This window comes from Carcharodon carcharias, chromosome 13, assembly GCF_017639515.1.
Source record: "Carcharodon carcharias isolate sCarCar2 chromosome 13, sCarCar2.pri, whole genome shotgun sequence".
Lineage (NCBI taxonomy): Eukaryota > Metazoa > Chordata > Chondrichthyes > Lamniformes > Lamnidae > Carcharodon > Carcharodon carcharias.
Window position 1 is genome coordinate 20,362,253 of NC_054479.1, and position 420,115 is coordinate 20,782,367.

Genomic DNA, 420,115 nt, shown 5'->3' on the forward strand with positions numbered 1-420,115 from the left:
ATTTTTATTTTTTATCCACTTATTTCTATTCATTTATCCATGGTTTTATCCCCTTTTTTATCCCACCTTTTATCCCATTTTCTATCCTTCTTTTTCACCACCACTCGAACCTCTGCCCCATCCCCTACATGGCCATCTGTTACTTGTTCCATGTTGTTCTTTCACACAATGCTACCCTTGTTCTGCTATTATCACATTCTGCTTTCTTACCTTTATGCCACTATCAGCACCTTTTTTTAGCACTAACAATTACCATTAACACTCCCTTTGTCCTTTCATTCATGACATCTTTATCAACCCCTCCTTTGCCCCTACCTATCGATGTCCTTCTATCCTGCTTCACCTGCCCCACCCCCCTTAAACAGTATAAATTTCATGCCATTTCCACTTCTCTTCAGCTCTGAAGAAGGCTCAGACAGGCTTGAAACATTAAATCTGTTTTTCTCTCCACAGATGCTGCTAGACCTACAGAGTTTTTCCAGCATTTTCTGTTTTTGTTTCAGATTTCCAGCATTCGCAGTATGTAGCTTTTATCTGAGGTTTGGAACACACTGGTTGAAATCGCATTTAAAAATTAATACTTGGATATGCAGACTCGATGGGTCGAATGGCCTAATTTCTGCTCCAATGTCTTATGCACTTGAAGTGTTGAAACCTGTGGGGCTACATACCAGGACCATAATGTGCAATTATGGTCAATCATTCTCTTTCAGCTGGCACAGATATAATGGGCCAAAAGGCTTCTTCCTGTGATATAAATTTATTATGCTTTGGCCTGTTTTGTCTCCATCAAAACCGTTGATTCCTTTTTCAGGTACTGTTTTAAGAACCGTCATTCATCCAAGTGACTAGTTTGAACTCTGAGCTTGGTTCAGTTGCTGGCACCCTTATTTCTGGGTCAGAAAGACCATATCAACACTTTAGTATCTAACCTGGGTTGGTACCTAATGCAATACTGGGAAAGTCCTGCATTATCTTTGGATTAGATATAAGTGAACTGCTGGGGTGAAATCAGTGACATGCATATGGAATTTTAAGAAGTCGTAGCAAGTATATGAAATTTTTTTTAGGAATGAATAGGATATGTTTAATTTTATAATTTAAGTAACTTAAATTTAAAGGGGCAGTATGCTCCAGACAGGATTTATTTGTGTTTCAGACTCTAGTCACATGTCAAAATTACATCATTGATATATAAGTATTTCTTTTTGAGACTTTTCAGGGTGTTGTATTACTAGGGCATAAGTCACTGGTGTACTTAGCTGCACAATATCTTGATTAGACAGGCTTGATGGAACAGATACATCCAGCTCTACCTACCCTACCTCCCCTTAAACCACCTTATATTTTACCTCTTTTCTATTTTTCCTTAGTTCTGATGAAGTGTCATTCGGACTCGAAACGTTAACTGTATTCCTCTCCACAGATGCTGTCAGACCTGCTGAGTTTTTCCAGGTATTTTTGTTTTTGTTTTGTGATGGAACAGGTGCTCTTTTCCTATATATTACTGGTCTTTCCAATATTCAAGTGGAGGAGGTTCTGGCTCATCATTGACTTAATATCAGTCTGGTAGTCATGAAATCAAGGGAAATAGGCAGAACTTAGTCAGCCTATGAATGTATTCACCAAAATACAATGGCTCAGATCTTCCAGTCTCCAGATCGCCAGAGAGTAGAAGTACAAAACAAGATATGCATCAGGACACCATAGAAGCCCCAACGTGCTGATTCCATGCAAATAGACTGGGAAGTTTGAACTTTAAATGGGCAATTTCCTTGCTCCGCGGGACCCTCCAAGTCTCTGACTCAGTTAGAGTCAGAAGCTTCAGACAGTTCAATGGTACTTACCTGAACAGTTACCCAGGAAATGTTAGACAGGAAAATCCTACTCTAACTCCTGGGTAACTTGACAGTTGACGCCCCCCCACCCCCTCCGCCATCACCCACAGTGATCCTCCCAACTCCCCTCCTGACCCCAGGTTTCTCCCCTGATCCGACATGACTATCCCTCCCAATTCAAACTGACTACGCCCTGCCCGTCCTAACCACCTGACTAACCTGTGACCTGACAACGCATCCTGACCCAACTAACTAGCCCCTGAGTCAGCTACCCAACTCATCCACCTGCCACCTCACCCTCTTTCCCATCCTGTCAATGTCTTATTTTTTTAATAATCTTTAGAATGATCAATCTAAATGGAGCCGGTGTATTTGGCGACCGCTTTGGTGCCTCCGGAGATGGTGTGTTTGGCCAGTTCCCCTGGAAGCATGAAACGGATGGCGCTCTGGATCTCCCTATTTGAGATGGTGCGGTGCTTGTTGTAGTGAATGAGGTGCAAAGTCTTGGAGGCGATGTGCTCAAAAATGTCGACAACAAAAGATTTCACAACACTCATGGCTTTGTACGAGAACCTGATGGAAGGGTGGACCTGGGTCAACACCCTGTACACGAGAGTGGAATAGGTCTGCTTATGAGGTCTCCTCCGCTTCTTGGCAGCTTCTTGGGTGACTTTAGTCAGCGACTGCTTCAATGCCTTGCGGGATGCACTGCCATTAACCGCAGCCGCCACCTCAAACGTTCCACTCGACTTGGACCAACTGTTAAGGTCCAAACACAATCACTTTGTTAAATGGCAATTACATTGGAAAGGTTTAATGGCAATTACGTTAAGAAAATTGCATTGGTAAACAGGTTACAGTTATTGGCCCACCTATAAATGGGGACTGATGACTTGAATGCTTGGCAGCAGTGACAGGTGGACACTGTGGGGTCTGGGGTGCATATTACCCCACAAAACCACATTTTAATTTGAATTTTTGTAAGTTTCCTTTTAATTTTGTTTTTCTTTGTTAGTGTCCCTTTAAGAGACTGTCCCCTTTATTTGTTAATTTATTTAATTTGTTAATTGGTTATATTAAAAAGAGTATAAATGGAGACAGCTGGAACACTGAGGGGAGGACGAATTAGGAGAGTCTGTTACTTTGCCTGTTTTGTCTTGGGAATAAACCTGTTTTTGAGATATGGGCTAGCTTCAGACTCATTCTTCCTCATCATACAGTAGTGGAACTAGCACACACTACAACCCTATCCATTCATTCATTTGTCCATTCCCCCATTCACCTATCACCCATTCACTAACATTCACATTGGACACTTAAACTTACCTTATGGCAGCTACTGTGATAAAAAGGGGATGTATCTTCTGCACTGATTCTCTTTGCTGCTCTCTATGTGGACGCCTCAACAAGGAACTTTTTTCTCTTTCTCTCAAGTGCTAAGGAACGCAAGCTCCAACAACTCATCGACACCAACACCCATCTAGGACCCTCCATCCCGGCCTGTCCCTCCGTCCCCACCCCATCTTCCAATCCCTTATTTAAGAAGAGATTCACTTGTATTGGAAAAAGTTCAGAGAAGGTTCACTGGATTGATTCCTTGGGGGAATGGGTTATCTCATTAGGAAAGGGTGAGCAGGTTAGGCCTATACTCATTAGAATTTAGAAGAATGAGAAGTGATATTATTGAAACATATAAGGATCTGAGGGGCTTGACAGGGTAGATGCTGAGAGATATTTCTCCTCATGGGGAAATCTAGAACTATGGGACATTGTGTCAGAATAAGGGGGACCCACTTAAGATGCAGATAAGAAGGAATTTCTTCTTTCAGAGGGTCATGAATTCTTGGTGCTGAAATCCAAGCTGAATAAGAGAGCGTGGATGTCACAAATTTCAGGAAAAAAGAGAAGGAGCGACAAGCTCAGAAAGAAAGAAAAGAAAGACTAGCCCAAGAAAGAGAAGACTGTAATTTCTAGCTGCAGAAATCGGAATTGGAGCTGCAAGTGCAGAGAGATAAAGACCAAAGGCAACTTGAAATTGCTAGGAGAACTCTCTCACTGTTTAATGACAGCCCAAATCCCTTTAATCCCAAAACAGGCCTTGAAGCCCTAAAATTCTCCAAATTTGTTCCCAAATTTGAAGAGGGAGATGTAGAATCCTTTTTTGCTGCTTTCAAAAAAGTAGCAGATCAGCTACATATTACCCCAGGAAGTGTGGACACTGATGATCCAGGGTCAGTTAACAGGAAAAGCCCAAGATATCTTTTGCACACTGTCTCTTTATGTGACTGCTGATTACAGACAGAATAAGGATATAATCCTGAGTACCTTTGAACTCTTGCCAGAAGCATATCATCAGCAGTCCAGAAATTCATGTAAGAAACTCATGCAAACATATCTGGAATTTGAGAATCAAACAGATTGCTTTTGACTGATGGGCGTGTGCTTTAAAGATAGAGCTTACTTATGAGGGAATAAGAGAATTGGTGTTGTTTAGAGGAGTTCAAAAATTGTCTCCCTTACAATATTAAAATGCATCGAGGAACAAAAGGTTACCTCAGCAAGGCCAGCCACCATGAAGGCCGAGGATTATGTATTGATTCACAGACCTCTGAAACACTGCAGACTTGGGTCAAATAGTTCATATCAGCAGGGAAAAAATAAAGAGGCAGAGGAAAAGGAAATAGATTCTAAGGAGAAAGAGAATGGGGGACAGGAGAAAATCAATCCCCAGTTGTGAAAAGAAAGAATATAGAAGGCAGAGCCTCAGGACCACACCCTATCTGTTTTAAGTGTGGCAAACTGGGTTGTATAAAAGAACACTGCTGGCAAGCAAAGAAAGCCACAGGCGGTATTTCAACCCATTGTGCAAATATGAAGGAAGGCACAGAAACCTACCAGGATTTTGTGCATAAAGCACCAGGAAAGATGATTAACACAATCCAGGACACAGGTTACTTGCAGACACTGTTGGCAGGGAGATTTGAGGATTTCCCATGCAGAAACAGGGCAAAGTCCAGAGTGATAGTCAAATGACTAACTGGAGAAGGTGTTGAAGTACCATTAGTGAAAATTCAATTAAAGGGTGAACTCATTACCAGGGTGGTGGTGGTGGGTGCAGGGGATTGAACCTTTACTAGGAATTGACCTCACAGGCTGGAAGTTGTTACCCCCCAAAGCACAAGAACAACCCACTGAGGCTGAACAAACTGAACAGTTTCAGCAGGATTCTGCAGGGGTGCAGGCAGCTGAGAAAGCAATAGAAGCCTGACAGGGGGGTGATACAACCCATGAAGGCTGAAATGGCTCAGCAAAAGCCCATGGAATTAAACAGGCTTGAGAGAAGTCTCATGAGTGTTTAAAGGGCTGAAGCCAAGCCAAGTGAGTTGACAGAGGCAGAAAAGGGCTCAACAGAAATTCCCAATCAAAATTCCCACAGAAAGGATTGAGACCTCAGAGTTACTCTAAAGGATTAATGGCAACTAACCCTGAATCAAATGGATCTGTCTGTGCTGAGACAGCACAGAAGTTAACCACACCTGTTAGCGTGGAGCCTCGGAATACAGATGCAGAAATAGAAGTCACTGAACTCAGTTCAAAACCTGACTTTAATGAACTAATTTGTGAGTTAAGGGGCTGACTCAAAGTGTGAGGAGAAAAAAAAGCAAAAATTCAAAACATAGAAGTGGTCAACCTCACTTGAAAATAATTAATAGAATGAGGAAAAAACTGAGAGATTTAAAAACATTCAAAGAACAAACCAGTCAAGAATATCAAACCTTTTTGCTTGAACATAAAAAGCATCTTAATGACAATATCCTAACAGCGAAAAGGGACTTTGATCAAAGAAGGGACAAGTTATTGACAAAGAAGGAGGCCATTGCCAACCTGCTATTTCAGGGGTAGAATTTAAAAGGTTTAAGCCTGGGAAGCGAACAAGAAACATTTCCAGGTGAAGAAGCAGCAATTGATTTAGCTTCAGATTTGTCTGGCACGTTCTTTGTAGACCTCAATGAAATGAAAGCTACAAATTCAGAATCCAACAGAGCTCCAAAGTTAAAATCAGTACAAACTGCGGTGAAAACTGGAAAAAAGAGAAGGAAGAGTGTCCCCAGATAACAACCCAACTGCTAAATGTAAAAGGGAGGTTGTATCTATCTGTTTGTAGGAAAAATGCGTGTATTTCTTTATCTTTTGTTTCTGCAATGTAATTCTGTGAAAGAATAAAAATATATTTCAATTTTTTCCCGTAAGGAGGAGGGGGGGAGTGGGGTGGTATGTCACAAATGTGTAGTTATAATATTATAGATTTTGAGAATAACTTTTAAAGATACATTTTTTTCTTTTAAACCTTTAAAATTGAATTTAAAACCCCTTTTCAAAATGGAGGTATCAGCAGACATCTTGGCACCTTTCTGTTTGTTCAGACCTTGTCAGACTCTGTTATCTCCAGAACAAAAACAGAAACATGAGGGGTGGAATTTCAGTTGAAATCCACGTGCGGTAAGTCGGAGATGGAGACAGTCACTGAGAAAGGAGATATGGCTGTGAAAGCGGGTTTTAGTAAACACCTTGTCAAACACCAGGAGGGAAATGGAAAGCAAGGAAGGTGAGCAGGGCAAAAGAGAGATACCGAAATCTTGTCGCAGAGAGGAACAGAACTTCTTCAAGGAGGTAGGCATTTCTTGAAGAGCAGTGGCAGTCAATTAAACACAGAGATAAAAACAAAAAAACTGCGGATGCTGGAAATCCAAAACAAAAACAAAAACAGAATTACCTGGAAAAACTCAGCAGGTCTGGCAGCATCGGCGGAGAAGAAAAGAGTTGACGTTTTGAGTCCTCATGACCCTTCGACATCCACCCCTCATGATTCGAACCCACCCAGGATTACAGGTATCTACGGGACATAAAACGTTTCTCGGACTGCTGTTCCCATCACATTCTGAAATCCACACTCAGTGCCATGCGCCGCCATATGAACACACTCGACCTCTCCCTCCAGCAGCACCGCCGTACCCTTTTTCAAAGCTGCGCATGCCCCCAGTTTCATTTTATCCTTCGGCTCATCCGCGCCTCAACAAGAAACTTTTTCTCTTTCTCTCAAGTGCTAAGGAACGCAAGCTCCAACAACTCATCGACACCAACACCCATCTAGGACCCTCCACCCCGGCCTGTCCCTCCGTCCACACCCCATCTTCCAATCCCAACCCCAGCCGTGTATTCACTATACCCCCTGACCTTCCCCTCTCCGATGCTGAACGTTCAGTGCTCAGCAAAGGACTTAGTTTCATACCCTTATGCCCTCACCTCAATGAATTTTGGGCTCGGCATGATGCTGAACTCTTCTTCCGCCGTCTTCGTCTCCGGGCTCACTTCTTTGGGCAGGAGTCCTCTCCCAGTTCAATGGATCCTTTTACCCATCTCCAATATTCTCCCTCCACCTGGACCCCTCCCTCTGGATTCTTACCTTCTCTTGATCTTTTCCTTGAGAACTGTCGGCGCGACATTAGTCGTCTCAATTTCTCTGCTCCTCTCACCCATTCTAACCTGTCTCTCTCTGAACTTACTGCACTCCATTCTCTCAGGTCCAACCCTGACATTGTCTTCAAACCCGCTGACAAGGGTGGTGCTGTTGTTGTCTGGCGCACTGACCTCTACCTCGCGGAGGCTGAGCGTCAACTCGCAGACACTTCCTCCTACCTCTCCCTGGACCATGACCCCACCACTGAACATCAAGCCATTGTTTCCAGGACTGTCACTGACCTCATCTCCTCTGGGGATCTCCCTCCCACAGCTTCCAACCTGATAGTCGCCCAACCTCGGACGGCCCGCTTCTATCTCCTACCCAAAATCCACAAACAGAACTGCCCCGGTAGACCGATCGTCTCAGCTTGCTCCTGCCCCACAGAACTCATTTCTCATTATCTTGACTCCCTTCTCTCTCCCCTTGTCCAGTCCCTTCCCACCTACATCCGTGATTCCTCTGACACCTTACGTCACATCAACAATTTCCAGTTCCCTGGCCCCAACCGCTTCCTCTTCACCATGGACGTCCAATCCCTCTACACCTCCATCCCCCACCAGGATGGTCTGAGGGCCCTTAGCTTCTTCTCGAACAGAGGCCCGAACAATCCCCATCCACCACTACTCTCCTCCGTCTGGCTGAACTTGTTCTCATGCTGAACAATTTCTCCTTTAACTCCTCTCACTTCCTCCAAATAAAAGGTGTGGCTATGGGTATCCGCATGGGCCCCAGCTATGCCTGTCTCTTTATGGGGTATGTGGAACATTCCTTGTTCCAGTCCTACTCCGGCCCCCTTCCACAACTCTTTCTCTGGTACATCGATGATTACTTCGGTGCCGCTTCATGCTCTCGTCGGGACTTGAAAAAATTTATTAAGTTTGCTTCCAATCTCCACCCCTCCATCATTTTCATGTGGTCCATCTCTGACACTTCCCTTCCCTTCCTTGACCTCTCTGTCTCAATCTCTGGTGATAGACTGTCCACCAATACCCACCGACTCCCACAGCTATCTCGACTACAGCTCCTCACACCCCGCTTCCTGTAAGGACTCCATCCCATTCTCTCAGTTCCTTCGCCTCCGTCGCATCTGTTCCGATAGTGCTACCTTCAAAAACAGTTCCTCTGACATGTCCTCCTTCTTCCTTAACCGAGGTTTTCCACCCACGGTCGTTGACAGGGCCCTCAACCGTGTCCGGCCCATCTCCCGCGCATCCGCCCTCACGCCTTCTCCTCCCTCCCAGAAACATGATAGGGTCCCCCTTGTCCTCACTTATCACCACACCAGCCTCCGCATTCAAAGGATCATCCTCCGCCATTTCTGCCAACTCCAGCATGATGCCACCACCAAACACATCTTCCCTTCACCCACCCTATCGGCATTCCGTAGGGATCGCTCCCTCTGGGACACCCTGGTCCACTCCTCCATCACCCCCTACTCCTCAACCCCCTCCTATGGCACCACCCCATGCCCACGCAAAAGATGCAATACCTGCCCCTTCACTTCCTCTCTCCTCACCGTCCAAGGACCCAAACATTCCTTTCAAGTGAAGCAGCATTTCACTTGCATTTCCCCCAACTTAGTCTACTGCGTTCGTTGCTCCCAATGTGGTCTCCTCTACATTGGAGAGACCAAATGTAAACTGGGTGACCGCTTTGCAGAACACCTGCGGTCTGTCCGCAAGAATGACCCAAACCTCCCTGTCGCTTACCATTTTAACACTCCACCCTGCTATCTTGCCCACATGTCTGTCCTTGGCTTGCTGCATTGTTCCAGTGAAGCCCAACGCAAACTGGAGGAACAACACCTCATCTTCCGACTAGGCACTTTACAGCCATCCAGACTGAATATTGAATTCAACAACTTTAGGTCGTGAGCTCCCTCCCCCATCCCCGCCCCCTTTCTGTTTCTCCCTTCCTTTTCTCTTTTTTTCCCAATAAATTATATAGATTTTCCTTTTCCCACCTATTTCCATTATAAAAAGAGAAAAAGAAAAAAAATATTTATTTATTTTTTACATCTTTTATGCTCTCCCTACCCCCACTAGAGCTATACCTTGAGTGCCCTCCCATCCATTCTTAATTAGCACATTCATTTAGATAATATCACCAACTTTAACTTTAACACCTATGTGTTCTTTTGTATTATTGTTGTTGACATCTTTTGATGATCTGCTTCTATCACTGCTTGTTTGTCCCTACAACCACACCCCCACTGCACCTCTCTCTCTCTCTCTCTCCGCCACCCCCCCCACACACACACACCTTAAACCAGCTTATATTTCAAATCTTTCTTGGACTCAAACTCAAGTTCTGTCGAAGGGTCATGAGGACTCGAAACGTCAACTCTTTTCTTCTCCGCCGATGCTGCCAGACCTGCTGAGTTTTTCCAGGTAATTCTGTTTTTGTTTTCGTTTTGGATTTCCAAGGTCCGCAGTTTTTTTGTTTTTATCTCTGTTATCTCCAGTACTGATCACAAAGTCATTAAAATGCAAGACTCCTCCAGAGCTCTCCACTGAATCTTGTAAAGGTGTGAAGACTCCTTAGCTTCTGCGAGAACATGAGAGAGGAAGGTACTTCAAAGGGATACTAACGTAATTAACTTCTTTCCCATTTCCATTTTCTTTTGCCATTTCCGCCAACTCCAGCATGATGCCACCACCAAACACATCTTCCCTTCACCCCCCGGCAGCATTCCGTAGGGATCGTTCCCTCCGGGACACCCTGGTCCACTCCTCCATCACCCCCTACTCCTCAACCCCCACCTATGGCACCTCCCCATGCCCACACAAAAGATGCAACACCTGCCCCTTCACTTCCTCTCTCCTGCGGTCTGTCTGCAAGAAAGACCCAAACCTCCCTGTTGCTTGCCATTTTAACACTCCACCCTGCTCTCTTGCCCACATGCCTGTTCTTGGATTGCTGCATTGTTCCAGTGAAGCCCAACGCAAACTGGAGGAACAGCACCTCATCTTGCGACTAGACACCTTACAGCCTTCCGGACTGAATATTGAATTCAACAACTTTAGATCTTGAACTCCCTCCTCCACCCCCACCTCCTTTCTGTTTCTTCCTCCTTCCTTTTGTTTTTTCCAATAATTTATATAGATTTTTCTTTTCCCACCTATTTCCGTTATTTTTAAATCTTTTATGCCCTGCTGGTCTTTCCTCCCCACCCCCGATAGAGCTGTACCTTGAGTGCCCTGCCAACCATTCTTAATTAGCACATTCTTTCAGATAATATCACCACCTTCAACACCTCTTTGTTCTTTTGTCTGTGACATCTTTTGATTATCTGCTCCTATCACTGCTTGCTTGTCCCTACAACCACAACCCGCCACCACTTCTCTCCCCCCACACCCCCACCTTAAACCAGCTTATATTTCACCCCCCTCCTAATTTCACTCAGTTCTGTTGAAGGGTCATGAGGATTCGAAACGTCAACTTTTTTCTTCTCTGCCGATGCTGCCAGACCTGCTGAGTTTTTCCAGGTAATTCTGTTTCGTTTTGGATTTCCAGCATCTGCAGTTTTTTGTTTTTATAATTATCTTCTTTGCCTAGTGGAACAATAGTTCATTTGAAATTCACATTGTAGCCATTTTGCTTTGGTTATGATAAAGAGAGGCAGATAAAGCCTTGTGTGCAGAACCCCCAGGAAGAACTCAGAGAGGCATAATCCGAGGGTTCTTGGCCAAGGGAGGGCAAAGGGGAAGGTATTCAGAAATCAACTGCTGCTTTGTCGAAAGATTCCAGGCAATTTCCAAGTGACAAAACCGCAGAACTAGTGAGGAACTAAAAAAAAAACCTTCTCTCTCTTTTTTCCAAAAACTTGCTGCCCTGCTGAGTCCACCTACAAAGGCCATTGCAACTGCTGAAAACAGCACTTCAACCCTTAATCCAGTTTGATTCTACTTCTTGATGGACAGAATTGCCAGTCCATACAGCCTATCTTGAGACACAGTTAGCCTCAGGCAGTTCTTTATCATTTTTAATCTGGAAAAACTTTGCTCCCCTGAAGCCACTGTGATTGGGATTGTCAGCAAAATCCTGTACTCTATTGCTGTGATTGGGAAGGAACCATTGAGTGTTTAAAGAAATTGAAGGGCTTAAAGTGCAGTACTTATTCCTTCAGGGATGAATTCTTGTAGCTATGGAAGCTCTGAGAAATGGTTCACACTAGTGATATCGTGAGATTCTTTGTCAGACAATGCAATGCCCAATTCCATGCAAAGCTTTCTCATGTCATCTTCTGTCATTTTTCTGAGTTTCTTCACATCATACAGAAAACCAGAATTATTGGTGTATATTTGCATTTGTTCGAATCATGTGGTTAGTCACACGAGAGCCAGATTCACAATGAGCAGAAGGTAATTGGTTTCAAATACTTTCTTGGGCGAATTCTCCAGCTCCTCTTCGCCCCTTTTTCGATTCACAACTTCCCTGAATTTAGGTTCAACATCCATTTCTGCTGCTATTTCTGTTGCTGTGTTCTTGGCTGAGGTAAATCCTGTATTTCTGAGTTCCTGAAAGTCAATGAGTTATTTGATGTGTACAATAGCCACATCAAGCTGCATTTTTTTGGATTGAAGTGTCTTGCTCACAGTGTTTATGGCGAACATGATTTCATACCACACAACTATTGCAAACAGAAATTCAAAATTTTCAAGTTCATGGTTGACCAAGAACACAGCCTCACGTTTAACTTTTGTGTTCTTCATCAACTTTAAGCAAGATGTTCCTGATATCACTTGTCTGATATTGGATTACTCTTACACACTCTACTTGACTCTCCAACCTAGTGTCTGACAACAGTTTGGAGTTAGAGAGGGAACATTCGCTCTCAATATTTGCTATCTATTAGTTGAAGCTGCAAGTGTATTGTAAATTCGCTGTACAACTTCAAAAACTGTCATGGCTTTAGACCTACACTTTGCCATATCTCCCAATACCAGATTTAAGTTGTGACAGCTACATGGAGTGAAAAACGCTCGGTGGTTGAGTTGAAGAATGTGCGCTTGTATGCCTGATTCATATTTATCCCTTTCGACCCTTTCTCTATTTGGCATTCTCTGAGTGTATACGTCTTCTGAAAAGTTTTTATTCTCATCATTCTTTGGTAAGACATGCTCACTACCAGTTATTTTTACAGGCCCTCTCTTGGCTAAAATTTCTGTCATCTTGTTGTCAAATAAAGCTGGCCAATTTGCTAGATCATACATTTCTTCTTCAGTGGAAATAGCGTTAGAAATATTGGCTATTTTATCAACCTGTGTACATTTTGCACTAATGTCCTCTTCCTCAGCAATGGTGGTACATTCTAAAGCAGTCCATGTCCAAAAGCAGCAAGAAATGGACAATACGCAGGCTTGGGCTGACAAGTGGCAAGTAACAGTCACCTCACACAAGTGTCAGGCAATGATCATCTCCAACAAGAGAGAACACAATCGTCCCTTGACATTCAATGGCATTACCATCACTGAATCCCCCACTATCAACATCCTGGGGTTACCATTGACCAGAAACTGAACTGAACTAGCCATATAAATACTGTGACTACAAGAGGAGGTCAGAGACTAGGAATCCTGCGATGAGTTACTCACCTCCTGACTCCCCAAAGCCTGTCCACCATTTACAAGGCACAAGTCAGGAGTGTGATGGAATACTCCCCACTTGCTTGGATGAGTGCAGTTCCCACAGTATTCAAGAAGCTTGACATAGTCCAATTCAAAGCAGCCCATTTGATTGGCACCACATTCACAAACATTCACTCCCTCCACCACTGACGCACAGTAGCTGCAGTGTGTACCATCTACAAGATGCATTGCAGGAATTCACCAAGGCTCCTTCGACAGCACCTTCCAAACCCATGACCACTGCTGTCTAGAAGGACAAGGGCAGCAGATAGATGAGAACACCATCACCTGGAAGTTCCCCTCGAAGTCACTCAACATCCTGACTTGGAAATATATTGCCGTTCCTTCAGTCAAAATCCTGGAACTCCTTTCCTAACAGCACTGTGGGTGTACCTACACCACATGGACTGCAGCGGTTCAAGAAGGCAGTTCACCACCACCTTCTCAAGGGGGCAGCTAGGGACAGGCAATAAATGCTGGCCCAGCCAGTGAAGCCCACATCCCATGAATGACTAAAAATAACATTTGCTGGAGTGCATTAATTCAGCATTTACCTCACAAGCCAAAACACTTTTAAAAACCTTGAACTTTTCCAGTGAACCTTTCAGTGTTTTATCCATTTCTTCTCTCTTCTGTTTTTGCCTTTTCCTGCATGTGAGCTATACTTCTCCATTTATCTCTGCTAGTGCTAGCCATTGTATTTCAAATACCAATTGGACCGCTGCTTTCCGTTAATTAAACCGATGCCTTCAAACTAAACCGGAAATGAAACGTCGCATGCATTCAAAGGTCACCACAGCACAGGGCCCCCCAAAGTGTGGGGCCTGGGGCAGTTTAACTGATTCGCCATACCCTAGGGACTGCTCTGACTTCAGACAACCAACACTTCAAATACAAACTACAGGCCTGCAATGATATCTTAAAGGACTGAACTGAATTTCATCTTTTATCCTTGTTTGCATTTAATCTTCAGTTAGTAACTTTCACTTAAGTAACTTACAGCAGTAGTTTTGTGATAAACTAATCTGTATCTTGTTTAAGACTAAAGCTTTGCTGTTGGTTATTTTTAAATTAAATTGTTCACAAATTTAAAGGGAGGCTACATACACGCACAAATTTTTAGCTCACAAACTGCTTTGAGGGAACATCTTATGCATGATTGTGACAATGGAACAATAGAAACCTGATCAAGAACACCAAACTATGAGTCTACCAAGCCTGTGTCCTCAGTGCTTCCTCTACATTAAGACCTGGACAACATATGCTTAGCAGGAGAAAAGGCTGAACAGGTTTCACCTTCGCTGTCTCAGACATACTCTTGGTATCTCTTCGCAGGATAAGGTAACCAACTCAGATACCATAGAGCATGCTAATTCCATCAGCATATAATCATTACTAAGCCAACGATCTCTGGACTGGCTTGGCCATGTTCATTGGATGGATGACAATCCTATACCCAGAGACCTTCTTTACACTGAACTAGCCACTGAATCATGAACTTCTGGACATCCATACCTCCACTGCAAGAACACTTCCAAGCAAGATATTAAGTTGCTGGGCATTGACAAGACAGTTACTGATGGCTGTGACCTCTGCAGGCTGACTGTCTGGAAGTGCATTAGAAGAAGCAAGGCAAAATGAAAAGCTTAAAAACAAAAAAACTGTGGATGCTGGAAATCCAAAACAAAAACAGAATTACCTGGAAAAACTCAGCAGGTCTGGCAGCATCGGCGGAGAAGAAAAGAGTTGACGTTTCGAGTCCTCATGACCCTTCGACAGAACTTGAGTTCGAGTCTTGGACTCGAACTCAAGTTCTGTCGAAGGGTCATGAGGACTCGAAACGTCAACTCTTTTCTTCTCCGCCGATGCTGCCAGACCTGCTGAGTTTTTCCAGGTAATTCTGTAAAATGAAAAGCTTAGCTGGCTGAGAAGAGGGTCCAGAGAAAACAGAGGTCACAAATCCTGCGCCTTCTCATCTGACTGTCTTCATCTGCAGGATATGTGGCAGAGACTGCCATGCCAGAGTGGGGCTCCTGAGCCACAGCAGTTGTTGTTTAACACAGAAAACTGCGGATGCTGGAAATCCAAAACAAAAACAGAAATGCCTGGAAAAACTCAGCAGGTCTGGCAGCATCGACAGAGAAGAGCAAAGTTGACGTTTCGAGGCCTCATGATCCTGCAACAGAACTAAGTAAAAATAGGAAAGGGGGTGAAATATAAGCTGGTTTAAGGGGGTGGGGGGCAGGAGGGGGAGAGGGGTGGGGGGTTTGTTAGGACAAGCAAGCAGTGATAGGAGGAGATAACCAAAAGATGTAGCAATGAAGATGAACAAGGCAAAAGAGAGATTCGAAATTCCTGACAGAGAGTAAAACAAACTTCTTCAAGGTAGGCATTTCTTGAAGAGAAGTGGCAGTCAAGTAAACACAGAGATAAAAACAAAAAACTGTGGATGCTGGAAATCCAAAACGAAAACAGAAATACCAGGAAAAACTCAGCAGGTCTGGCAGCATTGGCGGAGAAGAGCAAAGTTGACGTTTCGAGTCCTCATGACCCTTCAACAGAACTAAGTAAAAATAGGGAAGGGGGTGAAATATAAGCTGGTTTAAGGGGAGGTGAAGGGGGGGGGGGATTGTTGGGACAAACAAGCAGTGATAGGAGGAGATAACCAAAAGATGTAACAATGAAGGTGAACAAGGCAATAGAGAGATTCGAAAATCCTGACAGAGAGTAAAACAAAACTTCTTCAAGGTAGGCATTTCTTGAAGAGAAGTGGCAGTCAAGTAAACACAGAGATAAAAACAAAAAAACTGCAGATGCCGGAAATCCAAAACAAAAACAGAAATACCAGGAAAGACTCAGCAGGTCTGTCAACTTTGCTCTTCTCCGCTGATGCTGCCAGACCTGCTGAGTTTTTCCAGGTATTTCTGTTTTTGTTTTGGATTTCCAGCATCCGCAGTTTTTTATTTTTATCTCTGTGTTTAATTGGCTGCCACTTCTCTTCAAGAAATGCCTACCTTGAAGAAGTTTTGTACTACGCTCCGTCAGGATTTTCAAAACTCTCTTTTGCCTTGTTCACCTTCATTGTTACATCTTTTGGTTATCTCCTATCACTGCTTGCTTGTCCCAATAACCACCCCCCACCCCCCCCCCTCCACTAAACCAGCTAATATTTCACCCCCTTCCCTATTTTTACTTAGTTCTGTTGAAGGGTCATGAGGACTCGAAACATCAGCTTTGCTCTTCTCCGCGATGCTGCCAGACCTGCTGAGTTTCTCCAGGTATTTCTGTTTTTGTTTAACACAGAGTTGACCACCAGGGATCAAACCATTATCTCACAAGGCAGATGGCTGGCAAAGGGGAGTCAAGAGTTATGGGGAACAGGCAGGGAAGTCGGGATCGTGCATTATCTAATTGAATGACAGTGGCAGAGTTGGTTTGAGGGGTCGCATGGCCTACTCCTGCTCTAATTTCTTATGAGGTAAGTGATCAAATAATCTGTTTCCCTTGATGCTGAATAAGGGGTAAATATTGACCAGAACACCAGGGGGATGCTCTTACTCTTCCTTTGAATAACCCTAAGATCTTTTATATCCATCTGAAAGGGTGGATGGGGCCTTGGTTTAATATCTATCTCAAGTGCACAAGTTCTGGAGTGGCGTTTGAACTCAGGACCTTCTGAATGAGAGCTGAGAGTGAGCCTAAGATGACACAATCTTATGTCAAATGTAGAAGTGTAACAAAAAAGTGATGATATCAGGGAGAGGTTGTGAACATTAAATGTGTATGTACAGACACATGTATTTCCTGTCATTGTGGCTATTGTCATGCCCAGTAAATGCTTGTCCTATTCCTTACTTTCAGAATTACTAAAAGTTGTGCCACAGGTTAGCAAGGCCATTAAAAAAACAAATCAAGCACTAGGTTTTATTTCTAGACCAGTAGAATTAAAAGTAGGGGAGTTATGCTGAACATATGTTGAACCTTTGTTGGACTATGCTTGGGGTGCTGTGTGCAGTTCTGGTTGCCATATCACAAAAGGATATAGAGGCACTGGAGAGGGTGTAGAGAAAATTTGCATGGATGATACCAGAAATGCATGGTTATTTATATCAGGAAAGGATTGCCATGCTGGATCTGCTTAATTTTGGAAAAAGAAGACTGAAAGGTGACTACATAGAGGTATTTAAAACTATGAAAGTTTTTGATAGAGTACATACAGAGAGAATGTTTCCTTGTGGGGAAAAACATAGCTAGAGGCCATCAATACAATATAGTCACCAAGAAATCCAATAGGGAATTTGGAAGAAAATTCTTCACCCAAAGAATGATGAGAATGTGGAACTCGCTATCACAGGGAGTGAAGGGAAGTGATTTGTGTAGATGAATTTAAGGGGAAGCTAGACAAACATATAAGGGAGAAGAGAATAGAGGGTTTCAGAGATAGATTAAGATGAGGAAAGATGGCAGGAGGCTCGATGGAGCTTAAACACTGACACGGACTGGTTGGACCTAATGATCTGTTTCTGTGCTGTAAATCTTATGTGATAACTTTAAAAATGGACTGTGTTTCTATTGAACTCTCTGTAATTGCCTTTTACTTTTAAAAAATGGACACTGACAGGTGGCTAAGATAGGGTCAGGTGACTTTTGTAATTTCCACGCTGACTACTTCAGGTCTCCAGAAAGTTCCTCATTGAATGACTATGGGCGAGGGCCCCCTTGAATGGACAGAGCAATATGAAAACCATTTGCAGGATTCACAGATTCTATTGTTTGTGGACTCATTGAAAATCTCAAAATCAATGGACTTGCTGATTCCTGGTCTGTGAAGTTGAAATTCAACAAAGGGAGCTGTAAAGAAACCACTCCACCACTCTCCATTGTGTAGCAAGCAATGGCTTTGATCTTCCAAACCATTCTGGGTGGACAAAAGCAGTATTGATCGTGTGATCAAAACTGGTGCCAGATATCGAGTCTTATTATTTTAAAAAACAGGGGGAAATTGGTCAGTCTACACAGAACACCAGCTGCATAAACAGCAGTAGCATAAAAAGGCAGTAATAACCATACCTTTACAACTTGTACACTGCTATATCTTAAAAGTCTCCCCGCCTGTTTCTTTTGAAGTCTACCAGTACAGAAGGGTGACCTCCTGGTAAGAAAGCCACAAGTAACCAGCTTCGAGACCTGCTGAAAAATCCATCCCTTTGAGGAAATCCTGCAGTTATTCTGAAATCCAGCTCCAGCTTTTTGAATCTACCTAGGCTAACCCTTGAGGAATGAAAATGCCTGCTTCAATGGACCCACATATTTCCTAAGATGAACCAAACATATGAACAATGAAATGTTCCTTTGTTTGTAATTGGTAAAAGTATACTATCCTCTATAACTATATTTCTTCTTGGGTTTGTGTATGCGAGCTATGTAAGGAACATAGTGCTAGACTTTTGTGGTGAATGCATGAATAAGTAATCCTCTTTATTTAAACCCATGAAAGCTTGCTGCTGATTATTCAAATTGACCACACACTCAGGGGTAAGAAATACACACGCTTTCCTTTTCAGAAGCAGTGATTATGGATTGTAAGAAAAGGGAATTTGGGTTTCAGCTCTCTCTCATCCCTGGATGTATTACTATGGTGCCTCCTCCTCCTTCCTAACCTGTTAGTAGTCGTTGACAAAGTTGACCACATCATTCTCTTCTATTGTCCAACTCAGTGGTACTGCCCTCATCTTGATTCAATCTTACCCATCCAGCCATAGCCAGACCATCTCCAGCAATGACTTCTCCTCCTATCCTACACCAATACCTCTGAAAATCCTAAGGCATCTATCCTTGTTTCCCTCCTCTTCAAGTACTGTCGCTTCACGGTACGTTCTGAAGATATTAGGTAAAGTGGGGCAACACTCTCCTTCAGCACTGCATTGGAGTATAAGCTTTGATTTTTGTGCTCAAGTCCTAAAATGAATCCACAATCTTCTGATTCACTGAGGTACAGCTGGTACAGCCACCTATGTTCTCCAGATTTTATTCATTAATGGGCTGAGTTTATTGATCTTTGAGAACAGAGAATGAAGAGACAAACGTGTTTAGATGAAAGTTGAGGATTGAAGGCACTGGAATGTGATATTCTCCATGTTGGAACAGCATGCCAATATTCCCTGTTGGCTCTAAAATGAATAATAACCATGTGGGTGAGCCAACAGGAGGATTACTAAAACTTGTGGAAATCTATCCCTGCTGCTAAGGTCTAAAGCCCTAAGCTTTGAAATTTTCTTCCTAAACCTTTCATCTTTCCAACTCTCTCCCCCAATTGATAAGTTCTTTAAAACCTACCTCTTTGACCAAGCTTCTGGCCATTTGCCCTGATATCTCCTTTTGTGGCTCAGAGTCATATTTTGCTTTATGATGCTCCTGCTAACAGCCTTGAGACAGATATAAATTCAATTCGCTGTTGTTGAGAATGGCAAAATGGGGGCCAGGGTAAACTTGGGAAAAATGGGAAAACAATCTGAATCATAAAGTAAACACAAGTGTAACGGCTTGGGACTGATTGGCTGTCTATTATTGTGAGACTATATATGAAATGATAAGGCTACTTACACTCTTAATTACTTTTATAATTTTCATTGCCTGGTATTAACTTTAATCAATATTAAATAAAGCAACATGCTTGTCCCTCTGATGGAACATCAATGACCTGAAATGTTAATTCTGTTTCTCTCTCCACGCCTGTTGAGCATTTCACATAATCATTGAATTGTTACAGTGCAGAAGGAGGCCATTCGGGCCATCGTGTCTACGCTGGCTCTCTGAATGAGCAGCTCACCTAGCCCATTCCCTGCCGCAGATTGTTTCTTTTTAAATAATCATGTAATTCCTTCATTGAATGCCTCGATTGAACTTGCCTCCACCACACTCCCAGGCAGCGCATTCCAGACCCTAACCACTCACTATGTGAAAAAGTTTTTTCTCACATTGCTTTTCCAACATTTTATGTTCATATTTTATTCGCAGCAACCGCAGAACGTTGCTTCTCATTACCAGAGAGACCTCCCAGCCTTGAGTGGTCAGTACCGAATCAGGTGGACGCAGTTGGATGAGAGACCATCTTGACCTTTCGGCGGGGCGGGGAGGCGGGGCGGAACGGTTTGCGTCATCGTGACGGACGTGCGAACGAGCCTACCACCTTTCGAGGCTGGCCGCCGGCTGGGCCAACGAGCGGCGGGCCAGGGCGAGGGCGGGGTTTCCGGCGGTGTCTTGTGGCCGCGTTTGTTGCTGAGGTGAATAAACACCCGAGAGCCGGCACCTCGTCGCTGAGCGGAATGTTATCGACAGGACGGCCGCTCGGGGAAACGATGGCGTTGAGCTGAGTGGGTTTCTCCGGTGCCCTGGGCCTCGTTTGGATTTTTCTCCCGTCTCCTTCCCCCCCCCCCCCTTTCACACACCTTGGACTCTGAGGAGCTGCTTCGGCCGAGGGCAGAGTGAGGGGCGACGACGGCCGCTTCCGCCCAGAGAAGGAAATAATTGTCTGTTTACAAAAATCCGTATGTAAATAATGAGAATCCATTTTATTTCAAACTGAATCGCCGATATCCTACATAAATAAAAGTCCTTTTTTTTTTGAGGAGTTGTGACTGTCCTTCTGCCTCTGTAAAAGTGAACGTTCAAACTCATCTGATGGTTTTTCCCCTTAGAAAAAATAGAATGAATATTTTAAAGTTTTAAATTTACAAGCTCGAGCACCTTATTTTTGATTCTTTTTCTTTGAAAGCTGCGGCTTCCCTGTTGTCGAATGAATGGTTCCACCAGTGACGTTAGAAGGCATCCATTATTGGGATGGTTCAGGTGACGTAATTGGTGGAGGAAATATCAGGGCAGGAATGGCAACTTAATCATTCCCTGGGACTTCTAAATAGTAATTTGAATCGTTGAGTTTTAAAGTGTTCCAATTCTGTTCTGGTTTTAGGCGGGTTCAATTGTACGCTGTGCAGTGTTTAAGTAATTCCTGCAACTCAATTCGTGCTGCAGTTCGTGTCACTTTTTTTTGTGGCAAGTTGGTTTTTGACTTGCAACAGCATATTTCACAGTTTTCGACTTCCACGAATTTCTGCTTGCAGAATCCCTTTCAGAAACGTCTATTTGTGGAGCAACTCTCTTCACCTTTTGTATGACCTCTATTTCAGCTGCTGACTGCTATAGAATAGTACAGCTTCGAAGGAGGTCATTTGGCCCATTGGGTTAGTAGCAGGCTGTTTTGAGGAGCGTTTCCTGGCTTTTTCCATATCCCTGCAGTTTTATTTTTCATTTTTGTGTTTATCCAATTTTAATTTGAAAGCAACTGTCGTATCTGTGGACTCTTCAGGGTACAATTCTCTGACAGTTTATTAGAAATTATGTTATTGTGAAAATTCCATACCCCTCTTATCTGCTGGGTATTTTCTACATTGAACAAATTTGAAAACTTGTGGTCAGGAGAACAATAGGTCTATGAAGTGGATTGATTAGACCCACAGATATTTGCATGGCCCCTGATTCAGCAGCTACCGAAAGAAAATGAATTTCCAATGCAGATCCAAAGGAATAGACTTCAAGTCTTTATCGGCATGTACATAACTTTACAGTTATAACTGCAAACGCTTCCTGTTTCAGAAACAATGGATTTTGGAAAGAACCAACTAAACAGGGAGGCAATCACCCTGTTCTGATTTCTTACGTTTTTGATTTTTTTCCCTATTTTAAAACATTCAGTGAAGAGGTCTGACTAAATTCCAATTTTATTTTTAAAGTATGCAGCCAGTTTCCTCTGTCCTACCATTTGCTTGAATCTTTGAATTGGTGCTGACAAAGTAGCACATTCAAGCTGGGCTGTTTACTTGTAAATTGCAGTTGTGTCCCAATCATGAGAGACTTTTTTTAAGCTGAGGTCTTACTAGCTGCTGGCTTTGGTGAATTCACCAAGTTTATCTTTGGCTGCATGAAGTCCATATGGTGCCAGAACAGTGTAAAGTGGCTGTAAAGATAGAAAAGTGCCTAGGTTCAGTTGCCTGGTCTGTGCTGAGTTAATGGAGACTTCAGACAATGTCCTACAACTCCTCTCACTATTTCTAGGCAAGGGAAAGATATGCTTGAGTTTCTGCTCCTGAATTGGTTCCAATAACCTATGATGGAAAATCAGATTTCACACAAGGACAGATTTAGAGCTTAGTTGTGATGCTCATTATGATTAAATAACCTATTGACAATTGCATGGAGAATGGATAGGTGGGTAGGTACTTGAGGGCTGCTGAGGTAGTACATGTAGAAAAATACCCCAATGCGAATCAGCATTGATGGGGAAGAAGAATACTGAGGATGACAGCTCTTTTTTTTAGTCCGCTTTTGACCCTGGCTAAGACAAGTTCACCAATATTCCAAATAGAAAATTTGTTTTGCATCCTTGCATGCTATCCTGTGCCCCATGCTGGGAGTTGCCCTTTCACAATGATTAAGCAGTAATCTTCTGTCGAAGGGTCATGAGGACTCGAGACGTCGGCTCTTTTCTTCTCCGCCGATGCTGCCAGACCTGCTGAGTTTTTCCAGGTAGTTCTGTTTTTGTTTTTGCTAATCTTGAGATCATGGTTCAGACATTTTACCTCTGACTTCTTCACTTCCATGTGCTATTTGTCAAATTTTCTTCTGTTGCCTAGACAAAATAATAGATCATCCATTTGATGCTGAGAATTTGGTTACTGTTTCCCTTTTTAAAGTTTGTTGAACTCTGGTAGATTTGATTGCCCCCCCCCCCAATTATGTGTGTGTGTGTCCATTACAGCAGCTACCTCCCTTTTCCTCTGCATGTGGCCATTACATCAACTACTTTCATGTGGTTAGCGCAATGAATGGTATAAGAATCATTCACTTAGAATGACACAGGCGCAAAACCAGTAGAAGCATTTATTGGTCTCATGGTTCCTTTGATCTGTTAAATCTTTTCAGATAGAAGAAACTTTACCTTAATTAGATAAATAAGTATAATTGCTCACAGGATCAACAAGATCCTATAGCAAGCTCCTTCCCTTAAATTTCTTTAGAGTAATACGAAACTGTAAATGGTCTTTGTGTGCTAAACATGATCCTTATTAAGTGAGTCCTTTTAAATATTGACAACCCTGAAACTGCCTTTTGGTAGTCCTTGAAGCACTATTAAAGTGGGTGGCTTGTGTTTGTTCTTTTTGATACTTTTGGAAATTTGAGGACTATGGGGTGCTGCATTCTCCCTTGTCTGTAGATCAGTATTCCTGGAGTGAAGCCAGAAAGTTCTGCTGAGCTCAAAGCTGAATTTCCTGTAAATAGAAGCTGAAAGCAGAACTTCTGATCATGTAATTTGAATTTGTTTTGTTACTAAGAGATGACAACGTTGGTATGTTACTGATAGAAAAGAGCTAACTGTGGTGAAGAATCTTCAATGTTTCTTTGGGCAAGAAGTGACCAATGATGGATGTTTCTGTTACTGTAATATAGGTAGTTGAGTGCATGATAGTCAGTGACTAGCAAACATAGTTGTAGCTAGCTGGGATAGTAACTGTACTGAACCCACAACCAGCTGCGGTTAGGTTGAATTGTTTACCCCAGCTACAAGTTCTGCAACAAAATCAAAAAATACTGGAAAAACTCAGGTCTGACAACATCTGTGGAGAGAAATTCACAGATGCTGTCAGATCTGCTGAGTTTTTCCAGCATTCTTTGTTTTTGTTTCAGATTTCCAGCATATGCAGAATTTTGCCTTAATAAAAGTTTGCAATTGGATACTGTGCATGTGAAGGCATTTTAAATAAATAAATTCTACCTATGTGAATTCCTCAAAGCTTATTCTAGATACTCTTAAGCCTGGATCTTGGGTTTTTAAACAAATTTGAAACTTTTGGATTTGTAGATAGTTTGTTTGAATGACTTTTCTGGCATCTGGCATAGCTTCTTGAAATAAGATCACATGGACTGATGGTGTGGATTTGTGTCTGTTGTTATCTTGCATTGGGTTTTATGCCTCCACAAAATGGAAGAGACATTGAGTGGAGCTAAGGCACTGGCTGTAGGAGGGTAAATCAGAACAAGGGGGCTGCTTTCATTTATTTCTTAGAAGTTAATTGTAGACTAACTTTGGTGGAAAAGAGGTCCAGCCTGAATTGCTGGTGGAAATTGTGCAGTGGAGACTCCCTTAAGAGTGAAATAATGGAGTGATTAAAATACATAATTGAGGCTAGCTGTTCAAGTCCTTAAGTTGTCACCTCCCTGTCATTGGAAATGCTGAATAAAGCTTGGGTATTTTCCCACTCTGAAAGTGGGCCAACCTCATCCATGTCTTCCTAAACTCTTGCTTAAGATGTGGATTAATGGAAGGCTGGGGCCATCCCTTTGATTGGAAAATAATGCCAGAGATGAAAGGAGAGACTAAAGAAACCAAAAACTGATCTAAAAGAACAGTCCTCCACCCTGCCATTCCTTCATTTGTCATTGGCTCATGTGATATCCTATTTTTATCAATTGCTATATTTTTGTCACTTCAAACTTTCCTAGATCTTTTACTAGCAGCTAAACTTTTTTTTGAAGTACTCAATTAATTGTCTGATTTTATTTTGTAGGTTTTGAAGAAGAGCAGAGATGTCTGAAGATCAGGCTGAGGAAACTCGGCTCTGTGCCAACTGGTAAGGGACTAACTTAGACATGATTACTTCGACAAGTTGCTGGACTTGGTGTGGGATAGGATACAGGCAGCAGAGTTTTTTGGATGAGCTGAAATTTATGGAAAATGGGAGGCCCTAGGAGAGCTTTAGAATTGTTGAGTCAACAAGTGACAAAGGTGCAGATGAAGATTTTAGCAGCAGGTGAGCTGAGATGCACGATACTTTAGAGATGGGCCTCTTTGTGATGGAATGGAGATAAGGATGGAAACTCCTTTCTAGGTCCCAGAGAATGTCAAGATTCAACCTGAGACGGTGGTTAAGTGGGAGATAAATTTGGTGCTGAGCCGACAGAGTTTATGGCAGGGAGGCAAGGAATTTTGTTTTCCCAGTGTTAACTGGTGAAATTGTGGTGCAAGCAGTATTGGACGTCAGACAAGAAGTCAGGCAATGGAGGCATCCAGAGAAATGGTGGAGAGGTCATCTTTTCTTAAAAGCCTATGAAAAGAATAGTCAGTGAGGCAGTGAAATGCTACAAAAAGGTTGAATAGATGGGAAGCTGCAGAATGAAGAGGTTTTCCCTTGAACTGTAGGACAGAAAGTGTAGGAGTTATTCTGTTTAAAATGATTTATTGAATATTTTCATATCATTTCATGAAGCTAGGTTTCACTATCAGAGCTATTGATTGCTCTGTATGTTCACTTTACTATGGAATGAAATAGCTTAATCACTCAAATCAAAGCATTCCTTATCCTGTGGTAACACCACCACCTCGGGAAATACTGAAGAAATATTCACGCAAAAGTCACAGCCACTTTGGATCACAAAGGAGTGTGATTGTTATCCCAGGTCCTGCTGTCATACAATCAGAGACAAGACATTGAGAACAAACTTTCACAAAACTAAGATGCTTACACAGCTAATGGGAACATATTTGTTACCACTATTTGTTATTATTATGAAACTTGGTGGGAGGTTTAAGTTCTGTGGAATGTCTTGGGTCGTCTCAGTACCATTAACGTTGCTGATCTCATTGAAGAAGAAAAGAACAAGTTTGGTTGCCACTAAAACCACTGAGAAAATAAGATTATCCAGATAAAGTGGCAAGTTTGTGTAAATGCCCTGGATTAATCATCTGCATTCGTAGAGCTGCTTTGGTAACACCTCCCAACCAATTTCTATGCTCCACCTAACAAGATAATAGTTGTTTATTTTTAAAAAATGGATAAAAGGATCAACAGAAATAAAATGTACTAAGACACAAATGCTGTAGTGGAGTGTTTGGGAATTTACAAATGTGATGCTCAGTGTAGGGAGTACTGCCATTAATGATCATAGCATTGGCACAGAGGAAAAGAGTCATTCCTATTTGCCATGTAGTATTTGCAGAAAATTGGAAGCGGTTTCTTCAGCCTGTCTTCCCAAGGTGTAGAGATTGCCCGAATGCAAATAGTCTCCCTGGGTCCATCCCTCCCTTGATTATTTTCAACTAATTCTGTCTAGCAACCCTTACTTGTTAAGTTACTTGTTTCTTTTTTTGCTCCTCTTGATTTCTTAATTGTGAAGTGAAACTTTTATCTAATAAAAATTAGATCTAAATTAGTGGTTGATAAAATTGTTATGAAGTAATAGTTTTTGTTGGCATTATAAGAGTAGGAAATCCTTGTGGGGATTAATCATATATCTGTATTAGAAGCAATGGGAATAGGTAAATTGGGGGCATTCAGTACACTAGAACAGTAGATGCACCATCATGGATGGTCACTTACTAAACGCTGTGGACTTTTTGTTTTGCTTATGTAATTTTCCATTCTGCTGAAAGTTGATTTAAATCTAACCTAGTTGTTTTTTTTTGTCCTTCCTAAACTATTGTATTGTAATTCTTAAAACTAGAAATTTCTCGTAGCCTCTTTGAGCTACTCCCATGTGGGAATCCCTCTTTAAAATACTAATTTCTCTAGCAACCCCATAGGGATCTGGTGGATAGAATCTTCAAACAAGATGTCTGGATTTTTGAAACTTCCACTGAAGTAAAAGTAGAACTGTGTCCCACCTCCATATCTGTATCTGGAAGCTCACTTGCCTTCATTGCAGATTAAGCCTTCGGCATTGACTTGGGCGTTAACAGTAAATTTGGAATACTTAGATTGCTGGGTCAGTGAACATTCAGCTATGCAGCAATGACTCATTATCTAGCAATAGAAAGTCACTTGAGCAGGGCAAAGAAGGCAATTTTAAAATATTTTGAAAGGCTGTGGTCATAGGATATTGCTACATTGTTTCCTCTTAAAGAACCAAGTGTTTTGTTTACTTTTGTCAATTTTCCCTCAGTCAGCCTTTCTGGCTGGGGCACAATTTTGTTGGCTCTACCCACCTTCTGATACCTTCATTTATGAACCAAGGCAGGATATTCCACCACCAGGTGGTGGCACAGTCGAGGATAGCCTTGTCCTCTTCGCACACAATTGGATTCATCACTCCTGGGCAGGGTTGGGGGTGTGGTGCGGAAAGAAAGTGCTCCTGTTCACCATCGAGCAGCCCCTGTATGAAATACAAATCTGGATAAGTACATGGTTGGTCTGGGTGTGATGATCTATGATGGCGTAACCAATGGGTCGTATGAAGAATGACCCACTTGGACTCTCAGGTGTTGGAAGGTGCTTGTTGCTTGACAGCAGCAGTGGATACTTTTTAATAACAGATTTGACTACCTGCTGTTTTTCCTCTTCTATCTGAGAAGGAGGCTGAAGCAAATAGTATTCAAGTTCCTATTTTGACTAAGGAAGTCAAACATGGGATCGTCCGTGCTGTATTTCTTTGAATTGCAATGAATGGTGTCTTTGTCAATTAAGATATTTGAGGAGATTGGTATTTTTAAAAAAAAATAGCCTTGCTTTGTGTTTTGCTGGCAGTTGTGTACCTTTACCTCCCAATTTAGATGTGCAGGAGGAGCAGATGCTGTCTGTCTAATTGATAGCTTTCTGTAATTAGAATGTTCTCTGTTTCACCTTCAGCAAACGTGACATTCCTGCAACTAACTTCACCATTCATGAAATCCACTGTAGAAGAAACATTGATCTTTGCAGGTATTGTCATGAACCCTTCCCTAAATCTGAGATGGAGGAACACTTTGAAACAGAACATGCACTGGTAAGATCAGTAGAATGGCAATTTCATGGCAAATATTTAAATTCTTTCATTTTGGGCGCAGTTTCCTTTTACAACAATTTTCTTACCATCTTTTGTAAAGCCACTGACTTGTGCTGAACTATGGCTCTATAGGTGCTGGATGTTCTAATTCGCCATACGCAAAGGAGCTTTCTTTGTGAACCAAAGACAGTGCTGGCAGGCCACTTCAGTATGGCATCATAACCATGTCCAGTTCTGTCCTTTTCTAACATACATTTGCACTTCAAGTAGCAGTTACTTGATAGAAAATAGAAGCACCTTCGGCTTCTGCATGCCTGTTCCTTACCAATTGTAAAAACCCTTGGAGTATAATGTGGGGAAGTGTGAGGCATTCACTTTTGTCATAAGACTAAAGAAGATTTTTTTTCTAAAAATGAAAATTGTAAAAGATGATCAGAGAGACTTGGGTGCACCTGTAAAAGGAATACAGTTAGCATTCAGGTATAGCAAACAATTTGGAAAACAAATGACACATTAGCTTTTATTGCAAAGGGGATTGGAGTACAAATATAAGTCTTGCTAGTCTTGTATCAGACTTTGAGACCACACCTCAAATGCTGTGTGCAGTTTTAGTTTCCATATTTAGGGAAGGATATACTTGCATTGGAGGCAGTGCAGCAAAAGTTCACTAGATTAGTCCCTGGGATGAGAAGGTAGCCCTGTGCTGAGAGGCTGAATAAATCAGGTCTATGTTCTCTGGAGTTTAGAAGAATGAGGGGTGATCTCATTGAAGCATGCAGTATTCTGATGGGGCTTGATAGGGTAGACTGAGAGGTTATTTGCCCTGGCTTGCTTCACTTGAGGTACTTTGCATATATGGTCAAGTTTTTAATACTGGTGTGTACCATGATCAAACCTGACTTTTGCTTTGCACGAGTTAGAGGTATTGGAGGATTTCCCAAATCATTTGTTGTTTTTTTTTTTATTTATCTTAATTTTGGCTTTCTTTCTAAGAATAAATTACAGATAAATTAACTCCAATACATCTTAAAGGATGAACAGCAGGAAAAGAACGTAGTGATGTTAAGTGGCCTGTCTTTGTCTGAAACGGGTAAAGTTCTGCTCACGTAAAAACAAAGGTTAATATTTAACAGCAATCCACCCATATTTCAAATCTAGTACCCACCAGAGTTCAGCATATAAATTAATAAAAGCAAAACACTGCAGATGCTGGAAATCTGAAATAAAAACAGAAGGCCCAGAATTTACTCAGTAGGTCTGGCAGCATCTGTGACCCTAATCCACAATTTTATGTTATTTTCAAGCACTCGTCATGGGATAGTGACGAGTAATAGGAATTGTTTTCCTTGGAGTCCTTTTGGTCTGTTCCATTCCTTGTCCAGGGCACTTTACTTAATCCTTCTTTACCCAGTTGCATTCTTATTGCCATCCTGATCAGCCAAACTAGCATACATTGGGAGGTCTTTATGCTTTGTATGAAGGATTGAGGGATTGTTCTTAAATACAGTAACCAGCATATAGTGAATGCTTGGGATGAGATGGTGGTGTAGTGGTATTTTCACTGGATTAAATCCAGAGGACCAGGCTAATGCTCTGAGGGCATGGGTTCAAATCCCCCGTCACATCTGGTGGAATTTAAATTAAGTTAATGGTGACCATGAAACTATCATCGATTTGTCATAAAAACCCATCTTGTTCATGAATACCCTTTAGGGAAGGAAATCTGCCGTCCTTGGCATCCTGCCTACATGTGACTCCAGACCCCCAGCAATGTGGTTGACCCTTAACTGCCCTCTGAAATGGCCAAGAAAGCCACTCAGTTCCTGGGACAGGCAACAAATGCTGGCCTTTCCAGCCCACGTACCGTTAAAGAATTTAAAATGTTTGAGATCTCAATTTTATCTTTTTTTGTTTTTCAGGTTGACTGTAAGTGCAGCATGAAGGTAGAAAAAAACCAGTTGGAGAAACATGAGGTGTGTGCAACTGGCCTCAGTTTGCATTAGGCAAGCAACAGCTCCTTACAATGCAACCTTAGTCCAAACATGGACTCGAGGTTGAGGTGAGAGTGACTGCCCTTGACATCAAGGCAGTATTTGACCAAGTGTGGGATCAAGGTGCCCTCACAAAACTGGAGTCAATGGGAATCGTGGTGGGGAGGGTCAGGGGGACTCTCCACTGTTTGGAGTCATACCTAACACACAGGAAGATGGTTGTGATTGTTGGAGGTCACTGATCTCTGTCCCAGGACAACACTGCAGAAATTCCTCAAGGCAGTGTCCTCGGTCCAACCATCTTCAGCTGCTTCATCAATAACCTTCCCTCCATCATAAGGTCAGAAGTGGGGATGTTTGCTGATGATTGCACAATTTTCTGCACCATTTGGGACTGCTCAGATACTGAAGCAGTCTGTGTTGGTATGCAGCAAGACCTGGACAACATTAAAGCTTGGGCTGACAAGTGGCAAGTAACGTTTGTGCCACACACGTGCCAAGCAATAATCATCTCCAGCAAAAAACCCAACCATCTCTCCATGACATCCAATGGCATTACCATCACTGAATCCCCCACTATCAACATCCTGGGGGTTGCCATATAAATGCTGTGGCTACAAGAGCAGGTTAGAGGCTAGGAATTGTGCAACAAGTAACTCATCCCCTGACTTCCCAAAGCCTGTCCACCATCTACAAAGCACAAGTCAGGAGTGTGATGAATACTCCCCACTTGCCTGGATGAGTGCAGCTCCCACAACACTCAAGAAGCTTGACACTGTCCAAGACAAAGCAGCCCGCTTGATTGGCACCACATCCACAAACATTCACTCCCTCCACCACCAACGCACAGTAGCAGCAGCGTGTACCTTCTACAAGATGCATTGCAGGAATTCACCAACGCTCCTTCGACAGCATCTTCCAAACCCATGACCACTACTATCTAAAAGGACAAGGGCAGCAGATGGAACGCCACCAGATAGAAGTTCCCCTCCAAGTCACGCACCATCCTTACTTGGAAATATATCACCATTCCTTCACTTCTGCTGGGTCAAAATCCTGGAACTCCCTCCCTAAAAGCACTGTGGATGTACCTATACCACATGGACTGCAGCTCACCACCACCTTCTCAAGGGCAAGTAGGGATGGGCAATAAACGCTGGCCCAGCATCCACATCCTGTGGATGAATTTTAAAAAAATTACCATTGCTGAATCTCCCACTATCAACATCCAGGGGGTTACCATTGACCAGAAACTGAATTACACCTGCCATATAAATACTGTGGCTACAAAAGCAGGTCAGAGGCTGGGAATCCTGTGGAGAGTAACTCATCTTCTGACTCCCCAAAGCCTGCCCATCATCTACAAGGCACAAGTAAGAAGTGTGATGAAATAGTCTCCGCTTGCTTGGATGAGTGCAGCTCCAACAACCCTGAAGAAGCTTGACACCATCCAGGACAAAGCAACCCGCTTGATTGGCACTCCATCCACAAAGATTCACTCCCTCCGGTGGCAGCAGTGTGTATCATCTACAAGATGCACTGCAGGAACTTACCAAGGCTCTTTAGGTAGTACCTTCCAAACCCACGTCCACTACCATTTAGAAGGGCAACGACAGCAGATACATGAGTGTACTATTGCCAACAGGCCACACATCACCCTGACTTGGAACTATGCCACCAATCCTTCACTGTAGCTGGGCCAAAATCCCAGAACTCCCTCCCTACCAGCACTATGGATGTACGTACACCACATGGACTGCAGCAGTTCAAGAAGGTGGCTCACTACCACCTCCTTGAGAGCAACTTGGGATGGGCAATAAAAATGTTGGCCTAGCCAGTGATGTCCATGTCCCATGAAAAAAATTTTAAAAAAAAAGCTTCCACTTGTCTGCTAAATGTTGATGTTGGTGTAACGTCAAAATAGAAGTAAGTTAATCAGTCCCTCAAGTCTGTTCCGACATTCAATTAGAGCACAGTTGATCTGTATCCAAGCTTCATTTCCCCACCTTTTGCTTTACCATTCGATGCACTTAACCTAACAAAAATTATTGATATCAGTCAACATTTCAATTGATTCAACATCTGCAAGCTTTTTGGAGGAGAATTCCAGATTTTCCACTTTGATTTCACTTCTAAATGGCCAAACTATAAATTTAAGATTATGCCGACTTGTTATGAATACCCCCACCAGAGGTAACTGTTTCTCTGTATCTATCTTATTGAATTCATCTATCATTTTACAGACAGCGATTGGATCAGCATTTTAAACTCTTAAGGAACGCAAGCCAAGCTTATACACCCTTTAAACCCCCGTATCATTCTGATAAATCTCTACTGTAAACCCTTCAAGGCTGGTATTTCCTTCCTGAAGTGCAGTGCCTAAAACCGAACAGCGTATTCCAGGTGGAGTCTAAGATGGCTCTGCACAACTGTAGCAACACTTTCTCACTTTTGTATTCCAATCCCTTTATATTAAAAGACCATTATTCAATTGGCCTTTTTGATTACTTTAAAGTTGCAGGAAAGGGAAATTTGGATGGACAGCCATGCACCCTGTTACACAACTGTAGTTGGTTCATAGTGGGAAAACCAAGGAAGAAAAATAAATGGCTGTTCTTCTGTGCAATTGTAGTCCGGTTATTCTGCCAGTTATGGGTTGAGACCGGGTCCATCCTGGCACAGCAATTTCTATTAGCAGTCACTGGATAGCAGTGAAGGTCAAGAGCCCTATTGATTTCTTCTTCCCAGCCTGAGGGATATTTCAATCCAGACAGGAAATCAAATCTGTAACCTAAATGATTCATTTATATTCTGGTTAGTGCACTTGGCAGCATGGCCATTGAGGCTCTTAAAAATATCTTTTTTAAAAATGCCCGTCCTTAAGAAAATTAAAAATTTTGTTTATGTTTTACAGAATATAGAATGCCCTTTGCGATTGGTTAAATGTCAATACTGCGAGCTGGAGCTGGCATTCAACAAATCTCAAGAGCATGCTGATTATTGTGGATCGAGGACTGAACCTTGTCCAGCTTGTCATCGCAATGTTCTGGTCAAAGACTTAAACATACACCACATCACCTGTGGCAAAGACGTGGAGGAAAAGAATAACAACCGTATGAAACCTGGGTCTGAATGTCACTTTGAAGAAAATGTTGGGACCTGGTTTGAAAACCAACCATTTGGGAATCTACTTCGGGCTGAGCAGAACCGTATTCGGGCTAGGCCAAGAATTTCCAGACAGTTGGAAACCAAAGTTCATGGAAACCAGGAGATGGGATTTCCAGTGAGGGGGGTGGATAGGAGAAATATGCCAATCATAAGGAGAGACCAGAATCAAGGTAAGCTGAGAGTATTTGGAATGGAAAATAGTCGTACCAACATTTTGAGTTTAAAATCGGCGGAAGAGCTGGAAGTGACTAAATAGCAAAGTTCACACCCTTTGTACAAGTACAAAAGTTGATGGCTTTCACTTCCATGAAATATTTCAAAATGTTAGGATGAGAGATGATTCTATAACTTCATTGATGACTGGGAAAATTGAAAAAAGAAATGAAGTGTATATTGTGTTGCTACATTTAATCTGAGGATGAATATAATTCAGCTTTTGATATTCGAGGTGCTTATGATGCCCTTAGTAAGATAGACTACACTGATGTCCTGGATTTCTTGGTACCCATTTTAGTAACTGTTGAGCAACATCAATTTTACCACTTGTTTAACAAGAGTGCTTGGATGGTGCTTAAGTGGCATTGTGGACATAGAATGGTGGTGTTCTGCAGCCTATAATTCTCCTGTCCTATAACAAGGGAGGAGACAAATTAAGATGAGCCATTTCAAGGATAAGGAGAGAGCCAATCTGGACTGCTCTAGAACTCTGTGATAGCAGTTCTTGGATTGAACATTCTAGAACCATGTAGACCACTAGAAATCATTGAGTACCAGCAGGTATACTTGTGTCGCCACTGTTTTAGCCATGCACAAAGGATTCATTTATGAAGGTGGGAAAAATTGTGTATCTGTTTTATTTTGTCCCCTTTGCTGAATTGATTAACTGGTGCTAAGTTAAAGTTTCGTGCATATTGGCCTCTCTCTGGTACGTTACTTGTTCATGAGCCAAGTTAGTGCATGAGGCAGACTGAAACCTTTTCTTTTTGGGGCCAGAGACATTCTGAATCTGATTCTGTTTTCACCTAACATTCACAATTTCTTTCGTGAGTCAATATTCGGAGCCCTGGAATTGAGCTGAGCCCAGTTGTGATGGGCCATTGTTGCTTGGTTAAAATCAGGTAACCCAGCTCAGATTAAACCTTAAAAGTTATTATGTTTTTTAACGGTCCTACATTTCCTGTCGGTTTTACAGCCAGTGTAATGAGGGTCGAGAGAAATCGTGTAGCAGATCCTGCAGGTCCTGGGCATGTAGATTCCAACTCTAACCTGGATTACCTGCTTGCTCTCAGTCTCCAAAATGAGAACAATGGTGGAGAAGGAGAGTGGCCATCTCTGTGGGAGGATACTCGCACTGCTCACAGGCATTCAGAGCTAGAAAACGTTGTGGACTTGTTCAACAATCGGTCGTCATCTGATGTATTCCCAGCTCCTGTAAATGCCCATGAAGAGATAACAACAAGTAAGTAGTTAAATTTGTTGCATTTTTCTGGTCTGTCTTACATAATTGTTTAGGCATAGGGGTGCTGGTTACTTCATAAGTAACCAGAGCAACTTTTGCCCATATAGCCCAATATCTAATATTGTTAGAATAAGAACAATGTGTATTTCACATTGAATATTGTATCTTTTGCATGTATACTTCTCCAATCTTTTTAGAGGCAGACTGGCACATTTGGTGAGATAAGGTCAGATATGAATTATTAATCTGCTTTATCTTGCAGAGGAAGTGAACATACAGAGTAACAATCAGAAAATTCCACTCACTCAGCTTAATCTTGCTTTTCTCCTTAAACATGAGGAAAAATAATTAGCAACATTGACCTGCCTCTTTCTCCTATGGACTGACATGTTTTTGATATTAACTTCTTTTCAAACTACTTTTTACAACAAAAATTGGCATCTTACATTTTTAGCTTCCAAATTCAAGCTTAAGGGCAATAAACCTGTGGTTAGAAGCTTTTTCTTTTCTGTTTCTGAGATCAGGCAGGATAGTGCTGAGATGCTGCTAGCTTTGTGGTGATTTGCTAGTAGGCCTGTCAGTAAAACTAGCTACACCTTGCTGGCCAATAGTTCCAGTGGTACCTTGCTCAAATGGAAATCTTGATAATGCACATAGGCTGTTTCATTACGTGGGTTGGTTATTTACTGTTTTTACTTCTAGTTGTTTGGTAGTACAGAACTTGAGTATTGCTGAAAAAAGAGACTTGCCTAAGCTTTTTATCTTGCACTCATCAGGACACTTGCAAGAATACCAACATAAGGTGTCATGAAACTACCATATTTTCATAATATGTGGGGTATGTTTGTGTGTGTGTGTGTGTGTGTATGAATGGTACTTAGCTGATTTAATGGAATTAGAATCAGACTGCAAGGTTAAAATTATCAAAAGCGTTACATGTAAAAAGGGCATTTGAAATGCTACTGAGTGAGCTAGGGTACAGTCAGTAGATAGGGTGTGAATGAAATTTGCATTTTTAAGGTAAGTGGAGAGGTGTTTGGTTTTTAAAGAAACATGATAAGGTTTTACAACTGACAGGATAAATAGGGCAAGGTTATGTTTTTTTTTTTCAAAATTAAAAGATCATATTGACAACATGAAAGATTTTTATAGTGTCAGAAAAGTAAATTCCAGAGACTCATGGAAACAGTGGGATTTACAGATTAAAGAGGAAGAAATATATTGAAAGAAGGATGGAAAGTTGTGTAAGATCGAAAAGATACATGGTGAAACAGACTTAGGGAAACAGCCTCTAGTTCCATGAACCAAAAAGCCATTGGAATTCCACTGTTGAATGAGTGCTGTGGTAACCTTGCTGGATTGCCTACCTAAATTTAAAATCTATTTTGGACTGTTGCCTTAAGGGTGTGTAGTTGGGAGTCAGGTTAAATTAGGAATTTTGGGATTTGTTAGAAGTAACGGTGTAACTACAATCTTGTGTATGTGTTTTAATTAGTTTCTTTTGCTAATAAATATTTTAATTTAAAATCTCTAAAGGTGTTACTAGACTCATTACTTCTGAAATCAATGCACAAACCTTATCGTAATAAATACAAATTGCAAAACTATTGTGATAGCGTGGCCAGTTTCCCTCATGGATTTGGTCAGCCTGGCAAATATCACCTGCCATATCATAATAAAGGGGGAAAACAACGATTTATACTGTAAGTGAAGAGAGTGCTGATTGGTTGGCATGTGGTGTTGGAATGGAGAATGCACCACTGATGGTGACTGACACCATCGACTAAGCAGGTGTTTATGCAAGATGAGATTGAACAGATTGGTTATAGAGTTACTAATTTATGCCGTGCCCTACATTGTGCTTGGTCTGAGGTGTGCAAATTTCTTTTTTTGATTTGATCCATTTATGCTGCTGTATTGTTTCAAAAGATGACTGCACCATAAACAGTATCCGTTTAAAACAGGTCGGCACTATAAACTTAAGTGGAAGCGGCTTGGCAACGCATTTAATGATACCGCATTAATATGTAACCAGTATGGGGAGGTGGTGGCATAGTGGTATTGTCACTGGACTGGTATTCCAGAGACCTCGGGTAATGTCCTGGAGACCTTGGTTCAAATCCCACCATGGCAGATGGTGAAATTTGAATTCAATAAAAATCTGGAATTAAAAGTCTGATTGACTACGAAACCATTGCCGATTGTTGTAAAAACCCATCTGGTTCACTAATGTCCTTTAGGGAAGGAAATCTGCTGCCCTTACCTTGTCTGGCCTACATGTGACTCCAGATCTACAGGAATGTGGTTGACTCTTAAATGCGCTCTGAACAAGAACAATTAGGGATGGGCAATAAATGCTAGCCTAGCTAGTGACACTCACATCCCAGGAACGAATATATATATATTAAAATTTCTCTGACCATGTACTCTCAGAAAGCAAGGAGTTTGTTCTAGCACATTAGTTTCAGTTTCGGTGTGCCTTCGTCCCAAATCAAATGGGAAGTGCTATTAGCTGAGTTTGAACTCCTCTACTCCCAAGTATCCTGCCACAAACCAGTGTCCACTGAAGACACTGAATCATTGAAAGCACACCATCTAGCACATGCATATTGTGGGATTCTGAACGGCCTGTCTGATTTTCAAATGCAATGCGAATATCTCTTGCAGCGTTGCGAGGCCTTAAGACAAATACGAACACACACATCAGTAAATATGACAAAGTCAAAGTATCAACAAAATGCACTAAGATAAAAGCAAAATACTGCAGATGCTGGAAATCTGAAATAAAAACAAAATGCTGGAAAAACTCAGGTCTGACAGCATTTGTTGAGAGAGAAACAGCTACCGTTTCGAGTCTGTATGACCCTTCTTCAGATGCACACAATGCACGCCATTCTTAATGACGACAAATTCATATCTATTGGACTTACTGCTCAAAATGAGCAGACAGCCTTGCTCGAAATTAAGCTACAAAGCTTGCTGGACTTGTGTATGAATGATGACCTACCATGTGATGTTTATGACAGGGTTTGTCCTCACAGTTCACTATGTTCTCATATGTATGGGCTGCCCAAGACCCACAAAAGTGATATCCCTCTATGCCCCATCTCATTTATGACCGGTTCTGCACAACCTGAATTGGCCAAATGGTTGGGTGAATTGTTACAACCAATTTTGATCACGTTTTCCACATGCATAGTGAAGGACTCTTTCACATTTGCGAAGGCCATACAGATCGATAGCAATGCTGTGTCCATGTGCTCATTTGACATTGCTAGCCTATTCACTAATGTTCCACTTAAGGAGGCTATAGGTATTTGCACTGCAGCACTATATCATGGAGATCTAGACCCGCCACCATTGTGTGAATCAGTATTCATTGAACTTGGCAACTCGCGCAGTTGAGTTCCATTTTAATGACAACATGTATGCCCAAACAGATGGTGTTGCCATAGGGTTCCCCTTAAGCTCAGCTCTCACAAACACCTTTGGGCTCCATGACAAATGTGTCTTTGGTGGAATGACAGCTAACCTCCTATCCCTTGCATATTTCCGATATGCGGTTGATATGTTTGCTATATTTAAATCCGCAGCTGCATGTAATAATTTCCTTACGTGTCTTAATGGGCTCCATCCTGCACTCAAATTCACCTATGAAATGGAACAGTCAAATGAACTCCCCTTCCTTGATGTACTAGTTGAGAAATCTGCCAGGGGATTCTCTGCCATAGTCTACTGCAAGCCTACCTTCACTGGTCAATAGACGCGTTGGGAATCTTACAGTTCCATGCATTATAAGATTGGTCTTATCGGCAACCTTGTAACTAGGGCCTGAGCCATTTGCTCACCATACAAGCTTGATGCTGCAATAGGCGCATCAAAAGCATCCTGTGGGATAATGGCTACCCTGATCAGATCATTTTGCACTGTATATCAAGCAAACTCAGGGGCCTAAGGCTGTCACTTCTGGCCCTGAAAAGTGTCCAGTCTACCTCAGGTTACCCTGGAAGAGCAAGGTATCTTAAAAATTTGAGCAACAGGTGAAGCTAGCTGTTTCATGCTGCTACTATGCAGTAACAACACAGGTGGTATTCGTCACTAACAGGATGTTGCCTTCAAGCCAAAAAGATGTTCTGCCTATCACACAAATGACCTAATGTGGTATATGAATTTCAGTATCAGTGTGATGCTAGATATGTAGGCCGTATGTCCCAAAGACTGGCGGATCGTATCAAATGGCATGTCCCAGCCGCTGTTCACAATGGGTAGGGTACAGACTGTACCCAACCAGCATGTGCTAACAAAACAGTATTCAATATTAGATGTGATTCTGTGATTGGGCAACATTTGCCAAATAATCCTCAATGTGCTAAGAATTGTGCTGGCAACCAATTTTTAAGATTGTCACTCTGGCTCGCAGTGTAGTGCATTTGCGTGTACAGGAAGCTACAAATATTGATACACAGGAACCTGTTCTTTGCAGACAGAACACGTATGTACATTGTGCCTGTTTCAGCTAAACAAAATAAGTAACAGCCATTTTCTGACTCATTTCTCAGGGCAATGCTTTGACCAATTGGAGTCAAGCTGCCTCGTTTAAATTTCAAATAATTCTTGGCGGTTAACTGTCAGTCACCATCAGTGGTCCATTCTTCATGGCAATGCCACTTGCCAACCAGTCTCTTCACATACAATACAAATAATTGTTTTCCTCATTGGTATTCTTGAGTGTCCTGATGAGTGAGTGCAAGATAAAAAGCTTAGATGTGTCTTTTTTTTTTCAGCAATGTCCTTACTTTGTGCACTTTCAGGAGGGATAGATGGATTGTTGTCCTGAGCAGGAACTGTGGTCGCTTTTTTTCTCTTTGTAACTCAAGGCACTGCTGCTGACTTGTGCCATACATGACTGCTCTCTCAATTGAGATCAAATAGCTTAGCACTGGGTATTGATTCATGGAGCATCCCAGTTTGTATGGCTCACTTATTTGTTGTAGCTGGGATTAGTCACTGGGGAATTTTGTTAACTGTGGTTTGATTGAGGCACTGGGGAAACCCTTGAGGTTTCACTTAATTGAATCCCCACCATTCTCATTCTGTTCAGTAAAGTCAGTGAAATTTGAAAATAATTGTCTTAAATGTTATGTTTTAATCTTGTTTTCCTCATTAGTGTTTGAGTGCTAATGGAACAGGTTTCACATTTGGTCACCTAATATCGGCATTGAACGCTTGAATCAGGTGAGGGAGGGAGGGACGGACGGGGGTAAGATTTCCTCATATCTGAGTTGTGGTCTTTTATCAGATTGACCTTCTCTTCCTCTATTGACTCAAATTGCTGATTTACCATTTATGTTCATGTGACAATTAAATTTTTGAGATCAGTTTTTCATGGCAAAAGTCATTGGGTCAACTTTAACATTGGTAATGCTTTTTTAGGGATTGACATCTGTACTTGATTGGGCCCAAAAAAGACCGTTGCAATGCAATTAAATAAAAACAAGCAACACTAAAGAATTCATATTAATTCTATAACATTTTCAGAATCACACAGTGCAGAAGAGACCCATTGACCCATCGAATCTGCACTGACACATGAGAAACACCTGACCTACCTACCTAATCCCATTTACCAGCACTTGGCCTATAGCCTTGAATTTTATGACATGCCAACCGCTCATCCAGGTACTTTTTAAAGGATGTGAGGCAACCCACCTCCACCACCCTCCCAGGCAGTGCATTCCAGACTGTCACCATCCTCTGGGTAAAAAAGTTTTTCCTCACATCCCCACCACACCGCCAACCTCCACCCCTCACTTTGAACTTGTCCTCTCATGACTGACCCTTGAACTAAGGGGAGCAGCTGCTCCCTGTCCATGCCCCTCATAATCTTGTACACCTCGATCAGGTCGGTCTCTCAATCTTCTCTGCTCCAGTGAAAACAACCCAAGTCTATCCAACCTCTCTTCATAACTTAAGTGTTTCATCTCAGGCAACATCCTGGTGAATCTCCTCTGCACCCTCTCCAATGCAATCAAATCCTTCCTATAATGTGGTGACCAGAATTGCACACAGTGCTCCAGCTGTGGCCTCACCAAGGTTCCATACAACTCCAACATGACCTCCCTACTTTTGTAATCTATGCCTCGATTGATAAAGGCAAGTGTCCCATATGCCTTTTTCATCCTCCCCCCCCCCGCCCCGCCCCCCGCAACCAACATGCTCCTCTGCCTTCAGAGATCTATGGACACACACGACAAGGTCCCTTTGTTCCTCAGAACTTCCTAGTGTCATCCCGTTCATTGTATACCTCCTTGTCAAATTACTTCTTCCAAAGTGTACCACCTCACACTTTTCAGTGTTAAATTCCATCTGCCACTTATCTGCCCATTTGACCATCCGATCTATATCTTCCTGTAGCCCAAGACACTCAACCTCACTGTTAACCACCCAGCCAATCTTTGTGTCATCCCCAAACTTACTAATCCTTCCCCCCACATAGTCATCCATGTCATTTATATGAATGACGAATAATAGGGGACCCAGCACACATCGCTGTGGTATGCCACTGGACACTTGCTTCCAATCACTAAAGCAGCCTTCTGTCTTCACCCTCTGTCTCCTACAACTAAGCCAATTTTGAATCCACCTTATCAAATTACCCTGTAACCCATGTGCATTTCCATTATTTTTAAGCCTCCCATGTGGGACCTTGTCAAAGGCTTTGCTGAAATCCATATAAACTACATCAACTGCACTACCCTCATCTATGTACCTGGTCACCTCCTCAAATTCAATCAGATTTGTTAGGCATGACCTCCCTCTGACAAAGCCATGCTGACTATCCCTGCCTCTCCAAGTGGAGATAGATACTCTCCTTCAGAAATTTCTCCAATAGTTTCCCTACCACTGACGTGAGACTCACTGGTCTGTAGTTCCCTGGCTTATCTTGACAACCCTTCTTAAATAACGGAACCATATTAGCTATTCTCCAGTCCTCTGGCACCTCCCCTGTGGCCAGAGAGGAATTAAAAATTTGGGTCAGAGCCCCTGCGATCTTCTCCCTTGCCTCCCTCAGCAGTCTGGGACACAAATCATCTGGACCTGGAGATTTGTCCACTTTTAAGTGTCTCAGTGATGGCTACTATATCACAATGCCATGTGTCAATCCTCACCCTTAAATCATCTGTTTTTACCTGTAATACTCCTGGCATTAAAGTAGAGGCCATCCAGCCTTGCCTTACTCCCCTGAAACTTATTGCAGCTGTACTCCCTCTGACTTGATTGTTTTACTGTATTACGATGTGTCCCTATTCTGTTAACATCCTGTGTCCCCTCCCCCTGTCGAATTAGTTTAAACTCCTCCCAACAGCACTAACAAACCTGCCCGCAAGGATGTTGGTCTGTCTCTGGTTCAGATGTAGACTGTCCAGCTTGTATAGGTCCTACCTTCCCCAGAAGTGGCCCCAGCGATCCAGGAATCTAAAACTCTCCCTCCTGCACCAACCCTTAAGCCACGTATTCACCTGCGCTATTCTGCTATTTCTGTGCTTGCTGGCACGTGGCACTGGGAGCAATCCAGAGATTATAACCCAAGAGGTCCTGCTTTTCAGTCTACTGCCTAACTCCCTGAATTATTGATGCAAGACCTCATCCCTCTTTCTACCTATGTCATTGGTACCAACATGTACCATGACCTCTGCCTTATCACCCTCCCCCTTCAGGATGTCCTGCAGCTGTTCAGTGACATCCTGGACCCTGGCACCAGGGAGGCAACACACCATCCTGGAGTCACGTTGTTGGCCACAGTAGCGCCTATCTGTGGCCCGACTATAGAATCCTCTATTACTATTGCTCTTCCTCTCTTCCTCCCCTCCTCTACAGACAGGTTGCTTGTGATGCCAGAAGCTTTGCACTGTCTGCACTCCCTGGAGGAACTAGCGCCCTCATCAGCCTCCAAAATGGAATACCAATTTGCAAGCGGGACCCCAGGGGACTCCTGAACTATGTCTGTTTCTCTTGGACTGCCTGGTGGTCACCCATTCTCTTCCGCAAGTCCCTTCAGCTGCGGTGTGAGCACCTCCCTAAACGTGCTATCCACGATGCTCTCAGACTCCAGTGTCCCTAGCTGCTGTTCCAGCTCTGAAACTCGAGTTTCCTGGAGCTGCAGCTGAACACACTTCCTGCACACGTGCTGGTCCCAGGCACTGGAAATGTTCCTGGCTTCCCACATGGAGCACGAGGAGCACACCATGGCTTTGAGCTCTTCTGCCATGTCTTATCCCTTTAAATTAAACCTTTTAAATCAATTACTCTAGGGCCCTTCTTTCCTGTTCCTTGTTATTACAGAATATACAAACTACAAACCACAGAAAAGACCTTAAACTATAAGCAATAAAAGTATTAAAAACTTACCCAACTTTACCCACTACTTACCAGTCATTTCTCTCCCTTGTAGCCTCTACTGCTGCAGCAGGGCAAAACCATTCAGTTCAATTCCCACTGTGCACCAAATTGCCAACATCCACACTCACTCGGCTGTGTCTCACTCAGGATGAGGTCTTTCCCCTGCTCATGTGCAAGCATAATAAAGCAGCTATTTATTTATGACATTATAAACTATTTACATGTCATCCCACACAACATAAACATGTGCCATAACTAATTAACCACAGCAGTGCACATTGAAATCCCTTAAAATCACTGATTACTATCTGAATCACTGAACAATTTGTCCCAATAGCCTGGTTGCATAACATCATATGGAATGGATCTTCCTGGTTATCATCTTCGTTGGTAGTACCAGTATATATGTCGTCATCATTCCACAAGTAATTGTCCTCATTATTGTCAAGTGCATTCAATTTCACATTTTAGAAATGATTTTTTGACAATATTGGGATCAAGTTCATTCCATGTGCCTGCGACTCATTGGCACAATGTGTTTACATGTTTCAGCCTTTAGTGAATGTTTCTTTGCCTTTCAACATTCAATAGTTCCACATCTCTCAGATACTTTTTGTTGAGAGATTTATTTATACACCCAACCAAGGGCTGAACAACATTTGTAAGACCGCTGAGAATAATGCTATATCAGTATTGGTTGATCTCTCATCACAGGCGGCATTGTCACCGAGGTGGGATTTAAATATGTCCCAGAAGTGCAAACTTTTTTTAGCATGGTCCTCTTGGTCTCAAGTTCCCATCCACACTTCTTTGATCTGTTTCTTGCAACTGCCTTCATCCAGCCTTCCTCATGAACGTGGATTACAACACCTTTCTGAATTTTCTCTTTAGGCAGACCTTAGTGCTTGAATATCACCATCTTCTTTAATTTTGTGCCATCTGCCATACCAGAAGGAACCACAGTGAACCGCATCTTCTTGTGGCCAGTTGTCTTTACAAGGACAGTTTTTTCACAAATCTTCGTAACAGTCTTGTTTGCTGGCATGTCAAAGTTCATTGGTGTTTCATCGATATTTCCAATGCAGGCTAATCAATGCATATTTTTCTCTTGATATTGGTTGGTAAAATGGTGGACTTTAATTTTTATTGAGTTTAGATTGCAGCCACTGTGAAACATTATATTTGAGTACTAAATCATACCTTTTCCATGAATTTTGAAGACTACTGACACTGGTTTTGAATTCTGAAATACCATCTTTCTTTGCTTCTCAGGGTTTGGAGCTGAATGGCTCCATGGGTGATAATATGAACATTCTTCCAAAGCTTGTTAACTCATTCTGCGACTTTTTTTTCTCCTGTTTAAATTAAGCCATGTACTTGTTATTCTTTCTCGAAGGCATTGTGATCATGTGGTATTCATTAGTCTTGTTGATAGCTGGGAGATTGCCACCACTACTGGTGGAGGGATAGTCTAAACGTTCTCACACGCGTCTTTAAATTAATGAACCATAGTAAGTACTGGTAAGTACAATGCAGTTTCATACCTGGAAAAACTAGTGTCAACTTTTACATGAGGTATATGAAAAATTGTTTTTTTTTTAGGCAAAAGTCATGGGGTCAACTTTTATGAGAACTTTTACACAAGTATATACAGTACGTTGAATGACATTGTACAAGGGACTTGGTTTCACTGGGTGCTGAGTGGGACTTGGGCATTAGAACAAAGCTTTCATTACATCTGTTAGCCTGGGTTAAAACCAGAATAACATTGGAATACATGGAATTATGATCTGCGCCATTAGCTCCCTTAAGGGTTTTAATTTCTGTTTGACAACTGAACTTTTTTTCCTTTATTTTCAGATGATGTCACAATGTTGCCTTGTGAGTTCTGTGAAGAACTTTTCCCTGAAGAAGAATTAATTCTTCACCAGGTCTGTTTTAACCAGTGTCCATTGCAACCAATTAGCACTCGTTCCATAAGCTACCATTACTAATTCTGATAACAGTATTTCTGTTAGCACTTTTCCTGATAATTCTATAGTCAATATACAACAAATAGTAGGATAACATTTTTAACATTATCTATGTATCTAGTCTGGCAGATGGTATTTTCTCTTCCTTTGGAATTTAATATAGAATGCAGACTTGTAATGGCTGCATAAAAAGGTCTTTTTAATCACCATCATCCAAAGGAATAAAATAGTGAGGTGGGCAAAGTGTTGTTTTTTGAGATATGAGATAAATGCTGGTTGAAAGTGAGGCAGTTTTGCTGAGTTAGAGACATGGAGCAAGGATCAACTCAGTTTATGTCTTCCAAATTCTGATTAAGTGGCACTGATGTTCTGTCTCTAAGTAGAGAGAGGGGTAATTGAAGAGTAATTACACCTACTTAGACATTCGAACGAAGGTTATGCTTTGCTTTACTTCTTTCCCTGTTTTTCTCCTCTCCCTATTTAGATCTTATCAAAATAAAGTGTCAAAAAATGCTGTCATCACCTGGAAAACATGAGATAGGGTAGACAAAGAAAATACTTTCACTTGTAAACAATGTCCCCTCTTTCTTTTGTGTGTGCAACCTATTTGTTTATGTGCATGGAACCTTCACGTTGTTCCACAGCCTCGCATGTGTGGTAACTTATTAGAGCTGACTCGTTCTCCGTCTGCTTGGGAACTTCCCAGGCTGATGCACTTGTGCTCAGTGTGCTTGGGAACTTCCTGGGCTGCTGCACAGCTTAGAGAACGTTGCTTGTAAAGGAATCAAAAACTCGTGGTCATAAATATAAATATAAACATACTAAAAATCCAGTAGGCAATTCAATGTGGTTGACTCTTAACTGCCCTCTGAAATGGTCTTGGCAAGCTACTCAGTTCAAGGGCAACAAATGTCAGCCTTGCCAGTGACACCCACATACCATGGAGGAATAAAAATAAAAGTACAGGAGAAACTTCTTATCCCGAAGTATGGTAAAAATGTGTAATGTGCTACTACACAAGTGTAGTTGAGGCAAATATCCTAGATGCATTTAAGGGGAAGCTAGATGAGCACAAGGGAGAAGAGTATGCTGTTGGGGTTAGATGAAGATGGATGGGAGGCGGCTCGGATGGAGCACAAAAATGGAATAGACCAGCTAGGCTGAATGGCCTGTCTCTGTGCTGTGGACTCAATATGACGTGATTATAACCAAATTGGGATAAAAGTTTCATGTATTAATTTTGTAATGTTTGGCAAATTATTAACTATTTTGCATTGAATTATAACACTTTTTTTAACCTTGAGGCTAAAGCTAATAAACAGAGTTTCTGATGGTTAAAGATCATTCAGAAAATAAAATTAACCCTTGTAGGTGTTGTTACTTCAAAATGAAGTTCAACTTTGTGCATTTTCAAATTAAAGACACTTGGGGAGGGAGAGAAATAATGGAGAACTTCATTTTGATAGGGAGGAAAATAGCTACATGGACTTTTTTTCCATTCCTTCTCTGTCAAGGTAGCTTCCTATGAACTCTTTTAACTTCTCTCTCCTTTCATCCAACAAGTGTTAAGAGTACTTTGCCTATCCATTCGACTTCCTCTGCTGCTCCCACTTCTTACCCACCAATTCCCCTCTCCAGCCCTGAACCCTCTCTTCTGTCTAGTTTCTCACTCGAGCTCATCTTGCTATTCTGATCCACCTCCTATGTCCTGAATGCCACTCCCATTTAGTTACTGTCTGCCCAAATTGCCTTTCTGGCCTCCATGCTGACTTGCCTTATAAACAGTTTCCACTCCTCTTTCAAAATTGGTGTCATTACTATTTTTTTTAAACTCAATTTTTTTTCCTTGCAAATTTCTGCGCCTTGTGCAATCTCTAAAATCAGCGTGTTAATTTCCAAATCCATGTCCATCTTTGCTGTAACTATCTGAATCTCTAGTCAGGTTTCTACCCTTGAGTGCAGAAACAGACTTGACCAAATTCATAAATGATATCTGCAGCCAGGGTGCACTATCCTTCCTTGAACTCACTGAAGCTAATGAAATAGTGAACCATAAAAAGGCTCAAGCATCACCCTCCCCTTCCCTGTCCAGTTCAGTGGGATTGAACTTGCTTTATTTACTTTTAGCTATCTGATCGTGGCCAGAGCATCTGCAGCAGTGGCCTTTCTTCCTGTCCCAGCATTGTTACCTCAAATCCATTGAGGATCAATGCTCACCCCCCTATTTACATACTGTTCCCTAGTGACCTTATTCACCCCTTCTTCATCACTGCATCTAACCCCCTTCAGTGTTGGTGTTGTCACACAGCTTGTCTGATAACCAGTCTTGGATGGGCTGTCATTTTTTGCTCCATTGGGAAGACTGAAAGCATCACCTTCAGCTCCTGTCACAAACTCTAACCGTGCCACTGATTCCTTCCTCCTCCCCAGCCGTTATCTCAAGCTAAACCAGACTTGTCACAGCATTTGCATCCTATTCAAGCCTGAGCTGAGTTTCCTCCCCATAAAAAGAACACTTTTGTTTAATTTATGTGACATTATCCACCCCCACCCCTACCTCTTGCCCATTGGCTTCTGAAACCCTCATCCATGCCTTTGTCATTTCCACTGTTCTAATGTTCTACTGGGCAACCTTCCACACTCTTCCATCTTTGCTTTCCCATACCCTTAATTGCACTAAGTCCCATCACCCCTTGTCCTTGCTAATCTATGTTGGCTCCTGGTCCCTTTAATGCCTCTAATTTAAGATTGTTAGACTCATGTTTAAATCTCTTCTCCCCATTTTCACCTCTCCTTAACTAACATCTTGACCTCCATCTACCATACTCCCTTCCTGTGACTCTGGCCTCTTGTACTCCTTCCTGATTTTACTCCACTGTTATCAACCATGCCTTTATTTGTCAAGGCTTCATGATCACTCTGCCTCTCAACCTTCCTCTTCACAAGATCTTACTTAAAACCAACCTTTTTGTCACCCCTCCTACATTCTGCATTGGCGTGGTGTCTACTTTTATTTGTATAATCAAGCAACGTATTTTGGACCATCTTACTAAGTTAGGGGTGCTTTATAACTGAGTTTTGTGAAATGATATTAATGGAGGATTGCAAGCGAGTTGTTCGAACTTGGAAGATTTCATGAATTGGTAGGTACCTCCTGGGATGGTATGAGAATGACTACTTGCATCTAGTTTAGGTGCCGCTTTTAATTTAATCCAAAGCTGTACAAACGTCATTTACGCTTTCATAAAAGATGACATTCGAAAGCTGGACCTTATTCTTTTAAAAATACTGGGCAGACAACCTTAAACCAGAGTAAGCATTTTGAAATTAGGTGAATAGACGCATTACCTGGATGTAATGAGTTCTGAACCAACAGGTAAATCTGTGTTGGAGGACAAAGACACTTGCTGAATCAAATCTGCTAACAAGAAATAAAAACAGAAAATCCTGGAAAAACTCAGCAGGTCTGACAGCACCTGTGGAGAGAGAAGCAGAGTTAACATTTCGAGTTTGTATGATGTCTCTTCAGAATCAGACTCTTCACAGATGCTGTCAGACCTGCTGAGTTTTTCCAGCATTGTTTTTATTTCACATTTCCAGCATCTGCAGTATTTTGCTTTTATCTGCTAACTAGAAATTCCCTGGTTTACAAATAAACTAATAGGGTATTTTTGTTCTGGGAGTATTTCATGTTTACCTTTTTTGCCCTTTTTTTGTGAGGGAATTAATTTATGATTCTCTTTCACAGACTGGCTGTAACCCAGTAAGTGCCTTTGCATCATTCAGTAAAAATACCACACTTATACCGCCGCTGCAAAGGGTCTCCATTCCCAGGACGAACGAGTTTTTCTCCCATCGTCCTCACTTGAATCCCGAATTATTTTCAGAAGACTTTTCGCTGCCATCATACGGTCCATTTGTGGGCTCCAGTGATGGTGATGTCATGATCCCCTGTGAGTTCTGCGGTATAGCGTTGGAAGAAGATGTGCTATATCATCATCAGGTAAAAAAAACTTTTATTTTACAAACCAGTTCACAGGCTAAACCTTCCTACCCTATCAGTATTGCCTGAAGTGTCTGAGTATTGAGCTTCAAGTACCCAGAAGAGAATACCTCATATGAGAAAAGACTTATTAATTCCCATGCACTGAATGTTTTAGTATTCTAGCTAAAAGTGTGTAGGATTCACCACCTGTTTAGTAGATTACTTGATATTACCATATAATTTTAAAGGATTTGGCAAGGTATCTCTTTTAGCAGGATATGCACCCGAGTGAATATGGTGGAGAGCAGCTCCATGCTGCATGGGGGTGGGGGCTTGAGCCACAGATTTTTTTTGAGTTTTCTTCTAGTATGACATCTGCTTAGTGATTGTGGCAGTCACCAGCGATTGTTCTCAGTCTCCTCTCTTTGGTGACACATATGCTTTCATTTATTCTTTCACAAACCTGTGGGTACCAGCCAAACAGCCTTGACCTGATTAGATTTTGTTCATCGGCAGCAGTGTAAATTGAAGCTAGCAGCTATTATACAGCATTACATATTGCTTGAGATCAGTGGGGGCGGGGGTGGTGGGAGGAGGTGTTTGCTAGCAGTTTCATTTCAAATTCACAATAGTCAGCCTAGCTTGAAAATCTTGAGCAGAATCTTAAATTGGGATTTTCTGGCCCTGCCCTCCGCTGGAATTATCTGGTCCCACTGGAAGTCAGTGGACGTTTGGCTGGTCTGCCGAATCTCCCATGGTGGTCCCACCACAACAGGGCTGGAAAATCCTGGCATAATCTTTTAGGCAACATTGATGTCTGCATTTGTCACACGTGGGTAAAAAAGTATAGAGTAAGTACCCATAATTTTCCTGAACTCCATGTCCCCCTCTCTCTTTCTTTCTGCCCCTGTTACCAGGATCAGTGCGATTTGCGACCACCATCAGCAAGACCACCTGATCGAGAAATCAGTCAGCCATTCCTAGTCAACAACACTGAGACAAGAGAACTTCCGCAAGTGCCCATTCATCGACAGAGACACCAGGGTAAGTGCAAGAGTCATTGGCAGCTTTTTTCATATTGTGTGCTAACTAGAAATCAGCTGCATCTCTACTGTGGTTGGGGCAAGGAGAGGAGGAATCTGAGAGAATAGTTAACAAAGTTACTCTTGTGAAGCTCCTTAATTGCTAGCTAGACAAACGTGGGTAAAGCCTGGGAATAGATTGACTCGCAATGGCCAGAAAATGAGGGTGATTATTGTTTTATTTCCCCTGTTGCCCTAACTTTTATCCTCTTCTGAAAGGATTTAACCATCCAGAAGTATCTTTTTAAGTGTTGCCAGTCCTTCAATGCCACATCAGAGTAGTCATTCTTATGTGCTGTCATGAAAATATAATAATTTTTATAAGGTTATTGGGATTTATTGTAAAGTAGGAATAGTTAGGTCTGGGTGGTGAGAAGCTAAGTAAGTAACTTGAAATGCTAAGTAAGTAAATATGATTGAAGTTTTAGAATGTGAGGTGTAAAGGGAAAATTTGCATTCTGAGATAAGCCAGAGTAGTTTTGAATTTCAAAGAGAGGGTGAAATGTTACACTTAGCCAGAAGAAGTCAAACAGTACGTTTATTCTTCTCAAAGCTTACTGATAAAATTGGTACTATGAAAGATTTTTATTATTAGAAAGGTAAAGTCCAAAGACACATGGGATTTACATTAAAAAGGGAGAAATGTGTATAAAGGAGATGAGATTTTTGTGTAAGGAAAGAAGGTATTCTAAGATCTAACAAATGTGGAAAGCCTCCAGCCTCGATGTATCAAGCTGCTGCCTAAAGGAACTGAAGCTAAGAGAATTCACTATGAATATCGCTATCCAGGGTATCGCATGTTTTCCCTGGGTCTGTTAAAATCTATTTTGCTTTTACTGTTGCCTTAATGGAGATGTAACTGGGAGTTAGATTAATTAGGAGAGCTAGGATTATCATAGTAATTTGTAGACCTATGTATGTGCTTAAAATTATTTCTTTCATTTAATAAATATTTAATTTAGTTTTACAAAATCCCCCTAAGTCTCGGTAGACTCATTACTACTAAATTTAAGGCTTGCATCTTGAAATCAAAATACAAATTGCTAAACAGTTGTGGCAGCCATTTCAAGTTTCCCTCTGGGATTTGAGCAGCTCAGCATTTACCATCTGCTGTGCCATAACAGTGCTTTGATGGTGGGAATTAATGGACTGTTTGACCTTGGGGCCATAAGACATAGGAACAGACATAGGGGCATGTCAATCCTACTGTGGCCCTACTGTATGTGAACTTTACAATGTAGCTATAACCTTTTTTTATCCTTGCTCCTTCCCCAGCCTAGGACACTAATGTCAATCATCCTTCATTCTGCTGCAGCTGAGATCATCTAACTCTTTACAGACCAAGGTTTAAACTTGGTTTTTTTAATGGTGCAGTACCACACCCGAGGTTGCATATAGTCATTGAATCATTGAAGAATCTGGGAAATTAAATTTATTGAGTTTCTTATCCTTCATATGAGTCTTTGGTGTCCATTTTAAATGTTAAATGGAAGAATAATTTTTTTTAATAGCAGTATTGATTGCTTCATGTTCTGCATTTAATTAAAATATTCACAGCACATTTTGTGTGTATCTTCTTAGTGAGTTTATAAAGAACAGTTTAGTTTTGAAATAAAACTAATGTTTGCAATGCTCTTCATTTATATTCTGTGAATGCAGGAGATGTCAGGCCAAATCATTTTTCTCATCTTGATGGTGTTATCCAGCCAAGACCAGCAATTCGACCTTCAGTTAGAATGAAACCAACAGCAGCCCCAGCAACATTCAGACAGGGGAATGGTGCCCAAAAACCCTTAGCAAGCCAAGATACAGAGGCCATTGCCCCAAATACCAGAGGTGTCAAGGCTTCCAACAGAGAAGCATCTGAGCTGAGGCGGCTGGCCCGGAAACCTCTGGAACCATCAGTGGGCTCTACTCGTCCTATTGGAGATGTGTTTCCAGAGAGCTACAAACCCACTTTTCCACACGCACCTGCTGCTAGATCCAGGTGAAAGTGTGTTGAACACTAGGGGCAAGTAAATGAGCATCTAGATCATTTTAAATGCAATCTGTTTAAAACCCAGTGTAATCACTTGCAGCACATAAATGGATTTTTTTTTTCTTCTAGACATTTGTTGACTTGTAGAAATTGGTTGCGAGGGTGGCAGAAAAATGATAAGCTTTTTCCTGATGGGTAGTTGTTATAAGTGCATTTACCATTGTGTGCCTGAGCTAAAGGGGCTAAAAGCCAGTATTTCTGCTTCTGATCGCTGACCCTCCCCACTGAAAAATGCACATGTTGCTCAGGTGAGGATTAGGCTCTGCTGTAATGCCCCCCAGTTTAATGTAGCCTTGTGTCACTCATTATTTGGGCTTGCATGTTAAGAATGACTGCTGGACACAAACTTGACAATGAGTTGTACTCCCAGGTCAACACCTTCAGGAGAGAAGGGTTGAAAATTGGAAGGGGAAGTACGCTGATGCCCTTTGTTCCAAGTGATTGGAACTACATTTTTTAGGCATCCCTCCCCGCGCTGTTTCACTTGTCCATTTGAGCTGTGTTCGGATGCTGATTTGCTTATCCCTGTGGCCTTTTGTTCTCTTGTGTATTAAGTTTTAATGTTATTTAGTGACACTGTTCTTTCATATGCTACCATGCTGTTCCAGTGCACAGTCATGCTGCTTTGACAGAATTCCCTTCTCTTGTACTGTGTGGCATTTGAGAGTAGCTCACTGGCTCATCATCTCATGGACGTTGTCCATGGAATAAAACTGTTTTGTTTGTGTTCTTTTCCAGTTTTATCACTGAGTGACACAATTCCAAAGTTTGGGAAGCAGTTAGAACTTAGGAGAGGACAATCTGTTTTCGTTTCCAGTGGTGGTTGTTAACAGTTAACCCTGTTGGTACATTTATGTGGATATCATAAAGCTGAGATTGGCTATGGAAATTATGCCTTCAGTGTTTGAATAACTTACAACCAATTACCACCTAGGCTTGGACATGGAATAATTGTTATCTGTGGAACCATAAGAATCAGCATTTTCTGGAGAGGGGGAAGATTTGATGGGTGGGGGAGGGCAAGGGAAATTCCTTTAGAAAAGCAGATTTCTGACTCGAGATTCATAAAGTGACCTTTGTTTTCACTCCTGAGTGCATCTTAAACGGCTTTGAAGTTAGTTTCTGCTTCCAAATGATATCCATTCTAAAAAGAACAGCATAAACCCCAACCATAATAATCATATTTATTGTAAGCTGTGAACTAGCGACAATCCTCAAAAATGAGTGAATGTTTCAGGATTTTCTGACAACATAGCTTGTGTGCTGTCATTTCTGTGTGAGAACGATATATTACAGTTTAAGCACCTAAGAATAAATTATTCGATAGAGTCAAATTTTCTCAGATTATTTAGCATTCTCCACATCTGTGCAGATCCAGCTTGTTGCTGAATAGCTCAAAAGGCAATCCTTGTGGGAAAATTGAAAAATTCTGTGGTGATTCAGTGTGTTAAATACTATTCTTTCATGTCCAGAGGCCTGGGTTAAAATCTAATCTTAATTAAAAGGGATGAGGAGAGACAATGGTAATTTGCAGGCACTCTCAAAGTTGTTTCGCTCATTGGAAATAAGAACATAAAGCAAGAAATAGGATCAGGAGTAGGCCATAATGGCCTCATGAGCCATTCAGTAAGATTGTGACTGATCTTTGACCTCAATTCCACTTCTCCCCACCCCTGATCCCAATATCCCTTGGATTCTAAAATTCAGTTGATCTCAACCTTGAATATATTCAACGATGGAGCATCCACACCCCTCTGGGGTAGAGAATTCCAACAATTCACAATCCACTGACTGAAGAAATTTCTCCTCCCCTCAGTAATAAATGATCACCTCCTTATCTTGAGATTATGCCCCCTCCAGCCAGGGGAAACAGCCTCTCAGCATCTGGACTATCAAGATTCCTTTCTGCTCTTTATATATTTCAATTAGATCATCCCTCGTTCTTCTAAACTACTGAGTATAGGATCATTCTTGTCAGTCTCTCCTCAACAACCCTTATCCCAAAAATCAACCTGGTGATCCTTTTTGCACCCCTTTTTTAAGGCATGGATATCATTCCTTGGGTACAGAGACCAAAACCCCACAACTACTCCAGCTGTGGTCTCACCAAAACCATGTATGATTGCAGCTGGACTTCCTTAGTGTTGTACTCAACACTCTTGCTCTAAGGCTGACATAGCATTTGCCTTCCTGATTGCTTACTGTATCTGCATGTTAACTTTCTGTGGAAGGACACCTAAATCCCTCTGAACATCAACGTTTAAGTTCCTGTCCATTAAAAAAAACTACTGTATTCTTCATGCCAAGGTGAATAAGCTCATGTTCCATATTGTACTCAATCTCCCACCTTTATTGCCCATTTACTTAACCTCTCTATATTCTATTGCAGACTCTTTATGCCTCCCTTAGCTAGCTTTTCCCCCTAGCTTTGTATGATCGAATTTGAATCCATTGCACTCAGTTTCTTCATCTAAGTCATGAATATAGTTTGTAAATCAATTTGTGACAAGATTATTCTGTGTAAGTTTACAGAAATCTAGTTCCAATAGATCCAACAGATATCATAGACTCAAGTTGTTATCATCTAACCATGACTACTTGATTTTATCCCATTATCTCTCCAATCTTTCTTGTGTCCTGCACTGGGTCAGCCTTGGCTCTTTGGCTGGGTTTTCTCATTGAAAGCAAAGATAGCAGTGTTCCTTGATTCTGTTGCTGGGTGAACTTCTCCATTGCACATGACTGTTTAGTGGGACTGAATTTTGCTGTTTCATTCTTGGTTTCTTTATAAGGTCTTTGTTTGCTTTTCAGTCTGAGAACAGAAGGATCTAGGATTTCTAGGAATACAGTTCCTCCTACCTCCAGGAGCAGAGTTCCAGGAATAAAGGTAAAAAAAAAAAATTGGGGGATAAAAAGACTGATTTAAAAGTAGATGGTTACTATAAAAGGAAAAATTACTTAAGTAAAATAATTAGCTCCATGTGCTTTTACTATTGAATGCAGTTTTCTTCTTTCCCATTATGGAGATTTTCTTCTCCCCCACACACCTAATATGCTTCAATTTTAAATGCATGTCCGGAAGATATGGGACAATAAGGACTAATAATGCATATCCCACCTTACAGAAGCTGATCAGGGATCTTTTTACTGGAAGATTGCAGTATTGGCCAAATGCATAATATATTTTCTGCCTTTCGCTCCTAAAGTTGCGTGTTTAGCACAGTCCCCTACGTACCATATGCACTATGGTACCTCACCTAAATGCCTTTCCTTCGTATGTGACCTACAGCAATGAGTGTCTGGTGGTGACATAAGACCTAAAGAAATAGGAGCAGGAGTAGCCATTCGGCCCCTCAAGCATGCATTGCTGTTCAATAAGTTCATGGCTGATCTGCCCCAGGCCTCAGCTCCTCTTTTCATGCGAGCTTCTCATAACCCTCAAGTCCCTGATATTTCCAAAATCTATCTACTTTCTCTTTAAATACTTTGTGATCTAGCCTCCACAACTCGCTGGGGTAGAGAATTTCAGACATTCACTACACTGAGGGAAGAAATTCCTTTGCATCTCAGTTTTAAATGAGTGCCCCCTTGTTTTGGAACTATGTCCCCTAGTTTGAGATTCCCCTACTAGTGGAAACACCTTCTCAACATCTACCCTGTCAAGCCCCCTCAGAATCAGGTTATCTCAGAATCTGAGTGTTACAATTGCCATAGAAACCTTTTAAACTTTTTAAAAGAAACTCAAACTTCCAATGTCTGACTGAAAGGATCACACACCAAGATTTCAAGTTTAAAGACTTTTACTGTAACAAACAAACTAATAGTAATTGTTACTAAATACTTTCAGAAGGCAATGTTTATTCTAAACTATAGAAGTTTTCATGTATTTAACTTAAAATGATTGAAAATCGTCCTCCACAGTTCTTTACTCTGTCCCTTGAGTGGACACTTCATTCTGTCCAAAGCTGTTCTCATGTTTGCTTCCTTTTTTTCTTTGCCAGCTGGAGAACTTCTAATCCCTGAATTGACTTTTAGGGTTAGTTACCCTGGTGATCTCCCTCTAGCCAAAGCAAATCTTTACAATTTTCTTCTCTTCAATACAAGCGCAGACTCCACCCTACGTTCTGTATGATGAACAATAGATACTGCGGCCTCTACCTCTCTCACTTGCTTACTCTCTTGCGCGCCTCATTCTCGCACACCCAGAAACATATTGCTGACCATTGTTCCTGTGCTGTAATGATTGAAAGGAGGATGTGTTTATCTCCTAAGTATACATGTGATTAAAGTGCTCAATTATGTATCTTTTTTCCATTTCTGCAGAATATACCGAAAACAAGACCAGAAAATGATGGGAAAGAGGAGTGATGAAATTGAACTGAACTACACTCATTGCAATGGTGTCCAACTTCTAAATTATATTTAGTGCTAAAACTCAGGATATTCTTTTATTTTCTATGCAAAAAAATTATTTGTGTGGTTTCAATGGTAGTGGTTTTTATTTCCTCTCTTAACTCTGGGGTTTGAAAGAGGTTTACCAGCAGCTCACTTTTTGGATCCCTGCACCACATAACTAAAAAGGCAACAGACATTTTAATTTGGAGACTTTCTAAGCAATTAATCTTGGAGATAAATTGGGGGATATTTTCTAACACAGGTAAATGACAGTTTGGGGGGGGAAAACATGAAAAGTTCATTTTTGATACCTCATTTGATTTCAGTGGGATGTACTATTGAAATGTACAGCTTGAAAATCCCATGGATATGATTTTACCTTGTGTAATCAATTCAAAATATCACAATAGAAAAGGGCTGGTTATAAGTTCAATAGTCTACATATCTCAAAAGTATAGTACTTAACCAATACAAGTACCATAGGGTTATAGCCTCAATTTTCTTTCCAGTACTTAATGTATTAATTTTATTTTATCTTGGTCATCTTGGGTGAGGGCATAACTGTTTCTATGCTGATAGTGATGGTATCTCCTTTTGCCTTTGCTCTAATTTTTCTCGTTTTCTTTTGCTGCTTTGCCCTCTTTTACAGTGGGCTCGTTTTGCTTCTGTGTATGCCCTTGCTCCCTGCTTCACTTTGCTGTGCCTCGAGCGTTCATTTACTTGTCTATGTTGCGCTTTGCTGATGCCTAAATTGCATCATGCAGGGACCACTGATTTTATGTTGTGATCAATACAGAATTAGAAATATTTTTATCTTTCAGGGAAATTTTGCATATGTCAAAAGTTTTAATCTGCATTTTGGGAGTTGTAGACCCAGTCCTAATGACTGTGAAGAAGTGTCTTTTTAAAGACAACTGTTTTGGAATCAAGTCTGCTGCTCTGGGAAAGTTTTTAAATACAGAAACCGTAGAGGCAGTTCATTAGAAACATATTTACATTTGTCATGATGCATGAGTAAATTAGAAAAACACTGGGGGGGTGAGCTAGAATTGTCATTCAGAACTTTGAACGAGACCTCTTGATCGTTGCTGGAGGAAATTGGAGCATAAAGAAGTTTAAAAGTTGCAAAACTACTTGTGACCTACCTTCAGTCTTGCATTGTTCGAGAACTAATAAACATTGTACTTAATGAAAATTATACATTATGACTAGTGTTGGGGATTTCAGAAAATTGAGAGAAGGTGAGAAGTTCAAGATCTCTGAAGAAGGTAAAAATGATGAGGAAACAGTTGCTTGCAGGGGAGAGAGAAAAGAGCAAGAGGAAAAAATTAACATTAGTTGGGCTGTCTGGGGCAGAGGGAAGATAGCGGTGTAAGGAGAAGACTTCAGGACCAAGTCAACTCTTGTATACCTCCTTGTGACCTATGTTGTGCAGCAGCATAGCTGGGAAAGGATTATCTACTGGGCTGTCTGTGGGTGATAAATATGGTCCAATAGGGAAGAGAAATTTTATTCAAAGTCTACATAGAGCAGTAAACAGAAATGAATCGCTTATATAATGGCTACATTTGTGATTTACACTAGAATTGCTGTTTTTGGGTTTGGTGTCTGTCTTTTGTGCAACCTTTTAAATGTATTAATTACAATTATTCAATTAACCACTTTTAAGTTTAAAAAATATGGATGGCCCTCTTTGCAGTAACTTCTATTGATCAACTGGTAAGCTTTTCACTGCCTCTGTAGGAAGGGGATTGGTATTTATTAGTTACCTGAAGAGCTGTCTCTTTTAGATTCATGAAATTGTTACAATAGGCAGAAGCTCCAGTTCTAAATGTGAACATTTTTTTTTGTTTGGTGCGGATCAAATGTCAGTCCTGCCACTGATTCCACAATTGGAAAGCTGTAGGACATTTTAAAATGTGTAGTGGTAAAATATCCTTTCTTGCCATTTGTTTGTATAGTTTTAAACATCTTTATTGTAGACTCTTATGCTCATCTTAAAATGTAAGAGATGTGGCTCGAGTTGCTTCTGTTCAAACTAGATTTATGACCTTTGAGTTCAGAGGTACCTTTGTTACTAATTCTGCTTTTGCTGCTTGGCTATATGGTCAGGGAAACCAGTAAAGACATGATTGCTTTTAGGTTTTTTTTGTGTTAATTAGATTAGGTCATCATGAAACTGAAAAATTTGAGTTTTCCCCTTGATCAGGGAAAAAGTGGTCATTGCATACATCCCTTTTCCAGCTTGTTGGTATAAAGGCACAGGCAATGGTACTGGGCTCAGTCTAATCTGTTGAGGATCAAGTATGAAACTGCAAACCCAAATTCAGTACTCTGTGCATCCCTAATTGATGAGGAAATATAAGTTTGAGGAATGACATGCTCAGCAACTCACGAGGAAACCACTGCTTTTATATCTAGCAGATCATGGTATAGCTTATTTACATAATGAAGGCCCCTTTTATGTGGACAAATTTGTTACGTAATCGCATATTGTGATTTTTTTTTATTTCCCTCTACCCCTCCAGCATTCCCTTTCTCTCAGTTGACTCAAGTCTTCTGGGTAGAATCACAGCCAGTCAGTTCTTGGAAGAATGGAAGGCTTTGCAGCTCTGAGCAATCCACTCACCAAAGCAACTTATAATTTTTGTTACTGTGATGCTGCATTAAATTTGGTGGGGGTGGGGGGGCGGGTGGAGAGAGGAGAAACAAGATTGGTGGAAGAGCCTTATTACAGTCTTGTTACTTTAATTTACTTGAGATGGTGACAATTTCCTGAATATTTTAATATGTAGGAAATGTGTGTGGGGAGAGTAAGCAAAGGCCTATAGTGTAAATGTGTGTGTGTGTGTGTGTGTGTGTATATATATATATGTATGTAGTTATTGTATAAAATAGAATCTATATCTGTGATTCTTAGACAGGGATGGTTGGGGTGTGGAACTAAGAATGCACCACTGCAATATGTTAGTCTTAAACACAAGCTTTGTGGTTGCAAGGAAAACAGAACTTTGTCACGGGTTAAATACTGAAGTGACTCTTTTAATCCTGAATTTGCATCTCATGGCAGAATTATTTACTCCTCTGCCCAGTTAAGTTTTAAAGTATGGGGCAATTTAAAGAATATTGATGAAACACCTTTTCAGTGTGCTCTCCCTATGGTGTCCCCAAAACTAACGTGGATACAGTACACAGCCATCCCTCTGATTAAGTGGTCTGAATTTCATAACTATATCCTTTTAAATAGCTGAAATATTCTGTCTCATGCCATTGTGGTTTTTATCACCAGCATAGAGTTAACTGATTGTGAAATCTTTATCAGCCACTTTTTTTTAATTAGCCATCAGTAACATGTAAATGTATTGATTTACAATATAATAAAGGTTAAATGGCTACAGATCTATTTTTTGTGAAATTGAGTGAATGCTGAGAGTCACACAAACTAGGTTATCATTTGCAGCTAACCTGTTTTTTTTTGCTGTGATAGCAGTAAAGTTTGTGACAAGGATATATAAACTGTTCATTGACCTCAAATTTGAATTGTAATGTCACTATAATTGAACCCCTGCATCTTTTGTCTACTCTTCTGGTAACCCTACAGCTCCATCCTCAAATCTTCCATAGTGACTCCTTGTCTTAATTTAAAACATAACCTTATCTGCCTATACCTATTGTCAGTCAATCTCCTTCTAAAACTCTCACAATTATCCTAAGTATACAAGGGTTTGATCTGGTGACCTACCACTGACCAAAATATTTCCCACTAGTCACCTCATGAATCCTTGCACCCTTTTTAACTCAATTTACAGCACTTCTACTATTGCCCTATTAACTTGCTACTTCCTCCATATTTTGTGAATTTCATCCCAGAAAATCAGCTACTTGATTTGTGAGCTGGAGCTGGTTAAAAGGATGCATCCCTTTGACCATCTAACGATTTAGGAAAATTAGTCCTAGCATAGTTTTCATTTCATAAAGCCTAGCTGAGGGAAGTGCCTGGAGGTGTCACTCCAAGTTACTATTTGGTGAAGCAGGGATTCAGGAACCAATTGGAAGCAACTGTTTGCTATACTGACTGTAATTCTGGGGACTTTAAGGAGGACATGCTATAGTTTAAATTGTTTCCTACAATAAAAGTTTTAAAACAATCTTGTAATGTCATTTTTTCGGACTTGATTACTACAGCAATTGAAAGAGTCTTTTCCATAAAAACAAGCAACAACCTTATTCTAAAGTCTTTCAACTGTTTTTAATATGAATGTAATTCCCATTCATACATCACTGCTTTAGGTACCAATGCAGACTAGATCAACAATACAGATGATTTTTAGATGCATTCATAAATAATTGCAATAAATATACATCAATGACTGTACAGAGCACATTAACACCTGTATGTTGATATGTCCTTTTAATTTGTTTAAAGTTTATCTGGTTGCTCTCAGTAAAATGGAGCAGTTGTAGCAGCAGATTAACATTACCACAGCCAGCACCACATCACTCTAACAAGGCAGGGACAAAGAGCCAGATCCACACTAGTGTGAGCCTTTTTTGTGTGTGTTGTTTGAGGGGGGTGGGGAACAGCACACATGGTGAGGCTGGGGATTAATTAAGCAACAATATGATACATTTGTTTAAAAACATCTGGATGTGCTCCTCTTTGTACTTCATGAAATCAAGCATTGTGAGTGAGTCACATGATAAAAATAACTGCCTCTAGCCTGACCCTGTTAAACCAGTTTCCAATGTCACATAGGTTCAGCACCCTTTATGCTTTTAATCATAAATGCTAGCCAAAGTTATGTCAATGCTATAGGGGCATAACTAACACTTCTAAAGTAAATGAGTTATATATATAAAAAAACCTGTTCCTGTATATTGCCATAGTGTGGTTCTGGGTATTTTCAATCAATTGAATCTTGGTCACAAACAATCAGTCTGGCTGAAACACCCCTTTCACTTCATTCAATTAAACCAGTGAATAAAATGGATCATTTCACTACAAATCTAATTCCAGAATTTATCATAACTGATGTATATGTGTACTGTGGATCAGGGATTACCCTGTGGTTGTTTGTATAATTTGATTATAAAATGCAAACGCCCAACAAAAATAAATTCCCAGCACCAACCACTGGCAGTGGATCAATGTGCTCTTTGTCTGCCAAATAACTTAGCTCTAATTACACAAAACCTTCATTCACTCAGTTATTAAGCAGGCCCTTCACTTATATACTTGCAGGCTATCTGACCATTGCACAGCAAAAGAAAAAATATACACTCTACACCCTATGATAGCTTATGTTACACATTATGTATCTAGAGGTTCAGTGTTCAAGCTTCCTACCACAAGCTTTAAGACCTGTCAAATCTATTAACGCTGCCAGTTTCATGCCCCTTGGAGGGACATTATTCCTGCTCTTATCTCTCCTGCCTTGTGTGCTTGATGCCCAATACTAATATCATTGTAGAATCATGTGCCCAAGCAGTTCTATGACCTCAGCCGTTCAATTCTATAAAATTACTCCTGATTAATCCCAGAATATTTTTAAAAGCTAGTGTTTTAGATATTTAGTTCCATTGATAAATGCTATAAGTTAATGGATATTGGGGGCACGTAAACAAAATCTCCCATATTCTTCTTTGTTTTGTCAAACTAATACAAAAGAAAATAAGCTGTGAAAACATGGTGAATTAGCTACTCTTTTACAAGGGGTACTATTATTATTACTCGGTGTCAATTTGAATTAATGCACTTGAGGTACACGTGAACTTCCCCATTCCTATTACACAAATAGTTCCCACTCCCATTTACAAAATCACAAACAATTTCAGGGACACATTATAACAGAGGAGGCTGTAAGAGGTCAAGGTTCTGCTGTCTTCCAGCTTATTTTCAGATTTATCGTTTTACAAGCTCAGTGATATTCTATGGATTATATTAAAGCAAAAAAAATGTCAAGTTCTGGATTTATACCTGTGACGGGAGTGGGGGGGGGGGGGGGGATGTTGAAGGAATTTACACAATTAGCAAACACATGCATACATGTGGTACATTCACTATGCTCTGTCAAATTCAAAGTTAGGAATTTAAATGTAGGCAGAAAAATTTAAAACAAACAGCTTTGCCCTTAGTGTGCCTTCAAGCTGCATATTCATGTTCTGTGCATTCACTGATGTGCTCATCTCAAATATGAGAATGTTCAGATATTCAAAGCAACAGCAACCTTCAAATCTGGAACCACAGCTTGTAATCTCTGTGGCTGTATATTCAACATACATTTACAATGCAGACCTCTCCCTCATTTCAGGTTAGATAACAGTGATGCTGCCACTCAGAGCTTGAGTTGTGTCTCTATCACTTTTATTGGGCACTATTTACATTTTTTTTGAACTTGCAGTTTACTTGCTCCTTCTAACTGCTGCTGATGATGGTTTTGCCCACACAACTAAACTTCACGTGACTTGGATAAAATGAGGGCACCAAACCATGGTGTCTCTTCAAGCAGTATACTTGTCAAGGTGTTCTGCAACATTTGGCAGGGGTAGCATTTTACAATGTTGTTAACCAATTTACTGCTGAATGTGTTTCACAGCTTTTAAGCATGGTTAAGCAGTGCAAAATACTATTCTGAACATTTTAAAAAAGGCTGTAAAATAAAACTTAAACACATTGAATCTCAGTACCTGAGTCACAAAGTTAAAACCAAAGATTGAAAATTTGTGCATTGGGTTGTGCAGAATTTTTCTAAGTAACTCAGGCTATTTTCATAGCAAATCTTTGATCAAATCTATGCCAAGAGAGTTTTATTTAATTAGGGCTCATTGCTACTGCTCGCATTTCAACTTTAATATGGAAAATTCAAAATGAAGAGAGGATGCTGGACTTCTGATGTAGTGGTTTAGGGTTCAGTTCTGTGATGCAAGACAGTTTTAGCCATTCAGAGACCAGACACTTCACTTAGGGGAGAGAGAAAAAAATAAATTGCCATTTGGAAGTAATTGTAGGCCACACTCACCGACAGCCACCTGTGTCTACCCACTTGGGTGGGAACAGAGTGTAATTTGAAACCCCGAGAGGAGTAATGAAAGGGGTGAACGGAATCTGCAATCATTATAAGAGACTGACCTCTAACACAAAATATCTTTCCAGATAACTGTCTCTCAATATTACCCACTCCCAATCTTAGCAAGCTGTGCTGAATTGTGATCCATATCAGGTATCATTTGTCAGCAGAAAATGAGATATCCAATAAATTCATTTACTCCTAGCTCCAAATCAAGGCTCCTGGTTACATTACAGTATACCTCAATACCACTGACGATCAGCAGGGAGCTTTACAAGAAAATACTTGAGGACAAGGGTTTCCAGTCAGCATGACAAAATCCTACAAAATGAATTAAGGAGACAGCTGAGAGACTCCTGATGGCAAAGCAGGCATCTGTTAACATGCTGATCCAATATACCATAAGTACTCACAACCTTATCTTTTTGGGAAAAAGGAGAAAAAAGGGAAGAAGGCTGGGTCACATGATTAATATAAATCCACTGGAAGGTTCATTGCCGGTAGGTGGGGGTATGCCTTCCGTACACTGATGATCACAACACATTAACTTTGGAGCACTTCAATTCTGTCGCACACATGTGGTTACTTGACATTTAGAAGCCAAAGCTGATCTGGAAGATTTGTCTAATTTTGAACAGTATCCCCATGTGCGCACTTTTGTGCAAGGGAAAGTAAAATAATTTTTCCTGCAGTAAGAACATGAAGGATAAAATGCAGCTCCAAAGTTAAGACCACAGAGTATAAAAACAGTTATATCCTACAATGAACTATTATCCTGTTTGACCACAAGTGTTTGTGTTTTAAAGGTACAGTAACATACACTGCTGTTGTTGTAAAAGCACCGTACGCTCTTGGAATAGCTGCTCGACAAGACAGCAACACACCGTATGCTCTTGGAATAGCTGCTTGACAAGACAGCAACACACCATTCTCAGTCCATCAACAGAAACGGAAATTTACAAAAAGAAAGTTTGCACCAGCATGGAAGCATTTTGCTCGTGACGGGTTCAGGACGAACTGCTCCCAACTGCGGCACAGATTCCACCTGCACTTCCACCTCAATTTCTTTTCTTAAAAGTAGGGTCAAGGAAGTTCTTGCATCACCGTTTGTTGCAAAAAGATCTGGGAATTCCAGGTGTATCCTGCTCAGCCGCTGAGAGGATCTTCACGGTAGTGGATGGCATAGCGGAGCTTTTCCAGCATGATGTCGAGTGAGGAATACTGAGGAAGTTTGATCATAAACATACAGGTTTCCACCCTGATGTATCGGGAATCTGGTGAACCTGAACATGAAAGGAGAAACAAGGGCAGATAAGTTAAACAAAATGAACGATTCCTAGCAGTCCCCACACAAATCTTTCTTACTGTTGCACATAAAATCCAATTATGTAAGTTTCTATGATTTCTTAATTTGCTATTTTCACTAACCATCCATCCTTTGGACCCATTCATATTCTCTGGTAATAGCTGTACTTTTGAAGGTGAGATTCCCTCCATCTTGGGTATGGCTCCACAGGCAGCAGATTTTAACATACAATTCTAGACACTATGGTTCAACAGACTTTTCATCCACTGGTCGCAATGTAGCTGAGCCCAACTGCATTTTTATCCATTTTCTATACACCATTGTGTGGTGTTACTGTGCAGCAAATTAGGCCCAAGAACCCTGGTTGACATTTCCCTCCTTCAGGTTAAGAGGTGCCATGGCAAATTTCAAAATCTGTACTACTGCCTGACAGTGATGAAAAGCTCAACAGAGATTGGGAATTGACTTGGAGCCTTTTTGGCTTTTATGGCTCAGCTCCACGTCTGACCAATGTACTTACCATCTCAATGATCAAAGCCCCAGCCCTTTTTTGAAATATTTTTCATCCAGGTTCCCCATATGCCAACCACCACCTCTGGTCAGGGAACTGAGCAACCAGCCTGCTACCAACAAAGCAGCTCTGAAACCAGTAGCTTGGAAGATTGATTCTAGTTGTTACTTCTCTAGTGAGAAGTGCCTTTTCCTCATTCCACAGTGGTACAGCTCAAACGAGGAATTCCTAGTTATGGATAAGATCAGTTAATTGGTGTGTTTTCAATTGTTACTGCTCATGTGCAACTAGATTGAGAAGTTCTTGAAGTTATCTCTTACAGTGTCTGCTAAAAATATTTAAAATGAAATGCACACATTCACTTCCTACCCAGCTCTTCGATGCATCATATTTTTGTCCTTTCCCAAAGGTTTTCTGAAACACACTATTCAGTAAAGAGAAATTCAGTTTCTCATGAACAATTTAGATTTCTACCCCCCAAATATTGGTTTTCAAATGTCACTGGACACAGTGTACAGAGAGATAGTCTCCAGCTGAGCCTTAAGTTTATGATGTCAGTTACACCCTCAGGTGAAGCTGCAGAGTGCAAGTGCTTTTTCATGGGAAAATGATAAAAATCTGGAAAGCGACCCAGCCTCTGGCCTAGTGATATCACCAGAAGGGAGAATGCATTTCTGTCATCTATGCTGACGGATGGTGAGAGTTACAGGGCACAGAAGGGGTGAAGTAGAAAATATTCATCACTGTGGCAACACAGCCTCAACTGCTGTTAAAAGGCTGAAAGGACCGACTGCAACTGTGATTCACCAGAAGCACATACATAACTCTTCAGATTACCTGCAGCTCCATCAGGAGGGGCGATCTTCATTGGATATGGTGGAACGTGGGCAGTATCTGGGCCTCCATCTTTGCATGGACAGGTGAATGGTATTCGTTCCTGGTTGCAGGCAAACTTGATGAATTTGCAGAGTTCCTCCTGAGTGAACGTTTCTAAAGCTGCCCAGAAGAATTCAATATGCTGGTCAGTCTCCATCAGTCCCACCTGGTACATGGTGTGAGCCTGGGTGGGAGCAGAGCAACAAAGTCGCATATGTGACAATACAACAAATATATTCTACTAGTTTCTCTTTCTTTATAAACAGGTCAAGCAATTTACCATGACCAAAAATTGCAGAATGGATGCAGGGAAAATATTGGCAATTGTGGGATACTTATTTCCAGGAATTAGTTGGACTCACTCATCGGCAAATTATTTTTCATTTGCTTTAAGGTTCAAGAATGATTTTTTTCTTTGATTATCTAAAATTGAAAGATGTTTCCAGCTGTTCTTACAGTCAGTAAACGTTCTCTGCTTGATTCTACTTTAAACTCTGAATTATAGTGTTTGTGACTGGAGCTGAGCAGAGCAGACTTGTTGGTTACTAATAACAGCTGATCTTGTAAACTCCACATTCTCAGTTCCAATAACCAGCACTTTACTACTGTTTACAATTAAAACTAGAGTTTGAAGTTAAGAGGAGAGGTGAGACTGTGTCGAGCTTGTAGGACCAAGTTCCAGTAATCAGCTGGCCATGTAGTTAGCAAGTGCAAGGTTTCATGCTACTCAAAGGCACTTAACAGTCAGCAATTGCAGCATTCTCCAACTGGACCAATCTTCCAAAAAATATAAAATTAATGGCCGCGCTCATTTATATTACAAAGCTATCACTGGAGATACAGAATTTCAGGCAGAATGGCAAAATTACATGTGCAACATCTAAATAATGTTGTGCTGATCACCAAATTCTTCTGCAGTATAAATTAAGAGGATTTTGAATAATGTGCTGCAAAAGAACAGGTTATAGGAAGGTGAGGTGCATTGATGATCAAAGTGGTTTCTAGGACTAGTTTCCTTAACTTCATGAACGATGAGTACCTTTAGAAACTCCAGGTTTATGTAGGGCAGGCCACATGTCCTCAGCTCCATTTCCAGTGGTGTTGGCAGTGTCAGGAGCTGTAAGGGAATGATAGAGCCAAGCCCTGCACGCACTGCAGTCATGCAGTCAGTGTTCTCTATCTCTTGTAGCCTCAGATTGCGGATTGCTGACGCATATGCATCTTTATTTTCCCACCTGTACAAAATGAAAACAACAATAGGGCATGAAACATGACATCAGGAAATAAATTGTTCAACACTTTGCACTAAGTATAAAAACATGAACACAGTACAGGTTGGGAGGGATAAGGCTGAAAGAGATTGTAGCAGTTGAAGTTGTTCATTCCTTCCTACAAACAGCTTTTCTTCTTCAAGTTATCCCCTCTTATCATTCTATAAGAAGCAGTCTTCCTTTTAACCTAGAGCAGTGTTGAGTTTTTGGACTCTGGGTATCATAGCTGAGCTTGATTCTATCCTCACCCATTCAAATAAAGGCTTTCCAACACAAGAACCTGGACTGTGATCAGTTGTGACAATCCAGGCTGCTTATTTCTTCCCAAATGGAGACCAACTGTAGTTTCCAAGACACATTGAACTGTTTGGATCAATGCAATGCCATTTATTCATGGGAATACTTTTCTGCTCATTCTTTTTCTCTGAATGGTGTGCATCAGTGAGGCTAGTGATATACTTGCAAGACTAACATCCCCAACACCGCCCATCCTCCTCCCCTACCAAATGCCACCCAAGATAGGAGGCAAGGTGCACGCCCACAAAAGGCAAAATTAAAGCAGCAACTTGCTCTGAACTTCATCTGTATGCCTTTCACTGACTAAAATTTCACTTCTCTCGACCCCTCCATTCTCTGGCTTGTTATGCTGCTTGTCCAACATACTGTACTAGAGGAGCAGAAATTCTCTCCAATTAAATGTTTGGAAGACCAAAGCCATTGTTTTTGTTTCTTGCCACAGCCTCTGTTCCTCAGCCACTGGTTTCATCCTTTCCTCTGGCCACTGACTAAGGGCAAAACAGATTGTTTGCAACTTTGGTGTCATATTTGACCCCAAGATGAGCTTCCAACCTACATATCCGTGTCATTGCCAAAACCACCTCCTTTCACCTCCAGAACATTACCCCTCTCTGCCCATCTCAGCTCATCTGTTGCTGAAACTCACATCCATGTCATTGTTTACTCCAGACATGACTTTTTCCAATAATTTCCTGAAATGAAAACTGAAAATGCTGCAAAAAAACTCAGCAGGTCTGGCAGCATCTGTGGAGAGAGAAACAGAGTTAATGTTTCGAGTCTGCATGACTCTTCTTCAGAACTAAAGATAAGTAGAAATGTGATGGATTTTATACTGTTTAAGATGAGGTGGAGCTGATGGAGCAAAATACATCAGGGATAGGCGGGAGCACAGGGGAGATTTGACAGAGGTGTCATGGATGCAAGACAAAGGGAGTGTTAATGGACTAAAGAAGGTGCTGATAGTGGCATAAAGGTAAGATAGCAGAATGTGTTAATAGCAGAACAAGGGTCAGCACTCTGTGAAAGCGAAACATAAAAACAAGTGACAGATGGCCCTGTTGGGAGGGATGGTTGGGAAAAGAAAAAAATTGTATTAAAAAAGGGGTCAAGATGGAGGAGCGAATTCATGGTCTGAAGTTGTTGAACTCAATGTTAAGTCTGGAAGACTGTAAAGTGCCTAATCAGAAAATGAGGTGCTGTTCCTCCAGTTTGCGTTGGGCTTCACTGGAACAGTGCAGCAGGCCAAGGACGGACATGTGGGCATGAGAGTAGGATGGTGTGTTGAAATGACAAGCGACAGGAAGGTCTGGGTTACGCTTGCTGACTGAGCGAAGCTGTTTTGCAAAGCGATCACCCAGTCTAGTTTTAGTTTCCCCAATTCATAGGAGACTGCATTGGGAGTGGCACATACAGTAGACCAAATTGAAGGAGGTGAAGCGCCTGCAAGGAGTGTCTGGGGTCTTGGACAGTGAGGAGGGAGGTGGTATTACACCTTCTGCAATTGTATGAGGAGGTGCTATGGGAAGGGCATGAGGAGTTGGGGGTGATGGAGGGAACGGTCCCTAAAGAATGCTTACAGTGGGGAGGGGGTGGCAAGGGCAAGATGTGTTTGGTGGTGGCATCAGGCTGGAGTTGGCAGAAATGGCAGAGGATGACCCTTTGAATGCAGAGGTTGGTGGGGTGAAAAGTGAGGACAAGGGGGGCCCAATCATGGTTCTGGGGATGAAGGGGTGAGGACAAAGGTGTGAGAGATGGGTCAGACACGGTTGAGGGCCCTGTAACCCTCAGTTCAGGAAAAAAGAAGACATGTCAGAAGTGCTATTTTGGAAGGTAGCATCATCGGAACAGATGCGACAGAGGCAGTGGCACTGGGAGAATGAATGATTTCCTGGTTGTTTTCCAATTGAGCTCATCCAAAATTTTGTTGTCCATATCCTAACTTGCACCAAGTCCCTTTCACAAATCACTTCTGTACTCAATGAGCTACACTGACTCTAGGTCTGTCAATGCCTTTATTTTAAAATTCTCATTCTTGTTTTCAAATCTCTCCATGACTTCATATTTCCCTACCTCTGTAACCTCTTTCAATCCTCTGAGATTTCTGCGCTTCTCCAATTCAGGCCTCTCATAGCATGCCTTTGTATGTTTTAGCCCTCAGCTCTGGAATTTCCTCCCTAAACCTTTTCACCTCCTTTAAAATACTTCTTAAAAACTACCTCTTTGCCCAAATTTTTAGTTTAACTGGCTCGTGTCAAATTTTGATTGATGTTTGCCCCTTTGAAGTGACTTGGAACATTTTATGATGCTACAGACACTATATAAAAATGTATTGCCATTGCCTACTGCCTGGGAGTAAGTTACCAGATAACATTCTAACTGGAATATAATGCACTGTGACAACCCGTTAGGAAAGAGGAAAAAAAACACTTCCCTTTGAAAAACATTTCAGACTTTGGAAACAAATTCCTATTTTACCTGTTGCCACTAAATCCAGCCATAAAATTTTATTTTACGTTCTTCTTTAATTCCTATCCACCTTTCCCAATTGCTTCAAGTACCCTAGCCTTTATCTAGAAACAATTTCTGTATTCCTCAATTCCTGTAAGACGTTAACTTGCACAGTAGTTTTCCCATTCTCTGATTTGCCGGACTCATGGAATGCTAACATTTTAACCTGCTGGACAGCAGATGGAGTGTACATTACATTTGTGATCAAAGCGGTGGAAGAAAATGTACACCTATCATTTACTCACATAACAGCGATATTCCTGCCTCCAGGACATAGCTCCACTTCCTCGCCTGTCATGGTGATGTAGCTGAATTTACAGCAGGGTTTATTGGGTGATTCAGGGCTCTCTGTGGTTAAGTGATGTGATGTTACTTCAGCACACAGTGCCTCAAGTTCTGTCTCATTATTAACCTGGAACCATAAAAATCATGTGAAGCACAATCCAACACTTAAGAATCATAGAAAACAGTCCAGTCACACCACTTTTAATTAGTTACTCCAATATCAACTGCAAAGCTATATGATCCTTACATCAAAAAACCCAAACCTCCAGGGAGCTGTTATTACTTGCTATCCCTCACTAGCGAGGATGATTGTCTTCCATGAGTCCGAAGATGGCTTGATGAGGCTGGTTGGGGATCTGCAGATGTTATGACACATTCTGGGAGGGAGGGGAAGGGGTGAGGGCAGAGATGCGGGAGATGGGTTAGACATGGTTGAGGGCCCATGGAAAAAGGAAAAAGGTAGACATGTCATAAGCACCGTTTTGGAAAGTAGCATCATTGGAACAGATGCGGCAGAGGAACCGGGAGAATGAATGATTTCCTGGTTGTTGGCATGTGGAATATCTGGTCATGTGTTATCAGTTTGGGTCATGGCACGTTCTTTTCGCCTGGTATTTGACATCCAAACTATATGACTAACCCAAAGAAGCTGATGGAGGATGATCATAGCCTCGATACTTGTGATGTCTGCTTGTGAGAGGACACTGATGTTGGTACGTTGTCCTCCCACTTAATATGTAAGATCTTTGTAAGCAGTGCTGATGGTATGACTCCAATGTTTCGAGGTACATCCTATTATCCATGTTTCAGCCCTATACAATAAGGATGGGATCACGACCACATGGTAGACCATGAGTTTGGTTTCAGTTTTGATGTTGTGATCTTCAAACACTCATTTCCTCAGGTGGCCAAAGGCCGCACCAGCAGATTCCAAGTGATGGTGGATTTCTTTGTCAATGTCAGCCTTCTGTGAAAGATAACTTCCAAGGTACTGGAAGTTTTCCACATTTTCCAGGCACTCATGATGAATTCTAATCAATGGACCTGGGGCATGTGCATTTGGAGCTTGCTGATGGAAGACTTGCTGATGGAAGACTTGCTGATGGAAGACTTGCTGATGGAAGACTTGCTGATGGAAGACTTGCTGATGGAAGACTTGCTGATGGAAGACTTGCTGATGGAAGACTTGCTGATGGAAGACTTGCTGATGGAAGACTTGCTGATGGAAGACTTGCTGATGGAAGACTTGCTGATGGAAGACTTGCTGATGGAAGACTTGCTGATGGAAGACTTTGGTCTTCTGAATGTTGAGTCCAAGTTCCATCTTCCTGTATCCATTACAGATCCTTGTGAGGTTAAGGCAGGAGTCAAACAAGGTTATGTTATCACTCCAACTCTTTTATCACCCTTCCTTGCTGCCATGCTCCGTCTGACTAGAGACATGCTCCCTGTTGGAGTACAGCTTATTTACTGATTAGATGACTATTTAATCTCAGAAGACTCCAATCAAAAACTAAGACCATCCCGATCTCAGTCACTGAGCTCCAATATGCTGATGATGCTGCAGTAAGTGGAAACGGATCTCCAGAGAATCGTCAATGCATTTACTGAGGCATGTGAGAAGATTGGACTTACATTCAACATTCAGAAGACCAAAGTCCTCCATCAGCAAGCTCCTGGGGGTAGGCCATTGAGGAAAGGGGAACCCACTCCAGAACTCCAAGCCCTTTGATAAGGTGAAGGGAGGGAGGATGGTGTTAAATGTCTGACAGCCAAGTTGGTGAAGGAGACCTGAAGTCAATCTTTCCTCAGTTTTAAATATATTCACAAATTTTACAAACGTATAGCTCCTAACTCTACAATCCACTCCCAGTGTCAATAAATATCTCTTTATATGTGCTCAATTATATAATTAATGCCCTCCACCAGTATATCCTTAACCTTAATTTATACAATTAACAAGTGGGGGCATTTTGCCCCAAATACCCAACCCCTCATGGACAAGTAGAATCCATTCCAAAAATCCAGGCCTTCCCCCTCAAAAAGTGAGAGATTGGTGGGGGAGGGGAAAAGAGAGGGGACAAGTGAATCTCAAAATACAAACTCTCAAGGTACTGAACAACTTACAGTCTCAAACTTCTTGATGTAGTTGTATGTCAAGATGTCAACCTCCTGCAGATCCCACTCTGGATCCAAAGGCTCCCCAACTAGAGTCTTCCAAAATGTTGGGAGGAGATCAAGAGGCAGTGGGACATCTGCTCGGATAGCAATTCCAAGTAACTGCCCGAAGAAGTGTAGCAGTTGTTCCTCTGTATATGTTATTGGGCCAGGGGTAAGGATATGCTTGCCCTAAGAAAGTATTTAACCAGACACAAGATAGATGTACAATGTAATTAGTCTGAAAATCCAACACAATCTCAACATTTCTAGCCTTCGTTCAACTAGAGATGATCTGCATGACAATGTTCAGTGTTGTCCCTATGTTTAATCGGTGTCTCTATGCTGCAGTAATAAAAAAAAATCCCATTAAAGCCAATGCAATGATTTTGTATATGATAGTCATTTCTTCAATTTTAAATTGCTTTCAGCATTAGAGATTGACCTATAATCACAAGTTCTTCACCCTGATTTCATATAGTTCAAAAATGCTCTCTTTAGAAACAAACTAAATTTGGAAGGGAAGGTTCTACAATTACATTGTTAGACGTCCCACAGATTGTGTGGACAAAGTACAAAAAGTTCCACATACCCACTATGCTTTATTCAAATTCTAATGACAATACAGCACAAGGAATAAATATTTAGCCTCAAATTGTTTTAAATCTATTTTTAAACAGAATGCAATACATCATTTAGAGAAGTTAGTTAATTATTTTGATGGCTCACTGACTTTCCTGTGAGTAATTGAGTCTTATGTACCAGGAAGGATACATGCTTGTTACAATCATCAATTTCAGCTGGGGCAATGATTGAAATGCTTCAAATGGATAGTGCCAATGGGTTTGTGAGGGGTTATGTGCCCACTCCTGATCACTATCCATTATATCTTGATGAGAAGTAGATTTCAGGTAAGGACAGGAATGAGTATTGATGTCATCCCAAATGGCCAAACAGCTTAAGATTCACTTCCTGAACATAAAACTTGTAATGATTTTTGGACAAGTACTGCAAGGTACTTAGTTGCCGTAAATCGATACCATGTCATGATTTTTAAAAAATTATGTACATCATCCAATTTACTGGGATGAAGGCTTTCTATTGCACTAGCTTAGAAATTAATCACCGTCAACTGGCATATAGATAGATCCAACAATCCCACCAAATTTATTTTCCCTATAGTGGCTCCCACTTGGTCATCCCTTTCCTGGGAATGGGCTAAAATGACAAATGTTTTTTTAAATTCATTCATAGGATGAGGGCATTGCTGGCTAGGCCAACATTTATTGCCCATCCCTGATTGCCCTTGAGAAGGTGGTGGTGAGCTATCTCCTTGAACTACTGCAGTCCATGTGGTGTTGGTACTCCCAAAGTGCTGTTAGGGAGGGAGTTCCAGGATTTTGACCTAGTGACAGTGAAGGAATGGCGATATATTTCCAAGTCAGGAAGGTGAGTGGTTTGGAGACGAATCTCCAGATGGTGATGTTCCCATGTGTCTGCTGCCCTTGTCCTTCTAGACGGTAGTGGTTATGGGTTTGGAAGGTGCTAAGGAGGCTTTGTGAGTTCCTGCAGTGCATCCTGTAGATGATACACACTGCTGCCACTGTGTGTCAGTGGTGCAGGGAGTGAATGTTTGTGGATGGGATGCCAATCAAGTGGACTGCTTGTCCTGGGCAGTGTCCAGCTTCTTCAGTGTTGTTGGAGTTGCACTCATCCAGGCAGGAGGACAGTATTGCATCACACTCCTGACTTGTGCCTTGTAGATGGTGGACAGGTTTTGGGGAGTCAGGGGGTGAGTTACTCGCCACAGGATTCCTAGCCTCTGACCTGCGCTAGTAGGCACAGTATCCATTTCTCTCCTGTGTTTGACAAGGTGTTTACTAAAACCCGCTTTCACAGCCATATCTCCTTTCTCAGTGACTGTCTCCGTCTCCGACTTACCCCACGTGGATTTCAACTGAAATTCCACCCATGTTTCGAACCCACCCAGGATTACAGGTATCTCCGGGACATAAAACGTTTCTCGGACTGCTGTTCCCAATCACATTCTGAGATCCACACTCAGTGCCATGCGCCGCCATATGAACACACTCCTCTCCCTCCAGCAGCACCACCGTACCCTTTTTCAAAGCTGCGCGTGCCCCCAGTTTCATTTTATTCTTCGTCTCATCCGACGCCTCAACAAGAAACTTTTTCTCTTTCTCTCAAGTGCTAAGGAACGCAAGCTCCAACAACTCATCGACACCAACAACCATCTAGGACCCTCCACCCCTGCCTGTCCCTCCGTCCCCACACCATCTTCCAATCCCAGCCCCAGCCGTGTATTCACTATACCCCCTGACCTTCCCCTCTCCGATGCTGAACATTCAGTACTCAGCAAAGGACTTAGTTTCATACCCTTACGCCCTCACCTCAATGAATTTCGGGCTCGGCATGATGTTGAACTCTTCTTCCGCCGTCTTCGTCTCCGGGCTCACTTCTTTGGGCAGGAGTCCTCTCCCCATTCAACGGATCCTTTCACCTACCTCCAATATTCTCCCTCCACCTGGACCCCTCCCTCTGGATTCTTACTTTCTCTTGATCTTTTCATTGAGAACTGTCGGCGCGACATTAGTCGTCTCAATTTCTCTGCTCCTCTCACCCATTCTAGTCTCTCTCTCTCTCTGAACTTACTGCACTCCATTCTCTCAGGTCCAACCCTGACATTGTCATCAAACCCGCTGACAAGGGTGGTGCTGTTGTTGTCTGGCACACTGACCTCTACCTTGCGGGGGCTGAGCGTCAACTCGCAGACACTTCCTCCTACCTCTCCCTGGATCATGACCCCACCACTGAACATCAAGCCATTGTTTCCAGGACTGTCACTGACCTCATCTCCTCTGGGGATCTTCCTCCCACAGCTTCTAACCTGATAGTCGCCCAACCTCGGACGGCCCGCTTCTACCTCCTAACCAAAATCCACAAACAGAACTGTCCCGGTAGACCGATCGTCTCAGCTTGCTCCTGCCCCACAGAACTCATTTCTCGTTATCTTGACTCCCTTCTCTCTCCCCTTGTCCAGTCCCTTCCCACCTACATCCGTGATTCCTCTGACACCTTACGTCATATCAGCAATTTCCAGTTCCCTGGCCCCAACCGCTTACTCTTCACCATGGACGTCCAATCCCTCTACACCTCCATCCCCCACCGGGATGGTCTGAGGGCCCTTAGCTTCTTCCTTGAACAGAGGCCCGAACAATCCCCATCCACCACTACTCTCCTCCGTCTGGCTGAACTTGTTCTCACACTGAACAATTTCTCCTTCAACTCCTCTCACTTCCTCCAAATAAAAGTGTGGCTATGGGTACCCGCATGGGCCCCAGCTATGCCTGTCTCTTTATGGAGTATGTGGAACATTCCTTGTTCCAGTCCTACTCCGGCCCCCTTCCACAACTCTTTCTCCGGTACATCGATGATTACTTCGATGCTGCTTCATGCTCTCGTCGGGACTTGGAAAAATTTATTAATTTTGCTTCAAATCTCCACCCCTCCATCATTTTCACGTGGTCCATCTCTGACATTTCCCTTCCCTTCCTTGACCTCTCTGTCTCAATCTCTGGTGATAGACCGTCCACCAATATCCATTATAAGCCTACCGACTCACACAGCTACCTCGATTACATCTCCTCACACCCTGCTTCCTGTAAGGACTCCATCCCTTTCTCTCAGTTCCTTCGCCTCCGTTGCATCTGTTCCGACGATGCTACCTTCAAAAACAGTTCCTCTGACATGTTCTCCTTCTTCCTTAACCGAGGTTTTCCACCCACGGTCGTTGACAGGGCCCTCAACCGTGTCCGGCCCATCTCCCGCGCATCCGCCCTCACGCCTTCTCCTCCCTCCCAGAAACATGATAGGGCCCCCTTGTCCTCACTTATCACCCCACCAGCCTCCGCATTCAAAGGATCATCCTCCGCCATTTCCGCCAACTCCAGCATGATGCCACCACCAAACACATCTTCCCTTCACCCCCCCTATCGGCATTCCGTAGGGATCGCTCCCTCTGGGACACCCTGGTCCACTCCTCCATCACCCCCTACTCCTCAACCCCCTCCTATGGCACCACACCATGCCCACGCAAAAGACGCAATACCTGCCCCTTCACTTCCTCTCTCCTCACCGTCCAAGGACCCAAACACTCCTTTCAAGTGAAGCAGCATTTCACTTGCATTTCCCCCAACTTAGTCTACTGCATTCGTTGCTCCCAATGTGGTCTCCTCTACATTGGAGAGACCAAACGTAAACTGGGCGACCGCTTTGCAGAACACCTGCGGTCTGTCCGCAAGAATGACCCAAACCTCCCTGTCGCTTGCCATTTTAACACTCCACCCTGCTCTCTTGCCCACATGTCTGTCCTTGGCTTGCTGCATTGTTCCAGTGAAGCCCAATGCAAACTGGAGGAACAACACCTCATCTTCCGACTAGGCACTTTACAGCCTTCTGGACTGAATATTGAATTCAACAACTTTAGGTCTTGAACTCCCTCCTCCATCCCCACCCCCTTTCTGTTTCTTTCCACTTCCTTTTGTTTTTTCCAATAAATTATATAGATTTTACTTTTCCCACCTATTTCCATTATTTTTAAATATTTTTAAATCTTTTATGCTCCCCCCACCCCCACTAGAGCTATACCTTGAGTGCCCCACCATCCATTCTTAATTAGCACATTCGTTTAGATAATATCACCAACTTTAACACCTCTGTGTTCTTTTGTTCTGTTGTCTGTGACATCTTTTGATGATCTGCTTCTATTACTGCTTGTTTGTCCCTACAACCACACCAACCCCCTCCACTTCTCTCCCCCCACCCAAACCCCCCACCCCACACACACACACCTTAAACCAGCTTATACTTCACCCCTTTCTTGGATTCACTCAAGTTCTTTAGAAGGGTCATGAGGACTCGAAACGGCAACTCTTTTCTTCTCCGCCGATGCTGCCAGACCTGCTGAGTTTTTCCAGGTAATTCTGTTTTTGTTTTGGATTTCTAGCATCCGCAGTTTTTTTGTTTTTATAACAGTATTTATATGGTTAGTCCAACTCCGTTTCTGGTCAATGGTAACCCCCTGGATGTCGATGATGGGGGATTCAGTGATGGTAGTGCCATTGAATGTCAAGGCGTCATGGTTAGATTCTTTAGTTGGGGATGGTCATTGCCTGGCACTTGTGTGGTGCGAATGTTACTTCCCACTTGTCAGCCTGAGCCTGGATATTGTTCAGGTCTTGCTGCATTTGGACATGGACTGCTTCAGTATCTGAGTCATGATTGGTGCTGAACATTGTGCAATCATCAGCGAGCATCCCCACTTCTGATCTTATAAGAAATAGGTGCAGGAGTAGGCCATTTGTCCCCTCAAGCCTTCCCCGCCATTCAATAAAATGATGGCTGATCTGCCCCAGGCCTCCTCTTTCGTAACAGTTCCTCATAGCCCTCAACTCCCCGATATTTCAAAAATCTATTTACCTCCTCTTTAAATACTCAGTGATCTAGCCTCTAGAAGGAAGGTCATTGATGAAGCAGTTGAAGATGGTTGGGCCTAGGACATTACCCTGAGGAACTCCTGCAGTGATGTCCTGGAAAGGAGATGATTAACCTCCAACAACCACACCATCTTCCAACGTGCTAAGTATGACTCCAAACAGTGGAGAGTTTCCCCCCTGATGCCCACTGACTCCAGTTTTGCGAGGGCTGCTTGATGCCACATTTGGTCAAGGGCAGTCACTTTCACTTCATCTCTGGAGTTCAGCTGTTTTGTCCATATTTGAACCAAGGCTTTAATGAGGTTAGGAGCTGAGTGTCCCTGGCAGAACCCAAAATGAGCGTCAGGGAGCAGTTTATTGCTAAGCAAGTGCCACTTGACAGCACTGTTGATGACACCTTCCATCACTTTATTGATGATTGAGAGTAGACTAATGGGGCGGCAAGTGACCAGTTCGGATTTGCCCTGCATTTTGTGTACAGCACATGCCTGGAAAATTTTCAAAATTGCCAGGTAGATGACAGTGCTGTAGCTGTAGTATTTGCAGTATCCAGTGACTTCAGTCATTTCTTGCTAGCACGTGGAGTGAACTGAATTGGCAGAAGACTGGCATCTGTGATGCTGGGGGCCTCCAGGGGAGGCCGAGATGGATCATATACTTGGCACTTCTGGCTAAAGATCGTTATAAATGCTTCAGCCTCATCTTTTGCACTGATGTGCCAGGCTCCTCCATCATTGAGGATATTTGTGGAGCCTCCTCCTCCAGTGAGCTGTTTAACTGTCTACCATCATTCACGACTGAATGTGGGGGGACTGTAGAGCTTAGATCTGATTTGTTGGTTGTGGAATTTCTTAGCTCTGTCTATCACTTGCTGGACTACTTGTGTGCCAAACAGTATGTTGTAGCTTCACCAGGTTGACATCTCATTTTTAGGTGTGCCTGGTACTGCTCCTGGCATGCCTTCCTGCATTCTTCATTGAACCAGGGTTGATCCTCTGGCTTGATGGCAATGGTAGATTGGGGCGGGGGGGGGGGGGGGATGATGATATGCTGGGCCATGAGGTCACAGATTGTGGCTGTACAATTCTGCTGCTGTTGATGACCCACAGCACCTCATGGTTGCCCAGTCTTGAGGTGCTAGATCTATTCGAAATCTGTCCCCTTTAGCACGGTGATAGTGCCACACAACACAATGGAGGATATCCTCAATGTGAAAATGGGACAATCTCCACAAGGACTCTGCGGAGGTCACTCCCACCGATACAGCCATGCACAGATGCTTCTGCGGCAGGCAGGTTGGTGAGGATGAGGTTCTCTTAGTTTCCTCACCACCTGCTGCAGATCCAGTCTAGCAGCTATGTTCTTTAGGACATGGCCAGACTCGGTCAGTGGTGGTGCTACTGAGCCACTCTTGGTGATGGACATTGAAGTGCCCCACCCAGAGTACATGCTGTGTCCTTGCCACCCACAGTGCTTCCTCCAAGTGGTGTTCAACATGGAGGAGTACTGATTCATCAGATGAGGGGGCACGGTGCATGGTAATCAGCAGGAGGTTTCCTTGCCCATCTTTGACCTGATGCTATGAGATTTCATGGGATCTGGAGTGGATGTTGGGGACTCCCAGGGCAACTCCCTCGCGACTTTAAACCACTGTATCATCACCTCTGCTGGAATGGTGATGGCGGTATCTGGGACATTGTCTCTAAGGTATGATTCTGTGAGTATGACTATGTTAGGCTGTTGCTTGACTCATCTGTGAGACAGCTCTCCCAATTTTGGCATTAGCTCCCAGATGTTAGTAAGGAGGACTTTGCAAAGGCTGAGGCCATTGCCATTTCCAGTTCCGAGGTCAATGTCGGATGTTCCATCTGGTTCAATTTCTTTTTAGGCTTTTTAGCAGTTTGATACAACTGAGTGGCTTGCTGGGCATTTAAGAGACAACCACATTGCTGTGGTTCTGGAGTCACATATAGGCCAGGTAAGGATGGCAGATTTCCTTCCCTAAAAGGCATTAAGTGAACCAGAATCAACAATGGCTTCATGGTCATCATTAGACTTTTAATTCCAGATATTTATTGAATTCAAATTTCACCAGCTAGCGTGGTGGGATTCGGACCCACATCCCCAGGGATTACTAGTCGAGTGACAATACTGCGCAGCCGTCTCCCCTGATATTTCAATACTAATCGTATTCAGTGGTCAGATTTAAAGTTGTGGAGACCTACCTCACACAGCAAACAGGCAAGTGTTTAACTGCAAAAATCTGGATGTTCTTTGAAAGTTTTGAGACATTTTTTTAAAAAAAAGATATAACATCTACAAAATTGTAATTGTTCGAAAACTGCTAACCGTATGATGAAATGTTAACTGATACTCCATAATGTAACTTTGGTGAATCTAAGTTGGAACTCATTGATTTGATGTAAATGCCAGCAATCTATTTCAGCATAGAAAAGGTGAATGCATCAAAATTTTCATTTGATGGGTGAAACAAAGAAAAAGCTTACTGTTGGGAATTGGAATTTAACACAGAAAATCCCAGTAATACGCAATAGCTCAGTCAGCCTCTGAAAGAGGGAGATGATTTAGATGGGGCCCTCCACTGGAACAGCTGTACACTTTCCAAGGATGGGACAGTTGCTGAGTACTTTAAGCAATTTGTTGTTATGGCTGATGTGTGCTTGGAATCTTCATATCTGGATTCTCAAGATGAAGGATAATGACAAACTATCTGTGCCACCATCTAGATTGCCTCTGAAGCTAACTCATCTCTCTCTTTCCATCCCTCTACATGGCACCCTCATTGTCCAAGGGTTGCTAATCACAGCTCTCCACATATGTCTATGCCATGATATCACAATAAGGCAAATAGAAGAGGTGGGCCCCAAGAACTATCTCAGCTGGTAAAGGGTCTGAATCCATGTCATCATCATTATTAAGCACCATGCTCTAGCTAACTGAGCTAACCAGTCCCTTCTAACCTTTCAAATATCTGACTGATTATCTGCAACAGTAATTACCTTGTTTCTGTTGGCTGCAGAACTCGGGCAAGGTACAAGAAGTGAAAGTGCTGAACTCTGTAACTCTTTACACACTTGCCACAGGAAGTGTCGAAACGATCCACCTAGAATCCAAACGACAGACACTGAGACATTAGAACCAAAGTTTTGAGACAGGGGTAGGCTTTGGCACACGGACACTTGGCCAGCAGAACAAGCATGTGTAATACTTCATCTGAAATACACCTTAAAGTATGCCGCACTATACTGTGTTGCACTGAAATTTCAATGGAGACTGAGTTCCTGGAGTGGAAATTAATCCCAGAATGTTCGAATTCCAGGAGATGAGAAAGCTATCAACTGAACCAAGCTGGCAATAAAGGGGGAAGAAGCCTAGAGTTGTCTCTGCCCCCAGAATACTTTGGAGTTAAGTCTGATCTCAGAGAAAGAAAAAGAAAGCAAAAATTGAACGAAAAGATCAAAACAATACTGTATCAAACATTGAAGCAAAAGAAAAACGGCAGGAGAGCTCAAAGTTGTGGTGTGCTCCTCGTGGGAAGCCGGGAACATTTCCAGTGCCCGGGACCAGCATATGTGCAGGAAGTGTGTCCAGCTGCTGCTCCTGGAAGCTTGGTTTTCAGAGCTGGAATGGCAGCTGGGGACACTGTGGAGCATCCGTGAGTCTGAGAGCAGTGGACAGCACGTTTAGAGAGGTGATCAAGTGAAGAGACCTGAGGAAGGAAGGGGATGGGTGACCACCAAGCAGTCCAAGAGAAACAGGCAGGTAATTCAGGTGTCCCCTGGGGTCCCGCTCGCAAATCGGTATTCCATTTTGGAGGCTGATGAGGGTGCTGGTTCCTCTAGGGAGTGCTGACAGTGCAAAGCTTCTGGCACCACAAACAGTCTGTCTGTACAGGAAGAGAGGAAGAGCAATAGTAAAAGGGGATTCTATAGTCAGGGGAACAGATAGGCGCTTCTGGGGCCGTCAAAGTGACTCCAGGATGGTGTTGCCTCCCTGGTGCCAGGGTTCGGGATGTCACTGAAAGTCTGCAGTGCATCCTGAAGGGGGAGGGTGATAAGGCAGAGGTCATGGTACATGTTAGTACCAATGACATTGGTAGAAAGAGGGATGAGATCTTGCATCAAGAATTCAGGGAGTTAGGCAGCAGACTGAGAAGCAGGACCTCTCGGGTTATAATCTCTGGATTGCTCCCAGTGCCACGTGCTAGCGAGCACAGAAATAGGAGAATAGCACAGATGAATACATGGCTTAAGAGTTGGTGCAGGAGGGAGGGTTTTAGATTCCTGGATCGCTGGGGCCACTTCTGGGGAAGGTGGCATGGGGACAAGCAGGTCTACATCTGAACTAGAGAGGGACTAACATCCTTGCGGGCGGCTTTGTTAGTGCTGTTGGGAGGAGTTTAAACTAATTCGACAGGGGGAGGGGACACAGGATGTTAACAGAATAGGGACACATCGTAATACAGTAAAACAATCAAGTCAGAGGGAGTACAGCTGCAATAAGTTTCAGGGGAGTAAGGCAAGGCTGGATGGCTTCTACTTTAATGCCAGGAGTATTACAGGTAAAAGCAGATGATTTAAGGGTGAGGATTGACACATGGCATTGTGATATAGTAGCCATCACTGAGACACGTGGTTGAGGGAGGGGCAGGATTCGCAGCTCATCATCCCAGGATATAGAATCTTCAGGCGAGACACGGGAGGGGATAAAAGAGGAGGCATTGCATTATTAGTTAAGGTATTAGTTACTGCATAAGGAGAGATGATATCTTGGAGGAGGCATCGAATGAAGCTTTGTGGGTAGAGCTTAGGAGTGAAAAAGGAGCAACAACATTGTTAGGTGTTTATTACAGACCCCCAGATAATCAGCGGGAAGTTGAGGAGCAAATATGTGCACAATTTGCAGAGGTGTGTTAAACAATAATAGGGTAATTATATTAGGTGATTTCAACTTTCCCAACTTTAATTGGGATAGACGTAGTGTTAAGGGCTTGGATGGAGTGGAATTCCTGAAATGTATACAGGAGAACTTTTTAGGTCAATATGTCCAACAAAGGATGGCTCAGTGCTGGACCTAATTCTGGGGAATGAAGCCGGACAGGTGGCTGAGGTGGTGGTGGGGGTGCATTTTAGTGATAGTGACCACAACATGGTACAATTTAAGCTTGTTATGGACAAAGAAATAGACAAGTTGCAAAAAAATGTTTTGGATTGGGGGTGGAGAGTGGATTTTAGTAAAATAAGCGAGGATCTGGCCAAGGTAGACTGGGAACAGCTACTTGTGGGAAAATCTACAGAAGAGCAATGGGAGGGCGTTCAAAAAGGAAATGGGGAGGGTTAACATGCTCCCTCTCGGGTGATAGGAAGTAGTAACCAGACCAGGGAACCATGGATGACCAGAGATATTCAGGTTACGATGAGAAGGAAAAGAGAGGCTTTTATCAGGTACAAGGGGAGCAAATCAGCAGAGGCATTAGTGGAGTACAGAAAGTGTAGGGTGGAGCTTAAGAAAGCAATTAGGAGAGCAAAGAGGGGATATGAGAAAGCTCTGGCTGGTAAAAGTAGGGAAAATCCCTAGATATTCTATAAGTATATCAATGGGAAGAGGATAACCAGGGAAAGTGTAGGGCCCATAAGGGACCGGGGGGCAGTCTATGGGTGGAGCCAGAGGACATCGGTAAAGTGTTGAACAAATACTTCACATCTGTCTTCACCCAAGAGAATGAGGATGAAGGTATCGAACTCGGGGAGAGAGACTGCGAGGTTCTTGAGCAAATTGATATAGGGAGTAACAAGGTGTTGGAGATAACAAAAACAAACACAGAATTACCTGGAAAAGCTCAGCAGGTCTGGCAGCATCGGCGGAGAAGAAAAGAGTTGACGTTTCGAGTCCTCATGACCCTTCTACAGAACTTGAGTTCCAATCAAGGTGTTGGAGGTGTTGGCAGGCTTAAAAGTGGACAAATCTCCAGGTCCAGATGATTTGTGTCCCAGGCTGCTGAGGGAGGAGATCGTAGGGGCTCTGACCCAAATGTTTAATTCCTCTCTGGCCACAGGGGAGGTGCCAGAGGACTGGAGAACAGCTAATGGGGTTCCGCTATTTAAGAAGGGTTGTAAAGATAAGCCATGGAACTACAGACCAGTGAGTCTCACGTAAGTGGTAGGGAAAATATTGGAGAAAGTTCTGAAGGAGAGAATCTACCTCCACTTGGAGAGGCAAGTTTTGATCAGGGCTACTCAGCATGGCTTTGTCAGAGAGAGGTCATGCCTAACAAATTTGATTGAATTTTTTGAGGAGGTGACCAGGTGTGTAGATGAGGGAAGTACAATTGATGTAGTTTATATAATTTCAGCAAAGCCTTTGAACATGGTCCCACATAGGAGGCTTATAAAGAAGACAAATGCACATGGTCTACAGGGTAATTTGATAAGGTGGATTCAAAATTGGCTTAGTTGTAGGAGACAGAGGGTGAGGACAGAAGGCTGCTTTAATGACTGGAAGCCAGTGTCCAGTGGCATAACACATGGATCTTTGCTGGGCCCCTATTATTCGTCATTTATATAAATGAGATAGATGACTACGTGGGGGGTAGGATTAGTAAATTTGCGGATGACACAAAGATTGGCCGGGTGGTTAACAGTGAGGTTGAGTGTCTTGGGCTACAGGAAGATATAGATGGGATGGTCAAATGGGCAGATAAGTGGCAGATGGAATTTAACCCTGAAAAGTGTGAAGTGATTGACTTTGGAAGGAGTAATTTGACAATGAAGTATTCAATGAACGGCATGACACTAGGAAGTTCTGAGGTGTGTGTGTCCATAGATCTCTGAAGGCGGAGGGGCATGTTAGCGGGGTGATGAAAAAGGCATTTGGGATACTTGCCTTTATCAATCGAGGCATAGATAAGTAGGGAGGTCATGTTGGAGTTATATAGAACCTTGGTGAGGCCACAGCTGGAGTATTGTGTGCAGTTCTGGTTGCCACATTATAGGAAGGATGTGATTGCACTGGGGCGGGGGGGGGGGGGGGGGGGGAGAGGTGCCGAGGAGATTCACCAGGATGTTGCCTGGGATGAAACATTTAAGCTATGAAGAGAGGTTGGATAGACTTGGGTTGTTTTTGCTGGAGCAGAGAAGACTGAGGGGGTGACCTGATCTAGGTGTACAAGATTATGAGCGGCATGGGCAGGGTGGATAGGGAGCAGCTATACCCCTTAGTTGAAGGGGAACACAAGTTGAAGGTGAGGGGCAGCAGGTTTAGTGGGGGGATGTGAGGAAAAACTTTTTTTACCCAGAGGGTGGTGACGGTCTGGAATGCACTGCCTGGGAGGATGGTAGAGGCAAGTTGCCTCACATATTTTAAAAAGTACCTGGATGAGCACTTGGCAGGTCATATCATTCAAAGCTATGGGCTAAGTACTGGTAAATGGGATTAGGTAGGTAGGTCAGGTGTTTCTCACATGTCGGTGCAGACTCGATGGGCCGAAGGGCCTCTTCTGCACTGAGCGATTCTGTGAATTACATTTACTTTTTAAATGCGATACCCATAACTTTATTTTTCAGCTGAGATTTAGACACATTAAAGTATATTTACTCAACTATTTTAGCAGCTTGTACAAAATGTTCACTGGGTTATGAAGGCAAGTGTCAGGACTCTCACAGGGAGGTAGCAAGTCAAGTATTGTTAGGCAAGACACTCAGTCACACAGAGCAATATTGACAATATCCATCTGTGTAGTAAAATTTAAAAAAGCAGATCAATTACACCAGCTGCAATTGTAAGCAGACAATTTTTTTTTATTTGTTCATGGGATGTGGGCATTGCTGGCTGGACCAGCATTTATTGCCCATTCCTAATTGCCCTTGTTCAGAGAGTATTTAAGAGTCAACCACATTGCTGTGGGTCTGGAGTCACATGTAGGCCAGAGCAGGTAAAGGACATTAGTGAACCAGGTGTGTTTTTACAACAATCAGCAATGGTTTCATGGTCATCTTTAGACTTTTAATTCCAGATTTTTATTGAATTCAAATTTCATTATCCACTGTGGTGAGATTTGAACCTGGGTCCCCAGAGCATTACCCTGGGTCTCTGGAATGCTGGTCTGGCAACAATATCACTATGCCTCCTCTCTGCACCCTCGGTTGTGGATACATATTTCAATTAACTGTGGTATGTAAGCTCCCTTGATAACCAATTAGTTAAAAGTACCACCTAGTGTATCCCAAAGCAGTAGAAACCAGACGATTTTAGATTTGATTTCTCTTTTGTAGTGGATTAGCTTGATCTGAGCCAGACAAGCAACTGGGTTATTGCAACTGATCTCTAGGAAGGGAAAATGTCAGCCAGGTTTCCCACTGCTGACCATTATTCAGTGACCACTGCTGAGAGATATTCATGTCTGGACACAAGGTGATCACAACAACTGACTTGGCTGTGATGCTTGGCAAATAGTTTGCCAACATTTCCTATCTCAGCTCACATGTAAAATGGCCACTTGAGGAAGGGCTGAAAGCAGTGACTGCTTGTGACTCTGCACTCCAGCAGGAGTCCACACCTTCAGAGGGGAGGAGAGAAATGGAGAGGTGTTGGGGGGGGGGGGGGGTGGTAGTGGTGGTGTGTGTGTGTGTGTGTGTGTGTGTGTGTGTGGCGAAGGGGGAGAGGAAGAGGTGAGTGGAGTGGAAGATGGGAGGAGGTTTGGAAAGCAAGGTTTTACACTAATATATATGACAACTGATGCAATTATCACTTTCATAACAACCTATATATCTTACTTGTTCCATGTACTTCTTCACCAGTGAAGCGAATATTAAATGCATAAGTTGGGTCCCCACCACTTGCCAACTTGACACAGAGTTGGGAGGAAGGCACTAATGCTAGTTGTCGCGCTGCCTGACAGAAGTAGGTGTTCTCTGATGAACGAATTTCACCTGTGACCATTTAAAGAAAGGAAAACTGTGACCTTACTAATGATTTGAAATGGCACAGAAACTAGTACATCTCCAATGGCATTGCTGAGACTAAAATAACCAAATAATCTATATGTTTTAGTTACTATTATTGTCTCAGTTTGCTTCTAGTGTTGTCTATATCTCATGAACACTTTAATGCATTTATGACTCTTAAAACATCTAACTCATGTCTATCTTAGAAAACAAAAAGTACTAAATAGTAGAAATAAAAGTTAATGAAGTTTATATTTTAATCGTGAAAGTCTACACATTAGTCTTAGATAACAGAGGTGCCTTGGGTCTGCTGGGACGTGGCAGTTCCAAAAGCTGCATTCACTCATCCAAAATTATTTTCTAAACTATCACTAAAATGCTGAATAACCTGTGATTGTCTTTAAAAGTTAAAATATTGCTTAAAGTAAACACAAATAAAATTGAAATTTAAAAGTCTTCAAAATAAATATTTCCATAGGAACACAGGAAGCCGTTCAGCCCCTCAGGCCTGCTCCGCTATTAGATCATGGCTGATCTGGTTATGATCTCAACTCCACTTTGCCGTCTGCCCCTCATAACCCTCAGCTATCAAAAATCTGTCTAACTCTGTCTTGAATAAATTCAATGACACAGCCTCTACTGCTTTCTAGGTCAGAGATTTTCACAAACTAATGACACTTTGAGAGAAAAGATTTCTCCTCGTCTCCATCTTAAATGGTAGACCTCTTGTTCTTAAACTGTGTCTCCTAGTTCAAATCTCTACCACAAGTAGAAACATCCTCCAAGTATCTGCCCTATCAAATCCCCTCTGGATCTTGTGTTTCAATAAGATCACTTGAATCACGCAGTTTGCAGAACCAGAGGTCAATACCTCTCATAAACTGAGCCCTCCAATAAACAGCTGCCTTTAAAAAGATAGAGCTAAAGATGAATAAAAACAAAAAATTGAAATATAGAAAATCTGGGAAACAGTAAAGAAAATGCCCTAATTTCCTAATTCTGAATTATGCCCAATACAAACCAGTCTTCACTCATCAATAGGGTTCAACCTTCTCCCAGATTTGAAACATCCAGGTAGTTACCAGGTTATCCAACCGAAAACTGATATATTTCAACTTTGTGTGAACTTCAAGATATGGAATGGAGAACTATGCACGAACCAAAGCAATACTATGGAAAGAACAGTGCACAAACCGATTCCCAAAGTATATATATTTTTTTGAGGGTAGCTAACATGTTTTCTCAACTCCAACTTTTCCCCGCTTACCTCCTACTATTTCCAGAGGATCCAGAGTTATTTCAGGTGCAGCATGGTCTGCAGTCCGCTGTACAGTTGCGTTCAAAACCCGGTTCATCACAGCTATTTTAGTATCATAAAACACTAACCCTGGAAAAAAAAAGTAATTTATGAACAAGGACACTTCATCAGAATAGTTATGAACATATCTACAGTTTACTTGGAACTCTGGTTCACTAACTTGTGAAAATTTTACAAATAGGAAGATTAATTGGTGATAACAGGGCAAGACTGAACTAGAGCAGAGACAAGAGAAACAGCTAGAAACATGAAATAATTATCTCCCATTTAGTGCTAAGATGGGAGTCTAATTTGGATAGCACCCAAGTTCAGGTGCAGAGGTTGCGATGTGCTATTATTCCACATCTGACTGAATCCATGCAGGCAACATGCAAACTTCGTGTTGTCTACTCATTTCCATGATTGTGATGTGCAGCCCAGTGATGCTTTGTGGCAGCATGCCTCAGCAGGGGATTCAAGTTCATGAAAGGCTAGCACCACTTAAAACCTCACTGTACCTCTTAAGCACATTCTGGTTGCAGCAAGGGCTGGAACTCCAGGGCAACACTGGAAGACATTCATAAAGGACCCAAAATAGTGCATCAAGCAAGATAGCATGCCTGAAGGTTTTTAGATGCCATGTTGGAGTCGCTGGTGCAGGTTGTGGGCTGGAGGAGAGAGGCTCTTTTCCCTCTAGACAACTGCTCAGAAGGCAGAAGGCCATGATGGTCAATGCCAACAATCCAGTGCCAAGGATGTGGGTATAATTCCATTAGAAATTAAATGACCTTAAGAGTGACTGACATCAAAGAACGTATCCTCACTTGCCAAATCCGATCAACTGATGAGCCTCACACACTGCTCCTGGTTTAGATGAAGGGGAAAGTGTTCACTGAAGACCCATGTGGGCAAAGCCTCCTGCTCAGAGCTCTCAGACTCCCTCCGCAAACAGTTCATCTTCTCTGCAAGCAATTTGTCTTCATTGCTGTGTCTGTTCCCATCTCCCTCTGATGTTGCAGCCCACAGGAAAAGGCAACTATAGTTCCCCATCACTGAGAGAAAGTGGTGTATTCAGAGGCAATTCAGAAGCACACAACTCTTGCTGAATGCCACACCACTCCGAGCTGACATAACTAACTCTTCAGGACTTCTCCAGCAACCCAGTACTTCCACTAACTCTACAACAGCAAGGAGACAGTCAAAAGCAAGTCACCTGCAAGTTAGATGGTGGTGCCTTTTTATAGAGCTGTGGATGTTATTGGGGAGAAAGGTCGAGGATTCCTCACCTGTGTGCACTTAGAGGACATCAACTAGAGTGACGATGTCAAAAATGGCAGGCATCAAATGAACACGGAATGCTGACTGACATAGCATTTTGCCCACTCTGCATACTTCCAGCGCATGCACAGAACGCCTGCGCTATTTGCCTCAATACTATGGTGAGCATGGCGCAGCATGCTAAGTGGTCAGGAGGGGCTACCCCACTATTTTTAACGTCCACTGGTGTTATGAGGCTAAATTTTGCAGCCACTAAAACAAAATCAATTCCATTAGCATCTATTCTCAGCAAGAGGCTTGAAAATGCATAAAGCTGCCAAGAATTAACTGACTTTTGGATGCAGGTGAACTGAGAGTTCTAGCAGGTTGAAGCTGCAATGCGCAGCAACATGTGAGAGATGGGAGGCATGGTCTGATGAGTTCATAATCTCAGTATTGCTCTATGGTGAGGCATCAAGTTTTATTACAGATGGGAACAGATGTAATCAAATAGTGATAATAATATTAGACAAACTGGATCATTTGTCCTTGGCCCTCAAACTTTTAAAAAAAAACATTTTCCAGTTTGCTCCACCGCTCTCTTGGCAGCGTACCATTCCAGTGCACTGGTAGCCTCCAGGTCCTCCATCAAATGGCCAGTCTTCTTGTGTAACCCTAACTTGAATATAATGGGAGCGCACAGGTGAGAAAGACCACAGGTGAATGCTGTGGACTGTGTAGAGGGAGAGGAGAAGCCCAGGACAGTTCATCCAAATCCCGTTCTCATCTGGTATTTACACTAGATAGCACTGAGAATAAAGAATCCTGCCCAATGTTGCTCTCTCCAGGGAACACAGGAACAATAGGAGTTGGCCATTCACCCTCTCAAGACTGTTACATGATTCAATTAGATCATGGTTCGTTCTGTACTTCGAATCTATTTACTATTCTTCCATGTGCCTTGATTGTCTCACCTAACAAAAATGTGTCGATCTTAGTCAGTAAGATTTCAATTCACACAGCATCCACAGCCTTTTGGGGGAATGAGTTCCATATTTCCACTAGCCTGTGTGTGGAAAAAGTGTGTCCTGATTTCACTCCTAAATGGCCTAGTTTTAATTTTAAGATTATAGCCTTTTGACCTTGAGTCCCCAACCAGAGGAAACTTTCTTTGTACCTAACCTACCAAATCCTTTCTTATTTTAAACACCTCAATTAGATCACCCCCACAACATGCTAAACTCATACAAGCTAAATTTATACAAACTGCCCACTTTAATCCTTGGTATCATTTGGGAGATTCTGTGCTGCCCAAGGTTGATACATCTTTCCTAAGGCTCAGTACTCCATTTGGCACCTGATCAAGGCTCTCGTACAATTGAAGCACCACTTGCTCATTTTTGAACTCCAATCCTTTAGAGATAAAAGCCAGCATTCCATTAGCCTTTATGATTATATTTTGTACCTGTGTATTAGCTTTTATTGATTGTACACACAGGTACCTAAATCCCTTTGTTGCTTTACAGCTCCTAGACCATCACCATTAAGAAAATATTCCAATTTGTCATTGAGTTAGGACATTCAGATGTGACATCTGCAATTTTCCAATCCAAAAAAGCACAGCTCACGAATCGAGGGAATTCTGGAAAATTATGATTTGTGCAACTTCACTTTCCTCACCTATTACTTTTAATACCTAGTGTCTCTAGAAGGCCAAACAAAAATATAAATTTTTAAGAATGGTTTTGTAAAATACTTAACACAGATAATGGAACAATGTATAAATACTCCACTTCCTTATCTCCAAGCCACCCAAGAGTATGACTGCACGTTATGATGCAATGTTGTCAGTAGGACTAATTTTGTCTTCCAGCAAGGAGGGGTGTCTGACATCTGACCTTTAGCCTCTCGTAGCAGAGATGCAATGCTGTCCATATATGTGTGCGTCTGTCTGAGCTCCACCAGAGGAAGGAAGAATGTCTCCAAGGTGTTGTTTAAGGACTGAAGTAGAGCAAAACGAAGCCGAAGGCTTTCAATGGGAACATCTAGGAATAGTATATCAAAATTAATAGCACACAACATACAGGGCAAAGGGTGAACACATCTCATATATTTCATGGCTATGAATCCCTTTGTGATTTAAGAATGGAAATTGGTCATTTGTATGTCATCAGAAGGTCCCAAAACAATTCATATCCAACAAATTACCTTTTAACTGGAATCACTCCTTTGACAGGAAGTTTGGCAGCTGATTACTGTGTTTAAGAAACTCTGAATCAACTCTCGATCCAAAGTGCATATTTTCTGTCTAGGGGTACAACTCACAGACAGGAAGGGGTCGAGGCCATGAAAGGGTTTCATAATGATGAGTGCTAAATCTGATGGAATGGGGCACCTAAAGGGTAGGCCAGCGGGGATAGGGGTGATAGACTAGTGTGACATGATACAGAATATGGGCAGCAAAGTTCAGATGAGCTTAAGGAGGATGGCAAATGGGGGCCAGAGGTGTGATGGTATGGAGGTGAAACTAGTTGTGGAGAGGATATAGAGATGGAACATCAGCTCCGGGTAAAATAGGAAGCCAAAGTTACAAATAGTTTGGTTCAGCCTGAGACACTGGCTGGAGGAGCGAATGGAAAACTTTAAGTGGCAAGGGTATGCAGTGTGTGGTAGGGGCAGGAGATGACGGATTTGGTCTTCCCAATGTTCAAAAGGAGGAAATTTAGATGTGTTCGCTTTTCAGACAAGGAGGTCTGACAAATCAGACATTGGAGGGTTGAGAGAGGTGGAAGAGAGATATCCTTGTGACAACTAATCCAACGGCTAATTTTTCCAATCCCCAACTCAAAAATATCGAGGCCTGTATTAGAACTTCCAACTGACCATACAAGTCCCAGATAATCTGAGGAAAGTAAAAAGGACTGGGAAAAAAACCTTTTGTTCCATTCCTTTCAGGAATTCTACCTCAGACAATATTCTTTGGCTGGCGTATGATATCACTTACCACTGCTCTTCGATGATCACCAGAGTGCATGATAGCAGCTCAAGGTAAGTCATCAAATGATTTTTCCTACTTGTTGTTTAGCAAAGTGCTTCACTTTCCCCATTTTGAATCTCTGCAATTTCTATCGCCCCCTTTGGGAAAATAACAGACTCTGAAATCCAAACTTGTGACACAAGAGCGGGATGTCAGTGATTTTTTTTTAGCTGTGTTATAGCTGACAAAGGCTCAGTAAAAGGCAATATATGGGTCTTATGCAATGAAGACCTATGGGATTACTGTTAATGTGTGTAATACTACAAACGTAGCACTGTAACTATAAGATGTTCTGTACAGGGCTTACTCAATAAACAGGCGATCCTTGGGTCAGGCATATCTGCAGGGTCAAGGTAGACTTCATGAGGATGGAGTCGGCCTGGAGTGATGGCAAGATGGCGGCAGAGGCGATTGACATACTGTACAAGTGCAACATCCATTTCTAGAGTCCATTTTTTGCAGGATCTTTGGGCGTGTCTGGTGTCAATGCAGGCACACCTGTAGTAGATAAACAAATTGCCAGAAGTGCAATTTGGTTGCAGCCAAGCACCATTGAAGTATGATATATTAACAGTTAGCCAGAGTGGCATATTCACAGAGAATGCATTGTAAAAAAATAGTTAAGTGCCAATGACATGTAATAACTGTCAAAATAATTGTGTCTATAATAAAGGTACAGTGTCTCAAAACTGGCAACCTCAGGGCCGATTTTATGTCAGATTTCAGATCTTGTCAATTGAGAAAAAAAAATGGAACCTCAATTCAATTAATAGGGGACGAATGAAATCAAATGAAGAAGTTTCTTTTTAGTCGCTTGGTATTACAGAACATGAGTATTGCTGAGAAAAAAGACATTTTGTCAAAGCTTTTCATCTTGCTCTCAGGGCAATTCGCAACAATATAATGCAAGGGAAAACAACAAGTTTATACCATATGAGAAGAAAGTGCTGATTCATTGGTAAGTGGACTCTGATTGGTTGCCATGGAGAATGCACCAGTTGACAGTGACTGCCAGTTAACTGCCAATCATTGTTTGAAATTTAAACCAGGCAGCTTTACTTTGAAACAAAAACAGAATTACCTGGAAAAACTCAGCAGGTCTGGCAGCATCGGTGGAGGGGAAAAGAGTTGACGTTTCGAGTCCTCATGACCCTCCAACAGAACTAGGTGAATCCGAGGAAGGGGTGAAATATGAGCTGGTTTAAGGTGTGTGTGTGTGTGTGTGTGTGTGTGTGTGGGGGGGGGGGGGGGGGTGGGTTTGGGGGAGAGAAGTGCAGGGGGGTGGTGTGGTTGTAGGGACAAGCAAGCAGTGATAGAAGCAGATCATCAAAAGATGTCACAGACAAAAGAACACATAGGTGTTGAAGTTGGTGATATTATCTAAACGAATGTGCTAATTAAGAATGGATGGTAGGGCACTCAAGGTATAGCTCTAGTGGGGGTGGGGGGAGCATAAAAGATTTAAAAATATTTAAAAGTAATGGAAATAGGTGGGAAAAGAAAAATCCAAATAATTTATTGGAAAAAACAAAAGGAAGGGGCAAGAAAGGGGGTGGGGATGGAGGAGGGAGTTCAAGACCTAAAGTTGTTGAATTCAATATTCAGTCCGGAAGGCTGTAAAGTGCCTAGTCGGAAGATGAGGTGCTGTTCCTCCACATTACGTTGGGCTTCACTGGAACAATGCAGCAAGCCATGGACAGACGTGAGCAAGAGAGCAGGGTGGAGTGTTAAAATGGCAAGCGACAGGGAGGTTTGGGTCATTCTTGCAGACAGACTGCAGGTGTTCTGCAAAGCGGTCGCCCAGTTTACGTTTGGTCTCTCCAATGTAGAGACCACCACATTGGGAGCAACGAATACAGTAGACTAAGTTGGGGGAAATGCAAGTGAAATGCTGCTTCACTTGAATGGAGTGTTTGGGCCCTTGGACGGTGCGGAGAGAGGAAGTGAAGGGGCAGGTGTTACATCTTTTGCGTGGGCATGGGGAGGTGCCATAGGTGGGGGTTGAGGAGTAGGGGGTGAAGGAGGAGTGGACCAGGGTGTCCCGGAGGGAACGATCCCTACGGAATGGTGACGGGGGGGGTGAAGGGAAGATGTGTTTGGTGGTGGCATCATGCTGGAGTTGCGGAAATGGCGAAGGATGATACTTTGAATGCGGAGGCTGGTGGGGTGATAAGTGAGGACAAGGGGGACCCTATCATGTTTCTGGGAGGGAGGAGAAGGCGTGAAGGCGGATGCGCGGGAGATGGGCCGGACACGGTTGAGGGCCCTGTCAACGAACGTGGGTGGAAAACCTCAGTTAAGGAAGAAGGAGAACATGTCAGAGGAGCTGTTTTTGAAGGTAGCATCGTCAGAACAGATGCGACGGAGGCGAAGGAACTGAGAGAATGGGATGGAGTCCTTACAGGAAGCAGGGTGTGAGGAGCTGTAGTCGAGCTAGCTGTGGGAGTCGGTAGGCTTGTAATGGATATTGGTGGACCGTCTATCACCAGAGATTGAGACAGAGAGGTCAAGGAAGGGAAGGGAAGTGTCAGAGATGGACCACGTGAAAATGATGGAGGGGTGGAGATTGGAAGCAAAATTAATAAATTTTTCTAAGTCCCAATGAGAGCATGAAGCAGCACCTAAGTAATCATCGATGTACTGGAGAAAGAGTTGTGGAAGGGGGCCGGAGTAGGACTGGAACAAGGAATGTTCCACATACCCCATAAAGAGACAGGCATAGCTGGGGCCCATGCGGGTACCCATAGCCACACCTTTTATTTGGAGGAAGTGAGAGGAGTTGAAGGAGAAATTGTTCAGTGTGAGAACAAGTTCAGCCAGACGGAGGAGAGTAGTGGTGGATGGGGATTGTTCGGGCCTCTGTTCGAGGAAGAAGCTAAGGGCCCTCAGACCATCCGGTGGGGGATGGAGGTGTAGAGGGATTGGACGTCCATGGTGAAGAGTAAGCGGTTGGGGCCAGGGAACTGGAAATTGTTGATGTGACGTAAGGTGTCAGAGGAATCACGGATGTAGGTGGGAAGGGACTGGACAAGGGGAGGGAGAAGGGAGTCAAGATAACGAGAAATGAGTTCTGTGGGGCAGGAGCAAGCTGACACGGTCGGCCTACAGGGACAGTTCTGTTTGTGGTTTTACTCTGATTGGTTAAGGCATTGCCCTGAGGAACGAACCAGTGAATGGCTGTCACTTATTTTATTTAGCTGAAACAGGCACAATGTGTGTACATGTTCTTTCTGTCTACAAAGAACAGGGCCCTGTGTATTAATATATGTAGCTTCCAGCATACGCAAATGTGCCACACTGCGAGCCCGACTGACAATCTTAAATTGGTTGTCAGAGTAATTCTTAGCTCAATGAGGATTATTTAGCAAATGTTGTCCAATTGAGGAATCACATCTTTTGTTGGATACTGTTTTGAGTTTTGCAATCACAGGCTAGCTGGTTTGTACCTTGTCCGTTGTAAACAATGGAAGGGATATGCTGTTTGATACGATCCATCAGTTTTTGGGACGTACAGTCTACATACCTAGCATTACACGGTCAATGAAATTCATATACCACATTACTTATTTGTGTGATAGGCAGAATGGCGTTTTGGCTTGACGGCAGCATCCTGTTAGTGGCGAATACTACTCATGTTGCTACTGCATATTTGCAGCGTGAAACACCATTGCTGAAATTTTTGAAATACTTTGCCCTTCCAGGATAATCCAAGGTAGACTGGGCACTTTTCAGGGCTGTAAGTTAATGTCCTTAGGCCTGTTCATGAGTTTGCATGATATACAGTGCAAAATGATCTGATCAGGGTAGCCATTAACCTGCAGGATGCCCTATTTCAGCATCAAGTTTGCATGGTGAGCAAATGTTTGGGCCCTATTTACGAGGTTGCCAATAAGTCCAATCTTATAGCACGCAGAACTCTAAGAATCCAAACCTGCAAATGACCAGGATTTTAGGCTTGCTGCAGACCATGGTAGAGAAGCCCCTGGCAGATTTCTCAACTGGTACATCAAGGAAAGGGAGTTCTTTTGATAGCTCCATTTCAAAGGTGAACTTCAGCGCAGGATGGAACCCATTAAGACATGTAAATAAATTATTACATGCAGTTGCGGATTTAAGTATAGCAAATGTATCATCCACATACTGGAAATATGCAAGGGGTAGGAGATGAGGTGTCATTCCATTTAAGACCTGTTTCTCATGGAGCCCAACAAAAATGTCAGTGAAAGCTGGGCCTAGAGGGGATCCCATGGCAACACCATCTATTTGGGCATACATGGTGTTGTTAAAACTGAACTCAACAGCGCGAGTTGCTGAGTTCATAAGTTCAATGAATACTGATTCACGTAATCAGGTGGGTCGGGATTGCCACGATATAGTGTGACAGTGCAAATATCTATGGCTTCCTTAAGTAGAACGTTGCTGAATATATGTATGGTCTTTACAAATGTGAAGGAATCCGTCACTGTGTACGTGGAAAACTTGATCAAAACTGGTTTAACAATTCCCCCAACCATTTGGCCAATTCATGTTGGTCATAGATAAGATAGGGCGTTAAGGGACATAACTTCTGCATCTCTTGGGCAGCCCATATATACACAGATGCAGTGAGCCGTGAGGACGCACCCTGCCATATAGATCACGTGACAGTTCATCGCTCTTACACAAGTCCAGCAAGCGTTTTTTTGAACTCATGAAGGCTGTCACTTTCAGCCCTGAAAAGTACCCAGTCTAGCTCAGATTACCCTAGTAGGACAAGGTATCTCAAAAATTTGAGCAACAGGTGAAGCTAGCTGTTTCACAGGGCCCTATTCATTGCAGACAGAAAGAATACGTACACACACTGTGCCTGTTTCAGCTAAACAAAATATATGACAGCTATTCGCTGGTTCATTCCTCAGGGCAATGCCTTGACCAGAGACAAAGCATTTCAAAACAATGCTTGGCAGTTAACTGTCAATCACCATCGACTGCTGCATTCTCCATGGCAACGCCTCAACCAGTGAACTTTCCAACCAATCAGTACTTTCTTCTCATACAGAATCAATATTTTGTTTTCCCTGACATTGGTATTTTCTTGCGAATATCCTGATGAGTGCAAGACAAAAAGCTTCAACAAAAAAAGTCACCTTTTTCAGCAAAACCCAAGTTCTGTACTGCATAATAGTGAAGGAATAACATTTGAAAAAAAAAGGCAAGTAAAGCTGACTTGCAGCCTGAGCTGGATTCAGGCCAAGCTGGGTTGGGTGGGGTCAAGAGTCACCCAGACCACCTGCAGCGAGGAAAGACTGGTATGCAAAGCCGATAACTAGTCCAGCGTACCACTGTGCCACTGCAGCACCAAGCTGAATTGTTCCAGTAAGTTATTTTACTCATTAAACAACAATTAAAATTGATTCATGGCAGCTTGTAAAAGTGTCTGTTTTTTGGACAGCTGGATTTGAGACACTGCACCTGTACTCTACTTACCTTTCAAAGTGGAGGTCATAACCACAGGAAAGAATTGCCCGCCAAACACTGCGGATGTCCTGCTTGGACCGATCGACAACAAATTTCTGGAAACCGTCCAATGTTAAATACTTCTCTTCTGGTGCTATTGGAGATTGAAAAGAATCATAGCATGAGTGAAGGAAACTTTCAATGATCTTTGTGTTGTGCCATCTCAAAATCAAATAGTTATGCTAGCTGTAAAATTAATTTCCATGCTATGAATCTAGGAGATTATTTCAAGTCAAATAACATTTCAAACCTTAATAATTGTAACAGGATGACTTGCAAAACAAAAAAAAGGAACTAGCATTAGCAATTCAGATGGGAGATTAAATTTAGGAAAAATATATACAACTGGTTTAAGTCAGGCTTCACCAGAATGTTAATTAACAGGATGGGGACAACTGTATGAAGCCCCAACCTATTATTAAAGTGTTTTGTATTAAAGGATTGTTCTGAACAGAAAACTTACTAATCGGCCAGCCGATAAGGAATAAAGGTTTAAATGGTGGCAATCACACCAAACAAAGGTGCAATTCCAGATTAATTAAATGATCAGAAGTTTGATGATAATAACATCTCTTTTTACAATAACTTGTGAACAGTAGCTGGTATTACTGATGAGTACAATTAAGGGGGGTGATGGCATAGTCACATTGTCACTGGACTGGTAATCCAGTGACCCAAGATAATGTCCAGGGGACCAGGGTTCGAATTCCAGCACGGCAGATGGTGGAATTTGAATTCCTCTGGAATGAAACGTGTAATGATGACCATGTCGTAAAAACCCATTTGGTTCACTAATATCTTTTAGGGAAGGAAATCTGTGACTTCAGATCCACAGTAATATGGTTGACTCAAGTGCCTTCTGAAATGGCCTAGCAAGTCAATCAGTTGTATCAAACTGCTAAAAAGTCAATAAAAAGGAATGAAACTTTCTGGGCACCCAGCACTGAAAGGCAAAACCAGCCCTTTCAACCCTGCAAAGTTGTCCTTACTAACATCTGTGCCAAAATCGGGAGAGCCATCTCACAGACGAGTCAAGCAACAGCCTGACATAGTCATACCTTACAGATAAAATGTCCAGACACCATCATCACCAACCTTGGGTATTCCCTGTCCCACTGGCAGGGCAGACACAGCAGAGATGACAGCACAGTGGTATACGGTCTGGGGGGAGTTGCCCTGAGGGAGTCCTCAGCATCTATTCTGGACCCCAGGAAGTCTCATGGCATCAGGTCAAACATGGACAAGGAAACCTACTGCTGATTACCACGTACCATCCCCCCTTAGCAAATCAGTACTCCTCCATGTTGAACACCACTTGGAAGAAGCACTGAGGGTGGCAAGGGTGCAGAATGTATTCTGGGTGGGGGACTTCAATGTTCATCACCAAGAGATCGAGCTGGCTGAGTCCTAAAGGGCATAGCTGCTAGACTGGGTCTACAGAAGATGGTGAGGGAACCAACAAGAGGGAAAAATATACTTGACCTCATGCTCACCAACCTGCTTGCTGCAGATGCATCTGCACATGACAGTATCAGTGACCGCCAAACAGTCTTTGTGGAGACAAAGTCCTGTCTTCACATTGAGGATACCTTCCAGCGTGTAGGGTGGCACTATCACTGTGCTAAATGGGATAGATTTCGAACAGATCTAGCAACTCAAGACTGGGCATCCATGAAGTGCTGTGGCTCACCAGCAGCAGCAGAATTGTACTCAAACACAATCTGTACCCTCATGGCCTGAGATATCTCCCACTCTACCATTGCCACCAATGAAAAGTGCAGGAGAACATGCCAGGAGCAGCACCATCAGGCATATCTAAAAACGAAGTGGCAACCTGATGAAGCTAAAACACAGGGCTACTTGCATGCCAAACAGTGTAAGCAGCAAGTGATAGACAGAGCTAAACAATTCCACAGCCAACAAATCAGATCTAAGCTCTGCAGTCTTGCCACATCCAGTAGTGAATGGTTGTGGACTCGCTCCGTCCTCTATGATGTAGGAGCCCAGCACATCAATGCAAAAGATAAGGATGAAGTGGTTGCAACAATCTTCAGCCAGAAGTGCCAAGTGGATGATCCATCGCGGCCCCCTTCTGAGGTCCCCAGCATCACAGATGCTAGTCTTTAATCAATTTGATTCACTCCATGTGATCTCGAGAAACGGCTGAAGGCACTGGATATTGTAAAGGCTATGGGCCCTGACAATATTCAGGCAATAGTACTGAAGACTTGTGCTCCAGAACTTGCCACTCCCCTAGCCAAGCTGTTCCAGTACAGCTACAACACTGGCATCTACCCGCCAACGTGGAAAATTGTCCAGGTAGGTCCAAAAAGCAGGACAAATCCAATCTGGTCACTTACTGCCTTATTAGTCTATTCTCAATTATCAGTAAAGTGATGGATGGTGTCTTCAACAATGCTATCAAACAGCACTTGCTTAGCAATAATCTGCTCACTGACAGCCAGTATGGGCCCTGCCAGGGTCACTCAGCTTCTGACCTCATTACAGCCTTGGTTCAAACATTGACAAAAGAACTAAACTTCAGTGGTGAGGCGAGAGTGATTACCCTTGACATCAAGGCAACATTTGACTGAGTGTAACATCAAGGAGCCCTAGCAAAACTGGAGCCAATGGGTATCAGGAGAAAACTCTCTGCTGGTTGGAGTCATAGCAAGCACAAAGGAAGATGGTTGTGGTTGTTGGAGGTCAATCGTCTCAGTTCCAGGGCATCATTGCAGGAGCTCCTTAGGGTAGTGTCTTAGGCCCAACCATTTTCAGGTGCTTCATCAATGACCTTCCTTCCATCATAAGGTCGAGTGAGGATATTTGCTGATGATTGCACAAAGTTCAGCACCATTCGGTGACTCCTTAGATACCGAAGCAGTTCATGTCCAAATGCAGCAAGAACTGGACAACATCCAGGCTTGAGCTGACAAGTGGCAAGTAACATTCTTGCCACACAAGTGCCAGGCAATGACCATCTCCAACAAAAGAGAATCTAGTCATTGTCCTTGACATTCAATGGCATCACCATCGCTGAATCCCTCTCAATCAACGTTCAGGGTTTACCACTGACCAGAAACTGAACAGGACTAGCCATATAAATACCGTGGCAACAAGGACAGGTCAGAGGCTAGGAATCCTCTGGTGAGTAACTCACCACCTGACTCCCCAGAGCCTGTCCACTATCTAAAAGGCACAAGTCAGGAATGTGATGGAATACTCTCTGCTTGCCTGGATGAGTGCAGCTTCAACAACACTCAAGAAGTTTGACACCATCCAGGACAAAGCAGCCCGCTTGATTGGCACCCCTTCTGCAAACATTCACTCCCTCCACCATTGACACACATTGACAGTAGTGTGTACCATCTACAAGATGCACTGCAGAAATTCACCAAGTCTCCTTAGGCAACACCTTCCAAACCCAGGACCACGATCATCTAGAAGGACAATGGCAGCAGATGCATAGGAACACCACCACCTGAAAGTTCCCCTCCAAGCCACTCACCATGGAAATATATAACCTTTCCTTCACTTCCATTGGGTCAAAATCCTGTAACTCCCTCCCTAACAGCACTGTGGATGTACCTACAACACATGAACTGCAGCAGTTTAAAAAGACAGTTCACCACCGACTTCTCAAGGGCAACTAGGGATGGGCAAGAAATGCTGGCCTAGCCAGAGATGTCCACATGCCGTAAAATGCAAAAAATCAGCAAAATCCAGGGTAAAGATAAAATTGACATACTTTAAAATATGTCGAGAACTGAATACTTCCTGACAAAATGAAGGTATAACCAAACTAAATGAATAATCGGTATAAGGGCACTACTCATGAATTGCAAAGTGAATTGGCAATAACAGTACATTTGTTTGTGTAAAAAATAATTGCACTGCCCAGTGCACGAATACATTGTCCTAAGGCAGCAGAGAGCATTGTCATTTAATTACGATTAAGATGCAATCGATAGTTTGAAAATAACCAGTTAAAGAGATGTATAGTAATTGCTTGTGCTGCAGTAAATATTACAGTAAATATAGAAAACTAATCTGACCTACCTTCTTGTTTCTTTGCTGGTGATTTCTCTGGGTCCTTGTCATCAGGTTTGGTGCTCTTTTCAGGTGACTTTGCTTTCACAATTGGTTTCTTTTCACTCAGTGCAGTTCTGCTCCAAAAGAAGTATGAAATAGTTTTACATTGTTGTATTTTAAACTATTTTCCTGACCTCCAGAATATAGCAGATATCAACTCTGGATGGTTCAGATATTGTGCTACTGAGCCATACAGACCAACAAAACGCTTCAGTTATGATCTCTGGTCCATGGAAGCGGCTGATCTGAAATCAGAACATTTATGGTGTTCCAAAGAGCGTAAAAAAAAAAATCAAACTATCTAGTACTGGCTGTATATTTCCTCATTCTTGATTAATGAGATAGCCTGTTGGTTGCCTTGCTCATTCAGGTTCCAAATGCCCTGTTTCCTTCGCTAGGCTGTTATCAGCTCACAATTCTGGAAACTGTCCAACATTAAATACATTAAAAGTCTGATGCCTACATGTCTGTCCTTGGCCTGCTGCATTGTTCAAGTGAAGCTCAACGCAAACTGGAGGAACAGCACCTCATCTTCCGACTAGGCACTTTACAGCCTTCCGGACTCTATATTGAGTTCAAAAAATATAAAAACAAAAGACTGCGGATGCTGGAAATCCAAAACAAAAACAGAATTACCTGGAAAAACTCAGCAGGTCTGGCAGCATCGGCGGAGACGAAAAGAGTTGACGTTTCAAGTCCTCATGACCCTTCAACAGAACTAGGTGAATCCAAGGGAATCCTTCCTTGGATTCGCCTAGTTCTGTTGAAGGGTCATGAGGACTCGAAACGTCAACTCTTTTCCTCTCCGCCGATGCTGCCAGACCTGCTGAGTTTTTCCAGGTAATTCTGTTTTTATTTTGAATATTGAGTTCGACAAGTTTAGATCATGAACTCTCTCCTCCATCCCCACCCCCTTTCCGATTCCCCCCCCCTTTTTTTCTAATAATTTATATAGATTTTTCTTTTCCCACCTATTTCCATTATTTTTAAATGTATTTCCATCCATTGTTTTATCTCTACCTTTTAGCCTATTTCGATCCCTTCCCTTTACCCCACCCCACCCCCACTAGGGCTATCTGTACCTTCCTTGTCCTGCTTTCTACCCTTAATTAGCACATTCCTTAGATAATATCACCTTCAACACCTCTTTGTCCTTTTGTCCAAGACATCTTTTGGCTATCTCCACCTATCACTGGCCCTCTATCCAGCTCTACTTGTCCCACCACCCCCCTCCCTTATACCAGCTTATATTTCACCTCTTTTCTATTTTGACTTAGTTCTGTTGAAGAGTCATATGGACTCAAAGCGTTAACTGTGTTCCTCTCTGCAGATGCTGCCAGACCTGCTGAGTTTTTCCAGGTATTTTTATTTTTGTATTACTTTTCCCCTGGTACTATTTGGAGATTGAAAGATTCATAGCAATTGTGAAAGGCACTTTCAGTGTCACAGGTGCATAGTAAGTGGATTCAGCCCTCATCTGTTAATAAAGGACCCATGTTAACCTTGAGTACACTTATCCTTCTAATGCAACTGTTAAATCCTTTTAATCTTGATATCCTGTGCAAGTTTCTTATTACATTCTATTTTGCTGCTCTTGCTATCTTTGTTTACTTCCTTTGTTGTTCATATTTTTTCAGTCCCCTGGACACACTATTATTTGAACTTTTATATGCTCTTTTTAGTTTTATGTTATTGCTCACTTTTAGTTGACCATATTTTATTTGGCAAAATGCTTTCCTATTATTGGTCATATATTAAACTAATTTTTTTGTTTCTTGAACACCTCCCACTGGTATCTGTATTTTTTACCCAATAATAGTTGTGAACAGTTTACTGTGGTCAGTTTCTGTCTCATCCCATTAAATTTAGCTGCATCAGCATCTAGAATCTTAGGTTACTCCTTTTCAAACCTAATATTGAGGTTCATATTATGATCACTGTTAGATAAATATTCTTTTACCGTTAGTAACCAAGTTTGGCTCATCAGTCTATCAAACCTACTGTGGTCTGTCCTCTCGTTGGTTTGAGAGCGTATTACTCCAGAAAACTGTATTGAATGCACTCAAGAAACTCAATACTTTTCTGACTTGAGTTACTTTACTCTTCCCAAACCATATGAAAATTCAAGTCTTCCCTTAAAACAACTTGTTTTATCTTATTGCTCAATTCTAATCATAGAGTCTCCATAGAATTGATGGCTTTCCTTTACTTTTATCTGCTCTTAACATTGTAACATTATGTTTAATCAACAGGGCTACCCTTCCTTCTCTTCCAGTCTTCATATCCTAAAATATTATAATCTGCAATATTTAACCCAATCATGACCAGCTTGCAACGATTTCTCTCTAATGTCCTATACATTGTTCTGTCTCAAGACTAAATACTTCAAGCTTGCTGCAAAATAAGTTCCTGTGCTGAGTCTAGAAGAGACTGACAGAAGATGTAGGAGTGCATTCCAGACTACATTTGATAAAGGAAGGGTAGGACAAGAAACTGAACAGAAAATAATCCCCATATTACTAACACAAAGCAACAAAACGTTAAAGCTTATTTTTGAAACATTGCCATTTCTAAAAGGATTTCTAATAGGAAGATTCTTAAGTTTACCAATGGTCTGCAAGAGAAGCTCTGGTTAAATGTTGAGGCACTCATCCAGAGCTAAGTTAGTAACTCAGGGCTATATTGAACCGCCTCACGCAGTCAAAAAAGAAAATCCCAGAGTTTTTCTTGAAATATTTTCCACTGCATTGTTTCTTCCCCAGAAGTTACCACTACTGGCAACTGAAGAGGGAGGTGGATGAGATTGCAATGTCAAATGTGTAGAATAAGAATGGGGGCTAATTGCTTATTTCCTCTTTTCATATGATTGCATTTCCACTCAAATATATTGAGTGCATAACTGCTTGTGCCCCTAAGTACATGCAGCTGTTTGCAGCATTGTGTTATATTAAACCAAGGCTCCCTGACAGAATTATAGCATGGCTGTATAGATGTTATGAACTACAAACCTAGAGTTGTAATTTATGCAACACACAGTACCGATGAGCTAGATCCCTATCTTGTGTAAGTGCTGTGGCTGCCATATGTACATTGATGCAATAAATCCACTAGATTGTACAATATATTGATTTTTAACTTTGCACTTTTGGAGAACAAGGTTCATTTCCCTCTCACCTGAAGTGATGTTTTGAGCTACCTAAAATCCTGATTGAAGAGGGAAGAACCCCAAAAAACACAACGAACCTGACGCTGTTCAGCACGGACCTGTCTTTGCCTGGAGGTTTGGCAATCGGTCTTTTTGTGCTAACTACTTTCCCAGGGTGTTGCTCCTTTCCTCCTTTACTGTACTTGCTCTTGTCGAATTTTGGCTTTGGTATGCCATACTTTCGTAGTATCTTGCGATTTTAAACAAAAAGCAGAAATGGCTTAATTATATATGGCACAAAGCACAGTAACTTAATGCATGCTTAAAGCAATTAATAGATTCTCATATGACAGAAAAGATGACATTTCAGAAACACATTTCTTTCACATAATACTACAATACAGTTATTCTTATGAATAAAAAGGAACAATAAGCACAATAAAGTTCCTTGAATAGCTGATTAATCAGTGTCGATATGACCAACAGCATTTCCAGTGTTACACTTACTGTTATATTTTGAATGTCACACTTGACTTAGGCAAGAACCTGCTATTGCCTCAAACCAGTGACCAGAGAAACACTTGTCGCATGATCATGTGGCTGCAATCTCCTACCTTCAGTACCAGTATACTGTCAGTCTAAGGAGTGTCTTGTCTTGCCACTTAGCAAGAACAACACGATCCAAATATTAATAAGATTAATAACCAGTTGTTCTGTTTTTGATAGTATTAATTGAAAATTGTTCAGAAAAATTTCCTTAAGCCAATCATGCTGTGCAACAAAGCTGAGATTGGACGTTAACAGCATATGGTAATTATCCAATACATGTAATAGGCAAATCTCATCACTGGCTACCAAAGCTACACTATACATAATGGCTTATTGTGATCTACCAGCTCGAAACTTTGTCCAAAGCACACACACCTGCGTGAGTTGATCCTCCAGAACTTTCTTTGGTGGCCGGATGTTTGTGAAAAATATTTGCAACAAATTTCCTGGTGTCTGAGAGTTGATTTGTTCTTTACTGAGGAAAATGTCAGAAACTTTAATAGGTTTGGTTGGAGCCAGACTCAGCATCTGCTCAGAGTGCATACAGCTTCGGAATATCTCTGCAAGAACATCTCGTGCTCCAGGAACCACCTTATCACCTACATGAAAAAGGAGGATTAACATTTTTACATGGAGATAGCAGGGATGTTTATTTATTGATACAATTTTTAAAAATACAACTCCCTAAACATTAAAAAGAAATAAAATAACTTGAAATTATATAGCAGCTTTCATGATCTCAGAATGCCTCAAAGTGCTTTTCAGCCAATTAAGTATGTTTGAAGTATTGGCACTGTTGTAATGCAGGGAACTCAGTATACAACTGATACACGGCAAACAGTAATTAAGTAAGTGACCAGATAATCTGCTTGTGTTGTTGTCCGAGGGATAAATATAGACCAAGACGTTAGGAGAACTCCCCTGCTCTTCTTCAAAGGAAATGCCGCGGGATCCATAGCAACCTCCTAGGCTACAGCCCTGCAGCACTACCTGGTATGGATGCAGGAGAGTCCCCTGACAGAGGGCAGACTTTTTATGATCCAGGCCCAGAAAAGTTGGCCCAAGTTCAGGAGCAGATTGCCCGCCTGTCACCAACCTAACCTAAAGCACCATGCAACTGAAACTGGAACCCCACACACACCCCTTCGCCCCCAATTTGTGCCAATGCCTGAGCTGGACAATGGCCTCTTTAAGGGATTCTGATTCAAAGTCCCATTAAAACACCCCAACTCCTAACAAATCAGCCTGATCACAGTCCCTGGGTTTGAATAGCTGAACCCACAGGTTACCAATGTGGACGGGGAGGAGCTAAGCCGGACAAGAACAGCTCAGCCCTATGATCAAAGGACCTGGTGCACTCAGAGCGAAATGCCCAGCATTCCCCTGAGGATAGCCCAGAGCAGCTTGACCATCACTTACCCAGAGTGCTAACCACCCTGTAAAACTCCCAGGCACTTTAGAAGACATTTAAATCAGGAATTGGACAGGCAAAGTTCTGAAAACAATAGCTTTGCTTATGTCTGATCCCCAGAAGAAATTGAGAACTGTAGGCCTGACTAGACTTAGAAGGAGAGATTTGAATCGTACCAGGTCACCTAAATATTTCACATCCCAGGACAGGTCAATATCCTTGCTGATGCACTAATCCAGATTTACACCTCATAAAAAAAGAAAATGCAGCAGGGATCTACCATTGCCCCTGCAAGCTGTGCACCTGATGTGCCAGTGTGAACTAAAGAATGAATGAATACTCCTCTATTCTTCCTCATAAGGTCACATATATCCAAAAAAAAAATTCATTTTTCCCGAGGCTACGACTGTGAAAGACTAAGACCTCATCCAGTATACTTCTTTTATAAAATATATAGAGATATGCTCATTGCTACAATGTTCAGCACCATTCGTAGCTCCTCATATACTGAAACGGTGATGAGTAACTCACCTCCTGATTCCCCAAAGCCTATCCACCATCTACAAGGCACAAATCAGGAGTGTGATGGAATTCTCCTCACTTGCCTAGATGATGCAGCTCCCACAACACTCAAGAAGCTTAACACCGTCCAGAGCAAAGCAGCCCACTTGATTGGCACCACATCCACAAACATTCATTCCCTCCACCAGACAAACAGTGACAGCAGTGTGTACCATCTACAAGATGCACTGCAGAAACTCACCAAGGCTCCATAGGCAGTACCTTCCAAACCCAAGAGCTCCACCAACTAGAAGGACAAGGGCAGCAGATAGATAGGAACACGACCACCTGGAAGTTCCCCTACAAGCCACTCACCAACCTGACTCAGAAATATACCGCCGTTCCTTCACTGACGCTGGTCAAAATCCTGGAACTCCCTCTCAAACACCACTCAGTGTACACCTGCACCACGTGGACTGCTGCGGTTCAAGGCAGCAGCTCACCACCAGCTTAAGGGCAATTAGGGATGGGCAATAAATGCTTGCCTAGCGAGCGATGTCCACATCCCATTATTGAGTAAAAAAAAATCTCTGAAAAACCACTAACAATACATTGTGGGCTGTACAGACTAAATACAAAGGCCATTTGCATTTCATAACTCAGGCTGGCCAACAGGAGTCTGCTCGTCTGCTGAGGCAAAGGACCCCGTACATTGCTTTTAATTCTTAATGTTGAGACATTCAACAATCACAGGGACCTAAACGAGGTATACACACCCATTGTCAAAGACAGCGTAGAGAGGGGGGAGTCATGTGACATGGACCTCTGGTTTGTAGAACCAGTAATATTGCTTTGCTGGACTGCAAAATCTCAGTCTGCCATTTTACCATCAACTAGCAGCATCACAAACAAGCAGTTCTTGCCCAGGTTGGACACCTGGCCCCCATCTACAATGCTTCTGCTAGAAATTCTGCACCATTGCCTACAAGACTGGTTCATCTCTGCATGCCTCTCTCATCACGTGGTGTTAACACCACCGGAAAAGAGAATTATCCAGCATTGGTTTTCAGCTCACCGACCTCTGTGAAGGAATACCTCATTGAACTTTGATTCTGGACTCTGGAACCCACTTCAAACAATATTTCTTGTCTTTCTGGTCCCTGCAATGTAAATCTTTCCTTCCTCTATCTCTCTTTTACTGCATGAATGCAAAGGAGGCAATATTGTGACTCTCCTCCTGCGTTGAGTGTGTGTAAATAAACTAATCTTTTTGAGTTCATCCTATCGCGAGTTTGCTGTGGGGTTATTAATAGAAAATTGGATCACACCAAAACCAAGCAGTTGGGAAATATGCCACCGCTTATGAAGGGGAAAACAAATCAAATTATCCTTCGGTTTAGGATGGGTGCTGAGAGGAGAAATGTATGTTCAAATTAACCCCCCCCTCCTGTCCATAGCATCATCAAGAGATTATTCATTTTCTTGACGTACTGTCTGTAGAGTAAAGGGTTAACATCAGGAGCATCTGATACTGATGTAACTTTGATGCAATGTCACATGATTAAGTAACAGATTTGTTGGGAAGAAGTACAACCTCATGTAGAGTATTGATATGTACATAGATCTGCAAAGAAACAAGAGTTTTTTTTTAATGGTCAACAGTCTACTATAGTATTCTTAGGGTAACAGGCAAACCCTAAAGAAACACTGTCCACAAAACTAATGCTCTTTCTCACCCATTATTACTTAAACTACTTTCAAATATACATGTCTAAAAGTAGTCAAATTACTTCAGGGTCGATACTCCATCATTACCATTTGTGTGTCTGAGAGCATTTTACCCTTCAATAAAAATACACTTCTTTACCCTCATCACTGCCACACAGAGCCTGCTTGCATTGCATCACCAGTGGCCTCCAGTAGAGGCCAGGAGGCATGTGATGTGTATTTTGAAGCTACATCATACATTCACTTATTCCAACGAGAAGACACTAGCGGCAAAATTTTTCGAATGGTGGGGTTTCCTGTTAGCTGGAAACGCATCCCTGACAATGCTGGCTGCCTTGCAACCATTTAGTGTTCCGAGGAGCATTAATTGACTCGTGGCCACTGCTAGGTCTGTAAGTGGTGACCATATTTTAAGTCTTGCAGCCAGGTGGAGGTAAGTACGGTCTCGTGGCAGAGACAGGAAGAGAGGCACAGGGGTCCTGATGATAGGACCAGGTAGAGAGGGAGCGCATGGTTCCCACACCACCATACAGCAACACACAATCACATCCACTCGCACGGTGGGTGAGGGGTGACTGAGTGAGCATCAAGAGATTGGGACTGAGTCAGACAAACAGACTCTGTCGCTCTCACACTCATCTTCATTAATTACTATGTTTTAAATTATCCATTTATTACTTTGATATTGCTTTAATTTTGCTCAGCAAGTTCTTTTTCATCATACCTCAACTGTATTTTGAAATTCACGTTTAATGTTGTGCCAACCTTAATCTTTCTGAAATTTGCTCTTCGGCTCCTTGTGTGAAGAAAAAAATGGAAATATGGCTGTTGGAAATGGAAAGGTTGGACAAGCCTGTCTAAGGCCTCATTGGGAAGACTTTACTGTGGATGAGCTGGAGAACTACTTGATTTTTAAAAAGGCTGGGTTGATGTTCATGAAAAACAATTACTCAAAAACAATGATGTGTACACACATTGTGAAATAATTAGTCATTGTTACTAACATTCATGATGTACGTGGAAAAAGGGATACTAATGTGGGAGCTTCAAGGCAGGTTCTTCTTGGAGAGAGAACGATCATGATTGCTGGCCGGTACCCCTCATCTGCAATGAGTTCAAAGTGCACCTTTCTCTTTTGGATGCTGAATGACCTAGTGCACACTTCCAACATTTCTGTTTTAACCAGATTAAAAAAAAAATCTCGGCTTCTTCCAACCCCACATTATAAATAATGGCTAATTTATGAATTGCCAGTTTTCAACTTATCAATACTGCGTTATTGTTGGGGTAAGTGGGATTGTGACCTGGAGTAAATCATTGCTGATTACTTTTTCTTCCCAGAGAAGAATGAAACAGAGGAGAGTCTGGTTTCCACTCGGAAGCTCCACTTCCGCTGGCCCCGCACTAGAATAGTGCAGCCAAGATTGGGAATACACATGAATCATCACCAATCCAACTTATGTTGCTGTAGCACAGCAATGTAGAAGATTTCTGATCAGTTTTGTTAAATGGGCAGCTTTAATTAATGAATCCCAGAAAACTGGCCCTTTTGCTCACCTTTTATCAGTTTATCAGTGAAATAGTCTTCCAATGCCGAACTGCCTTGGGTGTCAAACAAACTCTGGTTTACAGATGAGACGGTCAGGATCTCCTCCGTCGACATCTCCATTAATTCGTCTTCTCCATCCAGACTGGACAATCCAATCAAATCACTGCTGTTGAATAGGCTGGCACGGATCTTTTCAATCTTTGCTCTAGCTCTCACCTACAAGTGAAAGAAAAAATCTTCTGACCCAAAAAAGATTTTTTGAACTATACCCTTGCTCTTCACTGATGAATATTATGAAGCACAATAATTTCCCTCCCACTCTCTTAAGGGACTAACTCATGCTGAGTTTGCTTCCGTAGGTGGCAGCAGACATTCCTCACCTACAGTTTGTGGGTCAGCCTAGAGGCAAGTGCCAGTAGGTTATGCCAATAGAAGCAGAGTATCAAAGCCAAGCTCAATCCTGCCCTTGTTCAATAGGCACATATGGTAGTGGCTGGCTAGTAATAAAGAGAAGGAACCATGGCCAGTTCTGCCTCTTTCTCGCCCAAAATACCCAAGTTAATCTTAGGTATCTGAATGTGCACAGAACAAAGAATGAATCAGATTTCCTGATTTTATGTCTCAGTATCACACTATGATGTCATACTTGCTAACTGCTGTGGCTTTGTGTAATAGACCATGAAAGTCTCAGGTTTGCTATCTCAGTCAAGCTATAGTGGATACACTACAATTAGCTTCAGTGTCCTTGAATGTAGGATGATTATAAAACAACTGGAGGCTTGGACAGCAGCCATCTTGAGGCCTCAAAATAAGGCAATGAAACATTAAAAAAATCCTTTATTCTGTATATCTAATGGCAGTTTTGCATTATGCATAACTGATCCTGGTGTTGGTAGGCTTTAGAGATGACCAGAAATGTGAAACATTAGTTTCATAATGCTGTCCAAAATTACATTCCTTAGATTACACATAGTAATCTACACAGACAAATGTGGAAGTCCTGTTAGCTGAAAATGTATCCCAATGTCAATAATTCATTTTCATGTTACTGTTGATCTAGATGCCAGTGTCATCTAGTAACTGTAACGCTAACCTTTAAGTGTGGTGGTGTAGCAACACACTGCATCAAAATGCTAGGATATGTAACCAATTGTGGCTACAATTTATTACATGCACAATTAGAAATCATACACCAGGTATTCTGCATGGGTATTTGGAGCTAATTCTGAGGTAAGATTGAATGTGGATAATTTTTGAAATGGTGTGCAACAGGAGGGTAAATCAAGAGGGTAAAACAAACCTGTCAGAATGCTGCAGACAAGACCTGAGAGACACAGGCTTGTGTTTAAAATGGACATAATAAAATGATTAAAGATTTTGGAAGGGCAGGAAGCAAACAGGTTGATGGGAATAGGCTTCAAAGACACCAAGCTTACAAGGAAGACCAAACAGCTATTTGCTGAAACCATGCAACACAAATTTCCAGCTAATGTAATATTCCATGTTTTTCCTAAAATCCATTATTGGTGTAAACAAATTGCATACTCATTTAAGTAAGGTGCATAACAAGCAGTGAAATAGAAAAGTATTTATTTTCAGAAATAAAACAGAAAACGCTGGAAATACTCAGGTCAGGAAGCATCTTTGGAGAGAAAAATAAAGTTAATGGCCAGGATTTTCCCAGCCCTGGGATGGTGGGCTGGGAGGTGGGGATGTGGGGAATAGAATCTGGGAAAATAGTTGCGAGCTACATCATGATGGCTCCCCGATGCAGTTCTGCCAACTGGGGTGGGACCAGCAGTGGGACCAATGTGGATCAGTTGCTGCTGAATGAACGTGGGCAGTCAATTTAAATAACTAAAGGCCTGATTAAGGTCATTTTCTGGTAGCCCTCTGTGGCTGGGGTGGTGGGGGGTCGAGGATCCTGGAGCTGCAGGCTCCATGCCCCAAAGAGGGGTTTGCAGTAGGGAAGGTCACCCCCACGGGCTAAATGGTTATTCAGACAGGCTATGTCACTCTGATTTGAAACTTTGTTTTATTTGCTTCTCCATGGGCACTTCTGAGGCATCCTCTCAATCCACAACCTGCCTCAGCGACACCCATCTCTACTGATGGGGATGTCAAGGTTTCTGCCAGCCCTTTGAATGGGTAGGCAACATCCACATCCTTAACTGGATGGTGAGCCTGAAGGCAGCCTGTTAGGAGATCTTTTGGTCCTGACATCAGGGTCCCAAAGACCACGGTAAACTCCTTTTCAAATGTTCAGGCCTGTGACCTTTCATCAGAGCTCTGATTGAAGGTCACAGGTTTGAAACATTAACCCTACTTTTCTCTCCACAGATACAAATCTTGTTGAGTATTCACAGAATTTCCTATTTTTATTTCAGAGTTTCAGCATCTCTAGCACTTTGCTTTATTATTTTCAGATTTTGGTAAACCAATTAGTTTGAATTGTAAAAGATTTGCAAGAAAAAAATAAATATTTCACATCAGCTATTTGGTAGTGTGTTTGTCTGTTTATTCTGCAATAATGTTAATCACCAATGATTAGTAACAAATGATGCTGGACCAAATAACTTCAACATTTTTCCAGATTTCTGTTCTGCAAATATAAAACAGGTTCATCTTGGAGTTTAGCTACATTCAAGGTCAGAATATGTAAAACCAACTTAAGCTTCATCCAATCTATTAAAGTAACATAACAAATAATTGCAAACTCATTACTTAAGCAGCTCTGGATGGTTACATTAAAAATAAAACCATATCTTATGATGGCATAAACTACACAAGTGTAATAAGCATTCACAGATGTCATGGCCCAGAGGTTAATTTGCAGCTTCAAATGGTACTATATACCTGTTTAATAGCCTCAATTAAGAAAAACAATACAAGAGATTTAAAGCTGAAATTATACTGCTAACTGCTACTGGCAATTGTGATGCATAAGCACTTGAATGTTTCACAGCAAGGCCTAACAAGGGAATAACATGAATTCTAAAACAGAATTGAGACAGAATTAAGACCAGGTTTTAAATTATAATCCCCACATCCTCCTTCACACTTTAAGCCACAGACTGAAGCCTGAATGGTAAATCTTAACCTTACCTCAACAATAGCGTAACCTTTGATGGGTCGTGTCACAAGTGGGTTGTTGTCCAGTGATGTGACTGTGTACATGGATCCTACATCAGAGATAGAAGCAGAGTCTGCACTGTCCATGGGTTCTCCTAGACTACCAAGACTGCCCAAGCTCCCAGTGCTGCATAGGGATAGGTCCAGGCTCTCCTGACTAGATACAGTGTGTGGATCAATCATTCCCTGTGGTGCAGCAATGTCATGACCTGCTTGAAACTGGTCTACTGAAAGGTCACTTGTTGTCCGAGAAACACACTGTGAGCTGCAAATTGAGGTCTGGCTGGTGGAGGCAGAAGCACTCATACTCATTGCTGGTGTCACACTGCTGCCACTGCTTACATCCATGCTGTCCATGCTGTTGACTGTTGTTGACTTAGCCAATTCCAACTTGCTATCAGTTTTCACTTTCAACCTCTTAGGGTCATCATCTTGTAGCGGTATGTAAATTTCGTCTTTGAAAACGCCACCATGTGCACTGCATGCCCGGCGAATGGCACTTCGGACAACACATTCCTCAAGATGCGTTGGTATTCCTGAGATCACCAGCAACCTGCTGTGGGAGGTAGAACCTACTAAAGCCTGACAGGCATCTGAGATGGCATCATTTGTCACCCCTAGACCTTGGGGGTCCTTGTTGGTCAGGTGACGGAGGATCATGAGTAATGTCAAGGCCCTATGGAACCACAGCATGTCTTCTGGTTTACTTCCACCAATATTCAGTATTGATGTGTCATTCTCACTGCCTCGTGATGTGAGCCGCTTCCCTGTTGCTGATGTCTTCTCTCGTTTCATTTTGACCTTCTTCCGCTTGGAGAGTAAGCTTGGGCTCTGTGGTGTCTGTCCTGGTGAGGAGGAAGAGGAGGAAGAAGAATCGCTGAGGCTTGGTGCGCTTGTGGAAGTCATCACATTGACCACTGTGCTCATATTGATGGGCAGTGTTACCTCCGCAACTGCAAGACAAATCTCCATCAAAGCATGGAAGTAGGTGGAGAAACGGCCTTGGTCAGTCACTCCAATTCCAATACCAGAACTGCTCCCAGTCATCCAGTTTTGTGTTTCTTCATCATATAGTTTTCGGAGCTCAGTTTGTATTGCCATCAGAACAGCCAGGCATGGGTTCAACTGGATGGCAATGGACGAAGATAGACCAGCAGGACTCTTCTTCTGTTCCAGCTGATGGATTTTGCGCAGCAGTTCAGCTAGTAGATGGAATATCATCTCTTTTATGCTGGGGGACAGGTCTGTTGTCCACAAGAGGTTGGCTATACATTGGGGAAGTAATCAAATGCAGAAAAAAGGCATTAAAGTACATTCGCGTTAACGACAACATTTGCTTAAGGGCGACCCACATAGTACTTACACATTGCACATGAGGGAATGGGAGCAGAATAACAAATCAGCAAGGTTGCTGTGCCTGACCACTAACCCATGAGGCCAACTGAAATATGTGTAGCTGGATGGATGGCAAGATCAGGTTCAGCTTTGATCCTCCCATGATAGATTATTTTGCCTCATTTGGATGTAAGCATGATCAAAGCTCTCAGGGGCTTGAGAATCCTACAAGGTTCAAAATCTTCAGAAGGGGAGATAATTTTGGAAGGTGGATCTTAAATTGCAAAACATTCAATTACACAAGGAGGCATTACAACTAGTATTGGCACACCAATCAGATCTAGCACTTCCTGTACATTGGATGGCATTGACAAGTTACCATTTCTTCTGGGAATCAAGATCGAATCTATTCACTTTAGTCTGAACTCGGGACACATTAGGGAAATACATTGTTACAAGGGTATGCACCTTTACATTTTGAAAATATAATTTTTCAATTTTCAACTGACTGGAACTTTTGCAATTTAAACTGAGACAGGGCAAACCGCTTAAAAAGATGCAAAGTCCAAACTGGAGCTGAGAAACCACAAAGCACCCTCAGGGGTGTGAAGAGATAGACATTTCCGATAATCCAGAGGCCCATCGAAACTTATAACTATCTCAGGAAGAGGCATTAAAGATGCAAAGTACTGGTTATTGAAACAATGGCTGCCAGAGACAGACCCACCCAAAATCTCTTGGAAATACACAATGGGTGAAATTTTTCAAGGCAAGGCTGCCCAGCCATTCACGAGTGAGAGCGAACAGGAGAGTGAGAGAGAAGCCAACTCTACCAGAAACCTACCAGTGAAATTTTGTAATAATTGCAACATGTTCCACATCTGGCTTCATCGAAGAAACCAGCTAACCTGAATCGGCTGCACTGTTTAAAATCTATGCTTCAAGGACAAAGGGCAATTATGCCTATATTCTTTTACTTCTTTATTGGACTTTACCTCCCCTTATTTCTGATACACGTGTGTGTGTGTGTGTGTGTGTGTGTGTATGTGTGTATGTGTGCATGCATGTGCACACGTATGCCTGCGTGAGGTCTGAATGCTCGATGTTGCATTATTACATTTCTTGGGTTTAGGGGTTAATAAATTTGTTTTTTTGACTCAAGAAATCCTTGTTTGATTGGCTCCTTATTGCTCACGGGTTAAATACCTTCTGATTTGGAAAGGTCATATCCTCATGAAAAAGAAACTTAAACCTTTGTTGTAACCAACCAAGGGAGTTGAATAGAGAGGAGCCAGTTCACCCCTTCTCACCTGGTCATAACATAAAAAAAATTACATTTATGAATAAAACATGTACAAGATACACATTGCTCAAATCTGTTACTGATAACTTGTCTTACCAAACAGTTCAACAACCTGCAGGAGAACTGATGCAGGAATGGCATCAAGTTCATCCTCGGATTTCCCGTCACTTTCTCCCAGTTTCCATGTTAGCAACTGTTCAGCAAATGCCATTGCCAGAGGAAATTCCAGAGGCAATGAATTTAACACCAGCACCGCACCAGGTGGCGGGGAGACACCTGGGAAGAGGAAATTCAGAAACAAATTAAATAATTAGCCTAAGAAATCCATGTGGAACAAAAATAAACAACCAGACTTAGAACAACAGAACAGAGCTACACAGGAGTGGAGAAAAAGAGTCTAAAGAAATCTTATTTCAGTTGACGATATTAGTGATCTGGTGCCAAAGCCAACTGAGAAGACACCACATGGTGTACCATTAAGCCATGAAGACCAGATACTCTCAGGTTTGATTCCAAAGCTAAGCAAAGCTTATCATAGTTAAGCAGCAAGAAAAGCACCACAACTGAACACAAAGCCTTTGGGTTTGGACGTGGGGAACAAAATTTGAGAGCTCCCAATCCTCTCAGCATGTAGCAGGGCTGCCAGCAACAGTGGAACGGTGTCTGCAACTCAACAAAGTGGATAGGTTCTTGTTAAGCAAGAGGGTGATAAGTTATCAGGGGTAGGTGGGATGCAGGTTTCAGGTTACTATCAGGTCAGACATCATCTTATTAAATGGCAGAGCAGGCTCGAGGGGCTGAATGGCTTACTCCTGCTCCTTGTTCGTATGTTTGTAACACTTCCCAGGAGAGAAGAACTGGATTTTTAAAAATGCCAACTGAGGAGCATTGCTCTTTTAAGATCAAATCTTATTAGCCTAGATTCTGTGGGAATGATTGCCAAACTGTCAGTTAATTTCAGTTAAATGTGGAAATCCAAAAATTGCTCTGTGATTCTGTGCTTCTCCAGAGGGTGTGCTATTGAGGCCTTCCAAGAATTCAATCAATTAGAAATCTATGAACTGAGGACAACTTCTTGTCTTATGGTCTTAGTCTCCCTGTAAAAACCCTTGAAAAGGTTACACCCTGTTGAATGAGGTGCAACTGGGGTTTTAATGTTAAACAACCGCACTGAACTCAAATGAGCTATTTTATATTTGTTGAATGTTGCATTTTGCTATTACGAACAGAGATTTCATTAAAAAAAAGTTTATGGCATTTTCTCTTCTATCTTAATCCCATGTCTGAGTCCAATCATTTATTTCATTATGTGCAAAAATTTAAAGTGAAAAGTGAAGGGATTCAGCAGATTTTCCTTCCTGGCTTGCTGTTTGTGAGAATACTGCAATGTGGTTGGTTGCTTAACCTGCTTGATGACATTATTGCTGCTGGATACCTTGACTCGGTGTTAGATCCAAACTGGCGCCAGAAGGGGGACATCCATGCCACAGAAATCCCTAGATCTTTATGGGCAACTTTCTTTGAGGTCAGAGAGAAGCACAATTGCTTTGCTGACCACAAAATCCAGCCTAGTACATGCATATTTAAAAAAAAAACTTAATGCTTCATTCAATTATTTTATATGTATTGGAAATCATGTTTGCAGGGCTATTCTAACCTTAGACATACCTAGCTTGACATGCAGCTTGTCAGTAGGGATGACAACAGAAGGGTACTGGTTTGTGGTGGGAGGTGGAGTCAAGCCAGTATTGGTTGGTGATGCATCTTTCGGGTAACAGACAGTTTCTGTAAGGTTAAGTTGTCCATTTCTCCGCACTTTGTGACCCAGTCCATATACCAGCACTCTAACCCATGGAGCCTTATAGAGAGAGGAACTAAGCAATAAAAGCAGATAAAAGGATTAGAATAGTTTATAATTGTAATTTTAGGAACATTCACTTAAGTTTTCCTAGTAGTACTGCCCTCATACTTCAAATAGATGCCCACTGTATAAAGTTCCTTTAGCCAGCAAACCTTCAGTGAAGTTGAGATTCATGTTCACCAATAGCATAATGCTCCAGCTCTTACTTTCACCAGTGAACACTGTAGTTAGTAGGTCAAATACTGGTGAATTTTCCCATTCCTTTAAAACGAAGGCAATTTTCTGTTCCTCGCAGCCAAATTTAGAGATCTCTAGCCACAACCATAAAGAGCTGTTGTAATTATGGGAATAATCACTGGCTTGCCTGGATCAGGTAGACTGGTCCCTATTTACACAAATGTAAGAGAGATCAAGTCTTTCGGAAATTGCTGGCAATTAAAGGATAATCTTTTTTTGCTTGACAACAGAAAAATGTTGACAGTAACCAAAATGATGGTGAGATAAAGCAACAACTAGAATAATCACTGACAAAATCAAGTTCAAATTAAGGTCAGAGATTGGTGAAGGTCTCTTCAAAAATGACAACTATATCATGCCATGCGATACAAACATCTTCTTCAATTTCTGGAGTTGCAATCCAATCCAGCCCTGATTTAGGTGACAGCCATTTAGTCTAGGTTGTCAAATCTTTATGTAAGTATAAACATTTACTTGTCTGCTAGAGAATGACTAGTGTTACATATACTCCAAAGAAGCTGCACTTAAATATAGAAAATAGGAGCAGGAGTAGGCCATTCGGTCCTTTCGAGCCTGCTCCGCCATTCATTAGGATCATGGCTGATCGTCCAACTCAATAGCCTGCTCCTGCTTTCTCCCCATATCCTTTGGTCCCCTTCGCCCCAAGAGCTCAATCTAACTCCTTGAAAACATACACTGTTTTGGCCTCAATTACTTTCTGTGGTAGCGAATTCCACAGGCTCACCACTCTCTGGGTGAAGGAATTCTCCTCATCTCAGTCCTAAATGTCTACCCTGTATCCTCAGACTGTGACCCCTAGTTCCCAACAACGGGAACATCCTTCCTGCATCTACCCTGTCTAGTCCTGTTAGAATTTTATAGGTTTCTATGAGATCCCCCCATATTCTTCTGAACTCCAGCGAATATAATCCTAACCCACTCAATCTCTCCTCATATGTCAGTCCTGCCATCCCAGGAATCAGTCTGGTAAACTGCTGCACTCCCTCTATAGCAAGAACATCTTTCCTCAGATAAGGAGGCCAAAACTGCTGACAATATTCCAGTTTTGGTCTCACCAAGGCCCTGTATAATTGCAGCAAGTCATCCCTGCTCCTGTACTCGAATCCTCTTGCTATGAAGGCCAACATGCCGTTTGCCTTCTTTATCGCCTGCTGCACCTGCATGCTTACCTTCAGCGACCGGTGTATGAGGACACCCAGGTCTCATTGCAAATGCCCCCCTCTCAATTTATAGCCATTCAGATAATAATCTGCCTTCCTGTTTTTTGCTGCCAAAGTGGATAACCTCACATTTATCCACATTGTACTGCATATGCTATGCATTTGCCCATTCAGCTTGTCCAAATCACATTAAAGCATCTCTGCATCCTCCTCACAGCTCGCCCTCCCACCCAGCTTTGTGTCATCTGCAAATTTGGAGATATTACATTTAGTCCCCTCATCTAAATCATTAATATATATTGTGAATAGCTGGGGTCCCATCACCGATCCCTGCGGTACCCCACTAGTCACTGCCTGCTTTTCAGAAAAAGACCCATTTATTCCTACTCTGTTTCTTGTCTGCCAAGCAGTTTTCTATCCATCTCAATACACTACCCCCAATCCCATGCGCTTTAATTTTACATGCCAATCTCTTATGTGGGACCTTGTCGAAAGCCTTCTGAAAGTCCAAATAAACCATATCCACTGGCTCCCCTTCATCAACTTTACTAGTTACATCCTCAAAAAATTCCAGCAGGTTTGTCAAGCATGATTTCCCCCTCATAAATCCATGCTGACTCTGTCTGATTCTGCCAGTGTTTTCCAAGTGCTCAGCTATTAAATCTTTTATAATGGACTCTAGAATTTTCCCCACTACCGATGTCAGGCTGACTGGTCTATAATTCCCTGTTTTCTCTCTACCTCCCTTTTTAAATAGTGGGGTTACATTAGCTACCCTCCAATCTGTAGGAACTATTCCAGAGTCTATTGAGTCTCGGAAGATGACCACCAATGCATCACTATTTCTAGGGCCACTTCCTTAAGTACTCTGGGATGTAGATTATCAGGCCCTGGGGATTTATCGGCTTTCAATCCCATCAATTTCCCCAACGCCATTGCCCTACTAATACTGATTTCTTTCAGTTCCTCCCTCTCACTAAACCCTGTGTTCCCCAACATTTCTGGTATGTTATTTGTGTCCTCCTTTGTGAAGACAGAACCAAATCTGTTGTACAACTTGCTAGGTAATTAAAATAAAACAATTGCAGGAAATGTCAAAAGGCCGTAAGATTGAGGGTTCAAATGTATAAGTTGAAACACTGAATCCTCCTCTAAATAGTCATTTCATTTAGTATTTTTCAATCATACTTACTCTTTCCGAAATCCAGCGGGGCTTTCCTTGCATGACACCATTACAAAGGCAGCCCCTGGAAAATGTACATCCATGCTCACTTTAGATTCTGTTACTGGGAACTCTTCAGATGGAAACTGTTCTGGTGAATGCTGCAATGCAACAGCATAAATGTCAATTCAATCAGTCACAAAAAAGGCAGTGCTGTCACTGGGATTTTGGGAAAGCATAATTTTAAAAATCACAGCAACACCAGACAACAAAATAAACACATCAGCTCTAAAATACAGAAATAACAGATATAAATATAAAAATTACAGAATTTACACAACTCAAGTCCATAAAAAGTTATTTACAGAAAACACACTAAACTGAGAAAGGGAATTCGAGTGTCACAGCTTGAGCAAGCAAGATGAATAGGTCTCTGTCCTCAGCCTTCTACACTGTTCTAACGAAGCTTAACGTGTTGTTAATTTCATTCAGTATATTTCAATCATGCTTATACTATGAAATCCAACTGGGCTTTCCTTGCATAATGCCATTACAAAGGCAGCCCCTGGAAAATACACATCCATTTTTTCGGACAACAGTGCCGGTGTACTGATTTGGTTGTTGCTGTTTGTAGCTCCCTGAGACAGATCCTATGATTCTTTACATGTCAGATTACTATCCCCTCTGCCTTACACCATCTTCCCTTTTGTCATTTAATCATTCCTGCTTTCCACCCTATCCTCTTTCCTGCTCTTCTCCAGTTTTTCTGCCTCTGTGCTTTCTTAAACCTGTTACATTTATAACTTTTTCCAGTCCTAATGAAAGGTCACTCACTTAAAACATTAGAAACTCAGTTTATTATATATGCTAGCCTTCTGGCAGGATATCAATACTTGAACCAGCTTGGGTAGAGTTGAGATGGGCAATATTTGGCTGATGTTTTTGCAATATATTTACTTTTTTTTTAAAAAAACTGCTCCTGATTTTAACACAGCGAACTTTGTAAACTGATTGGCTAAGCATGCTGCAGCCCCAAGTGCTTTACCAGAACCTGAAGCTCACAAGGTCAGTTCCTGACCTCAGCTGTGACCATCAAGGGGGAAAAAGGCACCTTAGAGGCTAAGTGTTTCTCTAAAGGGATGGAGAAAGAAAAATAAGGAACAGTCAGCATCTCTACAAATTTCTCCACACCAAGTGTGGTTGGTTGCATAGCACAATGAAGGCTTTGGACGAGATTGCACATTTCCTTGTCCTGCAACAACTAGATGTACAGCATAAACTTCTCAACATTTACTCTAGACCCAATGGCATCTGGTCAAACATGGGCTAGGAAATCTGCTGATTACCACCCCCACCCCACCACTCTCAGCTGATGAATCAGTACTCCTCCATGCTGGCCACCACTTGGAGGAAGCACTGAGGGCAGCAAGGGCAAAGAATGTACTTTGGGTGGGGGACTTCAATGTCCATTGCCAAGAGTGGCTTGGTAGCATCACTACAGACCGAGCCGGCCAAGTCCTAAAGGACATGACTGCTAGACTGTGTCTGCAGGTGGGGAGGGAACCAACAAGAGGGAAAAACATGCTTGACCTCATCCTCACCAATCTATCTGTCGCAGATGCATCCTTCAAGTTTTGTGCCACTACCAACGTATTAAGTGAGATAGATTTCAAACAGATTTCGCAATTCAAAACTGGGCATCCATGAGGCACTGTGGGCCATCAGCAGCAACAGAACTGTATACAACCACAATCTGTAACAACATGGCCCAGCATATCCCCCACTCTACCATTACTATCAAGCCAGGGGGTCAAGCCTGGTTCAATGAAGAGTGTGGGAGGGCATGCCAGGAGCAGCACCAAGCATAATGAGAAATGAGGGGTCAACCTGGTAAAGCTACAACACAGGGCTACTTGCATGCCAAACAGCGAAAACAGCATGCAATAGACAGGGCTAATTGATTCCACAACCAACAGATCAGATCTAAGCTCTGCAGTATGGTCATAACCAGTCATGAAGGCTGGTGGACAATTAAACAACCAACAGGAGGAGGTGGCTTCACAAATATCCCCATCCTCAATGATGGGGGAGCCCAGCACATCAATGCAAAAGATAAGGCTGAAGCATTTGCAACAATCTTCAGCCAGAAGGGTCAAGTGGGTGATCCATCTGAATCTCCTCCTGAAGCCCCCAGCATCACAGATCCAAGCCTTCAGCCAATTTGATTCACTCCACACAATACCAAGAAATGGCTGAAAGCACTAGATATTGCAAAGGCCATGGGCCCTGACAACATTCCAGCAATTGTATTGAAGACGTGCTCCAGAACTATATGCGTTCTTAGCCAAGCTATTTCAGTACAGCTACAACACTGGCATGTAACCAGCAGAAAACTGCCTAGCTGTGTCCTGTCTACAAAAAAGCAGGACAAATCCAATCCAGTCAATCACTGCCCCATTAGTCTACTCTCGATCATCACCAAAGTGGTGGAAGGCGTTATTGGCACTGCTATCAAGCAGCATTTACTCAGCAATAGCCTGCTCAATGATTCTCACTTTGGGTTCCGCCAGGGACACTTAGCTCCTAACCTCATTACAGCCTTGGTTCAAATATGGACAAAACAGCTGAACTCCAGAAGGGAGTCTTCAACATCAGGGCGGCATTTGACTGAGTCTGGCATCAAGGAGGCCTAGCAAAACTGGAGGCAATGAAAATCAGGGGAAAATCCTCTGCTGGTTGGATTCAAAATTAGAATAAAGGAGGATGGCTGTGGTTGTTAGAGATCAATCATCTCTGTCCCAAGACATCTCTGCAGGAGTTCTTCAGGATAGTGTCGTAGGCCCAGTCATCTTCAGCTGCTTCAGCAATGACCTTCCCTCCATCTTAAGGTCAGAAGTGGGGATGTTTGATGATTGCACAATGTTCAGCACCATTCACGACTCCTCAGAGACTGAAGCAGTCCGTGCCCATATGCATCAAGACCTGTGCAACACTCAAGTTTGGGTTGATAAGTGGCAAGGAACAATCGTGTCACAGAAGTGCCAGTCAATAATCATCTCAAACAACCATTTCCCCATGACATTCAGTGATATTATTATCGCTGAATCCCCCACCAACAACATCTTGGGAGGGTTACCATTGACCTGAAACTGAACTAGGCCAGCCACATAAATATATAGGCTACAAGAGCTCAGAAGCTGGGAATTCTGCAGAGAATAACTCCCCAAAAGCCTATACACCATCTACAAGGCACAAGTCAAGAGTGTGATGGAATACTCTCCACTTTTTGCTTCAACAACACTCAAGAAGCTTGACACTACCCATGACAAAGCAGCTTACTTGACTGGCACCCCATCCACCACCTTCAACATCCACTCCCTCCATCTCTGATGCACAGTGGCAGCAGTGTGTACCATCTACAAGATGCACTTCAGCAACTTACCAAGGCTTCTTTGACAGCATCTACCATACCCATGACCAGATTGGATGGGAACACCACCACCTGCAAGTTCCCTTCCAAGCCACATATCATCCTGAACTGGAACTATATCACCGTTCCTACACTGCTGCTGGATCAAAATCCTGGAACTCCCTCCCTAACAGCACAGTGGGTGCACCTACACCACATGGACTGCAGCAGTTCAAGAAGGCAGCTCACCACCACCTTCTCAAGGGCAATTAGGGATGGGCAATAAATGCTGGTCTAGCCCATGATGCCCACAATCTGTGAAAGAATAAAAAAAGGAGGCTGAAAGATGGGGGATTCTAAATATCTATCCTTCACAAGGACACAAGCCTCCTGCTTCACACATACTGTTCTCAGTTTCAGAACGTTCTACATTCACAATTTGGCTGCTGAAAAGTAGGATTATTAAAATATTCTGAAGACTTACAAAAATAATGAAGTTCTTCAAGTGGTAATACCTCTGGGATTGCATAAGCACCTGGCCAGAAACGGGAGTTGTTGCTAGTCACAATAGTTAAATGTTTGATCAGCCTTCCTTTCAAAAGCAAGTGAGTGGCTACCAATTATTGTGGAGCCTGACAACTCAAATTAACACTGGAACACATTGCCTTGAAGTCAAGTACGGCTGAAATTCCAACTCCATTTCCATTTTAATTCTGCATTCTTCCAAATATTTTATATCTTTGGAGGGGATATTTTATTCATTTAAGCTTTCCTTCTCAAAGTGTCCCTCAGCCAACCTACACACTGGTTAAGAGTAGCCAGTCAATTTACATTGTTGCTTCTTCTGCTAGAATTTGGCATGTTGGAGTAGCTAGAGATAACGTTTCCTCTGATTTTCCAAACCCAGAGTGATGGGGACTCTATGTGGTGTGCCCAACTGGATATAAAGTTTTGTGGCATAGATGTTTATTCTGCTTTGTTCTCATCTCAGAAGTTTGCAGCCAAATATGGCCAATATCCTGTATTTATAGCCCCTACCCTATTCTCCAGTTAAGATAAATGGCTGGTAATTATTTTTGCTCCTCTGCCAACTTCACCTGTTGATTCATTGAATTATAGAATAGTTATAGCACAGAAAGAAGCCATTCATCTCATCCCTTGTGTGGTAAATGCCTGAGCATAGAATCCATCGATTTCCTGTTACTAGGAGCATGCAGAAATCAGGTTTTGAACAAAGTCACATCCTCTTATCTCAGACGCTGACTCACTTGTTATATATTCCCAGCATTCTATCCTGGGAAGTCAGAGTAGTTAAGCATAAAACTCAACATCAAACATCTATTATTTCTAACAAATTCATCTGGTTTGGATATCTTCCAAATTCCACAAGCAAAGCCTACCACAGAAAGAAACTACCTGCATATTGTTGCGTGAACTTTGAGGTACTGCACTGTCTTGAAACTGTGATTCCATGTATCAGTTCATATTACACTCATTCATTCCCAATATTTCAAAATTGTGGAAATTCTTCCTCCTTTTTAATTTCTCCTACAATCTCTAGGCTTTTAAAACCCATAATAATCTTCATTATCTGTCCATTTCCAGATGTATCTTTTTAACTTAGGTGATATTACCTTTAAAGCAAGTGGCCAATGACAGAACAAGGTACTCCATTTGGATAATGGCTATAAATTTAGTTTCATTAAAAAAATATATTTTCGGTTTGTTAAATTGAAATTGAAGGAATCCTACCTGTAGGAAAGAGCAGATCTGTTTTGTTAAATCCAACAAACTGTCTTCACCCTGGTGTAAGGCTCGTGTTATAGCAACTGTAAGCCATTCCCTGATGGAATTGGAGTTGCCCTGGTAGAAGAGGTCAGTGGGAGAGCAGTTCTGACCCTGGTTACAGTGTTGGAGGGACTGAGCCAAAAGAATTGAATTGGAGCTGATTGTTCCATCTGTTGGGAAAGATATACGACAAATTTCTCAAATTATTTCACTGACCTCCCTTTTTCAGATACAGTGCCTTATTTTAATCACATGGCACTTGGACTAATTTTCTTCACTGATGTAGCACCCACCCATTTACACCCCAAACCCTATAGAACTTAATCAACACATGCCCTTACAGGCAAGGGAGGAACATGAATTGTTGACTCAATTTATTCATGGTTCCCAGCTTTGTTGATGTAAATGTTATTTAAGTGGACTAAAGGGGCTTTACCAGTCAGAAAATTGACAGTAGCTAACTTGCCTACAGATTCTCATGTGTGTGTGGGGTTCTCTTTCCTCCATCCACTCATTCTTGATGTGTTATTAGCCAGAATCTGCCCACCAGATACGAAATTTCCAAACAATTTTTTTAAACAATCAGGAGTTGAATGCAAGTTTGTTCCCTTCCCAACTTGCTGCAATATGGCAAACATAGATGGGTCTTTTTACACATCTTTTTTTGTACTATGGCCCTATTTGCTGCTAGCCCATTTCCTCTGCCTTCCATTTCTGCTTTTTACTTTACTGTCCTGTCATTTCTATTTTTGCTTTCCTCTCTTGTGTCTGCCCACTCAGGTTCCCATCCTCCTACCAATCTAGTTTAAACCCTCACCCACGTTACTAGTGAATATTCCTGCGAGGATATTGGTCCCAGTTGTGCTGGGGTGCAACACATCAAGAGTGACTGGATGGAGGAAAGAGAACCATGCACACACAGATAAGAATCTGTCGGCAAGTTAGCTACTGCTGCTATTTGCCTCCTAGCAGTTGTTTAATAAGGAACTCCAGAGAGCACAAATTTACTAGGCTCTCCCAGCTGTGGAATGGTGCTTGGGGAGCTCAAAAACTAGGGTATAGGGAAAATAGATTTTTAAAAAAAAAGAAACTGACTCAATTTAAAATCTCGAAGGCAAAAATTCCTTGTTTCATACTTTTCTAGCTCTTTGAATGAAGAGTGTTTCCTATGTAAGTTTGCAAAAGCTGCTTTGCTTTTAATTATTTCCATGCTGTACGTTAAGAATGTGCTTATTTCCTGTTTGAATTGTTTGATAGTGATCATTATAAATGAGGCAATTGCCATTATTTCTGTCATTGCATTTTTCTAGTCTGAACCTCAAATATGTGGGAGGGCACAAAGAGAATGGGACTTCAGTTAATGAGACAACCATATTATTTTGTGTCTATTTTTGCCGCAACACCAGGCACCAGTAGCTCATGCAATCTGCTCGTGGCCTGAGGTTGATTGCTTGGTAAGGCAGTCACTAGAAGCACATGCACTGGCCTGGTAATGGATTTCAACTTTTCAGACTTCTAGTCTCATACTTGGGATAGCAAGGGAGATATCTGTTAGGTGGCACATTGCATGGGAATGAGTTTCTCTGACTGGTAAAGCCTCTTTAGCCCACTGAAATAACATTTGCATCAACAAAGTTGGGAACCATGACTAATTGAAACCCCAATTCATGTTCCTCCCTTGCCTGTAAGAGTTTGTGTTGATCAAGATTGCTTGAAAATATGCAAGCAGTTTATTTTTCAGCTTCACATCAGTTTGTTATTACCAACCTGATAGTGGTGGGGCCAGCAGCTGATTGGACAATAATTGCAGGTGCTCCAACGTGATGTCACGTACAGCCGGGATATGGAACAGCCGGGTGAAAGTGTGTGGTGATTTGGGAGCGAAGATGTTGAGCAATGCCATACGGCAATACAGTCTGGCCAAAGAAGCCTCACAACGCAGTAACTCTCTGTAATCAGTAGCAAAAAGATGAAAATAACCAAAGAAAATTGGAAAAAAAAAGAACAATTGAAATTAAGGCCTTAAGTCTAATTAATTATTGCACAAATTGTACCCCCTTCCCTACAATTATCAACTACATAATTTGGTGGGGTGTTGGGAGAGTGGTTTGGAGATTAGGGAGAAATGTTTTCTATGGTCACTGTGTTGTCCTTCCAATTTAAATCACACTCACACCAGACCAAAGAATGGAAATGTTATATTTGGGCACATGGCCTCAGCATTTTTCATCTCATCTCTCATTTTGCTCACTGTATTCAGTGAACCAACAAGAATGTGTGTCTATATTTGTTTTTCAGGGTGTGCGGAAGTGGTGGGCAAGGCAGAGAGAGACAAATAAGGCAGAAAGTCAAAAACAGTCTCAAGCTCATACTTTAAATGTTGAAGATGCAATTTTCATCAACAGAAAGCTTGGTAAAAAAAATTAGTTTATTTTGGACGATCATTTGAGTGTAAGGGCAATGAAAAGTATACATGGAGCCATTTTAGAAGCAACTGCTCTCTAAAAAATCATTTAAACAGCACATGAAAAACCTGAATATTCTATTTATCTTTGGCAGTGCAGTTTATAATGTTCATATTTCAAGTGTCAGAATGTACACAAGACTCTGGTTATTACTAAGAGCACTTCTAAAGTTTTCAACCTAGCACTTGGTTTTTGTTCTCATACAATTTTTTTTTTTTAAAAGTGTTGGACAGTGAAGACCAATAACATCAGTAAGGGAAACAAGGAAGAGTTACTCTACTTTTGACACTGAAAGCAATCAGGCTTTGAGCACTACTTCAGGTAATGGTCATTTTGCTACCAACGCTGAGCTCCTCAATGGGGTCAAGGGCAAGGAATGTAGTGCACTTACTCTGACGATCTACCTGTGAATATTTTTTTCCCATGGATCTTATTTGTATTAAAGCTCACTTGACCCAATGTTCAGTAGTTTTGGCAGTGAGCAAATTGATCCATACGGACCAGAAAGGTGCCAGGTTCAACTTTCAATGTTTTCTGTTGGCTGAATAGTTAGGACATCAATTGACTTCAGAAGCCAAAAATTAGAGAAGGGGAAATAAAAATAAGATACACAGTTGGTGCCCCCCTGGAAGATGTGTGTGTTAACAGTGAGAAAAGACAGAATCAAACTAGGCCATGGAAAGTTGTGATGAAAAAGTCTAACAGACCAAGCCAAGGAACATGCATAATGGACACTTGTGGAAGGACCTAGAAAGTGCTCTTGCAACAAATTCAGAAACAGAGGGAAAGAGTAAAAATTGGCTAAAACACAAAAAGCATGTGTTACCAACATCACCACTGACTTCCTCCACTTTAAAGGAAGAAACATCTAGACTGATTCATTTGCAACACAGCTTGTATTTTTAAATTGCCAACTAAGGTGAAGTACCAAAGTCACGGGTTAAAAAATGTGTAGAAAGTTTCAGTTTTAAAAGCCTGTTGACTGTAGGAGAAAGGGAGACAGAGAGGTAATAACAGGCTCTTTTCCTAGTCCAAAACAGAACAGGTGCAGGGCATTTAAAAGAAATGTCTGCATGGGGAAATAGCTCACTATGTGCTTAATACAGTAACTGAAAAACAGACTTTTACTATCAACTTTATATTTAAAAATACTGAACTGACCACTGAAAAACTGGATAAAATGTCACCCTAAAATGGTGTGCTAAAAAAGAACTACATATGAAACTGAAGCCAATATTAATGATAGCAATAGGAGAAAGGCTTTATTGTCTGTTTATGGGCAACTATAAACTTTCTCCTATTTGATATGTTTTAAGATTGATTGGCATTCATGGTGGAACCAAACAAGTACAAAAAACTAAATTTATGTTGGGTAAATACATAGCATTCCTTGAATTTAACCTAAGCAATTTCCTCTTTAATGAAACCACTAACTCATCTTAACTGGAGTTTCAAGGGGTTTTCAATGGGTTACAGGTCCTGATTGTATGGAATAACTTCTGATCTTGGACAGTATGACACTGGTTTCAGTTATTCAAACTCCAAATTAGTTTCAGACATTGACCCTTAACTCTGAAATAACTTGCCTGTGAATCTGGATGTTTGTATTGTCCAGGGTGACTAGCCCATAAGCTGCTGTGCGTCTGTATCCTGTGGGAGGGCGCTCCAGCATGTCAATTGGGTACCAATAGCGAACTAGCACACCTTCACTTCGCAAGTACGTCTCCACCTGAACCAATTCATTTGCCTAAATTGGGGCAAAATGAGTGGGCAATGTGTTTTACGTAAAGGTAGTGGTAATGCCTTATTAAATAGCAACAAGAGTGCAAACAGGAAAAGGGGTGAACATTAAACAACCAGAATCCAGGATATTTGTCATGCTTATAATTGCATGAAAAAAAGGCAAGAGACATTGGTCAGTGGATGTGATTTGGTTCCCTGTTCTCTTCAGTGCCATAAGCTGGCCATTTTGAGGATCCGAAGCAATTGATAAGCTGGTCTAGACAGTAGTACAAAAGTAGCCCATCACTACTCCAAAGGAAAGGTTTGACATTCATTTGGTACACAGAAACAGCCAAACATAGTTGGGTTCTTTTCTCCTGTTCCACATTGGAGTTGCATAAAACCATTAACCATTTTCTAAAATGGGAACGATGACTCCAAATTCTGTTGTGAAGAATTGTTTGACATGCTCAATTCCTATCACTAGATATTACTGGTCCAGTTCTTAAATATGCCAGTGGAAGTAATGGCTAATTACAACAACTCATAGCCATTTTTTGCATTCTTCTGTTGAGCTTCACTTTAAACATGCCTTTTGATTCACAACTAAAACAATGCTTTCTAAAGCATTTCATTTCTTTTAGGCACTGAAGATTGACATTATTTGGGATATCAAAGATGAAACGAATGATTGCAGACATGCTGCATTTTCTGACCTTCTGTGGAACAAGGCCTCCTGTACTCTCACTTTCAGCTTTTCTTCAGCATCACATAATTTTCACCTAGGAAGGCACTGAGCCTAACCATGCCTTCTGTCAAGTCAGTGGCAATAATGTCAGTTTCTGGACAGAGCACCCCAGTTAGAATTTCGTCTGTTTCTGTTGTGCCCCAAAGATGCAACACCCTGTTTCAGCATGCCACGCCATTTAAGAACCTAGAAAACCTTATACATTTAGGGACAATAAATTCAATTGATTGAGGCTCTCAGCTGAAAAGTTTTTTAGCCTACCGTATCAACATCAAGAACAACTCCATTCAAGCCAAATGTTTTCATCATTCCTCGGATGGCAAACTTCGGTAAAGCAGTGCCACCAGTGCTGCTGTTGAGATTATTACTATCTGGATACCGGATCACCACAGTTAGGCCTGTAGTCAGACAAAACAAATCATTTTTTAACACTGGTACTAGAACAAATGCCCTCACCCACCAAAAAGAGGTCAGGTTCACATTAAATGCAATATTCTCTGGACCCCAGAGGTCTCCTCTAAACAAAGTTAATCAATGTCAGCTCAATTCTGTTGTATAGGCCAACAACGAAAAAAAGCACAGTTGGTCTAGATGCTCAACGTTTCTGTATGGGCCGAACAACTGCTGTTGGAAGCCATTTACCTTAACCCCTAATGCACGCTACGTTTAAATATATTGAGAAGCACTTTGATGGCTCTGATTGCATTGCTGCAAGATTTTCTCTAAGGGTATTTGCTATTTGAAAGCAATTCTGTTTTGTAAAAGTGCTTCACGGAAGCAACATTGTAGCAGGTAAAATGAGCAGACTGCAATGGGCACAGAACTTAACTCCAAAAGCAAATCATCTACATCAAAGCGATCAGGAGAAATGCAGAGCTAGAAACTACATGATAAATCCATCAAACTTAGTGCTAAAGGAAAAATAATTACCTTTGCGAACTTTATCTGTTGTGAATTTATTGGCTTCATCTTTAATGTCCTCAATGGTTGGGAGGTAGAGATCTCTAGGTATGCCACCGTTCTCTTCATATAGGAACTCGACAGTCTGACGAGCAATATCCACCATACCTGTTGAAAATCAATTATCCATTTGAAGATTGTTGTTTTGATAGTACAGAACTTGAGCATTGCTGGAAAAAAGAGAGAGACATTTTGTCAAAATTTTTCATCTTGCACTGATCAGGTCAATTCGCAAAAATACAACGGAAGGGAAAACAAGAAATTTATACTGTGTAAGAAGAGAGTGCTGATTGGTTTGCAAATGTACTCTGATTGGCAGAGGCGTTGCCATGGATAATGCACCAGTTGATGCAACGCCTCTACCGGAGACCACTTGTGAACCAATCAGCACTCTCTTCTCATACTGTATAAATTTGATTTCCTTGCATTTCTTGCGAAATGTCCTGAAAGATGAAAAGCTTCGACAAAATATCTTTTTTTCAACAATACTCATTTGAAAATTATAATGTAACTTAACCGATGTACATGAACAATTGTATACCGTTAAAATCACAAATGCTACCATAAAATTACAAATGCAGGGATAACATTAGTGTCTGTATGTCTTCATTATAGTTGGAGGGATTTAAAAAAATCTTTGCTGGGAGGAAAAATCTTAGCTTTAGTTTTCACTGTGCATGCTTACCGTTCCCAAACTAAGATTGGTCAGAGTCATTCAGGTATTAAAAACATGTTTTGTAAATGCTAAGTGAAACACTTCAAGATTCAATGCTGTCTAGCATTGTAATCATGGAATTTGTGTCATCACAATTGGCAACAAGTCTGAAACAATATCAGAAATGCATTTCTGCAAAGTGAGTACAATGAAAAAAATTAGTATGTGTAATCCTCTGGCAATTAGATTAAATGGACATCTGATAAACTGTCCCTTCATAGTGCAGTCACACAACTCCATGCTTTTGCTGAAGAAAATATTTAAAGGGTTTTTACTGAAGATAATTTCAAGCATTGAAACCCATTTATCAAGAGGGACCAATTCAACCACGTGGCAGAGGCCAAAGATTGCTGGGTTTACTTAAGACTTTTGGCAGCTATTGCTGTTTAGGATAAACTGATCCACTGATTCAGTGATAAGGTAATCTCTGTAGCACAATTTTCATCTCCCCACTGTTCCCCCTGCTTCCCAGGAAACAGGATATGGCTATTTAAAAAGTGCCATGAAAATTAATGATATTGGAGTTTCTAAATGCACGTACTTTGTCATCTCATTTTGCTTTTTCCTATGTTTGCAAGTATGAAATTATACTTGTCATTCCTTCTCACCAGTCTTGAATTTGTCATGTTTCTTCCCTTCTTTGGACTTTAGCACTTCTGGTTGATGCAGATTTTTGTTTTTCCCTCTGCAGCTAGATAAGCTCTTTCTAACTGTGTTTTTAAGTCCTCCGCTGTTTGCTACTGCCCTTCTTGCCATAAAATTTAATAAGTTGAATACCTTGTGTTGGTATTATTAAAACCTCTTTATTCTCACATCAGATATATTTTCTTTGGGTTTGGCATCACAGACAACTACTGTAGGCAAATCCCTGGCACCCTATAAACTGGATGAAGTTTTTACCCAATTAGTTCCTAGATAATTTGAAGCGAGCCTAAGGGTCAAACAAAAAACCCTTACTGCAACTTAATGATTATATCAAATGATCCTTTCTAACTATCAAAGGTAGCAGAATAAAATGGATCATTGCTTATGCTATAAAATGGCCAATGGGTTAAACTGTAAACAGTTAAATGAACAGTTTCAGTAACACATTGTAGCTTTACTATAATTACAAGCTTAACTATTCCCTCTTGGAAGAAAGAAACTTATCCTGACTTAATCTTTTGTGGCAGCTTGCTGCTGACAAAGTTTCTCTAGCTAATTTCTCACTGCTGGTTTCAGGCAGACTACTTAAACAAAATGATATACTCTCAGCATTCTGGCCAAGACAGAACTTAAATAAAGTATGCATCTCAAACTCAAATTGAGCTAATAATCAAATATATATTCAAACAAAATCAACAGGAAACTTGGGCTCCAAATTAATACCTTGGTCTTTCCCTCAGATACCTACCATGGGCATTACATTTGTCCTAGAATGATTGCACGTAAGTTGAGCTATTTCCACGAATAAACTTGGACAAAGTTCATTCAAGGTTTGACAAAGGTAAATAACACAGTATAGATAAAATGGTTTCATTTTTGTCTTAGCACCCTTTAGCGGTAATGAGAGGTCTCTTAAACAACTAGAACTGCAAACTGTTGCCCTGATCAATGTTGCTACCTCTACCTATACTACCAACAATAGATTACTAGGGTATTTATTATACCACTGTTTGTGGGTCCCTGAGTGAAAAACAGGCACTGCACTCCAAAGTAATTAATTTAAGGCACTTCTGAGTTGTGTAATACAGGGTTATAAGATTTAATATTTTCTTTAATAGATCTATACATTTGATGGCGATACTCAATTGCTCCTTGTTCGCACATTTTGCATTTTTAAACCTACTGATCACAAGCAGCTGAGAGTAGGTGATGTGCATGCAATCAGTTGCTCAGCAACATGAACATACAAATTAGGAGTAGAACACTCGGCCCCTCGAGCCTGCTCTGCCAAAGTCATGGCTGATCTCATTATAGCATCAATTTCACATTTCCACCTACCCTGATAACCTTTCACCCCCTTGCTTATCAAGAATATATCTAGCTCTGCCTTAAAAACGTTCAAAGACTCTGCTTCCATTGGTCTTTGAGGAAGAGAGTTCCAAAGACTCATGACCCTCTGAGAAAAACTTTCCTTAGCTGTCTTAAATGATGACCTCTTATTTTTAAACAGTGACCCCTAGTTCTAGATTCTCCCACAAGAGGAAATATCCTCTCCACATTGTCAAGATCCCGCAAGATCTTGCATGTTTCAATCAAGTCGTCTCTTACTCTTCGAAACTAACCCAATCTTTCCTCATAAGACAATCCTCCCATTCCAGGTATTCATCTCTTAAGTCTTCTCTGAACACATTTACATCCTTCCTTAAATAAGGAGACCAATACTGTACACAGTACTCCAGATGTGGTCTCGCCAATGACCTGTACAACAGAAGCATAGCCTCCCTACTTCTCTATTCAATTCCCCTTGCAATCAACGATAATATTCTATTAGCTTTCCTAATTACTTGCTGTATCGGCATACTTATCTCTTGCAATCCATGCACTCAGACACCCAGATCTCTCTGCAATTCAGAGCTTTGCAATCTCTCACTATTTGGATAATATGATTTTTTAAAATTCTTGTCAAAATGGCCAATTTCACAAATTTCCCAACATTACAACCCATTTGCCAGATCTTTGCCCACTCACCTGACCTATCTTGACCCTTTGTAGCCTCAAGTCATCTTCAGTTTACTTTTCTAACTATCTTTGTGTCATCAGCAAATTTAGCAATCATACCTTCAGTCCCTTCACTCAAGTTATTTATATAATTTGTCAAAACATTGAGGTCTCAGCACTGATCCCAGTGGTACACCACTCACTACATCTTCCCAACCAGAAAATGACCCATTTATGCCTACTCCACTTCTTGTTAGCTAGCTAATTTTCTATCCATGCCAATATGTCAGCCCCTACACCATGAGCTTTTATTTTCCACAATAACCTTCTGGAAATCTAAGTACAGTACATCTACCAGTTCTCCTTTATCCATAGCATGTTACTTATTCAAAGAACTCCAATAAGTTGGTTAAACTTGATTTCCCTCTCACAGAACCATGTTGACTCTGCCTTATTATGTTAAATTTATCGAAGTGTCCTGCTACAATAGATTCTAACATTTTCCCTATTCCAGATGGTAAGCTAACTGGCCTGTAGTTTTCTGCGTTCTGTCTCCCTCCCTTTTTGAATAAAGGAGTTACATTCACTATTTTCTAACATAATAGAACTTACCCCAAATCTAGGGAATTTTGGAAAGTTAAAACCAACGCATCAACTATCTTACTAGCCACTTCTTTTAAGGCCCTAGGATGAAGTCCATAAGGACCCCGGGATTTGTCAGCCTGCAGCTCCAACAATTTGCCCAAAACCACTTCCCTGGCGATTGTAATTTTCTTGAGATCCTCCCTCCTTTCCACTTCATGATTTGTAGCTATTTCTGGGATGTTTCTTTTATCCTCTATTGTGAAGACGGATGCAAAATACCTGTTCTATTCATCTCCCATCTCCTTATTTTCCAGTATTAATTCGCTAGAGTCATTTTCTATAGGACCAACGCTCACTTTGTTAGCTTTCTTTTTAAAATATCGATAGAACTCTTCCTGTCTGTTTTTATATTTCTAGCTAGCTTTCTCTCGTACCCTAATCTTTCCCTCCTTAGTTTTTTAGTCATTCTTTGATTTTTAAAATATTCTGTCCAACCTTCTGACCTGCCACCCATCCTTGCGCAATTATATGCTTTTTCTTTAATTTTGATACTATCTTTAAACTTTTTAGTTAACCATGGATGGTGGGTCCTGCCCTTTGAATTTTTTGTTCTTGTTGAAATGTATCCATTCTGCGCATTCTGAAATATCCCTTTAAATGTCTGCCACTGCATCTCTATTGAACTATCCCATAACCTAATTTGTCAGTTCACTTTAGCTAGCTTTGCTTTCCTACACTCATAATTGCCCCTATTTAAGTTTAAAATACTAGCCTTAGAATCACTCTTCTCTCCCTCAAACTGAATGTCAAGTTCAATCATATTATGATCGCTGCTACCTAGGGGCTTCCTTCACTGTGAGGTCATCAATTAATCCTATCTCATTGCACAATACCAGGTCTTGTATAGCCTGCTCTCTGGTTATCTCCAGAACGTGCTATTGTAAGAAGCTATCCCAAAAACATTTTATGAACTCATCTAGGCTACCTTTGCCCATCTGATTTTTCCCAGTCTATATGTAGATTAAAATCCATGATTATCGCTGTACTTATCCGGTAAGCACTCATAATTTCTTCCTTTATATTCTGTCCTACCGTGATGGTACCATTCGGGGGCCTGTACACCACTCCCACAAACACAAACTGCAACTGTTACAGTCAATTATTGCCAATGGAGAAGAGCTACCAGATTGTCACGGAAAAGGCAACTTTTACACAAAATATCTAAACCTAGGACTCCTTATGACAAGAGCTTGTATTTATATAGCATTTTTAACATGACCAAATGTCCCAAGGTCCTTCAAAGGAGCATTATAAAGCAAAGTGTGACACCAAGTCACATAAGGAGATACTGGGATAGATGGCCAAAAGCTTGGTCAAAGAGCTTGAAAAGAGTAAAGAGAGACAGAGAGGTTTAAGGGAGCTGAGGGCCTAGGAAGCTGAAGGCACAGTCACCAATGGTAGCGTGAAAATTGGAAATATCAAGAGGTCAGAATTTGAAGATGGTGGATACCTCAGAAGGTTGTGGGACTGCAGGAGATTACAGACAAGGCCACAGAGGGATTTGAAAACAAGAATGGCGAACAGTTAAAAAACAAAAGGAACATTTCAGAAACCCAATGTGTTCAGAGATGTGACTTCAAAATAGGAGCATGTAACAATTCAACAGAATACTTTTCTCTTGAACAATCTGCTAAGGTTATTCATTCATCACACTAGATCACTTGGAACTTACCAAGCTGCAGTGCACCCTTTATCTGATCTAATCCAGACTTTCTTTCTGCTTCATTACGGAATCGTCTGCGAATTGTAGGAAAGACTTTGGTTTCCCAGGCTTTGACTAAAAGTGCATAGTGATCCTCCTGTGGAAGGGCAACATAAGAAATCACAGAAACCAGACACTGCTAGTTTGCCAAACAACATTCTCCAATTAATGGGAAAAAGTGAAGCTATAATAAAAAATACCTCACTAACTCCGGTTTTGAATTAAACCAGGAACCTGGCTAATTTTTCTCTTTTTTTCGAGTACTTTTCATTCAATATAGTTGTGTCCATTTCTCAAGTCACATGATATAGAAAGCACACAAGTTATAATACGTTACAAGGAGAATAACTTATATCGAAATACACGGGACAGAATTATACACCCCATGAGTGGGCTGACCGAATAACTCATGAATCATAAAGATATAAATTCTATGCCACAGGTCTTCATGATCTATCATGGTTAGATCAGATGGAATAAATTAAATAAAAGATGCATTTCAAAGTGCATCATGGGTTATTTATGAATTGTTACATTACCAATGCTAACCAATGGGATTTGGGTTTATGGTGGGTCGAAACTTGAATACTTGCCACTATAGCATATGCTATTATCATGGTGCAAAAATTCCAACAAATTAAGGCTATGGCAACTTGTGTCATAATTTGTGGGGGTTTCTGTGCTATCCAACCATTAACCTCATCAAAAATGACTAGGTGATCATTTACTATAGCCCCAGCCCCATTAAAAATCAATTGCAATTGTAAGTTTGCCACGTTTAAGCCATTTTTCACATAGCTGCATCTTAAGCCTGAAAAATAGTGGAATCGGAAACCTAACAGTTGCATTACTTGTGGACTTGCATTTGAGGAAATATTTTAGAGTTTCACCAAAAGGAGAAACCACAAACAGACTGATGTATGTATTACAAAATTGCTCTAATTTTAAAAATGCAAAATTAAAAATGAGACGTAATGCAATTTAACATTTGAGGCAGTGAATTCCAATGGGATAAGACTGCTGCCATTTGCCAGTAAGAGTTCCAAGGTGATACATGAAGTTTACAAATCTCGCTTTAACCATATGTCAGTTGCCTTCTTTGCAAATAGGTGTACCATATATGGATGATGGCTTCTACTTAGATAGTAGCAAAACAGTAAAAACTGAGTTGCCTGCTTAAAACTGCAGCAATTTGCATCTGAGAAAATCAGAATCTCCCCAACTTCTACATATTCAAAGACAATGGCCATCTCAGGTGATGTGATGCTATTTAAATATCAGCCACTATTATTAAAACATAACAAAAAGTGGTGAGTATAGTAAAAATCGCCATAGCCCAACATGAAAGCTTAACGAGAATTTTAGTCATCTTTTATAATTCTACTGGTTCATTTAACAACAACCAGCTACGGTGATCTCTCATCTGGCCTTTGATCATCTGGTATATGTCATTTCAGTGGCAGTATCAAAATATTGGCCACGACACCTCAAATTTAATATTATTAGCAGTGTAATCTACTCAGTTCCCCAGCAAATTGTGGCATCAACTGCCACTGGAGTATTAGGGAGCACAACTGTCTAACTTATGGCATCTGTCAATAATATCACCATTGCAGTGGCTTTTGAACCCATAGTTTATAAACTCTGAATTGATGTTCAGGTTTCTTATTCTGGAAAAGGGGACAGAACTGACTCAAAAAACATTTGAATACTCCCAATACAAAGACAAGAAAACAAACAGATCATTTTCATCGCTAACTTGAAGTCGCCTATCACTTACTCTTGGAACGTCGTCATCATCATCATCATCACTTTCGTCATCAGCTACTGGTGATGGATGACAGCATGGACCAGATATCAAAAAGTTTTCATAGCTCAATTCCACTTTGTAATGGCAAGAGGCGTCACTGTCATATTCTGTAAGTGAGGGAATAAGAGATGCCACATTAGGCACGTTTCTTGCTCATTCTACCATCAAGTGGCATCTTTAAGAACTTGTAAAAATTTTGATCCAGTCTAAATGAATAGTCAAAAGCAAAATATTGCAGATGCTGGAAATCTGAAATAAAAATAGAAAATGTTGGAAATACTCAGCAGGTTTGGCAGTATCTGTAGAGAGAAAAGCAGAGTTAACGTTTCAAGTTGTGACCTTTCATCAGAACTCTTGTTCCGATCTTGTCAAATTTTGTTATCTCCAAGGTTACAGGCTTGAGAAAGGAATCAAGACACACAATTCAAACACATACAACACTGTTTGTTTGCTTTAGTTGCATGTAGAGCTGACAGCTACTTTTTAAGTTTGAGCTGTCAGTTGTTTAAATCTAAGAATTCCCAGTAATTATCATTAAGGATGCTCAATTTCCAGTGCTCAAATCAAGGCAATTGCTTTGGAATTTTCAGAATTTAGAAAGAGCAGTATTGCCCACCCAATAAAATTAAAGTGTATATAAAAATGTTAATTCTGAAGAACAGTGATTTAGTGATCTCATATTTTTATTCTTTTCCTTTTGAGGAACTAGCTATTTTAACTGTAACTATGCATTGTTACTTGTATTTATTTATCTATTGTTGAAGAAATAGCATTCATATAGCATTTTTCATGAGCTAAGGGTATTCCAAAGCACCTTGCAGCCAATGAAGTACTTCTTAAATGTTGCCACTGTTGTAATGTATGAAATGCAGCGGCCAATTTGTGCACAGCAAGGTCCCACAAACAGCAATGTGATAATGGCTAAGCCATCTGCTTTTGATTGCTAAAGCCTAAAAAAAGGTCTGATATTTCCAGAGATGGAAGAGGCACAGAATAATTCTCGTAACTAAAGTATTTGGAAAATTGGTTTCCTATATGTTCACTTGGGTACATTATCAAAAGCTTACCTAGGCAGCTTGCCTAGTGTCTAGGTCATAGAGAGATGGCACTCATCTATGTGAATAGTCTAAAATACTGATGCCAAAAAAATAAAGAGGATAGAAAAGACCGAATAACATAGCACCAAGATGCAATCAAATGTCTTTAAATGAGAAATGCTACTTACGCTGTTGTGCTGCAGCAGTTGCTGCAATTCGACAGGGTGGACCATGGGATCCAGTATCTGATGCCACACTAGCACCTGCATCATTGTCGCTGTCAGAGGCCATGGCAAATGGCAAAGCCTCAAAGTTGGCACTGATTTCCTCGGCTAGATCAACGCATAGGTCAGCTGCGTTCCGGTGTGCCTGACCCTCTGCATAAGCAAAAGGACGACACCCAAAGTTTGCACGAACTTTAGTATTCTATTAAAAACAAGCAGATGGAAACAAGCAAGTTCAAGAATTTACTCCATATGATTAGAAATAACTAGAGATAGTATATTGAAAAACTTAATTATTTTTGACCTGTGATATGGGCCTTTTTGGGAGAGTGTGGGTTCTCCACCCTAGATTCCAGATAGGAAATCAGAACACCTCTAAACAGCCTCTTCACCTGATATTTTCCATATTCCCAATTTAAAAGAAAAAGACTTGCATTTATTTAATGCCTTTCACAACCTCAATGTCTGAAGTGCTTTACAGCCAAGTATCTTTGAAGCAGAATCAATGTTGTAGTGCAGGAAGTGTAGTAGCCAATTTGTACACAAGGTTCCACAAACAGCAATGTGATAATGAACATGTATTCTGCTTTTAGCATTGTGGTTGAAGGATAAATTATTGGCCAGGGCACAAGTGAGAACTCCCTGCTCTTCTTCAAAACAGTGCTGAGAGATCTTTTATTTTTACTCCAGGGGACAATTCTAATCGCTCATCCAAGAGATGGAGCCTCTGACAGTGCAGCACTTCAAGTAAGGAATTTTCAAGATAAAAACAAAAAAGAAATTGCGGATGCTGGAAATCCAAAACAAAAACAGAATTACCTGGAAAAACTCAGCAGGTCTGGCAGCATCTGCGGAGAAGAAAAGAGTTGACGTTTCGAGTCCTCATGGCCCTTCGACAGAACTTGAGTTCGAGTCCAAGAAAGAGTTGAAATATAAGCTGGTTTAAGGTGTGTGTGTGGCGGGGGGGCGGAGAGAGAGAGAGAAGTGGAGGGGGTTGGTGTGGTTGTAGGGACAAACAAGCAGTGATAGAAGCAGATCATCAAAAGATGTCACCAACAATAGAACAAAAGAACACATAGGTGTTAAAGTTGGTGATATTATCTAAACGAATGTGATAATTAAGAATGGATGGTAGGGCACTCAAGGTATGGCTCTAGTGGGGGTGGGGAGAGCATAAAAGATTTAAAAATATTTAAAAATAATGGAAATAGGTGGGAAAAGAAAAATCTATATAATTTATTGGAAAAAAAACAAAAGGAAGGGGGAAACAGAAAGGGGGTGGGGATGGAGGAGGGAGCTCAAGACCTCAGTCAACAACTTTAGGTCTTGAGCTCCCTCCTCCATCCCCACCCCCTTCCTGTTTCCCCATTCCTTTTGTTTTTTTTCCAATAAATTATATAGATTTTTCTTTTCCCACCTATTTCCATTATTTTTAAATATTTTTAAATTTTTTATGCTCCCACCACCCCCACTAGAGCTATACCTTGAGTGCCCTACCATCCATTCTTAATTAGCACATTCGTTTAGATAACATCACTAACTTTAACACCTATGTGTTCTTTTGTTCTATTGTTGGTGACATCTTTTGATGATCTGAAGGGTCATGAGGACTCGAAACGTCAACTCTTTTCTTCTCCGCCGATGCTGCCAGACCTGCTGAGTTTTTCCAGGTAATTCTGTTTTCGTTTAGGAATTTTCAAGACTTGTATTTATGTAAACATATATGAACAATGCATGAACAAAGTGTGTGGCAAGATCAGCTTGCATGTCTCTTAGGCATGCTGTATCCACCACTGTTGTTTTGTTCATTGTCCCTCTATAAACCAGCAATAATCATCTTTGAATAAAACTAGTATCTTTACATTGGTTTAAAATATTAAAACCTTAATTTTGCTTTTCTGGTGATGTAATCAAAAGTAAATCATTGTAGGTGATGAAAAAATTTTAAGTACAATTTCTACAAAAGGAAGATTGAATAGTTGTAGCCATGCAGTTTTTAAAGAATGGTTGCAGGTTGTTTAAGAAATTATATATTATAGCACATCTACAGCACAGAATAGCCAGTATTAATTGGCAGCCCCTAAACAAGTTTCTTACAAATGGAATCTGAGCACTTGTTGCCTGCGACACTCATCTGCCAAATATTGTGGTCAGGCAAAGGGTTGCTGAACTCATGGACATTGTTTCTTTAGGAGTACACAAAAACAGAACTTTTCATGTGTCTTGCAGTGCTCTTCAGCTGCAAGATAGATAAGCAGTATGGGAGATTCTCCAGACTGCAGCAAAATTAAATGATCAGCAGTGACTAGGCTAGTCATTTGGCTTCAAAGCAAAATAAAGCCTGGCAACATCAACCCACCCTCAATGTGGGGAGTCCCCAGTACTAACCTTCAACATTTGCCAATTATAAACAAAAGATTATCTAAACAAGTCAGTCTAATGTAACAAGCATCCATCTTTAAAAACTGCCTGAATGACAGACTAGTTGCCGCTAGGACAATTGTGTATTCCATGTTAGATTGAGCTGTTACTTCATGCTGCAAACTGCAGCTCCAATATTCCTGAATGTTATACAATTAAAGGATCTGACAGTAATGCAAATCCATAAAAACATGTGGTGCAGTTTTGGGCCATTAGAGCTTCATGGTGGAATGCATTTTGGTGATCTCAGCCCACCTTTAAACAATACAAACCTTCAACTTATATCTGGCTTACATGCTGAAAATGAATCATAAATTAAACAAAGAAATTACCTTTTTCTGAATGTGAACAACTGGCCACATTCCACCAGAAACATCTTCTAGGAATGGGTTCAGGCGCTGCCCACAATATGTGAAATATACCCTGCCCTTTGATGGCTGTCCCGGTGGTGGAGGGGTTCCATCACTTCTCTCCCAACCAATGCCTGCTACATCACCTAGAGGATGAAAAGAAGTCAAGCATGAAAAATATATATGCTGTGCAACTATTTTAATTTTTGTGGTTAATGGTTTTTAAATAAAAAGTGAAGGTGGTTAGAGCTCCGCTTATGGCTGAGTCAGATTAATTAGTGAAAAGCAACCACAAAGATCAGGTGGTTTGCTGATTCGCCCAACAGCTAACTATTTCTATATCAAGGCAGCAAAAACAGCTACGATTTACACTTCTGATTGTTCAGATGTGTATGTTGGAAAGTTCATATAGTCATATTAGCTGAAAAAGTGATTGCACTTTTCTTTGATGCCTTATATAGTTGAATTGCTTGGAAACGCTTTCACTATAATGTGCTAGCAGCTGTAAGATCACCAGCCAAAAAAAAGCCACCTTCATAAGAGGTTTAAAAAAAGAAAAAATAATGCCTACCGTTGATATATTAAAGCCTATTTTAAACAAAAGAGGAGTCGAATTAATTGTTCTGAATGCTTTGAGAAAACTTTCTCCTAGATGAATAAACATGTGGCACGAGGTGTGGGAACTGAGAAAAGAGAGATTAAAACTGGAGATAAATAAGTTTCCTTGGTGATAGATCAGCATGTAAGTGCAGGTGTAAACCCTCTCTTCACTATGTTGACTCTAACAGGGCCATTCTTGACTGCTTGTTTTTAAACTGTGATTTAAAAGTGACTAAAAGTTATGACAGGAGTATTGAATATAGGATTTTAACATTATCATTGGTTACCAGAGAAGCGATTAAAAAAAATTTTTTCACCATTTAATCCACAAAATCCCATTCTACTCAAAATCAAACAGATTTTGTCCCCACACAAGGGGACATCGCAGGTGTCAGCACACCTGCAGTGCAATGCAATAGCCTCATCCTGGGCACACAACCTTCCTGATCATTGTCTCTCCGCACCAACTTAGATCAATAGTTCAGTGACCATTCCAATTTTGTCAATGTTGAGTGGTTTGTTGAAATATGCAGTTCCTTTCTAATTGATGTGAAATTGACTAGGCAGTTTGATATTGCAGATTGAGTGTCAGGAAATCACACTGGAAGGTCAGGAATGCAATAATTTGAAAACCTAACAAGGTTTTCATAACTGAAAATTAGACAACTTAATTTTTTAGCTAATTGATTTTGAGGGATAAGGTCCTCTTCAGGAGCACATGCAGGAGTCAATCAAGCTGCAAACCACAGGATTAAAGAGCCAGCTGCCGCACCATCAGGGGGAAAACTCTCCGCTGATTGGAGTCATACCTAGCACAAAGGAAGGTGGTTGTGGTTGTTGGAGGTCAGTCATCTCAGCTCCAGGACATCATTGCAGGAGTTCCTCAGGGTAGTGTCCTTGGCCCAACCATCTTCAGCTGCTTCATCAATGACCTTCCTTCCATCATAAGGTCAGAAGTGGGGATGTTCTCTGATGATGTTCAGCATCATTTGCAACTCCTCAGATACTGAAGCAGTCCAAGTCCAAATGCAGCAAGACCTGCACAATATCTAGGCTTGAGCTGACAAGTAACATTCACGCCACACAAGTGTCAGACAATGACCATCTCCAACAAGAGAGAATCCAACCATCACTCCTTGATGTTCAATGCATCATCACTGAATTCCCCACTATCAACATGCTGGGGGTTACCATTGACCAGAAACTGAACTGGACTAGCCACATAACTGTAGTGGCTACAACAGCAGGTCAGGGGTTAGGAAAACTGAGATGAGTAACTCACCTCCTGCCTCCCTAAAGCATGTCCATCATCTACAAGGCACAAGTCAGGAGTGTGATGGAATACTCCCCATTTGTCTGCATGAGTGTAGCTCCTACAACACTCAAGAAGCTTGACATCATCCAGGACAAAGCAGCCCACTTGATTGACACCACATCCACAAACATTCACTCTTTCCACCACCGACACAGAGTAGCAGCAGGGTGCACCATCTACAAGATGCACTGCAGGAATTCACCAAAGCTCCTTCAACAGCACTTTCCAAGCCCATGACCACTACCATCTAGAAGGGCAAGGGCGGCAGATAAATGGGAACACCACCACCTGAAAGTTCCCCTCCGAGCCACTCACCATCCCAACTTGGAAATATATCACCGTTCCTTCACTGTTGCTGGATCAAAATCCTGAAACTCCCTTCCTAACAGTACTGCGGGTGTACCTACACCACATGGGCTGCAGTGGTTCAAGAAGGCAGCTCACCATCACCTTCCCAAGGGCAACAAGGGAGGGGCAATAAATGCTGACCCAATCAGTGAAGCCCACATCCCAAGAATGAAAAAATACCCTGCACACTTGCTTTCAGTCATTGGTGTACAAGGACACCCAGATCCCTCTGTATATCAACATGTCCCTATCTATCACCATTTAAATGATACTCTGCCATTCTGTTTTCCTACCGAAGTGGGGAACTTCACAATTATCCATGTTATACTCATCAGCCATGTATTTGCCCACTCACTTAATCTGTCTAATTCGCCTTGAAGTTTCTTAACACCCTCATCTCTCACATTCCCAAGTTTTGTGTCATCAGCAAACTTGGAAATATTACATTTGGTTCCCTCATCCAAATCATGGATATATATTGTGAATAGCTGGGGCTCATGGTGGAATGATGAAAATCAAGCATGTGCATAAGGCCAGAATTGAAGAAATGCTAAGATCTCGGAGGCTTGTATGACAGGTGGTTAAGAGATACGGAGAGGTGGGATTTTGAAAACAAGGATGAGGTTTTAAAAAGAGTAGTTTCCAGACTGGGAGCTAATCTAGGCCAACAAGCACATCGGTGAAGAGTGAACAGGACATGGTGTGTTTATAATATACACAGCAGAGTTAAGTTGAAGTTTATGGTGGGTGAAAATTGGGCAGTCAGAGAGGAGAGCATTAGAACAGTTAAAGTCTAGAAGTGACGAAAGCATGGATGAGGATTTCAGCAGATGGGCTGAGGCAAGAGCAGAGTGGTAAGCATATGGAGGTGAAAGTAGGCATTGTGATGGAGAGGATATGGGATCGGAAGCTCATCTCATTGCAAACTAAGGTTGCAAAGTCAAGTTCAGCCTCAGAGTGGGATGGAATTGGTGGCTAGGGAGCAGGATTTGTGGTGGAGATGAAGACAATTGCTGTGGTCTTTTCAAAACAGAACTGGAACAAATTTCTGTTCATCCAACGTTTGACAAGCAGTGTGACTAATAAGAGGAAACAGAGGGGTCTAGGGTGATAGTGGTCTAGGAAAGCAGAATGGCATCTGTGCACATGTGGAATTTATTACTGCTTCAGATGATGTTGCTAAGTGAGTATGCAGATGAGAAATAGGATCGAGTTAACAATAGATGCTTGGATGCCTCCAGAGGTAACTGTATAGGAACAGGAAGAAAATTCAGTGCAGGTGACTCACTGACTGCAATTAGGTAGTTTGGAATGGAACCACCCAAGGGCAGTTCCATCCAGCTGGACATCAGAGGTGAGGATTAGATTATCTCTCAAACCATAATAGCAGAGGTCATGAAAGATTTAAGACCATACGGATAACAAGATTTTCACTTCTGGGGTGGTTTGCTGCCATGATAAAACAAAATTCAAATCATTTATTAACGCTTGCAGACCGAGATTCGTTCGTATATTAAAGCACACTTGGTTCTAAAAAAACACTTGTTACAAAATTCTTCTGGTGAGGGGCTGAGTTGAAGAATTTGCAAACATATTAACATAAAGCTGAGGGAAAAATCAATAAATTGCTGGATGAAATGACAAAATGCAACAGAAGCAATCCTGAAATTTTGACCACTTTGAAATATATCCCAATTAAAAGAAAACAATCCACACAAAACTGTTGTTGTTTACCAGGAGACAAAGTGACATCTAATCGAACGCTCTTCCACTGCAGCAGACTGGATCCATTGTAATGCACAGCTCTCCCATTACTGTAGAGGGAAAAAATAAACATACAGCTACAACTTTTGCTGTTCTACAAATATCCGTTCTACCTATTCGTCTTAAATGCAAATTAGGATACAACACAAAAATGAGCCAATGCATGGACTCAACCCACAGGGGAAAAAAAGCAGGTGCACCCACAAGGTTCTCCAACATGACAAAATTCAGGATCTCAGTCACAATATTGAGAGAAAGCAATAAGAGGAGCAAGGTTAATCCTTTTTTTCCCCCTAGTGCATGACTGTAAGCCATCATCATTTTGTATTTTTCCAGAGCATTGATAGAGGATTGGCTGACTCAGAAGAGAGAGAGTTGAGTAAGGGGGGCATTTTCAGAATGGCAACCTGTGGAGTGCCACAAGGATCAGTGCTGGGGCCACAATTATTTACAATATATATTAATGGCTTGGATGAGGGAAATGAATGAACTATTGCCAAGTTTGCGGATGGCACAAAAATAAGTGGGAAGGACACAGTCTACAGAGGGATATAGACAGGTTAAGTGAGTGGACAAAAACTTGGCAGATGGGGTATAATATGGGAAAATGTGAGATCAGGCACTTTGGCAGGAAGAATAGAAGAGCTGAATATTATTTAAATGGAGAAAGACTGCAGAAAGCTGCAGCACAGAGGGATTTGGGGTCCTTGTGTGTGAATCACAAAAAGCTAGCATACAAGTTCAGCAGGTAATAGGGAAGGCAAATGGAATGTTGGCCTTTATTTCAAAGGGAATGGAGAACAAAAATAGGGAAGTCTTGCTAAAACAATACAAGGCACTAGTTGGACCACACCTAGGATATTGTGAACAGTAGTGGCCCACTTATCTAAGATAGTCTGGCATTGGAGGCAGTCCAGAGAAGGTTCACTAGGTTGATCCTGGTATAGAGGGATTTTCTAAAGGAGGAGAGGTTGAGTAGGATGGGCCTGTACTCATTGGAGTTTAGAAGAATGAGAGGTGACCTTATTGAAACATATAAGATTCTTAAACAGTATGACAGGGTAGATGCTGAGAGGTTGTTTTCCCTTGTGGGAGAGTCTAAAACCAGAGGGCATAATCTCAGAGTAAGGGGTTGCCCATTTAAGACAGAGATGAGGAGCAATGTCTTCTCTCAGAGGGTACTGAATCTGTGGAATTCTTTACTGCGGAGGGCTGTAGTCAAGTATATTCAAGGCTGATATAGACAGATTTTTCATCAGTAAGAGGGTCAGTGGTTATGGGGAAAAGACAGGAAAGTGGAGCTGAGGATTATCAGATCAGCCATGATCTCATTGAACAGCGGAGCAGACTTGATGGGTCGGATGGCCTACTTCTGCTCCTACGTCTTGTGGTCCAGCAATTGATGAATGTCAAAGTATATGTCAACTACACTTTAACCTAACAGGAAAGAAAATGTGGTGGAACAATACAAGTGGTTGAAGGGAAGACAGAAAGAAGAACACCGAAAAATGATGAAATGCTATAATCAAAATGGAAATTTAAGTAGAAGAGCAAAATGTCTGTCCCACTTCTGGTTAGGAAAGGACTTTAAGAAAATCCAGATCTGCTCTCTCCCAAAGCTAATCAAATTTTCCTGCATTAATTTCATACCTATTCATATTCTTTAAGTAATCTCGCCATATTTTTGAGTGCTTCATCCAATTTAGCCTTGATGACTATTTGCGGCAAAGCACTGCACTTTCCATAATTCTTCATATGAAAAACATTTCTTCGAATCTCCTTTTATATATTTAGTGCTTACCTTCACACCCTAACTGCTGATCTTCAATTTATCAACCAACAGAAACAACGCATATCTAACATTAAATAATACTTAAAAATGGCCCATTTCCAAGTCACTGGTGACAGCCTAATCTTTGTGACAAACAAATAGACAGCTTTTTCTTACGGGATGACAAGTAAAAACTAAATTGCAGTTAAACTGTGCCCTCCCTGGTTTCTTAACAGTAGCTGTAAAACCGCAAAATACAGGCACATACTTGTGGAAGAGGCAGGTTCCAACAGGATTTGTCCAAGCTCCATCCCTTTTTTCAGCTTCTGTAGCAAATCCAAAAGACACTATTGGGCCACTATCATCATCTGTGTCTCCATAGGAAACAATTTCTAACTCCCAATAAAACGATGGTGCCTTAGAAGAAGATATAAACAGCGTTAACTATTAAGTATCTGACCACCTTTGAGCATTTCACAATTAAATAGCAAAAAATACATACCTTAAGCACATTTTTAATTTTCTGTTATAAAAGTTGGTAACATGAATATATACCTAGAAACTACTGCACATAAACCAAAACATTTCACTGTTAATTATGGCAAAATGAGAAGTATTTTAAAATCATGCAGTTCTAAAGATAGCTTATATAATTCAATTATCCATTAAGTGGCCTGAATGCCTGAAGGACAACTATAAGGCACTATTTTGAGTGGAGGAAACCCTACTTTCCCTTAGGTCCCAAATTCCATAAGGACAGATGCTTTAAATGGTTTTACAATAACAGGTACTTTTCAGTCACCTTTTCCTATGTCACTGTATTAGCCATTGGAGGAATAATGTGAAGACGGCAAACAAACACCTAATTAGTTCAGTGCATGGATGGCAGGAACAGTTAGCTTCTGCCTGATTCTAGCAGACTGTGATTGACCAAAAGGTTTTCAAAATAGAGGGAACGGACTCATAGGAGCTCACTGTTGGAACATAAGTTAAATTCTGACAAAGAACACACCCAATATATTAAACTGCCTCTTTCTTTTAGATGATGGCTGGCCTGTAATAAACATACCACACTTGACATCTATTTCCATTCACTTCTCTCTTCCCAGGTTGCCTATTCAAAGTCACTGGCCCCTGTTGTTTCAATAGCTTTCAACCACCTCATTTATTTTCTTCTCTCTCATTTCAGCAACCGGATTATAAGACTTCTTGTTAGCTTGCTGATTCAAAGCATGAGGTGGTGCAGTTACTGCAATAGAATTTATATGATTCTTGTGTCTCTCCTGTTTGCTTGCAGTCAAAGTCCTACCTGCACAGGTATCTGTGATGTGGCATAGATGAATGTCCCACGAGGCAAGCCCCCTCCTGCACTTGGATCAGCTAGGAATGTCACAGCAGTAAGATGGGAAGAAAACATGCATGCTCGCACCGGAGGGAAAACTCGAGAGGGGCACCAGGTAATTTCTTTTGGCTGGAAGAATGAAGAAAGGGGGAAGTAATACTTTCAATTTTAAATTTACTTCAAAACAACCTACTTTCAAAAAACAAAAATGAAGAAGTTCCTTTAACCTTGCAACACTAAATGATGCCCAATCAAGCAAAGTGAATACCTGACAAGCTGAATGAAGTAGTTTATGGTTAGGCTAAGCTCTCCCAATGACCTTCCAAATTAATACATCATCAGGAATTGTGCACAGCGATACAGGTTGGAAGGTCTTAATTAAGGTTTCAATTTTATATATCTAGTGAGCTAGCTGACTTCAGTTTAAACACCAATTGATTTTGTGGTTCCTTGGCTTGTGAGGGAGAGGTAAAATAAAAGAAAGATGAGCAAAATTCCTTCTCCTGGTCATTATTCCAGTGACTTTCTTTGGAAAGTATGTGTCTCAATGTCCAACAAGAACAGAATTGGGCTCATGCAGTTAAATAGTTTCTTTACACTCACTGGTTGAGCTTTTGCATGAAGAAAGGCACTTGGGTGAGGCACTGGACAATATCCAGTTTCCCAATAAGAATCAGCATCTTCAGAAGATGAGGGGAGAAAATTGGCAAAAAGTTCACCTCCAAATTATTTCCTTTTATTTTCCTTACTGAATTACATTGATTCAACTATCTTTCAAACCACTAGGATCCACCTGAAAGAAGGAAAAAAGTTATCATACAAACATACAAAATAGGAGCACAAGTAGGCCATTCCATCCATCACGCCTGCTCTGCCGTTCAGCAAGATCAAGGCTGATCTATCCACCCCGATAACCTTTGATTCCCTTGTCTAGCAAGAATCTATCTAGCTCCGCTTTGAAAATATTCAATGACCCCGCTTCCACTGCCTTCTGAGGCAGTGTTCCCAAGTCACACAATGCTCAGAAAAAATTTCTCCTCATCTCTTTCCTAAAATAGCACACCTAATTTTAAAACAGTGCCCCCTAGTCCTGGACCCACCCTCAAGAGGAAACATCCTTTCCCTGGCTACCTTGTTAAGGCTGTTCAGGGTCTTATCTACTTGAATCAAGTCACCCCTCACTCTTCTGAACTCCAGTGGAAACAAGCCCAGGCTGTCCAATTTTGCCTTATAAGGCAACCTGCTCATTCCAGGTATCAATCTAGTAAACCTTCTCTGAACTGCCTCCAACGCATTTACATCCTTCCTTAAATAAGGAGATCAAAATTTCACAGTATTCGAGATGTGGTCTCACCAATGCCTTGTATAAAAGTAAGGACGTTACACTTCAGTTATGTTCAATTTCTCATGTAATGAAGAATAGCATTCCATTAGCTTTCTTAATTACTTCCTTGTACTTGCATGCTAACCTTTTGTGGCTCATGCTCTAGAACATCTAGATCTCTCTGCACCTCAGAATTCTGCAGTCGCTCTCCGTTTAAGTAATGCTCTGCTTTTTTATTCTTCCTGCCAAAGTGAATAACTTCATATTTTCCCACATTATTTTTGTACACCCACCCAACATCCGTCTGCAACCTCCTTATGGCCTCTTCACAACTTTCCTACCCAGCAGTGTCATCTGCAAATTTAGTTACCATGCCTTCACTCCCCTTATCTAAGTCATTGATGTAAATTGTAAAAAGTTGAGTCCCCTGCACAGACCGCTGAGGGACTCCACTCGTCACATCATGCCAATCAGAAAAAGATTCATTTATGCATACTGTTTTCTGCCATCCAGCCAATCTTCTATCCATGCTAATACATTACGCCCTAGACCATGATTTTTTATTTTCTGCAATAACTTTTGATCTGGCACCTTATCAAATTCCTTCTGGAAATCCATGTACATTATGTCTACAGGCTCCCCCTTTATCTACAACACATATTAATCCTTCAAAGAACTCCAATAAATTGGTTAAACATGATTTCCCTTTCACAAAACCATGGTGACTCTTCCTGATTACCTTGAGTTATCCAAGTGCTCGGCTATAACCTCCTTAATGATCGATTCTAACACCTTCCCCATGACTGACATCAAGCTAACTGGCCTATGGTTTCCTGTTTTCTGCCTCCCTCTCTTCTTGAATAGAGGGGTTATATTTGCTGCTTTCCAGTCTGATGGAACCTTTCCACAATCTAGGGAATTTTGGAAAATTAACACCAATGCATCTACAATCTCATTAACCACCTCTTTTAAGGCCCTAGGATGAATTCCATCAGGACCTGGAGACTTGCCAGCCTGCAGCTCCATCAGTTTGCTCAGTGCCACTTATCTAGTGATTATAATTTCACCAAGTTCCTCTCTCCCTTCCACCTGATCTACAGCCATTGCTGGAATGTGTTTTGCATCCTCTATAGTGAAGACAGAAACAATATATTTGTTCATTTCATCCGCCATTTCCTTATTAGCTACTATTAACTTCCCATTGTCACTCTTGAGAGGCTCACTCACTTTACTTACTCCTTCCCTTTTTAAATACCTATAGAAACTCTTGCTATCCGCTTTTACATTTCCAGCTACCTTCTTCTCATATTGGAGGAGGCGGCCCCACAAATACCCCCATCTTCAATGATGGGGGAGCCCAGCACATCAGTGCAAAAGATAAGGCTGAAGCATTTGCTACAATCTTCAGTCCAAAGTGTCAAGTAGATGATCCATCCCGGCCTCCTCTGGAGGTCCCCAGCATCACAGTTGCCAATCTTTGGCCAAATCAATTCATTCCACGTGATAGCAAGAAACGGTTGAAGACACAGGAAAATGCAAAGGCCATGGGTCCTAACAATAGTCTGCAATAGTACTGAAGACTTGTGCTCCAGAACATGCTGCACCCCTAGCCAAGCTGTTCCTGTAACAGCTACAACACTGGCATTTACCCAGCTATGTGGAAAATTGCCCAGGTACGTCCTGTACACAAAAAGGACAAATCCAACCTGGCCAATTACCAGTCGTCTACTCTCGACCATTAGTAAAGTACTGAAAGGGGTTGTCACAGTACTATTAAGCGGCACTTGCTTAGCAAAAACCTGCTCGCTGACGCCCAGTTTGGGTTCCGCTAAGGCCACTCAGCTCCTGACCTTATTACAGCCATGGATCAAACATGAACAAAATCTGAAATCCTGAGGTGATGTGAGAGTGACTGCCCTTGACATCGAGGCTGCATTTGACCATGTGTGGCATCAAGGAGCCCTAGCAAAACTGGAGTCAATGGGAATCAGGGGCAAAACTCTCCGTGGTTGGAGTCGTACCTAGCACAAAGGAAGATGGTTGAGGTTGTTGGAGGTCAGTCATCTCAGTTCCAGGACATCAATGCAGGAGTTCTTCAGGGTAGTGTCCTCAGCCCAACCACCTTCAGTTGCTTCATCAATGACTTTCTTTCCATCATAAGGTGAGAAATAGGGATGTTCGCTGATGATTGCACCATGTTCAACACCATTTACGACTCCTCAGATACTGAAGCAGACCATGTCCAAATGCAGCAAGGCCTGGACAATATCCAGGCTTGGGCTGACAAGTGGCAAGTAACATTCACATCACACAAATGCCAGGCAATGACCATCTCCAACAAGAGAGAATATAACCATCACCCCTTGACATTCAATGGCATTACCATCACTGAATCCCTTACCGACAACATCTTGGGGGCTACCACTGACCAAAAACTGAACTAGCCATATTAATACAGTGGCTACAGGAGCAGGTCAGAGGTTAGGAATCCTCCAATAAGTAACTCACCTCCTGACTCACCAAACCCAGTCCACCATCTACAAGGCACAAGTCAGGAATGTGATGGAATATTCCCACTTGCCTGGATGAGTGCAGCTCCCACAACACTCAAGAAGCTTGACACTGTCCAGGACAAGGCAGCCTGCTTGATTGGCACTACATCCACAAACATTCACTCCTTCCACCACTGATGCACAGTAGCTGCAGTGTGTACCAACTACAAGATGCACTGAAGGAATTCACCAAGGCTCCTTAGACAGCACCTTGCAAACCCACAACCATTATCATCTAGAAGGACAAGGGCAGCAGATAGATGGGAACACCACCATGTGGAAGTTGCTGGTGTTCCCATATTTCATTTGGAAATATATCACCATTCCTTCACTGTCGCTGGGTAAAAATTCTGTAACTCCTTTCCTAACAACACTGTGGGGGTACCTATATCACGTGGACTGCAGTGGTTCAAGAAGGCAGCTCACCACCACCTTATCAAGGGCAATAGCGATGGGCAATAAGTGCTGGCCCAGCCAGCGAAGTTCACATCCCATGAATTAAAAAAGAAAATACACTAATTTCTTTCTCCTGATGAACCTTTTAGTCATTCTCTGCCATTCTTTATATTCTGGCAAATCATCTGCCCTGCCACTCATCTTTGCATAATTATATGATTTTTCCTCAAGTTTGATGCTTTACCTAATTTCTTTAGTTAACCATGGATGATGGGTCCTCCCCTTAGGATTTTTCTTTATAGTAGGAATATAGTTATTCTGTGTATTCTGAAATATTCCTTTAGATGTCTGCCACTGCTTCTCTATTGACCTATCCTTTAGTCTAGTATCCCAGTTCACTTCAGCTAGATCAGCTTTCATGCCCACATAGTTGTCCTTTACGCCCTCTCTTCTCCCTTTTGACTGGATGTAAAATTTAGCTGTGGTCCCCCTAGGTGTTAGGGGGAAATTAAAAATGCTAAAAGAGAACACACTAAGAATTTGCTGAACATACTTAAAATCTCCAAGCAGCCATTGATGCTAAACATATTAACAGTTGAGGATAAGCAGATGGACATTGCACACAAAGAGGCTTTGAGTTTTTGTGTGATTTACACAGAAGTCAAGAGATGAGCTAATGTCCAGTAACAGACAGGACAATTCAACTGGTGCAATGATGCGGTGAAGCCTTGAGAGCTAGACTGAAGATAAAACATGGCCTAAATTTAGATTAAGTGTACGCCTCTCAGAAAGGGAAGGGGCAGATGGTTTTAGCTTAGATATGGGAAGACATACAATGGGCAAAGAGGGGCCTTTGATGAAACACAAACAGTCTTGAGTTGTGAGAACCAATGTCTTTGCGTATGTGTTTTAATTTTGATTAGATAATATAATTATGTATAATTCCTTTAGAATAATTGGTTAGCAAAATCACATGTTTACGTACTCAATAGGATATAGTTAGCATGAGACCAGTGTGTCGGTTACCGATTGTATGTATTCAAATGTACTCAAATGTATTATGATAAGAAAAAGTACAAAAATTGTGAAGTGTAATCAATCGGGGAGCTTGGTCTTCATTCTTAGGAATGATTGCGGCTCCCTTGCATATGCTTGAGTAAAACCAGTTAAAGGAAGCCTGAGTCTCTGTGGTCGCTGTGTGATAGCGGAGTGTAACTTCTCCTCTTCAACTGGCCTAGGTGGTAGCTGCTAGATTGGAGGGAGTACCATCTTCACTAGGGGTGCCTTTACTCTGAAGTTATTAATTAATCCTGTCATATTACACAATACCAAGTCTAATAAAACCTGCTCTCTGGTTGGTTCCAGAACGTGCTGCTCTAAGAAATGAGCTCAAAAGCATTCTTTTTTTTCATTTGTTAATAGGCCAGCATGTTATTACCCATCCCTAGTTGCCCTAGTCCAGAGGACATTGTTGTGCGTTTGTAGGCCAGACCAGTAAGGACAGCAGGTCTCTTTCCCTAAAGGACGTTAGTGAACCAGATGGGTTTTTACAACAATCGACTAAGGTTTCATGATCATCATTAGACTTTTAATTCCAGATTTTTATTGAATTCAAATTCCACCATCTGCTGTGGCAGGATTCAAACCCCGGTCTCCAGACCCTTGGGTCTCTGGATTATTAGTCCAACAACAATACCAGTACACCATTGCCTCCCCATGAACTCAACTCCCCTCCCTTCCTCGTCCAGGCTACTACTGCCAATCTGATTTTGAGAGTTTATATGTAGATTAAAATCACGCATGATTACTGGTGTCCCTTTATCACAAGCAACCAATATTTCTTCTTGAATACTTTCTCCTACATTGTGGTTACTGTTAGGGGGCCTGTAGACCACTCCCACTAGTGACTTCTTTCCCCCATTATTCCTCATCACTACCCAACCAATTCTACGTCCTGATTTCTTAGACCAAGGTCATCCTTGATTAACAGTGCTACCCCTCCAGCTTCACCTAGCTTCCTATTCTTCTGGAATGTCATATATCCCTCAATATTCAGGTCCCAATCCTTGTCATCCTGCAGCCATGTCTCCGTAAAGGCTTACAGATCATATTTATTTATTTTCAATGTGCGCTATCAATTAATTTACTTTGTTATGAATGCTATATGCAGATACAGAGCCTTTAGTTTTGTCTTTTTAAAAAATTTTTGTATCATCTAGTCTTGACTGTTGGTGTATTGGAGTTTTTTCTCTGTCCCTTTTTGTCCTCTGATCCTCATTTCCCATATTACTATTTTGCTCCCTTGCCTTGACTCTACTCCTTGATTTGCTACATCTATCCAAGCTTGTCACTGGGCAAATAACCCACTGCCACCCTTGTGCACTTCCTTGCTATTGTCAATAAGGCAGCATAGACAAAAGGCAGGAAGTAGTGCAGCTCCATGGTCTTTGCTGCGGTATAAACATGTACTGTAATGCACAGATGTAAGGAAAAAAAGGATTTTTCAATGTATTATAGAAATGTACTTAAAGTAATATGGGACTTGGCATCAGTTCTAACCCATATACGAATAAGGGAAAGGTATTGTTAAGATTTTAAGCAGGCAGCTGCCATAAAATTATAGAAAATCTCTCAACGACTACAGGGTTAAAACATGACTATTCCTGAAGTCACAGTGCTATCCTTAACACAGAATGATGCATTTGTTCTGACATAAAAAGACTGCTGTCTAGACACTGAACTAATGCAGAATTGCATGTAAAATGCAATATATGGAAAACTGGAATGTAGTCAACACCGATACTAAATAAAATTAGTTTTTACTTCCCAAATTTCATGATACCAATCTGCAATAGAATCAGTAAGTGATCCCTTTTAGTAATGGTGTTTCAATTATGTGCATGCACCCTTCAACCTCAATAAAGTGGTTATTATGGGGCAAAGGGTTCCAAACAGTAGCAAGAATTGGTTGACTGACTCATCTCCCACAGGTATGTTGCTAGCTGGCTAACCAATCATAGTACTAGTAATCTCCTCAGATGTTGAAGTTAACAAAGAAATTGATGTGGTGGTGAAAAGAATATTCTGTAGAGTAATGTATGCATTTCAGTGAAGTGGAGCAATAGAGTGAGTAATAATGTGACTTTATTACATGTTCTTTGCAGTACTATTACCTGTCTCCTGTCAGACTGCAGTGGGGGGGGAGGGGGACGAGCACAGTCCCGGTATAACATCCGCAATCTCTCGCACTGAGCCTCTACTACCACCAATCGTTCACCTGAAAACAAAAAGGTTAAAGAAATGGATAAGTATTTACAAGACACAAAAGTATGCAGACTGTACAGTACCATATAGCCAGTTCCCGTAATCAGGCACATGGAAGACAATGCAAGACCTCATTATCGTACTCTGCCCTAGCTTATAACCAAACCGGTTATTTGAAACTATGATGCAGAAATGCAACCAAAATCCGCAAACGGTAAAGGAAGGAAATAATTAAAAGGTGAAATGTGAAAAGTAGTAACATCATTACAACGACACTTGGGAGGCTGTAAACCAAACAGGCTTTAATGGGAGCAAAGATGATTCCAAATTATAATGGTACAAAGAGAATCACGAATATATAGGAGCAATTCCAGGGACAAAACTGACTCGAGTGTTGAGATGTCATATGCCAGGCAAACCAAGGTCAAGCAATTCATAGTTACAGATTTGTAATTTCCGGTTTAATATAATAGAATGGGTTATAGCACAGAAGGAGGCCATTCGTGTCTGTGCCAGCTTTCTGCAAGAACTCAGCTAGTCCCATTCCTCTGCCCTTCTGTCCTAACCCTGCAAATTTTTCTTTCTTTAGGTGATTATCCAATACCCTATTGAAAGCCACGACTGAATGTGCCTCCACCACACATACATGATCCACAATTTTTGGATTTCATTTAGGAGTTTATTCAATTTCAGGTAACTTTGTGCGTATGGCATTAGTTGGTAAAAGTTAACATTATACAGTTGCTTTGTGCTCCATCCTATCTTAACGATATTGACAAGAAACATGCATTCTGAAGGTACAAAGTCTGAATGCACCACATTTAACTGCAGTTTAGAACAGCAATACATACCAGGGCTGCACTCCTGTGCCACCAGGTTCAAGACCTCAACTGCTGCTGGACACTGCTGAATGAACTCCTCACAGAACAAACTATCCTCCAGTAACTGGGCCATCACTAAGCACGCTCTGTAAAAGTAACAGAGTTATATTAGTTACTTCAAAGTAATCAAGAACTGAAGTTACAGCGCCACTTGCCATTATCTGTAATGGATGAACTGTAACTCTTTAGACTAGTTTAGTTTCATTCACACAAATCAACAAGTTTTGTAACTTTACAACAAAGTAACAATAACCAAATATGATGAAAGGACAACACTTAGTCAGAGATTTTCTCAGAATGCAAATTGCCTATTTTCTCAACTTTATAACGCAGCTCATCTTGCTGTAATTCACAAATGATTATGAACCAATGCTGTTGTGTGTTCTGTATCACTAGAGCAGAATACTTTTTTGTTAAGAGTCATTTATCCTGAAGCAGCACCACAATTTGAACTGTCAACAGTAAATTAACTTCATAATGTGCCACCATGTGCAGTTCATAAACACACTGGATGAACTAAAAAAGCACTAATCCAATGTGCTCAGATCTCTGATGGACATAACATGGGAGCCCCAGTTAGTCCCTTCAGATTGCTGAGATATAGTAAAGCAGGAATCTAGGGGCCTCAAAGATTCTCCTCAATTACCTGGCTGTCTTTACTTCAGAGTTAAAACAGGCCCCATTTGCTATCAATTTATTCCTTCTCAATGATCACTGAAACTGCAAACCTTCTCAGGGCATGAACTGAAGTTAAACATGCAAGATACCTACTGCCCTTCAAAGGATCAATAATCTTATTAGCTGGGATTCAAAGGCTACTGAGGTTCTGGCACAAGGTCTGTTTATTTTTATTTATTCTTTCACGAGCTTCAGTGGCTAGGCCAGCATTTCGACATCCTTGCCTCAGATGTAATGAAATCTTAAGAATACTTCAGGCAAAATCTTTTAAAAGACAGTTGATCATTTGTTCAATCAGGGTTACTGAAAGTACACAGGGCTTCAGGAAATCTGGCTTGGCAATTGGCACCTCAGTTCAAGTCTAAAGTCTAAACATATAGTACAGAACTCACTCAAATATACACATTCGGTGGCCTTCTTAGACCAACTCTAGGTACATAACATCAAATACACCAAGCTGTTATTGCATATATTCAAAACATATTTCACAGATCATAAAATCATGTTCCTGCCAACTAACATTGCTGAGGTCTTCAAGCATAATCTTCCCTTGTAAATGATGTCTGTCAGGAGCCCAAATTTGAGAAGGAAATTTTAATAAGATATGGCACAACAAATTGTTTCAAGAAAAAACTTATTTAAAATCTGCAGAGGACAGGAAAATCCAAAGGCAAATGCAAAAAAGATATAACCCAACCCAGGTTACATTACCTAGTCCTTATTTCAGCTACAAGTCGTACTACTGCCATTACAGGAGTGGAACCATCACCAATTGCAGGGAGTGAGGTCAGAATAGAGAGACTCCCTTCCTGTGGAAGCAACATAGACTGAACAGCCTGGACTACTTTCTCAGTGATGGACAGTTTATGCAGGGGCAAGGCCTAAAAAGTACATAAAAGATCAAAATACAAGTGTTAAAGTGCAACTGTTAAGGAATCGCAATTTGTATTATAGTTTTTTTTAAGACAACTAAGCCCATCAACATTTTTGGGGCATCACTTCCTCCATTTTCTTTCCCATGTCATTTCTCCTCCTGCTCAACAGCATACATTGACCAGCAACCAAAGAGCAGGAAACTAATGGTGCTTCAACCAATCAACGAATATCCAATTGCTGCTGTATCAGTTTTGTTGCTAGAACTAGGAATCCACCACGTGATGAATACCCAGTTGAAACCATAATCTTAATACTCTGGGGCTGACTGAGGACTAGAATTATTCAAGGCAGCATAGAGACACAAAAATTGTTCAATAATTTTACTGCACATATCTTGAAAGGGATTACATGTGCTTTCAATTGTTTACATCACCCCTGATTAAGTAAACATTTAAATAAGCCACATTTTTATTGGCAGGGTGCGTGTGAGGGGAGGGGATAGAGATGAGGACCTTCACCAACTCATCCTCCATTATCATCTGAAATGAACACATCCAAGTAAATGAGATAGAGGGGATTAAAGAATGTGGTCCCTGGCAATATTGCTCAGAGACAGCAGCATTCAGTACAAATCAGTAAAAACTTGCAATGCAAGATATAAATACAGGATATCACACAAAGTCTGGCAGGCCAGTTTGTATTTAGCAGGAGGCAAGCACCATAAAAGCACAGCAGAATGCATTATTACAGTCATTGGTCGAAGCCACGCAACAGCAAAAGAATGAACAGGTTATTTCCAGATCAATATATTCACACAACTTAAACCAGGGAGTTCCCAAATTGTGGGTTGCAAACTCCGAGGCAGCAACAGCCACTGTGGCTTAGACTCAGATGTGCCAGTCCAGGTAGGGATTGGCTGCAAGGCCTCTTTAAATGTGCACAATTATTTTTGCACGTGGGCATGGCCTAATCTAATGAGCTGTGAGGCCTGATTGCTGATTCCAGAGCCTCCAAAATGTGTTTAGTTGTCTCTTGTGCCTGTATCCCTGCTGTCTGAACTCCCATCCTGCTTAAAAACTTTACCTCACCCCACCCCAATTTTCACTGTGGGTCGCACCAAGTTTGAAGCAATAAAATAGGGTCACAGGAGAAAAAGGTTTGGGAAACACAGATTTAAATGGTTGCCATTTAATTTTATCAGCAGCCTCACTCCACATCTGGTTTCTATAAGCAACTAACCTCACATCGTGGTGTGCATAGTCTCGATATTGGAACAGTCACCGTGTCTGATGCTTTGGAAGCCTTTCGAAAATCAGATAAAGGGAGTCGGACTGTGGCAATACCTTCTTGCTCATTAATAGAGGTCACCACTCCAATGCTTCCAGATATTCCCTTTCCTGAAACCTAAGAGAAAACATTAACTTATGTCCAAAAGCTAAAGTGCATTTTAAGTGATTAAGGCAAACAAAAAATGTTCTATTCCCAACTTTATTTTACAAGAGTAGAAATTTATAGCACAGAAACAGGCCATGCAACACAACAATTTATGTTCGCACTGGGCCCCACCCCACCCCGCACAAACAAATCCATATCAAATTTAGCAATCCTGCTCCAATATATCCCTTCAAGCCCTTTTACTTCATAGGAACAGCAGGCTATTCAGTCCATTGGGCTTGATCTGCTATTCAATTAAATCATAGCTGATTCATACCCCAACACTATTTACCTGCCTTGGTTCCATATCCCTGATACCTTGCATTCACCTATATAAAATTGTAAGTTGACCTAGTTTCTGTCTCGACCATTAATTCACTGGAAATGAATTTTATAGCTCACAATTGTGTACTAATTTCCCCTGACCTCTGCTCTAAATTTCTTACATTTAATCTTGTTTCTATGCCCCCTCATTCTTAACGCTTCAATAAGTGGAAAAAAATCTGCTTCCATACACAAATGCACCCTTTTAGAATTTTAAATACTTCTTATAATTCATTCACAGGATGTGGGCTTCGCTAGCTAGGCCAGCATTTATTGCGCATCCCTAATTGCCTTTGAGAAGGTGGTCGTGAGCTGCCTTCTTGAAACTTTGCTGTCCATGTGATGTAGATATACCCAAAGGTCTGTTAGGAAGGGAGTTCCCGGATTTTGACCCAGCACCAGTGATATATTTCCAAGTCAGGATGATAAGAGGCTTGGAGGGAAACTTGCAGGTGGTGGTATTCCCATCCATCTGCTGCCCTTGTCCTTCTAGATGGTAATGGTTGTGGGTTTGGAAGGTGCTGTCTAAGGAGCCATGGTGAATTCCTGCAGAGCATCTTGTAGATGGTACACACTGCTGCTACTGTGCGTCAGTGGTGGAGGGAATGATTGTTTGTGGATGTGGTGCCAATCAAGCGGGCTGCTTTGTCCTAGACAGTGTCAAGCTTCTTGAGTGTTGTGGGAGCTGCACTCATCCAGGCAAGTGGGGAGTATTCATCGCATTCCTGACTTGTGGCTTGTAAATAGTGGACAGGCTTTGGGGAGTCGGGAGGTGAGTTACTTGTTGCATGATTCCTAACCTCGAACCTGCTCCTGTAGCCACAAAATGGCAAGTCCAGTTCAGTTTCTGGTCAATGGTAACCCCAAGGATGTTGATAGTGGGGGATTCAGTGATGGTAATGCCATTGGATGTCATGGAGGGATGGTTGGATTTTCTCTTGTTGGAGATGGTCATTGCCTGGCACTTGCGTGGCACGAATGTTACTTGCCACTTGTCAGCCCAAGTCTGGATATCATCCAGATCTTGCTGCATTTGGACATGGACTGCTTCAGTATCAGAGGAACTGCGAATGGTGCGGAACACTGCAATCATCAGCGAACATCCCCACATCTGGCCTTATGATGGAAGGAAGGTTATTGATGAAGCAGCTGAAGATGGTTGGGCCGAGGACACTACCCTGAGGAACTCCTGCAACGATGTCCTGGAACGGAGGTGACCAATCTCCAACAACCACAATCATCTTCCTTTGTGCTAGGTATGACTCCAACCAATGGAGAGTTTTGCCCCTGATTCTCATTAACTCCAGTTTTGCTAGGGCTCCTTGATGCCACACTTGGTCAAATGAGGCCTTGATGTCAAGGGCAGTCACTCTCATCTCACCTCGGGAATTCAGCTCTTTTGTCTATGATTGAATCAAGGCTGAAATGAGGTCAGGAGCTCAGTGGCCCTGGTGAAATCTAAACTGGCTGCCAGTGAGCAGGTTATTGCTAAGCAAATGCTGCATGATAGCACTGTTGACGACGCTTTCCATTATTTTACTGATGATCGAGAGTAGGCTGATGGGCTGGTAATTGGGCGGGTTAGACTTGTCCTGCTTTTTGAGTATAGGACATACCTGGGCAATTTTCCACATAGCTGGGCTAGGGGCACGACAAGTTCTAGAGCACAAGTCTTTAGTACTATTGCCGGAATATTGTCAGGGCCCATAGCCTTTGCACTATCCAGTGCCTTCAGCCGTTTCTTGCTATCACGTGGAGTGAACTGAATTGGTTGAAGACTAGCATCTGTGACGCTGGAGCCTCAGGAGGAGGCTGAGATTGATTCATCCACTTGGCACCTCTGGCTGAAGATTGTAGCAAATACTTCAGCCTTATCTTCTGCACTGATGTGCTGGGCTCCCCCATCACTGAGGATGGGAATATTTGTGGAGGTGAATATTTATGAATGGTCCACCACCATTCACGACTGGATACGGCAGGACAGCAGAGCTTAGATCTGATCCAGTGGCTGTGGTTCGCTTAGCTCTGTCCATCATTTGCTCGTTATGCTGTCTGGCACACAAGTAGTGCTGTGTCATATCATATTGTCCCACAATCAGTGTTACTACAACAAAAGGCAACCCAATTTTTCAAATCTCCATCCCTGTATTTCCTCATACAAGTTTACAAATACACTGCTTTGTAATTTTTTATGTTGACATTTTGGCCATTATCATCTATAACCCTTCAGATAAAGTCTTGAATTCCACTTCTTTTTTAGAAACAGCCTTATCAACTTGGGATATTGCCTTTAGTGCCCTATAATCTGTACCTCCAAATACCTTAAATCATCCACACATCATGGGCTCAGAGAACAGTTATTTCTGGTAAAATGAATCACTTTACTACTGACGTCAATCACTCTCAAATAGCAAAGGAACTTCTGGAAGTGCTCACAAATAAACAAATGGTTTTGATGCATAATCTCCATTAAAATTTAATTTTACAACAAAGGTTTTGCACATGGATACACAAGAGAAATGCGTGGACAGATTACCTGCACTTCAGATCCTATTTTAATGGTCTCTTTGAAGCCCCCAAGTGCACAAAGTGCTGCCACTGCCTGCCGACCAATAGCCTGCAGTTTTGCCAACTTCCTCCCACTGCTACTTCCATTCTCCAAGACACTCTCTGCATATTTACCAAGCTGAGGGATGTACATCAGTGCTCGAGACAGAACCTGAAAGATGGAAAACAAGACTTCAGTAGCATTTAAAAAGGAACCTTGCATTTATACACCTTTAACATAAAACACTCCAAGAGATTTTATAATTAGGATATGGAGGTGACTTGTGGTGGGGCTGCGGAAGGTGATCATGAATAATTAGGTGGGCTTTTGAAGTGAGAGTTCCTGCGTGTGGCTTTTGAAGTGAGAGTTCCTGCGTGTGGAGGAGAGATCATTGTCACTGACCATAGAATGGAAGGAATGGACTGTGCCAAGTAGGATGTGGACAGCACTCTTGAAAGAGTTGAATTTTGTGTTGAGTGCAATGGCCGATGCCAGTGAACAGGGCATTGGGAATGTTGAATTTGGGGGTAACAAGTGGCATGAGGCATGGTTGAAAATTTCAGCAGTAATGACTTACAGGGACAGCTAAAGTAAGGTGATGTGTGGAAGTGGAAATAGCAGTGTTGGTGATGGACTCTGAGGAAGTTGAAGCTCTTAGTTGAGCAGGTTATGCAGGCTTATAGGGAGAGAATGGATTAGATTCTGAGGCAGAGTGTTTCTAGAGGAGGCCAAACTTTGAGCCAATATGCCAGCACATTGGTCATGGCTGAATGCAAAGCATCAGTCAAGAGATGAAACTGGACATCACTGACTTACATGTGAAATCAGTATGCAGATAATGTTGCTGAGGACAACGTAAAGATAAACAATGGGAACAGTCCAAAGAGTTGCACATTTACTTACCAGAAGTGAACATGCAGATGGAAAAGCTGTTGTCATAAATGAGAATACTTTTACCTCAGCACTGGCATCCTGCACCTCCAGAAACCCCATGGTCTAGAACTTGATCCTATCCCCTTCTTCTATGCCCACTGAGGCTCAACAGAATCATGCTGAAGCTGCTCAACACTGAGCTGAGCTTCAAAAGTCTCATCAAATTAGTTTGTTTCTGCCGACAAGAGTACAAACACTCATGTGCCTACATGTAACTGGAATTGATAGTATCTTTTCAACACAGCTGGCATTTAATGAATTGAAAACCTAAATTGAGGATTCTGGCTTAATATAAAACTAACATCAACTCCATTCTAAAATCAGGAGTCAGAACCACAGTAAAACTTTATTGAAACTCATTGTGGGGGAACATGGATGTAGTGGGTGGAACCACAAGATGCACGAAAATGTGTAGATGGCTTAAAGGCCACCACAAAAGAATATAGATACAGCAGTAACTTAATTATTCATCTTAACAACCCTCATATGGAAGAACATAAACTCTGGTAATTAAAATTCTTCCTATACTTAGTCCAACCTGGTGCGTTTTTTGCTTGATCTAATTTGGGCAATCAATTGCCCATCACATTTACAGAAGATCCAAGTTTCCACCCATTCTAAAATGGAGATATTACTGAAAAACGAAATTACAGAGAGCCAGGCTGTTGCTAGTTTTCTAATCCAAAACTAATAACCAGGGCTACGTGGATACATTCTATTGGATATGCAGATTAACACCAATTCGGTGTACTCAAATCAATTTCAAATGATTTTTGCAAAACTAAAGCATATTATTGTTGAATTACCAACTCAAAACACATGTGCAGACAATCAAGTTTCACAGTCCTTCCTCATTGTATATCACTTTGCTGAATTTGTTGCATAAAAGCCATAAATCACAAAAACTTTAGAGGAGTTACTAGGATGAGGGTCCGCAACAACTGGCTCAAAGCATCAACAACAGTAAAAATCTGGAAGACAATGTTAGAATTCTTTCTTCAAAGTACAAGGTCTACGAGCATGCTTTTTGCTTTTACCTTTTCTGCTGTTGTAGTCCAGATCTGGGCAGTGCTAAACTCAGGAGCCATCAGTAAGTTGTGCAGCAGAGCAATCACCTCTGCAGCCATGCTGTTTGCCACATGGCCACTGATGAATGGTCGGACTGGGTCTGTTCTGCAGGGAGGAAAGGTCAAAAAGAGTCATGTTTGCAAGCCAAAAAAAATTAAAATCAAAGGAAAACATCCAAGACTCAAATCATAATTCAGTTTTAAAATTATTCTGGAAAGGAAACATCAAGTTTAAAGATGCCCTCACACTCCCTTTTTAGTAACGTATCTATTGCTTCAACTCTCATCAAATTCTCAAATCAATGCAATAGAAATAAGTGTGCATTGCAGGCACTATTGACTAAGCTGTCCTGGTCCATCTTAGACCCTGATCAAATTGATCTCAGACCAAAAAGAAAAAAAACTTGCGTGCATATGGCACTTTTCACAACCATAGGATGCCTCAATGAAGTGCTTTTGAAATATGAACAGAAAAAGATGGAAGTACTCAGAAGGTCAAGCAGGACCTGTGCACAGAGAAGCAGAATTAAAGTTTCAGGTTGATGACCTTTCATCGAACTGAAATATTAACTGTTTCTTTCTCTACAGTTGCCTTACCTGTGGAGTGTTTCCAGCATTTTGTTTTAATTTCAGATTTCCAGAGTATTTTACTTTTGTTTAAGTGCTTTAGAAATGTAGCCACTGTTGCAATGTAGGAAACCAGGACTATTTGGAATGTTGACTGTACAAGGATGGACAACTACACTTTAATCTTTATTATAACTCAATAAATTAATTTCCAGGAACTTAAAACTGTGTATTTTTTTTCATCCCTCAGCTTCCTCTTCTACCTAAAAACAACAGATCTTTGATCCTACCCTTGACATCTGCTTACGACTTTTGTTTTATTTTGGCCCCTCTACAACCTGCCTGATGTTCTGTATTCCAGGTCTTGGTCCTGTAACTGGCTTTCATTGAATATGACAATGATATTTTTCAATAGCAGAGCTTGAACAGTTTAACTGTCCTCCACAATGAAAGGGCACACTCCCTCATTATCTGGTCTTCATTTCTCCTTTCCCTCTCACCATCTCATACCTGGCAAGTTCTGCATTTTTTTCTCTACAGATCGATGTCTGAGCTGTCTTCTTCTTATCGCCAGTTGTCAGTCCACTGGTAGCCTCCTGACTGGCAGCCTCCACTGGTGGTCCCACACTTACAATAAGCCCTGACTGCGCCCATTTGGTAGCCTTGCGTAAGGCTGCAACTGCCTCTTCCGTGATAACTTCACAGTACCCACTCTGCAAACCAAAGATACCGTTAGTGTGCCCCAGCAGACATATTTTGTCACTATAACATTAAATTACTATTCTATTTCAGGGGTTGGTGGTGACGTATTGGTACTGTCCAGAGACCCAGGGTAATGCTCTGGGGGACCGGGTATGAATCCCACCACAGCAGATGGTGGAATTTGAATTCAATAAATATCTGGAATTAAAAGCCTAATGATGACCATGAAACCATTGACGCTTGTCATAAAAACCCATCTGGTTCACTAATATTCTCTTTAGGGAAGGAAATCTGCTGTCCTCACCTGGTTTGACCTACATGTGGCTCTGGACCCACAGAAAGAATTTTTTCACCCAGACGGTGTTGGGAATCTGGAACTCACTGCCTGAAAGGGTGGTAGAGGCAGAAACCCTTGTAACATTTAAGAAGTATTTGGATGTGCACTTGTGATGCCATGGCACACAAGGCTATGGGCCTAGTGCTGGAAAATGGGATTAGAATAGTTAGGTACTTGTTTGACAGGCAGAGACTTGATTGGCCGAAGGACCTTTTTCTATGCTGTAGACCTCTTTGACTCTAAATGTGGGTTGACTCTTAAAAATGCTCTCTGAACAAGGGCAATTAAGGGTGGGCAATAAATGCTAGCCTAGCCAGCGATGCCCACATCCCATGAGCAAATTTAAAAAAAAACAAGAAACATCCATTCCACAGACAAGTTGAAAGATTGAACAGATATTTATCACAACTTAATGTTTACCCAATTTGTTGATTATACAATGCATGAATTCTCAGCTTTTTCAAACAAAAGAAGAACAAAAGTACTTTTTGGGTTTTACAGAACAGAACACGTAAATTCAGAATGTAAGGCATGGATAGCAACTAGTTTGTTTTAGAGAAAGAACTTGTTTTTCTTATATTTAGAAAGAATTTATGAGCACTGTACAAGGGAAACCATTTTGCTTGTTAAAAGGAGTTAAAATACTGTTAAAGAACAGTGACTTCTTTCAGCATACAACTGCTCTGATCTGATTTGCTTCAGTCCATATACTTAAAAGAAAAGTTTTATTTTTATGATGTCATAGGTCTTGCTGAGTGCAGACTGAGCTATGGAGACTTCAAGGCCCCACGATCGATCCTCAGTCTATGCTGAGGATGTTACAATCGTCAAGGTCTTTTACAATTTTGTGAATAGGACTTAAATTCTCACAATTCCTTACTTTAGTCATATCCCGATCCATCTTCACTACTTTCTCCATATTGGCTCCTGTGCCCAGTCGGAAAGGACGTCCCTCTGAGCTACTACAAAGGAGAAAATTGCAATTGTGTAAAAGCAAAACTGGACATTTACTTCACAATTGTATTGTCACCTAAGCTGATACGGGCTATATCACTCTGTATAGACAAGAAATATCATCTATTATTTCTAAGACGGTTCAGAGAGTGTACCACTTTCCTAGTGAAAATACAGCTTAACCCATGACTAATTTTGGATTGAGCCCCAAGTTTTCAAAAAAAAGGGCTTTTCACAAACCAGTCCTAATTTAGTGAACTATCAACAACAGCTCAGTGGTAATCACAGATTAAATTTGAATCTGAATTATATAAACAAGGAAACTTCCAGATTTAATTAATGGTCCATAAGTTAACCAATCTGAGCTGAGTGTGTTTTGGGGGCATAACAAATGGTCTCAGAGCTACAAAGAGGGAAAAAAAGCAAGGTTGCTACTTGTTTCATTCTGGAAAGCATGCCAGTGTGGATATGAGTTGTGACATAATGGACATCCAAGCTCTAATGTTTCGATTCACAATTTGTGCTAAATCAGACAAAAATTGTGTCTGCACAGGTGGACTGCATGAGTGTGGACAGGATTGGATTCCATTGCAATCCTAGGCCCCAACCTCTGGTCAAATAGCCTGCTGCTATTTCCTGTCCAGGCTTACACAAAACCTAGGGGTATGAAACCTCTAGGTGCTAAAGAATAGCCAGTGCTGAAGGACTATAACCCAGCATCTTCATGTCAAGGGGGAAATAGGTGGGGGACGAAGGGAGAACAGTTCTTCTGCACCTACCTGAGTAATGGCTGAAGGACTTCATGGGATGACTGATCTTCACGTTTATGAATTAAGATCGACAGTTTACCATCTACTGCCTCGCTTTCCTCTCCACCGTCTTTTTCTGTTTTTATTGAGTTCTTTGGGCTGGATTTTGTAAAGGAAGAACCAGCTTCTGATGTGCTGGGAGACAGTACAGTTTGACACCCTGAGAACAGAGTGTTAAATGTTCAGGTTCTGAAGCAAACAGATCTGGCCAATACTGCTCCGTCAGAGTGCCAGGTTGCCTGCCACTAGGCTACTGGAGCTATGTGAGCACTCAAGGCAAAAATTTAATTGTGCTATTCCCTCACTTTAGACTTTTCAAGACTAGCCCCAGCAAATAATTCTATAACGACAGTGCATAGTCAGTTTTGACATCTTACTAACACCAACAATTCCCACCATGAAACTTAATATTTACCCCAATAAATAAACTTGTTTGTGCTGTTAGTGGTTCACAGTTGGAGCAACAAGATTGTTATGCCATGCATCAGCACATTTGGGTTAGTGGAGTGAAGAAAACACCACATCTGCCTCTGATTAACAATTTGTCAACTCTTGCAGAGTCTGCATATATGGACTGGAGCTCAGGATGGGAAAAGGCTCATCTCTGATGCCCCTTTTGAGGAGTAGCCTACCAACAGTAAACTGTCTCGACGCAAAAACAAGAATGACCACTACTATGAGCACTGGATGAGCTGATGCCAAAAAAACCTGTTACCAGCAAGACAATACCTTCAGGGAAGGACTTAAAGAGAGGCAACTGATAAAAAAAACCAGAACTTAAGCCCTTGGTTTCAGGTAAATAGCACCTTTTCGACTCCCAAAGCTTTAGGAAAATGCCTGTGCAATCATAAGGCTAAAACCACAAAATTAATTAAAAAAAAAACACTAGTCACGGACAAGTGCCAGTCATGGCGATGATAATACCACACCAGCTTCAGACACTAATGTCATTTTTCAACAGCTCTGTGTTCTCAGCGACGATGCAGAAATCTCCTGGACCTCAGCACCTAACCTTGCTACAGTGTCGTCCCTGAGCTGGAAAGTTATGGCTGCCTGAAAACAGTTCTTTCAATATAAAAATATACATACAATGGTCCACATCACCTGCAAACCAAGAACACACCAGGAACCAAAGGCTTTCATAGAATAATTTCTTACCATAAAGGGATGGTAGTTTGCATGTTTTATAGTTATACAAATAACTGCCTTAAAATGAAAGACCAAGAGTTGAACTGATTACTTTTGGAGTGAAAGAGAAAACCACTTGCCAAGTTCAAGGCAAGGACAAATAGATAGGTTTAAAATGGTTTGGGGCCGGGTGGGGGCAAAGCAGATTAGTAATATTAATTAGCAAAAGTTCTCTTTCCAATATAGCTGTACATTGCCAGTCATTGGCCAGCATCTTACCTGGTACAACATAATCAGCAAGCTTAGCTAACAGAAGTGATGCAATATTTGAAGCAGGGTCACCAGGATCATCCTGTTCATTGTCCAGGGAAGGTACAGAATAGCTCCATGGAGGCAGCTCCACATTCCCACAATCTTCCACACTCATGAGAGGCAAGGCAGCACGGCAGAGTTGAAGGATAATGAGTACCAGCTTGGGGGATGGTCGCTGGTCTAGCAACAACGAAAGGAGTTTTGACACGCAGGCAGGCTGACTGAGGATTGCTTTACCAATCTGACTTCTAATAAAAAATCAGAGATAAAGTGTATGATTAAGTGACTGAGAAATTTACTTCACTAGCTTACAAAAGTCATATACACAGAATATATTCCAGGCAAGATAGCCTCTGCTTGAAACATCAATATAATGTATATTGTAAATTGCTATGTGCCTGCGATTCACTAAAGTTTCAAACTGTACACAGACCTTACTGACTGCACCCCTAATCAACTGTTTCCTTAAATGTGATGTTACATTCCCTACCTGGAAAGATCATTTAGGAGGCTGAGTACATCCTGCAGTGCGTCATTTCCTGCTGCTTGATTCCCACAGCACTCAGTAGCACGGGCAAGATGATTGGTTAATAGGCTTGACACTTGGCGAGCTAACCCAGAATGAACTGCATTTGTGGATACACCTGGTTGGGGGAAATGAAATGCACATTAAAGGTACTAGTAGTAATATGTAATCCAGCCTCTTACACAAACTTTCCAATTCAACATAGCGCAATTGGACAATGGCCCAACATGCCAAGCCAAAAACAAGTTGAAGACCCATAAAAACTAAAGTTTTAATCTTGGACTGAAGGAAACCCATTTTAAGAAAAACTCACAGGTTCAGTTTTTTTGAGGGATAGCTATAATAAAAAGACTGAAAGTGGAAAAAGTTGACTTTACGAAACTTGGTTTACACTGTGTTTGGTGGGCATACAGTTATTTGTTTATTCTATATATTTAACTATAGCCCTGCCTGCTTTCCACATGACTGGTTGACCCCTGGGTGCTTCACATAGCCGCTTATCAAAGTGTACTTTAACTACAGTATGGAAGAACCCAATGTTGTTCCACAATCAACCAATTGGTGGAGCGTTTGTAGCAGCAACGTGCTTCAATGTTAGTTCTTCATTCCACAGAACAGGAACAATTTTCACAAGACATCCTCTAGCCAGTTGCCCAACATGGAAATCAGAAAAGGGATCTTACAATTGTAGGAATCAGCCCTTCACCTCCAAATGGACAACAATGAATATAGGGAACAAGTGAACTAGCCTCTGCTACAAGGAAGTGGCCAACACCCTTTTTTTGAGGTTGAGGAAAGGAAAGAATTTGAGGTAAAGCTACTAGCAGGGCTATCAGAAAGAGATCACTGACTTGTTTTTAACCAAAGAATACTTCTCATTGAATCACAGAATCCTTTCACAAAACCAGCAGGAATCTTCAGGTTTCATCTCAACTGACACAAAGTGAAAAGCCGTGATACGTTGTGCGGGACACAAACCAAGGCCGAACATAGTGCAAAAAAGACAAGATCAGTCAGGAACTAATGAATAATGCTAAGCGAGGGTTTTAGTAGATCGAAGGTCATAACAGATGAAGGGTGGGAGCAGAGAGGCAAGTTACTTTTATGAATAACTCTCACCTTCTTCTTTCTCCCACTCCACACAGCGATTAGCCAGTACCTGGAAAGCAGCCCAGGCCATAGTAGCTACCTTCTGTTTCCTGGTCTGTTTTTCACTTGAGCTACTTTCTCGCTGGCTCGTCAGGCTACAGAGTCTGTCCATGAGCTGCACCAAGCCACTACGCACCAGACATTTCTCCTCACTCCTAAACATGGGGTAACAAAAAGATTTATAAATATGCAGAACAATACATCAGAAAAGAGGCTGTAACAAAAAGTAAAATTCCTCAAACACTGCGATCAACAGCAGCTTGCACGGTCAAACAAATCCTTTTGGAGTTTCTAAACTGTTTTCCTGGCTGTACAAGGCTCAATTACTTGGAACAAATGTTGATAATTATGCCTTTAAAATGTTATCTTTCCCATAATCTCCCTTCGTGATAATGCATGGTTACATGGCTCCCAATCCCTTCTATTGTGCTATTCTGAGGTCAATTTAACCAGTGAATGTTGGCAGACTGCCTTCCATGTCTCTCAATATGAAATAATCCATTTTCACCTTGTGCACGTTTTCCTTCATTCCAGGATAACTGGATACTGATCAGAGATAGGAGCTTTGGTTGATTTTCTCTGACCAGAGGACAGAGAACAATTGTAACTCTCCTACTGCCAGCACAACTGATATCAACTAACCCAACACATACTGATAATCTAAACAGCTGCTTTAAAAACATTTGAATTTAAAGTGGTTTATTAATATGTACAATTGGTGACTATTTAGGTTATGTAGCCTGACAAACTTCAGCTGCATGAGTGCCAGTACGATGTTCCTCAAGGAAGCATGCACAGTGTGCAATGGTATATGTTCAGCTATGCTGGATGACCTACATTGGCTCCAGGTGCAGATTATCTTGAATTTAAATTTTTTATTTTTGTGCTCAAAACCCTGCATGGCCTAATCCTGCCCGCCCTTTCTCTGAAACCTCCTTCAGCCCTACAATCCTGAGATCTCTCTGCTCCTCCATTTCTAATCTCTTGCACTTCCCCAACATTAGTATCTATGCTTTTAGCTGCCTAGGCTCCAAGATCTGAATTCTCTCTCTAAACCTCTCCCCCTTTAAGATGCCTCTTAAACCAAGCTTTTGATCACCTGTGCTAATACCTATATGTAGCTCAGTGTCAAAAGTTTGGTTGATAGTGCTCCTGAAAGGGCCATAGGATGTTTTACATTAATGGTGCTATATAAATGCAAGTTTCTGTTGTTGAAAGTCTATGCAATAGCTGACTGAATGTTCAACAGTTAAAATGCAGGCCTTACTAATCACAAATAAAACTAAATCTGGCAAATACATGAATAGCACTAATTACATTGCAGAAGTTCCACAGGACAATTAAGGGATATATAGTTACATTCTGATGTGCAAGGGGAACTGTACCAGCTGGTTAGTTCTGGAACCAAGCAGTCTATTAATTTAATTAATTGATCAGGTATAAGGATATATGAAACCAAACTGTGATGATGCATTGAACTGTAGGTCAGATTCTTAAACAGAACTTATATAGGCATCAGATGTCAGTTGCACAAAGTTAAACACAAAATACACTTCACTTTGTTCCAAACAAGTATTTTTTTTATATAAACAACTGGATAAAATGTATCTACAGTGTATTTATTCCCTTTGGGGTTAACAATGTAGTGATTAGCTCAGCCTAGACAACTAGTACCCTGGTTGAACTGAGCTATGTTAGCACAGGCTAAGGAATAAATCTTTTTTTTCCACATGTATGCTGCTGACACTCAACCTACCTCACCAGTATTTCTCTTGACACCCATTAAAACCTACCTCTTTGATCAAGCTTTTGATCAAGGGACCAAATAATATCTTATGTGGCTTGGTACCATATTTTGTTTTATAACGCTCCTATGACATGCTTTTGGATGTTTTTGAGGCACTCACTGCAAACCTGCTGAGCCAACTTTTACCATGTGGAAACAATGTCATTTCTTTCCGAATGAGAATCATTGCAAAGCTAGTTATATTGTAGTCATACCATCTATTCCAGGAGCCATATGAGCAGTATACAAGGTCTGCAGAGTCAAAATCAGAATTTCTGCAATATTCAGTTTGCAGGTCAGCCACATCCCAATTTGTAAACATGCAGAACTGGCAAAATGCTGACATCTGCATTCCTTGCACGTTGGAAATATTTCAAAAGGAAAAACATTAATTTGCGTATTTGAAAAATCCCATCAATTGCAAAATTTCCTTTGCTCTCCAGAACTGCTTCCCAGCAATCACAATTTTAATTGGTCAATGCTGTTCTATGAATGAAAAAAAATTTCAGTGTTCCAAATATCTAAGGAAAACCCAGTTCTTCCAAGACTGGATATCAGGCAAGCAGCCTGACTACCGAGATGTAGTGGGAAAGTCAAGAGGTGGTGATTGAAAACGTTATGATCCCTTTAGGGATCATTAACATTTAAAGAGCTCTCCAAACCTAGTAATTAATGTACAGAACTACGCCACAAGATTTCACATTTTTAAACGAAAATGGACTTTACTGTATATAAAAAGGAATGAAGCAGTAAGCACCATTAACCTAACACTATAGTTCTTAAAAACTTATGCTATAAACTCAGTTCTACTTATTACTTCCCTCCCCCCCCAAGAGTTTCCTTATATGTTACAAGAATCTTAAAGGTGCATTCATTTTACCTGGTACCAACCCACAAGATATGCCATAGCCCTCCAGAATTCAATTTAATTTTCTTCAATGTTCTTGTTATTTTCTGAAGTAATATTTTATGGAGATCCTTCCATTAGCTTTTTGGTGAAGCAATCCTCCAATTTTTAATACCTCATGACTGTGGGAGTCTCAGCTCTTTGTTGTGATTGCCAGCAGATATCCAACTGCCTTCTCAAAGCTTCCAAGCTAACTCTGCTGACTGCTTTCTGCCACAAGACTCTGAGGGCCACTGTAGATTTCTTCTGCTAGCTGCAAACTAGGCAAATCTTCCAGCTGCTTTTTCCCTAGGCAAAACTCAAGCTGAACTTGAGCTCCATCCCCATTCTGTACAGTGAACAACAAAGTTAATATTTTCTCTGCTTAAAAGTGCAGGCCTGACTAACAATCATCTCCTGTTGGCTCTCTCAATCTAGTGAGATACAATCTACACCAAGGCAAAACTGCAACTGCCTGTTTTCTGGCCAACACTCAACTTTGACAAAAGGACCTTCTACCCCGCCACAGTACATCTCTATGACAAAATGGCATGCTTTGGGGTGGTCTCAAACAGAAGTGTAAATGAATTATTTTACCTTCAATAGAACTCTGATTCTGTAACCCATATGAATAATACATATTTCTGTTGTATGTAACTGTCCTATCTCCAGACTCCCTGGTTCCACTAGGAGGCCTAGAGATAGGCCACTCATTGTTTAAGTTTTTATTCACTTCCAGTCTTGACCTTGTAAGATAAACACAGGTTAATTAAACCTCAGCTTGTTTGATCTGCCTTTACATTATGGTTTATCATCACTTTATTAATTAGGCTTTTCCCTATCTTACATTTAACCCTTTAATGCCTACAAGTTATATTCTAAAACATATGAATTATGAACTAGATATCCACAACAAAAGGTAGAGCTGGGTCCTGTAGCATACATGTGTAACCTAATGTTCTGTCTTTGGATGATGTCACCTACCCTCGATAACCTATCACCCCATTGCTTACCAAAACTCTATCCACCTCTGCCTTAAAAATATCTAAGACTCTGTTTCCACCGCCTTTTCAGGAAGAGAGTTCCAAAGACTCATGACCTTCAGAAAAAAATTCACCTCATCTGTTTTAAATGGGCGACCATTATTTTTAAACAGTGAATCCTAGTTCTAGATTTTCCCAAGAGGAAACATCCTCTCCACATCCACCCTGTTACGACCCCTCAGAATCTTGCATGTTTCAATCAAGTCGCCTCTGACATTTCTAAACTCCAACAGGTACAAGCCTAGTCTGGCCAACCTTTTCTCACAAGACAACCCACCCATATTAATCTGGCAAACCTTCTCTGAACTGCTTCCAATGTCATTTACATCTTTCCTTAAATAAGGTGACCAATACGGTGTACAATGCTCCAAATATGGTCTCACTTGTGCTCTGTATAACTGAAGCATAACCTCCCTACTTTTGTAGTCAATTCCCCTTGCAATAAATGATAACATTGTTAGCTTTCCTAATTAATTGCTGTACCTGCATACTAGTCTTTTGCAATTCATGCACTAAGACACCCAGCTCCCTCTGCAACTTCTCACCATTTAGATATGTTTCTCTTTTATTCTTCCAACCAGAATGGACAAATTCACATTTTCCCACATGATACTCCATTTGCCAGATCTTTGCCCACTCACTTAACCTATCTATATCTTTTTGCAGCCTCCTTACGTCCTCCTCACAACTTACTTTCCTACCTATCTTTGTGTCATCAGCAAATTTGGCAACTATCCCATCCGTCCCCTCATCCAAGTCATTTAAATAAATTGTAAACAGTTGAAGTTCCCAGCACTGATCCAACACCACTCGTTACATCTTGCTAACCTGAGAAAGATTCATTTATGCCTGCTCTCTGCTTCCTGTTAGCCTGCCAATCTTCAATCCATGCCGATATATCATGAGCTTTTTTTTTCCCACAATAACATTTTATGTGGCACTTTATCAAATGTCTTCTGGAAATCTAAGTATAGTATATCCACTGGTTCCCCTTTATTCACAGCACATTACTTCCTCAAAGAACTCCAATAAGTTGGTTAAACATGATTTCCCTTTCACAAAACCATGTTAAATCTGCCTGATTACTTTGAACTTATCCAAGTGCCCTGTTATAGCTTCTTTAATAATAGCTTCTAACATTTTCCCATGACTGACGTTAAGCCAACTGGCCTGTAGTTTCTGGCTGTCTACCTCTCTTTTTGAATAATGGAGTTACATTTGCTATCTTCCAATCTAATGGGACCTTCCCTGAATCTAGGGAGTTTCGGAAAATTAAAACCAAAGCATCTGCTATCTCACTAGCCACTTCTTTTAAGAGCCTAGGATGAAGTCCATCAGTGCCTGGGCACTTGTCAGCTCGCAGCTCCAACATTTACTCAGTACCACTTCTCCGGTGATTGTAATTTTCCCGCGTTCCTCCCTTCCTTCCATTTCCGATTTATAGCTCCTTCTGAGATGTTATTTGTATCCTCTATTGTGAAGGCTGATGCAAAATACTGGTTTCAAATCATCTGCTATTTCTTTGTTTTCCATTATCAATTCTCCAAACTCACTTTCTATAGGGCCAACACTCACTTTGTTAAAAACAAAAATAAAAGTACCTGGAAAAACTCAGCGGGTCTGACAGCATCTGCAGAAAGGAACACAGTTAACGTTTCGAGTCCGTATGACTCTTCAATAGAACTAAGAAAAAATAGAAAAGAGGTTCGCTGCTCCCAATGCGGTTTCCTCTACATTGGAGAGACCAAAAGCAGACTGGGTGACTGCTTTGCAGAACACCTTCGGTCTGTCTGCAAGCATGACCAAGACCTCCCTGTTGCTTGCCATTTCAACACTCCATCCTGCTCTCATGCCCACATGTCCGTCTTTGGCCTGCTGCATTGTTCCAGTGAAGCTCAACGCAAATTGGAGGAGCAGCACTTCATCTTCCGACTAGGCACTTTACAGCCTTCTGGACTGAATATTGAGTTCAACAATTTTAAATCATGAACTCTCTCCTCCATCCCCACCCCCTTTCTGATCTCCCTTTTTTCCGATAATTTATATAGATTTTTCTTTTCCCACCTATTTCCATTGTTTTATCTCTACCTTTTAGCCTATTTCGATTCCTTCCCCCCACCCCACCTCCACTAGGGCTACCTGTACCTTGCTTGTCCTGCTTTCTACCCTTAATGTCACCTATTAGCACATTCCTTAGATAATATCACCTTCAACACCTCTTTGTCCTTTTGTCTATGACATCTTTTGGTTATCTCCACCTATCACTGGCCCTCTATCCAGCTCTACCTGTCCCACCCACCCCCCTTAAACCAGCTTATATTTCACCTCTTTTCTATTTTTCCTTAGTTCTGTCGAAGAGTCATACGGACTCGAAACATTAACTGTATTCCTCTCCGCTGATGCTGTCAGACCTGCTGAGTTTTTCCAGGTATTTTTATTTTTGTTTTGGATTTCCAGCACCCGCAGTTTTTTGCTCTTACTCATTTTGGTAACTCGTTTCTTTTTATTTTAAATATTTATAGAAACTCCTGCTACCCATTTTTATATTTCTGGCTAACTTTCTCTCCTACTCTAATTCTTCCCTCCTTATTAATCTTTGAGTCATCCTTTGCTATTCCTTGTATTCTGTCCAATCTTCTGGCCTTATACCTAGATATACAACTGTATATATTTTTCTTTAATCTTTCTAGTTAACCACTGACAGTGTGTCCGTCCCTTGGATTTTTTCTTACTCGTCAGATTGTATCTATTCTGTGTCTTCTGAAATATCCCCTTAAATGTTTGCTACTGCATCGCTATTGTTCTATCCCTCAACCTAATTTGCTAATTCACTTTAGCCAGCTCTGCTATCACGTCCTCATAATTGCCCTTATTTAACTTTCAAACTATAGTTTTGGACCCAATCTTCTCTCCCTCAAAGTGAATGTAAAATTCAATCATATTACGGTTGCTGTTACCTCGGGGTGCCTTCACTATGAGATCATTAATGAATCCCATCTTGTGGACCTGGATAGATAAGAACTAACAGGAGGCAGCTCCATGAATATCCACATTCACAATGATGACAAAGTACAGCACGTGAACGTGAGAGAGCCAAGGTTGAAGTGTTTGCAGCCATCTTTAGCTAGAAGTGCCTTATGGCCTCCTGCTGAAATGAGCATCATGTCTCAGCTGAGAGAGAAACTGCTGAGCGTTCTGGATATTATAAAGATTATGGGCCCTGACAATTCCCTGACTGTAGTGCTGCAGAAAGGGCCATGCAGCTACAACACTGGCTTCTACCCACCCAAGTGGAAAATTTCCCAGGTATGTATTTTTTCATTAAACAGTAAAAAGTCAATCTGGCTAAATACTGGCCCATCAGTCTACTTGCAATCATAAACGATGTGACAGAAGGTGTTAACCACAGTGCTATCAAGCAGCACTTACTCACCAATGCTAAGTTTGGGTTCTGCCAGAGCCACTCAGCTCCAGATCTGGTCCAATCATGGACAAAAGAGCACAATTCCAGAGGTGAGAAAAGAGTGACTGACTTGACATCAAGGCTGCTATTTACTGAGCATGGTATTAATGAGCTCTAAGAAATCTGAATCAATGGGAATTGGAGGACAACTTTCCACTGAAACAGCATAACGAGCACAAAGGCAGATGGTTGTAGTTGTTGGAGGCCCAGGACATCACTATAGGAGTTCATCGGAGCCGTTTGCTAGGCCCAACCATATTCGGTGGTTTCATCTATGACCTTCCCTCCATCAGAAGGTCAGAAATGGGAATATTTGGCTGATGACTGAACAGCATTCAGTACCATTAGCATCTCCTCAAATACTGAAGCAGACAAGCAAGGCTGGACAACAACATTCAGGCTTAAGTTGATAAAGGGCAAGTAACATACGCACCACACAAATGCCAGGTCATCTCTAATGGGAGAGAATCTTATTATCTCCCATTTACAGTCAATGGAATTACCATCCCCCGCTAGCAGCATTTGGGGGTTGCGGGGGGGGGGGGGGTTGGTTGGTGGTTATTGTCCAGAAATTAAACTGGAGCAGCCACATCAATGCTGTGACTGCGAGAGGTCAGAAGCTGTGAATTCAGCAGCGAGTAACATCTCCTAACTCCCCAATGCCTTTCCATCGGCTACAAAGCACCAATCAGGAGTGCAATGGAATGCTTCTCATTTACCTGGATGAGTGCAGCACCAACACCCAAGAAGCTTGACATCACCTAGGGCAAAGCAGCCCACTTGTTGGCAACCTATGCCTCATTTTAAATGTTGACTCCCTCCATCACTGGGGCACAATGACTGCAGCGTGATGTACTGCAGCAATTCACCAAGACTGCATCAACAGCACCTTCCTAACTCTCAACTTCCACAGGCTATTAAGAACAAGGGCAGTAGGTGCACAGGAACACTACCTATGACACCAACTTGGAACTATATCACCATTCCTTCATCAGTACTGGGTCAAATCCTAGAACACCCTGTCGGACAACATGAGCGCACCTATAACAGAGACTGCAATGGTTCAAGAAGGCGATTCAACACCACCTACTCAAGGAAAATTATTGCCAGCAATAACCACATCCCGAGAATGAATAAAAAATAAAATAAATAGGTGCTCAGAGGGGAAGCTAAACCATTGCTGGAAACAATCTCACTATAAAAATAGATACCGCTGAAAAAAAGGAGAGACTTTTTGTCGAAGCTTTATATATTAGTAATACAAAGGCCCTGTTTTTTGCAGACAGAAAGAACATGTACACAGATTTTACCTGTTTCAGCCAAACAAAAGAAGTGACAGTCATTCACTGGTTCATTCCCTAGGACAATGTCTTAAACAGGGTGAAGCTGCCTGGTTTAAAGTTCAAACAATGCTTGGCAGTTAAGTGTCAATCACCATCAACTGGTGCACTCTCCATGGCACCACCTCTACCAGAGTGAACTTGCCAACCAATCAGCACTTCTCACACAGTATCAATAGGTTGTTTCCCCTGACATTGGCATTTTCTTGCGAATTGTCCTGATGAATGCAAGATAAAAAGCTTCAACAAAAAAGTCTCCTTTTTCATCAATACTCAAATTCTGTACTAACAAACGACTACGATTAGATAGTTAATAGTGAGGGCTGTTCCACTGAGCTAGACAACAGAAAAGAGGCATTGCAGGTGGTGGGGGTGGTCAACAGTGTCAAAGTTTGTAGAGAGGTAAAGTTCAGGCAATGCTTCAACAGTCATGCAGGATGTTATTTGTGACCTTGGTATATGCCATTTTAGTACTGCGGCAGGGACAGAAACCTAAACCTGATGGGAGAGGTTGAAGTATAGAGTTGTAGGAAAGATGTACATGCATTTGAAGCAAAAACATGCTCAAGAGTTTTAGCAAGAATATGGAGGTTAGAGGTGGGATTGTTGTTTTCCAGGAAACAGGAAAAATGGAGGATTTTCGGGAGATGATGGAAATTTTGGAAGAGAGGAGGACAATGTCTAAGGTGATGAAAGCACTTACAATTCAGCTAGCATGGGACCAGGAAAGGATTGCATTATCTCCAAGTTTAGTGAGAATAGAAGGTGGGAGTCATAGATGAAATGATTTTGGACAGGGCTTGAGGAGAGACAGAAGAGAAAGAGAAAAATGTGGATTCAAGGCTACAGTGTGTGATTAGTAGCAGAGGCACTGAACAGGTGGTGAGGTCCATGAGTTCCTTGCACTTGGTGGTAGTGGCGAGGGTGGAGGAAACAAAGGCACGTAAACCAGTCCTAATTAAAAATATACCCCAACCGGTGAGGCCCACATAAGCAACTATTTAATACGATGTAGTCTGTGTTATTTGGAAATAGTTTAAATATAGAGTACAACAATAATTGAACGAATAGATAATTTACTTCCCAATTCTGTGAAATGCTGTGAGAAGCACAGGCTGCCTACCTGGTGTATGGTATAGTACAAAGAAGGCCAATGCTATTGGCACAGGCTATTGGATATCGAGCACAAAGTGAAACAACTGATGTCATGGTCTCGCCAAACGCCTCCTGAACCTGCTCCACCATCCCTCCACACGTCAGCTCTTCAATCCTGAGGGAACAGAAACACATACTTATCAATGGGAAACAACATTGTTTATCAGCTGCAAAATAGCTTCCTTCCAACATTTAATGAATGGAATTCAGTTGCTAAAGTGTAAATCCTTCAATTTACATGTACAGAAATTTGTGTCAAACAATCCTGGAAATCTAACTAAATTTGCTTTTAAAACTTCAATTATCTGCTCTCTTATTCATCAACCTTGCTGATATCCTGGAACATGATCTTTAGGAGATTTCTTTTAAACTATCAGGCGCCATGTTGCTGGATTACACATCAGTATTAATTCAAAAATGTTTTTTGCTGCATTGGTAACCAAGAAGGAAACAGTAAGATTAATGGGATAGAGTGGGAAAAAAATAAGTTGAATAGACCTCTCTCCAACCTAGGAAAATTTGCTTAAACCTTTTCAACATTGTCTGTTTACAATTCTGCAGGTAATAGGTAATAGTTGCCCAGCATCACATTCAATTGCTTCACTTCAGTAAGATATGGTAGTTCTCGACCAGGAAGGCGCATCAAATGGAATTCAATATATCGGACTGGACTAGGGAATAAAGTGAGATCCAACTCTCCAACTTTGTTGGAAATGTGTCCCCAGCTGGACAATTATGAAGCAGCAAAACTACCAGCCAGTAGGCAATTTCTCCCTGCATCTAAAGTTGGAGGAGGAGGCTTGGTGAATGGCTGCGCAAGAAAATGAAGCAAAGGAGGGGGAAAATATGCAGATAATTAACATTAATACATGAAGATGACAATAGGGGAAGCAGTCTCAATCCAATCCCTGTGGCCCTATCTCACAAGCACAGTCACCAAGGATGACTGATAAGAAAAAATTAAAGTGTGTGTTGGACTAGCTCTTGAGACTGAGGCGGAGGCATGTTACTGGAGTAGAACAGAGACACACTTCTCATTCACTAAAAGTAACATCCCTCATCTTGTTGAGTATGAAGCCAGTGTTTTTAAAAACAGATAGATGCACAGCACATTGATTTTGTTTTCTCTTCTGATGCTACAAATCCCATGTGCTGCCATGTCCCAAAGTTTATTTTGTCTCAGAGTTTCTTTGTAAAGAATAGTCATTTTTTGTTCACAATTCAACCAGTCAGCATCTTACCTCGGTCCACCTTGAAGGACTGTGGTTACAGGTCCCACCAAATGAGTGACACCACCGACTCGGACTGCTGCTGTCAACAGCTCACGCATGTGAACCAGGGCCTGTTTTCTTGTGTTACCACGCCGCCATCGGGTCTGGGCAGCTAAAAGGAAACTACTGCTCGACACCTAACGCAAAATAAGATTATAACTTCTGAATGCTGTTTGCATAACTCAATGTCAACATCTCCATTCTCATTTAATAGGGTAATGAAAAAAACTTGTAACATTACATCAGTAATTAATTACTGATACTGACAAATGGCTGCATTTATAGATCAATAGAAAGATGGTAATATACGTACAATTAAAATGTAATCAAAATACTTAGCATTTATAATCAATTTAAGTCTTCAAGAGCAAAGGTGATAAATGAGTTCAGGCATATTTTAGCCCGGTGAGATAATATGTACAATTACAGACGTACTGGAGCAAATATAAATATTAAAAAAAATATATATTTTTATATATATTTAATATGTGTGCATATATGTACAAGTACAAATACAAAATACAAATTGAGTTAAAGATGTTCAATCCAAGGAGTACAAAACAGAAGAGTGCAATTTCCATGAAATCACATTTTATCCTAATATATTGCACCACAATCTCCAAAAGTCGATAGTGCAACAACTTAGCATTTCAAATTTTAATTTATTTTGACCTAATGCATTACATCTGAACATATAATTATGTATTTGCTCCTTATCTAAATTGGTTCATTTCAGACTTATCCAATAATCTCGGAAATAAAGTACAATTACAAATAAAAATTTTGCACTTACAGCCTGGTCAGGATTTGTCCCAATGAAAGCAAAGAGCTGTCCAAGCAACACGCTGTACGTTGGCTTGTCGCGGCTATCCTCAATAGTCAGTGATTGAAGCAGAGTGAAGGAGCTGCTCCGATGACTATTCCCATGGCGTCTCCTGCAAACAAGACCGACAAATCCTCAGACATCTGTAGCACAGAAATTATTGTGCTATTAATGCAGAATACTTACTGTATAATAATACTTAATGGGCTATGTGCATGCACCCCAATAATAATTTTCAGACTTAAATATCTGTCACCAAAAATGTGTACCTGTTCAATTTATACTTTTGCCCAAATTTAGCATTTTGAAATATAAACCCTCCCCTCTCCAATCCAAAAAATCTGCTGAAAGTATTTAATAGGGGCGAAAAATTTTGGGAAACAACAAAAACAGTGCTTTCTGTTGCAAGTAGTCTCTCATTGATTATTTTAAAAAATATTCTTCCATCAGCTTTTTAAAATCCTATCTTACTATTTTGACTCCCTTTCCCTCTAGCACCTTCCAAACATATGACATGACCGCCTAGAAGAACAAAGGCCAGCAGGTGCACAGGAACACAACCACTTGCAAGTTCCCCTCCAAGTCACACTCCATCCTGGCTTGGAAGTGTATTGCCATTCCTCTTAGTCGCTGGTTAAAGATCTTGGAACTCCTTACCCAACAGCAATGTGGATGTGTTTATACTGCCTAGGCTGCAGTAGTTCAGTAAGACAAGCCCACCAGTAGCTTCTCAAGAGCAATAAATGCACAAAGAATAAAAAAACAGATACATGTGACGTCACTTGAGCAGAATGGCTCAATTCACATTGAGGTACGCCTTGGAGCCTTGCAATCCTATAAAAATATGGTGCAGACCTATCCAGTTAGTAGTGAGTGAAAAATGTTGACGGATGTTCTTCCTATATAAAAAAGGGGAAAATACTGAACAAAAAAGCACTCTCTCCTGGATGAATTCCTTTTCCTGCAGAACTCCATGCTCTGGGTGTCTCAGAGCTAAAATTTGGAAGTTTCAGTACAAGCCTTCAATAACTGATCAAATTTTATCATTTGGACTGAACTTGCAAGCTACTGTTGCATAAAGCCTATGTTGGTGTCTGGCATAACAGAATTGGCAAGCAATATGGATGAAGAACAGGACCACGGTTAGCAACTAGTCAAAATGAGTGCAGCATCAAACAGCAGAAAAGTAAACAGAAGCAGTGATACTAGGCCAGAGATTTGAAGCACATTAGATTACAATTCCAGTCTGCAGACAGCAAATCAGAGACAGGCTAACCGCGTGCATGTCATGAAGATAGTAATGTGTATAATGTTATTGGAAATCATTTTAAATTGGACTTGTAGTAGGGTCTGTTGTGTGGGTGTGGGTGTTTGTGTCTTAAGTGGATTAAAGCCAGCTCATCTGGGTGCTTTGATGTACAGTGGTTGAGAAATGTTAAACAGTAAGGTAAAGAATACATCTGCATTTTGTTGAATAAACCATTCAAAGACTGGGGGTGAATTCTTGCACCTAGCTAGGAGACATCAAGCAATATGTTTATATTACTAATAAAATTGGTACTTTGACAGGGGTTTTATTGTTAGAAGAGGTGGAGTTCAAAGGGCCTGGTGATACAATGAGAATTTACATTCAAAGGGAAGGGTAGGTACATAAAGGAAAAGGGTTTTGTGTGGAAGTCAGAGGCACGTAAGATCTAAGCTTGTAAGCCTACCACTCTGTCTGTGAAGGAACAAATTGAAAGGAACCTCATTTCGAATTCGTAAGATAAAATGTGCTTTGCCTGGTGTCTGTTTAAGTCTATGGGTTATTGCTGCCTTGGGGGAGATTACCTGGGAGTGATTCATTTGGGGATTTGTTTAAAAGTTATTATGGTAATAATTTGTAGACACGTGCATGTGTTTAAATTTGTGGTTAATTTAATAAATATTTAATTTACTTTATATAAAAAAACCTCGAGGATTGGTGGTTTTTATGCCTGAATTCAGAAATGCATCTCAAACATACCAAGTGAAAATATAGGTTATGACAGTTGTTTAAAGTTTCCCTCTGGGATTTTAAATAGCTCAACCTTTACCAACTGTTGTGTCATAACAGTGTACCATCTACAAGATGCCCTGCAGCAATTGCCCAAGCTCTTTTGATAGCATCTCCTAAACCCTGACCTCTACTAGAAGAAAAAGGGCAGCAGGTGCATGGAAACACTACTACCTGCAAGTTTTCCTCCAAGTCACACACCATCCAATATATCGCATAACTTCACTATTGTTAGGTCAAAATCTTGAAAGGGTTCTCCTAACACCACTGTGGCTACACCTACACCACATGGACCATAGCAGTTCAAAAAGGCTTACTCTCACCTTCTTGAAGGCAATTAGGGATAGGGAATAAATGTCAGCCTTGCCAGCAACATCCATATCCCATGAACAAATACTCTCAATCATACTCACAGGCATGCATATGTAAATACTGTGATTGCACAATAATGCACATACAATGATTGAAACTGTACTCCATGATGATCAGGACTTAATGGAATTATCCAATTTTACTTAATTCTTTACCTCTGGTTGGCCCGCGTGAATTCTAAATCCTCATTTGCAATCATTTCCAGGTCAGAGGGCGCTGACATACTACGCAGGAAGACAGGTTGGCGAACAGTGTGAGAAATCACCTTGGTTTCAGATGATGATTTACAAGCTGGTAAAATAAGCAGGGATATGTCAGGAAGACAAATGTGCACAAAATATTTCTGCAAATAATATCAATTTGTGATCACTTAGTTCAATGCATGATAACTTGTCCCAGCTATCTTAATCCATACTTCCACTGTTACGCTTCCTATAGGCCGCCCAGCCACCATTTCTCCTCACGAAATAGACTGCAAAAATGCAAACAGTGGACAAAAGTAGCTTGTAACAGTAATCTGGAAGTGATCCTAACTGAGAGTGTGCTTTTACACATCTAGTTGAAATATTTCATCACATTTACTGGCCAATATTATGCACCTATCACAATGCAGGTTTTTCCACTTTATTGTCAAATGCAAGGAATTAAAGATTATTTTTTTAAAAAAAGGACACTAAATATTTACTCAAACTGCACAGTTATTTATATCACAAGGGACCAGACGTTCACCCAAAATTATCTGAATTGGTTGCTATATTCTCTAATGCTTACACAGCTATGATTTTTTCAAGCTCAAACTACTTAGTACACTGCTGATCCCATCATTACATTGATGACAATTGTTCACTATATGGTTGAGCTCTAAAGTCAAACACAAAACAACCAAGAACAGAAAAGACCTTTTCCTCCTTTACCACCTTCACCTGCTGAGGTCAGCATCAGTACCTGGTGTGTCAGCTGGGGTTCCTGAAATACTCCTGGTCAGACCAGACTGTGCTGCTATGGTAACGTGCAGCAACAACTCAGCCCGATTCATCAAGCTTTTCACCAAAGCTTTCGTTTTTGCTAAAGAATGTGAAGATTTCGGCATCAAAGAGTTCACCTCCTGACCAAACTTCTCTCTGTAATAAACAAAATTTTAATTAGAAAACGGGCAAGAATAAACAACGCAAATAAATGTATTCTACTTGAAATTTAGCACCATGGATATGAAAACACGTGGTAGAGACAGCCAAACAAACTACCTCTAATGTCAAACAGGCCATTTGTTCTTGTTACATGTTGTAAAGGGCAACAATATGGTTTTTATAGTGGCCTCCAGCACCCACTCAGGAATATCAGTCACAGTTGAATGAGTTATGAGAACAGTTCAGCTGAATATCATGCCAACCCGCTTTTCACTTCAAGTTTACCTTAATACTTATGGTAGTCACTAATAGTAGCCACTTGAGCAGATTCATGGCTAAGAGAGGGAAAATAAGGTTGGACATACAAAACTGCATCCTCCCATCCTCTCAAGCCTGCATTTCATGTTAGCATTCAGCACTTAAACTCATAGTCCACGTACGTACATTGCATTGAAAATTACTGGAATCACATGCCAAACAGCCCATTTTCTATTGAGTCACCCATCACTCAGTGTGAACACCATCATGTTGATTGGTTATTGATGTAACACCATAAGATGGCATTGCCACAGATAAGTCATATATCAGTGATAAACTCAAGAGCTGATGAGGCCTTGTGTGATTGCTGTTTCAATGATATCTGAACCTGAATAGCATGTGTTTAAGCAACGATAGTTGTTGTGCAGAATAGCATCTGCACAATAAGCATTTCATGCACACAATTCTTACACTTCCAGGCATCATCAACTGTATCCTGTTCCCAGTCCTTGACAAAAATAAAGTCTAAGTTGAGAACTGAAGGATTTTATCCCCTGAAAGCATTTATGTCAACAACACTGGCTAGATTCTAATGTTGTTAATAATGTGCTTAAATTGGTTTGACTTTCTATGTTGGCTTAAAATTGTTGTACAGGCTCATATTAATTCACATTAAAATAATCACTTGTAATTTGTTTTCATAAGTTATAGACCTATTTTTAATTTTAGTTTCAATTCTCCATCTCCCACCTCCTAATATTTGGAAATACTGACTCTTGGCTAGAAAAGAGTTCCTTATAACTTGAGCCAAGACTGTGAATGCTGGCAGGTCAATCTACTGAAAGCGGTATCACAACTAGGTTGATCCTACCCTCACCGGATGTCCAGAAACTCAAATTTGCAAAAGAGGCTTTTGCATTACAATTATAAGTGGGTCGATTTCTTCCTCCTTAAATCAGATACCCTAAATAAAAATCAATTAATGCAATCCAGGGAGCAAGTGTGGAACCTTTCTGGCATTTATGGTTCAACTACACAATGGAAAAACATCTAAAATTGATTCAGGGCTACTTTTGACTTAACAGCTTTTCTCAGAATAGGTCAGTTTGCTAATCTTTAGGATGACTTGTATGCACATTGCAGTGTATGCAATAAGGTACACTTTTTCCATTTTTTTTTCAACAGTAGAATTGCCTCAATTTCTACAAATGTTATTTAACTCTATTCATTGTTTTGGACTCAAATTTACACATTAATCACAAGTGAAAGATGAACCAACACAAATCTAACTGGGAAGGCTATGTACATCACAAGCTGCAGAAACCACTGATGTCCTGTAGTGCATCCAGCTCAAGAGAACAATTTCTTCTTAGCTATCCTGCCTCATCTTCTGAAAGTACTATTGCTCTGGCAGCACCTTGGGCAGTACCTTGCCCAAGTGGACCACTGTTCACATGAGAGCCCAAACAGTGAGTGTTGCCAGGCCATTCAACTATATGAGGGATATTAAACCCCAGTCTAATCCTCTGTTCACCTGTCATTCATAAGCATGCACTTTTTAGCAGGAGACATTGGAAATCAATCAGGAGCAGGAACCCTGCCTGATTGTCTCCCATCTGTGCATAGCAGCAATGAGTAGAACTGTACAGCTTCTACTTCCTCTCTCCCTCCAAAATCAGCAAACACAGCGGAGAATAGGAATTTAATCTCAGACCTCTGGTTTATAAAACCTAATACCTCAGACCATGAATTAAAGCAATAGACAAAACTTTAAGCAAGGCAAACAATTATCACCACAGCAGCTAATGTCATCATACCTTAGTAAAAGGACCATGTTCTCCAAGTCATTACAGTCAAATGGCATCTCCTTCAGGGAGCAAAGCAACTCTAACTCCTTAATTTTACTCTGGGGGAAAAAAAGTACGATTAAATTTTATTTTGGAATCAACTATCAGTTTTTAACCAATGGGACTGTCTGGCGTGAAGCGATTAGCTTGTAATACAAGTTCAGAATCAGGAATACCTATTGTAAAAGTTTCACCTTTACCTCACTCCAGAACTGGTTCACAGAATTAAGGTTGATATTTCAGGGCAATACTGAGGGAGTGATGTATCTGTCAAGGATGCAGCTTTCAGGTGAGATATTAAACAGAGATGATGAGATGGACACAGATTCCAGCATACTATTCAAAGAGCAAGAAGCTCTTCTGTTGTTGTGGTCAACTTTACTTCCTCAATCAACACTAGCAAAAACAACTTAGCTGGTCACTAATCTCACTTGTTGGTCCTGGAAGAAAAGATGGGTTGCCATATTTCTTGATAAAGCAATAGTGGTGCTTCAAAAAAATTAAGACAATTTTCAGGCCAGCAGAGGGGCATCCATATTGGACCACATGACTAGATACAACAAAAACGTAAGTCCATTATTTCTTTTTGTTGACAAAAACCAAGTATCCAAGCTTTCCAATAGCTCAGCAAATCAAAAATTCACTGCACAATTATCTCATATCCCAATGATGCATAGATTTGTGCATAATCATATGCACTTCATGCAAAGGTATGAGATTGATCATATACAACCAAGTTACAGATTGTTTTGATCTTTCAGCGATCCGGTTAAGTTGAGAAACTAATTTTGCAATAGGCTACTGCAAAGAGGAGACCTGCTCTTAGGGCCTAGAGTTTTTGGCTTGCACATACTGTGGGATATTAGGCAAGCAGCAGAACTGTCCAGTCAACAATCTCTCAGGGCCAGAGGTACCACACATTGGACCATAAGACGTCCTTCACCTCTACAAAAGGGAAAATATTGTAGACGCTGGAAATCTAAAATTAAATCAGAAAACGCTAGAAATACTCAGGTCAGGCAGCATCCATGGAGAGAGGAACAGAGTTAATGCTTCAGGTTGATGAACTTTCATCAGAACATCAAGTTGTCAACCTGAAACACTAACTCTTTCGCTCTTCATAAATGTTGCCTGACTTATGTATTTTCAGCATTTTCAGATTTCGTGTCCTTTACTTCCCATTCAGTGTTGAGATGAAAAGTAGTAACATAAGATGATACTTCAGTAATTTCCACACATAAATTGATGGATAATGTGTTGCATCCAGTTTGCTACACTTCCAACCATGACCTCAGAGGACTAAGTGAAGTCAGTGGTTTAGGTTCAACGTTATCAGCAAAGACGACTTTAATCATTTTTACATTTAAAAGCTAACCTCATTGAAGTGATAGTCATGGAAAAATGGCAGATTGTTTTCCAGTTTTCCTTGCTGGCCATCTTCCATTTCATTCTGCCATTTCTGCTCAAGCTCTGCTACACTCTATGAGATAACAAACATCAGTAAAACAAACGTAAGATCATCTTAAAGAACATTCAGATATGAGAAAACATCTAGATATCTAGATGTGCGTTTAACAGCAGGAATGAAAGGTTTATACAATCTGTTGGAATAAAATAGTTGGCTATTCAACTAAAGTTAGTCACAAGTTATCAAAGAGAATCATTGAGAAGAGGCTTGGTGCTCCCTTCATACATTGGAAGTCATATTAAAAAGAGGTAATTGAAGAAATAAATAAATTTTGTATATTTTCAGACACCTCCCTACAGCAGGTAATAGAGGCCTGAGAAGTGGCCAACTGGTCATCCTCAGTGAGGGAATGATAGCAGAATTTTTTTGTAGAGAGCAGAATGAGAATGAATAATAAAAATAAACACTATTTTTAGTTGACACATTGACAAAAATGACAAATATTTTAGTCAAGTCTAGGATTTCAGGATAAATTATGTTTTAAGTGAGCAAATACAATTCCCAACTGCTAAATACATTTCCATTATTGAAAACTGTAAAACTCTAAAGAAAGCTGCATTGAATCTTAACACATTAACTGCTAGATTTATATCATATAGACAATATATTTTTATTTTCACATATTTTTCTTATAATTCTCATCAATTTAAGATGGTTTCAGGGAACCCATGAAGATTGTTATCCACCAATCAAATACCTGTAAATACTCCCGGACATGCCCCCTTCCCAAAAGCAGCTATGTGTACATTCTACCCCCCATCTAAAACAGGCATATCAAATTTCTTTCTGTCCCCAACTTTACCTGAAGTTGCCGCTCCATAGCATTAAGCTTTTTGAAAGTTTCTCCCATTATTTTACACAGCAGATCATACTCTTCCAGGTGCTCCTCTCGGTACTGGAAATTAATTAGAGACTGCAGCGCATCAATCAGATTCAAATGTTTGATCACACATGACACCACCATTTCTTCCATCACATCAGGCTGAATCACTTCCCTACAATCGAGAGGTAAAAAGCATCATTAGGGAGTGAGTGGCCAATTTTCACTTAAAAAGCTGTTTCATCAGAACAATTTCAAGTCTGATAATTCAACACTTCAACATTCAATAAATAACCTTAGCCTCACACTGCAGAAACCAACTCTGCATTAAGCATTACTTTCCTCACAGAGGGAGCGAGCACATCTTGTTGTAACTTACTACACTGTAATCTTGAATCTGCCTTTTCTCTCTCTATTATGGTTAACATCAAATTTGATAAATGCATCATATCCAGTCATGCAGCACCACAAACATTTGTATTAATTTAAGGGGAGGGATGTTTATTACATCATAATAACATGTTCAACTTACAGCTCCTGGAATGTGTTTCCAGTCCAGGGACAGGGAGTGATGCAAGAGAATGAAGGACATGGGTGGAGTAAGAATTATAATTAATGCTTTACCATTACATTGATATTTTTGTAATGAAATATTTTTGCTGTCATTTCTGTAGAAATGAACATCTCATAATGGCAAGCGCCCAGAACAGTGTTAAACTGAGCCATCAAGACCTCAAAAGTCCCAGTTTTGATCACCAGCCTTTATTAATGGATCTATCTTGGGATAATAATGTAGTTGCTACAGGTGGTCTTAAAGGCCAAGGGCTGGGGAAAGGTGGGGGGAAAATCCAGCATCTGTTTCCTTGATTATTATTCCTTAACTGTTGCTGGAAAATGCATGAGCGTGTGGATGTCAGAAGAAAACAAAAATCAGGCATGATTGAAATGTGGCCACTACTGCTAAATAGCATGCTGACACTCATTATCTAGGCTTGGACATGAAGGACCATTTGTAACAGGGACAGCTGGCACCCATGGAATCACATCACAAGCGTCAGTGCCCCCGCTGCCCACCACCCACCCCAAGGAATGAGAAAGCATCAACAAATACAAAAGAACATTATAGAACTAAATAGTTGGCTAAAGTATTAAGTTATTCAGATTCAACTGTTTTTTCCTATGATCCTTTACACTTTCATAAAGGGGCTTTGATGCCCTAACATTTGTACATTACAAAATAGAAATATTGATATTTAAGGGATCACACTCACTTAATGCTTGGTCTGAACTGAGGTCGTGCTCTGCCAGATATTTCCCTGAGTTTTCCCATTATTCCAGGAGGCAGACGAATCCTTGGCAAATCAAAGTAGTGCCCTGTTACCGGAGGTGGTGGTGCGAGTGCATCACAAGGATAGGTGAACTCCCTGTCTTCTTCAATAGTTAGTGGCAGAGGAGAGGGACTTGGTGTCAAAGCAGGAGATAAGGCACCGTTAGCTTCAACCTGCCATTGACATCTGTCAGCAAGAGATTGGAAAGATTTATATATTTGATTCCAGCACAAAGTGCACAACTTCATTTTTCACTTTGCAAGAGAATGTGTTTCTGTTAAGCAATGGCATGCAGAGCATAGAATGATTACAATGTGCAATCACCAGATACTTAACCTTATACCAGGTATAAATGACAATATCCACTGACCCACACATCCTTGACTGAAATGTGACCTTAGGCACAAAGTAATCAAAGATAACATGTTCTGATGAACTACAAACCAGTTTACAATCACACTGTACACAGCAAACAGCAACATCAAACCTCTCCAACTAATAGGCGCACAATACACAAATCATACATTTTAGGCAGTAGCTGCAAATCAGATTTACTAAGTAGCAAGTAAATCACATTGGCTTACTGAAATTACAAAGTATCTAACTATGAAAGCGCTCATATTTCACAACTAAGTAAACAACGATTAGATTTTTAAAAATATTAATTGGGACGAGGATTCAGAGTATAGAGCTGTTAATCAAAACCAGCAGGCACTCTGAAGTGCTTATTACAATACACATATCTGCTGGTGGTTTAGCATCCTCAAATATTCAGGAAGGCGGGTCGACAGCGAAATCAGCTGTCCACCTGCCGACCTGTCAATGGCCGTTGACAGGATAATTAAGCCAATTAAAGGCCCTGCCTGTCCAACCTTAAGGTTGGCGGGCAGACCAGGAGCCCCAGCAGGCTTCTGAAAACACATGAAACCTCATCCACTGCTGGGATGAGGTTTCATGTCTGTTTTTAAAAACTTCAATAAAGTTTGTGATATTTATTAACATGTCCCATCTCGTGTGACATTGTCACTTGAGGGGGACATGTTAGTTTTTTCACTTTTCTATTTTTCAACTTTCAAAAACTGTCAGTGCTCTCCCTGAGGCAGCACTTAGTTTCAGGGAAATGTTAGAGCTGCCCTCTTGTAAAAGGTGAGTAAGCTTCCAACCTCCTTCAAACCATTACAAAAGGGTTTAAATTTGGCCTTGCATACTTCTCCCAAAATATAGTTAAAGAAAAATAATTTGAATCACATTATTTCCTTAGCAATGAGCCATGAACGGAGGGATTCCCAGTTCAGATAATTTGTACTTTCCACTGGAACTCTGGGCAGAATTTTGCCCTTGATGGGCAGGCGGGCACCACTGGCTCAGTAGAGGGCTGACAGCCGATCTCCGCTGCCAAAACAGGCCCTGCTGCCATTTTGAGTGGGTGGGCCAATTAAGGCCCGCCTAGTGGGCTGCCAGACAGGAAGCGCTATGTGCTTCCTGTGCGGGGGGGGGGGGGGGGGGGGGGGGGGTGTTCCCCAACTGTCAGAGTGTGCTCTTTCACGCATGTTCACGAAAGAGCGCACATCTCCCTGAAACTAAGTGCTGCCTCAGGGAGAGCACTGACAGTTTTTGAAAGTTGAAAAATAGAAAAGTAAAAAAACTAACATGTCCCCCTCCAGTGACAATGTTACACGAGATGGGACATGTTAATAAATATCACAAACTTTATTAAAGTTTTTAAAAACAGACATGAAACCTCATCCCAGCAGTGGATGAGGTTTCATGTGTTTTCAGAAGCCTGCTGGGGCTCCTGGTCTGCCCGCCAACCTTAAGGTTGGACAGGCAGGGCCTTTAATTGGCTTAATTATCCTGTCAACGGCCATTGACAGGTCGGCAGGCGGACAGCTGATTTCACTGTTGACCCGCCTTCCTGAATATTTAAATGGGGTGGGATGACGTCAGGTGTTCCCCTCCATATCATCCCGTGTCATTTTCGTGTCGGCGAGCGGACCCCGCCCCCAGCTCGCCAATGGAAAAATTCTGCCCTCTGTTTCTAGCCATGTGCCAACCAGCTTGAAGTGTTCAACACTCCCATGAAGAATTTAATTACACAGCAATTCTTCCATGTTACTCAGTAAGTTGAAAGCAGCACAAAAACAAAAATACCTGGAAAAACTCAGCAGGTCTGACAGCTTCTGCAGAGAGAATATACAGTTGACGTTTCGAGTCCATATGACCCTTCATCAGAACTAAGACATATAGAAATGAGATGAAATATAAGCTGGTAGAAGGGGGTGGGACAGGAGAGTTCGATAGGGGACCAGTGATAGGTAGAGGCCAAGAAGAGACTGCCAAAGATTTCATAGACAAAAGGACAAAGGGGTGTGACGGTGGTGATACTATCTAAAGGGTGTGCTAATGGGGACATTAAGGGAAGCATGCTAGTGGCAGATGGCTCTAGTGCAAGTCGGGTGGGTGGAAGGGATTGAAATGGGCTAAAAGGTGGAGATGAAACAATAAATCGAAATAAGTATAAAAATAGGAGGGAAAAGAAATAATATAGTTGTTAAAAAAATGATAAATTATTGGAAAAAGGGGGATCGGAAAGGGGCTGGGGATGGATGAGAGAGTTCGTGATCTGAAATTGTTGAACTCAATATTAAGTCTGGAAGACTGTAAAGTGCCGAATTGGAAGATGAGGTGCTGTTCCTCCAGTTTGCGTTGAGCTTAACTGGAACATTGCAGCAGGCCAAGGACGGACATGTGGGCATGAGCGCAGGCTGGTGTGTTGAAATGGTAAGCGACAGGGAGGTCTAGGTCATGCTTGCAGACAGGCCGAAGATGTTCTGCAAAGCGGTCACACAGTCTGCGTTTGGTCTCTCCAATGTAGAGGAGATCACATTGGGAGCAGCGAATGCAGTGGACTAAATTGAGGGAAGTGCAAGTGAGGGCGGGGGGGGGTGGTTGAAGGGAAGATGTGTTTGGTGGTGGCATCATGCTGGAGTTGGTGGAAATGGTGGGGGATGATCCTTTGAACGTGGAGGCTGGTGGGGTGATAAGTGAGGACAAGGGGGACCCTGTCATGGTTCTGGGAGGGAGAGGAAGGTGTGAGGGCGGATGGGCTGGAGATGGGCCGGACATGGTTGAGGACTCTCAACCAACATGGGTGGAAAACCTCGGTTAAGGAAGAAGGAAGACATGTCAGAGGAACTGTTTTTGAAAGTGGCATCATCAGAACAGATGCGACACAGGCAAAGGAACTGAAAGAATGGGATGGAGTCCTTACAGGAAGCGGGGTGTGAGGAGCTGTAGTCCAGATAGCTGTGGGAGTCGGTAGACTTGTAATGAATATTGGTGGACAGTCTATCACCAGAGATTGAGACAGAGAGGTCAAGGAATGGAAGGGAAGTGTCAGTGATGGAGCACATGAAAATGATGGAGGGGTGGAAATTGGAAGCAAAATTAATAAATTTTTCCAGATCCAGGCGAGAGGATGAAGCGGCACCAAAGCAGTCATCAATGTACCGGAGAGAGAGTTGTGGGAGGGGGCCTGAGTAGGACTGGAACAAAGAATGTTTCATATACCCCATAAAGAGACAGGCATAACTGGAGCCCATGCGGGTACCCATAGCCACACCTTTTATTTGGAGGAAGTGAGATGAGTTTAAGGAGAAATTGTTCAGTGAGAGAACAAGTTCAGCCAGACCGGGGAGAGTGGTGGTAGATGGGGATTGCTTGGGCCTCTGTTTGAGGAAGAAGCAGAGAGCCCTCAGGCAATCCCAGTGGGGGATGGAGGTGTAGAGGGATTGGACCTCCATGGTGAAGAGGCGGTGGTTGGGGCCAGGGAACTGGAAATTGTTGATATGATGTAGGGCGTGAGAGGAATCGCTGATGTAGGTGGGAAGAGACTGGACAAGGGGAGAGAGAATGGAGTCAAGATAGCAAGAAATGAGTTCCGTGGCGCAGAAACAGGCTGACACGATTGGTCTGCCAGGAGCGTCCTGTCTGTGGATTTTGGGTAGGAGGTAGAAGCGGGCAGTCCGAGGTTGGGAGACTATGAGGTTGGAAGTTGTGAGGGAAGATCTCCAGAGGAGATGAGGTCAGTGACAGCCCTGGAAACAATGGCTTGATGTTCAGTGGTGGGGTCATGGTCCAGGGGAGGTAGGAGGAAGTGTCTGCGAGTTGACACTCAGCGTTGAAAGTTGAAAGCAGCTCTGTTTTACAACACATCTTTATAGTGCAGGAGGCGGACATTCAGCCCATCGAGTCTGCACTGGTTCTCTGAAAGAGCATTCCACCTAGTCCCACTCCCCTGCCTTACTCCCATAACCTTGCACATTTCTTTTCAGGTAGCAATCCAACTCCCCTTTGAATGCCTCGATCGAATCTGCCTCCACCACCCTTTCAGGAAGTTTGTTCCAGAGTCTAACCACCCTCTGGGTGAAAAAATGTTTCCTCACATCACATTTACAACTTTTACCAATTATTTTGAAGCTGTGCCCTTTGGTTCTTGATGTTCTCTTGAGTGGGAACAGTTTATCACTATTTACCCTGTCCATATCCCTCAGGATTTTAAATAACTCTATCAAGTCTCCTCTCAGACTTCTTTTCTCCAGGGAAAAGAGTCCCAACCTCTCCAATCTATCCTCATAGCTATAGTTCTTTATCCCTGGAGCCATTCTTGTGAATCTCCACTGTACTCTCTCAAATGACTTCACATCCTTCCTCAAGTATAGCACCCAGAACTGGATGCAGTACTCCAGATGAGACCTAAGATCTTTTTACAAACTCAACATGATCTCCTTACTCTTGCATTCAATGCTCCTATTAATAAAGTCCAAGATACTATATGCTTTATTAACTGCTCTCTCAACATGCCCTGCCATCTTCAATGACCTATGTATGTATATACTTTTGTTCCTGCACCTCCTTTAGAGACTCTTTCTTTATTTTATACTGTCTCACCATGTTCTTCCTGCTAAAATGAATCACCTCACACTTCTCTGCATTGAACTTCATCTGCCACTTGTCTGTCCAATCCACCAACATATCTATGTCCTTTTGAAGTTCAAGATCATCCCCATCACAGTTGACAACATTTCCAATCTTCGTATCATCTGCAAATTTTGAAATCATGCCCTGCACACCACAGTCTAGGTCATTAATATATATCAGGAAGAGCAAAGGTTCCAACACTGACCCCCTGAGGATCCACTACAAACCTTCCTCCAATCTGAAAAACGACCATTTATTACTGCCCTGTTTCCTGTCACTCAGCCAATTTCTTATCCAAGTGCCTACTTTCCCTTTTATTTCATGACCTAGTATTTTGCTCACAAGTCTGTTGTGTGGCACTGCATCGAATGCTTTTTGAAATTCCATATACACCACATTGACAGCGTTTCCCTTCAAGCTTCTCTTGTTACCTCCTCAAAAAACTCTAGCAAGTTAGTTAAAAATGATTTTCCCTTAATAAATCCACGCTGGCTTTTCTTAATTATCCTTCACTTGTCTAAATGACTGATTTTATCCCGTACTATTGTATCCCTGAGTTTCCCTACCACTGAGATCAAACTGACTGGTCTGTAGTCGCCAGCTTTATCCTTGCACTCCTTTTTGAACAAGGCATATCATTCACAATTCTTCAGTCCTCTGGCACCTCCCTTGTGTCTAAGGAAGACTGGAAGATTATCACTAATGTATCTGCAATTTCAACTCTCACTTCCCTCAGTACTCTTGGATGCAGCTCATCATGTCCTGGTGCCTTACCTATTTTAAATAAAATTAGCCCTTCCTTCCACTCAATTGTAAGTTCTTTTAGTGTACCAGTTACCTCATCTTTCACCTCGGCCTGGATAGCATCTTCTTCCTTTGTAAAGACCAGGTGCAAAGTACTCTTCAACACCTCCACCATTTCTCCAACCGCCACATGCAAGTCCTCTTTTGTCCTGAATTGGCCCTACTTTTTCTTTTATCACCCTTTTATTATTTGCATGCTTATAGAAGACATTGGGATAATTTTATGTTTGCTGCCAGCCTCTTTTTATGCTCTCTCCTTGCTTTTCTTATTAGTTTCTTCACTTCCCCTCCGTTTCCTCTATATTCAGCCTGATTCTCCATTGTATTTTCTACCTGACATCTGTTGTACGCTCACGTCTTCTTTTCCATCTTTACCTCTATCTCTCTAGTCATCCAGGACGCTCTGGATTTATTTGTCCTAACTTCAATGCAGTATACCTTGACATTGTCTGCAATACTTTTTCTTTGAAGGTATTGTTCAGCCACCGTCTTTTCCGCCAACATTTGATTCCAACTCACTTGACTCAGGTGGATTCTCATCCCATCAAAGTTGGTTTTCCCCCAAATAATTATCCCTGCTCTGGATTGTTCTTTTCCATGATTAACCTAAACCTTATGATACAATGGTCTCTGTACCCTAAAGGCTCTCCCACTGACATCTGATTCACTTGGGTCAACTCATTTCCCAGAACCAGGTCTAAAAGTGCATGTCCTCTCATTGGATTGGAAACATACTGCTGCAGAAAATTATCTTGAACACATTCCAGGAATTCTCGCTCCTTTTGTACTATTCTTATCCCAGTCTATATTTGGATAATTGAAGTCCCCCATTATGATGACTCTATGCTTCTTGCACTTCTCTGTAATTTCTTTGCAAATTTGTTTCTTCACATCCCTTCCACTAGTTGGTAGTCTATATACTACACCAATCAATAATTGCACCTTTTTTTCATTCCTTGCCTCCAGCCAGAAAGATTCCATCCTTGGCCCTTCTGGAACATCTACTCTCTCCAGTACTGTAATGCCATCTTTAATCAATATTACCACTTCCCCCTGCTTTTCTTCCTTTCCTGTCTCTCCTAAATACCTTGTGCCCAGGAACATCTAACACCCAGCCCTGCCCTTCATTGATCCAGGTCTCTGTTATAGCAATAATATCATAATTCCATTTGTCCATGTGTGCCTGCAGTTCACTAATCTTATTAACCATACTCTGTGCATTCACAGACATGCACACTAGCCCAGAATTAGGTTTTTTTCACTTTCCTCCTTATTCTGACCCCACCTAATGACTTTTATTGCCTTCTCTAATTTTATCAAACTCTCCAAGCATTCAATCTGCCTTGATACTACTCTGATATATTCTCTGGTATATCCAAGTTATCAGTTGATAATCTACCACTGCTAAGGTGCAATCCATTCTTTTTGTACGGACCCCACCTGCCCCCGAACTGATCCCAATGCCTCAGAAATCTAAAGCCTTCCCTCCTACTCCATTTCTCCAGGCATGTGTTGAACTGCTCAATCTTCCTACTCTTATGCTCACTAGCACATGGGACTGGGAGTAATCCTGAGATTACTGCTCTTGAGGTCCTGCTTTTTAATTCCCTTCCTAACACTCTAAAATCAATAGGTTGTTATCCTGTAGTCTGCAAAATAATGTCAATTCAGTATATACAAGCATATGAAACAGGAACAGGAGTAGGCCATTTGGCCCCTCAAGCCTGTTCCACCATTCAATAAGATCGTGGCTGATCTGTTTATTTCAAATTCCACATTCCCATACACCCCCTGCAACCTTTGATTCCCTTGCCCAACAAGAATCTACTTCCACCTTCAAAATATTCAATGACCCTGCCTCCACTGCCTTGAGGCAGTGTGTTCGAAAGTCACACAACACTCAGAAAAAATCTCTCATCTCTGTCCTAAAAGGGCAACCCCTAATTTTAAAACAGTGTCCCCTACTTCTGGACTCACCCACACGAGGAAACATCCTTTCCCTGCCCACCTTGTCAATACCATTCAGGATCTTATATACTTCAATCAAATCACCCTCACTTGTCTAAACTCCAGTGCAGAATTGAGGACAGTTTTGCGCTGTTGGCCATATCTCCAAGAGACTGGCTTGAGACCACACAAGTTCATTTCACATTGGACCCTTACAGCCATACAGCTGAAGAAGCTCTCTTTACTAAAATGCTATCTTATTTTCTGATGAGCAAAATTCATTCTTTGGTAGGAGTTCTGACAAGCAAAATTGGGGTAACTGAATTCAGATCATAAAACACAATGCTTAACTCAATGTGCCAACCATCCCATGCGGTGCACTTGTCTGAATAACACTTTACAATCACTCAGATCTTAAACAAGCCTTCTAATACACACACAACTTCAGTATGAAGATACTGCTTTTAAATAGCCTAGCAGCTGAAACACCAGAACACTGAAAAACCAATTTAGAAATCAGTCAGGCAGCAACACAATAATTTCCCACCTTACAAAATATGGAGAAAGGCAACATATTTGCCAAATGAGAAATAAGACAACTTGCCTCTGAAGCAGTTTTGATCTGAGTAATTGGTGACATGCTTCCTCTTCTTTAGTAGTCTCAGGTCCATTATAAAGGATCCGTAGCATGGAACAGGCTAATACAGAGAGTCCCAATGCAAGATCAGCAAGGAAGGGCAGCCCCCCTGAAACGTCTTCTGAAGACTCCTACAGCAAAATAAATAAAGCACACAGAGGTTTCAAAAGCTAACTGCCAAATGCAAAAGAATGCAAGGTCAAGCTTGTGACTATCAGGGACATGTCTACGTTGACATATATGGCAATTTAACTGGAACAAGCTACCTTACCTGGGCTCGAACAGTACAAGCGAACCCCCACATGGCTTTATCAGGTGTGTTGTGCTCTCGTCCACTCCTCATCTCAAAAGAAAAGGTCACTGTGTCGCCCTCAACCTGACAAATACATAGATATGATTTAATCTTCAGACCTGAATGAGCTAGGTGTGCCTTCAATTCTAAATAAGTCTAATGTGTACAGAGCAATGGCTTGGCACTTTCACCGGACTTCATTCCTCCACTGCACTATTATACATATATCTAAACTTAACTCACTGCACTCTAAAAAAAAATCATTTATTTCATATCTAAATATACAGGAGAACTACTACATTTATCAAATAATTAAAGGGGAAAAAAACAAGTAAAAAGCAGAGAAAAAAAATATTTTCAATTACCTTGACCAAGTCCTTAGGCCAACCAGTTCCCAGTACACTGCGACTTCCATAGCCCAATGTATTTCCTCCATACTCTGCTACTTTCCTGCTGTTTGTGTTTGGACCTGCATATATCACCAGCTACAAAATAAATTGTGTATAAAGACAGTAATACCTCTTCAGTTCAGAAGGTCTTTCATTTAAGTAAACTGGCTATTAATTGTACCAAAGTATTTCAGACAGAAATTTAATGTAAAACATTAGAATACTAGCAATTGCATGAACAGGATTAAATCCAGCTGATTAATGAAAATGAGTTCACATCTTCCTGCATGAACCCAAATCACAAATCCACATTTGAGGCAAATGCATACAGGGATAAACTGTTCTAAGGATCACCCATTTTATGAAATACTCAGAAGTGTTCACGCTCCACTCTGGGAACAAGTCCTGAACAGATCACAACATTAATTTGAAGCCAACGAAACCCATAGGCAAATGGGGAGGCAGAGAAACTTGCAACAAAAAGCCCAGAAAAGATGGGCATGAAGCAAATACTTTTGAAACAAATACAAAAAACATTAAATGAAGAAAGTAGATATGCTCTTAAGGTATATCCACTGGCTCTGTTTCCAAGGCACAAAATTATCACTGCTTCATTAAGCCATTGGAGGGTCAAACAAGCTTTCACAGAGGATATTGTCAATGTAAACTTAATCTAATTTGTGGGAGGGAAAATCAAAACAAAACCAGAGGTACATTTTCTAAATTGCAGTTTGGTTGCATAGACATCAATTCTACATTTTTTGCTATTTCCTCAGGATTATTGACATATTTTGAAGAGTTCCTGTGACAAATTTTCCAATACCCCCATCTCATAGATCCCCCAAAGATTTTGCTTTGAAGTTTGCAAACATACTTGTTTTTTTTTTTATAGTAAATGGGAACATAATTTCTTTTTGGCTGGATTCTTTTTTTTTTCAAATCTTCCTTCTGTTTTGTAAAAAGGGGGAGGGGTCCCTTATGAGAGCTCTCTCTGGAATCTCCTCCAAAACCTTGAGATATAGACAATCTTCAGATACTCATGTTGAAGTCATTACATGCAGATTTATCCAGTTCTCAGATTGCTTCATTGAGAGAGGCAGTTTTCAATGCTAATTCAGGTTGGGATCCTGAATTAGGCACCTCTTCTTGAACAGCCAGTGCTGGCTTATCCAAAAGAACTAAAAATTGGAAGAAAATTTGTTTGTGCAATTTTGTTTGAAGCAGTTCAGAGAAGGTTCACTCGACTGACACTAGGGGGGGCGGGGGCGGAGATGGTTGGTGGTGGTTATCTTACGACGAAAAGGTGAGTTTGGAAGATTGAGAGGTGATCTTATTGAAACATAAAAGATCCTGGGAGGACTTGACAGGCTGGATGCTGAAAGAATGTTTTCCCTTTTGGGAGAGGCTGGAATTAGGGGACACAAGTTTAAAATTAAGGGGTCTCCCACTTAAGACGGAGATGAGGAGAATTTTTTCTCTCAGCTGGTTGTGAATCTTTGAAACTCTCTTCCCTGGAAAGCAGTGGAGACAGGGTCAATGAATATTTTTAAGGCACAGATAGATAGATTCTTGACTAACAAGGGAGCCAAAGATTACCCGGGGTAGGTGGAATGTGGAGTTGAGGCCACAATCAGATTAGCCATGATCTTATTGAATGGAGGAGCAGGCTTAAGGGACCGAATGGCCTACTCCTAATTCATATGTTTGTTTGTATACAGCAATCACTGCATCAGCTCTACCCCCCCCTTACAAATAGAATTAAACCCAACTTGTTGAACACTAATGCTAACAATTTGAACGAGAGAACAATGTTCTTTTCATCTATTTACCTTGTCATAGTCATATTGGGAGGAGCAGCGTGTGTCAAACCTCAGATAGAGGCAGCGTGCACCAGGAATATGGACAGTTTCTTTGAACTTGTAGTTGTCTCTCACGGGATGGACCGTTTCTACCGTCTTCCCAGCTGCCCATGGGGCAGGGATCTTTAAGCCAGTCAGAAAACCAGGTTCTTCCTTTTCCTCTAGCATGCGGTAGTTCCTAGTGGAAAGGAATTAATTTTAACTACATTCTGATATATTTCAGTCTTAATTCAGACAAGTTCAATACAATCCTGTATCAAACCAACAGACTGACAAGTGAAAGGTTTAAACTCTCAATTAATACACCTGACAACAGGTGGTATGGTCAACTTATAACGCCTACATATTGTTTCAACTAAATACGTAAGGAATTTTCAGGGGTAACAATCTCAAGCTTTGCAAAGGCAGTCTAGGTTACATGTTAGGTGGTGGTTTGTTCCATTCAAAGGTCATTAACCTGAAACGTTAACCCTGTTTCTCATTCCACAGATGCTGCCAGACCTGCGGCATATTTCCAGCATTTTCTATTAGTTACTGATTTGTTGAATTCAAGTGAGAGGTGGATCTATTTCTGGATATGGAGGAGATCATCTCATGTAAGGGGTAAGTGCAGTATAACGTTACTCAAGGCTAGTGTGGCCTCCTGGAATAATTTTAATAGCCTAAGACATTAGGAGAAGAATTTTCCAGATTTTTTCCCCCCTAATTAGTCTGAATTATTAAATCTTGTTCCTTGCCTCTCTGGGTGAGGTGGGGAACATACATACTATCATGCACAAGACATCACAATTGCATAGGACAGGCTGGATGGATTTGCACATCGTTTGTTGCCCTTTATTTCTCATATAAAAGTTACTGATATACGGACATAAGTTTAAAAGTTACTGTGTCAGTATACTACCTAAGAACAAAGCAACAGCAACAAAAAACAAAAGCGAAACAGTAAATTTAGCTTTTAATAAACTAATTATTGAAGGTGCAGTGATATTTGTATTTCTTCAGCAACCGACCTAGCTCTACAGTGATAGGTCCCATGAATCAGCCAGTCTTTCACTGAAGCATGTGCCTACAGTGGGTTCAAAAAACGTACAAAGGATCTACAGAATCTCCTAGACATTTGATAAACTTAAGCAGGGGGTCTATTTAAATAGTGTGTGTCAATGTTACTATCCACATTCAAGTTAAAAATTTACCAGCCAATGGCATAGCTCTGCCCATATGTGCGAGCCCATGTATGGATAAATGCAGAACTCTTCCTGTCACACAATTAAGGTTCATAGCCAGTCAGCTTTGGCAGTTGCAAGTAAACATCTTAGCTACCAATCTCAAATCAGTAGCTACAGCGTAACCACAGTCTCAAATACTCAATAACATTCACAAAGATTAAATTGTGATGGCAAATATTTCAGTTTATCAAACCATTTGCTTTTCAAATACGTATTAATTCCTTAAACTAAAATGAGAGAAGTGAAACTGTATTCTGCTCAATACAATCAGAATAACATCCATCACCTGTCATCCAACAAGGGGAGCATTCCTTTCTGGATCTGTTCAGTTCCTGGGTAGGGCTCATCACCTACCTCTGCGAAAACAGGAGTTTGTGTTTTCAACAGCAAAGCAGTCTGCACAAGAGAACAGGACATTGAACTTTATATACAAGTAACGGAGGTAAGTCAACCAGACAGACATAGCTTCAATCATCTGAAAAATTAATAATTTAGTCAACTTCCAAAAAATTCAAATATTTTGCTAACTTTAGCACCACAATAAAATGGTGGATAACTTTTTTTTACATTATTCTTTCATGGGACATGGATGTCGCTGGCAAGGCTTATCCCTAATTACCCTTGAACTGAGTGGCTTGCTGGGGTATTTCAGAGGGCAATTAATAGTCAACCTGTGGGTCTGGAGTCACATGTAGGTAAGGATGACAAATTTCCTTCCCTGACGTACATCAGTGAGCTAGATGGGTTTTTACAACAATCGATGGTAGTTTCATGGTCACCGTTGCTGGAGGCTAGCTTTCAATTCCAGGTTTTATTAATTGAATTTAAATTCCACCACCTGCCATGGTGGGATATGAACCAATGTCCCCAGGCTTCTGGGCATGGGCCTCCTAGTCCAGTGACATTACTATTACGCTACGACATTACTACTCCCCATCAGTTGCATAATGATCAGATGTGGGTTCACCTCTCCATGAGGCAGATAGTCCAAGAGTGAGGGGAAAAGGAAAGAAAACCATATGGCACAAGTTCCATCACCTGATTATAATATAAAATTAGCAAAGGTCATGACATGCCTGCTCTTTCCATTCAGGGAACAATGCATGACTTGAGTGAGCAGTAGTTGTTGTGATACTGCTTTAAGAGCGAATATGTTAATGAGTAAGTATCCACGATGTAAATCATGTGCCCGGCAGACACTATTCAGAGGAGGTTTCAGTTTGTCAGCAGCATGTGTCATGAAGGGGTTGCAGCTGTCCTTTCCTGTTAACAATAGTTGTTCAATCTTTATAGTAAGTCTGTCTGAGTCAGTGTCATAGGGTTTTACAGCAAGGAGAGGGGCCTTTCAGCCCATCAGGTCGACACTGGTCATCAAGCTCCTATCTACTCTAATCCCATTTTCCAGCACTTGGCCCGTAGCCTTGTATGCTATGGCACTTCAAGTGTTGATCAAAATAGTTCTTAAATGTTGTGAGGGTTCCCGCCTCTACCACCTTTTCAGGCGGTGAGTTCCAAATACCCCCCACCCGCTAGTTGAAAATTTTTTTCCTTGAATCCCCTCTAAACTTCCTGCTCCTCACCTTAAATCTATGCTCCCTGGTTACTAACCACTCCACTAAGGGGAAAAGTTTCTTCCTATCTACTCCATCTATGCCCCTCAATTTTGTCCACCTCAATCAGGTCCCCCCTCATCCTTCTCTGCTCTGAGGAAAATAACTCCAGTCTATCTAGTGTCTCTTCATAGCGGAAACACTCCAGCCCAGGCAACATCCTGGTGAATCTCCTCGGCACCCTGTCCAGTGCAATCACATCCTTCCTACAGTGTGGTGACCAGAACTGAACACAGTACTCTTGATGTGGCCTAACTAATGTTTATATAGTTCCATCATAACCTCCTTGCTCTTGTATTCAATGCCTCAACTAATAGAGGTGGGTGTCCCATATGCCTTCTTAACCACCCTATCTACCTGTCCTGATGCCTTCAACGATCTATGGAAATGCACATGAAGGTCCCTCTGATCCTCTGTACTTTCTAGGTCTGACCATTTATCATGTACTCCCTTGCCTTGTTTGTCCTTCCAAAATGTATCACCTCTCACTTTTCAGGATTGAATTCCATTTGCTACTGTTCTGCACATCTGACCAGTCCATCTATATCATCCTGTAGTCTTAAGGCTTTCCGCCCCGCTATTTACTACACCACCAATTTTTATGTCATCTGTGAACTTATTGATCATACCTCCTACATTCACATCTAGATCATTAATGTACACTACAAACAGCAAGGGACCCAGCCAAAAGCTGCAGTACACCACTGGACACAGACTTCCATTCACAAAAACATCCTTAGACCATCACTCTCTGTCTCCTGCCACTAAGTCAATTTTGGACCCAATATTCCAAATTGCCCTGGATCCATTGGGCTCTTACCTTCTTGACCCATCTGCCATGCGAGACCTTGCCAAAATCCTTACTGAAGTCCATGTAGACTACACCATCTGCATACCTAGTCACCTCCTCGAAAAATTCAATCAAATTTGTTAGGCATGATCTCTCCGACAAACCTATGCTGACTATCCTTGATTAATCCTTGCCTCTCCATGTAGAGATTAATTCTGTCCCTTCGAATTTTTTCTAAAGGTTTCCCTGCCACTGATGTTAGATTCACCGGCCTATAGTTCTCTGGTTTATCCCTACCACCCTTCTTGTCCAACATTACCACATTAGCTGTCCTCCAGTTCTCTGGCACCTCTTCTGTGGCCAGAGGGGATTTGAAAATTAATGTCAGGGCTCCTGCAATTTCCTCCCTTGCCCCCCACAGCAGCCTGGGATACATCTCATCTGGGCCTGCGGATTTATCCACTTTTAATCCCGCTAAAACCACTAATACCTCCTCCCTCTCAGTGCTAATTTGTTCAAGTATATCACAGACCCCCTCCCTAATTTCTATATCTACATCGTCCTTCTCTATTGTGACTAGAGATGCAAAGTACACATTTAAAACATTACCTAAGTCTTCCGTCTCCTCACAGATTGCCGCTTTGGTCCCTAAAGGACTCGACTCTTTCCCTGGTTATCCTCTTGCCCCTACAATACTTATAAAATGTCTTTGGATTTTCCTTTATTTTAGTTGCCACTGTGCCCCCTCTTTGCTCTCCTAATTTCTTTTTTAAGTTACCCCATGTGCTTTCTATATTCCTCTAGGGTTTCCACTGTTTTGAGCCCTCGGTATCTACCATAAGCTTCCTTTTTTTACTTTATCCAATCCTGCACATTCCTCGCCATCCAGGGTTTTCTGGGCTTGTGGGTCCCATCCTTCACCTTTACAGGAACATGTTGGCCCTGCACTCTCACTATTTCCTTTTTGAATGACTTCTACTGCACTGATGTAGATTTTCCTACAAGTAGCTGCTCCCAGTTCACTTTGGCCATGTCCAGTCTTATCATATTAAAATCGCCCTTCCCCCAGTTCAGAACCTTTATTTCCGGTCCATCTTTGTCCTTTTCCATAACCACTTTAAATCTTACTGAGTCATGATCACTATCACCAAAGTGCTTCCCCACTGACACTTCTACCACTTGCCTGGCTTTGTTCCGAAAACTACATCCAGCACCCATGCCCCCCCCCCCCCCCCCCCCCCCCACCACGTCTCTCTTGTAGGGTTTTTAAGTGCTGCCTTAAAAAGCTCTCTTGGATACATTTTAAGAATTTTAAGCCCCCTCTAAGCCTTTCACACTTTGTCTATCCAAGTTAGTATTGGGCAAGCTGAAATCCCCTATTATCACCTTATTATTTTTACACTTCTGAGATTTGCCTACATATCTGCCCTTCTATTTCTTCCTTACTGTTTGGGGGTCTATAGTAGACTTCAAGCAATGTGATTGCCCCCTTTTTGTTTTTATGTTCTACCCATATGTCCTCATTTGAGGAACCTTCTAAGATATCATCTCTCCTTATTGCAGTAATTGACTCCTTGATCAATATTGCGACAGCAGCTGTGTCATGAAGCTATTAATGTATATAATATTTTGGAAAATATTTTTCTTTTAAAATAGAGGTTTAATCTGTGGGTATTTCTTAATTGGATTAAAGCCAGATAGTCTGGGTGCTTTGATGTACTAGTTTGAGAAGTAAAGAAATAGATAACGTGCATTTCCATTTTTTGAATAGAGCATTCAATAAGTGAGGTGAAAACTTGATGCCTTTCTAGCAGCTACCAAACAACATGTTTATATTACGAATAAAATTGGTGCTATGAAAGGGGTTTCATTATTAAAAGGTGAAGTTTAAAGAGGTTGTTGATACAATGAGAATTTGAATTCAATCAGTGGTGGTAGGTATAACTTCAGCAGTTTTTAGGTGTACAGGGTAGAGGCAATGTAAGATCAAGATGCAGCTGCAAGCCTCCAACTGGCTCCACAGCAGAAAGAACCACATTTTGAATTTGTACGGTGGAAATGTTTTGCCTGGTATTTTGGTTAAGCCAATGGGTTGTTGTTGCCTTAATGGAGATTAGTTTGGGAATTTAAAAGTTATGATAGTAATTTGTGGCTATGTGTACATATATTTTAACCTGTGTAAATTAATAAAACGTTTCATTTAGTTTAATATAAAACCTTGAGAACTAGTGGTCTAATTCCTGAGTTTAGAGTCCCATCTCAAACATAACACTTAAAATTATTGGTTATGACAGTTGTTTAAAGTTTCCCTCTGGGATTTTTAAAATAACTCCACTTCACCAACTGCATCGGTCATAACAGGCTCCTCTTTTACACACCACCCAACCCTCCACCTCTGCTGAGAAATCCTGTACTACATCTTCGAATAAAGCGAACCTACATTTAGTTTATTAATCCTGAGTAAAATTGGTAAGTTTGTACAAAGCAAACATATAAATACAACATGGTGAGTAGTGGTTCTTGTTAAACAAAATAAAGATGATTTGAAGATCGCAGGAAAAGCCACTGACAAGACCTTGTGCGGTAGAAAGACTGTATTATGCACTGAAGGCCCTGGGAGGCAGAGTTCCGCAACAGACAGTGTTTCACAGAGCAGTGAGTACCTAATCTGTGGGGTAGCCAGATCCGTGGTGAATCGGACAGTCTAATTCGAATCGGGCAGTCGATTTTGAGTTGGACAGTACAAGCTGCAAGGCCAGTGTGAGGTTCTCAGGTGCCATTCCCACACAAAAGACAAAGTGCATGAAAAAGCAGCAGCCCGAGCTCCAGGCAAAAAAAAAGGGCAAGAAAAAGAAAGCACACAGCAGCTGCATTTCTGAGTCTCCACATGGAGTAGAGAAGCTACAAATCCCCTAAGCATCAACAGCATTCATAAAAAGACAGGAAACATCAGGAAGATGACCAAATTTGGCCTATCCAAATGTAGGCTTTTTAAACAAAGGATGGAGCTATGCTTTTTAGATTTATCGGTCACAGAACTGGACAAACAAGTGATGAAATTAAAGATAGCCATTGGAAACTAGGCATTGTGCAGAGTCAACACTTCTGGCCTGTCTAAAGGAGGATCAGAGGGTTCCCGCCAAGCTGCGGTACATGCTGGAGGATGAGCTTCGTGAACTTTAGAATACATCGTTTAGAGCTGATGGCTTACAGGTAACAGCCACAAAATTCAGTTGATCAGTTCGTCAGCAGGTGTTGTTGCAAGGACTGTGAATTCTCAGAGGCTGAGCTGTCTGAACGAAAAATGGAGATGGTTATAGCTTCAGCACCAATTGAAGCTTTCCAAAAAGATGTTTTGGAGAAAAAGGAAGGTCATGATATTGACACACTGCTAAAAGATGGCAAAAAATATGAAGCCATTGTAGCTGGACAACAACACCCGCAAGCACTGATGCGGTAACCAGGATGCAGAAAGCGAGGCGTGTGGGAAGTGCAGGTTGTGGCATCCACCGCAAAGCCATTCTATGTTCCAAGAGCTTTGTAAGTTATGCAGTATAAAAGTACACTGAGCTCATCTATGCAGGAAATCTGGTTCCAGAGGTGTGACCTGAGGTAAGATGCAACCAAACAAGAAGTATGTGCAGCATATTGGTAGCAACAGCAGGAAGATCCACATAAGCGCAAGCACATACATGAGATTAGTGGCAAGACGCACCAGGGTGAAAAAGTAGTGGAAAGATCATCAACTGGAAAATGAACAGGCTTTCACACTGTGAATCTGACACAGTGTGTCAATGAAATCAAACAGTTAGAAGCTATCCAAAGAAAAACAGCAAACACAGTCAAAATCAACAAGGGAGCGAGCATGAATATCTTACCAGTCAGGATCCTGAAGGATATGTATTTGGATTGTTGGAAGTCAATGATACAACCTGTGACAGACAAACTTGCTGCGTACAATGGGTCATCCATTCATTGCACTGGTACGTTGAAACGCAGCTATGGCAAGTCTGCATGGAAACCACAAGTATTCTATCTGGTGGACACAGTAGCCCAGCAGTGGTTGCAGGACTAATAGCATATACAGAACTCAAACATTGTAACCATACGCAACATCACCAAGATTACCAATCCCAGCAGAAGTGGTCAAGAGCAATCACATCATGTCAGTCCATGGCTGACAGCACATGGACCCATACTGAATCAAAGCTGACGATGTACTACACCTCAGAAGATGCAATTCCATCAACTGACCTTCTAGAAAGTGCACACACAGCAGAAGCAGGGGGCAGGGAGTGCCAGAGAGAGAAAGGAACAGACAGACAATGAGCATGAGAATGTGAAAGAATGAGGGGGAGAGAGACAGTGAGAGAGAGAGAGAGTGGGGTGTGAGAGAGAGAGGAGGAGAGAGTGTGTGTTTGTGGGAGGGGGAAGAGGGTGTGGGTGGGAGGGGGAGAAGATGTGTGTGTGTGAGAGACATAGGGAGGGAGGGCGAAAGAGTGTGAGTGAGAGTGAGTGAGAGTGAGTGAGAGTGTGAGGGGAGAGAGAAGAGTTTGTGTCTGCACGTGCTTGCATGCAAGAGAGATATTACTCATTTCTTAAAAATATAAATTCATTGCTTTGACATTGCTTTATTTTTGCTCAGCAAGTTGTTTCTTTTCTTCATAGTCAACATTTTTAAAAATCATCTTTCTGAAATTCGTTCATTGGCTCCTTGAGTGAGGAAAAAAAAAAATCGAAATGTGGCCCCCTCCCCTCCCGCACAAGAATCCAATATTAGACAAATTGAATCTCAAAATTACGGGAGCAAAGGTATTTCTCCAAGTGGACTCCAAACACAGACATTGATCGGCTCATTTGGCAGAGGGATCTCAAGAAATCACTAATTTCTGGACACCATTCGAAAGATACCTGTTTCTAGAAATTACCATCAGTCAGGGTCTGTTCCAGCAGCATATGGACACAACTACAGAAAATATCCCTAGATTCATATACATTTCCAATGGTATTGCAGTGATGGGCAAAACCAAACAAGAGCATGAGCAAAGTCTACACTCACTAATGGCAGCGTCTTGTTGTAAAGGACTCGTCTTCAACAGCAAGAAATGCCAGGTGAATGTGGGTCAGGTTAACTTTTTCGGTTCTATCTATTCTCTGTGTGGGATCAGTCCTACCCCAGGCAAACTTGAAGATGCATGAGTAATGCTTACTCTCCAGGACAAAGAGGACTTGCAGAGATGCCTCCTTCTTTTCAACTTCTTACCACCATACCTATCAAACTTTGTTGATACAGCAAAGGAAGGATGTTCCATATGTGGGGCAGGAAGACCATCAACATGTGTTCAAGTCACCTAAAAAGGCAGGAGAGACATACTTTCTCCAATAGTACAACCCAAAAAAGATGATCTTAGAAGTCAACACATCTCAAAAAGGGTTGGGGGCATGCATTATGCAAGATGCCAAACCAATTGCATTTGGTTCAAAAATGTTATCACAAGTGCAATGCAACTACATACGAAATAGGAGAAGTAGGCCATTCGGCCTCTCAAGCCTGCTCCTCCATTCAATAAGATCATGGCTGATTTGTTTGTGTTTCAAGTTCTACATTCTCATCGACCCCTAATAACATTTCATTCCCTTGCCTAACAAGAACCTATCTACCTCTGCCTTAAAAATATTCAGTGGCACCACTTGCACTGCCTTCTGAGGCAGAGAGTTCCTAGTTACACAACCCTCAAGGGAAAAAAAATTCTCATCTGTCCTATAAGGGTGACCCCTAATTTTAAAACAGTGCCCCCTAGTTCTGGACTCCCCACAAAAGGAAATATCCTTTCCACATCCCCTTGTCAAGATCATTCAGGAACTTTAATACTTCAATCAAGTCACCTCACTCTTCCAAACTCCAGTGGAAACAAGCCCAGCCTGTCCAACCTATCCTCATAAGTCAACTCGCTCATTCCAGGTATCAATCTAGTAAACCTCCTCTGAACTGCCTCCTTTACATCCTTTCTGAAATAAGGAGACCAAAACGGTACACAGTATTCGAGATTCAGTCTCACCAATGTTCTACATAACTGAAGCATAACATCCTTGCTTTTATGTTAAATTCTTCTCATAATAAAGGATAGCATTCAATTAGCCTCCTTGATTCATGCTGTACCTGCAAACTAACTTTCGTGACTCAAGCACAAGAACACCTAGATTCCTCTGCACCTCTGTTTAAGTAATCTGTTCTCCATTTAAGTAACACTCTGCTTTTTTAGTTTTCCTGCCAAAGTGAACAACTTCACATTTTCCTACATTATACTCCATCTGCCAGATTTTTGCCCACTCACTCAGCCTAACTATATCTGTCTGCAAACTCCCTTTTGTCCTCTAAACATCATACTTTTCTATCTATCTTTGTGTCATCTGCAAATTTAGCTGCCATGCCTTCACTCTCCTCATCCAAGTCATTGACATAAATTGTAAAAAGTTGAGGCCCCAGCACAGACCCCGGCAGGACTCCACTCATCACGTTCTGACAATCAGACAAAGACCCTGTATCCATACTGTTTTCTGCCAGCCAGCCAATCCTCTATCCAGGCTAATATGCTACCCCGCCTACACCATGAGCCTTTATTTTTTCGCAATAACCTTTAATGTGGCACCTTATCAAATGCCTTCTGGAAATCCAGATATAGTACATTTACAGGCTCCCCTTTATCCACAGCACGTTACTCCTTCAAAGGACTCTAATAAATTGGTTAAACATGATTTCCCTTTCACAAAATCATGCTGACTCTTCTCGATTACCTTGTGTTTTTCTAAGTGCCCAGCTACAACCTCTAATGATCAACTCCAACACCTTCCCCACATTAGATGTCAAACTAACTGGCCTATAGTTTCCTGTTGTCTGTCTCCCTCCCTTCTTGAATAGAGGGATTATATTTGCTCCTTTCCAGTCTGATGGAACACTTCCAGGATATAGGGAAGTTTGAAAAATTAACACCAACGCATCTACTACCTCATTAGCCACCTCTTTTCAAATCCTAGAATGAAGTCTATCTGGGCCCGGAGACTTGTCAGCCTGCAGCTTCATCAGTTTGCTCAGTACTGCTTCCCTAGTGATTGTAATTTCACCAAGTACCTCTCTCCCTTCCACCTCCTGATTTACTGCTATTACTGGAAAGTTTTTCTCTATCTTCTATAGTGCAGACAGAAGCAAAATATTTGTTCATTTCATTGGATATTTCCTTATTATCTACTATTAAGTCCCCATTCTCACTCTCTAGAGAACTAACACTCACTTTACTTACTCTTTTCTTGTTTGAATACCTATAGAAACTCTGGCTATCTGTATTTACATTTCTAGCTATTTTTCTCCTGATTAACCTTTTAGCCATTCTCTGCCATTCTTTATATTCTGACCGATCATCTGACCTGCCATTCATCTTTGCGCAGTTATATGCTTTTTCCTTAAGTTTGATGCTTTCCCTAACTTCTTTAGTTAACCACGGATGTTGGGTCTGCTCTTTAGAATTTTTCTTTATAGTTGGAGTATACTTATTCTGAAATTTCGTCTTAAATGTCTGCCACTGCTTTTCTATTGATCTATCCCCTAGCCTAGTATCCCAGTTCATTTCAGCTAGCTCAGCTTCCACGTCGAAATAGTTGTCCTTATTTATGATTAAAAATACTAGCCTTAAATCCACACTTCTCCCTTTCATGCTAGGTGCAAAATTCAATCTTATAGTGGTCAGTACTACCAACAGGAGCCTTTACCCTGAAGTCATGAATTAATCCTGTCACATTACACAATACCAAGATGCCAAGTCTAATATAACCTGCACCCTGGTTGGTTCCAGAATGTGCTGCTCCTAGAAACTCTTAAACTAAGCATTTTATGGACTCCTCATTCAGGCTACTACTGCCAATCTGATTTTACCAGTTTATATGTAGATTAAAATCACCCATCACAAGCACCCAATATTTCTTCCTGTATATTTTGTCCTATATTGTGGTTACTGTTCAGGGGCCTGTAGACCACTCCCACTCAGGACTTCTTTCCCCTGCCATTCCTCATCTCCACCCAAACCTATTCTACACCGTGATCTCCTGAACCAAGGTCATCTATAGCTACTGCACAAACGCTATCCTTGATTAACAGTGCTACCTCTCCACCTTCACCTAGCTTCCTATTCTTTTTGAAGGTTATATACCCCTCAATATACAGGACCCAATCCTTGTCATGCTGCAGCCACATCTGTGTAATGGTTATCAGATCATATTTATTAACTTCAATATGTGGTATCAATTAGTTTACTTTGTTTTGAATGCTACATGCAGATACAGAGCCTTTAGTTTTGTACTTTTGTTACCTTTGTAACATCTAGTCTTGACTCTTGAAGCACTCTTAGGTTTTTTCTCCGTCCCTCCTTGCCATTCTCTGACCCTCATTTCCCATATTACTATTTTCCTTTCTGACCTTGTCCCCACACTTTGATACACATCTTTCCACATTTGATCCCTTGCCCCCACTATTTAGTTTAAAGCCCTCTCTACTTCCCTGGTTATACGGTTCACCCAAAGATATAGCCCCCACTCTCCCCAGTACCAGTGCTACTGCCCCACAAATCAGAACCCACTTCTCCCACACTAGTCTTTCAGCCATATGTTCATCGCTCTAATTTTATGTATCCTATGCCAATTTGCCAATAATCCAGAGATTATACTCTTTGAGGTTCTGCTTTTCAATTTAGAACCAAGATCATCTATGCAGAACCTCTTTCCTATTTCTACCTGGTTGTTGGTACCTATATGAACCACAACAACCAGGTCCTCCCCTCCTCAATTAGTAATATGGGAAATGAGGGTCAGAGAATGGCAGGAAGGGACAGAGAAAAATCCTAAGAGTGCATCAAGAGTCAAGACTAGATGTTACAAAGGTAACAAAAGTACAAAACTAAAGGCTCTGTATCTGCGTGCAGCATTCACAACAAAGTAAACCAATTGCAAGTTACTCTCCAAACCTGAGCGGAAGTCTCAACTCTGGCACCGGACAGGCAACACAGCTGTCTGGACTCTCACTCTTTGCTGCAGCGGACAGTATCAATCCCCTGCACTATACTGTCTGCTACTACCACTATATTCCTTTTTGCTCCCCCCAACTTGAATGTCTTCCTGTACCACTGTGCCATATTCAGTTTGCTCATCCACCCTGCAGCCCCTGCTCTCATCCATACAAGTTAAGAGAACCTCAAACCTACTGGACATTTGCAGAGCCTCATACTCCTGCCTTCTGGGTCCCCTTATCTACCTCACTCACATTCACACCCTCCTGTCCCTGACCACTGACCATATCAGAAGGCACTATCCTAAGTGGTGTAACTGCCTCCTGGTACAAAGCAGCCAGGTAACATTCCATCTCCCAGATGTATCGCAGGGTCTGCAACTCAGCCTCCAGCTCAATGACTGAGCCAAAGTTCCTAGAGCTGCAGACGTGTTTGCCCTGGATCACAATGTTATCCAGGAGCTCCCACATGCTGCAGCCTTTACACAAACCTATCCTGCCATCCTTAATGTGTTTGAAATAAATACTTAATTATATCTTTCATTTATGTTGCTTTTTTATATCTTTTAACTTTACCACCAATTTGTATACTATTTTAAACCTTAGGAATAGAATAGATGTTAACCACTCACTGGATATGCATCAAACAGCTAGCTCCTTTCCTTGTTACAGCAGGAGCCAATTCCTATGAGTGAGAAATGTAGAAAAAGGAAACAAACACCTCTTTCCCCAAAATCCCCTACTCACCAAACTCCAAGTCTGCACTCAGTTTCCTCAGTTGCACTCCGTTTGCCTTAGCTGCACTCAAAAGGCCTACATTTATAGCCATCTGAACTGGGTCTACAGTAACCAAATTCAACCTGCTAGTTAATTAACTACCCAGCTCGCATAGCAGAGTGAGTTCGCCCTGTCTAAGCTGCCAGAAAAAAAGAACAAAGCCTGCTTACACAGTACTATCCAGTTACTGCTAATTACAGACTAGATTAGATTTTAAGAGTAAAATTTAAGAACAAAATTAACACTTTAAATTCCCCACTCATCAAACTCCAAGTCTGCACTCAGTTTCCTCAGCTGCATTCCATTTGCATATTGAACATTTTATTATTACAGAAAACTGAGAAAACAAATACTCAGGTATTCGGTGTCACAAGGTTCAACACATGAACAATGACTTCCCCTAAAAATACAAGATGACTTCAAAATCTGTTACAAACCTGGCAGCAAAATGGTTACTTCAGACACAATGAGCTGGCTACCTAATCTGAAAAAATTGTGGATGTCTTGTTGAACTTGCAAGTAGATGGCATAGAAAGAGATGTACGCAATATCAACTTGATGAATTCTGGTCAACACAAGTGCAACCCAACTTAAGCTGAGAACAGCAAATGACCCACGGCTGAAAACATTACGGAGAGTTATTGTAGAAGGGCGGCCTGATACAAAGTGCCAGAGACCCTCGGATGTTTTTGGCTGTACAAAGGTGGACTAGGTATTTCAACAGCCATGATTTTCAAGGGAAAACAGGTGTTTGTACGCGAAGATCTCCGCCAGGACATACTGTCAGTTACACTAGGTGCATGTAAGTAGGATGCAATAGATACACCTAAGTGATTCCTGAACCAATGGATCAGATCTAAGCTCTGCAGTCCTGCCGCATCCAATCGTGTATGGTAGTGGGCAATTAAACAGCTTACAGGAGGAGGCGGCTCCATAAATATCCCCATCCTCAATGATGGGGGAGCCCAGCACATCAATGCAAAAGGTAAAATTGAAGCATTTGCAACAAATCTTCAGCAAGTAGTGCAGTGGGTGATCCATCTTGGCCTTCCCCAGATCATGGATGCCAGTCTTCAGCCAATTCAATTCACTCCACATGATATCAAGAAATGGCTGAAGGCACTGGATACTGCAAAGGTTATGAACCCTGACAACAGTCCTGAAGTCTTGTTCTCCAGAACTTACCACACCCTTTCTGTTGCAGTACAGTTACAACACTGTCATCTATCTAGCAACTTCAAAAATTGACCAGGTATGTTCTGTACACGAAAAGGGCAAATCCAACCAGGCCAATTACCGCCCCATCAGTCAATTCTTGATCATCAGCAAAATGATGGAAGGGGTCATCAACGGTGCTATCAAATGCTACTTGCTTAGAAATAACCTGCTCACTGACGCCCAGTTTGGGTTCCGCCAAGATCACTCAGCTCCTGACCTCATTACAGCCTTGGTTCAAACATGGGCAAAAGAGCTGAACTCCCGAGGTGAGGTGAGCCGAGAGTGACTGCCCTTGACATCAAAGCAGGATTTGACTGAGTGTGTCATCAAGAAGCCCTAGTAAAACTGAAGTCAATGGGAATCGGGGGAAAACAGTACACTGGTTGGAGTCATACCTAGCACAAAGGGAGATGGTTGTGGTTGTTGGAGGTCAATTTTCTCAGTTCCAGGACGTCACTGCAGATTTTCCTCAGAATAGTGTCCTCTGCCAAAACCTTCCTACCATCATAAGGTTAGAAGTGGGGTTGATCATGATTGCACAATGTTCAGCACTATTCACGACTCCACATATACTAAAGCATATTCAAGAGCAACAAGACCTGGACAACATCTGGGCTTGAACTGACAAATGCCAAGTAACATTTGTACCACACAAGTGGCAGGCACTGACCATCTCCAACAAGAGAATCTAACCATCACCCCATGACATTCAATGGCATTATCATCGCTGAATCCCCCACTAACAACATTCTGGAGGTTGCCACTGGCCAGAAACTGTACTGAACTAGCTATAAAAATACTGCGTCTACAAGGGCAGATCAGAGGCTAGGAATTCTGTGGCGAGTAACTCACCTCCTGACTCCCCAAACCCTGTCCACTATCTATAAGGAAGTCAGGACTGTGAAAGAATACTTGCCATTTGCCTGGACGAGGGCAGCTCCAATAACATTGAAGAAGCTCGACACCATCCAGGACAACGCAGCCCACTTGATTAGCATCCATCTACAAACATTCACTCCCTCCACCATCGACAAACAGTGGGAGCAGAGTGTACCATTTACAAATGCACTGTAGGGATTCACCAAGGCTCCTTAGACAGCACCTTCCAAACTCATAACCGCAACTATCTAGATGGACAAGGGCAGCAAATGCATGGGAACACCACCACCTGAAAGTTCCCTTCCAAGCCACACACCACCCTGACTTGGAAACATATTGCCGTTCCTTCACTGTTGCTAGGTCAAAATCCTGGAAGTCCCTCCCTAACAATATCGTGGTGTACGTGCATCACATGGACTGACAAGGAAGACAGCTCACCACCACTTTCTCATGGGCAATTAGGGAAGGGCGATAAATGCTGGCCTAGCCAGTGACACCCACATCCCATGAATGAATAAAGAAAAAGAAAAATAATACAGGCATATAGCAAACAAGACAACTGTCGAGGTACTCTCTGTATTGGTCACAAATCAACAACGACATTGAGAAGACAGTGAGGACTGTCAGAGACACCAGCCTTATCAATGCAAAGAAATTTTATACCCTGAGTAAGTCTCATCCTACACTTGGTCTAAAATCGCAACAGATTTATTCACTATCCATAGCAATGACTTTTTCCTAGTCACTGACTACTTTTCCAAGTTTTCAATCAACAGACCGTTAAAGGATACCTCATGTGCACCTGTGGCAGACACAATGAGTTCAATTTTCAGCTTGCTCAGTGTGCCTGAAGAAATCATATTGGACAAGGGCCATAGTATACTGGCAGATCTTTTAGGGACATGTGTGCAACATGGGGCATCAACTCCTGACAGCCTCGCCACACTATCCCAGATCCAGTACTCTTGCAAAGCAAATGATTTGCACTGTTAAGTCATTAATCATAACGTACAGGGAAACAAACCAAGATCTCCGTATCTCCATGTCATGATTAAGAGCAACACCTTTAGGTATGATTCCACTGGTGATAAGTAAGCCCATGAGGCTTGTAAGGCAGGGTAAGGCAACTTTGCCAAGCTATCACCTTTCCCATTTCTCATAAGTACAGCAGAAACTTCTCAAAAAGTAGGGAGAATGAAGACTTTGCACAACAGACATGCAGGTGCGGAACTGTCTAATCCGCACATAGGACAAAAGGTTTGAGTCACACGTGCTACCTAGGGAGCTTGACTACCTGCAGAAGTATTCAGAGTGTGCAATGAACTTAAATCATATTAAGTCATAACACCAAATGGAGCAACATTAAGGAGGAACAGAAGCCAGCTACGGGAATTGTACAACTGCATAGCACCTAGCAATCCAACTGTGTCTGGAACACATTCAAAGATGGAATTAAAGTGTGAAACTGTGGAAGATCACCATTAAAACAATCAACACTCTGACAATATACAAGATACCAACCCTACAAGTCAAGAACACCCTGGTGATAAGTCTTGATCTCAGGAAGGACACACTATTAGTGATCTGTAACGATTGTTAAACCATCTATACATTACACAGACTCAAACACTTAATTTCTTAAATCCTTAAAATCTTCAGAGATTTTTTTTTGTGTAAATAGATTTTGCGACTGCCCGAATGTTTGTGTATTTTCATCCTTAATGTATGTAGCGTTATCTTGGAAATAAAGGGGGAATTGTGTCATATCACAGAATATGCTCATGAGTAAGTAGCCACGATGTAAACCACGTGACCAGCAGACATTAAGAGGAGCTTTCAGTTTAGTTAGCAGCATGTGGTGTGAAGGAGTTGCAGCTGTACTTTCCTGTTAACAATAGCTGTTGAATATTTGTAGTAGATATGTCTGCTGAGCAATCCTGTATCACATCTTCAAATAAACTAAATGTAGGCTTGGTTTATCAGTCCTGAGAGAGATTGGTAAATTTGTAAACATAGAAATACAATAGTAACATGAAACATTCACCCAACACAAGTGTCAGGTAATGACCATTTCCAACAAGAGAGAATCCAACCAACTCCCCATGATATTCAACAGCATTACCATTGCTGAATTGCCCCATCAACCAGAAACTTAACCAGATATATACTGCACTACAAGAGGTCAGAAGCTGGGAATTCTACAGCAGGAAACTCACCTCTTGACACGCCAAAGTCTGTCCACCATCTACAAGGCACAAGTCATAAGTGTGATGAAATACACCCCATTTGCCTGGATGAGTGCAGCTCAAACACTCAAGCAGCTCAACAGCATCTAGTGTAAAGTAGCCTGCTTGATTGGCACCCCATCCACCATCTTAAAAACTCACTCCTCCAAAACTGGTGCATTTCGGCAGCCCGTCTACAAGAGGCACTATAGCAATTCACAACCTCTGCTATGTAGGGCAGCAGACGTATGGGAACATGACCACCAAGCTCCCCTCCTAGTTGCACACCATCCTGATTGAAGGAATAGCGATTTTAGTTGCCAATGTCACTGGGTCAAAATCTTGGAACTCCTTTCCTAACAATATTTTGGGTGCATCTACACCATAAGGGCTGCAGCGTTTCTAAAAGCCAGCTCACTACCACTTCTGTAGGGCAATTAAGGAGTAGTCAATAAATGCTGGCCTTGCCAGTAACGTCCAGACACCATGAACAAATATTTTAAAAAGTAACAAATCTCAAGCTCACATGATTCACCAAGTTTAAAACGGCAAGGAACACCGGGGGTTCAGTTTAAAGCAGTGAGGAGAGCCGGGAGTTCAGTTTAAAATGGCGAGGAGAGCCAGGAGTTCAGTTTAAAATGGCGAGGAGAGCCGGGTTATCTCTTCCGTATCTCTTTTGACGGGCCAAGTGGTTTAAATCAGGAGACCTTATTACAGTTGAAGAGTACAGTTAAGAAATTCACTTTTAAAATATTTAACATCCAAATGAATTAAAAGAAGAGATGGCTGGGCAGGCGATGTGTTGTAGCTGTAGTATGTGGGAGCTGGTGGACGGCGGTGCGATCCACAGTGACCAGATCTGCAGCAAGTGTTGGCTACTCAAGCAACTTCAGTTCAGAGTTGATGAGCTGGAGTCTGAGTTGTGGACACTGCAACACATCAGGGAGGAGGACAGTTACCTGGACACTGTTTTAGGAGACAGCCACACCCCTTAGATTAATTACATCAAATTTGGACCGTGGTCAAGGACAGGAGGGTGTAACTGCAAGTGAGATAGGTATGGGGATCCAGAATTTAACTTAGAGGAGCCTCAGCCAGTGCCCTTGTCCAATATGTACGAGGTTCTTGCTCCTGGTGTGGACAAGGGCACAGGCTGCAGGAAGGATAAGCGAACTGCCAAGAGCACTGTGGTACAGAGTGCCATTCAAGTGGGGGGGAAAAGAAAAATTCAGTAGTAATAGGGGATAGCATAGTTGGGGGGGAATAGATACTGTTCTCTGCAGCAAAGACAGAGTCCCGAAGGCTGTGTTACCTACCTGGTGCCAAGGTTAAGGACATCTCTTCTAGGCTTGAGAGGAACTTGGAGTGGGCGGGGAAGGATCCAGTTGTTGTGGTCCATGTAGGCACCAACGACATAGGCAGGTCTAGGAAAGAGGTTCTGCTGAGGGACTACGAGCAGCTCAGGGCTAAATTTAAAAGCAGAACCACAAAGGTAATAATCTCCGGATTACTACCTGAGCCATATGCAAATTGGCATAGGGTAAATAAGATTAGAGGGGTAAATATGTGGCTCAAAGATTGGTGTGGGAGAAATGGGTTTCAATTCATGGGGACCTGACACCAGTATCGGGGAAGGAAAGAGCTGTTCCGTTGGGACAGGCTTCACTTGAACTATGCTGGGGCCAATGTCCTGGCAAATCGTATAACTAGGGTTGTAGGTAGGACTTTAAACTAATTAGTGAGAGGGAGGGTTCGATTGAAGGGATGTTTAAAATATCAAAAGGAAATGAGAGAGCGGAGTGCAGGGTAGTGAAGAAGTGAATGATAACCAAAGTGTGACAGGAAGGGGCAGAAAATATAAGCAGAAGAGTGCAGCAAAAATTAGACCAGAATGAGTAATAATGGTAAAAAAAATCAAAGCTTAAGGTTCTTTATCTGAATGTATGCGGCATTTGTAACAAGATAGAAGAGTTGACAGCACAAATAGAAATAAATGAATATGACTTGATAGCTATTTCAGAGATGGGGTCGCAGGGTGACCAAGACCGCGAACTCGACATTCAAGGGTATTCAACACTCTGGAAAAATAGGCAAAAAGGAAAAAGAGGTGGGGTAGCTTTGTTAAAAAAGGAAGGTATTAGTGCGGTGGTGAGTAGTGACATAGGTACAATAGATCAGTTTGGATGGAAATAAGGAATAGCAAGGGGAAGAAGTCACGGGTGGGAGTCATCCAAAGGCCCCCGAGGAGTTGACTCACTCTAGAGCAAAGTCTAAATCAGGAAATAATTGAGGCGTGTAAGACAGGTGCTACAATTGTCACGGGTGATTTTAATCTGAATATTAATTGGACAAATCAGATTGGCAAGGGTAGATAAATTTGTAGAGTGCATCAAGGATTGTTTCTTAGAGCAATACATTGCAGAACCTAGCCAGGAACAGGCTATTTTAGATTTAGTAATGTGTAAGGAGGTGGGATTATTAAGAGATATCACAATTAAGAATCATCTAGGGGATAGCGATCACAACATAGTAGAATTTCAAATTCAGTTTGAGGGCAAGCAAATCTGGTCTCAAACCAGTGTCCTCAACTTAAATTTAAGGGCAATGACAGAGGTATGAAGAAAAAGTTGTCTGAAGCGAGATGGGAAAACAGGCTAAGGGGCAGGTCAGTGGATGAGCAGTTATTTTCATTTAAGTAGATATTTCATAATGCTTAGCAAAAATTTATCACAGTCAAAAAGGACTCAACGAGAAGGGTGAACCACTCGTGGTTAACAAAGATGGTCAAGGAGAGTATCCAATCAAAAACTAAGGCATACAAAGCAGCGAAAATTAGTGGTAGGCCAAAGGATTGGGAATTTTTTTAAGGAACCAGCAGCGGATAACTAAAAAGCTAATAAGGAGGGAGAAAATTGATTATGAAAGCAAACTGGCAAGAAATATAAAGACAAACAGCAAGAGCTTCTACGGGTATATAAAAAGAGTGGCTAAAATGAGCATGGGACCCTTGGAGGATACGAATGGCGAATTGATAATGGGGAACAGGAAAATGGCAGGTAATTTAAAGCAATATCTTGCATCGGTCATCATGGTGGAGGACACTATAAACATCCCAAAGATGTCAGATCAGAAAGGAGCTAATGGAAGGAAATATCTTGTAACAGTGTCTATCATGAGGGACAAAGTATTTGACAAACTAATGGGACTAAAGGCAGACAATTCGCCAGGACCTGATGGCCTGCATCCAAGGGTCTTAACGGAAGTGGCTGCAGGGATAGTGGAGGCATTGGTCGAAATATTCTAGAACTCACGATTTCAGGAGGGTCCCAGCAGATTAGAAAATTAATGTGACAACCTCGTTCAAGGGGGGAGGGAGACAGAAAACAGGAAGTTATAGGCCAGACAGCCTAACATCTGTCATTGGGAAAATGCTAGAGTCCATTATTAAGTAAGAAATAGCAGGACATTTAGAAAAGCTTAATCAGAGTCAACATGGTTTTATGAAAGGGAAATCATGGTTTGACAAATTTGCTAGAGTTCTTTGAGGATATAACAAGCAGAGTTGATAAAGGGTAGACGTGGTGTATTTGGGTTCCCAGAAAGCATTCAATAAGGTGCCACAAAAAAGGTTACTGCACAAGGTAGGAGCTCATGGTACTGGGGATAATGTATTAGCATGGATTGAGGATTAGTTAACACACAGAAGACAGAGAGTCAGGGTTAATGGGTCTTTTTCAGGTTGGAAAGACGTAACTAGTAGAGTGCCACAAGGATCAGTCCTAGGGCCTCAATTATTTACCATCTATATTAATGACTTGGAAGAGGGGGCAGTGTATGATGTACTCAAATTTGCCAATGATACAAAAATAGGTGAGAGAGTATGTTGTGATGAGGACATAAGGAATCTGCAAAGGGATATATGCAGGTTGTGTAAGTGGGCAAAAACTTGGCAGATGGAGTTTAATGCAGCAAAGTGTGAGGTCATGCACTTTGGTAGCAAGAATCAAAAGGCAGACTATTATTTAAATGGAGACACACTCCAAAAAAAGTAAAGCACAGAAGGATCTGTGTTCTTGTGCATGAAACACAAAATTTTAGCATGCAGGTACAGCAAGTAATTAAGGCAGTAAACAGACTTTTGGACTATATTGCTCAGGAATGGAGTTTAAAAATAAGGAAGTCTTGTTACAACTGTATAAGGCATTGGTGAGGCTGCAACTGGAGTACTGTGTAGTTTTGGTTCCCGTATTTAAGAAAGGATATACTGGCATTGGAGGCAGTTCAGAAGATATTCACTGGCCTGATTCCTGGGATGAAGGGGTTGAATTATCAAGAATGGCTAAACATGTTAGACCTTTATTCATTGGAGTTTAGACAAATGAGGGGTGATCTTACTGAAATGTATAAGATTCTGAAGGGCTTGACGGGGTAGATGTTGAGATGATGTTTCCACTAGTGTGGGAGTCTCAAACAAACTAGGGTCACAGTTACAGAATAAGGGGCCACTCGTTTAAAACTGAGATGCGAAGGAATTTCTTCTCTGAGGGTGGCGAATGGCTGGAATTCTCTATCCCAGAGAGTTGTGGAGGCTAGGTCACTGTAAGTATTAAAAGAGGTAGATAGATTTTTGAAATATCGGGCAGCTGAGGGCTATGAAAAGCTAGCACAAAAGAGGAGTTGAGGCCTGAGGCAGATCAGCCATGATCTTATTGAATGGCAGGGCAGGCTTGAAAGGCTGAGTGGCCTGCTCCTGCTCCTATTTCTTAAGTTCTTAGATTTATTTATTTTGCTGCAGCAAGCAATAACTCAGCTCCAATATTTAATCAGTTTAATAAATTCCAGATCAAGCAAAATGACAGCACTGGGACAGAAATGAAAGAAAACACAACGTACTTGCATTTTACTAGCACACCTGATAATGCAATAACAACCCTCTGCATTCCACCCCTCTATCTTAATCAGTTGTGCACATAGATCCAATTTAAAACATTAATTTAGAGTAATTTCAGAAATGTACATTAATAAAATGCTTCAAAAACCTTGATTTTCAAATTACAAAGCTGCCCTTATAATTCAGCAATTTTTCAGTAGGTGAGTCATACAGTCCTGGAAGGTCCTAGCTTCAGTTCAAGAGTTGTTGAGTTAATTTCACATTGGTAAGAACGTAGATAAGCTTAGCCTTAGGTCTCCATTCCTTATTACTACACAACTAACCACTTGTATGCATGTCCCCTTGGATGAACATCAGTTGAGGTTGGGAACAAACAGCTGCCCAGATTCACCCCGAAGGTTTGTGTGCGAGTAACTAACTGATCAACTGGTAATACTGAACACTAGCCCTACAAGGAATCACTGTCTTCAAGACAGAATGGAAACGAAGAAAACTTGCAAGACGAGGAGAGAAACAGGAGTGGGGCTGGCTGTTCTTTTACCAATGCAACTGTGTCAGAGGAACATGGCACAAGTTAATGTCTGAAATTCCCTCATGTCAACTGAGGGAAGATGTTAAACAAAAGACAGGATCTTTCTTCTCTACTTTACCCTTTAACCTAGAAGGAATGTGGATTTTAAAATCACTCAACTTGCACACATTTACTGGTTGACAAATATTATGTGCGAGGGGCAAGGAAAAAGAGAGGAGAGAACTAATATAAATGCAGGTAAACCAATAAGTTACTAAGGTTACAAACATAACTGGAGATAACGAGAAACATTTATTTTTCAGGGGTTATGCACTTTCACTTCAAAATTCAGATTCCAGACATTATAAATTGATATTCCAAAACAGACTTTAAAAAGGTTGTCCCTTACCTGGCTGGTGTAGAGAACAAGCTGAACCAGCTGCGGCATGAGTGCATCTGCCATTATCAGGGTCTGCAGGTTTGGATGCATCAGAGAGGTCAGCAATACTGGCAGCAAATGGCCCAACATAGTGGCCTTAGTGATCTGTTCTAAGCCCTTCAGCCTGTAGTGAAGAATCAAACGTAGCTTATAACCAATTTAGTTAAACAACAGCACAGAATTTTATATGAGAGAGAAAGGCCCATGTCCATTTTGGCTCTCAAAAATTAGACCTCTACGCTTTATTAAGTTAGCTTTCAGCATTAGGAACAGAATAGCAATCAGTATTCCAGGAGCAGGGAGTGAAAAAACATTTTACTTCTTAACCAGCCCACCCTGCAACACTGTTTTATTGTTCGAAATCAGAATGTTTCATACATAGTAACACGAGTTGGTCATTCAGCCCATTGAGTCAGCTCCTCAACTATTGGTAATGATGGCAATCATCTTACTGATCACACGATCCCTTTCTCTAAACGCCTGAATATAGTTATTCCAAGACGACATTTCTCTTCCTTTAACTGAGTTGGCAGCAATCACCATATTTCTGAACTTTCTCCTAGATTTACTTTTTACTGGCTTAGTTCAAACTGTAAGATTGCATTACCTTTTTCTGAACTTTCCTACTACAAGAAAAAATTTTATCTTCAAATATTTTAAAACCCTCAATCAGTTCACCTCCTAACCTTCTCTGCTCCAGTGGAATTAATCCAAGTTTACCGGGTCTTTTAACATAAGTCAGTCTATTTATCCCAATCCTGGAAAATCGAAGACGCAGAACATTAACCGGACTTTTCTCTTTCAAAGTGCTGGTTTAATTCACATGTATTTCCAGCCTGATTGGTTTTTGAGTCAGATTTCCATATTTTTCTTGTTTAACTTTAGTGGTGTGGAAACTTCTAGAAACAATAATCTGGGATAAGTGCAGGTTAATTAAGGAAAGCCAGCATGGACCTCTTAAGGGAAAATCATGTAACTTGGACTTTTTTAATGAAGTAACAGAGAGGTTGATGAGAGCAATGCTGGTGGTGTAGTTTACATGGACTTCCAAAAGGTATTTCAAAATTTGTGGATGATATGAAACCTGGAAGCATTGTGAACTATGAGGAGGATAGTGTAGAACTTCAAAGGGACATAGCTAAATTGGTGGAATAGGCAGACAGGTGGCAGATGAAGTTCAATGCAGAGAAATGTGAAGTGATTCATTTTGGTAGGAAAAACACAGACATTACAAAATAAAGGACGTAATTCTAAGGAGGATGCAGGAGATAAGTCTGTATATGTGCACAAATCATTGAAGGTGGCAGGACAAGTTGAGAGAGCAGTTAGTAAAGCATATAGTATCCTAGGTTCTGTTAGGAACACGACCTAGCAGTAGGCCATTCAGCCCTTCGAGCCTGCTCCACCACTCAAGATGATCATGGCTAGTTGTGGTCTCAAATCCACTTTGCCACCCGCCCCCCACCCCATAACTCTTGACTCCTTTGTCCATCAAAAATCTGTCTAATTCCACCTTGAATAAATTCAATGACCCAGTCTCCACTGCTTTCTGGGGTACAGAATTCCACATACTAATGACCAGGGCCCAGGAGAGGGGGGTGCAGACGGTGCCAAAAACCCTGGCCCGGGGGGGTGCGTTCAGGCCTCGTTGCTGTAAATGGAGTTTCTTGTTGACCACCAGCCTGAGCAGCCAAAGGAAGGGCTTTAGACCTGAAAGATAGACTTTAAAAAAAAAAGTCAGAACACTCAGCCTGAAGGTTGTGATTTTTTTTTAGTCTGTCAGTGTCAATTTCACTGAGTCTCTGTGCTGTTGCTTCCAATCTTTGGGCAGTTTCGTGGTTCCAATTGTTTTTGAAAAGCCCACCAGAAAACCACAGATACAAAGACTGAACCATTCAGTCTTTGTCCTCTGGCATCGTGTTATACAGAGACATCGGAGGACTCCAATGCTTCTCACTGACAGTGAAGACCTATGTTGTTCAATCATTCCACATTGTTGCTCAGAAGTCATTTGATCTTTCTTTCTACTTTGAGATTACTGAAAAAATAGAATCCAATTACAACCCTTCTATGAAATAATTATATTTAATATCATGCACCTAGTGTTATCAGCTACACTGTTATAAATAACCAATAGGATATTTTCCTGTCAAATTAATATTGCATGATGCTGATACAGTAAAACTTGTATAGTCTGTGGTTTAATTGTCATGGTGGGATTACTTTAAGGACACACACAACCCAACACTGCATTATATTGTTGCTGATCGATCCATGCTGCATATATAACGGACAATATTTGTAACCAGGTTTCAACAATAGGCACCATCATTTTAACAGTGCCTTTCTATGATTGGTGAAACTTGAAAGAGGGAAACTATCATGCATGATTGAGGGGAAGGGTTAAGTGGGGGTGGGTGTGGGGAATAAGGGGCCCAGAAAGAGGAGAAGAATTAGGGCCCACGATTTTTCTCCCTGGTCCTGCTAACGACCCTCAGAGAAAACATTTCACCTCATTTGTCTCAAAAGGGAGATCTCTTATTCTTAAACTGTGTCCACTAGTTCTAGTCTCTCCCATAAGAGGAAATATCCTCCCTGTACCTACCTATCAAATCCGCTCAGGATGTTTTATGTTTCAATGAGATCACCTCTCATTCTTCTAAACTCTAGTGGGTACAGGCCCAAACCATTCAACCTTTCTTCATAAGATAAGCCCTCATCCCAGGAGTCAAGTGAACCTTTTCTGAACTGCTTCTAAGACAGTTATATATATATTTTTAAAGATGGAGGCCAAAACTGTCCACTGTATCCCTGATGTAGTCTCACCAATGTCCTATACAGCCGCAATAAAGCTTCCCTACTTTTATATTCCATTCCTTGTAATAAACGACAACATTTCATTGCTTTCTTAATCACTTGCTGTACCTGCAAACTTGTGTGTGATCCATGTGCCAGGATAACCAGATCCCTCTGTAATACCAAGTTTGGCAATCTCTCTCCATTTAATAGGCATACTGCTTTTCTATTCTGCCTGCCAAAGTGGACAACTTTACATTTTCCCACATTATATTCCAAATTTTTGCCCACTCACTAACCTACCTATATCCCTTTGCAGGCCCCTTACGTCTTCTTCACAACATACTTTCCTACCTATTCTTGCTGTCATCTGCAAGTTTAGCTATCATACATTCAGTCCCTTCACCCAAATCATTGGTGCAGATTGTAAATAGTTGAGGCCCCAGCACTGATCGCCGTGGCACTCCACCCATTACATTTTGCCAATCTGAAAATAACCCAATTATGCCAACTCTGTTTCCCGTTAGCTAACCAACCCTTTTAGCCATGCTAATATGTTATCCCTTACACCATGTAATTTTATCTTTCATAGTAATCTTTGATGTGGTGCCTTATCAAATGCATTATGGAAATCCAAGTATACCACATCGACAGGTTCCTCTGATTTAATTAATAGTGACATAGAGTACAAGAGCAAGAAGGTTTTGTTGAACTTTTGTAAGATATTAGTTTGGCCTCAGTTGGAGTATAGTGTCCAGTTCTGGACACAGTACTTAGGGGAGGAGGTGAAGTCTTTGGAGAATGTGTAGAAAAGATTAATGAGAAGTTAGGACTGTTTTCCTTGGAGAAAAGGAGGCCGAGAGGAGAGTTGATAGAGGTATTCAAAATCATGAGGGGTCTGGACAGAATAGATAGGGAAAAACTATTCCCACTCATGAAAGAATAACCCCCACTCGCCCCCACCACTCCGAGAGAGACAGAAAAGGTAAACTAATTAAGGTAACAAAGGTTTTTCTGTTTTCTTGGAAAGTTGCAATCCTAACCAATGGATCTACTATTCTAGTTTCAAAACAAAACAATCACATCAGTACTTTCAAAAGTTATACAAAAATTACATAATTGATTTTGTATTGATTGTCAGTATGAACTATGGCCCAAACTAAACGGTGTAATAATGTACAAAACAACACCATCTCTGAATTAAACCAAACTTAGCTTCCGCGAGAGGGCACTGTTAATTACCAAATCTGCATGACTGACCCAGTTAACCAAACATGAAATGGGAAGGTTATATATTTATTTTAGATTAGATTCAACACCACTAAGAATTATTACTACTAAAATATGTTTGCTTTGTTTAAAAAAGGAAAACATTCAATTAAGAAATTAGACAAAGCACTGACAAGATCAGCACACGGACATGAGCCTGGAATGCCACCTTCTCAACCAGAGATGAGGTGTTGCACTAAATGATGCAAAATATGTACACTATTTACATGAGCATGTGTGAACACATATCTAAATTATGGCATTGTGGTGCTGATACTCAACTATCTCCATAAAAGTAGAAACACACAATCATAATCGTAACCATGGGTGTTCTAAATCATTGAGGTTTTTGGAAAGGGGTGTGGGGTAGGGACAATGAAGCATATTCTGCATAATCATGAAATATAAATGCTAGATTAAGATTAATAGCTGTACTGACCTGTGCTCTTTGTCAGCCATTTCACTGTTAATAACAGATGTGGTGACACTCTGGAGTTTTTCAAGTACTTCATCACATCCTGCCAGAATTTTGGTGGCTAGCGCTAAGATACTGGTCTGGAGTTCCTTCATCAATGAACAAAATAGAAAGTCAAGTGAGTCACACAGTGTAAAGCTATAGCTATCTATTTTACAAAAGGAAGCAACAGTGCAATTGCAACTTAAGTTTAAAAGCAAGCAAGTCTGAGACATGAGTTAGCATTTCAGACCATCAGTAGTAATTAAAAAGAATATATTGCATACAGATGCAACTGCACACATGCATTGGTGAATCTTAAAATGAGATTTCCTGTTAGCTGAATTGCCTGCTGTGACTCGAGTCAAGCAGTGTGCACACAGACATCTGCCAAAATGCTCTTAATCGGCTGAGAGGGGGGAATAAGTGATAAGCATTAACCCAGAACCTTCCTTGTGGAAGACACAATTAAATTGCACAAGTCTCAAATGGTCAGCATGGTAACGTTCAGGAAGGCAATCTGGGTAATGGTGCCTGAAAACTTAAGGTGTGACTAAACAGTTTTCATTATAGTGATGGACTACATTATCAATATAATCCTTTAGTCTACCAACATCAGTTTCTGCCCTGATTTCAGCTTGATTGTGCAATGTTCAGCACCATTCGCCACTCCTCAGATGCTGAAGCAGTCCATGTCTAAATGCAGCAAGGCTTGGACAATATCCAGGCTTGGGCTAACAAGTGGGAAGTAACATTCGTGCTACATAAGTGCCAAGCAATGATCATCTCCAACAAGGGAGAATCAAAGCATCACCCCACGACAATCAATAGCATTATCATCACTGAATCCCCCACTACCAACATCCTTGCGATTACCACTAACCAGAAACTGAACTGGACTAGCCATTTAATACTGCGGCTACAAGAGCATGTCACTCTAAGAATCCTGTGACAAGTAACTCACCTCCTGACTCTCCAAAGCCTGTCCACCATCTACAAAGCACAAGTCAGGAGTGTGATGGAATACTCCCCACTTGTCCAGATGAGTCCAGCTCCCACAACACTCAAGAAGCTTGACACCGCCCACGACAAAGCAGCCTGCTTGATTGGCACCACATCCAAAAACATTCACTCTCTCCACCAGCGACACACAGTTGCAACACCGTGTATCATCTACAAGATGCACTGCAGGAATTTCACCAAAGCTCCTTAGACAGCACCTTCCAAGCCCATGGCCACTGCCACCTATGACAGGGGCAGCAGTTAGATGGGAACACCACCACCTGGAAATTCCCCTCCAAGTCATTCACCATCCTGGCTTGGAAATATATTGCCGTTCCTTCAGTGTTGCTGGGTCAAAATCCTGGAACTCCCTTCTTAACAGTACTGTGGGTGTACCTACATCACATGGACTGCAGTGGTTCAAGGAGGCAGCTCACCACCACCTTCTCAAGGGCAGCTAGGGATGGGCAATAAATGCTGGCCCAGCCAGCGAAGCCCACATCCCGTGAATGAATAAAAAGTCAGTGATTTAATGGGACCCATGATTCCATTTACCACTGGGAGTTTTGTTTTAAAGTTATTTTGCGTCAGGCCTGACATAGGGCTGTGAGACCTGATTGACTCCATTTTGGAGCAGCCTCTTCCATTACCTGACCTTTCCTCTCACTGCTGACCTCCGATTCACAGCTTCTGCCACTGCCTGACCCTCCCTTGCCTGCCGACTCACTAGTTCACAGCCTCTTCCTGACCCTCCCTCTCACTACATCTCCAGCTCATAGCTTACCTCCTGCAAGTTGAAGCTGCTCTTGACGCTCATCTCAGAGCCCTCACTCACATCAAGGGTTTGGGAGGGGTAAGCGGTGAAAGGGAGAGGGAGCTTCAGCGAGAGGAAGGGTCTGCAGCGATCAGGAGGGTCAGAGAGTGGCAGAGGCCATTAACCGGAGGGTCAGCAGCCACCAGGAGGGTCAAGAAGGGCACACACTGCGAACCTGAGAGTCGGCAGCGAGAGGTGAAGGTCAAGGAGTGGCAAAGCCCGCGAACCGGAGGGTCAACAAGAGGAAGGGTCCTTCAGAGTGGGGGACATGTGTCAAGCGGAGGTGCGGCAAGTAGGATTGACAGTGAATGGGAGGTAAGTAGTAAGTTTTTATATTAATTTTAAAGGTTATTTCATTTACAAATATAGGAATATAAGGAATCTAGAGTAATGCAACTTAGAGGGTATAATGTTTTAATGTTCTTTTTCTGATGAGAAAGCTCCTACAGAGCCTAACTACAGCCTTTACATTGATTTTAATGGAAAAATCTGATTCACGGAGTTATTCCATTTAAAGTTGCACTTTTTAGGAAGCAACTAGAGTTTTAAGTGAGGACTTACTGTTGATATGCACATATAGGCCAGCAATGCTTTCAGGAACAAATCACCAAATTGTTAAATGTAGTAGATTAGACCATGTCCAGCTGACAGTTTAAAACTCTGACAATTCAGCATCTCCACTGCATGCCAATTATAATGCAACTTCCAACAGTCATTGAATAACAAATCTTAATACTTAACAGAAATGAAACAAAAACTAAAAAGTATTACTGGAGTATTAACACATTAATGCCTTATTGAGAGCTTAAAATCTTTCTCTTCAAAAAGATAGGCTTGACTATTTTCTTACTGAGTATAAATTGCTTTAACACAAGACAGTTACAGGTCTGCACATTCGAACTTAGATTTTATTGCTCAATGTGGAATGCTGACATGAGCTACCATTTCATGTCACCCAAAATAAATGAACACTTTAAAACCAAAACGTTTGAACTTGAGTGCAACTTAAAAATAAATTTTAATTGCTGGCATATCAGAACATTTTAATTTAAAAAAGTAGCCTGATTAAACATACATCAAATATTCTGAATTAATCACAACATATTACAAAACATAGGAAGCGAAGCAGCAACACAACCACTGTACAAGACACTGTGATATGCACAGAATAAAACTGAAAGGTAGGATCTGCTCTAAATTAAATAAACCTAACTTCAAGGTTTTGACTACTTGCACAAATTATACCCCATCACCCAACTGATCGGTGGGAGGCAATAAAAAGAGGGCAACTATCCAAAGTTACCACCTTCCCCATTTAAAATTGCAGTACAAAAATGATGGATTGGAATTATCCTGAAACTCTCTCTTTTTGGCCACGCTGTAATCTTGCTCATGAGGACAAAATACTACTTGCAACACTTTTGAAATTATTGCAATAAGATCAGCTGGCTGAGACAAGTGGAAACATTTCCTGCAAGATGCAATGCAGTTTTTTTTTTAAAAAGAAAGTTTTACGTGGGGTTTGTCTGGTAGGAGGTTAAAAAACAATTGCTGGGAACTCTCTTTCCATAGCCAGTCAGCCTCAGCACATGCCGTAGATAAAAATAAAAAGCGAAAATGCTGAAAATCAAACAAAAACAGTAATTTTAGGTGAGTCAGTGTCTGAAGAGAAAATTAATACATTTCAGGTAACCCAGGTAATTTCAGCACAGTTAGCTTAGCATCTGTGGTGGGGAAAATTTTAAGTCTTTAATTTAAAGATGAAATTACCACACATTCAAATAAGCAGAGATAGTTCAAAGTTGAAAGAATATATTTCAAAAAGGGCAATTGCACTGGACATATCTCAGAATTCAATGAGGATATAACATCTATAGTAGATGGGGGAAAAGGTATGTACATGAAAAAGCTAAGAGATATTAAGCCAATATAAGATCTCAATAACCCTGAAACAGACCCAGTTATATCTATCTGACATTTCTAATTTTCTTAAATAATGAGTTTAAGATGTTAATGCCATCTTAGACTAAATTATGGTCTTTAAACACAAAGTTTCACACTGTGGATAAATCTAATGCATCAAAGCAAATGTCCATACTTGGGAGTTTGACTTACAAACTCCAGTTTTTTTAATTCATTCATGGGATGTGAACATCACTGGCAAGGCCACAAATGTTGCCCATCCCCAAATGCCCTTGAGGTGGTGGTGGCAAGCCACCTTCTTGAACTACTGTAGTCCATCTGGTGTAGGTACACCAACTGTGCTGTTAGGAAGGGAGTTCTCAGTTTTTAACTGAGTGACAGCGAAGGAAAAGCAATATAATTCTAAATCAGGTTCAGTTGTGGTTTAGAGGGGAAGTCACAGATGGTGTTTCCATGCATCTGTTACCCTTGTTTTTCTAAGCGGTGGAGGTTGCAGGTTTGGATGGTGCTGTTGAATTATTTACTAGTATTTGTAGTCACTTGAGATTGGATAGACTAAGTCAATGAAGACAAAAGGGAATTTCATTTTAGTTTTATCTGTAACAGCAGACAGTAATTGTTTTCACTGGTGAAGTTTTGAGAACAATAGGGCACAGAAGCAATGGAGACATGGGAGAAATTTTTACATGCAACAAGTGGTTAAGGTCTGGAATGTGCTGCCTGAGTGTGGTAGAGGTTCAATCAAGGCACTCAAGAGGAAATTGGATTATCTGAAAAAGAAGAATGTGCAGGGTTATGGTTTGAAGGCAGGGGACCTAGGTTAATTGCTCATTAGCAGAGCCGGTGCTGACATGACAGGCCGAATGGTGTCCCTCCTGTCCAATGACAATGCTGTGTGGTTACAGAATTTGCTTCATGTGCTGTGACTACAAATACAAGGGATAGAAAATCAAACTACCCTGTTCAATTACTTCAAGGTCAAAATTATTGAGGATTCTCCCCTTCTCTTGTATCCAAACTTTTTGTATGGCAATGGACATGATACTAAAAAATTCCCATGCAAATATAAGAAGCTTAAGCCTGGCAGAAAGCAATCCATTTGCCCCCGTTTTCTCCACCCCTGCCTGCCAAGCACTGCCACCAGCAGACTGCATGAGGAGGATGCTATTGTAATAGAAACCTGTTGTTTACCTGTACCTTCAATGTCTCCCCCTGCAGGGAGCTGTCACTATCATCATGGTCATCAGGTTTGATCAGGATTGTGTTACTGAGGAGGTGATTCTGCACTGCCATCAAATAACGGAGGCAGGGCGATGCAACCTGTCAGAGAGGTGGGGGCAGAGGGAAAGAGAAAAGAGATCGAAAAAGAGCAGTGAGTACATCCAACCATGCATTTATTTGTTATAAACGTGTAAAATACTGGAACTGTGCAAAAATATTTAAGAGATAGATATAATCATCATTACCATAGATCATGGCACATAAGTTGACCCAGTGTACAAGGCAACCCCATTTTATGCTTTGGAAACTTGGACAACCTACAGCAGGCACCTCAAAACATTGGGGAAGTACCGATAGTAGTGCTTTCGCAAGATCCTCCAAATCCAGTGGCAAGAAAGGTGGTTCAACAGCAGTCCACTGGTCAACTGGGCAGGTATTGGAGGCTCTGATCACTCAAAACCATGCTGGGTGGGGCATGTCATTTGTATGCCTGCCACCAGACTCCCAAGGCAATTGCTCTAACCTGAGCTTGGTCGCGGCAGAAAGCTCCCGGGGTACAACGGGAATGCTCAAGGATGTCCTCAAAGCATCCCTGAAGAGGTCAAACATACCCGCTGACTCATGGGAGACCCTGGCTTGTGATCAAACAAAATGAAGAAGCCTCATTCAGGAGGGAACCTAGCGTGTCGAAAGACTTAATTGGAAACTTGGAGACACAAAGTCAAAATGACACAGAGGGAGTGCACAAACCTCCAAACAGCCCATCTACCCAACCCTTCAAGCACCACCTGCCCCACATGTGCAGAGCCTGCAGATCATGCATTGGACTTATCAGTCATTTCAGTGGCCATCGAACCGAAGTGGAAGAAAGTTATCCTCGATCTTGAGGGACTGCATAAGAAAAACAGAAGACAACAACCAACATCTAGTTGGTGTAGACACTTTATGGAACAAAACACCCTAATATTGCAACAGGAGACCAAGATTCCTCATAGACTAAGAGACCTCAATACTAAAATGACTAGTTTCATCATCGGAGAGCGGCAAAAATATGAGTATCCATTAAGGTCACAATGGCAACATAGATGAAATGCCCATGAATGTCAAAATGCCCAGGAACCAAACTGTGGAGTGGAAGGGTTCATAAAGGGTTCTACTAAAAACAACAGGACATGAGAAAACAAGATTCATGATAGTATTAGCCTGCATTGCTAGCAGAATGAAATTAAAGCCTATGATAATTTTCAAAAGCAAAACACATCAAGTTCCCTGCAAGGTTTTGTTTTTATTCATGCATGCGCTGTAGGTTTCGCTGGCTGGGCCAGCATTTATTGCCCATCCCTAGTTGCCCTTCAGAAGGTGGTGGTGAGCTACCTTCTTGAACTGCTACAGCCCATGAGGTGTGGGTACACCCAATGATCTGTTAGGAAGGGAGTTCCAGGATTTTGACCCAGCGACACTGAATGTACGGCGATATATTTCCAAGTCAGGGTGGAGAGTGACTTCGGAGGTGGGTGGGGGGGGGAACTTACAGGTGGTGGTGTTCCCATCCATCTGCCACCCTTGTCCTGCTAGATGGTAGTGGGCATAGCTTTGGAAGGTACTGTTTAAGGAGCCTTGGTGAATTCTTGCAGTTCATCTTGCAGATGGTACACACTGCTGCTGCTGTGCGTCAGTGGTGGGGGAGTGAATGTTTGTGGGTGTGGTGCCAATCAAACGGGCTACTTTGTCCTGGTCAGTGCCAAGCTTCTTGAATGTTATGGGAGCTGCACTCATCCAGGTAAGTGGGGAGTATTCCATCACATTCCTGACTTGTGCCTTATGGTGGGCAGGCTTTGGGGAGTCAGGAAGTGAGTTACTCATCGCAGGATTCTTAGCCTCTGACCTGTTCTTGTAGCCACATTATTTATATGGCTAGTCCAGTTCAGTTTCTGGTCAATGGTAACCTCTAGGATGTTGATAGTAGGGATTCAGTGATGGTAGTGCCACTGAACATCAAGGGGGGTTGGTTGGATTCTCTCATTGGAGATGGTCATTGCTGGACACTTGGTGTGGTGCAAATGTTACTTGCCACTCATTAGCCCAAGCCTGGATATTGTCCAGGTCTTGCTGCATTTAGACTTGGACTGCTTCAGTGTCTGAGGAGTGGCGAATGATGCTGAACATCATCAGCGAACATCCCCACTTTTGACCTTATGATGGAAGGAAGGTCATTAATGAAGATGGTTGGGCCCAGGACATTACCCTGAGGAACTCCTGCAGTGATGTCTTGGAGCTGAGATGACTGACCTCCAACAACCGCAACCATCTTCCTTTGTGCTAGGAAGACTCCAACCAGCAGAGAGTTTTCCCCCTGATTCCCAATGTCTCGAGTTTTGGTAGGGCTCCTTGATGCCACACTGTCAAACGTGGTCTTAATATCAAGGGCATCACTCTCACCTCACCTTGGGAGTTCAGCTCTTTTGTCCATGTATAAACCAAGATTGTAATGAGGTCAGGAGCGGAGTGGCCATGGCAGAACCCAAACTGGGCGTCAGGTTATTGCTAAGCAAGTGCCACTTGCTAGCACTGTTGATGATCCTTTCCATTACTTTACTGATGATTGAAGGGGCAGTAATTGGCTGGATTAGATTTGTCCTGCTTTTTGTGTACAGGACATAGTCAGGTAGATGCCAGTGTTGTAGCTGTACTGAAACAGCTTGGCTAGGGGTGCGGCAAATTCTGGAACACAAGTCTTCAATACTATTGCCGGAATATTGTCAGGGCCTATAGCCTTTGCAGTATCCAGTGCCTTCAGCCGTTTCTTGATATCACATGGAATGATACCAGCTGAAGGCTGGTATCTGTGATGCTTCAGACCTCTGGAGGAGGCCGAGATAGATCATCCACTCGGCACTTCTGGCAAAAGATTGTAGCAAATGCTTCACCCTTACCTTTTACACTGTTGTGCTGGGCTCCTCCATCATTAAGGATGGGGATATTTGTGAAGCCTCCTCCTCCAGTGAGTTGTTTAATTGTCCGCCACCATTCACGACTGGAAGTGACAGGACTGCAGAGCTTAGATCTGATTCCTTGGTTGTGGAATCATTTAGTCCTGTCTATCACTTGCTGCTTATGCTGTTTGGTATGCAAGTAGTCCTGTGTTATAGCTTCACCAGGTTGACACCTCATTTTTAGGTATGCCTGGTGCTGCTCCAGGTATGCCCTCCTGCTCTCTTCATTGAACCAGGGTCAATCCCCTGGCTTGATGGTAATTTTAGAGTAGGGGAAATGCCAGGCCAAGAGGTTAGATTGTGTTCCAGTGTAATTCTGCTGCTGCCCCACAACGCCTCATGGGTGCCTGGACTTGAGTTGCTAGATATGTTCAAAATCCATTCCATTTGGCATGGTGGTAATTCCACACAACATGATGGAGGGTATACTTAATGTGAAGGCGGGGCTTCGTCACCACAAGGACTGTGTGGTGGTCACTTCTGCTGATACTGTCAAAGGGAGGTGCATCTACGGCAGGCAGGTTGGTGAGGATGAGATCAAGTATGTTTCTTTCTCTTGTTGGTTCCCTCACCATCTGCCGCAGATCCAGTCGAGCAGCTATGGCATTTAGGACTCAGCCAGCTCAGTCAGTAGTGGTGCTACCGAGCCACTCTTGCTGATAGCCATTTAAGTTACCCCACCCAGAGTACACTTTGCACCCTTGCTACCTTCAATGCTTCCTCCAATTGGTGTTCAACATAGGGGAGCACTGATTCATCAGCTGAGGGAGGGTGGTACATGGTAATCAGCAGGAGGTTTCCTTGTCCATGTTTGACCTGATGTCATGAGACTTCATGGGGTCCAGAGTCGAAGTTGAGGACTCCCAAGGTAACTCCATCCTGACTATATACCACTGTGCCGCCAACTCTGCTGGGCCTGTCCTGCCGGTGGGATAGGACATTTCTAGGGATGGTGATGGTGGTGTCTGGGACATCATCTGTAAGGTATGATTCCGTGAGGATGACTATGTCAGGATGTTGCTTGACTGGTCTGTGAGACAGCTCTCCCAATTTAGGCACTAGCCCCCAGATGTAAGGCGGACTATACAGGGTCGACAGGGCTGAGACTGCCCTTGTAGTTTCCGGTGCCGAGGTCGACGCTGGGTGGTCCATCCAGTTTCATTCCTTTTTTGTGCATGTCTATGACAACAGTTGGATGGAGGAGGATGGTGTCAAGTTATGGATCGATCATGTGTGGAATAGGCTTCCCAGTGGCCTCCATAAAGAATACGACTTATTAGTGTGGGACATGTTCAGGTCCCATTTAGCCGATCAAGAGGCACCTGCAATAACTACCACTTTGCAGTTTTGCCACGAAATCTCATGTCCGTAGTTCAATCTTTGGATGTGTGCTCCAACAAACCATTCAGGGATCTTTTCTGTGCTGAATGCAATAGGTAAATGGTTGACGGAGAAAAAAACCTTTACAAAGCTTGGAAATATGCGTGCTGCCCCGCTTGATGTTTTTTTTTGTGTGGTTTCATTACCAAATCATTCCATAAGTGCACAATGTGTCATCAGATCGTTCAAAAAAAAAATGGTGGAACATCCTACTCAATGGTTGCAGAGGGACAATTCTGAAAACAAACGCATCAAATCTGATCCAGAGTGAGATCCTTACAACAAAGTCATAGCCAAAGCGACACAGAATGAATTTGGTAAGTTCCATCAGATGGCAAAAACAATGAATTTGACATTTTAAAACATTTTCATTGTGGTCAAAGGCATCTTTGTACAATTAATTAATTCAATAAACCGTGCCACTATAACAATATGAAGTACTGGCGTTGTTTTTCACACTTCAAAATGGGGACCACCCACACTGGCAGTTCATATTTTATACTCAGCATATAAGTCTACCCTCATTTTTGGAAGGATTTTTGGTGGCTTCAAGGGTCCACTTACATTCAGCAATCTATGGTATTCTGGACACAAGATCCAAGTTACGATTTTATTAAAATACTATTACTCTTTCTACAAAAGGTTACAAAGTATTTTATTGCCAATATTTTTTAAAATGGAGATATTCCATCCCATCTATATGTAAGTTTGTATATTATAGAATGATAGGACTCTGTATGACAGATGTAGCATGGAGTCTGTAACCGTCAATATGCTCATGATTTTGTTTAGCACCCAAATTACAAAATTAATTCAACATGTGCAAAGTGACCAACTTGTGGAAGCTAGTGGCATCTGGCAATTGTTGTACTACCCAAGCCTGCTCTTCACAAGTAAAGTTAACCACAGATTGCATTTCTTGTAGTTATCCCAACTTTACATTTTTCCCTGTACAGAAAAGGTTAATAGCTGATATATATTTTTTAACAGCTTAGTGCTCAAGAATCACATTTTGCATGGTTTACTCATCATGCTCAGAGGCTGTGACATCCAGTAAGTCAGACAAGAGGGTGTAATCAATCATTGTAATTGTGTTTAAGATGGCCCTGTAAAACTAACATTACTCCCCCACTGTACTAATGTGGCCATCAAGCCAGGAGAATTTGAACCTCTTTTTGCACTACATTTTCTTTCCATAGGCACAGTTTTCCCCATGCAGAGGCTTTTGTCTTCACATGGCTAAGAGGAAAGGGCAAGCAAGCCACGGAAAATCTCAAAACTATTAAGCCAATCAGTGCTCTGCTGTTAGGCAATGGTACAATTGCACTGAAGATTTGGCTTATTGCACATCAGATCATCCTACTAATGAAGCATGAATCTTTGACAAAGCTGATCATCTTAATAGGGGATACAAGTCTAGAATATCACTTAAGCAGTCTTACTTTATGTAAACTATACTAATACAGACAGTCAATGAGCTAGTGGGGGCACTATTGCTGTTCAGGCTTAATTACTCACTGGCACTGTAGCAAGAAGCCTGAGAAATTCTTCTTTAGAAACTGTTTGGCACTTTGTGATGAGAACACAGGAGTCTTGCACCACGATCTTCAGGATATAGTGCAGTAGTTCATCATTCAACCTGGAGCAAGCAGGAACCGAGGAATGAGACAAAAAATACAATATAAATGCAGTGGGGATTTTAAAGGCATGGCCTACAAGTTCTTTTGATCAAACCTACCAAAGTCCTACCAGTTCCCTGAACAAAGTTGACTCCAGCAGTATTAGAATGTTTTAGGATGATTTAAATGGTCAACCTATCCTAGCAACCTTTCACGAAGGTTAGTGTTATAGCAATATAAGGGTAAAGGGAAAATCTTAGTTTTGGTCTCTTATGTACGAGCAATATACAGTTTGGAAACACAAGGACACAGGTTTATAAGCATCCAAAAAAGGCTCATCATACCATGATGTAAGGCTAGTTGCCAAGAACCACGCTCCATAATCAAAGATTAATATTGGCCTACTCATTTACTGTACTATAAACAAAATTTGTAGAACAGAGGCAAAGGCCAAAATGACTGACAATTGGGATGAACACCTAAACATGCAGCCTTGGCTAAACGTGCAACCTATGTGCTACATAGGCACAGACCAACATTGCATTATAATACAAGAATAAGACGATGTCTCTCTGAGTGGCCAGGAGGCATAGGACCAACATGGATTGCCTGGAACTGGTCACTCCATGCCTTGGAAACATGGAAAGTGTGGGAACCAGGTTGGAATATCTGGATGTCATCTTGCCATTTAATACAATGCAGTAGAATGGTTAATATAAAATCTAATACTGTTGTTAGCCAATCCAATAAAGTTTATTATAAAAAATACCACTGTATGAATATGGGGAATTACTGTTGCTGGACTAACAATCATTTATTGCAACAATAGCTAGGGAAGATTTTCTCCAAACAGCAGTTTGGACTTCAGCACTTTCAAGTCCTTAGCAATTCCCTAGTAAAGGCATGGTGGGTTTACAAAATTTCTGATCTTTAAGAATTGAAGAGTGATACCTAAACCTTTAGAAGCTTTAAGAGTAGGGAGTACAGGGAGGGGTGAGAGAGCTCAATCTTTTGGCATGCACACACAAATTAAGTTTTTTTTTAGAACTTAATTTGAAATCTCATGAGTCTTCCCTTTTTCCCAGAAATTACCACTCTCCACTGTGCAGCCAGCACAGCTGCAAAATTGGGAGCATGGACTTCTCTGGTGAAGTTTTCAGCATAACTCTCAGTAGATAATGATGTTTGTCCTATAGGCTAGTTAAGTATCAATTTTCTACCTACTTCTAGGACATACAAGGCACCTGCCTTCCTACTCTAACTTCCAGAAGATGTGCCGAAATGTACAAGGGAAGCCTGTGGGATAGCTATAACAAATTTTCATCTTTTATGTAATTTTTCAAGCTGTACACCTGGAAATCTAGTTGAGGAGTATTTATGTGCATCCAGCAATGGGACAATATAGCCTTCCGATACTGAACTACAGTACTGACTTGCATCAGTTACATTATACATTTTGTTAGGCACTTGGTCAGTTCAGCCACATATTTTCTGTAGTGGAAATAATGCCAGCATACAAGTATAACTGAACTGGTGTACCTGTAATGATCGTCGTCCTCACTCCCAAATCGATTGTTCTGTAGCTGTTCAGCCAGATTAATCAAGATAATATCTCGTAACTGGCAAAGGCCACTGTTTCTCTCTCCTGCAACAACAAAGAACTGCCTGAAACCAACCGCTTCAAACAAAAAAAAACATAATTGCTACTTAAATGAGATATCAATGTCTTACCCTTGGGCCTAGAATTTACATTGGGTTGCCATCATTTCTGGTCAGATTTTTTAACCAGCCTTTCTTAAAACGTAAGGTGTAACCAGTGCAACAAAAGCCAAATATATTTAAAATCAGTGCCTGTTATTTATTCTTTCATGAGATGTGGGCATCACTGGCAAGGCCAACATTTGTTGCCCATTCCTAGTTGCCCTAGAAACGAATGGTTCACTGGACCATTCCAGCAGGCAGTTAAGAGGTATCCATGTTACTGAGAGTCTCAAGTCACATGTAGGCCTGACCGGGTAAGTACAGCAGTTAACCAAATGGGTTTTTTACAACAACTGACAATAGTTTTCATTTCCAGATTTTATTAATCTGCACCAGCTGCTGTGGTAGGATTTGAACCCATCCCCGCAGCAACAGCCTGGGCCTCCGGAATACTAGTCCAGTGATATTACTACTCTGTCACCGTCTCCTTCTAAAGCCTATGCTTCTACTTATTTCTGTTCCATAATGTGCTGGCATAATTATAGAGGGTATATATTTATTCTAATCCCCTCTCCACCTTTTATTCTCAGATTGTTAAAGTGAGAGTTTGCTACAAAATCCTGAGCAACTACTCCCAGCTCCTGATCACTTATGTATCTCTGCGGTCAATGGTCAACACTGTGGATAATGTTGATGACCAGTATGTTTTTAATGATCTAGACATGAATTCTTGTGCTTAAAAGAAGAAATAAGATCTAATTAAAATTGCCAACTAGTGCAAAATTAAGGAGAGTTTTGTGTTCTGTCTGTACTCGTTAGAAATCAGAAAGAGATGACACAATCTCACTTCGCATTAGAGGTTTTCATCCTTGTCTAGGCTAAATTAGAATATGAGTACCAAAAGTGAAAGTGAACGTATGACTCACTGAGCCACCTTGCCCCTGAATAAATGCACTTTTAAAATAAACAGGATGAGCAATTCAACAATGGAGCAAATTTCATACAATCAATTAATGCTCACTGTTCCAATTACGAGTTTAACAGCTACTCCAACAATTTACATTCTTTCAACGTGTAAACCACTGAGATTTTTTTTTATATAGAGGTTGAAGCAAAAAATTCTTTAAAAAAAGCAAAGTAGCATAATGGATTGCTATGCTTTCACACAGGATGAGCTCCAAATATCAATTCACCTTTGGGGAAGCCACCATGTGAAAGATAACCACAGTTTCCATGGTAAGAGTAAAGAAGAGAATACGTCAATCATCCTGAACTGTTCTAGCAGCTAGCTGAGTCAAGCAAAGACCCGAGAATTTGTCTGCTGTTGGCCCACTCACTGGAACATGGTGCGTATCATAGGAAGATGAAAAAGCAGTCAGGGGAAAATATACAAGAGCTGGAAAAACCCCGAAACAAATGTTAAGAAAATGATTCCAATTAATATTGGGAAAAATCTTGTATGTACCTTATCCTAAAGAATATAGATGAGCACTAGGTAAATACTTCAATAAAAGATTAATCACTTGCCTTCAGTTAATACCAGTTTCAGCAGATTGTTCAGTTCTTGCTCCCCAAGATACAGTGTATGAAGTCCAGAGCTGCAGGTAAAGAAAGTGTGTATTAGGCATCAGCTGTGGCTCAACAGCATCACTCTCATCTATAAGTCAGAAGGTCTTGGGTTCAGGTCCTTGAGCATAAAATCTAAACCAACACTCCAGCACAATACTTAGGGAGTACTGCACTGTCAGAGGTGAAGTCACTTGGATAAAACATTAATCCGACACTTCACTCTCAGGCCCCAGTACTATTTTTTTTTGAGAAGAGCAGTGCGGTTCTCTCTGGTGCCCTGATCAATATATATCCCTCAACCATCACTAAAGCTAATTATTGGATATTATACATTGCTCTTTGTCTGGCTTTGCTTTACACAAATTGGCTGCTGTGTTTCGTATATTACAACAGCAACGACACTTCAAACATATTTAATTGGCTGTAAAGCACTTTGGCATGTCCTGAGGTCATAAAAAATGCCAGCCTTCCTTTTTTTCAGTACTATGACGCAACAACATTTTTTTGTTGAAAGTTAACCTACTGTTTAAATCAATGTTAATAAACACATTGCACCTATCCATCCCATTCCCCATATTTATTTTTATGAGTGACAAGGCAGCGAAATTAAAATTCCCTACACAAGGAGTGCTGCAACAGCTAATGAACGAAGAGGCAGAAATTATCCAGCAAAGGGAGTGGAGTGAGAAGGAGGGGGAAATTAGATTCACGCTGGGCAGTTGTTGGATTTTAACAGGCAGTCATAAAAGGTCATTCTGAAGGCTTGGAAACAAGACTTATCCTGTGGTTGCAAGATATCTGGCCAAACAAATAAGAGGAAAATATACCAAGGGAAAAAGGATGCAGAAGAGGCTCCATAAAAAATAACAGCAAAATTGTTTATAAATAAACATAACAAAGTAAGTACTTTTAAATAGTTACATCAGATTGGTTCTGAGAAGGCAATTATGTTGAAAGCAACACAGTCGCTCCATTATTTTTTCCTTCTAAGACTCAGTATGAAAGGTCATGGCTTAAGCAAAGAAGTTTGAGCTTTATTGCCTATAAAATTCATTACAAATCTAGGACCACAACAACAATGATTATAAAATGCATTGGCCAACCTAGTTTACGGCACTACATCTAGTTCTGGCGCTCTCAGCTCATTGAAAATTATGACATAGATGATGATGCAGAAAGGCGAAGACAGTCAATTGCCAGAAGGTTGAGCTATGAGGACAGGTTTAATACTTTGAATTTGTATTTCAGAGAGATTTAGAGGGGATCTGATCCAGGCATTTATGATTATTAAAGGCATGGGCAACAAGGGATTGCCGAATAAATTGAAGCAGGGGTGAGATTGCTTGCCTGGAACTTTTCTTGTCCAAGATGTTGACTGACCTGTGAAATAAGACTCAGGAGGTGGTCATGAAGACTTAAAGTGCTATAAGAAGTTGTTAGATGGATTGCTGGAAAATTAAGTGATCATGGCACATCAAAGTAATGTAAATAATTTCTGGATGAAAACTCATGAGTCTGGGACCTCTTTGGGGTTGCCTGACCTCGAATGATGGGTTGGAGAGGAAATTTTTCCAGAGAACGCTCAAATTGGCCGCAAATCTCCATTTTGTTGTTTCTCCCAGCAGATGGGTGGAATTAATAATTGCTGCACAGGAATGAAATTAGCCAAAAGGTAGGCGCAGAAAGTACTGGTCTGCAGGCCTTTGTTTTCCTAAATACATAAAAAAGACACACTCTAATTTTACAGAGACTCATTTCAGACAAATTTCCACATTATGCATACTGAGGTCTGCAGTTTATATTATAGCAATTTAATGATATATTGATATCAGAGCAGTCAAAATATGTAATAGATGTACTTGTCATAGATTTATGCCAAAATCCTCAATGATTATAAGACCAGACTTCCAAACAAATTCAACATTTTTCAAATTCTTAATAATTACATCTTGCTCAACTGGTTAAGACACACAAAAAGCTAGAGTTCAGTTTGGTCCCAAGTTTGAACTCCAGCCATCAGAAGAGGTAGACTTTGGAGCATTATAATTAATCACAGCACCCTTGGGAATTGGGAGGAGAAAAACTGGCCGAGACTCCCACTCCAGATAGCTGTCCAGTGACCTTGAGGGGGGACAGAATTGGATTCAGTTGTGACATTAAAACAAACACTGGTTTCAATACCTTGCTGTGATTTTATTCATCAAATCTGTTCTGTCCTTTAGATCAGCCTGTCTACCTCTCTAATAACTGATACAACAGAAATATATTATAAAATATAATTTAAAAAATTGCCATGCTCCACTGGCAGTTAAGATCATGAAACATAGGAATTTGAAAGACCAAAAAAGACCATTTGATTGCTACAGGAACTATCCTAACCAACCATGTCTCACATAGCTCTCTATTAAATTTTTCACGTGGAAACAAATCTCAACTCACAACTAACACTGTTTTGCAGAATGAGGCTCTTAAAAAAAAGACAGGCTACAGCAAAAATTTGTCACTCCAAGTCTTGGATAGCTCTCTAACAGTATTAATCTATGGCTTAATAATGGCATAATAAAACTTCCCTAATAAATAAATTGGTGCTCAAAACATTGGGTGGTCAGATCAAGTACAATAGCACTTAGCACAACCTCTACTGCCTAGAAGGGCAAGGGCAGGGAGGCACATGGGAACACTCCCACCTCCAAGTTCCCTTCAAAGTCACACCATTTTGTCTTGGAAATATGTTGTTCCTTCATCGTGCCTGGCTTAAAATCCTAGAACTCCCCACCTAACAGCATTTTGGGAAGACCTTCACATACTGATTGCAGCAGTTCAAGAAGGAGGCTTATCACCATTTCAAAGGCAATTAGGGGCAGGCAATAAAATGTTGGTCTTGCCTGTGCCACCCACATCCCATGAAGTAACAAAAAACACAAGGGAATGACACTTGCTAGCTGAATTAGATTTTTCTTCACTGGGTCAGCAACAAAACATAAGAAAATATTTTGTCATGTAATTATACAGGAAATTCATTTCTTGGTTTATGACAAAGAATCAGGGCACTTATTTATAGGCTGAGTTGTCCAATTAATTATCAGCTTCTCTTAAACCACACATTTTGTTTTGTTCTGCCTCCTCTCCTGAAGGCCCAGACTCTCATATTCGGTATTGTGCTTTGAGCACCAACTGCCTTTTAGTGTCTCACCTCAGGGACAACCTTTTACATTCATTGTATCACGAACACCAGTAGTTCTCCAGCATCCCACCCCAAAAGACATCTCTCTGCGGGGTATTCTGCTCTCTCCAGAGCCTCATCCAACTGACTGTCATTCATGTAGTTTATATGGTGAGCGCTAATGGACTGGGCAGCACAGCTGTGTGCAATCTTTTCCCTAATGCATTTTCTCATTACTAAACGGCCACAGGGAATGGAAACTCAAGATTTCTCTCCCTTTATTTAACCCAGAGGGGCTGATGCCATTTTTATATTTCCGGTATACCACCTGAAAACACAAATCAAACATCCCTTCAAAATTCATTTATATTCTATGACCCACTTTCCCATTTAGCCTCCCAGAACCCACACCAAGCAAAATAACTCAATTGAGATTGGATGTTGCTCCTCGGCTGACTTGACAGAAGAGGACCCCACCCAGTCAGCCATTTTTCACAGCTACAGAAATTATTTTTTGGGGTCGACAAGCACAAATCTCCTTTACAACAAGATTCAAACAGCTGCACAAAACTCAGGTTAATGTATAACCTTCCCAATCTCTTAGATTTTCTCAGATTTCAGAATTAAATTAACCAGCAGGGCGATTTGAAGAACATCTATACCTTTCACTGAACCAGATATTAACACTGAAATATGTAATTTTAAAACAATACTAGTAGATACCTTGCTGAATTATTCACTTACCTAATAGCCAAACACACCTCCCTCTGAATCTCTTTGCCAATTTCATCCACAGGGGTCTTTAAAAGTTGCCAGAGCAGTAGTTCAGACCGACGCACAATCTCACGGTTTCGCTCTGTTTGCGGGTTGAAGAAAAATTTGAATATTACCTACAAACAAAAAATTGGATTACCATTATAAATCAGATTAGCCCATTTGTCACTTCATTGTTATATCATATTCTGAAAGCCCTTATAAATTTTGGGTGAAAAATAATATATTGCAACGTACCCTTCAGTACGCTCTCTCTACATAAAACACCGTCATACTAAAAAAAAATGCAAAACTACAGATGTACCTGCACATACTTTCCATTATATTTTCCTACTATAAAATTCCTACATTTATATCTTTACCACCTACATAAATTTTTGTGCTCTAAAACACATCTGGCAATGGAGGCCTTTCAGCCCCTCAAAACCATTCTGCCATTCAATTAGATCAGAGCTGATTTGGACTTCAACTCCATTTACTCAATTTTACTCCATACCCCTTGACAGCCTTACCCAAAAAGATCTACCGCTATAATTCAAAAGCCTGGTACAATGTTCAAAGCAATGGCTTTATTTTTCTCTAACAAATAACAAACAACTTTTGTTTGTCTAGAGCCTAACATAGCAAAATGTCTCAAATCACTTGAGTTGGGAGAGTCAAAGCTGATCGGAAGCAGAAGGAAACTTAGCAAAGCCAAGATGTAGAAAGCAGGAAATGTAGCAAGGTGGAGCTCGGTGATGTAGGAAAGGACAGAACTCAGACTGAAGGAGGTCAGATGAGGTGGAGGGGTGTGGGGCATTAGCTAGGATGGGGCAAGACCAGCATAGGAGGGGGAAAATTACAACATAGCATACTTACATGGCAGATTTCATTTGAAATGTGGATCGAGGACATATTGTTGCTTTTTTTTTGTTCTTCAAGAGCAGTTTAGCATTTAGATTCATGTAGTAACTGCTGAATTAAGGGTTGTTTAAATTTGCTTTTGTATATCAGTTAATATAGCAAGATGCAGATAAGGACATCTATCTCATGAAGTTTAGCCACATAGTTCCTGTGAGGAACAGGGGGATGGCAAATGAGTTGAGCAGGTTTTTGCGTCAGTTTTCAGTATGTGCGCATATGTGTGTTGGGGGATGCAAGTGTGGCACCCCAGGGGCAGCTGTGGGCCAGGAGGTGGGGGTGGGGAAGGAGGTTGGAGGGATTGCAGTTGCTGGAGAGGTGGTGATGTGTGAATTGTTGGAGCTGCGGGCTGGCGGGGGCCCGGGACCTGGTAGTCTTTATCCTGGGGTCTTGGGGGTGGTGTCAGGGGAGATGGTTGGTGCATTTTTGGGATTCCCTGAATTTGGGTCGTATTGTTGGATTGGAGAGTGGCAGGTGTGACTCCATTGAACGGGGAGGGGGACAGAAGGCAGGAGGCTGTGGGCTGGTTGGCTCAGCATCTGTTGTGGAGAAAATGTTGGAGGCTATTGTTGGAGGAGGTTATAGCAGGTTGGATGGGCTCAGGGTCATTGGGCAGAGTTGGCATGGTTTTGTTCCAGGGTGGGGGTTGGTCACGTTTGGCTGGCTTGTTGCAATTCTTTGGGAGGGGGGTATCGTGTGCTGTGGATGGAGGGGAACTGATGGATGTGCTGTGCGTGGATTTCCAGATGGCATTTGGAGGAGTGCCAATCGAAAGTTGTTGCAGAGGGTGGAGGCTCGTGGTGTGGAGGGGTGGCTTGTTGGCGTGGGTGAGGGATTGGCTGGCAGGGAGCGGAGAGTGAGCGTGGATGGGTCTTTTCAGGTTGATGGAGTGTGGTGGTGGTGTGTCACAGGGATCAGAGCTGGGACCTCAGTTGTTTGCAGTTTGTATAGATGACTTGGGTGGGGGGATTGAGGGGATGGTTGCTGAGTTTGCTGATGGGTTGTGAGGAGGACATCGGGAGGCTTCAGGAGGATGAGGGTGGGTTGGGTGGGTGGGCAGGGATCTGGCAAGTGGAGTATAGTGTGGCTGGGTGTGGGGTTGTCCATTTTTGCAGGGGTAATGGGGGAAGAGGCATGTTGTCTAGGTGGTGGGAGATTGTGGAGCTCTGGGTGTCCTGGTACATGGGTCGCAGGGGCTGGTATGCAGGTGCAGGTGGTAATTGGGAAGGCTAGTGGAATGTTGTTGTCTATTGCAGGGGGAATTGAGTGCAGGGGTTGGGGGGTGGGTGGAGAGTTGTGTTTCGGCTGTGTAGGGCACTGGTGCGACCGCGTTTGGGGTCCGCATGCCTGACTGGTCACCTTGTTTTTGGGGAGGTGGGGGGGAGATCTGCATGCATTGGGGGAGTTCAGGGAAGGTTTGCTGGGCTGGTGTCTGGAATGTGTGGGTTGTCTTGTGAGGGGGGGCGGCTGCTGGGCTTGCGTCTGCTTGAATTCGAGGAGTTAGTTGGTTGAGTCTTGATTGAAGCATGTGGGATCCTGGAAGGGGCGGGGGGGGGGGGGGGTCTTGGTGGGATGGATATGGAGAAAATGTTTCCTCATGCAAAGGGGTCTGGGGCTGGGGGTTACTGTTCAAGGGTGGAGCAGAGATGGGATGGAATTTTTTCCACTCAGAGGGCCGTGGACCTTTGCAGCTCTCTTCCTGGGGGGCGGAGGGTGGTGGATGTAGAGTCTTTGGATGTTTTTGAGGCGGAGGTAGATGGATTCTTGGTGGATTGGGGGGATGGTGTGGGATGCAGATTTTGGATTGCTGTCAGGTCAGCCATGGTCTTGTTGGATAGCGGGGCAGGCTTGAGAGGCTGGGTGGCCTGCTCCTGCTCTTTATTCACATGTTCATATGTTTGACACAAAGATAGGTAGGAAAGTAGGTTGTGAAGACATATGGAGGCTAAAAAAGGATATAAATAGGTTAGGTGAATGGGCAAAGATCTGGCAAATGGAGTATAATGTGGGAAAATGTGAAATTGTCCATTTTGGCAAGAAGAATAAAAAAGCATATTATCTAGATTGCACAGCTCTAAGCTGCAGAGGGAACAGGGTGTCCGAGTGCATTAGTTATAAAAGGTTCGTATGCAAGTACTCAAGTAATTAGGAAAGCTAATAGAATGTTATTGTTACTTGCGAGGTGAATTATGCTTCAGTTATACCGGGCATTGGTGAGGCCACATCTGGAGTACTGTTTACAATACTGGTCTCCTTATTTAAGGAAGGATGTTCAGAGAAGGTTTACTAGGCTAATACCAGGAATGGGCAGGTTGTCTTATGAGGAAAGATTGGACAGGTTAAGTTTGTATACACTGAAGTTAAGAGTCAACTCTTAAGAGGTGACTTGATTGAAACATGTAAGAACCTGAGGAGACTTGACAGGGTGGATGTGGAGAGGATGTTGCCTCTTGTGAGAGAAACTAGAGCTAGGGATCACTGTTTAAAAATAAGGGTTGCCCATTTAGGACAAAGATGAGGAGAAATCTTTTCTCTCAGAAGGTCACGAGTCTTTGGAACACTCTTCCTCAAAATGCATTGGAGGCAGAATCTTTGAGTCTTTTTAAGGCAGAGCTAGATAGATTCTTGATAAGCAAGGGGGTCAAAGCTTATGTGGGATAGGCAGAAATGTGGATTTGAAGTTAAAATCAGATTAGCCATGATCTTGTTGAATGGCGAAGCAGGCTCAAGGGGCCAAGTGGCCAACTCCTGTTCCTATCTTTTGTTCAAATTCAATGAAGTTAATCAGCAACAAATCTCCAAGTCTAACAGGTACTTCAGCAACTGATTGAAGTGATTTAAGTCTAATTTAAACTACTGCACAAAGTGGCAGTGCTGTGGCCAGATTAAAACCAAAGTACACTGTTTCTTCACATCTCTCTGCAGTCTTGTCTAGATAAACATTCCAAGTACCACACCTGAAAGCTAAATCTTTTAATTAATGCTGCACAGTCCCAAAATCACCACTTTGCTTCAAAACAAAGAAGGCTGTACAAGGTCAAATGTAAATGCACTGGTACACCATACCTGAAAAACAATAAGAATACACCGTATAATGCACATGTCCTTGCTTGCCATGGCCTTCTCCATGATGTCACAGATACTGCTGAGGTGTTGCGCTTCAATGGGGTGCTGTTTTCCCAGGAAGTTTGAGATTGGTAAGTTAGCACTGGCAGTCAATAAATTGAGCTGATGAATGCACATTGCTCCCACATGATGCAGGAGTTGGTTAATGACATCACTGGTTGACACAGATCCATCTAAAACATAGAACACAGTCAATAAGAATAAAAAAGTTATGACCGCTGATCACATACAATGAACAAAAACTCAATCTGCAGTACATCATTATTTCCAGATCCAATTAATATTTGGGTGTCAGCTTCTTCCAGGTACTGCTGCCAGTATATTGCTGGGGAGGCGGTGACAGAGTGGTATTGTCACTGGACTAGTAATCCAGAGTGTCCTGCAGTCAGCATCGCTGTGAAGCAGTCTGGGAAGAGTGTCCTGCAGTCAGCATCGCTGTGAAGCAGTCTATGAAGAATATCCTGCAGTCAGCATCGCGGTAAAGCAGTCTGGGACAAGTGTCCTGCAGTCAGTTCTTGTTGAAAATAACAAGAGTGACATCACAAGACAGCGCGAGAGAGCGGCGGAGAGATCATAGCCAGCGTGAGTGCGCAGAAGCTTCAAAAAGCAACATCATCACTAAGGTGAGAGCTGATTGGTGAGCAGTGGATAAACGTTTTTCTCCGGTTTAAAATAGATTAAACTAAGGAAAGGTAAGGGTTCTAGTTTTTATTTAAAGTACATAAATAATTTAACTTTTTTATTGTATTTAACCAAGTAAGGGTTTTTGCTTCAACTAGAGGCATGGCAGGGCAGCTCAGTCCCATGTTATGTACCGCCTGCAACGTGTGGGAAGTCCTAGATGCTCCTTGCACTCTGACCGACCACGTGTGCAGCAAGTGCCGCCAGCTGCAGCTACTTTAGCTCCAAATTTTGAGCTTGAGCAGCAGCTGGAAGCACTGAGGTGCATCTGGAGGCTGAGTGTTTCGTGGGTAGCACGTTTTTAGACGTAGTCATCCCACAGCTTGCGGAAGTGCAGACAGAGAGGGCACGGGTGACCATCAGTCAGAAGAAAGGTGTCAGGCAGGTACTAAGGAAATCCCCAGGGTGCATCTCGCTCGAGTACCATTTTTCTGTGATGGAAGACAGTGAGAATGACAGTTCTTCTAGGGAGTGCAGCCACTCTCATGACACTGAGTGGCTCAGCTGCATAGTGGGGGAGGTAAAAGAGGGGAAGAGCAATAGTGGTAGAAGACTCGATAGTAAGGGGAACAGACAGGCATTTCTGTGGTCATAGACGTGACTCCAGGATGGTATGTTGCCTCCCTGGTGTCAGGATCAAGGATGTCACTGAATGGCTGCAGGCCATTCTAAAGGGGAAAGGCAAACAGACAGAGATCGTGGTACATATTGGCACCAACGCCATAGGTAGAAGGAGGGATGAGGTTCTGCAAGCAGAATTTGGGGAGCTAGGAAACAGATTAAAAAACAGGACCTCAAAGTTAGTAATCTCTGGATTACTTCTGGTGCCACGCGCCAATGAATAGAGAAATAGAAGGTTAGTCCAGATGAATGTATGCCTGGAGGGATGGTCCAGGAGGGACGGCTTTAGATTTCTGGGGCATTGGGACCATTTCTGGGGGCAGTGGGACCTGTACAAGGCGGACGGATTGCACCTGAACCGGAATGGGACCAACATCCTGACGGGGAAATTTGTGAGTGCTGTTGGGGAGGGTTTAAACTAACTTGGCAGGGGGATGGGATCCTGACAGAACATTCAGCAGAGGGAGATGCACAGCCAAAATTAGAAGAGAGAGCAAGTGAGTCTGGAAGACATAGAAGTTATAGGCCAGTTAAGGCACAAGGGACTTTGGCAAGGTTGGATGGTATTTATTTTAATGCAAGGAGTCTGATGAATAAGGCAGATGAGTTGACAACACAAATGAACACATGGAAATATGATGTCATTGCTGTCACAGAGACATGGTTGAGAGAGGGGCAGGATTGGCAGCTCAATATTCCAGGATATAGGGTCTTCAGGCGAGATAGGGAAGCAGGCAAAAGAGGAAGGGATATCGCAATATTGATTAAGGAATCAATTACAACAGTAAGGAGGAATGACACCTTAGAAGGCCCCTCAAATGAAGCCATATGGGTAGAACTGAAAAACAAAAAAGGAGCAATCAAGTACTATGGGCCCCCAAACAGTCAGAGAGAAATAAAAGAGCAGATATGTAGACAAATTTCAGAGAAGTGTAAAAATAATAGGGTAGTAATAGTGGGGGATTTCAACTTCCCCAACATTAACTGGGTTAGTCATAGTGTGATAGGTTTAAAGGCAGTGGAATTCTTAAAATGCATCCAGGAGAGCTTTTAAAGCCACTATGTAGAAGGTCATACAAGAGAGGGGGTGGTCCTGACTTAATTTTAGGGAATGAAGCCGGGCAAGTGGTAGAGATATCAGTGGGGGAACATTTTGCAGATAGTGATCATAACTCTGTTAGATTCAAGGTTTTTATGGAAAAGGACAAGGATGGTCCAGAAATCAGACTTCTAAATTGGGGGAAGGCTGATTTTAATAAGATCAGATATGATTTGGCCAAAGTGGACAGGGAGCAGCTACTTTAGGTAAATCTGTGTCAGACCTGTGGGACTCGTTCAAGAAGGAAATAGGGAGAGAACAGGGCCAACATATTCCAGTAAAGACAAAGGGAGGGACCAACAAATCCAGGGAACCTTGAATGTTGAGGGATATACAGGATTGGATAAAGAGAAAAAAGGAGGCTTATGGCAGATACCGAGTGCTCAAAACAGCAGAAGCCCTAGAGGAGTGTAGAATGTGATGGGGGAAACTTAAAAAGGAAATTAGGAGAGCCAAAAGGAGGCATGAAAAAACATTGGATTTTCCTTTATTTTACCTGCCAAAGTTATTTTACAAGTACATTAAGAGTAAGAGGATAACTAGGGAAAGAGTAGGGCCCATTGAGGGTAATTTGTGTGTGGAGCCGGAAAACGTAGGTAGGGTTCTAAATGAATTATTTTTGCCGGCGTTCACAATGAGAGGGACAACGTGGGTATGGAAATCAGGCAGAAGAACTGTGACATAATTAAATAAATTAGTGTAGAAAGGGAGGACGTTCTAAGTGGTCTGACAGGCTTAAAAGTAGAAAAATCTCCAGGCCTGGATGAAATATATCCCAGGCTGTTGAGTGAGGCAAGGGAGGAGATAGCAGGGACGCTAACAATAATTTTTAATACCTCTCTGGGCACAGGAGAGGTGCCAGAGGACTGGAGGACAGCCAATGTGGTACCGTTATTCAAGAAGGGAGGAAGGGATAAACCAGGGAACTACAGGCCAGTCAGTCTAACCTCAGTGGTGGGGAAACTATTGGAAGCAATTCTGAGGGACAGAATTAATCGACACTTGGAGAGGCAGGGATTACTCAAGGACAGTCAGCTTGATTTTGTTAAGGGGATGTGATATCTGACCAATTTGATTAAATTTTTTGAAGAGGTGACCAGGTGTGCCGATGAGGGCATGCTTTTGACATAGTCTACTTGGGCTTCAGCAAGGCTTTTGATAAGGTCCTGCATGGGAGACTGATAATAAGGTAAGAGCCCATGGGATCCAAGGTATTTTGGCAAATTGGATCCAGAATTGGCTGAGTGGCAGGAAGCAGAGGGTGATGGTCGAGGGGTGTTTTTGTGACTGGATGCCTGTGTCCAGTGGGGTTCCACAGGAATCGGTGTTGGGTCCTGTTTGTGGTGTGTATAAATGCTTTAGATTTGAATGTAGGAGGGCTGATCAGTAGTTCACGGATGACATGAAAATTGGTGGGGTGGTAAAAAGTGAGGAGGATAACCTTAAATTACAGGAGGATATAGACAGGCTGGTCAGATGGGCTGATCAGTGGCAAGTGGAATATTTAATCTGGATAAGTGAGGGTGATGCACTAGGGCAGGACAAACAGGGACAAACAAGGCACAGGAATACACAATGAATGGTCGGAACCTGGGAAGTACCAAGGATCAGAGGGACCTTGGTGTGCATGCCCACTGGTCCCTTAAGGTAGTGGGACAGGTTGTTACGGTGGTTAAGAAGGCAAATGGGATACTTGCCTTTATTAGCCAAGGCATAGAATTTAAGAGCAGGGAAGTTATGCTGGAACTGTATAAATCGCTGGTTAGGCCACAGCGAGAGTATTGCATGCAGTTCTGGAATCTGCATTATAGGAAGGATGTGATTGCACTAGAGAGAGTGCAGAGGAAATTTACCAGGATGTTGCCTGGGCTGGAGAGTTTTAGTTGAGAAGAGACTGGGTAGACTGGGGTTATTTTCCCTGGAGCAGAGGAGAATGAGGGGGGATATGATTGAGGTGTATAAAATTATGAGAGGCGTAGACAAGATAGACAGGAAGCAAGTTTTCCCCTTGGTGAAGGGATCAATAACCAGGGGGCATAGATTTAAGGTAAGGGGTAGGAGCTTTAGAGGGAGTGTGAGGAAGAATTTTTTCATCCAGAGGTCGGTGGGAATCTGGAACTCACTGCCTGAAAGGGTGGTAGAGGCAGAAACTCTCATGACATTTAAGTAGTATTTAGATGTGCACTTGCGATGTCATGGCATACGAGGATATGGTCTTTGTGCTGGAAAATGGGATTAGAATAGTTAGGTACTTGTTTGACCGGCGCAGACTCGATGGGCCAAAGGACCTTTTTCTGTGCTGTAGACCTCTATGACTCTATGATCCAGGCTTGAATCCCACCATGGCAGTTGGTGGAATTTGAATTCAATGAAATCTGGAATTAAAATTCTAATGATGATTGCAGTAAAAACAGGCAATCTGCCATCCTTACCTGATCTGGCCTACGTGTGACTCAATGCAGTTGACTCTTAAATGCTCTCTGAAATGGCCTAGCAAACCATTCAGTTGTATCAAATTGGTAAGGAATGAAAGCAGACGGACCAACTAGCATCGACTTGGACACCGGAAACGACAATGGCAAGCTCAGATCGGTCTAACATCTGGGAAGCTTGTGCCAAAATGTTGAGAGCTATCTCACAGACTAGACATGCAACAGTATAACATAGTCATACTCATGAAATTACACCTTACAGGAAATGTCCCAGACATCACCATGCAGTGGTATACAGTTGTGAGGGAGTTGCCCTCAACATAGACTCCAGGCCCCATGAAGTCACATCAGGTCAAACATGGGTAAGGAAACCTCTTGTGGAAGATGGTGTGGTTGGAAGTCAATCATCTCAGTTCTGGCACATCACTGCAGGAGTTCCTCAGGGTAGCCCAACCATCTTCAGCTGCTATATCGATGACCTTCCCTCCATCATAAGGTCAGATGTGGGGATGTTCAGCACCATTCGCGACTCCTCAGATATGAAGCAATCTATGTCCAAATGCAGCAAGAGCAAGACTGATAAATGGCAAGTAACATTCACGCCACACAAGTTCCAGGCAATGGCCATCTCCAACAAGAGAGAATCTAACCATTGCCCCAAGGCATTCAATGGTATTACCATCACTGAATCCCCCTCTATCAACATCCACTGACCTGAAACTGAACTGGATCAGCCATATAAATACTTCCTGACTCCCCAAACTCTGTCCACTATCTACAAGGCACATGTCAGGAATGTGATAGAATACTTTCCACTTGCCTAGATGAATGCAGCTCCAACAACACTCAAGAAGCTTGACACCATCCAAGAAAAAGCAGCCCACTTGATTGGCACTCCAACCACAAACATTCACTCCCTCCACCACCGATGAACAGTGGCAGCAGTGTGCACCATCTACAAGAGGCACTGCAGGAACTCAACAAGGCTCTTTAGACAGCACCTTCCAAACCCAGGGCTGCTACTATCTAAAAGGACAAAGGCGGCAGACACATGGGAAGTTCACCACCTGGACGTTCCCCTCCAGGCCTCTCACCAGCCTGGCTTGGAAACATCACCATTCCTTCACTGTCACTGGGTCAAAATCCTGGAACTTCCTCCCAACAGCGCTGCAGATGTACCTATACCACATGGACTGCAGTGACTCAAGGCAGCGGTTTACCACCAATTCTCAAGAGCAATTAGGGATGGGCAATAAATGCTCGCTTAGCCAGTGACACCCACATCGCATGAATGAAAAAAAAATTACCATCAGTTTGAGTGGTCAACAAAAATCCACTATAAAAGATATTTTCATATTTAGTGGTCCTACCAGAAATATATTGGGTATTTGTTCTGCACAACAAACCAGTCTAATTTTTCCCTCAACTTAAGTTGACCATGACACCAAATGCACTTTGTATGCTACTAATCAATAATTATTCCTTTTCATATAGTTTTGGAAGTGTTCCACATGTCACATGATGACATGTGTACATATATATATCTATCCCAAAGAAGTTGTCTTGATAGATTCAGATTGCCTGAAGGAAAGCACAAAGATCAGGTGAAACAGTAGCAACTCAACTCTGAATTTAAATTGCAGCTTTGAAATCAATTCAGTCCTGGTTTTCAGGTATCTGTGACATCACTTCACTCTCCAGTCTGTGTTGGGTGATCTGTGGATCACAGGTGGAACTTAGGTCTTAAGTTGAATTGGTTTTTAGCACTCCTGGACTTTATGGTTGGGGAGAAATAAGTTGAGACTTATCATCTATGATCATTATTTGGTGGTCATTGCTAAAAAGAGTACGTAAATGTTGATCTCTAAATTCAAAAAATCTGTTGGTACTCACTGTTTAGCATCCTTCAGAAAAGGAAGGCTGACAGATTGGAAGGGAAGGAGGAAGTGAATAGGCAAAAAAAGCCATGGAATTAACCCAATATTAATATACAAACCAAGTGCAGTCACCACAAGCACTAACCTTTTGGCTCAGGGATGATATGGCTAACACCCAATCTTTGACAGACATGATGGAAGGCCTGGTTACCAGGATTACACCACTGATCCATATAGTCACTAGAACACGTCCAAATCATATTGTTCATAGCATCATAGCAGGCTCCTAGTGCAAAAAAATAAATAATTAAGATGCAACCTACTGATGTGGGGAAAAAAAAACCTACATTGTGGTTTTTAAAAGGTGCACTACAACTGGTATAATATAAAGCAACAAAGGGCTGGGCACTGTGCTCTATGGAGCAACAACGTTCAAGTCCGCCACAATAATTCTAACCAGCATTTTCTGTTACCATCCAACAAAGGGGGCGCATCCTGTTTTCTCCCACTTCCATGGTCCACACCTCTTGTTGCCAAGAAAATGAGGAGGCCAGGTTCCAGACCTCCTCCAATACTTCTGTGGTTAACTGCTGGTTACAAGCAACAGCAACTCAGTGACATCCACATCAGAATCTTCCTTCCCTGCAATGCAGAGATGTGCAAAGATACCTTCCCATTCTGGCACTGAAAATCAGAGCTCCAAGAAATACCATCACACCCTAAGTTTGCAATTTTGGTCACTCCAACATGGAAGTGAACTTTTCACCAGCCTTGTGCCTAATCACAAGGTGAAAGATAATACTTTTTTCTTTGTATTAGATTAGCAAATATTGAACTCTGATCTGCTTCATTCTAGGAATCAGTGGTTAAGCATCAGGTCAAGTATTTGCACCTAATTCTGGCTACACTGCTTTTAAAAAGAATGCCGAGGTCTTAGGAATATTGCAGAGCAGATTTACTAAAATAGTGCCAGCAATATGAGAGTTCAGTTATGTGATGAGGCTAGAAAAGCTGGGATTGCACTCCTTGGAGCAGGCCAGGTTAAGGGAACATTTAAGAGGCGTTCAAAATTATGAAGGGATTTTAGTATAGGAGATAGGGAGAAACTGTTCCCACTGCTACGTAATCAGGATTTAAGATAACTGGAAAAGAACCAGGGAGGGATGAGATTTTTTTTTTTAAATGCAGCGAGTTGTTACTTGGAATGCACTGTCTGAAAGGATGGTGGAAGCAGAGTGAATAGTAACTTTCAAAATGCAAATGCATACTTGAGAAGGGTAATTTTGCAAGGCAGTGGGCAAAAAGCAGCATAATGGGGCTCTTCGTATAGTTTTTGCAGAGTTAGCACAGGCACAGGGAGCTTCATCTGTATTCAGGTTCTAAAGTTGTACACATTGACCATCTCCTTGTCTCAACTCCAAAAGGTTTCTTCCTTTTTAGCATTTTTTCTACTTGCAGTTCAATAAGAATTTGAAAAAACATTTAGGCAAATCAATGAACCATTTTACTCAACAAACATTAAGCAAAGTTATAGTTGAATGTTGATGCTGAACAAAGTCCAACTGTAACTGCCAATTTATACTGTCAGATAAGTTTGTTTGCCTCAGGCAAGAGAGCTACTGCAACTTGAATAAAACCTCTGTGGTGAGCTCTGTCAATCTATGCTGGAACATAAATCAAACCTTCCAAATTTCCTAATATGAAACTTAGAAAAGATGAAGTACTACTCCCATATGGTATCATTATTGCAGCTATAGAGAAGGGATATTGGGAGTACTGTCATAATGGCAATTGCTCAGTGAACAAGGATACCACCTTTTATTTATTACAAAGACAGACTTAAATTTATAGCGGTTTTTATATTGTTCTTTTACTTCAGAACAATATAGCCATAAGCTAAATCCTGGCTTTTATGCTTAGTCTAGCAACAGAAAACAAAGTCAACAGTGTAAATGGTGCAAAGAGACTGATAACTGCTGGGCTCAAAGAATCTAGGCTTCAAATTTATCAGCAACTTATGAAGTGTCTGATCGTGATCAACATTTTCAAAACGTTTAACATACGAGTTACTTTACAGTAACAGTAAACAGGTTTGCAAGATACTTCTAACAGAAAAAGGTTTACAATATTATTTGAAGCAGCTCCACTTGCAATATATTGTTCTTACCCAGTCCTGGAACCAGAGCACCCCGCCCAAGGGAACTGCCAGCTGCATCAATCAAATCTGCTCGGCTGCTAAATTGGCCATCTGAGACATTAAACACCAGGCTAGAGGATAAGACTGAACAGAAAGACACAGCAAGTTGTTATAATAATGAAAGCACAAAACTAATATTTATTACTTATTGCTTCTTGCCTATCTTGGATGCAAATAAGTGATTTTAGTGTAATCTTATTGCTAACATCATTTTAATAATACTGTCTTACCCTCCAACCCTCCGGATTCCTCCCCAACATCTTTGACTACAAAGCAAATTATATATCCTTATCCTTTCCTCATGCTGTTCAAGTTTTGACTGCCCAAGAAAATAATGAACGGTAAATTTGGATTTATAAATACAAGCAGTATTATCACCAATGTTTTTAATCTATTAGTTGTCCTGAATATGCTGAAGGCAAAAAGAAACATAAGCCAGTACAATCTCAAGTTGTGCAGTGCTCTTAATTTGGCACCTCAAATTGTCCTATCCTCTGCCAAACAAGTGAGGCCAGTAGCTAGCAATCTTACACAACTCTCAATATTCAATCTAGCTCAATACCAGGCAAGTTTGAGAATGAAAAAACAAAAACAGAAATACGTGGAAAAACTCAGCAGGTCTGGCAGCATCAGCAGAGAAGAACAAAGTTGACATTTCGAGTCCTCATGACTCTTCAACAGAACTAAGTAAAAATAGGAGAGGGGTGAAAATATACACTGGTTTAAGGTGGGGGAGAGAGGGGGGTGGTTGTAGGGACAAGCAAGCAGTGATAGGAGCAGATAATCAAAAGATGTCACAGACAAAAGAACAAAGAGTGTTGAAGGTGGTGATATTATCTAAAAGAATGTGCTAATTAAGAATGGATGGCAGGACACACAAGGTACAGATAGCTCTAGTGGGGGTGGGGTGAAATAAGACTAAAAGGGCATAAAAGGTATCGATTTAAAAATAATGGAAATAGGTGGGAAAAGAAAAATCTATATAAATTATTGGAAAAAAACAAAAGGGAGGGGGAAGAAACAGAATGGGGGTGGGGATGGAGGAGGGAGTTCAAGATCTAAAGTTGTTGAATTCAATATTCAGTCCGGAAGGCTGTAAAGTGCCTAATCGGAAGATGAGGTGCTGTTCCTCCAGTTTGCGTTGAGCTTCACTGGAACAATGCAGCAAGCCAAGGACGGACATGTGGGCAAGAGAGCAGGGTGCAGTGTTAAAATGGCAAGTGACAGGGAGGTCTGGGTCATTCTTGCAGACAGAATGAAGGTGTTCTGCAAAGCGGTCGCCCACTTTGCGTTTGGTCCCTCCAATGCAGAGGAGACTGCATTGGGAGCAACGAATGCAGTAGACTAAGTTGGGGGAAATGCAAGTGAAATGTTGCTTCACTTGAAAGGAGCGTTTGTTGGAGAGACCAAATGCAGACTGGGTGACTGCTTTGCAGAACACCTTCGGTCTGTCCGCAAGAATGACCCAGACCTCCCTGTTGCTTGCCATTTTAACACTCCACCCTGCTCTCTTGCCCACATGTCTGTCCTTGGCTTGCTGCATTGTTCCAGTGAAGCTCAACGCAAACTGGAGGAACAGTACCTCATCTTCCGACTAGGCACTGAATATTGAGTTCAACAACTTTAGATCTTGAACTCCCTCCACCATCCCCACCCCCTTTCCGTTTCTTCCCCCTCCCTTTTGTTTTTTTCCAATAATTTATATAGATTTTTTTTCCCACCTATTTCCATTATTTTTAAATCTATACCTTTTATGCCCTTTTAGTTTTATTTCATCCCACCCCCACTAGAGCTATCTGTACCTTGCGTGTCCTGCCATCCATTTTTAATTAGCACAATCTTTTAAATAATATCACCACCTTCAACACCTCTTTGTTCTTTTGTCTGTGATATTTTTTGATTATCTGCTCCCATCACTGCTTGCTTATCCCTACAACCATCTTCCCCCCACCCCGCCCCACTTCTCTCCCCCCACCTTAAACCAGCTTATATTTCACCCCTCTCCTATTTTTACATAGTTCTGTTGAAGGGTTATGAGGACTCGAAACATCAACTTTGTTCTTCTCTGCCGATGCTGCCAGACCTGCTGAGTTTTTCCAGGTATTTCTGTTTTTGTTTTGGATTTCCAGCATCTGCAGTTTTTTGTTTTTATCTTTAAGTTTGAGAATGAAACAGTGTTTTCCACAGCTCAATTGGGCAGAATGCAAATTTTCAAGTATACATTGCAATAGTCTACTGCAATCTCAGTTAAAATATCTGCACTATACACAGCTATAAATCCTCATATTACATTTTACTGAAATGCTACTGACTAAATTGCAACAAATACAACACCAGCATTTGACTACACATTGCTGCCATTCTGGACAATCAAAATCTCTACAATAGTAAACAATGCCAATCCATATTCATTGTTAGTAAAGGACAATACAATGCAAGGACTGTTAGCCTCCCACTGGTTAAAGTCCATGCTCTGCAGTTTTGTTGAAAATATTGAGAAAGACACAAAAGGCATAATTTACCACTACAATACAAAGCCCATAATGCAAGCTATTAAGAACACCTCCCCCAAATTCAGCTTACTTAACAATTTATTCTCGTTAATAAATTCTGCCTCTACCCAGAACATATTCTGTTTTCTGGACAATAGGGCAGATGCTTTATGGTCAACTGTGAGATTGTACAAGAGAGCATCTCAAGGTTCAATCAATTCATTTCCCTTCCTTTACTTCCCGTAACAAAGTACCTCATCTCTGCTCATCACTTTTTCCTCGCGTGGTCAGATTCAGATTTTCCAGCCACCTCTCAGCCACTAACCTCCAACATTCAATTCTTTAGCAGTGTCCTGCTGCTGCTTTCTGGACCCTGGTTTTGTCTGAGATTGACAAATCTCTGTAAATCTCCAGACATATTTTACTGCTAATATATTCAAAGATTTCTCATTACATTACATACACATAAGAAAACAGTGGAAAGCAATTATTGTAACACATTAAATAATGGAAGTTAATTTCCAAACATGCACAATTATCCCATTATTTCAACCTGTTTCATTAAGTATTATGCCAGAAATACTTTCATTTCTTAATCAAATAATTTCTTGACATAAATACTATGTGAACAATTAATGCTTTGACACAAAAATAAAATACTGCAGATGCTGGAAATCTGAAATAAACAGAAAATGCTGGCAACACTCAGATTCAGGCAGCATCTGCAACGAGAGAAATAGCGTTAATGTTTCAGGTCAATGACTTTTCAATACAACTCAGAAGTCACTGATTGGATGGAACGTAGGAGAGGTTAAATGACAGAAGGGATGATGGTGCAAGCCAAAAGGGTTGGTAATGGGACAAGCAAATAAACAAAAGGAGTGTCTAGAGGAAGCAATAAGAAAATGAATTCCAGCCGCTCTGTGAAAAAATAGGAGCAATGGTTATGATTTGAAATTGCTCAACTCAATTGTTCCACTTAAGTCCAGAAGATGAGGTGCTGTTCCCTGAGCTACCACTGAGTTTCAGAACAGTGTAGGATGCCAAGGACAAAGGTCAGAATTAAAATGACAAGCAAAGACCAACTTTTTCCAGTTCTGATGGAAGGCCGTTGACCTAAAACGTTAAATCTGTTTTAACCTCTACACAGATGTCGCCCAACATGCTGAGAATTTGCAGCATTTTCTATTTTTACTAACATTTTAAATAGCTGCCAATTGTTTATGCGCTTAGGGTATGGAAAGTATTAAAACAGTTAAAGTTCTCTGTGCTTCACTGAAAGTGCTCCCACTGGCATTACATTGAACTTCAAAGCCAGATGCATGAAATTTGCTGACTCAAACTGAACACGTCCTAGAGGCACAATTGTACTTTCTGTCCTTCTAAACTCTGGCTATATCAAAATAGCGCTTTTAGACAAATAATGCTAGGCAGATGATCTAATGATTAGAGGCAAAAACAGAATTACCTGGAAAAACTCAGCAGGTCTGGCAGCATCGGTGGAGAAGAAAAGAGTTGACGTTTCGAGTCCTCATGACTCTTCGACCGAACTGGTTTAATGATTAGACGTCTATGAATGGTTATGGTAATGGTGACATGAACTTAAAGTATCCTACGAGCATGTTGGTGCAATACTGAAGTATACAGGCATCAACAGTTTTATGCATTGGTACCTTGCAATACTGCATCACACACAGCTAGCCAGATCAGACAGTGTTTTCAGCAACCAGACACTGAAGTGAAGAGGGGTTTTAAAATCACATCTGACTTACCTTTTAAAGACGACAGTCCACTTGTGCCACCAAACAGGGAACGTGTTGCGGAACTCCCAGATCCTCCTGGTGGTGCACTAAGCATAACCAGGTATGTCCCACATGTATACATAGGGGTCTTCCTTAAAGTTTTCAAGGGTAAGCCACAGCTTGTGTTTGCTGCTAAATTTGGTTAAAAGAAAAAAAAGTCATACTTTGCTCACTTTCATTGCCTTTCTCTGAGGTAAAGAAAGCTTACCACTGAGTCAATTCAGTTTCCCTAAAAGCTAATTGCTAGTTAAACATACGATTGTCATCAGCTGAAAGTTAAGACTAAAATAATCAGAATTTAAAACAGATGTTCACTAAATATTTAAACCAATCTAGGCAACATTTCACATATTTCACATAAGTCACCAATTTACAGTTTAAACAGGCTCCAAGGTAGGATGAAAGCAGATCCCAGTTGCAAAGTCTATTTTGTTTTCTAAGATCAGGAGTCTATATGAAAAAAGCCAACATAAACACGTGCCAAATTCAAAGAATTTTTTGGTCACATGGAGTGTCACCTACATGAACAAAGCTTACCCTGAAGAGGATGGTGACTTGATGCAGAGGCATTCAGGTGACCAGTAAGTGCCAGGTAAGCATGATAACTCCAAATGTCACAACATTGGAATATTCGGCCTTGAAAAAATAAACCTTGCATCCAGAACATCCTAAAGTATATCCTCAGCATTCCAGCAGTTGTGGTACAAGCATACACCTTCCAAATAAGAAACCTATCATAGCCTTAGTGATCACTGCACTACCATCTTTGATGACCTTCCTTCAATTAGAGTATAAGGCCTGTGATGATGCAAGAAATACCCTTCATGGCAAAGATATTAAATATACGTTACAATACTGCACTCGCATGAATTACTGACCCACACCATTTAAATACCCCCAGAGTAATCAGGACATTCCTACAGGACAAGGCTTCAGAGACTACTCCAACTGCCTTATTCTTCCCCACTATGGCAACAGCAATGAGTCTGCCTCCTCCATCCCTCCTTTCTTTTACATTCTTGAGGTGTCAAGGCTTTCATGATGTTAGGCCTACAGATGAGTCAGATCCTTTCCTATTCTGTGGTTAATTATTAGGCAAACACTACTAGCTTCTCAAACTATGAACATGCCGAACAGCGACAACTTCAACCATCTAGAAATAACACTACTTCATTGCAGTAATAATCTTGATTGGCTTTTAATTGAAAGCCATTGGCTAATTCACATTTAAAAGCAACACAATAAGTTGTGCTGAGGATAAAGCCGCGAAAACAACAGTCCTAATATATACAAAATAGTTAGTAAAAAGTATGGTACACTGAGGTCATGCCTTCAGTTGAAGTTCCAGTATTTAGCAGAAGAAATGCTTGGAAGCAAACAGCGCTCAAGGTGTTAACACTGGTAAATTTTGTTCCTGATTATGCAGTACAAAAACAGGGACTTTATTTAGAATAATTGAACTGAGGAACTGAAGGTGGGCATGTTGATCAGGAGACTGGTGACTTGAGACTTTCATAGATTCATTATCCTCAATTTTACTGGGAGCACAGGCAGAATCAATTCAATTATTGCCGACTACTGTCTCCACGACCAAGTGGTTTATCTTTTCCTTTACAGCTTCAAATTTCACTTCCTAAGTTCAGTGTAAGGAATTTTTCAACTAATGCTGATGCATAGAAGAGGTAGGAGGGCAAATTGATAGCTTGTTACTGAACCTTCATAAGTACTCAGTAACTTAGAATACTGCAATTCCGGTTATTGCGATCAACTCTCTCACAATCATGGCCAAAATTCTATTGATGGCTCATTCCTTTTCTTCATCGCAATGCTGCTCTTGATGACATCATATGTAGATGAAGCCAATTCTATTGCCTCAAATGCCGACTTCACTTCCCTGTCACCATCTTCATTTCTATAAGAACTAACTGCCTGTTGGACTAGTAGCACTCAGTGATCTGGGATTCACTGGCAAGACAACAACTGTTCTGTCCAGTTCCAGTGTGAGTTCACATTGAAGCACAATTCCATTTTTGCAATACAAAAGCGAAATACTGCTGATGCTGTAATAAGAACGGAAAATGCTGGAAAAATTCAGGTCTCTCAGAAAAATGGTCACAGCCTTAAATGTTGACTTGTTCCTCTCTCCGTAGATGATATCAGGCCCGAGTATTACCAACATTTTGTTTTTATTCCATTTTTCCAATGCTCTCATCCTTGTTAGATTTACCATACATAAACTTCAAATCATGCAGAACCATTGCACTTGTATTCTATTCCATATCAGGTTCTGCACGCCAATCTCCATTGGCTTTCTTAATGAATCAGCTGAAAATCCTCATTTCTATTTCAGGCCTCTCCATGGCCTTGCTCTATCTTACCTCTGCAATCTTTCCTAATACTGCTTCCTAGCAAACACCCTCCAAATCTTTGGCTCTAACATCTCTCCCATTGAGGAGAATGTGTGGTTCTGATGGAATGGGATAGGCAGAGAATACAGTTTTATCCAGTTCATTCTGATTACACATTCTTCTGGTTACAACAGAACTCATTACAGGAATGTAGAACTCCACATTCTCCAACTGAAGGAAGAAACATGCTGCTGATGCTGGAATACAAAACGATGAGCAGCACTCTTACTCCAACACTACCTCCCCCCGTCATGTCCCCCTTCTTAAAACTGAAAAAAGGCTGCTTTGAAAAGGTTGTTTACTGTAATCCTGAAGATACTACTAATCCTCAATGATCTCTTGCAGAGTGCTCATGGTATGTTTAATCCGCTTACATCTACCATAAACTCTCTTCTACTTATTAGCGAGCTCAAAATCCTAATTTCAATAACGTGAATTCCTCTGAATATCTGGCCTCATACTTAGAGAAGTAACAATAAATATGAGCTTTTGGTGAATGTTCTAAGTGATGACAACAGTGTTCATTGTACCTTGGAACTCAAGGTTCTCTTCCTCTTCCCTAGCTGTCTTCCACACCCCCACCCTGTCCCCTTCCAAAAATAATCCAAAAAATCTGCAGTGACAAATAAATGTTCAGTATGACCATCACATGTTGGATGCAATTTGAAGGCTGTGGAAGTTTCGTCTGGAGATATTTTACCTTGGGTGTCAATTTCTTTCTTTAGGAAGGATGTCACAATAAAACTATGCCTAATGTTTTTCAAATGAACAAAGGTTCGTTGGATTTCTTCTCCTCTCACAAAAATACTTCAACATTTTTAGGTACATCAGGCGCAAAAACTCAAAGAAAACAATTTTTCCCCAAATAATAACTATTGGATTCTGGAACATCTCAAGATACGACTCTTTTTGTTTTAAATTATAATTTTAAATACAAGTTAGAAAGAATGATTGGGAACCCCATACAAGTAATCTGACTTTTTGTTGGATTGCAATATTCTCAAACTTAACACAAATTTCAACATTTTAACTTCAATGTTACAGTCCTCATGACTTGCAACATGCTCTACAAAGCTCCATTTGAGAGATTAGAAAATGTCTGCATTTGTCAAATGCACTTAAAAGCAGAATTCAGCCCAGTACCAAAGCAGAGCCTTTCAAGTGTCTGTCATAAAAGTTTTGGACAGAAAGAAGCATGCACAGAGCTGGGAGCTTGGAAAACATTGTTCCAGTGTTCCTGTACTTCTGAAAGTATGCAGAGAGTGATGCATCAGAAAACAACTAAGTGGAAGGAAACAGGTTCAAATCCTCCACTGAACTACGTTCCCAACGGCAGCCAAGGAGGTGACACACAGATTCCTGGTGATCACTCTGGAACATTATTGACTTACAATCAGATCACCCAACCCTTGTGCATTTATTGATATGGAGGTGCACGGTCCAGTAAAGCAGCTAGGTAAGAGGAGAAAATCAAGGCTGGTTTAAAAAAATGGAGGAAAATATTTCACAAGGAGCAATTTTAAAATAAATAGTTTTAATTGGACTTACAGCTAGGTAACTTTCTGCCATAAATGTTCTTAAGTTTATTTGAAAACTCTGACATGTGTAATAAAGCCTGACTCATCACCATGGAAACAATGATTTTTGTTTGAATTAGGAAAACTATAAAGAGGTTCTTGAGGTGGGCAGGTTTACATATTGGCAAGCAAAAGGCCAATTTGTAAATTGGACACTATTCTGCCTTAAATTTGCCCTTATTCCCACCACCCCCCCCTCTCTCTTGCCAAGAGAAATGGCTTTAACCAAGTAATCAAAATGAATAGGGAAAGCTCATGACCATTTTATTTTTCTCATGACTTCTTAACCAAGAATGTAAGGGGCTGATTGTAAGGGGCAGCAGGTTCAGTAGGTTTGATTTCAATGATGGTGCATTTTCAAAATTTTGGTTTTCAATCATTTTGTATATGGTAACAAATCTTGTTCTGACAGAACAGTAGATTCAAAATAATTCAAATACTAAACACTTCCTTCTATTTTCACTCTTTCCTGTTATTATAATACATTTTTTTGATGAAGGCCAAGAGTGTTGGGGATTGGTACCCCAATGTGTCAACCACTTGGTATCTGGTAAAGAACAGATGAAATCAAAGTAAAGCTTTGTTCAATGTGCCTCAATCGCAAATTCAGAATATTACCATTTTACTGAAATGTGATATTGCTATTTTCTACACCTCAGATATTTAGAACTCAGCAACAAACTAGGAGTTATTTTGTACTGTACACTTGTACTTTGAGATTTGGATTAAGAATGTCCTAAACTTCTCCAACTCAAGATTGTGATATTCAACACAAGAGATGTTACTCATGCCAGTCTGGGCTAGATTCAAATGCACATCTGAAAAACAAAATTCACTACACTATCATCTCAGTCTCTTTTCAGGCAACAAAAAAAATCACACTCTTATCAGTACATAAATATGAGACTTGTATACCAACATTTAAAGAATAAAACAAGAGCTGAAAGTACAACATGATCAGCTATCTAAACAAAATGTTTTAAGCCTGCAGGATCATTTTAAAAAAAATATTTTTCTTACCAGAATGGTCTTCCTTCAATGTGTTGGTAATTGTGGAGCCAGTAAGAGCAGCCAATGTAGCTGAAGGGGAGCCACGATATCGGGAAAGTCGACTCAGCAGCATCTCATTTATACTTTTTGCAGATTCCCCTTCCTTCCTTGTTAATATGGTTCGTTCCTGGAGAGGGCATGCAGTGCAGCTCTCATTGTGCACCTATAACAGAAGCTCAAAAAAGTGTCATAACTGCAAGGAGATTTAACACACTAAACAAACCACATTAAAGCACAAATCACAAAATAATTCTGTTTTGACATGCTACAAAGTAGTTTTGTCTGGCATCCGTCACTTGCCAACAACTGTAACTAGCAAACTACATACAGAACTTTTGTGATGAAAGGTCTTTGACCTAAAACATTAACTCTTTCTCTCCACAACTGCTATCTGACCTGCTGAGTATTTCTAGCATTTTCTGTTTTTATTTCAGATTTCCAACATCTGCAGTATTTTGCTTTTGTATTAATTTTCTGATCTTGCCTGGTCTGTTACTTTGAGACAAAAAAATAATTGGGGAAAACTGAATTTCCTTGCTTTGGCACTTCTGTAAAGCTGAATTAAGAGCACTTTTGAGGGGAAAAAAGAAGTCTTATTAAACATGGATTTTTTTTTTTGTTTGGACCAAAACATATCCCTTCTCTCACTTATGACTGAGTTACTTTAACACTTAATACACAGAGGGTGCTCTGTTGCTGGAGTGACATGCTTCATCTCAGTCTCTTGCTAGATGCTTCTCATTTTTTTTTGGTTAATATCCAACTCAGCCTGCAATTTGATACTTATTCAGCCTCCTATTAAAATGGCTGAATTTTAATGGATATGGTATAGGTTTAATATTCAGATACTGTTAACATCCACATGCAGTTATACTGGCTCTCTCTTCATCCTCTCCAATTTCTCCAGTTTCCAAAGATGTCAGTTACTTGTGGTGGCACAATTACATAAGCACCACTTGCTCTCTAATACATCACCTAAGTGGCCATTCACCACGTAAAATTTTTGAATAGCTTGCTGTCACTTCATGTCAAAGGGGCATTACAGTCCAACTTTGATCCTGTCCTCACCTGATATCTACATAAACGTTACCTGTATTCAAGATCACTGGATGGCAATCTGGAGGTAAAACCCAATTTAGAAGCACTAAAATCAATTGCAATCCCTCTAATAACATCCTTAACTTATCAGGGATCAAACTGATTTTTGGGACATCGGAACTGGTTTTGGGGGAAGTGGTGGGGTATAACCTGTACAAACCGGAGTTGTACCTCAAGAGGGCTAGGCCAATATCTTGTTGGGAGGCTTGTTAGTGCTATTGGGAAGTAGCTTGGCAGGGGGAATGAGAATCTAAGTTTGTATTCAGAAGGAACAGAAGCAAAGATGGAAATAGAAGGCAGAAAATTAGTAACAAGTATGGAAAGTTAATAAGTATGGAAAGTGGAGGGAACAAAGATTAGAAAATAAACAAAAGGAGCTGCTCAGTGAGTAGTGGTATATATTTTAGTGCAAGGAGTTGAGTGAATACATTTATTACATTAACATGCTATGAATATATGAATATAAGCAGATTGTCATGAAGAGGCTAATGTCTATAATGTTATTGGAAATTATTTTTAAATTGGAATTGTAGTAGGGTCTGTGTCTGCGTGCGTCTTAACTGGACTAAAGCCAGCTAGTCTGGGTGCTTTGATGTGTAGTAGTCTGAGATGTTAATGAGAAAAACGTTGTTAAAAGGTAAAGCCAATTTGCATTTGTTGAACCATTCAAAATAATGGGTAAAATCTTGCACCTAGCTAGGAGACACAAAGCAATGTGTTTATATTACTAATAAAATTGGTGGGATGAAAGGATTGTTAGGAGAGGTAAAATTAAAAGACCTAGTAACACAATGGAAAATTTACATTCAAAGGGAAAGCTAGGTATGTACAGGAAGGAGTGTGTGTGTATAGGGCAGAGGCATGCAAGATCTAACCAGCCTATATGCCTAGAACTGTGTCTGCAAAGGAACCAAATTGCAAAGGACCTCATCTTTAATTTGTAAGGTCAAATGTGCTTTGCCTGGTGTCTGTTCAAAATCTATGGGTTATTGTTGCCTTGGCAAAGCTTTAAATGGGAGTGATTAATTTGGGGATTTGTTTAGAAGTTATTATGGTAGTAATTTGTAGACATGTGCGTGTTTAATTTGTTGCCAAAATTAACAAATGTTTTAGTTTTATATAAAAACATCTCAAGGATTGATGGTTTTATTACTGAATTCAGAGCTGCATCTCAAACATACCAGTTGAAAATATAGATTATAACAACTGTTCAACTTTCCCTCTGGGATTTAATAACCCAGCCTTTACCAACTGCTGTGTCATAAATTTTTGTTGAATTAGGCCTGATCTGTGCCAGAGAACTAGACCATAGCAATTACTGAAATATGGCTTAAAAAACTCAACACTTAGTGTTGCACAGGTTACAGGGTTTTCAGTTGAGATTTAAAAAATGGAAGGGGGCACAATAATGGTTAAAAAAAACTCTACAGCTGAGAGGAGGATTGATATGAGAATGAGAATCAAATGAGGCCCCATGGTTTGAACACATGAACAAAAAAGGGACAATCACACTACTGAGAGTTTACTATTGATCTCCAAATAGTCCGAGAGATGCAGAAGAGCAAATATGCAGGCAAGTTGCTGGGAAGTGTAAAACTAAAAATGGCAGTAATAAAATATTTCAACTACAATAATATTAACTGGGATAAAATCAGTGTAAAAGGTTTAGAGGGTAAAGAATTATTACCCTTTCAGGCGAACCTTTTTTAGCCAGTACATAATAAGCCCAAAGGAGAAGGGCTAGTTCTCAGCTTAGTTTTACGGAATGAATCTGGACAGATGGAAGGGTTATCAATGGGAGAGCATTTCAGTGGCAGCGATTATAATTAAGTTAGTTTAAAGTACTTATGGAAAAGAATAAAGATAGATGAAGAGCGAAAGTTCTAAATTGGGGAAAAAAACAATTTTACTTAGCTGAATTGTGATTTGGTAAAAGTGGGCTGGGAACAGCTACTCGAAAGTAAATCAGTACCAGAACAGTGGGAGGCATTCAAGCAGAAGTTGAAAAAGCTTCAGAACAAATATGTTCCCAAATAGGAAAAGTGTAGGACTCTGAAATCTAGACTTTGCTGGATGTCAAAGGGCATATAGAGTAGGATTAGGCAAAAAAAAGCTTATGCGGATTAGCACTCAATGCTGCAGAAACATTAAGTATAGAAAGTCAGGGTGAAATCAAAAAAGAAAATTAGGAAAGCAAGGAGAGGGCATGAAAAAATATTGACAAGTAAAATCAAAGAAAACCCAAAGATGTTTTATAAACACAGAGCAACTGGTAACTAAGAAAAGCATAGGAGCAGTTGCAAAGCAAAAAGATATCTTATGTGTTGAGGCAGAAGACATGGGCATGTTTCTTAATAAATACTTTGCATCTGCTTTCACAAAAAGGGGAATAAAGCAGACACTGTTGTTAAAGTGAAGGGTGTGAAAATTGGATGGGATAAACAGTGAGGGAGGAAACATCAAGATGTTTTGAAACCTTGAATAAATAAGCCACAAGACCCGGATGAAGTGCCTGCATTAGCAGCCTGGGAAACAAGGGAAGAGATCGCAGAAACTCTAACCATCATTTTCCCATCCTCTCTGGTTATAGGCATGGGTCTAGAGGATTACTAATATTGTATTGTTTACAAAGGGAGGAAGGAAAGCCCTAGTGATTACAGGCCAGTCAGCCTAACCTGGGTGGTGGTGGTCAAATTATTGGAAAATATTCTGAGACAGAGTATAAATCACCATTTAAAAAGAATTAATCAGGGACAGTCAGCATGATTAAGGGAAAATCATGTCCGGCTAACTTGATTGAATTTAAGGAGGTAACAAGGAGGGTTGATGAGGGTATCGGGACTGATGTGGTCGACATGGATTTTACAAAGGTTTTGATAAGGCCCTCCATAGTTGACTGTTCAGAAAATTAAAAGCTCATGGAATCCAAGGAGAAGTGGCAAGTTGAATCCAAAATTGGTTCAGTGGTATGAAGGTTGTTAGGTGTATTTGTGCTTAGAGCAATGATTAGAAGGCTATTTTCAGTGTGGTTCTGCAGGGCTCAGTATTGGATCCCATGCTGCTCATGGTACATTTCAATAACTTGGATTTAAATGTAGAGGGCATGATTTACAAAGTTTGCAGACAATAAGAAAAGTGACCATGCTGTTAGTAGTGAGGAAGAAAACAGTAGCCTGCAGTAAGATGAATGGACGAGTCAGGTGGGCAGAAAAATGACAAATGGAATCCATGAAGTGTGAGATAATGCATTTGGGGAGGACAAACTTTAAAACTTTATAAAACACTAGCTAGACTGCAGCTAGTTCTGTGCACAGTTCTGGTCACAGCATTCAGGAAGGATGTGATTATCCTACACAGGATGCTGTCATGAAGAAAGAACTTTTGCTAAGATTGGGTAGTCTGGGGTTGTCTCTTTGAAACAGACAGCTGAGGGGAGAAGGGCCTAGATCATGCAGATGGGAAGGATTTATTTGCTTAAACAGAGAGGTCATCAGTCATAGGTTTAATGTATTTAGTAGAAGAATTAGATTGGAGTTGAGGAGTACTATTTTCACCCAGAGTGGGGGTGGTCTGGAATTCACTGCCTGAAAGAATGATAGAGGCAGAAACTTTGATCACATAAAAAACACCTTGATGTGCACCCGAGGTCCTGTAACCTACAGGGTTATGAACCAAGAGCTCGAGGGTGGGATTAGGCTGGATAGCTCTTTTTTAGCTGGCACAGACACAATGGGGTGAAAGGCCATAAATCGTTTCAAACTTTGAAACTTTCTGATCCAACCATTTATTTACTAATTGGAAAGATTTGTTAAGTCACTGAAGCACCAAATGTTTTTTGTAAAATATTTAATAATTAAAATTTTTCAGCAACAATCAATGCAGAAAAATAATAGATTTTTTTTTGCCAAATCTTCATTATAACTTTGTGCCAGAGAATGGCACAAGAATCATAAATTATTGCTTGAGAGGATCATTGGCAAGAAAGAGACTGGAGCATAAAAATGTCAAAACCAATCAACTCATTGATGAACCACCACATTTCTTTACAAAACAGGAAATAACATTTGTGCTATATACATCAGGACTGGAAAATTCCATCAACTACCTCAGGCTGAATTAACTTCTAGTTGTGATCGGCTGAAAAACTCACCAGTTGAGTAATACCAGCAGGTCTGGCAGCTCCCTGCAATTAATGATTTACTACCGTAATTTTGGTAAAAGGCATGTTTTTCTTAAGCAGTTGTACTTCATTGTTTTTTTTGATTCATTAATTTTGTCGAAGATTAATGTTAATAGTTTTGTGTGTGAATTTCCTTCAAGCTTGCTAATTAGGAGTCTAGGAGTCATGGCCGAGCAAATTGGCAGTTGCATCACCCAATAAGTTTAAGATTTAAAATCTATATATTCTGGAAATGGAAGGCAAGGACATGGTGGTTTAATAAAACAAACATATCTAATTCAGTTTTAAAGCAAAAACATGCAGAATCTTACTGTCAGTTCAAAGACATCCATGAAGACAGAATGGCCTTTAGGAGTTTTCTCATTCAAGCCTGCGGGAGACCAGATCCAATAGATGTAAGTTCCGTCGGAGCAGAGATGGATTGTGGTCATGTTACTGCCTACTGGGAAGTGATTCAGTGGCATGGACACAATCTGAGACACCTGAACGAACAGTAAACAAAACGGTAAATCAATGTGACTTAATCAGTCAGGTGTACAATTGCATTTTGGTGGATCTGGGATTTGCAAGTTAAAAAGAATTTGAAAGGCAGCGCTAAAGAATTGCTTAAAACGAATATTACTGGGTTCTCATGATGGTTCAGTGCATATTAAGTGGTTGATTTATTTTATAGATCAAGGGATGGTAGGGTAAGAAGTGCAAGTGTGAATGCTGGATGCAATCAAGCTTAGACATGAAACAAAAACAAAAATAGTTGGAAAAACTCAGCAGGTCCGACAGCATCTGCAGAGAGGAATACAGTTGACGTTTTGAGTCTGTATGACTCTTCATTAGAACATTCTGATGAAGGGTCATACAGACGCAAAACGTTAACTGTATTCCTCTCCACAGATGCTGTCAGAACTGCTGAATTTTTCCAGCTATTATTGTTTTTGTTTCAGATTTCCAGCATCCGCAGTATTTTGCTTTTAAGTTTAGACATGATTCTCTCTGTGGACAATTTATTGATTCACCATCGAGGTTCACAATGGCCATTTGGGTAACATACAGACCCCAACACAAAACATCTAGGTCGCAGTCACTCATTTATACTAAGAAGTGATAGACATTAGTCATTTTTATTATCAATTTTAAAGTTGCCAGTCACAGCATCTTAAGTGTTCCATATAATTTAGGCAGAAATAGTTGTGCTTACTCACTATTGACAAGTTCACAACCAGCTTTTAGTTGGGAACTGATCAGATTCAAAGTTAGAGCTATGGATAGTGTTAAAACTAGGCAGTTACTGCATACGAAGTTCAGAGTTAGCATTTTTTCATGTGCCAACAATCTATATCTATTACACAGCCAACTTGGCAATAAAAAGCACCATCCAGATCAAATAGTAAAAATAATTTTAATTCCCAGTAGTTATACATCAGTTTGTCATTTCTCCTTGTCAGGTCAACCTCGTGAATCAGCAACAACATTCTTGTTATATAGCATTATCCGTCATCACACAACGCACAAAAAACACTTGCACAAGCTTGCCCACTATAAGCTAGTGGTCTACTGACAAATGAACTATACCCCAAAAAAACTGAACAGCTTCAGGGGGAACAGACTAGAGAGAAAACTGACAAGGAAAAATAATAGTGCTATGTTAAGTGATGAGAAACACAAGTTAAATAATTCATATGGGAGACCAGAGCCTTGGAAAGAAACACCACTGTGGACAGTTTGAAATTTAATTTTGTAATAAGCTTGTTGTTATTATCTAAGGAACACATGAGCGAATGAGGTTTTTTTGAATGGCACTTCTGTGCAGATAAGGAAGTGATAGATAAACAAGTTTCAATTTTGTTCTACTTCACAATCAAATTTTAACCATTTACAGAACAGTATGCAGAGTTGTAAAAGATCAATTATGAAATTTCTGAACATAAGATGTTTTATGTTTTATTTATGATATTCTATGTTTCTACAAAAAAGGAAGACATTGACATGTGAATCAGTGTGGGGCTTCAATGTCTCAGCCTCAATGGGCAGATCAGGAACAACCGAAATGGAGGACTGATACAATTATTCACTCAGTGTGGTTCACTGCATCTGCAACCGGTAGATTGGCAAATAGGTTATTCCCTTGTGTTGATATTATCATCTGCTGCAAACCCAGTCTAGCAGCTATGTCCCTCAACACTCAGATAGCACTTTTGGTGATCTTTCTACATAGCCATGCTTAATGGTGGGCATTGAAATCCCCCACCCAAAGTATATCCTGTGCCCTTGCTATACTCAGTTTCAGCCAAGTGGTGCTCAAGATGGAGGAATACTAACTTGTGGGGGCCGAGTGGTAATCAGCACAAGGCTTCCTTGCCTATGATTGGCCTGAAGCTAGGTGAATCATAAGGTTCGGCATCACAGGGCCACCCCCACTCAAATGTATACTACTGTGCCCCAATCTCTGATGGACAAGTCCTACCAGTGGAACAGGACATAACCCAAGGATGGTGATGGTATGACAATGTTAGGCTATTGCTTGATTCATCTTTGAGGCAGCTCTCCCAACTGATGTCACTCATGGCTTAAGTGGTAGAACTACCACCCGAGTCAGGATGTTGGGGGTTCAAGTCCCATTCCTGAGATTTAAGTGCAGTACTGTTAGATCCCTCAGTCTTTCGGATACTTTTTCAGGTGAATGTCAAAGATCAGTTCTGTTTCTGGGAAGTTGCTGTGCCCAAAATGAATGCCATGTTTCCTGCAATGTAACAGTGACCAAATTTCAAAAAGTGCTTCATTGATTGCAAAGCACTCGAGACATTGAGGATGTGCTAGAAATGCAGAGTTTTTGAGTACTGGTGAAAAAGAGAAACTTTGAAGTTTTCATCTTGCACTCAGGACAATTCACAAGAAAATGCCACTCATCAGGACAATTCACAGGAAAATACCAACGAAAAGGGAAACAACATATTTACACTGAAGGGAGAGTGCTGATAGGTTGGAAAGTGGACTCCAATTGTTAGCGGCATTGCCATGGAAATGCATCAGTTGATGATGACTAACAGTTAACTGCCAAGCATTGTTTGAAATTTAAACCAGGCAGCTTGACTCTGATTGTTCAAGACATTGCCCTGTGGAATGAGCCAGCGAATGACTGCCACTTATTTTGTTTAGCTCAAACGGGTGCAATGTGTGTACATGTTCAGTCTGCAAAGTACACGGTCTATGTATTAATATATGTAGCTTCCAGTACACATAAATGTCCAATGCTGAGAGCCCAATTTAACCTATCGTAAATTGGTTGTCAGCGTATTTCTTAGCACATTGAGGATTATTTAGCAAACATTGTCCAATTATGGAATCACATCTAATGTCTGACGCTGTTTTGAGTTTTGCAAGCACAGGCTTTGTTGGGTATTGAAATTTAAACATTGCCAGTTGGGAACAGCAAAATGGACATGCCGTTTCATACGATCCACCAGTCTCTGGGGCCTATGGCCAACATACCTAGCATCACATTTGGAAATGCATGGAAATTCATACACTACGTTACTCATTTGTGTGATAGGCAGAACATCTTTTTAGCTTGACGGCAGCATCCTGTTTGTGATAAATACCACTCGTGTTGCTACTGCATAGTAGCAGCATGAAACAATTAGCTTTGCCTGTTGCTCACATTTTTGAGATACCTTGTCCTTCCAGGGTAACTGCCGGGCAATTAACAGTCTGTCACCATCAACTGGTGCATTTTCCATGGCAATGCCTCTACCAGAGTCCACTTACCAACCAACTAGCAGTCTCTTCTCATACAGCATATGTTGCTTCCCCTTACACTGTTATTTCCTTGTGAATTGTCCCGATGAGTGCAAGATGAAAACCTTTGACAAAAAGTTTATTTTTTCAGAAATACTGAAATTCTATACTACCAAATGACCATTTGTACAGTATTCCTTTAGCTTTGCAACCAGATGTTAGCAATGATGATTTTGTAGAGTCAACTGGGCTGGCTGGGTCTTTGTCGAGTCCTAATTCAATGGCCAAGTCACAACCGATTGGTCATTATCGTTTTCTTATTTTTTGTCAAAACGTGAGTCAATGGGGCATTCGATTAAAGTTTTTAATGACAACATGACACCATCGTGGTGACTTTCATTGATATTAGCTCTTTATTCCAGACTTAGCACTTAAATGTTACAAAACAATTTCCTCACGTTCATCCTCTACCCAGCTACCTTCTGGACTTTCTATAAAATCAGTGAATGTCTCCAATGGAAAGTCCTATATTGAGTGATCCATGACAATAGCTTCAAAAAATTCCTAAGCTGCTTTACAAGCACTCATGGCATTTTGCACAAATATGCACAATATCATTGTGGGTGCTCTGCCTAATGTCAGTTGCACTGCCCCACACTTCTTACAAAGCGCAGGAGACTACGTCATCTGAAATTGCTGGTCCTGTCCGGAGGTCCACGATGTACAAGATTAACGGGAGGAAATGCTTCAGCTACCTACCTCTCTTCTAACACCAAATATGTACTTGGGTTACTCTGGAAGGGAATCACGTAATATCTATGGGCTTCAAGCCTTTCAAGACCAGTGGATACCACAAGGTGCGCATTGTTTTATTACTGGGAATAATATTCTAATTTGATACACATATTTTTAGTTTCTTAGAACCAGTTATTTTCATGGTGCACCTCATGGGACACTTGACAGGCACTGGTTTTTCTAGGGGCATTGGAGTGCCCAACACCACCTAAACGGTTTAAACAAAATAGACCTGTAAGTAGAAATATATTTTAAAACTTGCATTTTTAATTATAAAGAGGGTTTTCTGGTACAAAACAAACATCTGTATGTAGCAATTGTTATGCCACAGTTTATAATGAAGTTTTTGGTTTTTTTCTGTCCTGTAAACCTCTACGGTTTCTGCTTTTAGATCTTGTTAATCAACATCAAAAATCAACACAAAGGCTTCAATTTTTAAAATAAAACACTGAACATATGACATACAATGTCTGCATGCTAGACAGTTATTAGCGAGGATCAGGATATAGCTATACTAAATGGAAACTTCACACTGGTTTTCACAGATGAGGACTGCATCGATAATAGACAGTAGTTAAAAAAAAAGGCAGGATTAAATATCCATCAGGCTCCTGGGGTACAGTGGGCATATTCCCAACTCTAAGGAATTGTAGAAGAAAGTGATTGCTATTTTTCAGAATTTATTAAATGCTGGAGCACTGTCTGATAACTCAAAGGTAACTATTCAAAAAAGGAAACTGGTCTTAACTCTGCAAGTTAATAGTTTTAATAAAGATAAAATACTGCAGGTGCTGGAAATCTGAAATAAACAGAAAATGTTGGAAAAACTCAGGTCTGGCAGAATCTGTAGAGAGGGAAACAGAATTAACGTTTCAAGTCCAATATCACTGTTCTTCAGATAAAAGCAAAATACTGCGGATGCTGGAAATCTGAAACAAAAACAAAAATAGCTGGCAAAACTCAGGAGGTCTGGCAGCATCTGCGGAGAGGAATACAGTTAACGTTTCCAGTTTGTATGACTCTTCATCAGAACTAAGGAAAAATAGAAATGAGATGAGATATAAGCTGGTTGGGGGGGGGAGAGACAGGTGGGGCTGGATAGAGGGCCAGTGATAGGTGGAGGCAAAGAGATTGCCAAAGATGTCATATACAAAAGGACAAACAGGTGTTGACGGTGGTGATATTAGCTATGGAATGTGCTAATAGTGACATTAAGGGTAGAAAGCAGGACGAGCAAGTGACAGATTGCCCTAGTGGGGGTGGGGTAGGGGGAAGGGATCGAAATGGGCTAAAAGGGGGAGATAAATCAATGAATGGAAATACATTTAAAAATAATAGAAATAGGTGGGAAAAGAAAATATATAAAAAAATTTTAAAATAAATTATTGGAAAAAGGGGGATCAGAAAGGGGGTGGGAATGGAGGTGAGAGTTCATGATCTGAAGTTGTTGAACTCAATGTTAAGTGCGGAAGACTGCAAATTGCCTAATCGGAAGATGAGGTGCTGTTCCTCCAGTTTGCGTTGAGCTTCACTGGAACATTGCAGCAGGCCAAGGACGGACATGTGGGCATGAGAACAAGGTGGTGTGTTGAAATGGCAAGCGACAGGGAGGACTGGGTCATGCTTGCAGACAGACCGAAGGCGTTGCGCATAGCGGTCACCCAGTCTGCATTTGGTCTCTTCAATGTAGAGGAGACCGTTCTTCAGGATGGATGAGTGCAGCTCCAACAACATTCAAGAAGCTTAACACCTTCCAGCACAAAGCTGCCTGCCTGAAACATTTACTCCCTCTACCACTGATGAACAGTGGCAGCAGTGTGTACCATCTACAAGGTACACTGCAGAAACTTGCCAAGGCTCCATTGGCAGCACCTTCCAAACCCACGACCATCTAGAAGGACAAGGGCAGCAGATACATGGGAACACCACTGCTTGGAAGTTCCCCTCCACTCACTATCCTGACTTGAAAACATATTGTCATTCCTTCACTGTCGCTGAGTCAAAATCCTAGAACTCACTGCCAAACAACACTGTGGGTGTACCTACGCCACAGGGATTGCAGCTGTTCAAGAAGGCAGCTCACCATCACCATCTCAAGGGTAATTAGGGATGGGCCTTAATAAATGCTGGCCTAGCCAGCAACGCCCATCCTGTAAATGAATTAAAAAATTGCTTTACAGCCACACTAGAAAAACTGAAGACATTCTATAGAATTTTATAAATGAATATCTAAAGAGCACAAGGGGACAGTCAGTGTGGTTTAAGTAATAAGTTGTGCACAAAGCTACTGGAATCTTTGAAGAGATAACCAAGTTATTGGTTGAAGATAAATTGAAATACAGTTACCATGGGTCATCAAAAGATGTTTGATAAAAGTTTTTCATATAACAAGGGCTGCAAAAGAAGGTGAGGCTCAGAACAGATGATAAATTTTCCAGATGGATTAGAATTGGCTCAGCAACGCAAGACAGAGGTAATAGAAGAAATAGAAATTACTCTTTCTGGGATCCCTACTATTTGCGATAGTCAGGAATAATATGAAACAGGGTGCCTTCTACTATTTCAAATTTGTTGAGTTTAGAAAAACTGAGAAAATTATGAGAGAAAGATAATCTTCAGAGAGACTACAGTGGATTATTTGGATTGTTCAGACATGGCAGTTGGATTTAAGTGACAATATAAATTTCAGAAGTCATAACAATAAATATTTATGACATCAACAGATCCTTGAACAGAACAAGAATTTGTATGTAATCACTGGTCATATCCTGAAAGCATCTGTTCAGTGTAACTAACAATAAGACAAAAAGGATGCGGGGTTCCATCCTCAATGCACTAGATTACAAGTCAATACAAGTCATATCAATCTATGGGTCAGCAGCGAAGCCAATTCCAGAGTACTGCATGCAGTTTTAGTCAATGTACCTTAAAAAGTATACACATGCAAAAGAAAAAGATTGGAGGTAATGCCAGTCTTTAAGGAACTAAGTTAAGCAATTTAAAACTTATTTTCACTAGAAAGAGGGATTAAATGGAAACATGATGCAGGTCTTTAAAATAATTAAAGGCTAGATTCAGTTGAAGTAAGGAAGCTGCTTGGACAATGAGAAAATGACTACAGGACAAGTACGAATTCACAGACCTTAAGGCAAGGTCAGAGATTAGGGAAAAAAACGATCTTTTCCCCCTTCCACAGAATGGAGGTCATATGGTGCAGACTCCTAGAGAAGCTGTGTGATTCAGGCATCATTTGACACCTTTCAATGGGAGCTGGATCAATATCTGCTCAGAAAATAATTGAAGTTTATGAGAAGATAATAGCGACACTTTTTTCTAAGAAAATAAGGAAAGCAGAGAAGGAATCTTTCATTAAGGATTGACAGGTGGTTTGGGAGAGAATTCCTTATAATGATCATACATGGTTTCTGGACAAAGCAGATTTCATGAGCTGAAAGACATTCGAACACATGAATTAGGAGCAGTAGGCCATTCGGTCCCTCAAGCCTGATCCACCATTTGATAAGATCATAGCTGATCTGATTGTGGGTTCCACTTTCCTGGCTATCCACTATATCCTTCGAATCCTTCATCAGTCAAGAATCTATCTAAGCCTTAGTATTTATTCAATGACCTTGCCTTCAACGATCGCTGAGGAAGAGAATTCCACAGACTAACAACCCTCACAAAAAAATTCTCATCTCCATCCTAAATGGGAGACCCCTTATTTTTAAGTTATATCCCCTAATTCTAGTCTCTCCTAAAAGGGGAAATGTTCTCTGAGCATCCACGTATCAAGTCTCCTCAGGGTCTTATATGTTTTAATAAGATCACCTCTCATTCTTCTAAACTCCAATAGATACAGGGCCAAACTGTCCAAGCCTTTCCTCAAGACAGTCCCTTCATCCTAGGAATCACTGAGTAAACCATCTCTGAACTACTTCGAATGCAATTATATCCTCTTAAATAATGAACCGTACACAGTACTCTAGATGTGGTCTCAACAAAGCCCTTTACCACAGTAGCAAAACTTTAATATTCCATTCCCCTTGCAAGAAATGATAACATCCCATTTACCTCTCTAATCACTTGCTGTAGCTTGATACTAACTTATTGCGATTCATGGACCAGAACACCCAGATCTCTCTGTACCACAGAGTTCTGCAATCTCTCTCTCCATTTAAATAATATGCTGCTTTTCTATTCTTCCTGCCAAAGTGGACAAGATCACATTTTCTTACATTATACTCCTTCTGCCAAATTTTGGCCCATTCACTTAACCTACCTCTATTCCTTTGCAGACTCCTTATGTCCTCTTCATGAGTTTCTCTAAGTATCCTTGTATCATCAGCAAATTTAGCAACCAAACATTCGGCTCCTTCATCCAAGTCACTGATACAGGTTTTATACAGTTGAGGCCCCAGCAGTGATCCCTCTGACACTTCACTGGTTACATCTTGCTATCCCAAAAATTACCCATTTATCCCAATTCTCGGTTTCCTGTGAGCTAACCAATCCTCAACCATGCTAATATGTTACCCCCTACACCATGAGCTCTTATTTTGTGTAGTGACCTTTGAGGTGGCACCTTATCAAATACATTTTGGAAATCCAAGTTCAGCACATCTACAGGTTCCCCATTATCGATATTGCTTGTTATTTCCACAGAGAACTCTAATAAATTAGTCAAGCATGATTTCCCTTTCACAAAACGATGTTGATTCTGCTGATTGAATTATGATTTTCTAAATGTCCTGCTCTTACCTCCTTAATAATTTTCCCTATATGTTCCCTACCGCAGATGTTAGGCTAATTAGCTGGGTCCCTTCTTTCTTGAATAGAGCAGTTACATTCACTATTTTCCAATCTGATGAGACCTTTCCAGAATCTAAGAAATTTTGGAAAATTAAAACCAATGCATCTATCTCAGCAGCCACTTCTTTTAAGACTCTAGGGTGAAGTCTATCAGAACCTGGGGACTTGTCAGCCTTAAGTTCTAATAATTTCCTCAGTACCCTTTCCCTGGTGGTTATAAATGTTTTCAGTTCTTCCCTCCCTTTCACCTCTTGATTTACAATTAGTTCTGGGATTTTATTTGTGCCTTCTACAGTGAAGAGAGAAGCCAAATATCCATTCAATGCATCCATTTCCTTATTTCCCATGATTAATTCCCTAGGCTCTCACCCTAGAGGACCACCGCTCATTGTAGTTTCTATTTTTCTTTTTAAATACCTGCAGAAACTCTTTCTTGTTTTTATTGTTTCTAGCTAGCTTTCTCTCATACTCTAATTTCTCCGTTCTAAAAAATAAATCATTCTTTGCTGGTTTTTATATTCTGTACAATCTTCTGACCTGCCACTAATCTTCATATAATTGTGTGCATTTTCTTTCAATTTGATACTATCTTTAACTTCCTTAGTTAGCCACAAATGATGTATCCATTTTCCAAAGTCTTTCCTTCTGTTGTGTTATGAAATAGCTCCTTAAATGTCTTCTACTGCATCTCCACTGGCCTACACCTTAAGTTAATTTCCCAGTTCACTTTAACCAGCTTTGCCCTTATACCCTTTACATTTAAAACACTAGTATTAGACCCATTTTTCTATCTTGCAAACTGAATGCAAAATTCAACCATGTTATGATCACTGCTAACTGGGGGCCCCTTTACTACAAGGTCATTTATTAATCCGGTGTCATTGTAAATTATCAGGTCGAGAATAGCTTGCTCTCTGGTTGCCTCTAAAATGTGCTGCTCAAAGAAACTGTCTCTAAAACACCTGACGAACTCATCCTCCAAATTACCTTTGTCAATCTGTTTAAATCTATATGCAGATTAAAATCACCCATGATTATTGCCGTACCTTTCTCAAAAGCCCCCATTATTTTTTCTTATATACCTCGTCTAAGTCTAATTACTGTTAGGGGACCTATAAACTCCTCCCAAAAGTGACTTACCATTGCTATTTCTTATCTCTACCCAAAATGATTCTACATCTTGATCTTTAGAACCAAGGTGACCTCTCACTACTGTCTTATGTTATCCTTAATTAACAGAGCTACCCCACCTTTTCGTAGCTTCTTTAACTTTTCTATACCTAAAGTACCCTTGAATGTTCAGGTCCCAGCCTTGGTTACATTGCAGCTACCGTCCCTGTAATGGCCATCAGATCATACATATTTTTTTTTTATGAACTGACAATTCATCTGTTTTGTTACAAATTCTATACGCATTCAGATACAGAACCTTCAGTCCTTTTATTTTTAAACTACTTTTTCACCCTCTGGCCTTATCTGCTGGTACACTCTTAAATTTGTACACTGTCCCTTCTTACCATGCTGATTATCATTACCCTTATAGCTACCTTGCTTTCTTACCTTGTCCTCTCCCTTTAAGTTACCACGTCTTCCCTGACTTGATCCCTTGACCCCACTAGTAAGCTAAGTAGTGGGGGGTGAGGGATCAAGTTTAAAGCCCTCTCTACTGTCCCCCAGATCAGTTTAGGTAAAGCCCATTCTTAATAATACAGCTTCCATTTTCCCAGGTACTGGTGCCCCATTTCTCCCACAGCAATCTTTGAGACACGCATGCAACTCTAACTTAATTTACCCTATGCCAATTTGCTCATGGCTCAGGTAATAATCCAGTCAACTTTTGCAATCTTTTGCATTACTGCCTTATTTGACACTCGAGGTAGCAGAGAATCATACTAAGTAAGCATTTGAGCTGCTTCCCCAGAGTGTTTCTCATAACCAAAGCTACAGATACCAAACAGGTTAGAAAACTCCGATGAAAAACAGCATATTGAATTAATCATTTGCACAAATAAAGTTAATTAAAAATGTGATCAGAACATATGAATTGAATTAAAATGTGATCAACACACAAATCAAACAAATAATGTTGCTTTGTAATCTTCCACAAAAGCATTCTATATATTTGTGCTTGGGATGTGGGTACCTCCAGCAAGGTAATACATTATGCCCTTCCTTTATTGCCTTGAGGTTATGATGAATATATGGTCAACTTTTTAAAACAAACTGCAATCCAACATCTGGCAGTTTGAACTATCAGTGCTGTCTTAAAGCTGAAGTGTCCAAAGTATGGACAGGCCAAGGGTTATATCCAATATGCAAGCTTCAGTTATTCAGCCCACCAAGTCCCAGTTTCTGATGCATCATGTTGACAGTGCTTCCATTAAGTTAACACAGAAAGTTAATTGGCATAAGAAATTGCAAAAGGTTGCTACCATATTAATCAAAAGGCAACCTAGGTCCAGAAATCAGTCTTTTTTCACCAATGAGAAAAGTAAGTAACTCTCACCATCAGTCATGCCCAATTTACCTTTTTTATATATAAACTGAATAATGGAAAAATATAATTTATGAACACAAGAAAGGATAATTCTTCAATGCGTAATCTGTATTTAATTATATCTGATATTCTTTCACTTAAGCAACTATTACTTTAGTTTTATGAATTCATATTGCAGTAACACTGCAAAAATAGTTCAATTTTACATCATTGCAAACTGCAGCCTTGATATTTTAGAGACTTTCAGGATGGCTAAATTTGAGGTTGAGGGCAATAATACAGGGCTGCACTTCTAGGAAAAAGCAAGGTGGCATTTGAAAAATCAGCAGATGCAAGAGTGTTAACAATATTCATTCAACAGCAAAAGTTGAGAGATATGAAATTACCTGTAGGGTATACTGATCGATCACTTGAAAGAGGTAATGAGGTTTGCTGTCAAAAGAGGCGGGGCGGTGAAGGAGAGCACTACTGCCAAAAGCAATCCAGCCAGCTTCCAGTTCATCATTGCGACAATAGACAAAACCGCTAGGAAGAAAAAGGTCTGATTAGGAATGACATTACCAGAATTCTCCAGATGAGCTCAAACAAAAAAATCATTCTTGTTCCATCTCACCCAACCCCCATCAAATAATTGGGTTAATAGATAATCAACTTTAACAACACCTGCTATGTTACCACAAGTAGAATTCATTGAGCTCAAGTTCAATTTTGGCGAGCCAAGAAGCAACACTTAGCTATTACCTAATCTTCAAATTACTTAAGAGCATTTATCATCAAATCAACAGAAAGTGACCATCTTCAATTGCACGTCATTGAACATACTTTAATTCCAATACTTCAGATTAGCAAAGACAGACTACCATACTAATCAAACTTACTATTAAAACTGTCAAGTTGGGTGAACCAGAGAATCTTTTTACTTGTCAGTCATGGTTTATATGTTCAGATTATTAAGTTACTCTACTCGCAATTCCCTACTTGCTCCCAATCAGCTGGATTTTTGGGGTAATCACAATGGTTGATTTAACTTGTATTTTATTAAATGCATTAATTGTATTAAGAAGCTACTTCAAACAGGAGATTCAAGGCTCACAAAAAGGAAACAAGGATACCAACTCATAATTGGGAATACTGGGAATAATGACACATCTGAAGACTCATGTTGCTAGAGGACCTAATTCATCAGAACAGACAGCATGATTTGAGTTTCTTTGTACAATATAACTCATCTTTTACAGTCATGAATTTAGTATAATGAAACTGCTTACAGCAATTTTGAAAGCCTGGTTACTGCCGGCATTATCTTTTCTTCCCCCTACATCCTTGTACACTGTTTCATCAAGGAAATTGTCTGGTGAGTCTTTCTAATGGACTAATATTCATCAAGATGTCCTAATGTACAGGTATAATTTCACAAGCCTCAAGCAAGGTTGGCAAGTAGAAAGCACTTCCTTCTTGTTAAGAGGTAGTATGGGCAGCAAGCCCATGATGAAATAATTTACACACACACACACCCCTCCGAAATGCCTGCTACCAACCAATTTACAAAGTCTCACAGCTACACTCTGCTCTTTTTTTAAAAGTAGTAATCCGGAAATTTGCAATTTTGTTTCTCTCCAAAAAAAGAGAAAAATAAATTGAAGCTCATCACTGGGCATTATTGCAGACTCTGACAATAGAGGGGAGAGGCATACAAGTAATTTGCCTGCCAGTCTCACTGGAGTAAAATGAATCTCAGGGACAACTGAAAAAGGGGAAGGGGAAGCATTTTAATTTGTTGTGCAAATCATTAAAAAAAATACACAACTTTTATACAAGAATCAAGACAGTTTGTTTAGGTGTTTGAAATATTGGACTTTTGCAATTGGAGTAGAAATGCTCTACTTCATTAGTGATCTTTGCTCAGCATGGATACACATGAAAAAAAATTTACTGGACTAAGTTTGTAAAATACAAGGATCAGGAGGGAGGGCCCCAAGTTCATTCAGCAGCCTGTGTTAAATTAGCTGATTTCAGTTAGGTCGACAGTATAAGTGCTACTAGCCTTAGTGCCTCTAGTTTGGGAACCATACTGTGCCTAGTGATACTACTGCATTTAACTACCAGTTAACAACCTATGCTGGAAATATAGATAAGACCACACAGCAGTGATGCCCCTAACAATCAATACCATGCCTGTCATACCAGCTGCCACATCGGTGAAGTACCACAGGACAACCCATGTTTATAGAACTGTACTTAAGAGAACTATTTACTTCTGAACTGAGTTTCTGATCCTATATCATCTTCATTACAAAAACAATTTCTTGCACCTTCATAAAGTTGTCTGCCTCTGAAGCCTGTTGCTGAAATCCCCAACCATGTTTTTGCTATTTCCAGACTACTCTCTTGGCCTGTGTCTCATCCTACACGCTCAATCTTCACAACATCTAAAACTATCCACCATATTAGATTCTGCACCTAGTTCCACTCGCCCATTTTCCTTAATTCTCTCTCTACAATCCTCTACCTCTGCACCCACCTACAGGAATCATCCTTAAAACCCATCTCCTTGACCAAGATTTTTTGGCCATCTCCTCTAATCTCTCCTTCTTTGGCTTTGTGCCTATTTTTCTTTCACTTCTGTGAAGCATCTACATTAAGGCAAGCTATTGTTTCTGTTCAGCAAGAAAAAAAAACATCCAGGAACAAAATTAACTTCATCAAGAAGTTAACTGACATCTAACCATGCAATAAATGATTCAGTTGATAATTGCCATTGGGGATTAAAACTAAAATTAGTCTCACCTGCTTAAGGATTTTTTTTTTAAATGTATAGAAACTTTTATATACACTATGCAAAAACATAAAGGGACACTTTTGCTCCATTTTTCATGCTTTCGTTAAGTGTGATATCACACATGCTTCATACAGCATAAGCGTAATGAAACTCATGCCAGAAATTGAATAACCATGGTGTAACCCCTGGAGATCAGATCTGACTGCTACGGTACACTTGTTTGCAAGTCAGCATGAAGAGGTAGTTGCCTGGCCACCCACTTGACAGGTGGGGGTGGGGGTGTAAATGGTGTGTACTACAGTACTAAGAAAGGGGGATACTCAAAATTGTTTTTCTTAATGTTTCAATATCACAGCACTTTTGAGTAGCAACATAACTATGTCATATGGAGTGCTAGAATGAAAGATCAACACATTATCTCCACAGTAATACCCTCTCAACCTTTGCTCAGAGGAGTGTGGTCTTGCACAACACCAACAAGCAGATCACTCCTTTAGCCATTCAATGAGTTACTAAATTATTTGTATTTGCACCTTTAGAGATCTTAATTAAAAATGTTTTCACCAAATTCAATTAAACCAGTTACTCAAAACACACAAGAGCTTTCTCAAAAAACTACTTTCTATTTTATTTTCTAACCTCTCTCCACCTAAAGGCAATTTGTTATGCTGGGCATTTTTCATGCCTGACCCTAGCCACTGATTGCTATTCAACTGCAGAGAACATGGTAGGCAAGCCCAAATCTGCTATATATCTACACATACATATTTTCCAGCAAGCATCAGTGGATAGTGACCAGGAATGCATACACTAGCTTACTTTTTCACTTTACAGTTTAGTGTGCTTACTGTGCTATATCAGCTAATTTAGCAGAGGCTGAGAAATTAAACCAGTCTGTGGGACATAATGTAGTGTAGCATTTAACATCCAGAAACAACATATTTTAGTAAAGTCAGTTTAAAAATAATTAATTTTGAAAAAGGAATATATGTAACTTCTAGTAAGCTTAAGTGTGAACCCAACTAATAATCTTAAAATTGGTTGTTAGTGTAATCCTTAGCATAATTAGGTCTGTTCAGCAAAATGCTGAATACATGTATTCATATGCAAGAACCAGTCCTCTGCAGGCAAAAGGAATATGTCCAGACATTGCACCTTTCTGAATAAACAATAGCTCCCTGGTGCACTCGCCATGGCAATGTCACAACCAACCAGAGCCGACTTGCCAACCAATCAGAACCCATTTTTCTCTTGCAGTATAAATTGTTGTTCCCTTTGGAATTTTGCATTTGTGAGTCTGTCCTGATGAGTGCAAGATGAAAAGCTTTGGCAGCTTGTCTTTTTTTCCAGCAAGACTCAAGTCCTATATGACATAGCGACTAAATGATTGAGTGATTGAAGAAATATTGCAATATTCCAGATTTGATAAATAAATCCACTCTAAATGGACTTCCACTGTTTACAATCCAAAAAAATTTTGCAGTCAACAGTAATATGAAAAGCAATGCGTGAACTCCCAAGATTAATACACTAGGCAAAGCAGCCAGAACAAATTTGTTGGCATTGTGTGGCTGCTCAACTAATGAAATACAAGTGTAGTTTAACCTAAAATGGAAATGTAAAAATACGAGATTAATTTCCAACTGGCTTAACCCGACCTGTGTACTAAGTTTAAAACTGTATTTGCAGTCAATTACCGTAGAGTCCCATGGAGCCCTGACCCCAACTTGCTGATCCCCTTGCCAACGGAGTTAGTTGAATAAAGGTACATTCCATCTGTTGCAAGACAGCGACCTAAATCTGCATCTGAAAAACACAAAGATAAACTTGTGTAATGGATTTAATGTAGAATGGTTTCTACAAGACAATACCATAAGCGCAGTATTATACTTTTTCAACACTCCAGCAGTTTCAATTTTGAAAGGACTTTTAAATTCATACTTGAATTCAGATTGCAGGAGACTGGTGTCTATGCGGCAGTACCCCATATTCGTATTACTAAATCTGGCCTTCTCACATCTGTAACAGAAGCATGGACCCACTTTTGTTACCAATAAAATACAGCCTGTTTTAGTAATAATTTGTATTTTTATATCATATTCCTTGTGTGTAAGACAACATTTGAAAGTCTTTACATTAACAAGCAAATAATAGTTAACATCAAACAGCAAGCGAAAAGGAAAAGCTCTCCATTTGGAGTGAGTAAACAAAACTACATTAAATCTAAGAAAAGTGTTTCGAGGAGATATTTCAGAGCAGAGAAAGGGACGCAAAGCAGAAGAAATAGGCAAAAAGAAACCCATAGGGACTAAACAAATAGCCATTGATTATGTAAAAGCTGGCAGTGTTACAGATCAGTGTCAATAAACAGAGTGCACACATGGACATATGGTTGGAGAAAACTGAGGTAAGGTTCAGTGAATCTGTGGGGGAATCTGAATCCAAGGTCAGAAATGTTAATGTCAATTCACTGAAGCACGTAGATGCAGTGAAGCTTGCAGAGGAAAAAAATGGTGCAGCTGTAGGACTGTGCGCAAGAAAGAATGTAGCCTATGGTGTTGCAAATGATTTGTAACAACTACACAATCAACCAAAAAGTCCTCATTCTAACATTTATGAGACAAGGTCATGTTGATCAGTTTTATATGGATACTTTACTTACTGTTTCAATAAACAAGCAGATGTTACTCTGGGCTTAAAAGTCAACAATGCTTAAGAGTTTTAGCACAGGAGTTAGACTAACACTACAAGGGTCATGGACAGAGGAAAACAACATTTATGAAGCATACTGAAGGGGCAATGGATTGTATAACTCTAGGAAAAACTGATAACCAGAAAGACAGACTTGCTCCCTACTTGCACTCTGATATGTTGTACAAGTCCAGCCAAATGAACAAGGTTGATCCCTACTTTACACAGAATTGGTTGACTTCTATATCAACAGGAGCAATACAACGGGCCTCAGCACCCAAGACCAATGGAAGAGTGGAGAGAAAAAATGGAGAGCAGAGAAGTACGGAGAATAAAGAAGGAAGAGAGAAAGAGAAGGGGCCACTGGAATTTTAATCCCCAACTCCTATTCAAAAACTCATAGGTGGGTGTGGGAAAGCAGTGAAGACACTTGGAGGGATGCTGCTGTCTATTTAGCCAAACCCAAGAGTAAATTAACCCCTTCAAGATTGAATGGGTAAATAAAAATTATCCTATGGATACCGCCCCCTCCACCACCCTATCTCCCAAAACAAGGAGAAACTTATTTTTTTTTAAAAATCAGAACCAAAAAGTTAACATGCTTAGGAAAATAGCAGTTCACATCCAATATTTAAGAGGTTACAATATTAGAATACACAGTATGCTCAGGTATCAGGCAGAAAAGAAAGCTATTCTGAAAACTGAGTGCTGATCTACCACTTCACTCCAAACCTTTCCCCAGAGCTTGGATACAGGCATATCATCTGCATTCTCTTAGTCTCCTTCACTGAGGCTTTCATTCTCGCCTGAGGATGGTGACTCAATAGTTCCACAGGCCTCATTCGCCTTTTGGTACCTTACCCAAGTGTCTAATCTTCATAAAGACTGGGGCCATTTGACGGTGAAAGACATCACTGATGGCGCCAATCCTGTTCTCACAGCCAAGTGCTTCCCAACATAAGTCACAGCATAGAAGGATCATAAGAATTCCCTCTTCAGCCAGGAGAACCATGCCCAATTGCAGCACTTCAGCCAAGATCAGCTAACTCAGGAGACCTAACACAGAACCATGACCTTCTGAATCTCGAACTCCATGCTACATCATGAAATGACTTCATTCATCAGGCTTTGAAGAAGCAGTGTCGACCTCTCTGTGCAATCTCATGCACAAGATATTTTGGATAGATGCAGTTTAAGGAAAGTGGATTTGTAACTAATTATAGAAATACAAGGGAGAACAATGGATTATTTACTTGTTTTTGCCACCTGTCAACATCAACTCCTCAGTAGTACACCATTAAATATCAACCTCAAAAAAACTCCTTATTCCATAAGTGTGCCAAATCCAATAGTCAAAATTATTGTTCTGGCCAAGGATGACTGTCAATACAATGCTATTTCAATGCCAGTTTCTGCTATGGACTCATTTCCACTAGCAACCAGCCCTAATTGCTCAAGAAAGTGGCGGTGAACTGCCTTCTTGAACTGCTGCAGTCCTTATGGTGTAGGCACAGTGGTGTTAGGAAGGAAGTTGCAGATTTTGACCCAGCAATAGTGAAGGAATGGCAATACAGTACAAGGTTTAGAAGGTGCTGTGGAAGGACAGTTGCTGCAGAACATCTTATAGATGGTACACAGTGCTGCCACCATGTAGTAGAGGTGACAGGAGTAAACGTTTGAGGTGTGCATGGATGGTTGCCAATCAAACAGGCTGCTTTGCCCTGGAAGGTGTCAAGGTTTTTGAATGTTGTTGGAGCTGCACTCATTCAGACAAGTGGGAATTATTCTATCACACTCTTGACTTGTGCTTTGCAGGCAGTGGACAGGCTTTGGGGATTCAGGAGGTGAGTTACACGATGCAGAATTCACAGTCTCTGACCTCTTGGTTTATGTGGCTGGTCCAGTTAAGTTTCTGGTCAATGGTCACAACCTGCCATATAAAGATTGTTATATTCTCACTTGTTGGTCATTGCCTGGCAAAAGCAAATATTGCTTGCCACTTATCAGGCCAAGCCTGAATGTTGTTCAGGTCTTGTTGCATATAGACGTGACTGCTTCAGTATCAGTGAAGTTACAAATAGTACTGAACATTTTGCAATCATTAGCAAAGATTCCCACTTCTGACCTTATGATAGAGAGATCATATTGATGAAACAACTAAAGATGTTAGGACACTACCCTGAGGAACTGCTGCAGCAATGTCCTGTGACTGAAATAATTGGCTTCTTGCAACAACCATAACCACCTTCCTTTGTGTTAGGATAAACTCTAGCCATTGGAGAGGGCCCCCCCACCGCACCCAGATTCCTATTGATTTCAATTTTGTTTGAGCTCCTTGAATCACAGAATTGTTACTGTGTGGGTGGAGGCCATTTGGCCCATCGTGTCTACACCAGCTCTAACTGAACATTATGACTTGGTGCCATTCTCCTGCCTTTCCCCATACCCTTGCACATAGTTTCTATTCAAATAATCATCCAATGCCATCTTGGATGCCTCGATTGAACCTGCCTCCATCACACTTCCAGGCAGTACCTTCCAAACTCTAACCACTCGCTATGTGCAAGCTTTTTCTGACATTGCATTTGCCACTTTTGCAAATCACTTTAAATCTGTGCCCTCTCGCTTGCGATCCTTTTTCGAGTGGGAGCAGTTTCTCCCCATCTTCTCTATCTAGCCCCCTCATGATTTTGAACACCTCTATCAAATCTCCTCTTAGCCTTCTCCTCTCTAAGGAGGACAGTCCTAACCTCTCTGATCTATCTTCATAACTGAAATTTCTCATCCCTGAGATACCACTCTTCCAAACGCTACCTTGATGATCAGTGCCAGGTAATGACTACCTCCAAGAGAGAATCTAACAAACGCCCCTTTGACTCTCACCTCATCTCTGGAATTCAGCTCTTTTGTCCATGTTTGGAGCAAGGCTGTAAAGAGGACTCGAGCTGAGTGCCATTGGCAGAACCGAAAATGAGTACTGGGGAGCAGGTTATTGTTGAGTAAATGCTGCTTTATAGCACTATTAATGACATCTTTCATCACTTTGCTGATGACAGTAGGCTGATGGGGCATTATCACTGGATTGGATGTGCCCTGATTTTTGTGGTCAGGATATTGTCAATTATTCACATTGTTGGGTAGATGTCAGTGTTGTAGCTGTACTGAAACAGCTCTGCTAGAGATGCGATTAGTTCTGGACTACGTCTTCAGCCTTTGGTTTATCCAGTAACTTTAGCCATTTCTTTTATCACATGGAGTAAACTAAATTGGCTGAAGACTGCCACCTGTGAAGCTGGGGTCCTCAGAAGGGGGCTGAAATTGATCATTCACTCGGCACTTATATCTGAAAATAGTCGCAAATATTTCAGCCATGTCTTTATACTTGCATGCTGAACTCTCCATCCTTGACAATGGGGAGTTTATGGGCCCTCCTCCTCCTCTGGTTAATTGTTTGATTGTCCACTAGCATCCACAACTGAATGTGGCAGGACTACACAGCTTTGATCTGACCCATTGGTTGTGGAATCACTTTTGTCTATCTATAGCATGCTGCTACCAGTTTATCACGCTTCTGGCTGGGCACAGTAGCTTCAGTAGGTTGGCATCTCATTTCAGGAATGCCAGGTGCTGCCCCAAACATGCTCTCCTCCACTCCTCATTAAACTAGGGTTGATCTCCCTCGCTTCATGGTGAAGATAGACTGAGGGATATGACGGGCCATGAGATTACAGATTGTGGTTGAAAACAATTTTGCTGCTGCTGATGGTCCAGTGTCTCATGAGTGCCTATTTCTGAGCAATTAGGTCTGTTCCAAATCTATCCTTTTAGCAGAGTGATAGTTTTTTTTATTCATTCATGGGATGTGGTCGTCGCTGGCTAGGCCAGCATTTATTGCCCATCCCTAATTGCCCTTGAGAAGGTGATGCTGAGCGCTTTCTTGAACCGCTGCTGTCCATGTGGTGAAGGTACACACACCCACAATACTGTTTTGGTGGTGGTGGTGGTGGTTGGGGGGGGGGGCTGTTCCAGGATTTTGACCCAACAACAGCAAAGGAATTATGATATTATTCCAAGTCAGGATGGTGAATGGTTTGGAATGGAAAACCGAGATGGTGGAATTCCCACGTGTCTGCTGCTCTTGTCCTTCTCGATAGTAGCAGCCATGGGTTTGGAAGGTGCTGTCTAAAGAGCTCCTCAGTGCATCTTGTAGATGGCACACACTGCTACCACTGTGCATCAGCACACACTGCTACCACTGTGCATCAGTGATGGAGAGAGCACGTATGTTTGTGGATGGGGTGCCAATTAAGCAGGTTGCTTTGTCCTGGATGGTGTCAAGCTTAGTGTTGTTGGAGCTGCACTCATCCAGGCAAGTGGAGTGTATTCCGCACACTCCTGACTTGTACCTTGTAGATGCCACACAACATGATGGAGGGTAGCTTCAGTGCAAGTGCAACATATTTCAAACCAGAATATCTGGGATATCTAGAGATGATGTGTGCTGCATTCAGAAATGTTACCATTCAACAAAATTCATAAAAAGGTGAAACAAAGGGGTCTTCAATCCAAATGTAGCAATGGATTTAGAATAGTTTCGCACAAGAAAATTATTGTTGTAAATGCCAATTTCAAATAAATCAACATGTACTGGAATGGTGATTAAGATGTGCAGCTTTAAGAGCACTTCAGATAGTTAACTACCATTAACTCCTAGCCATGCCAGATAAATCTATCTATATATCTGAAGGTCTGAGGTGCCAGCTCATCAGAATTTCACAAACAGCATAGAATGAGGAAATGACCGGCACTTATTAGTCAATAATGCAATTTAAAAAGGACCATTACCAAATAACAGATGTCTGAGTGTAATTGAATACAATAGCCTAACAGAAGTGATCAAACATCAGTGAGAAAAACTCAAATACAATAAGCTGCATTTATATAGTGCTTTTAACTTCGGGGAAAAAAACACCCAAAGGCTCTTTATCAATGTTCCAATTACTTTGCAAAGGTGCATGGCTGCACTGCAGCCTGCATGATACTGCACAGCCTTGCTCTGTGATAAATATCTTGTGCACACACCTAAGTAAAAAAAAAATTAAAGGACTCTGCACTGAAAAAAATGGGCTACACACAACAGCTAAATTCTAAAGCAAACATTGTTATTCACAGGTTTGTAGTCAGAGAAAAATAAATGCCTGGCTAAAGGTGATATTAGAAGAGGTGACCAAATGCTTGGTTGATCTGTTAGTCTCATAACTAATGAACCATCCAAGGACAAGCCCGTTTTCCTCTCAGATGTCGGCTAACTGTCCAAGCTGAATGAGTGTGTGTGGAACAACAGCAACCTGAGAACACCAAACTGCAAGACAAAAGCAAAATACCACGGATGCCTGAAATCTGAAGCTCTGAAGAAGGGTCATACTGATTCAAAATGTTAACTGTTTCTCTCTCCACAGATGCTCCCAGACCTGCTGAATTTTTCTAGCATTTTATGTTTTTATATCAAGCCTGCACCCTTTACAGTGGTGAGACCTGGACAACATATGCTAGGCAGGACTTAAGGCTGAACAGTTTCCACCTTCATTGTCTCAGATGCATGCTCAACATCTCTTGGCAGGGCAAGGTCATCAACTCAGAGGTCCTGGAGCATGCTATTTCCATCAGCATACACCAATTGCTAAACCAATGACATCTGCACTCATTCAGCCATGCCCATCGGATAGATGATGGCCGTATACCAAACGACCTTCTGTATAGTGAACTGGCCACTAGGTCATGACTTCCTAGGCGTCTCTACCTCCACTTCAAGGACACCAGCAAGCGAGGTATGAAGAGGGTGGACACTGAGAACTGGGAGACAGTCACTGATGTCTGAGAGATCACGGGAGGTTGAATATTTGGAAGAACATTGGAAGAGGCGAGCAAAAATGAAAACCTCAGTTGGGCGAGGAGAGCACCCAGCGAATCAAGCATCTTCTCAACCCACTGTCTTCCTCTGCAGTAAATGCAGCAGAGACTGCCATGTCAGAGTGGGGCTCCTGAGCCACACCAGGCAATGCTTAACACAGTTGACCACCATGGCGCAAACCATTGTCTCACGAGACGGAAGGCTGCCATTCAGTGTCAGCTAACTGACAGGCTGTGCATTTCCTACTTTTATTTAATATTTTCAGTATTCTTGGCTTTCCATTTTATCATCAAATTAATCTACACATGCAAAAGCTCACCAGTGAATGACAAATACTGTGCACTATCTGAACTATTACACTGTAAAAACAAAGTTGCAATGGAGTTATTCATTAAACTAAGGAATTTTCTATGCAAAGTGAGCGTAGAAGTTCCTTCTCTGGGCACTCCAGGCTATCAAATTACAATGTTTTCATCTGGCAACTGCAAATTGCTCAGTCAGTAACTTGGTCCAAGATAATTCAGGTGATATTCCCACAGTTTATGGAAGCAACAATGAATGCACAACTGCCTGAACTGCAAATTCCTGCTAACCTAGAGAAATATGAATATCTATTGTACGCTCTGAACTTAAATTATTCTTATGTATATTCACTGCAGAATGAAATTGCTCAACAGATTAGGAAAAAAATCACCAGTTCCATATTGTCTATGTAACAAGACATCAGTCTCCTTTAGTGATCATATATCAAGTACACAAATGACAATATTCACAACACTGAAAAGTCCTATTATAAAACACAAGCAAGGGGCCAGAGCAAAAGACTCATCCAGCCTCAAAACAAACAGCAGCTGCGTGGCCCAGGAGTTACTGTGCGGGGTGGGGGGGGGGGGGAGAATCACAGAATGTAATGTGGAAGACATTATTAATATGTAAATAAATCAACAATTTGTGGAGAGAAGAGAAACAGGATGAGTTGTGAATCCCACAAATTGCTGAGAACTTGCATTGCTCCATTAGCTTTGGGAAAATGAGTGTTCAGCATCAACCTCTCCTCAAGTATCAAGGAATTGCTGCATTTGAGCTGTTAAATCAAACTGAACTCTCCGCAGCATGTTAGGGCTGGTACTTAATGCCTGAACCTTTTAATGATGAGATTAATGTTTCTGCATGCCACTCGATTTTGCCAGCCACAAACACAAGAACTATTCAGCATCTCGGACTTGCTTCACTATTCAATAAAATCATAGTTGATCTATTTGTGGTCTCAACTCCTTTCCTGTCCGTCCCCCATAACCCTCGATTCCCTTGATCAAAAAATACTCACTCAGCTTTGAATATATCAAATGACCCAGTCTCCGTTTCTCACAGGGGAAATAAATCTCACAAACTAATGACCCTGAAGAGGAAAACATTCTCATCTCAGTCTTAAATGGGAGACTCCTAATTTTAAACGGTGCCCCCTAGTTCTGGACTCCCCCACAAGGGGAAATATCCTCTCAGCTTCCACCTTGTCAAACCCCCTCAGAATCTTGTGTTTCAATAAAATCACCTCTCATTCTTTTAAGCTTCTATGCCAATGGGTACAGGCCCAACCTGCTTCTTTTCTCATGTGATATCACATGACTGATTCATTCCAGGAATCAGCCAAATGAACTGTATACTTTTATGCTGAAGGGGAACAATTGAAACTATGGTGTCTCATTCCTGCAGGTAGTAAACTGTTCCTAAAGTTTAAAAACTTAGTTCTTCTGTGTCTTCCACCCCACACCCATTCCAATCTTTCTCTCTCTCATTTCTCTTTCTGCATTTTTTGACTCTAATTTAGACTGTAGGTCCACAGTGCACACAGATCCCTGATGCCCAGTCAATTATCAATTCAAGCTTCCAGCAATTGGAGTAAAAACCTTGAACTGAAGGTGAGGAAAAAAATCTAACAAACATGGCTCACTCCAGCGAATTCTGGGCCAACGGTAGTTTTTTGGTATGATCTGATTCCCTGGATTAAATTTCAGCCTTATAACTCTCCCAGGAATTGCAAAAAAAAACTTATCAACTTTTTTCTGAAGTTACACTGTTCACCAATTAACAGTCAAGGCAGAAGGGAAATGAGATACCTTTAAGGAGTCATTATGTTAAATAACAGGCAAGAGAAGGCAAACAAGGTATTAAGAAAGGAGGAGCCACAATTCAAGCTAGAGAGATAATAAATATGCGATCCAAAACTTCAAACAGGTTACCTTCCTGATCACTAAGAAAGTCTCAAGGAGATCTAAAGATAAATTACCAGTTACAAAATCAACAACTAACAGTGAAAAATTAACAGAAGCAGTTTTTTTTTTCAAATTTCTTCCAGGACACACTGCCTGCAAACTTCAGTGAGGAGAACTTAACAGAAAGCAGAAGACAATTGAGAGATCAGAATTTCTGATCTACAAGCCTTAATGAACTGACATGCATCAAAACTTTCCCACCAGAAAGTAACCAGCCAGGCTCTGTTCATACACAAAAACAAAAAATGTTGGAAAAACTCAGCAAGTCTGACAGCATTTGTGGAGAGAAAGACAGAGTTAATGTTAATGATGACTCTTCTTCAGAGCTGAAGGGAAGTAAAAATGTGGTGAAATTTAAACTGTTTAAGGGGGTGGAGCAGGTGAAGCTGGAAAGAAGGCTAGTGATAGGTGGAGGCAAAGGAGAAACAATGATCACTGTCCCCTAGAAGTTCTACTACTGACACTTGATCCACTTGGTCATTCTTATTTCCAAGAACCAGGTCTAGCAAGTGTCTCCTTGAGTATGTTTCCAGTCCAACAAGGAAGAAAATTTTCCTGAACACACTCTAGGAACTCTTACCCCTCTCTGCCCTTTAAACTACTACTATCCCAGTCTATATTTGGATAATTAAAGTCCCTCATTATAAGGACTCGATAATAATTACACCTCTGATTTCTTTGCAAGCTTGTTCCTCTACATCCTTCCCACTAGTTGGTGGCCCAAAGGCTGCACAGAGCAATGCAATTTCCCCTTTTTATTCCTTAGCTCTAGCCAAGTAGATTCGGACCTTGATCCCTCTGGGACATCTTTCTCCAGCGCTGCAATGCTCTATTTTATGAATACCGCCACCCTCCCCCTTTTCTTCCTTTCCTATTTTTCCTGAACACCTTGCATCCAGGGTTATTTAGCACCCAGTCCTGCCCTTCTGAGCCAGGTCTCGGTTACAGCCATGTCATCATATTTCTACATGACAATCTACACCTGTAACTCACAAATCTTATTTACCACACTTCGTGCATTCACATACATGCACAGTAACCCAGGTTTAGACTCTTACTTCCTCCTTTACTCTGACCCCAACTATTAATTTATTATTCCCTACTCCATTACTATCTATCTCCCCCCCGTATTGTGTCCCTTCATAGTCCTCTCTAATGTTAATCTCCTGGTTCCCTGCCAAGTTAGTTTAAACATTCCCCAACAGCAAAATGCTTCTGAAGAGCTCTGTCCCGGTTCTGTTCAGGTGCAACCCACCCAGCCTGTACAGATCCCATCTGCTCCAGAGCCGGCCCCAATGTCCCAAGAAGGGATCTGCTTGCTAATTTTCTACCTAGCTCCCTAAATTCAGACTGGAGGACCACATCCCTCTTTCTACCTATGTCATTGTTACCAATGTGGACCACAACTGTTGGCTGTTCACCCTACCCCTCCCCCTCAGGGTGCTCTGCAGCCGCTCAATGACACCCTTTGCGCTGGCAAAAGGGAGACAACACACCATCCAAGATTCACATCTGCATCCACAGAAACACCTGTTTATTTCCCTATCGGTTCACTTATTATAGCTCTTCCAAACTAGCTTTCCTCATCTTGAGGGCAAACATACTACAGTAATTAGGACTGAAAATATTCCACATGATTAAATCACCAATTATTTTGCCTTACATCACACAATACTACATACCAACTAATCAAAATGAACAGCATCCCAATGATAAAGAAGCTATTTTACAGTATTTAAACATTAAACCATCCTCTGCATTCCCTTTTACACTGCCACCTGTAATGGTGATACAGATGGCAGACAATGTCATCTGCTCCTTCACATTGTTCCAGCCTTATTCTACTGGATACTTTAAATAAAATAATCACATTGCCATTACACTATTTTGTTCTGAAATTTAAAAAATTCGCAATTAATTAATGGCTCCCATGTTTCTACATAAATTTTCAATGCCCATATTATCATCTCCTTTCTTTCTCTTCGTGTCCCAACCTGACTAAAGGAGAAAAGGTGTACCTTTGTTGTCACTGGAACTGCTGTTGCTCTCCGGTGCAGATAGCATATCCTCAAACCCCCATGACACCATATGTTTGTTGCCAAGCAAGCAAGAGGCAGAGCCTGGTCCTCCCTCCAGTAGAAGTAGTCTGAGAAAAGAGTGAGAGACAAATATAAAAATGTTAGGTATTATATAACAAAAGGCAAACAATTGTCCAGATTTTGTTGTCAAAATAACATGAGGCTAATGTTGCTCACTATTATTTATGCCTGAAGTTGCTATACAATTTTTGCATTGAGTAGATGTGGGCTTAAATGCAAAAATCCAAAAGTTGTTGTCCAAGCTGCGCTGCTCTGCCATTAAATTTGTGAAAATAGCATTTTGTTGTCTGCCTTATCATCGAGATGCATTGAATGGTGGAAAGTTGCTGTATTTGCACAGTAGACAAAGTAATTTCAAGAATAAACTGCCTTTTAACAATGCAATAAGGGTTAAATACTGCCAGTCAAGTAACAGTACATTTCAGTGCCAGATTGCATGTGTGGAGCCTCATTCCTTCAGGTGTTAACAGTTGGAGATTTTAAAAATGCATTTTTATTTCCTTTTTGTTTCAATCAAATCTTTCTCCCCCTTTATTTCTTTCTGTACTCAAGTTAACATTGAATTTTCCCACTATCATTTATACTTCCTTCTTAGTCATTGCGTTGATAATTTAATAATCCTTCATTCTGGTTGTTTAAAGGCGATTAATCCTGTTCACTTGGGTCCTAGATGCCCAGTTTCCCTCAGTGGTGTTATTAGTTTGCACTTTCAGCAATATTCTCTGCAAATGTAAAAACCTAAAGGTGCAAGGAAAGTCTAACTAACAGCAGAGGTAGTTAGATGCTCAGATATAGCAAATTAGGATTATTAATATGTTTACCAATGGATCCTAGTCTCACTCCTGACAGAAACATAGACAAATCATATTCAAGTCAGGAGAGATTTTAGCTAACACTACCCAATACAGCATTCACACCAATTATTAATTTGTAATTAAAACCCTTCCCCTTCCTTCCTCCACTCCATGCAGCAAATTGCCAAACAGATGAGCCCTCATCTCGCTCAGTAACTAACCACGGTGTGCAGGAACAGATTGGAATAACAACCTATTTCCCCTTGTACAAAGCACCTGGCCAGCACTGAACAGCTTCTCAACTTTTGAGCTGCTGGAATATCAACTTTCAAATCAATCTTGAAATATAAAACATTAGAAAAATCTCCATCATAACACCACCCTGAGAAAGATTCAAAGGTATCCCAGAATACCCAGTTAGCTTCAATGTCAAAAAAAATGCTGAATGCATTTTATATTTAGGATCATTTCAAAGTGTTGCTGTCAACTTCAAATTGCATTGCAAATTGATCTGGTGCAATTGCAAGAATGGTGAATGCAGATTCCTATTTAAAAATGGGTTCATCAATAAAGAAACCTGACTTGTCAATTAAGATTATAGGTATAGTTCATTAGCTTCGAATGGAACAACTTAACAGATGCAACTAACACAAATTTTCAGAGATTAATTACCTCCATTGTTTTAGAAAAGTCTAGTATCGGACATAAAGCAAACCAGCAAGGTTGGAAATAACTAATTATTCATATTTATTTATTCAATATACAGGGAAGTGACATACACCAATGACAATATTTGAGATTATATGCTGTCATTTTGTTAAAGCTACTCACAATTTTTAGATGGAACATTTATTGCAAAGGAAAAGAATGCACTGGACATTTACCAGCTTGTTGTTATCTGAAGTTATTTTAACAATGCATCTTCAGAAAGGTAGGGAAGGGCATGAAGGTTGGCTCAGTTTGTCGCAATTTTGCCACTGAGTCAAAAGGTTGTGGATTCAATAGCAACCTCCAGGATTTCAGCATATAACCTTGGGCTAATATTTCAGTGCAGTACCAAGGGAGGGGAGCTTATTCTACCTACCAAAATGTATCGCTTCATACTTTTCTGCATCAAAGTTCATTTGCCATAAGTCTTCCAATTTCATCAGTCTATGACCTCCTGAAGTATGCTACCATCTTTACTACATTTCCCAGTTTCATGTCATCTGCAAACCTTGAAATTATGACCTATATCAAGTAGCATCAGGGAGAACCACACTGTATACTTCCCTCCAAACTGAAAAACAACCATTCACTGCAATATTAGCTTTCCGCCCTTTAGTAATTTCTATATCCAGCTGTATGCCATCATCAACACTCTCAATTACAGAAAAGAACTCAGTGAAGTTTGTCAAATATAATTTGCCTTTAACAAATTTGTGCTGACTGCAATTTATTATCCTATTTTTTTCCAAGTGACAGTCTTGTCCTGGATTATTTCCCCTAAAAAAAATTTATCTGCCACCAACTGTAGGGTGACAGGCCTGATAGGTCTAACATTTGCAACCCCTGACTCCACCTCCATATCCCAGGAAGATTGAAAGATTATGGTTAAGCCTCCATTATTCCCACACCTATGTCCCTCAACAACCCAAAGATGCATCCCATCTGGACCGGTGACTTTTCTACTTTGAGCACTACAAACATTTTAAGTGCTGCCTCTTCATTTTTATCCTATCCAATGTTACTACTACTTTCTTCTTTACTGTCACACTGGGAGCATTCTTTTTGCGAAGACACATACAAAGTACTTATTTGTTGCATCAGCCGTGTCATCTGCCTCCATAATATGATCTTTTTGTCTCTGAATCTGCCACTTCCTTTCTTTGACTATCCTTTTACTATTTAGGAAAAAAAAGTGTTTTGTTTTACGCTACCAACCAACTTATTCTCATACCCTCTCTTTATTTTGTCATTTTTCAGTTGTCCTCTGCATGATTCTCTACTGCATTACAATTATCATTAGCCTCCTTAAGATGGTCATCTAGCACTCAAACAAGGCACAGGTGCCTTTCGGCATCTGTAATTGTGACTGAGTAGCCCTCTTTACGATTCACTTTGTTCACCCCTTATAGGAGGGGGACTAGAAAAGGTGCCTAGCCATAACGCCCCTCACCTCTCCCGAATGGATAGCCGTGTCCAGAGAGATCACCTCCTCCGCAAAAGATATAAGTTGCAAAGTTTGTGGCCTGGAACATCAAGACCCTCATGGACACGTCTACAAGTGAACACCCAGAGCATTGCACTGTTTTTATCACCCAAGAATTCTCACTGCTCTGGCCAGATGAAGAGGGGCATTCAAGGAACTCTGGAGGCAGCTATACTTCCTTCTGAAAAGGGAAATCAGAAGAAGAATGCAGAGTTCACAGAGTTGGATTTGCCATCAAGAATGAACTTGTGAACCGGCTTCATGAGGTCCCTCTTGGAAGAATTGAGCGCCTTGTTGACTCCTCAAACTGGCAAGGGGTCAATTTGGCGTGATGAGTGCATATGGCTCAACTGTGGACACTGACAACGAAACAGAGTTAGATTTTTATGCCAAACTTGGCCAAGGTCTCAGTAGGGTTCTGAAGGAGAGGAGAGGACTATTCTTCTCCGTACTTCAATGCCAGAGTTGATAGATTCCAATATGTAATGGAGCTATTGTCAGGGAAGGGATTGGAAATGTCAACTCCAATCTGGATGTTTCCTGACAGAAAATCCAGGTGTCTCTTTGCAGGCATTGATGATTTTGGACTTAAGGCTATCCCAAGTACTTTGGGCACTTGTCTTCTGTTCTTGGTCAAAGGTACTGGAAATGTCAACTCCAATCCGGATGTTTCCTGACAGAAAATCTCTTTACAGGCAATGTCAAACTTCTCAATACCAAATGTACTGAACATGGACTTATCACTAATACCCTGTTCCTCCAGAAACACAAGTGCAAACCATCATGGCAATAACCACAGTCCAAGCACTGGCATCTGATCGTGCCCAGAATCACAAAGATGTCCGCACCACCACAGCAATGACAGGGGCTGATGACAACTAGACTGATCACCAGCTTATTGTTCAATTATGCCCATCAAACTGGCTCCCAAATGGTAGGTACAATAGAAAGGGTACCCACAAAATATCAACATCGAAGCTCTGAAGGATTCAATTAAAAGGGACTGATTTCAACAATGCATTAAGGAAAAGCTTTCAAACTACTTTGACCAAGGACAGAAGAAGAGTGCCCACAGTACTTGGATAGCCTTAAGTCCAATATCATCAATGTCTGCAAAGTGGCACCTGGATTTTCTGTCAGGATTGGTTTGATGAAAATGATCAGGATGTCAACGAACTGATTTACTGCAAATGCAAAACTATCTGCGCCTGGAAGAATGGCCCAAACTCAAAGCAAAAGAAACTGGCTTACCAACAAATAAAGGCGGAGTTACAAAGATGCACACATGACATGAAGAGCATGTGGTGGGCAGACAAGGCAAAGGAAGTTCAACATCTCACTGGCATGAATGATATCATGGCTTCTTCACTGCCTAAAGACCATTTATGGCTCAAATACTCAAAGACCAGCTCCTCTGAGGCCTAAGGATGAGGGAGATCTGATCAAGGAAAGGGAAGCTGTCAATGCCCGTTGAAAGAAGAATTTTGGAAGACCTTTTCAATCGAGAACCATTAACAAGAGTGTTTGCAACTCCATCCCACAACACCCAGTTAGGGACGAGCTTGGAATTCTGCCAACACCTATGGAGGTGATTAAAGCTATTACAGAAATGAACAACAACAAAGCAGCAGGCAGTGATGGAATCTCCGCTGAAATCAAAAGCATGGAGCAGAGGAACTAACCTTACAGTTCTGTGCCCTTATCCTACAGGTCAGGAATGAAGAGAAAGTCCCAAATGTCTCAGGGATGCCAGAATGTGAAAATTAGAGGCATTTCCTTGCTTTCAATGCGGGAAAGGTCATTACAAAAACCCTTCTGAATTGACTTATTACTCTTGAAGAGCTACTCCCCGAATCTCAATGTGGGTTTAGGCCATTAAGAGGCAAGCCAACATGATTTTTACAGCTTGCCAACTACAAGAAAAATGTCATAAATATCATCAACCTCTCTACACAGCATTCTTTGACTTGACAAAGGTCTTTGGCACTAAATTGTAAGGCACTCTGGAAGATTCTAACGAAGTGTGGATGTTCTCCAAAATTCGTTACCATCCTTCACCTGCTTCATGATGATGAGAGCGGTGATCCTTAACCATGGATCCATTACAGACTCTTTTGATGTTAAGACAGGAGTAAAGCAAAGTTGTGTTATCACTCCAATTTTTTAATCTTCCTTGCTGCGCCTGACAAGCTATTTTATCTCAGATGACTCCAATCAAAAACTAAGACCACCTCGACATCAGTCACTGAGTTCCAATTTGCTGATGATGCCTCAACAAGTGATGTGTCAGAAACAGATCTCCGGAGAACAGTCAACGTATTTATTGAGGCATACAAGAAGCTGGAACTTACGCCCAACATTCAGAAGACCAAAGTCCTCCATCAGCAAACTGAAAAATGCACACGGCCCAGCCCCATTGATTAGGATTCATGATGAGTGCCTGGAAAATGTGGAACATTTTCAATGCTTTGGAACCTATCTTTCACAGAAGGCTGAAAATTGACGAAGAAACCCAACATCTTTTGAAATCTGCTGGCGCAGCCTTTGGCCACCAGAAGAAGTGTGTGGTTGAAGGCTGCAACATCAAAACTGAAGCCAAGCTCCTGGTCTACCATGTGGTTGTGGTCCTTTCCTTACAGTACAGAGCTAAATTATGGACGTGTAAAAAGCGTCTCAAAGCACTGGAGTCATACCATCAACACAGCCCGCGGAATATCTTACATATTAATTGGGCAGACAGACGCGCCAACATCAATGTCCTCTCACAAGCAGGCCCCAAAAGCATCAAGGCTATGATCATTCATCATCAACTTCGCTGGGTTGGTCATAAAGTTTTAATGTCAAATATCAGGCTCCCAAAGCAGGTCTTCTTCTCAGGGCTCAGTCAGGGCAGACATACCAGAGGAGAGCAGAAGAAGCGCTTCAAGCATGTATTGAAAGCCAACAAGAAGAAATGCAACATCGGGTGAGATGGTGGCATAGTGGTAATGTCACTGGGGCTAGTAATCCAGAAGTCTGGGCTAATACTCTGGGGTCATGGGTTGAAATCCCACCACTGCAACTTGGGGAATTTAAATTCAATAAGTAAAATCTGGAGTTGAAAGTTAATCTCAATAATGCTCTTATTGATTGTCATAAAAACGCATCTGGTTCACAAATGCCCTTTAGAAGAGGAAATCTGCTATCCTTACTTGGCCTGGCCTACATATGACTCCAGATTCACAGTGATGTGACTGACTCTTAACTGACCACTGAAATGAAGGGCAATTAGGGATGGGTAATCAATTCTGGCCTTGTCAGCAATGTCCATGTCCCATGAAAGAAGAGAAAAAAATCAACTCCTAGAAGCGTTGGATCGAATGAAATGGCAATAGTGTCTGTGGGAAGGATCCCAGCATTTTGAGATTCAATGACTACAAAATGCACGATGGCAGAGTAGTATTGTCACTTAACTAGTAACTCAGAGTAATGCTCTGGGGGCCTGGGTTCAAGTCCCTCCAAGGCAGATGGTAGAATTCGAATTCAATAACAATCTGGAATTAAAAGTCTAATGATGACCATGAACCATCTGGTACATTAATATCCTTTAGGGAAGGAAATCTGCTTTCCTCGCCTGGACTAGTTTACATGTGACTCCAGACCCACAGTAATGTGGTTGGCTCTTAAATGCCCTGTGAACAAGAGCAATTAGGGATGGGCAAAAATCGCTGGCCTAGCCAGCGACACCCACATCTCATGAATGAATTTTTTTTTTAAATGGTGAAAAGAACACGCTATGACCCGGACCGATAGCACACAATCAGACGTCCTACGTGACAACAAATATCCTACATGCCATAAGGTCTGCAGACCCTGAATTGGCCTCATCAGCCATCTTCAGACTCATGAAGATAATCATTCTCGTTAGCAAGGGTTAGCCAATAATAATGAATACAATTATTATAAGCCTCCTTCTTGTTTTATTTTAATTTCCACACCTTTAGTCAACCAAAGGGTTTTAGCTTTGGATGTCTTTCCTTTCCTCTACATACTGCCTGACCTGAGCTTTTCCAGCAACTGCAGCAGTTGTTTTAAAATATTTCCCCCTCAACCCCAGCATCACCGTGTTATCTGAACCACGCATCTAAATGCATCTTTAAGTATCTGGAATTGTCTGTAACACACACTCCAGAATTAATTAGCTAGTTTATGCTGTGATAGCAGAGACAGCTAGTCACACTTGCATTCCTTTTCCATTGCTATTCCAGGTAGCAATTGGCTTTTGTATAAAATAATTAACTTGATATCCAGGTATCCATTGCTCAAAATTAAATTTTCAGTATTTTGTGGTTTCAAATAAGTTTACCTGCTGCTATAACTGCTTGTGCAGTTAGGAACAGGTACACAGGCTAAATGATCTACCAGAAGAGAGAATTTTATTTGAAAAAAAAACTATTTTGGACAGACTACAGGGAAAGTAGGAAGAAAAAATTTCAACGGCTCCCTTCCATACAAGTAGCTTTAATGTAGAACTGTAACTAGTGACTGTAACTAGTATTTGCCTTGGGGAGAAAAATTGTTCTTTTCTAGGTAAATAGTATAATGATTGAAGAGAGGAGGAAAGATAGGCCAAGTGAAGGGTGGTGATTAGGTAACACCTAATTTAGTCCACACTACATGCCTTCATAGCCAACCTAAGCAAAGATTCAAATTAGAATAAATGTATTCAAGACACAGCAATTTTACCAGCAACAGTACCAAATAAAGTATATAGTTCACATAAAATAGTGCTGACGCTCAGTATTTTCAAAGGTCAACAAAGCCAGAGGAACCATATAATGCATTTAAGAAAGGAGAGAAAATAGAACATTTCAAAAGCATTGAATACAGCATTTTTCCATTGGTCCCAGCGCACCAGATACATTGCACAGAGTCAGGCTACAAAAGTGTCAAGTTCAATCTCTGCTCTAGAGATAGTTGATCTCAACCACAACAGGGATTCTAACTTCACCTCTGGAACAGATGCCAGTGCATCTAGGGTAGAGTATGGGAAAAGATGACAGGAGTCACTCTTCTGACCGCTATCCCAGTGACATCTCTAAGAATATATGCACGTGGATCACAGGGTCGTGACAGGATACACTGTACAGTTGACTAGCTGATATCCAAGCTTATAACAAAACTAAACTCAGGCAAGAAACTAGAATATTGCTGGTGCCATATAACTCAACTAGAGTTATTGGAGGAGGGAGAGAGAAAGGCAGACAATGAAGAGGAGCAATAAAATGACTGTCAAGTATAAATGGATATGTACTTTAGGATTAAGCTATAATGAAAGTTCATTTTTAAGTTAGACATTATAAATCAAAATGTGCTTAGATTAGTAATAGCATTCATTAATCACAGTTTAGTATGTTCCTTTCAACAAACCACCACTTACCGGTGTAGAACGTCTGTCACAGGTAAAAATCCCAGGTCCATCTGCTTCTGCAACAGGTGCACTGTGTGAATGAGGGTTTTCAGAGAACCTCTAAAAGGGAAACAAATTATAGTCACAAATCTGAAACACTAAATCAGAATCTTCACATGAACAAATGACTAAGCTTTCTCAGATGAATTTCTGAAGTGGCTGTAATATTCTAGCTATCATTTTAGACAATATAGTCAAGTTAATAATTTAACAGTGAATTAGTCATAATGCAGTCATCAGCAGAAATGTAGGCAATGACTGTATGGAATCAATCTCAAAGTAAATGAGCATAATCAGATCACTAAATTTACAAAAAGATAAACAATCAAATTATGACCTTCTAAAATTTATAATCTCAGTTTCACCAACAAAGGGACAACACAGGACTGGATAGATAGTGCTTTCAGTTAACATGGACCTAATTCAAATCAGAAACTATGAAAGCCGCCTCCACCAGTCGCTAACGTGCCAACGTGTATGCATGTCAATTTTGACCTAAAATGCACACATATACCAAACAAAGCTGAAATCAATAGCCTCTGAAAAACAAGGCAAATGGAACTTTTACAGTAACTCGCTGGCAATACATACAAGAGTAAGGCATGGAAAGAATTTGACCCTGCGCCTAACACTGGAACACTATGGACCAACAGCAAAATGTTAATGTAGAACCCACTACCCATTCTACTCCCTCACCTTCTGTTTAGTTCATTTGTGCGCAGTCACTGGCAAAGTGAGCATTTAATTTCCATGCCCAATTGTCCTTGAGAAAGTGGTGGTGAGCCACCTTCTTGAATCTCTGCAATCCATGTGGTGCAAGCACACCCATGTACCCACAGTGCTGCTAGTTATGAAATTCTGCGATTTCATCCAGCGATGAAGAAGAACGACAATATAATTCCAAGTCAGGATGGTGCATGACTTGGGAGTGGAAGCTGAAGGTGGTGGTGGTGGTGGTGTTCTCGTGAGTCTGCTAAAACAACACCACAACATCTCCTGATTTCTCTTCCAGAAATTAGACAGATGACAACCAAACTATGAAATATAAAGCTTGTGGTGCAATCATTGAACAGAGTTCAGTTCTCTGAATTTAAGGGATTGATCTGGAGTTCAAAGTTTACTTAGAAACATATATATAACTGGAATTCTTCCCAATATTATCTAATGGTTAATTATATATACACACACACACACACACACACACACACACACACACACACAAACAAATCACAAACTAGCCAAATGGCCGCATTAAAATCTGTGGAACACGTGCCCAATTTACAAACCAGCTACACATCAGAGTACCAGGGTGACAAACAATCATCCATTTAAGATCTAATTAAGATTTCTCTCACTGTTCTTAGCCCCAGGATGGATCCAGACAGAGAGATTACTGAAACCAGAAATAAAATAATAGAGTCTTGCAGCACAGGAGGTGGCCATTCAACCTATCTTGGTTGTGCAGGCTCTTTGAAAGAATTTAGCTCCACAGTCCACAGTTTTCCCCATAACTCAGTAAATCGGCCTTCAAGTATATGAAGTTCCCTGGTGTGGAATCTGATTACCACCTTTCCAGGTACTGTAGTCTGCTCCAGATCTCAACAACCCTTTGCATGAAAAAAATCGCTAGTTTCCTCTTTAGCTCTTTCATCAATTATTTTAATTCTGCAGATTGTGATTATGAACCCCCTCACCAGAGAAAACATTTTCTCCCTACTTGCTCTATCAATCCTCTTTTTAATCTTCCTTTAACATTTTTTGTTTTAAGGAAAGCAATCCAACAGTCTTTAATATCTTCACATAGCTGAAGCCCCTCATCCCTGGTAATCCCTATCAACCTTATAAAACAAGGCCTTGACATCCTTCTTAAAGTGGTGTCCAAAATTGTACACAATACTCCAGCCAAGGTCTAATCAGTAATTTGCAAAAGTTTAAGGTGAATTCCTTGCTTAAGCACTCAATATCCCTCTTGCAAAGCTGTGTACCACATAAGCTTAACTACAATTAACTTGCCTTGCCATCTTTAAATATTTGTGAGTATACACCCCAAGTTACCAATTGCCTTGCAGCACTTCAAAATTGTACCATTTAGATTTATACTCCATGTCTGTCACTTAGCACTTAATCCATGTTAAATTGCATCTGCCATATGTCTACCCACATCACCAGTCTAGGTCCTCCTTAAGTTTGCTAAGCCTGATCACTATTTACGACATTGCCAACTTTAGTACCATCCACAAATTTTGAAATTGTTCTCCTTATGCCATAACCTAATCATTGATCCTAATAGAGATTCTTAGGGAAGCCCACTGCCTCCTCTTCCTTAGCTATTTAGGCACTCAAGTTACCACTATCCCTTTAAAGTATATCTGTAATGTGGCACTTTACAAAATGCCTTATGAAAGTCCATATACAAAACACCTACCGCACTACCTTCATCAACTCTATCTTCTACTTCAAAAGTTTCACTCAAATGGCTTAGTCACACAAATTGCCTTTAAATAAATCCATGCTGACTGCCCTTTATTAACCATGCTTCTCGAAGTGAGAATTAATTTTACCCTCAACAATAACCTCTATTAGCTTCCCCACCACTGCTAAGCTGATTGGCTTGTAATTGCTGGATTTACCCCTCTCTCCCTGTTGAACAGGGTTACAAACAATTGCAGTCCTTCAATCCTCTGCCACTATTCCCATATCCAAGGAGGATTGAAATATTGTGGTGAGAGCTTCTGCTAGCCTTGGCAAGCTGGGGTACATCCCATCTGGAGGTGACTCGTTAAAGACAAAAAAGCTCCTGCATTAGTAACTTTTCAAACATCAAAATCTAGCTACAGCCATTAGCCAAGTGTGCAAAGAAATTTGCATAAAAAGTCATAATTCATTCAACAGGAATTCAGTGGCACTGAAACAAAGATGGAAACAGGTTGGACTGACTCTTCTCAAAGTCCACAGAATTTATGGAAAAGTGGAGCATGCCAATAATAAATTATCACAGAACCATTCATGGGGGCACTGAGGAAATCTTTCAAATCTGGCAATTCAGTCCTGGAAGGAAGGGATGAAAAATGTGTTACTGGATCAATCTAAGTAAACCACATATGCTCATCAAGGTTCTAAGTGTACTTATCCATTATATAACTAGGTACAACCAAGAGACACTTTTGTTACGGGTGAGTAATATGAAGATTTGAGAAATATTTAAGTTAATCTTCATTCTAGGTGATACTAATTTAAGAAATAGGAGTGGGCCACACAGCTCCTGGAGTTTGCACTGCCATTCAGATTATGGCTGATCTGATCTTGGCTTCAACTCCACTTTCCTGCTGTTCCCCATAACCCTCAACTCCCCTGCTATGGTTCAAAAATCTGTATCTCAGCCTTGAATTTATTGAATGACCAGAGAATTCCAAAAATTCACAACCCTCAGAAGAAATTTCTCTTCATCTGTCTTCAATATAAGACCCCTTATTTTGAAACTATGTCCCCTAGTTCTAGATTTCCCCATAAGGGGAAACATCCTCCCAGCATGTACCCTGTCAAGCCCCCCATATAAAAGTAGAGGGGGCTTGACATGTTTCAATAAGATCACCCCTCATTCCTCTAAACTCCAATGAGCACAGGCCCAACCTGCTCAGATTTTCCTCATAAAATAATCCCTTCATCCCAGGCATCAACCTAGGTGAACCTTCTCTGAACTGTCTCCAATGTAAGAATATCCCTCCTTAATAAAGATAGCAAACCTTATCACAGTAATCTAAATGTGCCATCATCAATGCCCTATACAGTTGTAGCAAGACTTCCCTACTTTTATACTCCATCACCTTGCGATTATGACCAACATTCTATATACTTTCCTAATTACTTGCTGTAACTGCATGCTAACTCCTCGTGATTCATGTATGAGGAAGCCAGATCCCTTTGTACTACAGCATTCTGTAGTCTCTCTCCATTTAAATATTTTTCTTTCCTATTCTTTCTACCAAAGTGGACTACTTCACATTTTTCCACATTGTGCAAAAATTTAGTAAATGGAGTACAGTCACCTAAGTCATCTATATCCCTTAGCAGGCTGTGTCCTTCTCAGAGTTTATTTTCCTATCTTTGTATTAGCAACAAACTTGGGTTGTTTTTTAATATCAGATGCTGCCAAACCCAAGTATCGCCAACATTTTCTGTACTTCAGTCAAAGAAACTGAGTTACCTCTGATACACTACAAACTTATGATAAAGAGGAATCTGATTACTGGGTGGCTAAATTGAGAGAATAGTATGATCTGGTTCAAACCTTCCACAATCCACACTCAGATATTCTTTATAATCTATCTCAACCGTTGCTATGGAAAACCATACCCACTTTATGGATTTCACAGCAGCACAGATTCAGTGACAAACTTGACCTTGCTTAACAACCATCATTCCTTCTAATTCTGCACACAGACACATTAACCTCACCACCTACCTGCGCACCCCCACAACCCTTATTATGCTGCTGTTAGCACATTGTTCCTTCACTACCCACTACATTCTAAACACACTCCAGTATGCTTTAAGATAGCCCTGAGTAATTGGAGCAGCTCCATGAATCCATCATTAGTAATTCTATATACTGAAGCTTAGCTAGCAGGCCACCAATGTAACAGATATTTGTGGTAAAATGCCCTGTCAGTTGCAACATTGGTTCCAAGGCCCAACCTTTAACTAAAGAATACACTATTGTCAATGGTTTAAACTACAGCTGACACAAAACTAGGGGGAAATGAAGGAAAATATATAAGATACCAATACAGAGACAAGGCCATCACACAGCTTTCAGTGCACTTCATTGATGGGATAAGATTTATATCCCCTAGTGCTGCTTTTCAATAGTTGTGATCCAACTGCACTTCAATAGAATGCAAGTGCAGTATTTCTCCAGCCTCCAGCGCATCAGCCTAAAGAAGAAAACAATAACGAATAGCTCACAAAGCAACCATACTCAAAAGAAAATGTAGAAGAGATCCTGTTAGTCCCATTTGACTTGATGGACTAAGCAGCACAATGCTAGATGAAACCTAGGGAAAGGGCACTTGCTCATAGGTCTTTCATTTGAGCACAGCTCTCCTCACGCTCTACCTATATAAAAATGCCGAAACAATAAGCAAAATTGAAACCATGTAAGGGAATCACCTGTGGGCATTGACAAGCCTTCACTAGAAGCCAACAAACTAATAACTAGAAGGCAGTAAAAATGCAACATATTGAATCAATGTCCCTACTGGTACTGAATGATGACATTAGCAGCTTCTACAAGAGCTAAAGTAATGACCTTTGGAAAGAAAAGCAGTCATTTATGTGCCTTTAAGAGCAAGTCAGTAACCTCCCACAGCACTTACTGACAAAGAGTAAATTAATTCTTAATGACAATGCAGCTATAAAGAGAATCTTTGCAGCAGGAAGCCTACTGAGGTTATAATGTTTCAATGCCCTTATGGCCAAGGCAGCCAGCATTGTGGAAAGCAAACCACTTATTCAGTAGGGCAAAATCCATTGGATCACAACTGAAAATACACAAATTGAAGGCAGCAGTTCTGAATACCATTCCTTCCTCAGTATATCAGAGAACACTGGTACAGAACAGCAATCATTTCACTTATAGCAAGTAATGATAGAAAACACTCGCTGAAATGCTACTATAAACGTGGCTGCTGAGGACACAACTGCTAACAAAAGATAAAGATAATATTGAGAAAGGATCTTAGCCCAGAAAATCAGGATCTGGAATCTTGTGGAGGGAGCTAGGAAATAGCAAAGACAAAAACTACTGGTGGGAATAGTTTAAAGGTCCCTAACAGTAGTTACAATAATCTTGCTGGCTGGGTCCTTTAGGGAACAGTGGCCGTAATATGATAGAATTCTTCATTAGGATGGAAAGTGAAGTAGTCTGATCTGAAACTAGGGTCCTAAATGTTAAAGTAAACTACAAAGGTATAAGGCGTGAGTTGATTAAGCTAGATTGAGGAACTTCATTAAAAGGCATGACGGTGGATAATATTTAATGGCTGATATTTAAGGAACGAATGTATGCATTGCAACAGTGATACATTCCTTTCTGGCGCAAAACACAACAGGAAAAGCAGCCCAACCATGGCTAACAAAAGAAATTAAGGACAGTACTAGGTCCAAAGAGGAGTCATATGAAGTTACTAGAGAAAGTAGCAAGCCTGGGGATTGAGGGCAGTTTAGAAGAGGGGAAAAATAGAGTATGAGAGTAAACTTGCAAGGAACATGAAAAACAGACTGTAAAAGCTTCTATAAGTATGTAGAAAGAAATTAGTGAAGACAAATGTAGGTCTCTTACAGTCTGAAACAGGAGAATTTGTAATAGAGAACAAGGAAATAGCAGAGCAATTAAACAACTACTTTAGTTCTGTCTTCATAGAGGAAGACACAAATAACTTTCCAAGGGAACCAAGGGTCGAGTGAAAAGAAGAAATCGAAGGAAATTAGTATTACTAAAACAACAATGGAGAAATTAATGGGACTAAAAGCCGGTAAATCGCCAAGGCCCAATATTCTACATCCCAGCGTACTAAGGGAGGTGACCATGGAAATAGTGGATGCGTTGGTTGTCATTGTCTAAAATTCTATAGATTATGGAACAGTCCCAGCAGATTGGAGGGTGGCAAATGTAACCCCTCTATTTAAAAATGGAGGGAGGGAGAAAACAGGGAATTACAGACTGGTTAGCCTAAGATCAGTAGTAAGGAAAATGCTACAGTCTATTATAAAGAATGAGATAACAGGACACTTAGAAAATATCAACAGGATTAGACAAAGTCAACATGGGTTTATGAAAGGGAAAACATGTTTGACAAACCTACCGGAGTGTTTTTTTTTGAGGACATAACGAGTAGAATAGATAAGGGAGAACCAGTGGATCTGGTGCATTTGGATTTTCAGAAAGCTTTTGATAAAATCCATTGAAGAGGTTAGTGTGTAAAATTAAAGCTCATGGGATTGGGGATAATACATTGGCATGGATTGAGAATTGGTTAGCAGACAGGAAACGGTAGGAATAAATGGGTCTTTTACGGAGTGGCAGGCAGTGACTAGTGGGTTACCACAGGGGTCAGTGCTTGGGCCCCAGCTATTCATAATATCTATCAACGATTTGCATGAGGGAACCAAATGTAATATTTCCAAGTTCTTCACCGCAGTTGAGCCTCCTTACACAAGAGGCTTCAAATAATATTACAAAAATCAAAGAGCTTGTTACTTTGGATTTTTAATTCTTTCATGGGATGTGAACATCGCTGGCAAGGCGAGCATTTGTTGCCCATCCCTAAATGCTCCTGAGGTGGGGGTGGTGAGCCGCCTTCTTGAAACGTTGCAGTCCATGAGGTATAGGTACACCCAAAGTGCTGTTAGGCAGGGAGTTTTTGCTAACACCACGAAACTTGGTGAAAATGTGAGCGATAAGGGTGTTAAGAGGCTTCAAGGTGATTTAGATGGGTTGAGTAAGTGGGCAAATACATGGCAGATGCAGTATAACGTGGAGATAACAAGTGTGAAATTATCCACTTCAGTAGGAAAAACAGAATGGCAGAGTACTATTTAAATGGTAATAGAATGGGAAACGTTGATGTGAAAAGAGACCTGGGTGCCCTTTTACACCAAATCACTGAAAGCAAGCTTGCAGGTGCAGCGAGCAGTTAAGGAGGCAAAAGGTATGTTGGCCTTCATTGCAAGAGGACTTGAGTACAGGAGTAAGGATGTCTTACTGCAGCTGTACAGGGCCTTGGGGAGACCTGGAGTAGTGTGTGTAGTTTAGGTCTCCTTACCTACCATAGAGGGAATGCAGTGAAGGTTCACCAGACTGATTCCTGGAATGGCAGAATTGTCATATGAGGAGAGGTTGGGCCGACTAGGCCTGTATTCACTGGGGTTTAGAAGAATGAGAGGAGATCTTACTGAAACATATAAAATTCTGATAGGGATGGACAGAGTGGATGCAGGGATAATACTTCCTCTGGCTGGGGGTCCAGAACAAGGGGTCACAGTCTCAGGATACAAGGTAGACCATTTAGGACCGAGGAAGAGGAGAAATTTCTTCACTCGCTGGGTGATAAACATATAGAATTCTCTACCACAAAAAGCTGTGGAGGCCAAGTCACTGAATATATTTGAGGAGGAAATGAATAGACTTCTAGATTCTAAAGGTGTCAAGGGGTATGGGGAGAGTGCGGGAGTACAGCTTTGAGATAGAGGATCAGCTGTGATCATATCAAATGGTGGAGCAGGCTCGAAGGGCTGAATGACCTACTCTTCTCCTATTTTCTATGTTTCATATGTTGGAGAGAGTATAAATCATCAAACTAAAAACAGCATGCAACAAGGGTAATGCAATAATTGCAGAGGACTAATCTTCAAACTGGAAAATGGGAATTGGGGGAAAACCCCCCACTGCCATACCTAGCAAAAAGAAAGCTGGTCACAGTTGTTAGAGGCCAATCATCTCAGTCCCAGGACTTTGCTGCAGGAATTCCTCAGAACAATATCCTTCAGTTGTTTCATAAATGATCTTTTCTCCATCATAATATCAGCAATAGGATGTTTGCTGATGATTGTGCTATTCAGTTCCAAAACGCCTCAAATAATGAAGCAATCCATGCCCCCATGCAGCACAACCCAGACAACATTCGGGCTTGAGCTAAGTAGCAAGTAACATTCGTGCCACATTAATGCCAAGCAATTACCATCTCCAGCAAGAGGCTAACCATCTCCTTTTGACATTCAATGGCATTTGCATTGCTAAATCCCCTATCAACATACTAAGGGTCACCACTGGCCAGAAACTTAATGTGGCTACAAGACCAGGGAAGAGGCTGGGTATTCCACAACATCTAACTCACCTCTGAATTCCACAAAAGCCTGCCCACTATCTAAAAGGCACAAAGCAGCAGTGTGATGGAACACTCTTCACTTGCCTGAGTGAGGCAGCTGAAACAACAGTCAAGAATCTTGACATCATCCAGGACAAAGCAGTCCACTTGATTCGCACCCCACCCATCACCTTAAACATTCACTCCCGTTACCACTGACACACTGTGACTGCAGTCATGTACCATCTACAAGATGCACTGCAGCAATTTGCCAAGGCTTCTTCGACAGCACTTCCTAAATTTGCAATCCCTGCCACCTAAAAGGACAAGGATGTAGATAATATCACCACCACCTGCAAGTTTCTCTTCAAGTCACACACCATTCTTATTTGGAAATATATCGCTGTTTCTTCTTCGTGGTTGGGTCAAAACCCTGGAACTCCCTACTTAACAACACTACAGGCATACCTACTGCAGACTGCAGCAGTTCAAGGTGGATGTCCATCACCACCTTCTCAAGAGCAATTAGGGTAGGCAATAAATGCTAGCTTTGGTCAGAAATTCCCACATCCATTAACAAATGAAAAACAAAAATTGGAAAAAACAGTTTGGGGACAAGTTCAGGGAATGCATTAGCAATGGTTTTCTAGGGAAAACATCAAGATACTAACTAGGGAACAGGCTATTTTAGATCTGGTATTGTGTATTGAGACAGGAATAATTAGTAATCTTATAAGTAAAAAATCCTCTGCACAAGAGTGATTCTCAGATGCAGTTAAACCTGAATCTATGATCCTAAAATTTAACAGAGCTAATTCGGTAGATATGCAGTAAGAGATGGCTAGGTAGATGGGATAACCGTATTAAAAATATGATGGTAGATAAACAATAGTAAACATTTAGAGAAATAATTCACAATATCAATGAACATACATTCCTATGAGGAATTAAAACTCTAAAAGAAAAGTGATCTAAGCATGGCTAACAAGAAGTTAAAGATAGTAATAAAAACAAAAATGATGGAAATACTCAGGTCAGGCAGAATCTGTGGAGGGAGAAATAGAGCTAATGTTTCAGGTCTGTGACCTTTCATTAGATTAAAGCAGGCTTATAATATTGCCAAAAAAGTAGTAAGTTTGAGGATTGGGATGTTTTTAGAAATGAAAGGATTACCAAAAAAGTGAAAGGGGAAGAAAATTGAGTGAGAATAAATTAGCAAAAAATATAAAAACAGATACTAAGTAGTTCTACGGTATGTAAAAAGAAAGAGTTCAGCAAAAGTAAACATGGATCACCAAGAGTCAGAGGCAGGAGAAATTATAATGGAGAATAAAGAATGACAGAAAAGTTAAAGACAATAACCATACCAGAAAGTGTGGAACCAAGGATCAAAGAGTGAGGAAATTAGAGCAATTGATAGCAAAGTTCTAGAGAAATGAAAGGAGCTAAAAGCTCACAAATCCCCTGGACCTCGAAACTTACATCTTAGGCTTTTAAGAGATGGTTTCAGAGATAGTGAATATACTAGTTTTGAGCTTCCAAAATTCCCTCAGTTCTAGAACAACCCCCATAGTTTGGAAGTTAGCAAATGTAAGCCCTCTATTCAAGAAAGGAAGGGGAGAGAAAACAAGGGCATGTAGTAGAGAGCTAGCTAGAATTTATTATTAGGGATCTAGTAACAGGGGCACTTGAAAATCATGTGATTAGGCAGTCAACACATTTGTAGGAAAAGAAAATGTTTGACAAATCTATTAGTGTCTTTGAGATTGTAACTAGCAGAATAGGTGAGGGGGAACCAGTGGATGTAATTGATTTGGATTTTCAAAAGAAATTTAAATAAATGGTTCACAAGATTGTGTTGTTGCACAAGATTGGGTCTCACGGGATTGAGGTAAATATATCACCACAAATCGAAGACTAGTTAACAGACAGAAAAGAGTTGGAATAAATCAGTCGTTTCTGGGTTCACAGTTTTTAATTAGAGTGATGCCAAAGGATCAGAGCTTGAGCCTCAGCTGTTTACAATTTTTATTAGTAACTTAGGTGAAGGGATTGAGCGCAATATATTCAAGCTTGCTGATAAGCAAGAAAGTAAGCTTGGAGGAGGACGCAGAGAGTTTGCTAACAGGCGGGGTGAGCAAGGTAGCAGTTGGGAGCATAATATGGGGAAATGAGACATTCTCTACATTGATAGGAATAGAAAAGCAGAACATTTTTAGATGTTGAGACACCATTGAATCCACCATTGGGATTTGTGCGTACTTGTATATGGGTCAAGAATCTACATGGTGGTACAGCAAGAAGTTAGGGAGGCAAATTATATTGCAAGGGGTTGGAGTATAGAGCAAGGAGATCTTGCTGCAATTATTTAGGGCTTTGATGAAGTCACACCTGGAGTACTTTTGTGCACAGTTTTAATCTAATTTTACCCAATGAATGGTATACTTGTCTTAGTGGGGCTAAGAAAAAGGCTCACAGATTGATTTCTGGGATGACAACAATGCCAGAGATATCACATTCATGTCAGCACCCCTTCTACCACCAGTGCCCTTGCTGTTGTCTGTCAAATAGCCAGCCAGCCGAACCAAGCTTGCAGCTGCTGATGCCAAGATGGTGCAGTCTGCTGCTGGCCTTTCAAGGCACAAAAGTGTTCAAGGTTGGCCAAGACCACATGCAGTCTCCACCACTGAAGATCAGCAATCTTCCAATCAACCATGCTGATGCCACTGGGAAAGCACCTCATAAGAGCACTAATACAGGCAGAGGCATATGAAACACACGTACCAAGGGAGCACACAAGTGTGATTAAATTTGGATTGAAATGTTCATTTTTAATGTCGTGAGCAAGAGGACAGTGTGACAGTGATAGAGGGAAATCAAGAAGTGTGGGAGTTGGTGAATGTGGAGTCAAGGTTACTGGTATCACTCTCGAATTAGTTGCTCACATACAGCTGGGTTATCTAAGTTGCAGCCTCCCCTGCCTCCGTCTTTGCCACCTTCTCTGGCTCCTCGCCTGATGGGTGTTGGCAAGGGATGTCCTTGGAAGACGAATCTTCGGGCCCACTCAGCCAGGTACTGCAGGGCTGCTCCACTGTGGTCCAGAATCATTGTTCCTCAACACCAATGGTCTTCTTTATCAAATTTCTTTTGGCTGCTTGGCTTTCATGGTTTGCCCACTGAATATGCTTGCATGCGTTGTGAGCGATAGTCATATGCCAAATAGCCCTTGTCACCCAATTGCCGCCACCTTTCCGTTTGCCGTGGTGGGTGAAATATAGTAAACACAGACGAAAGTCACAAAACAATCTTGCCAGAATACTGGGTATTAGCCTGAATGAAATCCTGCCTGCACATTGTATGGAATCGCTTTTGGTTAAGATACGTAGCAGAGTTGACATGAGGTGCATCCAAAGTATTGCGTGTCAATGGCACCCTGCAATCCTTGCAAATCCTCATGCTCACTCCATCTGGCAAGAGGGAATGAAATGAAGTTATTCCACAGTGACCTCCACTATATGTAGCAGAGCATTGCAGGATGTTGCTAATATCTCCAGCATTAGCCTGGAAGAAAGTAAATGCATAAACATGCATAGACACTACTGCTGCCACTGAAAATGTGGCTTTTGCAGTTGGAGATCTGGCTGAAGCAGTTGGCAGATTTCAGTGACAACCACCTTAATGAAGCAGAGACATCTCAAACACTAGTCACTGCTCAAGTTCAGGAAGGAGGTTTGCTCCCTGAGAACAATATGAACTTCTGTTCTCTGCTTCCAGCAGCTTATCTTGCTTCTCACGTGCTCTGTTCATTCTCCCCATGTTAAATTCCAAAAGGAAGGCCTACTAGGTCATCCATGTCTGTCTGTTGGTAACTTAAAGGCTTGTGCACAAGGTACTGAGTGCCAGCCAGACCACACTCTGTAGATTACTGAAATATAACAATAGAAAGCACCCAAAATGTAAAATTGCAGCAGTCAGAAAAAATAATTTTTTTGCAAAAATATACTTTATTCTTAAATCTTCAAAAACATTTCGAACCATTTCAAAATCACCATTACAAAAATACAATCAGGTTGAACTTTTACAACATGAATCACAAGGTGTATCAGTACGAACAATGAATATTACAATCATTGGCAGACCTTCATTTTAAGCTGTACAGCCTGAGGGGCTCTTTACAGTTCCCAGTCCCTCGGTGCACTGTGCAGAAAGGTCTTAGGCAGCGACCCTTCCCATTGCTCCTTTGTGGCGGCTGCCCCAAGCTTAACTGTGTCCCTCAGCACGTAGTCCTGGACCTTGGAATGTGCCAGTCTGCAACACTTGGTCAGGGACAACTCTTTGCGCTGGAAGACCAACAAATTTCGGGCAGACCAAAGAGCGTCTTTCACCGAGTTGATGATCCTCCAGCTGCAGTTGATGTTTGTCTCGGTGTGTCCCCCTGGGAACAGCCCGTAGAGCACGGAGTCCTGTGTCACAGAACTGCTCGGGATGAACCTCGACAGAAACCACTGCATCTCTCTACAGACCTTCTTCGCAAAGACACAATCAAAATTGCAGCAGTCAGAAAAAATAATCCAGCAACTAACCTGAATCTGATCTGTTGGTTTAGGATTGCTTAGTTCTATCTGGGACTTCACCAGGTTGGCATCTCATTTTCAGGTAGAACTGCTGCTGCTTCTGACATGCTCTCCTACACTCATTGAACCAGGGTTGGTCCCTTGGCTAGGTGGTAATGATAAAGTGAGAGTAATGTCAAGGCATAAGGTTACAGGTTGCAGTGAAATATAATTTTGCTGCTTATCATGAGTCACAGTGCCTCATAGATGCCCAGATTTTTTTTCATTCATTCATGGGATGTGGGATTCACTGGCTGGGCCAGCATTTATTGCCCGTCCCTAGATGCCCTTGAGAAAGTTGTGGTGAGCTGCCTTCTTGAACAGCTGCAGTCCATGTGGTGTTGGTATACTCACAGTGCTGTTAGGAAGGGAGTTCCAGGAATTTGGCCCAGCGACAGTGAAGGAACGCCGATATATTTCCAAGTCAGGATGGTGAGTGATTTGGAGGGAAACTTCCAGGTGGTGGCATTCTCATCTATCTGCTGCCCTTGTCCTTCTAGATGGTAGTGGTCATGGGTTTGGAAGGTGCTGTTGAAAGAGCCTTGGTGAATTCCTGCAGTACATCTTGTAGATGGTACACAACTGGTGCTACTGTGCGTCGGTGGTGGAGGGAGTGAATGTTTGTGAGTATGCTGCCAATCAATTGGGCTGCTTTGTCCTGGATGGAATCAAGCTTCTTGAGTGTTGTGGGAGCTGCACTCATCCAGGCAAGTGGAGAGTGCACCATCACACTCCTGATCTGTGCCTTGACAGACTTTGGGGGGGTCAGAAGGCGAGTTGCTCGTCACGATTCCTAGCCTCTGGCCTGCTCTTGCTGCCACAGTATTCATATGGCTTCAGTTTCTGGTCAATGGTAAGCCCCAGGATGTTGATAGTGGGAGATTGAGTGATGGTAATGCCATTGAACATCAAGGGGGGGATGGTTGGATTCTCTTGTTGGAAATGGTCATTGCCTGGCACTTGTGTGGCACAAATGTCACTTGCCAGCCCAAGCCTGGATATTGTGCAGGCCTTGCTGCACTTGGACATGGACTGCTTCAGCATCTGAGGAATTGCAAATGGTGTTTAACATCATGCAATCATCAGCAAACATTCCTACTTCTGGCCTTAGGATGGAAGGTAGATCATGGATGAAGCAGCTGAAGCTGGTTGGGCTGAGGACATCACCCTGAGGAACTCTTGCAATGAGGAACTCTGGAGCTGAGATGACTGACCTTCAACAACCACAACCATCTTTCTTTGTACTAGGTATGACTCCAACCAGCAGAGTTTCTACCCTTCCCCCCTCCCACAATTCCCATTGACTCCAGGATTTGCTGGGGCTCCTTAATACCACACTCAAACGCAACCTTGATGTCATGTTTGTCATACTCACCTCACCGTGGGAGTTCAGCTCTTTTGTTCAAGTTTGAACCAAGGCTGTAATGAGGTCAGGAGCTGTGGGGCCGTGGCGGATCCAAACTGGTCATCAGTGAGCAGGTTATTGCTAAGCAAGTGCCACTTGATAGCACTGTTGATGACCCCTTCCATTACTTTACTGATGATCGAGAGTAGACTGATGGGGCGGGAATTGGCTGGGTTGGATTTGTCCTGCTTTGTGTGTACAGGACACCTGGGCAATTTTCTATATAGCCGGTAGATGCCAGTGTTGCAGCTGTACTGAAACAGCTTGGCTAGTGGTGCAGCAAGTTCTGGAGCACAAGTCTTCAGTACTATTGCCGGAATATTGTCAGAGCCCATAGCCTTTGCAGTATCCAGTCCCTTCAGCCGTTTCTTGATATCACATGGAATGAATCCAATTGGCTAAAGGCTGGCATCTGTGATGCTGAGGACCTCTGGAGGAGGCCGAGATGGATCACCCACTTGGCACTTCTGGCTGAAGGTAGCAGCAAAGGCCTTTTTTTTTTAAACACACAGTGATGTGGTCGGCTTCTCCATCATTGAGGATGGGGATATTTGTGAGGCATCCTCCTCTAGTGAGTTGTTTAATTGTCCACCACCATTCACGGCTGAATGTGGCAGGACTGCAGAACTTAGATCTGATCCTTTGGTTGTGGGATCGTTTAGCTCTATCACCTGCTGCTTATACTGTTTGGCATGCAAGCAGTCCGGTGTTATAGCTTCATCAGGTTGACACCTCATTCTTAGGTATGCCTGGTGCTGCTCCTGGCATGCCCTCCTGCACTCTTCATTGAACCAGGGTTGACCCCGTGACTTGATGATAATGGTGGGGATATGCCGGGCCATGAGGTTACAGATTGTGTTCGAGTACAATTCAGCTGATGGCCCACAGTGCCTCATGGATGCCCGGTCTTGAGTTGCTAGATCTGTTCGAAATCTATCCAATTTAGCACGGTGGTAGTGCCATACAACACGATGGAGGGTATCCTCAATATTAAGGAGAGGCTTTGTCTCCACAACGACTGTGCGGTGGTCACCCCTACTGATACTGTCATGGACAGATGCATCTGCAACAGACAGGTTGGTGAGGTTAAGGTCAAATATGTTTTTCCCTCTTGTTGGTTCCCTCACCACCTGCTGCAGATCCAGTCTAGCAGCTATGTCATTTAGGACTCAGCCAGCTCAGTCAGCAGTGGTGCTGAGCCACTCTTGGTGATGTCCCCCACCCAGAGTACATTCTGCACCCTTGCCACCCTCAGTGCTTCCTCCAAGTGGTGCTCAACATGGAGGAACACTGATTCATCAGCTGAGGGAGCGTGGTATGTGGTAATCAGCAGGAGGTTTCCTTGCCCATGTTTGACCTGATGCAACAGGTAGATTGGTGAGGACAAGGTCAAGTAGGTTTCTCCCTCCGGTTGGTTCTCTCACCACCTGCTGCAGACCCAGTCTGGTAGGTACATCCTTCAGGACCTGGTCAGCTCATGTTACTCTTGATGATGGACATTCAACTCCCCCACCCAGAGGAAATTGTACCCTTGTTACTCTCATTCCTTCTTCCAAGTGGTCTTTAACATAAAGAATTACAGACTCATCAGTTGAGGGAGAGTGGTAGGCTATCAGCAGCAGGTGGTTTCCTTGCCTGTGTTTCACATGAGACATCCCAGGGTCTGAAGACAATGTTGAGGATTCCCAGCAGCACTCTGTCCTTACTGCATAACACTGTACCGCCACCTGTGGTTATTCTGTCCTGCTGTCGGGTAGGACATACCCATGGAATGTGATGCAGCAGCTTGGGATGTTGGCTCTGCAAGTATGACTACAACAGGCTGTTCTATGGCTAATCTGTGGGAAAGTTCTCCCAGATCTCCAGGCATTGGGGAGGAGTAATTTGCAGTATTGGGCATTAATGTCCCCTTGTAAGCTGTGAGGCTCAAATGTCCCCATGCAATTTAGGCAAAAGTTGATCCCTTTGAGTAACTGTGCATGCAAAGTTGCACAAAAATTTAAAGAGGCCACGCACTGAAATAAATCACCTGCAGATGCCAAAAGAAATTAGAGAGAACGCTTCTGGGCACAGTGTGCCTTTCATCATATCCGGTGCCTGAGTCAAGGCCAGGTGGTCCATTCAATTTTCACTATTATTTGACTTTTCCATTGCAGTTTGATATAACTGAGTGGCTTGCTAGGCCCTCAGAGGCCAGTAAGAGTGAACCACTTGTGAGACTGGAGTCACATGTTCACTAGAATAGGTAAGGAAGGCAGATTTCCTTCACTAAAGGATGAGTGAACCAAATGAGTTCTTACAACAATGATAGCTTTTTGATCACCATCACAGAGACTAACTTTTTATTCCAGGTTCATTGATTTAATTGAATTTAAATTCTCCTGGGAGAAGCTGCATAAAAAAATTAAAGGATAAGAGTATGGCCCAAAACTAGTTAGGGTGGGAATATCAACACCACAATTCTTTAGTGGATCTGTAAAGAACCATATAGCTTATTTCAAGCAGATGGTAAAGAAACCTCAACATTTTGACCATTCACATTTAACATGTTATTTACTTTAAAAGCTCAACTTTAGTGGCAAGAGTCTGATTGGAGAAATCAGACGAAATGAAAACTACACTAGTGCTGTAGGGACAAAACACCTGCCTTGAATGTATTTCTCCACCCCTTACCCAAGTTCTTCCAACCACACTCTGTTGGCAGTAGCAAGTATAAATAGCAGGCATCACTGTCAACACCACTATTTTGAGTCCAGTCTCTCAGCCCTCATGCCTAGTGTCTTCACCACTGATAGTGTGTGAAGAACCACCTCAGAAGGTCTGCAACCAAATCAGAAAATATGATTTAGCATCTAGTGCAAACAGGCACTTGTTCCGTGCCTCAACTCGGGGCTTTAGAACAACTGAATGTGTAAATTCTTTATGCCCAGTTATCCAATTCGCCAAATCCATGCCATCATACAGGCATATATTTTTCTTTGGCATCCATCCGTCTCAGGAGATGATGGACTGTGTCAGAGTATATCACTTCTGTATTGAACATAGTCTGTTGTGGCTGTTGAGGCCGATTCGTGAGTGGTGTTCCCTTCCACAGCTGGCACAAATGAGCTGCATTGGCCCGAGGTCGAGTGATGTTTTGCCCTCTGGCGGACTCCCTTTTCTGGCATCGTCATTTCTTTTGTCCTCTGCTTTTACCACGCTCTTCTTGACTGCTTGCCTCCAAGTATTCCAGTCATCAGCAAGGACTTCCCATGCACTGACTCTAATCCCAGTCAATTTTGAAGTCTCACTTGCAGACGTCCTTGTATCGCAGACGTGGGCGATCCATTAGTCTTGTGATGTCAAGCTTGCCAAAGCTTGTCTCCACCATTTCCACCAACTCCAACATGATGCCACCACCAAACACATCTTCCTGTCATCACCCCCCCCAACCCGGCCACCACCGCGGCATTCTGTGGGGACCATTCCCTCCGGTACACCCTGGTCAACTCCTCCATCACCCCCAATACCTCAACCCTCTCCCATGGCATCTTCGCAGGAGGTGCAACACCTGCCCCTATACTTCCTCCCTCCTCACCATCCAAGGGCCCAAACACTCCCGCTTTCCTCAATTTGGTCTACTGCATTCGCTGCTCTCAAAGCTGTCTCCTCTACATTGGAGAGACCAAATGCAGACTGGGTGACCACTTTGCAGAACACGTTTGGTCTGTCCGCAAGCATGGCTCAGACCTTCCTGTCGCTTGCCATTTCAACACACCATGCTGCTCTCATGCCCACATGTCCGTCCTTGACCCGCTGCAATGTTCCAGTGAAGCTCAACACAAACTGGAGAAACAGCAACTCATCTTCCGATTAGTCACTTTACAGCCTTCCGGACTTAACATTGTGTTCAACAATTTCAGACCATAAGCTCTCTCTGTGATCCTCACCCCTTTTTGATCCCCTTTTTAAAATTTTTATATATTTTTTCCCACCTACTTTTAAAAAATTTATTTCCATTTTTATTCATTGTATTGTCCCCACCTTTTAGCCCATCTCGATGTTTTTTCCCCATACCGCCCCTCCCCCCGTCCCACCCCAACTAGGGCCATCTGTCACTTGTTCATTCTGCTTTCTACTCTTAATGTCACCATTAGTACCTCCTTTAGCCAATATCACCACCATCAACACCCCTTCAACCTTTTGTTTATGACATCTTTTGCAGTCTCTCCTTTGCCTCCACCTATTACTGGCCTTCTATCCAGCTTCACCTGCTCCACCCCCTCTTAAACAGTATATATTTCACCATATTTACTTCTCTCTTTAGTTCTGAAGACTCATACAGACTCGAAACATTAACTCTGTCTTTCTTCCCACAGATGCTATCAGACCTGCTGAGTTTTTCCAGTACTTTTTGTTTCAGATTTCCAGCATCCACAGTATTTTGCCCTTGCCAAAGAACATGGCTTTGGGGATGTGTTTGTTACACGACCAAGCCAACAGACTCAACACTGACTCAAGAGGGCAAACAATTTGGGGATCCCTGCACATAGGTGTATTTCCAAATTCAGTACTCTTTCTTGCCAGGAGGTGCCCAATATCTGTCTGAGGCACCAGTGTGGAAGGTGTTCAGCCACTTTTCTTGGCTTGCACGAGTTGTCCATGCCTCGTTACTGTAAAGGAGGGTGCTGAGAACACAAGCCTGGTACACAGGGAGCTTTGTATCTTCAGTTGGTTTGCTGCTGGTCCACACTCGATTTCTCAACTTTGACTTGACAGCTGTGGACTTGTCAATCAGGATGCTGATTTCAGTATCAAGGAACAGGTTGTTAGTAATTGTTGATCCAAAGTATGTGAAGCTGTTGTCAATCTCCAGAGTGAGGTTGTCAATGTTGATGGAGTCTCTACGTCCTAGCCAATAACTTTAGTCTTCCTGATGCTGATGCAAACTCCTTGCTGGCCTGGGAGAGCCAATCTACAAACTTTTGCAAGTGAACTTCAGTATAAGATGCCATTGTGGTGTCTTCAGCAAACAGCAACTCATATACTAAGACATTACACACTTTGTGTGCCACAACCAGTCTTGATAAGGTGAACAGCTTGCTATCAGCTCTGGTATGCAAGGGTATATTTGACAGCAAGATAACTGGTAGACATTACAGAAACAAAACAAAAACAATGAATTGAATTACGGGAATAATGCTCACATCCAGCAATTAGCATGTCAGGCATGATAGCACAATGACCTCTGCTATACTGATGTTATGTTTAACTACCAACAGCAGTATGGTCAGGCACAGGTTTGCAGTTCTTTATAAACAAATTCTCCACTTACTTTGAGGTGGTGGGGAAGGAAGCCAGAGGTTTAATGCTTAAAAAAGTGAAAATAATGAAGCTGGTCTACAGTCAGCCACTGCAGGTAAACTGATACCCCATGGGAGGGAAGAGGGGTCTCAGTTTAACATCTCATGCAAAAGACAGAGCCATTGACAATGCAGTAGTGAGGGAGTGTTGCACTGCTGTATCAGCCTGGATTATGTGCTCATCTCTAGAGTGGGACTTGAAGCCACATTTTTCTGATTCAGAGGCACATGTGTGTCTTAACATTTGAGATCAGGCCTGCCAAAGTGAAACTAGGTCTAATAGATCTGGAACTTTAATTGCACTGTTATTATGTAATGATTGACCATGAGATTCTTTTTTTTCTGCATATAGAAATCTTTTCAAGCATCACAAGCTATTCATCACTACTGAATATCCTGCAGCATTGTAAATACTCTAGTCAAACCAAGTGCAAGTTAATTCACTCAACACTAAGAATGCCCGCAGCATTTGAATGCAAACCTTCATTGCAAAGTCCTCGAGACCATTGTCACATTGCATGTGCATGCTGCTGCAGTTTAAGACCAAGTTGCAATGGCTCTCCTGAGATAAGGCACACACTGTGACGCTTACGGTAAATGCTCTTTCAAAACAATATCCTGGGAGGATTCATGCAGACAGAAAAACATGCTCAATTTCCCTGGATAATCATAATCATTCCTGTCAAATGGAACCCCAACAGAACAGGAAATCTCAGCTGTTTTCCAGGGCCTTTAATAAGTCGAAGCTTTTCTTCCCCCCTCTGCACATGCTGAATATTGAACTGTGTTGCCTGGTAGAAATCCCATGCCCTTGCTTGGTAGAAATCCCTTACCTGCAATAAAAAAAAATGACTGGTGCATTGACTCATGTACATTGTAAATTCAAGTACTGCATTAAGCAGCAGCCCTAAAAAATTCTATATACCTACTTTTGTGTGTTTAATAGCTGTATTGCAGGTATCTTCCACCTGAATTGCAGCTAATGCTGGAAAAAACAAGAAATTTTCTTTCCCCTGTTTATTCACTCCAATTTTAAAGCTCCTCCTTACATAAAACTGTTAAGGAAATCATTCCGAATAAAACCCAAATAAAAACAGAAAATGCTGGAAATACTCAGCAAATCTGGGCAGCACCTGTGGACAGAGAAACAGAGTTAAATGGAGCTGCATGGAGCTCCTCCCTGCAGCTAAATCTGATTTCATCTCACAGGTTGTTGTTTAGATTTCTCTGATTATCCCACATTCACGCCAGTGCCAAATTATATTCACTGAATACAGCACCAATATGCATATTATAGCACAAACTCAACATAAACAGGCCAGTGACATTCAGATCTTCAAATTGTCCTCTGCATTTTAATTGAAAAATTTAGGATAGTTGATATTGCAGCAATGCTTTAAGTTATATTATTCATGGCTTTACTGGGTACAATAATTTCATTGAAGGAGTAAACCATGAAACTCCACCGTTTGTTAGAAATGCTTTGCAACTGTTGGCAGCCTTTAACATCAACACACTGGTGCTCTTTGAGAGCAAAATATTGGTCACGATCACCATTCAATCTTCCAAAATCTGTTGTGAAGGAAGAAACTAGTTTACCAACTGCATATACAAAATAATTTTGAGCATTAATCAGTTCATTTAATGGAGCTGGTGATGCAATGAATTTAGCCTCAGTTTGAACTCTGATGCAGCTGAATGTCTGGTTAACTGAATAATGTTGTCTGTAGCAAGTGATCAGTCTCAAACCTATGCTACATAAATGCAAGGTAATTCATTCCCTTGAACACAGATCCATAACCACAACTTTTCATATCATCTAACTGTTGATTACAGAAACCATCACCACAGTTAATGAGGGGGGTATTTTGAGTATAATTGCTTTATACGTATACAAACTGTGTGCTCAATAGTAACAGCAAATGTATAACTATGCTGGAGGTAGGGAAGAAAAGGTGAATGAGGAAACATTCCAAGGTTGAAGCGATTGCTAAGTCAAGGCTTAAAATACCAGCCAATGGATGCTCCCAAATAAGGATGGAAAGGGAAGAAAAATCAAAAAGTATTCAATTGGTGGTGAGGAAGTTGGTCAGGAATCTGTGAAGTGGAAATGAAGTAGTCAGGTGGGGGGGTGGGGTTGGCAGGAAAAGTGAATTATTACATACCAGCAAGATGCTGCTTGATGGTCTTGACAGCAAAAGCTCATTTTGTGTTGCAAGACTTCAATTCTAGGATACATGTCTAGTCCTCATTACTCAGTGGGGAAAAAAAGGAGTGTGATTTCTTCCTCAAGGAATGCACAAAAACTTACCTTTACCTAGATGTCTATTCTCTTTGAGCAGTGCCACCCAGTGATATAAAGTTAGAAACTGTCGTCGCAAAAGAGATTTAAGAACAGTTGCTTTATGTATTGTTAAATGAGATACCATTCATATTAATGAGCATCAGTGTGGTTCTGACATCAACAAGCATATCATCAGAATATTGCAACAAATGCACACACACGATGGCATGGACACTAACACCCACATTGTCATAGGAGCAGGAAGATTAGGCAATTTGTTCTTGCTCTCTGGCATTCATTTGGAGTGGAGAGTTCAGAGGTATTACCTCCCAGAAGTTGTGCGTTTTGGGTCCTTTTTGCGCTTCAGACTAGCCGTGAGTTGCCTTCTACATTCTCCTCCATTTGGATGGATGTTTGGGAAGGGAATATTCCAAATGGACCAAAGAAACAAACCCTGTATGGCTTGGTGCTTTCTCAGCTGCAGATGAGACATTTTTCATTGATAGTCTTTTAAGTATAGTGTCCTAAGCTATTTTTGGTACAATTCCAGACTAAAATACTGAATGGTGGTCCACCAGGAACTCAGAACAGGTAAAAATTAAAAGTAAAAATTACAAACGCTTGAAATCTGGAATAGTAAGATAAAGAACAAATCCATTGGTATCTGTAAAGAGAAAAGGCAGGTTATGAGATTTCAGGTGTGCAACCTGTCTTTTCTTCTTACAGGTGTTGACTGACACATTTCAAGCATTTTCTGTTTTCATTTAAAATAGCTGGTACTAAATATACCATCTTTCGACAGAAGCAACTTGTGAAGTACCACTAAAGGCATCAGCACATAGACATAGGTGGACTGCGATACGTATAAAGAGATAATGTATTCTGGGGAAAGTGGAAGACATGTATCCATGATTGACAATATTCAAGGTATCAGGTCAGTGATGAAAACACTTACGTGGCATACATTTTTATTTTGTCAGTATTTTCCAAAATATTATTTCCTGTCACTATCTTTCTTGTTATGCTGATGATGATAACATGATTGAAGGTATTGTAAGTATATGAAAAACATTTCCAGTTATAATAATTCAAAGATATGACAGACTGCTCCTACCTTGCACAGGCAAGAGCTACCAGTGCAGCTGCAGCATTCTCTTTCTGTTTCCATGGGATTGATTGACCCAAAGAAGGTGATTCTTCTAACCAGGAGCAAAGCAGGGCCTCCAGACCATTCAGACAGTCAGCAGGTTCTTTTGTGAGGCTCAGAGGCTGGCAATCTCTAAGGCAGTTCAGGAGTACCTCAGCAGTGATGTTACAGAGGGAAGGGTCAGTTTTACTTTGTGACTGGATCAAAGGGAACACCAATAATAGGCCCATGCGAGAGGTAAATGGCGCCTGTTCCGGCTGTTGCAACAAGCCCTGCCGCTTGAGCAAGGACATGGTCTCTTCGTCACTGGAGTTTTCACGCTCATGTTGCTCTTCAAGTGCTAATTGTCGCTGTGCATTCCACAGGCCTCTAAGTGCATTGAGACGATATTCAAGTAGTCGTGCATATGCATTACTCTGGTTCCCACACACAGCTCGCAAACGTTCTGCCAGCTCTTCAGGATTTTTGGTTTCAAATGTCAATATCTGAAAATTGAACAATGAACATTTTTCATCACAGTCATGGAAAATACTTTTATATGACAGCTTGCATTTGTATAGCAGGAGTTAATGTAGTAGGACATCCCAAGGCACTTCATAGGAGTAATGGCAAACAAAATTTGACACCTGCCACACTAGGAAAAATTAGAGAAGTTAGAGTGTCTTAGTGGAGGAATGAGGGCAAAATACTGGAAATCATAGTTATTTTTCTGCCCTTAAAAGAAAAGCTTTTCATTTCAAGGGTGAGAAAGGAATCTGTTTCAAATTCTGAAGGTACCAGATATGATGCTGTGACATCTACAGACTTCATCTGATTTGGCATCACATAATGCAGAGTTTTCCAAATGATCAATCTTACTGAAAAAATACACAAAACCAACAAACTCCAATTAACACATTTCAACAAGTTACCCCAAACCTGAGAAATAAACCTTATTTGTCAGGTTTTTAGACAACAGTAATAAAAGTGGTAATGTTACATAATCATTTGAGCAAAAGCAAAAAAATAACCGACTCCTGTACTCACCACCTTACGGTATTTCTTGTTTATATTTGCACCATGTAACATAAAGAACCAAAATTGTACTCACAAGGATGGATGGAGAAGTATATATTTTATGAGATTACAATGCTCTAGACAAAAAAGGGGAGATCATTCGATGAGCTGCTCCATTAGCTTAATGGATAGATGCAGTGCCTGGTACAGAACAACTACACAGATCAACCCTACTGTCTCAGATTCAACCTTGGCCTCTCAACCCAAGGCTAGCTGACTGATATCTAGCACTCATACCGGAAACTGTCAATGTTATGTGAGGGTAAAATTAAGCTCAATGGTGTTAGTAGGCTATTCATTCATGTGGGAATCACTGCTAATCCCAATAATCGTCTCAACTAGTCACACACACACACTATCATTCCAAGTTTGCCTCCATAACCGTGACTTCGATACAAAGTAATTGACTATAAAATTCATTGGGCTGCCCTGTGGACATTAGGTGCAATATAACACCAGTTTTTTTTCCACCATTTGTTTAATTGCTTCTTCATTTTACCCCTCCCTATTGCTAAAACCTCATCCAACCCTATAAATCCTTCTCTCCACCCCCTTGAATTTTTCATTCCTTTAACTCCGGCCTCTTGTGCATCTCCTACACCTTCACCCCACCAATGGCAGCCTGGTCTTTGGCCATCTAAGTACCATGTGCCTGAAGACCTCCATCTTCTCGAAGACGACCCTTTTTAAAACCTACTTCTTCAACTAATCTCAGTCAATCCTGTTACAATATCCTCTGGCTTATGTCCATTCTATTTGATAATGTACATGTGAAGAGCCTTGAGAATATTTTTCTAACAATAAAGACTACATAAAAGCAAATTGTTGCTCGTTTGGTGAAGGAAAAACAGCAAACGGACCTACTGTAACAAAATCATGACATGTTTCAGCACAGATGTTGGTTATGGGAACAGAAAGTTGAAATTTTACCCTATCAAGTATAGGGGACTAGTATAACAGAATAGAAAGAAATGTATGAGTTAACTGCACCGTCAGAGTATTCAAAGACAACAGGAGTGGGGAAAATAAAATCTCATTATTGAGAAAGACCTTTGTTAAAAAGTCATCAAACTTACTTTTACATTCTAAAAGCTGCAGTTAAATTTTGGGCTGAATAATCATTAAGTATAATAGTACAGTTTCCCATCTCAAAATAGATTCTTCACCCAAATTACACTATTTGTCAAATCACCAGAAATTTTAAAAGCACATTCCTCACTGTCATTTAAGCAACTATTTCTTACATTTGTGATTAATCTCTGGAGGGAGTGGAAGTGTTGTTCAAAGTGGTCAATCATGACAGGCTTTGAAATTGTACCCAATAAAGCAGATCATACCCATATCAGATGTACACTTTTAGTGACATCTGCACCAGTATTGACCCAGACATCACAGCTTAATAGCTCGTAAAAGCTTAAAATATGCACTTTCAGCATCTCTATTTCAGCCCTGGGGCAATATTTACCAATAGAGCTAAACACAATAATGGTGAGTGTGGTACCAGTAATATTTCAGTTTAGCAATGAAGATCTTCTACTAAGACTAGGTGATAACTATTATGTGTGCTCTTTCAAACCTTTGCTGAGTCCTTCAGGAAGGAATTGGATATAAGGACGGTGACAATCCCAGGCAGCAGAGGCACTTCAGATCAAAACTTCCCTGTATATGGATAACACCACCAATTTATGCTCAGATTAACTGTTTGCAGACTGAGGAGCATTTATGACCAGGGAAACTGGCCTCAGGAGTCAAAGTAAATTACAGCAGAAGCAAGGCCATGCTGTTTGGGAACTGGGTCGACCGATCCTTTGTCTCCTTCACCATCAGGTCAGACTGCCTGAAAGTGCTGGGGATATGGTTCAGAGGGGCTGGGACGTGTGTCAAAAACTGGAAGGAACGTATAGCCAGGCTGAAATAGAAATTAGCTACGTGGGAGCAACACTCTCTCCATTGCAAGTAAGAACCTGGTCATCAGGTGCCTGGCACCCTTGGTGTTGCTCTACATGGCACAGGTCTGGGCCATGCCATCTTCCACTTTATCCGAAGATCTAAAACGGACCATGGCTGCAGGGACACTATGTACAAAGGGGACTCAACTTGTCTCATCCTGATGGTCACTTTTGTATGCAGATGCATCATGTTGTGCAGAGATCCTTAGTACGGGAACACCAAGTGTCACTACATGCTGAGATTCTACCTGGCCCCAGTATTGCGAAAGATAGGTCTGGTAACGTTGCTGCGGAATGCACCAGTCAGTTCGACTGTGCACCACCAATCCTTCATGGAAAAGGTTATGCAGAAAAACACCTTTGACCACAAGTCCATCAGGCAGTGGTCCACAAGTAACAGCCTCAAGGTCCTGAGTAAAGAAGTTGATGGGTTCTGTTGGATGGTTGACTGAGCAGATCAAATCTATTTAGCAGAACACCTCACCACCAGAACTTTCAAACACGGTCCTCCATATAGCTTGGTTGATGATGGGAAGAGCCACATAGTCAGATCCTTCCTGCATGCCCAAAATCTCACCCCCCTGCATGCTGCCCTCAAGGCAGCTGTAGTGGGGAAGGGACCATAACTCACCTCTTTCTGAAATGTGCGTGGCAAAGCAGCTCTGGGAAGAGTGGTTTTTGTCAAGGTTCAGCCTAAACAGCCCCGTAACACAAGATTCTGTGCTCGACTGGCTGTTTCCAGGGACACACACTGAAATAGACATCAACTGCTGTTGAAGGGCCACCAACCACTATTACTCACTTACAAGTCAAATCTATTTCATCACAACCACAAATACCTGAGAATCTGTATTAAAACATATCAGTGTTTACAATCATTTCAGTCCCAGGACATCACTGCAGGAGTTCCTCAGGGTAGTATCCTAGGCCCAACCATCTTCAGCTGCTTAATCACCTTCTGTCCATCATAAGGTCAGAACTGGAAATGTTCGCTGATGATTGCACAACGTTCAGCACCACTTGCGATTCCTCAGATACTGAAGCAGTCCAAGTACTTATGTAAGATCTAGACAACATGCAAAGTTGGGCTGATAAATGGCAAGTAACACTTGTGCCACACAAGTTCCAGGCAATGGTCATTCCAACAAGAGAGAATCCAACCATCTCCCCTTGACATTCAATGGTATTGCCATTGCTGAATCCCCCACTATCAACATCCTTGGTTACCATTGACCAGAAAGCGAACTGGACCGGCCTTTTAAAAACTGTGGCTACAAGAGCAGGTCAGAGGTTCAGAATAGTGGGGCAGAAACCTCACCTCCTGACAGCAACCCCCCCCAAAAACCGAAAAGCTTTTCCACCACCCACAAGGCACATGTCAGGAATGTGATGGAATGCTTTTCACTTGCCCAGATAAGTACAATTCCAACAACAATCTAAGCTCAACATCATCCAAAACAAAGCAGCCCACTTGATTGGCATCCCAGCTATGACCTTCAAAATTCACTCCCTTCATCCCCGACACACAGTGGCAGCAGCATGTATCATCAACAAGATGCACTGCAACAACTCACCAAGGATCCTTCGATGACACCTTCCAAACCCACAACCTCTACCACCTAGAAGGACAAGGGCAGCAGATGCATGAGAACACCATTACCTGCAAGTTCCCCTCCAAGTCACACACCATCCTAACTAGGCATCATACTGCTGTTCCTTCACTGCAGCTGGGTCAAAATCCTGGAATTCCCTTCCTAACAGCACTGTGTCTACTCCACATGGACTGCAGCAGTTCAAGGTGACTCATCACCATCTTCTCAAGGGTAATTAGGGATGGGCAATGAATGCTGGTCTAGCCAGCAACGGCACATCCCATGAAGGAATATAAAAAAGTTAACATATGAAAGGGTCAGACTTGAAAATTTAAGCCATCTATCTTCAGATGTGGAATAGCCTGCTTTGTCTGTCCTCATTTTCTGTTATTAGTACAAAGATTGATGTATAATGACAGGCAATTAGATTTTTTTAAAAAGCTATAGACCACCATTTTTGATGATTTGGCCTATTCAGTTACCTTCTTGCTATAAATATCATTATCACCTTACAGGAGTGCTGCTATCACAAGGAAAGATGTATCCTTGTCAAATTTTGTTGAACATCCCAGTTTCTAGAAATATTCTGCATCTCACAGCCCAACTGAGACCCACTGAAATCTGCTCCAGAGTAAAAGAGTATTAGTATCAATCAATAGCATCCTTATATTAGACGTCCCTGAAGCAGTGGTTTTGTATTTCTCCAGATTTCCAATGCTGTGGCGAGCATCTATGTTTCACAGCAGAATTAAAAATATCATGCAGCATTGAGTCACATTTTACAACCTCATGCTGGACTGCAAAATTTTCCCCAATGACTGACAAATCTTTGTACAGACCAACAATCTGTACATTGCAGCACTGTTCTGTACTGCCAGTTTGAACATTCAGTCCATGCAACACTTACATTTGCTACAGAGATGCATATGTATACATAGGTAAATCTCAAGTGCTGCTTCATTCACTTTATAGTGCAACTGTTGAAATTAGGATTCACATTGACTGAACTATAAACAGGCACTTACATTTACAATAAAATCTTTAACATAGCAAAACAGGAAGATAATCAGACAAATATCAGCACTGAGCCAGAGGCATTAGGGAAGATGCCCAAAGTCTTGGTCAAAGAAGCAGGTTTTAAGGGAGTACCTCTAAAGGAGGAGGAACTAAAAAGCTTTAAAAAATCTGTAAAGCTAAGAAGGCTGAAAGCATGGTTATCAATGGCAAAGTAAAAGAAGTGGGGGATGGATTACAGGCCAGAATTGGACAAATGCAGTATGCATGGAGGATTATAGAGCTGGAGGAAGTTAGAGATTGAGAGAAACGAGGCCATGGAGGGATTTGAACACAAGGGTGAGAAATTTTTTTAAAATCGGTTTTGAGGCTTGATCAAAATTCACTTAGCAGAACTACTGGTCACTAACAGGACAAAGTAAATCATGTATATGGGCCACATGATGCAACTAGTTCTTTTTTTGTGCAGTTTTCAAAAAGCACAGGAGTTATCAGCATCCTGGGTGTTAGTATTGACCAGAAACTGAACTGGACTAGCTATATAAATACTGCGGCTACAAGAGCAGGTCGGAGGCTAGGAATCCTGTGATGAGTAACTCACCTCCCGATTCCCCGAAGCCTTCTAAACCATCTAAAAGAGAAAAGTCAGGAGTGTGATGGAATACTCTCCACTTGCCTGGATGAGTGTAGCTCTAACAACATTCTAAGTTTGACATCATCAATGACAAAGCAACCTGCTTCCATAAACATTCACTCCCTGCACCACCGACACACAGTGACAGCAGACACAAGATGCACTGCAGGAACTCACCAAAGCTCCTCAGACAGCACCTTCCAAACCCACAACTGCTACCATCTAGAAGGACAAGGGCAGCAAACATGTGGGAACACCACCTTAAAGTTCCACTCCAAGCCACGCACCATCCTGACTTGGATCTCTATCACCGTTCCTTCACTGCCCCTAACAGCACTGTGGGTGAACCTACACCACCTGGACTGCAGCATAAGACCAAAAGACATAACAGAAGTAGGCCATTCGGCCCATCACGTCTGCTCCGCCATTCAATGAGATCATGGCTGATCTGATAATCCTCAACTCCACTTTCCTCCCTTTCCCTTTATTAACACAGCAGTTCAAGAAGGCAGCTCACCACCACCTTCTCAAGGGCAATTAGGGGTGGGCAGTAAATATTGGGCTAGCCAGCGACACCCACGTCCCATAAATGAGTAAAAAGTTAATTATCTCCATGGCCAAACGACACCAGAGATATGTGCATCTCTATTGTAGAAACTGGCAATATTCCATATAAACAACAGCTTTCGAGGTTTAGAATAAAGAAATTTATCAAGTCAAGCAATTCTTATTTCAGAAATCATGTTCTCTCTGCAATACAATTCAATATTTAGATAATTAAATCCCTTCTTGGAAATTAACTATACACTTAGTCAGGCTCAATAGAATTACTTCAACTTTGTACTGGATACTCAAAATTACAAATCAATGATATAATTGCATCTACTCAATGTGCACACGACTCACAGAGGCAATACATCTGTACACGCAATATACAGAGACTCATATGAGCTTGCACATTACCATCATTCAATTAAAAACTGAAAATGCAAGTGTCTAGTGAAATAGTGCACTTACTAAGTTTGAAACCATTTAGAAATCCTTTACTGGGCCACAAAGCTACAATTTACTAGTTTATGAGTTACATGCATAGCTGTAGTCAGAAAAACCAAGGCACTTATTTAATATCTACATAAAGAGATAACATTATATCAATACTAATAAAGGGAAACAAACACAATGAAATACACTGCAACTCTTCTAAAACAACTACTTTTGGGGTTTGTCATTGTTAGACTCTAATAAAGTCACATTAGTACATTACTGTACTAATTACCAATATTGAGTAGTACATTAGCAGACATTTTACCACTAAAGAGATTCCAAATATCTTCAGCAGGTTACAGGGAGCCAAAGTAAGGAGCCCAAATGCTCAAATTTTGGAACAAAGAAAAAAATTGTAAGACTACGTACAATAACAGCATTCCCAAAAGACTAAGTTTTAAATAGATTTTCCTTTAAAAGTTCAGCATTTGCAACATTGTGAATTGCTTCTTCCAGCTAGTTCTCAATGTGATGGAAGTCAACACTACCAATTAATCCAACAAGAACATCAGTTCAATGCAAATTAAATTCAACTCACTCAAAGGCCTTCCCCACCCATTCAATTCCTTGAGGACACCTGTTCTTGTTATTAAAGGTATCAACCCAATAAACTAATTGAAACAGGAGCTCCAAATTCTGCTTTACGACATTGTTGATACATTCACGCTAACTGTAGGGTTAGTGACAAGCAAACAATATAACTAAAGTACAAACGTCGTCGGAGTCCAGAGTCAGTGTCTGATCTCTCACAAATGAACAGCAAAACTTATGCAGGTAAGGCACTTTACTTTGAAGTCACTAGTCCTCAACACCTAATAAATATTCCGCAAGTTTTGTGCAACCAAAAGTGCTTCAAAACAACATTAAACCTATAACAAATATGCAGTACAAAATCATCTCAAATACTAAGTGTGCAGTTCAATGTGGTGCAAGACATAGGGTAAAACTCAGGTTCAATGCATCCAAAGTTCTTCATCGCAGTTGAGCCTCCTTACACAAGAGGGACTTCAAATAATATTACAAAAATCAAAGAGCATGTCACTTTGGATTTTCATGTGAGCATCGCTGGCAAGATCAGCATTTGCTGTCCCATCCCTAAATGCTCCTGAGGTGGTGGTAGTGAGCCACCTTCTTGAAGCATTGCAGTGCATGAGGTATAGGTACACCCAAAGTGCTGTTAGGGAGTTCCAGGTTTTTGACTCAGTGGCAGTGAAGAAACGTCAATATAGTTCCAAATCAGGATGGTGGTGACTTGGAGGGGAATTTGCACGTGTTGCTGTTCCCATACATCTGCTGCCCTTGTCCTTCCAGGTGGTAGAGGTCACAGGTTTGGAAGGTGCTGTTGAAAGAGGCTTGGCAAGTTGTTGCAGTATCTTGTAAAATGGTACACTCTGCTTCCACTGCGCACAGGTGGAGGAGTGTATGAATGTTAATTTCCACCAAATTCTTAGCAGGTAACTGCCAGCAGAGACCTAGGAGCAAGTTACTTAATTCCTACTTCTCATTGCTGGCTTCTATGCCTCAGCCCATTTTTTACCAAAAGACTCACTCTGCTTATCAGTTCCAAATGCAATTTAGTGACAGCCTTGGCCCAATCAGAAGGTTGTGGTATTCAGGTAAAACTGCAGATCATCTAGGTTGACACTTCAGTGCAGTACTGAGAAAGTGCTGTACTATCAGATGTGCTGTCTTTTGTATTAGATTAAACTGAGACCCTGTTTATCCCCTTAGTTTCTTTCAGTGCCCTAATATTTATCCTTCAGCCATCATTAGAAAAAAAATGATTATCTCACTGCTGTTTCTGGGACCTTGATGTGCACAAATTGACTGCCACATGCACTTTGTGGTTTGAAGGTCATTTAGATAATGGGTTGCCTACAATGCAGTGCTGCAACTGTGTAACCTTACAAGCCTTTGTTTAAATTTTGTCAATCAAAAAGTCTTGGCTGGGGACTGCCCTTTATCAGTGTTGTCTCACTTAACACATTCTAAATTGGCCCTTTTCCTTTGATTATAGTCACAAAAAAGGTCACCCGGTCATTTAACAATTGTTCAAAGCTAAATGCTTTGGTCTTGTTATCCTTTGATTTATCCCAACAGTCAGATCAGTTTTCCCAAGTTGCCCCACGAATTTGTGCATTGAGGATACAACCTAAAATTAGACCTGATAGTGCTGACAAAGGTTGTTCATCTGAAGCTGTAATTTTTGTTTCCCTCTCCACAGATGCTAACTGGCCTGCTGAGTATTTCTAGTGTTTTCAGCTTTTATTTTATCTCAAAATCAGAGCTAGGGAATTCAGGATTGAAACCAGGATGTACTTTTTCCAGAACAAAAACAAATGAAAACCTGAAATTCTCTCCCCTAAAAGGTTGTGGATGCTGGGTCAATTGAAAACAAAGACAATTTTTTATTAGGCAAGGCTCAAGAGATATGAGGGAAATAGATTTTAGGTACAGGTCATCCAAAATCTGACCAAATGGTGGAACAGGCTTGAGGAACAAAATTTTGTTTTATACCTTGCTTTCTGAAACTCTTCAATGTAGGAACAAAGACACTGTAAGACCAAGGAGCAGAAATTAGGCCATTCGGCCCATCGAGTCTGCTCCGCCAATCAATGTTGGCTGATAAGTTTCTCAACCCCATTCTCCCCGTAACCTTGGATCCCCTTCCCAACCAAGAACCTATCTATCTCGGTCTTAAATACACTCAATGACCTGGCCTCCACAGCCTTGTGGCAATTAATTCCATAGATTCACCACTCTCTGGCTAAAGAAGTTTCTCCTCATCTCTGTTCTAAAAGGTCTTTCCTTTACTCTGAGGCTGTGCCCTCGGGTCCTAGTCTCTCCTACTAATGGAAACATCTTCCCCACATCCACTCTATCCAGGCCTTTCAGTATTCTGTAAGTTTCAATCAGATCCCCCCTCATCCTTCTAAACTCCATCGAGTATAGACTCAGAGTCCTCAAACATTCCTCATATGTTAAGCCTTTCATTCCTGGGATCAATCTCATGAACCTCTTCTGGACCCTCTCCAGGGCCAGCACACCTTCCTGAAATACGGGGCCCAAAATTGCTCACAATATTCTAAATGTGGTCTGACCAGAGCCTTATAAAGCCTGAGCAGCACATCCCTGCTTTTATATTCCAGTCCTCTCAAAATAAATGCCAACATTGCATTTGCCTTCCTAACCACTGACTCAACCTGCAAGTTAACCTTAAGAGAATCCTGGACTAAAACTCCCAAGTCCCTTTGCACTCCAGATTTCTGAATTCTCTACCCATTTAGAAAATAGTCTATACCTCTATTCTCCCTACCAAAGTGCACGACCTCACACTTCCCCACGTTGTATTCCATCTGCCACTTCTTTGCCCATTCTCCTAACCTGTCCAAATCATTCTGCAGCCTCCCCGCCTCCTCAATACTACCTGTCCCTCCACCTATCTTTGTATTATCTGCAAACTTAGCCAGGATGCCCTCAGTTCCTTCATCTAGATCACTAATGTATAAAGTGAAAAGTTGTGGTCCCAACACTGACCCCTGCAGAACTCCACTAGTCACCGGCCGCCATCCTGAGAAGGACCCCCTTATCCCCACTCTCTGCCTCCTGCCAGACAGCCAATCTTCTATCCATGCTAGTACCTTGCCTCTAACACCATGGGCTCTTATCTTACTGAGCAGCCTCCTGTGAGGCACCTTGTCAAAGGCCTTCTGGAAGTCCAAGTAGATAACATCCATTGGCTCTTCTTTGTCTTACCTACTCATTACCTCCTCAAAGAATTCTAACAGATTTGTCAGGTATGACCTCCCCTTGATGAAACCATGCTGACTTTGCCCGATTTTACCATGAATTTCCAAGTATTCTGAAATCTCATCCTTAATAATGGACTCTAAAATCTTACGAATGGCCAAGATCAGGCTAATTGGCCTGTAATTTCCCGTCTTTTGCCTCACTCCCTTCTTAAACAGGGAGGTTACATTAGCGATTTTCCAGTCCTCTAGGACCCTCCCTGAATCCAGTGATTCCTGAAAGATAACCACTAACACCTCCACTATCTCTTCAGCTATCTATTTAAATACACATTTATATAGCACTTTTCGTGACCTCAGGATGTCTTAAAACACATTATTGCCCATGGGGTACTTTTGAAGTGCAATGACTGTCATGATTTAGGAAATATTTGCTAGGATTCTAATGGGGCTTGACAGGGTAGATACTGAGAGGATGTTTTCACTTTCTGATTTTTGATCTATAAAGGGGTCAAAGGTGATGAGGGGGCAGGCAGGAAAGTGGACTTCACATCACACTCAGACCAGCCACATCTTATTGAATGGCAGAGCAGGCTCAAAGGGCCAAATGGCCTACTCCTGCTCCTATTTTTGTTCTTTTAGAGTATATAATTAAGGATAGGGTGACTGAACATCTTAAATATTCAGTGATCAAAGATGGATTTGTGAAGGGTGGCTCATGTCTTGACAAATCCAACTGACTTTTTTTGCAGAGGTCACTAAAGCAGGGGACAGGGGAATATCTATGGATGTTAGTCATATGAACTTCCAGAAGGTATTTGATAAAGTCCTTGCTATGACACTATTAGCTAAAGCTGAGGCTCAAGGAATTGAAGACAAATTATTGATCTCGTTAAGAAATTGACTGGGTGACAGGAGACAGAGTTAGGGAAAAATGGGCAGATATTCTAATTGGCAGGATGTGATAATGACCCCTACAAGGATCTGTGTTGGGGGCCTGAAGTATTCACTGTATTCATTAATGACTTATATGATGGGATAGGAAGCCACATATCCAAATTTTACACAAAAAGGGTGCTATTGTAAGCAACTGCAGATGAAAGCATAAATTTCAAACAAATATTGATAGATTTCGTGAATAGGCAAAACTATGGCAAATGGATTTCAATTTGGATCAAAAAAGATAAAACAGGGGGCTTTCTAAACAGTGAAAACTAAAAAACAGTGGAGATCCAAAGATGCTTGGGGGTCCAGATACATAGATCATTGAAATGGTATAAAAAATAATTAAAAAGGCTAATGGAATGCTGGCCCTTATGCCTAGAGGATTAGAATATAATAGAAGTCATACTTTAAACAAAACCATGGTTAGACCACACCTGAATCTGCATCATCAGCAGTCTGGGCACCAGAACTTAGGATGGATATATTGGCATAGGAGGGGGTACAGAGTAGATTTACCAGAATTATACCTGGTCTCCAAGGGTAAAGTCAAGAGAAGAGATTAAACAAACTAGGTTGTATGACCTGGAATGTAAACAGTTAAGGGTAATTTGATCAAAGTTTTTAAGATGTTAAGGGGAACAGATAGGGTAGATAGAGAAACTATTTCTGCAAGTTGAAGTATTTAGGACTGGGAGACATAGTTCAAAAAAAGAGAGCCAAACCTTTCTGGAGTGAAATTAGAAAACACTTCACACAAAGGATGGTAGTGGTTTGGAACCCTCTTTTGCAAACAGCAACTGATGTTCGACCAATTGCTAATTTTAAAACAGAGACTGATAGATTGTTAGCCAAAAGTATGAGGGATATGGGGCAAAGGAAGCTATGTGGAGTTAGGTCTCAGATCAGCCATAACCTCATTGAATGGCTGAACAGGCTTGAGGGGCAAATGGCCTACTCCCATTCCTGTGTTAATGTGGTTGCCAATTTTTACAAAGTATGCTGACAGGCAATTAAAAGCAATCCTGCTATTCTGCAAAATAAAACTTCTATTTTGGACTAAATACTCGCATACAGCCTATTAATGGTATTCTGTTTGGCCATAAGCAGGTACAACACTAACTTCACAATTGCAGTTTCCAATGTTAAGAGTACAAAATTACTCAATTAACTACCATGCATGTGCACAGTTGGGAAAAAGTCCAATAGCGCTAAAGAGTATGATACAATGGAATGACAGGCAGAGGTCAAGAAAATGGACAACATGTTCCATAAATGCAACTACTGGCTGATTAGAGAAGCACAAAAACAGCCTGACATACCATATTTTCTCTGCAGAAGACAGCCATAATCACTCAACAGCATGTTTTCCTAAGACTGATGAAATGAAAGTAATGTTTTCTCTGTCAGTGTCCCATATTCCTGTGTGCAAGACTGATGCATTAATGACTGACAAATGGCTGACTAGATTATAATGCAAATTTGTCAAAGTGCACATGGTGAGTATACATTATATTCTAAATGTTAAAAAAAACATTTTTTCTTTTAATCGCGATTTTAATCTAAGTTTGGAAACAATCCCAAGTCCAATGTTACAGAAAGAGCTTCAACTTTTAGATTTAAGTGTGCTGATTTAAACTGGATATAGAATTTTTGGTATTGGTTCTACACCTAAAGGGACAAAATAGGATCGCTTTGTCTTAAAGTTATAGTAGCGCCTCATGGAAGTGAATTTATGTTCCGACTTTAATAGAACAGAAATCACCAGAACTGCAGAATATTTTAACAAGCATTTCAGCAGAAAGTATAAACAATATGAACAGCTCATCGCAAAACATGCACCATATCAAGTCAAATCAAAAGACATAACATACAATTTTGTTGCCATTTAATCCCCTCTTCTCCTAAATAAATTCCAGGCTGGGATGATACCACACCCAAATGGACATTATTCATGTTTCAGACAGTGGATATAAATAAGGTTCTTGATTATGGAGGTCACCATAGACAACTCCAAACCCAACGCAGTATCCAAATATGTACATGGATCTCTGGATGACAAGAAGTAAAAACAGAAAACCTATTTACTTTTATCCTCCATGAGCACAAACAATTGTTGCATCTTTACCATTGCCCTACCAGAGGTAACTCAGTGCAGATGAAGGGTCAAACCTGCAACCTTCTTGATGTGTATGGCTCAACCACTCAATACATCCAAGAAATTATACAATGTATACTATATATATTGCATTACACACAACATTTAGCACTGCTGCAGTTTGGGCTTTTGCATTATACTTCAGCCAGATGTAGTCTAACACTCAGATCAGCAGTTTAACAGTGGCACTGATGAGGCAATCTAATGCCATCTACCATACATTTTGGACGCAACTAACTTTTAAAGTGCGCATACGATGGGTACTTGGGTACCCCAATGAACTACCTACAAATTTTTGATGAAAGAAGAGGAGCCGAATATCTTGCCAGGCAGACATGCATGAAGCCTTATTTTCATCACTAAGAGATGCCATTGACAGAATTACAGTTAATTATTTGCTTTACTTTTCTTTCCCCCAATTTGTTCATGGGATGTGGACATTACTGACAATGCCAGCATTCACTGTCCATCCCTAATTGCCCTCAAGGTGGTGGCAGTTAATGCTTTCTTGAATTGCTGCCATCCTTATATTGTAGGCACACTCAGTGCTGTTAGGTCAGGAGTTCCAGGATTTTGACCCAACAACGATGAAGGAATGGCGATACATTTCCAAGTCAAGAAGGTGCGCGACTTGGAGAACTTGCAGGTGGTGGTTATTATACCAAGCACCTGTTGCCTTTACCCTTTTAGGTGGTGGGGGTCACAGGTTTGGGAGGTGCTATCGAAGCAGCCTTGCCCATTTGCAGCACTGCATCGAGATGCTGCAGCTACTGTGTATTGGAAATATTGCAGATAGTCCAGTATTTGGCACATTATAAATGGGTCGACAGTTTCTTCCATCTCTACATGGAGTCTATTAAAACAGCAGCTTTCTCTCCCCACCACTTAAAAAGGCTGTTTCCTCATTACCAGATGGTTCACTGGGTAAATGCCACAGACAGTAGAACAGTAACACAACATGGGGCATCACAAGGTCAACGACTGTCTGTCAGTATCAACCTATCGCACCTGGGGCAGGTGCATACCTTTGCTCTCCCTCTTGCTCCACTGCTCCCTCACCCCAACCACCACTACCACCTCACCCTGTAAAATTAGTCTCAATGTCCCAACCAAAAATAATCAGCCAGGGCTTCCATTCTTAACCACGGTAAAATGATTCTAGCTGTACATGGGCATTTGAACAAGGTGGAGATTCAGATTAAGGACAACCAGTTTGGCGAGATACTAGAGGGCACCACATACGTAACCAACTGCTACAATTACAAGCTCTAGGGCCAAAGGAAGCAATTCTTTTAAAATTCACATTTTCTTCCTCAGTAAATGAAGTTGTACCACTTGGAGACCAAAGGAATACACCAATCTCCACTTGGTGTTAGAACTGAGTGTGTGTGCACTCCAGAGCAATTCACTCCTAAAAGCTCACCTTTTGAAGGGTCTGCAAAATTTTTGCTCACCATCTCAAGCAACAGGGCCATGCCCAGATGTTTGTTACATGGAAAAATGTAATTTTTTTTAAAAATTCATACGGGTTACTTGGATAGAGGAATAGAATATAAAAGCAAATATATCATGCCAGGACTTTATAAGTCATTGGTTAGGCCTCAGCTGGAGTCCAATGGATACTTCTATATCTTTCCTAAAATGTACTACACAGAAGTATTATAAAAGGTGCAGATCAGGTATCTCCTCTGGTGAGTGAATCGATAACTATTGATCATGGATTCAAAACGAAGATGAGGATTCAAATTCAAAAGGAAGATTAGATTCCATAAAGAATTTTAAAAGGGAGATACATGAGAATGAGGAATGTACAGGGTTATAGGCAAACAGCAGGGATGTGGTAAGAAGCACTACAGTTCACCATTCCAGGATCTTGAAATGCACAGATGAACCCCCCCCCCCCCACCCCCCCCCCCCCCCCCCCCCCCCCCCCCCCCCCCCCCCACCCCCACACACACACACACACCCCCACACACACACACACACACACACACACACACACCACCACAGCTTCTTTTCTCTACTATAAACAATTGGCTTAAACCGCTATGCCCTGTCATCTCCACGCATATTTTCAATAATATGCGCAAGGAGCTCATGGACTTTTTTGTCACTAAGAAAGAGGCAATCCAATCAGCTGCCTCTGCCGTGTCCCTCCTGGTCCCCATGTTAGCAGATATTGTAAACGCTTTACTTTCAGGTGTTGTCCCTCTCCCCTTTAAATGTGCCATCATTCCCTCTTCTCAACAAACCCTTGAACCCACTGTCCTTATAAACTATCGCCCCATCTCCAACCTCTCCAAAGTCCTTGAACATGTTGTCGCCTCCCAAACCCTTTTTCATCTTTCCCAGAACTACATGCCTGAATCCTTCCAATCAGGTTTCCACCCCTGTCAAAGTACCAAAGCAGCTCAAAGTCACAAATGACATCCTATGTGACAGTGACAAAGGTCTTCATTCTTCTCAATCTGTCTGCAATCTTTGATATAGTTGACCACACCATCCTCCTCCAACGCCATCAAATCATATAGGACTGGTCTCATCTGCTTCCATTCTTATCAATCTTATCATAGCCAGAGAATCACTTGCAATGGCTTTTCTTCCTGTTCGTTCACTGTTACCTCTAGCGTATTTCAAGGATCTTTCCTGTGCTCCCTCCTATTTCTCATCTACATGCTGCTCCTTGACAACATCATCCAAAAGCAGAGTGTTAGCTTTCACACTACACTACAACCACCCCTCTCAGCTCCTCCACTGTTGCTAAGTTATCAGATTGATTGTCTGACATCCAGTATGGTGCTGGATGAGCAGAAATTTCCTCTAATTAAATATTGGGAAGAATGAAGCTATTGTTTGCGGTCCCTGCTCTAAGCTCCATTCCCTAGTTACTGACTCCATTCCTCACCCTGGCAACAGTCTGAGACAAAGGAAGTCTGTTCACAACTTCTGTTTTTTTTTGGTTTTACCTCATAATCAGTTTTCGACCTTACATTCACATCATCAGTAAGACAGCCTTTTCCACCTCCATGACTTCATCCGTCTCAGCTCATTTGCTGCCAAGAACCTCTTTCACGCTTTGGTCACATCTGGAATTGACTAATCCATGGCACTCCTACCCAGCCTCCCACATTCTCCCCTCTGTAAACTTGGTCATCTAAAACGCTGTTGCCCATGTGTTAACTCACACCAAGGCCCTATCACCTCTGTGCTCACTGACCTACATTAGCTCCCAGTCAAAGAAAGTTTTTATTTTAAAACTGCCCCTCCCCATCTCCATATCTTCTCCAGCCCCACAATCCTCAGTGATATCTGCATTCTGCTAATTCCAGCCTCTTGCGCTTCCCTGATTTTAATTGCTCCAACACAAGTCAAAATATTTTTTTTTTCTCCAGGGGCTCACTTTCTGATTTTCAAAGGGCTCCTTTTTCATTCTCACTAAATTCTTTATTAGGTGATGCAGTCATCAGGGTTTCCTTCTTCAGGCAGACAAGCTAGTGCAAATACCAAACAGAAATACCTATAACATATAACAGCTCATCCAATCTCAAGACGAAGATTAATCAGATCAAAACAGCATGCTAACCATGTGTTAATACTAGATTAAAACCTTATTTTGCACAGAAATACCTTTGTTTAGCAACACAAAACCAGAACAGAGGGAGGAAAGTGGGCAACAAAAGTTTTAATTGAAATTAAAATTTCCATTATAACCAAAAATAGCAAATACCTATAAAGTTAACATTAGTTTTCCCTTTGTTTACCTCTATTACCATCAAGACTGTGGGCCAATGAATTTGTATGAAATTACAACAGTTCATTTCAGCTTTCAACATTTAGTCAATGCATCTAACACAGGATGAAGTCTTTAAGTACAAACAACGGAACAAAACCTTGTTGGATTCTGTACATCATGCTTCAGTAAAAAGAGGCAAGGTGTCACCACCCATGAGCTAAGGTTGTCCACCCTGCCACCCAAGAAGTCCTTGTTCATCGCATAAACACAATTCTCAATTTACAATAATAAACTAAGATCAGATTCATCTAAACTTCCAATTATTTGATGCATTGAAACAGGAACCATACAGGCTTAAGCAGTTTAGGTAATTTAGTAAAAGACCAAATGCATCTGCATGACACTCTTCTCATTTCCTCCCCAAACCCACACAAAATTAAAATGTGACAGACCTTCTCTCCACTGGCTGCTGCCCCTGTTCTCAGTACAGGTGGTTCTCTGGGCCTGCTCCTAGTTGCCTCCATCCTTTTTCTTTTTTGTTCCTTTTTCCTAGACCTCATCTCACTTCCAAAGGATGTCAAAAGTTCCAATCAAACTGGCTGTTGCGATTCCAGAGGATGTGGAATGTTCAGGTCATCATCTAAGATAATTCGTCCAGCTCCTCCAATTACAGGTTTCCTACCTCCCATTGTAGCTTCTATCCCTGGAGGAGCAGCAAAAGCAGAAGTACGGAGCTCATCATTGGGGGAGCTGGAGCAGCAGCACAGGAGAGAGGGGATCTGACTGGTGGAGCAGCTCCTCAGAGATTCTCTCTCCTATGCTCACTAGTCCTCCAAATAAACCGCATGCTGTTTTCCTGTTCCCTGCACCTTCAATTCTTTATCCTGGGTCGGAAGAGCCATTATGTAAGGAACGGAGCTCATCACCCGTCTTTACGTTTCCTCAGGCTACTGGTAGCATTTCACCCATTGCCACCATTTATTTTAAACCCTGTTCCTCTACTGGAGACTGTCTTCAGTTGCCACAAGCTCTGAAATACCCTCCCTACACTTCTCTACATCTCTTTCCTCCTTTACGATACTCTTTAAAACCTACCTTTTTGGACAAACTTTTGGTCATCTGACCTAATACCTCCTTACGTGGCTCGGTGTTATATTTTAATTAATAATGCTCTTGTGAAGTTGGGACATTTTATTATGTTAAAGGCATCATACAAGTTGTTGGCTGCTCTTTCAAATAGGCAGCACAGGAACAGCAGACAAATGGTCCCCTTCTGGAAAGTTTTATTATTCAATAAAGAGGATGGAACCTACACCCTAGTACTCCAAAACACAGTAATACCATCTCCACACCAATATATTCCAACAATTTATTAAGAGATGTTCAATTTTAAAACCCATTTTTAGTGAAAGATGTTACAAAATGGACTTTAAAAATGTTCATCGCAATGATTAAGTCAATCTAAGTCTGACAATACCTTGGTGTGTAAATGGTATTACAGTTCTCCAGTAAGAAATGTTCTAAGGTTGTTTTCCAAATGTAACAATTTTCATTAAAGGCACTTGTACACAGGCTATTTACTCAAAACTATCACAAAAAGCTTTGTTCAAATATCTGAGTGGCTGCACAGGAAATTTCACTTATCACAATTAAGATCTACAATAATCTAACTCCAATGAATATCATGCATGAGAGCAACAATTGTGAAATTCTTTTTATCCAAATTCAGAACACAGGATAAAGCATAAAAAAACTGAAGCATCAACTTATCAACATCCTCTTTGTTTACTGCACTAAAATTTCTTCATGGTAGCAGAACTGTGGTAACTTTCTTCTGATAACCCCACTGTAAATTGCTAGTACTTGCTGTCTATGTTCACAAAAGAAGAAAGGGGCTTTGTGAAAGGTACCAGAGAGCAACAATGAAACAAAATAACTTCCTTTAGGAGAGAAAGTGAGGGAAAGAAATTCATAGAGAGGAGTGGGAAAGCGGTTTTGTGCTGAAGGAATACAGTAAAGCTGTTTTATTTAAAAGGGGTTAAAGAAACATATGATAGACAATCCTGAAATAACCTCAAATAAAACACTAGTCAGCATCTCTAAATATTTATGACAATTTATTCAGAAGAGAAATGGATTCTTGTAAATCAAAACAGTCAATTCTAGCCTTTTTATTTTAATGCACCTCTTTACTATTTCCAGCAGCTAATGTGAGCACAAAGGAGCATGAAAAATGCAACCTGCTTCTCACAAGATGAAAATTATATTTTTTTTTGATTGTTGGTGGCTGTGCCTTCAGCTGCCTAGGCCCTAAGTTCTAGAATACCCTCAATGCACCTTTCACCTCTCTTTCCACCTTCAAGACTTCTTAAAACCTACTTCTTTGTCCATGCATTTGATCATCTAATCAAATATCTCATCAAGCTTGGTGCCATATTTTGTTTTGTAACAGTCTTGTGAAGCACCTTGGGATGAGTCATTACGTTAAAGGTGCTTATATAAATATAAGTTTTCGTTTTTCCTCCAATTTATTCCATTGCTTCCCCAAAAGTGCTGACTCAAGATGTGGCATGGCTATGGATTCCAGCAATCCCGCAGTAGCCTCATGTAAGTGGAATTCTTCAGTGGAGCTGAATTAGTAAACATCAGTTTATCCAACATTGGAAGGCAAAGATAGTTTGATTCTGTCCTCAAAGACACACATATGGGGACCACGTTTCATCAGAGTCCTGCTGCTGCTCCTTCTCCTGCCAAGCCGAGTGCTAAGGCAAATTATAACACCCTTACTGAGGCTGAATAACACTCAGACTGAAATTGAACATGCAATTTTCCTGATCTGAACAGCAATTCCAAACTGGATAGTGCATTTGTTAACTGAGCTGTTGAAGGAGACATTTAAGTCTAGGATTCTCGGGCAAACTGAAGCTACACTTGATAACACGTATGATACACCCTTATTTGAATGACACTTAAAGTAACAATGCCTTTTCATCAAAACAGTCTGCTTTCTTAAATCATATTTTTTTTAGTACTCGTTAATTATTTTCCCACGTTTCTTACACCAATAAATTCCACTTTCAAAAACAATCCTCTCAAATTAAACATTAATGAAATGGAAGCTTCATGTGGCAGACAGTTCCAGTGTACTTTCAGCTAGATATTTATCACAATTGCTTTGTTTTTGAATCTTATTCCACTTTATCCATGTTTAAATCAATCAATTGCTACGTTACCTATTTTAATTCCCTCCATACACCCTTTTAAAAACTATTTTCCGTCTCCTGGTTTGCACAGTACTTTGCAAAACCCCCTTTCCATGTTTTTGGTTTGTTTGTGGCAAGGTTTACATAAATACTTTCACTTTTTATTCCCCACTTTTTTTTGTCATCTGACTACACAACACTGAACACTACACTGGGCCAATACAGTTCAGCTCAGGGACAAAACTATTTAATACAGTATTGTAACCTATTTCTCGCCAACGATATCTAGCTCGTTAAAAACCTGCGTCACACCATGCGGATCGATCACTACATGCAAAAGGTATTCGATTTTAATATCCATCTCATCCTTTCGATGAATTATAAAAAACATTCTCAAAAGCAATAAGAATTTTGCATGGTTTTCAATCTTGTCTATTTCCGATTATATAACACTCACGCGAATTAAACCCCAACCTCGGATCAATTATTTAATTATATAAATATGTTTTACGGCTTCTTCTCTATCTCCCTACATTTTATTTCAGATTTACCCTTGGTCAACGCTCAACTGCACATATATGATTCCCCCTCCACTCATTTAAAAAGCTTACGGGAGGGACAGCGACATAGGCTGGAGAAAATCGTACAACACATACAAATAAATGGAGCAAGTGATTAGTACGATTAAAAAGCTACAATCAAGATGGGGTTTATTTTTAGTTATGGGATATCCACGAGTTACAACAACCCTATCACTGACACCCTGGATTTATTGATACCCACAGAGATAAACATTTCTACTTTACACATTTGAGATTCTCTGACCTGCTCGCTCTGCTCCATCCTGCCGAGACCCCACAGCCTCTCATTTTACAGACCGTGTGTTATTCCTCAGCCTCTCTATTCGCTTTTACCTTGGGGAGGGGACTGGGTCAGCACGAGTCCGGTCTCAGGCAGCCCAGTCGCTCCAAGGGAATAAAGGGGCGGGGGTCTGTCACCGCATTAAAGCCGCTCAACCAGGCTCGCGTTTCTCAGTGACTGAATGGGAGATCGTCATGACCTCAATTAGTCCCCCAGTCCAGGATGAGGTGATCTGACATTCGGAGTAAAGCTCCTCAACAGGAACGTTTTATTAGTTTTAGTAATTGTCTCCATCTTGTTCGCAGTTGTTAGACTGCGTCAAAGCCCGGGAGTGGTTGGTACCTCGGAGCGATCAGGGAGGGTCTGTCAGTGGATTGCAGCATTTCCCAGGCTCGCGGTTCCGCGTTAAACAGACAGATAGGCAAGAACTACAGGTCGGCCGGGGGGGGTGGGGGGCTCACCTCCTGCTCATTCTCCCCTGGCTCGGCTGATACCCCGATCTCAGTTGGCAGTTCCACCAGGTCGGTCACTCTGATCAGCCCGTCGTGCAGGAAAAGCGTCTCCTCCTTCACCGAGAGCCACTGGGCCGAGTCGGCCGCAGCAGCGGCCGCTGCTGCAGCGGCCGCCGCCATGGCTCCCGAGGGCCGGCGCCAACACACGGACAGCGCGCTGCCGTCTCACGCCGCCGCCATTGCAACCCGCCGCTCTCTTCAGCCCCAGTAGGGAAATGTTTATAGTAGAGAAAAAGAGAGAGAGAGAGAGAGAAGGGAAAGAAAACCCCGGCAACCAGAGGGAGGGGTTGGAGGGGGGTGGGGGGAAGAGGAGGAGGAAAGCGGGCGGGGCTGGGGGAGCTCAAACACCGTCAACCCCTCCAAGAAAAATTGCCGAGAGAGCGGGGGAGGAGAGGGCTGCAGGCGGCTGCTGGGACGGGGCTGGGTCTTGGTCTTGGTACCTCACTCAGTGACAGTCGGAGCGGCGCCGCTTTCACACCAGCGGCCGTCAGCGCTCACACTGACGCCATATTGGACAGATAAGGGACAGTCCCCAAAATGCACCGCGTCACGCACGGCGGCGCGCACAGCCGGCAATCCACCAGCAGGGGGCAATACCCAGTGAGGGCTCTTCCACCAAGGGGGGGGCATCACCAGCTCCCTCCACTGTGGAAAGGCTGCATCCAAGGTTTCGGGCATGGGAGCAGGATCATACGTGGGACGGAGCGGCAATTCATGGTGGGCACGGCTTTGTATGGAAAAATCCATCGAGCGCTTGAGTGTGGAAACCAAGGGAAATCCTTGGACAGCAGCCACACCGAAAGAAACTACACTCGCGAGTAGTTCATTGCTGCATAAGAAGGGCACTTTTTCAGGTCAGAGATACAAGCAGATGGAGGAATCCAGAAAGGGACATACTAATGGGGTACTCCATTCGAGAGCTGCACCAAGGGCGAGCCATATAAAAGAGCTGGGAAATCAAAGTAGATGGGTATTTTTTAAAAAGGAAGAATCCATGGGAAAGTGTATATATTAGATTACCAATCCTCCAGGAATTGGGGCAAAAACTCAGAGGAAATTCACAGCAAAAGAGAAGCATACACCAGGGGCCAACCCGTAGGGAAAGTAGAGGCAATCCACAAAGAAAGGCTTACATCAAAGAACAATTCAAAGACAGAGGAGAACAATACATGGAGGGTTGCATTGGAGATAATCCATGAGGAGAGAGGTGTTCACCTGATACAATAGCAAGGCCGTGTACCACCGCATAAGTAGAATTGACACACAAAGGCAAGTCCACAAGAAACACAAGAAAGCAATCAACAGAGAGAGACGGGGGGGGGGGGGGGGCAAATCACAAAACATTTTGCAGGGAAATGGATAAAACAAAGAAAAATAAGCATATTTGGGTGTTATCAGGAATGTACAGTGCTGGGATAGTGAACAATTGTTGGATCCTAATCAATAGTTTAGTTGGACTAATGGATCCGTGTTGCACTCTTGTTTTGGGATGACCAAGTTGGTAGCATAGACAGAGTAGATCAGCAGACAGCTCTTATGTAGAACACATTCTATTTATTTACAAAGGAACTCAGCAGTTACACATGTGTACTTACAACTCAAGCTCTGTCTCTGCATTACATGCTGTAACTATAGACTTCTACTGATTACTAAGGTAGCCTGTGCTACTCTTCTATTGGATACTAAGATCATGTGATCTTCCATTATAACATTCTTCTTAAAGGTATATTACACATCAAACGTCCACCTCCCTCCCCTTTTGCTCAGAAATACTTTTTGCAGTTACAATACAATTTTTCTCAAAATATATTATTTACACAGATAAATACTTTACAAATCCAGTCTTTTGGGGGGTTTCCTTATGCATGTAGAATGTCTCAGCTCTATAGCTTCAGATGTTTTGTCAGGAACCTCCTTTTCTGATCTTGTCCAAACATCAGGTTCTTCGGTGGGCGCCTGCAAATCTGTTTCCTCAACTCTTGCAGGTACAGCATAACCTTCAGATACATCTGTACTCAGTTGAGTTCTCTCAACAGGAGGTGTTGACGCAGTCGTGAAAACTGGAGGAATCATTTCCTGATACTTTGTTTCTCTCCTTTTTTGATCTATGTGTCTCTGTACGACTCGGTCTTTCACTTTCACTTGGTAAGAAAGAGGTCCAGTCACAACTTATTTCACCTGATAACCACCTGGGTCCTTCGCCAAAATTTTTCACATATACCATCTCTCCTACTATAAACTATGCCAGTTATGTCCAGTTTTTTGGCTTCCCTGACTCCTTTCCACCTTTCCCCCAAAATTTGGCATTATTAAACTCAATCTCGTTCTGAGATGGTGTTTCATCAACAATTCTGCAGGTGTGACACCTGTTGTCGGGTGAGGGGTGCTCCTATAATGGAAAAGAAAACGTGCCAGCTTGGTCACAATGGAGTCTCCGTTAATTTCTTCATGCCAATTTTAAATGTTTGAACCAGTCTCTTGGCCAGTCCATTCAAAGAAGGGTGGTACAGTGAAGTTTTTAGATGCATGATACCATTGAGGCTGTTAAACCGTTGAAACTCAGCACTCGTAAATGCCGTGCAGTTATCTTTTAAGACCACTTCTGGTAGTCCATTGATGGCAAAACGTTGATGTAGCTTGTCAATTGTAGCAGAAGATGTTTGTAACCACCTCATACATATCCATCCATTTTGAGTGAGCATCAACAATAAGGAGAAACATTGTTCCCATAAAAGATCTCACATCGTCAATATATAATTCTACCCATGGCCTTCCTGGCCATACCCAAGGGTGTAACGGAGCTGTTGGAGGTAACTTTTCCACTTGCTGACACTGCATACAGCTTCTCACTAAGCTCTCTATTTCTCCTTCCATTCCAGGCCACCATAGATAGCTGCATGCTATGGCCTTAATTTGAGAAATTCCTGGATGTGCACTATGTAGTTCTGTTAACAAAGACTTTTGTCCTTTTGGAGGAACAATCACTCAAGCTTCCCACAATAAGATACCATCCTGGCTGATTATTTAATATCTTCTGTGAAAAAATGGTTTAATTTCAGCAGATTCCTGCTCTTGTGACTAACCGTGAAGAACTAGTTCTTGTACTTTGGATAAGACTGGTCCAATCACTGATCTGTCTAGCACATACTAGTGATGAATCTAATAAGTTCAATAATAAAACGAGTTCTTGAGGAACTGGAACATCCTCATCATTTTCTTTCAAAGGCAAACGACCAAGTGCATCAATATTTGCAATCTGATTTCGAGACCTGTGGATCAAAGTATACTCATATGCTGCCAGAATCAATGCCCATCTCTGTATTCGTGCTGAGGTTATAGGTGGTATAGCCTTGTCCTCGCTGAATAATCCTGGCAAAGGCTTGTGGTCCGAAACAATAGCAAAATGACAACCATGTACATACTGGTGAAATTTCTTGACACCAAATATGAATGATATGTTTTCTTTTTCTATCTGTGAGTACCCCTTTTCCACTGTGTTGAGCATTCTTGATACATATCCAATACGTCGTTCTGATTCATCGTCCATTTGATGGGAGAGCACTCCATACGGTGATGTGTCACATGTCAAAACTAACTCTTTTCTTTGGTCAAATGTACTAAATGGATGAGTATACCAGTCTTTTCACCTTTGTGAAGGCTTCTTTCTGTGGTGTTTGCCAAGACCAATGTTGATTTTTCTTGAATAAGTGATACAGTAGTGCCAGTTCTGTCGACAAGAAGCACCCATAGTAATTGATCAAATCAAGAATGATTTGAGCTCAGAGGTGTTCTTTGGCATTGGTGCCTCTCTAATGGCTCTCACTTTGTCATTAACCAGGTGGAGGCCCTGTGAATCTAACCTGTGACCGAAATAAATTATCTCTTTCGCTTGGAAAGTTCTTTTCTTTTTTTAAACACACTACCATCTGTGAAAAACGTTTCAAAACTTCTTCCAAGTTTGCCAAATGCTCCTTTTCAGTGAGTCCTGTCACAAGAACATCATCTAAATAAACTACAATGTGAGGCAATGCCTGCAGTAAACCTTCCATTGTTCTCTGGGATATGGCGCATGCTGAGGATACACCAAATGGCAAACAGGTATGTTGGTACAACCCTTTATATGCATTCTGAAATCCACACTCTGTGCCATGCACCGCCATATGAACACACTCGACCTCTCCCTCCAGCAGCACCGCCGTACCCTTTTTCAAAGCTGCGCGTGCCCCCAGTTTCATTTTATTCTTCAGCTCATCCGACGCCTCAACAAGAAACTTTTTCTCTTTCTCTCAAGTGCTAAGGAATGCAAGCTCCAACAACTCATCGACACCAACACCCATCTAGGACCCTCCACCCCTGCCCGTCCCTCCGTCCCCACCCCATCTTCCAATCCCAACCCCAGCCGTGTATTCAATATACCCCCTGACCTTCCCCTCTCAGATGCTGAACGTTCAGTGCTCAGCAAAGGACTTAGTTTCATACCCTTACAACCTCACCTCAATGAATTTCGGGCTCGGCATGATGCTGAACTCTTCTTCCGCCGTCTTCGTCTCCAGGCTCACTTCTTTGGGCAGGAGTCCTCTCCCAGTTCAACGGATCCTTTTACCCATCTCCAATATTCTCCCTCCACCTGGACCCCTCCCTCTGGATTCTTACCTTCTCTTGATCTTTTCATTGAGAACTGTCGGCGTGACATTAGTCGTCTCAATTTCTCTGCTCCTCTCACCCATTCTAACCTGTCTCTCTCTGAACTTACTGCACTCCATTCTCTCAGGTCCAACCCTGACATTGTCATCAAACCCGCTGACAAGGGTGGTGCTGTTGTTGTCTGGCGCACTGACCTCTACCTCGCGGAGGCTGAGCGTCAACTCGCAGACACTTCCTCCTACCTCTCCCTGGACCATGACCCCACCACTGAACATCAAGCCATTGTTTCCAGGACTGTCACTGACCTCATCTCCTCTGGGGATCTTCCTCCCACAGCTTCCAACCTGATAGTCGCCCAACCTTGGACGGCCCGCTTCTATCTCCTACCCAAAATCCACAAACAGAACTGCCCTGGTAGACCGATCGTCTCAGCTTGCTCCTGCCCCACAGAACTCATTTCTCGTTATCTTGACTCCCTTCTCTGTCCCCTTGTCCAGTCCCTTCCCACCTACATCCGTGATTCCTCTGACACCTTACGTCACATCAACAATTTCCAGTTCCCTGGCCCCAACCGCTTCCTCTTCACCATGGACGTCCAATCCCTCTACACCTCCATCCCCCACCAGGATGGTCTGAGGGCCCTTAGCTTCTTCCTCGAACAGAGGCCCGAACAATCCCCATCCACCACTACTCTCCTCCGTCTGGCTGAACTTGTTCTCACGCTGAACAATTTCTCCTTCAACTCCTCTCACTTCCTCCAAATAAAAGGTGTGGCTATGGGTACCCGCATGGGCCCCAGCTATGCCTGTCTCTTTATGGGGTTATGTGGAACATTCCTTGTTCCAGTCCTACTCCGGCCCCCTTCCACAACTCTTTCTCCGGTACATCGATGATTCCTTCGGTGCCGCTTCATGCTCTCGTCGGGACTTGGAAAAATTTATTAATTTTGCTTCCAATCTCCACCCCTCCATCATTTTCACGTGGTCCATCTCTGACACTTCCCTTCCCTTCCTTGACCTCTCTGTCTCAATCTCTGGTGATAGACTGTCCACCAATATCCATTACAAACCCACTGACTCCCACAGCTACCTTGACTACAGCTCCTCACACCCTGCTTCCTGTAAGGACTCCATCCCATTCTCTCAGTTCCTTCGCCTCCGTCGCATCTGTTCCGATGATGCCACCTTCAAAAACAGTTCCTCTGACATGTCCTCCTTCTTCCTTAACCGAGGTTTTCCACCCACGTTCGTTGACAGGGCCCTCAACCGTGTCCGGCCCATCTCCTGTGCATCCGCCCTCACGCCTTCTCCTCCCTCCCAGAAACATGATAGGGTCCCCCTTGTCCTCACTTATCACCCCACCAGCCTCCGCATTCAAAGGATCATCCTCCGCCATTTCTGCCAACTCCAGCATGATGCCACCACCAAACACATCTTCCCTTCACCCCCCTATCGGCATTCCGTAGGGATTGCTCCCTCCGGGACATCCTGGTCCACTCCTCCATCACCCCCTACTCCTCAACCCCCTCCTATGGCACCACCCCATGCCCATGCAAAAGATGCAACACCTGCCCCTTCACTTCCTCTCTCCTCACCGTCCAAGGGCCCAAACACTCCTTTCAAGTGAAGCAGCATTTCACTTGCATTTCCCCCAACTTAGTCTACTGCATTCGTTGCTCCCAATGTGGTCTCCTCTACATTGGAGAGACCAAACGTAAACTGGGCGACCGCTTTGCAGAACACCTGCGGTCTGTCCGCAAGAATGACCCAAACCTCCCTGTCGCTTGCCATTTTAACACTCCACCCTGCTCTCTTGCCCACATGTCTGTCCTTGGCTTGCTGCATTGTTCCAGTGAAGCCCAACGCAAACTGGAGGAACAACACCTCATCTTCCGACTAGGCACTTTACAGCCTTCCGGACTGAATATTGAATTCAACAACTTTAGGTCGTGAGCTCCCTCCCCCATCCCCACCCCCTTTCTGTTTCCCCCTTCCTTTTTTTCCCAATAAATTATATAGATTTTTCTTTTCCCACCTATTTCCATTATTTTTAAATATCTTAAAATCTTTTATGCTCTCCCCACCCCCACTAGAGCTATACCTTGAGTGCCCTACCATCCATTCTTAATTAGCACATTCGTTTAGATAATATCACCAACGTTAACACCTATGTGTTCTTTTGTTCTATTGTTGTTGACATCTTTTGATGATCTGCTTCTATCACTGCTTGTTTGTCCCTACAACCACACCCCCCCTCCACTTCTCTCTCTCTATCTCTCCCTCTCTCTCTCTCCGCGCACCCCCCCCCCCCCACACACAAACACCTTAAACCAGCTTATATTTCAACTCTTTCTTGGACTCGAACTCAAGTTCTGTCGAAGGGTCATGAGGACTCGAAACGTCAACTCTTTTCTTCTCCGCCGATGCTGCCAGACCTGCTGAGTTTTTCCAGGTAATTCTGTTTTTGTTTTGGATTTCCAGCATCCGCAGTTTTTTTGTTTTTACCTTTATGTGTATTAATTGTTACAAATTTCTGGAAGGCCTTCTCTAACTCCAGTTGTTGATCAGCACGACTCATATCAAGCTTCATGTAGGCGGTTCCACCTGCCAGCTTAGCATACAAGCCTTCAATTTTTGGCATAGGGTGTCTATTCAACTTAGCCACTTTATTAACAGTTAATTTGTAGGCTCCACAAATTCAAATGCTTTGGTAAGGTTTAAGTATGGGGACGATTGGCGCTGCCCATTCTGAGAAATACAAAGGTTGTATAACTCCCAGGTTCTCTAATTGATCCAATTTGACATCTACCTTTTCCTGAATTGCTTAAGGTACTGGTCTTGCCTTCATAAATCGAGAGGTAGCGTCTGGATCCACATGAATTTTTGCTTGTAGCCCCTAGATCTTCCTGAGCTCATTTTGGAAAACTATGGTGTATGTTTGTAGTAGCTCAGGTAGCCCACTGCCTCTCACTTGGAGGATCTCAATCCAATTCAGTTTAATTTCTTTCAACCAGTTTCGTCCAAAGGGGCATGGCCCCTCACTTGCTACCACCATCAAGAGTAATTTTACTAATTGACTTCCGTACTGTACAGTAACCCTGCTTTTGCCTTTGATTTTGATGCCTTCTCCCGTGAAAGTTTTCAATTTGGCATCTGTTTCTTCCAAATTTAATTTACATTCTCCATAATTCAGGCATCTGAAGGTATGCTCCCCTATAACCATAGTGGATGCTCCTGTGTCAACCTCCATTCTGATAGGCCTGTCATTCACCCTTACTGTTACATAGATAGGTTCTGTTCTTCCTATCTTTAAATTATACAAAAAATAAATATTTGAATCTGTTACTTCAGGCTCTTCTATGTTATGGATCTCACAAGGTTTTTTCTTTTGATTGAAAATCTGCCTGATTCTATCCTTGCAACTTCTTATGAGGTGTCCATTTCTATGACAGTAAACACATTCAATTTTTAAAAATTTCCATTCATTACAAGGTTGTCTGCTTCCACCTCTGTTACCATTAGTCCACCTTTCCACTGCTAAGTTATTTCTTTTTATTTGTCTGAAAGCAGTGGCTTCTTCCCGCTTTTCATCAAAGCTGTGTGTTTTTGCATCCTTTTTGACTGGGCTTCCTGCCCAACATGGAGGACGGCGCAATTTTGCACCTCCTGTCTGGCTTTCAAGTCCCTCATTGTGCTTTCCATGGCCAATGCTATTTCTAGCACCTTCTGAAAATCTAAATTTGTTTCAGACAGTAATCTCTTCTGAATTGTATCTTCATTTATACCACACACCAAATGATCTCTAAGCATATCATTTATAGATGTACCAAACTCGCAATATTCTGTTAACTATTTCAGACTTGCCACATAACAAGTAACTGTCTCCCTGGGACTCTATTTCTTGAATTAAATTTGAACCGTTGTATAGTTACCGAGGGCTTCGGCTGGTAATGACTCTCCACAAGGTTCATTAAGTCATCAAAACCTTTCAAATCCGGGGCACTGGGTGCTGTCAAACTTTGAATTAATCCATAGGTCTTGTTCCCACACTTGGATAAGAAGGTTGCTCGTCTCTTCTCCCCGGCAATGTCATTAGCTTGGAAATTGAATGCGAGGCGTTCAACATATGAGACCAATCGTCCGCAGTTGGATCAAAAGAATCAACTCTTCCAAACTGCGGCATGCTTTGAAGGGACTACTTCGACAATTAGGACAGAAATTCTACTTACAACTACCATGTGAGGTATGACCCAATTTTGGTTCACTTGATTTCCTTCCTTGCTTTTTCTTGCTTTTCTCTCATCCTTCCTTGCTTTTTCTCATTTTTTCTCTCGTCACCAGTTTGTTGGATCCTGGTCATTAATTTAGTTGTACTAATGGATCCGTGTTGCATACTTGTTTCGGGATGACCAAGTTGGTAGCAGAGACAGAGTAGGTCAGCAGACAGCTCTTATGTAGAACACATTCCATTTATTTACAAAGGAACTCAATAGTTACACTTGTGTGCTTACAACTCAAACTCTGTCTCTACATAACTCTAGACTTCTCCTACTGACTACTAAGGAAGCCTGCGTTACTCTTCTATTGGATACTAAGATCATGTGATCTTCCATTATAACATACTTCTTAAAGATACATTGCACATCAGATTACCACAGCAATAGAATGAATTTACATCATTTCCAAGGTGTTCAGAACTTTAAATCAAGATCAGGTTTCACAATAGTGTCACATACTTTTTTGACGTTACCAGGAGATGTATGCAACACCTAGGGAGGATCAGTTATAAGCACAAATGCTGGGGATCACATTAGGAATATGCACATTGCCAGCAATGCCAGGAATACACAACACTGGAAGCAATAGCAGAAATGTATCCCAGTGGAGGCAACACAGGAAAATCACCACCATGGGCAGTGGTATTAATGTACACTAGCTGGGACAAAGTAGCTTTCTACACAACTGGGCCAACAACATGAATATAAAGTAATAGCAGGAAATACACAAATTGATGCAAAGGCAGTGATATATGCTGTCACAGACAAAAGGAGGAATAACCTATTGTTAAAATAGGAATATGACCCATGAATATCCTGAGGAACATACTTTATTGAGGAAGCAATAGTAGGAATGTATAACACTTGTAATAGTGGCAATACAGCATTGAAGGAAACAGAAGATATATACTATTATGACTCAACCAATGGTAAAGGATGAGTTGTTCAAATAGCAGAGGGAAACTTGTTTCAATTGTCATAATCCATTTTTGCAATTTGTAATTTCGAGGTGCAGACTTTGAATTCAGTAGGAATAAGACCACCGAGTCTCGTGGTTTTTATATAAAACTAAATTAAACATTTATTAATTTAACAACAAATTAAACACATACACATGGCTACAAATTACTACTATAATAACTTGTTAACAAATCCCCAAATTAAACACTCCCAGGTAAATCCCCACCAAGGCAACAGTAACCCATCGACTTTAAATTAGACACCAGGCAAAACACATTTGACCCTATGAATTCCAAATAAGTTCTTTTGCAAGTTGGTTGGAGGAGTACAGGCTAGTTAGGTCTTAAATGCCTCTACCCTACATACACAAACTCCTTTGTTCATATAGCTAGCATTCCCTTTGAATGTAAATTTTCAATTGTATCACTAGGTCTTTTGAACTTCAGCTCTTCCAACAATAAAACCCCTTTCATAGCACCAACTTTATTAGTAAGCTGAAAAATAAACACATTGTTTGGCTTCTTCTAGCTAGGTGCAAGTTTTTACCCACAGTCTTGAATGGTTTGTTCACCAAATGCAAATGAACACTTTACCTTACTATTCTCTTTACTGTTCACCCAATTAATATCTCAAAACTACAATACATCAAAGTACCCAGGCTAGCTGGTTTTAATCCAATTAAAACACACACAGACACACCACCTAGACACAGATCCCCACTAGAACTGTATTTAAAAAAAAGAGTTTCCAATAACATTTTACACATTAATATCTCTTCATCACATATATAAATATGTATACACACACTAATGGGAACACAAGAACACAAGCAGTAGGAGCAGGGGTAGACCATATGACCCTTTGCACCTGCTCCACCATTTAATACGGTCATGGCTAATCTTGGGTTTCAACTCCACTTTCCTGCCCACTCCCCATATCCCTTGATTCCCTGAGAGACCAAAAATCTGTCTATTCCAGCATTAAGTGTATTCAATGACGGAGCATCCACTATCCTCCAGGGTGGAGAATTCCAAAGATGCACATCCCTTTGACTGAAGTAATTTATCCTCACCTCTGTCCTAAATGATCAGCCACTTATCCTGAGACTGTGCCCCAGTGTTTTAGATTCTCTGACCAGCAGAAACAATCTCTCAAACCCCTTAAGAATTTTGTATGTTTCAATGAGATTGCCTCTCATTCATCTAAACTCCAGAGAATATAGGCCCAATTTACTCAGCCCTTCAGCTTAGGAAAACGCCCACATCCCAGGGATCAATTTAGTGAAACTTCACAGTACCAACTCCAATGCAAGTGTATCCTTTCTTAAATGTGGAGACCAAAACTGCGCACAGTAACCAGAACTGCACACAGCAACCAAAATTGCACATTGTACAATAAGAGGAATAGGGACAATAGAAAGAATTGCCAGGTAGACATACTTTAAGGAGTAATGGGGAATTTACTAAAGCAGTATTTAGAGGTGTACACTATGGAGGGAAATATGCATTGCAATAGGAGATATGAAAGATATAGCAGAGGACCAATAGGTAATACTCAAGGGGGAATATAATGCACAACAAGCAATAAGGAAAACCTACTATCGTGAACAAAATGTAGGTAAATGTAGTACAATGCATTACAGGATCAATGGAGGAATAACATCCTACACCACATAAGGCTATGGGAATACATCAAAGAGGGAGTAGAAAATATAACACTGAGAGGAAAGGGAACATGTTACTGGGACAATAGGGAAGCTATCACTGGAAGTCATAGGGATGTATCTCATGAGACAATAAAAATGAGAGCTGTAAGGAATAAAGAACAAACTGGACAATAGAGAACATAATGTGGGGCAAAGGTAACAAACACACAAGGAAAAGAGAGATATGCCACAGTGGGCAATGATGTCAGAGGATGGTGGTGGTAGGATGCTGGTCACTGAAAGTCACGATAAATAAAATACAGCAGTACTGTTTACATGGTGTAAAATGAATAACAAGCAATTGTACTATGAGAATGTGGAACATAGAGAACTATTTTGTTTGTTTACAATGCAGGCTGTCTGTCTTAGTTCAAAATCACTAAACTCAAATTATCTGATCAGGGAGGTGGTGGCATTGTGGCATTGTTACTGGACTAATAATTCAGAGACCCAGGATAATGTCTTGTGGACTAGGGTTCAAATCCGACCATGGCAGATGGTGAAATTTGAACTCAATAAAAATAATGATAACCATGCAACGATTGTTGTAAAAACCCACCTGGTTCACTAATGCCCTTTAAGGAAGGAAATCTGCTGTCCTTACCTGGTCTGGCCTACATGTGACTCCACACCAATGTGGTTGACTCCTAAATGGCCTAGCAAGCCATTCAGTTGTATGAAACTGAATAATAAGCCTAAAAGGAATGAAACCAGACCCGGCATCAACCTAGGCACCGGAAACCATAACCGCAAACTCAGCCCTGTCAACCCTGCAAAGCCCTCCTTACTAACACCTGGAGGCTAGTGCCAAAATTGGGATAGCTGCCTCACTGACTAGTCAAGCAGCAGCCTGACATAGTCATACTCATGGAATCATACCCTACAGAGAATGTCCCAGATATCACCATCCCTGAGTATGTCCTATTCCACTGGCAGGATAGACCCAGCAAAGGTAGCGGTACAGTGGTATACATTCAGGAAGGAGTTGACTTGGGAGTCCTGAACATCGACTCTGTGTCATCAAAGTCTCATGGCATCAGGTCAAACATGGGCAAGTAAACCTCCTGCTGGTTACCATATACCACACCCCCCTCAGCTGATGAATTAGTGCTCCTCCATGTTGAACACCACTTGGAGGAAGCACTGAAGGTGGCAAGGGTGCAGAATGTACTCTGGGTTGGCAACTTCAATGTCCATCACCAAGAGTGGCTCGGTAGCACCAGTAGAGACTAAGCTGGCTGAGTCTTAAAGGACATAGCTGCTAGACCGGGTCTGCAGCAAGTGGTGAGGGAACCAACAAGAGGGAAAATCATACTTGGCCTAATCCTCACCAACTTGCCTGCCGCAGATGCATCTGCTCATGATAGTATCAGTTGGAGTGACCATCGCACAGTCCTTGTGGAGACAAAATTCAGTCTTTGAATTGAGTATACGGTCTATTGTATTGTGTGGCACCACCACTGTGCTAAAAGGGATAGATATCAAACAGATCTAGCAACTCAAGACTGGGCAACCATGAGGCAGTATGGGCCATCAGCAACAGCAGAATTGAACTCAACCACAATCTGTAACCTCATGGCCCAGCATATCCCCCACTCTACCATTACCACAAAGCCAGGGAATCAATCCTGGTTCAATGAAGAGTGCAGGAGGGCATGGCAGGAGCAACACCAGGCATAACTAAAAATGAGGTGTCAACCTGGTGAAGCTACAACACAAGACTAGTTGCGCACTGAACAGCATAAGCAGCAAATGATAGACAGAGCTAAGCAATTCCACAAGCTACGGATCAGATCTAAGATCTGCAGTCCTGCCACGTCCAGTCGTGAATGGTGGAGGACAATTAAACAACTCACTGGAGGAGGAGCCTCCACAAATATCCCCATCCTTAATAATGGGGGAGCCCACCACATCAGTGCAAAAGATAGGGCTGAAGCATTTGCAATAGTCTTCAGCCAGAAGTGCCAAGTGAATGATCCATCTTGGCCTCATCTGCAGATGCCCCAGCATCAGAGATACCAGTCTTCAGCCAATTCGATTCTCTCCATGTGATATCAAGAAATGGCTGAAGGCACTGAACACTGCAAAGTCCATGGTCCCTGACAATATCCCAGCAATAGTACTGAAGATGTGCTCCAGACTTGCTACACCCCTAGCCAAGTTGTTCTGGTACAGTTACAGCATTGGCAATGTGGAAAATTGCCCAGGTATGTCCTGTACACAAAAAGCAGGACAAATCCAATCCGGCCAATTACTGCCCCATCAGTCTACTCTCGATCATCAGTGAAGTGATGGAAGGGGTCATCAAAGAGGTTATCAGCAGTGCAATCAAGTGGCACTTGCTTCGTAATAACCTGCTCACTGATGGTCAGTTTGGATTCTGCCAGGGCCACTCAGCTCCTGACCTAATTACAGCATTGGTTTAAACATAGACAAAAGAGCTGAACTCCTGAGGTGAGGTGAAAGTGACAGCCCTTGACTTCAAACAGCATTTGACTGAGTGTGGCATCAAGGAGCCCCAGCAAAATTGGAGCCAATAAGAATCAGGGGAAAACTCTTCGTTGATTGAAATCATACCTAGCACAAAGGAAGATGGTTGTGGGTGTTGGAGGTCAATCATTTCAGTTCTAGGACATCACTGCAGGAGTTCCTCAGGGTACTGTCCTAGGCCCAACCATCTTCAACTGCTTCATCAAGGACTTTTTTTCCATCATAAGATCAGAAGTGGGGATGTTCGCTGATGATTGCACAATGTTCAACACCATTCGCTATTCCTCTGATACTGAAGCAGTCCATGTCCAAATGCAGCAAAGACCTGGACAATATGCAGGCTTGGGCTGACAAGTGGCAAGTAACATGCACGCCACACAAGTGCCACCTAAAGGCCATCTCCAACAAAGGACAATCTAACCATCGCTCCCTGACATTCAATGGCATTATCATCGCTGAATCTCCCACTATCCATATACTGGGATGTGGATTATCATTGACCAGAAATTGAACTGGACTATATATGTAAATACTGTGGCTACAAGAGCGTGTCAGAGGCTAGAATCCTGTGGCAAATAACTCACCTCCTGACTTCCCAAAGCCTGTCCACCACCTGCAAGGCACAAGTCAGGTATGTGATGAAATACTCCCCACTTGCCTGGATGAGTGCAGCTCCCACAACACTCAAGAAGTTTGACACCATCCAAGACAAAGTAGCCCACCTGATTGGCACCCCATCCACAAGCATTCACTCCCTCCACACAGTGACAGCAGTGTGTACCAGCTACAAGATGCACTGCAGGAACTCACCAAGCGTCCTTAGACAGCACCTTCCAAACCCACAACTGCTACCATCTAGAATGACAAGGGTAGCAGATAGATGGGAACACCACTACCTGGAAGTTCCCCTCCAAGCCACTCACCATCTTGACTTGGAAATATATTGCTGTTCCTTCACTGTCACTGGGTGAAAATCCTGGAACCAGTGGATGTACTGTACTTAGATTTCCAGAAGGCATTTGATAAAGTGCCACATCAAAGGTAATTGCAGAAAATAAAAGTTCATGGTGTAGGGGGTGGATGGTGGATGGATAGAAGATTGGCTGGCTAACAGGAAGCAGAGAGTTGGCATAAATGGGTCTTTTTCTGGTTGGCAGGATGTGATGAGTGGTGTGCCACAGGGATTAGTTCTGGGGCCTCAACTTTTTACAATTTATATAAAAGACTTGGATAAAGGGACTGAAGGAATGGTAGCTAAATTTGCTAATGACACAAAGATAGTTAGGAAAGTAAATGGTGAAGAGGACATTAGGAGGCTACAAAGTGACATAGATAAGTTAAATGAGTGTGCAAAAATCTGACAAATGGATTATAATGTGGGCAAATGTGAAATTGTTCATTTTGGCAGGAAAAATAAAAAAGAAGCTTATTATCTAAATGGTGAGAGATTGCAGAGCTCTGAGATTCAGAGGGATCTGGGTATCCTAGAGCATGAATCACAAAAAATTAGTATGCAGGTACAGCAGGTGATTAGAAAAGCTAATAGCTAATCATTTATTGTGAGGGGAATTGATTACAAAAGTAGGGAGGTTATGCTTCAGTTGTACAGGGCATTGGTGAGACCACATCTGGAGTATTGTGTACAATATTGCTCTCCTTATTTAAAGAAAGATGTAAATACATTAGAAACAGTTCAGAGAATGTTTACTGGATCAATACCAGGAATGGGCGGGTTGTCTTATGAGGAAAGGCTGGACAGGTTTGGTTTGTATCCACTGGAATTTAGAAGAATAAGAGGTGACTTAATTGAAACCTTTAAGATTCTGAGGGGCCTTGACAGGGTGGATGTGGAGAGGATGTTCTCTCTTGTGAGGTAATCCAGAACTAGAGGCGACTGTTTAAAAATAAGGGGTCACTCATTTAAGACATAAATGAGGAGAAATTTTTTTCTCTCAGAGGGTTATGAGTCTTTGAAACTCTCTTCCTCAAATGCAGTGGAAGCAGAGTCTTTGAATATTTTTAAGGTAGAGCTACATAGATTCTTGATTAATAAGGGGGTGAAAGGTTATCAGGGGTAAGCAGGAAAAGGGGTTGAGGTTACATTCAGATCAGCCATGATCTTACTGAATGGCAGAGAAGAATCGAGGGGCTGAGTGGCCTACTCCTGCTCCTAATTTGTATGTTCGTATGTATCTACACCACATAGACTGCAACGGTTCAAGAGGGTAGCCCACCACCACTTTCTCGAGGGCTGTTAGGGATGGGCAATAAATACTGGCCAAGCCAATGACACCCACATCCCATGAATTAATTTTTAAAAATTCAAAATGTTAGCGCTACATTCACACTTGGCTTTGTCACTTTAAACTATTAGGTAATTCATGGTTTTTTCGTGCAAAAATGACTAAATTAACAGAAATAGACTATACATATGGTATCACTTGTGCATACACGGATTCATTTCTCTATAATTATGTTTTAGACCTTCATAACTCTCCTGTCAATCAACATTATTATGCAAAGATGGTTCCACAGTACCCTGTCGTTTCCAATATGTGTAATCTCAAAGGATATTTCACATTATTTTTATTGTATTAATATATCATATATCTGGCCACAAAACACTGCTGAAAATTTCAGAATATTGTGTAATATAAATGGAATTTTACTTGTTTAATAGCTTTGCTAGTACATTCTGCATTATATGGCAATGCATGCCAATTGTTACAAAACAACAGGGTAGATTGGATTTTTATCATTGCCACCTGGCTATTAAGCATTATCTTGGTGGAATGTAAAAAAAAATTGGCAGGGAGAATCAACATTGGTAATAGAATCTGTCTGAATTTTCTTCCGCTAAAATCCAATGTTCTGGCAATCTGTTTATCCAATCTTCCAAGATTCATTCAGCATTTTCAGTTCTCATTTTTCATAGCGCTCCCTGCCTCCTTTTACCACCAATCCCCAATTCCTCAACACCATAGCAGTGCTTCCATAAGCTTGGCCCCCTCCACATCACCAATGCACCCTACTCTGCTCATGACCCAGCAAACTTCACTGTTTCCACATCTCAGTTTCATGTGTTGCTAAATCCCTCAAGACTGTGCATTCCAAGACAAGTCATATCATACTAGTTCTTCTTGATCCCTCAACTTCCTTTATTCTGAACTCCTTCATGTCCCTGAACCATCATTGACTTCTCATGGACCCCATCCATCCCCAAATTTTTAAATCCCTCGTCACTTTGTCTTTTTAGCCTCCAAATGAATGCATCAATCTCATGGCCCTGAAGATTCTTAAATCTCAGACCCCTCCTCCACAGCACGTCCAGGCCTTGAGTAGTTTCATGTTCCAGCCCTCCCACTGAATGCTGCCAAATCTCATCCATCCCCAGGACTGAGACATATATCACACCATGGTTCTTAGACCCTAGCACTACTGAGCCCCATAACTCATAATTACATCCAGCTCCTACCTTGCTGGCATGCCCTTCCAGGTTGTAGCCCTCTCAGTATGCGCCCTGCCATAGTTCTACCCAGCTCAGCCCGCTTCCCCTCTTCCTTCTATTCCCTTCTGACCTGTCTTCTTGTTTAATCTTTAATTTTGTCTTCAAAAGAATCTATCTTCAAAAAGGATAGAAATTTCAGTGGTTGAAAGTTCTACAGGCAATTGGAGCTTATGTGTTATGCATGTAACATCTTGAAAAATATACTTGAGACAGCATGCTTTTGTTCCAGGGAATAAGAAAAGGCTCAGCTGTTTTTTTTTAAAAACTGCCCTATTCCAAGAAACTATAAAACATTAGTATATTTAAAAGGGGATACTAATTCTTTTTAGACTGATTCTAAGTTTCTCATTAAGCATTATGGTTTTTAGTATTAAGTCAATGTCTGTTTGTGAATTATCCTACTTGTAAATAAGTCAGAATAATAATGTAGCCTATAAAGTATATATAATCTGTATAAATTTGCAGAAAATGCACTGTACAACCTATGTATCTCCCAGTTCACAATTTACCCTAGTCAAGTGGTTATACTAACTAAGAGAATAACAAACAGTGATTTTGGTTTATAATTAACATAGTCTTCTTATGGAAACTATTGGCAAGCCATTCAAGTGAGGAAAGTTGTTGGGGAATAAGCACAACCTGTAAAATTTTAAAAAATGATTTTCTTTAATTGGATGCACACTAAAACAGAAGTCTATTTTTATCAGCAAATCAAGGCTTAAACTCTGTAAATCAACCTGATCACATCATAAACATGACCAAATTAAATTGTAACTTTATTTCCCTTTTAAGTATTTTTTCCTCTTATCTCCCCTTTTAACAGTCTTGATTCCCTTTCTAATCTTTGGTTCCACAGGCCGAGTGTCAACAATGTGCTTATTAAGCATGTGTGAATCATGACAGTGAATGGCAGCAAGCTAATTGAGTGTGAAGAATATTACTGAGGAACTGGTTCTCGTTGATTTTCACAGACATGCATTTCTACCTGGACTTCTAGTACAGTGACCTGGAGCATGAACTGTTGTTGATCTTTGCATTCCATAACCCAGGATTTGTGGCCAAATTTAGCGATACTACAGCAGACTCCTACCTGAGTCCAAAGACCCACCATAGCTTGGGGATTAAACATGGTGCTTAGCTGTATGGTTCAAAGCCAAAACTTTCCTTGAGCCCTGCGATATGATTTGCCAATAGCCTGGTCACAGTTGGACGAGATAGCTCATACATGGCACATCAGGAGTTAAGAAGAAAGTTCAGAATTAATAACCCACATACTTCTGCTGCCTCTCCTGTTTTCTGCTGGACATTTTTGACACTTGGATTACTGTCTCTTGTTTGCAGAAGTTCAAGGACAGAGTTAGCCACCACTTGCTGAATCAAGTTTGTTGAGGTCTGCATTCCTGCACTGGGAAACACTGAGTTTGCCCCAAGGTTTCTCCTGCTCAAATCCTATGGGGCTTGTTGTGTTCTTGGTAACCACCAGGATCAATTTTGTAAGACATATGTCCTCAGGACGGTTGCCTCCCTGTTGTTATGCCAACATAATGTGCAGAGAAAAACCCTAGTGATTGGTATGCGCCCTGGATTCTAGAACCCCAGCATTATTTTTAGTCTTCACAGAGTCACTATGACAATAGTATATTGACCAATCACAAGACACAAGATACCTCTGATGATCAGTGGTCTCGTTGCATTGTCACAATAACCTGTATTCAGATATTGATTTTATGAGTGCTCTCGCAACACTAAACAATATTGGTTTTGAGGATGATATTATTTTTTGGCATATTCTGTTGCCTTTGGGTCGGGGCATTGCCTGAAGTGACACTGAGTCATGTCGACTAGCGAGACCAGCTGTCTACAGTGATGTAACAAAGCTTAAGGTTATGTTCTCCATTTCAATTCAGCTTGATCTATTTCAATTAATTGTACAGGTCCTACTTTGGCGTTCTGGACTCTTCCATATGGACAATTTGTTCTTACCAATAGAGCTACAATTTTGTCAATATAATCTCAGTGCCATATAGAAGAGTTATGATGGCAATAATAGCATTTGACACATTCAGCTTTGCTGTTAACTTAATCCCAATCATGTTTTTTTCAGTCTTCTGAATACAGTGGTGGTTTTTTTAAAAAAAAGTAACCACAATTTGGCATTTGACAGCCTTGGGTCAGTGATACTCTTGAATCATGAGTGAAGTTGGGCCCCAGCCACTCGAAAGTATGCAAAGGCCCCGGATTGCAAATCCATTGAGTATTCTCGGATCTCCACTACTATTCTCTGATCCATCCCAGTTTAATCTCCTTCCAAGCCAAGGCCACATCTGTCACTTACTTCCATGTTTCCATCCTAACCTATTTATTCACATCTATCTGCTGCCCTTGTCCTTCTAGATGGTAGTGATTGTGGGTTTTGAAGGTGCTGTCAAAGGAGACTTGGTGAATTCCTGCAGTGCACCTGGAGGGTTGGGAGCTGATTTGTCTGCCCGCCGTCAGCTGGCAGGTTCAAAGGTCCTGGAGCCATATGTAAATGCCAGTCCAACACACAATCTCACACTCACCAGCCCACCTGAGATGTCTGGCAACCAGAAGAGGAAGGCCGAGAGCCTGAATAAGAAGGCAGCACCCTGCTGCCCTCCAGGTCTTGATCAGCGAGGTGCAGTTGCAAAGCCATGTGCTCTATCCCAGGAATGGCTGCAGGAAGCACAGCAGCCTCTCGTCTCAGGCCTGGGAGGTTGTTGTGAAGCAGGTCAGCGTGGCTGGCAACTGCGCCTGAAATGCCACCCAGTGCAGGGAGAGGATGAATGATCTCATCCACTGCGCCAGGATAAGTCATCTTTCAACTCCCTCCAATATCAACCTCTCATCATGGACATCATGCACTCAAACAGCTACTCTTCAGGGACCATGAGCGGGGGACACATATCAATTCTCATTCTCTCACCGAGACTTTCACATCACTACCATCCCATCTTTTATGTTGTTCACCCTCCATCCTCTGGCCCTCCTGGGGAGGGCTCACCACACACAGGGGGCATGCAGCTCACCCTGCCTCTGCTCCATCCCTTCTCATCACATTCTCAGGGTAGCGTGCACAAATGTGAAGTATGTACTTCCTGTGATCACACACCAGTTGTACATTGATGGAATGATAGCCCTTGTGGTTTATAAACATTAGGGGCTCCTGTCATGGAGTCCATATAGCCACATGGGGGCAGTCTATTGCATCCTTCACTCTTGGGAAGCCTGAGGTGGCAGCGAAGCTGGTGAATCTCGCAGCTTGGCTATCTTCATCCAGAGCAAACCAGACATAATGATGGGCCTTCCTGTAAAGGGCATCTGTGGCTTCCTATATGCATCAATGTGTTGTGGAATGAGAGATGCCACACAGGTCCCCTGTTGATCCTTGGAAAGAACCAAAGTCCAAGAAATTGAGTGTTCTGGTCACCTTCAAAGCCACTGGCAGGGGATACCCTCCAACTCTGTATGGCAAGAGGTCTTCATGAAGAATGTGGCATATGTGATGCACCAGAGCAGATGTAACTCTTTCGAGTATAAACCCATTTCCATCTGTTTCAGATGAAGTTATATTGTTTCATAGTTTGCCATTGTGAGATTTGAACTCTTGATTTTAGGGTTACAAGCCCAGTACCATAACCACTTGGCTATTTCGGCCAAGCTAACCAGAGCAGATGTACATGGCATTGCCTTTTGTTAATATGGCAATCGTCTTGTTAAAACCAATTGATACTTAAACAGGTGATGGGCATTAATTATCCCAACTGAATAGAATAAAAAAGGTACAGCTGGAACACTTGGTGTGGTAGCTACTAGGAAGTTAGTGGTATGGAGGAGTTGTTTTGGAAATAAACCAACTTTAACCAAGAGACCTGCCTGGAATAATTCTTCCACCACAACCTCTTGTTGTGAGTAACACCCTATGAGACTATTCTATGCTAAGCCCTAGGTCTGGTGAATTGCACCCATTGCCTGGGTCTCTTCTCCTGACCCTCTTGTTTATGCTCTGGCTCGTTTGACCATGTTCCTCCTGCTGGACCTGTTTGTGGAGTCGCCTTTCCCTTCCTTGCCTCCTCCATTGCATTAGGACCCTGACAAAACCAGCATTGAGCCCTGGATCCAAATCTGCTTTTGTGTTCTCTCTGAAAGGAAACATTGAAGATATTAATGATTCAAGGGGCAAGAAAGTGAAGTTCAGAAGATGACATGTTTGGAAACTCTAAGTGTCCATAGTTTTTCATGCCCGACTTGCATGGTGGCTGATGCCACCTTGTCCCGGAGACACTAGCACACACATTAAGATGACCAAGATAGGATTGCAGATATGTAACATCTTGAGCCCTGTGTGGAATGCTAAAATTCCAGTGAGATGAGTGACCCAAAATAGCTCTGTGCTCCAATTTCTGATGTGGTATATTAATGACCAATCAATTGCTCATGGTCAATGAGTGGATGTCCTTTGGCCTATTTGGAGTGTCAAATCTGGTCAACACATGACAGGCCTTCATTGATGGAATACCACATATGATACAGCTGTGCTTTCTTCACTATTGCCTGCATTCACAAATTCTACATTCCTATGTGTTACTCTTGAGATGCAGCGACTGTGCTCTGAAGCCACTATGGCCCTATAACAGTGCTAATAAAGCCATTGGCCTTCAGTGGTTTTCATCACAAGGAGGTCTTCCTCCTTTCTTAAGCAGACTTCTGCTCACTCCTACGGCAACAAGAAGTTAGAGGGTGACCCCAGAAAGCACCCCTGCCCCGTGTTTGCCTTTCTTCCTCACCACTATGCCATAGCCTTCCCCCCCACGCCCCCATTGCCCCCTTGTGTTCATCCTTTCCCCTCACTGCCATCCCACGGCCTTCCCTCCCTGTTGTCCCCCTCATGTTCATCAGCTCCATCCTCGCCTCACAGCCCACCTCCAGCTGAAGTGCTAGTTGCTGAAAGTGGAGGCCTGCATGAGTAACACAGCACAGTGGTGTTCCTCAGGACAATGTAGGCAAAGAGCGGGAGCAGTTCAGCCCTACAGCCCCAGTCCCAGCAATGTGGTGTTCATTGCAACAAGACCAGCCCAGCACTGTGGCAGGTTGGTTATGTATGTTCCACTCACTTCAAAGTTACCAGTGAACTGAGTTCAAACGGGTTTGAGGCCGACATAATTTCACGCTGGTGTGACACAAGACTGGGAGGAATGACAAGATTCCGGTGAGCAGCTGTTTTGATGAGCATTCATGACATGTTAATGAATGCAAATGGCATCCACGCCGCTAGTCAGCAGGATAACCAACCCACCATCGGAGGAATTGCAAGCTGTTTTTACGATGGCGGTTTGTGACTTTCTTGCCTGCTGCTGGATCCTCCGCTCCTGCCCGCCATGAAATCCGCTGCAGGCGGGATGGGAAAATTCTGCCAGTGAGTGGAGGTGACACTGAGTGAGAGAATGGGTGTTTGAAAAGAAGCAACATACAATGTACTGAGGGGAATGTGGTTATGGATGTGAGTGCCATTGCCAGCACAGCCGCTGGGAGCTGAATGGCCTTTTCCTATATTTAAGAACATAGGGGCAGGAATAGACAATTTAACACATTGATTGGAGGGACTGTTTCAATGAGATCATGGCTAATCTGTAATCTAACTCTCTATACTCACCTTTGTCCTATATCCCTTAATACCTTTGGTTTGCAAAAATCTATCAAATTTGTGCTAACTTCTACCATTTTATGAAAACTTTTCTTTATTATGTCAGAGCCCACTGAGTGGTTTAGAAATGTTGGACTGTGTACCTGATGAGTAGTATCCTAAACACTGAGCCTGCTGTCCTCCTTTTTGGTTTGGTTATGTTGTATCAGATGTGCAGCTGGTTTGAGTGTGTGAAGTTCGAATATAGCTTGACTCTGACTGAGGCCCCCAGTTCAGAATTGTCACCTTCACAATGAGCCAACTCAGAGTCCAAGAAGATAGGGAGAGAGATAGGGTCCATTAAAAGTGGCATTAACAGCTCCTTGTGCAGGCAGTGGGTTTCTTGCTGTAGTTATAGGGTGATTATTATTATTTGTGTGTATGATATAGAGGCATTACACCTATCTTAAAATCCTTGGCCAGACCCCCCAATTTGTTGTTAAGATCTGGTTAGGGCCCAGTAACGTTTTGTTTACAATAGACAGAGTTTGTGATTCAAGACACTTGCTCAGTGAATAAAGCCATAAGATTCTACAGGTTTTGAACAATCAAAAATAGACTTTACTACACAAGGTCAGAATGATAAAACAATTTATAAGATCTATCTTATGCTCCAAACATTTAGGGTTAACATGAGGTACATGTGAATTAACAGGAAAACTGATCAAGATGAAGTCCACAGATTTCTCAATAGCTCACCCAGATGTCAGTAAACATTGAGTCAACCAAGCTCTCCAAAACTCTGTCTTTCTCACAAGGAATTCCAGTCTTCACCTTTGAAGATCTAACCTGGGAATTCTCTCCCAGAGGTCACTCCAACTTGTACGGCATCAACCATGGCCCACCTTGCAGGATTTCAATCTCATCCCAGAATTGTTAGGTGCAGAGGGAGGCCATTCGTCCCATTCATGTCTGTATCTGCTCTCCAACTGAGCATTATGACTTAATGCCATTCTCCTGCCTTTTCCCTGTACCCTTGCATATTGTTTCTGTTCAAATAATCATCTAATGCCCTCTTGAATGTCTCAAGTGAACCTGCCTCCACCACACTTCCAGACCCGAACCACTCGTTGTGTGAAAAAAAATTCTCATCACATTTGCTTTTTTTGCAAATCACTAAATCTGTGTCCTCTCATTCTTGATCATTTTGAGTGGGACAGTTCCTCCCTATCTACTCTATCCAGCCCCTTCATGATTTTGAGCACCTCTATGAAATCTCCTCTTAGCCTTCTCCTCTCCAAGGAGTACAGTCCCAACTTTTCCAATCTATCTTCATAACTGAAGTTTCTCATCCCTGGAACCATTCTTGTAAACCTCTTCTGCACTGTCTCCAATCCCTTCATATCCTTCCTATCGTATAGTGCCGGGAACTGTACATAATACTCTAGCTGAGGTCTAACTAGTGTCTTATATAAGCTCAGCATAACCTCCTTGCTCTGTACTTTATGCCCCTAGGATACTGTATGCTTTTTTAACTGCTCTCTCCACTTGTCCTGCCACCTTCAATGATTTATGTACATATACACCCTTGTCTCTCTGCTCCTGCGCTTGCGTCTTAAGAATTGTACCCCTTATTTTATATTATCTCTCCATGTTCTCCCTACCAAAATGCATCACCTCACACTTCTCCACACTGATCTTCATCTGCCACCTATCTGCCCACTCCATCAACTTCTCTGTCCTTTTGAAGTTCTACACTGTCCTCCTTACAGTTTACAATGCTTTCAAGTTTTATATTATCTGCAAACTTTGAAATTGATCTTCCGAGATTTCGTTTCCCTAGATTCCTAAGTATGCACTCAAACACCAATTCACAAGCACAACTTCAGCTCCTCGGTCATGCCGAGCACAAAACTACTGCTCCAAATGGGTACCTTTGCCCCATTGGGTCACAGCATGGATTCACCAACATTTGGCTGCCTTCTTGGATCTTCAGGACTTCTCCTGAACCCTCTTCACTTAGCGTCTGCTAAATGCAGCCATTTTCCTGCCCGGAGCCTTTTTCTCTGCTCTTCTCTTTTTAACTGAACCTTTTACTGTCCCTATCCACTGCTTGGGACTCTTTTTTTGGGACTTTTCCCTGTCTCCTCTTGCAGTCCCCTGCCTGGGACACATCTTCTTTACTGATTAAACCTGACTGACTGACACTACTGTTTGCTGACCTGAACTGATCTGGTGACCTATCAAAACACTCCAAGAGGGTCCTGTCCTTGTTCCTAGGCAGGAACAAATGTAGCAAGCATTGGAACATCTTGCACTTTAAATATTACAACCTTCAGACTGCTGGCTTACAAAGCACACAGAGACACAGAAAAATGGATTTCACCACACTTATTACCACCACTTAAGCATCTACATCACTGCAGAAGTTCCTCATAGCATGCAAGCATATGAACATACAAAATAGGAGCAGAAGTAGGACATTCGGCCCCTTGAGCCTGCTCCACCATTCAATAAAATCATTGATGATCTGATTGTGTTTTGAATTCCACATTCCCAACTACCCCCAAAACCTTTGATTCCTTTACCTAACAAGAATCTATCTCTGCCTTTAAAATATTCAATGACCCTGCTTTCACCGCCTTCTGAGGCAGAGAGTTCCAAAGTCACACAACCCTCTGCAAGAAAGGATTTCTCCTTATCTCTGTCCTAAAAGGGTGACCCCTTATTTTAAAACAGTGCTCCCTAGTTCTGGACTCACCCACAAAAGGAAATATCCTTTCCACGGCCACCTTGTCAAGACTGTTTTGGATCTTAGATACTTCAATCAAGTCACCCCTCACTCTTCTAAACAACTTTGGAAACAAGCCCAGCCTGTCCAACCTACCCTCATAAGAAAATCTGCTCATTCCGGGTATCAATCTAGTAAACCACCTCTGAACTGCCTCCAATGCATTTACATCCTTCCTTAAATAAGGAGACCAAAAACGTACACAGTATTTGAGATGTGGTTCACTGATGCCCTGTATGACTGGAGCATAACATCCCTACTTTTATATTCAATTCCTCTTGTAATAAAGGATAGCATTCCATTAGCCTTCTTGATTACTTGCCGTACTTGCATACTAACGTTTTCTGACTCATGCACTACAACACCTAGATCCCTCAGCACCTTGGAATTCTTCAGTCGAACTCCATTTTAGTAATGCTCTGCTTTTTTATTCTTCCTATCAAAATGAACATCACATTTTCCCACATTATACTCCATCTTCCAGATTTTTGCCCACTCACTCAATCTATCTATATCCATTGGCATATATCTTCTTCACAACATACTTTCCTACCTATCTTTGTGTCTTCTGCAAATTTAGCTATCATGCCTTGGCTCCCCTCACCTAAGTCATTGATGTAAATTATAAAAAGTTGAGGGCCCTGCAGGACTCCACTCATCACATCCTGACAATCAGACAAAGACACATTTATGCATGTTTTGTTTTCTGCCAGCTAACAAATCTTCTATCTTTTCTAACATGTTACCCCCTACACCATGAGCCTTTATTTTCTGCAATAACCTTTGATGTGGCATCGTATCAAATGCCTTCTGGAAATCCAAGTGCAGTATGTCTACAGGCTCCCCTTTATCCACAGCACAGGTCACTCCTTCAAAGAACATTAATAAATTGGTTAAACGTGATTTCCCTGTCACAAGACCATGCTGACTCTTCCCAATTACCTTGTTTTTTTCTAAGTGGCCAGCTATAAAACTCTTTAATGATCGATCGATTCTAACAACTTCCCCATGACAGACATTACGCTAACCAGCATTACCTACTTACTTCCCTTCCTTCTTGAATAGAATGGTTATATTTGCTATTTTCCAGTATGATGAAACCTTTCCAGAATCTAAGGAATTTTGGAAAATTAACACTAATGCATCTATTACCTCACTAGGCACCTCTTTTAAGGACCTAGGTTGAAGCCCATCTGGACCTGAAGACTTGTCAACCCGCATCTCCATCAGTTTGCTCAGTATCACTTCCCTAGTGATTGTAATTTCACCAAGTTCCCCTCTCCCTCCCACCTCCTGATTTACAGTTACTACTGTAATAACTAAGTCAAGAATGTTTTTTCTATCCTCTATAGTGAAGATAGAAGCAAAATATTTCATCTACCATTTCCTTATTATCTACTATTAATCCCCATTTTCACTCTCTAGAAGACACACTCACTTTACTTACTGTTTTCCTTTTTAAATGCTTATAGAAACTCTTGCTATCCATTTTTTACATTCCTGGCTAGCTTCCTCTCTTACCCTAATTTGTTTCTCCTGATTAACCTTTTAGTCATTCTGTGCCGTTCATTATATTCTGACCAATCACCTGACCTGCCACTAATCTTTGTGCAGTTGTATACTTTTTCCTTAAGTTTGATGCTTTCCCTAACTTCTTTAGTTAACCATGGATGGTGAAGCTTCCCTTTAGAATTTTTCTTTATAGCAGGAATATAGTTTTTCTGAGTATTCTGAAATATACCCTTAAATGTCTGCCACTGTTTCTCTATTGATCTATCCCCGAACCTAGTATTCCAGTTCACTTCAGCTAGCTTAGCTTTCATGCCCCACATAGCCTTACTTAAGTTTAAAATACTAGTCATAGATCTACTCTTCTCCCTTTCAAACTGGATGTAAAATTCAATCACATTGTTGTCGCTGCTACTTAACGGTGCCTTGACACTGAGGTCATTAATTAATCCTGTCACATTACACAATACCAAGTCTAATATAACCTGCTCTCTGGTTCCAAAACATGCTGCTCTAAGCAACTATCTTGAAAGCATTCCATGAACGTCTCATCCAGGCTACTACTGCCAATCTGATTTTTCCAGTTTATATGTAGATTTAAATTACCCATGTTTATGGCCAGCCCTTATCACAAGCACTCCAAATATTTCTTCTTGTATACTTTGTTCTACACTGTGGTTACTATTAGGGGGCCTGTAGACCACACCCACTAGTGAGTTCTTCACCCTACTTTTCCTCATCTCCACCCAAATAGATCCTACATCAAGATCCTCTGAAACAAGGTCATCTCTAACAATTGCACAAATGCTTATCTACCTTGAATGTCATATGCCCCTCAATATTCAGAACCCAAACCTTGTCATCCTGCAGCCATGTCTCTGTAATGGCAATCAGATCATATTTATTTACTTAAATGTGTGCTCTCAACTAATTTACTTTGTTATGAATGCTACCCAAATTCAGATACAGAGCCTTTACTTTTGTCTTTTTGTTACCTTCATAACAGCTAGGGCGGAATTTTCCATGCCCGCTGGCAGTGGATGTGATAGGTGGCGTGCATGGACAATATAGCGCGATTCTTTTCACGATGGCAGGAAGGCAGGTCATGATTGTCCACTCAGCCCACCAGCAGCGGGCCACATTTCCTGTCAACAGTTTTCGGGGAGCTCATTGTAATACATCAGCATATCATTAAAAGGCTATCCCACCAGGCTCTTGGACCCTCGCTGGATTGTCCGTCCACGTCGGCAGGAACAGCAGCACACAGGTGATGTACACTTGGCAGACTTCACTTTGGGTGAACTGGAGGTGAGTGAACAGTATCGTTCTGCAGAGCTTGGCAGGGCTGCCTGTTGCTTTGCAGGCTTCAGGGCTCTGGGGAGTGTCAGGGTGAAGTGCCACCCTACCACAGAGGTGACTGTTGTTCGTTGGGATGGGGGGGGTGGGGGTGGTGCAGGGGGTGTCTAGGGGCAACTGCCCAGGCTTGGAGGCGACTGTTGTCGGGGGGGGGGCAACTGCTGCCCTGGCGTTGGATCCTGCGCGCAAGAAATCAAGGTGGAGGTCAGGGTAGGCGAGCGAAGTGGCCACGCAGTAGGACACCTGTATAAACTGACCATTCCTCTGCAACTGAGACAGTTCAGGTGCAGCCACAATGATAAGATTGGGGTCGGGCTCTTAGACTACCTGCCCAAGCAAGCAATGCAGAGGCATCAAAGTGCCACCAGGCACTCCAGACCTTATCCCCACCCCCCCACCCACACTCCCCCACCCACACTCCCCCAGTACGGACTGAGTCCACAGCCACTTTACTGGTCTACGGAGCAGTTGGACTTTGTACAATCTTCTCGCCAACTTTGGCCATGTAGCAGTCACTGCTGGAGGCGCTCACAGCCTCTTGCAAGCTCAGCATCCTGGTCAGGAGCTATCTCCCCCATTTCACAGGCTGACAGGGCAGCCATGCAGTGCATTCATCTCTGGCCATATGCGGGGTGGCCAGCACTCTCTGGGAAGTATTAAGGGGCCAGGAAAGGTGCTAAGTGGACCCAGGCTAACCACGTCTCTCCCTTTTTCATGCTGCAAGAGGCCTGCATCCAGAGCATGGAGCCTGGTGGCCTAGCTGTATATGTAATGGCCTACAGAGAGCAGAGAAGACAGAGGAGAGAGCAACTGAGGCTCCTGGCCATGCAAAGGCAGGAGCAGCAACCTTAGAGAAGGGGCTGCTGGGGCTCCCACACACGCTGCCCAGGAGTGACAGCGAGCTGTGGCTGGTTGGCACCTAGCGATACCCAGGGTCTATAGACGCCGCCTGTTATTCCTGCAGATGACCGAGAACCAGTGTCGCCGATGACTGTGTATGTCTAGGGAACTGGTCACTCACACCCACTTACTGCAGGACTTGGCGACAAGGGACATGGAGGGCATCCACTGCCAGTTGCTGTAAAAGTGACCACAGCGCTCGATTTTTATGCCAGTGGCTCCTTTCAGGGCTCCACAGGTGACCTCTGTGGATATCACAAGCTGCCACCTACAAATGCATCAATGAGGTCACGAATGCCATCTTCTCCAAGGCCCACAACTTTGTACATTTTGCACAGGACCGTGACAGCCAGGATGCAAGGGCCATTGGATTTGCTCAGATCTCACAGATTCCCACAGGTGCAGGGTGTGACTGACTGCACCCATGTGGTGCTCAGGTTTCCATCACTACACCCGGTGGACTACATCAACTATAAGGGATTCCACTCAATGAATGTGCAGCTGGTATGTGACCACCAGAAATGCATCCTGCAGGTATGCGCATGGTTTCCAGGGAGCGTGCACGACGCCTACATCCTCAGTTGGTCACAGATCCCTGTAGTCTTCTACGGTCCACAGAAGCTGCAGTGTTGGCTCCTTGGGGACAAGGGCTACCCGCAGATGTCGTGGCTGATGACACCCATGCGGTGGTCTCGGACTGCAGCAGAGTGACGGTATAATAAGGCTCATCCTGCAGCTCGCAACAGGATGCTGAAGATGAGATTCCGGTGCCTGGACTGGTCCAGTGGAGCCCGGCAATACAATCCACAGAGGGTGTCACATATCGTCGTCACCTCTGTGCCCTTTACAATCGGGGAGACAAGTTAGCTGAGGAGGAGATGGAGGAGCTGCATGTCTCCTCTGATGAGAAGATGCCAATGGGGTTGAGGCCCTCACATTGGCTAGATAAGGCAGGCACGCTTGGGAGGCCCTCCTAGCTGCTAGATTTGCGAAGGATGATGACAACATGCAATGAGGTGACCCCATAGATCTTCACATCACATTTGTGAACGCTTGACTCCAGTCTGGTTTATGGCAGTGTGAGTATCCTCTGAGAATGCTCCTGTCATGGAGATGCAGTGGAGGCCTTAATAGTCGCTTGATTGCAGGAGGATGATGATGACATGCAGTAAGGATACTCCATAGATCTTCACATAGCCTTTGAGAATGTCTGACTCCTGTCTGGCCGAGGGCAGTGCGCCATAATCTGCGTCATATCATAGAGATGCAGCCATGAAACTTTAGAAGCATCTGATGTTTTGTCCGCCTTCTGGAGCTGGAGCACAGCATCAGTGGTCACAAATACTGAAGAAATGGGGGACAGCCCCTCCTTAAAGGTGCTGAGAGAATGAGAGAACTCTGTGGCGCCTGCTCCACTACATTCTGGTAGCAATGACAAGCACCGCCGAGGTGCAAGCATCAGTAATATCTCCAGAGAGTGTGAGGCTAGACCATCACTTTGGTCTGAAGGCTGCACAGGGAAGAGGCCCTGGACTGAGACACCTGCCTTATTCTTGTGCAGAAAGGTTTCACATCTGAGTGACAAGAATACTGCTCATCAGAACAAGGAGCCATAGGCAGGGAGACATTCTTGAGATAAAAACAAAAAACTGCGGATGCTGGAAATCCCAAAAAAAAACCGAATTACCTGGAAAAACTCAGCAGGTCTGGCAGCATCGGCAGAGAAGAAAAGAGTTGACGTTTCGAGTCCTCATGACCCTTCAACAGAACTCCTGTTGAAGGGTCATGAGGACTCGAAACGTCAACTCTTTTCTTCTCTGCCGATGCTGCCAGACCTGCTGAGTTTTTCCAGGCATTCTTGGGAGTTTATTGACAATAGTGAACAGCATGTACAAGTGGTTAACACCCTGTGCCCAGGCTGTGCAACGGACTGGGGTGCTTTATCGACCCTGTTAATCACATTTTGGTTTGATGTTTGTAAGTTTTTTTTCTTTAAACTATGTCTTTGGTTTTACAGCTATCCTAATTTAGGGGGTGTGTTTACTTTATCCCTCATGTTGTTAATTTAGTTAATTGTTTGACTCCAAAAGAGTTAAATCTCCTTAACTTTCCTAACCCAGCCACTACGTCTTGTTCCTCTCCGGACATCCACACAGAGGTGAAGGCAGCCTGCTGACTGCAATGCCCTGTCTGTGATGACTGCAATTGTGATCCCAGAGCTATTCTAAAGCTAGGTCCCACCAAGGTGTGTGCGCTGGTGGAAGGTGTGGGTGAGTGCTGTGATGGGACTTCAGGGAAGGTGCCTGCATATTCCTCTCCAGAGGTTTCCTTGGGGCTTGATTGGAGGCCCTGGGTGCTGACCCGGCTGTTTAGCGGATGTGCCTGCGAAAGCAAGGAGAGATAATTAGCGCGTGGCAGTGGCCTGTGAAAGAGGACACATCGCTCATGGCATGGTTGTCTGATGGATGTTGCACTGCTGGATCCTCACTTGGTAGAGCAGCACCGACATCACTGTCAGCACAGGACCGGTCCAGATTGTGGCTGGCCAGCTGGATGTCTCTGTTTTCAAAGTCTGCGAGGACCTTGATTTTGGGCATTCCACCACTGGTCTGCGACCTCTCCCTCTTATTGTGTGCCAGCTTGTCCTGCATGGATAAAGATGGGGAAAGAGTAAGCAAGATGCCTGCCAGGCCAGATGATAAGTATGCCTGGCCTGTTTGGGTGATGAGTGGTCCCAAGGATGGGATGAAGACAATGACAGTGTGTGTAAGAGTGTGAATGGTGATGTCCCTTGATCTGGCAGTGAGTGAGGGCCCTGAGGGATGCGTGATGGGTTTGTGAGCATATGAGTTGGGTGATGAGAAAAGTGACTTACCCTGGCAGAACGGAGGAGATCATTCATCCTCTTGCAGCATTAGGTGGCTGTCCTCTTTTGAAGGGCGTTGGCGCTGATCACTGCTGCTACTGCCCCCCAAGCTGGATTGGTCATTTGCTGCTCATCCTGTGGCCAGAGCGGTGATACAGGAGATCCTGATGAGGCTCCGTGGCATCCAGCAGTCACACGAGGGGTGCATTGTTGAAGTGGGGTCTGCGGTCTTTTTTCCTTGGCTGGCCATGTCTTCTGTGCAGCAGTGGTGAGCTGGAAGCAATGAGCTCTGTTTGCAGCTGGACTTTAAACATGGCATTTGGTGTGATGCGGCGGCAGGGTTATGGCTGTTGGGCGCATGAGAGCCTGCCCACCATGGAAGCGGCGTGTTTCCCAGGAATGCATAAATAATGAGGTGGGTTTGGGATGATACAGCGTTTTAAACCCGCCAACACGGCCGTTGGGTAAAATGTTGTCTTACCCGCCCGCTACCGCAATTAGTGCAAATCTGGGAAAATTCCACCCCTAGTCTTGATTGTTGGTGCATTCTTAGTTTCTTTTCTCTCTGTCTGTTCCTGCCATTCTCCGACCTTCATTTCCCATATTACTATTTTCTTCCCTTACCTTGTCTCTACTCTTTGATGTACGACATCTTTCCACATTTTATCCCTTGGCCCCACTATTTAGTTTAAAACTCTCTCCACTTCCTTGGTTATGTGGTTCGCAAGAACACTGGTCCCAGCACTGTTCAGGTGTAGACTGTCCTAATGGTACAGCCAGTGCACCACAAGCTGGAACCCACTTCTCCCACACAGTCTTTGAGGCATGCATTCATCTCTCTAATCTCATTTTCCCTTTGCTGATTTGCACATGGCTCAGGTAATAATCCAGAGATTATAACCTTTGAAGTTCTGCTTTTTAATTTGGTGTCAGGCTCCTCATACTCTCTATGCAGAACAACTTTCTTAGTTCTACCTATGTCGTTGATCACTACAGCTGGATCCTCCCCCTCCCACTGCAAGTTCCTCTCCAGGCCTGAGCAGATATCCCAAGCCCTGGCACCGGGCAAGCAACACAGCCAGCTGGACACTCTCTTTACTGTAGAGAACAGTGTCAATCCCCCTCACTATATTGTCCCCTACTACCACTACATTGCTTTTTGTTCCTCCATTATGAATGGCTTCCTGTACCAAGGTGCCATGGTCAGTTTGCCCCTAATCTCATCCAACCAAGCTGAAAGAATCTCAAACCTATTGGAGAACCTCAAACCTAGCATTGTCCTAGACTCAAACATCTTCAGCTGCTTCACCAATGACCTTCCTTCCATCATAAGTTCAGAAGTGGGGAAGTTCACTGATGATTACATAGCACTATTTACCACTCTTCAGCAGTCTGTATCCATATGCAACAGGACCTGGACAATACCCAGGTTTGGGCTAAGTGACAAGTAACAACTGTGCCACACAACTGCCAAGCAATGAAACTTGATCATGTGGTCACAACAGTTTTGCAATTTGTATTTATTTCGAGGTGCATGCCCTGATTTCAGATGTATTAAGTCCACCAAGACTTAAAAGATTTCAAGCACGTACACAGGTCTACAAATTACTAGTATAATAACTTCTAAAACCCCTATTTAACCCAGCTTCCAATTACACCCCCATTAAGGCAGCAGTTAAAAAAAAAATTAAACAGATCCAGGTAAGTCAACACAATACCCTGAACAGTAGATTTCAAAGTTGCTTTTCCCAGCTACAGTTTCTGTATACAGCAGGCTTAATGCACAAATACTGGACGCTTCTCACACTTCTGTTAGATCTTGCAATGCCTTCCCTGACACATGGCCTCATTCTCCTTTATACACGCTTCTCCCTTTTTAATATAAATTTCATTGTTTCCATATGTCTTTGGAACTTTACCTTTCTCATAATATAAATCTTTTCATGGTGCTAATATTGTCAGTAACCTTTGGGAAAAATAAATACACTGTTTGGCTGAGCTTCTCTGGCTAGGGGTAAACATCCTACCATCTCTTTGAAATTCAAACTTGCCATGATTTATCTAAAATTGCAAATTTTCCTCGCCTTACATTCTACATATTTAACATTTCAAACCTAGTTTCTTTTGATGACACACAGCCTCCAGATTGGTTGTCTCCAATTCAATTAAATCCCCCACACACATACAAAGAAACTATCCAGACCCCATACTATTAACCTACTTTTACAATAAATCACAATAATATGAGAATTATTATACTTGCGTGACACCCATTCCTTATGAGAAAATGAACCATCATAATTTAAAAATATGGCTTCATTTTCTTAACCCATCTTACACTACCTCCTATACTTATCTATATACTCACACTATTACATTACCAGATGCAAGCATTAACATAACAGTGTATATATACAAATCTTTGGTATCAACAGAAATCATTTCAGTCCAGTATCCAGGTTTTAAATGTCCTATTTCCCTTTGAGCTTTAAACTCTCAACAATGCATCTGCAATTAGATTTTCTTGTCCAGCCTCATGTATAATCTGTCGATTAAATGGTTGCAGTAATAAACTCCATCTGAACAGCCTTGCACTTTGGTCTTGAAATTTGCCCAGAAACTTTAAAGGATTGTGGCCTGTATAAACAATTGTTTCTGACAAATTGTTTGCTACGTAAATCTCGAAATGCTGCAATGCTAATACCAGATCCAGAGTCTCCTCCTTGTTGTACATTCAACTTCCATGAAAAATACCCTATTGGTTTCTCAATTCCAGTTTCATCTTGCAACAATACGGCTCCAATTCCTTTATTGCTTGTGTCAATGATCAACTTAAATCGCTTGACATAATTGGGTGCTGCCAAAACTGGTGACATAGTCAATACAGTTTTTAACCTATCAAATGCCTTCTGACATTCCTGTGCCCATTGAAATTTCTTGTTCTTTTTTTAATAGTTCAGTCAAAGAGCAACCACACTGCTAAAATTTCTGATAAATTCCACTCATGCCCAGAAATCTCAAAACTTCTTATTTTTTTGTAGGCACGGGGAAATCCACAAAAGCTTTGACTTTCACATCTCTCAAAGCCATCTTACCATGTCCAATGGTATGGCCTAGATATGTAACTTGCACTTTTGCAAATTGACTTTTAGCCAAGCACATCATTAAATTAGCTTCTTGTGATCAAGCAAATAATTCTTCCAGATGTTTTAAATTCTCCTCCCATATGGGACTGAAAGCTATCAAATCATCAATACAAGAAGCACATTTGCTCAGACCTGAAATTACTTTGTTTGTCAGTCTTTGAGATGTTGCAGGTGCACTTTTCATACCAAACGGCATGACTTTAAACTGATATAGTCCATCCGGCTTCACCAAAGCCGATATCTCCTTTGCTTTCTCTGATAATGGTACTTGCCAATATCCAATATGATAAACTTTGATTGTCCCACTTTCTCAATGTAATCTTCCAACCATGGTACAGGACATAAATCCTCTTTTTTTCACTGCTTTCATCTTTTGATTGTCCACACACAGTCTTTGTGTTCTATCCAGTTTTGGTACCATCACAATAGGTGAACTCCAGTTATTGCAACTAGGCTCAATTATGTCATTTTGAAGCATGAATTCAATTTCTTCCTGTACTTGTGATAACTTTGCTGGACATAATCTACTAGGATGTTGCCTTATTGAAGATGAAACTACCACAGACACATCATGTATTCGTAAATTTGTCCTCCCCAACTTATTTCCACAAATAGCTTTGTGTGACTGCAATAGCTTTTCCAAATCACTTTGACGCTTGTCTGGGAGGTAACTCAATATTACATTTAAATTTTCAATCACCCCCTCATTATTCAATTTGATTAGAGGAAAATCAATTTCAGAATCCTGCATTTCTACCTGTTTCTCCTTATCTACCACCACTAATACCTCCTTTTTGTCCTCTTCCCTGTCAAAGTACTTTTTAAGCACATTTACATGACACACCCTCTACTTATTTCTTCTATCTGGAGTATTTATTAAATAATTTGCTTCACTCGGTTTCTTTCCAATCCTGTAAGGTCCACTAAACCTTGCCTTTAAAATGAGTCACCCAGTACTGGAAACAGAACTTTCTCCTCAACAACAAAACTACGAGCTGTAGCTTTCCTGTCTGCCTTCACTTTTATCACTTGCTGTGATATCTTTAAATGTTCCCTAGCCAACTCATATGCTCTGTCCAATCTTTCTGTGAAATTTGATACATAATCCAGGAAAATAGTTTCTGAATTTTGACCCAACAATTTCGCATGAATCAATTTCAGTGGTCCTCTCATCTCATGACCATAAACTAGTTCAAAAGGGCTAAAACCAGTCAATCAATCAGGAGCGCGTCTAATAGCAAATAATAGGATTGGAATTCCCTCATCCCAATCCTGTGGATAATCCTGACTATATGCCCTTATCATAATTTTTAGAGTTGTTGCCATCTTCCCAAAGCTCCTTGCAATTCAGGATGGTAAGCTGTTGACTTAAATTGTTTTATCCCCAAGCCGTTCATTAATTCCTTAAACAGCTGTGACAAGAAATTCGAATGCTGATCTGATTGTATTTCCTTAGGTAAACCATATCTTGTAAAAAGTTTAGTCAACTCTTCCACAATATTCTTTGTTGTAGGTATTTGCTTCAGGAAACCTGGCAGACACATCCATTATTGTCAGTAAGTACTGATTTCCACTTTTAGCCTTAGGGAGGGGTCCTACACACTCAATCATGATTCTAGTAAAAGGTTCTTCAAATGCTGGAACTTGAATTAAAGATGCCAGCTTAATCACTGCTTGTAGTTTCCCTATCACCTGACATGTGTGACATGTTTAACAGAATTTGACTGCATCCCTATGCAATCCAGATCAATAAGAATGATTTTATATTTTCGCCTGTGTCTTTCTGAATCCTAAATGCCCCCCCATTGGAACTTCATGAGCAATTCTCAGAATCTCATTTTTATATCCAAATGGCATTACAATTTCCCCCTCCAGCTTTCATTTGCTGAAGCATGATAAGGCTTCCATTTTCCGTTTTTTCATCATCAGAACTCTCCTTAGCATCTGATGTCTCTTTTTGAAAAATCCAGCTTTTTTAAGTTGGTACTCTCTTTCTTTTTTCTTTCCTTCTCTTTTCTCTATTGCTAATTTTTCCCTCTGGAGATCAAGTTTTCGCATTTCCATTTCTTTTTGAAATAATCTCTCTTTTCCCTTTCTTTTTCTGCCGCCTCTATTTTTTCAATTCCAATTCTTTTTCTTTTTCTTCTGACTCCAATTCAAATTTTTTTCAGTTGCTTTGCTTGTTCAAATTCACGTTTCTTCATTTCTAACTGAAGTCTCACTACCTCCAGCTGTGACTCACTAGTGTCAGGTATCACTTCCAACTTTAAATGCTGTGCTATCATTTCAACTATATTTGCTTTCTTTGACCCAACAGGTAACCTCAACTACAACCTATCCAATAACTCTGTTAACTCACACTTAGATACTTTTTGTAACCGAATCAGAGTTATATCTTCTACTTCCAAAATGTTCTAGCCATGGATACAGCCATTTTTGCAGTCTCACCACTTTAAAAATCCCTCACACCAACTCCTGAATTCAAAGTGCTTCTCGTACTCTAATCTTAAGATTCACCAATTCCAAACCAATCAAGGAATTTCAAATTTCCCACAAAGAGCCTCCAATTTGTCATGACATGGCAGATGATGTGTGCCAGGCAGATCAAATCCACGAGGGAAACTTAATCACGTGGCCACAACAGTTTTGCAATTTTTATTTATTTTGAGATGCATGCCCTGATTTCAGAAGTAATAGGTCCACCAAGACTTAAGAGATTTTTTTAGAAAACTAAATTAAACATTTATTATGAAAAGAAGAGATTTCAAGTGTGTACATAGATCTATAAATTACTCCTATAATGGCTCCTAAAACCCCTAATTAATCTGGCTTCCAGTTACACCCCTGTTAAGGCAATAATAAAAAAATATAGATTTTAAATAGATCCAGGAAAGTCAACACAATGCCCTGGACAGTAGAATTCAAAGTTGCTTTACCTAGCTTCGGCTTCTGTAGACAGCAGACTTAATGCACAAATATTGGAGGCTTCTCACACTTCTGTTAGATCTTACAATGCCTTCCCTGACACATAGCCTCATTTTCGTTTATGCATGTTTCTTCCCTTTAATGTAAATTCCATTGTTCCCATATGGAAGTTTACCTTTTCTCATAATATAAATCTTTTCATGGTGCTAATATTGTCAGGGAAAAATAATTGTTTGGGAAAAATAAACACACTGCTTGGCCTAGCTTCTCTGGCTAGGGGTAAACATCCAACCATCTCTTTGAAATTCAAACTGCCCTGATTTATATAAAAATGCAAATTCTCCTTCCCTTACATTCTAAGACTTCAGCCATGTTTATGTATTTAGCATTTCAAACCTAGCTTCTTTTGATGAATCAAACCATCAGGACCAGCTGTCTCCAATTCAATTAAATTCAACACCCCCCCACCCCCCCCACCCCGGCACCACACACACAAACTATCCAAACCCCACTATTAACCTACTTTTATAATAAATCACAATATTATGAGAATTATTATACTTTTGTGATACCGTCCCAAACTCTCAAGGTGTCAAACAACAATACAGGATGTGTAATCAACATGCCATCATTTGCCAAAATGCATTTGAACTTGTAGAAGTCACATAATGAGGAAACCATGTTTGAGGTCTGCTTTAAATCAGCAAGAAGTTGTTTACAGAGGGAGAGAGAGAATTCCAATAAAAGCCATTGAATTAGCTGCAAGCCATCAAGGAGCCAAGATAATTACCAGCAAATTCCTTGAAAATAGGATATTCCAACAGAGAAGGACTTCCCTAATCTGTTCCAGTTAAATCTCACCTGAGAACCAACTTCCTAGAAAGTCAACTACAAGAGACTGCACAGCCTGCTGATAATCCTTCACTTTACAAGACTAACATTTCAACTACAAGTCATCAATTGCATCTAAGAAACTACAGTCCTGCCTTGAACAAGACTCATATAATTTATGTTTCTGTCAGAGTAAACTTGCAAGCAGCATAAAAGTGCACTGTAAAAGCTTCTAAAAGTATGTAAAAGTAAAAAGATTAGTGAAAACAAATGTAGGTCCCTTACAGTCTGAAACAAGAGAATTTATAATCGAGAACAATGAAATTGCATAGCAATTAAATAACTACTTCAGGTCTGTCTTCATGGAGGAGAACACAAATAACTTCCCAGAAATGATAGGGAACCAAGGGTCTAGTGAGAAGGATGAAGTTAAGGACATTAGTATTACTAAAACAACAGTGCTGGAGAAATGACTGGGACTGAAAGTCAGTAAATCCCAAAGGCCTGATAATCTACATTGACGGTGACTGAAGCAGATGGCCAAGTAAATAATGAATGGATTGGTTGTCATCGTCCAAAATTCTATAGATTCTGGAACAGTCCCAACAAATTGGAGGGTGGCAAAGGTAACCCCACTATTTAAAAAGGGAGGGAGGGAGAAATCAGGGAATTACAGACTGATTAGCCGAAGATCCATTATAAAGTATGAAATAACAGGACAATAGGAAAATATCAATGGGATTAGACAAAGTCAACATGAATTTATGAAAGGGAAATAATGTTCAATAAACTTACTGGAGTTCCTTGAGGATGTAACTAGCAGAATAGATAAGGCAGAACCAGTGGATGTGGTGTATTTGGATTTTTCAGAAAGCTTTTGATAAAGTCCCACAGAAGAGGCTAGTGTGCAAAATTAAAGCACATGGGATTGGGGGTAATATATTGGCATGGATTCAGAATTGGTTAGCAGACAGGAAACAGACAGTAAGGTTACAGGTCTATTTTGAAGTGGCAAGCAGTGACTGGTGGGGTACTGCAGGGATCAGTGCTTGGGCCCCAGCTATCCACAATATATATCAATGATTTGGAGGGAACCAAATGGAATATTTGCAAGTTTGCTGACAACACAAAATTAGGTGGGAATGTGAGTGGTGAGGAGAATGTCAAGAGGCTTCAAGATGATTTAGACAAGTTGACTGAGTGGGCAAATACATGGTAGATGCAGTATAACATGGATAAGTGTGAAGCTATCCACTTCAATAGGAAAAACAGAAAGGCAGGGTATTACTTAAATGTTGCTAGATTGGGAAATGTTGATGTACAAAGGGACCTGTGTGTCCTTGTGCACCAGTCACTGAAAGCAAGCATTAGGTGCAGCAAGCAGTTAGGAAGACAAATGATATGTTGGCCTAAATTGCAAGAGAATTTGAGTACAGGAGCAAGGATGTCTTACTGCAGCTGTACAGGGTCTTGCTGAGATGGGATGGAACTATTTTGATCTTGGAATCTCTGTTGGAAGCCTCCAGAACAGATTGCCAATCTTGTGACTCATGTGTCCTGTAGCAGCCATCTTTTGGTTCAGCAAAAGTCCATTTTAAAATAGCAAAAAAAGTTTTGATATACACAATTTTGATTTATTTTCATGTCTTATTGACATGACACTGGAAACAGAAAAAGGTTGTTTCTCAGATTGGAGGAGGGTATATGGTGGGGTTTTCCATGGGTTGGTACAAAGATCACTGATTCTCTTGAGTTTATTAATGACCTAGACTTGGGTTTACAGGGCACAATTTCAGAATTTCTAAATGACACAAAACTTGGAAGTATTATGAACTGTGAGAAGGATAGTGATAGACATGGGCAGGCTGATGGAATGGGTAGAGGTATGGCAGATGAAATTTAATGCAGACATATGTGAAGTGATACATTTTGGTAGAATGAGCAAGGAGAGGCAATGTAATCTAAAAGGTACAATTCTAAAGAGGATGCAGGAACTGAGAGACCTGCGGGCATATATGCACAAATTGTTGAAGACAGAACAGATTGAAAATGTTAAAAAGGCACATGGGATCCTTAGCTTTATAAATAGAGGCATTGAGTACAAAAACAAGGATGTTATGGTGAACATTTATAAAACACTGGCTCAGTCTCAACTAGAATATTGCATCCAATTCTGGGCACTGCACTTTAGGACGAATGTGAAGAATTCTGGGACAGTACAGAAAAGATTTACAAGAATGGTTCCGGAATGAGAGATTTCAGTTAAGAGGATAGATTGGAGAAGCTGGAGCTGCTCTCCTTAGAGAAGAGAAGGTTGAGAGGAGATTTGATCGTGATGTTCAAAATCATGAGGGGTCTAGGTAGAGTAGATAGAGAGAAACTGTTCTAGTTGGCAGAAGGATCGAGAATCAGAGGAGACAGATTTAAGATAATTGGCAAAAGAAGCAACTGCAATATGAGGAAAAACTTTTTGATGCAGTGAGTGGTTAGGATCTGGAAAGCACTGCCTGAGAGTGTGGTGGAGACAGGTTCAATTGCACCATGCAAAGGGGAATTGGAGAAGCACTCGAAGAGAAAAAAAATACACGGCCACAAGGAAAAGGCAAGGGAGTAGGAATAGCAGTATTATTCTTGCAAAGAATTAGTATAGACACAATGGGCTGAATGGCCTCCTGTAGCACTGTAACTATTCTATGATTTTCTATAATACTGGATGCATACAGCGCACTCTACCTAGCTTAAATTGAGGAACCTGGAATAGGTGAAAATCCATAGATATTTCAAAAGAGCAGATGAAAAGACAAGGTTGATGAATAGAGGTGGTTAAGGTTTTAAAAGCCCATAGGTTTTAGGAGGTAGGGAAGATTAACATTCCCAACCGAATAGAGCAAGGGAGTTGAAAGATGGCTGCTTGGTCAGCCAGGAGCCCTGCTTTTGTTCATTTCAGATTGGAAGTAACCAGCAGACTGACAAGGGGGGCTAGAAATTAATATTAAAACTGTCCAAGATGCTAGAAGTGTGGGATCATGTGATGTGGCCCGTTAATGAGTTAATCTCAGTTTCACAAGCAGTTTCTGTGCTTCTGACCAAAATCCATTGTTCCCCTTAAGAGTGAAATTGTAGCTGTTCAGGTATAATGAGCTTGGATGTCTCACTCCTGACTGGGGAACCAATTTATCTGTTAACAGCTACAATTTCACTCTTAAGCCTGTTTTATTTTAAAAGCCTCAGACTATTGCCTACCAAACAGAAACCTTATTTGCTTTCAAGGACTTTCATGCTGCTGTTTCCAACCAGGAACTCATTTGAACTGAACTCCACCTTGAAGGAAACACCCTCTGGACTTTGACTTTCTGGAATCTGGAAATCACATGAACTAATATTCATTTCTGTGGTTGTTTTACTGTTGTTAATTAGAGTTGTAAAAACACCCTTTTTTCTATATCCTTTACTGGACATATGTGTGTGTGTGTAAGATTGTGAATATCACCCCACCCCCAGCCCCAAGTTTAAATGTGGATTAAACTAACCTTCTGATTTAATCATAAATTGCTGCGTATTACTTATAAAATTGGACCACAGAAACTAAGGGTTTGGGGAAATATCCCACAGCTTATTTAAAATACAATTTTAAAAAACCTCTGCTTACCCACAGATGGTGTGAGGATAAAGAAGTTCAGTTTGCCTCTCTCTCCTTCCATCCTGTTCGTAACACTAGTCATTCAGCCAACTTCGTATGCATGCTGCCATGGGCCCTTTTATTTCATGGACTTCAACTTTTCTGACAAGCCCGTTGCGTGGCACTTCATCATTTGTCTTTTGGAAGTCCATGTACACCATTACAGTCATCAACTCTTTTTGTTACCTGGGATGTAAAATCTTCTAGACATGGACACCGATTCCTTTCAAGATCTACTGAAGCTTTGGGAATTCTATTATTTTGAATTAGTGCTTTATGTTAAGCAAAGTTTGCGACCCAGTGAAATCTACCATGTTTACTTTTACTTCTTAATAAACTTGTTTTTGTAGTCTCAGATCTATGGCCGATCAATGTCCTATTTGTCTTTCAGTCCGCTGGATCAACAGTATAAATAATAAAGCTAAATCAATAAAAAGTTGATCATCATCATAATCTTTACTGCTTTGTCTTGTTCTAAAATCCGCAGATCTACTGGGATTTAGCCGAGAAATGAATGCCAGAAAGTAATGTAAACACGGAGGCAGCCTAAGGCTGAGAGTATCCCTGTGTCTAGTTTATGTTACTGTTGCACATAGCCTGGTGTCTCCCAGAATGGGATACAAATCTCCTGAACACTACTGTCCACAAATTTCCTCTCACTCATATTACCAGCTGCTCCTGCAAAGAAGAAACCAGTTTGGTGACATCACCACTAGAGGGCACAATCCCCAATTTAGGAGTGACTGGAAACAAGAACAGCTGGTGAAGAAATGGCTGGGAGTCAGAGGGGAAAGGGGAGAAGGAGCATGGAGCTTTAAAAGGTTGGTGTGAAAGAGAGTGAGCAAGGTCTAAGTGAGTTGGGGTTTGGTGAGACAATGATAGCAGACGGATTGGCAGCTCAGTGTCAAATTTTATTTGATAACACTCCTGTGAAATGTCTTGAGATGTTTTATAATGTAAAATGTACAATATTGTGTGAGCTTAAGAGGTGGAGAGGGGACCATAAACATCAGGAAGAGAAGCGCGAGAGAAGTTGGGAGTTGAAGAGAAGCGAGAGAGGGGCCGGGAGTTGAAGAGAAGCGCGAGGGGAGTCGGGAGTTGAAAAGGAGCGCGAGGGGAGTCGGAAGTTGAAAAGGAGCGTGAGAGGAGTCAGGAGTTGAAGAGAAGCATGAGAGGAGTTGGGAGTTGAAAAGGAGCGCGAGAGGAGTTGAAGGTAAAGAGAAGCTGGAAGAGCAGAGGTTACTGAGGGAGTTCGATGAGGACGGAACAAGGTGATCCTTTGAGTACCATGAGCACGGCCTGGTAAGCATTTACTACTTTTATTGCTTATAGTCTTTAAGGTCTAATTTCGTGGTTCATAGTTTGTAAGGGCTACATTCTGTAACAATGAGGAGCAGGGATGAAGGGCCCGAGAGTAATTGATATTTTTTGATATTAAGTAACTTCCAAAAGGTTTACTTTAATTTAAATGGGTAAGTCATGGCAGGAGAGCTCCTCCTGCTCTATGTGGGAAGCTGGGAAATTTCCAGTGCCTGGAGCCAGCATGTTTGTGGGAAGTGCCTCCAGCTGCAGCTCCTGGAAGCTCGGATTTCAGAACTGGGGCAGCGGCTGGGCAAACTGTGGAGCATCCGCGAAGCAGAGAGTATCATGGATGGCATGTATACAGAGGTGGTCACACCACAGGCTAAAAATCCAAAGGCAGGAAGGGAATGGGTGACCACCAGGCAGAGCAAGAGGGCTAGGCAGGCAGTGCAAGAATCTCCTGTGGCTATTCCCCTGCAAAACAGATATGCCACTTTGGATACTGTTGTGGGGAATGGCCTCTCAGGGGAAAGCAGCAACAACCAAATTTGTTGCACCATGGTTGGCTCTGCTGCACAGGTGAGGAGTAAAATGTGTGGGAATGCAAGAGTTATAGGGGATTCAATTGTGAGGGGAATAGATAGGTGTTTCTGTGGCCACAAATGAGACTCCAGAATGGTATGTTGCCTCCCTGATCAAGGATGTTTCAGAGCGGCTACACGACATTCTGAAGGGGGAGGGTGAACAGCCAGTGGTTGTGGTGTACATTGGTACAAACGACCTAGGTTAAAAAAAGGGATGAAGTCCTAAAAGCAGAATATAGGGAGTTAGGGAGTGGGTTGAAAAGTAGGACCTCAAAGGTAGTGATCTCAGGAATACTACCAGTGCCACGTGCTAGTTAGGGTAGAAATAGCAGGATATAGCTGATGAATACATGGCTGAAGGGGGAGGGTTTCAGATTCCTGGGACATTGGAGCCAGTTCAGGGGGAGGTGGGACCAGTACAAACTGGACGGGTTACACCTGGGCAGGACCGGGACTGATGTCCTAAGGGGAACATTTGCTAGAGTGGTTGGGGAGGGTTTAAACTAAAATGGCAAGGGGGTGGGAACCTATGCAAGGAGTCAGAGGAAGGGGAATCAAGGACAAGAACAAAAGACTAAAAGGGGAATAAGAAAAGCGATTGGCAGAGAAATCAAGGGCAAGAATCAAACAGGGCCTTAGTGAAGAATAGTGGGAACAGGACAAGTAATGTTAAAAAGACAAGCCTTAAGGCTTTGTGCCTTAACGCGAGGAGCATTCACAATAAAGTGGATGAATTAACCACACAAATAGATGTAAACAGCTATGATATAGTCGGGATTATGGAACCATGGCTGTAGGGTGACCAGGAACGGGAACTGAACATCCAGGGGTATTCAGTATTTAGGAAGGCCAGACAAAAAGAAAAAGGTGCTGGAGTTGCATTGCTGGTTAAAGAGGAAATTAACGCAATAGTGAGGAAAGATATTAGCTCCAACTATGTGGAATCTGTACGGGTAGAGCTGAGAAACACTAAGGGGCAAAAAACGTTAGTGGGGGTTGTATATAGACCTTCAAACTGTAGTGGTGATGTTGGGAATGGCATTAAACAGGAAATTAGAGACGCATGCAATAAAGGAACATCTGTAATTATGGGTGATTTTAATCTGCATATAGATTGGGCAAATCAAATTAGTAACAATACTATAGAAGAAGAATTCCTGGAGTGTATACGGGATGATTTTCTGGATCGTACGTTGAGGAACCAACTAGAGAACAGGCCATCTTAGACTGGGTATTGTGTAATGAGAAAGGAATAATTGGCAATTTAGTTGTGCGAGGCCCCTTGGGGATGAGCAACCATAATATGATAGAATTCTTCATCAAGATGGAGAGTGATGTACTTGATTCTGAGACTAAGATCCTGAATCTTAATAAAGGAAACTACGATGATATGAGGCGCGAGTTGGCTGTGATGGATTGGGAAACATTACTTAAAGGGATGATGGTGGATAGGCAATGGCAAACATTCAAAGAGTGCATGGGTGAACTGCAACAATTGTTTATTCCTGTCTGGTGCAAAAGTAAAACAGGAAAGGTGGTCAAACCATGGCTCACAAGGGAAGTTAGAGATAGTATTAGATGCAAGGAAGAGGCATACAAATTGGCCAGAAAAAGCAACAGGCCTGAGGATTGGGAGCAGTTTAGAATTCAGCAAAGGAGGACCAAGGGATTGATTAAGAAGGGGAAAATAGAGTACGTGAGTAAGTTTACGGGGAACATAAAAGTTTATATAGGTATGTGAAGAGAAAAAGATTGGTGAAGACAAAGGTAGGTCCCTTACAGTCAGAAACAGGGGAATTTATAATGGGGAACATATAAATGGCTGACAAACTAAATGCATACTTTGATTCTGTCTTCACCAAGGAGGACACAAATAACATACCAGAAATGTTGGGGAACACAGGGTTTAGTGAGAGGGAGGAACTGAAAGAAATCAGTATTAGTAGGGAAATGGTATTGGGGAAATTGATGGGATTGAAGGCCAATAAATCCTCAGGGCCTGATAATCTACATGCCAGAGTACTTAAGGAAGTGGCCCCAGAAATAATGGATGCATTGGTGGTATTCTTCCGAGATTCTATAGACTCTGGAACAATTCCTTCGGATTGGAGGATGGCTAATGTAACCCCACTATATAAAAAGGGAGGTAGAGAGAAAACAGGGAATTATAGACCAGTCAGCCTGACTTCGGTAGTGTGGAAAATTCTAGAGTCTATTATAAAAGATTTAATAGCTGAACACGTGGAAAACATTGGCAGAATCGGACAGAGTCAGCATGGATTTATGAAAGGGAAATCATGCTTGACAAATCTAGTGGAATTTTTTGAGGATGTAACTCGTAGAGTTGATGAGGGGGAGCCAGTGGATGTGGTTTATTTGGACTTTCAGAAGGCTTTCGACAAAGTCCCACATAAGAGATTGGCATGTAAAATGAAAGCACATGGGATTGGGGGTAATGTATTGAGATGGATAGAAAACCTGTTGGCAGACAGGAAACAAAGAGTAGGAATAAACGTGTCTTTTTCCGAATGGCAGGTAGTGACTAGTGGGGTACAGCAGGAATCGGTGCTGGGACCCCAGTTGTTCACAAGATATGTTAGATGAGGGAACTAAATGTAATTTCTCCAAATTTGCAGATGACACAAAGCTGGGTGGGAGGGTGAGCTGTGAGGAGGATGCAGAGTTGCTTCAGTGTGATTTGGACAAGCTGAGTGAGTGTGCAAATGCATGGCAGATGCAGTATAATGTGGATAAATGTGAGGTTATCCACTTTGGTGGCAAAAACAGGAAGGCAGATTATTATCTGAATGGCTATAAATTGAGAGAGGGGAATGTGCAACGAGACCTGGGTGTTTTCATACACCAGTCACTGAAGGTAAGCATGCAGGTGCAGCAGGCGGTAAAGAAGGCAAATGGTATATTGGCCTTCATGGCCAGAGGATTTGAGTACAGGAACAGGGATGTCTTGCTGCAATTGTACAGGGCCTTGGTGAGACCACACCTGGAATATTGTGTGCAGTTTTGGTCTCCTTATCTGAGAAAGGATGTTCTTGCTATAGAAGGAGTGCACTGAAGGTTTACCTGACTGATTCCTGGGATGGTGGGATTGACATATGAGGAGAGATCGAGTCGGTTAGGATTATATTTGCTGGAGTTCTGAACAATGAGGGGGATCTCATAGAAACCTATAAAATTCTAACAGGACTAGACAGGGTAGATGCAGGAAGGATGTTCCCAATGGTGGGGGAGTCCAGAATCAGGGGTTGCAGTCTAAGGATACGGGGTAGACCATTTAGGACTGAGATGAGGATAAATTTCTTTACCCAGAGAGTAGTGAGCCTATGGAATTCGTTACCACAGAAAATAATTGAGGCCAAAACATTGTATGTTTTCAAGAAGGAGTTAGATATTGCTCTTGGGGCGAAAGGGATCAAAGGATACGGAGAGAAAGCGGGAGCAGGCTATTGAGTTGGATGATCAGCCATGATCATAATGAATGGCGGAGCAGGCTCGAAGGGCCGAACGGCCTACTCCTACTCCGAGTTTCTATGTTTCTATTAGCATGGACCAGATAGGCTGAAAGGCCTGTTTCTGTGCTATGTATTCTATAGCCCAGATCTTCCGGTCTCTGGATGGTTTGGTTGTACCCTGAGGTACCCCAGAAAATGTGCTAGGGGACCACTCAGAAATCCCATTGCAAGGACTCTGCGGGAATTGCCCGGAAATTTTCCATTTTAGATAGGTAATTTCACTGTGCCTAGAACCCTCCAAAACTCTGATTTAAATCAGAGACTTTGGATGGTTCCAACTTACTTACCAGAATAGTTACCCAAGAAAAATTAGAAGGATTAAAACCAGTTCTAACTCTTGGGTAACTATGCTACTGACCTCCGACTCCCCACTGGACCCCCCCGACCGACCACCCCTTCCAACACCTGACAACCCTCCAAACCACCTGACTACGCCTGCTGACCCAACTATCTCCCCTGATCTCGCAACTAGCCCCTGACCCAACTAGCCCCCGACCCCCTGACCTCGCAACTACACCTGACACCCAACTACCCCCCGACCACCCTCCACACCACCCGTCGATCCCCCACCCTAACTATCTCCCGACCACGTGACTACCTTTCCCACTGCCCAACTACCTCCTGACCACTCCTCCAACCCCATCAAATATACTGCCCACCCCCAACTATCCTCGATCCCCGACTACCCTATTGACCTTCCCGACTGCCCCTCAACCATCCGACCAACCCCACTCCCTGACTTCTCCCCCACCCCCGACTGTCTTCCCGACCCCTTCGACCCATTCTACCCCCTCACCCATCTATCTGTCAATCTACCCTTTCACCCATTTACCTGCCACCCTACCCCTCACCCATTTACCTGCCACTCTAACCCCCTCACCCACTTACCTTCTCTCACTGGGTTGTCAAAATGGCTGGGACATTTAAACTTACTGGTATACAGAAGCTAGTGCCATAAAAAGGAGATGTAGTTTGGCTTCCTCCAACACATCTACACTAGAAGGGATGGACTCCAGAAGCTGCTATGTTCCACATTTCTCAGGAGGCCCAGTCGGAAGTCTTAGCAAGAAATGTGGAGCAGGATAAGTAAATCGGAGCAGAATGACAATCTGACGTTGATTGCCGCTTCTCTGAATATTCAGCCAATTGTAATTCTATTTATATAAATACAAGTTGGTGTCACATTTGAACCTGAGATGATCTTCTGACCTCATATTTGCACTATCAATGAAACTGCCTATTTCAACCTCTGTAACATCGTTTGACTTCACTCCTGTCTCAGCTCCACTGCTGCTAAACCCTCTTCCATGCCTTCGTTACCTCAGGTCTCAGCTATTCCAACACACTCCTGGCTGATCTCCCTTATTCTACAATCCATAAACTTGAGTTCATCCAAAACTCTGCTGCCTGCCCGGACTCACAGTAAGTCCCGTCCCTCTGTCACTCTTGTGCTTGCTGATCTACATTGGCTCCCTATAAAGCAATGTCTTGAATTTAAATTTGCTTCCTTGTTTTCAAATCCCTCCATGGTCTCACTTCTCCATATCTCTGTAATTTCCTCCAACCCCACAACGCACCCCCCCACCCCCCACCCCAAGGTCAGTGCACTCCTCTAATTCTGGCCTCTTGTGAATTTCCAATTATAATTGCTGCACCCTTGGTGGCTGTGCCTTCAGTTGTCTAGGCTCCAAACTCTGGAATATCACCCCTACACCTCTCTGCCTTCTACCATGCTTTCCTTCTTTTAGAATCTTCTTAAAACACACCTTTTTGACCAATTGCTTTTAATCATCTGACCTAATACCTCCTTTTGTGGCTTGGTGTCATACAATGTTTTAAATTCTTCTGTGAAGCACCTGGGAATGTTTTATTTTGTTAAAGGTGGCATATAAGTATAAGTTGTTGTTAAGTTAAAGTAATGTAATGTCTGCTTTAACTGACTTGTTTTTACTTGATGCCCTCTGGTGTTCCAAGTTTGCATCAGAAACACAATCTCATTCTGTGCTGCAAATTCTAAAGGAATAGAGGAAGTACACAAGAGGTCATCTCTGTGTTCTGAAGTATTTGCTATTTCACTTTTACATGCAATATATGTAGGGCAAGACTTGGTCTGTCCCCTCTTCTGCACAATGTCCTACTTCCTAACATGCCCATTCTTGCAAAGTTCCTGTAGCTCCCTGTCCTTCAACATGTTGATGTGTGCTCATTTCAGTTTAATTCATGAACTCATCCTGCTTTATGAGATTGATCTTCCAGCTTGTAACTCACTTCTCCTGTTCTGGGCTTCCATGCTTTGTTCCTTCAGTCATTATTCTGTGTTCTTTAGTATACTTTCCCTAAACTACCCCACCTAACTACTTCTCTCCTTGCAGTGTGCTTAACTTCCACCCACCACCTCACTGCCCACCACCACCTCTCACCCCACCCTCTTTTAACCTTTCTTGCTTTTCTCTTGGTATCTTTGCCTACTTTGAAAAAGGCATCCTAGCATGAGACATGCAATAAAAATGATGGAATTTAGATCTAGTTAGATTATCTGACCTGAAGTTAGGACTCCAGTTAATTCAGACCATGGACGTTCAAAGGAAAACTGGTGCAGGAATCTGAATGGAACTTTGAATTTATTGCTGCAAAAACTGGATCTGGGGTCAGATTCTTTTCATCCATTGTGCCTCAGTCTCCATAGAAAATGAAGGCCTGTTGCCAATGCACCTTCTGTGAACGATGGATGTTCAGAGAAAACTGAGAAAGATGGAGGAATAACGAAGAATCGAAGAATTCTTTCAAGACAGTTCACAAAATAGGAACATAAGATCTAAACATTATATCTTTCCCATTTTAGAATTCATAGGGCGGAATTTTACAGCCCCTTCTGCTGGCTGGATCTTCCAGTCCCATTGAAGTCAATGGACTTTTGAATGACTCGCTGCGGTTTCTGGTCCCGCCCCCACCGCAATAGGGCTGTAAAATTCCACCCATAATGTTCAAAGCTTCTATTTGCTAGCAGCCATTTACTGTCCATAAGACATATTATCATTCGCTGTTTCTCTGACCCTGCATTTCTCAGTGGGATTCTTTTCCATCCTTGGCTCAGGATATAAATGATATGTATTCCTGGGCTTCCAACAAGTGTGAAGTTGCCAAAAGGGTAATCAAGAAATTAACAATGTATTACCAGAAACTGCTTTCATCATTCAGCATACAGTACACTACAAAAAATGTAATATTGTTGCAAATGCAAGGTTTTATAAGATTATGATGTTTGGGACTGTGTTTCTAGTTTAGAGTAAAATGGAGGAATGTGACTTGTTTTGAATTCTGCTGACAGCATGCCTAGGTGGCTTGGTTGTAAAATATTAAAGTTGAGGGGGGTGGGGGTGGGGAGTCCAGGTTGTTTTACTGGGAAGAAGGTGAAAGGTGTTCATGTTTGTAGACAATGGCAAAAGGATCTGCATTGATGGTAGATGGACTGTTAGTCTTCAAAATCCTGGGGAGATATCAGGAATATCAGCTTTTGATAATGGTTATACTTTAAACTGTCTATTTAATCTCAAGGTAGAATGGAGTTGGAAGGCTAAAGAATAGCTCATTAGCATTTCTACCTTAAAACAAGGCCCATCTGATTCACATTGTCATGGAGGTGGGCTTTGAGAAGGGAAGAATCCAAAGGAAACCATTGTAGAATTAGGTTGCAGGTTTTCATAAAAAATATCACTGAGCATCAAAGCTAGTCTACAAGAATCCTGGAGAGAGAGAGAGAGAGTGTGAGACAAGAGATAGAAGCAGCAAGTCTCTATGGCTCATCACACAAGAATGCAGGTGGGAGCTCATGCTCAGGTTGAAGAGGCCAAGGTTGTGAGGGTTTAAACAAAGCTGGAAGATTCACCTAGCTTTGGCTAAAAGGAGAAATCTTCAGGGTAACCCAGACCATGAGAGTCAGTTCACAAAGTAGAAGTTATCCAGCTGGAATAGGAAAAAGGAGCTAAGAATCATTTTGGGCTGGTTCCAGGAGAATAGAGTATCTACTTAAAGGTCAGAATAAAATATAACTGTGATTTTGATCATGTTAAAGCATTAACAAGGGAATTTTTCTGTAGTTTTGAGTGTAAGTTGCCTGTGAAATAGTGTTTGGTCAATGTTGCTTTGAGATTGTTACTTTAAAAGTCTCAAAATTCAAAACCTTATCATGCAATTCCTTTAAGTTTGTCACTGGGAATTTAAATTTATTTTAAAACGTTATTGGTCTCTATAGGGATCATAGCAATATAGTCTAATTGCAAAAAAACACTATCTAATACAAGGAAAAATTCTTCCAAACCTTTGCAGCATTTTAGCTAGATCCAAAGAGGATCCCTTTAAATACTGACTTGTACTGCCCATGGTTTTTGAATAGATTGAGGACCTGGTGGTAGTAATGTGAATAGACATGAAAATGGTTTTGGGAAGCTGACAATGTCATTTAACACTGATTTGTATATATTAATGAAGTCTTCGCCTATTTCTGGCAAGAGCTCTGGTTGGCAAAATTGACATCTGTGTGAAATTAGATTGGTAGGGCCTCCAGTGGTAAATGAACTGTTCAGCTTCTTATGTAACTTTGGTCCTGCTACCACCACTCTGTTAGGTGTAAACTGGATGGGAGAAGAATGAAAATCATCCCTTTAGATTCTTAACGATATGACTAACTAAAATAGAATTCTGTCCAGTTTCAGGTATTAAGAATCTTCTTAAATTTAATTCTCCACTTTTTTCTCCCGCTGGCCTTTCTGTCCATGGCCTGCTATATGTTCCACTGAAGCTCAATGCAAACTTAAGGAACAATACCTCACCTTTCATTTTGGCACTCTACAGCCTTCTGGACTCAATAATGAGTTCAACAACTTTAGATCATAATCTCTGCCTCCATCATTTTCTGTGTTTTTCCTTTGTTGTTTTGTTTTGCTGGCTTCTTTCTTTAGCATGTTGCATTCAAATGGTTGCTATATTCATGCTACATCTGGACACAACCTTTGTTTCTTTATAATATCCATTACCACTCTCTTTGGCATTTGTATCATGATATCTTTTGTTTGTCAATCTCTCTTGCCCTCCACCCTATCACAGGCCATCCTTTTGTTCTTCCTGTTCCCACTTTTACTGGCTTAAAATCTTTACATTTCTATCTTTCTTCAGTTTTCTGATGAAAGGTCATTGACCTGAAACATTAACTCTGTTTCTCTCCAAAGATGCTGCCTGACCCATTGATTATTTCCAGCAATTTTATTTCTATTAATAATCTTTATTTTTAATATTTTAATGTGAATTTTTGGGTTTATTATACAGCCTGTGACCTGCTTCCCAGAATAATTTGCACATAAAATTAAATTTTGATTCAAAGGAAGTGAGGACTTGCCTATGAACACATACTATTGCGCTGGGCATTGTTATATAAGTGTCTGGCATGGAGGCAGCTCCTAGCTTAGACCTTACACTGTATATACGTAACAAAAACAGAATTACCTGGAAAAACTCAGCAGGTCTGGCAGCATCGACGGAGAAGAAAAGAGTTGACGTTTTGAGTCCTCATGACCCTTCGACAGAACTTGAGTTCAAGTCCAAGAAAGAGTTGAAATATAAGCTGGTTTAAGGTGTGTGTGTGGGGGGCGGAGAGATAGAGAGAGAGAGAGGTGGAGTGGGGGGTGTGGTTGTAGGGACAAACAAGCAGTGATAGAAGCAGATCATCAAAAGATGTCAACGACAATAGTACAATAGAACACATAGGTGTTAAAGTTAACGTTGGTGATATTATCTAAACGAATGTGCTAATTAAGAATGGATGGTAGGGCACTCAAGGTATAGCTCTAGTGGGGGTTTTTTTTTATATTATGGAAATAGGTGGGAAAAGGAAAATCTTTATAATTTATTGGAAAAAAAGGAAGGGGGAAACAGAAAGGGGGTGGGGATGGGGGAGGGAGCTCACGACCTAAAGTTGTTGAATTCAATATTCAGTCCGGAAGGCTGTAAAGTGCCTAGTCGGAAGATGAGGTGTTGTTCCTCCAGTTTGCGTTGGGCTTCACTGGAACAATGCAGCAAGCCAAGGACAGACATGTGGGCAAGAGAGCAGGGTGGAGTGTTAAAATGGCAAGCGACAGGGAGGTTTGGGTCATTCTTGCGGACAGACCACAGGTGTTCTGCAAAGCGGTCGCCCAGTTTACGTTTGGTCTCTCCAATGTAGAGGAGACCACATTGGGAGCAACGAATGCAGTAGACTAAGTTGGGGGAAACGCAAGTGAAATGCTGCTTCACTTGAAAGGAGTGTTTGGGTCCTTGGACGGTGAGGAGAGAGGAAGTGAAGGGGCAGGTGTTGCATCTTTTGCGTGGGCATGGGGTGGTGCCATAGGAGGGGGTTGAGGAGTAGGGGGTGATGGAGGAGTGGACCAGGGTGTCCCGGAGGGAGCGATCCCTACGGAATGCCGATAAGGGGGGTGAAGGGAAGATGTGTTTGGTGGTGGCATCATGCTGGAGTTGGCAGAAATGGCGGAGGATGATCCTTTGAATGCGGAGGCTGGTGGGGTGATAAGTGAGGACAAGGGGGACCCTATCATGTTTCTGGGAGTGAGGAGAAGGCGTGAGGGCGGATGCGCGGGAGATGGGCTGGACACGGTTGAGGGCCCTGTCAACGACCGTGGGTGGAAAACCTCGGTTAAGGAAGAAGGAGGACATGTCAGAGGAACTGTTTTTGAATGTAGCATCATCGGAACAGATGCGACGGAGGCGAAGGAACTGAGAGAATGGGATGGAGTCCTTACAGGAAGCGGGGTGTGAGGAGCTGTATTCGAGATAGCTGTGGGAGTCGGTGGGTTTGTAATGGATATTGGTGGACAGCCTATCACCAGAGATTGAGACAGAGAGGTCAAGGAAGGGAAGGGAAGTGTCAGAGATGGACCCCGTGAAAATGATGGAGGGGTGGAGATTGGAAGCAAAATTAATAAATTTTTCCAAGTCCCGACGAGAGCATGAAGCGGCACCGAAGTAATCATCGATGTACCGGAGAAAGAGTTGTGGAAGGGGGCCGGAGTAGGACTGCAACAAGGAATGTTCCACATACCCCATAAAGAGACAGGCATAGCTGGGGCCCATGCGGGTACCCATAGCCACACCTTTTATTTGGAGGAAGTGAGAGGAGTTAAAGGAGAAATTGTTCAGCATGAGAACAAGTTCAGCCAGACGGAGGAGAGTAGTGGTGGATGGGGATTGTTCGGGCCTCTGTTCGAGGAAGAAGCTAAGGGCCCTCAGACCATCCTGGTGGGGGATGGAGGTGTAGAGGGATTGGACGTCCATGGTGAAGAGGAAGCGGTTGGGGCCAGGGAACTGGAAATTGTTGATGTGACGTAAGGTGTCAGAGGAATCACGGATGTAGGTGGGAAGGGACTGGACAAGGGGACAGAGAAGGTAGTCAAGATAACGAGAAATGAGTTCTGTGGGGCAGGAGCAAGCTGAGACGATCGGTCTACCGGGGCAGTTCTGTTTGTGGATTTTGGGTAGGAGATAGAAGCGGGCCGTCCGAGGTTGGGCGACTATCAGGTTGGAAGCTGTGGGAGGGAGATCCCCAGAGGAGATGAGGTCAGTGACAGTCCTGGAAACAATGGCTTGATGTTCAGTGGTGGGGTCATGGTCCAGGGAGATGTAGGAGGAAGTGTCTGCGAGTTGACGCTCAGCCTCCGCGAGGTAGAGGTCAGTGCGCCAGACAACAACAGCACCACCCTTGTCAGCGGGTTTGATGACAATGTCAGGGTTGGACCTGAGAGAATGGAGTGCAGTAAGTTCAGAGAGAGACAGGTTAGAATGGGTGAGAGGATCAGAGAAATTGAGACGACTAATGTCGTGCCGACAGTTCTCAATGAAAAGATCAAGAGAAGGTAAGAATCCAGAGGGAGGAGTCCAGGTGGAGGGAGAATATTGGAGATGGGTAAAAAGATCCGTTGAACTGGGAGAGGACTCCTGCCCAAAGAAGTGAGCCCGGAGACGAAGAAGGCGGAAGAAGAGTTCAGTATCATGCCGAGCCCGAAATTCATTGAGGTGAGGGCGTAAGGGTATGAAACTAAGTCCTTTGCTGAGCACTGAACGTTCAGCATCGGAGAGGGGAAGGTCAGGGTGTATAGTGAATACACGGCTGGGGTTGGGATTGGAAGAAAGGGTGGGGACGGAGGGACAGGCAGGGGTGGAGGGTCCTAGATGGGTGTTGGTGTCGATGAGTTGTTGGAGCTTGCGTTCCTTAGCACTTGAGAGAAAGAGAAAAAGTTGCTTGTTGAGGCGTCGGATGAGCCGAAGGATAAAATGAAACTGGGGGCATGCGCAGCTTTGAAAAAGGGTACGGCGGTGCTGCTGGAGGGAGAGGTCGAGTGTGTTCATATGGCGGCGCATGGCACTGAGTGTGGATTTCAGAATGTTTTTATCACTGTATATACATATGTAGTTACAAGTAGTTAACAAAAACTTACTGTTAAACTCTGCAAGTCTCAGAACCTCTTCATGAGACCTAACAAACTACTTACAGTGTCTTGCAACAGGCATGAGAAAAGGATATCCGGAAATTGCAACAATGACAGCTGAGATTGCAGATAAGAGGCAGCTGTCCTTGAGTTGAAATACTAAGAAACACAAGAACGATATGTCCATCTTGTTAATGTTCTTGCCAAGGTCATGACAGAAATGTAATTTCAAAGGTTAAATAAATTTCCTTCCTTTACTACCTCCCACCAGTATATCAAAGTTTTCTTACCATTTTGTTTGTAGTATACACTGTTATGCCCAGTTAAGGCATGTCCTATTTATCACTTCAAACATGTGCTGTGCTCATATAGAAGTTTCTGGAACTGTCCTTCATTTTTAAAACATGGACACTAACCAATAGGCTAAGATGGCTGTCAAGGGTCATGTAACTTCTGCAAATTCAACACAGACTACATCAAGCTTCCGGAAAGTTCCTAATTGAGCCACCCTGGTTGGGGAGACTCTCCCTTAAATGGATATACTCAGACAGCACTCCTCTGTGGATTTCAATGCCTGCCATTGTTCATAGTTTACTCCAAACTCCGAGTCAATAGACTTTTAGACGTCATGGGCAGAATTTTATGACAGTGGGATTTTACGTTCCCGCTGTCATCAATGGGATTTATAATGGCTTGCTGCATTTTATGGCCCCATCCCTGCCAAAACAGGGCCGTAAAATTCTGCCCCATGTCTCCACATTTGCAATTCAACAAAAGGAGAACTGCAGAATCCTCATTATTCACAAGTGAATGTGAAGAGCCATCATCTATCTCCATTGTATAGCATTGGCTTTCAGCTTTAATCCATTTTGAGTGGATAATAGCAGTTAATCATGTGATTGAAACTGGCTTCTTATTATCTGTTATCCATTTATTACCCGAAGACCCAAAAAGGCAGAGGCAGTCTGCAGAGAACACTATAAGAAACAGCAGCTGCAGGAAAAGGCTGTGTCATTTTTGCCTCCAAGAACCTGGAGCTGCCAAATCTTAAAATGCCTCCCACCAAGATATCAAAGTTTTCTTACCATTTTGTTTGTAGTTTTCACTGTTATGCCTAGCTTGATTCTTAAATCCACAGCTACCTGTAAAGAAATTGGACCTCCTAATAAGAAAACCACAAGTACTTAGCTTTGTGACATGCTGAACATTCATATCTTCGAGGGAATCCTGCAATAATCCTGATATCTAA

At 41.6% G+C, this 420,115-nt stretch overlaps 2 protein-coding genes across 10 annotated transcripts; one reads left to right on the forward strand and one right to left on the reverse strand.

Moving 5' to 3' along the window:
* The first annotated feature begins 20,241 nt into the window (after window positions 1–20,241).
* Window positions 20,242–68,368, forward strand: trafd1 (TRAF-type zinc finger domain containing 1). 7 transcript variants are annotated; one of them, XM_041201970.1, is made up of 13 exons: window positions 20,242–20,536; window positions 24,611–24,673; window positions 27,665–27,800; window positions 29,720–29,773; window positions 32,706–33,129; window positions 34,152–34,418; window positions 44,679–44,749; window positions 48,540–48,794; window positions 49,694–49,820; window positions 51,518–51,845; window positions 54,708–54,783; window positions 56,220–56,296; window positions 64,165–68,368. In XM_041201970.1, exons 2-12 carry the CDS (start codon window positions 24,630–24,632, stop codon window positions 56,262–56,264), a joined length of 1,827 nt encoding a protein of 608 aa, XP_041057904.1. In that variant the 5' UTR covers window positions 20,242–20,536; window positions 24,611–24,629; the 3' UTR covers window positions 56,265–56,296; window positions 64,165–68,368. The 7 variants fall into 7 exon arrangements, with proteins under 7 accessions (XP_041057904.1, XP_041057905.1, XP_041057903.1 ...); XM_041201971.1 differs by lacking the exon at window positions 64,165–68,368 and having other exon boundaries at window positions 20,242–20,540; window positions 56,220–59,686; XM_041201969.1 differs by lacking the exon at window positions 64,165–68,368 and having other exon boundaries at window positions 56,220–59,686.
* LOC121285485 (probable E3 ubiquitin-protein ligase HECTD4) lies at window positions 60,522–361,897 on the reverse strand. 3 transcript variants are annotated; one of them, XM_041201967.1, is made up of 76 exons: window positions 361,702–361,897; window positions 339,273–339,790; window positions 315,621–315,710; window positions 307,136–307,263; window positions 295,940–296,048; window positions 291,850–291,988; window positions 279,939–280,109; window positions 274,320–274,512; window positions 269,285–269,446; window positions 264,991–265,104; window positions 262,969–263,109; window positions 256,054–256,286; window positions 252,058–252,203; window positions 248,109–248,179; window positions 246,420–246,525; window positions 244,780–244,900; window positions 238,865–238,987; window positions 233,914–234,038; window positions 229,380–229,533; window positions 207,304–207,413; window positions 205,762–205,969; window positions 203,909–204,028; window positions 203,523–203,627; window positions 203,219–203,382; window positions 194,827–195,069; window positions 193,538–193,730; window positions 192,643–192,747; window positions 191,238–191,326; window positions 188,981–189,156; window positions 188,191–188,326; window positions 185,599–185,740; window positions 184,776–184,942; window positions 183,503–183,649; window positions 173,832–174,016; window positions 172,677–172,830; window positions 172,154–172,434; window positions 170,717–170,906; window positions 169,864–169,945; window positions 168,455–168,657; window positions 167,348–167,483; window positions 165,366–165,548; window positions 162,311–162,475; window positions 160,907–161,076; window positions 159,488–159,603; window positions 158,546–158,649; window positions 151,068–151,229; window positions 150,027–150,175; window positions 147,958–148,037; window positions 143,943–144,106; window positions 141,154–141,391; window positions 139,899–140,035; window positions 138,089–138,215; window positions 132,384–132,521; window positions 131,715–131,851; window positions 130,570–130,730; window positions 128,286–128,467; window positions 126,483–126,688; window positions 121,352–121,482; window positions 118,549–118,754; window positions 116,977–117,156; window positions 114,216–115,507; window positions 111,119–111,326; window positions 106,297–106,520; window positions 105,471–105,622; window positions 102,195–102,301; window positions 98,106–98,229; window positions 92,947–93,137; window positions 91,501–91,647; window positions 88,316–88,435; window positions 86,878–87,033; window positions 81,106–81,209; window positions 72,540–72,761; window positions 70,373–70,539; window positions 67,091–67,286; window positions 66,013–66,235; window positions 60,522–64,641 (listed from the first exon to the last, which is right to left on the reverse strand). In XM_041201967.1, the coding sequence occupies exons 1-76, from the start codon at window positions 361,870–361,872 to the stop codon at window positions 64,505–64,507; spliced, it is 13,257 nt and encodes a 4,418-aa protein (XP_041057901.1). In that variant the 5' UTR covers window positions 361,873–361,897; the 3' UTR covers window positions 60,522–64,504. The 3 variants fall into 3 exon arrangements, with proteins under 3 accessions (XP_041057901.1, XP_041057899.1, XP_041057902.1); XM_041201965.1 differs by having other exon boundaries at window positions 238,859–238,987; XM_041201968.1 differs by lacking the exon at window positions 361,702–361,897 and adding an exon at window positions 361,205–361,471 and having other exon boundaries at window positions 238,859–238,987.
* Between the last annotated feature and the right edge of the window lie 58,218 nt (window positions 361,898–420,115).

What these genes read in the sequence shown, in the direction of transcription:
- LOC121285485 (XM_041201965.1), bottom strand. Translation starts at nt 361,872, where the DNA reads ATGGCGGCGGCCGCTGCAGCAGCGGCCGCTGCTGCGGCCGACTCGGCC. An exon ending in AAAAATGCAGAACTTGCCAG is followed by an intron (nt 167,484 to 168,454) that starts GTATGAGATGGT and finishes TCCTCCCTGCAG; the next exon opens with AACAGACCCAGTCCGACCAT. An exon ending in ATGATGACGACGTTCCAAGA is followed by an intron (nt 138,216 to 139,898) that starts GTAAGTGATAGG and finishes GCCCTTCCACAG; the next exon opens with GAGGATCACTATGCACTTTT.
- trafd1 (XM_041201970.1), top strand. Translation starts at nt 24,630, where the DNA reads ATGTCTGAAGATCAGGCTGAGGAAACTCGGCTCTGTGCCAACTG. An exon ending in AAGGAGAGACCAGAATCAAG is followed by an intron (nt 33,130 to 34,151) that starts GTAAGCTGAGAG and finishes TCGGTTTTACAG; the next exon opens with CCAGTGTAATGAGGGTCGAG. An exon ending in GCACCTGCTGCTAGATCCAG is followed by an intron (nt 51,846 to 54,707) that starts GTGAAAGTGTGT and finishes TTTGCTTTTCAG; the next exon opens with TCTGAGAACAGAAGGATCTA.